Source organism: Oncorhynchus kisutch, linkage group LG11 (genome assembly GCF_002021735.2).
Source record: "Oncorhynchus kisutch isolate 150728-3 linkage group LG11, Okis_V2, whole genome shotgun sequence".
NCBI lineage: Eukaryota > Metazoa > Chordata > Actinopteri > Salmoniformes > Salmonidae > Oncorhynchus > Oncorhynchus kisutch.
The window spans coordinates 32265335-32819422 of NC_034184.2; the positions used below are offsets into that span (position 1 = coordinate 32265335).

Genomic DNA, 554088 nt, shown 5'->3' on the forward strand with positions numbered 1-554088 from the left:
CACAGGCTGTTCAGTAATCCCCTTTTCTCTTTTAGCCGCTGTGCGTGTGATACTGGCCTCATAAAAATAGCCTTGCCCGGCTTTCTCCTGTTACCCCTTAACACCCTGAATTCGTTTTAAGTAGCTCTCTCAATAGCTCACCTCTCGCCCCTGGCTGTGCTCCCATAACCAAACGTCAAGTCCACTTGGTTCACACTGGTTCAAGCCAGTCAGGAGAGCGGCTTTTCATGACTCCACTCACCAGGGAGATCACTGTGATAAACGTTTATAATGTCATTACAATAACCCCAAGAACTGGGTGGGAACTTTCCTACAGAAATGTAGGCCTCAGGTCAGGGGTAGACCGGAGACTGACTCGCACATTTGGGCCAAAAGAACAACCATTAAAACAATGTATGCGATAGCCATGTTGAAAGAGCTGTTTTCAGATGTGATATGATAGACACCTCTGTGTGTAATTTTTCATCATACAGCATAATGTTGCAGAGCTAAACAACTCAAACTAATCCAAGCAGGAATCCAGATTGGACTCTGAAAGGAGTCATGCTGTGAAACTGTGCCCTTTAATCTGGGGCTCTCGGAACCTGGTGGCAGAGCAAACACGGGCGTTTATTCACCCGTGGGGCGGCTCTGTTTCCAACAACAGCCCCCTCTCACCCTGATTGGTTTCATGCAACTGAACAGCTGGTTGCTGCTCTTGAGGTCTCTGTTGGTGTGAATGTGGACAGATGATGCTGCGAGACAGGGAAAATATTTAGCCTCCCTAGGTGTCAGTCTTGGACATCTTCCCAGATATGCTGGGAGATGTGTGTTAGTATCTTTTCCAACTAAAGTAATGAGGCATACATTTGCTGAAATATCATTCAATACTTCCCCTTTGACTTTTGGAGGGTCATGTCAGCAGCATATTGGAGTTCTCCATAGCCGGTTTGGTCTAACATTGGTAGGCTACATCATGTCCAGAACAAACACATACAGTACATTCGGAAAGTATTCAGCCCCGTGTATTTTTTCCACATTTCGGTATGTTACAGCCTTATTCTAAAATGTATTAAATTGCTTTTTTCCCTCATCAATCTACACACAATACCGCATAATGACAAAGCAAAAACACATTTTTTGACATTTTTGCAAATGTTTAAAAAAATAAAAAAACATCACATTTACTTAAGTATTCAGACCATTTACTCAGTACTTGGTTGAAGCCCCTTTGGCAGCGATTACAGCCTATAGTCTTCTTGGGTATGACGCTACAAGCTTGGCACACCTGTATTTGGCGAGTTTCTCCCATTCTTCTCTGCAGATCCCCCCCCAAGCTTTGTCAGGTTGGATGGGGAGCGTCTCTGCACAGCTATTTTCAGTTCTCTCCAGAGATGTTCAATAGGGTTAAAGTCTGGGTTCTTGCTGGGCCACTCAAGGACATTCAGAGACTTGTCCTGAAGCCACTCCTGCATTGTCTTGGCTGTGTGCTTAGGGTTGTTGTCCTGTTGGAAGGTGAACCTTTGCCCCAGTCTGAGGTCCTGAGAACTCTGTAGCAGGTTTTCATCAGGGATCTCTCTACTTGGCTCTGTTCATCTTTCCCTCGATCCTGACTAGTCAGCCAGTCCCTGCAGCTGAAAAACATCCCCACCTCCCCAGAACCTCCGTCCCAGTCTCAAATCTCTGGAAGACTGAAACAGGTTTTCCTCAAGAATTTCCCTGTATTTAGCGCCATCCATCATTCCTTCAATTCTGACCAGTTTCCCAGTCCCTGCCGATGAAAAAAACATCCCCACAGATGGTGTACGTAAACTTCCGACTTCATTTGTATGTTTTATTATAAAATCTTTATTGAACTCATTGATATAGTTTATTAAGTCAGTACAGTTAGCTCTTTCAGGAAACCCTGGTCAGAAGTAACATACATTGCAATACCATAGAAGAATGCAATTAACTGTATTTCACTCTCTGTGGTTCCCTCTCTTTTCAAGAAGGGGATTATGAATTCCAAGTCGTCCTGTAAGATCCCTCAGAGTTTGACTGTGGGAAACTGTATCAAAGTCCCTTGGGAACATTGGGTACCACAGTGTGAAAAACCCTGCCTGTCCTTTCCTCAGTCCAGGACTCAGAAATAATAAAACCATTTCTCCAAAAGTACAGAACAGAAGGGCATGATCTGTCAGACATGAAAGGCATAGCTCCACTCTTCCCAAATTCCTCATGAGTCAGTACTGTATTAACTATAAATCTGATAAATACAGTTGCTCTATAACACAGAATGGAGCTGTAAGCCTACTGGCCTCTGATGTGGTACAATAGTTACACTATTGTGCATTCAGTTCGTAGTGAGCTAAGGAAAGAATGTTCTTTTGAAGGACACAATAAAACATACAGTTGAAGTCGGAAGTTTACATACACCTTAGCCAAATACATTTAAACTCAGTTTTTCACAATTCCTGAAATTTAATCCTAGTAAAAATTCCCTGTTTTAGGTCAGTTAGGATCACCACTTTATTTTCAGTATGTGAAATGTCAGAATAATAGTAGAGAGAATGATTTATTTCAGCTTTTATTTATTTCAGCACATTCCCAGTGGGTCAGAAGTTTACATACACTCAATTAGTATTTGGTAGCATTGCCTTTAAATTGTTTAACTTGGGTCAAATGTTCTCGGGTAGCAAGCTTCCCACAATAAGATGGGTAAATGTTGGCCCATTCCTCCTGACAGAGCTGGTGTAACTGAGTCAGGTTTGTTGGCCTCCTTGCTCGCACATGCTTTTTAAGTTCTGCCCTCAAATGTTCTATAGGTTTGAGGTCAGGGCTTTGTGATGGCCACTCCAATACCTTGAATTTGCTATCCTTAAGCCATTTTGCCACAACTTTGGAAGTATGCTTGGGGTCATTGTCCATTTGGAAGACCCCTTTGCGACCAAGACATCTTTTTGTGAAGTGCACCAGGGTCTCCTGCAGCAAAGCACCCCCACAACATGATGCTGCCACCCCTGTGCTTCACGGTTGGGATGGTGTTCTTCAGCTTGCAAGCATCCCACTTTTCCCCCAAAACATAACAATGATCATTATGGCCAAACAGTTCTATTTTTGTTTCATCAGACCAGAGGACATTTCTCCAAAAAGTACGACCTTTGTCCCCATGTGCAGTTGCAAACCGTAGTCTGGCTTTTTTATGGCGGTTTTGGAGCAGTGGCTTCTTCCTTGCTGAGCGGCCTTTCAGGTTATGTCGATATTGGACTCTTTTTACTGTGGATATAGATACAATTGCACCTGTTTCCTCCAGCATCTTCACAAGGTCTTTTGCTGTTGTTCTGGGATTGATTCGCACTTTTCGCACCAAAGTATGTTCATCTCTAGGAGACAGAATGCGTCTCCTTCTTGAGCGGTATGACGGCTGCGTGGTCCCATGGTGTTGATACTTGCGTACTATTGTTTATACAGATGAACGTGGTAACTTCAGGCGTTTGGAAATTGCTCCCAAGAATGATCCAGAGTTGTGGAGGTCTTGGCTAATTTATTTTAATTTTCCCATGATGTCAAGCAAAGAGGCACAGAGTTTGAAGGTAAGCCTTGAAATACATCCACAGGTACACCTCCAATTGACTCAAATTATGTCAATTAGCCTATCAGAAGCTTCTAAAGACATAATTTTCTTGAATTTTCCAAGCAGTTTAAAGGCACAGTCACCTTAGTGTATGTAAACTTCTGACAATTGTGATACAGTGAATTATAGGTGAAATAATCTGTCTGTAAACAATTGTGGAAAAAATTACTTGTGTATTAATTTGTGGATGTCCATCATCCATTTCGTATGATATACTACGAATTGCAATATGTTACGAATTGCAATTCGTACAATTTGTTGCGAATTTGCAAAACTTGTTAGTTAGGGTTGGAGTAAAAGCCTTTGGCACGATAGTGCTCCAGGAACAGGGTTGGAAAGCCTTTTCTCTAGTCTATGAGACCAGGCTGTGTAGGCCTATGGCAATATGATGTTGTTGATGTATTACACAAAGAAGCTGGATGTGGAGTTGGGCTGGCATGATTACACGTGGTCTGCGGTTGTGAGGCCGGTTGGACATACTGCCAAATTCTCTAAAACAACGTTGGTGGCGACTTATGGTAGAGAAATTAACATTACATTTTCTGGCAACATCTCTGGTGGACGTTCCTACAGTCAGCATGCCAATTGCACACTCCCTCAAAACTTGAGACATCTGTACAATTGAGTTGTGTGAAAAAATGCATATTTTAGAGTGGCCTTTTATTGTCCCCAACAATGAGCTGATTGTGGACTACAGGAAATGGACGACCGAGCACACCACATTCTCATCGACAGGGATGTAATGGAGCAGGCTGAGAGCTTCAAGTTCCTTGGTGTCCACATCACCAACAAATTAACATGGTCCAAGCACACCAAGACAGTCGTGAAGAGGGCACGACAAAACCTTTTCCCCCTCAGGAGACTGAAAAGATTTGGCATGGGTCCTCAGATCCTCAAAAGGTTCTACAGCTGCACCATTGAGAGCATCCTGACTGGTTGCATCGCTGCCTGGTATGGCAACTGCTCAGCCTCCGACCGCAAGGCACTATAGAGGGTAGTGCGTACGGCCCAGTACTTCACTGGGGTCAGGGTTCCTGCCATCCAGGACCTCTATACCAGGCGGTGTCAGAGGAAGGCCCTAAAAATTGTTTTTTTTAAACTCCAGCCACCCTAGTCATAGACTGTTCTCTCTGCTACCGCACGGCAAGCAGTACCAGAGTGTCAAGTCTAGGTCCAAGAGGCTTCTAAACAGCTTCTTCCCCCAAGCCATAAGACTCCTGAACATCTAATCAAATGGCTACCCAGACTATTTGCATTGCCCCCCTGCTACTCTCTTATTATCTATGCATAGTCACTTTAATAACTCTACCTACATGTACATATTACCTGGACTAACCGGTGCCCCCTCACATTGACTCTGTACCGGTACCCACTGTATATAGCCTCGCTATTGTTATTTTACTGCTGCTCTTTAATTATTTGTTTCCTTTATTTGATTTTTTCTGTATTTTTTTTCAACCTCGTTGTTGGTTAAGGGCTTGTAAGTAAGCATTCTACTAAGGTCTATACCTGTTGTATTCTGCGCATGTAACAAATACTATTTGATTTGAACATAAGGTGCACCTGTATAATGATAATGCTGTTTAATCAACTTCTTGATTGATATGCCACACCTGTCAGGTGGATGGATTATCTTGCAAAGGAGAAATGCTCACTAACAGAGATGTAAAGAAATGTGTGCCATTTTTGCGGGGAGAAATAGGCTTTTTGTGCATATGGAACATTTCTGGGATCTTTTATTTCAGCTCATGAAACATGGGACCAACACTTTACATGTTGCATTTATATTTTTGTTCAGGATAGATTGTGTGGGTGGCAGTTCATCTCAAAGTACATCCCCATCCAACCTGGCCTCAGAGCATTTCATATTATTCTGTACGTAAATCCGAGACACTCAATTTAGTATGATATGTTACATTCCGTATGGTATGTATTCATTTGTGGACGTCCATCACTCATTTCGTACATTTCGAATGATATGTTTCGAATTTGCTAAATATACAATATGTTAAGAATTTGCTAAATGTATGATATGTTATGAATTTTCAAAATATGCAATATGTTAAGATTTTGGCAAAAATGTACAATATCTTCCAGATTTTTGTAAAAAGTTGGATATGTTATGAATTCTACTTAGGTAGCTAATGTTGGCTAGCTGGCTAACATTAGCTAGGCTAGGGATTAAGGTTAGGGGAAAGGCTAGCTGAAAGGTTTAAGGTTAGGGTTAGCTAAAAGTGTTAAGGGAAGGGTTAGCTAAAATGCTAAAGTTGTCCTTGATGAGATTTGAACTTGCAATCTTGGTTACTTGATGTTCACATTATAAGTCCACCCCTCCACCCTGACCAACCACCCTACCTTCGTTTTTGCCTTAAGTAACTTGTCATATGTAACCATGTCAAATGTAACCTATCATATTAATTTGAGTGTACCGGATTTAAGTTCACTATGTTACGTCAAGTCTATGAGACCAGGCTTTATCACAATCAGCGGCAACAAGCGCTCCGTGCAAATTGATGTTAGGCTACTTGCCAACAAGTAACCAGTTCTGACTGGACCAGACGCAATATTAACAATGTTCCTGATAAATATTGCTCAGACTTCACACTCAAGCATCACCGGCAAAATAACCTCCTTCTGCGCTAACTCCGGAGGATCCCTTTACTTGTCGTTTAGAGTAGGTCTATTATGTGTATATTAAAGTGCATATATAAAACTTGTATTCACTGTAAAGAGAAAAGAAACAGCTATTTTTCATTGCGATAACAAATAATTACTCCGTTTAGTTTTTACAAATTCAAAGGTGCTTTTACACTATTTGTGAAGAAACATTCAATCTGATTTGACTTGAAATACTTTGAAGCGCTTTTTGATCATCACAGGTAGGCTAATTACAAATGTTAACTTTTATAATTGATAGCCTATGCATGCAGTTGAATAACATGTCCCCCACCCCACCTATGACTACTATTATCACGATGCATACAATGTAGCCTATCAGTATTGAATTGATGGGCCTATTATCAAATAGAAGAAAACATATCCGTATTCAGTTGCGTTTACTCGGTGGCAGTGTGTAGTGTACGCTCTGTAGCTCCACACAGTCGCACATGATGAAGAGGAAGCAGAGTTTCCTCAACGTTGGTAGCACACAAATCTGGACCAGCAAAAACAGCTTTGAACCGGTTTGGTCTCCGGCAACAAAGCTACAGGCTATAAAACGAATACTGTGCGCGTAGCTAATATGCTGGGGGACCCGGGTCTGCCTCACCGGTCCTCAGATATAGCCTAGCGGGCGCTCGGCATCCGCCGGTGTTGTGTATATATATATATTTTATATATATATTTTTTCTTCTCGATTATACATAGTTATTATCGGGATACCAACCATCCTTCATGGCAACTCCCTGTAGGCAAACGCGCACGTATCCTGCAGTTGCATGTTGTGCTTGTGGCTGTTATTTTTTTGTATGTTGTTGAGGTAAGTCGCATGTATTTCCTTGTGTTAATAAAATAACAATCGGCTACTATAGCACAACATTATAACATAGTAGGGCTATGGCTAAATACAACGTAATATATATTTGTAGGCTATGCAATGGGTGATTAACTGCCAACGAATATCTCGTAAATGCAAGCAAAAAAAACATTGTTTAATAAAGAAAATAGGTTGCTATGTGTAGTTGGCACGGTGTTCCTCCATATAATTATGTTTATTGGAAATTGATAGATGCACAACTTTTGTCGCGCTAGAGAGGATGCTGCAGTAGTGCACCGACAGCTCAATTTTCTCTCTGGCACAAATTATTCATGAAAGATTTTTTTTAAAACGTTTCCGTCAGCACAGGAAACAGGATGCGCCTCTAAAATATCAATGTTTCGTGCCAGAACTTATGGGAAATAGACAAAAGGCAGGTTAAAGTAGGCAGTCCAGACACCAAACTCCCCTCCTTCAAGGTGTGGTCTGCGAGGGCACAAAACGGGCAGCGCAGGATGGGAAGGTTGCACTCTGTTTAGGAAGTACAGTAACACAGGTGACCTGCCTGGTAGACCAGGCAAGAGCAGCATCAACATCAAGACATGTGTGTATTTGGCATTTATCTACTACTTTAGAACTCAACTTATGACATGTATCTCTTCCTTGATCATGATTCCTGGTTCCAAACTTGCATGTGATTTATTTTGTCTGTATTCTCATGCATTTGGTCAATTGCTTGTCTATTGCGCTTGTTTTTAAAACGTTTTGCTATTTTTCTGTTTTCCCCAGGAACCCTCCCTGTTGAAGTTGTAAGATCCAAGCAGACAGCATGAGTCCTCATACCTCAAAGAAAGCGCTGGATGGAGGTTGGGGATGGGTGGTCATTGTGGCCTGCTTCATGGCCCAGTTCCTGGCCTACGGCTCCCCCCAGTCGGTGGGCGTCCTGTACCCAGAGTGGCTCCATACCTTCCAGGAGGGGAAAGGCATGACGGCATGGGTCGGCTCCTTGGTCTCTGGAGTGGGACTCATAGCCAGTGAGTATTCTCCAAATATCTTTGTTTATTTATTGAGTTACTGTATAGGTATAGGCTAATGCTATCATCCAAAGACCGAGTTCACTGTGCTTAACTGCAGAATTCTGTATATTATAAAACAAAGATTTCTTAACATACATTTATTCAACTCAGCATCTGAACATCTGTTCAAGAATTCCATATTGATTTACTTGGCATGGCTATGACTTGATATGCTTAACATCATGTCAGTGGTTAGACCTGAATTTACTTATCTATGTACTTTACAGTTGCAGCTACATTGTCTCCTTTAGAGTCTCACCTGGTATGCACCTGTTGCTGTTGTATAATTAATGATGTCACTGACAGAGAACCAGACAAAAGAATGGTCCAATGTCTCCATAAACACATACAGTTATGTGGCATTATGGGTGAAGTAACAGACCAGTTTTTATCTAACCAAGTTAGTGGCACATAAGATGGGAAAATGAGTATTTTACCTGCTACATATCAACAGTTGTGAAAGTGCAGTGCTGACTTGTCCTAGGTAGATGAAGAAAACGGTGCACTTTGGTGCTCTTAACACTTAGTTGAGGTTATTGGTTGATAAGTAATTTACATTTATATCATTTAGCAGACGCTCTTATCCAGAGCGACTTACAGGCGCAATAAGGGACTAAGGGCACAGTCAGATTTTTCACCTCACCGACTCGAACCAGCGACCTATTGTTTACTGGCCTAATGCTCTTGAACGCTAGGCTACCTGCCGCCCCACAGTCAGCCCTGTCATACCTGCAGGAGGAGCCCTTACGTAGCTGTGACCATACAGAGGGTGTGTGTGGGAAAGGGAAAATGATAATAGGAAGGATAATAAAGATTTGAACAGTTTCATTAGTTTGGAATGACCAGGGGACACATGAGGACTCAGTTCACTGCATGTCTGCAAGCTGTATTCAAAGATCAGAGAGATCACGGTCTTGGTTTACATTTACCACCAGGCTAAGCCTCCCTTCACTTTGTCGCCTTTTCAGAGGTCAGTGAAATGTCATGACTATACAGATTGCTCCCAGTACACGTGTGGGACTTGGCAGCTGGGCTACGCAGCCTTACACCGTGGGCTGTTTTAACTGGTGGTGAAATGGAAAGGAGGTGGAGACAGGGTTCAACAAGACGTGATTGGCTATTCTTTACACACATCCTTGGGTTGTCAGCGGTCTGATCGGTAATTCAATATGTCTCCGCACAAGTGACATGCATAACAAGAACAGTCATATTTAAGACTCAGGTTTTCATCACCATCTGTCTCCTCTATCCAGAGATTGACTGATTCACTGTACTAAAACAAGTAGTAGTTCAATGTGCATATAGCTTTGGAAAATAAATGGATTGGGCTGCATTTGACTTGGCACAATGCTAGGAAATCATAGCAGTCTTTAATGAGTTGGCAGCAGATTACGGGTTAGTGAGGTGATACCGTCTCAGGCCCGACGCCAGGATAAAGTGACTAAGGGGGCAGTTGAAATCGGTGAGAGGGCAAAACATTTTTACATTGAATTCTGCCTGTATCGAGCTATACCACAAACAAGTTTGAATGCCAAGACTCAGACCATTGATTGACAGGCTACAGATTTGGTGCCAACCTATCTCTGCCAAGTACCCCTAACTGCAGTGTGTCAAGTACCCCGACTGCAGTGTGTCAAGTACCCCCCGACTGCAGTGTGTCAAGTACCCCCGACTGCAGTGTGTCAAGTACCCCCGACTGCAGTGTGTCAAGTACCCCCGACTGCAGTGTGTCAAGTACCCCCGACTGCAGTGTGTCAAGTACCCCCTGACACCCCTGACTGCAGTGTGTCAAGTACCCCCTGACAACCCTGACTGCAGTGTGTCAAGTACCCCCTGACACCCCTGACTGCAGTGTGTCAAGTACCCCCTGACTGCAGTGTGTCAAGTACCCCCTGACTGCAGTGTGTCAAGTACCCCCTGACTGCAGTGTGTCAAGTACCCCCTGACTGCAGTGTGTCAAGTACCCCCTGACTGCAGTGTGTCAAGTACCCCTTGACTGCAGTGTGTCAAGTACCCCTTGACTGCAGTGTGTCAAGTACCCCCTGACTGCAGTGTGTCAAGTACCCCCTGACTGCAGTGTGTCAAGTACCCCCTGACTGCAGTGTGTCAAGTACCCCCTGACTGCAGTGTGCAGTTCTGGGCTGGGCAGTTAAACATTTGACTCCGCCCACATTTTACCCCACCCACCTGTTTTTTGTTGTTGTTGTCCATCTGAGGTTTGACAGTCACACACTGAATACAAACATGTTTGTGCAAGGCACACATTGAATACAAATGCATTTCATTTTTGAAGATCGTAAGAAATATTATATAAAGTGATACCAGAACATGTTGTAACACTTTTTGCTTCATGCTATGAGACAAGCCACTGATATTGTTGCAGTGAACAGACTTGTTATGTCATGTACTGTTAAAATTGTTGATAAATGTTATATTATTTCAATGTGTATATACACACACACACACACACACACACACACAGTTACTACCTATCCTGATTTATAATGCTATTTACTTTCCTCATACTGACAAGCTGAATGTGCTTTGTACATTAAGTTATACCAGCTCCAGTAAAGAGATCAGACTCGGGTGACTTCTACGTCATCTTTACTAAACAACACAATTAACAATTGAAACAATTAACACAGCAGACAAAAACAAGGTTTGACCACTCCTCAAATGGCTTCACTCCTGCTCCTCAAGAGGCAAAGACAGGCATTTTCCTGTTGTCAACTGCCTCCACATAGAACATCTCATAATCTCTCTGGAACTGGAACTTGAATGGTTCCTTGAGGATAATATGTTCCTCTTCATCCAAGCAATCATACAACTGTAGTTCTTTAAGTGGTCTTCCCCGTCCATCCCAATTACACTAGGGAAGGAAACAGTGCCTTTAGATGTTAAGCGTTCTCACCACCTTGCTGCCTCTAGGGTGTCTCTTAGAAGAACATCTGCTTCCTTGAAAAATAAATATTAATAGTGCCTCATTGGGTGATCAAGACAAATTACACCCCACTTTCATGCAAACAAAAGCCACTATTACTAAAAGGGTTTTCAGTGATATCTATAACTACTCAACAAGTCATGACAACTATTATATCTTGCCATGCATCAAGCCTTCAGCATCACACACAGTAGACTACATACCCAGTTCACAGCTCCCAGTGTATTTTGTTTTCAGTATTGTCTAGAAAGAAAACAGATTGTGGTCATTAAGTAATGTAAGGGAACCTCTAGGGATGTGTATACAAGAATGCACCTTACTTTAGCTAATAGCCTATACAGTACCTGGTCCTGCAGAGCTGGGGGGGGGGTGATTTTAAGGATGCAAATTAAACGTTTTTATAATGTTCAAGACTTACGGCATTTTTCACGCTTTTTATGGAAACCCAAAGGAGTCATACCTAACCACCCCACTGGCATTCCATATCCCCTCTACACACACCGCGGCGCACTCTGTCCATTGTGCTGACACAGCTCAGCGGTAACCTGTCACTCAATCATTTGAACTTTATTGCTATTTTTATATAAGGCCATAAAACTAAAACTGAGGGGGCACATGTTTCAACTGATGGGGTTGAGCCCCCTTTTGCCCCGCTGTGGATCTGGGCCCATACGGTCTCCCAAAACCTTACACAAGCCCTTGCTTCTGTCCACTGAAGGATCCAATTTGTCCTTAACAGACCTATATTTCCCTTGTGCCATCAATCAGGATATACAGTGCCTTCAGAAACAATTCACACCTTGACTTTTTGTACATTTTGTTGTGTTACAGCCTGAATTTAAAATGAATTACATGTAATTGTTTTCTCACTGGCCTACTCACAATACCCCATAATGCCAAAGTGGAATTATGTTTTTTGACATTTCTACAAATTTATTGAAATGAAAATCTAAAATGTCTTGAGTCAATAAGTATTCAAATTCTTTGTTATGGCAAGCCTAAATAAGTTAAGGAAAACAAATGTGCTTAACAACTCTCATAATAAGTTGCATGGACTCACTATGTGCAAAATAGTGTTTAACATGATATTTGAATGACTAGCTCATCTCTGTACCCCACACTGACAATTTTCTGTAAGGTCTCTCAGTTAAATAGTGAATGAAAAACATCGAACAAATTCAACCACAAAAACCAGGGAGATTTTCAAATGCATTACAAAGAAGAGAACCTGTTGGTAGATTGGTAACAATTTAAAAAAGCAGACATTGAATATCCATTTGAGCATACTGAAGTTATTAATTACATTTGGATTTTTATTTAATATATTTTTATTTAACCTTTAACTAGGCAAGTAATATAAAAGAAAAATATAGGACAAAACACACATCACGACAAGAGACACCACAACACTACAGTACATAAAGAGAGACCTAAGACGACAATATAGTATAGCAGCAACACATGACAACACAGCATGGAAGCAACACAACATGACAACAACATGGTAGCAACACAACATAGAAGCAGCACAACATGGTAGCAGCACAAAACATGGTCCAAACATTATTGGGCACAGACAACAGCACAAAGGCAAGAAGATAGAGACAAAAATACATCACTCGAAGCAGCCACAACTGTCAGTGAGAGTGTCCATGATTGAGTCTTTGACAGTGAAAAGAAGGAAGCCTGTACAGAATAAAAATATTCCAAAACATACATCCTGTTTGCAATAAGGCACTAAAGTAAAACTGCAAATGGCCTCCGGAGTGGCGCAGTGGTCTAAGGCACATCTGGGTTCTTTACTACAGCTCCGGGTTCGATCCCGGGCTGTGTCGCAGCCGGCCGCGACCAGGTGACCCATTAGGCGGCGCACAATTGGCCCAGCGCCGTCTGTGTTAGTGGAGGGTTTAGCCGGCCAGGATGTCCTTGTCCCATCGTGTTTTAGCGACTCTTTTGGCTGGCCGGGCGCATGCATGCTGACACTGTCCCCAGTTGGACGGTGTTTCCTCCGACACATTGGTGCGGTTGGCTTCTGAGTTAAGCGAGCAGTGTGTCAAGAAACACTTCGGCTTGGCAGGGCCGTGTTTCGGAGGATGTATGGCTCCCGAGTCCGTACAGGAGTTGCAGCAATGGGACAAGACTGTAACTACAAACTGGATATCACGGAATTGAGAGATAGAACAAATAAATAAAAAAGCAGCAAAAATATAAATGTTATGTTCTGAATACGGAGCTGTGATTGGTGCAAATCCAACACAACACATCACTGAGTACCACTCTTCATATGTTCAAGCATGGTGGGGGCAGCATCATGCTATGGGTATGCTTGTCATCGGCAAGGACTATGGAGTTTTTTTAATGATAAAAAGAAATGGAATAGAGCTATGCACAGGCAAAGTCCTAGATGAAAACCTGGTTCAGTCTGCTTTCCACCAGACACTGGGAGACAAATTTACCTTTCAGCAGGACAATACCCTAAAACACAAGGCCAAATATACACTGGAGTTGCTTACCAAGATGATATTGAATGTTCCTGAGTGGCCTAGTTACAGTTTTGACTTAAATCGTCTTGAAAATCTATGGCAATATATATATATTTTTTATCTACATATGATCAACAACCAACAAGACAGAGCTTGAACAATAAAAAAAAAAATAATGTGCAAATATTGTAAAATCCAGGTGTGCAAAGCTATTAGACTTACCCAGCTATAATCACTGCCAAATGTGATTTTGACACTTAATCTAATCGAGATATTCGTTTTTTTATAACATTTCTTTTTTTAAACATTTCTTCCAGTTTAACATTTGAGTATTTTGTGTAGATCATTGACAAAAAAATGACAAATATATTTGAATCCTACTTTGTAAAACAACAAAATGTGGAAAAAGTAAGGGGGCGTGAATACTTTCTGAAGGCACTGTAAGATATATTTCTGTAACTCGGTGTGCTTTTAAATTCGATATGGTTTGAGGATGATGACGAACGAACATCACAGGCTGCCCTTTTCCCTGACCCTTCACCTCTGCTTAGGTGTCTAATAACTAGCTAGTGCCGCTTAAGGGGACCTCGTTGTAATCATATGAGGAGAACGAATAGGGTCACAAGCACTCTGTCCTACATAGGGAGCGATAAGGTTAAAATAATATCAGGGCAGAAAAGGGGACCATGTCACATGGTTAAAGTTGATACATCAGGTTTTCCTGCCATGAAAGCCCAACAAGTACGGTACACCTTGAACGGTATCACTTACCTTTTTGCTGCTTTTGTATTGTTTAGGAAAGCCATCTGTTGCTAACACCACATGCATCCTGAATGCCCCATATTAATTCCATCATGTGTATTTCTTTGTGTCATCTCATTTTTGCTACTACCTAACTCACTGAGTCTATTCAACAATGTATCCTCAACTTTCCCACACACACCCACACTGAATTCTCACTTCCTCTCTGCCCTATTTTATCTCCCAGGTCCTGTCTGCAGTGCCTGTGTGGATAACTTTGGGGCACGCCCTGTGACCATCTTCAGTGGGGTCATGGTGGCAGGGGGCCTGATGCTCAGCGCCTTCGCCCCAAACGTCCAGTTCCTCATCTTCTCTTACGGGATTGTCGTCGGTAAGTGAGAAGCTCGTGATGGTCTTTTTCTGCTGAAGCAAGTCTGCGGTTTGTGTGATCCACTATTAGATATAGGATTAGCCTTGCAAGTGTGAGAGAAATTATAGGAAGTTGCTTGTTTACTCTGTGGTTTTGTTGGAAGTGAATTGTGTTTTTAACTCATCATTACATAAACCTATTACACAGTTAAGCAATAACACAAGTAAATGATAGATAAGACACATAAGAAGAATTGAATAGGTTCATGTCTATTCAAAATAGGTTCATGTCTAGTCTCCACCACACATTCACTGTGAGGGTATGTGTAGGATGAGGGTATATGTAGGATGTATTCAGAAATATAAAAATAGGGTAGAGTCGGATTGCCATGTGACTGATGCCTCCCCCCAACAGTTTGAATGCACCCATCGCAGCTCATTATCTAACACCCAGTGACAGCTGTGCCATGTTTAGGGGGAAAGAGCCCAATAGACGGCCACTGCCTGTGGCATTGGCCTGAGAGAGAGGCCATGCATATTTGAAGAAATGTGTCTATTTTTAGACCATCCCTTAAACTCAACACGTGTGGCTCAATATTCTCTCATCACTTTTCCGCCCAGTCATCCTTTGAGGATCAAATTACCGTTGGGGTGATTTTACACTAAACAAAAGTTATTTGTATGGTTAATATGTAACATATTTATCACAGAACAACATATTTTAAACATGGTGAATTCACTTATTACATGACTAAGATGGCCTTATCCAAGTCCCACAGTTTCACATTAATGTACACAGTTTACTGTGCAAGGCTTTGCTCAGAACATTAAATGTCTTCTTCAACATGGTAAAAAATAAGGTACTGTAGCTACATGCTCCTCTAAAATGTGCTAATCAAAATACCTCTGTTTTTGTTGTCCACAGGTCTTGGCTGCGGTCTTGTCTATGCTGCCACATTGACCATCACCTGTCAGTACTTTGACAAGAGACGTGGCCTCGCCCTCGGCATAGTCACCACAGGTACTTCAGCCCCCCTCTTCGCTCACTGGGTTCACACCAAGTCTTCATGCTCAGTTCTTTCATGTTTCAGAAGCCGGAAGTCTTGGAATGCCAAGGTAAACATTCTAGTCTAGAAACACTGTAGCCTTGTGATTAGGGAAGTGGACTGGTGACAAGAAGAACACTGGTAATACAACACAGTTCTGGGGCATTCTGTGTTTGTCCCCTTGAGGGAGGGTAGCTTTAGGTAATGATGTCCCACTAAGCAAGGATTTTATTAAATTCATATTAATGAATGTCTAAGGGCTCATTCTTGGAATGCCAACACTCAATTTTTCCCTTCTCTCATTTAGGCACAAGTGTGGGAGGGTTCCTCTATGCCACAGCTCAGAATGAGCTGATTGTTCTCTTTGGCCTGGAAGGCTGTCTGCTGATCATCGGGGCCTTGGCCCTCAACCTCATGGCCTGTGCCGGCTTCATGAGGCCCCTGAACATGCCTGGCTACTACCTCAAACAGAAGGCTGCTCTGGAGCGCACAAAGGAGCAGCCTTTCAAGAAACCGCCTGCTGACGACCTCAAGACCACACCGGGCACTGGCGAGAAAAAGCTGGCGGTCAAGGATCACCTGATCACCATCGACGCCAAAGACATCCCCACACCTGACAACAAAAGGGGGTTCATGGCAGGTTTAGCCATTGTGAAAATTATCAAGAAGAAGCGTCAGGCTTACTCAAAGTACATGCACTCCACGGCTGACTTCCTGCATGACAGAAACTTCATGGCCCTCTGCATAGCTATATTCCTGTTCAGCCTAGGAGCCTTCCCCCCGGTCCTCTTCATGGAGGACGTGGCCCAGAGTGAGGGCCTCATCGACGAGGTCAAAATCATCCCCCTGGTCTCTATTGTAGCCATCACTACCGGTGTGGGCAAGCTGACCCTGGGCATGCTAGCAGACATTAGGTGGATCAACAGTGTGTTCCTGTACGCCTTCACCCTGCTGGGGACCGGGACGGCCCTTCTCCTCATCCCCATCTCCAAGAGCTACGTAGGCCTGCAGGTCCTCTCAGCTGTGGTGGGCTTCTTCTCTGGGAACTGGTCCCTAACGTCATACATCACTACCAAGATCGTGGGCCTGGACAAACTGACCCAAGCCCATGGGATCCTCATGTTCTTTGGTGGATTCGGGATCATGCTTGGGCCCCCTGTTGTTGGTAAGAAAGATCCCACTTCTGACACCATTGGTCAACATTGCTGAGTGTGTGTGGTCCACATTTACAGTTGTTAGGTTAGAGCTTGTACAGGTTCATCTTCATGCTTTTACAGAGAATCACTCTTCCATATGTCAAAACATTTTTACAGATGATGTAATCTTAATGCGTGAGTGAGAATGTGGAACTCAGGATGTTGGCCTTTAGCTAGTCTTTTGCTGACTCCTATATCGTCGAGAGATTTTGCTGAAATTGTTTTTTTCTCTCTCTTCTTCCTGTTCCAGGGTGGTTCTTTGACTGGACCCAGTCCTATGACCTGGCCTTCTACTTCAGTGGAGGCTCTGTGCTCCTGGGTGGAGTCACGCTCTTTCTGTGTGCTCTGCCCTGCTGGGACAAAAAGAAGGCTGACATCGACAGGCCCGACATTCAGTACACCAGCAACTGTGACAAAGTTGCCTCTGTAGCCTGAACACTAACTTTCACATCGGCCTTGCTCTCCAGTGCTCCCAGCGATTTTTGCTGATAAGCTCTGTACCCTTCAAGAGGTTTCTTTTTCCCTGGTGCCAGATTTCACTGATGTATACCTGAGAAGAGCTTTGAAGTAGGCCTTTTCTATACATCTTTATTGCGTTTTTACGACTTCTTACATTAAACTACAGAATTTTGAAAGATGCCTATGTTGAACATTTTAATAACGGCCTCATTTTAAGAGGCCTAATTCAACAAAATTGTTTCTCAACAAATTAATGCAATAGATTATGTTTACTTAGAATAAATGCTGTTTTTGTATATTTCTGGAACTTTACTTGGGTCAAATGGAAAAGGCATTTTCCTCTGGTGACCCAGTGGAGAAATACAAACCAACAATGGCCTGTGAAGATGTTGGTTGAAAACACAAAAGGCTGTTCAAATATCTCAGCATATTGAAATGTATAACCATGCAAAATTTAAATTCGAAAGAATTTCCCAGGTATTTACTGGAAAAAATCCAGGGATTGGAAAAAAACGAGGGAATGCACTTTAATGTACTCTTTTCAATTCTAGCCGCACAAACTTTTTGTTTCTATCTTACCAAAGCACCAGGATGGTGGATGCCTGTCAACACGTTATGCCTGATGAATACAAGTCTTGCTTTTTAAGTTCATTGGCATTGTACAGTATTTTACTTGTACTGTCCAAACTGTTTTTTTTTTTTTTAGTTAAGGAGGTACTAAACACCTCACTCTGTCTTGACCGGACTAAGAACTTGCTGAATAATATGCTGTGCAAATACCAGAGACTGTACAGGAATAAGGTCCAGTTCCTTAAACTAGTTTGTTGGTTCTTTGTGGCATGACCCCTTTCCTGCATTTGTTCACCAGGCTGGTCCTATTCATAATGGTTTAATGTGTTTTTTGCATCTGCATGTTTTTGTTCTTCTTTTTTTTGTACTACATTATCAACTCTTTCAATGTTTATAAGCAACTTTGTATACAGTATGCACTGAACCAGTACCAGATATGCATTGTATGTAAAGATGGCATTCATTATTGCCATTATGATTTTATGTTAAGAAATATAATAATTGTGATACCTGCTTTGTTAGTCACTTGAAGATCCCATAAAAAAAAGTTAAATAAACCACAACATATTTCAGTTTATATTCTTCCTCAAATATAAGACTACTGGGATATTGTTTTATTCTTAGTCAAGCTTCTTTGTAAAAGTATTTACAGGGTTGAAATCTGTGATCTGTGATCCAAAAAGGTTAGAAACAGTAGAACTGTCACTTTATATGATGTTGAACCACTCTGTCTTATTCTTTTTCTAAATGTCTGGGTTACAGTATTTATGTTTGCAATATTTCGCTCTTTCTATTTTGTTATTTTCAACAAAAAAGTTCCAATAAATGAAATTCAATATTGTGATTGTAGATGTTTTTTACTGCTTGTCTGACTAACATAAAATATGATTCACTGAAGACCTTTCTTTTTGACTTCAGCACATATGGCGAACATTGTGGTATTTAGAGAGTGAGCACATATGTAAACTCTAGAGACTCCTTGGAAAGTTTGACCTAATTCAGTCCTTTGGCAGTGCACCATCCTCCTAGGGATGGACCGACATGTACAGAATGGTTGCCTTGAGGGAAATGGGGGAGGATCATGCTTTTACATTTCAGTCAAGGGGAGGGTTTAGCCTTTTTTTCCAAATCTAGTCCAGGGGAGGGTCATGTAATTTGTCATTAATAAAATGTTTATATTTCTCAGTGTTTTAGAATTAGTTGCTTATTAGGCTATATATTGAAGTGTGCCCAATGCCGCTCTGATTCTCCGCTGGGCACGCAATATCAAATCTGCCTATAGGATATTTAATGTGATCTCAATCAAATGATCCATACATAGCCTTGGCTATTTATAGGCTTTAAAGTGCGTGCTCGGAGAAGCACAGAGAAAAGTAATATTTCTTGCTGGGATTCTTGCATTACACAGAGCAGTGGCTATTCCAACCCTGAGCCCCGGCCTGCTCTTGCTGATCAAAGAACATTTTTGTGTGCTGCCTGACCAATGGCTGTGCTGTGTAGGCCTATGGCGACAGATCAGGAGGAGAGTCAACACCTTCTTCCCAAAAATATTTTGTAGGCCTTGTAAAAAAAACTGCACTATCTTGCTCATGGACTAGCCTATTGCATATGTTCTATAGAGCCACACAGTGGTGGTGTCATGATACCCATAAAACCTAGCGGTCAGACAGGGAAATGGTTCCAATCGTTTTTCCACCATTCATTTTTCCACCATTCATTTTTTCCATAGGGAATTTTAGAAACACTCAAAATAAGGGCTGTGTTTTGTGTAGACTCATCCTGGCGTGACATTTTGATAACCACGTAAATCTCTCTGGGACAAGGTGACCTTTATCAATATCTTCACCTGTATGGTAGAGAAACAATTGGAACCATTTCCTTGTTTGACCGCTAGGTTTTATGTGTATTATAACTCATTCTGTGGATTCCAAGAACACAGGATGAGATGTTACTATCCTTTGTGCAAGCACTTCCAAGAGTTAATGAACAGTGAGCCTGGTGAAATTTGGGGAGCGCATCGTCAGTAGTGTACCTTTGGTTCCTAGGGTGTTTCGGCCTTTCACACTATACACCCTCCCCAAAGGCGGCCAGCGACAGGGTGATCAATCCTACGCTTGTGTCCCATTCCCTCTGCAGCCCACCTCCACTGGTCGGACTGTGTTCCAGCCATGATGCCGTGCTTCGGCAGCTAGATCGGCATAGCGCAGATGCTTTCCCTAATAAGCCTCATCTACTGAGTCCTCCCAGGGTACTGTGAGCTCAATGATAAAGACCTTCTTGAGCGAACGGGACCAGAGCACCATGTCAGGTCTTAGGGTGGTGGTTGCGATCTCCGGAGGAAACACAAGTTGCCGGCCAATGTCAGCTAGCATTTTCCAGTCGCGGGCCAAGCGCAGCTGGTCTCGCTCTAATGATGTCGAGCCGCGCTTCGGTGGTTTAGCCCCTTCGCAGACAAAGTTTGTCCGTAAGGGGTGTGATGCTGCTGGGGGTGGTAGGGAGTTGGTGGCAGCTCGCTTGTCCTCCAGGGCGGACGCAAGGTTTTTAAGGACTTGGTTGTGACGCCAAGTGTAGCGTCCTTGGGTGAGGCTTGTTTTACACCCTGTGAGAATGTGCCTGAGGTTGGCTGGCATGGAACAGAGGGCACAGTCCGGATCTTCACCATACCATTGGTGAAGATTAACTGGAGTTGGAAGGATATCATATGTTGCTCTGATGGAAAAGCTCAACCGCCTCGCTTCCATGGCCCACAGATCCTTCCAGCTGATCTTCCTCTTCTCCACACTGTCCCATCAAGTCCACTGTCCATGTTTGGAAAGAGAGACTGCCTTGGCCCACCTTGCAGCCTCCTCCTGATGGCGTACTTCCTGCACTACTCTATTCAGTATGAGAAGGAGAGGCTAAGATGAAAAGGAGGATCTGATGTCAATTCTGATAGCATGTTACTACTGTAATTGATTTTATTCAAAACAATATGTTTCTTGCCCATTATGTATTTATCATAGTTATTGAATTTACAATAATCCAGATTCTAGGGTACTTACATTGTGGTGCTGATACTTGAAGCAGTAGCTGCAGCACAATCAGTCGAAAATGACAGATCATGGTGCTGAAAGTAGGAATATTTGAGTAGGCATAATTCATTTCAAGCTTCTTCATTTTAATTAGACTACAAACAACAAGGGTGCTTTTTGTTGGAGCCTATTTCTTCCTATTTAATAAATAAGACGTGGGTCTATATACCTGTTTGACCAAGGCTGAAATACACTGCTCAAAAAAATAAAGGGAACACTTAAACAACACAATGTAACTCCAAGTCAATCACACTTCTGTGAAATCAAACTGTCCACTTAGGAAGCAACACTGATTGACAATACATTGTTACATGCTGTTGTGCAAATGGAATAGACAACAGGTGGAAATTATAGGCAATTAGCAAGACACCCCCAATAAAGGAGTGGCTCTGCAGGTGGTGACTACAGACCACTTCTCAGTTCAAATGCTTCCTGGCTGATGTTTTGGCCACTTTTGAATGCTGGCAGTGCTTTCACTCTAGTGGTAGCATGAGACGGAGTCTACAACCCACACAAGTGGCTCTGGTAGTGCAGCTCATCCAGGACATCAATACGAGCTGTGTCAAGAAGGTTTGCTGTGTCTGTCAGCGTAGTGTCCAGAGCATGGAGGCACTACCAGGAGACAGACCAGTACATCAGGAGACGTGGAGGAGGCCGTAGGAGGGCCACAACCCAGCAGCAGGACCGCTACCTCCACTTTTGTGCAAGGAGGAGCAGGAGGAGCACTGCCAGAGCCCTGCAAAATGACCTCCAGCAGGCCACAAATGTGCATGTGTCTGCTCAAACTGTCAGAAACAGACTCCATGAGGGTGGTATGAGGGCCCGACGTCCACAGGTGGGGGTTGTGCTTACAGCCCAACACCGTGCAGGATGTTTGCCATTTGCCAGAGAACACCAAGATTGGCAAATTCGCCACTGGCACCCTGTGCTCTTCACAGATGAAAGCAGGTTCACACTGAGCACGTGTGACAGATGTGACAGAGTCTGGAGACGCCATGGAGAACGTTCTGCTGCCTGCAACATCCTCCATCATGACCGGTTTGGCGGTGGGTCAGTCATGGTGTGGGGTGGCATTTCTTTGGGGGGCCGCACAGCCCTCCATGTGCTCGCCAGAGGTAGCCTGACTGCCATTAGGTACCGAGATGAGATCCTCAGACCCCTTTTGAGACCATATGCTGGTGCGGTTGGCCCTGGGTTCCTCCTAATGCAAGACAATGCTAGACCTCATGTGGCTGGAGTGTGTCAGCAGTTCCTGCAAGAGGAAGGCATTGATGCTATGGACTGGCCCGCCCGTTCCCCAGACCTGAATCCAATTGAGCACATCTGGGACATCATGTCTCGCTCCATCCACCAAAGCCACGTTGCAGCACAGACTGTCCAGGAGTTGGCGGATGCTTTAGTCCAGGTCTGGGAGGAGATCCCTCAGGAGACCATCCACCACCTCATCAGGAGCATGCCCAGGCGTTGTAGGGAGGTCATACAGGCACGTGGAGGCCCCACACACTACTGAGCCTAATTTTGACTTGTTTTAAGGACATTACATCAAAGTTGGATCAGCCTGTAGTGTGGTTTTCTACTTAAATTTTGAGTGTGACTCCAAATCCAGACCTCCATGGGTTGATAAATTTGATTTCCATTGATCATTTTTGTGTGATTTTGTTGTCAGCACATTCAACTATGTAAATAAAAAAGTATTTAATAAAAATATTTCACTCATTCAGATCTAGGATGTGTTATTTTAGTGTTCCCTTTATTTTTTTGAGCAGTGTATATATAAATTTGTTAGTAAATTCCTCCACCCACCATGCACTCTTTAAACAGCCTACCTCTGTGTCAGTGAGGGGCTGTTAAGTTAAAACAAGGATTCAAATTGAGGGTGTATGAGAAGGCATGCTATAGACCTAACTTTTATTAAAGAAAATGGCAAAAAGCAGAGGCCTACCCCTTCTTAGTTTTAGATTTTGAAAAAAATAAAACGATCCGATTATATAAAGTTATCTATAACAGCTTTATGCTGGTCTAACTGGTGTGAAATGGCTAGCTAGTTAGCAGGGTGCGCACTAATAGTGTTTCAATCGGTGCTGTCACTTGTTCTGAGACCTTGAAGTAGTTGTTTCCCTTGCTCCGCAAGGGCCGCAGCTTTTGTGGAGTAATGGGTTACGATGCTTTGTGGGTATCAGTTGTTGATTTGTGCAGACGGTCCCTGGTTCGAGCCCAGGTAGGGGCAAGGAGAGGGACGGAAGCTAATACTGTTACATTGGTGCCGTGACCTGGATCACTGGTTGCTTCTGTTTTTTTTTTTACATTCAGAGGGTGAGCTACCACATTTAGCAGAGGAGACAAAAAATAGACTTTGCTTGGTAAGTAATATAATTCTATCACTCTCAGTTGATTAAGCTATTCACTTTCTGCACAATAGAAGATGTTTAAATCCAGACAGCATTTAGGGACAGGCCTTAAACATTGGGAGTTAATGCCTAAACTTAACCTTAAACACTTAGAAATGTAACGTTTAAGAAACATGGAGGAACCTTTAATTCTGATGTGAGACTGTGCGATCTTGTTGTTTAGAGGAACACTTGTGACCTCTTTGGGTTAAGCCCTACTCTGAGAAACACTTGTGACCTCATCTGTCTGAGGTGGAAAGGTAGGCTTAACGTGAAAAGTACCATGCTCAGATTCCAAATGGCATCACAGATTTCATTATTTATTTATTTATTTATTTATATCATAACCGTCATCGATAAGAGACAATACTGTGCAGTCGTATTCATCGACCTGGCCAAGGCTTTCGACTCTGTCAGTCACCACACACATTAAAAAGTCTAACTGTTTTGAAGTCACCATTGGCATGGTGAAATCCCTGAGCGGTTTCCTTCCTCTCTGGCAGCTGAGTTAGGAAGGATGCCTGTATCTTTGTAATGAGTGGGTATATTGATACACCATCCAAAGTTTAATTAATAACTTCACCATTTTATTTAACTGTTATTTAACTAGGCAAGTCATCATGCTCAAAGGGATATCCAATGTATGATTTTTAAATATTTTTACCCATCTACCAATAAGTGCCCTTCTTTGTGAGGCATTGGAAAATCTCCCATGTCTTTGTGGTTGAATCTGTGTTTGAAATACACTGCTCGACTGAGGGACTTTACAGATAATTGTATGTGTGGGGTACAGAGACAAAGTAGTCATTCAAAAAGCATGTTAAACACTATTATTGCACACAGTGAGTCCATGCAATTTATTATGTGGCTTATTCCTGAACTTCCTGAACTTATTTTGACTTGCCATAACAAAGTGATTGAATCATTGAATACTTGTGACGTTTCCTCTTTTAATTCTTTATTAATTTGTAAACATTTTTCCATATTATGGGGTATACCAGTGACACAAAATCTCAATTGAATCGATTTCAAAATCAGGCTCTAACACAATTTTTGGGGGAAAAAGTCAAGGGGTGTGAATACTTTCTGAAAGCACTGTAGATTGAATCCAGGTAACAGTTTCCATATGAAATGTGTGTTTCTGCTAACCTATAGCTGACATAAGGGGTGAGAGGCAGAATGTTAATCTATCACAATGTAAGCTTTGGTTCCCACAAACATGCTTCACATCATTGTCTGCAAATTGGGTTAAAGAACTTGCAATATGCAACGCTTGTGTTTACATGCAGCTCAACCACTAGTTTGAAAATAAGATTATGGCATGTTAGGACCTCTATATCAGGCGGTGTCAGAGGAAGGCCCAGAAAATTGCCAAGACTTCAGCCACCCAAGCCATAGACTGTTCACTCCGCTACCGCCTGGAAAACGGTACCAGAGCATCGGTTCTCGGACCAACAGGCTCCGAGACAGATTCTACCCCAAAGCCATAAAAATGCTAAATAGCTATAAGACAACTAAATAGTTCATTAAAAGTTAACCCAGACTAAAAAAGGTGGTCTCTCACAGCTAATCAAATCACATGCCTGTGGAGAACCTGGCCTCAGTCTTTGGACTCTGTATATTTAAGTGAGTCATTGCCAATGCCAACCCTGTTCATCATATCATAAATCAACCCAGAGACATATTCAGGTCATAGAACTTGGGCAAACTCTACAAGGATGAAATGACCAGTCATAATAGCTGTCTTAATAAAAGAGACTTCAACATTGTTACACTGTTTTCGATAGGTTAGCAACCTACACAACTGCAGTCCTAGTTGAGGTAAACATTAGTGTGTAACAATTTAACATGACTGCCAGTTCCAATCCTCCCAATTGCGCAATTGGTAACTAGAAGTGTTGTTGGGGAGTTAGAAGAGTTGTGGAGTGGGACGAAAGAGCAGGACAGGCGGTGGATGACAGAAGTTCTAGTACAGCTGTACCTCTCCTATTTACAGAGCTCTGCCGTCTGTGTAAACAAACATGACCCCGGAGATCTTCCTGTCCTGTCATGCCTCTGCCCGGACGCAGTGGAAATACTTATTTATATCAGTTAACGCCCCCAGACCTTTCCCCCTACTCTCCCCTCCCTTCTCTCCTACGTCTGTCTGAGTACTGGAAATAAGAGGGAAGTGTCTGGCCAGCAGAGCTTGTTGTCAAAGTGTACATTTTGCCAAGTAAAATAAAATTACAGCTGATTGAAGTGGGGAGGGAAATGAGGAGGAAAGGGAGGTGTGTATAAAGTCCTGGCCAGACATCCTGCGCTGTCTACCTGCCAGGGCGGGACTGTTAAGAAAAAGACAGGATAAGAGGAGAGAGCAGGAGTAGTTTAGCGACATGACCTACACCTGCTTCAGCTCAACACAAGCAAACTTTATAAATACCTTAATGTTTCACATTCTCTTCCCACCATTTACCGTTTACTCTTTACAGTGCCGTACGGTACGGTTCCGCTCGTCCAGAGCTCCCCAAACAATACACAAACACATGGTAACAGCAAAACCATTATGAGAAAAACAAAAACACACCGAAATAGAAAATGTTTCCACATAAATGTATGATGATGTTTCCGGCATTCAAGTTCTGGAAAGGTCGGACGAGCTAATCATCTCTGAAATGTAGGGCAAGTGGAAGTGGAAAAGGACTTGTTTTTTGGATATACAAGGTCACAGTCAGAACTTGGAACTTAGCCGATGTGTATACTGTTTAGCCATCAGCGTAAATAGACACACAGGCTTTATTCAAGGTCAATGGAAGGTCATTAGTCAAAACAATAATGGCCCAAGCCGGCTGCCCTGCGGTACACCACACTCAACTGAATTTGCATTAGAGGGGCTTCCATTAATAAAGAAAACCCTATGTGTTCTATTAGATTGGTAACTCTCAATCCCTCGATAAGACAGAGGATGCAAATCCATAACACTTATGTTTTTCAGCAATAGGTTATGATATCAAAAGCTGCGCTGAAGTCTAACAGCTCCCAATCTTCTTATTATCAATTTCTTTCAGCAAATCATCAGTAATTTGTGTCAGTGCCGAGCATGTTGAGTTCCCTATAAACATGCTGAAAGTCTTTTGTTCATTTGTTTTCTGTCAAATAACATTGTAAACTCAGCAAAAAAAGAAAAGTCCCCTTTTCAGGACCCTGTCTTTCAAAGATAATTCGTAAAAATCCAAATAACTTCACAGATCTTCATTGTAAAGGGTTTAAACACTGTTTCCCATGCTTGTTCAATGAACCATAAACACTTAATGAACATGCACCTGTGGAATGTTCGTTAAGACACTAACAGCTTACAGACGGTAGGCAATTAAGGTCACAGTTATGAAAACTTAGGACACTAAAGAGGCCTTTCTACTACTCTGAAAAACACCAAAAGAAAGATGCCCAGGGTCCCTGCTCATCTGCGTGAATGTGCCTTAGGCATGCTGCAAGGAGGCATGAGGACTGCAGATGTGGCCAGGGCAATAAATTGCAATGTCTGTACTGTGAGACGTTTAAGACAGCACTACAGGGAGACAGGATGGACCACTGATCGTCCTCACAGTGGCAGACCACGAGTAACAACACCTGCACAGGATCGGTACATCCGAACATCACCAAAAAAACACCAAAAGAAAGATGCCCAGGGTCCCTGCTCATCTGCGTGAACATGCCTTAGGCATGCTGCAAGGAGGCATGAGGACTGCAGATGTGGCCAGGGAAATACATTGCTATGTCTGTACTGTGAGACATTTAAGACAGAACTACAGGGAGACAGGATGGACAGCTGATCGTCCTCGCAGTGGCAGACCACGTGTTACAACACCTGCACAGGATCGGTACATCCGAACATCACACCTGCAGGACAGGTACAGGATGGCAACAACAACTGCTTGAGTTACACCAGGAACGCACAATCCCTCCATCAGTGCTCAGACTGTCCGCAATAGGCTGAGAGAGGCTGGACTGAGGGCTTGTAGGCCTGTTGTAAGGCAGGTCCTCACCAGACATCACCGGCAACAACGTCACCTATGGGCACAAACCCAACGTCGCTGGGCCAGACAGGACTGGCAAAAGGTGCTCTTCACTGACGAGTCGCGATTTTGTCTCACCAGGGGTGATGGTCAGATTCGTGTTAGGAATAAGCTTTACACCCAGGCCTGTACTCAGGAGCAGGATTGATTTGCAGGTGGAGGGTCCGTTGTTGTCATCGGACTGAGATTGTTGTCAGGGCTAGGGCCATTCCCCCCAGAAATGTCCGGGAACTTGCAGGTGCCTTGGTGGAAGAATGGGGTAACATCTCATAGCAAGAACGGGCAAATCTGGTGCAGTCCATGAGGAGGAGATGCACTGCAGTACTTAATGCAGCAGATACTGACTGTTACTTTTGATTTTGACCCCACCCCCCTTTGTTCAGGGACACATAATTTAATTTCTGTTAGTCACATGTCTGTGGAACTTGTTCAGTTCATGTCGCAGTTGTTGAATCTTGTTATGTTCATACAAATATTTACACATGTTAAGTTTGCTGAAGATAAACGCAGTTGACAGTGAGGTGTTAGGTTCATATTTTTCAGAGTAAATAACCCAAGGACACTAGAGAAGCTTTAAACAAGTTTATTCTTCCTAAAGGTTCTGTACAGCTGACAACAGACAGCAAAAGATTTCAGACTTCACAGTTTATACGCATCCTACTTAAGACACTCCCCTTTCTCTCCAATCCTTACATTTTATGGCTCTACAGGAAGCTAATGAAGAGGGTAACAGGATTCCAAACATTTATTACTCTCTTAAGAGAATCTGTCCTCACCTCCTGACCTCAAACCCTCTTTCATCCAATACACAGATGTCCATCTGTCTCCCCTGTATCAACTCATCGCTCTCCTCTCCTCCATCAAACACATCCCAAAGCCTTCTTCTTTCTTCTGAGAACCATTAACTTCTAACATAACCCAGTCTCTTTCATTTCCTTTAATATCTCAATGTTCAAAGTTTCGCCGATTCCAACAGAGGGGACATTTATTTTTTTGCTGAGTTTATTCGGGCGACCACTATCGTTTTCAAAAGTTTGCTAATCACCGGTAATAGGCAAATTGGTCAGCTGTTTGAACCATTTAATGGGTACTTTGCTATTCTTGGGTAGTAGAATTACCTTTGCCTCCTTCCAGGCCTGAATGCACACACACTGTCTTCTAGGCTTAAATTGAAGATGTTGCAATGTATTCCGTTACCAGCCTCAGTAATTTACCATCCACATTGTCGGTACCAGGTGGTTTGTCTTTATTTATAGATAGCAATAATTTTCCCCTCTTCCACGCAAATGTTGTGGAATTCAAAACTACAGTGCTTGTCTTTCATTATTTTGTCTGTTATGCATGAATATGAAGGCTCTGCATTTTGTTGTTTGCATGTCATGCCTAACTTTGCCAATCTTGTCAACAAAAAAGTTATTAAAGTGGTTGGCAATATCAAAGATTTTTGTTATGAACAAACCATCTGCCTCAATGAAGGATGGATTTGAGTTAGCTTTTTTTTCTTGAATTTCATTTATGGTACTCCAGAGCTTTTTACTATCATTCTTTATATAATTTATCTTTGTTCCAACGTATAGTTTCATGGTATGTTCACAACATTCTTGTGGACAGAGAGAAAAATGTGCAGTTTTAAATACATTTTCTGCAATTCTAAACATTATGCCATTGTGCTACTAGAACATTTTGGAATTTTAAAGCTAATTTCTTGCAATTCTATACATTTTCCACATCTTACGTGTGTTCATATGGTACCTCATCCTGACCAAATTCCAGAAATAAAATAATAGCGATCTCACCTTGTCTTTATCCTGAAATTCTTTGTTGGTGCTCAGATGAACTTTGAGGTTGGTTGTTTTTTTTATTTATTTTTTATCTCTGTTCCATACACACTGCCATCTTCTGAAACTTCAATACATTTGCTTTTGTCTGTTCCAGCAATGTACTCAAAATAATCTCATGAGGAGCTTTGCATTTTGCGCCTGACTACTGTTGGATGATGGGTTTGCTGCCGCCATTGTTCACACCTATGGTTTAGGCTCATGCTCTGCGCTCGCCCTTGGATTTCTTCTCTGTTAGCTAGTTATAGTGATACAGAAGCTAGGCCTATTTGAAACATTGCCATTCAGAAGCTTGAAAACCGCATTAGAAAAAGGGCTTGAAAGTCCCATTAGATTTATGCCCAAAATGTAGAAGTTTCATTTTTAGTTTGTTTTGCAGTCAAATATAATAGTTACAGTATAGTTTTAATTTTAGAAATCGTTTTCTTAATTACTTTACTTCAGTTAACTAAATAGTTTTTACCATTTTTGTTTTTATTAGATTTCTGTTTACTTTAATAACCTTGGTGCAAACGCTTTTCATTGCAAACAGCAATACATGTTGAATTTCACTAGGGGGAACCATTAAGTATATTGACATGAAGCTTACCTAGGTTCCTTCCCCTTTTACTTTTTGATTAAAAAATAAATATTTAACACCTTGCGGGCTGCCGCAGAATTCAATGGCACGTTATTTCATTGTCAGCCATTGTTACCATTAATGCTAGTTAGTGCTAGTTTAACCACCAGAGGGCATCTTTGAGAAGCATTTGATAGCCTTCAATAGTGGCTGTACTAGAGTATAGAGTATATATAGAGTATATGGGATTGGTTTTAAGAAATGTAGCTTAATTAATTAGATTAATATTATAGTGTTTCTATTCCAAGAAAAAATGAAACCCCCAGGGTTTTTCCGTTAGGAAAATATGGTGCTGTACAACGTGATGGTCAGGAGTAGGCTACAGTACTGAGAGCATAACATTTCCAAACCCTAATTGTAGTCTAACCAATACCCAAACGGAGATTCAGTGAAAATAAAAATATCATTGATTTATCAAGACCAGTCCCCATGCTTGTCTCAGTGCAGCGTGAAACGACGCTGAAATAGTTGACCAAAAGTTGCTTCAAATCCTATTGGTTCTAACTTCAATATGCTTTCTAAATAAATAAAACCTACACCACTTTTAACAGCACATTACTCAACTCTAGTGAGACTCATTTCGCCTACGGTAGGCCTACAGTTTTATAGAAAAATATTTTTTCAATGACGTGACTCTCCGCCAATAATTCGATTTAGGGAATTGGAGGATTCAAAATGTATATCTAAGGGGCATTTTTCTTTAGGGCAAATCTGATCTGTGAGAATATCTACGTGGCTACGTGAATTAATAATAATAATAATAATCGCTTGTTTAAATATGATATATTTTGTAGATTATTTTGTTTTCAAATAACCTAAAGTGAGCGAGAAAAAGTCTGTTCTTGAACATGGGGTGAGACATTCTTACTAATTTGTAAATAAAGCCAGCTTGTTATTTAGAATGATTTATTTCTGTTTTTAGAGGGAGAGAAACCGAAAGCCCAACATGGCCTCATGGGTCTCCTGGTCGTGGCCGGCACGGGAATCAAACCAACATCTGTAGCAACACAGTTTGCACTGCGATGCAGTGTCTTAGACCGCTGCACCACTTGGGAGGCCCCATCTGCAAAGTTCAATTGCCTTACACAAAGTATCAAAATAAAGAGAGGTGTTGGCAAGAGTCTATTGTCCTGCTAATATAATACATGGTGTCCAGGTCAGGATAACCAAAACATTGCTTTATTAAAGACTTATTTATCTTGATCCAAAGCCATGAGTGAGTGAGTCACTCAGTCACTTTATGTAGGTGCCGAGGATATATGACTGTGCCATCAACTTGATTATTTAGCAGACATCACTTGCTCATATTCAGTCAACACCTATATCTTAAGCATATCATGGAATGTAATTGAACATTTTAGTTTCTCTTAGAATAAAAACCTTAGTGTAACAACAGTTTTAGTAAGTAATACCGAAGAGTAGAAAACCAAAAAAATATTGTATTTCTCAGGGTGTGCGCGTGCAGGACAGAGGAATAGTCATTCTTACAGTATTGTTCTAAATTCAATCACCTTCTTCATCTTCATCATTCAGTTCATTGAAATTCAATTTTGAAGTCGTGCACAATTATCAGTTTCTATTTGGTTTATGTCGCCCATTCATTGTCAGTTAGAGCCACAGTAGCGCCTTGGGACCCAAAATCATAATCAGTGCTCTAACTCCCCTTTGTGTTGGTCTGGAGCAATGAAGTAGTGACGCAGGGTACCGTACTAAACCACAAATTACCTCTAAATCCCACAGCATAATCTCAAAACTTTTAGTTGAGCAACCACTGTAGCAACGCAACATGACAACGACATGGTAGCAACACAACATGGCAGCAGCACAACATGGCAGCAGCACAACATGGTAGCAGCACAAAACATGGTACAAACATTATTGGGCACAGACAACAGCACAAAGTCAAGAAGGTAGAGACAACAATAAAAAGCGAGAGGGCTCACTTTCGCCAAAATCTGTCCAGGGTAAGCCCAATGCTTTTCTATGGGAATAATATGCAGACCTTAGCTTGTCGCCTGCCTTCCCACCTTTGGGACAAAGACTCCCATTGTTAGGGCGGAGACATGAGCATCTTGTCATTATATACAGATCTCTGGTTTCAGCCTCTTGCGAATTGGAAAGGAAAGTTGGCCGGTGCACTGTTAGGATGGTGGATTGCCCTAAAGTAAATTGATGTTTTGCCAGAATTATATAATTACTCTTGTCTAAATAAAATAATTAAAAATACTTTAGCTTATTTAAAAAAAATAGCTGTGGATTGTTTCAAATCACAAGTGTGTTTGGGAAGCCCTCAATTTGGGTAGTATGCATGGCAATAGGTCTAGCTGATTGACTTGTGGCTGTCATTGAAAAGTGTCTAAAATATGTGTGAAGATAATGTGTCTTGAGTATAATGTAAAATGTTGCATCAAGGAGAAGGGGAGGTGGGTATGGTGAAGATATGGTGTGTCTCTCTAGAATGCATGCATATGTAGGAAAGTTCCCTTTTTGTCAATGTCTTATTTCTGATCGTCTTAACACATTTTTTCTTCGCCTCACACAAGTCAACAAAGTGTTTTTTTAACATCCATTGCAAATGTATTTTAAAAATCTTTCAACACTCCCGGCCTCGATAATCATCAAGCCTCAGTATGAAAGGGCAAAATATCATGATCTGATGATCCCATATATCCAGTGGAAAACGCATTCTGTCTCGAGATCACTTTCAGTCTCAGATTTTGTAGGCAAGTTGCACATACAATTTGTATTGTTATTTTTTGTAACTGGACAATTTCCTGAATGTTTTTGAATTGGCTTTGAAAAAGGGGATGGTTTATTGTTGACATTGTGTGAAGAAATGTAAACATCACCAGGTTTTCAGCATACTTGTAAAGAACTCCAATTATTCTATTTTTGCCAGTAATGATGGCATAAACAGGAAACTTTAAGGGCCCGGAATAGGCTAGTTGATACAATGTTGCAAGTTTGTTAGCGACTGCTTCTGGCCAGATCCTGTGATGATTTAATACAATGTTGAACTTCACGACCAATAGCTCAAGACAGATAGAAAGGGAGGCAGACAGGCTGAGAAGACATGAATGCGACTGAAAGAACCTGAATTTTTGTCAGGATATTTTCTTATTTTCTTTTACTTAGTTGATGATGGAAGTTATAGGCCTACTGCTACATTGGCCTACAGGCTATCTCTGAGTTCTACGCTCTCATTTATTTAGCCGCCAATGGATCACAGTGGATCAATGTGTCCATATGGCAGAGGCTAGTGCTAATAGTTTATTAGCTTTTATATTTTTATAAAATGACTTCAAATTTGTATGATTAACCACGTGACAACATTATTAGGCTATTGAAATTAAACTGTTCCACAAAATGTGCATATAAAAATAATCATAACGGGCGCACAGATTGGTAAAAAAGGGTAGCATAAAATGGAAGCTTCCCTAAACTTCAAACTCAGGAGCTGCCTATGATCTTTACAATTACACCCTTTAAAACAATTGTGGACATTGCTAGCGCCTGCACACATAGGTGGTCCTGTGAAAAAAAAATGGGCCCACCTATGGAAAGCAAATGCCCGTCCAACTGATTTGTTCTGGCGGCGGGTCTGTCCCCTTGTGTTGTTTACAGTGATGAAGTTTACAGTATCGATATTGAATTGCAAAGAGAAGCAAATCACATTTCATAGTAACGGTGTGAATGAAATAGTTGTAAATGGCATGCAATCCCTGTTAGAACTCAGTCTTGATTTCCTTTGATCAGCACAGTATTTTACTGAAAACATTTGTATTGACATTTCGTCTCCCTCCCCCTGTATAGTGTTCCATCAGAGCCCAGGATGTTGGAGAAGAAGAGTGTGTGTGTGTAATTCCCTGCTGCTCCACCTCCTGAGGTACCAATCTGTCATCTTTATCCGTCCCCCAGATCTCCAACACACCCCTCCTAGCCGGGACACCCCGTCACCACCCCTCTCAGCCCTGTCCGATTTTGAGGTGAGACATGTTATAATTAATAAAGTCTTTGTTATTCTTTTGTTTTATCCTGTTATGTTTGTTGTGTAGTAAATAGTTAAGTTTTTCTTTTCATTGTTTTGTTTTTGTTTTTGTGAAGCACGTGTCGCATTTCACGTCTGAAATGTGCTGTATATATAAAGCTTGCTTTGATTCCCTTCCCCCAGTAATTTGTACTGTGAATCTCTCCCTGGCATCTGAGGATAGGCTTACAGAGGTTCATAATGTCCTGAGGTTTCACTAAATGGACCATGGTCCTGACCCTGAAAATATGATGTAATGTGCTGTAGATGTATTCCATCTGATAGTTCTAATCTAACCTTTATTCACATTCACATGATGTTGTCTTTAAGAAATGAGGATATCCTGCTTCCCTTGACCCCTACGATGGGTTTCATGATGCATCATTCTACCCCAGTGAATTATTCGCACTCTAAGTAAATACTGTATGAACAAAAAAGCCTGTGAAAAATGGTATTGTTGTTTATCAGCTTGATCTTACACTAAAAATCTTAACCTTTAATTGAGTTCAAATGTTTAAAAAAAAGAATGTCATCAAGAAATAATGATTTTATTCAAAAACATACGTGTCACATTTATTGGCAGCCATAGAAATTCTTATGAACAAAATCAAATGAATGTATTTTCCATGAAGATTTTACTTTCTAAAGTTCATCTGAGTCTTTGGGAACTATTACGTTGTCATCCATGACTTCCTGTTTCACTGGAGTGTACATATGAGGTGACACACAGGCTAAACTCCCTTTGTCATCCATCAACATGGGAAAGGCCAGAGAACACACAAATGAAATGAGACAAAAGGTTGTTGACCTTCACAAATCAGGCAATGGCTATAAAAGGATAGGTCATTTAAGTTGTGTAGTGATCTCCACTTATTAAGAAATGTTAAAAAACTGAAGCTGTGATGAACCTTCCTGGAAGAGGACACACTTTTATTTGACCCCAAAGCACAGTGAGAAGGATGGTTCAAGTGGCAAAAAAAAATGCAGAAGTTGGTTACATCTTGGGGTCATCAAGTCTCCAAAACTACAATTAGATGCCACCTCCATGCCAACAAGTTATTGGGAAGGGTTGCTAGAAGAAAGCCTCTTCTGTCACCAAAACACAAACATGTGGAATGTTGTCCCTCTCCTCTTCAATGGCTGTGTGAAGTTGCTGGATATTGGGGGGAACTGGAACACGCTGTTGTCCACGTCGATCCAGAGCATCCCAAACATGCTCAATGGGTTACATGTCTGGTAAGTATGCAGGCCATGGAAGAACTGGGACATTTATCACTTCAAGGGATTGTGTACAGATCCTTGCGACATGGGGCTGTGCATTATCATGATGAATCATAAGGTGATGGCGGCTGATGAATGGCACAACAATGGGCCTCAGGATCTCGTCACGGTAGCTCTGTGCATTTAAATTGCCATCGATAAAAATGGAATTGTGTTTGTTGTCCGTAGCTTATGCCTGCCCATACATAACCCCACAGCCACCATGGGGCACTCTGTTCACAACATTGACATCAGCAAACACGCTGTCTGCCATCTGCCCGGTACAGTTGAAACCGGGATTAATCCGTGAAGAGCACACTTCTCCAGCGTGTCAGCGGCTATCAAAGGTGAGCATTTGCCCATTGAAGTTGGTTACGACGCCAAACTGCAGTCAGGTCAAGACCCTGGTGAGGACGACGAGCACACAGATGAGCTTCCCTGAGATGGTTTTAGACAGTTTATGCAGAAATTCTTCGGTTGTGCAAACCAACAGTTTCATCAGCTGTCCGGGTTGCTCATCTCAGACGATCTTGCAGGTGAAGAAGCCAGATGTGGAGGTCCTGGGCTGGCGTGGTTACATGTGGTCTGCAGTTGGACATACTGCCAAATTCTCTAAAACGACATTGGAGGCGGTTTATGGTTGTGACATGAACATTAAATTCTCTGGCAACCGCTCTGGTGGACATTCCTGCAGTCAGCATGCCTATTGCACGCTCTGTGGCATTGTGTTGTGTGACAAAACTGAACATTTAGAGTGGCCTTTTATTGTCCTCAGCACAAGATGCACCTGTGCAATGATCATGCTGTTTAATCAGCTTCTTGATATGTCACACCTTTCAGGTGGATGGATTATCTTGCCAAATGAGAAATGCTCACTAACAGGGATGTAAACAAATTTGAGCACACACTTTTTGTGCATCTGGAAAATTTCTGGCCTATTTTATTTAAGCTCAGATGCAACAATGTTACATGTTGCGTTTATATTTTTTGTTCAGTATAGTTGCTGATAACTTCTTTATTGAGGAAAAAACAAACTTACTACGACCGATGTGTGTTTGTCCCACCTAAATCTGCTAAATAGCAACATTTTTAATGGGAATTACATTTGACATTTTAGTTATGTAGCAGATGCTCTTATCCAGAGCGACTTACAGGAGCAATTACACATGCATTGCTCAAGGGCACATTGACAGAATTTTTGACCTACTCGGCTCGGGGATTCGAACCAGCAACCTTTCAGTTATTTGCCCGACGTTCTTAACCGCAAGTCTATTTGCTGCCCCTAAATCTAAAATGTTTGTTAACATAGTAAGGCTGAAGCATCTTATAAATGTATTGTGGCATCTGCGGTAAGAGATATTGGGGAGCAATGTGTCATTGTTGTTCTGGCTGTATCAAAGACGGGGTCAGAGGAGAGTAACCGTGTGGGAAGGTTTGATGGACATAGCACCACGTAAGAGACCAGAGGTCTTACGGCCAACACACCCAGCAAGGCATGGACACCAGCCAACCTGAACAGGTGCAGTCCCCTGCATAGTACCTGACAGTCTCTGAAAGAGCCCATATGGGAGCCATTAGAGAGATGGAATAATATTAAAGCATTCAGCAACAACAAAAGTGGTTATATGTTGAGAATGTCTACACAAGGCCAACATATACTCAGTATGTACAAAATTATTTTCTAAATGGCCATGCCAGGAATGTACACTTGTGCAGTAATGTATGGCATAATCATGCCACATTGTCTATTCAGTGTTCTGGATCATTCAGTCACATGTTAGGCTATGCAGTAAATTAAAGCTTATAGCTTGTAAAGATCACACCTCTTAGAACATATAATTGGTGATAACTTGTCACTTGTCAGCTGAATCTCAAACATTGTTATTAGCAATAACTGTAAACAAGCATTTCTGAACTTTGACCTGACCTGAATGCACACTACGAACTGCATTTTTTTTTAATAATCCTTTTATGAAGTTATGATTCAATTTATGAGGACTTGTCCCAGTTCCGTTATGTACATTATGTAATTTCATGATTGTTTTGCTAACTTTATTAGTGCAGTGTCTGCAGAAACCGAAGCCACTCCTGACCCTTTGCGTGTGTGCGCCTGTGTGTGTTTGTAAGCGTGTGTGGATGTTAGGCTTTAGTTCCCTGGATGTTATCACCAAGCTTGTTATGATGTCTGATGAGCAATCTGACTTTGGGGCCACATAAACTAAGTGAAACATTTTTGTGGTGTCAGTTGACTTGCTCTGACGTTCATCACAGAACATTCTAGAAATCCCGAACAGATTCTCTTCTTGTTAAAAATCCCTGAACAGATTCTCTTCTTGTTAATAGACAGTCATGCACAAATACAAGATGATGGCCAGGAATTAAGGACACTCCCTGCAGGGATGGGAGTACTGCCTCTGTCTGGACAGCTGTACTGTTCCAAGACTCAAGACATACAGTAAATTAGCCACAATGTGTCCCATTATTAGAATCCCAGGCAGTCAGTCCTCAAGTCCATGTCACTGTGGTAACGGAAACTGACATGCCACTCTGTGCAGTTCCAAAAACCAAGAGTGTGCAAAGCTATCATCAAGGCAAGGGGTCACTCCTTTGAAGAATCTAAAATGTAAAATATATTTGGATTTGTTTAACACTTTTTTGGTTACTACATGATTCCATATGGGTTATTTCATAGTTTGATGTCTTCACTATTATTCTACATTGTAGACAACAGTAAAAAATTAAGAAAAACCCTTGAATGAGTAGGTGTGCTTCACGGTAGGGATGGTGCCAGTTTTCCTCCAGACATGACACTTGGCATTCAGGCCAAAGAGTTCAATCTTTGTTTCATCAGACTAGAGAATCTTGTTTCTCATAGTCAGACTCCTTTAGGTGCCTTTTGGCAAACTCCAAGCGGGTTGTCATGTGCCTTTTACTGAGGAGTGGCGGGTGAACAAAGTCAGAGTAGTCAATCCCGTCCACACCTGCGCTGGCCAACTGGTCGCCAGAGCCCTGCTCAGTGAAGAGTATCTGGCCACTCTACCATACAGGCCTGATAGGTGGAGTGCTGCAGAGATGGTTTTCCTTCTGGAAGGTTCTTCCATCTCCACAGAGGATCTCTGGAGCTCTATCAGAGTGACCTTTGGGTTCTTCACCTGACCAAGGCTCTTCTCCCCTGATTGCTCAGTTTGGCCAGGCAGCCAGCTCTAGGAAGAAGAGTCTTGGTGGTTCCAAACTTCTTTCATTTAAGACTGATGGAGGCTGCTGTGTTCTTGGGGACCTTCAATGATGTAGAAATGTTTTGGTATCCTTCCCCAGATCCGAGCCTCGAAACAATCCTGTCTCCAAACTCTACGGAGACATTCGACCTCATGGCTTGGTTTTTGCTTTGACATACACTGTTAAATGTGGGACCTTATATAGACAGGTGTGTGCCTTTCCAAATCATGTCCAATCAATTCAATTTACCACAGGTGGACTCCAATTGTAGAAACATCTCAAGGATGATCAATGGAAACGGGATGCACCTGAGCTCAATTTTGACTCTTATAGCAAAGGGTCTGAATACTTTTAAAATGTTACATTTGTATACATTTCCTCAAATTTAAAAAAAAAAATAAATCTTTGTCATTATGGGGTATTGTGTGTAGATTGATGAGGAAAAAAGTAATTCAATCCATTTTAGAATAAGGCTGTAATGTAACAAAAGTGGAAAAAGGGAAGGGGTCTGAATACTTTCCGAATGCACTGTAAATATGAAGTCTTTACCTAATAACTGTTGGCTTCAGTTTTTGTGAGAAATCTTTTTGTGCTACAACACATTTATTTATGGAACTTTATAATAACTACATGTTAATAAAGCATTTATATAGGATTAGTAAATAGTTGATTCATTTATTATTAATCATTACTTCCACATTTGTAAATGCTACTAACCTAGTTATTCACACGCTTCGGAGGTGGAACCTAAATGAGAATTTACTCTCTAGGTCAGGAATTACTGTACGTCAAAATAGGGCGACATTGCGTTCCGGTGGGGGCATTTTAAAGGTTATACATGTAACATTTCTACCTCAATCACATCAGTAGTAAAGAAGGAATAAAAATCCACTAGAGAAAAACTGTCCGGTCCAGAATCAATGGGTATATATAATTAATTTAAAAGTCCTTAAGTATTGTGGATGCCGTCAGAGAGGTTCATTGACTATACTTATAATTTCTTTCCCCATGGCTCTGCATCTGACTCCTAGGTGATTAATACATTACATGGCCAAAAGGATGTGGATAACCCTTCAAATTAGTGGATTCTGCTATTTCAGCCACACCTGTTGCTGACAGGTGTATAAAGTCTAGCACACAGCCTTGCAATCTCCATAGACAAACATTGGCAGAAGAACGGCCCCTACTGAAGAGCTCAGTGACTTTCAACGTGTCCTCAGTTGCAACACTCACTACTGAGTTCCAAACGGCCTCTGAAAGCAACGTCAGCACAATAACTGTTTGTCAGAAGCTTCATGAAATGGGTTTTCATGATTGGTATGGAAGAACTTGACTGGACTGCACAGAGCCCTGACCTCAACTCCATCAAACACCTTTGGGATTAATTGGAATGCCGACTGCGAACCAGGCCTAATCGACCAACATCAGTGCCCAACCTCACTAATGCTCTCGTGGCTGAACGGAAGCAAGTCCCCGCTAGAAATGTTACAACATTTAGTGGAAAGTCTTCCCAGAAGAGTGGATCCTGTTATAGCAGCAAAGGTGGGACCAACTCCATAAGAATGCCCTTGAATTTAGAATGAGAGGTTCGACGAGCAGGTGTCCACATACCTTTGGCTATGTAGTGTAGCCATGTGCGATTTTGGGAGCATGTGCGAGTGGTGGGAGAGAGACCCTTGTTGTGTGTTTGTGCGTGTGCATAAGAGAGAAACTGAGGGAGTCTTTCAGCCTCTCTCTCTCACTTGCTGACATACATTGTGAGTGGATACAGAGGAGTACCACGGTTCAGTGCCCTCTTACTGAGGCCTTATCCAATGGAAGCTTTACTCTTAACATGGTTCCTTGTAGGGCTCTATTAGTCCTGTTGTAAAGACAACCAGTATGTACAATTCAATGTGCTACACCAACGATGGTTCACTGATGGTTCACCTCTCAACTTGTGCCAATGTCAAAGTATTCACTGAAATCCTCTTGGACTCATCGTTCTGTTCTGTGTTTTGGCGGAAATGTACAATCCAAATATTTTGTTTATTCCCAGAAGAGATTATAAACCCTGTCATCAAGGATTTGATTCTTAACTAATGTCTTCCTAGTAATGAGGCCAATTAAAGCCACGTGTTTGGGAAATCATGTGTATCAGGGGCAATGTTCCCTCTAATCTTTGACTGCTTTTCAAAGTTGTCTAGAAATGCACACTTTTTATGCTCTTATAGGAAGCAATTTGATCTCAAAACAAGCGCCTCTACACATGACGCTGATGCTGTAAAAACAGTCCAGTTCAAAGTGAATGGCACAGATCCATGCAATCTCCATAGACAAACATTGGCAGTAGAGTCAGACAACACTGTCTGGATCTAGCTGGAATGACTCAGAGCTGGTGTTTGTGCTTGCTTGTTTGTGTGTGTGTGTGTGTGTGTGTGTGTGTGTGTGTGTATTTCCTATTGGCAAATCAGAGGATTTCACAGATGCCCCTCATTACACTGCGGAGAGGGGTTTTATAAATAGACAAAACATGTAGCAAATAACATGTTGTGATAATGTGGATTTATGCCCACTCGTCACGAACCCGAAGACTGTCTAATCTACCACCAGGCCCTTTTTTTAGAATAGGGCATTCTATTACCCTTATGCATTTATTTCTAGAAGTTATTTTGTATAATCGGTTCTACACATACAGAAATGCATTTAATGCTGCTATTAACTGTCTTTAGCCTACGAGAGTGAAATATTGTTTCGGTACACAGAGTCATCGTAACACTCACGAGTTAGAAACTCTGTGTCATTCTGTTAATGCTTTCCTTTGTTCATTCTTCCCACGTTGTGACTGAGCTCCATGTGTCCTATCTTGTCTGTCATTTAGGCTGTGTTTTAGGATCGAGCACACCTTTACGCATCGCGATATGTTACCGGGTTGCCGTCATTCGCCGGTTCGATTCATGTAAGATGTGCCCAATTTAAAGTGTACATGGAAGTGGTCACGTCTGTTTTAGACGGAATGTAAACTGAATAAAAATATAAACACAACATGTAAAGTGTTGGTCCCATGTTTCATGGGCTGAAATAAAATAGCCCATGTATGCACAAAAAGAATATTTCTCTAAAATGTTGTGCACAAATTTGTTTACATCCCTGTTAGTGAGCATTTCTCCTTTGCCAAGATAATTCATACACCTGACAGGTCTGGCATATCAAGAAGCTGATTAAACAGCATGATCATTACACAGAGGCACCTTGTGCTGGGGACATTAAAATGCCACTCTAAAATGTTCAGTTTTGTCACACAACACAATGCCACAGATGTGTCAAGCAATTGGCATGCTGACTGCAGGTATGTCCCCCAGAGCTGTTGCCAGATAATTGAATGTTCATTTCTCTACCATAAACCGCCTCCAACATCATTTTAGAGAATTTGGCAATACGTCCAATGGGCCTCACAACTGCAGACCACATGTAACCACGCCAGTCCAAGACTTCGGCATCCGGCTTCTTAACCTGCGGGATCGTATGAGACCAGCCACCTGGAAAGCTGATAAAACTGTATTTCGGTCTGTAATAAAGCCTTTTTATAAGGGAAAACATCATTCCGATTGGCTGGGCCTGGCTCTCCAGTGGGTGGACCGGGCTCCCAAGTGGGTGGGCTCCCAGGCTCAACCCTGGCGGCGCACCTGCCCAGTCATGTGAAATCTATAGATTAGGGCCTAATGGTTTTATCAATTGACTGATTTCCTTATGTGAACTATAACTCAGTAAAATTGTTGCAATTGTTGCATGTTGTGTGTATTTTTGTTTATATTTTTGTTCAATATATGAAATTGGGTAATTATGAGGAGGACAGTTTAATTTGTATACCAGTTATGTAGTTACTTGTCATTGGACAAGTAACCATGTCCCAGGGAGGGGCTTAGAGAATATACAGTTGAAGTCGTAAGTTTGCATACACCTTAGCCAAATACATTAAACTCTGACATATATATATTGACATTTAATCCAAATAAAAATGTCCTGTCTTAGGTCAGTTAGGATCACCACTTTATTTCAAGAATGTGAAATATCAGAATAATTGTAGAGAGAATGATTTATTTCAGCTTTTATTTATTTCATCACATTCCCAGTGGGTCACACGTTTACATACACTCAATTAGTATTTGGTAGCATTGCCTTTAAATTGTTTAACACGGGTCAAACGTTTCAGGTAGCCTTCCACAAGCTTCCCACAGTAAGTTGTGTGAATTTGGCCCATTCTTCCTGAGTCAGGTCTGTAGGCCTCCTTGCTCGCACACGCTTTTTCAGTTCTGCCCACAAATGTTCTATAGGATTGAGGACAGGGCTTTGTGATGGCCACTCCAATATCTTGACTTTGTTATCCTTAAACCATTTTGCCACATCCTTGGAAGTATGCTTGGGGTCATTGTCCATTTGGAAGACCCATTTGTGATCAAGCTTTAACTTCCTGACTGATGTCTTGAGATGTTGCTTCAATATATCCACATAATTTTCCACCCTCATGATGCCATCTATTTTGTGAAGTAAACCATGCCCTCCTGCAGCAAAGCACCCCCACAACATTATACTGCCACCCCGAGCTTCACGGTTGGGATGGTGTTCTTCGGCTTGCAAGCCTCCCGCTTTTTTCCTCCAAACATAACGATGGTCATTATGGCAAAGCAGTTCTATTTTTGTTTCATCAGACCAGAGGACATTTCTCCAATTAGTACGATCTTTGTCCCCATGTGCAGTTGCAAACCGTAGACTTTTTATGGCAGTTTTGGAGCAGTGGCTTCTTCCTTGCTGAGCGGCCTATCAGGTTATTTCGATATAGGACTCGTTTTACTGTGGATATAGATACTTTTGTACCTGTTTCCATCAGCATCTTCACAAGGTCCTTTGCTATTGTTCTGGGATTGATTTGCACCTTTCGCCACAAAGTACGTTAATCTCTAGGAGACAGAATGCATCTCCTTCCTGAGCGGTATCACGGCTGGTGGGTCAATGGTGTTTATACTTGAGTACTATTGTTTGTACAGATGAACGTTGTACCTTCAGGCATATGGAAATTGCTCTCAAGGATGAACCAGACTAGTGGAGGTCTACATTTTTTAAAACATTTATTTTAATTTCCCCATGATGTCAAGCAAAGAGGCACTGAGTTTGAAGGTAGGCCTTGAAATACATCCACAGGTACACCTCCAATTGACTCAAATGATGTCAATTAGCCTATCAGAAGCTTCTAAAGCCATCATTTTCTGGAATTTTCCAAGCAGTTTATAGGCACATTTGTGGAGTGGTTGAAAAACAATTTTTATGAGGGTCTGGATAAGAGGTGGTTCTCTCTCTCTCTCTCTGACAGCTGACATACTTCCATCTGGGTTACACAGCTCCTATTGGCTGACCCTGAGCAGCACATCAAATCAAATGTTATTGGTCACGTACACATGGTTACCAGATGTTAATGAGAGTGTAGCGAAATGCTTGTGCTTCTAGTTCCGACAGTTCAGTAATATCTAACAAGTAAGTGAAATCGCTAAGCCCGCTCGGAGGCGAGTGAGCCATCCTTTGAAGGCTGTCAAGGTTCCAGTACTCTACTATGCCCTCATGGTGCCAGTCTAATTTGCATGAGTGTCATTGCGCTCACCCTTCTTGTTTGCCCATAGTGAACACTGTACATCAAGTGTAATCAGCTGGTTGTTTGGTCTTGGTTGAGTGTCCCAAATATTCTCCTGTCTTCTTTGCTTCAGCATCTGAGACTAGCTACAGTAATTTGCAAGTTGGGGCTGAATATTTACACTGAATAAAACTTGTTTGATTGCATGTTATAAAATACATGTAATCTGAAAAGTGTGATCTTACACTGCATTCCAAAAAAATGCTTTGTTAATTACTGTCCTATTTTTAGATCTGACTAGACGACTGTTCTTGAACATTTTTTGCAGGATGCTTACTAGACATTCTACTGCATTTCTACCAGTGGCATCTGACTTCACCTCATTCAACTCATTTGAGTTGCAAAACAGGTGCAAGGTGCATGCATTGCAGAAATCAGCGGAGGCTGGTGGGAGAAGCTATAGGAGGATGAGCTCATTGTAAAGGCGGGAATGGAAGGAATGGAACGGTATCAAACGCATCAAACATTTGTAAACCAAATGTTTGACTTCATTCCATTTATTCCATTCCAGCCATCACAATGAGCCTGTTCTCCTATAGCTCCTATCACCAACCTCCACTGATTTCTACAGTGCATGCACCTTGCATATGTTTTGCAACTCAACTGAGTTGAATGAGGTGAAGTCAGTGTGTAGTTGCTGCTGTTAAGTGAAGTAAGCAAGCCTTGTCCAAGCCAGAATGGCCCATGGGGGCAGGAGCCTATCTCCTGTTTCTGTAGCATGAGGCAGCTTAATGTACACCCACTGGACAGGATGCTAGTTGCTGCTGCTAACCTTGTGTATAAGAGTTAGACCACTTGGGTTACATTCTCAGACTATTGGCAGCACATGTTACCCCTGGGCAGATCAGTAGTGTTTTGTTTTGCTGAGAGCAGGCAGATGAAGACTAAATGGAGGTCTGAAAGGTGTAAAACTAGATGTATTCACACCCAGAAGTAGGAAGACAGTTCTTTATTTTGTGAAAGTCAATATTTACAAATGCTTTAATGTATGTTTAATCTAATTTAAGTTCATGTTCAAAATAATGTTGTCCATGCTTGAACTTGTTACTCAAATTTGCACAATGTATATTATTTTGGCCATTGGAGGAATAGGGGACAATAATGAGCAATATGTCCTCCAACTAAACAAAAAATATTACTCATTCCTTTTACATTGTACTTGCATTATACCCCCCTCTCTGTAGTCCTGAGACCTTGTACCTTGGCTCGGACATCACTAGCCACACACAGCACCTGATCCCAGACATATTGGAGGACGTTGTGGATGACGAGCCTGGCTGTGTTCTCACCTGCTTCGCTGATCCTGGACCAGCTGGGGAGCCTAGCCAACAGGGGGAGGAAGATCCTGGATGTCCCAGGGGAAGATGGGTCTCTCTGGGGTGCTGTGGGTCATCCGTCAATACTTCCCAAGCTTTCCTCTCTTTGCCCCAGAGTCCCCGGGGGGTGGGAGATGACATCAGTTAGTGACCCTGCTCCATATGACCCCTGCATCTGTTCACTTACTTAACATGCAGTTTATTTATTCATGTCTGCTTCATTGGGATGTCCTTATTGAGAAGTTCAAGGTTATCCACCCCAACCTGCCTGCTCAAGTCTCGGGTCATAATAGCAGATGACAGGCTTTTTGAAAAAGTATTGAAGAATGCCGTTCAGCTTGTATATATCTTCCTGAGCAGGACAAGGTCACAACAGGAGGAAGACCCAGTCACCTCCTTCAGTGTAAAGGAGGAAGAGGACAAAGAGGAAGAGAGAGGCCCGTTTAGCCATCTGTGGACTCATGGACCACAATAAAGAAGACTATTACTAGGTGATCTCTCTTGTTCTTTCTCTATCTCTCTCACTCACAGATCACTTTTCTCATTAACAATGCAAAAACACAATTGTCAAAATATGATGATTCACCCTCAGCTCAACGCACTGTAAGTGTGTATGTGTCTGTATTCAGTGATAGCCTAGATGTTAACATCATCATACATCCAGAGCTATTTCTAAACCACCATGTTTATTGTGACCTGCAACGCGGGCCCCTATGAAGAAGTTAGATAAAAATGAAAAAAGCTAATGAGCAGAAGATATGTTTGTTAAAATATATGAATTGGTCCCAATAGTTGAATTGCAGCAACAATTGATGTCAGTATTCACAAAGTACAGCATGGTACAGTATGTTTCAATTGATGAGTCGGTGTATGCAGAGTCTATTGATGAAGATATTGTATGCATTGGGTTTTAGGACATAAAGGATCCTGAGTATAACCCCGCCAGCTATGAGTGCTCCAGGTGGGTGTCAGGGAGCTGGCAGGCCCAGGACCCCCAGAACCTAGCTGACCAAACACAACTCCATGCTGAAGGAAGTTTCTGATTCAGTTAAGCAGAGACTAGAGGTCTCACGGGTCCAACTATATGGACCCGGACCCGAGGACAGTCAGACCCGACCCAAAGGGACTCAATAAAAATAAATAAATGGGAACACGGACCCAAGAACACTCAGACCCGAATGGACCCAAAGACAACTCGACCTAGACCTGACCCATACTTTTTCAATAAACGTTAATCAAATACAACGAGGGAATGTTTGCACGATTCTGTTTCTTGAAAATGGCAACTCAGCGCAAATGCGCAAATAATCAAATTTCAATGCTCCACTCTGTTTTAATTGGTGTGCTTTGAAAGAAGCCTTAACTGAAAAACATTTTCAACTTCATGGAAAACAAACAAAAAATGTCAGCAGCAACAGCCACAGAATGGTGGCAACTCTGCTGCTAGTGTTAGTGGTTCTGTAATGGCGAGGAGAGATCAAATTGGCGGCTGTACTGAAAACATCTGCCATGAGGTAAAGTAGTTCTGAAAGACAAAACAACCTTTTTGATATCCCTACATGGCCAGGGGCTGGTCCAGGTAAAGGAACAGAAAATACATTCTGGCCAGACAGAGATGCACAAGGAACATGTCAAATGAGTCAATTCTGTCTGTGCCTGAGGTACAGACAGACAGACAGACAGACAGACAGACAGACAGACAGACAGACAGACAGACAGACAGACAGACAGACAGACAGACAGACAGACAGACAGACAGACAGACAGACAGACAGACAGACAGACAGACAGACAGACAGACAGACAGACAGACAGACAGACAGACAGACAGACAGACAGACAGACAGACAGACAGACAGACAGACAGACAGACAGACAGTCTGTCTGTCTGTCTGTCTGTCTGTGTCTGTCTGTCTGTCGGTCGGTCGGTCTGTCTATCTGTCTGTCTGTGTGCGTTCATACAGGTTAGCGTTTGTGTGTGTGTGTGTGTGTGTGTGTGTGTGTGTGCACGTGCGTGTGTGTGAGTAATTGCCCCCTCCCTTTCCTCTGTCTCCTGTCTGACGCACACAGTTTTTTAAATGAATGAACAGCGAGAAGGAGGGGCTATAGCCTCACCAAATCATGATGTCAAACAAAACTGAATGAGCCCCCCTTTATCCCCCAGACTACCCTGGATCAAAACCTATTTTATCCTAGTACGGACGCTCACAGAACAACCCATGTCAACCCCCTAATGCGGCTCAGACTGAGCTAACAACGTCAGCCTTCCTTCTCTCCAATTAGAATGCTCAGCCTCACAACGTTGCCACGGAGACCCCCCCCCCCCCCCATCATATTCCCACACGCATGGTTTTCCCGAACGTTTCCCTGACGCTATGAATAATCCATCATGTGGAGGTGAGCCGGAGCAGCGGAAGCATCACGGGGAACGCAGACAGACCGGGAAAAACAGGGAAAACACAGATATGTGCAGACATACATGGATTCTACTGAATCACGCACAGTGATACTATGAGAATTACAGAACACAGGGATTTCACCGTTCTGAGGAAGCTGAGTACGCTGTCACACACACAGGGATCTAACTAATGGGATCACATGTGTATTCAGGTCTGAGGAAACCTAGGGGAGAGCAGAAACGAGACAAGATGCATTATGTGGCTGCTAACGTCATGTCTTACGCCACCCTTTTATAACTGAGGTGTTGGGCACACGGACACAACACAAGATCACTTTCCCTAAGGACAAGCCCTCTTAACTGCCATCATCAGGATTTTGCCTCTCCACCCCAGACAGGGGATCTGCACCCCTGTTTTACCTTCTCCAGACCCCTAATTCTGAAGGCATGTTCTGCTTCTGTTTCCAGAGCCCCTCCCTGAAGCAGCAAGCCCTGGAGGCTGAGCTGTGCACCTCGCCCCCCGGAACCCCCCAGGAGGACCTGGAACTCCCCCCTTGTACCAATGACTACCAGAGCCTAACCCCATCTCTCCAATCCCTCCCAAAACAGGGCCAGGACATCATCAGCACTTCACTGACAGGTAGGAGAACAACACCTTCCCTATCCCTCCTTTTCTTTAATCTCTTCCTCCTCTCCTATCTCTCTCAACCCTCGTCTCCTCGTAAGCGAATTGGTTATTCTCGTACTGTGTGATATCTTGTACAATATGATTGATGTTTAGTGCTTTTTTTGTGAGTGTCACTTCATCTGTCTTATGTTTAGTGGATAATATAAGCTCTTGTCAGTGTTAGCTTTGGGTGGGTATGTCTCATGCTTGCTTATCAAGTCACGATGCACCAGGATGCTCTAGATACAGTAGGAGCAGTGTGTGTATAAGGGCAGATATCTTTGGAGTATGTTCTGGATATGAGGTGAAGTTAGTTGTTTTTGACCAGTAGGACAGGTGCACAACTACACCACTAGCTTTGTATTAGTTTCAAACCTGTTAGTCTTCATTTCCTTTCTGTACTTTGACCCCATTGTCTCTCTCCCTCCACCCTCTGCTCCCTGTCAGAAGCCAGTCCGGTCCACAGGGCCCCCGTGTCTCTCTCTGAGGGGAGTAGCAGTGAGTGTCTGCTGACCCCTGGTCCTAGTCCTCTCCTCCAGCGCCTCGCGGCTGGCGACTGTCCCATTCCGTCCCCCCGCTGCCACAACCTCAGCCAGGGCCAGCGCTTCAACACAGACCCGGAAACTGCCCCATCCCCACCCTGCTCACAATACATCAGGATGTAAGAGACTGTGTTCAAGTGTTGTGTGTTTGTGTTCGGTTTTTGTGTGTGCATTCGGAAGGAGAGAGTATGTAGCTTTGTGTGTCCAAGGTTTATGCGTGTTAAGTGTGTGTTGTGTATTAGTGGGTGTGTCTTGGAAGCGTATGTGATGGATATTCTACCATTCTAGCTCTCCCTCCCTCACCAGGGCTCATTACACAGTCAGGACTGAACCAGCAGAGGGAGCTATCAAGAGCCCATCGGTCACAATGCTAAACAGACACATCCAGAACCTGAGGAAGAGGATCAGACATTTTGAGGAGCGCTTTGAGCAAGAGAGACACTACAGGGTGAGACAGTAAAACCATCAAACATCAACGTTTATTTACAACCATATTATAGCCCAGAGGCCAACCTTTTAGTTTCTGAATAAATCCATGGTTTGACTGATGAGAGCTTTAATACACCGTGTCTCATAAAGACAAAGCCCACTGGACAAACTGCAGAGAAACGTTGTTTCAACATAATTTGTCAACATATTGTGTGGAAAATACATTGGATTTGAAAAAAGTAATCAACCTCAACTGTTGTTTTGATGGTGAAATTTTAACCACAGGATTATGTCATCATGGTAACCACATTTCAACATAGACAACCCTTGTATAAAATATGTTGAATTTGTACAATTAAAACAACATCAGATCTTCAACGTTATATCTACTATCAGGGGAAAAAAACTATAGGGTGGGCAGCACCTCCTACTGGAAAATCTATCTATAGCTACCCTTTTAACCAAGACCAGCCCTGCTTAGCTATTTTTCACAAACTATTACCAATGTGCTATCGTGAGAATAAATGTTGAGAGAGCTCCACTTAAAAATGAAATAGATTCATTGTTGCTTTCGAAGTCATTCCAGTGTAGTTTTATCAGAGCAAATGAAATGATAGCACATATATCATAAATGATACTATTTAGGCCTATATAGATACCATTTGCAAAGTCATCAACACCTATTGTTTCAATTCAACCCAACTAAAAATAGACAGTACAACAGGCCTAGGGTTTCAAGCTCTAGTTGATTTCAAATGAAATGATATTTAGTGATATTGAATTGTGTTTAGTTGTCAACACAACCGAATATCAACATTCGAAGGAGATCTTCTGCTTTGACAGTTCTATGCCACTGACTTAGTCTGGCTTTAATTACAGCTTTTCTACAAAATAATAAATGATATGTTTGATTCTCGTCTCCATCCCAACGAAAAATGTAACTTAGAGAGTAGGACTAAATCAAATCAAACATGATTTAAGTGCATTTATATTTTTGATTTGATTTAGTCCTATTCTTTAGCTTAGATTTTTGTTTGAGATGAAGACGTGATTCCAACATATCACAAATACTGTAGCTAACCTCTCACAGTTACAATAAAAGGGGAAGTCAGCATTTTTGGGGGTGTATGATATTTGTGCGTTTAAACTTCCTCACTCATCATTATTCACGAATCATTCAGGATTATCTGTAATCATGGTAGCATCCACGTGAATGTAGAAGTGTTTAGAAACGTATTCTTATTTACAATAAAAGTGACTCCAAAATGACACAATATATTATTTACCATTCATTTCGATTGGGCACAAAATAATCTGAAACACAACCAAAACAAACAGCAAATGCATCCAACAAATTTGTAGAGTCACAAGCTTGATGAAGCCATTGTGTGTTATGAATATGGGACCAAATACTTAAACTTTTATTAGTTTAATACAGATATAAGTGCATTTTTCCCAATACTTTTGGTCCCCTAAAATGGGAGGACTGTGTACAAAATGTGCTGTAATTTTTAAACTGTTCACCCGAGATGGATGAAAATACCCTCAAATTAAAGCTGACAGTCTGTTTATATTAAAGCTGTTTCTGTTAATATGTTTACAATATGTATCTTTATCTTATCCGATTTGCCACAACTGAAGTTCTTTCTGGAAAAAAATCAGCAAATCAATAACACATTGTAAATTAAACTACTGTTCGTCTGTCTTTTTGAGTGGGTGAATATAGGTTGTAATCTCATTGATCAACGTCTCAGCTAAATATGACCCAATTATCCACATTGAAACAACATGGTGTGCCCAGTGGGAGGAATGCATTTCCTCCTGCTGAGTCAAAGAATCAAGGCCACAGACAGTCATATCTCCTCTCTCTCTTCCAAGCCAGTTTAGACTGGTTCAAACCGCTCTCTCTCTCACCAGACTCGACTTCCTTTTCCTTTTCTAAAGTGCCAACTCAGCCCAATACCAGCTGCACACAGCCTTAGGAAAAAGTTGATGGTTTGGGAACAGAATAATCCAATTCAAAGAGTTCTCCTACTGGATGTTTTCACACATTACACTCCTGTCTTTTCTATTGCTGTAGTTCTCGTTCCAGTAGAACACATGAGTTTAGTGTAGCTCCACCTAGTGTTTATGGACTGATAATAATGATAGGATATATTTAGCCATATATGAATATACCTCTTTCTATGTGTCATATATTCATGAGTTTGTGTTGTTTTTCTGTGGCAGCCAGCATACAATGATAAGACTGCCCACCCAGAAATATCTAGACTGATGCGAGACCTCACTAAGTCTCGCAAGCAGCTGAAAGGTAAGACTTTGACTTGTTGCAATCAGATGCATTTCAAAAACCCTGTGTGAACTGCTGCTGAAGTGAAAGAATGTAACACCAAGACACCATCTTGGTGGCTGTATAATGTATCATTATTATTTGTAAGGAAATGTTCATAATTATTTATGCCATTAAAAAATGTATATATTTGGGGAGGAGGGACATGTATTCTGAATCTATATTGATATTTGTATGAGTGTTCTATATTGTCAAATGGAACCTCTGTGTATGTGTAGAGCTGAAGCTGAAACAGTGTGTGGATGGGCTCAGAGAGCAGCAGAGAGGACGGAACACAGCTACATGCAGGTCCACCAGAGACCCCCAGGGGGCGATGGAGCACTACCAGAACAGTAACAACAAACCCTCACTGAAGGAGACTGTCGATAGCCTGAACAAGAGAATGATGGAGAAACGACAGGAGGGACTGCCAGATAACATCAAGGTAAAACGACACATCGTGAATTACCAGGTAATGCGATGGAAATGTACATAGTTATGAAATGACCTATTCTCAAACCAAGATTACTCTTGATTAGTTGAGTGTGTTATACTGTCAGTGTAACTCTGCTGTGGTCTATTACTCTTTGGTTTGGCCTTGTGTCTGACTGTATTGCCACTGGTTGGCTCCTGGTCCAGGAGATGACTCCGGCTCAGATGGCTGTGGAGAAGGTCACCCTGCAGAAGTGCCTGCTCCACTTTGAGAGCCTGCATGGACGACCGGTAAGACTGCCCAGTGTGCCTTGTAAATGTCTATTTTAGTGTAGCTTCTGAATGAGTAGCCATAATGTTTAATATGATTATATATATATTTTTTTTGTGTGTGTGTGTGTGTTTCCAGAGCACCAGGCAGGAGAAAACTCTGATGAAGCCCTTCTATGATCGCTACCGCCAGGTCAAACAGCAGCTCCTGTGTTCCTCCACCACCATCCCTTTCATCACCACAATAGTAAGTCTCACACACACACACACACACACACACACACACACACACACACACACACACACACACACACACACACACACAAGTAGTTTGGGGATGGGGTTGTGTGAGGAGATGTGGCTTAACTTCACATGTAATCAGGTGTATAGTGCTGGGGGAGCACCCTAGCTTTTTTCAATTTGAGAATACACAGAAAAATGTATTCTCATCAACTCTAAAATAAATTATATTTATTTACCACAAAAATTGCATGAAAATTATAGAATGACCAACCAAATAAAGACCTAGGCTGTAGCACCCTACAGGTAGGTAAATTGTGGTTTCTTCCCTGTATTCTCTCTGGTGAATGATGAAGAACTGTAGGCTACATGTGTGCAATGCAGAGGCCCATTGGAGGCTTGTCAACTTCAGAACATAAAATTTAAAAAAAATCATCACCTGTCTGCTTTGATGTTCATAAAACTCCACCGACCTGCTCTTGCGCAGTAGAACCCAGAACGATACAGTGCATTCGGAAAGTATTCAGACTCCTTGACTTTTTCCACATTTTGTTACATTACAGCCGTATTCTAAACTAGATTATTAATCTACACATAATGACAAAGCAAAAACAGTTACGTAGAACATTTTGCAAATGTATAAAAAAAACTTTAAAAAACTGAAACATCACATTTACAAAAGTATTCAGGTCCTTTACTCAGTACTGTCACCGCATTCTTATCGGCAGACTCAACAGCCTTGGTTTCGTAAATGACTGCCTCGCCTGGTTCACCAACTTCTTCTCAGATAGAGTTCAGTGTGTCAAATCTGAGGGCCTGTTGTCTGGACCTCTGGCAGTCTCTATGGGGGTGCCACAGGGTTCAATTCTCGGGCTGACTCTCTTCTCTGTATATATCAATGATGTCGCTCTTGCTGCTGGTGATTCTCTGATCCACCTCTACGCAGATGACACCATTCTGTATACTTCTGGCCTTTCTTTGGACGCTGTGTTAACAAACCTCCAAACGAGCTTCAATGCCATACAACACTCCTTCCGTGGCCTCCAACTGCCTTTAAATGCTATTAAAACTAAATGCATGCTCTTCAACCTGCCCACCCAACTAACATCACTACTCTGGACTGTTCTGACCGAGGATATGTGGACAACTACAAATACCTAGGTGTCTGGTTAGACTGTAAACTCCCCTTCCGGACTCACATTAAGCATCTCCAATCCAAAATTAAATCTAGAATCATCTTCCAATTTCGCAACAAAGCATTCTTCACTCATGCTGCCAAACATACCCTCGTAAAACTGACTATCCTACCGATCCTTGACTTAAGCGATGTAATTTACAAAATAGCCTCCAAAACTCTACTCAGCAAACTGGATGTAGTCTATCACAGTGCCATCCGTTTTGTCACCAAAACCCCATATATAACCCACCTCTGCGACCTGTATGCTCTCGTTGGCTGGCCCTCGCTACAGATTCGTCGCTAAACCCACTGGCTCCAGGTCGTCTATAAATCTTTGCTAGGTAAAGACCCACCTTATCTCAACTCACTGGTCACCATAGCAACACTCACGCGTAGCACGCGCTCCAGCAGGTATATTTCACTGGTCATCCCCATAGCCAACACTTACTTTCCTTCCAGTTCTCTGTTGCCAATTACTGGAACGAATTGCAAAAATCACTGAAGCTGGAGACTTACAGTGCCTTGCGAAAGTATTCGGCCCCCTTGAACTTTGCGACCTTTTGCCACATTTCAGGCTTCAAACAAAAAGATATAAAACTGTATTTCTTTGTGAAGAATCAACAACAAGTGGGACACAATCATGAAGTGGAACGACATTTATTGGATATTTCAAACTTTTTTAACAAATCAAAAACTGAAAAATTGGGCGTGCAAAATTATTCAGCCCCCTTCAGTTAATACTTTGTAGCACCACCTTTTGCTGCGATTACAGCTGTAAGTCGCTTGGGGTATGGTCTGGACTTTGACTTGGCCATTCTAACACCTGGATATGTTTATTTTTGAACCATTCCATTGTAGATTTTGCTTTATGTTTTGGATCATTGTCTTGTTGGAAGACAAATCTCCGTCCCAGTCTCAGGTCTTTTGCAGACTCCATCAGGTTTTCTTTCAGAATGGTCCTGTATTTGGCTCCATCCATCTTCCCATCAATATTAACCATCTTCCCTGTCCCTGCTGAAGAAAAGCAGGCCCAAACCATGATGCTGCCACCACCATGTTTGACAGTGGGGATGGTGTGTTCAGGGTGATGAGCTGTGTTGCTTTTACGCCAAACATAACGTTTTGCATTGTTGCCAAAAAGTTAAATTTGGTTTCATCTGACCAGAGCACCTTCTTCCACATGTTTGGTGTGTCTCCCAGGTGGCTTGTGGCAATCTTTAAACAACACTTTTTATGGATATCTTTAAGAAATGGCTTTCTTCTTGCCACTCTTCCATAAAGGTCAGATTTGTGCAATATACGACTGATTGTTGTCCTATGGACAGAGTCTCCCACCTCAGCTGTAGATCTCTGCAGTTCATCCAGAGTGATCATGGGCCTCTTGGCTGCATCTCTGATCAGTCTTCTCCTTGTATGAGCTGAAAGTTTAGAGGGACGGCCAGGTCTTGGTAGATTTGCAGTGGTCTGATACTCCTTCCATTTCAATATTATCGCTTGCACAGTGCTCCTTGGGATGTTTAAAGCTTGGGAAATCTTTTTGTATCCAAATCCGGCTTTAAACTTCTTCACAACAGTATCTCCGACCTGCCTGGTGTGTTCCTTGTTCTTCATGATGCTCTCTGCGCTTTTAACGGACCTCTGAGACTATCACAGTGCAGGTGCATTTATACGGAGACTTGATTACACACAGGTGGATTGTATTTATCATCATTAGTCATTTAGGTCAACATTGGATCATTCAGAGATCCTCACTGGACTTCTGGAGAGAGTTTGCTGCACTGAAAGTAAAGGGGCTGAATAATTTTGCACGCCCAATTTTTCAGTTTTTGATTTGTTCAAAAAGTTTGAAATATCGTTCCACTTCATGATTGTGTCCCACTTGTTGTTGATTCTTCACAAAAAAATACAGTTTTATATCTTTATGTTTGAAGCCTGAAATGTGGCAAAAGGTCGCAAAGTTCAAGGGGGCCGAATACTTTCGCAAGGCACTGTATATCTCCCTCTCTAACTTTAAGCATCAGCTGTCAGAGCAGCTTACCGATAACTGTACCTGTACACAGCCAATTTGTAAATAGCACACCCCAACTACCTCATCCCCATATTGTTATTTATCTTCTTGTTCTTTTGCACCCCAGTATCTCTAGTTGCACATCATCATCTGCACATCATCATCTGCACATCTATCACAGTGTTAACGTTAAATTGTAATTATCTCACCTCTATGGCCTATTTATTGCCTTACCTCCCTACTATTCTACATTTGCACACGCTGTACATAGGAAAAATATATTGTGGTATTGACTATACATTTGTTTATGTGTAACTCTGTTGTTTTTGACGCATCTTGGTCATGTCGCAGTTGTAAATGAGAACTTGTTCTCAACCAGCCTACCTGGTTAAATAAAGTTGAAATAAATCAAAATAAATGAAACTTTGTTGAAGCACCTTTGGCAGCGATTACAGCCTTGAGTCTTCTTGGGTATGACACTACAAGCTGGGCACACCTGTATTTGGGGAGTTTCTCCCATTCTTCTCTGCAGATCCTCTAAAGCTCTGTCAGGTTGGATAGGCAGCGTTGCTGTACAGCTTTTTTCAGTTCTCTCCAAAGATGTTCGATTGGGTTCAAGTTCTGGCTGGGCCACTCAAGGACATTCAGAGACTTGTCCCGAAGCCACTCCTGTGTTGTCTTGGCTGTGTGCTTAAGGTCGTTGTCCTGTTGAAAGTTGGACCTTTACCCCAGTCTGAGGTCCTGAGCACTCTGGTGCAGGTTTTCATCAAGGATCTCTCTATACTTTGCTCCGTTCATCTTTCCCTCGATCCTGACTAGTCTCTCAGTACCTGCCGCTGAAAAATATCCCCACAGCATGATGCTGCCACCACCATGCTTCATCTTAGGGATGGTGCCAGGTTTCCTCCAGACGTGACGCTTGGCATTCAGGCCAAAGAGTTAAATCTTGGTTTCATCAGACCAGAGAATCTTGTTTCTCATGATCTGAGAATCCTTTAGGTGCCTTTTGGCAAACTCCAAGCGGGCTGTCATTTGCCTTTTACTGGTCACTCTATCATAAAGGTCTGATTGGAGTGCTGCAGAGATGGTTGTCTTTCTGCAATGTTCTCCCATCTCCAAAGAGGAATTCTGAAGCTCTGTCAGAGTGACCATCGGGTTCTTGGTCACCTTCCGACCAAGGCCCTTCTCCCTTGACTTCTCAGTTTGGCAGGGCTGCCAGCTCTAGGAAGAGCCTTGGTGGTTCCAAACTTCTTCCATTGAAGAATGACGGAGGCCTCTGTGTTCTTGGGACCTTCAATGCTGCAGAATTTGTTTGGTACCCTGCTGATCTGTTCCTCGACACAATCCTGTCTTTGAGCTCAACGGACAATTTCTTCGACCTCATGGCTTGGTTTTTGCACTGTCAACTGTGGGACTTTATATAGACAGGTGTGTGCCTTTCCAAATCATGTCCAATCAATACAATTGTCCACAGGTGGACTCCATTCAAGTTGTAGAAACATCCAAAGGACGATCAATGGAAACAGGATGCACTTGAGCTCAATTTCGAGTATCTTAGCAAAGGGTCTGAATACTTATGTAAATAAGGTATTTCTGTTTTTTACTTTTGATAAATTTGCAAAAATGTCTAAAAACCTGTTTTGACTTTGTCATTATGGGGTATTGTGTGTAGATTGATGAGGGGAAAAATATTTAATCCATTTAAGAGTAAGGCCGTTGTCACGTCCTGACCATAGAAAGCTTTTATTTATTTTATTTTCTATGGTAGAGTAGGTCAGGGCGTGACTGGGGGGTTGGTCTAGTTTATATATATTTTTTATATGTGTGGTTCTAGGTTCATTTTGAATGTTGGTGATTTGTATGATTTCCAATTAGAGGCAGCTGGTTATCGTTGTCTCTAATTGGGGATCATACTTAAGTAGATTTTTTTCCACTTGTGGGTTATGGGATATTGTTTATGTTTAGTTGCCTGTTCGCACTGCATTGTCGTCACAGTTCGTTTATTCTTTATTTGTTTTGTATTTGCTTAATAAGTTCCACTTTATTCATTAAAAGTATGTGGAACTCAAAGTACTCTGCCCCTTGGTCCGACCATCTTTATTACGAACACCGTGACAGCCGTAAAGTAACAAAATATAGAAAATGTCAAGGGTTCTGAATACTTTCTGAACGCACTGTATGTGACCACTTGGTTACAGCAACACCGTTCTGCTGAGGACACCCAAACCAGAGTGGCCACTGTAAAGCCCAAGAGCCTGACCCTCTCTGGAAGTTGCTGTAGCCCTGCTTGGGATCTTTAGCCTATATTAACTATTGGTTGAGACACAGGGCCTTTTAGGGTAGGCTATTTCAGGGTGGGAAATTAGGCCAAGTTGAAGGTAATAATGCATTTAAGTTTATTGCGTCTCAATGTAGTTTATTGAGATGCGTGAATGCACCACACCAAAATCTTGATTGTATGGCCATTTTAAAACACATTTCTTGCAATTCTACGTAGTAATGATTTATATTCACTACTTGGTCAATTGATTTGATGATTAAATCTCTGCAAGTAAATTATATGAATTGATAGTTCTGGCCTTTGTTTTCTTTTATTCTGTAATAGGGTATATTGTAACCATGTGTTCAAGCTAATCAAATCAATGTTTATTTAGCACTGTCCTTATACAACCAAGAAGAGCGCTCCAATCATTTACAATAACACTTATCAAGTTATGTTGCCTACACCTAATAGTCCTACTCATCATTATTATTATTATAAATGATCACTTTTCACAATGGTGTTCATTTAGTAAAGTTAGATCGAAGCTGAATCAATGTCTTGTATTTTATATAACTGAACCAAATAGCATAGCAGGCCTTTAACATGACTGTTACACCAAAAAAAACTACAGTTGAAGTCGGACGTTTACATACACTTTAGCCAAATACATTTAAACTAAGTTTTTCACAATTACTGAGATTTAATCCTAGTAAAGGTTCCCTGTCTTAGGTCAGTTAGGATCACCACTTTATTTTAAGAATGTGAAATGTCAGAATAATAGTAGAGAGAATGATTTAATTCAGCTTCTATTTATTTCATCGCATTCCTGAAGTTGACATATACTCAATTAGTATTTGGTAGCATTGCCTTTAAATTGTTTAACTTGGGACAAACATTTCAGGTAGCCTTTCACAAGCTTCCCACAATAAGTTGGGTGAATTTTGGCCCATTCCTCGTGACAGAGCTGGTGTAACGGAGTCAGGTTTGTAGGCCTCCTTGTTCGCACACGCTTTTTCAGTTCTGCCCACATATCTTCAATAGGATTGAGGTCAGGGCTTTGTGATGGCCACTTCAATACCTTGAATTTGTTATCCTTAAGTCATTTTGCCACAACTTTGGAAGTATGCTTGGGGTCATTGTCCATTTGGAAAACTGATTTGTGGCCAAGCTTTAACTTTATGACCTGATGTCTTGAGATGTTGCTTCAATATATCCACATAATTTTCCTCCCTCATGAAGCCATCTATTTTGTGAAGTGCACCAGTCCTTCCTGCAGCAAAGCACCCCCACAACATAATGATGCCACCCCCGTGCTTCACGGTTGGGATGGTGTTCTTCGGCTTGCAAGTCTCCCCTTTTTCCTCCAAACATAACGATGGTCATTATGGCCAAACAGTTATATTTTATTTCATCAGACCAGAGAACCTTTGTCCCCTTTTGCAGTTTCAAACCGTAGTCTGGCTTTTTTTTATGGTGGCTTTGGAGCAGTGGCTTCTTCCTTGCTGAGCGGCCTTTCAGGTTATGTCGATATAGGACTTGTTTTACTGTGGATTTTAATACTTTTGTACCTGTTTCCTCCAACACAAGGTCCTTTGCTGTTGTCCTGGGATTGATTAGCAATTTTCGCACCCAAGTATGTTCATCTCTAGGAGAAAGAACTTGTCTCCTTCCTGAGCGTCATGACGACTGCGTGGTCCCATGGTGTTTATACTTGCGTACTATTGTTTGTACAGATAAACATGGTACCTTGTGACTTGTGAAGGTCTACAATTCTTTTTCTGAGGTCTTGGCTGATTTCTTTTCCCATGATGTCAATCAAAGAGGCACTGAGTTTGAAGGTTGGCCTTGAAAACGATCCACAGGTACACTTCCAATTGATTCAAATGATGTCAATTAGCATATCAGAAGCTTCTAAACCATGACATAATTTTCTGAAATTTTCCAAACTGTTTAAAGGCACAGTCAACTTAGTGTATGTAAACTTCTGACCCACTGGAATTGTGATACAGTGAATTATAAGTGAAATAATCTGTCTGTAAACAATTGTTGAAAAAATTACTTGTGTCATGCACAAACTAGATGTCCTAACCGACTTGCCAAAACTATAGTTTGTTAACAAGAAATTTGTGGAGTGGTTGAAAAACGAGTTTTAATGACTCCAACCTAAGTGTATGTAAACTTCTGACTTCAACTGCAATTTCTAATGAGATTTTTGGATGGTTAGCTTAAGCTGAATAGTAAAATAAATAGTATAATGCGCCACTATGCGGAGCCACTATGCAGGATATATGCTTTGATTGGTTCAAAATACAAGAAATTTGAACTTCATCTGCTATAATTTGTTCACTAAACAGAGATTCAAGAAGATTGAAATGCATAGGCTATTCCCATGAAACTGATTGAGATCAATCAAATGATTGGCATGGAGATGCAGTTTCACCGGTAAAACTTGAATAATTATAATTCACGATTGACAGTGATGACGGCCTATTTAGAAATTAGGTATGCCTAACTTGGTGTTTGAGGGTATTAAAAATATTACAATTTCTTGAGACAATATGTGTGGGCATAGACGAACGTTGCAATTGGAGGATGCATTTTAGGCATCATTTTTTTAATAACAAGGCTATCCAACCCTGTTTCTGGAGAGCTACCATCCTGTAGGTTTTCATTTTCAAGCCTAATTTAGTGCACCTGATTCTAATAATTAGCTGGTTGATAAGATTAATCGAGTTAGTTACAACTGGGGTTGTAGTGAAACCCTACAGGACAGTAGCACTTCAGGAACAGGGCTGAAGTGCCATGATAGGCTATTCAATAGGCTACATCTGTCAGTACAAACTTTGATTGAGGAAATGTTGACGTCATTTACATATTTCTTTGCACTCCCTCATCTAAAAATAATTTGCGATACACCACTGCAAGTAAGATCTTTGGTAGGTCTGTAACCAGTGGTGTCTGTATGTGTTCCATTCTGGCTTCATCCATCTGAGCAGAAACCAAAATGCAACTGCCCCATGCTCATTACGAACAGGGTAATAAAGGACCTAGAATGACAGGACCATGGACAACTCCTCCTCCGTTCACCTGCTATTTTGATCTGCCACTGACCACACCTCTCTTTCGTGTCGTCTGAGATTCCCAAAGGTTGGAAAGCAGCTGCGGTCATCCCCCTCTTCAAAGGGGGACACACTCTTGACCCAAACTGCTACAGACCTATATCTATCCTACCCTGCCTTTCTAAGGTCTTCGAAAGTGTCACGACTTCCGCCGAAGTTGGTTCCCCTATCTGTTCGGGCGGTGCTCGGTGGCCTTCGTCACCGTCCTACTAGCTGCTACCGATCCCTTTTTTGTTTGTCTGTTGGTTTTGTCTTATTAGTTTCACCTGTGTGTATTTTGGTATAATTAGTTTCCCTATATGTAGTAGTTTGACCCGCCCTTGTTTTGTGCGGGATTGTTTTTTGTTACTCTGTTGGTTGTGGTTTCATGTTTGTATTCTCCGGACTGTTTGGTCCTGTGTTTGGGCTGGTCTGTTTTATGCGCCCTGTATGTTGGCGTGACCGTTTTTTGCCGGAGAATAAATTATGATTTACCGAACCCTGCTCTCTGCGCCTGACTCCAACCCACCACTCCTAGTAGGCTGTGACAGAAAGCCAAGTCAACAAACATATTACCGACCATTTAGAATCTCACCATACCCTCTCTGCTATGCAATCTGGTTTCAGAGCTGGTCATGGGTGCACCTCAGCCACGATCAAGGTCCTAAACGATATCTTAACCGCCATCGATAAGAAACATTACTGTGCAGCCGTATTCATTGATCTGGCCAAGGCTTTCGACTCTGTCAATCACCACATCCTCATCGGCAGACTCAACAGCCTTGGTTTCTCAAATGATTGCCTCGCCTGGTTCACCAACTACTTCTCTGATAGAGTTCAGTACGTCAAATCGGAGGGTCTTTTGTCCGCACCTCTGGCAGTCTCTATGGGGGTGCCACAGGGTTCAATTCTTGGACCGACTCCCTTCTCTGTATACATCAATGATGTCGCTCTTGCTGCTGGTGAGTCTCTGATCCACCTCTACACAGACAACACCATTCTGTATACTTCTGGCCCTTCTTTGAACACTGTGTTAACAACCCTCCAGGCAAGCGTCAATGCCATACAACTCTCCTTCTGTGGTCTACAAGTAAAACTAAATGCATGCTCTTCAACCGATCGCTGCCTGCACCTGCCCGCCTGTCCAACATCACTACTCTGGACGGCTCTGACTTAGAATACGTGGACAACTACAAATACCTAGGTGTCTGGTTAGACTGTAAACTCTCCTTCCAGACCCACATCAAACATCTCCAATCTAGAATTGGCTTCCTATTTCGAAACAAAGCAACCTTCACTCATGCTGCCAAACATACCCTTGTAAAACTGACCATCCTACCAATCCTCGACTTTGGCGATGTCATTTACAAAATAGCCTCCAATACCCTACTCAACAAATTGGATGCAATCTATCACTGTGCCATCCGTTTTGTCACCAAAGCCCCATATACTACCCACCATTGCGACCTGTACGCTCTCATTGGCTGGCCCTCGCTTCATACTCGTCGCCAAACCCACTGGCTCCATGTCATCTACAAGACCCTGCTAGGTAAAGTCCACCCTTATCTCAGCTCGCTGGTCACCATAGCATCACCCACCTGTAGCACGCGCTCCAGCAGGTACATTTCACTGGTCACCCCCAAAACCAATTCTTTCTTTGGCCGCCTCTCCTTCCAGTTCTCTGCTGCCAATGACTGGAACAGACTACAAAAATCTCTGAAACTGGAAACACTTATCTCCCTCAATAGCTTTAAGCACCAGCTGTCAGAGCAGCTCACAGATTACTGCACCTGTACATAGCCCACCTATAATTTAGCCCAAACAACTACCTCTTTCCCAACTGTATTTATTTGATTTGATTTATTTATGTTGCTCCTTTGCACCCCATTATTTTTATTTCTACTTTGCACATTCTTCCACTGCAAATCTACCATTCCAGTGTTTTACTTGCTATATTGTATTTACTTTGACACCATGGCCTTTTTTTGCCTTTACCTCCCTTATCTCACCTCATTTGCTCACAACATATATCGACTTGTTTCTACTGTATTGACTGTTTGTTTGTTTTACTCCATGTGTAACTCTGTGTCGTTGTATGTGTCGAACTGCTTTGCTTTATCTTGGCCAGGTCGCAATTGTAAATGAGAACTTGTTCTCAACTAGCCTACCTGGTTAAATAAAGGTGAAATTCATTCTTCTCTATGTACATTGTCATAGCCTACACTTGGATTAGTCTACATTGTAATTCATTAAACCGGACTGGAATATTTTACAGCACCAGCATTGCAATCCAATGTATTCACGATTTATGCAATAACCTGAGATATATTGCTGTGTTTTACATTTGGGCTATGCTATAGAAGGCTATATCGGTCCCCTAATACAGGAATAATAAAGGCCCAGCCCAGTTTTTTATATTTTTTATCCCAAATTATATACAGTACTAGTCAAGTTTGGACACACCAACTCATCCCAAACCATCTCAATTGGGTTGAGGTTGGGTGATTGTGGAGGCTAGGTCAACTGATGCAGCACTCCATCACTCTCCTTCTTGGTCAAATAGCCCTGATGTGTGTTGGGTCATTGTCCTGTTGAAAAACAAATGATATTCCCACTAAACCCAAGCCAGATGGGATGGTATATTGCTGCAGAATGCTGTGGTAGCCATGCTGGTTAAGTGTACCGTGAATTCTAAATAAATCAGACAGTGTCACCACAAAGCATCCCCACACCTCCTCCTTCATGCTTCACGGTGGGAACCACATATGCGGAAATCATCCGTTCACCTACTTGTTCACCTGCGTTCACCTGTCACGTTCTTTCAAAATCGAACCCAGAAGCAGACCAGGACAAGGAGAGTTGGAGGAAAGGTGAGTATTTATTTACAAGTGAATGTGAATGGGTAGATGTATCCAGGTGGCGTAGCGGGCAGCGGTGGTGAGTTGATGAGAGTAAATAGGTGGATCCAATGGGGTAGCGGAATCCTCCGACGACCAGGCGGGAATGGGGTAAATGATCCGGGTGAGTAACTGAAGACAGAACAAACGGAGGTAAGTTTAAGGCAAGCAATACGTAAAAAACAACTAAACAAATTCTATCCAACTTGAGGCTGATACTATGGCACAACATACTGTTCATGGCTAACGATCCGGCAGGGAATGGATGTCAGGTCAGAGCTTTTGAAGGGGAGAGGTGATGATCAGGACAGGTGTGCAGATTACTGATGGGATACAGGTGCGGGTGAACATCATCTCCTAACAAGCTAATTCGCCCGGCAACCAGACAGGGTGCGTTCCAGGACACCGGAAACACACTCCAGGACAGAAACACAGGCAAACACAGACTCAGGAAGCGGGATTCGTGACATCACCTGCATCTCACAAAGACATGCGTTCACCTGTGTCTCACAAAGACATGGTGGTTGGAACTAAACATCTCAGATTTGGACTCATCAGACCAAAGGACAGATTTCCACCAGTGTAATATCCATTGCTCATGTTTCTTAGCCCAAGCAAGTCTCTACTTCTTATTGGTGTCCTTTAGTAGTGGTGTCTTCAACCATGAAGGCCTGATTCACGCAGTCTCCTCTGAACAGTTGATGTTGAGATGTGTCTGTTACTTGAACTCTGTGAAGCATTTTTTTGGGCTGCAATTTCTGAGGCTGGTAACTCTAATGAACTTATCCTCTGTAGCAGAGGTAACTCTGGGTTTTCCTTTAAAGTTCTTGAAATTGACTGACCTTTATGTCTTAAAGTAATGATGGACTGTCATTTCTTCTTGCTTATTTGAACTGTTCTTGCCATAATATGGACTTGGTCTTCTGTATACCACACCTACCTTGTCACAACACAACTGATAGGCTCAAATATATTAAGAAGAAAATAAAATCCACAAATTAACTTAACAAGGCACACGTGTTAATTGAAATAGATTCCAGGTGACTAACTCATGAAGCTGGTTGAGAGAATGCCAAGAGTGTGCAAAGCTGTCATCAGGCAAAGGGTGGCTACTTTGAAGAATGTGTTTATCACTTTTTGGTTACTACATAATTCCACATTTGTTATTTCATAGTTTTGATGTCTTCACTATTATTCTACAGTCTCTGTGCTCTGATTCCCTACAGGAGGAAGAGGAGTGTTCTGATGAAGAGTATGTGGACAGCCCCTGGCTACCTCATACAGCGTTGCACTGTGTGTCTTCAGAAGAGTCACTGTGTCTACCGCATAATGAGGTCGCCAACACACCTCTCGTGTCGCCTCTGGAGGAGATCAAAAGTCTACATCCACCCAGCGTCACCACAGCAACACTGCACGAGGCATCAAGGTATGCCCCTGGTTAACTTCTCTTGCTAGTCCATAGATTCATTTTGGAGTGCGGCCTTGCTGTATGTATTCTTGTCTCACTCCTCTCTGTGACCCCTCCTACTGTACTGTAGATCAGAGTTACTGGAGCAGCTGAGGGTGACACGAGCAGAGAAGAAGAGGCTCCGTTCAGTACTCCGAGACTTTGAGGACCACTTCTACACACAGACCGACAGGTAAGACTCGTTACACTTCACTGTTTGCTTTTTCTTTAATTTTCTTTTAACAAACTGGAACATTTGGTATCCATAGTTCAACAATGCCTTGTGAAAAATAAAATAAAAACATCCACCAAAAGAATTCAGCAGAATGATACAACAGCGTGATGCACACTCACGTTATTACGACACAAAGAAGTACTTAGGAGAGAGACAGAGAAATAGACAACTGCTCTGAACTACAGTATACACATCTTTTGTACATGTAGCTGTTTTTTTTAAAAATAGGGCTCTATTCAATCTGTAACACTGAAGCATTACAGATTCCCCAATAGAAATGTAAAGTCCATTTCCGATTGAGCCGACATAAGCAGCGTTTACCATGAATGCATTCTCCACCTAAGTGGGAACATTGCCTTTAAATTTCAATCATGCTGTAAAGCTGAATTTCCGTGATGCAGATTGAATAGAGCCCTAAAATACAATGCTTTAATTACAATACTCACTGTACAATGTTATCTGAATAAGGCAACACAAGGACTATACCAGTAAAGGAAGCTGCAGCTTGTCTAAAATATTAAGATAGTATGTTTCTCTTCCTCGTCTTTAAAGGAATGCCCAGAAAGAGGACCGCGGGCCCATGGCAGAGGAGTACTGCGAGTACAAGAACCTAAAAGCTAAACTCCACTTACTGGAAGCCCTGCTCAGTAAACAGGATACTTAGAAGACTGTCTAAGCTTCCTTCACAGTGGGTCTTTTATTTTGAAACACTTTTTTACTCATTTATAGGACCTTTAGTTTCTGAACAATTTTCAAAGTGAAATACCGGTACTTCTTGTCATGTTTCATGCCATGGTTACATGGTGATGCACTTTAAATTACTTTGATGTTGACTGACTCTCACTTTGGTTAAGAGTGATGGCAAGATGATACAAGAGTTGCTGGGCGACATCCAACAATTTTTTGTCCCATAACAAGTACTTTGTTATTTATGATAACAAATGATATTTTATGCAACTGATGGAATTATAATATTTTATGCAACTGATGTAGCGAGTGTAACAGTTTAATTTGAAAGAAACAAAGAGAACAAATATAACACAGTTGATGTTAGATACATGTTATCAATTTCTAAGCTATTTTATGACACTATTGTTACTTGCATTTTCTTCTCGCAAAACTATTCTCGGTATAACAGGTGGTGTACTATGTTCAAATGTGGCACTTTGAAAAGTGCAATCTTGGCAAGGAGGATATGTCATCCAAATATACAATCCGACAATCCTGTAGAATATTTGTGTATGTCAATCAGTTTTTAGTCCCACTTTGTACTATGATATGTATTAGTTAATAGTTGACATGATGCATTGTGGCAATTCAAGTTATACATTACCTTGAAAAAAAATGTGTGAATGTTGGCATAGGGCAAGTTACTCCTGCAGTCAAATGTGTTTTTCATCCCAAAATGCCATTCTTTACTATGATCAGATCTCTTGACATTGTGCACTTCTGGTTTCTATATATATCAGTAAAAAATAAATATTTTCACACTTAAATTTGCTAAACACAGTCTATGGTTTCCTTATAACTAGAATAAATAAAACATAACATTGCAGTTGACAGCATCATGCTTTTAAAGGTTAACAAGTAGTAATTACCAAGTTGATCTCAGAGTTAATTTGCTTTTTAGTGGCTGTTGCATTAGTATTGTTATTCTACAGCAAGTTATTTCCATTTGTGATACCTTTGGCATAAAGATGATGATACTGCAGCCCTAAATTAGTACCAGTCTCTGCCAATAGAGGGAGGGAGGTATGGAGTAACTTGGACAAAACTAACACCTTCCAGAAGAGACAGAAAAAGAGGAACACAACCACCTGTCTACCTGGACTGAAGTGAACAGAAAAGGTCAAAGGGAGAAGGAGATGTTTGAAAAACAACAGGAGGGAAAATCTATGAGAAAAGCTGTGTGAATAAATGCAGGCAACAATGAATGTTTGGTTAGAACATTTAAAGGGATCAGTCAGTTAATTGACCAGTGTTGGCTAGCCGGTTTGGATGATGCTGACAAAGGGTTGTTGGGGTCCCACACTTAAGCTGTAGATCTTTCAGTTGGGGCTCCTCCCTCTTTTGCATTGTTTCTCTTCTGATGGGGTTGGCGGGAGGCTGGAATAGAGTTCGACACTTTTGGGAGGGTGGTCCTTGAAGGATGTAAAGGGTTATGGATGATGTGTTTTGTTTATGTGTATGTTTGTGTGTGTATGCTATTGGATTGTGAATTCTAGCACCGCACCCAGTTACATTTCTTTCACAGTCTGGGTCCCTCTTTTGCACTGTTCTTCTTTTGGGAGGGTGGTTCTTTGTGGATATAGAGGTGTGTAAAGGTTGGGGTTGCATGTGTTTGTAGCACAGGTCCAGTCCAGTCTCCCACTAGCGTCCCACGCTGATGTTGCAGGTCTTGCAGCTGGGGTCCTTCTTGGCGTTGACAGTAGAAAGACTCATAAGCTGGTGCCCGCTGATCTCTGCCACCGTGCCCAGCACCAGGTCCACGGGATCCGTGTAAATCACCTCCAGGATCACATCCTGGGCGTGCCGGAACACCAGCGCCCCGTCGCCCGCCTCCTCGTCCAGCGTGCACGTCAGGAAGTGGTTGTTGGTGACGTCGAGCGCTTGCAGCCTTGCCTTGCAGAAGTCATCGCCGGGCGAGCCCTGTGGGGCCAGCACCAGTATGACGTAGTGGTAGGCTGTATACATGCAGTAGAAGTCCCCGAAGTAGAGGTTAGTCTTGGGGTTGAACAGGGTCTCAGCCTGGATCTCAAAGCGTGTGCGGCCGTAGGGGGAATCCTGGGGGGGCTTGCCTGTGTTGAACTCTGTGTTGCAGCTGAAGTAGAGGCCCTCCAGCTTTCCGCTGATAGGTGAGCCGTGGCTTCCACTGTTGTCCTTCACTGCTGGCAGCATGCGGTTCCCATGCACCTCCCTGGAGAGGAAACATGGACAACTGTCTGAGTATTCACTATACTATAGATTACAATGCATCATCAATACAACCAGGCATTGATAATGCAAACAAGTTCTCAGAAAGGCTCCATTTCGGAAACAATGAGTAAAAATACAGATCTAGGGCTCGATTCAATCCATATCATCAAAAATTCAGTGTTTCTAGCGAGATTGAAATTTCATGGTCATTTCAGATTTAAGCTGACATATGCTGTGTTTACCGAATGCAGTCTTCTCAAAATGTATATCTCACTGTAGCTCAGATCTTCAGCACAACGGATTGAATCGAGCCCCTAATAAATGTAATCTAGGGCTGAATTCAATTGTTATCACAGAAGTATCACGGAAGATCTGCGTTATAGCTCAATTTAGATTTAAAGGTGTCACGAGAATTTCCAATCCCAATGATAATAACAATCAATCAATAGCTCTGACCAATCCCCGAGGTTTGTAAGACCATGGGTATAATAATAATTAGTCAAAGACTCAGCTTATGCAAAAGGTAAGTACAGTTTAATCAGAGAACGTTCTAAAGTCAAGAAGGTATCCTATGCACATACATACACACAAACATAAGATATCCTATGCACATACATACACACAAACATAAGATATCCTATGCACATACATACACACAAACATAAGATATCCTATGCACATACATACACACAAACAGAAGGTATCCTATGCACATACATACACACAAACATAAGATATCCTATGCACATACATACACACAAACAGAAGGTATCCTATGCACATACATACACACAAACAGAAGATATCCTATGCACATACATACACACAAACATAAGATATCCTATGCACATACATACACACAAACAGAAGGTATCCTATGCACATACATACACACAAACAGAAGATATCCTATGCACATACATACACACAAACATAAGATATCCTATGCACATACATACACACAAACATAAGATATCCTATGCACATACATACACACAAACAGAAGGTATCCTATGCACATACATACACACAAACATAAGATATCCTATGCACATACATACACACAAACAGAAGGTATCCTATGCACATACATACACACAAACAGAAGATATCCTATGCACATAGGATACCTTCTGTTTGTGTGTATGTATGTGCATAGGATATCTTCTGTTTGTGTGTATGTATGTGCATAGGATACCTTCTGTTTGTGTGTATGTATGCACATACTGTCTCACTACCCAGCCGACAGAGATTAGGGAGACCTTGACCTTGAGACGTACTCCTCGTTCTCTCCCAAATCTCTAGTCAGGTCGGCACTGAATTTTGCTCAGACAGTCTGTGTCTAAAATACCATAAAGACAAACATTAGCTATATTGTTTTACCCTAATTCTGACTAGGACTACACATTTATTGATTATGATTTTATACATTCTAATCAATTCCATACAATTATATGTTTCAGGGTGGAATATTCTAATCATTCAATTAACAGATAAATCCCATTTAACAAAAGGCAATGTTCCTGCGTTCGCGGATACTGCATTCACAGTAAACACTGCATATGTCAGCTCAATTGACAATACCTTTACATTTTAACACAGCTCTTCCACGACACATCCGTGATACGGATAGAATCCAGCCCCTAGTTAATGCAAATTGCTCCTAATTTTTATGCTTGGTAAACAGACACCTTCTGTTGCACTAGACAGAACTCAGAAAAAAACAACAGACACATGGATTGTTTTCGGAAAGATCTCTGGATGCCAACAAATTAATGGCAGAAACTTGAAAAAAGCACAGTGCTTCTGAGGAATGTATAAATTGGCAGTCAGATCTCCTATGATGCAAATCTGAGCTCCAAATGCTTCAGTTATTGGTGTAATTACATTGGTAACACTTTAAAAGGTTATCATGATAACCATAATTGTCTCTGTCATGGTAATTATCAAATTATTCAGGTCCCACCCAGGTCATCATAGCAAAGGCCTCATTTTACGGTCCTTCACCATGCTACATCACAGAGAAATGAAAATAAGAGAAGATAAAACTAGAGAACAGAAATATCTCTTATCTCCCCCCTCCAAAAAAATACCTAATCGCTTAAGACACATCAGCAAACATTTTAAAACACAACAGACTCATCTCCTCTCGGTCTCGTTCACTCCGTGTCTCTCTATCTTGCTTTCCAGTCATGTTAGTCTGCCAGGTGTTTGCTACACACTCCGATTCCTCTTTTTCAGAATACACTTTAAAAGGCTTTGCTTTTCCGAGCACAATGCTTTTTCTTAATTTATTCCAGCAATTACAGCGGTAGGTTTGAAATTATTTGGAAAAATCCAATGCATGTGGTCATTGGGAAGGTAATTTGTTCCAGTATATGCGCAAATGGAAAACTTGAAAAAAAACATTTATACTTGTGTAAACTTGTGTAAGCTGCTGTTTTGTAAAATAGTAATTTGGAGGTTTTGTGACCATGTTACTCTTCTAGTTAAGAATGCAGAAAAAAATACAAGTAAATAGATTCCAGAACTGTTATGTTACTGAACTATAATCTGTATAATATAATGTAGCAGAGTTTATGAATGGATTTGGAAAACTAATACGATTTCTGCCAACACTTTTTTTTGCAATAATACCCTTCTGTTGAGCTTGGGCAACTTTAATGGGGGCCACAAAAAAATCAGAACTCATCGTGAGGGGCCACAGTGGCTAGCGGGTCTGCATACCCACATCCATACCCACACATGCAGTCATAGCCGGCCTGAGCCTTTTGGGGACCTTGCAAGCAAAACATTTTAGCGGCCCCCCTCTTAACAGAGGAGAGAAAAAGTTCATTTCCTGCAATTCTACGCATTTTCCATGGGGAGGAGAGAAGATTTTGCAGCTTTATAACTCATTTCATGCAGTTCTACTCATTTTGCAGTTTTTAATATGATATCTGAGTGACAGCAACTAAACAAATCAATGGAGGCCCCTGGTCGGTAATTCGAACATGATTACTACAAGTTTAGATATACAGTATGGCTAAACTAACTTGCCAATCAAAAATGGATTTGCTGATATGGGCTAATTGAGTGACTATCAGTGACATAACAATAAGAAAACTGCTGATTCACAATCAAATTCCAATTGTACCATTTTGGGGGAGGGGTATTGATCCACGGGCCTACAAAAGGGGGGGCTGCCAGTTGCCCATCCCTAACTCCCCAAATACACAACTAGCCCTACTGATCCACGGGCCTACAAAAGGGGGGGCTGCCAGTTGCCCATCCCTAACTCCCCAAATACACAACTAGCAGATATTCTTTGTTGTTGTACTTCGACCCCAATTGGTAGTTACAGTCTTGTCCCATCACTGCAACTCCCCTACGGACTGGGGAGAGGGGAAGGTCGAAAGCCATGATTCCTCCGAAACATAACCCTGCCAAGCTACACAGCTTCTTAACACACTGCTTGCTTATCCAGGAAGCCAGCTGGCGACCGAGGTCAGCTAGCAGGCGCTCAGCCCACCACAAGGAGTCACTAGAGTGAGATGAGACAAAGAAATCCCGGCCGGCCAAACCCTCCTCTATCCCGGACGACACTGGGCCAATTGTGCTCCGCCTCATGGGTCTCCCGGTCACAGCTGGCTGTGACACAGGCTGGGATCGAACCCGGCTCTGTAGTGATGCCTCAAGCACTGGGATGCAGTGCCTTAGACCGCTGTGCCACTCGGGAGGCCCCTGCACATGCAGATCTGAGCATATAAAAAATGCTTCAAACCATAACATCTGGACCCTTTCCCTTGAGCTTTGAAGAAAGCATATGACAATTTCAGTTGAAAGGGAAGGCGGTATTAGCAAAGATCATGTGCAGCCCTATTTATCTCCATATTACGTGATCCCACTTGAAAATGTCTACATACAGTATCATAACATCAGAATAAATTGCGGGTTGTTGTGCAGACATACGTACCTGGCCTGGTCAAAGTACTCTTTGTTCTGGTTCCTGTAGAACACAGAGAAGCGCAGCATCCTCCCTGCGATGACCTCAGCCTTCTCCAGCAGTTGGGTTAGATGCACCGTGGAATAATCTGGAAACAGGGGTTCGGATTAGCCATTAGCCAAATATAAGAGAGAATATAGCATGTCCATCGTATTAAAGGCAGAAGGTTTTAGGGATATATCTATAAAAAATAATGTATTAAAAAGCTTTGTTTCCCTGCCCCTTGTCTCACCGGCGGTGGTGAACTCTATGATCTCGCTCCACTCTGACACAGCGTAGTCTCCGTCGGTCTGTTTGGAAGCTGTCTGGACGGCCACAGTGTACTCTGTACGCGGGCTGAGGAACCAGTGACCCCTCACCGTCATGGGCAGAGGAACCGCCTTCGCCACCAGCTTAGTGGGGACATCCTGGACGGGGACACAGACAGAGTGCTTACACGTAACATACACAAAGCTTACAACTCTACACACAAACTCTGCATTAACACATTGTTCACTGTTCAGCTGCACAAGCAACATATCATATGTATCAATGGGAGTAGGCCTCCTTATATACATATATATACACACTTTAATGCCACATACACACCAAAACAGAAACTCAGCATAAATACACTTCTCAGTGTTAAGCTGCTCAAATGACACATGTATAGACTGTAGCATCCCCTTATCCCCATGTCCTCAAAACGTATTCACTGTATACTATGGAGCCTAGTATTACACTTCCTATCTCCTCCATCTATGCATTAGCTGCAGGACATTGTTTGGGCCCGCACACCCTGCAGTATTACACCAGCCCCTGTGTAGCGACAACAGCAGTACATTAATGCACAACATCGTCCCTGCATGCTGTAATGAAAATAACTGTATGCGGTCTATATTCACACAGAGAATGGGAAGAAAAACACTTCCTTTAGGGGGCTTTTATGGTCACTACACCCATAATGTGAGCTGGGAGTCTGATGAAATAGGTCTGTAAGATTATACATTAGATCCATTCGATTAACGGTTGAAACAGCAGCCATCTTGTGCAATTAGTCTCTGCTAGTGTTATGTGATATCATTAGTGCTAGTAGAGTACACAAGGTTATCTGGTGTTAGAGAGTGTGTGGGAGTGTCAGTTCTGAGCACTGGTAAAAGGTTACACCTGATACACTTCTTGTTTGGAGTAGAAAGGTTACAATGTGGGTAAATACTGGTTGATGTTCTAGCTCTAACTAAATTACTTGCTTCATCATGTAGAAATAATTTGATAGACAACTTCCCGCTCAAGGGAGTTTTTCCCTAGCCACTGTGCTTCTGCCTCTCCATTGCTCACTTTTGGGGGTTTTAGGCCAGGTATCTAAAGCACTTTGTGACAAATGCTGATGTGAAAAGGGCTTTATAAAATACATTTGATGGATTGATTGTATTACAGAATTAGGAAATGTCTGAGCAATTCCTTTGAAATAGCCTAGTTGTTGTTGTTGTGTATGTGATAGGTTACCTTGTGTTTGAACTTGTTGGAGTTCTTGTTCTCCTTCTTATTGAGGTCAATGAAGTAGTGAGTGATGCGCTCCTTGACACGGGGCTCCATGTCCCAGCAAATCTTGAAAGAGTCACATGTGATGTTGCTGATCTTGATGTTCTGAGGGACAGGAAGCTCCTCCATCTCTACGATGCCGCTGTCCTGGGATTTATTACCTGTGGCACAGGGACAAAAGGAGTGGTTAGGCTTTAACGCTTTCACATTTTACTTAACTACTGATGTTTATTTTCTTGAGACAGCAAATATATCAAATATGGCTGGCCCTACAGTCCCCTGCACTATAGGGTGCACTTCTGGCACTCAGCTGCCTCTGTGCTCTGTGGAGCACTTACCATAAAGCAGGGAGCTCCACCGTGTATCTGTTGTCATGGCAATGCTGCAATCCCTTCAGATTACAAGCACATACAGTATTAAATATTTCAAACGCTGGTGATTATCGTGACTCAACCCAACACAGATGGATCTCTTAATAAAGTCTTGCTTTTTTTCTTTCATGGGGGGACATTTTTATTTATACACAAAGAAAATGTAAGTAGGAGATGCTCTGATAAGCCTTTCAGTTAGGGTCTGTCAGACCATGTTCTAGTCCAGCACAGGTGTACGTGGCAAGGATTGGACAAATTCATAATTTCCTAATTAAATGTATTGTCAGACACCTTTTGGTGCTATGTTTATGAAAATGTAATAACACAAATACTTCTATATTTCTTAATTCCATTCTTTAGTGTGTATTGTTAGATATTACTGCACTGTTGGAGCTAGGAACACAAGAATTTCACTACACCCACAATAACATCTGCTAAATACTGTGTGTATGTGACCAATAATACTTGATTTGATGTGCATGTGCACACCCCCTCTCACACACTCCCTCTCTCACACTCCCTCTCTCACACTCCCTCTCTCACACTCCCTCTCTCACACTCCCTCTCTCACACTCCCTCTCTCACACTCCCTCTCTCACACACACACACACACACACACACACACACACACACACACACACACACACACACACAAATACAAATAGCCCTATACACCAAAACAAGTGAGTGAATAAGAGCTTTGTAACATGGCCATGAGCTTAGAATCCACTACACACAAAAAAGAAACACTCTTGGCATGGCAACAATATGTTTTCTGTGCAAGCTCTAAATACAATAACTAGATGCAAGAATGTGGAATTCTGGGGTAATGCACAGGACACAATAAACAATGGGAAAAGCAGCAGACCATGGAACTCCTATCTCTGACCATGAGCTCTGAGGCTGGATGATAATTGAGTATTTCCACAAATTGGGTCAGGTTTTTCTCCCTATACACACACACACCATGGGTGTAACAGTTTCACCATGTTAGATTGACCATTCATATGGAGTATTTACAATCATGTCAAATGAATCATTTATACTGAGGTTATTGAACTAGGCATGACAAAATGCGTTTCTGCCAAGGGTCACCTTTCAACCCAGGTCGTCTGTTCTGTGCTAAACAAACTTCTGCCAAGCCAGTTGAAGAGTAGATATTTTCCTGAAAAGTAGCATATTACAATAAAACTGAGACACACTACTGGGACAACATACTCCCTTGACAAATGAAAGCAGGGGAGTGTAACTCACAATAACCCTTGTAGAAACAATTGTCTATTTTTCCTGTAGGCCCCACCCACTTTTGTCCTAAAGAGTGTTTAGCTGATTAACAGGAACAGTGATCTTTACCTCACAGAGGTCTCTTTTCCTTAGTGCCTAAGCTGCTCAATGAAAGAATGTACAGTAGTACCAAACAAAATGAATGAACCTGCCCCTAGGTAGAGTAAAGTAGCAACAGGTTGTAGACGTAGCAAAGTGGGTGGCAGTTAGCCTAGCGGTTAGAGAGTTGGGCCAGAAGTCACTGGTTGGAATACTTGAGCCAACAAGGTGAAAAATCTGTTGGTGTCCTTCAGCAAGGCACTTACAGTCTCAAACATGGAGAGGTTGAACATGTCAGTGAAGACACCTGCCAGTTGGTCAGGGCATGCTGGGAGTACACGTCCTGGTAATTCGCCTGGCCCTGCGGCCTTGTGAATGTTGACCTGTCCTTCTGGACAGACTGGAGAGGTGGGTTGGCCTCCAGCCCAGTTCTAAATTGGTTATTGGACGTATTTAAAATCGGTCAAGAGTTTTGTCACCCTTGGTGATCATAACTCAGAGAAAATAGATATCACGTGGCGTTCCACAAGGTTAGATTTTGGGCCCGGTACTGTTCAGTTTTATATATGTTACTCCTTGGCAGCGTTATCAGAAAGCACAGCATTGATTAACTTTACATTTCTGTGTCATCCGAGGATTCTAAACCTATCTTTTCTATTGCCTCTTGGGAGAGGCTGCTGACATCAGCCTTGCTGCTACTGATTCTTCACTCTTCTCTGTCACTGACTGCTCTGCATTGGCCTTGCTCATCAGCTGTGATACAGATGCCTGATCCATCTATTGACTAAGATCATGAGTGCTTTCAGAAAATGTACTGTAGCCTATCCATAGGCTGCTCACCTACACTTGTTGAGGGATACCCAATGAATGTTCATATGCATTCCTTAAAGCATAGATAAGTAGAACAAGGAGCTGTAGTCAATGACTAGCATTCTCACATAGGTGTTCCTTTTGGCCAGGTGTGAAAGGGCAGTGTGGAGTGCAATAGAGATTGCATCATCTGTGGAGCTGTTGGTGTGGTATGCAAATTTGGGTGGGTCTAAGGCTTCTGAGATAATGGTGTTGATGTGAGCCATGACGAGCCTTTCAAAGCATTTCATGGCTACAGACGTGAGTGCTGTGGGTCAGTAGTAATTTAGGCAGGTTACTTTAGTGTTCTTGGGAAAATGGACAATGTTGGTATTACAGACTTAGCTCGTCAGCTGTTTACACTAATGCCACCTCATTAACCTGCAAATAGACGCATTACACTGACACAGACATGGTATGCCTGACTAATGCAGCCAATGTTTGCCCACATAACAGCTTTACACACTGCTTTAGTTACAATAATCGAATCACACATACTGTGAAAATGGAGCCGGAGGGGAGGGGTGCCATGCTAATTTGTTTGTTTTTAAGAAGAGTTCTTCTTCAATGAGTTACTACTATAGACACCCGACTAGGCCCAGATCCCTGTGATTTGCTGGAAAAGGAAACAGAGGTTTCGCGGAAGGAGATCAGGGTGCCTTGTGAGGATCACGCAATGAGTGGCAAATCTGCCCTTGCCTTCCATCCTGCTAGCTAACGTTCAATCGCTGGAAAATAAATGGGACGAACTGAAAGCACGTATATCCTACCAACAGGACATTTAAAACTGTAATATCTTACGTTTCACCGAGTTGTGGCTGAACGACGACATTAAGAACATACAACTGGTGGCTTATACACTCTATCGGTAAGACAAACAGCAGCCTCTGGTAAGACCTGGGCCTATGCATATTTGTAAACAATATCTGGTGCACGATATCTAAGGAAGTCTCAAGGTTTTGCTCACCTGAGGTAGAGCAAAACCCGTAGACAACTCTCTAGGTAGATAGTGTGTTCATCTGTATTTATCGTAGCTGTTTACATACCACCACATACCGAGGCTGGCACTAAAACCGCACTCAATGAGCTGTATTTTGCCATAAGCAAACAGGAAAACACTCATCCAGAGGCGACGCTCCTAGTGGCCAGGGACTTTAATGCAGGGAAACTTAAATCAGTTTTACCTCGTTTCTATTGGCATGTTAATTGTTCAACCAGAGGAGAAAAAAAAATTCTAGACCACCTTTACTCCACACACAGAGACGCGAACAAAGCTCTCTCTCGCCCTCCATTTGGGAAATCTGACCATAACTCTATCCTCCTGATTCCTACTTACAGGCTAAAATTAAAGCAGGAGGCACCAGTGACTCGGTCTATAAAAAAGTGGTCAGATGAAGCAGATGTTAAACTACAGAACTGTTTTGCTAGCACAGACTGGAATATAGGGATGCATGATATATCAGTGAACATATCGGAATCGGACGATATTAGCTAAAAATGCCAACATCGGTATCGGCCAATGCCTAGTTTAATAACGATGTGCAAAACCAATGTCAAAGCTGATGTGCATACCTACAGTGTATAATGTAATGACATCATGTAAAATGCTGCGCTATACGTGCAACACAGCATACATAAACCAGCCCACAATGTCTGCTGTGTGGATCGAGCAGTCAACAAGTCGAGCAGTCATTTGAAAGAGTAACAAAATTTCAACGAGACAATGCCAAGGCGAAATCGATTAAAGCCAAGATAATGGCTTTCATTGCCCTTGACAATCAACCATTCTCTGTTGTGGGTGATGTTGGCTTTCGCCGACTGGTCGAGCACCGGTTAACACACCCAAGTGCATTATTTTTCAGATGTTGCTCTACCGGAGTTACACAGTAATAGCGTCACTGCTATTAGCTTCACAACATACATACTACGGAACGCCGCTTGGGTCTTTGCGTGTCAAAAAAGATACAGTAGCACTGTCAAAGCTGTACAAAAAAGTCTGCAAACAAGCAAACACCGGCCACGAACGACGTGTTTACAATACCGCATTGGTAATTAGCATAATTTGTTCAACCGCAACTTCTGGTGTAGCTAGCTTTAGCTTGGTACCTAGCTGGAACCAATACAACCAGCCTGAAAACGATGACCAGTAGAAACTGCAGTCATTTTCATTATTCTTAGCAATGATTTTGGAATCCTTGTGAGTAAGTATTAGCTAGGTTAGCCACTTGTTGTTAGCCTATTGAAATGTAACTTCAGTTCATGAAAATAAATAGCTGGCCAGCTACCTAACCCTGTTGCCCAAAGCTAACATTATAAGCAGCCATCTAGCTTCATCTGGCTAGTGAGGCTCGACCGGACCGGGTTATGTGTTGTGAAGCTAGCCACAATAAGGATTAGGCACAATAGCGGAATTTGCGGTTTGCGTTCAAAATAAAAGTATGTCATTGACAGTGATGCAAATAAATACAAATAGTAGAATTATGCCATACTTTTATTTTAAAGGCTAACCACAAAGTCCACTATTGTGGCTAATCCTTATTTTGGTGTGTGTGTGTAACATTTATTTAACTAGGCAAGTCAGTTAAGAACAAATTCTTATTTACAATGTTGCCCTACCCCGGCCAAACCCGGACGATGCTGTGCCAATTGTGCGCTGCCCTATGGGACTCCCAATCACGGCCAGATGTGACAGCCTGGATTCGAATGCGGGACTTTAGTGACGCCTCTTGCCCTGAGATGCAGTGCCTTAGACCGCTGCGTCCATGTGTGTATGTTAACTGTTCTAGAATGCTTTAAAGGACGCTACATGTTTTTATATCAGTTATCGGTATCGGGATTTTAGGCAAGGAAAATATCAGATATCCGTATCGGCCATAAATGTCATATCGGTGCATCACTGCTGGAATATGTTCCGGGATTCTACCGATGGCATTGGAAAAACTTATTGATAAGTCCTCGATGCACTTATCAATAAGTTCATCAAGGACGTCGTCCCCACAGTGACCATACGTACGCACATACCCCAACCAGAAGGGTAGAGCTGCAGTTTTCAAGGAGCGGGACTCTAACCCGGAAGCTTATAAGAAATCCCACTATGCCCTCCGACGAACTATCAAGCAGGCAAAGCGTCAATAAAGGACTAAGATCGAATCGTACTAGACCGGCTCCGACGCTCGTCGGATGTGACAGGGCTTGCAAACTATTCCAGACTACAAAGGAAAGCACAGCTGCGAGCTGCCCAGTGACACGAGCCTACCAGACGAGCTAAATAACTTCTATGCTCACTTCGAGGCAAGTAACACTGAAACATGCATGAGAGCATCAGCTCTTCCAGACAACTGTGTGATCAGACTCTCTGCAGCCGATGGGAGTAAGACCTTTAAACAGGCCGCAGGGCCAGACGGATTACCAGGATGTGTACTGCGAGCATGTGCTGACCAACTGGCAACTGCCTTCACTGACATTTTCAACCTCTCCCGTCTGTAATACCAACATGTTTCAAGCAGACCACCATAGTCCCTGTGCCCAAGAACACTAAGGTAACCTGCCTAGATGACTACCGACCTGTAGCACTCATGTCTGTAGCCATGAAATGCTTTGAGGCTGGTCATGGCTCACATCAACACCATTATCAACAGAAAACCTAGACCCACCCCAATTTGCATATCGCACCGACAGGTCCACAGATGATGCAATCTGTATTGCACTCCACGCTGCCCTTTCCCACCTGGACAAAAGGAACACCTATGTGAGAATGCTATTCATTGACTACAACTACAGCTCAGCGTTCAACACCTCTAAGCTCATCAATAAGCTAAGGACCCTGGGACTAAACACCTCCCTCTGCAACTGGATCCTGGACTTCCTGACAGGCAGCCCACAGGTGGTAAGAGTAGGCAACAACACATCGCCACGCTGATCCCCAACACAGGGGCCCCTCAGGGGTCAGTCACTTCCTGTATTCCTTGTTCACTCATGACTGCTCGGCCAGGCACGACTCCAACACCATCATTAAGTTTGCTGATGACACAACAGTGGTATGCCTGATCACTGAAAACGATGAGGCCTCCCTATAGATGGAGGTCAGAGACCTGACCGTGTGGTGCAACAACAACCTCTCCCTCAAAGTGATCAAGACATGATTGTGGACTACAGGAAAAGGAGGACCGGGCACTTAGTGGAGCAAGCTGAGAGCTTCAAGTTCCTTGGCGTCCACATCACTAAGAAACTAACATGATCCAAGCACACCAAGACAGTCGTGAAGAGGGCACAACAAAACCTATTCCCCCTCAGGAGGCTGAAAAGATTTGGCATGGGTCCTCAGATCCTCAAAAGGTTTTACAGCTGCACCATCGAGAGCATCGCTGCCTGGTATGGCAACTGCTCGGCCTACGACCGCAAGGCACTACAGAGTGTAGATCGTAGAGCCAAGTACATAACCAGGGTCAAGTTCCTGCCATCCAGGACCTCTATAACAGGCGGTGTCAGAGGAAGGCCCTAAAAATTGTCAAAGACTCCTGCCACCCTAGTACCGGAGCGCCAAGTCTAGGTCCAAGAGGCTTCTAAAAATCCATAGGACTCCTGAACAGCAAATCAAATGGCTACACAGACCATTTGCACTGCCCCCCCTCCATATGCCGCTGCTACTCTGTTATTATCTATGCATAGTCATTTTAATAACTCTCCCTACATGTACATATTACCTCAATTACCTCGACACCGGTTCCCTCGCACATTGACTCTGTACCAGTACCCCCTGTATATAGCCCCGCTATTGTTATTTACTGCTGCGCTTTAATTATGTGTTATTCTTATCTCTTACTTTTTGGGGGGTATTTTCTTAAAACTGGTTTGTTGGTTAAGGGTTTGTAAGTAAGCATTTCACTGTAAGGTCTTCACCTGTTGTATTCGTTTGATTTGATTTATTAGGCCTAGGTTTAGAATGAACTGTGATACTGTAGCTGTGCTAAATGGTCAACTATGTCTAAGTGACACACACAGCTTGTTAAAATATCATATCTTTGTTTCCAAAGAGGCTGATACTATTGGTAGGTAGGTACTTCCTTAGCCATATTCGATTATTTTACACCTGCTAGACTAAATGGGCTACCAACTGTGTAGTCAACCATGAAATTACATACGGTATTTTCTTCTGACAAATAATAGGCCTAAATGCATGATCCTTTTGATGTGATTTTCACAGTCTGTGGAGCTTCTTTACTTTCTCTGGCCCTCTCCCCTGAGAAATACAGAGAAATTGGAGCTGGAAGAAAGATGGTCAGGTGATGATGTTCTGAGTTCAGACAGACAGTGTTTGAATTGGTTTGAAATCAGCAGCAGCACTGGCTCCTTTTGCCTTCTCCCCAAGGCCCTCCTGTGGGGCTACAGTCTGCTCAGCCCGGACTCACTACACCAGGGATCATCAACTATATTCAGCCACGGGCCAATTTTTTCTTGAGCAGAGGGGTCCGGAACATAATTAAAAAGAAATTGACCGCAAGAAGCCCAAACAGATATGTTTGACTAAAGCAATCATTTCAAACCTTGCTTACATTTGTATATGATCACGTCATGTCTCTATTATGCCTGGGAATACTTTGGAACAGATTTCTCAAACTAAAATCACTCTGAGCTGATTTCCTGGTGTTTTTTTTACAGTCGTATGTCCAACAATAACAATTCCACACAAAAAAAGACCTGCGGTACACTGTACAGTACACCAGAACATCACTCATTATAACAGCGTCTAGAAACTGATCCTATGGATTAGGCAGCCTACACAGAATTCTCACTAGAATTGAGGACCAGGGTACAGCCAAACCGGGCCTAGAAGATCCTAATCCCGGTCAAGGTGAGACCAATGAAAATGTAAAGCTAGCTACAGGCGGCCCAAACCCTAACCTTTTTCTTAACCTAAGTCCCCTAACCTGCTATGTTACATCTTTTAACCTGCTGGTAACTTCTCCTAACCTGCTACAAAAAAAATTGTCCTCTATGCTATGACAGTTAACATTAACAACAAAAAGTAATCTCATTTTGTGATCTCATCCCTGCCTGTCGCTGACATCTTTCTTCACGCACATGCGAGGACTTTTGCTTGCTATAGTATCTGCTGCTCGTCCGGACATATAAGGAAACAAGTAACAAGGACAAAAAAAGATTCCCAGCAGCATTTACAATCTACAATCTATCTAGTGGGCAATGTCTCACTAACTATAAACTTTAATCTTTAACTTTAAAGCTCGGGCCTGTTAGCTAGCTAGTCATGCGCTATCGAAGCACTTGCACAGGTACACATCTGCATAGCTACTTGAATTAGCTAGGCCGTTAATGAGAAGTGCAATAATTTACCCCGCAGCTAGCAAGCTTGTGGCACAATCATTTTCAGAGCAAAAAAATTTGGCATTCAATAACATTGATCTAGAGAGCTAAGGGGGTGCACGTTGTTTATTATAATCAAATCAAGTTTAGTTATATAGCACATTTCAAACATGAATGCAATGCAATGCGCTTCACAGGAAAAACAAAAACTATGAAAATACATACATAAAATATTTACTTCACAAAAAACAAAAGAGGATAAAAACTAAAAGAATAACAATAAAAACTGAAAGACTAAAAATCACTAAGGAAAAGCAAAGCTAAAGAGGTGTGTTTTAACCCCCCAGGTTCTCTGACAGGCTAACGCTATTCCAGAGACTGAGGGCATAATAACAAAAGGCTGCCTCCGTGCCTCCTGGTCCTAGGCTTTGGGGTAATTAAAAGGCCAGTGCCAGAGGACCTGAGGGACCTACTGGGTACATAACTTTCGTGGATTTATTTAAAAACCAATAGGAAGATCTTAAAAGTAATTCTAAAACTCACAGGCAGCTAGTGCAGAGACTTTAAAACCGGTGTAATGTGTGCTCTCCGTTTGGTCTTGGTCAGCACCCGTGCTGCAGCATTCTGTGCGTTTTGCAGTTGACCAATGGCCGTCTTGGGTAGACCAGACACGAAAGCATTATAGTAGTAATAAAAGCATGGATGAGTCTCTCTGTATCAGCCTGAGATAGAAATATATTTTGGTCACATTCCTAATGTGTGATTCAAAATTGAGTTCAGAATCTAAAATGACACCTAGGTTTTTTACCTGGTGCTTTATCTTTATTGCCCATGAATTATAATGTGCAGCCAGATGCTCTCTGTGCTTTGGCTCCAATAATAAGTACCTCGGTCTTGTCTTGATTTAGCTGGAGGAAGTTGTGAGCCATCCAAGTATTTAACTCACTAATACAGTATAATTTATCTATGGAGCTAAAATCCTCTGATGACACAGAAAAGCAAAGTTGTGTATCATCTGTGTTGCAGTGAAAATCAATGCCGTGCTTTCTGATAACGCTCCCAAGGGGTAACATATATAAACTGAACAGTACCGGACTCAAAGTCTAATCTTGTGGAACGCCACATGTGATATCTATTTTCTCGGAGTTATATCCACCAAGGGTGACAAAAAAAACTATTGACCAGTTAAATAGGTCCTAAGCCAATTTAGAACTGGACGGAGAGGCCAGCCCACCTTTCCTAGCCCTAATTTATGGATTTCACGTGACTGGGAATACAGATACACATCTGTTGTTCACAGATACCTTTTAAAAAAAAGTTGAGGTGGATCAGAAGCCCAGTCAGTACCTGGTGTGACCACTATGTGCCTCATGTGGCATGACACATCACCTTCGCAGAGTTGATCAGGCTGTTGATTGTGGCCTGTGGAATGGTGTCCACTCTTCTTCAATGGCTGTACGAAGTTTCTGGATATTGGCGGCAACTGGAACACTCTGTCACACACGTCGATCAAGAGCATCCAAAACAAGCTCAATGGTTGACATGTCTGGTGAGTATGCAGGCCATGGAAGAACTGGGGAATTTTTATCTTCCAGGAATTGTGTACAGATCTTTAAAGACATGGGGCAGTGCATTATCATGCTGAAACATGAACATGAGTTTAGGCATTAACTCAGAATTTGTATGGCCTGTCCCTAAAAGCTGTCTGGGTTTAAACATCTTCGATTGTACAGAAAGTGAATACCTTAATCAATTAATAGTGTCAGTATTAGATTACTTCCCAAGCAAGTGAATATTGTTTGTCTCCTCGGCTATAGAAGGTTTTGGCTCAGCCTCGATGTCAAAAAAACGTAACAATGATATTCTCGTCTTTCCCGGGCATTTTACAGCTTGTTTCTAGCATAAAGCACCGCGGACCAATGCGCTGTTATAGATCACTTCATATAATCTGATGTTTTTTTTATTTTTATATACACTACCATTCAAAAGTTTGGGGTCACTTAGAAATGTCCTTGTTTTTGAAAGAAAATCATTTTTTTTGTCCATTAAAATAACATCAAATTGATCAGAAATACAATGTAGACATTGTTAATGTTGTAAATAACTATTGTAGCTGGAAACGGCAGATTTGTTATGGAATATCTATATAGGCGTACAGAGGCCCATTATCAGAAACCATCACTCCTTTGTTCCAATGGCAGGTGGTGTTAGCTAATCCAAATGGATAATTTTAAAAGGCTAATTGATCATTAGAAAACCCTTTTGCAATTATGTTAGCACAGCTGAAAACTGTTCTGATTAAAGAAGCAATAAAACTGTCCTTCTTTAGACTCGTTGAGTATCTGGAGAGTCAGGATTTGTGGGTTCGACTACAAACAAGAAATAAACAAGAAACTGAAGATCTCAGTTGGGGTGTGAGTGGCTCTGCAGAGAGATGGACCAGGCTGCCTGTCTACCTCCATCCGGCAAGAGGAGCCATTAATCTGGTTTAAAACCAGAGGGGTGTGAAGTCTTCCACCATTGGGGATGTCTATCCAACTGGGGTAACTGCCCACGTGAGGTGGCCCTGCCCAGGTAAGGAGACCAATAAGTGCAACAAGATAGGCTACACTGTCTAGGATTTCTTCAGAACCCCACATAATAGATATGCCTGTCTTGTCTAACTGTATATAACCTCGCTGTTATTTTACTGCTGCTCTGTAAAAAAAATATATATATCGCATAGTATGCATTTGTTGAAGCTAAATGTTTAAATTCAAAACTCCCTATCATCATGTTTAAGCCAATATGACGCAAATGTTGATAAACATTTGCAAATCAATTGAGGTACACAACACACTACCCGCCTCTCATTACCGAGAACCACTATACCGGATTTTGGCAGGGTCGTTAGCATTAGGGTTAAATGTTTTGCCCAAACCTAGCTCATATTCTAGACATTGGATTAAAACCAGGCTACTGCGTCCATTAGGTGACCATTTGGACTGAATAGGTTTGTAGGTGCAACAGTTTTAAAATTCACAATTTACCGCTCACATGCACATTTTTGCATAGTAAAAACCAATGATGTACCGAATATCAGGTAGCTAGGTATATTTAGCTATGGAAGGTTTTCAATATGGCTGAAGTCATCTGCGTAAACTGCTGACCTGTACACTTGCGTGTAATCTTAGCACAAGCTAATAAATTAGCTAAGGTCCTTGGCTGCTATTACGGGCCGGTTAGATTCACCGAAATTTGGGGACACTGCCACGCTGCTAATGTATAATACATAGAAACACCAGAACAGACGTGTCGCTGTTAGATCCAGAGAAAATTCTAGACCTTACCTTATGCATTAATTCAGTACACTCCATTCTCTGTCAATTCAATTTTCTTGTCATTATAATCCAAATTTGCGCTGACTCTGATCAACACAGTGTCACGATACTTTTCAATCTTTTTCCGAAAAGCTGAAGTCGCCATCCACAAGTAAAAATCAACAGGGTTGCCAAGAAGCATCCAGGTAACGTTAAAACGACGCCATCATAATGATCATTGCTTGCTTGCGCGACCTGTGCGCAAATCAAAATAAAGCGGCTTGCTAACTTGGTTGCCTATGTGATAAAATGAAACTGTTTTCAACATGTCAACTGTTTCATAAAAAAAAAAAAGATAAACGTTCAATCAGTACTTAGTGAATGAATGGACAGCTTAGTAGGCCACCAAGCTGTCCACTTAAATGGTGTCAAATTGAAGTAACAGGGTTCGTAGCGTAACGGTTAGCGTCACTGGGATTTGAAAGATATTTTGACCATTCTCTTTCGTGTATAGTTCTTGACACCTGCTCACATTCCGGACACCGGCGAATGCACGCACGGCGTGTGCTTATTTTTTTAAATGTCTTAGATGTATGTAAAATAGCCTTTGGGTTCATAAGGCATCGTTGAGTGGCAAGGAACAGGGAGCGTGACGTGTACTAGTAGTTGTGCGCGGGTCTTGCTACTACGGAGCAGAGAACCGTGGCGAGACCAACTCTCAAGACGACGTTGTCCTCATTCATCAGATGCACGCCATCCCTACCGTACAAATGGATGCGATAAATTGCACAGGTTTTATTTATTTATTTATTTAACCTTTATTTAACCAGGTAGGCACAGGTTTTAAACGTTTCTCCTTTTCAGGCGCAACTTTCTGTCATTTGAGAAGCTATGATTTACGCATATTCATATGCACACAGTACATCGTACACTATCAGTAGCACTTATGTATGTTCTGTTCCAAATCTGTGAGTACTCCCATCTGTTTTCATATTTATACACTGCTCAAAAATAAAGGGAACACTAAAATAACACATCCTAGATCTGAATTAAATATTCTTATTAAATACTTGTTTCTTTACATGGTTGAATGTGCTGACAACAAAATCGCACACAAATTATCAATGGAAATCAAATTTATCAACCCATGGAGGTCTGGATTTGGAGTCACACACAAAATTAAAGTGGAAAACTACACTACAGGCTGATCCAACTTTGATGTAATGTCCTTAAAACAAGTCAAAATGAGGCTCAGTAGTGTGTGGCCTCCACGTGCCTGTATATGACCTCTCTACAACGGCTGGGCATGCTCCTGATGAGGTGGCGGATGGTCTCCTGAGAGATCTCCTCCCAGACCTGGACTAAAGCATCCGCCAACTCCTGGACAGTCTGTAGTGCAACGTGGCGTTGGTGGATGGCGCGAGACATGATGTGCTCAATTGGATTCAGGTCTGGGGAACGGGCGGGCCAGTCCATAGCATCAATGCCTTCCTCTTGCAGGAACTGCTGACACACTCCAGCCACATGAGGTCTAGCATTGTCTTGCATTAGGAGGAACCCAGGGCAAAACGCACCAGCATATGGTCTCACAAGGGGTCTGAGGATCTCATCTCGGTACCTAATGGCAGTCAGGCTACCTCTGGCGAGCACATGGAGGGCTGTGCGGCCCCCCCCAAAGAAATGCCACCCCACACCATGACTGACCCACCGCCAAACCGGTCATGCTGGAGGATGTTGCAGGCAGCAGAACGTTCTCCACGGCGTCTTCCAGACTCTTTCACGTCTGTCACGTGCTCAGTGTGAACCTGCTTTCATCTGTGAAGAGCACAGGGCGCCAGTGGCGAATTTGCCAATCTTGGTGTTCTCTGGCAAATGCCAAACGTCCTGCACGGTGTTGGGCTGTAAGCACAACCCCCACCTGTGGACGTCGGGCCCACATACCACCCTCATGGAGTCTGTTTCTGACCGTTTGAGCAGACACATGCACATTTGTGGCCTGCTGGAGGTCATTTTGCAGGGCTCTGGCAGTGCTCCTCCTGCTCCTCCTTGCACAAAGGTGGAGGTAGCGGTCCTGCTGCTGGGTTGTTGCCTTCCTACGGCCTCCTCCACGTCCCCTGATGTACGGCCTCCTCCTGGTAGCGCCTCCATGCTCTGGACACTACGCTGACAGACACAGCAAACCTTCTTGCCACAGCTCTCATTGATGTGCCATCCTGGATGAGCTGCACTACCTGAGCCACTTGTGTGGGTTGTAGACTCCGTCTCATGCTACCACTAGAGTGAAAGCACCGCCAGCATTCAAAAGTGACCAAAACATCAGCCAGGAAGCATAGGAACTGAGAAGTGGTCTGTGGTCACCACCTGCAGAACCACTCCTTTATTGGGGGTGTCTTGCTAATTGCCTATAATTTCCACCTGTTGTCTATTCCATTTGCACAACAGCATGTGACATTAATTGTCATTCAGTGTTGCTTCCTAAGTGGACAGTTTGATTTCACAGAAGTGTGATTGACTTGGAGTTACATTGTGTTGTTTAAGTGTTCCCTTTATTTTTTGGAGCAGTGTACATTTGGGAATGTGTGCTTTTTTTTTTTTTTTACTGAAGTTGGACAGCTGTGTATAGCTTTATTAAGAACATTGGAATCTAATGGATTTAGAGCACCTATCCAATGTCAGATTTATAAGAATGTATTCTTAAAAGTTTTTTGTACTTGTTGAATTTCTTTGTATTTTACAGGTGTTTCTCAGCATTTTGTCACTTGTAACAGTGTTTGTATCAGCACTTACCAAAATTGCTATTGATGAGCTGAAGGGTTATGCAGGCTTTTGTTCAAGCCCAGTGCTACCACACCTGATTTTACTGCTCAGCTATTCATCAATACCTCAGCTGTTCATCAAGACCTTATATAGTAGAAGGTGTGGTAGACCTGGGCTTGAACAGGAGAGCCTGCATAACCCTGTAGCCCATCGAGATATAATGGCCATCCCTGAATTGTATGTACAACGTTTACTGATGAATGTACATTGATAAAAAATGGTCCACCTCTGAGGAGCCTCCAATTGATAAAACAGGACCATGTTTGCAGAAACTGTTTCTGAGCTTATGTCAATATTACATAGGTATGCTAACAGTTACAGAAATCAAGAATGCAGACAGGCTCCATTGACCTATCTATATGAGTGGCTGTCGAACACACCACCTGTTATGTTGGGTATCTGCTGACTAAAATTCGGTAATGCCTTAGTGTGGCGTGGGGAGAATGCAATACATTACCTTGTATGTGGTACAAATCACATTATTGTGGGAGCACCTCTAAAAGTATTAGGCTGTTTGAGAAGGTTTGAATCCTAAGCAACCTGCCTACACATTGTTTGATTTACAATAGACCAACATACTGTAGCTATTGTAGTCGGTCAAAGCTGTGAGCTGGAAAACCTTGGTAGAGCATGGGTGAAGTACACATTGTGGTCCTCATGTGACTTTATTTTGCTTTTTGGCTTCAGACCAATGGCTACTTCTCACTTAAAATAGGCCTATAACATACGTTTTGTGTACGTTTGTGATAAGCAGCATGCTCTGTCTATCAGTCTATACATAAGGAAGAGGCATCACTCATCTAATTTCAAATCTTCCCTGTGTCTCTGTCTTATCAGGGGCAGTATGTATTTCCTGTCACCTCATGCCACCGGCCCAGAGACACTACTTTGCGCTTTTGGAAATCCAAGACCCTGTCTGCCTCCTGCTGTGGGTCATCAGGCTCATGAAGAGTGAGAGATCACATGGTGAGAACACATCTGTCAGAAGGGTAGTTAATTTCCTGTCTTGACCTGTTGCTTAGCATCTGACTTTTTTTGTTTCAGGTGTTCTTCATGGATAGTAATAAAGGCATGGTGGGGTAAGCAGAACCAAGGGATGGGTACACCTGCCTGTTCTCTCTTTTTTTGCTATCGGAAGAAGACCACTACTCACCGCCGATGCTCCACCTTCATTCTATGGTTGCTGTCATACCTTGGTCTTAGTATTTTGTGTTTTCTTTAATTATTTGTTCAGGCCAGGGTGTGACATGGGTTATTGTGTTGTCGTATTGGGGGTTTTTGTAGGCATTGGGATTGTGGTTGATTAGGGGTGTGTCGAGTGTAGGCTTGGCTGCCTGAGGCGGTTCTCGATCAGAGTCAGGTGATTCTTGTTTTCTCTGATGGGGAACCGTATTTAGGAGTTTCACTTTGTATTTCATGGGTGATTGTTCCTGTCTCTGTGTAGTGTTCAGATAGGCTGTATTAGGTTTCACGTTCCGTTTGTTGTTTTTGTATTTATTAAGTTATTTCATGTATCGTCACTTTTTTCATTAAAGAACATGAGTAACCACCACGCTGCATTTCGGTCCGACTCTCTTTCAACAAACGAAGAACGCCGTTACAGTTGCGATTGTTTAAAAAAAACGTTTCTATTGTCTGTTTCTGTTCAGTGTTCACTATTAATAAGAAAAGTTTTCTCAATTGAATATTTTAATGGCACACCTAATAAAACATAGTCGAGCATTGAACATTCATTGTTTTGTTGTGATCCTTTTACTATACTGTATGAGTCATAGAAAGTTTGACTTGCATTAATGGAGCTGTTGGCCTGTTTGGCCCAGGCCTTGTGATACTGTAGATGTGTATGAGTCAGACAGGACTGCTTTTCAGGGTATTGTAGGTCTTCTCCCAAGCTAACCTAGTGTGATGACGATCCTTGCCTGAGGCCTAGAATGTGTTGGCTCACACAACTAGCAACAAGCAATGGTCACAGACAATTCAAGTTCAAGGCCTGTTCCATTAGATAGGCTTCGAGGTCATTGTTGTCAATATGCTCGTTAGGTAATGGAAGCCGTGAGGTCCAGCCCTGACAGACTTATGGTAAGCTAACCTAGTGCGTATAATGAGGGTAAACATTAGGTCATTAAAAATACATTTACCCATGCAACATAGCTCGAGCTCATCCAACCCAAAACGAAGCAGTGGAAAGCAGAATTTTGCCTGGGTGGGAGACAGGGAGCCCATGGAAGTACATACTGTATACATTATTTGCATTTCTGAACTGGCATGCAATATATTCCAACTTAATTTCAGAGGATTAGAAATGAGCCTTGTCATACTGCAGGCTCTAAGCCAGCTGTCTGGTGTGTAAAGACACTGAGCTCACAGTTATGTAACTAGCTTATTCACACAATCCCACGGGTGCAGTGGGGTGTTTATCCTTTTGTCACATTTTGAAATAGAAACATTGGCATGATACAGGTCTGACTTAAATCTGCATTGCTGTTTTTATGCAGTTGCTTTCCCAATGAAATGTGTGCTCTGTAAATAACATATTTTGTAAATATGAAACAAACATTGGCTTAGCAGGTTTCATTCAATGATTGACTTCATGGCTTACAATCTCATTTACGAGCTACAGTAGGTACAGGGAAGGCCAGGAAGCAAGGCCAAGAATAGCAGTTTGCTGCAAATGTGTCCTTTACCTTAACCTTGTCAAATGAAACTAATCAAGTTTCATTTAATTTCAGCACTAGGGTGTCTTGTGATGGAGTTTTCCTGAGTGTCGACATGACCCATTGGCTATGAATACAAAGTCGAAGCATTTGGTAATCTGAATGCTATTGGAAATCCGTAGGTGCTGCCTAGGACCATTTGTTTTTGGTCCATTCTTACTCAAAGACTCCAACACAACACTACAAACACCAAGTGGGATTCAGGGCAGGCCTTTGAAAATCACTGTTTTGTCCTTTATACACTGGCAAGAGAGCACAAGCTGAGAGTGAAAGACATTGCCAGAGAAATAACATCATACTAGTAGCGAAACACAAAGCTCTGTTCATACAGCTCCATACAGTTACTGTGTGTTACGTATTACTCCAATCACAGGGTAATTGATCAACAAAGAAAACATAGAAACAAGGAGAAAAACGATGTCTAAGAATTCTGAGTGATGGACTAAATAAAACCATGTATATCACAAAAGAAGTCAGCTGTAAATATAACCAGCTGTTCTAGCAAATTAATTCAATCCAAAATGCCTCTTGGGGAAGGACGATAAGAGCGTTCATTCTTAACTTGTCAAAAATAGATGAGTCACTGTTTTTCATTCGCATAGAATTTGTTAATGACACCAGAGTGAAATGAAATGAGGCCTATGTTAAATCCCTCAACAGAATACTTTGGCTTAAAAATCAATCCATTATGGAACTTTTTACATAGCATTGTTGATATACATAATTTATCATTTTGATCAAGAATACCCTTTTACCTAAATAACCATTTCGATTTCAACATAATTTTGTCCTCCAACTAGGTTACACATTCTGTTCACAAGAAAGGGTTAAATCCACAGAGAACTCTAAGAGCAGTGTCTGGTCTGAATGAGGTGGACAGCAGCAGTGTAACTGACATGGATTACTCTTCCTGCCAGACACACTCATGGGTCAACTGCCCACACAAAATATGGTCTCTGAGTTGTCAGAGAGCCAGGACAATGAATCAAATCACATCTTTGATATGATTTGCTTACACCACTGGTATGGTATCGAGAGTATGACTGATCTCTAGTGATCTCTCCATTTCCCCATAAAGTTCCTGGAGTTATCGCTTAAAAGGTTTCTCCCTTATTTCCACGGGCTTTTAGGGGATTTGAGTCTAAGCCTCTCTTGTTAGTACATTGTAGAAAAACAAATAGCAACAGGCCTGAGCTAAAGTTTGGTAAAATTGGGCTCTTGGGGAGGGGCTTTACTGTTACTGTTCATTTAGTTGTTGCTACTGCAAGACAGATGGAAGGCTCAACTCACACACTCGGCCAGTATCCGACAGTGAGGCTGGCTCTGATGGTGTCCCAGCTGGAATGGGGGTATGGCGGTTGGGAGGTCTCTCAGTACTTGGTTAAATGAATGTGACCCATCCATCATGGACCACCCAGTAACCTTCCCTGAACCTTAGACGCTGTCACTAGCTGGCTAATACTCGGCACTCTACAATGCACCTTAGAGACTGCTGCCATTTGTACATAGAGTCATTGAACACTAGCCACTATAATAATGTTTACATACTGTTTTACCCACTTTATTTGCATATACTGTATTATAGTCATGGCTTATCCTATATAACTACTGCTGTACAGACCTTTTCTATTCACATACTGCCCATTCTGTCTATACACACCATTCACATATTTACAATATACTGTATATTTATATTCCAGACTAATTTTCTGCAATTCTATACATTTTTCCATGTGGTTTTGTACTGTCTATTTAAATACTGTTTTCACAACCAAGTTCATTCTAATATTTATATTACTGTACATTGTATTTTAGTTACTCTGTTTATTTATATACTGGATTCTTGACATAGCTCACTCTAATATACACTGAGTGTACAAAACATGATTAACATCTGCTCATTCAATGACAGGCTGACCAGGTGGATCCAGGTGAAAGCTATGATCCCTTATCGATGTGTTACGTGTTAAATCCACTTCAATCAGTGTAGATGAAGGGGAGGAGACAGGTAAAAGAAGGATTTTTAAACCTTGAGTCAATTGAGACATGGATTGTGTTTGTTTGCCAATCAAATCAAATCAAATGTTATTTGTCACATGCTCCGAATACAACAGGTGTAGTCCTTACAGTGAAACGCTTACTTACAAGCCCTTAACCAGCAATGCAGTTTTAAGAAAAGCGGGGGCTGTCTCGAGGGAATTTAGGTAATATGTACATGTAGGTAGAGCTATTAATGTGACTATGCATAGATAATAACAGAGAGTAGCAGCAACGTAGAATGGGGGTGGAAGGTGGCAATGCAAATTGTATGTATATGAATTTCATTAGATGTTCAGGAGTCTTATGGCTTGGGGGTAGATGTTACGGATCCCTCCGGAACTTTCATTACGCACACCTGTCCCCTATTCCCACTGATTAGTACTTGTATAAGTGTGCCCTTTGGTTTCCATTGGGCTGTCGATTATTGTTACAATGTCCGTTGGTCGTGTGAGTACCTGTGCTGTTGTTTTGGCTTTCGTACCACGTATATTGTGCAGATGATTACGGGTTTCATCCCATGTGATAATCATTGTGCAATTGTGTATTTATTCAATGTACTCCTTGCTCTTTTGTTTGGGTTTATCCCCTGTGTTTTGTATTCGTGTTTGTTTGGTCTTCGTCCCCGTGCCTTTACACGGCACGCTGTCAATTGGGAAATAAAAAACCCTATTCCGCATTCCTGCGCCTGTCTCCCGACCCCTTCATACCAACGTGACAGAATAATCAACCCTTTTGGGAGACAGCGGGAATGGCCCGTCAGAGGTCGCTACAACGGGTCCGTCCAATGACGCAGCTTCTGCAGCTGCAACTGGCCTGTCCGACGCCACCACAACCGGTCCATCTGACACCACTGCAACTGGTCCATTCGACGCAGCCGCAACTTTGGCAGCGGCAACTGGCCCGTCCGACAACGACGCAACTTCGGCAGCTGCATCGGGTCCTGATCGACCTGCACTGTGTTACTGTGATCGCCCTTGAGGCCGGTGTCATTGCGCTGCTATTGCATCAAGGGGGTACTGTCACGGATCCCTTCGAATCTTTCATTACGCACACCTGTTCCCTATTCCCACTGATTAGTACTTGTATAAGTGTGCCCTTTGGTTTCCATTGGGCTTTCGATTATTGTTTCAGTGGCCAATGATGCATGTGAGTACCTGTGCTGTGTGTTTTGGACTTTTGTGCCCTTGTGGATTGTGCAGATAATTATGGGTCTCGTCTCATGTATTAATCATTGTGCGCATGTGTCATTTTTTCGAGGTACTCCTCACTCTTTTGTTTGTGTTTCAATCCTGTGTTTTTGTTTGGTCTTCGTCCCCGTGCCTTTACACGGCATGCCGTAATTTGGGTACAATAAAACCCTTATTACGCATTCCTGCATCTGTCTCTCGAATCATTTATACCAATGTGACAGTAGAAGCTGTTTAGAAGCCTCTTGGACCTAGACTTGGCACTCCGGTACCACTTTCCGTGCTATAGCAGAGAGAACAGTCTATGACAAGGGTGGCTGCAGTCTTTGACAATTTTTTGGGCCCTCCTATGACAGCACCTGGTACAGAGGTCCTGGATGGCGGGAAACTTGGCCCCTGTGATGTACTGGGCCGCACGCACTACCTTCTGTAGTGCCTTGCGGTTGGAGGTCGAGTTGCCATACCAGGCAGTGAATCAACCCGTCAGGATGCTCTCGATGGTGCAGCTGTAAAACCTTTTGAGGATCTGAGGACCCATGCCAAATCTTTTCAGTCTCCTGAGGGGGAATAGGTTTTGTCATGCCCTCTTCAAAACTGTCTTGGTGTGCTTGGACCATGTTAGTTTGTTGGTGATGTGGACGCCAAGGAACTTGAAGCTCTCAACCTGCTCCACTACAGCCCCGTTGATGAGAATGGGGATGTGCGCGATCCTCATTTTCCTGTAGTCCACAATCCTCTCCTTTTCTTGATCGCGTTGAGGAAGAGGTTTTTGTCCTTGCACCACACGGTCAGGTCTCTGTCCTCCTCCCTATAGGCCGTGTTGAGGATCAGCGTGGCAGATGTGTTGTTACCTACCCTTACCATCCGTTAGGAAGTCCAGGATGCAGTTGCAGAGGGAGGTGTTTAGTCCCAGGGTCCTTAGTTTCATGATGAGCTTTGAAGGGACTATGATGTTGAACAGTGAGCTGTAGTCAATGAATAGCATTCTTACACAGGTGTTCCTTTTGTCCAGGTGGGAAAGGGCAGTGTGGAGTCAAATAGAGATTTCATCATCTGTGGATCTGTTGGGACGGTATGCAAATTGGAGTGGGTCTAGGGTTTCTGGGATAATGGTGTTGATGTGAGCCATGACCAGGCTTTCAAAGCATTTCATGGCTACAGACGTGAGTGCTACGGGTCAGTAGTCATTTAGGCAGGTTACCTTAGTGTTCTTGGGCACAGGGACGGTCGTGCACAATGGTGGTCTGCTTGAAACATGTTGGTATTAGAGACTCAGACAGGGAGAGACTTGCCAGTTGGTCAGCACATGCTCGGAGTACACGTTCTGGTAATTCGTCTGGCCCTGCGTTCTTGTGAATGTTGACCTGTTTAAAGGTTTTACTCACATCGGCTGCAGAGAGCGTGATCACACAGTTGTCCGGAACAGCTGATGCTCTCAAGCATGTTTCAGTGTTACTTGCCTCGAAGCGAGCATAGAAGTTATTTAGCTCGTCTGGTAGGCTCGTGTCACTGGGTAGCTCTCGGCTGTGCTTCCCTTTGTAGTCTATAATAGTTTGCAAGCCCTGCCATATCCAACGAGCGTCGGAGTTAGTATAGTACGATTCGATCTTAATGGTTTGTTGGAAGGCAGAGCGGGATTTCTTAAAAGCTTCCAGGTTAGAGTCCTGCACCTTGAAAGCAGCAGCTCTACCCTTTAGCTCAGTGCGAATGTCGCCTGTAATCCATGGCTTCTGGTTGGGGTATGTACATACAGTCACTGTGGGGACAACGTCATCAATGCACTTATTGATGAAGCCAGTGACTGATGGTGGTGTACTCCTCAATGCCATCGCAAGAATCCCGGAACATATTCCACTCTCTGCTAGCAAAACAGCCCTGTAGTTTCATCTGACTACTTTTTTATAGACTGAATCACTGGTGCTTCCTGCTTTAATTTTTGTTTGTCAGCAGGAATCAGGAGGATAGAATTATGGTCAGATTTGCCAAATGGAGGGCGAGGGAGAGCTTTGTATGTGTCTGTCTGTGTGGAGTGAAGGTGGTCTAGAGTTTTTTCCCTCTGATTGCACATTTAACATGCTGATAGAAATTAGGTTGAACTGATTTAAGTTTCCCTGCATTAAAGTCCCCGGCCGCTAGGAGTGTCGCCTCTGGATGAGCGTTTTCTTGTTTGCTTATGGCGGTATACAGCTCATTGAGTGCAGTTTTAGTGCCAGCATCAGTCTGTGGTGGTATGTAGACAGCTACGAAAAATATAGATGAACTCTCTAGGTAGATAGTGTGGTCTACAGCTTATCATGAGATATTCTACCTCAGATGAACAAAACCTCAAGAATTCCTTAAATATTGTGCATCAGCTGTTGTTTACAAATATGCATAGGCCCCCGCCCCGTGTCTTACCAGAGGCAGCTGTTCTATCCTGCCGATAGTGTAAAACCCATCAGCTGTATGTTATTAATGTAATCGTTCAGCCACGACTCAGTGAAACATATATATTACAATATTTAATGTCCTGTTGGTAGGATATGTGGAATGCTTTCGACACCTTGTACAGTTGCAGACTGCATATGTGGCCAGGGCCAAAAATTGCAATGCCCGTATTGTGAGACACCTAAAGAGACAGGACAGACAGCTGATCATCCTCGCAGTGGCAGACCACGTGTAGGCTGAGAGAAGCTAGACTGAGGGCTTGTAGGCCTGTTGTCTGGTGAGGACCTGCCTTACATCACTGGCAACAACGTCACCTATGGGCACAAACCCACCATCGCTGGACCAGACAGGACTGGCAAAAAGTGCTCTTCACTGACGAGTCGCGGTTTTGTCTCACCAGGAGTGATTGTCAGATTCGCGTTTATCATTGAAGGAATGAGCGTTGCACCAAGGCCTGTACTCTGGAGTGGGATCGATTTGGAGGTGGAGGGTCCGTCATGGTCTGAGGCGGTGTGTCACAGCATCATCAGACGGAGCTTGTTGTCATTGCAGGCAATCTCAACGCTGTGCATCCTCCTCCCTCATGTGGTACCCTTCCTGCAGGCTCATCTTGACATGACCCTCCAGCATGACAATGCCACCAGCCATTCTGCTCATTCTGTGCATGATTTCCTGCAAGACAGGAATGTCAGTGTTCTGCCATGGCCAGTGAAGGGCCTGGATCTCAATCCCATTGAGCACGTCTGGGATCTGTTGGATCGGAGGGTGAGGGCTAGGGCCATTCCCCCCAGAAATGTCTGGGAATTTGCAGGTGCCTTGGTAGAACAGTGGGGAAACATCTCACAGCAAGAACGGGCAAATCTGGTGCAGTCCACGTGGAGGAGATGCCACTCCGATTCCTCCTCATCCGACCACGACACCCGTTACACATTATTACATTTCTGTTAGTCACATGTCTGTGGAACTTGTTCAGTTTATGTCTCAGTTGTTGAATATTGTTATGTTCATACAAATATTTACATACGTTAAGTTTGCTGAAGATAAACGCAGTTGACATTGAGAGGACGTTTATTTTTTTGCTGAGTTCATGTAGTGTGGTTTGTCCTCCCACTTCGACTCGGAAAACCATGCAGTTTATTAGGCAACAGATTCAATAAGTCCTCATGAACTTCACAGGGTGGTGAACATGCACTTCATAGGCTTGATCCAATAAATATCGAGGGTCTTATTCTGGTGACATGATGATCGATGTTTGGCTGCCATTTGAAAAATATAAATTATCTCGCTCTTATCCGTAATAATCTCATAATGTATGTTGCCTACCCGCACTGTATCTGCGAGCTGTTGGCAAGAGCGCACGTGCCAAAACCAGAGTGGGCACATTTGTGACAAAACCATCATAGCGTTGAAAATATGATGGAAACCATTTTAACTAGCATTTTTCATTCGGTACAGATAAATGTAGCCACAAAAGTCATTTTTCTGTGTACTATGTCATCACGCACAGACTTTTATCCACAATAAGTTAGTTTGCTGGAAACACATCTCTGGTGGTAAAATGTGCATATTGTTTAGTGCAGATTTTAGAATATTCACATGACAATCTGGATAGAAACCTAGCTACTGTTGTAGTGCTATTTGGGTTGTTAATTGGAGTCGTTCTGATATTTCTTGATTTCTTGTATTATTGCTTTATCGGATTATTTGTGTACTTGTTTAACATTTTACTGCATTGTTAGGAGCTAGTAACATAAACATTTTGCTGCATCCACTGTAACATCTGCAAAACTGTGTAAGCGAGCAATACACTTTGATTTTATTAAATCAAATCAAATCAAATGTTTTTGGTCACATATACATATTTAGCAGATGTGAATGCGGGTGTAGCGCAATGTTTGAGTTCTTATCTCCAACAGTGCAGTAGAATCTAACAATTCACAACAATACACAAATCTAAAAGAAAAAGAATGGAATAAAGAAATATATAAATATTAGGACGAGCAATGCCAGAGTGGCATTGATTAAAATACAGTAGAATAGAATACAGTATATACATATGAGATGAGTAAAGCAGAAATAACACACACAAAAAATGAAATACTGCAAAGTTGCTTAGTAGCTAGAAGCAGAGCTGTCATGTCTGTCTGCACCATCTTGCCATGGTAACGTGGTAACTAAACTGAACTGGTAATCACTGGACATAGACGTGATACATACAGTGGGGCAAAAAAGTATTTAGTCAGCCACCAATTGTGCAAGTTCTCCCACTTAAAAAGATGAGAGAGGCCTGTAATTTTCATCATAGGTACACTTCAACTATGACAGACAAAATGAGAAGAAAAAAAATCAGAAAATCACATTGTAGGATTTTTTAGGAATTTATTTGCAAATTATGGTGGGAAATAAGTATTTGGTCAATAACAAAAGTTTATCTCAATACTTTGTTATATACCCTTTGTTGGCAATGACAGAGGTCAAACGTTTTCTGTAAGTATTCACAAGGTTTTCACACACTGTTGCTGGTATTTTGGCCCATTCCTTCCATGCAGATCTCCTCTAGAGCAGTGATGTTTTGGGGCTATTGCTGGGCAACACGGACTTTCAACTCCCTCCAAAGATTTTCTATGGGGTTGAGATCTGGAGATTGGCTAGGCCACTCCAGGACCTTGAAATGCTTCTGACGAAGCCACTCCTTCATTGCCCGGGCGGTGTGTTTGGGATCATTGTCATGCTGAAAGACCCAGCCACGTTTCATCTTGAATGCCCTTGCTGATGGAAGGAGGTTTTCACTCAAAATCTCACGATACATGACCCCATTCATTCTTTCCTTTACACGGATCAGTCGTCCTGATCGCTTTGCAGAAAAACAGCCCCAAAGCATTATGTTTCCACCCCCATGCTTCACAGTAGGTATGGTGTTCTTTGGATGCAACTCAGCATTCTTTGTCCTCCAAACACGACGAGTTGAGTTTTTACCAAAAAGTTATATTTTGGTTTCATCTGACCATATGACATTCTCCCAATCTTCTTATGGATCATCCAAATGCTCTCTAGCAAACTTCAGACGGGCCTGGACATGTACTGACTTAAGCAGGGGGACACGTCTGGCACTGCAGGATTTGAGTCCCTGGCGGTGTAGTGTGTTACTGATGGTAGGCTTTGTTACTTTGGTCCCAGCTCTCTGCAGGTCATTCACTAGGTCCCCCCGTGTGGTTATGGGATTTTTGCTCACCATTCTTGTGATAATTTTGACCCCACGGGGTGAGATCTTGCGTGGAGCCCCAGATCGAGGGAGATTATCAGTGGTCTTGTATGTCTTCCATTTCCTAATAATTGCTCCTACAGTTAATTTCTTCAAACCAAGCTGCTTACCTATTGCAGATTCAGTCTTCCCATTTTCCACCATGATTTGCAAATAAATTCATTAAAAATCGTACAATGTGATTTTCAGGATTTTTTTTCTCTCATTTTGTCTGTCATAGTTGAAGTGTACCTATGATGAACATTACAGGCCTCTCTCATCGTTTTAAGTGGGAGAACTTGCACAATTGGTGGCTGACTAAATACTTTTTTGCCCCACTGTATATATATTGATATTAGTCCTGGTCGGCACACATTTGAAGTGTGGCTGAATTTCTCATACAGTTTTTAAATAGGATGTCTGTCTTAAACACTAAAATTGTAATGGGTCCTTCAAATGTTGATGTCAGTTCCAGTTCTGTTATTTCTCTATGCAGTTCCCAGAGCTATTCTTGAGACAGAGGGGAAAGGCTCAGTCACATGTGCCTTCTCAATGATGAAAACCACTTTATACACATCACAATGCTAAAATATTGATGGGCCTCTGACAAAGCCATTTTCTAGTCTGGGTTGGCTTGGGAATTCTCACAATTGTTTTGACGATTAAATATTGATATTTGCTAGATATTTTTAGACAGGGTTGTGACACTGAAATTAACATTAAATTAGCAATTGTATAAATACATTGGAGAAAATCCAATACATTTCCAAGATAACTAAATGTATTGTATTCCTAGACAATTTGTTAAAGGGCACAGTCCCTACATTTCGACAAGCTTAGCAGCATAAAAAGTAAAACACAGAGAACATTAATAAAAGTGACACCAACCCATCAAAACAACTTGCTGCCAGCTTTAGTCTGTCAAAGCAGGATAAACTATCAAATCAAATTGTATGTGCCAAATACAACAGGTGTAGACCTCACAGTGAAATGGGGGGGGGGGGGGGTGCAAATAGTCTGGGTAGCCATTTGATTAGCTGTTCAGGAGTCTTATGGCTTGTTTAGAAGCCTCTTGGACCTAGACTTGGCACTCCGGTACTGCTTGCCATGCGGTAGCAGAGTGAACGGTCTGACTAGGGTGGCTGGAGTCTTTGACAACTTTTAGGGCCTTCCTCTGACACCTGCATGTGAAGTTGAGGTAAACTGTCGGTGGTGTTAGTGAGAATACATTTTCAGGAGATGATCCTGTCCTACACTTGATTTATTCTAAAAACATGGTTTAAACTGATTTCGTGTTTAGATGGGCTGTCAAGTAGGCATGGTTTATTGTTATTATCATGACGTTGGACCTATCATCAATGACATTAGATCAGATATATTGTAATCTACATGCAAATAGGAGTGCTCAACCCCAAAACACACACAGATGGTCATAGGCTACATCAAGCATCATCAAAGCTAGTGAACAAATCACCCTGTCTTGGGAAAGGAGCTTCATACTCAACATACAATTATAATGTTTGGTAAAGAATGCAGGTGCTTTTTATAACCCTGTCATTTCATTTCTCCTCAGGATCTGTAAAGTAATGACAGAGATTGTTGTGCTGTTGTACTACAAACAGTGGGCAGCTCAAGCACACTTATCCCTTATTTACCCAGTATTGACTGACAAATTGGAGAGTGCTTGTTTGCTGCAAAGGGGCCAATACAAGCCCAGTAAACCCACAGCACAAAGCACAGAGCTGGCACCAACAGCAACATCCATAAGAAAGTTCAGCCTATACCATTACTGAAATTAGAGTTTTAAAATCAGGCCAGAGTCGTAAGGGGATATAAAGAGCATCCCACTACATTATATGATTGGCAGCCGCCCCAGGAAATGAGAAATAGAACCAGAGGTACAATTGGTGCACTGTGTTGGCAGGGTCTAACTGCCCTGCTGTGTGGCCTAATGAAGACCACCATTGACTAGCTAGGGCCTAGACAACAGCCCCTATGTACAAATCAAAAGACACATTATCAAGCTCAGTTTAAGCGGTCACTTTCAACATCTTTCTAAATGCACATCTGTAATATTTCTGTGACTAGGCCATAGATTATAGATGGTTGATTATTGTCTTGCAATAAAATGCACAGTGCCTTTGGAAAGTATTCAGACCCCTTGACTTTTCCCACATGTTGCTACGCTACAGCCTTATTCTAAAATTGATTAAATATTTGTTCTTATTCATCAATTTACAGACAATAACCCATAATGACAAAGCAAAAACTGATTTTAGAATTGTTTTCCAATTTATTACAAATAAAAAACTGGAATATCATATTTACATAAGTATTCAGATCCTTTACTCAGTCATTTCTTGAAGCACCTTTACCACAGGTGGAATTAAATACTCTCAGGAGAGACCTGAAAATTGCTGTGCAGAGACGCTCCCCATCCAACCCGACAGAGCTTGAGAGGATCTGCAGCATCATACCCAAGAAGACTCAATGCTGTAATCACTTCATAATGACAATTACAGCATCGTGTGTTCTTGTCATTATGTGCATGTGATATTTCAGCGATTACAGCATCTAGTCTTCCTAGGTATGACTCTACAAGCTTGGCACACCTGTATTTGGGGAGTTTTTCCCATTCTTCTCTGCAGATCCTCTCAAGCTCTGTTGGATGGGAAGCGTTGCTGCACAGCTATTTTCAGGTCTCTCCAGAGATGCTTGATTAGGTTCAAGTCCAGGCTCTGGCTGAGCCACTCAAGGACATTCAGAGACTTGCCCCGAAGCTACTGCTGTGCTGTCTTGGCTGTGTGTTTAGGGTTGTTGTCCTGTTGGAAGGGGAACCTTCGCCCAAGTCTGAGGTCCTGAGCACTACGGAGCAGGTTTCCATCAAGGATCTCCCTGTACTTTGCTCCATTCATCTTTGCCTCAATCCTGACTAGTCTCCCAGTCCCTGCCACTGAAAAACATCCCCACAACATGATGCTGCCACCACCATGCTTCACCGTAGGGATGGTGCAAGATTTCCTCCAGATGTGATGCTTGACATTCAGGCCAAAGAGTTCAATATTTTTTTCAACAGACCAGAGAATCTTGTTTCACGTTGTCTGAGAGTCTTTAGGTGCCTTTTGGCAAACTCCAAGCAGGCTGTCATGCGCCTTTTACTGAGGAGTGGCTTCAGTCTGGGCACTCTACAATAAAGGCCTGATTGTTGGAGTTCTGCAGAGATTGTTGTCCTTCTGGAAGTTTCTCCCATCTCCACAGTGGAACTCTAGAGCTCTGTCAGAGTGACCATCGGGTTCTTGGTCACCTCCCTGACTAAGGCTCTTCTCCCCCGATTACTCAGTTTGGCCGGGCGGCCAGCTCTAGGAAGAGTTTTGGTGGTTCCAAACATCTTCTATTTAGGTATGATGGAGGCCACTGTGTTCTTGGGGACCTTCAACGCTGCAGAAATTTTTTGGTACCCTTCCCCAGATCTGTGCCTTCACACAATCCTGTCTCTGAGCTCTACGGACAATTCCTTCGACCTCATGACTTGGTTTTTGCTTTGACATGCACTGTCAACTGTAGGACCTTATATAGACAGGTGTGTGCCTTTCCATATCATGTCCAAGCAATTGAATTAACCACAAGTGGACTCAAATCAAGTTGTAGAAACATCTCAAGGATGATCAATGGAAACAGGATGCACCTGAGCTCAATTTCGACTCTAATAGCAAAGGGTCTGAATACCTGTGTAAATAAGGTATTTCTGTTTATTATTTTTTATAAATTTGCAAAAATGTCTAAAACCCTGTTTTCACTTTGTCACAATGGGGCATTGTGTGTAGATTGCTGAGGAGGTTTTTTTATTTAATCAATTTTAGAATAAGGCTGTAACGCAACATAATGTTTAAAAAAGTCAAGGGGTCTGAACTTTCCAAAGGCACTGTAATGCAATAAAGCACTGAGTATGTGTCATCCAGCATATTATGTAACAAATGAATTTGTCCATGTTCTCTCGCTCTATTGTAAAATTATCTGAGTAATTAGAGTGAAGGGTGTGGATGCTCCATCTTTAGCTTTGTTTATACCTGGCACATCTTTGGTCCTGATTTTGTCCACATTCTGATTATGCCCACATTTTCAGATATGCTTCTACACCTGATATTAAAATGTGTCTCTTATCCATCGACTGTTTCCACAATGTGACCAGATTTCCTGGTCCCTCCCTGTATGCAAATTATTTCATGGATATTCTTTCAAAATAATATTGATGTCATAAATCAATGGTACCATTTGTCAATGATTTTAGAAGATGTATAATGATGATTTAAATAGTTTCACTGTCCAGAGCCATCTACAATTGTGAGATAACCAGACACAATGTTTGCCTGACTACCTCCAGAGGGGGCAAGAAGATCTGATCGCAACCTGATCACAATGTGTCTTTTGAACATACATACCTGTCTACAAATGTGGGCACAATTAGGACAAAGGACACATGTTAACACCAGGTATAAACGGGGCTTCTGTCTGCAGATGGGTGCAGCCATCTTTGAGCCCAGTCCCCCAGTGATGATGACTTGCTATTTTTTCATTCAGATCAGCCAACATAGGCTATACATCGAAAGAGTAGCCTAGGCTGGGCCTAGCAACAGCTGGTCTCCATTTGCATGTATTTCTCAAAACTATCTTAATGTTGCAAATGTTTTAATTGGCCTGATATCGAAATGTAAACTTCAACAAAACCTTTTAATGATCAGACCATAACGTTTCAACCATTGTACAGTGATTCCTCTGTTGCATACCAAAATAGCTGTATTTTCAAAATGCAGCTGAATCCTCAAAGATAGTAGCTTTTCTAAGTCAGAGCATGTTAAATAATGCAGTTCAAATCTATCTTTGTATCGGCTTGTGGATGTGGTTTCTGATTTAAAACAGCTCTAACTGTAGGCTACTTCAATATATACTATATATTTGTAATGTCAAGCTTTGTTCAGAGATGCACCAGGCATGAATAACGTTAGTTTTCCCTATTCATTGAAACCTTTGCAAAAGCGATCCACCGGCTGCTGTCCACGTCCATGGTTCTGAAATGGTGAAACCCCATTTTCCTGAAATGCCATCATGTGGAATGTATGCCCGTTTCATAGTGAAAACCCTAAATGCATATGATGCATACATGAGATAGGTTATGTGAGGAAAATGCATTGATGCCCTCAGCTATTCAGCGCACGCAGCAGCGCACCAGTCACCGTCCAAATCGGATTAACTGTAAACCTGCCGTATTATTACATTTTCATCATAAAATAAGGGACAAACAGAAACCCTAGCCACTATTTGGACCCTTATTCAGTCATTCTGGCACCACTATAGATGGCTAGTAGAGCCCACTAGCGTGGCTGTAATCTTTCTTTAACTGATGGAAGGGAATATTCTAATGCACACCAAATGAAATTGGTGGAGTGGATGGGGGTAATCCATGAAATTTCAACACCTAGGCTACATGACAATCCAAAATGCAGTTTTTTTGTGCGCTTACCCTCTCGCTCGCATAATTGTATACCGTCCAAGCTGAGGTTCTTTATCATACCCTCACACGGACTCATCGGGCTGGTTAAATTGTGTCCCAATCTTGGAACCTCCATTTCTACAACAGAGCCGGGATGCCTCTCCTGGTATCGGTGGAATTTCGCTCGTTTTGCCGCAGGACTTGCTTCCTTCACATTCGATCAAGAAAGAGAGAGATAGAGTGACCGGTTCCCAGCCCCTTCGCTCCCTCGCAGCATCTCTCTCCAGGGTGGTGGGGCTGAAGGCGCGTCAGCAAATCGTCACGAGCGCATGGCACACTGCCGATTTGACGCTGCAACGTGAGAGGCATATATACTGCGAAGATATGCCAGTCCTTATAATGTACACTTTTCTACTTAATAGGTACCAGGCGCGCGCTATTGTCCATGTACGCCACAAGTGTTTCCCCTATTCTGCCGCAGGACAGTGGAACATGAATACCGGAGATTGAGCAACAATTTATGTAGCCTAACTACAGTACCACTTCCACCCCCCACCAATTTAACTTAATTGTAACCTATATACACATTGTTTATTTTGCGTTTCGTTTCTGTTAAAGTCATTCAAACAAGATGGTCCATAGGCCTATAGCCTTATTTGGAGATCTCTGCGCGTCTCGCGCTCTCTCCACAGGAGCGCAGGTGCAAGTGGCCCACGCATTAATGAAGCGGGAACGACCCATCTCACCTTTCATAACAAGAATAATAATGTATTTTAAACAGCTGTGGCCTATCTCTGCCAGAATCATTTCGCCATGGGCCTTTTCTTGAGTCTAGCGTGACACATAACGTCTATTCACATGCGGGATTTTACAGATGGCTTCATTCTAAATGTATGAAAGACTACAAACTATAAATGTATTTATCCATGAAATTGCCTTGAGATGATTAATACTGACCTCACAGTTAGCTCTCTCTCTCTCTGTCTGTCGCAGTTATCTCTCCCCACACCAGGTCTGTCACTCCGCCACAATGACAGGGTCGTCCAAACATGAGGGTCAAACCAAACTCAATGAATGACCATTCCTTTTATGTAAAATATTTATTCAGTGCTGAAGCTAAACTAAATATGCTATTGGCAATACGATTAAAATTGAACAATATTATAATATTTAATTCCAATAGAAAACGGGATGGCCTCCCACTGGGCACAGACTTCAGTTCATAGTCTAATTTTGATTTACATTTGGTTGAGTTGTCAACTAACCTTGAATTCAACTTGAAATCATCAAATGTCATTGGATTTAGGTTAAAAGTTAATGAAATAAAAGTGGAAATGCCTTTATGTTGATTACTTTTTGCATATCTAATCATTTCCCCACATTGATTCAACGAAACCACGATGATTCAACCAGCTTCAATCGACATTAGCGCAACATTGGAGTGACGAGGTGTTACTTTACATTTCACCATTGTTTTGAGCGTCTCAGGCTATTTGGACAAATATGTGTGTTATCTTTTCAGCAGACCCACACTGTCTGCGACTGCACCAAAATGTCTACTGAGTCATCATGCTGAGAAGGCAGAGGCAGTAACTAACTGCTGCGTATATGTGATTTAATACACTTGGAAATAGGGAAACCCTAAGCCCGCCTATATAGATACACGCAGACACGAACAAAAGGACGCGCACGTGCTTGTAAACACGCACGCACGCAGACGCACACACACACACACACACACACACACACACTGGAAACACAAAACATGACAAATGCCAATTCCTGCAGCATATTCAATGTCAACTAAGAATGTGTTGCTGTTCATAATAGGCTACGGTGTCTTTATCAGTGTGCTACTTAATTTTGGTCCAATACTGGGCAAATATGAAGACGCCGCTGATATGGTACTGGTGCTCCTTGTATATATAGCCTCATTTTTGTGTATTTTCATTCCTCTTGTGTTAATATTCTGTTGTCTTTAAAAAAACTGCATAGTTGGGAAAGGGTGAATTGAACATCCATATGACATTAATATCCATGGCATTTCAAATGTAGCGCACTAATGAGATTCTAACTCTAAAATTGTATTTGTCAATGGCGCTGAATACATCTCTGTCTTGTCGTTTGTCGTTATTCGACTGACCGGTGTTGCCCGGAGTTCATTCTCCTGGGAGCCATCTCCTGCCTCTCATCCCCCATCTGATAGCAGAGTCAAATGAGCACAGCAAGAGGAGCATGGCAATCAACGATGGTCGCATGTCACGAGCCGTGGAAGCAGTGGCGGAACTAGAGTTTTATACATGGGGAGGCCAAGGCTACTTCAGGGGGTCCTTAGACCATAACAGAAAATTAGTGTGTAACCCTAACCTGGCATCTAAGGAGCATGAATGAATAGTATGATTGCTGATTAGAGGTAGAAGTATACTGGAGAGACTTGGGTCACTCTGTTTTCATGAATATATAATCTGGGTGAACTTCCTAAATATTTTCAGAAAATAAAGCTCAAGCACCAAGAAGATAAGATAGCATTTGTGTGTTACATAAATTACATCGTTTTTTTGTAAATTAAATTATTTGTAAATAAACTAACTGCAATTTGTCATACCAGATATCAAGCAGAAATGGACTTGAAAAACAAATGTTTTTTTTTGGTGCCCATCAATATTACATACGTACAGTATCGTATTTATGCTCATATATACACTACCGTTCAAAAGTTTGGGGTCACTTAGAAATGTCCTTGTTTTTGAAAGAAAAGCCAATTTTTTGTCCATTTAAAATATAATCGAATTGATCAGAAATACAGTGTAGAGATTGTTAATGTTGTAAATGACTATTGTAGCTGGAAACGGCAGATTTTTTATGGAATATCTACATAGGCGTACAGAGGCCCATTATCAGCAACCATCATTCCCGTGTTCCAATGACAAGCTGTGTTAGCTAATCTAAATGGATCATTTTAAAATGCTAATTGATCATTAGAAAACCCTTTTGCAATTATGTTAGCACAGCGGAAAACTATTGTCTTATTAAAGAAGCAATAAAATTGTCCTTTAGACTAGTTGAGTATCTAGAGCATCAGTATTTGTGGGTTCGATTACAGGCTCAAAATGGCTAGAAACAAATAACCTTCTTCTGAAACTCCGGATGCTGATGCTCCTGACTCTGACTAGCCTCAGGAAGGGAGATGCTCTGGGGTCCGGTGGTGATGCAAGGGATGGGGTCTATTTGCACCTGATCTGCCTGTTAGTGCTTCTTGAAATATAAGTCTGATATCTTTCCATTCCATTTCATATATAATTGACCCTATGCAAAAATAAGACAGTCTATGGTTACATCTAAGCATCCAATTACCCACATTTTAGTCCAATCTCAATCTTAATTACAAAACCCCATTAACATAACTGTACCTTAAAATCAAACCAGCCTAAGTTAATAGTTATATCATGGCTATCCCTACTCTGCAGTATGTGTAAGGGGGGGTGTGCCGGTGGCAGGGAAGTCAGGCGCAGGAGATCGAACTTGGTATAAACGGAGCAGTTTAATAAGTGCTAAAAACTCTGAAAACCAAAATATGCAAAATAATACACGTGGGTACAAAACCCGTTGCACACCAGAACATAACTTGCACATAGCTTACAAACAAACAATCACCAACAAGGACATGAGTGGGAACAGAGGGTTAAATACACAACATGTAATTGATGGGATTGGAACCAGGTGTTATACAAGACAAGACAAAACCAAAGGAAAATTAAAAGAGGATCAGCGATGGCTAGAAAGTCGGTGACTCCGACCGCTGAACGCCGCCCGAACAAGGAGAGGGACCAACTTCGGCGAAAGTCATGACAGTAAGTAACTTAGCTAGCTATAATTTCTTACACCTTTATGATAGCAAACAGGCTATCTAAAAATGGTGGTAATCTTTTGAGTAACGTTAACAGATTAATAATAACAATGGTTCGTTTTGAGTTCAAGTACGAAAATCTAACTGACTTAATGGATTTCAAGTTACTGAATGTTAACTTGCTGAACACTGACAGCTGTAGCCTACTAGTTACCCCACATTAGCTAAACAGTCATATACTGTAACTTATGACACTGCACTGTATATGTGTGTATTACTAGCACAGATGTAAACATAATGTTAGGTTAAATTGGGAACCAACTCTCTTATCTGAGTAACTGTCTGTTAATGGAGCCAAAGGTCTAACATTAACTTACACAGCGACTCTACTGTTGTAAAAGTTGTCCAGGAAACCTAAACCCGATGCTAAACCTTAAAAAGTACTTCAAATATGATGCTTCGCCGATTGTGAAAAGAGTTTGGGGAGCTGTGGAAACACTCTCTTCATCTTCTTTATGTTCTTCTTCTTCTGTATCTAGCAACCAACGTTAATATTCTCTCTTCCTCATCCTCGACTTGAAAACGTCAAAATAAATTATTCTTTCAACAAGAGGTGAAATGAGATGTCAAACAGCATCAAACTGCCAGTAGCGAATAACATTTGGGGGTGGCAAATCAGATGTCAGGGGTGTCCAGTGCCACCCCAAACACCCCTCTGGCTCTGCCCCTGCATGGAAGCTAAAGACGGCAGCCTGCCGCAAAGCAGCCTACACTCCCAACGAGAGGCCCGGAGTGGATACAAACAACAAATAGTTTTGCTGCCCTGGATCCTGATCTTCCTGCACCTTCGTTGCTGTGGCTACTCCTACTCGTTCCCCTACGATTTAGAAGTTGACGTCGGCTACCTTCCGTCCCTGCTCTGGATTGAGCGGGGCTTCTCCATCTATCGGAGACCTGCACCATCCTGTGGAAGTAGGCGGAATCCATCATCATGGTAAGAAATGTGACTGTTCCTGGTGCAAAAACAATGTCTTATCCCGGAGATTGAGTAAATTGCATCACTAAGCTGCTCCCAAATGTATACTACACCAGGACATGGACATCGATTCTATCATGAAAGGCAGCTCTGAACAGTTGAAACTGGATTTAAAAGATGATTGACTCTCTGCGAGACACTAATAAAATACCCCTTATATCTGACCCTGCGCCCTCTCCGAATCGTGACATTGAACACTTTAGCAGTATTCTTTCTCTTCACAATTGGCAATGGGATTATTGCAGCTCAATGGGTGTAAGTTTAGTTGACAATTTCAATACCTTTTGGAGGATGGGATCCACCCAAGACATTTGGGTGCCTGGACCCTTTCAAGGCATTATAAGGCTGCATTGAGACGATGAGTTATCAATTACCCAAGCCCAGCTCAGTTAATCCCTACCATTGTGTCGTTGAGTCATCATAATGCTTTAGCAAATGTACATTATACAAGGGGTATTGATAGACACAATGTAAGTAACTTAATGTATGTCCCTCTAACTGCCCTGACAATGCTGCCTATAGTATGCAGCAATCATGTATCTATGAACCAGATTTATGCTATTAACACTGAGGCAGTGTGCCCTAGTAGGAAGTCCACTGTGTGCAGCTCACCCTGCACTAACATAAATAACATGAGAATATCTACTTCTGCTAAGCTTCCCAGTAAAGCAATGAAAACAAGCAAGCATCCCTGAAACGTGCTCAAAATAGCCCATGTGTACATATTTAGCTTAAGAAACAAGGTTCATGAAACGAATAACTTGCTAGTAACAGATGACATTCATATTCTGACTATCTCTGAAATTCCCTTAGACAATACATTTGATGATACAGTGGTGGCAATACAAGGTTATAACATTTACAGAAAATACAGAAATGCCAGTGGTGGAGGTGTGCTGTTTATATTCAGAACCACATTCCTGTACAGATTAGAGAGGATATCATGTTAAATACTGTTGACGTACTATGGCTACATGTTCATCTGCCCCACCTAATGCCCATTCTTGTGGGAAGCTGCTACAGACCACAAAGCGCTACCCGTCAGTACCTGGATAACGTGTGAAATGCTTGATAATATACTGTATGTGATATCAACATAGAGGTATATTTTCTGGGTGATTTAAATATTGACTGGCTTTTATCAAGCTGCCCACTCAAGAAAAATCTTCACACTGTAACCAGTGCCTGCAATCTGGTTCAGGTTATCTGTCAACCTACCAAGGTAGTTACAAACAGCACAGGAATGAAATCATCAACATGTATTGATCACATCTTTACTAATACTGCAGAAATGTGCTTGAAAGCAGTATTTTGACCCATCAGATGTAGTGATCACAATATAGTAGCCATATCTAGGAAAACCAAAGTTCCAAAGGCTGGGCCTAATATAGTTTATAAGAGGTCATACAGTAAGTTTTGTAGTGATTACTATGTTGTTGAAGTAAAGAATATTTGTTGGTCTGTGGTGTGTAATGAGGAGCAAACAGACAATGCACTTGACACATTTATGAAATTGCTTATCCCAGTTACTAATAAGCATGCACCCATGTGGATTGATGAGGAATTGACAAATTGTATGGTTGAGCGGGATGAGGCAAATGGAATGGCAAATACGTCTGGCTGGACAACCGATTGGCAAACATACTGCAAATTGAGAAATTATGTGAATAAACTGAATACAAAGAAGAAGAAACTATACTATGAAACAAATATAAATTACATAAAGAATTATAAAATAAAGCTTTGGAGCTTTGGTTAAAAAGGCAAACTCAGCTCCATCATTCAATGAATCAGATGGCTCATTCATTACAAAACTGACTGATATTGCCAACTATTTAAATACATTTTTAATTGGCAAGATTAGCAAACTTAGGCATGACATGCCAGCAACAAATGCTGACACTACACATCCAAGTATATCTGACCAAATTATGAAAGACAAGAATTGGAATTTTGAATTCTGTAAAGTGAGTGTGGAAGAGGTGAAAACATTATTGTTGTCTATCAACAATGACAAGCCACCAGGGTCTAACAGCTTGGATGGAAATTTACTGAGGATAATAGCGGATGATATTGCCACTCCTATTTGCCATATCTTCAATTAAAGCCTACTAGAAAGTGTGTGCCCTCCGGCCTGGAAGAAAAAGTAATTCCGCTACCTAAGAATAGTAAAGCCCCCTTCACTGGCTAAAATAGCCGACCAATCATCCTGTTACCAACCCTTAGTTGAAAAAATAGTGTTTGACCAGATACAATGCTATTTTACAGTAAACAAATTGATGACAGACTTTCAGCACGCTTATAGGGAAGGACATTCAACAAGCACAGAACATACACAAATGACTGATGATTGGCTGAGAGAAATTGATGATAAAAAGATTGTGGGGGCTGTTTTGTTAGACTTAAGTGCAGCTTTTGACATTAACGATAATAGTCTGCTGCTGGAAAAATGTATCTGTTATGGCTTTACAACTCCTGCTATATTGTGGATAAAGATTTACCTGTCTAACAGAACACATATGGTGTTCTTTAATCCAGGTAGAATCAGGAATTCCCTAATGCAGCTGTCTAGGCCCCTTACTTTTTTCTATCTTTACTAACGACATGCCACTGGCTTTGGATAAAGAATGAATCAACACTATCAACACTATACACTTCAGCTACTACAGCAACTGAAATGACTGCAACACTTAACAAAGAGCTGCAGATAGTTTCAGAATAGGTGGCAAGGAAGAAGTTAGTCCTAAATATTTCAAAAAGCAAAACCCTAAACTTCAACTAAATCTTGTGATAAATAATGTGGAAATTGAGCAAGTTGTGGTGACTAAACTGCTTGGAGTAACCCTGGCTTGTAAACTGTCATGGTAAAAATATATTGGTACAACTCAGATGGGGAGAAGTATGTCCATAATAAAGTGTTGCTCTACCATCTTAACAGCACTAGCAACAAGGCAGCTCCTACAGGCTCTAGTTTTGTCGCACCTGGACTGTTCAGTCGTGTGGTCAGGTGCCACAAAAAGGAACTTAGGACAGGGCAGCACACCTTGAATGTACACAGGGAGCAAACATTATATGTTAATCTCTCCTTGCTCAAAGTAGAGGAGAGATTGACTTAATCACTATTTGTATTTGTGAGAGATATTAACATGTTGAATGCACCAAGCATTCACCGTCTGTTTAAATGACTAGTACACAGCTCAGACACAGCTCAGACACCCATGCATACAAGAGGTCTCTTCATAGTCCCCAAGTCCAGGACAGACTATGGGAGGCACACAATAGTACATAGAGCCTTGACTACATGGAACTCTATTCCACATCAGGTAACTGATGCAAGCAATAGAATCAGATTGAGAAACAAAACAGATAAAATACACCTTATGGAACAGCGGGGACTGTGAAGCAACACAAACGTAGGCACAGACACATGCATACAGACATGATAACATAGGCACACATACACATGGATGTTGTGTTGTACATACCGTATGTGGTAGTGGAGTATGGGCCTGAAAGCACACACTTAGTGTGTTGTGAATTCTGTAATGAATGTAATGTTTTGAAAATGGTGTAGCTGCCTTGGCAGTAGCGAATGGGGATCCATAATAAATACAAATACAAATACAACATTGTATTCAGCCGCATGTGACAAATTTAATTTAATTTGATTTTGAGTTAGAATCTGATCAATGTGCTGCATTTGGAATGCCATAGTGATTAAGGTCTTATAGCAGCAACGTATATGATGAGTGTGTGTGTATGTGTGTGTACATACAGTATGTAGTGTATTTTTGTTTGTTTGTGTGGGTTTGTGTGAGTGTGAGTGTCAGTGTAGTGAGTGTGTGGATAGAGTCGTGTGAGTATGCATAGGGTCAGTGCAAAATAGGGTCAATGCAGATAGTCTGTGTAACCATTCGATAACCAATTCCGAAGTCTTCTGGCTTGGAGATAGAAGCTGTCTTGGAGCCTGTTGGTCCAAAGACCCGATGCCCTGGTAACGCTTGCCGGACACTAGCAGGGAGAACAGTTTATGGCTTGGGTGGCCGAAGTCTTTGGCAATTTTTCGGTCCCTCCTCTTACACCGCCTGATGTAGAGGTCTTGGATGGCAGGGAGCTCGGCCTCAGTGATGTACTGGGCCGTCCGGACCACCTTCTGTAGCGCTTTGGGGTCGAAGGCAGTTGCCATACCAAGGCCAGTGCTCACTTTCAGTAATGAGATTTCCTGGCCAAAAATTTATCTCATTAAAATTGAAGGTCAATATGTTTATTGCTTTCTCTAAAACTATTTGTATGATAAAAGATGCCAGAGCAATAATACTCTCAAACCAAGCTATTAAATGAAATATAACCAAATATAACCAAATACACACAGTATGCTTTATAAAGTCTGGAAACTGTTACAGTATAATGTAAAATGTAGACCTACTATAATAGCCTCTGGATTGTAGACAACATGAGTCGTTTCTGTGTATGTTTGCACACAGTGTTATATCAGGTCAGTGTTGGAGAGACATACCTGTTGTGTTACTTGTTGTGTTACTGCAGTGCTTTGATTAACAGAGAAAACAGATTAAGACAGCATCTGTTTTGGATGGTCTGTTTACAGTACAACTTAATGTAATTAACCGAAAGGTAATCCATATACAGGCATCACACAGCCAGTATAACCTCTATAACCTCTACTAGCTAACTAACAGGAATATAAATTATATCATGTAAAACATGAGTATTACCTCTATCATTTTCCTCACTTACAATTTGAGCATTATCTCTGTGCTTATCTGGTTCGAGGGAGGAGGAAGATAAGGATGACTGATTCTGTATCCCTTCTCCCCCCCATACTCAGCCCTAGGGGGAGTCACCCTGCATTAGCATCAGAGCCGTGGGAGGGGATGTCACTGCGCCTTCCTCACTGATCTGTGGCCATACCAGTCCATTTCTTGACTCCCCCTCGCTTCTCATTGCAAAGGCTCTTACTAAATGCACACATGTGGCCCATTTGTGTGTGTGTGTCATGTCTTCATACTGTATTGGCAGTTTCATCATATTGCTCACTCTGTTGCACTTAGATCACAGAGCCCACGTGAGACCAATGTGACAGATTTAAGGAGAGAGAGGAGAAAAACACACAGGGGGAAAAGGGAGTGACTTGACAAGTCAACATAAAATACATTTGCTACAGATTAAAGGGTGTATGTGTGTGTATTGGCTTTAGGCAGCCTGACATGGGTAGTTTATTGAAGTGTGACCTTTATAGACTAGTGTTGGTATGTGTATTCAATGTGTATCTAAACATGTATGTGTCTATGGACTCCTTTAGTGGCCATCTAATCTACAACTCTCATCTTGGTCTCATCTGGACCAGAGAGCTAATTTAGCCTTTTCACAGCCACTGTGGAGTCTGGCAGAAGCCCAGTAGCAGTCCTCTTATAGGGCTTAACACTTATCTTACTGATGACTGCCCCCCTGGGGTGAACACTGGACATGCAATGGTGTCACAGTCATCATGGGCCGCTGAAATCTCTGACTTCCGACTTCAGCGCGTTCAAGACAACTAGGAACTTTGGAAAAAAACTAGCTCCGACAGGGATTTTTTTTTGAATGGTTATCCAAATCGGGATTTCAAGCCGCAAACTCAAGCCTCTTTCTAGAGCTCCAACCTTCCAACCTTAATATCACAGACGTCATGATTTGACCCTGTTTTTTTCAGAGATCTCAGTTGTTTTGAAATTACCATTACAGTTTACCAACACAGATCATCTCACAGTTCATCTTTTACGCTGCTGCTACTCTCTGTTTATCATATATGCAGAGTCACTTTAACTATACATTCATGTACATACTACCTCAATTGGGCCGACCAACCAGTGTTAAAAGTATGTTAAGTTTCCTGAAAATAAACGCAGTTGACAGTGAGAGGACATTTCTTTCTTTGCTGAGTTTATGTAAGTTGAAAACATTGTATGTTAAAAGCACTTTTGAATGTGTGTTGGTGTCCCTAAAGTTTTTGCTAAATGTGGGCCAACTGAAAATGTTACATTCAGTTAACACTTTGATCGAAAAGTTTAGTAAAACAAAGTCTATAGAACCAGTTACTATATAATGATTATTTGAATCAACTCCATTTTTGTAAGCACATCGCATTGCATGTCTGAAATATGCTGTATAAATACAGCTTGGTTTGATTTGAATAGACTTCCAGACACTTTGAAGCTGCTCTGGCAGCTCCTGGTGGCCTAACACCCTATTAAGACACTTTTGCAGTTACCTGTACATTGGGTACACAGCGCAATGAAATGATTACTTGCAGGATGTCATGTGGGAGTAAACTGAAATGAAAGTATTTCCGATTCACTTAGGCCCAAATATGACTCTGAATCACAAGGACGGTCTTGATTAAACTAAACTAAATGTAGACTAAATAACTGTGACCTTAGACACTGACAGTTTGACTTTGTGAGCCAGAGCTGATGAGGATAGAATCAAAGAAAGTACAGTTGCGTAACATACAGTGATTTCACAGTGTTCAGACCTCTGTGAAGCCAAGTGTGTTTGTAATGTTCTGACTAAACACTATCATGGCCAAATCTGATTATCTGCTCTAAGAATTTTGGGAATTATGTAAAAAATAAATAATAATAATTATGTAACGATGTTTGCCTGTCAGAGTACTGGTCTGTTGTGGGTTCACTGCTGGAGGGGGGGGGGGGGGGGGGGTCATTGAACGCATGGTTAGTTTGCAATTAAATACCCTTTAGTCTCCATGGTTCATCCTGTGACGCTATTGTAGTACTAGCAGTAGCAGCCTCTCGCTTTGGAACAGCACTTAAAATATAAATTTTCACACAAATAAAGAACTTCTGCTGCTCCATTACATTATACTCTATGATTTAATTTTAGATATACAGTTGAAGTCGGAAGTTTACATATACTTAGGCTGGAGTCATTAAAACTCGTTTTTTAACCACTCAACAAATTTCTTGTTAACAAACTATAGTTTTGGCAAGTCGGTTAGGACATCTACTTTGTGCATGACACAAGTCATTTTTCCAACAATTATTTACAGACAGATTATTTCACTTAGAATTCACTGTATCACAATTGCAGTGGGTCAGAAGTGTACATACACTGAGTTGACTGTGCCTTTAAACAGATTGGAAAATCCCAGAAAATGATGTCATGGCTTTAAAATCTGTTGATAGGCTAATTGACATAATTTGAGTCAATTGAAGGTGTACCTGTGGATGTATTTCAAGGCCTACCTTCAAACTCAGTGCCTCTTTGTTTGACATCATGGGAAAATTAAAAAAAATCAGCCAAGACCAAGCCAAGAAAAAATATTGTAGACCTGCACAAGTCTGCTTCATCCTTGGGCACAATTTCCAAACGCCTGAAGGTACCACGTTCATCTGTACAAACAATAGTACGCAAGTATAAACACCATGGGACCACGCAGCCGTCATACCGCTCAGGAAGGAGACGCATTCTGTCTCCTAGAGATGAACACACTTTGGTGCGAAAAGTGCAAATCAATCCCAGAACAACAGCAAAGGACTTTGTGAAGATGCTGGAGGAAACAGGTACAAAAGTAACTATATCCACAGTAAAACAAGTCCTATATTGACATAACCTGAAAGGCCGCTCAGCATGGAAGAAGCCACTGCTCTAAAACCGCCATAAAAAAGCCAGACTACTTTTTGGTCTGATGAAACAAAAATAGAACTGTTTGGCCATATGTTTGGAGGAAAAAGGGGGAGGCTAGTAAGCCGATGAACACCATCCCAACCGTGAAGCACGGGGGTGGCAGCATCATGTTGTGAGGGTGCTTTGCTGCAGGAGGGAATGGTGCACTTCACAAAATAGATGGCGTCATGAGGAATGGAATTATGTGGATATATTGAAGCAACATCTCAAGACATCAGTCAGGAAGTTAAAGCTTGGTCGCAAATGGGTCTTGCAAATGGACAATGACCTCAAGCATACTTCCAAAGTCGTGGCAAAATGTCTTAAGGACAACAATGTCAAGGTATTGGAGTGGCCATCACAAAACCCTGACCTCAATCCTATAGAACATTTGTGGGCAGAACTGAAAAAGCGTGTGCCAGCAAGGAGGCCTATAAACCTGACTCAGTTACACCAGCTCTGTCAGGAGGAATGGGCCTAAATTCACCCAACTTTATTGTGGGAAGCTTGTGGAAGGCTACCCAAAACATTTGACCCAAGTTAAACAATTTAAAGGCAATGCTACCAAATACTAATTGAGTGTATGTAAACCTCTGACCCACTGGGAATGTGATGAAAGAAATAAAAGCTGAAATAAATCACTCTCTACTATTATTATTAGGACATTTCACATTCTTAAAATCAAGTGGTGATCCCAACTGACCTAAAACAGGGAATGTTTACTAGGATTAAATGTCAGGAATTGTGAAAAACTGAGTTTAAATGTACTAGGCTAAGGTGTATGTAAATTTCTGACTTCAACTGTACATTTCATTCATGTGGCAGCTGCCCAAAAGAACAGGTATAAGTGTTCTAAAAATGAAACCTCTCAAAAGCAATATACTGTGGAGACCAGGGTCGGAGTCAAATCCATTTGAATTTCAATCAATGCATTGTTTTTATTTGTTATTTTATTTAACCTTCAGGTAACTAGGCAAGTCAAGAAGTTGAATAGAAAGTACAGAGTATTTCTATAAAAGTTATACATTAAAACAGCGAAGCTACTAAGGTGTCAAGAGGTCAGGTGATGACACTGTCTGGAAAGCCTTCCCTGTCCGGAACTATCCTCAGTGACATTTGCAGGGGAGGAGAAAATATTTTTGAATGCCATATTTTTAACTCTTATTTTTAGATATCACACCGTCTTCGTTGATGTCAAAAGGGCAGCACTGTTTACAGGACAGATGAAATATTTCTCTGTTGTTATTGAAGTAACTTATTTCAAATAGAGTAACAATTCCAATAGGTATTTCTTCTTCCCACCACATCCATTGGACATTAACTATAGATTCACATAAATGCAGTGTTATGTTGTGTAACATAAACACATTCAGCTTTCTCTCCCCAGCATGGCTCCTATTCAGATAATGATGCTTTGTGAGATAATGAGGGGAATTATAGTCTACACACTATGCTTTAGAAAACAGTTAAATGAAGTCACCTGTTTCTAGGGTGAAAGGAGAAGATCCATTTGCAATGGATGAAAGATTTCTACATCAGAGACCATGAATCTGCTGTGGGAAAGAGGGCGGCAATGGGCCTCAAATTTTACAACCTCATATAAAATGAGCATAATTAAATCATTCTGTAAGCGAAATAAGACGTACCATAAATAGGCCTACATGAAACATAGTCCTACATACAATAATTTGAAATGTTAACACCAGTAAAAGGATTAACAATGATTTCCTCTTCATTTCTGTAAAAGCCTAATAAATAATTTAAAGAGCATGTTCTGATATTAAGGACCAGTGGAGTGTTGTTGTTACTGTAGTACCCCCTGGAGGAGATAAACACAACCATTCAGTCAGTTATGGATTGGATTTACATAGTGTTTTTTCCACCAGGTGCTGATAGGGCTTTACATCGCATGCAGCAGAAACTGCCCACATCCACCACCAATGTGTAGCACCCACCTGGGTAATGCCATGGATGCCATTTTACGCCAGAGAGAGAAATACAACAGATTGTCAAAGTGAAAAAGGGAAAGGGTATAGCTGTGACCTGAGTGGAAGGATGATGCAGAACATGTCGCTACCCTCAGTGCACCGCTGACCCTTGTGTCACCATTACACAGGACTGGATTACATCTGCCAGCTGGTGCCTCTCTCACTCCCTCCTCTCTACAGGTCATCTGAGGAAAGAGGGAAATAGAGAGGAGGGACAGATACAGTGGAAAGATAACAGTACAGCATCCTTGTTCAGTACGGTGTCAATGCACGCAGGATGGTTGGTATGGGTTAGTGTTAGTGTGGTTCCTGTATGGGGTGGATGGTATGGGTTAGTGTGGTTCCTCTATGGGGTGGATGGTATGGGTTAGTGTGGTTCCTCTATGGAGTGGATGTTATGGGTTAGTGTGGTTCCTCTATGGAGTGGATGGTATGGGTTAGTGTGGTTCCTCTATGGAGTGGATGGTATGGGTTAGTGTGGTTCCTCTATGGAGTGGATGGTATGGGTTAGTGTGGTTCCTCTATGGAGTGGATGGTATGGGTTAGTGTGGTTCCTCTCAGGAGTGGATGGTATGGGTTAGTGTGGTTCCTCTCAGGAGTGGATGGTATGGGTTAGTGTGGTTCCTCTATGGAGTGGATGGTATGGGTTAGTGTGGTTCCTCTATGGAGTGGATGGTATGGGTTAGTGTGGTTCCTCTATGGAGTGGATGGTATGGGTTAGTGTGGTTCCTCTATGGAGTGGATGGTATGGGTTAGTGTGGTTCCTCTATGGAGTGGATGGTATGGGTTAGTGTGGTTCCTCTATGGAGTGGATGGTATGGGTTAGTGTGGTTCCTCTCAGGAGTGGATGGTATAGGTTAGTGTGGTTCCTCTATGGGGTGGATGGTATGGGTTAGTGTGGTTCCTCTCAGGAGTGGATGGTATGGGTTAGTGTGGTTCCTCTATGGAGTGGATGGTATGGGTTAGTGTGGTTACTCTTAGGAGTGGATGGTATGGGTTAGTGTGGTTCCTCTATGGAGTGGATGGTATGGGTTGGTGTGGTACCTCTATGGAGTGGATCAATTCTCTGTGATTAGATCAAGTAGATCCTGCCTCTGGGGATTAGTGGAAAGCTTTGACACCAATCGGACATCAAGAACTGATTATCGGAGCGTGTGGGTCTCACACACAGGCTTACCTCAGCTATGGTTACCAGAGTGTTCTATCAATGTCATGCTTCACACTTTTGCACTGAATATTCTTCCTCACTGTAATAGTCAAATGTATGTGCTATGAACAAAAACTAAAGGAAACATCTTACTGCATACATTTATTACCTTTGTAATAACACTTCAATGTTTTGAACAAACTTTTTTGCTTATTTGATAACTCCTCCAAAACACATCTGTACTATATTTACAGATATAACAACATATCTAAAACAATGTCCTTCTCAACAATCGTATCAACAAGAGCTTTAGGGAAAGTACCTCAATACCTCAGTACCTTTAGAACCTTTTTTGGAACAGTACCTTTCTCTCACACAAAACTGGAGATAAATTGCTAACAAGCATGGCTGCACAGGATACAAAAGAGATGCAAAACATACATAAATTCCTTAGTGGTTTACATTCATTATAAATGTTGTACCATTTCATCCAACTCAGTATAAAGTAGACCCTTCAAATGTATCCCTTTGGGAATAACAGGAACTAAACACAAACATTTAAGACATAATAAGTGTAGGGACAGGAGGCTGGTGGTAAACTTTGATTGCAAATGACTCATTAAAAAAGCAATAATTCTCACTAACAACATTCACTTGACAGACATCTCTATTACCCTCCAAGCACACAAATGACCGCAGGCTTAACTTTACAGAAGCAAAAGAAGAAAAAAAAACATTGTCTGGTTTGCAGGGTAGCTACCATGGCTCAACATAACGGCACTGACATAATCAATGCTGAACAGCTTCAATATAGTACCATGATAAAGGGTTGAACACAACCCATATTTTTGGTGGAACAAATCCCTTTTAATATCCTGTCTTTTCAAGATTTCAAAGAAAATGACACACTACTGGTCAGAAATTACAACCAAGTCAGGATATCTTATTGATACGATAGTGACATGGGCACAAATCAGTTAGAAGAAGTGGTATGGCGTAAACACAGGATACAACAGATCTTCATAAGAAAAAGCATGCAACATGAGAAACAAGTGACTTCTCTCTGTGCGTGATTACAGAATGGTTGATGCTAAAGACGTCTGCTGTCAGTGATGTTGCTGTTGTGTGGAAACAAATCTTTGGCATGTAAGTTGCTTTGAAATGTTCTCTCTACATCTGCTTCAGCATTCTGTACCTACTGTCATTTAGCTTCGAGATTTAGTTTTTCACTTTGGGCTCTACATAGAGTTCACTGCATTGTCCGTCAAATACCGTACCATCTACCAACAAACATTCTGCAAATGAAGAGTACTTCAAACTAACAGTCTTATATGATAGAATGCACAAAGACTATCAACTTCCAGGCTTAATAATGGGGGTTCAATCTAAAACAGTTGCAGCAAAAACCTTCCAGAGTCAGACAGCGTTTAACAAAAGGGTATGAGAATACTGTTCTACATGAACATAATACAGAGATCAGAGTGACTTCGTCCTTTGATGATACGCAGCACCACTGCACACGTAATCCTGTTACTTCATCAAATATAGCTTTACAAGAATCCCAGATATCTGATTGCACAACTGATCCTGAAAATGGTATACTTCCACTATTCTTAATTTAAGCTAGAATACCTGTTGAGGACACAATCTTGGTAATGTAGAAATGTGTCTAGGCTAGGGGCTGTCATATGAAATAGAGTTGAGTTTACACCTATGGTGTGAGTTCCCTCCTAGGTGAGAGGTAGTGTCAGTCCAAATAGCTATATTCTAATAGAAACAATTCCCTGCTGAGCAGCTTAGAGAGAGAAGTAAAGGAGGCATTCGACACTGTAGTAGTGTGGAGGCATTCGACACTGTAGTAGTGTGGAGGCATTCGACACTGTAGTAGTGTGGAGGCATTCGACACTGTAGTAGTGTGGAGGCATTCGACACTGTAGTAGTGTGGAGGCATTCGACACTGTAGTGGTGTGGAGGCATTCGACACTGTAGTAGTGTGGAGGCATTCGACACTGTAGTAGTGTGGAGGCATTCGACACTGTAGTAGTGTGGAGGCATTCGACACTGTAGTAGTGTGGAGGCATTCGACACTGTAGTAGTGTGGAGGCATTCGACACTGTAGTAGTGTGGAGGCATTCGACACTGTAGTAGTGTGGAGGCATTCGACACCGTAGTAGTGTGGAGGCATTCGACACCGTAGTAGCGTGGAGGCATTCGACACCGTAGTAGCGTGGAGGCATTCAACACCGTAGTAGTGTGGAGGCATTCAACACCGTAGTAGTGTGGAGGCATTCAACACCGTAGTAGTGTGGAGGCATTTTGACACCGTAGTAGTGTGGAGGCATTCGACACTGTAGTAGTGTGGAGGCATTCGACACTGTAGTGGTGTGGAGGCATTCGACACTGTAGTAGTGTGGAGGCATTCGACACCGTAGTAGTGTGGAGGCATTCGACACCGTAGTAGTGTGGAGGCATTCGACACTGTAGTAGTGTGGAGGCATTCAACACCGTAGTAGTGTGGAGCCATTCAACACCGTAGTAGTGTGGAGGCATTCAACACCGTAGTAGTGTGGAGGCATTCGACACTGTAGTAGTGTGGAGGCATTCAACACCGTAGTAGTGTGGAGGCATTCAACACCGTAGTAGTGTGGAGGCATTCAACACCGTAGTAGTGTGGAGGCATTCAACACCGTAGTAGTGTGGAGGCATTCGACACTGTAGTTGGTTGCTTCTCTGTCCGCAGCTCTAAAAGCAGATAAAGTGTAAGGAAAGATAAAAGCACACAGTCTGGGAATAATGACATGTCTCCTGAATAGATAGAGGAACACATAGTAGGTTTCAACACAGAATATAGACCACAGAAAGACTAACTGACAAAAACCATTGACATGACTACATGAGACATAATGACAATGACTAAGAAAACCACAGGAGGCCAACAAACAGAATCAGAGAGAGGGGCCTGCTGTTTTGACAGACTGCTCTCTTTCTCTGCTGCAGTCTCATGACACAGCCTGACGGCACCAAAGATTATGGGGTAAAGGTAATTATCAAAGAGACTAATAATGAACTAATTAGAAACCACAGGAACTCATTTGTGAATGTATAAAGTAATGAAAACATAAAAAAATACATGAAACTGATTATTACCTCAGAAAGATAAAAAATAATGTGAATACAAAATAATACTTTTCTAAATACATATGACATACAGACTGCAGCCCAACTACAGCAGCTGCTGGTGGATACAACACTGACCTTCGTGGAATGTCAATCAATCAAAACACTGAGGGGTCAATCCACTAGGTTCTGCGTTTTGTTGTTGATGTCACTTTATTGACTTCATTTCCCCATCTCACTAAGTGCTTACATTTGGCTTGGTACAAATACATCTGTGCTTTGAGTTAATACAAAATGCATAGGTATTCCAATATGAGGAATCAGGCTTTCACAGGCAAAATTGTTAAAGTGCATGTCATTGATAAAACAGCATACTACGAATGCAGTATCAATGTAATTATTTTGTACTAATCATTTGGCCTGTTCCCTTTAACAAAAATTGACAACTACTGGGCAGTACCTGTCCTTCATAATTAGTAAAATACCCTTCATGCATAGATACTCCACAGAAACATCTAACCACTATGTGGAGTGAACACTGGACTTTCTATACCACAGATGGCTCTTCTCTTTTTTTGGCACTTCTGGTTAAACTATGGCTTCTTGTTATGGCCTTAAAAAAAAAAGAATAAAAAAAAAGAGTTGTTCAGCATAAGCTGGAGGGTGGAAAACTGAGAACCAGCTAGGCTGGAGACTGGCCTACAGAAGCCCAAAGAGGGGCACTGAAGGCTGGTTCTCTGTCGTGTTAAGTCCTGGCGGAGTGGAGCTCTACCACCGACCACTGACACTAGCCATGTCAGCGTGGAACTGACGAGACAGACGACCGCTGGCTCCCCCTTCCAGGAAGGAGGATCTGATAGGAGCCTCAAACAGCTTCCTTCGGTTCTTGTTCAGTTCTGGAAAAGACAAAAGTACACAATATTGCATATCAATTGCAATTCTTACAGATATAAATGTTAAATAACATACTATGTTTTTCCATTAAGAAATACAAGTCCGACAAGTCAATTCAAACTGTAATCCATATGAAGGGAAATTCCATTTTATTGGTCTTCCGATGCAGTCAAGAGTTAAAATCAACAGTGACAGGAAAATGTGCTTCAAATAGCCAATGAAAAATGAGAAAAGCTCACATCAACAAGACCCCTCTTTGTGGCCCATGAGTTTGCCGGGCAGATCACCAAACTATATTGGACACAATTCTTTCAAAATGCGTCAATAAAACAGTTCAGCATCCTTTGAATGATTCATTTTATGGCTGAATCATCACCCTCTGTCAGCAAAAACCTGACATATGATAATTGAGACTGGTAGCTTCAAAATTGCTCTTTTTACTGGCAGAAATACAGGAAGTGGACCTAAATGAGTTGGGGTTGCCTTTAGGAAAGAAAGAAGGGGGAAAGGGAGTGTATTCCGGTTTTGGAGCCCTTAGAGTCCTTCAAAAGAGATTAGAGCTGATCTGAGCTTTGCAACAGAGCGCATCAGTGGAACTAACTCACGCCTAGAGCCCTTCTCCTCACAACAGAACACGAATACCTCCCTCTCCCAACCTCAATGTGATCCCCTACTGCACCAATAACAGAAAACTGACTTAGATATGATCCCTTCTAGATATAATCCCTTTACTCTAACAATACTACAAACGCATGAAATCATAATACATGAGATGAAGGACAAAACATGTTATAAATGTAACATCCCAGAAACTAAAGGAATACATATACACAGTGTACAAAACATTAAGAACACTTCCTAATATTGAGTTGCTGACCCTTTTGCTCTCGGAACAGTCTCAATTCGTCAGGGCATGGACTCTACAAGGTGTCGAAAGCGTTCCACCGGGATGCGGGTCCATGTTGACTCCAATGCTTCCCACAGTTATGTCAAGTTGGCTGGATGTCCTTTGGGTGGTGGACCATTCTTGATACACACAGGAAACTGTTGAGCGTGAAAAACCCATACAGCGTTGCAGTTCATGACACAAACCGGTGCACCTGGCACCTACTACCATTCCCTGTTCAAAGGTACTTAAATATTTTGTTTTGTCCATCCACCCTCTGAATGTCACACATACTGTAATTGCAACAAAAAGGTGTCTCTACAAAGTCCTGATTTTGGGGTGTGAGTAGTTATGCACGCTCAAGTTTTGTTTTTTTGTCTTATTTCTTGTTCGTTTCACAAGAAAAAATATTTTGCATCTTCAAAGTTGTGCATGTTGTGTAAATCAAATGATACAATTCGAATTTAATTCCAGGTTGTAAGGCAACAAAATAGGACAAATTTCAAGGGGGTGAATACTTTCACAAGCCACTGTATGTCATGGAAAGAGCAAGTGATCCTAATGTTTAGTACACTCAGTATATATTCAATCAAAATGCAACCCTTCTGAATCCTGTTCACTCCTGGCAGACAAAAGGTATTACTCCTGTAGTCATGCATTTATAAACAAGGATTTATTCATAGAACAACAAACATGTCGGGCATTCATTGCCTTGGAACCGTATGAGGATCCGAGCTCCTCTCTGTCAGCCAAAAAGAGGGACATGACTTGCACCACGGCCTACTGAAACCAATGGATGGCAGTGAAGATTATAATTCATGTTCAGCTATGGGTCAGTGGAAGTACGTGGCTATACTCAGGCATGTGGCAGGGCCCGAAATGAGAGATTTAATGAAAAGCACGCCCAACACACCCCTCAACACTTCTGACAGACTTCTGACAGGAGCTATTATCAACACATACAGCCCAGCAGGATCAGCCTGATCTCCCACATGTCATTGGAACTGGGTTCACACAAACACACAATGTTTGGACATTACCATAGTCATTCACACCAGAGATGGCAAGCAGCATTTTCCTGCGTGCTCCAAATGTGGTGATGCCCAGCTCTTTCAGGTCCTGGTCTGTAAGAGTGAGGAAGGTCTGGAGATCGATCTGAAAAAGAGTGCATGTGTACAGTCAATATGTTTATTATGTCACTGCACACAATACCATTTTTGGGATTACAAAATAAAATTCCCCTTTGCAACATAAAATACCTGGGGCCTCATTTATAAACTGTGCATACGTACAGAATATAGCCCAAATGTTTGTGCGCCAGTACACACAAAAAGTTGTCATAAAAATGTAACTTAATGTGAGAGTTTTCACCTCCCTGCAAACTTTAGACCATGTGTACACACATCTGTTAGTAGTTTAAATATTGTATTGCAAACTGGGGTGATATGACAAGCTTATTCAGAAAAAAAAAAAAAAAAACAGGAAAACATTAACAAGAATGCAGCCATTTGCCATTAATGAGAAGAGCGAAAATCGACGTGTTTTGTTTTTAGGATCTAAAATAACTATTTTCTTTTCATAACCATTGCAGAATTAATTCCTCAACTTTTCATAGGACCTAGCAAATCACTTCAAATCTAATTTTATTTGTCACATACACATACATACACGAGCATTAAAACTCAGCCAAGTAAATAGATAGGCTATATGCATTTCAAGTCTTGCAATCCCATAGGTAGCACAGTTTATAATATGCAGTCGAATTTAAAAGGTGAACAGTTGATATTTTACATTGAAGTAGGCCTATTTATGCTACTGTTAGTACTGTAATTGCATTTGGGGACATTCGTGTAATCTTTTTTTTTTTTTTTTCCCCCTTTAAGAAATCGCTGGCATTCCATCATATTTAGGTTGGGGGAAACGTTGATGCAAAACATTGTTGAATTCGGCCTCCCGGGTGGCGCAGTGGTTAAGGGCCGCGCAGAGCCAGCTGTGCCATCAGAGACTCTGGGTTCGCGCCCAGGCTCTGTCGTAACCGGCCGCCACCGGGAGGTCCATGGGGCGACGCACAATTGGCCTAGCATCGTCCGGGTTAGGGAGGGCTTGGTCGGTAGGGATGTCCTTGTCTCATCGCGCACCAGCGACTCCTGTGGCGGGCCGGGCGCAGTGCGCGCTAACCAAGGTTGCCAGGTGCATGGTGTTTCCTCCGACACATTGGTGCGGCTGGCTTCCGGGTTGGATGCGCGCTGTGTTAAGAAGCAGTGCGGCTAGGTTGGGTTGTGTATCGGAGGACGCATGACTTTCAACCTTCGTCTCTCCCGAGCCCGTACGGGAGTTGTAGCGATGAATGAGACAAGATAGTAACTACTAACAAGTGGATACCATGAAATTGGGGAGAAAAAGAGGTAAAAACAAAAACACATGGTTGATTTCAAATTTTCAGGTCCACAACAATTTGCCATTGTTTTCTCTTTCAGAAACTGACAAAGTCCTTTACCAGATACAACATAAATTACTGCTAAAGATAACTTACATTTTGAGATTATTATGGATAAAATACAATATCATTTCTATTTGTCAAACAGCAGCCAAGCATCGATCATCATGTCATCAGAATAAGACCCTCGTTATTTATTGGAAAGGAGCATCAAGCTCATCACCTTGCACTTTCACCACCATGTGAAGTTCATCATCATTTATTTCATCGGTGGCCTAATAAACAACCTGCTTTCCCGAGTTGTAGTGGGAGGACCACACAACATATCACGTGACTCCAAGTTTACATTGGTTATTCTATTAATATTTGCGCGTAAAGGAGTTACCTCTGCCATTTCTCGCATAATTACATTTTACAGATACAAAAAAATCCCACCATGTCTAACGAACAAATTGTCTGTCGGCATTTATAAAATTATACCAGCATTTCATGTTTCCATCAGCTCGGTCGTGACGTTCTTCATGCGTCAGTTAATTCACCTGCATGAAATGGTTGGATGGAAACGTGGTTATTGTCACCGTAAAAGGTGAATGGCGAGCATTTTCCAGGAAGAGTTTTAATGCTCGTTCACAATCACACAGTTTTACAACAGGTCTGATTTATAACGGGAAACATGCATATGAATGGCACCAAGTTTATATATTTCAATATTTTTGTAGGTGTGAAATTTACAATGGTTATAAATGAGGACCCTGAAGCCTATCCATTATCAAGTATTTGCAATATGTGTGCTCGCTCTGATTTCAATAAAAGTAGTTGGATATAAATAGTCTAGCCACTGGACCATGAGGACCACTCCAAAATATGTTGCAAAAAAAGCTTAGTCTAGGTCAAGCAATGGGCAGCTAAAATGGAACTCAAAGCTCCCAGCAAAATGTTTAAATCCATTTATTTAGTGACAATTTCTACCGGGAAAGTTTAATATCAGTGTGAAAATCTTAGCCTAAGCACTGATCTATCCATCCGTAAATTCTAGCCTCTCGCTGATATAGTCAGCCAAGCAGGGATGGATGGAGGTGTCTGCTCCCATATTAATGTGGCTATCCCATGCTACGGCAGCTATAGACCAGTACCTCCTGCTGTTGGAACACGTCTGTGTATTTCCCCAGGCCCAGCTTGCTGAACAGCTCCGGGAGGTCCGACCCTTTCAGAGAGGACTGGAGACTGCACCCGTTGCTCCCGGTGATCGAGGAGATACAGTCCATGTAGTTACTGCTGCTCAGATAGTGCTCTGCAGCTGTCAATCACAATGTGTCACGGGAAGACAAGGCAAGTCAGACAGTCATCATTAAAGACTTTCATAGAAAGTTATCATTGTAAAAAAGAATGTATGCAACGTAAAATAAACCCTGACATATCTCGCTGCCAAAACATTGTGACTAAATATTTGTATCCAATTAGAGCAAGAGAATGATTTTTGATTGTTTTTAATGTGTGCAATATAAGCCAACATACTGTGGATCAAATGTGCTTCTCTACAGCATTACCGGTAGTGATAGGCTTTGATAAATAATTGGAGACAAGGGCAAAAACAGGAGTCGGATATGAACGGAGTATCTGGTCTCTAGTGCAGGTGTGTTGGAGGAATGAACCCATCTACTCCCACATACCCTAACGTTTTAATTAATGAGACAATCACAGCATCTGCTGTTCAAGGTTAGATGTTTTGAATTATGTATCATCAAAACTTTTAAGAGAGTTTACTTTAATTACATGGGAGTGTGATGATCTAGCCTTCTTGCCTTTCATTCAAAGTTCAGATGGGTATCTGCCGAGTAGCTCACCGGATTTGTTCTGCTTCCTCTTAGGACTGCAAACAGACACGGGGAATTCGGCGTGGCTGGGAAGACAGTTCCCACCCCCATTCCTGTCTCTCCAGTTGTCAGAGTCACTGCCGTTGCCCACCCCCTCTCTGCTGCCGGAGCGGGAAAGAGACAGGGGGGAGCCCTGGGGGCACAGAAAGGGGACATCAGATCATACTGGGCTGTAGTTTTAACTTCTCATTATTTGGTTTAGTTCTGTGAATCAGAGTATCAATTTAGTTTAGTTTTCAATAATTTACTTTTTGCTTTACATATTTACATGTTGGCTTTAGTTTTGTATGCAATCCATGATGATGCTTCATATTACAGTCTTTGCATAAGCTTCATATCAGGAATGTTACTATGAACACGTTCTCTTCAACAGCAGAAAAAAACCTGGTCCATTGGTGTTTACCTCATAGTCGGTGTTTACCTCATAGTCGGAGTTTACCTCGTAGGTGGTACTCATGGTGGGTTTGTAGGGCACGTGGTTGGCCCTGCGCAGCTCCTTGATGGTCTCTGCTGGCATAGACTTGGAGAAACCCAGGCCACTCCACGTGTTAGTGGGGGTCCGCACCTCAGTCACAACAGGCTTCTTCAACATGGCTGGACACAGACACAGATAAACACCTCTGTTACCAATTAGTGTGAAAGGTCAGAAAAAACAGACTCAGTATCCCTTTATTTATTTATCCCACTTCCTCCCCAATTTCGTGATATCCAAATTGGTAGTTACAGTCTTGTCCCATCGCTGCAACTCCCGTATGGACTAGGGAGAGGCGAAGGTCGAGAGACGTGTGTCCTCTGAAACACAACCCTGCCAAGCCGCACTGCTTCTTGACACAATGCTCGCTTAGCCTGGAAGCCAGCAGCACCAATGTGTCGAAGGAAACGCCATACACCTGGCGACTGTGTCAGCATGCACTATGCCCGGCCCGCCACAGGAGTCGCTAGAGCGCGAAGGGACAAGGACATCCCGGCCGGCCCACCCTCCCCTAACATGGACGACACTGGGCCAATTGTGTGCTCCCTCATGGGTCTCCCGGTCACGCCCGGCTGCGGCGCAGCCTGGGATCGAACCCGGATCTGTAGTGACGCCTCTAGTGATGCAGTGCCTTAGACCGCTGCACCACTCGTCAGGAACAGAATCCCTTGAGACTAGACAGGAATCGCCTGAAAGATTGACACTTACCCTTGGTTGCTAACAGCTTTTTCTGTTCATATTCAAGCGCCTGAAATAGAAATGGAGAGGAAGGTCAATGTCAGTTTTAATACTTGTCAAGTTCCCATTAGTAATTTATTGATACGTGAGTGCGAGTATGTGAGAGAGGAATACCTCTAGTTGGCCCTGCATGTTGGCAAAGGAAGAATGTGGTGCCAAGCGGATCCTGTCCCTCTCGTTCTGCTGTGCTGCCCTCTCTGCTGCCCGCTCACTGCCCGGTGCCCTCTTATCTGTCACTGGGCTGTCTGAAGCACTCGACTCTGGGTCTGACAGTAAGCAGTCTGAGCTGTGGGAGGGGCACAAAAGAGAGGAACAACTATATTAAAAGGACAAGTTACAAACCCCATCACAATAGAGTAGCCTATAGCACAGAAAAGACATACAGCACAGCTCAACAGGGTAATGGTATATTAAGATAAAGCATGACAGAATGCAGTACAACAGTGCAGTCCCCTGCTTTGTCTCCAAATAGCAGCCACCTCAAGCTCTTTTCCCCACTGACGTTCCTCCTGGAAAACTTAAGTCCTTTTACAACAGCGGTTGTCACAAAGTGCTATTATTTTCTATTCTATGAATGCATGGGAGTCATACCAACTGAACTAGAATGAGTTCTAGTCCTATGTTCATATCCTTTAGGCATGGGAATGGAAGAGTGAGGACATCTCTGAGATGTAGGTAGTGTCTTACTGTAGCTCTGGACAGACATACTGGAGATGGGAGTTCTTGGTCCCCTGGAGGAGCTCCACCGCCTGCCGTTTCCCTGACGTCTTACAGGAAGCCAGCATCTGCTTCAGCTCGTTTCCATTTGCTGAGTGAGATGGGCTTCTGGGCATGCCCACTTCCACAAAGGTGTCAGAGCCTGGTGGAGAGAACGTAAAAAAGCATTTGTGAAGAAACGGTAACGTGGGGTATTATATTTCTTCCTTCATGATTTAAATGTCGATCAGTAGGCTAAATATATTATTATATCCTTTACATGTGACAAATAAGATACAAAGAATTGCTAGATTCTTATAGAATCCCTGTGTTTGACAACCAAGCTTTTGTACTTCCATAGAAACCTCTTCTTTAGACTGCATTATTGCTTAGCTTTCCATTGCCTGTCATGCATATATTACAGTACGTTCTTTGCACCTGTAAGTCACTCTGCATGATGGCATGAGCATGACTAAATGTAGCTGCTAAACCTCACAGTTGGCACCTGTGTTATTAAAAAACAGAAGCGGTCAATAATGAAGGGGCTTTTTTCTTCCAGGCAGTAACCCAGCCTGCATAACATGATCTGTGTGTGTGTGTGTGTGTGTGTGTATCTAGGCCTTGACAGCGTAAAATAATAAGATGTCAGTCACCTTAATTAACATCTCCAAGCTATTATGTTTAGTTGATTCACCCTGGGCTCGATGGTAACGGGGAGCAGAGCCAGTTGGGACAGGTTGGAGAACACAGGAGGTGGTCAGGGAGAGGAAACAGTTACTACTGTCACCAGCCAAGCTGGGGCTGAGGAGTCCACGGAGCTCCAGCTCCAACAACATGGGAACGTGAGGAGTGTGAGAGCAAGGCTACACTCAAACCACACATGTTAGAGATGCAGGAATCTCGGGACCTCAACCACTGGAATACCAGCCATTAAATGTCACCTTGTTGCAACCTAATAAAAGTGGTTTAAGAATGGGGACTAGACCGCATAAAACAAATATATTGTGGTATAAATTAATTGAGCAGTTTACAAGGCCAAATACCTAGGTTTCCTTGTGGGTTCTATAAACCTCTTTATAGTAAATCTACAAGAGCTATACATGTCTATGTTGTCTGTAGGTGCGGTGTGTGTGTGTGGTACCTTGGTCTTGGTTGGACTTGCTGGAGCGGGGTTCTGACGGGTTGTGTCCGCTGGCCTCCTGGACCGAGTCACACTGGTTGGGGTTCAGAACTGTGTCTGCCAGTGACACACTGGACATCCTGCCATAGACTGAGCCAGGATGCTGCATATACAAACACAAATGTAGCTCTATATATTATACTCACTATAGGCAAGGTATATATTCAATGTAACAGCTAGTGAGTATATGTCTATGAAAGTCATTCACCTTGACATGTCCATTGATGGTACAGGGGCCTTTGGAGCAGTCAGGGACCCCGTTGGTCTGCTTGTCGATTGGGGAAAGCCCGGGGGGAGGGGAGGGGGTGTTCTGGGTGTACCCCTGGACCCCAGAGAGCAGGATACTGCTCAGAGTGGCCTGGGCTACAGGGTGCATCATCAACTGAGACGAGAAGCCTGGATACACGAGGGAGAAAATACTACACCTTTAGCATAACATTTTCATCATGTAATAATTTATTACATTACACAGAACAATCTCAAAGTGCATAACAATTTTTTTTTAAATGGACACAACTAGACAGGGCAACTGACAAAAAAAGCACAGCTGATGCTACAAAGGACACAGCTATTAACAGAAAGCCTTCCTAAAGACAAGGGTATTTAGGGCCGTTTTAAAGAGCCCAGAGTCTGTGATGCCTTCAGGTAGTCCGGGAGGGAAATCTAGAGGCTGGGTATCAATCCCTTATAGCTATTTGTGAACAAGGTACGAAACCTGAAGGTGTGAGACAGAGAGAGTTTGTGCACTAGCCGTCAGTACTCACCTTGGGTGCTGGTGAGAGAGCTGGGCCACAGTGAGGAGGAGGGAGATGGGGTGCTGGGGCTGGGGTTCTGCATAGGGCTAATGGAAGAGTTCAGACTGTTGAGAACAGAGTTTGGAGCCGGGGAGCTACTGAGAGAATGGGGCACTGATGCACCTAGGAAGCCTGGAGGAGAGAAAAACACAGATAAGGCTGTATCTCAATACAGTATCACTCTAAAAATATTTTCTTCCCACACCAGTGATAGATATTATTGCACACTACCACATCACTCATCAAGTCCTTTCATATCAGTGGTCAGAAAATAAAGAGAGACACTGGGTCTTTGAAAAATATAACTCAACAGTCAATAACTCCATGTTAAACCGCTACTCTATGTTTCAACCAAATGTATCAAAGAAGACTGAAACAGGTTTGTGGGTTTTACAAACAGATCATTTAACTCCAGAAATAAGGCTCGGATTTCCTTGGCAGGCTGAGCTGTAATCTGATGGAGAGGGATGTAGTAATTAACTATAGGCTGAGATGTGGAGGCCCAGATCTTACCCATGGGCCTTTGGGTTCATACTGTACACCCCAGGAAGGGACTGTCAATGTGGTCACTTTCCAGACATAAACCTCCTAACAGTTTATCCCATGATACATAACTCATGATTTATTCCGTTGTAAAGGAGTTTGTCTCATGTTATTTTCAATTGTATTTCTTATTATTTATTTTCGCAAGATAACAATACAGTTGGATTACATACAGTATGACACAAGCCTCATTCTCCAATCACTGGTCTATAAACGTGTGGGAAAGGGCCTAGGGATGACATTTGTATAAAGACACAATAGATTTCCTTTGAGCATTCTCATAATGGTGTAAGAGGTGGATGCAAAGAGAACTCCATTACCCAGGCTGCTCAGCCCCAGGCCAGCAGAGGCCAGGATGTCCAGGCCGACAGGACAGATGAGGGTGGGGCCGTTGGTGGAGGGGGACATGGCTGATGACACCCCGTTGCTCTCCAGACCCAACAGAAACTTCCGGGCCTCGTACATGTTCACTGCATTCCGCTCCACACTCTTTACTATCACAGACTGAGGAAGGGAGAGTGGGAGAAAGAGAGAGATGGGGAGACAGACAAGCGGAACAGAGAAAACAACAACATGACAGGTTGATGTGCCTAATATATTGTTTGGATTTGGATTATGATGTGCAGTGCTTTACAGTTAAGGTCAGGAGATTTTCCTGACAGTTTGACCTGACCAGAAAACATCTTGGGCCCTAGCTGTACCATTACTCTAGTAAAGTAGCTCTACCATAAGCCACCTCCAAAGTCGTTTTCGAGAATTTGACAGTACGTCCAACTGGCCTCACAAAGGCATACCATGTGCAACCACGCCAGCCCAGGACCTCCACATACAGCTTTCTTAACCTGAGGGATCACCTGGGACCAGCCACTAGGACAGCCGATGAAACTGAGGAGTATTTCTATTTTTTAAAGCCCTGTTGTGGGGAAAAACGAATTCTGATTGGCTGGAACTGGCTCCCCACAGTGGGTGGGCCTACACCCTCCCAGGCCCACCCATGGCTGCACCCCTGCCCAGTCATGTGAAATCCATAGATTAGGGCCTAATTCATTCATTTCAATTGACTGATTTCCTTATATGAAATGTAAATGTGAACTGTAACCTGTAAAATCGTTGAAATTGCCGCATGTTGCATTTATATTTTTGTTCAGTATATGCCAATTTATCTTACATTTTCTACCGATCTGCGTGCCAGTTATGGTTGAAATATCCTCATTTTTGTGTAACGGTTTCATTTAAATTTATAATAACGTCTTCGATTTCTCAAATTCATTGTTATGTGCTTAATCAAAATTCTATTTAAATCTAAATGAAAATGATACAAACCTAAAAAGTAACTTTTATTGCCATCTCGTACAATGCTGTGTAGTACTCCCTTCACAGAACAGAGCAAACTGGCTCTAACCAGAATAGAAAGAGGAGTGGAAGGCCCCGGTGCACAACTGAGCAAGGGGACAAGTACATTAGAGTGTCTAGTTTGAGAAACAGATGCCTCACTAGTCATCAACTGGCAGCTTCATTAAATAGAACCCGCAAAACACCAGTCGCAACGTCAAGAGTTAAGAGGTGACTCCGGGATGCTGGCCTTCTAGACAGAGTTCCACTGTCCAATGTATGTGTTCTTTTGCACATCTTAATCTTTTATTTTTATTGGCCAATCTGAGATATGGCTATTTCTTTGCAACTCTGCCTAGAAGGCCAGCATCCTGGAGTCGCCTCTCCACAGTTGGGGGGGTATACAGAAGCCCTATTTGGTAAAAGACCAAGTCCATTTTATGGCAAGAACAGCTCAAAGAAGCAAAGAGAAATGCCAGTCCATCATTACTTTAAGACATGAAGGTCAGTCAATCTGGAAAAGGTCAAGAACATTGAAAGATTCTTCAAGTGCAGTCGCAAAAACCATCAAGCGCTATGATGAAACTGACTGCCACAGGAAAGGAAGACCCAGAGTTCCTCTGCTGCAAAGGAGTTACCAGCCTTAGAAATTGCAGTGGAAATTGGTGGAAATCTGTCCTTTGGTCTTATGAGTCCAAATCTTAGATTTTTGGTTCCAACCGCCATGTCTTTGTGAGATGCAGAGTAGGTGAATGGATGATCTCAACATGTGTATTTCCCACCATGAAGCATGGAGGAGGTGTTATGGTGTGGAGGTGCTTTGCTGGTGACACTGTCTGTGATTGATTTAGAATTGAAGGCACACTTAACCAGTACGGCTACCACAAAATCAAAATCAAATCAAACCACAGCATTATGCAGATACGCCATCCCATCTTGTTTGCGCTTAGTGGGACTATCATTTGTTTTTCAACATGACAAAGACACAACACACCTCCAGGCTGTGTAAGGGCTATTTGACCAAGAAGGAGAGTGATGGAGTGCTGCATCAGATGACCTGGCCTCCACATTCACCCGACCTCAACCCAATTGAGATGGTTTGGGATGAGTTGGACCAGAGAGTGAAGGAAAAGCAGCCAACAAGTGCTCAACATATGTGGGAACTCCTTCAAGACTGTTGGAAAAGCCTTCCAGGAGAAGCTTAAATGCATTTCAGGTGACTACCACATGAAGCTGGTTGAGAGAATGCCAAGAGTGTGCAAAGCTGTCATCAAGGCAAAGGGTGGCTACTTTGAACAATCTCAAATATATTTTGATTTGTTAAATACCTTTTTGGTTACTACATGATTCCATATGTGTTATTTCATAGTTATGATTATTCAACAATGTAGAAAATAGTAAAATAAATTAAGAAAAAACCTAATTGGGGTCAGCCCTAACTTGATGTTCATGTTTAGTGTGGTACCTTGCTTGGCTGCTTTGGTTTGGGCTTGATGCTGATGAAGACATCCAGCTGCTCCATCAGAGCTGTGATACACTGGGGCTCCACCTCGATGTCCTCTTTTATGTCAAACATCAGCACCAGGGGCAGGCAGCCCTGTGGAAAACACACATCATCACATCCTATGAAACAGACCCTTGTTAAAGAACTATCACCATGGGGCAGAGTTTTTTCTGACCACACATTTAAATTACATGACATTTAAAAGTATCCCCACAACCCGAATAGGGGTTGAAAATAGCAGATTTGGTCACTGATAAGCACCTAAACTGGAACGCAGTGGCTGTACAGTTAACATGCTATATATGTTGTCAGAGCTCAGGGTCTCCACTTTACAGCGCTATATGGGATTTAACTGACTGACGCTCTAAGCGTGAGCACCATGCACAACTAGACGATGCCCCCATAGCAACATTTTTTTGTTGTCTGAGGAGGACTCTATATTTTCTGAAAGATGAGAAATGTAAGATTATAATAAATACCGCTTTGATGTTATACAAGCAAACCACACACCCTTGAGTCCAAATCAGTGCTTCACATTTCCAAATTATAAAACTCAAGTCATTTACAGTATCATCATTTGTGATCGCTATGTTCGATGTACAGCTGCAAGGATGACATGGAGTCATACCCTGGGTTGTTCTGAACAGAATGAGCTTATGTTTGTTGTATTGTGAAAGTTAGCTGCGGAACCTGCACCTGAATGCAATCCATAATATGCGCATCACAATTACCAACCGTTTCCCTAAAGTGCTTCTGAAAGCCTAACACTAAGATTGTATTGTATAACTTAGATCGTCATGTTGGCAATAGAATAAGCTTTCAAATGCTGCCCACCTGACCCCGACAGCGATTTATAATGGAATGTTCTTGGATTGCATAACCAACAACAGTAATTGTGTGATGGTGGGGATGCAGGGCTGTGCTGCAAACAAATTGTGCACACTTTGGAGAGGTTTGCGTCCTCTTGGAGATACCAGTTAGACCTCTCACTCAAACCCTTGACATTTGTTTGTCTTATGTTGCACCTACCACACAATTTCCACAAATATTTTTTATTTTGTTACTAAATGTATCCAGAGTATTTTCTGATTTTGTTATCGAGAAATGCCCAAGAAAAGCACAGTAAATGTAAAATGCACAAAAAAAATCCGGTGTAATGTTTGGAATCAGTCTTGTGTCAGGTGGACTGTTGTATCCTCACATTTGGTCTATCATTTCCCCATAACCTCCAAAGTGTTCTCCTTTCAATTGCTACCATGGTTATGCATATGCTTCTCAAATTTACTCTGTTTGAAACATTTTAATGTGGCCCTATCCATCCATATAGGACAATTGTCACAAGTGTAAAGGGTTGAGAGAAGCCTCAGTTGAAAAACAACACTACTTGGGAAATTCCAAAACAACTGACCAAAACAGCCTGTTTTGCATGATCCCACCACGAACTCCTTCCTACTTTATATTCAGCTGAGCGATAGAGGACTTCCCATCGTGTGTAATTAAATCAGTTTGGGCCAAGCTGGTGGTGACAGGCAGGGTCCGGAGCTGTAATTTACAGTCTGAGAGATGGTCTAAAGATGGCTCTCTGTGGGGGAGGCTCATCTCCTTGTCAAATGCCCAAAGGGGCGTCTTCTTGTGTGTCCCACTTCCCGACAGAGAAAAGTTAAGTTTACAAAACAATTTCTACATTTTTCTACTTTGGTTAAGACTGATGCCACAGACAAAGAACGGCTACACTGGCTAGCATAGCTGCTCTATATTATGGTTAACGTTTAAGCAGGATGCCAATACGTTTTTTTTTTTTACCCAAAAGACAATTAAATGACCAACATATTACACATTTGCAACCCACATAGCTGATAAAGTGCCTTGGTCAGAGACAAAACAAAATAAAACTGTGGTTTAAATCAACAAAAATCCACATGCAGGGTAATTTTCCAACAGAAACAAGGCAATTATTCTAATCTATACAAACCATGCATGGACACATACCATGAGGTACTGGCGCGCCAGGCAGACAGACTCAATGGTGCCCTGGATGTAGACAGTAGATTTCTTCTGGGGGCTGTTAGGGTCGGGGAAGTGGATCTGGGCTCCTGTTCTCTGGGTGATGTGTTTAATGTTGCTGCCGTTACGGCCCATCATGAAGAGGTGGTGCTGAGGGGCGATGTCCAGGTGGGTACTGACTGAGATGGCACTGGCAAGGCTTCCCGCCAGGTGCTCCAGCAGCATGGCAGTGCCCCTCTGGGATGAGAAGAAAATCACAAATCTATCAATTCAATCAGTAAATCTGCAGCATCTAGTAATATTTTGACTAGGATAAAAAAAAAGATCTTACAGTGTGTTGACAAATGCTCAAAGGTGAGTGAGTGACTGTGTGGATAGAACTTTCTACTAAAGTTACCTGGGGTAAGTCTGGGGCAAGGAAAAAACACAGCTAAAATTAGATTAATTTGCACATCCAAATGTGGCAGAAGAGCAGGAAGAAAAACCAATGAAAAGTGTCCACCCTCTGTTTGCTTCTCCCAAGAGCTAGTGAAACAACATTTCAACCATAGTTTTACACCAAAGTAAACCACTGTTTTTCCCTTTCACCAGGCAGCGGACAGAATTGTCGGATTCCCTGCCTCCTCTGCAAACAATCACTGGAGGAATTGGAAGGACTTCCAATGGAACTCCAGCCTTCAGCCACTGAGGCCAGCACAGCAATCCACAGTGGTTTTGGCAGACCCCTTTTACAGAGCAAGATCTCCAACCACATAGCATACATAGTCCCCCAAAACCCCAGGCCCGATCTGGCAAGCATCCCAAGACAAAATGAACACTCTACCCATCCACTAACTCAACTCCCCCTAGGCTGGGTTGTACTGAAGGCCATAGTGAGGGTGGGTCAGCGGTAGGTGAGTGGAGGGGTCCAGGGATGTTGGATTGAAAGGCTCTAGGCACCAGCCATAGCTCTAAGGCCCAGGGTGGAGGGTGTGGGAAGGGGAGAGGAAGAGGGCGCTCCAGACGACTTATATTAGACATTTACTCAGGAGGGAGATTTACTTGCTGGGTTAGAGAACAGTGCTTGGCTTTAAAAGCAACAGTACTGTAATTCCCACTAGGGAGCTGACCAAGCAACCCTCTGGTCACAGCAGTCCACTTCTCTAACCACAAAGCCCCAACCCCTGCTATTCTGTAAGTAGTGTGGTTCGTTGATGGGTAGATGTGTGGGGTGTGGCCAGGCCTCACCTTGACGGCACTAGAGTTGTTCTGGGAGCCGCGGACCACTCCGGTGGTCCCGTAGAGACGTGTGGGGGGCTTGAAGGATACGGTGAGGTTGTAGGTCTGGGAGATGTGCTGCACTGTGGGGGAGCCTGGGTCAGGCTGCACGATGGCCGGCAACTCAAATGACAGAACTAGAGGGAGCAGCTCCTGAGAGAGATCGACGAATAGACAAAGATTGTGTGTGTGTGTGAGTGAGTGAGTGAGTGAGTGAGTGAGTGAGTGAGTGAGAGAGAGAGTGAAAGATGCATACAGTTATTGACATCTTGCTATTACCATCATCAAACTATTATTTTGCGAACTTTACACAAATGCCCTGTAGTAAGTAACAGAGTCCATTTGAATAGTGAAGACATAAGAGAGAAAACACATGTTGAGAGAGATCTCTTAACATAGGGTAGAGGCATGTGCACATCTACAGAGACATAACATGTCCCACTTCAGCTGGGTTGTGGCCAAACACGGCATAGAAATGTTAATAAAAAACCCTTGGTGTCTATCACAACGCGTTGAACTGTGCCAATACTCAGTAGGGACCTAACGCGTTACGCCCTTCATCAGGCACATGCTACAGCACACTTCCATTAGGAGCCGATTAAACATACAGTACAACGCTGTAGTAGCAGATCATGTCTGCTCCTAGACGGTCTGTTGATATTCAGACTGTAAAAGGTCAAGTCACTAAATCATACATCAAGTCACGCCAAAGAGAAGAGACCTGACTAAAAGTGGACCCCATCACTCAAATCACAGCAGTCATTCAAACAGCCAGATTTTGCTGTAAAGTTCATACATACACTTAGGTCTACTCGTGTACGCGCACACACACACTTATCCAAACACTCCGTCTTGGGCAGTGCGCCATAGCTTAGGCTGCCAGAGAAGGGCATACAGCATGAATTACACTGACCAAAGAAATGAGCCCATGATTAATCCCATATGTTTCTGGGCCTACTTTTATATCACATTTCAGGGGTTCCACTGTTAAGGCAGAGATATTTAGGTCAGTGAGAAGGGAAACACAGAGAGGACAAACAGTACGGCCCAGACCAGGCTATGAATGAAGAATGGCTCAGACAGAGCTGACATAAGCTTTTTAAAACAGGTCTTCCTGGCAACTTTAAGCTTCATATTTATTCAATCTGAAGGTGTGCGTGAGTTCTGCAGACAAGGGCAGAAAGGCAAATATTGCAGAAAGGCAAATATTGTATAAAGACGGTATAACGACTACATAAATCATGGACAAAGCTACAGACTAAAACTTTCATCATACACCATCACGTCTTCAAGGGCTGCAGTACAACTCAACTTTAACCTTCTCTTCAAAACACCTCTAACAAAGACCTGGCACAAACAAACTATAGTGAAGGTAAAAACCCATCTAATCACTGTTTTGGTCACAGGCAGAGAGGGATGAGGCCACCCAGGACCATTTACTTTTAACCCAAACAGTACAGAGTCAGACCCGGAGCAAACAAACTATGAAAGGTTTATATCGAAGTGGCAACTGACAGTGATTTGTTCCTTTTCATTAATTTCTTATGGCAGCCAACATGGATATCAGTGCGAAGCAAAGTAGGGCTTGTATTTGGGTGAAGGGGTGGAAGGTTGCTGGACGTTTGGGATGAGGGTCGCTGGGCAGGTGTTAATACTGTATGTGGGGTGGCTGTACAGATGTCATATGGTTGGTGAGTAGTTGTACTAAGTGGTATGAGTAAGAACAGTGTACAGGTTTGGGTCGTGGGCAGTAGCTGGGCTGCTGTTTGAAAAGAGGGGTGCTGAGTGATTGGGTGAACTGGTGGAGTATGGCTGCTAGTGTTTGGCTTTGGGAGGAGAGGATTCATTTCGCTATTACAGCTTATTTTCTAAACCCCTTCCTACAACAATGGTACGCTCAAACATTACTTCTAAATTCAATTGGTTAACTTTTTTAATCAAGGAAGTGCATGAACTCGGTTGCTCCCTGTTGCCTGTGAAAACACAATCACGTGTGCTCGCACTCTTGCGCTCTACTTTCTTCTCCCTCTTCCTTTCCTCTCTCATTGAGCTTATTTGTCTTGGTCCACTTGTAAAGAAAGCACATGCGTGTGAAGAATTGTGATGGCGGCGAAACACAAGGAAGGTCTGGAAGGCAGAGGCTCACACGAGCGGAATGGCCCACTGCCCTCTGAGCTGGAGCTGAATCTGAGGCGAGCCGAGCACACTCTACAAGGCCAGACGCACTGTGTGCTGGGTTTGAACTGTTTCCTATGTGCCCTGTGCCACATGGGCTACGGCCAGAGCATTACCTCGGAGTTCACAGGCTCCACAGCTATCACATGCATTTATACGACAACTAAAGGATGACTGTATTGACACAGGCTTACAATATAACAGCCTGTTCCGAGTTCTATAGTTCAGACCTCATAGACCTCCATAGAAATTACATCCAACTTACCCTGATTTTGGCTCGAGCTGCCTCTACCCCTCCTGGCTGACCTGCAATGGACACCTGTTCAGATGGAGCGACAGAAGTCATTGTTATAGTTGAGATATTACAGTTACATCAAACCTGGAATCTAAAACTGGAATCAAAACTGGGGAAAAAGGAAAAAGCTTAGAGCCAAAGCTCTTCTCTCTTATTTCCATTTGGTCCGGTCATTCTAATTGCCATAGCTTATGTTATGTTTTTATCAAAACCCAATCAGAATAACATCATAAAGAGAAGTTTGTAGGCTTTTACCATATTTAAAAACCCCAACCCGTAATTTCAAAAATTGCCTTTCAACACTTCATATCCTGAATGCGTGCCTGCAATTAAAATAATTGCGACAGAAATCTAAAAAGGAGATAAATGCCTTCATTAGATATCCTGCCAGCGGAGCGGTAATCTCTCTCCTCCACTCTTCCTTTTCAATCCTTTCATCTGTAACTCCACATAATGGAGTAAGGCATGCACTGACCTAAAGAACCATAACTTCTGCCAACTTTAATCAGCACTTCTGAACAAATTAAGCCTCAGTATTTGAGACCAACCGGTACCATCTAGTTTGGGTCAGCACTGCCTCCTCACACAAATGCATGCACACACACTGGGTTTGAGGTACAAGGTGTTCAAGGTAAGGGATAGCTTGCAAAGTTTGGTGTGTGATTGCATGACACATGCAAAGAGTTTGGCAGCTTGCCTCCTCCAGAGGTGTATGTAAATGGAAATTACAGCCGCTTCCAACTGCTTGTCTATCCAATCCAGCCCAAACACACTGGCTTCCTATGGCACAGCCAATCAAAACAGCCAATTACAGCAGCTCTCCGCAACATGGTCATTTAAAGCCACTCTAGCAACTAACAAATGGGACATACTCAAATGAGAACAAACCAGTTTAATATGTGGTTAAAATAGTAAATACAGGTGAATAAAGCCTGTGCAAACAGAGAACCTTTGACAGTCCCACACAAATGTGGTTAATGATGGCACAGAACATTCATTTGTATTCAGTCTATCAGATCCTGTGTACATTGTTAATTGTACATATACAGTGGTCTCTCTCTCCGTACCTGGTTGCTCTTCTCCGCCTGATTGTTGCGGTTGGAGTCGGGGAAGTGGATGTGGCAACCCGTGTCCTCCATCACCTTCTTGATGTTGTTGCCTCCCTTGCCGATGACGTGGGAGTGCTCTGTGTGGGACACGTCCATCTTAAGGGTTACCCTGTTAGTCTGCTGGAGGAGAGGAAGGAGGGGGAGACCCTCTTCTTAAGCATGGCCTGCCATACAATGTACTTAATAATGCTTAGTGAATGATATGATAGAAATCTTACATGCATAAATATTCAATTCTATACCACATAACTGTAAATCATGGCAATATTGTGAATATTGACACAGCTTGAATAACCCTCGGCTAGTAAGCCGAAGACAAATAGGATGCATCTCTAACACCAAGACCCTTGCTCTGGTCCGACACCACTGCCAGGCAGATGGGTCCACCATGAGAAGCTCCACTTAGAGAGGCATAAGGACTATAACCAATCATATCAAACATAAACCCTTTCAGGTGGCTTATTACACAGAGAGCTAAAGCAGAGCCTAAAAGTATGTTAAATATTTCAAAAAAGTTTCATTCGACAAATCCATTGCTATAAAATGCCGACTTTTTTTATTTGTATTTTTTATTTTACCTTTATTTAACTAGGCAAGTCAGTTAAGAACCAATTCTTATTTTCAATGACGGCCTAGGAACAGTGGGTTAACTGCCTAATCATGGTTGTTTCATGTTGTTTCATGTTGAACTCATTGGGGTGAAATATGTGAATACATTCAGTTGGACAACTGACTAGGTATCCCCTTTATGGAGGCAATCATGTGTTGACTGTGTGCAGAGAAAATACTTGTTTAGAGTGTTAGGATAAAACCTGCCCACAGGGGGTGCTATGGTGTGCCCATTTTGGGATGTGGATTTTTGTTGCCATAGAGACAGGACATGCACCATGCCGAGCCAATACACACTCAGGAAATTAAGTACTGGCCATCTTGGTGGCAATTCATATCACACGTCTGAGAAAGCCGCCTGTCATTTGAACTCTGTTGGAGATGGAGTGAGTGAGCCAAATAAGGTGTGAGAGAGAGGGAAAATGGACTGGGAAAGATGTGGAAGGGAGTTATTTTCTAAAATGGTGGACCCCTGCCACCTCGGTGAGATCCACAGGGCCCCTTACTCTCCATCCATCTCACTTTGCCTCCATCAATCCATTTCTCAGTGTGTTACCAAGCCACTCAAATAGAAACAGAACCAATTAGGAAGTAAACCAAGGTTTCTTAGGGCATGAAATGACAGCCAGAGACACTCACTGGATACATCTGTGACTACCTTCCTCTAGTTGATAAATTACCAATGTCAGTATTGGTGTTGCCATGAGAACAAAACAAACACCTTTCCATCATTCATACGCACCTTTGTGTCGAGGACTGACATGATTCGGTCTTTGGCTTCCCTCACATTGTCTCTCTTTCCACAAACCTTAATGTGCGGATCTGAAGGGAGAGACGTGATGGAGAGGTTGAGATTGAGGTACGAAGAGAACAAAAAGAGACAAAGAGGTTATGAAGAGATTATATCATCACCTTTTCCCAAGACTGTACACCAGGTGAATGCATTGATGGCATTCATGATTATGACATCAGACAAAACACTTGAGGTAAATGCTCATTTCAGGTGTGCCAACTCTCATTATGGGCTGTTACACAGAAATGTTGGATCATTTGTGTGATTTCCCCCCCCCCCCCCCCCCCACCCCACATCAATTGCCTGCTAGGGTGCGTTTCCGTTGAACTATCTTGTGTCGATAAAAACAGCTGGACGTATGCTCAATGCTCATGACTGTAGAGTCCATTTGGCCGTGCGGCAAGCCAGGTCCTAGGAGCCCCCTGTGTTGACTGTATGGAGGGGCAGGAAGTCAGTTAAGCTCCTTCCAGGAATCCCCCTCCCCGCACACACCACAAATAGCTCAGATTTACTGTACTCCTACAGAAGAAAATATTTATATTTAAAGTTCACTTACAGACACTTTTTAACCTATTGAAATTTGTTGGGTTTAGAGATTTTAGAGCTGTTGAGCAGGAAAATGCAGATAAAAGCCTATACTGTTAAACAGAATAGTACATGGAAATGTAGGTAATGACTGAAAGAAACAGTGTGTTATACTGCGCTGTATAGACCTAACACCACAACAAACTCATTACACAAACCAAACAGAAACTTTCCATAGAGTTTGGGGCGGCAGGTAGCCTAGTGGTTAGAGCGTTGGACTAGTAACCGAAAGGTTGCAAGATGGAATCCCGGCGCTGATAAGGTACAAATCTGTTGTTCTGTCCTTGAACAAGGCAGTTAACCCACTGTTCCTAGGCAGTCATTAAAAATAAGAATTTGTTCTTAACTGACTTGCCTAGTTAAATAAAGGTAAGATTTGTTTTATTTTTAAAGAGAGTCACAAAACAAAAAGTGAGGGGAGAGCACATGAACTGGCCCTGATCCCCACTGAGGAGAGATCTGGGTTGGCTAGGCTCTGGAATGCTGCTGCAGGGAAGCGTTTAGGAGCCTCTGTGCTCTACGTTTTACGGGCCTATGGGGGGATTGTGGGAGCAGTGGAAGGCTGTGTGGATATCGTCAGTGTGACATGGGACTTTTGTGCTCTCAACGCTGAGGTGAGATCACAGAAGGGTGAAAAAACAGCTGTGAGACGATATTTTGTTCCCCACAAAAACAACCCAAAAGCCTCTCAAGTCCACAATGGGTTACATCACGATAGGAGTGGGTGCCGTCTGAGACAGAAAAACAAAGTAAAATCACAGCAGTATTAGAAGAGACCCTCACAGCTTTGGTTTCAGGAAACATTCCAAACACACAGCTGTGACTAGAGACCAGCAGAGGGTGTTGGCCTTCCGCTTTCCCTACCCATCTGGCACTCATTACATTAGGGGGCTAAATTAGTGTTGCTATGTGTGATGTTAAACACCCCCACATTTTTTAAGTGTGACGCGTGTACTCTTATGATTGATTGTGGAATAGAAAATGAACACCCAAAGTCTTAATTTGGCACACCAAACATTCAGAAATACATACAATATGACAGCTGAGAAGAAAGGTGTTGGAAGTTGACACTTGACACAAAAGAAACCATTTGACCCCTCTCTGCTTACCGTCAACGCTAATGACTTTTTCCAGAATGGGTTTACATTATTTAAAGCCAGGCACCACAGGCTAAAATATCATTTTTGCATCTACTTATCTATGTAGATTTTTTTTTTGGGGGGGGGGGCATTTTAGTCCATTCTACTTATTTTCAAGAAGAAAAAATAAGTGTCAAAAAGTTTTATATAAATTTTAATTTGTTTATCCTACCGTCAAACTTTCAGGAATTGTAACCACTTTCAAATGGACATGGATTCATCATTTCATAGAATGTAACAAACTGGACTACATTCATTAGTAACTTACTTTGAAGAGACGGTGACTGATTGAGTCTAATAGGTGTTTCTCATTTGGCAGTGTAAATCCATTGTACTTGGTCTTTAAAGCAGCAATCACCGCAGCTGAAAGAATAAAGGATTTTCCCTCACCCTGTTTCGGTAAAAAGCTTGATCTCTCTTTTGTTGCTGATCATTTTCCTGCACTGCAGGTAATGCAAACTTGTAGTGTATTAGAGGTTTAATAAGGCTTCTACAGTTTGTAATTTCCACTTAAAAATGTCAGACTTGCTTGATTTGCCCTGACGAAAAATGTATCAACCCCTATATAAAATGCCCATTAATTATAATCCACATAATAATCCATATTTCTTTACACTGCAGGATTATTTACCTGCTGTAGCAAACTGGCTCAAATTAAGATCCTACATCTGTAGACAGCGCTATGGATACAAGGACTGGATATATAAAATATCAAAATTATAGTTTTTACTATGTTTTAGGTCTATATTGTGTTTGTTTACATTTACTTTGTTTACAAACATTGAAGTAAAACAAGTGTATACATTGGGCTGTTATGGGGTACGACAGTTGGACTAAGTTCATTAGCCATTTATAAGTTATATTCTTCAAGAATCAATGGGTACATATCATTCATTTATATGCCCAAAAAATGATGTATCAACTGCAGATTGCCCCTTTAACTGCCATTTCCCAAAAGTCAGACTCTTCCCACACGTCAAAACATTTCTCAGTCTCAGAAGCATCTGCATTCACCAAATTATACGTGGTTATTCTTAAACATATTCTCCAGACTTGAACAAAGGGAATTGTTGATATGCTGTCAAAACACTTTTATCGATTACATTTTCTTTTTTAAAAGCGTACCTTTATTATTTTACAGATAGAAAAAAGAAAAAGTGTCTTAACAATATAAAAGCTAAATATTTCGGCTGAATTCATCTGGTGTCCAGAAAAATGTATTTGCATGATGTGCAAATACATTTTATGTCTTGTTTGTTTTACAATAAAAAATGTTGCATCTGGTAGTGGTAGGCATGTTGTGTAAATCAAATGACACAACCCCCCCCAAAAATCTATTTTAATTCCAGGTTGTACGGCAACAAAATAAGAAAAATGCCAAGTGGGGGTGGGGGGTGAATACTTTCGCAAGCCACTGTATTAGTATACTATTTCAGAAAAAAAGATAATAAAAAAAACATTATATTTGTGTCTACATTCAACTGGTAAAAGTTGACTGTGAAAATGATCCGATTAGGGTGTGGTGCCTGGCCTTAAAAAGGGAGTGACCAGGGCCTCCCAAGTGGTGCAGTGGTCTAAGGCACTGCATCACAGTGCTTGAGGAATCACTATAGACCCGGATTCAATCCTGGGTTGTGTCACAATACAGCACAAGACAAATATTCAAGAAAAACAACTAAATTCTTTAATAACAAGGTCCCCAATCAATATTTTAAATTGCCTGAGCGGCACCAGAACATCCAATTGTATTGCATTTTGTAGTTGGTTCCTGCAATGAGCGCCTTTAAAATTAAAAGTGGATTTACCTATTTCGGTGAAGACCCGAGGAACCTCAAGAGAACCAAAACCATTCACAAGGTTGGTTATCTCATATTTTAATAGCAACGTTAGGGAAGTCGGAAGCTTGTGCAGTGGAGCTTTGTAAACAAAAAAATAAGTGATCTACAGGACTAATGAGGAGCAGCCAACCTTTTGATACAAGACATAGTGGTGAGTATTAAAACTGTCACCTGTGATACATCAAAGGGCGCTATGGTAGATAGTATCTAAAGGTTTAAGAGTAGTGGCTGCTGCAATCTGGTAAATGGTGTCACCATAGTCAAGACCTGGCAGGAAAGTTGACTGTATTAGAATACATATATTTAGTCTTGCCCGCATTAAGTACACATTTTAAACCAACCAGGGCTTTCTGTGAGGCAACAACAACAAAGTCAGATTGCAGCTCTAACATAGCATGGTCAATAGTTGGGGCAATGGCATACAAAACAGTGTAGTCTGCATACAGAATTAATAGATAGACCAATAATATTTATGTAAATAGTAAAGCGAACAGGTCCCAATACCAATCCCTGCAGTACACCTTTAGCAATATACAGGAAACCAGACTTGGCACCATCAGAAATCACGCATTGTGTCCTATCTGATAGATCATTCTCAAACCACTTGCAAGAAGCCTGATCCAGGCCTATTTGAGCACGCCTTTGAATTAGAACATAATGGTCAACAGTGTCATAAGCCTTGGAAAGGTCTATAAATAAGGCAGCACAATGTTTTTTTATGATCTAGATGATGTGTTAACTTACATTTCTTAGAACACATACAGCAGACTTTTGAACAAATAAAACCTGACTGGTACACATTTAAAAACAGAATAGTTTCAAAAGTTATTAGCTGAGAGTTGGCCTGTGATTCAGTCTCCTCTGTGTAGGGGGAGGACTTGTGCTGCTTTCCTAAAGTGGAGCGAACCCCTCGATTTTGTTATATCACATTGAACATGTCACCCTCCCTAGGAGAGGGGGTGACCTTGACAATTTATTGTTAAAACGAGAGGCTACCTTCGGTCTCAACATAGACTTTGACCTGAAACCATTCTTGTGATTCTGTTATTCATTGAAAATGTCTCTAGGCCTCTGTAGCCAAATTGTACCTCTGATCATATGCGATCATTCACGCTTTTTGTATGTTATTTTTTATATCTAATAATTAACCAATGATATCAGGCCACACCCGGCTATGATTACATACACCTGTGTGTGTCCTTTGACACCATATACAACTAGTGACCAGCAGTGTATGTCAACATACCCTGAAGAAGACAGCTTGGCTGTCGAAATGTTGGATATTAGGTTATTCATTTATTGCATCTGAGCTGCTAGAGTATGCGGCTCTCTTCTTTTCTACCTCGCCTAAACAGGTGGGCGTTTCTTTCGGCTCCCATTTTCCGAAAGTACCATTCAAAAGCTCGGAATTAAGTCAATTTGGCTCAAGGTACCCTTTTTTTATATCCGCAAAATGACAAAGACGAAGAAAGATTGGGGAAAGAAACGGGGCTGAACCAACGTAAAAAGTTGGTATCCCTTTAATCGCTGTGCTGCTGTCCCGAAAAGCGAAACATTTTCAAAATGATTCCCGCGTGTAAAGAGTGTGCGCCATGACCGAATGCCATGAATCTAGACTACTCCCTCGAGTAGTGTTGATAAGTAGAGAATAAAGCCATATTTACACTTTTAATTTTGATTGGGCTAAGTGTTGCCTTTGAGCACTCTGGCAGGACACATCTTTTCCTAAACTTTAAGTGCGAGCATGGCCATAGTCCACTTCAGCAGGAGAGGAATGGCTCCAAGCGTTATACACGGGCATAGACATTGTAAACACTGCTTCGCGAACGATTAATTTGTCATATCATTGCGAAGAGAGATTGATAGTATTCGTTTGTCAATAAACTTAGTTTACCTGAGCAAACCCCACACTCACCCTCCCTAAGTGTGTGGAGGTTGACTAATCTGTATGTAACCATTTCAAATGTTGTTCTGATGTATGTCGCGTGACATTTCGCTGCGCAACTTCATAATGAGTAGGCCAAATACTTTTTTTTTTTTGCCTTGTCACAAGGCTTGGTCTGACCTAGGCGCTGCGGATATGCTCTATCATTTTTTATATTGACAACTTTTTACAGGTGTATACAGTGCCTTCATAAAGTATTCAAACCCCCTTTACCTTTTTAAAATGTTGATTGAATATTAAAACAACCAGGGTCAAGCACCCTGCCCAAGGCCACGTCGAAAAATCTCCCACCAAGTCCAATATTGTGTGTAGATGGGTGAGAAAAAAACGACTTAATCACTGCTGAATTCAGGCTGTAACAACAAAATGTGGAATAAATCAAGGGGTATGAATACTTTCTGAAGGCGCTGTATGACAAGTCACCACTCTGTGGCTGTGTGTGGAGTGTAGTGATAAAGGGCAAAAAGGTGTTTAAAAAGCTACCCATGAATGAAGTCTTCCATTTTCATGCCTGGATGTCATTAATGAACAATTGATAGGCTACTGTTGTAATACCACAGATAAGCTTACTATACCGTATATTCTCTGCAGAAGGAAGTTGATCGTTCATTTGGGTAACACCAAGTATAAAACAATGTAGGAAAGAAGAGTTAAATACAATGCAATGCTGTCAATTCAAAATGGATAGTTAGAGCATTTCCCACTGGTCATACATAAATGTGTAAGGACAGTGACCATTTCTTCTCATGGTGAAATGTTCTGGTAAAGTGTAATATTAGCCTAAGATACTGTTTCTCCTATGAATCACTGACAGAATATTTATGATTCCAGAAAGTGTTACAAATAGTTTGTTTTGACAACCCCCAATTTAAAAATGATTGACTTTCAGATAGCTGGTGATTCAAAATTTAAACTTAATGGAGAAGCAGAATGGCATGGGTATCCATAATTTGTCTCCTGTAGATGTGTTGATGGCTAACCTCAGCTCAAACTCACAGGTGTACGACATCCAGTCATTGTGGGTAGATGTCAGGGTTGATTACAGTACCTAGACGATAGAGTACTCTCTCCCCTCCAGCTGTTAAGCAGAAAGGGTCACAAATACAGGTCTTTTTTTCCTACAAATGCACAAAAATGTAGTGCATGCACCCATGAGATAACTGGAAGAGATTAGCGGACATTGTTCATAACCCTCCATTTGGAATATATAATACTAAAAGGCTGATAGCCAACAAATCATAGGGCTGAAAAAAATGGACAAACTGTTCTTCCAATGTAAGTTTTGTGAATGAGCTTAAGAGGTTGACTAGGAGTAGAAGAGCTGTTAAAAAGATGTAGGGCTGTCAGACTCCAAACAAATCTTAGTCGATCGAGAGTGGTCTGTTCTTTCGGTAAATCGATTGGTCAACATTTTCAAAACGTGTATTTTTTTTCAATATATAGTTGTAACAGGATTGCTTACGCCCCTACCTGGGCTCGAACCAGAGATCCTCTGCACACAAACAACTGTCTCCCACGAAGCATCGTTACCTATCGCTCCACAAAAGCCCCGGCGGCCCTTGCAGAGCAAGGGAAACAACTACTTCAAGGTCTCAAGAGCGAGTGACTTCACCGATTGAAAACGCTATTAGTGCACACCCCGCTAACTTGCTAGCCATTTCACACTGGTTTCATAGACACAACCCATGTTTCAATAAAATCTACTACTTGTAGGCTACTGGGGTTGTATAATGCTTTAACCACTGCGATTAAAAAATGAAGACATACAAATTACTAAAGAGGGAGGGAGCCGAGATCAATATAGCCTAACCAGAAGAACAAAAACCTGTTCCCGACCCTCCTCGTTCTACAATCTTTTCCATTTGGAGTGCCAAGTTATCGTACCATTTCTACATGCCAGTTATGATTTTCGTGGAACAGTTACATTTAATTTAATAGTTTTCATATCCCAAAATCAATGTCATGTCATGTGGTTAATAAAAATTATATCTAAATGAAAACGATACAAATCTAAAATAAACTTCTATTGCCATTGCCAACATGTAAAAATAGCCTACATAAAGCCAACAAATAAAAACATTGCAGCCAGCAGGTTGAAAATATCCTGATAAAAATAACTACCTATTAAATCACATTGGCTAAGCATGGCCTGTCTGAAAGGAACTTGAAACATTGTATCAACTATTGTATTAATTTGTGCAGCCCAAAGCTCATGCTAGCAAACTTGTAACATTGTATAAAATATGCTGGGCCCTCAGAGTTTCCCTGCCAGTGAGCTCGGACAGACAGACACAGCTGTAGGCTATTTGCGCAAGGGATTAGAAGTAATCAGGTAGGACGATTTTATGATCTTTCCACCAGATCAGAGCATGAAGACTTTTCAAATAGGCTACATTGTGGAACTATTGTCGTTCTCAATGGATATAAAAACAGACTTTGTTGACTTGCTGTTTGAGGCAAAGAAAAAAATACTTTGAAAAGCTCCACAGTGATGGTGAGTTAAGACAATCAGAAATAGTATCAGATCCCCAAATGGGCACATTTATAGGCCTACATTTGTGAGCAGGCCAGGTAGTCTAGGCCTAGTTCTATGTGTAATCAGGTGCGTGTCCTTACTCCAGATGGACAGGAGCGCTACAAACAAAAAGACAATGAACATATTGACAACTTGTAAATGGAATGAAATAAACCAAAACTTGTAGCCTAGGTTGTGCACTCTGCAAACAACGTGTCCACTCCTACAGTACAATGACAACGGTAAGACAGTAATAATAAATTGAATGCATTAACAGAAACTACATTAACCAAACAAACATTGTAGATTAGAAGTGTACTACTGGTGATACTGGTGTGCCATCCCTGCGGCCTTCACAATGGATTAGTTCACTCAGACAGGCGTGAATCAGACAGGTGTCTCATGTGCCATCATTTAAAAACATATATACATACATACATATATATATATACACACACACACTAGACAAAAAAAACTCTTGGCTCGACCAACAGCCTATTGACCAAACAATCAGCCCTAAAACAAATCCAGTGTAAACTCATCAACTTCTGGGTCAAGTTCAGGAAGTTGTTTTGGGATTTCACATCTGGCATGAAGATGCACACTGGCATTCCATTGGGGTCAACAAAGGGGGCATGTCGAAACCCCCCCCCCCCCGCAAACAAGCTTTAAATAGCAGTGGTATTTTATTGGCAGTGCACTGGAATTTCAGACATTACATGCAGATAACTCCTAACTCAACATCCCTCGTACAAACTCACAAATTGGTGCAAATTCTGACCAGAGAGAAAAGTAGAAGGTTTAATCTTTAAACATAAGTGTTTTTAAAGTAAGTGGTGAAACAATGAATGCTGCTGCGACCTTGATATACATGTCCCCTCTATAATTACTTCCAGTGGTGTAAAGAACTTAAAAGTAATACTTTAAGTACTTAAGTATTTTAACTTAAATAGTATCTGTACTTTACTTTTGATATTTTTGACAACTTTTTCTCCACTACATTCCTAAAGAAAATATGTACTTTTTTACTCCCATCCATACAGTACATTATGCCTGACACCCAAAAGTACATTTCAAATGCTCAGGCAGGGCAGCAATATGGTACAATTCATGCACCTATAACTGTGTCATCCCTACTGCCTCTGTCTGGCAGACTCACTAAAACACAAATACTGCATTTGTAAATGATGTCCAAGTGTTGGAGTGTACCCGTCTGTCCATAAAAAAAAAAAAAAAACAAGACATTTGGTGTATAACTTTTACTCAAGTATGACAATTGAGTACTTTTTCTACCACTGTAAAACTACATTTAAAACTACATACTTTTACTCAAGTGGTATTTTACTGGGTGACTTTTACTTGAGTCATTTTCTATTAAGGCATCTTTACCTTTACTCAAGTATGACAAAGGAGTACTTTTTCCACCACTGATTACTTCACTAAGCACATTCTTTCAGTTAAAAATAAAACACTGATTCTTCTCGATTATAAAATGACTTAGGGGGGGGTCATTCAGGGCTAAAACTAACAAACCTATGTTGTCATTACAAATTCACTGATTTATATAGTCTTCATGTACAGATGTCAGCAAGTCAAATGTAGAGCAGTTAACAAGAAGGATGTTCTGTTACTTTTGATATAACCACAGCTGAGCTGTTGTTGTAGAATCAAAACATACAACATTCACCTTTTTTGGACTTGGCTCCGATCTTCAATTTGGAAGGCCACGCTATCTGTGTTTTGGTTTCATCCATGACCTGAAACAGATATTGGTCATAATCAATAAAAAGGAAAAAGAAAGCGTCATTACATATCTATGTTTAATATACTGAACAAAAATGGAGATCAGGAAAACAATAACACCATAATGCTTCTTTTTGAGACTGCCTATACTCTAGTCCATTTAAATGCCCAATTTTACATGACAGATAACTGCATGGTACACATCGATATATATACAAATCTTAACACGTGTCATTTTAAACATAACAGAAATTCAGCCTCACTTCAAATAAACAGTATAAATGAGGACCACGTTCTAGTAACCACTAGCCAGAAAAATTCACATGTCTGCTGTGTTTATGGCTGATTGAATGTGGCTCGAGGCTTGTCTAAACTTTGGACAATGCCTCATTGCCTCTACTGCCCTACACCTCCTCCAACCTCTTGCCATGCTGACTTTGGAGAGCACCTATGAAGAGAGGTCTACGATCTACAAATTTTAGGGAGAAATCAACCAGAAATGGTATGATCCAGCGAAAACATGGCTTTTGATATAAGCTTACTGAAACAAATGTACTCTGTGACAACAAAAAAAGCCAACATCTCCATATTTTGTGAAAGTGGACTGGGTGTTGTTGGCTTAGGAACACGTGAAAAGTGTCAGCTGCAATCTATGTGAGAGCCCTTTTACAAAGCTACCCAGCGTAACCAGGAGCATATGCATGAATGTGAAACAAAAAAAGAAAGAGCAAAAGTACAAGTCCGAGAGGAAAGAGTGTGTTATTCTGAGGTACTACAGGCATCGTCCACACGCTCATGAGGCCGCTCACCGTCACATAACTTCCTGAACATAGACTGGGGATCAAACAGTTCAGCCATGAGAAACATGAACCATCTGCATCGCCTAATGGAGACCTGCTGACTGGTGGTTTACATTAGAAACGAAAATCTCAGAAAACCATCCATCTCCAAAACACAGAGATCTGTCCTTGTCCTTCAATTTCCTTGTTTTCACAAAGGTCCTGTCGTGATTATTTGTTTTAACGCGTACCAGGGGCTTGTGTTTTTGGGTGGAAAAGGAATGAACTCAGACGGGTTTGGACACGTGAGCACCCTATGAATGTTCCCTCATACAGTATGAAGCTGCTCCATGTTCTTCATGGACTCCAGTGGTTATGCAAGGACCTCCAAACCTCACATGGGAACCCACGCAGAGAGAGACAATATGCTTAGAGCAGATGTCCATGTCAATAAAAAGTTTGGATGGAAACCTGGTTATGTGAATAAAGTCTAATAAAAAATGTCATGACAGACCTGATGGAAACTTAGATTCACGCAATGACATGTTGTGTGGTCCTCTCACTACGACTCAGGAAAGCATGCAGTTTATTAGGCTCAAGATGAAATACGTTACGATGAACTTCACATGGTGGTAAAAGTATGTTTGGTTTTTGGCATAATGGAGCCCATGTCATTCAAGGTTTTCCTAAAAGCACCTGGATGATCATCAAGACTTTTGGAAGAATATTCTATGGACAGATGATTCAAAAGTATAACTTTTTGGATGACGTGGGTCCCACGCCTGGCGAAACCAAACTGCATTCCACTTTAAGAACCTCATACCAACAGACAAGCATGGTGGTTGTAGTGTGATGGTTTGGGGATGCTTTGTTGCTTCAGAATCTGGACGACTTGCCTTAATAGAAGGAACCATGAATTCTCCAACGTATCAGAGAATTCTACAGGAGAATGTCAGGTCATCTGTCTGTGAGCTGAAGCTCAGCTGGGTCACGCAGCAAGACAATGATCCAAAACACACAATCAAGTCTACATTAAAATGGCTAAAATTAACACATTTGAAGTTTTGGAATGGCCTAGTCAAAGTCCAGACATAATCCCAATAGAGACGTTGTGGCAGGACTTGAAACGAGAAGTTCATACTTAAAAACCCACAAATGTCGCTGAATTACAGCAGTTCTGCATGGAAGAGTGGGACAAAAATCCTCCACAGCGACGTGTGAGACTGATCAACAACTACAGGAAGCATTTGGTTTTAGTCATTGCAGCTAAAAGGTGGCACAACCAGTTATTGCGTATAAGGGGACAATTACCTTTTCACACAGGGACATTGGGTGTTGCATAACTTTGTTTATGAAATCAATTGAAGATCTGATAACATTCAGTATCAAAAATATAAGTGGGGAAAAAGGGACAAATGCTTTTTCACGTGACTATGTGATTGTACACAAATGTAAGCAAGGTTTGAAATGATTGTTTCAGTCAAATATTATATCAGTTTGGGCTTTTTGCAGTCTACAAATTATTCGTAATTATGTTCCGGCCCCCTGATCAAGCGCACAAGAAAAAGATTGTGGCTGAATCCTAGTTAATGAACCCAGATTTATGTACTGCGATGCATTTCTATGAAAAATACAAAAGAAAAGCAACTCTTTCAATAAAGAACACCGCCTTCATTCTGCAATTTTCTATCTTAATCCAGTACATTATTCATAGAGGAAATGTCAAAATTCTTCCATATGTTTGGGAAGTATAGGCCTGCTTGGCATCCTCCAAACTGACTGACAGACTTTCCAGAGCCAGTCTGAAACACCTGTTGGGCAGTGCTAGTTGAACGTGTGCATTTTCACTCCAGTATGAAACACTCTTAAAGACCACTGATGGTTGAGTGGATGGCCCTTCAAGCATCACTGAGTTTCTCAAACATACTATAATCAAAACACAAATATGGAAAGTGAAGTGGAGCTTAAAAAGAATACTTCACAATCTTACTTTGGGCCAACAATATGAAGATTAGGATACATATTTTTGCAGTTATTAGAGGGCCCCATGTAAACATGAATAATGATTATATCTATTTATAATCACATTTGACTGTTCTGGTCAATTCAAATTGCAAAGATAAGATTTATTGAACCTTTGAAAATGTAGCCTATACAACATACCTCAAATATCTGGTCAGAGTTAGGCTAGATTATTCATCCCTGTTGTTTACACACCACAGATGGGCTGATGAACTGCCATGCAAGAACATAATTATGCTATGTAGCATTACTGATTGTGGGGCCTATCCACAAACACAGGTTTTGGGAAAAAAATAAGAGACTTACTATTTTTTTTCATAAAAAAAGTCTCAAATTTAATCCAGTTGCTATGTCTCTGCATTCTTCATTGAAACGAATAAAACAAATCCACTACAGTATTGGCAGCTAAAAAATGCTTCCACGATACAAAACCCATTCCTACAGTATAACAAATGTGTCTTGTTGAGTTGCATTTTTCATTCTCTCACTAAAGACCTTGGCTCATGTTACTGGTCTTGGGTATTATCTTTGTCTAATGGCAAGAAAAGCCCTGCCAAGCTGGAGTTCTCATGAAAGCCCTTGGCTGTGGCATTTCTAACCATTTCACAAGATAATACAAATAAAATAGACAACCAAGAAGGTTGTCCTTTGGGTGAAGGTGGGAAAAAAAAAAATCGACATATTTTTGGATGGACTTCCTATCTAACGAACAGAATAGAACAGTTTGTTTTCTGAATCGAACAGATACTGATGTATAGGATTCTAAACTGCAAGGACTTCAAGTGGGGGGCGGCAGGTAGCCTAGTGGTTAGAGCATTGGACTTGAAGTGAAAGGTTGCAAGATCGAATCCCCGAGCTGACAAGGTAAACATCTGTTGTTCTGCCCCTGAACAAGGCAGTTAACCCACTGTTCCTAGGCTGTCATTGAAAATAAGAATTTGTCCTTACTTTAAAAAAATTAAATGTGGAAACAGTTTTGCTTCCAACTATGAGGACAACATGGTATACAGTAGACCTCCAATAATCTAGGACTCTGTAAATAACATTTTACACTGGGAAATCTAGCCCCGAGGATTTCCAAATTCAACATATATGATAAGTCCCATCTTTACAAACATTCCACACCAGCACTGAATCAGAGAGACAGTCTTTAGCACATTCTCTCAATCATGATACACGTGAGCTTATTATCATACATTTTATACGAACCACCCCCGTAGACTTTCACTCTATAAACAAAACTATGTGCTCCCACTCAACAGTATGACAAACACATCTCTGGAACATTTTGTTCATCATATCCATCAGGAATTTCGCTCTGTGCCCCTCCCCCCTTTGGCTCTTTCCCTCCCCAATTTTATCAGTCTCATGGGCCAATAATGGGGTTTCTGCTTAATTCCACAAATTAATTTTGTCCCGGTGAAGAAACACAACTCGCCTTTTTATTCTCTATGGTGCTTTGAAATTCTTCAGGTACACCAGAGCAACTACAGTATGCAGATTTATGCATTTCTTTCAAAATATAGACATTTCCAAAACTAGACACATTCCAAGAAAGGCCAGGGAATGGACTATGATCAGATATGATATCACATGATTACAATGGATATAGGGATTGTATACTGTAGCATAGCAACATGCAATGCAACAACAGTTATGAGATGATCACTGCCCTATGTTGCATCCAATCAGGAAATGTATGCCTCAGTAAAGGCCAGGCGTGTTTGGAAAGCCAGTTAATACAAATCAGATCAAAACCCTATTAAAGGGATGTCAGATAATTGTGATGAAACCGACAACCAAATGTTTATGGAGATATATGCAATTATATAGATTCCCTAAGTCCAAACTTTACAGCCAATTACATTTTTTGCCGCCCTCCATTTCTTCTCTATAGGGTCTTGTTCAGGAACTTGCTTCCTCTCCATAGTTGCGGTTCTTGGCAAGGCCATACAGATGGGAGTGATTTCAGACAGACCACACACCATTTTAAGGGTGGATAGCGTTTATTTTTATGAAGGGCCCAGCAAATACCTCTCAAATGGGTCAGCTATTTGCACAAATTAGGTTAACTATACATTTAACGTTCCACTCTTCAGTCTTTCTGCTACTGTGCCCTTTTCAAGTAATGCATACATTTAGCATTGTGATCAGTTTCATTACATATTACACTGATTGGATCTAGCAGGAAGGTCAGATACATACGTAGTGCTATAACCCAAATCGAACAGGATGTCATTTTGGGAATGTCATCAAAAACAGTCACATGTGCCATGTACACGTGAGAGTATACAATGCCTATAGAAAGTCTACACTCCCCTTGGATTTCTTCACATTTTGTGTTACAAAGCGGGATTCAAATTGATTTAGTAATTTTTTGTCAACCATCTATACAAAATACTTGAATGTCAAAGTGGATGAAAAATTCTCCCATTTTTAAAAGATTAAAGAAAATTAAACCCTAATACGCCTTGATTAGGTAAGTCTTCAACCCCCTGAGTCAATACATGTTAGAATCACCGTTGGCAGCAAATACAGCTGTGTTTCTTCTTGGGTAAGTCTCACAAGAGCTTTACTACACACCTGCATTGTGCAATATTTACCTTTAAAAAAAAAAATGAATCTTCAAGCTGTTAAGATATTGGGGATCATGGCTAGATAGACATTTTCAAGTCTTGCCATAGATTCTCAAGCAGATTTAAGTCAAAACTGTAGCTTGGCCACTCAGGAACATTCACTGTCTTCTTGGTAAGCAACTCCAGTATAGATTTGGCTTTGTGTTGTAGGTTATTGTCCTGCTGATGGTGAATTCCCCTCCCAGTGTCTGGTGAAAAGCAGACTGAAACAGGTTCTTCCCTAGGATTTTGTCAGTGCTAAACCATCCTGTTTCTTTCATCTTAAACTCCAGTCTTTGCAGATGTCAAGAATACTCATACCTAGGGCTGTTGTGGTGACCGTATTACCGCCACACCGGCGGTCAGGAGTCATGAAGGCAGTAAAATTCCATGTGAACCTTTAGTCACGGTAATTAGGCTTCTCCAAGCTCTGATGCTGCTGATGGTCATTAGTAGCCTGCCAAACTTGATAACTCACTGGTACTCAGCACTCTATCATCCCTCTAAATGAACTAGTGTAGCCCACAGCCATTTGGCATAGCCAGATCAGGACCAAACGTAAGGACAATTCAGAGTATGCTATTCTGTTCTTCTGAAATAGACTACATTTTCTTCATATCATGCCTCTTTAGACCTGTCAAAAATAAAGAATGGATTTATTGTGAAGGTGTAGGCTATATTACATGGATTTATTATACTTTAAAAAAATGTGCATCTGCATCAGTGGCTTGTAGGCTGTGTGTGGAAGCCAGAAGATGCTAAATGTGTTTACGTTAATTAACGGTCAATTCCCGTGAGATCGACAGCTATTTGCTTAACAATCACCGACTGATGAAATTTCATGACCGCCACAGCCCTACTCATACCCTGATACAGCCACCACCATGCTTCAAAATAAGGAGGCAGTTACTCTGTGATGTGTTGTGTTTGACTCAAACATAAGACTTTGCATTTAGGCCAAAAAGTTGTGTTTTTTTGCAGTTTTATTTTAGTGCCTTGTTGCATACATATGCATGTTTTGGAATATTTGTATTCCTCTTTTCACTCTGTCATGTAGGTCATTAAGGTAAAGGTCACTACAATGTTGTTGATCCATCCTCAGTTTAGTCCCATCACAGCCATTGAACTCTGCCATAGCTGTTTAAAAAAATTGCCTCGGGTGACAGCCCTAAGCAGTTTTGTTCCTGTCCTGCAGGACAGTTTTGTTCCTGTCCTGCAATACTAGAGCGTTGGACTAATAACCGGAAGGTTGCGAGTTCAAACCCCCGAGCTGACAAGGTACAAATCTGTCGTTCTGCCCCTGAACAGGCAGTTAACCCACTGTTCCCAGGCCGTCATTGAAAATAAGAATATGTTCTTAACTGACTTGCCTGGTTAAATAAAGGTAAAAATAAATAAAAATAAAAAATATAAAAATAAATTTAAAAAAATTAAAAAGAAAAAAGAAAAAAAGAAGGACAACTACATCTTTGATGTGCCTGGGTGGTTTAATAAGTCATCCACAGCATAATGATTAATTTGACCATGCTTGAAGAGATATTTAAATGTCTGATATGTTATTGTTACCCATCACTGCCCTTCTTTATGAGGCTAACTGGTCTTTGTAGTTGAATCGGTGCTTGAATTTCAATACTTGACTGAGGGACCTTACAGATGTTGTATGGAGCACAGAGGAAGGGGTAGTCATTCAAAATCATGTAAAACACTATTATTTCACACAGTGAGTCCATATAACTTATTTGTATTTATTGTGGATCCCCATTAGCTGCTGCAGCTACTCTTCCTTACTTTGGGATTTATTAAGCAAAATGTTACTTCTGAACTTATTTAGGCTTGCCTAAACGACTATATTTTAGTTATTTAATTTGTTATTCATTTGAAAAAGTTTGTCAAATTTTCTTCTCACTTTGACATCATGGAGTATTTTGTGTAGTGACAATGAAATCTATTTCAATCCCACTTCGTAATGCAACGAAAAGGTTCAAGGGGGTGTAGACTTTCTGTAGAGTTTTCTATGTGTGTGTGAGGCATGGTGGCAATCAACATGGATGGAGTGGACTGTCTTCCTGTATCACTGTTGATTCAGCTGTGTGTGTGTGTGTGTGTGTGTGTGTGTGTGTGTGTGTGTGTGTGTGTGTGTGTGTGTGTGTGTGTGTGTGTGTGTGAGATAGACAGAGGGTTTAGGAGTTAAAGGGATGGGGTGGGTGTTCTCCTGTTTCAGTTGAGAGTCTTAGTTAGTGATCCATCCACCGTTTTCTTCCCATGAGACTGATCGCATGAATTTAACATGTGCCAACAATCCATGCGCTAACTCTCACGAGCTCCATTATGTTTGGGGAGAAGACCTTAACCTTAAGGTGTTCAACTAATATGTGCATAGTTCAAAAGATTATCCCAAATTAGGAGCAACTGCACAATATCTGCTACTTTTTAAAACATAAAAAGTTTTCAAGTACTTACAGAGGAACCAACCAATTTAGAGGGCTATTGGTTTGCTGTAATGGACACCTCGCAAAGTCAGCAACTTCACTTAAATAATCATACAATTAATTCCTTCATTGCGATGTGATGACTCATTTTCACCCTTTCACTTACTTCCTCTACCTTGCTATCCCTCTATTCTCTACCAAAATAATCAAAAGACTTTCCTTTCTCACCCACTAGACAGCATACAACTACAGGACGGTGTTGTACTTCTAAAATAATGAAGTAAAATCCTTCTGGCCTCCGATCAGAGTGCATCAGTGCTCGTATATCAAGCTGGCGTTGTTTACAGAACCACAGCCGAGGGATGAGGGAGGGAGAGAGGGACTGGCTCAGCACTCAAATAAATTTGCCTGAAGCCTCCACTAAAGCTCTGTGGTCCATAGTCTACCAGTCCAACTCTTCACAGTCTAATAGCCCACCAATCCAACACGCCAAAAGGTTTAATGGTCCACGATCTACCAGTCAAACTATTCACCGTCCAAACATCGTATGGTCCAACAGCCTGTCGAACTGTTCAATGGTCCATGGTCTTTGAGTTAAATTGTCAAGTAGTTTTCACAATACATAATAGCCTACACAAAGTATGTTGTCCAACAGTCAAATACACCAAAAGGTCCATGTCACAATACATTACAAATGGTTTAATACACTGATCTGAGTGGGAAACAATGCTTGGACCCAGCATTAGAGGGAGAGAGAAAATGGGGATGGATGTGGTTGGGTCTGAGAGCTGGCCTGAACGGAAGACAAACAGACAATGAGTAAGAGAGTGATCTACCACAGGGAAATGCCTGCAAGACTGTTTTGTTTTTCTCTTACTGACCTCACAAAAACTTGCAGTTTATTTCCAAGGAATTGCTGGGACGCCAACCCTCACTATAAAACTGTATGTGCAGGTGTGTGTGTGTGGAGGGGGAACCATTGTGTGCATTTTGTGTGATATATGAGGGACTGCATACGTGTGTGTGGTACATGGGTGTGTTTGAGGGAAGGAAATGGTGTAAGTAAGACTTCCCATTTTCATCGACTTCAACATAGTCCAAACACCCCATACATTTTATTTAGAATAAATCGTTCCAGATGTCTACAATGTTTATTTTTCTGACATTAAATTGGGTCTGTGTGCTGGTCATGCTATCGCAGGGAAATTCCAGACCCATTTGAACGGAAATTCTTCAATAAAAACTTCACAGTCTGTTATTGTCCTTTTCCGATCGCCAAACATAACTACAGTTAATGTACAATTATTGACCTTTTAAACTTCTGACCAGCATAGTTTGGAATGGAACATTGGCATAGTAATGATTGCATGTGAAGACAGGGCAGTGGCTTTGGAAAAGCATAATTGGCAAGCCAAGGCACCACCTACAATTATGTCAGATAAGTTTAATTGAATAAGCTACATACAGTGCATTCGGAAAGTATTCAGACCCCTTGACTTTTCCCACATTTTGTAACCTTACAGCCTTAGTCTAAAATTGATTAAATCATTTCTCTCCTCAATCTACACACAATACCCCATAATGAAAAACAGGTTTGTAGAAATGTTTGCAAATGTATAATGAAAAACCCCAACTTAAATATCACATATACATAAGTATTCAGACCCAGTTTGGATGGGAAGCTTTGATGCACAGCTATTTTCAGGTCTCTCCAGAGATGCTTGATAGGGTTCAAGTCGGGGCTCTGGCTGGGCCACTCAAGGACATTCAGAGACTTGTCACGAAGCCACTCCTGCATTGTCTTGGCTGTGTGCTTAGGGTCGTTGTCCTGCTGGAAGGTGAACCTTCGCCCCAGTCTGAGGTCCTGAGAACTCTGGAGCAGGTTTTCATCAAGGATCCCTCTGTACTTTGCTCCGCTCATCTTTGCCTCGATCCTGACTAGTCTCCCAGTCCATGGCTCTGAAAAACATCCCCACAGCCAGATTCTGCCAACCCCATGCATCACCGTAGGGATGGTGCCATGTTTCCTTCAGATGTGACGCTTGGCATTCAGGTCAAAGAGTTTAATCTTGGTTTCATCAGACCAGAGTATCTTGTTTCTCATGGTCAGAGTCATTTAGGTGCCTTTTGGCAAACTCCAAGTGGGCTGTCATGTGCCTTTTACTGAAGAGTGGCTTCCGTCTGGCCACTCTACCATAAAGGCCTGATTGGTGGAGTGCTGCAGAGATGGTTGTCCTTCTCCCATCTCCACAGAGGCACTCTGGGGCTCTGTCAGAGTGACCAAGTTCTTGGTCACCTTACTGACCAAGGCCCTCCTCCCCTGATTGCTCAGTTTGGCCAGCAATAGGAAGAGTACCGATGGTTCCAAATGTCTTCCATTTAAGAATGATGGAGGCCACTGTGTTCTTTGGGACGTTCAATACTGCAGAAATGTTTTGGTACCCTTCCCCAGATCTGTACCTTGACAAAATCCAGTCTCTGAGCTCTACGCACAAATCCTCCAACCTCATGGCTTGGTTTTTGCTCTGACATGCACTGTCAACTGTGGGACCGGTGTGTGCCTTTCCAAATCATGTCCAATCAATTGAATTTATCACTGGTAGACTCCAATCAAGTTGTAGAAACATCAAGGATGATCAATGGAAACAGGATGCACCTGAGAATTTATAGTTTCATAGCAAAGCGTCTCAATATTTGTAATACACTTGCTAACATTTCAAAAAAACAGTTTTTTGCTTTGTCATTATGGGTTATTGTGTTTATATTGCTGAGGATTTGTACTTATTTAATCCATTTTAGAATAAGGCTGTAACATAAAATGTGGAAAAGGTCAAGGGGGCTGAACACTTTCAGAAGGCACCATTTCTAGAGACAAAACACATGTCTAGAATATATGGTAAAAAAACAATGGGTCGGCGCCCGGTTTGCATTTCTTGGACATTAAATGGCTGTAGGGACAGTTAAATTAAATGACATAGCAGTAGGCAATTTAACTTCCCTCAAAACCAGAGATGGAAAATAAACAAATAAGAATGCTAAAATAAACCAATGTCCATAACCTTTTAATTAAAAAGTATATTAACATACTATGGAGGGAGTTCAAACACTTCAGGAAACAGCACTTTAAACAGGAGCAGTGTCTTCAAACACTTCAGGAAACAGCACTTTAAACAGGAGCAGTGTCTTCAAACACTTTTCCATTTTCTTTCAGGTAATTACTTGGATGCCTATGCAATAACGTAGAGCAGACTAGTACAAACTCAACTGAGTCTTAGAAAAAAAATGAAAATATTTGATGGTAACAAAATATGACAACAAAGCAGATGCATATGTGTATGAATGCGTTGTATCCATCTCTGTCTGTACATGCTCTGTGTGTGGAGAGTAGTCCAACATTGGCCTATCAAATGTGCAGCCTCAACCTGTCAAGCACACGCCTGACTTGTGCAAGGCCCACAATAGTTTCAGGTGCATTTGTTTCAAGTCAAAATTATACTAACGTATCTACAATCAGGACGCTATTAAACGAACACCGGACACTTTCATCACCTGAAGGAAAGTGCTCTTCTCTGGACTTGAACACAATCCAAACATGATCCAATAATACAGATTAGAGATTTACCTTCTGAAAGAAATCCTCGCCACCATTGACTCGTCCCCCAGCGGCCGCTGTAGAGGAGAGGAAAAAGAAACAATTCATGAAACCATTAACTGTTAAATATACAATACTGTATAACATTCACAGAGCCAAATCACGCTTCGGTTATCCAAATGTGAGGATACCATGACTAAATCCAAAAATCTACTTTTCAGTGGATCTCCATTCCTTGGGTATTGTCATTGGCACATCAGTATATACAATTTGGGGATTTAGATAGACGTCAAACTCATTCTTGATAATCCTTATAATTAGATACAGCTTCCTTTTAACAAATTGCTGAACTTTGTATAAAAGGTCTCAGTGCTATATTACCATTATGGGTGATCCATCTTTTGTTAGATATTCACACTTTTGGACAGACAATGTCTCCTCCTGTATTAGCATGGTGCCGTAAGGGTGGCATGAGGAATGTTAGCTACCAGAGAACTGACTGACAGATACCTGGCAGAGCACACAATTATGTAAAGATATCCATGAGTATAAGAAATATTATTTGAAAGACTTGCCATGAAAATATACTAAAGACCTCGGCTTCTGGTACTATATAATATGGGCAAGGAACAGTCTCCCAACCACAGTGAATATACAATAATTAGTTTCTGATACAGATCATTCTGCAAGTCCTTTTGTCTGGCCTGTGGCTTTTCTGTTGATGTAAAATACATAGTTGTTCTCCGCAGAGCATTTAACCGTCATTTGAGGTGGTTTCTGTATTCACTTGATGGATTTACCACATTTTCAGCGGAACTGGGTCAGGGTCACCACAGAACTGGTGTACAGTGATAAATAATGGCCTTGATGTAATGACAAAAATTAATGTTATGATCAACTTAACCCAATGTTCTGATTAGTATCACCTCTGGATAGCAATGCATTTTCTTCAGAAAAATTACAGACAATGTCAACATTCAAAATGATTAACTGGCTATAATTGGTCCATGGAAACACACAGTATGGACCTTGGCAAAATACTGTAGGACAATGTCATATGTAGGGTTGCAAAAAATATACAGGTATATATAAAAAAAATCCATCCACTTTCCCAAAATGTACAGGGTTTACAAAAAACCCAGTTGGAAGATTCACACAATAAGCAAAATAACCAGAATACTCCAACCAGGATTTCTTTAAAAACTGGATTTTTCTGAAAGTTTCCAGAATTGTGCAACCCTAGTCATACGTCACCATGATTTTCTATTGAAATACACCACTTTTGCTTTCTTGATATCAACATGTAAATAATGTTGTGGAGGGTTTGACAACTTGAGTATCAATATATCTGGTCCTGAGATTTATCCAAGTTGCTTCCCCACTCTGAAACCTGTCCAGTTTCATTAGATTTAAAAAGGTACCTTATTAATTATCCGTCACCATGTGATCCATAAGGAGTGGTGAAATGCAATACTAGTGGCTTGACATTTGAAAGAAAACAAATATTTCACTGTTCATTCTCAATATAACATTTCCTCAGTAAGAAGAGAATGTAGGAATAAGATAAATGACCCCAACAGGTGTTTTATTTTGTGTCCTCACAAACTGGCCCTTGGTGATGGAGTAATACCTTCATAAAGTACATTGCACACATGCTTGTACTTACTCCCCCGCAAAAACACCTCTGCAGCTATTTCACACGAGGGCCTGCTTCATTCAGAACAATGTAGCCCATAAATTTCACATTAAATACTATTCACAGTCCCCGATTAGTCTGAAAGCGGCAGCTTTCTTACAGGGAACATTATTTAAAAAATGACCAATAGTTATACGAGTTTGATATTTTAACAGAAGCAACAAAACGGCCTATGTGGCATCGATTCCAGTCAGAAACAGTTATTCTAGTGTCAAAAAATGACTACAAAGTGTAAATTGGATAATTGTGGTCATAAAGTCAGTCTCGTCTAAAACGGAGTTTGAAACATCCGTGCGTCTCAAGGGTAAATGAAGGTTGGGTTTTGATTTGACGATGTCCATTTGCCCACTAACATGGGTGAACAGCTGCGGTGATTGCACACTATCCAATAGTATATACAGTGAGACAGACCTGCCCAGCAGCTCCAACTTTGTTTACACAAGACATGTCACATTTTCTTTTACTTGAGAAATACTGCGCCAATCACAGATGTAAAATTGCGCAACTGAAACATCCTCGTCAAAAACGTCAAAATGAAATACAGATTTCTTGAGTCATATTAGATTCATTCTGGGGATTTTGAGGAAGTGAAATAGGCTTCCGCGTCTAGTGTCTCATCATTAAACAAAAACTTGAAATCGGTCAGAAACACACCTCCAAGACTGGAATCTCGTTTTCCTAATGTCCAACAGACAAACACATGCCAAATCGGTATGTTCAATGGCTTTAAGGAAATGCTGTGTTTAAAAAAAAAAGTGTCTAACTGCAGGGAGCCTGGCTAATATACCAGTAAGACATGTCGGCGCTGCCAGTATGCTGTGTTTGAATAATAGGTTAAAATCCTCAAATTGGAATTGAAAAAAGAAGTGCAGGTTGGGGTCAGCATGCCCTGTGGGAGTTGTTGGTCATTATAGATGAGGAGTGTGGTGAATCACACAGTTGAGAGGAGGTGGTAGTATTAGAATTGCAGGTCAAATGGATGAGGTAGATGGTACAGCCTATTAGGGCCACACTTGGAGAAGGGATGATACTGGCCTAGCATGTCTGACTTTTGGAAAGATTAAGACTCTGGTAGGGGGTGGGCCGGCATTATTGGAAACATACAGTATCAAATGACAGGATTGCACCAACAGAAAGGAATACTGTTCAGTAAAAACAATACACACTCTGATTCATCAAAATACTAACATTGTCTTAGTTCTGTAGGTTATGAGACAATGGAGACATAGCAGCAGGTGTACTGTAGCTTAGGATTTTCAGGTTTAGCCAACAGTTCTTAAAAGACACACAGAAATAAACCACACAAAACTCTGCTCTGTAAGGCTCTCAAGCAGAAAATGTGTTGATCAAATCTCAATGTCCACAACATAACATTATTATTCAAGTGGTAGAATGAGAATTTAAACAGGGGTCAAAAACCAAGCCCTGGAAGGAAAGCCACTAAATCTGTGACTGTAAATTATTTAAGGTCATTTCCATGTAAAAGGACCCATGAGCACCAACATGAAGTTCATAAGAGATTGGGTGTCAAATGAAAGCCTTTTTTTGTAGTGCTGAGCGATTAACTGAGAATCCTGTTATGTTTCGTTTTTTAAACAACTAAGTCGGTACAATTATTTGATTTTTTTTTCTTTTTCTGAGAGCTCAATGCGCACATTGCAGTTTCTCTAGAAATAAGTCAGATCCAGCCTGAACTGTGCAATGTAGTAGGGAGTTTCTAACAGGCCAATTCTACATAGTTTAGCACATAAAACGTGGTAATTAACCAATGTGACGATAATCCATTGCGTATATACTTGTCCGGTCTGTGTTCCTTTTAAGCCTGCTACAGAAAAGACAGAAGAATACCCAATAATTAGGTGATATAGAAAGCAGCTGTTGCTTCGGGAAGTATCTCTACCTGAAAATACATGACCTAAGTGATTGATAGTTGGTATTCAGCAGTCATAAAAGTATACCTTATTTACGTTGAAGAACTACAAAAGTGATTGTCAGACAGCATAGGCAGCAGCTCTATAGATAGATGACTTGAAATTAAATAAAGTCAGAAAAATAAAACAAATGTGTACATTACTTAACTCTTATAAAATATTTTAGTTGTAATGTGAATAAATTATAGTTACCTGTAAGCAGTAATGGGCAGACACTACCATCAAGGAACTTTTATTAATTGTTTTATTCTGTGTTGTTACAGCGTTCAACCCACATATCACATAGTACATTTAAATGTAAAAAAAAAAATTTGAAACCAAAAAAACTTTTATTTTAAATAATCGAACCGAAACATCCTCAAAAAGCAGTAATCGCTCAGCACTATTTTCGATCAATTCAACCATTTTCCATCCTAAAAATGTGGAATAAGCAAAGGCTTTGATTACTTGTCATACAGATGGAAAAGGGGTCTTAGAAAACATCTACCAGAAAAAGTTAAGGTATTACAAATACACCAACGTTGAAGAACCCTGCCAACTAATATCTAATGTACTTATATTTATGTTTAGTCAAATTTGTTCTGCTTTCTGTAAGTTTAAGAAACATTACCTTGTGCCTTGAAATTCCATTACCAAAAACACACATAGCTTTAAAATATTTTTAAATGTATGTACCTCATGAGGAGAATAATGAAAGTGCACAGAAGTAACAAGGTAGACCTATCAATTAGGTATAGTATTTTTTTACAGATACATTTTGTTTATGAATTAGTAAGTGATTAAAACTCAATTCTGTTACCAAATCGATAACACATTTTCAGACAAATTGGTAATGCAATTTCTGCAATCAAATTGGATACAAAGGGAATTCATAGTAGTCACAAACCAAACTCGGCTAGCCGAACAAGTGTGCTCACATACTCTCTCGAACGACATTTGGTTGAAAAACGAGAATAAAATAGGCAATAGTACTGTTTGTCCATTATGAGATGCCATAGCCAGTATACTATTCCTCAAAATAGAATGAATCTAAGATAATGTCAAAATTTGACAGATTTCTTGAGTTTTTGCGGTGGAGACCTTAGTCGCGCAATTTTACAATCAAACTAAGATGTTTGGTGCAGTATTTCTCAAAGAGAAAATGTGCATGACAACAAGTAATCTCTCCTTGAATGACAAAGACTTTGAAGAATTCCTACTGTTGACCAATCACAGATGAAGGGGTGTAGACTACAGCTCCGAAACTTCAGCTTGCCTCAAGAAAACACTTAATGTGCCCATACAGTTGAAAAACCTCTTACCGAAGAGTGTGCAAAGCTGTCATCAAGGCAAAGGGTGGCTATTTGAAGAATCTCCATTTTTGGGGATTTGTTTAACACTTTTTTGGTTACTACATGATTCCATATGTGTTATTTCATAGTTTTGATGTCTTCACTATTATTCTAAAAAATTGTACAAATAAAGAAAACCCCTCTAAATGAGGTGTTCTACTCATTCAAGGGTTTTGACCAGTAGTGTACTGAACTCTACTTACTGTGTCCTACTTTGATGTCCATACTTGTAAAACATAGAAGTCTACGACTGGTTTTTGATTTTGTCCGGTCCACACCAACCATAATAGCCATTTATTTATTTATTTAACCTTTATTTAACTAGGCAAGTCAGTTAAGAACAAATTCTTATTTTCAATGACGGCCTAGGAACAGTGGGTTAACTGCCTGTTCAGGGGCAGAACGACAGATTTGTACCTTGTCAGCTCGGGGATTTGAACTTGCAACCTTCCGGTTACTAGTCCAACGCTCTAACCACTAGGCTACCCTGCCGCCCCATTATGTAGAATAATACCCCCAAATGCAAACGAGGATATTGCATACTTTTAGCTTTGTGTACCTACTTAAGATATGTCACCATGAAGAGAATGGCATTCTTATCCATAATTATGCATTTCTGTACAGTACAGATCAGGGACCCATGATCAAATCCCATTACCGGATGTAAATCCGCTTCACTTACTGTAGTTCAATAATCAAAAGTTAATTCATAGCTGACACCCCATTCTTTTGTATTTTAGCCTCTTTTCTCCCCACTTTCAATCGTCTCATCGCTGCAACTCCCCAACGGGTTGGGGAGGCAATGGTCGGGTCATGATTCCGTCGAAACATGACCCACCAAACCACGCTTCAACACCGGTCCGCTTAACCTGGAAGCCAGTAGCACCTATGTGTCGGAGGAAACACTGTTCACCTGACGACCAAGGTCAGCCTGCAGGCGCCCGGCCCGCCACAAAGAGTCGCTAGAGCGCCATGACCCCCCCCCGGCCAAACCAACCCCTAACACAGAGGACGCTGGGCCAATTGTGCACCGCCCTATGGGACTCCCGATCACGGCCGGTTATGATACAGCCCGGGATCGAACCCGGGACTTCAGTGACGCCTCTAGCGATGCAGTGCCTAAGACTGCTGCGCCACTCTGGAGGCTGATATATTTTAATGTTGTTAATTCGAAGCAGATATTTAAGAGTTTTTGGAAAACATAGTCACATAAAAAAAAACTGAGGCAGATATTGCCAAAATTCTGTTACCAAACTTTGCATCTGAACAGTTCATCCAGTAAAAACATGTTTGTAAAATGTCCAGTGTAAATAGTTAGTCCTTGTGCATAGTTGTTAGGTATGTTAAACCTTCAAATAAATGGTTTACGTTTCTGAAAAATCAGAGTCTCAGCGCAATTCTGTTACCGTGGAATTGCCCTTAAACAAAAGCACATTCATCTAAGAATGTTCATCCTCTGGCGGACCCCAATTAAAAACAGTCTGAAATAAAACGTGAACTAGATCGAATGATTAAAGTACTAATGACAAACATCCGTAATGCACAAGAAGGACCATCAGACCAAAATACTCCAAGTCCAACTATAAATGCCTTTCAATCCCCTACACCGTAAATCCACTAGATCAACAGGCCTGTCACCATGTTTGAAGTTATTGGCCATTCAAATGTACTCCATCCTTCTATTATGAAAAAGTGGGAAAAAAAAAAAAAAAAAAAATCTCTGGCATATGATGCAAGACTGTCGTAAAACAGTGTGCAACAACAGTGTTTTCTAAAGATGCTGGCAGGCAAATATAAACAGATTATGATGATTTGAGATAAAAGGCTTAATAATCACACAAGTGGGTATGTGTTGCACTTCATCAACTCAGCCTCAGTGGAGGAATACAAATAATGTGTTTTCTAAAATTCCTTATTCCTTAGACTTTTACACTCATACCCGTATATACGGGTTGAAAATGGCAGATTTGGGTAGGCTTGGGCAGTGTACAATATATACCACCGACCGGGGTGTTTGGAAATAGCCACAGGATGGTTTTTCAATACCATCAATATCATTTAAACTACTACATTTTCATATTTGTAGCAATTTAAAAAAAGTAAATACCTGCAGTCAACATTTTCAATACATTAGGAGATAAAGCAGATCACGTTCTTTATGTCAGCTGTCACATGACTTTACATTATGAAGCTTACATAGTTCTCCAGAACAGTTGAGCCAGTCATGTATCCGTTTGTAAATAGCACAACGGGAGACAACGGGAGCAGGTGAGTCCAGCTGTGTGTTGACAGGGGTTGCGTTTTATACACTTCAATAGAGTGATCAGGGACAAGCAGCTATAGTTTTAATTCACAGAAAATACATTAGTGCAAGACATTCGGTAGAAAATAGCTTAATTTTCATCAGACGACAACATAAGTGCTGCGCTATTTCGCTGGCAGCTTACAATGAAAAAGCAAGGTGTTTTCTGCAAAAACGATGCATGGTCATCATATGTCTAACGTTTAGGCCTATCATAATGTTTCTTGTTCATTCACTTTTAAATGTCCAAACTCACCAAAAATGACATTCGGTTGCTCCTACGTATAACTTGATGAGCTGGATTGCCTGTCTTTGCAATCAGTTTATTTTCATTTCTGCTGGTTGGCATATTTCACGTGCTAATTTTGTTAGCATTCTGCTAATAGAAGCCCAAATGGATTTTTTTTTGTGTTTTGTTTTGCGCCACCTTGTGTACAAAGCCGGTAATAATGTGAATCCCGGTGTGAGATCAAGTATGACAATATGAAAATCTGGATACCGCCCAACCCTACTAATAAGTGCCTAATTTGGAATGCACTGGCTACTGCAACATGCTACAAATGATGTCAGAGTGCAGGCTCTGCACTTCACAGTGCTGTATGGGTCTTGACTGACAGCCATGCTGAACTTGAGCACCGCACTCAACAAGAAGCTGCACACCTCCCACCCGCAAAATTGGGCAACTTTTGCAATTTTTTTGTTGTCTGAGTGAGGAACTGCTGTAAATAAAGAGGACTCAATGTATGTTCAAAAAATACAGTTGAAGTCGAAAGTTTACACACACCTTAGCCAAATACATTTTAACTCAGTTTTTCACAATTCCTGACATTTAATCCTAGTAGAAATGCCATTTTAGGTCAGTTAGGATCACCACTTTATTTTAAGAATGTGAAATGTCAGAATAATAGTAGAGAGAATTATTTATTTCAGCTTTTATTTCTTCCATCACATTCCCAGTGGGACAAAAAAAGTTTACATACACTCAATAAGTATTTGGTAGCATTGTCTTTAAATTCTTTGACTTAGGTCAAACTTTTTCAAGTAGCCTTCCACAAGCGTCCCACAATAAGTTGGGTGAATTTTGGCCCATTCCTCCCGACAGAGCTGGTGTAACTGAGTCAGGTTTGTAGGCCTCCTTGCTCGCACACACTTTTTCAATTCTGCCCACAAATCTTCTATGGGATTGAGGTGAGGGCTTTGTGATGGCCACTCTAATACCTTGACTTTGTTGTCCTTAAGCCATTTTGCCACAACTTTGGAAGTATGTGTGGGGTCATTGTCCATTTGGAAGACCCATTTGCGACCAAGCTTTACCTTCCTGACTGATGTCTTGTGATGTTGCTTCAATATATCCACACAATGTTCCTCCGTCATGATGCCATCTATTTTGTGAAGTGCACCAGTCCCTCTTACAGCAAAGCACCCCCACAACTTGATGCTGCCACCCCCGTGCTTCGCGGTTGGGATGGTGTTCTTCGGCTTGCAAGCTTCCCCCTTTTTCCTCCAAAGATAACGATGGTCATTATGGCAAAACAGTTCTATTTTTTTTCTTCATCAGACCAGAAGACATTTCTCCAAAAAGTACAATCATTGTCCCCATGTGCAGTTGCAAACTGTAGTCTGGCTTTTTTATGGCGGTATGGAGCAGTGGCTTCTTCCTTGCTAAGCAGCCTTTCAGGTTATGTCGATATAGGACTCGTTTTGGATATAGATACTTTTGTACCAGTTTCCTCCAGAATCTTCACAAGGTCCTTTGCTGTTGTTCTGGGATTGATTTGCACTTTTCACACCAAAGTACTTTCATCTCTAGGAGACAGAACACGTCTCCTTCCTGAGCGGTATGACGGCTGCGTGGTCCCATGGTATTTACACTTGCGTACGATTGTTTGTACAGATGAACATGGTACCTTTAGGCATTTGGAAATTTCTCCAAAAGGATGAACCAGACTTGTGGAGGTCGACAATTATTTTCTGAGGTCTTGGCTGATTTCTTTTGATTTTCCCATGATGTCAAGCAAAGAGGCACTGAATTTGAAGGTAGGTGTGGAAATACATCCACAGGTACACCTCCAAATGACTCAAATTATGTCAATTAGCCTATCAGAAGCTGCTAAATCCATGAAATCTCCATTATTTCCCCAAGCTGTTTAAAAGGCAGTCAACTTAGTGTATGTAAACTTCCCACTGGAATTGTGATACAGTGAATAATAAGTGAAATAATCTGTTTGTAAACAATTGTTGGAAAAATTACCTTTGTCATGCACAAAGTAGATGTCCTAACAGACTTGCCAAAACTATAGTTTGTTAACAAGAAATTTAAGGAGTGTTTGAAAAACAAGTTTTAATGACTCAAACCTAAGTGTATGTAAACTTCCGACTTCAACTGTAGATTTTGAGGACTATAATGAATATCACTTTGTCATACAAGCAAGCCAAACAAGTCCAAATGTGTGCTTCACATGTCCATATCATAAAATTCATGTCATATAGTGTCAACATTTATGATCACTATGTTTGATCTACAATTACAAGATGACATGGCATCATACCCTGGGTTGTTGCGAACAGAATGAGATTGTTTTGTCTATTGTGAAGAAAATTTTCTGCAATTATGATTGGTTCTCTCTGAATTTCCATGTGAAATCCAAAAACTGTAAAATCATATTTTATAACTTAGCTTGACATGGCAATAGGACAAGCTTTCGTTTTTGGATTGTGTAAACAACAGTAATTGTGTGATGGCGGGGATGCAGGCTTGTGTTCCAAACAAAACTAAGTGTGCTTGCTTAGTTCCTCAACGACACAGCTAAAGGAGAGCTAAAAACAAAGCACCTTATAGTTGAAGTCTCTTCCGAGTCATAAAAGTGCATTGAAATTAATGAGGAACGGGCACACTTTGGAGGGGTGTTTGGCCACTTGAAGACACCAGTTAGTCTTCGCACTCAAACCCCTTGCCATTTTTTGTTTTGTTATGTTGCCCCTACCCCACATTTTTCAGGAATATTCTCATGTTACTGAATGTCTCCAGAGTATCTTCTGATTTCATTATCAGCAAATGCGGTGAAAAGTACAGTAAATGTCAAATGCACATAAAATCAACAGTTTGGATTCAGTCTTGTGTCAGGTGAATTGTTGTGTACTCAACTTTGGTCTAATTTTTTAAACATTTTTTTAATTTATTTTTTATTTCACCTTTATTTAACCAGGTAGGCTAGTTGAGAACAAGTTCTCATTTGCAACTGCGACCTGGCCAAGATAAAGCATAGCAGTGTGAACAGACAACAGAGTTACACATGGAGTAAACAAGTCAATAACACAGTAGAAAAAAAAGAGAGTCTATATACATTGTGTACAAAAGGCATGAGGAGGTAGGCGAATAATTACAATTTTGCAGATTAACACTGGAGTGATAAATGATCAGATGGTCATGTACAGGTAGAGATATTGGTGTGCAAAAGAGCAGAAAAGTAAATAAATATAAACAGTATGGGAGGAATAAAATTGGGTGGGCTATTTACCGATAGACTATGTACAGCTGCAGCGATCGGTTAGCTGCTCAGATAGCAGATGTTTGAAGTTGGTGAGGGAGATAAAAGTCTCCAACTTCAGCGATTTTTGCAATTCGGCGGCCAAATGAGGTGTTGGCTTTAGGGATGATCAGTGAGATACCCCTGCTGGAGTGAGTGCTACGGGTGGGTGTTGCCATCGTGACCAGTGAACTGAGATAAGGCGGAGCTTTACCGAGCATGGACTTGTAGATGACCTGGAGCCAGTGGGTCTGGCGACGAATATGTAGCGAGGGCCAGCCGACTAGAGCATACAGGTCGAAGTGGTGGGTGGTATAAGGTAATAATTTTACCATAATCTCCAAACTGTTCCCTTTTGCTTGCTACTATGCATATGCATTCCATATTTCTTCCATAAGAAACATTTCAATATAGCCCTATCCGTATAGGCAAATTCCCACGAGTGTAAAGGATTAATAACACATGTACTCTATAGGGAACGCAACACAGCATTTCCAGCCAGAGGAGCTGGTGGTATGACTGGAGACAGTAGTGTAGTACAGGACATAAGGCTATGCGAGGAGTGAAAAACATCCTGACAGCAGATGCATGGCGTGCAACTGCAGCAAGCAGGCACGTGTATCAGAGTGCCTTCTCTATAAAAACAAAAAATGCGTGACTGGGTTAAATGAAGATTAGGTTAAACGAGGACAAGCCATGGACTCATGCTTCCAGCTTCTTAGAGGAATCTATGGGTTTCACCATTCAACATTGTAATGTCAGGGGTGTATGTGAAATATGAAGTAAATGTATGATTAGTAATCGTCTATGTCACCATTTTAAAAAACGCCATCAAAATGAATCATACCCACACAGCCATTAGTTTAACATGTGAATATTCCAGCAAAACATTCCAGCAAAACCAAAGCATAATTTCTGTCACTATAAAATAGCTCCAGGGAGCAGTATGGAGGATGCACCACGAGCCTGGGCAGATTAATTAAGTCTGGTATCCATTTGGAGTACAGAAAGTGATATTCTCCCTTGTTTAGTAGGGTTGAGGGGTAAGTGGAATGTAACAGTGTTTGAGCTGTAGAATTATGGCATCATTCCACATACAAACTAGGCTTGGGTGGTATACCGTATAGTGGGGTATTTGGAAATAGCCAAGGGATGGTTTTTCAATACCGTCAACACTGTTGAAACTATTTTCTTTAATACAGTTGAAGTTGGACATTTACAAACACTTAGATTGGAGTCATTAACTCGTTTTCAACCACTCCACAAATGTCTTGTTAACAAACTATAGTTTTGGCAAATTGGTTAGGACATCTACTGTGTGTATGACACATAATTTTTCCAACAATTGATTACAGATAGACTATTTCACTTATAATTCACTGTATCACAATTCCAGTGGGTCAGATGTTTACACACACTAAGTTGACTGTGCCTTTAAACAGCTTGGAAAATTCCAGAAAATTATGTCATGGCTTTAGAAGCTTCTGATAGGCTAATTGACATCATTTGAGTCAATTGGAGGTGTACCTGTGGATGTATTTCAAGGCCCACCTTCAAACTTAGTGCCTCTTTGCTTGACATCATGGGAAAAGCAAAAGACCTCAGATAAAATATTGTAGACCTCCACAAGTCTGGTTCATCCTTGGGAACCATTTCCAAATGCCTGAAGGTACAACGTTCATCTGTACAAACAATAGTACGCAAGTATAAACACCATGGGACCATGCAGCCGCGATACCGCTCAAGAAGGAGACGCGTTCTGTCTCCTAGAGATGAACATACTTTGGTGCGAGAAGTGCAAATCAATCCCAGAACAAAAGCAAAGGACCTTGTGAAGATGCTGGAGGAAAAAGGTACAAAACTATCTATATCCACAGTAAAACAGAGTCCTATATTGACGTAACCTGAAAGGCCGCTCAGCAAGGAAGAAGCCACTGCTCCAAACCACCATAAAAAAGCCAGACTACGGTTTGCAACTGTACATAGGGACAAAGATCATACCTTTTGTAGAAATGTCCTTTGGTCTGATGAAACATCAAAACAAATCAAAATCTATTTGTCACGTGCCGAATACAACTGGTGCAGACCTTACAGTGAAATGCTTAATTACAGGCTCTAACCAATAGTGCAAAAAAGGTGTTAGGTGAACAATAGGTAGGTCAAGACATAAAACAACAGTAAAAAGACAGGCTATATACAGTAGCGAGGCTACATACAGACACCGGTTAGTCAGGCTGATTGAGGTAGTATGTACATGTAGATATGGTTAAAGTGATTATGCATATATGATGAACAGAGAGTATGCATATATGATGAACAGAGAGTAGCAGTAGAGTAAAAGAGGGGTTGGCAAGTGGTGGGACACAATGCAGATAGCACGGTTAGCCAATGTGCGGGAGCACTGGTTGGTCGGCACAATTGAGGTAGTATGTACGTGAATGTATAGTTAAAGTGACTATGCACATATGATAGACAGAGAGTAGCAGCAGCGTAAAAACAGGGGTTGGGGGGGAAGGCACACAATGCAAAGAGTCAGAGTAGCCATTTGATTAGCTGTTCAGAAGTGGACACCAAGGAACTTGAAGCTCTCAACCTGCTCCACTACAGCTCCGTCGATGAGAATGGGGGTGTGCTCGGTCCTCCTTTTCCTGTTGTCCACAATCATCTCCTTAGTCTTGGTTACGTTGAGGGATAGGTTGTTATTCTGGTATCACACGGTCAAGTCTCTGACCTCCTCCCTATAGGCTGTCTTGTCGTTGATCAGGCCTACCACTGTTGTGTCGTCTGCAAACTTGATGGAGTTGGAGTCGTGTCTGGCCATGCAGTCGTGGGTGAACAGGGAGTACAGGAGGGGACTGAGCACGCACCCCTGTGGAGCTCCAGTGTTGAGGATCAGCGTGGCAGATGTGTTGCTACCTACCTTCACCACCTGGGCGAGGCCCGTCAGGAAGTCCAGGATCAAGTTGCAGAGGGAGGTGTTTAGTCCCAGGATCCATAGCTTAGTGATGAGCTTTGAGGGTACTATGGTGTTGAACGTTGAGTTGTAGTCAATGAATAGCATTCTCACATAACTGTTCATTTTATCCATGTGGGAAATGGCAGTGTGGAGTGCAATAGAGATTGCATCATCTGTGGATCTGTTTGGGCGGTATGCAAATTGGAGTGGGTCTAGGGTTTCTGGGATAATGGTGTTGATGTGAGCCATTACCAACCTTTCAAAGCACTTCATGGCCATGGACGTGAGTGCTACGGGTCTGTAGTCATTTAAGCAGGTTGCCTTTGTGTTCTTGGGCACAGTGACTATGGTGAACTGTTTGGCCATAATGACCATTGATATGTTTGGAGGAAAAAGGGGGAGGATTGCAAGCCGAAGAACATCATCCCAACCATGAAGCACGGAGGTGGCAGCATCATGTTGTGGGGGTACTTTGCTGCAGGAGGGACTGGTGCACTTCACAAAATAGATGGCATCATGACGGAGGAAAATTATGTGGATATATTGAAGCAACATCTCAAGATATCTGTCAGGAAGTTAAAGCTTGGTCGCAAATGGGTCTTCCAAATAGACAATGACACCAAACATACTTCCAAAGTTGTGGTAAAATGGCTTAAGGACAACAAAGTCAAGGTATTGGAGTGGCCATCACAAACCCCTCACCTCAATCCTAGAGAAATGTTGTGCAGAACTGAAAAAGCATGTGCAAGTAAGGAGGCCTACAACCTGACTCAGTTACACCAGCTCTGTCAGGAGGAATGGGTCAAAATTCATCCAACTTATTGTGGGAAGCTGGTGGAAGGCTACCCGAAACGTTTGATCCAAGTTAAACAATTTAAAGGCAATACACTCAATTAGTATTTGGTAGCATGTAAACTTCTGACCCACTGGGAATGTGATGAAAGAAATAGAAATGTGTGATTTGGATTGATCCCCTCTACCACACGGAACCCCACTAATCTACTGACGGAGCGCAGGAGGTGGCTAACAACAGACCTCCATCCTATGCTAGCTTGCTACCGATGCCCTGGCTAGCTGTCTAAATCACCAACCAACCTCTCCACTCACCGGACCCTTTTGATCACTCGACTAAGCATGCCTCTCCTTAATGTCAATATGTCTTGTCCATTTCTGTTCTGGTTAGTGTTTATTGGCTTATTTCACTGTAGAGCCTCTAGTCCTGCTCACTATACCTTATCCAACCTATTAGTTCCACCACCCACACATGCAATGACATCTCCTGGTTTCTACGATGTTTCTAGAGACAATATCTCTCTCTTCATCACTCAATACCTAGGTTTACCTCCACTGTATTCACATCCTACCATACATTTGTCTGTACATTATACCTTGATGCTATTTTATCGCCCCCAGAAACCTCCTTTTACTCTATGTTCCAGACGTTCTAGACGACCAATTCTCATAGCTTTTAGCCGTACCCTTATTCTACTCCTCCTATGTTCCTCTGGCGATGTAGAGGTGAATCCAGGCCCTGCAGTGCCTAGCTCCACTCCTATTCCCCAGGCGCTCTCTTTTGACGACTTCTGTAACCGTAATAGCCTTGGTTTCATGCATGTTAACATTAGAAGCCTCCTCCCTAAGTTTGTTCTATTCACTGCTTTAGCACACTCTGCCAACCCGGATGTTCTAGCTGTGTCTGAATCCTGGCTTAGGAAGACCACCAAAAACTCAGACATTTTAATTCCAAACTACAACATTTTCAGACAAGATAGAACTGCCAAAGGGGGCGGTGTTGCAATCTACTGCAAAGATAGCCTGCAGAGTTCTGTCCTACTATCCAGGTCTGTACCCAAACAATTTGAACTTCTACTTTTAAAAATCCACCTCTCTAAAAACAAGTCTCTCACCGTTGCCGCCTGCTATAGACCACCCTCTGCCCCCAGCTGTGCTCTGGACACCATATGTGAACTGATTGCCCCCCATCTATCTTCAGAGTTCGTGCTGCTAGGCGACCTAAACTGGAACATGCTTAACACCCCAGCCATCCTACAATCTAAACTTGATGCCCTCAATCTCACACAAATAATCAATGAACCTACCAGGTACCTCCCCAAAACCTTAAACACGGGCACCCTCATAGATATCATCCTAACCAACTTCCCCTCTAAATACACCTCTGCTGTCTTCAACCAAGATCTCAGCGATCACTGCCTCATTGCCTGCATCCGTAATGGGTCAGCGGTCAAACGACCTCCACTCATCACTGTAAAACGCTCCCTGAAACACTTCTGCGAGCAGGCCTTTCTAATCGACCTGGCCGGGGTATCCTGGAAGGATATTGATCTCATCCCGTCAGTAGAGGATGCCTGGATATTTTTTAAAAATGCCTTCCTAACCATCTTAAATAAACATGCCCCATTTAAGAAATTTAGAACCAGGAACAGATATAGCCCTTGGTTCTCCCCAGACCTGACTGCCCTTAACCAACACAAAAACATCCTATGGCGTTCTGCATTAGCATCGAACAGCCCCCGTGATATGCAGCTGTTCAGGGAAGCTAGAAATCATTATACACAGGCAGTTAGAAAAGCCAAGGCTAGCTTTTTCAAGCAGAAATTTGCTTCCTGCAACACTAACTCAAAAAAGTTCTGGGACACTGTAAAGTCCATGGAGAATAAGAACACCTCCTCCCAGCTGCCCACTGCACTGAAGATAGGAAACACTGTCACCACTGATAAATCCACCATAATTGAGAATTTCAATAAGCATTTTTCTACGGCTGGCCATGCTTTCCACCTGGCTACTCCTACCCCGGACAACAGCACTGCACCCCCAACAGCAACTCGCCCAAGCCTTCCCCATTTCTCCTTCTCCCAAATCCATTCAGCTGATGTTCTGAAAGAGCTGCAAAATCTGGACCCCTACAAATCAGCCGGGCTAGACAATCTGGACCCTTTCTTTCTAAAATTATCTGCCGAAATTGTTGCCACCCCTATTACTAGCCTGTTCAACCTCTCTTTCGTGTCGTCTGAGATTCCCAAAGATTGGAAAGCAGCTGCGGTCATCCCCCTTTTCAAAGGGGGGGACACTCTTGACCCAAACTGCTACAGACCTATATCTATCCTACCGTGCCTTTCTAAGGGTCTTCGAAAGCCAAGTCAACAAACAGATTACCGACCATTTCGAATCTCACCATACCTTCTCTGCTATGCAATCCGGTTTCAGAGCTGGTCATGGGTGCACCTCAGCCACGCTCAAGGTCCTAAACGATATCTTAACCGCCATCGATAAGAAACATTACTGTGCAGCCGTATTCATTGATCTGGCCAAGGCTTTCGACTCTGTCAATCACCACATCCTCATCGGCAGACTCGACAGCCTTGGTTTCTCAAATGATTGCCTCGCCTGGTTCACCAACTACTTCTCTGATAGAGTTCAGTGTGTCAAATCGGAGGGTCTGCTGTCCGGACCTCTGGCAGTCTCTATGGGGGTGCCACAGGGTTCAATTCTTGGACCGACTCTCTTCTCTGTATACATCAATGAGGTCGCTCTTGCTGCTGGTGAGTCCCTGATCCACCTCTACGCAGACGACACCATTCTGTATACTTCCGGCCCTTCTTTGGACACTGTGTTAACAACCCTCCAGGCAAGCTTCAATGCCATACAACTCTCCTTCCGTGGCCTCCAATTGCTCTTAAATACAAGTAAAACTAAATGCATGCTCTTCAACCGATCGCTACCTGCACCTACCCGCCTGTCCAACATCACTACTCTGGACGGCTCTGACTTAGAATACGTGGACAACTACAAATACTTAGGTGTCTGGTTAGACTGTAAACTCTCCTTCCAGACCCATATCAAACATCTCCAATCCAAAGTTAAATCTAGAATTGGCTTCCTATTTCGCAACAAAGCATCCTTCACTCATGCTGCCAAACATACCCTTGTAAAACTGACCATCCTACCAATCCTCGACTTTGGCGATGTCATTTACAAAATAGCCTCCAATACCCTACTCAACAAATTGGATGCAGTCTATCACAGTGCAATCCGTTTTATCACCAAAGCCCCATATACTACCCACCATTGCGACCTGTACGCTCTCGTTGGCTGGCCCTCGCTTCATACTCGTCGCCAAACCCACTGGCTCCATGTCATCTACAAGACCCTGCTAGGTAAAGTCCCCCCTTATCTCAGCTCGCTGGTCACCATAGCATCTCCCACCTGTAGCACACGCTCCAGCAGGTATATCTCTCTAGTCACCCCCAAAACCAATTCTTTCTTTGGCCGCCTCTCCTTCCAGTTCTCTGCTGCCAATGACTGGAACGAACTACAAAAATCTCTGAAACTGGAAACACTTATCTCCCTCACTAGCTTTAAGCACCAACTGTCAGAGCAGCTCACAGATTACTGCACCTGTACATAGCCCACCTATAATTTAGCCCAAACAACTACCTCTTTCCCAACTGTATTTAATTTTTATTTATTTATTTATTTTGCTGCTTTGCACCCCATAATTTTTTATTTCTACTTTGCACATTCTTCCATTGCAAAACTACCATTCCAGTATTTTACTTGCTATATTGTACTTACTTTGCCATCATGGCCTTTTTTGCCTTTACCTCCCTTCTCACCTCATTTGCTCACATTGTATATAGACTTGTTTATACTGCATTATTGACTGTATGTTTGTTTTTACTCCATGTGTAACTCTGTGTCGTTTTATCTGTCGAACTGCTTTGCTTTATCTTGGCCAGGTCGCAATTGTAAATGAGAACTTGTTCTCAACTTGCCTACCTGGTTAAATAAAGGTAAAATAAATAAAAAAATAAAAAAAAATAAAAAAAGCTGAAGTAAATAATTCTCTCTACTATTATGCTGACATTTCACATTCTTAAAATAAAGTGGTGATCCTAACTGACCTGAAACAGGGAATTTTTACTAGGATTAAATATCAGGAATTGTGACAAACTGAGGTTAAATGTATTTGGCTAAGGTGTATGTAAACTTCCGACTTAAACTGTACATTTCAATATTTGTACTTACTTTTTAAGTAAATATCTGCTGTCAACTTGTGCAATATGTTAGGTGAAATGAAGAACAGGATCTTTATCTCCTGTCACAATTTTTCGTTAGGAAGTTTACCGGCAGTCCCCATTCACGTGGTTTATGAGCTGGGATCTTATCAATAAATAAAAGGCACATAATTGCTGAGGGTTCACAAGGAGGGCATGTGTTAAGTTGTATTGTTGCATCATCTTCTGGTACAAAAACCATGGAAAATAAACCACTAAGTGAGAATAGGCATTGGCTTGACATGTCAAAGTGGACAGGGATGAAAACTAAGTGTCATACTCTCACAAGGCTTTAGCAGTGGAATTATTAAGTTTGGAGCTTTTTGGGGCATGAAAAGTAAGGAGAACCCAAAGGCACCAGCTAAAACTCAAAATCATTAGGCCTGGTGAGACAAATCCTGATGGGGCAGCAGTAACAGAGTGACTTAAGCACAGATGATATTGGGGTATAGACTAGAAGAGCAAGGCTTCGGTAGCCTACTTAGTGTGTTTATGTTTTAGAGCTAAAGAGAAACACATACAACTATCTTTGCTCTGACACAAATAGTAAAAAAATAAATACTAAATGACCAGTAATCATCTCTTTAAAAAGAGAAGGACCATTAATACAAGGTAAATTAATACTTATGGTGGCTTAATTACCAACAGCTAATATATCACAGATACAAGGAAATCAATGTCAGCATATTAAGACTGAGATGGATCTGCCAAATGCTGGAGCAAACAAATTCTAGGTTCTGAACCTCTGAAATTTCAGGTTTCCAAAATTTCTGTCCAAACTCTCGTGTGTACTTGTTAGCGGATTGTATGTCCTTAGGCCAAGTCTGAACGAACTACTACCACTCACAGATAGAATGGAATGGAATATAGAAAGAGCAGGATGTTGTTTTCTCACCAAGATGCTCCACCAACATCCTGCTCTTTCTATATTCCACTCTCAAGCTGAACACTATGAACTTCAGTACCTATCAGCTGATTCAACATGGACCCGACAAAGTGCGCATATAGGGGAGTATTTTTAAAACACACCTGCATACATGCCTAACTGTGCACTCCCCCACATACACATACACACTTTAGTTATTGCTTAAGACAAAAATAATTCACCAGTCATTAATGTGCTGCATGCAATACTACGCCGTTTCAATCTTGCCATCCCCATCCTTCTCTCTGAGAAATGATATGACAGTGGGTTAAGATGGATCTACATGTAAAGCTATAATAAAGGACCACTGGAATGTTTAGGCAGGACGATAAACAGAAGGATGTGTCACTGACAAGCATGTTCAAATAAATCTACTCTAAATGAGCAGGATCAAAGACCTGATATTTTCATCCAGTATACAGTGTCACCTTATAACAGACAGGTTGCTGGCAGCACTTGAGTGGGAAATCAAAATGAAAACAGATACAGAGAGTATTATTTAGTCTCTTCTTCTGTGGTCCATAGACAAACCATCACACAGGTTTGCATCCATTCACTAAACTTCAGTTGCCAAGTAGCTCTCAACTCCCACACTATGAACACAAGTAAGGACAGTAAAGACAGAAGAACCAGGGAAGTAGTAGCAGTGTTTCGCCTATATTTATTTAGCAGCGGCGCAACGCTGAAAGATGCACTGTGTGACAAGTTACAACATTGAATTGCCGAGAAACCTCCTGTAATCCTGGAAGTATAGCCAACCCTTTAAATATATGTACAGTGCACTCAAAAGTATTCAGACCCCTTGACTTTTTCCACATTTTGTTACATTACAGCCTTATTCTAAAATTGATTAAATCGTTTTTTCCCCTCATCAATCTACAAAAAATACACCATAATGAAAAAACAGGTTTTTGGATTTTCTCTCTCAATTTATTACAAATTTTTGAAATTAAAATATCACATGTACATAATTATTCATACCCTTTACTCAGTACTTTGTTGAAGCACTTTTGGCAGCGATTACAGCCTCGAGTCTTCTTGGGTATGACGCTACAAGCTGGGCACACCTGAATTTGGGGAGTTTCTCCCATTCTTCTCTGCAGATCCTGTCAAGCTCTGTCAGGTTCTACACAGCTATTTTCAGGTCTTTCTAGAAATGTTCCATCGGGTTCAAGTCCGGGCTCTGGCTGGGCCACTCAAGGACATCCTTCCATTTAATAATTATGGAGGCCATTGTGTTCTTGGGGACCTTTGATGCTGCAGACATTTTTTTCGTACCCTTCCCCAGATCTGTGCCTCGACACAATCCTGTCTCAGAGCTCTAGGGACAATTCCTTCAACCTCATGGCTTGGTTTTTGCTCTCTAAATCATGTCCAATCAATTTAATTTACCACAGGTGGACTACAATCAAGTTGTAGAGAGATCTCAAGGATGAGCTCAATTTTGAGTCTCATATCAAAGGGTCTGAATAGTTATGTAAATAAGGTATCTGATTTTTATTTTAAAGAAATTAGCATACATTTCTAAAAACCTGTTTTCTCTTTGTCATTATGGGGTATTGTGTGTAGATTGAGCAACATTTTTTATTTAATCCATTTTAGAAATAAGGTTGTAACGTAACAACATTTGGAAAAAGTAAAGGGATCTGAATTCTTTCCGAATGCACTGTATGCCCCAGGAAGACCCAAGCCCTTATTGTGTTCCTGTCCAGAACGCAGACTGCTGTCATCTCCAAATGGCTCCTTTCACAGGGAAAAAAAGTATGTGCAGTTGCCAGGCAACTGTGAAATAATAAATACATAAATAAACAAACTCCCAGATGTGTAATGTTGCAGTGGAGTTGACATAGTGCCAGTACTGGACTCAGTTATCAAGGTCATCAGGTTGAGAAAATATGATACAGAGCTTACACAACTCACCATCCATAAACACTAGACAGTTTAAGACATCCGACATAAACAGTTAAAAATAAAACGCACTGCTAACGAAATTGTTCCTTTTTCCAACTATAAATACAAAACAAATGGGCAATTCCACAGTGACGGAATTACTCTGACACTCCGACTTTTCACTTTAAAAAAAAGGTATACCAAACAAAAAACATTGATTTCAAAAAGTTCAACAAACTATATACAAACTCTGTAAATTGTTCGAAGTTGTCATTGTGCATAAAGTAAAAAAAAAAAAAAAAAATGGAAAAAATTTGCAGATACATTTTTCAAACAGAATTACAGTAAAATCTCCCTCAGTTTTATTCTGTTATCAAAGTTTGTATCACTTGCACAGTTTTTCCTGTAAATGTGTTTTTGTAAAATATTCTGTGGAAATTGTTGAAAGTACTCCTTGTCCATGGAGTATGGTTTGTTAAACTTTGAAAATCAATGGTTTTTGTTTGGTATACATTTTAAAGTGAAAATCTGAGTTTCAGCGTAAATCCATTACCATGGAATTGCCCATAACAAAAAAATAGGAGACAAACAATAAAGCATATCTACAACCACTGAGTCTGTTGGTTTAATTGCTAAGTAAAAGGCAAGATAATCAGGTGAAGGAATGATGCGTTATCACATCCTGGGCATCTGGGTATTTTCCCATTTCACCCCCATGTGTGAATTGTGAGTGAGTTGTTGCAAACTTTCCAGAAGCATTTCACAACCTGAGCATTCTCCTAGTACCTGGTATGTAGTGTGAGATCTAGTTCCAGAGGGGCTGGAGGAGTGTGTCTCACCCCAAACTTCTTGTTTTGCATTTTATAGCAGTAAACCAGACAGAATGTAAATCTGCACTTTGAAGGTGCAGAAGAAAAAAGGGCTTTGAGTGAAGTAAAAAACAAAACAAAAAAAAGGTATTCATTTCACCTCATTTACAGTTCCAGAAGCAGAGAAATGGGTCAGAGAGCTCAAGTCAAGTCAGACCATTGAAATACAATTCCAGGTTTTATTTTCATGAGTAAAGAAACAGGTTTTTCCACAAGACCCAAGCTAAATTATATTAGGGGATCTTGAAAGCTTCATTATGCTTTGGAGAAAGGACTTCACTGCATAAGAAAAGTTGAACATAATTGTATCACCATTTTTCCAGAAAAAGTTGGATGAGAGGTGAACTACAGTATACAAAAGGCACAGATCCAGATAAAATAACAGTATGATTAGAAAATCAATTAAATCATTTTTAATCACATACCGTTTTGGCATAATGTATGCTTCCCACGATGTTGAGAAGTACTGCACTGCGTGCTGTTAAAGCTCCAATTATTTTATTCTACTATGGTATATTTAGGTTTACACAACTTTGAGCTCCCTCAAGATCCGTTACAGTAACGTCCACAGTAAACACCACTTAAAATAGCCCATTAGTTTAATAGTATATGACTTTGGACCCTTTCAACGTCTGACAGCATGTGGTTCTGGAGGTTAAAACAACAGGCCTGTGTTCTCCTGCAGTAGAGAGAGAGCCTACAGCACATTCCACACACGACACTCACTTCCTGTCAAAAGCTCTTACTCAGCACCAAGTAGGAAGACAAGAATGGGGGCCTGTATACACACGCACACTCCAGACTGTTTCAAGACAGAATGTGGACATGTGCAGCAGAGAGGATACATACCCTTTTTTGGCATTTTGACCCAGTTTGTGAGTCTCTCTTTTTCCATACAGAATCAGTTTTACATACGAGCTCAGCATCAACGTACTCGGTTCTATTCCTATTGGGCGAGAGTGGGTAATGTTGCAGGGCATGGACTACTTGGTGTCACTGTACAGTTAGTTATTGTTACAGGCTTTGTTTTTTCCATTTATGTTTTGTGGTTGGACTTTAGCACGTATAGCTCATTGGCCAGTGGGGCGCACCAACTGGTGTCACCTTGTTGGTCAGTGTGTGTTACACCTGTGCTGGTTGCCATCATTGGTGGGAGGGTATTTCACCTGTGCTGGCCTAGGTACTGTTTAAGAGTGGCTGGCCCAGTGCTCCAGTTGTCTTGAGAGATGTGGAAGGTCAACACCTTTATTTGGCTCTCCCTATTTTGATTTCTAGACAAACAATCAAACAATCAATTTCTAGACAACAACCTTTATCCAAATCCCCTGGTTTCGTTTTGCACCACTTTTTTGTTTTGCTTCCTGCCTTTCACTTTAGTGTTTTTCTTTTGTTTGCCTCTTCTTGGGCAAATTTAGTGGGCGCTCAGTGGACACCCCCAAGAGTGTCTTTCAGAACCCCTCCTGTTTCGTTTTGGTTGTTGGTCAGGTGACTCTGTTCCCCTTTCTGTTTGAGCAACATTTTTGGTTCTTGCTGAGGAACATGACACTAATGACATTTGGTTAGCATGAAATGAACAATAAAATGTAAGTCTCCAAATACACATCTGTTTACCTTGCTTGTAACTATGGAAACTACTCATACATGGACATATTCACATTTGTTTTTAGAAATTGAGGCAATGCTTTCCCACACTTGAGTGAATAAAAATCCTCTTATTATACTGAACAAAAAGTTACAGTTCATAAGGAAATCGGTCAATTAGGCCCTAATCTAGGGATTTCACATGACCGGGAAGACCGATATGCATCTGTTGGTCAAAGATGCCTTGAAAAAGGGTAGGGGTGTGGATCAGAAAACCAGTCAGTATCTGGTGTGACCACCATTTGCCTCATGCAGTAAGACATCCCTTTCGCATTGAGTTGATCAGGCTGTTGATTGTGGCCTGTGGAATGTTGTCCCACTCCTCTTCAATGGCTGTGCGACGTTGCTGGATATTGGCAGGAAATGGAACACGCTATCATACACTCGATCCAGAGCATCCCAAACATGCTCAATCTGTGACATGTCTGGTGAGTTTGCAGGACATGGAAGAACTGGGACAGTTTCAGCTTGCAGAAATTGTGTACAGATCCTTGCGACATCATCATGCTGAAACATGAGGTGATGGCGGCGGGTGAATGGCACAACAATGGGCCTCAGGATCTCATCACGGTATCTCTGTGCATTCAAATTGCCATCGATAAAATGCAGTTGTGTTCATAGTCTGTAGGTTATGCCTGCCCATACCATAACCCCACCGGCATGGGGGTACTCTTTTCACAAGGTTGACGTCAGCAAACCGTTCGCTCACACAATGCCTTAAATGTGGTCTGCGGTTGTGAGGCCGGTTGGAAGTACTGCCAAATTCTCTAAAACAATGTTGGGAGGGACAGCTTATGGTAGAGAAATTAATATTAAATTCTCTGGCGACAGCTCCGGTAAACTCTCTCGTGACATCTGTGGCATTGTGTTGTGTAACAAAACTGCACATTTTAGAGTGGCCTTTTATTGTCCCCAGCACAATGTGCACCTGTGTAATGACCATGCTGCTTAATCAGCTTCTTGATATGCCACCCCTTTCAGGTGGATGGATTATCTTGGCAAAAATGCTTACTAACAGGGATGTAAACACATTTGTGCACAACATTTGAGAGAAAGAAGCTTTTTGTGCATACGGAACATTTCTGGGATCTTTTATTTCAGCTCATGAAACCAACACTTTACACGTAGCTTTTATATTTTTATAAAACTCTACACCACATTCAAGTTTTCTTCCTGCACCAAAGTACTTGAGGTAAGGTGACCAGATTTTGGAAATTAAATGCACAAGAAAAAAAGGGGGAAAAGGGATTTTTGTTTTTATTAATTATAGCACAGATATGTACTAACCCATCCACAGTTCTCGTTATCTTATCCTTTCTAGTAATTATAGAATCACCCATGTTTTGTAGCCAATGCTGGGCATGTTGTTCATGTGGTGGTTAAAATGTAGCCCATCACTGATCAAACATTCTCAGAAGGTCTCATAAAGGTCTGAACAAACGAGTTTTACATGCAAATCTGATTGGACACAGGGTTTGATTATTTAAATATCAGCCTCAATTTAACTTCCAGAGTTGCTTTTTTCATTCTGAGAGCTAATCAGTGACATTTCCGGGGATGCTCTAACTCGGGACAGGCCACCAAAATCGGGGACTTACCCCGGAAATCAAGGATGTCTGGTCATCCTAACTTGAGGGCTGCAGACAGTTTGACACCTTACAATCATTAATGGATTTAAAACAGGTAATGCATTGACAGGAAATTTGAGGCATTTCAATATGACCATGTCATTTTATTTAGAAGTAGGGCACCAAAACAAATTGTAATAATCTGTAACGGAGGTTCTCCATGGTCAGGGGACTTTTATTACTATTCAGCTCATTATTTCCCATAATTCTTCAGAAAAAGGATCTGATCCAAACTGGTAGGGAAAATATGCCACATAGGCCTAAACAGTGTTAGTGGGTATTTCCTTCTAATGTGGTGATGTACAGTGTAGTCATCATGATGTTTCTGGGTAACTGTTTCTCTCCGACAACAACCCCTACTCTCCTCCAACTTAAAAACTTACACACTCCCTTCAGCTCAAAAACTCTGATACAGATAGCAGGGGAAACAGACAAAACAGAGGACACTATAAATACGTGTATATCCTCAGCCCCACTTAGTATACACGTATCAATTCAGTTAGAAGTGATATAATGCCTCTCAAAGTAAAAACAGTCTTGACATACAGTAGATCCGTGTGTGTGAACGCGTTGGAGAAAATATGTATTTCAACACCTCATGACCATCTGGAACAACAGATACTGGCTTAATGGATATTATAGGGAGGATTGGAAAGAAGGTCACGCTGCAATGCAAGCCAAGAGAGACCTATGTATGGCTATTCAGATAAGATGTCTTATTACTTCACTAAATAAAAACACACACATTCCTAACAGTTTTTTTTTTTTACTACTCTAAATGAAGACTTCCAAAACTTCTCAAGGCTGGAGGTTGAGATGGGAGGAAATGTTGTTAATCACCTGTAAAACATTAGCAAGGCTTTATACAGATCCTTGTCCTTTTGCATAGTGCAGGTTACACAAGTTTCAAAGCAAGGGAGTCCATAGATACGGTCACAGACAATAAAACCTGGAGTAAACATATACTGGAAGTTCCCACACAATGATTTCATTATGGGTCAAACTCTGGGCTGTGTCCACTTCAGGACAGAGTCCCACATCAACAAAGCCCTCTCCTCTAATGAAAACAGAGCCAGATGTTACAACGCTGACGATAACATGTAAGGACCAATCAGAGCATCCTAAACAGGCTTGGAAGTACATATACAGTGCATTAGAAAATTATTCAGAACCCTTCCCTTTTCCACATTTTGTTACATTACAGCCTTATTCGAAAATTGATTCAATTGTTTCCCCCCCTCAATCTAAACACAATACCCCATAATAACAAAGTGAAAACACATTTTTTGAATCTTTGCAAAATTACAAATTAAAAAAGGGGGGTGCCCAAGAACCCAATTGTCACTCTGACAGAACTCCAGTTCCTCTGTGGAAATGGGGGAACCTTCCAGAAGGACAACCATCTATGCAGCACTCCACCAATCAGGCCTCTATGGTAGAGTGACCAGCGGAAGCCACTCCTCAGTAAAAAGACACATGACAGCACGCTTGGAATTTGCCAAAATGCACCTGAAGGACTCTCAGATTCTCTGTTCTGATGAAGCTGAGATTGAACTCTTAGCCTGAATGCCAAGCCTCACATCTGGAGGAAACCTGCCACCATCCCTACGATGAAGCATGGGGGTGACAGCATCATGCTGTGGGGATGTTTTTCAGCAGCAGGGATTGTGAGACTAGTCAGGATTGAGGGAAAGCTGAACGGAGCAAAGTACGTAGAGATCCTTGACGAAAACCTGCTCCAGAGCGCTCAAGACCTCAGACCGTGGTGAAGGTTCAACTTCCAACATGACAATGACCCTAAGCACATAGCCAAGACAATGCAGGAGTGGCTTTGGGACAAGTCTCTAAATGTCCTTGAGTGGCCCAGCCAGAGTCCGGATTTGAACCCAATATTACTTCTCTGGAAAGACCTGACAATAGCTGTGCAGCAACGCTCCCCATCCAACCTGACAGAGCTTGAGAGAATCTTCCAAGAAGAATGGGAGAAACTCCCCAAATACAGCTTGTAGCATCATATCTAAGAAGACTCAAGGCTGTAATCGCTGCCAAAGGTGCTTCAACAAAGTACTGAGTAAAAGGGTCTGATTACTTATGTAAATGTAATATATTTTTTCTTTGTCATTATGGGGTATTGTCTGTTGATGAGAGGGGTGAAACGATTTAAGCAATTTTAGAATAAGGCAGAGGCATAACAACACGTTGAAAAAGTCACGGGGTCTGAATATTGCTTAATGCACTGGTTAATTGTGTATATATAAAACATTTTAAAAACACAAGGATACTCTTACTAATGTTGAAGAAAGCATGTCTTTAAAAAAATTGACAAGCCCCATGGAATAGAGTACATCCTGGAACTCCACCAGATAAGAGGTAGTAGATAAAGGCTATTGCTGTTTCACGGTTGAGATTATATGACCACTCACCCTGAACCACTTAGAGATTCTCAATTGGATTGCCTTAATTCCTTACATCCTTTCCTCCCCTCCTTTTTGAAAAAGGTGAAAGGTAATCGAGGAGGAAACAAATACACTTGTATAAAATTAAAACTATCCTTTTCCACTAGGGCAATTTATGGTTACAGAGGTGGAATCCTCAAATACATGTGTAACGTGGTTAAAAAAAAGAAATGTAGCTAGTTATGCTAGACATTTTATTGATAAAACAAGTAGTAATGTAAATGTATGCATGCTTTTCTCCTGAGAGTACAACAGCTGTTTTAAAGGGGGTGTGGCAGATTTCAAAATGATTCCACCAGAGGCACTCGAGGAGAGGAGCAAACTCCTCTGTTTACCTATTAACGAATTGACACGCTCATACATATGGCGACCACTTATCGGTTTTCGGGTCAAGGAGGAAAAGATGAAGGGATGAGTTGAGGAGGATTGACTTCTCCCAATTGAGAAAAGGCCAATGACTGACCAGAGATGGAAACAAAGAGTAATATTCACTTCATGCCATGGGCTGAATGTTAACGTGGAGAATTCCTGCCATGGTCATAGAAGGCACTAGAAAACAACATGTTAAAGAGATTGCCTCTGTGCACGCACACACACGCACAACGTTGCATACAGTATGTCCGGCAGAATAGGGTTTAGGGACGCCCTCTTGTTAAGTTGTTTTCCTGGAAAAGGCAGGGATGACATGGAGCTTTAAGGAATGCAGAGCAGCGTAGCAGCAACGGGGCCACAACCAGGTGGAGCTGAGCTGGAAGTGAGTGTGAGTGTGTGAGAGAGACAGAAAAATGGGTGTTACTTTAAAACCAGCTGCCATAATTCCTGTATACAAAAGACAAACTGCATATTTTCTTTTAACCCAAAAAAATAAAACAAGGCCATTAAATTAACAAAGAGTGCATCCTCAAAATCCTCAGGCTCGCCTAATTAACCTAAAACTGTTTTTTATTTAAACTTCAAAACAGAATTTAAGAGCAGGTTTGATAACTGTTCTCCAATTAAACAATGATTTTTATTATAACATCCACCCAAACAGACCTGGATTATATTGGGCACACTCATACACTGAGGAGAGGCTTAGAGCATGAAACATTCATCAGATATTAACTCGTCATAATCAAAAGAGTACTGTAATGAAAAAGAAAATAATCAAGGGAGAGTAGAGCAAACAGAATCCCACTGACTAGACATCTTCATATCCAACAGGATAAGAAAGAACAGTCAAGACAGACTAAGGCATGGGTTGTCTTGTGTCAAGCTGAATATGAAACCCCTTGTTTTGTATGATATTATTTGAGCTTTCATGGGTTGTTTTCATTGGGTTGATTATCTCATATCTTGTTAATGTTCCCCGTATGGTCTCCTTTGGCTGTTTCTCCAGCTGATGGCGACTCACTATCTTCATGTGGGATTGATAGAGAATCTTCTTCAGTTACATAACGCTGGAATCTTCCTCTACAAGATTGTGTGTTGCAATAACGGATGATGGTCTCATCCTTTACACACTCCTAGGGACGTCTCATTAGAGACTGACCACACACAAACCTGACATCAGTCATGTAACTGTTCACTGACATGACAGTGACAGAGATTGATGATTAGATAGGAGAGTGAAGAAAAAAAAAGATCACCACCTGTAAAACTATAACATTGGATGCAGGTCCGCTTTGTATCTCAGCCAGATCTATGATTATAGGTTTGTACAGTACAGCAAATATAGACTATATGATCTATTAACTAAAATGGTCTTCATAGACACTTTTAATGAGGTTTAATAAGCATTAAAAAAATGTTTGGCTTTTACAATGGTGATGCTACCAATGACCAGGACATATTTTTAGGATAGTTTGGTCTCATTAAGGGGTCTTACTGAGAGAAGTGTTTTCGCCAGCTATTGAGGAAGGTAAAACTTGAGTCATGACCATAACACACACTGGTTCATAGCGACTCCCATTGGTTGAGTCGTGTGCATGCTCCTCAACTGCTGACCACAGCACAAACATTATTGATGCATGTGTGCTGACCATAGCCGTGGGAAGTAGTTTGGGTGCGGCGTTGCTGCGATCGTTTTGCTGAGGGGGTGGGGTGGGGTAGAGCTGTAGAAACATTACTGAAGACGTCTATATCGGTCTGCTAATACAGGACTAGTAAAGGCCAAGTGCGCTACTTTTTTGAAAAAATTTAAACTAAATGTATTCTGAACAAAAATATAAATGCACCATGTAAAGTGTTGGTCCCATGTTTCATGAGCTGAAGCAAAAGTTCCCAGAAATGTTCCATACACACGAAAAGCTTATTTATCTAAAATGTAATGCACTCACAAGTAACCCGGATGACGCTGGGACAATTGTACGCTGCCCAATGAGTCACTACTGTATGGTCATGCAGCCGGCTGCGACAGAGCCTGGACTCGAACCCAGAATCTCTAGTGGCACAGCTAGCACTGCCTTAGAATACTGCGCCACTCGGGAGGCCACAGCATTTGTAACTTGGGTCTGATAATTATCTGTACAAAACCGTTAATCTGATAGTACTTGTGGAATATACAAATACTTGCTTGATGTTTTCCAGGTTCTTGAAATACTTTGCAAATGCAACTTACTTCTATGTGAAAACTGAAATGGTCTACTCTTCCTTTTCCATTTTAGTAGATGCTCTTATCAGTGCATACATTTTCATACTTTTCCATACTGATCCCCCATGGCAATCAAACCCACAATCCTAGCATTTCAAGCGCCATGCTCTACCAAATGAGCCACATCATCGTCACAAACCTCTTGATGTCTCAATGTACTCAAATATTGTATTGTGCATTGTTATTCTTCATGGTGATGGAAAGTCTCAGGGTACAAACCTACATGACCATACAGTAGTGTACATTTGCATTACATGGTTTGTAAGGATGGTAAATTTATACTGCACGAAAAGTGTTTGTTTGATGAAGAAAACATTTTAATTTCATGTGGATGTTGTCTTTTCCCATAACTTTGCACCTTTTGATGTAAATGTTTGGAGGAATTATTTTTATTTTGTCTGAATACCATTAGAATGACAATCGCAGAGAAAAGGACAGGGCAACAACTCTTACAATTCCACCTATTGAATCCTGCAAGATACTGTGGATATTTATTTTTTTGCTCCTGCTACAGACTTCTATATCAGTCTGCTAATATTAGTAAATTTATTTTTAACAGGGGGTGTTGCAGCACCCCTACTTCCCGCGGCTATAGTGGTGACCGTGACTACACGTAACAATGCTAAACTTAAGTCAGAATTAAATAACTAGTGTTGCATAAACTATTGTACCGTGTCTATAAAGTTTGTTTTGATTGAGGCAACGTTCTATATTAGACTATATGCCCATCCTAGGGGGGGGAAAAATACGATATGACATTGATTATATCTCAATTCCATCCCAGCAGAAGCCACAATGTCTAGTTGCTTTCTGTGGTCAAAAGAAAGTACAAAGAAATGTTTCAAATGATGACCCCAAAAAAATCTGCTGGACAGTCTAACGGTCTAACGCTACAAAGTAATACATAGGCCTACAAATGACTGGACACGAAAATAAGCAACTGAATGTGGATGAGAAAACTACAAATACCATATGAAGAGTAAAACATCGTTTTTGGAAGCATACCGTTGGCATCGTTCCCATTCTCAAAACAAAGGAACGTTTTAAACTTTTGCAAAACATGGAAAAAATATCTGTATTTCTTTCTTTACCTAATAACATGATTTCCAGTTTCTTGCGGTCCACTCGAAATCTCTCCTCCGTCCACTCCGGGTCTGGTAAGGCATGGGGTCCGCTCAAGTCATCCTCGGACCCGGGGACCGGGGAGTCAGTACTACGCTCGCTATTTGAGCCCTGATCCGACTGTTGCAAGTATCCGCTCAGAGAGTCGCACTGGGTAGCCATTGCGCTGCACAGCAACGTTTCCAATGGCCACTGCGTTTCTAAAAAAAAAAATGTAAACTACCACGTTGTGGATTGTAAAACCTACTTTCCCTTATTTATCTATCACTTTGAGATTTTGTCCAGACTCATTGTAGCGCATTGACTTCTTCCTCGACCGTTTCCTCGAGCCCCTCTGTTTTCCCCATTGAGTGGCGGTTTGCTGAGTCTAGAACACAAGTAAAGTTTCAGGTGTCAGACACAACTCCAATATGTGGGACTCCTCCCAAATGTAGTTTCTTTAGCATGTACTATTCATTTCTCTCATTTGTCCCAATCAACAGGTTTATTTTCCATTGACCCAGGTTTATCCGACAAAAACGTCGCAAAAAAACCCAAACACTTGAAAATGTGTAATGAAGATAAGAATAGGAGGAATGTTCTATAGATCGACAACATTTGTATTCGTTCGAGAGGTGTTCCTCTTCTTTTGTCTAACTTTTTTCATTGCGACAAATTATGATGTAAACGGTGTTTTCGAATAAATTAGGATTGCCGAATAATTTTGACGGTACGCAGTTCACATGATGTCAACAAGTATCCTACCCTAACTATAAAGCTCCACTCCACATTTAATTCTAAGGGATGGATTGAAATTTACAGAATGGTTACCTGGAGGAAAATGGGGGCGGGTCATGCTTTTTCAATTTCAATCAAGGGGAGGATTTTGTATTTTTGTTCAATCTAGTTCAGGGGAAGGTCGTGTAATTTATTCTCAGTGTTTTAGAATCAGTTACTAATTAGGCTATAAATTGATGTGTGCTCGATGTTGCCCCTCATCTCTGATTCTCAGCTGGTACTGCAATGTCAAGTGCGCCTATAGGCTATTTCGTGTGTTCTCAATCAAGTGATTCATTGCCTATATGCTACGGAATGCATGCTCGGGAAAAGCACAGAGCAAAATTGTATTTCTATTATAGCTGCTGGGATGGTGTAAATGACATGATGAGGAGGACCGAAGGTCAGCATTGATAGCTTGTTACTACTATAATTTATTTGATTAAAATCAATAGGTTTCTTGCCCATGATGTATTTACCAGCCTTATTGACCTCACAATAAGCCAGATTCGAGTAACTTACATTTTAGTGCTGAAACATGAAGCAGCAGCAGCTATGCCAAAATCAATCTGCCTGTTTGACAGATTAAATTAGGCTGCTATATCCATAGATGTATCGGTCAATTCCGCCGTGTCAGTGAAGGGCTGTAAGTTAAAACCAAGACTCAAATTGATGGGGTAAGAGAGGGTATGTCATAGGCCTACCTTTTTATTAAAGAAAATGGGATCACAAAGTGATCTATAACTGTTATTTAGGGTGGCAGGTAGCCCAGTGGTTAGAGTGTTGAGCCAGTAACCCAAAGGTTGCTGGATTAAATCCCTGAGCTGACTAGGTAAAACTCTGTCATTCTACCCTGAGCAAGGCAGTTAACAACCCACTGTTCCCCAGTCACTGTGGATGTTAATTAAGGCAGCCCCTTGCACTTCTCTGATTCAGAGGGGTTGGGATAAATGTGGAAGGCACATTTCAGTTGAAGGCATTCAGTTGTACAACTGATTAGGTATCCCTTTATTTGGTCCGCAATGCTTTATGCTAGAAACATGTCTATCCATGCTGGCTTTTGCGGGCAACCTGAGACATGAAACAGATAGGTGGAAGGGCATACAGGCTGTAGCCAATTTATTATTGAGCAATTGACCTAAATGGGTAAAGGAAACCTTTAAAAACGACTTAATTTTTATTCAACAGTAAACATGTTTCCATCCACAGCTTGTATATGTGAGGAGAATCATACTGTATAAAAAAAATCATGACAGCTGTGATGAAAACAGGAAGTTTCAGTACAATTTTATAAATGCCGACAGATCATTTGTTCATTCGACATGGTAGGAACTTTTTGTATCGGTACAATTAACTATACGAGAAATGGTGGTGGAAACACCTTTATGCGCAAATATTGAAATAACAACCATCATATTAAAGTAAATTTGGATTCATGCGATGATATGGTGGTTTGTGGTCCTCCCACTATGACTTGGGAAACCATACAGTTTATTAGGCTACAGATTAAATAAATGAGGATGAACTTCATAGGGTGGTGAAAGTGCACAGTGATTGATGCTTCTTATGTTAATATTGCTGTCATTTGGATTAAGGTATTTTGAACCATTCCTCCTTACAAATCATCTCCAGTTCAGTTTAGGTTTGATGGTTGCCGAGCATGGACAGCCCACTTCAAATCATCCCACAGATTCTCAATGATATTCAGGTCTGGGATGGCCATTCCAGAACATTGTACTTGTTCCTCTGCATAAATGCCCGGGTAGATTTTGAGCAGTGTTTTGGGTCGTTGTCTTGTTGAAATATCCAGCCCCGGCGTAACTTAAACTTTGTGACTGATTCTTCAGCATTATTCCCAAGAATCTGCTGATATTGAGTGGAATCCATGCGACCCTCAACTTTAACAAGATTCCCAGTACCAGCACTGGCCACACGGCCCCACAGCATGATGGAACCCCCACCAAATTTTACTGTGGGTAGCAAGCGTTTTTCTTGGAACGCTGTGTTATTTTGCCGCCATGCATAACGTCCCTTGTTATGACCAAATAACTCAAACTTTGTTTCATCAGTCCACAGCATCTTATTCCAAAATGAAGCTGGCTTGTCCAAATGTGCGTTTGCATACCTCAAGCGACTCTGTGGCGTGCGTGTAGAAAAGGCTTCTTCCGCATCACTCTCCCATACAGCTTCTCCTTGTGCAAAGTGCGCTGAATTGTTGAACGATGCACAGTGACACCATCTGCAGCAAGATGATGTTGTAGGTCTTTGGAGGTGGTCTGTGGGCTGTTTTTGACCGTTCTCACCATCCTTCGCCTCTGCCTCCCCAATATTTTTACTTGGCCTGCCACTTCTGGCCTTAACAAGAACTGTGCCTGTGGTCTTCCATTTCCTCACTATATTCCTCACAGTGGACACTGACATCTTAAATCTCTGCGATAGCTTTTTGTAGCCTTCCTCTAAACCATAATGTTGAACAATCTTTGTTTTCAGGTCATTTGAGCATTGTTTTGAGGCCCCCATGTTGCCACTCTTCAGAGAGTCAAAGAGAACAACAACTTGCAATTGGCCACCTTAAATACCCTTTCTCATGATTGGATGCACTTGTCTATGAAGTTCAAGGCTTAATGAGCTCTCCAAACCAATTGTGTGTTCCAATTAATCAGTGCTAAGTAGTTACAGGTATTCAAATCAACAGAATGACAAGGGTGCCCACATTTTTGCATAGCCTATTTTTCACATCTGATTTAATTTCATACAACTTAATATTGCTACACTAAAAATATTTGTCTGGACAATACCCCAGTACTCAGTTTTTATTAGAAAATGAATGGCATGCCACTGTGATCATTTTCTGTGACGACAGAGTAAATTATTATGTAGCCTCAGAGGGGTGCCAAATAGAAGAAACTGAGTACAGCTATAAGCACAGGAAAAGTCCTAAAGGAAAACCTGCTTGAGTCTACTTTCCAACAAACACTGGGAGACAAATTCACCTGTCAGCAGGACAATAACCTTAAACACAAGGCAAAATCTACACGGGAGTTGCTTACCAATATGACATTGAATGTTCCTGAGTGGCCTAGTTAGTTTTGACTTAAATCGGCTTGAAATTCTAAGTCTTGAAAATGCCTGTCTAGCAATGATCAAAAAACAACTTGACATAGCTTGAAGAATTGTAAAAAGAATAATGGGCAAATATTGTACAATCCAGGTGTGCAAAGCTCTTACAGACTTACCCAAAAAGACTCACAGCTGTAATCTCCGCCAAAGGTTATTCTAGAAAGTATTGACTTAGTGGTGTGAATTGATTAAATTGAGATGTAAATTAGATATTTCTGTATTTTATTTTCAATAAATTAGCAAATATTTCTAAAACATGTAATTATGGAGTATTGTATGTAGATGGATGAGGAAAAATATGTAATCCATTTTGAATTAAGTCTGTAACACAACAAAATGTGGAATAAGGGGTATGAATACTTTTTGAAGGCACATAAACAGCATAGGATGACTTTGGAAGGAATTAGAGGGGAAATAAGAGTAGGAAAGGACAATTGGAGAATCTCAATTTCATGGTTCTCGCGTAGTCTCTCACCTTCTCAGAACCATTTGAGAAGAAGCTCAGAGTGGTGGGACCTCTGGCTATCTGATCCAATGGGTTTTGAGGAGGCAAGAAAAGAGAACTCAAGGATTAGGCCTATGCAATTGGGATTCTCTCCATTATATGTAAGAAAGGGAGGATAGAAAAGAGGCTACATTTATGAAAGTGGACAGCAGTTGGAGGGTAATAGGTGTTTCAGTATCAATTAAAAGCTGTGCTCCTTTAATTAGATTTTCACCAAGAGCTTGGAATGTCCCCAAATCAATTTTACAAGGACATGGAGAGGGTCTAGTGAAAGGTTGTCATTTTCAAACAGTGTTATCTAAGCCTCTACAAAGTCTTGACGAGGTAGAGTGGGACACAAATGTATTTCTAATGAGAAAAGTGTCCGCTTCATGTACATAAGTGTGCCACTAACACTGAAAGACACGCTTCAGCAAAAGTAGGGTTATGATGTTTTAGGGGTTGTAGCATCCACCGAATAATAAATTCTTGTTTCATATTTTGTTTTGACATTACCTTAATTGAACATCACAGGATTTGTGGTAGAGTGATTTATCTACCAAAAAGTGTCCCACCAATGCAGACTTCAGCTTATATGTCTTCTATTCATGAAACATTTAAGAAGCTATTCACATTCTAAAGCATCCTGAGGCAGTGTGCCCAAATTACATTCAGCCAAGGCACATTTGTGGTATGTCGAGAGGTCAGAACATAAATAATATATACACTGCAAAATAACCACAAGAAGCTCAAACAGATACAGTACTTGAATAGAATCATTTCAGACCTTGATTACATTGAGGTATGAGCACTTATGCCTCTATTTATCCATGGGAATACTTAGGAACAGATTTCCTAAATAAAATAAAATCACTGAGCTGATTTCAGTCTTTTGGCCAACAATGAAAATATATACTTTTTGCTCAGAAAACTTTGGGGGCCCAAATACAATCACCCGCAGCCACCTATTGGAACCCTGCAATACAGAAACAAGAGCCTTAATCTTTCAACTGCTTCTGTACAAGTTGATACCGTGAGATAACATTGTCGATACCAGTAAAGATAGTTGAATTACCTCTGAAATTGAAACATTTATGCGCAATTTAATTTAGGCCTACATTTTACAGCTCTATTCCACAGCAATTCAGGTAGTGCATAGGCTACATCAAGGGGACTGAACAAACAGTATGTATATTTTATTATAATTCAATGTTTAAGTTCACAATGACAACTTTCATCCTCACCTAGGACTAGAGCCTCTGTGAAGTCAGAATTCCCTGTCAAATAATTAAACCTGAGAGTCGCAGAAGTAAGCAACCGTACCATGCCATTAACTGTGGAGGTATTGATTAGGAAAAACAAGGTAACTAATTGATTGGTGTAATTTGCCATTGAACTGAGCATAGCAGGTGAGAACAGGTAAATGCTGTCATCTACTGGTGAAGTAAAAAGATGTCATGGGGACAATTTCTAAAATCTGCTGCCCTGACCAGAAAAAGCCTTAGATCTGAAAGAAATGGACAGGTATAAAAACCAATGTGCTAGAAGCCCCAATTTCCCCTCTGATATGATAAGAGGGTGCTTTTTGATGTTACCATAATGTAGCTTCCTTTTCAATCACTTCAGTCAAAGGGTTGATGCACAATGGGAAAGAAATACTGTACTTCTCTAAACACTAAGGTCCAGAACTGGAAATCACAATACAACACATCTCCAGTATCACAATAAAGACAAGATCCATTTGTTTTACTTTTTAATGCAAAATAATAAAAATAGATTAAGTATAGCTTGATACTATACAATAAAAATATCTAAAAGAAAGAAAAAATTACCTATAAGATGAGGGATGGGACTGGATTCATATATATATTTTTTAAATCTTTATGGCCATCTCAGCAATAACTGAATAATAATTTATATAACATTGGGAATGTCAAAGAAAATAATGAGTTCAAAGCATAAAAACAGTTAATTTGGGCATAGAAAGTGCTTCCCATATAAAACACTTTCTTGAACCAGTGTGGATGAGGGGTGTCAACAGTACTTTGTTTTCAGAGGTGTCCAGGAAATACATTTGCTTAAGCTTTTTCCGTTGTCTAAAACGTCAGTCCTTTACATTGCATACTTTTGAGTCCAATCTCTTGCTAATCTGTTGTACCTGTAAAAACAAAAGAAAATGAAAACCATGTTTAACAAAGACCGATTGCGCAATCTACAGCCAAAACGTACATTCAGCAAGTCTTGTTGTTTCAGCAGCCATATCACTATACAGTACATATCCTGGTAGGTGTGTCTATTTTCAGAATGTATGTTTATTCTATAATTGACTAGAAGCTGTAAACATGAAAGAAATTCAGTTAACCCACTGTTCCTAGGCCATCATTGAAAATAAGAATTTGTTCTTAACTGACTTGCCTAGTTAAATAAAAAAAATATATATAAAAAACAAAATCCATATTTTCCTGCTAAAAGAGGGATCAGGTGTGTGTGGGGGAGTTAACTTACTTTTCTTTGTCCTGCTTGTAGATGTGTGCTATGTCTGGGACTAGGGGGTCATCTGGGTTTGGGTCACATAGCAAAGAACATATGGACAATAAAACTGAAAAAACAAAAAGGTGAGGATAACCAGGATGAGTTTATTTTGCAATTACACCATCACAATAGTCAAGGGAAACAGAGTTGAACAAATTAGGAAAACATTTGAGATGAATTTTGCTTTAATTATTTCATATTGTGCAATTAGGGTAGAAATGAGACAAAACAAAGTTGGTTTACAAACTGTGAATGTGAGCCAGTTTGTCTTACCTTTCGAAACTGTAAGTGCTGGGGACCACTGTGACCTCAGAATATCCAGACAAATGCTACCATTACTGTTTATGTTTGGGTGATAGATTTTCGTTGTGAAGGCCACCTATGGAAAGACAATGCATGCAGAGAAAAAATGTCAGGCCTAAATATGTGGTTGAGGGTATTCTACACCCAGGGGAATATTGAGCTGTGAGGTGTTTCTAACCTTTGGTGGTTTGAAGGGATAGTCTGTGGGGAAGTGGATGGTGAGGAAGAATACTCCTCCCTGATATGGGCTGTCAGTCTAAAAGAGAGATAAAGGTGAATTGGGCTGTCATTGGCAAACCATTGATGTGAACCATAAAGTAACATCCAATACTCCATATAATGTTAAAGCCCTCAGTCAACCTCACTTTACATGTCATTGTTTATAGCAACAAGAATGTGATGGGGGTTTACTGGAGACGATACACATCCAAGCATATCATGTAAGTAACTCAGTTACAGAAGGCTATACAGTAAGACAAGGAGACCATTAACACTTCTGTCTTTGGTGGTGCAAAAAGGTTGAGCTTATAACAAAATGGGATCAATGCAGAATAAAGACAATTATACTAGAAAAAAATGTGAATTTAGAAAAGGGCTTACAGGTCCCATGATGGTGGCTTGCCAATGAAACACTAAAATAAAGATGAGACAGAATAAATCATAATTATTGACAATAATACAACGCAAATAGTAATCTAAAAGGAATGAGTTGACCAGGTAAACTCCCCTTCATGTTCTATCAACTGAGTCACATACAAAGTCTGTATTCATCCAATTTTATTTCTGCATTACATTTTTGTTTATTTGGGGTGGCCACAACAACTGTACTGGAACTTACAGTCCTCTCCAACTGGTCCAGCTGAGCATTGAGCAGGAGGGTCCCTTTGCAAGTCATGCAACTCCTGTTTAAAAAAAACACAGAAAAAGCATGGTAGCACAATGAAATTTGTATAGGGGGGAAAATTCCATACATGTGCATTGACTACTTTAACAATGTTGTTACTTTGACAAGCCAGTCTTGTGGTCTATGACTTTATACAGATTCAAGGAGGCCTTGCTATAGCTAGCTTATATCTGTAGATTGGAATTGATCGCCATATCAATAACTTACTGCAAAATGTAAATGAATGATATCCTTTAAGGCGCATTGCTGATATGTTGTGTTGAAATATACACTGAAAGTAAACCAAGCAGATATACAATAGCCCACTCGTGATGATCGCGGTTCCAGAAGCGTTTTTATTCAGGCCCACATTTCTGTCTATGAGCAATAACCAGAACAGCGACACAACTACCGAAAGGTAGCTAATTTATCTAGTTAACTAAAGTTACACCGAAAGCTAGTTAATTTGGCCATTTACTGATTGATAATTAATTAGTTAATGATTGACTGATGCTGGTAGTTAACGTAACTAGGCTAGCTAGTTGTAGCACAGAGCATACAGACCAATAGCCACTAGCTAACGTTATGCTATCGTTGGAATTTGTCAGGACATAGACCAACCGTTTATTAGCATGACGACGTAAAAACATTTATAGACACACTTACCTTCTGTATTCTTTTCAAAGCCATGTCAGCCCCCTGCTTTATATGTATGATGTAACGACTGGACACTGTCAGTTGTATACCCGTTTCTCGGCTCAGCTCACAAAAATTAGTTTTGAGATATGTATGATTTCTTTTGTTTCCGCTTTTTGTTCGAGGAAGCAAACCGCGGTGCATTCTGGGGATTATAGTTTTTACTTCTAACATCAGCCTGTTAAAGTGACAGTACACTCTGGACAGCTGCAAGTAATATATTGGGCGCGTCCTCAGCCCAGGCGTTGCTGACGTATGCCAGATATTACAAGGCCTGGATAGGTATTTAAAGAATCAGCAAACCATGTAATAGTGTACCCAAGAATGCAAAGGTAACTGAACTAAATTATTATCGCCCTGTAGCACTCACTTCTCTCATCATGAAGTGCTTTGAAAGACTAGTCAAGGATCATATCAGCTCCACCTTACCTGTCACCCTAGAGACCCGCTTCAATTTGCTTTACCGCCCCAATAGGTCCACAGACGATGTAATTGCCATCACACTGCACATTGCCCTATCCCATCTGGACAAGAGGAATATCTATGTAAGAATGTGGCCCTGGGTCGGAACCCCTCCCTGTGAAACTGTATTCTATTCTACTGTGTTTTAGTCAATTCCTCTCTGACATTGCTTGTCCTAATATTTATAGTTCTTCATTCCATTATTTTACTTTTCGATTTGTGTGTATTGTTGTGATATGTTAGATATTAACCTCGCTGTTGGAGCTTGGAACACAAGCATTTCACTGCACCCGCAATAACATCTGCTAAATATGTGTATGTGAAAATTCGATGGAGCGAGACACGTACAAGGCAAACAGGGTTGAGCTCCGCAAATCCATTAAGGACGCAAAAAGACAATACAAACTCAAACATGAATCGATGTTCGCGACGCATGGTTATCACGGACTACAAACGGACTACAAAGACAAATCCAGCTGTGTGGTGCCCACCTAAGCCTCCATCCCAGAGGAGCTTAACACATTCTATGCTCGCTTTGAGGTAGACGATAATGAGTCATCCAGGAAAGCTCTCGCTGCTCTGGATTACCAGGTGCTTTCTCTCTCCAAGGCTGACACGAAGAAAACTCTCAAAAGAGTGAATATTTACAAAGCCGCAATGCTTCTTTACACTCTGCAAGCTTAAGCCGGAAGCCAGCCGGACCAATGTGTTGGAGGAAATGTCATACAGCTGGTGACCAAAATCAGCGTGCATGCGCCTGGCCCAACACAAGGAGTCACTAGAGCATGATGGGACAAGGACATCCTATCCAAACCCTCCCCTAACACGGTTGACACAGGGTCAATTGTGTGCCACCTCATGGGTCTCCCGGTCGCAGCCGACTGCAACACAGCCTAGGATCGAACCCTAGTCTGTTGTGACGCCACTAACACTGCGATACAGTGCCTTAGACCGCTGCACCACTTGGGAGGCACAGATCATGCTTTTCTACACAGTTAGAAAAACGTTTCTCTCATTGATCTTTCCTGACTGAGAGGACCTACTAAATGATAGATCTAAATGTGTAAAGATAAGTCAAATAAGGCACATCTGGCATATTCTAAAACTATGTCTGGTTGTTGGCTAGCAGTAGTCACTATTCTATTATCATTGCACCAGTTTGAGAAGTGTTCTGTCTTGAACCACCAGATGGCTCTAATGTTCTTTACTGTGTGAATTCCCTGAACTGTGTATGATCCTGTGAAAAAAACGCAGACATCAGAAATAAAATAACATGAGCTTAAAGTACTGTTTGATCAAATATAGAGGAAAAATGTATTGCATTTGTTTTTCTATTGAAAATTGAATGAAAAATAAAGCGAAACAGGGCTTTTTTATAATGAGCAAAGACTTGGCTTTCATCTTGGTCATACGATAAATACTTGCATACATTTTGCGGCGAACAGTAATAGCATCTTCCTCCGGAGCTCCATATGGTCTCCCTAGGACTGCTGCACTCAGTTGTAGTTGACTTTTGTGGATAGATCAGTCTTGGCAAGTGGGCAAGAAGGATGCAGGGAATGTGACATATGTTAAACCCACAGGGTTCTCTCACAGGATGGGCTGCAGTTCTCAGAAGGTACCCAGGTGGCTGTAGTTAATTATACAGAGGTGTTCAATATAGGGAGATCCCCAGTAACATGGAGTCAATGCTGCATAGAGGCAGTGCTTGACTTGGGTAGGAGCTCACCGGAACTGAGTAAGGCACCTCGAATAGATATGGAATGATGGGGTTTTAAAAGACAGTTCTGCTTGATGAAGTGAGAGGCCCCTAGATATGATTGTAGACAAACTGTTGGTGATAGATTGCCAGTTTTAGGCATCCTGGGTTAACTGCATGCACCCTAAACATAATGTCTATGGAAATACAAAGTATCCGCAGATTTATATATGCCAACAAATGTATGACACTGTGCAAGGAGTACTGACAGTCTTCAAGGACCATCTTATTGATTAATTCTGACCCTTTGAAAACATTTTTTCATTATATGAAGTTTGGGCAAAAATGAAAGGGAGATGGAGGAACAGGGTGTGGGTTGGGATGAGACACATGAGTATTGAAGCTAATTTCTGTGCAAATCCTTTGTGCTCCGACAGTGGTGTGACTTCCAGTCAAAGATGCTTCAGTGAAAGAGGTTGTTCATTATTTCTGGATATTCAGGACTGAGTACAATGCATCTATTTGACCATAGCAGCAAACAGGACGGAAGACAAAAAAAAGTTAGGACACAGTGTCAGCTAAACCCGAAAGCTATACATACTGTGCATGCATAATGAAGTAGATTGAGATGTATTGTATGCAACCAAGTTCTGGGACACTGTGAAGTCCCATGGAGAATATGAGCACCTCCTCCCAGCTGCCCACTGCACTGAGGCTAGGAAACAATGTCACCACCGATAAATCCACGATTATCGAGAATTTCAATAAGCATTTTTCTATGGCTGGCCATGCTTTCCACCTGGCTACCCCTACCCCAGTCAACAGCTCTGGACCCCCACAGCAACTTGCCCAAGCCTCCCTCATTTCTCCTTCACCCAAATCCAGATAGTTGATTTTCTGAAAGAGCTGAAAAATATGGACCCCTACAAATCAGCTGGGCTAGACAATCTGGACCCTCTCTTCCTAAAATGATCTGCCGCAATTGTTGCAACCCCTATTACTAGCTTGTTCAACCTCTCTTTTGTATCGTCTGAGATCCCTAAAGATTGGAAAGCTGCCGCGGTCATCCCCCTCTTCAAATGGGGAGATGTTCTTGAACCAAACTGTTACAGACCTATATCTATCCTACCCTGCCTTTCAAAGGTTTCGAAAGACAAGTTAACAAACAGATCACCGACCATTTTGAATCGCACCGTACCTTCTCTGCTATGCAATCTAGTTTCCGAGCTGGTCATGGGTGCACCTCGGCCACACTCAAGGTCCTAAACAATATCATACCCGCCATCGATAAAAGACAATACTGTGTAGCTGTCTTCATCGACCTGGCCAAGGCTTTTGACTCTGTCAATCACTGCATTCTTATCGGCAGACTCAACAGGCTTGGTTTCTCAAATGACTGCTTCGCCTGGTTCACCAACTACTTCTCAGATAGAGTTCAGTGTGTCAAATTGGAGGGCCTGTTGTCCGGACCTCTGGCAGTCTCTTTGGGGGTGCCACAGGGTTCAATTCTCAGGCCGACTCTTTTCTCCCGATACATTAATGATGTTGCTCTTGCTGCTAGTGATTCTCTTATCCACCTCTACGCAGACGACACCATTCTGTATACATCTGGCCCTTCTTTGGACATTGTGTTAACAAACCTCCAGATGAGCTTCAATGCCATACAACACTCCTTACATGGCCTCCAACTGTTCTTAAATGCTAGTAAAACGAAATGCATGCTCTTCAACCAATCACTGCCCACACCCGCCCGCCCGCCTAGCATCATTACTCTGGACAGTTCTAACTTAGAGTATGTGGACAACTACAAATACCTAGGTGTCTGGCTAGACTGTAAACTCCCCTTCCAGACTCACAGTAATTATATCCATTCCAAAATTAAATCTAGAATCGGCTTCCTATTTTGCAACAAAGCCTCCTTCACTCTTGCTGCCAAACATACCCTCGTAAAACTCACTATCCTACCGATCTTTAGCCTCCAACACTTACTCAGCAAATTGGATGCAGTCTATCACAGTGCCATCCGTTTTGTCACCAAAGTCCCATATACAGCTTACCGATCATTGTACCTGTACACTGCCCGTCTGAAAATAGCCCATCCAACTACCTCATCCCCATATTGTTATTTTTTTTTTGTTCCTTTGCACCCCAGTATCTCTACTTGCACATTCATCTTCTGCACATCTATCACTCCAGTGTTTAATTGCTAAATTGTAATTATTTCACCACTATGGCCTATTTATTGCCTTACCTCCCTAATATTACTACATTTGCACACACTGTATACCGATTTTTCTATAGTGTTATTGACTGTACGTTTGTTTATCCCATGTGTAACTCTGTGTTGTTTGTGTCCCACTGCTTTGCTTTATCTTGGCCAGGTCGCAGTTGTAAATGAGAACTTGTTCTCAACTGGCCTACCTGGTTAAATAAAGGTGAAAAAAGAGATTTAATGACCTAAATGCTAATCAGATATCTCTAGGCTATGTCAATATGATTAACATTCGAGCAATGTATGCTTAGAAAAGACTAATTGAAATGACTCTTGAATATGCATAATGTAACAGTGTGTACAGAAATATAATCAATTCATAAAGTCTACAGGGATACATTTATTTATTGGTTTGGTCGGTACTCATTACACTATTAAATGCAATTTACTAAATGTGTATTCCCAATTATCATCATCATCATCGTCATCATCATCATCATTACTGTTTTATAACAACAACATAGCGCTATCCTACTTCAAGCTGATGGTCCCCTGTAAATTTGCCAGAAAGGGGTTTAGATTTCTTGCACATGATTGGTCATGGATCGATGCACGTTCACGTTATTCTGCGCGTCCATTCTTCAGCGTCATTGTGGAGAGGAGGGAAGCGGTAAAAGTAACAACCAAGTCTGCATCGTATGCCTGCCTTTTCCCATTGCCAATGAATTGTCCTCGCATTCCTATGTCTTCCAGTTGACATACTGCACGCACGGCACACCAGTTCTGCAAAGAAACAGGATATTCGCAGGCTGTGTGATTTTCAGGTAAATCATCCAAGAACGATTTCTTATGTACTTATTTGTATGTTATTCGCCATAGATTAACGGTCGATAAAGGGAGAGGGCATTTTTGCAGTATCTGTCCATGTTCCTGATATCATAGGGTTCTTGTCTTGAAGGAGACATTTCATTGACTATTAGCTATGTGATGATGAGAGCTTTGTCTTTATCGGAAGCATCCTTGAAAGGATGTTGTGGGTGTCTTTGGGGGTGGCGAAAAAGATGCTGAATTTCGGATGCACACAGAATACCCTCGAACATTTCTCACCGTCTGTAATTAAACGGTCTTTTGTATCCTTTATATATACGTTTTATCTTAAAATTACACGAAATGAAATATTTGTGTAACAACTCGGGCCTATTTTCGATTTAGAGCTTGGGTGCACGTTATCTTGCCACGGTGTGTGCTGCCTTCTCGGATCCCAGGCTATTGAATTCTCCAATGTCAATAAGCACTATCCTATAGCAGTCATCTTAGGCTACATATGATAATGAATACAGAAATCAATAATGTCTTTGTATCAGCTTTCATTTAAGCTAGACATTATGCATTTGTTTAAAAGGTGGAATACTGAAGGAATTAATAATGACAGAAGACAAGAATAATAATGATGAGGATCACATCACTGTAATTACTACAATTTGTACTAAAATGAACCAGTCATACATAACATGTCGTTAATACATCAATTAGTTGATCACCATTAACATTTCTACCATGTTAGCCTATGATTAAAAACAGACTCACAACTGATAGGTTATTTAAATGTGCATAGCCATGCAAAGGAGAGAGTTGCATTGGGCATTTGTTTTGTTTTGTGTGGATTCTTCTATAATGTATCCATGTTATAATGTTCTCCACTGTCCAATCTCTCTGCTTCAGCACCTGATCATTGCTGACTCTGTTCACCCTTCTGGATCATGGCACAGACCAACAGCGTGGGGCAGGGGAGCAATGGAGTAGCCGATGAATCGCCGAACATGATTGTATACAGAAAGGTAAGATGTGCAGAACAGTGCTTAACCCTTTACACTCGTGGGAATTGGCCTATATGTATAGGGAAAAACTGAAATGTTTCTTACAGAAGAAGTATGAAATGCATAAACATGGTAGCAAATGAAAGGGAACAGTGTGTATATTATGGGGAAATTATTAGACCAAAGGGAGAACACAACAGTTGACCTGACCCAGACTGAATCCAAACATTGCACTGTTGATTTTGGGTGCATTTTACATTTATTGTACTTTTTGTTGAATTTGTTGATATCTGAAAATATTCTGGATACATCCAGTAACAAGATAAGAATATTCTTGGAAAATATGGGGTAGGTGCAACAAGACAAAACAATTAAAAGGGTTTGCGTGAGAGGACTAACTGGTGTCTCCTAGTGAGCACAGTTCCTAAGTAATTTCAATATACTTTTATGCCTCAAAGAAGAGTCTTCAACTATAAGGTGCTTTTTTGAGCTCTCCTAGCTGTGCTGTTGAGGAACTAGAGGAAGCACACTTGAAGTTGTTTTGTTTGGAACACAACACTGGATCCACACCATCAAACAATTACTGCTATTGTTTACGAAGTCCAAAAACCGTCCATTATAAATTGTAATCTGGATCAGGTGGGCATCATTTGAAAGCTTGTTCTATTGCCAACATGACTAGCTAAATTATACAATTCAATATTGCAGTGTTAGGCTTTCACAATGCAATTCAGGGAAACAAATCATAATTTCTGTGTGCATAGAAAGGAGTTGTTCGTCCCAGGCTCATTCTGTTCAGAGCAACCCAGTGTATGACCCATGTCCCAGCATCCAACCCATGTCATCTTGTAACTGTATATCAAACATAGTGATCATAAACATTGACATCTCTGTATGACATGCATTTTATGCCATGGAAATGTAAAGTGCACATTTGGACTCAAAGGTGGACTCATGTCTTGCTTGTATGACATCAAAGCTGTATTTTAATTTTTTTATTTTTTACCCCGTTTTCTCCCCAATTTCATGGTATCCAATTGTTTAGTAGCTACTATCTTGTCTTATCGCTACAACTCCCGTACTGACTCAGGAGAGACGAAGGTTGAAAGTCATGCGTCCTCCGATACACAACCCAACCAAACCGCACTGCTTCTTAACACAGCATCCAACCCAGAAGCCAGCGGCACCAATGTGTTGGAGGAAACACCGTGTTGGCGCGCATTGCTCATGGCCCGCCACAAGAATCGCTGGTGCGGGATGAGACAAAGATAACCCCTCCCTAACCCAGATGACACTAGGCCAATTGTGCATCGCCCCACGGACCTCCCGGTCGGTTACGACAGAGCCTGGGCGCGAACCCAGAGTCTCTGGTGGCACAGCAGGCTCTGCAGTACAGCGCCCTTAACCACTGCGCCACCCGGGAGGTCTAAAGCTGTATTTATTATAATCCTCAACATCTCCTCTTCGAAAATATATAGTCCTCTTAATTTACAGTATTTCCCTCACTCAGACAACAACAAAATTTGCAAAAGTTGCCCAATTTGGAGAAGGGATAGGGGCAACTTCTTGTCGCACAATGTGCTCAAGTTCAGAACGTCTGTCAGTCAAAACCCACACAGCGCTGTGAGGCGCAGAGACCGGGCTCTGACGTCATGTATAGCTCGTTACTGTACAACCACTGCATTCCATTATAGGTGTGTATCAGTACGAGTGTAAAGGGTTAAATTAGGTGAAAACCCATTCAACCTCAGTGCACTGTACTTTAGTAGTGACACCTTTATAGGTTGATACAAATTCAATGCTTAAGGCTACACATGTAGAACTAAAAGACTTTGACTGTACTGGAATTATGTCCTTGATTTGGTGTTGTAGCGTGAGCTAGCTATGTGTGCGTCGAATGAGCGCGTGACAGGGGTGTCACCGGGTGCACAGTGGCAAATGACTGTCACCGGGTGCACAGTTGCAAACATGCATAGACAGACACTTGTGCTTGCATGCAGACACACTCAGGTCACATGCTCTGGTTTGTTCTAGTTGCTCTGGTTCTATATGTATGACATTCAGCCATTTTGAACCAATTGAGTTACATATTTTGGAGCAAAAGAAAGGAAATTGCATTAGAATGTCTAGTATGTTGTCAATGCAGTATTTCTTTAGATTCAGCTGTGGAAACTAGTCCATCAATGCAACTCCCCCCTGAGAAAGATAAATGTATTGATGTTTTGTCAAGATATCTTCTTACTGGAATATATTCTTACTTCAAGCTTCAAAATAGCTTGAAAAATGTAATGTAAAGTAACGAGCCCTTTCCCAACAATGCAAAGTAAAACATTTAGAAAAATTGGCACAAAAAAAAATACAAAAACAAACAGTAACACAACTGAAGAACAATAACGAGACTATATACATGGAGTATGTGCAGGGGTATGAGGTAGTTGAGGTAATTGAGGTACTATGTACATGTAGGTAGTGGTAAAAGTGACTAGGCAATCAGGATAGATAATAAACAGAGTAGCTGCAGCGTATGTGAAGAGTGTGAAAGTGTGTCTATGTGAGCATATGTAGTATGTGGGAGTGTCAGTGTATGTGTGAGTAAAGTCCAGTGAGTGTGCATAGAGCCGGTGCAAAGTGTCAGTGCAAATAGTCAGGGTAGCCATTTGAGTAACTGTTGAGCCGTCTTATGGCTTGGGGTTAGAAGCTGTTCAAGAGTCTTTTGGTCCCAGACTTGTCACTCTGGTACCGCATGCTGTGGGTAGCAGAGGGAACAGTCTAGGGCTGACCCCAATTAGCTAACTGGTCGATTGTTTGGTCGTTAGGCTGTTGGTCGACCGAGATTGTTTTAGTCGAGCAGTAACAAATATACAGTTGAAGTCGGAAGTTTACATACACCTTTGCCAAATACATTTAAACTCAGTTTTTCACAATTCCTGACATTTAATCCTAATAAAAAATCCCTGTTTTAGGTCAGTTGGGATCGCCACTTTATTTTAAGAATGTGAAATGTCAGAATAATAGTAGAGAGAATGATTTATTTCAGCTTTTATTTCTTCCATCACATTCCCAGTGGGACAAAAGTTTACATACACTCAATAAGTATTTGGCAGCATTGCCTTTAAATTGTTTGACTTGGGTCAAACATTTTGGGTAGCCTTCCACAAGCTTCCCACAATACGTTGGGTGAATTTTGGCCAGACAGACAGACAGAGTGTAACTGAGTTAGGTTTGTTGGCCTCCTTGCTCGCACACACCTTTTCAGTTCTGCCCACAAATGTTCTATGGGATTGAGGTCAGGGCTTTGTGATGGCTACTTCAATAGCTTGACTTTGTTGTCCCTAAGCCATTTTGCCATAACTTTGGAAGTATGCTTGGGGTCATTGTCCATTTGGAAGACCCATTTGTGACCAAGCTTTAACTTCCTGACTAATGTCTTGAGATGTTGATTCAATATATCCACATAATTTTCTTACCTCATGATGCCATCTATTTTGTGAAGTGCACCAGTCCCTCCTGCAGCAAAGCACCCCCACAACATGATGCTGCCACCCCCGTACTTCACGGTTCGGATGGTGTTCTTTGGCTTGCAAGCTTCCCCCTTTTTCCTCCAAACATAACGATGGTCATTATGGCCACATTTCTGTTTGACCACATTTCTCCAAAAAGTACGATCTTTGTCCCTATGTGCAGTTGCAAACCATAGTCTGGCTTTTTTTATGTCGGTTTGGAGCAGTGGCTTCTTCCTTGCTGAGTGGCCTTTCAGTTTATGTCAATAAAGGACACGTTTTTACTGTGGATATACTTTTGTACCTGTTTCCTCCAGCATCTTCACAAGGTCCTTTGCTATTGTTCTGGGATTGATTTGCACTTCTCCTACCTAAGTACGTTCATCTCTAGGAGACAGAACGCGTCTACTTCCTGAGCGGTATGACGGCTGAGTGGTCCCATTGTGTTTATACTTGCGTACTATTGTTTGTACAGATGAACATGGTACCTTCAGGCGTTTGGAAATTGCTCCCAAGGATGAACCAGACTTGTGGAGGTCTACAATTTCTTTTCTGAGGTCTTGGCTGATATCTTTTGATTTTCCCATGATGTCAAGCAAAGAGTTACTGAGTTTGAAGGTAGGCCTTGAAATACATCCACAGGTACACCTCCAATTGACTCAAATGATGTCAATTAGCCTATCAGAAGCTTCAAAAGTCATGACATAATATTCTGGAATTTTCCATGCTGTTTAAAGGGGCAGTCAGTGTGTGTAAACTTCTGACCCACTGGAATTGTGATACAGTGAATGATAAGTTAAATAATCTGTCTGTATTTGCGGCCTTCTCAGTGAACTAATCCATTGCGGAGACTAATAGCCAAAATGTGGTCAGAGGCTCAATATGGAGGGTGTGATGCAATTGCATAGCCTCCAGGGGCATGCAGAGGCCAAATCAAGCTCCATACTGCATCACCATGTGCCTCCCAAATGTTTAACAATGCAGAGGGCTCTGTATATCTCCGCATTGACATGATTGGTTGACGGTAGGTGGGGAAACACAAACTCACAAACTCACTTCCTTGACAACAGCTCTGTACTGTTCCGCGAAGTGCAAGAAGTATGAATGCCCTGATTTCTGCTGTGGCTGTATCATCGTAAATGCTGGATGGCCAGTGCAGATCGGATTGACCATGCACCCAGATGCACAATGCACTTCTCTCCAGAATGCGCTCTCTCTCTCGCAAATTTGTGCACGTCCATTGTTTCATAACTTCATTGTGTGAATTGTTTGTGTTTGATTGTTGGTGTATGTCAATTCCCCATTACAGTATCAGTAGTACATTTACAGTTAATTCCTATAATTTATAATCTACAATGTTTGTTACTTTGGTTATGGTAATTTCAGTTAATGCATTCAATATTATTATTATTGTAGTCTTCCTGTTATCATTGCTGGAGTGGACATTGTTTGCAGAGTTCACAACCTATGCTAAGCTTGTGAGAAACAAGTTTTTAGTTTAAGTCCATTCCATTTTGGAGTTTTGTCAATTTAGTCACTGTCTTTTGTTTGGAGCGCTGTCAATGTTTAGTAAGGACATGGACACATAGAAGTAGGCCTATAGGCTCCCTGGCCTGCTTGCAAATATAGGCATATCAATGTGCCCATTTGGGGACCTGATAGTATTTCGGATTGGCTTAACGCACCACCACCAAATACCTGTGGAGCTTCTCAAAGTAAAATGTTTTCTTAACCTCAAACAGCAAGCAAACAGAGTCTGTTTTTACTTCCATTATGAATTACAATAGTTCCTCAATGTATTTGAAAAATCTTTCCAGCTCTCTCCCTTTCGATAACCACTCAGCGTGAAAGGGAAAAATGATCCAGTGGAAATGTCATAAAATAGGCCTACCTGATTACTTCTTATCTGTGTTTGACTTGGACTGAAATATAGTGTATTCGGAAAGTATTCAGACCCCTTGTCATTTTCCACATTTTGTTTTACGTTACAGTCTTTTTCTAAAATTGATTAAATATTTTTTTTCCCTCATCAATCTACACACAATACCCCATAATGACAAAGCGAAAATAGATTTTTAGAAATTTTTGAAAATGTAATACAATTTTTTTTATGAAATATCTTATTTACATAAGTATTAAAACCATTTGCTATGACACTCAAAATTGAGCTAAAGTGCATTCTGTTTCCATTGATCATCCTTGAGATGTTTCTACAACTTGATTGGCGTCAACTTGTGGTAAATTCAAATGATTGGAAATTATTTGGGAAGGCACACACCTGTCTATATAAGGTCCACAGTTGACAGTGCATGTCAGAGCAAAAACCAAGCCATGAGGTCGAAGGAATTGTCCGCAGAGCCCCGAGACAGGATTGTGTTGAGGCACAGATCTGGGGTAGGGAACCAAAAAATCTCTACAGCATTGAAGGTCCCCAAGAAAACGTTTGCTTCCATCCTTCTTAAATGGAAGAAGTTTGGAACCACCAAGACTCTTCCTAGAGTTGAGCCATATGGGGAGAATAGCCTTGGTCAGGGAACCTGATGGTCACTCACACAGAGCTCCAGAGTTCCTCTGTGGAGATGGGAGAACCTTCCAGAAGGACAACCATCTCTGCATCACTCCACCAATCAGGTCTTTATGGTACAGTGGCAAGACGGAAGTCACTCCTCAGTAAAAGGCATATGACAGCTCCCTTGGAGTTTGCCAAAAGGCACCTAAAGATTAAATCAATATTGAACTCTTTGGCCTGAATGTCAAGCGTCACATCTGGAAGACACATGGCACCATCCCTACGGTGAAGCATGGTGGTGGCAGCATCATGCTGTGAGGATGTTTTTCAATGACAGGGACTGGGAGACTAGTCAGGATCGAGGGAAAGATGAATGAAGCAAAGTACAGAGAGGTCCTTGATGAAAACCTGCTCCAGAGCAGTCAGGACCTCAGACTGGGGCGAAGGGTCACCTTCCAACAGGACAATGACCCTAAGCACACAGCCAAGACAATGCAGGAGTGCCTTCGGGACAAGTCTCTAAATGTCCTTGAGTGGCCCAGCCAGTGCCCGGATTTGAACCCTATCGAACATCTCTGGAGAGACCTGAAAATAGCTGAGCAGCAACTCTCCCCATCCAACCTGACAGAGCTTGAGAGGATCTTCAGAGAAGAATGGGAGAAACCCCGAAATACTGGTGTGTCAAGCTTGTCACGTCATACCCAAGAAGACTTCAGGCTGTCAAAGGTGCTTCAACAAAGTACTGAGTAATGGGTCTGAATACTTACATGTAAATGTGATATTTCAGTTTTTTATTTTTATGACATTTGAAAAATGTCTAAACACCTGTTTTTGCTTTGTCATTATGAGGTATTGTGTTTAGATTGATGAGGTGATAAAAACGATTTAATACATTTTAGAATAAGGCTGTAACATAACAAAATGTGGAAAAAGTCAAGGGGTCGTAATACTTTCCGAATGCACTGTACATACATATAAATACACTGCTCAAAAAATAAAGGGAACACTTAAACAACACAATGTAACTCCAAGTCAATCACACTTCTGTGAAATCAAACTGTACACTTAGGAAGCAACACTGATTGACAATAAATTTCACATGCTGTTGTGCAAATGGAATAGACAACAGGTGGAAATTATAGGCAATTAGCAAGACACCCCCAATAAAGAAGTGGTTCTGCAGGTGGTGACCACAGACCACTTCTCAGTTCCTATGCTTCCTGGCTGATGTTTTGGTCACTTTTGAATGCTGGTGGTGCTTTCACTCTAGTGGTAGCATGAGACGGAGTCTACAACCCACACAAGTGGCTCAGGTAGTGCAGTTCATCCAGGATGGTACATCAATGCGAGCTGTGGCAAGAAGGTTTGCTGTGTCTGTCAGCGTAGTGTCCAGAGCATGGAGGCGCTACCAGGAGACAGGCCAGTACATCAGGAGACGTGGAGGAGGCCGTAGGAGGGCAACAACCCAGCAGCAGGACCGCTACCTCTGCCTTTGTGCAAGGAGGAGCAGGAGGAGCACTGCCAGAGCCATGCAAAATGACCTCCAGCAGGTCACAAATGTGCATGTGTCTGCTCAAACGGTCAGAAACAGACTCCATGAGGGTGGTATGAGGGCCCGACGTCCACAGGTGGGGGTTGTGCTTACAGCCCAACACCGTGCAGGACGTTTGGAATTTGCCAGAGAACACCAAGATTGGCAAATTCACCACTGGCGCCCTGTGCTCTTCACAGATGAAAGCAGGTTCACACTGAGCACATGTGACAGACGTGACAGAGTCTGGAGACGCCATGGAGAATGTTCTGCTGCCTGCAACATCCTCCAGCATGACCGGTTTGGCGGTGGGTCAGGTGTGGGATGGCATTTCTTTGGGGGGCCGCACAGCCCTCCATGTGCTCGCCAGAGGTAGCCTGACTGCCATTAGGTACCGAGATGAGATCCTCAGACCCTTTATGAGACCATATGCTGTTGCGGTTGGCCCTGGGTTCCTCCTAATGCAAGACAATGCTAGACCTCATGTGGCTGGAGTGTGTCAGCAGTTCCTGCAAGAGGAAGGCGTTGATGCTATGGACTGGGCCGCCCGTTCCCCAGACCTGAATCCAATTGAGCACATCTGGGACATCATGTCTCGCTCCATCCACCAACGCCACGTTGCACCACAGACTGTCCAGGAGTTGGCAGATGCTTTAGTCCAGGTCTGGGAGGAGATCCCTCAGGAGACCATCCGCCACCTCATCAGGAGCATGTGTTGTAGGGAGGTCATACAGGCACGTATAGGCCACACACACTACTGAGCCTCATTTAGACTTGTTTTAAGGACATTACATCAAAGTTGGATCAGCCTGTAGTGTGGTTTTCCACTTAAATTTTGAGTGTGACTCCAAATCCAGACCTCCATGGGTTGATAAATTTGATTTCCATTGATAAGTTTTGTGTAATTTTGTTGTCAGCACATTCAACTATGTAAAGAAAAAACTATTTAATAAAAGTATTTAATTAATTATTTTTAAAATATATTTTCCTTCATTATTTTCCACAAACCTCCCCACTCCTCCCCTAATTGGAGTAAACGAATGAACAACAACACTTAGGCTTCTTCTTCCAGCTTATAATAGTTATATATTTTTTGTTTTTAGTCCTGTCCTTCCTCTACCCTCAACCTCTACTTATGGGTATTATTTATTCCATCTTTCCATAGAAACACCTCACTTTTGAAAACTGTCACTTCTGTGAGCTGTCAGTACAGAGGGCTCAGTCTGGTGTGTGGGTGAACCTTTATCATTAATAAACCAGTTCTGAAGACATCTAAATTGTGGTGGCTGAACCTTATCCGCTGGCACCTATAGCTCTCTAGTGCTCATTCTGCATGGTCCTCCTGGATCAGCTGTTTAGTATTTTTCAAAGTGTCTCCTTTCATGCGGTAGCTAGTGAAAAACAATGGTACAGTACTTTATATCCTCCTCCTACAGCTGCCTCCTACTCCACTGGAAGAGAATGGCATTCAACGTTGGACTGTTTGAAAAGTAGGGAAAACATTAAGGGTTAGAGGGTTGTTATTCTACATTTGTTTCAGCCGGAGTGTGGGAGGGACATTTTGTTACTTATTTGATTAAACAAAGGAAGCAGTTTGGAGAAACAGTATCAAAGACTCCCAGGCAGAAAATCATAGCATCCTCTAAGAGCATTCCTATTGATTTGTGGTCTTTTTGGCTACTCAATTACACATATGATGTCTCTTCCTTCCTCCCACTATTGATCTCAAACCCTTGTTAATCACTTAATGATTGGTCATGGGATATAATAATGTAAAAATGCAATTCTACAAAATATTTCTGGCCAATTGTTTAAGTACAAATCTCTGATCTCCTTTTTGTCTTCTTATATCAACATTTAGCCCACACACCTCAGGCTTCCACACATCTCATCCTCACGACTATGAAATTGAACCTTCATTTTCATCAGGGTAGAAACTTGGTATGGTAATGTGAATAAATGAGTAGCGTCTGTAAAATAAATGTCCAAGCAACCTCCTTACACTTGGCTTCGATATCAATGTATTATCAGATCTATTTCTGTTCTATGACTGTGATCTTTCCTGATCTCATATACTTTTCCATTCGGTCACTTCTTGACCACATGTGGCCACTGCACAGCCACGAAATATTGGATGACCCACATCTGAAGACATTTCTAAGAGAGCTAACTCAAATTAGAAAAGTACTGTGGAGTGTGTTTGGGTGAACTGATGACCCAAGTGCTTTCACATGGACATGTATTGGTAGTCTGGCCCTCAATAGGAAGGAATATTTTCAAGTGGCTAAGATGCACTTACTTTCATGTGAAATGACTTTTATGAGTAAGCTTGGTAAGCTCTACAATGTTGTCAGAGATCCTCAAAGTTCAGAAAACCCAACTAGTCACTATTCTCATAATTCCTTACGTAATCCATTCCTTGCACAATATTTGCACAATCATGCCATTTCTCAGTTGTTTGAATTCCCTTTTTTCAAAATGTATTGTAGGCCATTATCAAATTCCTTTCCTGCAAGGAGTTTTATGAGATATTGGTCTCTGCTCACTAGGCATCAAATAAAGATACACTTTCTGATAGTGAATGGCGGTTTTACAGGGACTCCATTGGGAGTAACACTCCATATCCTCTCTCAGTTCTAGTTGTTTACCTCTAATGAAAATGGATGGAAAGGGGGTAGAGGTGCTGACCTGATTACTGGGGAGCAGTGGGCAGCTTTTCCTTCACACACATATGAATAGCATGCACTGTGATTACCTGATTTATTGACAGTACTCTTGGGTGACACTGATGTTAATTTGTCTAGAATATCCCACATGAAAAAAATACTACAGTTTACTATAGAATTCTGTAGTAAAATGCAGTATACTTATGGAAAAGGCCCATGGAGTTGGTGGAATCGCCCTTTAATTCATGGCAACTTACGCAGCTGGGCCAGAGCACTTTAATTAGGTCAGGTGGGAATGTCCGACAGATCTCAACTCATTAAAAGGAGGAAATTGCCACCGCCCAACCTTACGGCTTTCTCTCCCTTAACTCCTTCTAATCCAGACATTGTGTGCATCCATGAATCAAGTAAATATACCACTTTGTGGTTAAATTAATTTCTGCCTCAGTCTCCTCCATTCCTCTCAGTCACCTGACCCGTGACCATCTGTTCACCTTCACTATTGTCAGTCATCTTACCTGTCTGGCTACACACACAGAGATCCCCATAATCTTTCAATACTGTTGAATACTATACTACACACTGTAGTATCCCTTGATCATGTCTACCACTTGCTATAGAATTGTGTAGTATATTGTAGAATACACAAAATACTACATTATAAACTGGGTGGTTCGAGCCCTGAATGCTGATTGGGTGACAGCCGTGGTATATCAGAACATGGGTATTACAAAACATGTATTTTTACTGCTCTAAATACGTTGGTAACCAGTTTATGGGGCGGCAGGGTAGCCTAGTGGTTAGAGCGTTGGACTAGTAACCGAAAGGTTGCAAGTTCGAATCCCCGAGCTGACAAGGTACAAATCTGTCGTTCTGCCCCTGAACAGGCAGTTAACCCACTGTTCCTAGGCCGTCATTGAAAATAAGAATTTGTTCTTAACTGACTTGCCTAGTTAAATAAAGGTACAATTAAAAAAATAAATAATAATAGCAATAAGGCACCTCTGGGTTTGTGGTAGATGGCCAATATACCATGGCTAAGGGCTGTATCCAAGCACTCTGCGTTGTGTCATGCATAAGAACAGCCCTTAACCGTGGTATATTGGCCCCATATTACCACACCCCCTCGGGCCTGATTGCTTAAGTATGCTACAGACCGCTAAAACACCACAGTAAATACTACAGTAATGTCTGCAAAAACACTACAGTAATTGCTACAGTATATTATACTACAGTATTTCATTTGCATATACCCTGCCCATTATCCTCCCCCATATCTCAATTTGTGCCACCCATAAGTGAGAAACCTACAGTCGTGGCCAAAAGTGCATCTGCTAATATGGCCTGCACGCACAGTGAGGTGAAGACTTTTGGAGGATGGCCTGGTGTCAAGAATGTCAGCAAAGAAGCCACTTCAGGGACAGACTGATATTCTGACAAAGGTACAGGGATTGGACTGCTGAGTACTGGGGTAAAGTCATTTTCTCTGATGAATCCCCTTTCCGATTGTTTGGGGCATCCGGAAAAAGCTTGTCCGGAGAAGACAAGGTGAGCGCTACCATCAGTCCTGTGTCATGCCAACAGTAAAGCATCCTAAGACCATTCATGTGTGGGGTTGCTTCTCAGCCAAGGGAGTGGGATCACTCACAATTTTGCCTAAGAACACAGCCATGGATAAAGAATGGTACCAACACATTCTCAGAGAGAAACTTCTCCCATCCATCCAGTAACAGTTTGGTGACGAACATGGCCTTTTCCAGTATGATGGAGCACCTTGCCATAAGGCAAAAGTGAAAACTAAGTGGCTCGGTGAACAAAACATCGATATTTTGGGTCCATGGTCAGGAAACTCCCCAGACCTTAATCCCATTGAGAACTTGTGGTCAATCCTCAAGAGGCGGGTAGACAATCAAAACCCCACAAATTCTGACAAACTCCAAGCGTTGATTATGCAAGAATGGGCTGCTATCAGTCAGGACGTGGCCCAGAAGTTAATTGACAGCATGCCAGGGCAGATTGCAGAGGTCTTGAAAAAGATGGGTCAACACTGCAAATATTGACTCTTTGCATCAACTTCATGTAATTGTCAATAAAAGCCTTTGACACGTATGAAATGCTTGTAATTATACTTCAGTATTCCATAGTAACATCTGACAAAAATATCTAGAGACACTGAAGCAGCAAACTTTGTGGATATTAATATTTGTGTCATTCTCAAAACTTTTGGCCATGACTGTACATATCAAGTATTATAGACGTGACGATAGGTGTTAGTTAAAGTGAGTTTTTCCCCTCTTAATTTCTCTGTCACTACTACATATTACAGAACGGTTGAGAACTTAATTGGTCATCAGATAACTAGTGAGCAGATCGTGGCGTCTTCTTGCTGGAAGGATGGATAGATATGTTGCATTCTCCCATAGGGATTCTCTAAGAAGACATTTAATAAATTCCACAAAATTGTCAACAGTGACACCCAAATGACAGAGAACGATTACATATAAGAAGTGCCTTCCATTTGAATATCTGAGAATGGTGTTGTTGATGTAATAAAAAAATATTTTTTTCGAAAATTACATGTAGGATAACAGGCTAATATTACATTTTTGTTGAAGGAGAAACAAAAGGATAGGCAGATCATAGTCTCATTCAAAGGGAGAATTGCTGCATGTCTTCAATGGAAATCTATATGTTCTATGTACCGAGCGGTGATGCAAAACTGAAACCTAGCCACACTCGTATCTAAGTAACAGTAGCTAGTGACACAAGGTTTTTAGCTAGATAGCCAACGTTATATCCCAAAAACATTGCCGCTCAATATATTTTTGTTCTCAGCCATATCTAAGCCATATTCAAAATGTAATTCAAGCCAGTTCAAAGACTCTAACCCTAACCCTAACCCTACATTATTGAAATTGAATCTGTTCCATTTGTTGACGTTGTAACGTTAGTTGATAGCTAGCTAGTATGCTAGCCATGCTTTTATTATGCACACAACAAATACAAAAAAACAAATATACAAACAAGAGTACATAAACCTAACAGATGGGTATTACATATCAAGATTCATTTTCAATTTGTTAAATACTTTTATGGTGCGTATTGCTTTTTTGTTTTTACATTTTTACATTAATTTCAGAATAATATTTAAATTATACATTTGTTCTCTGCCCACTTCATTTTATGGACAAAGAATATTCCATGAAAGATAAACAAATTAACAATGAAAGTTAAATCAGGGTCCATATCATTTGGATCAAAATTAATCTTTAATACCAAGATATGTGATCACATCTTTTACATGGATGTCACATACTGAGTTGAAGTCACATCTTTTCAACGCAAAAAAAATCACATTTCCTAATATTCAGAGATTAACCTGATACGTGTGAGAAGGCATTAATACACTCAATAGCTTTCCTGACTTCATTATGATCTTTAAAAAAAAATGCTGGTGTCGTCAGCCAATTGTGAACATTTTATCTCTTTGTCTTGTATCTGAATACCCCAAAAACGATCCTTATTTATATGAAGTGCCATAACTTATGTGACCAATAAAAATAAGAAAGGAAGTATTGGGCATTCTTGTTTAATTCCACGTCTAATGTCGAATCTTTGAAGTTCCATGGGATAATTTAACAGAGCTGTTACTATTATTGTAAAATGTCTTAATTACACTTAATTACACAAAATCGAAGTCTCAAAAAGAAAATAATGTTCAACTGTATCAAATGCCTTGTAAAAGTCTACAAATAAAATAAAGCTATCTTCCATAACATTATATGTCTACCCTTCATAAAACCAGACTGGGTATCATCAATGAAAAAAGATTGGAAAGCAGCTGCGGTCATCCCCCTCTTCAAAGGGGGGGACACTCTTGACCCAAACTGCTACAGACCTATATCTATCCTACCGTGCCTTTCTAAGGTCTTCGAAAGCCAAGTCAACAAACAGATTACCGACCATTTTGAATCTCACCATACCTTCTCTGCTATGCAATCTGGTTTCAGAGCTGGTCATGGGTGCACCTCAGCCACGCTCAAGGTCCTAAACGATATCTTAACCGCCATTGATAAGAAACGTTACTGTGCAGCCGTATTCATTGATCTGGCCAAGGCTTTCGACTCTGTCAATCACCATATCCTCATCGGCAGACTCGACAGCCTTGGTTTCTCAAATGATTGCCTCGCCTGGTTCACCAACTACTTCTCTGATAGAGTTCAGTGTGTCAAATCGGAGGGTCTGCTGTCCGGACCTCTGGCAGTCTCTATGGGGGTGCCACAGGGTTCAATTCTTGGACCGACTCTCTTCTCTGTATACATCAATGAGGTCGCTCTTGCTGCTGGTGAGTCCCTGATCCACCTCTACGCAGACGACACCATTCTGTATACTTCCGGCCCTTCTTTGGACACTGTGTTAACAACCCTCCAGGCAAGCTTCAATGCCATACAACTCTCCTTCCGTGGCCTCCAATTGCTCTTAAATACAAGTAAAACTAAATGCATGCTCTTCAACCGATCGCTACCTGCACCTACCCGCCTGTCCAACATCACTACTCTGGATGGCTCTGACTTAGAATACGTGGACAACTACAAATACTTAGGTGTCTGGTTAGACTGTAAACTCTCCTTCCAGACCCATATCAAACATCTCCAATCCAAAGTTAAATCTAGAATTGGCTTCCTATTTCGCAACAAAGCATCCTTCACTCATGCTGCCAAACATACCCTTGTAAAACTGACCATCCTACCAATCCTCGACTTTGGCGATGTCATTTACAAAATAGCCTCCAATACCCTACTCAACAAATTGGATGCAGTCTATCACAGTGCAATACGTTTTATCACCAAAGCCCCATATACTACCCACCATTGCGACCTGTACGCTCTCGTTGGCTGGCCCTCGCTTCATACTCGTCGCCAAACCCACTGGCTCCATGTCATCTACAAGACCCTGCTAGGTAAAGTCCCCCCTTATCTCAGCTCGCTGGTCACCATAGCATCTCCCACCTGTAGCACACGCTCCAGCAGGTATATCTCTCTAGTCACCCCCAAAACCAATTCTTTCTTTGGCCGCCTCTCCTTCCAGTTCTCTGCTGCCAATGACTGGAACGAACTACAAAAATCTCTGAAACTGGAAACACTTATCTCCCTCACTAGCTTTAAGCACCAACTGTCAGAGCAGCTCACAGATTACTGCACCTGTACAAAGCCCACCTATAATTTTGCCCAAACAACTACCTCTTTCCCAACTGTATTTAATTTTAATTTATTTATTTATTTTGCTCCTTTGCACCCCATAATTTTTTTATTTCTACTTTGCACATTCTTCCATTGCAAAACTACCATTCCAGTATTTTACTTGCTATATTGTATTTACTTTGCCATCATGGCCTTTTTTGCCTTTACCTCCCTTCTCACCTCATTTGCTCACATTGTATATAGACTTGTTTATACTGCATTATTGACTGTATGTTTGTTTTTACTCCATGTGTAACTCTGTGTCGTTTTATCTGTCGAACTGCTTTGCTTTATCTTGGCCAGGTCGCAATTGTAAATGAGAACTTGTTCTCAACTTGCCTACCTGGTTAAATAAAGGTAAAATAAATAAAATAAAAATAAAATAAAATGATTTGGTCAAGACCTTTTTTAAGTCTTTCTGCAAAGATGGATGCAAGTAGCTTTACATCATTGTTCATTAATGTGATTGGTCTCCAATTTTCTAACATCATAGAATCTTTGTTTGGTTTGGGTATTACAGAAATTAGGCATTGTGTCATAGAAACAGGCAGGACCCCTAAATCAATTGCCTCCTTAAAAACATCAAATATAAATTCAATAATATCCTCCTGAAAATATTTATAGAATTCACTGATAATGCCATCATTCCCTGGAGATTTGTACTCTTTTAACTTGCTGATACATTTTTTTATTTCATTGATAGAAATAATTTAATCACAAGAATTTTGGAAGTCTTTGACAGAGTCTAGAAGGGCAGATATGTCACTGGTAGGACAGGCATTACTGGTATAAAGGTTACCATAGATTTCTGAAACATATTTTGAAATATCTTTGGCTTTTTCATTTTCTTTGCCATCTATATTAAGCTTATGAATAGATGTAAATTCAGAATTTCTTTCTTTCTAAATTGTAAGAGCATTTTGTATTTTTTTCACCTTCCTCCAACCATCTCCTACTTGATGTTACAAATGCCACTTTTTCTCTCTCTTCATACATTCGGTCCATTTATAGTTGTAAAGAGAATAACTGACCCTTTCCTTGTTCATCAAGGTCCTCCATAGAGATTAGAGAAAGTATTTAACTACCAACGTGGGTGTTTCAGGGGAAAGGGGTGTATCTGATCTCAATCACCTAGGACTTGACAATGGTTAATCAAATCTCCCATTTTTGCCAGTTTTTGCTAAATTTTACATGCCTTTTCATACAGCTGCAACTGTATATGAATTCGTAAATCAGGGCCTTTCTTGAGTTGGGCTCTGGGATGGAACAACTGTTGAGCATCTGAGTTCATGGTTGTTTGTGGGGGACAGGGTTGAGTGTGTGTGTGTGTCCCCCACAACGGTTGCTAGGGAGTAAAGAAGTTAGAGACAATATTGGATGAATCACAATAATTGTTTGCTCAAATAATAAATGCTTGCCAAAATTACATTTTTGTAACGGCAATCCTGGAAAGAGGTAACAATCATTTGCATGAACTACCTACATTTTTACAAATATCAATTGTTAATTATCAAAATTAAGAAAAGCTGGATTTTTTATTTATACATATTTTTTAATAGCTATATATAATACAAATTGAGGTGAGGGCGATGGAAATGCTTTTGCCGGCTGATCTGCTTCTGTTCTGTGGGTGGCACTGTGTGCTCTTTTCAAAGGATGTGTCTTGGGGGCCCTGGTATCCGGGGGGGCGAGGGTGGTCTGCCGGTCACTGGGAGGACAACCCAACTTAGAATGGGGAGGGGTTTTAGCATGTGGAATAGTGGGGACAAATTGGAGGTTTACTTTGTAGCAATGCAAATATCATGGTATAGATACAGTGCCTTGCGAAAGTATTCGGCCCCCTTGAACATTGCGACCTTTTGCCACATTTCAGGCTTCAAACATAAAGATATAAAACTGTATTTTTTTGTGAAGAATCAACAACAAGTGGGCCACAATCATGAAGTGGAACAACATTTATTGGATATCAAACTTTTTTAACAAATCAAAAATTGAAAAATTGGGCGTGCAAAATTATTCAGCCCCTTTACTTTCAGTGCAGCAAACTCTCTCCAGAAGTTCAGTGAGGATCTCTGAATGATCCAATGATGACCTAAATGACTAATGATGATAAATACATTCCACCTGTGTGTAATCAAGTCTCCGTATAAATGCACCTGCACTGTGATAGTCTCAGAGGTCCGTTAAAAGCGCAGAGAGCATCATGAAGAACAAGGAACACACCAGGCAGGTCCGAGATACTGTTGTGAAGAAGTTTAAAGCCGGATTTGGATACAAAAATATTTCCCAAGCTTTAAACATCCCAAGGAGCACTGTGCAAGCGATAATATTGAAATGGAAGGAGTATCAGACCACTGCAAATCTACCAAGACCTGGCCGTCCCTCTAAACTTTCAGCTCATACAAGGAGAAGACTGATCAGAGATGCAGCCAAGAGGCCCATGATCACTCTGGATGAACTGCAGAGATCTACAGCTGAGGTGGGAGACTCTGTCCATAGGACAACAATCAGTCGTATATTGCACAAATCTGGCCTTTATGGAAGAGTGGCAAGAAGAAAGCCATTTCTTAAAGATATCCATAAAAAGTGTCGTTTAAAGTTTGCCACAAGCCACCTGGGAGACACACCAAACATGTGGAAGAAGGTGCTCTGGTCAGATGAAACCAAAATTGAACTTTTTGGCAACAATGCAAAACGTTATGTTTGGCGTAAAAGCAACACAGCTCATCACCCTGAACACACCATCCCCACTTTCAAACATGGTGGTGGCAGCATCATGGTTTGGGCCTGCTTTTCTTCAGCAGGGACAGGGAAGATGGTTAAAATTGACGGGAAGAAGGGTGGAGCCAAATACAGGACCATTCTGGAAGAAAACCTGATGGAGTCTGCAAAAGACCTGAGACTGGGACGGAGATTTGTCTTCCAACAAGACAATGATCCAAAACATAAAGCAAAATCTACAATGGAATGGTTCAAAAATAAACATATCCAGGTGTTAGAATGGCCAAGTCAAAGTCCAGACCTGAATCCAATCGAGAATCTGTGGAAAGAACTGAAAACTGCTGTTCACAAATGCTCTCCATCCAACCTCACTGAGCTCGATCTGTTTTGCAAGGAGGAATGGGAAACAATTTCAGTCTCTCGATGTGCAAAACTGATAGAGACATACCCCAAGCGACTTACAGCTGTAATCGCAGCAAAAGGTGGCGCTACAAAGTATTAACTTAAGGGGGCTGAATAATTTTGCACGCCCAATTTTTCAGTTTTTGATTTGTTAAAAAAGTCTGCCGGCAAACATACAATCTTTAGACCAAAAAATATGACATACGCGGAAAATTAAACTACCAGCAGGACATTCAAAACTGTAATGTCTTATGCTTCACGGATTCGTAGCTGAACGACGACACAATCAACATACAGCTGGCTGGTTATACGCTGCACCAGCTGGATAGAACAGCAGCGTCTGGTAAGACCAGGGGCGGCAGACTATGTATTTTTGTAAGTAACAGCTGGTGCACGATATCTAAGGAAGTCTCGAGCTATTGCTCGCCTGAGGTAGAGTATCTCATGATAAGCTGTAGACCCCACTATCTACCGAGAGAGTTTTCATCTGTATTTTTCATAGCTGTTTACATACCACCACAGTCAGTGGCTGTTACTAAAACAGCATTGAATGAGCTGTATTCCGCAATAAGCAAACAAGAAAACGCTCACCCAGAGGCGGCACTCCTAGTAGCCTGGGACTTTAATGCAGGGAAACTTAACCCTTTCACAACTACCATCACATGTGTGTGATCTTTCTACAGTGGTCCCTGAAGCGTATGATCACACCCGTGTGATTAGAATGCTTATTTAGAACGGCCAGTTTCGAATGATGCAACAATCAGCATTTGTGCTGGCCACACTTTTTTCAGAAACTATTTACACAAACACAGTCCTTACAAAGTTATGTCCAGAATGTGAGCAGTTTATTTTTGGATGCGATGTTCAGATATTCCCGTAAGTATCTATAGCATAACACAATCATCCAAACCGGAAAAATGTAGGCTAACTGAGGAAACGGTCATATTTTATAACTCCCGGCTGACATAAATTACAACATGAATTAGCTAATAGAAATGACTATTTATAATTAATCACATCATGGGTGAGCTCACCATTGTCAAAACAATTGAATAAAACACCTTCTAAAAATCGAAAGTAATCCGATGCTGATTAGTTACAGCGTGCCGCCATGCTTTTTTTCCTCACAGAAACCAAAGATAAGAGAAGACTAGTCTGGTCTGTTTTTATAGTACGCATGTTGAAGGGGTGTGTCGTCGACTATCGTTCACATTCCACCATTCACTTCCTGAAGTTCTCAAAAAATGAGTGAGCCCTTACTCACCTCATTTTATTATAGCATATTTGCTCTGACAGACGATTACGTGAAACCCAGAATTCATTGTATGTCAACAAACATGGCTCCACACATAGCTGGAATTAGCTTAGCTCATCATAATCAGTACAACCTTCAAAAAAGTATTTTACACACATATTATATGCCATTACAATCTATGCAAGAATCGGAATACATGATTTATCACCGGGACATGAAAAACATGTGAATAAAACAGTAAATATATCAATAATTACCACACTAAATATTATCTGATAGTGATTTATTGATACAAATGGTGCGTGCAGGCAGTCAATCACATCACGTCTCACTCCCTCTCACTGAGCCATTTAGTGTTGTTGTTTATGTATGTAGCTAGTGAGCTACGATGTAGCATTAGCAATGTCTTATAAAAGGAGACGACTCGGAAATTCTGAAGATGTAAAAAAAATCTGACAATGAGTCTGAAAGTCAGGAATCAGATTCTGCCAGTGACAGTGAGGAGCTGCCCCAATGCCATTGAGAACCCTGAATCTGAAGACCCCTTGTCCACTGACAAAGTCCCAGTTCCCTTTGAAGATACTGGTGGTGATGGAGGCAGACCGACAGTGGATGAAGTACAGGAGTTCTGTGGTAGCTGGAAGGCTGCCAGCCATTTCACCCCTCCTGACCCTACTGTTTGCTTTAATGAGTCCCAGTCTGGAGTGCTATGTCCCTTGCCATTTCCATCTGAGGCTGTGCTTCAAGTTGTTTCTGACAGAGGAGCTGGTGGGACATATCAGAGACCAATCGTTATGCCTTGGAGCTACAGGAGAAGAGAGAGCCAGGAGTTGGGGGGAAACTCGCTAAATGGGTGACAATCACAATTAGTGAAATGTATACCTTCCTGGTGACAGTCCTTCTCATGGGAATAGTAAAGAAGAACTCCCCAAGAGAATACTAGAGCACAGATCCTATGTTTGCAACTCCCTTCTTTTCCACCATCGTTCCCCAAGACTGCTTCCTAGTTCTGCTGCGATGACTGCATTTCATCAACAATGCTACTGCCATCCTAAATGATCCGTTATTCAAAATAAGAAATGTTAACAGCTGGCAGGAAAGTGTCATGACAAACGAGACATCCATGTCATCTCCACTGTCCATACAGCAACCATGTCGGCCACAGGGAAGGTGGACCACCTGACTGGAGAGAGAGAAATTAAACCAGACTGCGTGCTTGGCTATAACCTCAAAATGGGGACAGTGGATAAGGCGGACATGATAAACAGCTTTGTGGAATGCACTCAGAAAACGACCAAGTGGTATAAGAAGATATATTTCCATTTTCCCAGGGTAGATTCAAAATACAACAAGCCAATACTTCTCTGACGCAATTAGCATTGTTTTACAGAGCTAAAAGCTAAAAGAGAGCTAAAAGAGAGCTAAAAGAAGAATGTAGCTAGCTATATAAGCACAATTAAATATAACACCATAAAGGTTATGAAAAGAGTAATGTTACCTCAGAAAACGCTAGCTACGTGTCCGTGGTTATAAGGAATATACACAAATAAATGATGCTCCATACACACAGTGAGCTACAGTAAAAACGGTATAACACGACATACAGAAACTATTATAATGTAATAAGGTAGTTACTTTGATAGAAACGCAGTCTGGATTTGAGCTTGGGTGTCTGTAGTGATGTCTCTAGCACTGAGACGCTGTGCCTTAGACAGCTGCACCACTTGCGAGTCATAAGGCCAGGGTAGCTTTAAAATACAACACATGATAATACTTCTCTGACGCAATTAGCATTGTTTCCCAGAGCTATTAGAGGAATGTAGCTAGCTACCTAAGCATTGAGTATAACACCATAAAGGTTATAAAATGAGTAACATTACCTCGCGTGTCCGCGGTTATAAGGAATATACACAGAATATTATGCTACAGTAGAAACAACATAACACGATATGCAGAAACTATTATAACGTAATAAGGCACTTACTTTGATAGAAACTCACACATTTCCAAAGTTAGTATTGGTAATGAAAACAACTATGACTGCGATGCAGGCAACAGACGGAAGATGTGAACATGTGTGTGCAGGACGAGAGATTAGCACATTTCTGCAGACTTGAAATGCACAAACAATTGGGAAGTGTTTGGGGAATTTTGACAGGGTCAGAAATGTCAAAATAATTAATTGTTCCGCAAAAGTAAAAACAACTACTTTAATGTGAATGCATGAGGTGGAACACACCTCAATTCAAATTGTTCTTAGAAAAAAACATTTGTTCGAAAATAATTTGAAATTAACAAGTTGAAAATTTCCTATAAATAAAAACAGGCTGCGTGCCTTGGTTTGAGGGCAGTGCGGATTAAATGTACTGTTGCATAACAATCACATTCTGGAATGGAGAGAACGTTCTAACATCACGTGCATAAAAAAACTCACGCTGGGACGACCGTTAGAGATATTTGGAACTCACGCATGAAAGGGTTAAATTCGTTTTAACAAATTTCTATCCGCATGTTAAATGTGCAACCAGAGGGAAAAAAATTCTGGATACCACCTTTACTCCACACACAGAGACACATACAAAGCTCTCCCTCGCCCTCCATTTGTCAAATCTTGCCATAATTCTATCCTCCTGATTCCTGCTTACAAGGAAAAATTAAAGCAGCAAGCACCAGTGACTAGATCAATGAAAAAGTGGTCAGATGAAACAGATGCTAAACTACAGGACTGTTTTGCAAGCACAGACTGGATTATGTGCCGAGATTACTCCAATGGCATTAAGGAGTACATCACATCAGTCATTGGCTTCATCAATAAGTGCATCAATGACATCGTCCCCACTGTGACATACCCTAACCAGAAGCCATGGATTACAGGCAACATCCGCACTGAGCTAAAGGGTGGAGCTGCCACTTTCAATGAAGTTTATACGAAATCCCTCTATGCCCTCCGACGAACCATCAAACAGGCAAAGCATCAATGCAGGACTAAGATCGAATCATACTACACCAGCTCTGACGTTCGTCGGATGTGGCAGGGCTTGCCAAGCATTACAGACTACAAAGGGAAGCACAGCCAAGAGCTGCCCAGTGACACGAGCCTACCAGATGAGATAAACTACTTCTATGCTCACTTTGAAGCAATTAACACTGAAACATGCATGAGAGCACCAGCTGTTCCAGAAGACTGTGTGATCACGCTCTCCACAGCCGATGTGAGTAAGACCTTTAAACAGGTCAACATTCACAAGGCCGCAGGGCCAGATGGATTACCGGGACGTGTACTGCGAGCATGCGCTGACCAACTGGCAAGTGTTTTCACTGACATTTTCAATCTCTCCCTGTCCAAGTCTGTAATACCAACATGTTTTAAGCAGACCACCATAGTGCCTGTGCCCAGGAACACTAAGGTAACCTGCCTAAATGACTACCGACCCGTAGCACTCATGTCTGTAGCCATGAAGTGCTTTGAAATGCTGGTCATGGCTCACATCAACACCATTTTCCCATAAATCCTAGACCCACTCCAATTTGCATACCGCCCCAACAGATCCACAGATGATGCAGTCTCTATTGCACTCCACACTGCCCTTTCCCACCTGGACAAAAGGAACACCTATGTCAGAATGCTATTCATTGACTTTCAGCTCAGCTTCAACACCATAGTGCCCTCAAAGCTCATCAATAAGCTAAGGACCCTGGACTTCCTGACGGGCTGGCCCCAGGTGGTAAGGGTAGGTAGCAACACATCTGCCATGCTGATCCTCAGCACAGGGGCCCCTCAGGGGTGCGTGTTCAGTCCCCTCCTGTAGTCCCTGATCACTCATGACTGCATGGCCAGGCACGACTCCAACATCATCATTAAGTTTGCAAGTGACACAACAGTGGTAGGCCTGATTACCGACAGCGATGAGACAGGCTATAGGGAGGAGGTCAGAGATCTGGCCGTGTGATACCAGGACAACAACCTCTCCCCCAACGTGATCAAGACAAAGGAGATGATTGTGGACTACAGGAAAAAGAGGTTCAAGCATTCCCCCATTCTCATCGACGGGGCCGTAGTGGAGCAAGTTGAGAGCTTCAAGTTCCTTGGTGTCCACATCATCAACAAACTAACATGGTCCAAGCACACCAAGACAGTCGGAAAGAGGGCACGACAAAACCTATTCCCCCTACGGAGACTGAAAAGATTTAGCAAGGGTCCTCAGATCCTCAAAAGGTTTTACAGCTGCACCATGGTTACATCACAGCCTGGTTTGGCAACTGCTCGGCCTCCGACTCGGCCTCCGACCGCAAGGCACTACAGAGGGTAGTGCGTAAGGCACAGTACATCACTGGGGCCAAGATTTCTACAATCCAGGACCTCTAAACCAGGCTGTATCAGAGGAAGGCCCTAAAAATTGTCAACGACTCCAGCCACTCTAGTCATAGACTGTTCTCTCTGCTACCGCACGTCAAGTGGTACTGGAGCGCCAAGACTAGGTCCAAGAGGCTTGTAAACAGGTTCTACCCCCAAGCCATAAGACCCCTGAACACCTAATCAAATGGCTATCCAGACTATTTGCATTGCCCCCCCCTCTCTCCCCCTCGTTTACACCGCTGCTACTCTCTGTTGTAATCATCTATGCATAGTCACTTTAATAACTCTACCTTCATGTACATATTACCTCAACTAATCGGTGCCCCCCTGTATATAGTCTTGCTATTGTTATTTTATTGCTGCTCTTTAATGTTACTTTTATTTCTTATTCTTATCCGTATTTTTTAAACTGCATTGTTGGTTAAGGGCTCGTAAGTAAGCATTTCACTGTAAGGTTGTATTCGGCGAATGTGACTAATACCATGTGATTTGATTTGATTTTGATCATTGGCATATATATATATTACTTTTACAGAATTTCCACTTGGGCGAGTATATTGGAAATTTAATCAAAGTCTATTGGATGATAACTTGTTTAATAATAGCTACATCTCAGAAAGTTTTAAACAGTCAAGAGGAGTAAAACAAGGTTGTCCACTATCGGCATATCTATTTATTATTGCCATCGAAATGTTAGCTTTTAAAATCAAATCCAACAATAATATTAAGTGATTAGAAATCCAGGGCTTAAAAACTAAGGTGTTAATGTATGCTGATGATTCATGTTTTCACAATTAGAATCCCTCCACAGCCTCATAGAGGATCTATATACTTGATCTCACCTCTCTTGTCACGTTCTGAACTTAGTTCCTTTGTTATGTCTTTGTTTTAGTTTTGTCAGGGCATGAGTTGGGGTAGGTTGTCTATGTTCTTTTTTCTATGTTGTGGTTATGTGTTTGGCCTGGTATGGTTCTCAATCAGAGGCAGGTGTCGTTCGTTGTCTCTGATTGAGAATCGTACTTAGGTAGCCTTTTCCCACCTGTGTTTTTTTTATTTATTTTTTTCTGTTTAGTGTTTTTCGTCACCTTACAGAACTGTTTTGGTTTCGTTTCATTCTCTTTGTTATTTTGTTTAGTGTTCTGTTCCACCCCGCCGCACTTGCTGGGCTACGGGGAGTATGCAGCCAGGATAGGTTGTGCAGGCTCGGTCCTCGAGACCTCAAGTGCGCCTCCACGGTCCGGTCCATCCGGTGCCTCCTCCACGCACCAGACCTCCGGTGGCAGCCCCACGCACCAGGCTGTCTCTCCGTCTCCTCCCTCGAGGTGCTCCCGCCTGTCCAGCGCTGCCAGAGTCTTCCTCCTGTCCAGCACTGCCAGAGTCTCCCTCCTGTCCTGAGCTGCCAGAGCCGCCCGTCTTTCCTGAGCTGCCAGAGCCGCCCGTCTTTCCTGATCTGCCAGAGCCGCCCGTCTGTCTTGAGCTGCCAGAGCCGCCTGTCAGTCAGGAGCTGCCAGAGCCGCCCGTCAGTCAGGAGCCTCCCTTCACCCCGGAATCGCCCTTCACTCCGGAGCTGCCGGAATTGCCCTTCACGCTGGCGCTGCCGGAATTTGCCCTTCACTCCGGCTGCGCCGGAGTCTCCCGCCTGTCCGGTGCTGCCAGAATCCCGTCCATTCGGGACCCGCGGCAATGGTTCTCAATCAGAAGTAGGTGTCGTTCGTTGTCTCTGATTGAGAATCGTACTTAGGTAGCCTTTTCCCACCTGTGTTTTTTTGGGTGATTATTTTCTGTTTAGTGTTTTTCGTCACCTTACAGAACTGTTTCGTTTCATTCTCTTTGATATTTTGTTTAGTGTTTGGAGTTTAAATAAATACACCATGAACACATACCACGCTGCGCTTTGGTCCTCACCTTCTTCTTCATACGACGACCATTACATCTCTGGATTACACCAAATGATAATATGTGTGTATTACATATTGGATCACAAAAAAATGCTACTTCTACATTACCGTGTAGTTTACCAATAAAATGGTCTGACTGGGATGTGGACATACTCGGCATACATATCCCGAAAGAAAGAAATTATCTCACTCCAATCCATTTTAATAGAAAGTTAGCAAAAATAGTTAAGATATTGCTACCACTTTTGTGAAACATCACAGCACAGTTGAAAAATATATGGCAAATAGAAATTCAATACGGATGGTGTTAAGAGATAGATGGGAGGGGTTGAAGGAAGCTGAAGGGTGGGACTAATAACAACAAGATAACACATGTAAAATATACTGTCTGTAAAATGTACACTACCGTTAAAAAATTGGGGTCACTTGCAAATGTCCTTGTTTATGCAAATGTCCTTGCACATTTTTTGTCCATTAAATTGATCAGAAATACAGTGTAGACATTGTTCATGTTGTAAATTACTATTGTAGCTGGAAACGGCTGATTTTCAATGGAATATTTACTTAGGGGTACAGAGGCCCATTATCAGCAACCATCACTCCTGTGTTCCAAATGGCACGTTGTGTTAGCTAATCCAATTGGCCATTAGAAAACCCTTTTGCAAATATATTAGCACAGCTGAAAACTGTTGTACTGTTTAAGGAGCAATAAGACTGGCCTTCTTTAGACTAGTTGAGTATCTGGAGCATCAGCATTTGTGGGCTCGATTACAGGCTCAAAATGGCTAGAAACAATTAACTTTATTCGGAGACTCGTCAGTCTATTCTTGTTCTGAGAAATGAAGGCTATTCCATTCAAGAAATTGCCAAGAAACTGAAGATCCTGTACAACGCTGTGTACTACTCCTTTCTCAAAACAGAGCAAACTGGCCCTAACCAGAATTGAAAGAGGAGTGGGAGCCCCCGGTGCACAACTGAGCAAGAGGACAAGTGCATTTGAGTGTCTAGTTTGAGAAACAGACGCCTCACAAGTCCTCAACTGGCAGCTTCATTAAATAGTACCCACAAAACACCAGTCTCAATGTCAACAGTGAAGAGGCAACTCTGGGATGCTGGCCTTCTAGCGAGAGTTGCAAAGAAAAATGCCATATCTCAGACTGGCCAATAAAAACAAAAGATTAAGATGGGCAAAAGCGCACAGACACTGGACATATCTCTGCCTAGAAGGCCAGCATCCCTTCACTGTTAAATTAGCTAAAGCTATTTACTTTCACTTCGGAAATTTCTGTCTTTTTCAGCTTCAGACAAAAGCTAATATTTGACTTAAAACTATTTTTGTATTAATTAGACCATATATATAACCCTGTAGGTTATAGAAAAGAGCAAACACTCAATCTTTTCTACCTCCAGGTTATGGAACATTTTCTCTTTTAATATCAAGGAGAATGCTACAGTAGCCTATACAACATCTCCTTAATGATGCTTGGCAGATGCACATACAGATAGATGTAGGACCTTAATTTGATCACCCTGTTGCAGGAGAACTTTGAGGTTTAAAAAGGCTTCTGATGTTTGTAATTTCACAATTGGTTTTGTATGGACCACTACAAAAATGTCAATTCATTATAATTTACATTTCCTGTTGTTGCAGGATTATTTTCCTGATGTAACAAACTGCTCAAATAAAGATCGGTACTACATTGGTACTTTAATTTGTGGTGTTTCCAGTCACAGCCCAATCATTGTCTACTCCCTCTGATGTATTCTTCCCAATCATATATAAAACATATGGCTATATTATATATCACGGTTGTGAGTATGCTATGATGAATAATGCTCTGCTGTGTTCTGTATCTAGGCCGAATGATGCAAAGAGAGAGTATTGAATTTTTTATGTGGGCCAAAAACAGCCCTGGCGAGACACTCAGTACAGAGTCACACGGAGGAGAGAACAACATCCTCCCCCAGTAGCAAGAGCCAGGCCACAGCCATATATATATAATCCAAAATAATCAATGCTTTGCAAAATCGAATGCTTCTAACCAAAAGAGTCACCTTACCTTGATACTTAAAATCTATACAGTCATTAATGTGGTTCTTCAATAATTATGCATTATACTTGTTGGATGCGCATTTGATGTTCAGCTGATTAGTTACGCTGTGATATTTTCACACATTATCATCTGATCCAGGAAGGAATTTTCTAAATGACAGTCAAGTGACGAACAGCTGTTTTTATAGCGCATGTGATGCAATAACAGCCCAATTGCTGGAAAAAAGGTATTCGCGAGGAATGTCCAGAATATTGTGGGGTCTCATTCATTACGCCGGTGAAGACAGTTGTGCCTGGATCCATGTTGGATCTAATACCCCTAGCGAATTGATGTTGATCATCTGTTGTTCTCTGCTTGATTTGCAGCAGGGCCTCATTAGATTTATCAGAGATGGGCTTTACTTGGCTCATCGCGCTCTAAAGACTACTTGTGGCAGGCCGGGCGCCTGCAGGCTGACTTCGGTAGTCAGTTGAACGGTGTTTCCTACGACACATTGGTGCAGCTGGCTTCCAGGTTAAACGAGTGGGTGTTAACCTCTCTGGGATATGTGGGACGCTAGCTTTTCGGCGAAAGCAAACGATGCTGTTAGCTGAGGATAGCAAAGAGAGAAAAGCATATTTCAACCCTGCAGGCACGACACAAAACTCAGAAGTAAAAATATAACTCATGCCTCACCTTTGATGAGCTTCTTTTGTTGGCACTCCAATATATCCCATAAACATCATAAATGGTCCTTTTGTTCGATTAATTCCGTTGATATATTTCCAAAATGTCAATTTATTTGGCGCATTTGATCCAGAAAAACACCGGTTCCAACTTGCGCAACGTGACTACAAAATATCTCAAAAGTTGCCTGTAAACTTTGCCAAAACAATTCAAACTAATTTGGGAATACAACTTTAGGTATTTTTTTATGCAAATAATCGAGCCCGTTGGGGGGTTGGAGCGATGAGACAAGATTGTAATTGGATCACAATTGAATATCACGAAACTGGGGAGAAAAAGGGGTATAAAATTATTATGATATTACTACACAGATCATACACATAACATTAGCTAGCGAGCTAACAGTACTCTTTAACTTGCAATGAAAACAACTTTCTGACAAAATTAGCAACGTATAATATCTGAAAATGTAGCAAGACTCTTACCCGCATTGCCTCATTGTCTGATTCATTTTTAGAATTAGAGAGTGTCATCATGGGCGATTGTACTCCAGAAAGTATCCCAGCAAAACTTTTTCATTTCTTCATGATATCTTTAAAAAAAGTGACGGTAGAAAGAATTGTCCACACTTACTGAACAGCTCATATTATAGACAGGAGCATGCTACATGGCAGACCAATCCGAACCCATCTCTCAGCATATCCAGCCTGTCCATTATCTCAGCCAATCATGGCTATCGAGAAGGTTCCTGTATTCTTCCGTGGCTAAACCAACTAGGCTCATAATTTAACAATGTTATTCGTATTTACAGATGGCATATACATTTGTTATGAAGGCACATGAAAGTTCACATGTTCCAGAAGTCATTTCTGCCAAAAAACACGTTTGGATAAACCAAAAAAAAGAATACTTCCAATACCTCTCCTGTGAAGTAATGAAATGCGACATACGCCTAGCTTTTTGGAACGGGTCACAATTATACCATTGTATAACAATGATGTCCTTGAAAATCATGGTCCCACTTTAAATTATGTGCAGCTTATTCTTTTTTTATTTGATTTTTTTACCTTTATTTAACCAGGCAAGTCAGTTAAGAATAAATTCTTATTTTCAATGACGGCCTAGGAACAGTGCCTGAACTGCCTGTTCAGTGGCAGAACGACAGATTTGTACCTTGTCAGCTCGGGGATTTGAACTTGCAACCTTCCGGTTACTAGTCCAACGCTCTAACCACTAGGTTACCCTGCCGCCCCAGCTTATAAAGCCTTCATAAAGCCTTCATAAAGCCTCAAACATAAATCAGATTAAATTGAGGCTTCACAAAACATATTTAATCTTGTCATGCATCCTGGTAGAGCATTGCAATGCCAGGATAGTGGGTTAGATTTCCGGGACCACCGATACATACAAATGTAAGCAGGCGTGACTGTAACATGCTGACCAAACCGGACGCGCCCCCCATCGCGTGCCCCATCGAGTGCATGTTGATTTTGTCCCCCCATACCAGACACGATCAGGACACACAGGTTGAAATATCAAAACAAACTCTGAACCAATTATATTAATTTGGGGACAGGTCAAAAAGCATTAAACATTAATGGAGATTTAGCTAGCTAGCTTTCTGTTGCTAGCTAATTTGTCCTGGGATATAAACATTGGGTTGTACCTGAAATGCACAGGGTCCTCTACTCCGTCAATTAATCCACAGATAAAACGGTAAACCAAATTCCTTTCTCGTCATCTCTCGTCCTTCCTCAGACTTCTTTTTTACTTCTTTGGACTTTATATGGTGGTTGGCAACCAACTTTACGGTGCATTAATACAACCAACTGGATTGTGGGCGTCAGTTTATCTATCAATCACCCACGTGGGTATATGCTCCTAAACACCAATGAAAAGATGGCACGTGGGTATATGCTCCGAAAAAACAATGAGGAGATGGCAGAGGCCGGACCTGCATCGTGTTGAGTGTCACAAATAGAACATATTTATATTTTAGTGCCTGTCCACGCAGACGCTCGCTGAGGCGCACGAGCAGTAATGATATTTCAAAACAATAAACTTTTGACAGGATTTATTGTTTAGATCCCCACTGACCATTTCACACATTCATTATGTTAGAAATATTGTTTCAATGTCCAATCTTTTGATGTTAAAGTTTTGGTAGAGTCTCTCTCTACACACAAAGGATTTTTTTGACTTCTCCATACTGCAGTGCAAGAGAGAGAGAGTTTAGGACCGGTCTTTAAGTCATAAAATCATTGAGGAACATGTAACTTGTTTCCAGAATAAAGCCACATTCAATTTCCTTATGTTGGGGACTTTCATCAAGGTAAGTGTTTCTTGGTGACATGTCATCCCCAGACTATTGCTCACACAGCACATAAAAGCCTGGGATATCAACCATTCATAGTTGGCCTTAGTGGGAGTGACCATAGAATTCTATGGGAGTGACCTTACTAAGTGAAGTATTTGTCATCAGGCTATGTCCTTTGTTAGCAAAAACATTCTCACTGGTCATCACTAGTTAACACAGCCACAAAGTCATCATTATGGCTAAACTATGCCTATTTCCATAATTTCTAATCTGTCATTCTATTTTAAACCTAACCCTAACATGTCTGGGAACGAGATTAGGTGTAATGTGCCTAACATGACTTCACTTCCTTCAGCACAACATAAGCCATCCTTCAGCACAACATCTCACCCTTAATAAAGCACATGTTTATATCATATTCGACATAGAGGGTTATGTCACATTTTACATTGGCGATTATGTCACAGTTATGCACACTTTATAAACCATGACATAGTTATATATGCTTTGTAAGACATGCATGTAGTTCTTATGAAGGCATTATGAAGGCTTTATGAAGCCTTTATAAGCTGAATGGCATTTAAAGTAAGACCAATATTAAGTGCTTGAAAAAGTCCCTGACAGTCCTTGAATTTGAGTTGCCAATGTCTGTATGAACCCTGCCTGAAGGATGTATAGTCCTAGGCCTATGTTGTTGTATAGCTGGAGTTATGGGTCAATTTGCATATATTTATACTTCTATTCCTTCAAGTACACATGTGGAACAGCATGAAAATCCTTTTGTTTAAAACCATTTTGAAACGTTAATCCCAATGTCAGACATTTGCCCCATTATTTATAGAAAGACGCCTGTGTTAATTAATTGTACACTATGTTATTGATTTGTTGATTGATGAGGGCATAGTGTGTATGCAGGTCATTATGTAGGAACAAGCCTAGGTTTGTCTTCGTCACACTAATACAGCTGTGGAAAATGTATTTTGTCTACAGACACTACAGTGAATCATCAGCTGGTTATCAGGTCTATTCAGGCCCTTGCAGTTGTACATATGAAACCGAGTGAAGAGCTGTGAAGTGCCAAGCTCCCCAAGCAGCAATCAATGAGATGCTCATTAATTGGAAGATCAGAGGAACCTTTGTGTGAAGCCCTTTGTGTGTTATATAGGCCAGCGGAAATGACTACCAACTGGGCACACCATGTCATTTCAACGTGGGTAATTGGGTAATATTTGGTTGATCGATTAGATTACAACCTGTATTCACCCACTCAAAAAGGCAGCCAAAAATTAGTTATATTTCCAATTTGTTATCACTATGCTTTCAACCATCTAAAAGCACAACCAAATTCCAATGGAAAAACAATTTCTCATTTTTGGTTTAATTGTCACTCAAATGTCTATCCCTGTGCTTTGAAACATTTTAAAGCACAGCAAAGTTCAAATGGGAATATAATGTCAGATATTTCATTTATTTATACGACAGATTAAAGTGTTATCTCTGTGCTTATTCTAATAGCAGAACCAAAAGACCTGGATTGCAGTTGAGATTACATTAAATGTACATGGTACAAGTGATCAATGCTGTTCAACACTCTGCACAGATTATTCAGCAATTTTAAAGATCTCCACAGACCTGCGACAACCTATGTATTATATCTTGAACATGCACACTTTATATGATTACATAAGAAGACATTTATAGTTACGGTAACTTAAAAATGTGGCCATGGACGTCTTACTCATTTTAAGGTTGAATGTTACATTAGTTTGTAAAATAGCGTTAAATTTAGGCTATTTACTCTATTACAAAGATTGACAATGCAACCAAATATTAACATTAAAAGGAGATGTATCGACTGCTTGGATAGTTTCATCATCATTATAAATAATAAAATTAAACAGGTATGGAGAGCCTTTACACACAATGAACTCAGCAAAAAAAGAAACGTCTCTTTTTCAGGACCCTGTCTTTCAAAGATAATTTGTAAAAATCCAAATAACTTCACAGATCTTCATTGTAAAGGGTTTAAACACTTTTTCCCATGCTTGTTCCATGAACCATAACCAATTAATGAACATGCACCTGTGGATCGGTCGTTAAGACACAAACAGCTTACAGACGGTAGGCAATTAAGGTCACAGTTATGAAAACTTAAGACACTAAAGAGGCCTTTCTACTGACTCTGAAAAACACCAAAAGAATGATACCCAGGGTCCCTTCTCATCTGTGTGAACGTGCCTTTGGCATGCTGCAAGGAGGCATGAGGACTGCAGATGTGGCCAGGGCAATAAATTGCAATGTCCGTACTATGAGACACCTAAGACAGCGCTACAGGGAGACAGGGCGGAGAGCTGATCGTCCTCGCAGTGGCAGACCACGTGTAACAACACCTGCACAGGATCGGTACATCCGAACATCATACCTGCGGGACAGGTACAGGACGGCAACAACAACTGCCTGAGTTACACCAGGAACGCACAATCCCTCCATCAGTGCTCAGACTGTGCAATAGGCTGGGAGAGGCTGGACTGAGAGATTTAGGCCTGTTGTAAGGCAGGTCCTCACCAGACATCACCGGCAACAATGGGCACAAACTCACTGTCGCTGGACCAGACTGGACTGGCAAAAGGTGCCCTTGACTGACGAGTTTGTCTCAACAGGGGTGATGGTCAGATTCGCGTTCATCGTCGAAGGAATGAGCGTTACACCGAGGCCTGTACTCTGGAGCAGGATCGATTTGGAGGTGGAGGGTCCGTCATGATCTGGGGCGGTGTGTCACAGCATCATCAGACTGAGCTTGTTGTCATTGCACGCAATCTCAACGCTGTGCATTACAGGAAATACATCATCCTCCCTCATGTGGTACCCTTCCTGCAGGCTCATCCTGACATGACCCTCCAGCATGACAATGCCACCAGCCATACTGCTCGTTCTGTGCGTGATTTCCTGCAAGACAGGAATGTCAATGTTCTGCCATGACCAGCGAAGAGCCCGGATCTCAATCACGTCTGGTACCTGTTGGATCGGAGGTTGAGGGCTAGGGCCATTCCCCCCAGAAATGTCCGGGAACTTGCAGGTGCCTTGGTGGAAGAGTGAGGTAACATCTCACAGCAAGAACTGGCACATTTGGTGCAGTCCATGAGGAGGAGATGTACTGCAGTACATAATGCAGCTGTTGGCCACACCAGATACTGACTGTTAAAAATAAAGTAGAAGGTTTCTCGATTTGAATGGGGTATGTGTTAAGAACTGCAATGCTGCTTTGTTTTTCTGCTCAACAGTTTCCTGTGTGGGGGGTCGGGGGACTGTGATGACAAATGTCCATTCATAGTGACCATGTGCTAGGCTCCAGGTTTAAACATCTACAAATGGTCTGCATTCCATAATAATTCAAATAGGCTACATGTCCCAAATGATTGCACAACTTGTAATATGTTAGCCTAATATGATCTACTATTGCTAGCACGTGACATAGCAAAGAATGGAATGATGCAACATTTAAGGAAACGAAAACTGAAGTGACAGTTATAAATGTATGTGGGTATAGCTGACGGTGGCTACCGATAGTGGCTAATATTTAACACCATACAAATGATAAAATAATTCCCTGAAAAGTCTGGCCATATAATTAAACCATTCAACTTGGTAGGTTGTTGCTATAGTCGTTTGCGCATGGCCTATAGCGTGGGTCTACACATTTCATGGCATCCCTAGCCGCGTCCTCAGAGCATGCACAGACCAGCTGGCTGAAGTGTTTATGGACATTTTCAATCTCTCCCTATCCCAGTCTGTTGTCCCCACATGCTTCAAGATGTCCACCATTGTTCCTTTACACAGGAAAGCAAAGGTAACTGAACTAAATGACTATCGCCCCGTAGCACTCACTTCTGTCGTCATGAAGTGCTTTGAGAGACTAGTCAAGGATCACATCACCTCTTCCTTACCTGAAACCCTAGACCAACTTCAATTTGCTTTACCGCCCCAACAGATCCACAGATGATGCAATCTCCAACTCACTGCACACTGCTCTATCCCATCTGGACAAGAGGAATACATATGTAAGAATGCTGTTCATTGACTATAGCTCAGCATTCAACACCATAGTACCCTCCATGCTCATCATTAAGCTCGAGGCCCTGGGTCTGAAACCCGCCCTGTGCAACTGGGTCCTGGACTTCCTGACGTGCCGCCTCCAGGTGGTGAAGGTAAGAAACAACCTCCACTTTGCTGATCCTCAACTCTGGGGGCCCCACAAGGATGCGTGCTCAGCCCCCTCCTGTACTCCCTGTTCACCCATGACCGTGTGGCCACGCAGGCGTCCAACTCAACCATCAAGTTTGCAGACGACACAACAGTTGTAGCCTGATTACAAAAAATTACGAGACAGCCTACAAGGAGAAGGTGAGGGCCCTGGGAGTATGGTGCCAGGAAAATAACCTCTCACCCAACGTCAACAAAACAAAGGAGCTGATCGTGGACTTCAGGAAAGAGCAGGTGCGGCAACTGCACCACCTGCAACTGCAAGGCTCTCCAGAGGGTGGTGCGGTCTGCCCAACGCATCGTCGGTGGCAAACTACCTGCCCTCCAGGACACTTACACCACCCGATGTCACAGGAAGGCCAAAAAGATCATCAAGGACAACAACCACCCGAGCCACTTCCTGTTCACTCCACTATCATCCAGAAGGCAAAGTCAGTACAGGTGCATCAAAGCTGGGACCAAGAAACTGAAAAGCAGCTTCTATCTCAAGGCCATCAGACTGTTAAATGGCCATCACTTGCACATTATAGGCTGGTGCCCTATATACATAGACTTGAAATCACTGGCCACTAATAATTGGGACATTAGTCCCTTAAATAATCTTTACATATTTTGCATTTCTCACCTCATATGTATATACTGTATTCTGTCCTATTCTACTGTATCTTAGTCTATGCCGCTCTTACATTGCTGGTCGAAATATTTATATATTCTTAATTCCAGTGGAAATTCTTACTTTACTTTAGATTGTGTGTATTGTTAGATATTTCTTGTTAGATATTACTGCACCTTTGGAGCTAGAAACACCAGCAATAACATCTGCTAAACAAGTGTATGTGACAAATATTGGATTTGATTTGAAGTTGAATGTTCATATGCTTCAGTTTGCTGCCATATGACTGTTTTCGCTAGCTCTTATCAATATCTTTATCAATTTGTAAGTTGCAGTGCTTGGAGAATCGTGTTATTTCTATCTGGAAAAAATAAAGTAGAAGGTTTCTTGACCTTATTCATCGCTTCCTCGCGCAACAACTAGGTGGGATTATGAGGGAATTAAGTCAAGGTCAGTATATGGCATATCTGTAGACAGACCACTGCTACACTTCCATTTCTGTGATCTCCACCCCAAAGAATACCTGGCTGGCAAATGTGCTTCCCCATGCTTAAAGAACAACTGAATGTATAATGAGCAACTTCTCCTTCTGAAAATGGTTGATATGAGTCAGAAAAATGTATTAAAGTGTCAAAATTGACCACAAAGTCTAAATAGGATTCGATATACAATGATGGCAAAACAACATTTGAGAGTGTGCTGACCCTGGTGCTAGATGGGGTACGCAGCTGGAGGTTGAATGTTTGAAGGGGTATGAGACTATAAAACATTTGGGAATCACTGGTGTAGACCAATTAGGGTTTCCAATCTCTCCAAACGAATGTGGTGTTTTATGGTGTCAAAATCAGCACTATGGTCTAGGAGTATGAGGACAGATGCAGAGCCTTTGTCTGACGCAATTAAAAGGTAATTTACCACCAAAACAAGTGCAGTCTCAGTGATATGATGTGGTTTAAAACCAGACTGAAGCATTTCGTATACATGATTTGCCTACAACAGCTTTTTCCCCAAAATATGAGAGGAATGGGAAATTCGATATAGGCCGATCATTTTATAGATTTTCTGGGTCAAGGTTTGGCTTTTTCAAGAGAGGCTTTACTTCTGCCACTTTTAGTGAGTTTGGTACACATCCAGGGGATAAGGAGCCATTTATTATGTTCAACATAGGAAGGCCAAGCACAGGAAGCAGCTTTTTCAGTAGTTCAGTTGGAATAGGGTCCAGTATGCAGCTTAAATGTTTGGAGGCCATGACTATTTTCATGAATGTGTCAAGAGAAATATGATAAAAAACTTGAGTGTCTCCATTGATCCTAGGTACTGGCAGTGTTGTGCAGACTCAGGACAACTGAGCTTTGGAGAAATACGCAGTTTCAAAGAGTCCGTAATTTGCTTTCTATTGATCATTCTCTTTTATTTCAGGAAGTTAACCTGTCTAGAACCCTGTTCCGCTAGCGGTACCCCTCGCCAACAGCCAATGAAATTGCAGGGCGCCAAATACAAATCAACAGAAATCTCATAAATCAAATTTCTCAAACATACAAGTATTAGGCACCATTTTAAAGATAAAATTCTCCTTTATCCAGCCACAGTGTCTGATTTAAAAAATGCTTTATAGAAAAAGCTCCACAATCGATTATGTTAGGTCACCACCAAGCCACAGAAAACCCAACCATTTTTTCCAGCCAAAGAGAGGAGTCACAAAAAGCACAAATAGAGATAAAACTAATCACTAACCTTTGATGATCTTCATCAGATGACACTCATAGGACTTCATGTTACACAATACATGTATGTTTTGTTCGCTAAAGTACATATTTATATCCAAAAATCTCATTTTACATTGCCGCGTTACGTTCAGTAGTTCTAAAACATGCAGTGATTGTGCAGAGAGCAACATGAGTTCACAGAAATACTCATTATAAATGTTGATGAAAATTCAATTGTTATGCATGGAACTTTAGATACCCTTCTCATTAATGCAACCGCTGTGTCAGATTTCAAAAGAACTCTACGGAAAAAGCATAATCTGAGTACGGCGCTCAGAGCTAAAACCAGCCAAAATAAATATCCTCCATGTTGCGCAGTCAACATTAGTTAAAAATAGCATTCAAAATATTCACTTACCTTTGATGATTTTCATCAGAATGCACTCCCAGGAATCGCAGTTCCACAATAAATGTTTGTTTTGTTCGATAATGTCCATAATTTATGTCCATTTATGTCCAAATAGGTTCTTTTGTTAGGGCATTTGGTAAACAAATCCAAAAGCAGGATCAGTTCCAGTCGGACGAAAAGTTCAAAATGTTATATTACAGGTCGAAGAAACTTGTCAAACTAAGTATAGAATCAATCTTTAGGTTGTTTTTATCATAAATGTTCAATAATGTTCCAACCGGAGAATTGTCTGTAGAAAAGCAATGGAACGCAGGTCGCTCTCATGTGAAATGCGCGTGACCAGCGCATAGCTCTCTACCAGACCACTGACTCAAAGAATTCTCATCGGGTCCCACTTCACAGTAGAAGCCTGAAAAAATGTTCTAAAGACGGTTGACATCTAGTGGAAGCCTAAGGAAGTGCAACATAACCCATATCCCACTGTGAATTCGATAGGGGCTGAGTTCAAAAACGACAAACTTCAGATTTCCCACTTCCTGTTTGGATTTTTTCTCAGGTTTTTGCCTACCAGTTTTGCCTGTTTTTGCCTTCTGTTATACTCACAGACATCATTCAAACAGTTATAGAAACTTCAGATTGTTTTCTATCCAATACTAATAATAATATGCATATATTAGCATCTGGGAGGCAGTTTTCTCTGGGCACGCTATTCATCCAAAAGTGAAAATGCTGCCCCCTATCCCAAATAAGTTTTTAATGAATTAATCACTGTTGAATTCATCAATTTTTTCACAATGTTTGTAACTTATTTTGTACATAATTATGCAACTGCTGTCTCTTATGACCGAAAAGAGCTTCTGGACATCAATTACTCACCTTGAATTGGACGAAGAATTTGTCTTTAATGAGTCGGAGGAGAGGGATTTATTCCAGACACCGAACAAGGCCCTCATCCTCGTAATTCGCAGGAGAAAGAGACCGAAATATCGCAGAAGGAGATCGGGGTGCCTGGTAAGGAGCCAGCGACGAGTGACTAATCTGCCTTTGCCATCAGTTATATTGGCCAACGTTCAATCGCTGGATAATAAAGTGGACGAACTACAATATATCCTACAAACGGGACATTAAAAACTGTAATATCTTATGTTTCACGAGTCGTGGCTCAATCACGACATGAATAACATTTAGCTGGCGGGTTATACACTGTATCAGCAGGATTGAACAGCAGCCTCTGGTAAGACAACAGCTGGTGCATGATATCTAAGAAAGTCTTGAGGTTTTGCTCGCCTGAGGTAGAGTATCTCATGATAATCAATCAAATGTATTTATATAGCCCTTTTTACATCAGCCGATGTCACAAAGTGCTATACAGAAACCCAGCCTAAAACCCAAATAAGAAATGCAGAGGCACGGTGGCAAGGAATATCTCCCTAGAAAGGCAGGAACCTAGGAAGAAACCTAGAGAGGAACCATAAGCTGTAGATCTACCAAGAGAGTGTATCTATATTCTTCGTAGCTGTCTATTTACCACCACAAACTGATGTTGGCACTAAGGCCACAATCAATAAGCTGTATACCGCCATAAGCAAACAGGAAAACATTCATCTAGAGGTGGCTCTCCTAGTGGCTGGGGACTTTAATGCGGGGAAACTTAAATCTGTTTTACTTAATTTCAACCAGCATGTTAAATGTGCAACCAGAGGGGAAAAAACTGTAAACCACCTTTACTTCACACACAGAGACGCGAACAAAGCTCTCCCTTGCCCTCCATTTAGCAAATCTGACCATAATTCTATCCTGATTCCTGCTTACAAGCAAAAACTAAAGCAGGAAGCACTAGTGACTCGGTCAGATGAAGCAGATGCTAAGCTACAGGGCTGTTTTGCTAGCACAGACTGGAATATGTTCCCGGGATTCTTCCGATGGCATTGAGGAGTACACCACATCAGTCACTGGCTTCATCAATAAGTGCATCAATGACATTGTCCCCTCAGTGACTGTATGTACATACCCCAACCATAAGCCATAGATTACAGTCAATGTCCGCACTGAGCTAAAGGGTAGAGCTGTCGCTTTCAAGGAGCGGGACTCTAACTCGGAAGCTTATAAGAAATCCCGCTATGCCCTCAGACGAACCATCAAAAAGGCAAAGCATCAATACAGGACTAAGATCGAATCGTACGACACAGACTCCGACATTCGTCGGACGTGGCAGGGCTTGCAAACTGTTACAGACTACAAAGGGAAGCACAGCTGCGAACTGCACAGTGACAAAAGCCTACCAGACAGGCTAAATTATTTATATGTTTGCTTCGCGGCAAGTAATACTGAAACATGCATGAGAGGACAAGCTTTTCTGGACGACTGTGTGAGTAAAACCTTTAAACAGGTCAGCATTCACAAGGCCGCAGGGCCAGACGGATTACCAGGACATGTACTCCCAGCTTTTGCTGACCAACTGGCAAGTGTCTTCACAGACATTTTCAAACTCTACCTGTCTGAGTATGTAATATCAATATGTTTCAAGCAGACCACCATAGTCCCTGTGCCCAAGAACACTAAGGTAACCTGCCTAAATGACTCACGTGAGGAATAACAATATCCCTATACTCTCTACACCTGCCAGTTTTAGCCTTAGCCAGCACCCTCTTCAGATTAGCCTTTATTTCGGTAGCACTGCCCTTCGGGATGATTGCTGATGATTATTTTTAAGTCTAGTACTGCCGGTAATGGAGTCACCAATTGGGCGGCTCAGACCCTGTAATGGGTGGAGGAGAGACCAGAGAAGGCTCGGCCCCTGACTCCGACTCATTGCTTAATGGGGAGGACTGATTGAAAGTTTCTGTCGGCTGAATGAGCGACACCGGTTGAGCATGCCGACAGCATTTCCTTCCAGAAGCCTTGAGAAAATTGTCTGTCTGTGGAGACTGTGCGAGGCGATTTATACTGCTATCTGTACTTACTGGCGGCACAGACGCTGTTTCATCCTTTCCTACACTTAACTTACCATTGCCTAACGATTGCATCTGAAGCTGGGCTTGTAGCTTGGCTATCCTCACCATAAGGTGATAATTTTTGTGTATATTATGAGTACGGCGACTGCAATTAGATGGCATACTGTTAATATTACTACTTAGCTTTGGCTGGTGGAGGTCCTGGAGAACCATGTCCAGATTAAGCTTCCCGGGTGAAAAAGTTGAATGAAAAAAGTAGAGCGAGGAAAAAACATAAAGTTGGTAAATGTGTAAAATCAAGATTTTGATTAAACGGTTATAGAAAGTAAAAACCTTAAAGTTGGCATGTAGCCAAGTAGCAACAAAGTAGCAAAAACAGCACAGCAGCACGGAGAAGTGAAATAAAAAAGTGAATACAGCGATCAGGTTGGTTCCACCATGCTAATCATAGCCACCATTGATAATGCAATCAGTACTAATCAGTAATCAGTACTGTGTGTGTTTGTGTGTGACCGACCAGTATCTTTGATGAGGACACAGAAGATGATCTACGCTGCCATGCCCATAAATGGGGTGCTGGCAAAGAGCTCAACGTTGTCGATGGGGAGACCAGAATTAGGTAGGTTTAGTCTGACCTGTTCAAACATCAACATAGTATATGCTCGTTAGTCAGATATCACCTATCCTAATTGCCATTGGTATTACAATATTGACTGTATATGTGTTCACAGATGCGTCAATGGAGCCAGCACTTGCAAACTTGCAAGATGATGTGATGGAGTCCTGACCGACAGACAGGCTTGATGCTGATGTCTCTGAATGGAGACAGGCCTTGCATTTAACACTTCCACAATGTGGGACTGAAGGTGATTACTGATAATACAGTACATCAGAAATGTCCAGTATTTGCAACACCTTTTCCATTCCTTCACTGATGTCACTGATGAGTCACTGATGAACTCTGCCTCAACCTTGCCTATTTTTACAGATGGATAGGGCTGTAGATGCTTTTTCCAGACGCCATCCTCGGTTGTTTGATGGGGAGACTCATAATTGGATAGGTTTTATCTGACCTGTTCAAACTTCAACATAGTACCTGTTTGTGTGTCAGATATGACCTATACTAACTGCCATTGGTAATAGAACAGTGACTTAATGTGTATGTGTTCACAGAAACATGTATGGAACCAGCACATAGAGACTTGATGATGTGATGACTGACATACGGCTTGATTCTGATGTCTGTGAATGGAAAGAGACCTGGCACTCGGCATTAAAGTTTTAATAGACACAATTTTTACTTGTATTGTCTTTTTTCAATTATTGAATTGAATGGTGCCAGTCAATATGGGGAGGGAGAACCCTGTGCATTCTACACCAGAATCAGGGAACTCCTGTTGTATACAAATGAAATCAAATGGTATTTGTCACATGCTTTGTAAACAACAGGTGTAGACTAACAGGGAAATGCTTACTTACAGGCCCTTCCCAACAATGCAGAGAGAAGAAAATAGAACAAAAACAGAAAAATAGACAAATTATAGTAGAATAAATACACAATGAGTAACGATAACTTGGCTATACCAGTCCCGAGTCGATCCCGAGATATGAGGTAATTGTGGTAGATATGTACATACAGGTAGGGATAAAGTGAATAGGCAACATAATAGTAACAATAGTAACAGTAACAACAGCAAATGTGATGAGCCAAAAGAGTGCAAAAACTGTCAATGCAGATAGTCTGGGTAGCTATTGGTTACCTATTTAACCAACTATTAATTTTCATTTAACCTTTTTTTTTAACAAGGAAAAGCCCATTGAGACCCAGAGTATCTTTTTCAAGGGAGACCTTGCCAAGAAGGCAGCAACAATCAATACATTACAAAATTACAACAATACAATACAACAACATGATCCATTTACACTCCTCTGTAACAGAGTCTCCCATCAATATTTTTAATGAATTCAGTGGCACTATCATATCCAGATGAAGCATGTATTGTAGACTATTCCATGCGTCTGGTGCACAAGAAGAGAAGGCAGTCTTGCCTTATGCTGTGAATATCCTGGGGACTTTAAGTAGCAACTACCTAGCAGACCGGGTATGCTAACTGCTGGTGGTGAAGGAGACCAGACTAAAGAGGTAAAGAGGGAGTTTACCCAAAAGGGCTTTGTAGATGAACACATACAAATGTATCTTTCTGTGCATATAAAGTGATGTCCAACCTACCATTTAGTACAATGTGCAATGGTGGGGGAGTGACTTGGCATTTGTAATAAAGCGCAAGGATGCATGATAAACAGAGTCCAGTCTCTCTAAGACGGAGGAGGTTGCATGCATATACAACAAGTCACCATAATCAATTACAGAGAGAAAAGTGGCATGAACAAGCTTCTTTCTAGCCATAAGCGAGAAGCTAGCCTTATTACGAAAATAAAACCCCATTTCAATTTAAGCTTTGTCACAAGATTATCCACATGAACTTTAAAGGACAACTTGACACTTTTTCAATGGATAAGCCACCAGATGTGACAATGCTAACGTTCTCTGGCAGAGTTCTAGCTCTGATAAAGGTCATGATTTTAGTTTCTTTGTACATTCAATACCATTTTGAGACTATAAAGGGAGGCCTGCAGTGACTGAAAAACAGCTCTTCAACAGCATGAACCAGAGAAGGAGCACATGAAAATATAACTTATAGATTGGGGATAGAATCTGTTCAGGGTCCTGTTGCTTCTAGATTTTGTGCATCGGTACTGCTTTTTGTGCGGTAGCAGAGAGAACAGTCTATAACTTGTGTGGCTGGAGTCTTTGAACATTTGTAGGGCCTTCCTCTGGACATTGCCTGGTATAGAGGTCCTGGATGGCAGGGAGCTTGGCTCTTCTCTTGAGGGGGAAGAAGTGTTGTCGTGCCCGCTTCTAGACTGTGTTAGTGTGTGTAGACTATGATAATTTCTTAGTGATGTGGACACTCTTGACTTGCTCCACTACAGCCCCGCTGATGTGGGTGGGGGCGTGATCGGCCCGTTTCCTGTAGTCCACGATCAGCTCCTTTGTCTTTCTGACGTTGTGGGAGAGGCTGTTGTCCTGGCACCACACTGCCAGGTCTCCAACCTTCTCCCGGTAGGCTGTCTCATCGTCGGTGGTGATCAGGCATACCACCGTCGTGTTGTGGGCAAACTTAATGATGGAGTTGGCGTCGTGCCGGCCATGCAGTTGTGGGTGAACAGGGAGTACAGGAAGGGACTAAGCATGCACCCCTGAGGGGCCCCGTGTTGAGGGTCAGCGTGGCAGATGTGTTGATGCCTACCCTCACCACGAGGGGTAGCCCGTCAGGAAGTCCAGAATCCAGTTGCATAGGGAGATATTTAATCTCAGGGTCCTTAATTTAGTGATGAGCTTGGAGGGCACTATGGTGTTGAATACTGAGCTGTAGTCAATGAACGTAAGTGTTCCTTTTGTCCAGGTAGGAAATGGCAGTGTGGAGTGCAATAGAGATTGTGTCATCTGTTGATCTGTTGTGACGGTATACGAATTGGAGTTGGTCCAGGGTGTCTGCGATGATGGTGTTGATGTGAGCCATTGACAGCCTTTCAAAGCATTTCATGGCTACAGATGTGAGTGCTATGGGGCGATAGTCATTTAGACAGCTTACCTTGGCATTCTTGGGCACAGGGACTATGCTGGTCTGCTTGAACATTTTTGGTATTACAGATTGGGTCAAGGGAGGTTGAAAATGTCAGTGAAGACACTTGCCAGCATGCTCTGAGTACGCATCCTGGTAATTTGTCTGGGCCTTGTGAATGTTTAAAAATATATATATATATATATATATTTTTTTTTTCATCTTTATTTAACCAGGTAGGCCAGTTGAGAACAAGTTCTTACCCACATCAGATATGGAGAGCGTGATCACACAGTCGTCCGGACAGCTGGTGCTCTCATGCATGGTTCAGTGTTGCTAGCCTTGAAGTGAGAATAGAAGGTATTTAACGGGACACCACACAGGAAGGTATGACTACAAGGTAGCACCATTAGCAATAGACAAAATACAGATAGGCACAGTATCTGTGTCGGCTCGGAATGAGAATGAAAGGTGAAAGGTGCACATTGTTATATTAGCAGAAACTGTTTCTATGTTATTATGTAAAGGTTTGTTTATTCTATATGGACTTGTTACTACATTTTAAAGTTATAAAAATGCTTGATTTAGAATACATAAATTCAGTCATTCAGTAATCATATGACTCTGTAGGCTACTGACCTATTCAAAGCTTCCTCCTGCATCTCACTGTACAACTGCCTGTAGTTATTGAACTCAACCTGCAGGAGGTTTGTATGTTGTGATTGAGTGGGGGGAAACAGCAATGGGCAAGATTCTGACAGATGAGTGTGCATCGGTGGTGGCAAGAACACACCCAAGAAACACCCACATCAAACCACACCCCCGAGCCAAATCACATTTGGCTTCTGTCATGGCCGCCAACATTTCGAGGAGCAAGCGAAAAAAAAAAGTCAAATCAGCAGGTGCAGTTCCTTTTTAATGGTGAAATGTCCGTTTGCAATATTACTACAACAAAGAAGTTACTGCAAACCACAAACAGTTTTTTAATACGTCAGACAGCATTGCAAGTGCGATGGAACAGCAGAATATGTACAGCTTTTTTCTTACATTGCTCCCCATCTCCGCTCTGCCTCTGCTTTGTCAACAAAACAATAACAATGCCATGAGGCAGACAGTGGCACTGCTTCCCCTACTGCGGATTCCATCTTTAATGAGCTTGTAGATGGTCAGCTCTTAACAACTCCACAGAGGGAGAAAAGATGACAGATTGGCTTAAAGGGATAGTTAACTCAAATTACAAAATGACACATTGGTTTCCTTACCCTGTAAGCAGTCTATGGACAACGTATGACTGGCACTGTTTTTTAAATGCTAACATTTTAGCATTTGTGGCACAAATCCTATTCGATTCATGGTACCAACATAAGCATCCAGAAGTATCTAAAATTGATTTGTGAATAACAGTCACTTGTACTGTAGATGTGGTTTGAACATGATTCATGACAAATGCTAATATTGGTACCATGACTTGATTTTCTTTCTCTCCATCTCTTGCCTTTTATTTATTTCACTTTCACTCATGCTCCTCTTTTTGGTACCACCTCTTCTCCCCCCCTCACTCTCTCTCTTGCTCTCTCGTTTCTTTCATTCTTTCTACCCCCCCCCTCTCTCTCTTACCCCAGTGTGAAGTCCAGAGAAAGAGAAAGAGAGAGATTGTATTTAGGTGTTGCGTAGCACAATTATTTTTCCGCCTATATGAAATGTTGATTCTCTCATGAGTAACAGCTTTTTTTGGTAGGAACACTAAACTACCTTTTTTGTTGCAGTTTCATCAAAACTGTTATTCGAGGGTCTTACTTCTGTTCTATGATGTATTTTTTTAACATATCAGTCCTCCAACCAAATGGAATAACTAACAGTCATATTTGAATAAATAGTGTATTGCATCATGCCTATGACAATTATATTACACTGAACAAAAATATAAATGCAACATGTAAAGTGTTGCTCCCATGGATCATGAGCTGAAATGAAAGATCCCAGAAAATTTCCCAAAAGATTATTACACTCAAATTTTGTGCACAACTTTGTTTACATCCGTGTTAGTGAGCATTTCTCCTTTGCCAAGATAATCCATCCACCTGACAGGTGTGGCATATCAATAAGCTGATTAAACAGCATGATCCTTACACAGGTGCACCTTGTGCTGGGGACAATAAAAGGACACTCTAAAATGTGCAGTTTTGTCACACATCACAATGCCACAGATGTCTCAAGTTTTGAGGAAGCATGCAATTGGCATGCAGACTGCAGGAATGTCCACCAGAGCTGAGGCGAGAGAATTGAATCTTAATTTCTCTACCAAAAAGCCGCCTGCAAAGTTGTTTTAGAGAATTTGGCAGGATACCCAACCGGTCTCACAACCGCAGACCTTTGTGTGTGGCGTCCTGTGGTCGAGTGGTTTGCTGATGTCAACGTTGTGAACAGAGTGTCCCATGGTGGCAGTGGGGTTATGATAAGGGCAGGCATAAGCTATGGACAACAAACACAAATGCATTTTATTGATGCCAATTTTAATGCACAGAAATACCGTGACAAGATCCTGAGGCCCATTGTGAGGCCTATTTTGTTAAGGTATCTGTGACCAACAGATGCATATCGGTATTCCCAGTCATGTGACTGATTTCCTGATTGACCGATGAACTGTAACTCAGTAAAATCTTTGAAATTGTTGCATGTTGAGTTTATGTTTTTGTTCAGTATACTTATTCACCATACAAATTCCAGTGCAGTGCTGAATGCTGGAAAATATTTGAGACCTCAATATTGAAAGTCACATTATTCATGGGCCAGCGGTCACAGCACTTGCAAACCAGCTCACAGCTTCATGCCATTAGTTCAGTTTGGCAGCCCTAGCTCACCTCAACTACCCATTCTCCATCCAAGCTCTCTGCTTTGTCTCTGTTCACCCAGAGAATGTCTTCCTGTAATATTATTTGTGTTTCGTTTCCGTATATATACCATGGTTTTGATATTGATAATGATGACAATATTGTTACTACAAAAGCAAACTACTTTGATAAACTTTCATTTATGTAGGGATTTTCAGTCTCCAGTCTACAATAGGTACTCAAATCATGCAAGTACATTTCTGAATAAGTTTGAAGATGTAATCATACTTGCAATATGATGAAATTAATGTACAACTCTGTTAAAAATGAACCATTATAATTGTAATCAAAATCATTTCTATTTTCATTCAGTTAACATGGTGCAATTAATTACAGCCTCTCTAGTTAAAGTAGATGGTAGTGTGCAACTCTGTATAAATCCCTGGAAATTCTCCTGAAGCTAATGACAGGGTCTCCATTCAGGATGGTTAAACAGTTGCAGGAATGCTATAGGAAGTTATCAAGATTTCACAAAATGGAACCACCATAGGAAAATGCAAGTCATTCTTCCATGTGACATGTCTTGTCATTATTTGACTCACAGAGTGTTTCAGTCTCCTTGTCTTGGTTATCTACTGATTGGAAAGTGACATTCCAGTGGACAATACTAGTGTCTGGGAAAGTTGTGCTTGTTCACTCTGCTCCACTCTCCACTGGGGTTACTGATGGATAGCATTCCCATGACTAACAGCACTCAGTCAAACGCTATTATCTCCAACACTTCAACAGGATGTCCGACAGATCCCTGGCTAACTGAGGAAGTGAGGAATGTGTCAGGTTTTGTGTGTGTGTTCATTTTGAATGTATTTATTTTTTGCATTATTTGAGGTCTGACAACACTGCATCTTTTTTTGTTATTTTAACAAGCTGTAATTGCTCTAAATGACAATATTTATATTTGGAATTTGGGTGAAATGTTGTTAGTAGTTTAAAGAATAAAACTAAAATTTTCATTTTTCCCAAACACATACCTATAAATAGTAAAACTAGAGAAACAGATCATTTTGCAGTGGTCTCTACATTTTTTACAGAGCTGTATATATATGTATACGTACACTACATGGCCAAAAGTATGTGAACACCTGCTCGTCGAACATCTCATTCCACAATCATGGGCATTTTGATTGATCCCCCCTTTGCTGCTATAACAGCTTCCACTCTTCTGGGAAGGCTTTCCACTTGATGTTGGAACATTGCTGCGGGGACTTCCATTCAGCCACAAGAGCATTAGTGAGGTCGGGCACTGATGTTGAGCAATTAGGCCTGGCTCGTAGATGGTGTTCCAATTCATTCCAAAGATGTTTGATGGTGTAGAGGTCAGGGCTCTGTGCAGGCCAGTCAAGTTCTTCCACACCAATCTCGACAAACCATTTCTGTATGGACCTCGGATTGTGCATGGGGGCATTGTCATGCTGAAACAGGAAACGGCCTTCCCCAAACTGTTGCCACAAAGTCGGAAGCACAGAATCGTCTAGAATGTCATTGTATGCTGTAGCGTTAAGATTTCCCTTCACTGGAACAAAGGGGCCTTGACCGAACCATGAAAACAGCCCCAGACTATTATTCCTCCTCCACCAAACTTTACAGTTGGCACTATATATTGGGGCAGGTAGCGCTCTCCTGGTATCTGCCAAACTCAGATTAATCCGTCGGACTGCCAGATGGTGAAGCGTGATTCATACCTACAGTTTGATTGAAGTTGATTTAACAAGTGACATCAATAAGGGATCACAGCTTTCACCTGGATTCACCTGGTTAGTCTATGTCATGGAATGTGCAGGTGTTCTTAATGTTTTGTATCCTCAGTGTAGATGTATCAATAGTATGTATCAAAAAGCTTATGATCTCTATACATTTGCTTCACAGTTTATGCATTATTTTGCCTGTCGGTATAACATTCATGGCTGAGTGTCTGTCCAATCTGACTCTCAGTCCCGTCTCTCTCTCCAGAGACAGGGATGTGGCCCGGAATGCCAATCGGGATCCAGCTGCTTCCAACTTATTGTTATTCAGGAGACAGCGCATTCCCGAGCGTCTGTTGCACGTGTCAAGGAGGTGCTTGGCTGGGCTAGAGATGCTCCTCTCTCTCTCTCTCTCTCTCTCTCTCTCTCTCTCTCTCTCTCTCTCTCTCTCTCTCTCTCTCTCTCTCTCTCTCTCATGTTATTAGGATCTAAAAATAGGAGCCATCCTCCCTCCAATCCCAATGCACCTCTGTTTTCCTCTACTACTTCCCTCCTTCTCCATCCTTGTCTGTGTTTTGTCTCAGTAAACATGGCTGGTGTTCACAGATAAGACTCTTCACATCTATACCCAGACTATTTAGACTGTAGTTACGCACTTGCCCCAATTTGGGTGAAGCCATACTCAGCTAGCACAGTGGATCTGGGCCGATTCCGGCTGAGAGTTGGGACATCTGGCTGAGAGTCAGACTCGGCCGACATCATGTGGCCTGAGTCTGGACCGTCTTCGGAAGTATTACTTATTACTAGGATGCGGGGATTGAGCTTGGGCCGAGTTATCTGGCCCAAATGTATTACTTGGGGTTCAAGCTGATTGGGGCTACTCTCTGGCAGATGATTACATGGGCTGCTTTATGTAATTAACATTTCATTATTTATTTATTTTTCCATATTTTCCTCATTGTTTCTGTGATCAAAACATACAATCAACATTTAAATAAAATGATTTAAGAGTCCTGTGTAGTATTTTAGTATTTTGATACTTTGTGCAAAGCAATTGATGAGCATGAAAAACTTTGTGGCTAGAACCTAAGGCGCAGCGGTCTAAGACACTGCATCGCAGTGCAAACTGCGTTGCTACAGATGCTGGTTTGAGACCCGTGCCAGCCGCGACCGGGAGACCCATGAGGCGACCCACAATTGGCCCAGCATCGTCCAAGTTAAGGGAGGGTTTGGTCGGTGCCATCGTGCTGTAGTGACTCCTGTGGCGGGCTAGGCGTACACACGCTGACATGGTCACCAGGTGTATGGTGTTGCCTCTGACACAAAATGTTTTTTTTTGTGGATGGGTATAATTTGTATTTATAAAATGTATAATAGTAATATTTAAAATTACTAAATTGGGTAATTTTGTATACATTTATTTACATTAGCATTGGGCTGCTTCTGGGGGATTCTGGTAAGATGCCGGCAAAGTTGGCTGAATTCCGGTAGATGGAAAAGGACCGATGTACTTGGGCCGATTCTGGGCAGTCATTCATTTTGATTCCAGGCTGAGTTCGACACCCGATTCTGGGCCGATTCAATCAGTCCCCCCCCCCCAGAAGAGGGCTGCTTCTGGGCCGATTCCTCATTGTTAGCTGGGTATTCATTAAAACCCACTGTTGTGTTACATTTCCTTGTTTCAAATTATCAGCAACTTTTAAAATACAACCATCTCTGAATCTCTAAACTGGGTTTGATGACCCCCACCCACCCTCCCCCAAACCTGCCAGTAATTTACCAAAGTTAATATAATTTTCTGTAATTTTGATAATAAACAGGTAATCTAGGGCAATCTATGGTCATTTTAGTAATGTATACTTGAATAACTTGTTCAAAAATGTATTCATATATAGTTTTCATTTTTATATGTTTCCATATTGTCCATGAGTTTCTATTGGATAGACCACATGGTTCAAGAGAAAATAGGCTTATTAATGAAAAAGGCATCAAATCAAATCAAATCAAATCAAATGTATTTATATAGCCCTTCGTACATCAGCTGATATCTCAAAGTGCTGTACAGAAACCCAGCCTAAAACCCCAAACAGCAAGCAATGCAGGTGTATAATCAACAATGGCTCTTTTCAATGAACTCTTCCAACTATTGACCTTTCTTCACTACTGCCACCAGTTTGGTGCCAAAACATTTACAACAAAGACATATTGACATAGGAAAATAAATAAAAGTATGCAAACAAATATTCAAAGGATAATCCATGCTGAAACCCTCATATTAAACACCAATGGTATTCACTAAATTGATGGTTTATATTTAGGATAATGTTTTACAGCTTTGTCATTCATTTTCTAAAATAAATTATACTTGATGATTTTTTTCCTTTCCAGGTGATAAGGCCACACAGAGGGCCATAGATAATTACAGACTCCTAGCGCCGGAGGGTAGGGCTGCCGTCTTATCGGCTCCCAACCAATCATGCTATTTTGTTTGTTTTTTCGTGTTGTTCGTAACTTGTTTCGTACATAATGTTGCTGCTTCCGTCTCTTATGAACGAAAAGAGTTTCTAGACATCAGAACTGGGATTGGACGAGGAGTTCTTCTTCAATGAGTCGGAGGCCAGGGATATATTGCAGACACCCGACCATGTCCCGATCCCAGTGAGATTCGCTGGAGATAAAATACCATGAAATCCTTTGAAAGTTACCAAAATCCTGGTAGTTTACAGGTAAACTTTGAAAGTTCATATACTGTAACTTAACAAAATGTGGAAAAAGTCAATTGGGTCTGAATGCACTGCTACATCATTATAAAACTGCTTTTGATGAATTGATTGTGCGCTCATAGAATACATTATAGATGAACACGTACAGTAGCAGCAATAATATAAAATACATTTACAGGACAGGCCAGGGTTTATATTTGTTTTGTAAATACCCTTATAAACATGGTCACGGTATGTATTTTCCTTTTCTCTGATTTCTTAATCATCATTAACTCCTGTGGCTGATTCTTCAACAGGGCAAATCAGCCAGCTTAATTAGTCACTGCAGAAAATGTTGCCTGGATCCCAAAAATATGCAGCTTTTATTTGTACTTTATTTTTACATTTTCAGCAGGCTGTTTGAGTGATTAAACCACAGTAGGTGGGCAGCGATATATGCACTCGGTAGAATCTGTTCCAGCACACGACCAACCTTGGCTTAGTCATTTCGCCCACCGTCCGCCCACTAAGAAACACACAGAGAGAGAGATAGGCCTTTCCCCAGGATCTCTATCCCACCATCAACCAGTTAGATAGCCATCCAAACAGTAGAAACAATAACAGAGAGCACAGACCCAGCTAGAGGCATTATACAGACAGCAAGCCAAACAATAGAAATCAAAAACACTGAACCTAGAAGCAATAATGTACGACAGCGTACGAAGAACAGAAAACAATAGAGACAGCATTGGAGTTCTAAACAGTGGTTGTAAAGGCAGACTTGGCTATAGAAGCAATGACTATGGTTACAAAAGCGGTATTAGAATCAGCAAAATTGAGTATTGGGACCATAACTGAATTAGTAGTGTCAGTAAGAGAAACCACAGAGCCATGATATACCACTGCCAAGTCTGTGCTAACTGCAGAGAGATATCAGAGATAGAATCAGAGACAGCAGCATATTGTTGTTGTCAGACAATTTTTGTTTTGTTTTTGGTAAAAAAAATATGGCATTTTCTGAAAAATGTATGTTTTGAAGATAATACGTTTTTATCCAACAGCGATGATATATATGACTGCAATCTGAGTGAGCCTCTATCTAGGGAGGTGTATGAGAATGGTAGGTGGAAATAAACCAGCAAAGAGATGAGAAAGCTGACTGGCATAAAACTCCTGTCAGACATATAGTGTCTTCAGAACGTATTCACACCCCACTTTTTCCACATTTTGTTGTGTTACATCCTCAATGTAAAATGTATTGAATGTATTTTTTCATCACTGGCCTACACACAATACCCCATAGTGTCAAAGTGGACTAATGTTTTTAGAAATTTTAACAAATTCATTAAAAAAGAAAATCTGAAAATATCTTGAGTCGTAGCCCAATCCAGATCCAGAAATTTGACAGTGGCTTCTGATTAAATTACATTTTCACAGAACCGCTTGTTACAATTTTGACGAGGCTCTCGTTCAGATATCGGTAAGTGGACTGAAGGCAGGGCATGAAAGGGATAACGAATCTAGTTGTTTGTGTCATCCGTTTCGGGAAAGTACCTGCGTAATTGTGCACCCAGCTCACTCAGGTGCTTGACTATATCACATTTGACATTGTCCGTAAGCTTGAAGTCATTTGCACACAAAAAATCTTACAATGATGGAAAGACCTGTGTGTTGTCCAGAGAAGAGCTCCAACGTCTTAATCATAGCCTCAATTTTGTCCCACAATTTGAAAATAGTTGCGGAGAGTCCCTGTAATCCTAGATTCAGATCATTCAGGCGAGAAAAAACATCACCCAGATAGGCCAGTCGTGTGAGAAACTCGTCATCATGCAAGCGGTGAGACAAGTGAAAATTATGTCCAGTAAAGAAATCTTTAAGCTGTGTCAATACTGTATGTTGTAAAAGCATTACATGGTCACTGCCCATATTGCATAGTGCAGAAAATACATGGGGCATTGCAAGTTCAGGGGCATTGCTTTGACAAAGTTAACCATTTTCACTGTAGTGTCCAAAACGTCTTTGAAACTGTCAGGCATTCCCTTGGCAGCAAGAGCCTCTCGGTGGGTGCTGCAGTGTACCCAATTGGCGTCGGGAGCAACTGCTTGATGCGCGTTACAACCACTATGTCTCCCTGTCATGGCTTTTGCGCCAACAGTACAGATACCAACACACCCTGACCACCAAAGTCCATTTGATGTCACAAAGCTGTCCAATACTTAAAAAATATCCTTTCCTGTTGTCCTGTTTTCTAGTGGCTTGCAAAAGAGGCTGTCTTCCTTAATTGACCCCCCATAAACGTAATGGACATATACCAGGAGCTGTGCAAGGCCCACCACGTCTGTTGACTCATCCAACTGTAACGCATAGAATTCACTGGCTTGTATGCGATGTAGTAATTGTTTCAAAACATCTCCTGCCATGTCACTGATGCATCGTGAAACAGTCTTGTTTGATGAAAGCATTGTCTGTATAGTTTTTTGGGCCTTTTCCCCCAGCATTGTCCCAGCCATATCCACGACAGCAGGAAGAATTAAGTCCTCTGCAATAGTATGGGGTTTGCCTGTCCTAGCCACTCACCATATAAGTTGCTTCTAGCCGCTTCTTATTAATGGTATCTGTTACTTTTATACATGTCTTACTACTCGAAAGTCGTCTTAATTCTCGCTCAAAATACTGGCATGTTTTGTTTCTAAATGTCTGCGCAAGAGTGAAGGTTTCATTGAGTTGTGAAATAGTACTTTTGCACATATAACACACTGTGGCTAGGAAAAGGCACTACTCCCAATATAAATGAACCCCAAGTCAATGTAGTTCTCATCATATTTGGCCTCTTTGATGGTCCAACGTCCCTGTCTGTTGTTCGGTGTTTTCCCGGGTAAGGGGGTAGTAGGCTGATTCACAACTGTCAGTGTCCATGCTAGCTTGGCTAACAAACGTAGAATTACTGATGTTAGCATTGGATGTGCTCGTAGCAGTACTACCACTAGAGCTGGTATGTGTCTCTAGGCCTTACTTTTTATAACCATTTATCAATTTTCGAGCAAACGGAAAGAGCTACATTTGGCTACATATGGACCGTTAGTGGAATTCCTGCGAGAGAGTAACGGTTAATATGATTGGATGTTAATTATTTGACTAGGCTACCTGTATTTGACATTGTGTTGTTATTTCGCTGAACACTAGATGGTTGAATTTTATATTTGGTAGTGAAACAAGGGTACTCAAGTGAGAGAAAAAACTCACCCAAATGTATAGCCCCGTTGGGAAAATATAAATGGACTGTTTGAAAATGTGGAGAACGAAAAAAAAAAAAAATGTGAATCACATTTTTATTTGGCGTACCCCCGATGGCATTGCACATACTTTTGGGAATACCTGCTATAGAGGATGACAATATTCCAAATCCTGCATCCTGTTTGCAATAAGGCACCAAAGTAATACAGCAAAAAATGTGGCAAAGCAATTCACTTTTTTTTGTCTTGAATACAAAGTGTTATGTTTGGGGAAAAGCCAATACAACACATTGCTTAGTACCACTCTTCATATTTTCAAGCATAGTGGTGACTGCATCCTGTTATGGGTATGCTTGTAATCGTTAAGGACTGGGTGGTTTTTCAGGATAAAAAATACATGGAATGGAGCTAAGCACAGGCAAAATCCTAAAAGAAGCTTTTCACCAGACACTGGGAGATGAATTCACCTTTCGGCAGGACAATAACCTAAAACACACTGGAGTTGCTTACCAAGAAGACAGTAAATGTTCCTGAGTGGCCGAATTACCGTTTTGACTTAAATCTGGTTGAAAATCTATGGTTGTCTATCAAGTTTGAAGAATTTTGAAAATAATAATGGGCAAATATTGTACAATCCAGGTGTGCAAAGCTCTTTGATACTTACCCAGAAAGACTCACAGCTATAATTGCTGCCAAAGGGGATTCTAACATGTATTAACTCAGGGGTGTGAATACTTATGTAAATTACATTTTCTGTATTTAATTTTCAATACATTTGCCCCAAAATTTGATTTAAAAAAAAACTTTGTCATTATGGGGTATTGTGTGTAGATGGGCGATTAAAACAAGTATTCAATACATTTTGAATTCAGGCTGTAACACAACAAAATGTGGAATAAATCAAGGGGTATGAATACTTTCTGAAGGCAGTGTATCTCGCCTGTGAACTGTGTTAACCCCAGAAAATGTCAAATGAGGATACATTTTTCCAGGCAGCAGGCTTACCTGAAAGGTGGCATCATATGCGACACAGCTCAGCTTCCAATACATGGAATTCCCTGGGGAGGGATGAGAGAGAATTCAACATTTCCCTGTAGGTATCCAGACATTTGGCTCATTCCCTCTGGACTCCGGGTTAGAGCAACCACATCTTGTGAGCTTTGTTAGCCCCAGGGAGTCTCCTCTCTCTCTCTCTCTCTCTCTCTCTCTCTCTCTCTCTCTCTCTCTCACTCTCTCTCTCTCTCTCTCTCTCTCTCTCTCTCTCTCTCTCTCTCTCTCTCTCTCTATGTCTCTCTCTCTATGTCTCTCTCTCTCTCTCTTCTCTGTGTCTCTCTCTCTTCTCTGTGTCTCTCTCTCTGTGTCTCTCTGAAAGCTCATACGTAGGAGAGATGTGAAAATGGGGGCAACATGTTCCAAATGCTTGCCTTTGATGAAAATACACTGGTTTGACAATTCAAAGAGATGGGTGATTGGCTGAGGTAGAGGGTGAACAATCTCTAACAACTTACATCTATCTATCTATACCTCTACTCACATAAAAAATAACCCAGCATTACTTTCATATTATTCTCTCATCTCAATTTACTTTAGCATGGCTAATACACTGTGTTTGATTAGATCAGTTAAAGTTGCCAACACATCATCAGTGATACGTCTGGGAAAGCTTCAAAGCCAAATAGGAACTTTGGTGTCAGTCTGTCGACAACCATCTGGAGCACAAGCTAAATGGAATACAGAAAGTGAGAATGCCATCTGTCAAAACCCTCGTAGAAATCACAATAATACAGTGCCTTGCGAAAGTATTCGGCCCCCTTGAACTTTGCGACCTTTTGCCACATTTCAGGCTTCAAACATAAAGATATAAAACTGTATTTTTTTGTGAAGAATCAACAACAAGTGGGACACAATCATGAAGTGGAACGACATTTATTGGATATTTCAAACTTTTTTAACAAATCAAAAACTGAAACTGAAACTCCTGGCATCCACCAAACCCAGATTTGTCCGTCGGACTGCCAGATGGTGGAGCGTGATTCATCACTCCAGAGTATGCGTTTCCATTGATCCAGAGTCCAATGGCGGTGAGCTTTACACCTTTCCAGCTGATGATTGGCATTGCGTATGGTGATCTTAGGCTTGCTTGGAACTGGGTAGTGAGTGGTGCAACTGAGGACAGATGATTGTTACACCCTACGCCCATCAGCACTCGGTGGTCCCGTTCTGTGAGCTTGTCTGGCTTACCACTTCGCAGCTGAGCTGTTGCTGCTCCTAGACATTTCCACTTCACAATAGCAGGTCAGACATTTGACGAACTGACTTGTTAGAAAGGTGGCATCCTATGACGGTGCCACATTGAAAGTCACTGAGCTCTTCAGTAAGGCCATTCTACTGCCAATGTTTGTCTATGTAAATTGCATGGCTGTGTGCTTGATTTAAAACACCTGTCATCAACGGGTGTGGCTGAAATAGCCAAATCCACTAATTTGAACGTGTGTCCACATACTTTTGTATGGATAGTGTATATGTTCATTTAACACTGGACCATTGTTACTCTAACTTCCGGGATGCATACAAGGCCCTCCCTCTCCCTCCTTTCTGAAAATCTGACCACAACTCCATTTTGATCCTCCCTTCCTATAGGCAGAAACTCAAACAGGAAGCACACGTGTAAAGGACTATTTAATGCTGGTCTGACCAATCGGAACCCACACTTCAAGATTGGTTTGATCACGCGGACTGGGATATGTTCTGGGTAGCTTCTGAGAATAATATGGACGTGTTCCCCCGAGACGGTCACTGAGTTTATCAAGAAGTGTATAGGAGTTCCTCTGTCCAGTGTCTGTGCGCTTTTGCCCATCTTAATCTTTTCTTTTTATTGGCCAGTCTGAGATATGGCTTTTTCTTTGCAACTCTGCCTAGAAGGCCAGCATCCCGGTGTTGCCTCTTCACTGTTGACGTTGAGACTGGTGTTTTTCTGGTACTTTTTAATGAAGCAGCCAGTTGAGGACTTGTGAGGCGTCTGTTTCTCAAACTAGACACTCTAATGTACTTGTCCTCTTGCTCAGTTGTGCACCGGGGCCTCACACTCCTAGTTCTATTCTGGTTAGAGCCAGTTTGCTCCGTTCTGTGAAGGGAGTAGTACACCAGCTCTTCAGTTTCTTGGCAATTTCTCGCATGGAATAGCCTTTATTTCTCAGAACAAGAATAGACTGACGAGTTGCATTTTGAGCCTGTAATCAAACCCGCAAATGCTGCTGCTCCAGATACTCAACTAGTCTAAAGAAGGCCAGTTTTATTGCTTCTTTAACAGTTTTCAGCTGTGCTAACATAATTGCAAAAGGGCTTTCTAATGATCAATTCATCTTTTGAAATTATAAACTTGGATTAGCTAACACAACGTGCCATTGGAACACAGGAGTGATGGTTGCTGATAATGGGTCTCTATACGCCTATGTAGATATTCCATAAAAAATCAGCCATTTCCAGCTGCAATAGTAATTTACAACATTAACAATGTCTGCACTATATTTCTGATCAATTTGATGTTATTTTATTGAAAAAAATGTGTTTTTCTTTAAAAAACAAGGACATTTCTAAGTGACCCTAAACTTTTGAACGGTAGTGTATATACTGTATTCTATACTATCTATTGCATCTTAGCCTATGCCGCTCTGACGTTGCTCATCCATATATTTTGATATTCTTATTCCAATGCTTTACTTAGATTTGTGTGTATTAGGTATTTGTTGTGGAATTCTTAGATATTCAACAACTGAGACATAAACTGAACAAGTTCCACAGACATGTGACTAACAGAAATTGAATAATTTGTCCCTGAACAAAGGGACAGTATCTGGTGTGGCCACCAGCTGCATTAAGTACTACAGTGCATCTCCTCCTCATGGACTGCACCAGATTTGCCAGTTCTTGCTGCAAGATCCCGGACATTTCTGAGGGGAATGGCCCATGCCCTCAACCTCTGATCCAACAGGTACCAGACGTGCTCAATGGGATTGAGATCCGAGCTCTTCACTGGCCATGGCAGAACACTGACATTCCTGTCTAGCAGGAAATCATGCACAGAACGAGCAGTATGGCTAGTGGCATTGTCATGCTGTAGGCTCATGTCAGGATGAGCTTGCAGGAAGGGTACCACATGAGGGAGGAAGATGTCTTCTCTGTAACACACAGCGTTGAGATTGCCTATAATGACAACATGCTCAGTCCGATGATACTGTGACACACAACCCCAGACCATGACGGACCCTCCACCTCCAAATCGATCCTGCTCCAGGATACAGGCCTCGGTGTAACGCTCATTCTTTCGACAATAAACTCAAATCCAACCATCACCTCTGGTGAGACAAAACCACGACTCATCAAAGAGCTCTTTTTTCCAGTCCTGTCTGGTCCAGCGACAGTTGGTTTGTGCACATAGGCGACATTGTTGCCGGTGATGTCTGGTGAGGACCTGCCTTACAACAGGCCTAAAGCTCTCAGTCCAGCCTCTCCCAGCCTATTGCAGACAGTCTGAACACTGTTGGAGGGATTGTGCATTCCTGGTGTAACTCAGGCAGTTGTTGTTGCCATCCTGTACCTGTCCCGCAGGTGTGATGTTCGGATGTACCGATCCCGTGCAGGTGTTGTTACACGTGGTCTGCCACTGCGAGGACAATCAGCTCTCTGTCTTGTCTCCCTGTAGCGCTGTCTTAGGCGTTTCACAGTACGGACCTTGCAATTTATTGTCCTGGCCACATCTGCAGTCCTCATGCCTTCTTGCAGTATGCCTAAGGCACTTTCACACAGATGAGCAGGGATGCTGGGCATCTTTGTTTTGGTGTTTTTTAGAGTCAGTAGAAAGGCCTCTTTAGTGTCCTAAGTTTTCAGAACTGTGACCTTAATTGCCTTCCGTCTGTAAGCTGTTAGTGTCTTAACGACCGTTCCACAGGTGCATGTTCATTAATTGTTTATGGTTCATTGAACAAGCAGGGAAACAGTGTTTAAACCCTTTACAATGAAGATCTGTGAAGTTATTTGGATTTTTACAACTTATCTTTCAAAGACAGGGTCCTGAAAAAGGAACAATACTTTTTTTGCTGAGTTTATATAAATCATAATTTGGGGTTTGATATGATGTCTCTCCCCAAAATGGTGAGCTCATACCACTGTCTGACTGTTATGTCAGAGAAGGACAGCTTCAAGCCTGATATGTTTGATTGTGGATTATCCTGTTAAAATGAGGAGAGAATGGTTGCTTGGTTAAAATGTGGGGGACAGATTGACTTAAATGTTGATGAATAGAAAGGTATTTTATGAAAACCAAACAGGCTAATATTGCATGATTTTCATGAAGACTGTGCTTAAAGTAATAAAACACCTCTATAACACTGGCTAGAAAATTAATAATGAATTTCTCCATATATTTTACACTATATGAGCATGAATGTTTATTTTAAAGGGCACAGTCTTGGATGGATTTAGCTGATATAGCCACCATATCAGATATTTGATCTATTCATATTTAACTCTATTCTTTAGATGTATTCATATGGCCTGTTCATTTGAATGAGGATCACAACTGTCGTGGAAGATTCAGAATTTGTTGGTAACATATGTAAGATGTTTTATATTCATCTAATGTGTGTAAGTTCATTCTCATCAGAATGGTATTTTTGTATAATACTGTGGCGAGGTTGCAGTTATCTGTTCTATGTCAAGACTAAGTTGCATGGGCCGCTGAGAGGGGAGAGGTCAAAGTGTCATCATGTGTAAACATATCTTTTACTCCCCACCTTTTTCTAGTGGGGAAAGGAGGGTGGCAGTGTCTGGAACCATTCTCATGCTCCCTTTTATCTTAACCTATAGCCTCATTCTCCTCTCCGTGAGTTTGTCCAGGATTGGTTGTATTTAGGGTTGGTTGTATCTAAATGACAATTTGATATATGCCTGTTGATATGGAGGATTGGTTTATGGTTCTGGGGTTTGAGAAAGGAGACAAAGCTGAACGATGAATTATGTCTATCCTGTCTGACTATGTGTGTTCTTTGCTATTAAAGGATCTCAGTTGCATTGTAAGGCGGCTCTCAGAAAATTCATTGAGAGACACTGAATTTATCTGAGAGTCACAGAAAATGCTATAGAGCTTATATAATTAAAGATGGATTTTTATAACTAACTCTGACTTGTGTGTGTGGTTTGCTCCCATGATTTGGTAAATAGAGGAAATTTCCACGACACATCCAAAATGTTCTTTTTTGCCAGTGAAGGTGTGACTTTCAGGGTCCCCCAACTGGTAGCCCGTGGGCCCCACAGCTGTTCTGAACAACAACAAAAACAACTTGTTTTATTCGTTTCTTACATGTTTGGGACATTAAAGTCTGTAAAAACACCAGAAAGTGATTTTTATTTGAAAGTATGTTTCAAAGTATTCCCACGCATAATAGAGAGAGATATATGTGACCGTATACAAATGTCAGCAAGGTTTGAAATTATGATGTTTTAGTCAAACATTATATCTGGTTGGGCTTCTTGTGGACAATTTGCAGTCTACAAATTTATTTGTAATCATGTTCCGGCCCCCTGACCATCCGCTCAAGAAAGAAATCGGCCCACGGCCGAATCTAGTTGATGATCTCTGCCCTATGGTTGAGAATTGTTTTTGGAATGAGTCAATACGCAAATGCATCACACTGTTCAACATTGTGTTTACTATTGCTTGTCAACATACTGTGTTCTAAATTATAACATCACACATTTTGCCAAAGTATTATGAACAATCCCCTGTTTCTGATTGCAGTGGATGATTTAAAAATGCTACGGGAAGAAGAAGTGTACATGACCAACTCTCACTCAAATCTGCATGAAATCTGCCTGTGTACTCCGTAATGTGTGGTGTACTGTGTGCTACTCCAAAATGTTGCTTTTCTATAGTGTGTAAGGTGTCGGTCTCTGTGCGGAGTGTTTGTGGGGTCTCTAGCTGTGTGAAATTCTATACGCTTTGTGTACTCAGATAACAGCAGCTGGATAATTCCATTCACCCACCTTTGTTTCAGCATTGCAGTTAGACAATCATCTATCACAGAGTAGGAGAATAATGGATGAGCTTTTCATTTCATTACAGTGGGCCTGCTGCTAGGGCTTTATTCTCTGTGTAAACCACAAACAGACTTGAACTGCTTATTAGACATTCATAATGGAATTGGATCAATATTTCTTAGAATGTATTATTCCTTCCTTTCTCTGTCTTTTTCCTGGTAGCAAGCAGTTCAAGTGAGTAGATAGATGTATGAGGCACTTAGATGCAGAGTAAGAAGCAGAGTAAGAAGTAGTTGGAATAGCACCATGGAAGCCTTTGTTATATTTGGAGCTTTTGTTGGTCATGCCATATTTGCAGACTTGTGTTTAGTCATGTTTGTAATGAACACAAGGGGAGACAGAGAGCTGGTTTCAAGCGCAGGGCGCAGCAGGTGTTATTTGAAGAGGACCATAGGAGGAGGCAGGTAGCTGGGTTCAGGGGCAAGCAGAAGGTCATACACAGGGGGTCCAAAAGGGCAACAGTACAGGCAGGGAAAAGGCTAGTAACGTAGTCCGGGAGATCAGGCAATAGGTAGATAACAGGAAATCTGATTAAGTACAGGCAGGGAATAGGCAAAAGGCGCCGTTAGTGAGGCAGGAAAAAACTATCATACACAGGAGGAGTAAATCAGAGCTCTGAAAGACCTGTGGTACAAAACAAACAATGCCTCACAGTGATTGGGTGAAAAGAACTTAACTAAATAGTGTGTGATAATAACACAGGTGTGTGAACAGGATATTAGAATTCAGGTGATTGGGATCTGGAGAGTGAGCTGCGTTCAGGGGATCTAGGTGTTTGAGAGTGTGATCTGGAAAGTGAGCTGTGTTCATGGGTTCTACGTGTTTGAGGGTGTGAGTTGGAAGCAGACGTTACAATATTTAATAAACCACTGTTCAGAAAACATACCCTCTGCTGTAGAAGGCAGCAGGGTCTAGTTATAGTCTGTTTAAGAGACAAACACTTCTTCTTCATGACATGTACACGCATGAATATCTTAAATCCAAAATATTCAGGCTGATGGCATTTTACACTGAGTGGGAGGGAGAGACAGTGTGAAGTATCGATCATCACTCTGTTATCCTGCTGGTTAGCTCAGTGAATTACGTAACTAAGTTCTAAAAAGTGTCAGCCAATGTGATGTCAATCTGCCAGCTGTCATTTAGCTATGGCTGACCTATTGGCAATGTGAATACTGGAAGTGGCTGTCTTTGACCTAAGCATATCTGTTTGTCATAGTGACAGTGCTTTGTTAGACTGCTCAAAATGATCTAATGAGAGCTGTCCAGCATGGCTCTCAATCCTCTGTCTGGCACCAATTTCACCTGTTAAGTGGGGAGGACATACATATTTATAAATCTGATCTCACGTTAGATAGGCATCTCTGTAACCCCATACACTGCCTACAGCTCTTTATGTTCTATGTCCGTGTTCTATCAGTCCATTACAAACCAATTACTCGATAGGTTTTGGCTTCAGTGTACTTGAAATAGGGCAAACTCTTTTTGTAAGATGCTGGTCCCATTTTCTACAAATATTTAATTGATTCAATTTTTTTGAATTGTTTACTTATCTATATATAGTTGATTATTATTGATTACAGTGGAGTCTGCTCTCCACTGTTCCATATTCAATATATTTCAGTTGATACATCGTTGGTACATCCGAAATTGCTATGTTACTGTATCTAGCATCTAGTATCTTGTATCTAGTATCTAGCATTTACAATTACGTGTACTCGTCAGCAAATTCTTAGGACATCCAAATAGTCCATTAGAACAAAGAAATCAAATCCTGACCTTCATTTAAGATCTTAAATGAAATACAACAGATCTGATGATTGAACAACATTTTGCAGTAAGTAAGTACCTCTATTTTAGACTCTATGGTACAAAGATCCAGTGTTTAGGTAACGGTAACTGAGACTTACATGGCAACTTTAGGTACTCAGGCTAAGAGTACAGCCACAGCATTTTTGCAAATTACCATAGAAAACAGTTTTATGGTTATGTTGCCTACACAATCCCTTCCAGAGCACAGCTGCCAGAAGAAAATGTAGTTGTCAAGATATTAGTGTAGTTGTCAAGATATTGTACAGACTTAGGGCGAAAGTTGATGAGGCACAGGGAAGCCAGTCAGATTAGGATAGAAAAGGATAGAAAATGAGCTTTTGTAACCAACACTAACCAATAAACCTTAATGGTTCCCAATTACTATCCAATATGATACAGTATATGGGCAGTGCATTGTAGTCTATGTAGCAGAAAGAGAGCAGCAGGCCTTGCATTGTGTGTGTGTCACATTGTTAGCATGTATTTATTCATGCCACAGGGCTGGTTTGAGATATCTCTTGGCATCCATCCGTGAAGGCAGACAAATACGGGCCACGCTCTGCTCCACTCCGTCCTGTCTGTTCCTGGAAATAGGGCCATCTGCCAGGGCAGCTGAGCCATGGTGCAGAGCAGTGCTCCTGTCCTGGAGAGTTGTAATGCAGATCTGTCTTTCTGTGGCATGTCTGTTTTGAGCCAGGTTGTCCAAACACACCAAGACAGTCGTGAAGAGAGCACGACAAAGCCTATTCTACCTCAGGAAACTAAAAAGATTTGGCATGGGTCCTCAGATCCTCAAAAGGTTCTACAGATCACTGCCTGGTATGGCAACTGCTCGGCCTCCGACCGCAAGGCACTACAGAGGGTAGTGCGTATGGCCCAGTACATCACTGGGGCTAAGCTGCCTGCCATCCAGGACCTCTACAACCAGGCGGTGTCAGAGGAAGGCCATAAAAATTGTCATAGACCCCAGCCACCCCTAGTCATAGACTGTTCTCTCTTTTACCGCATGGCAAGTGGTACCGGAGTGCCAAGTCTAGGACCAGAAGGCTTCTCAACAGTTTTTACCCCCAAGCCATAAGACTCCTGAACAGGTAATCAAATGGCTACCCAGACTATTTGCATTGTGTGCCTCCCTCCCAACACTTCTTTTACTCTGCTGCTACTCTCTGTTTATCATATATGTGTAATCACTTTAACTATATATTCATGTACATACTACCTCAATTAGCCCGACCAACCGGTGCCGCTGCACATTGGCTACCCGGACTATCTGCATTGTGTCCCACCACCCACCACCCGCCAACCCCTCTTTTACGCTACTACTAATCTCTGTTTATCATATATGCATAGTCACATTAACTATGCCTACATGTACATACTACCTCAATCAGCCCGACTAACCGGTGCTGTATATTGCCTCGCTACTGTTATTTTTCACTGTCTTTTTTAACTGTTTTTATTTCTTTACTTATCTAATACCTTTTTTAACTTACAAATTGCACTGTTGATTAGAGCCTGTAAGTAAGCATTTCATTGTAAGGTCTACACCTGATGTATTCGGCGCACATGACAAATAAACTTTGATTTGATGTCACATTTCTTTTAGGTTTTAGCTCAAAGGTGTGATTTTATTCATCACAGTGCCCTTTTAAATGTACCTGAGATGTGACATTTAGTTCTGTCCTGTTTGTTTTAAGACACGCGGGATGGGGAAACATTAGGCAGAAACTTTGCTGTAAGATTAGCACTAATCCAATAACATAGACTGACATTGATAAGAGAAGGGTCTCTGCTGCAAATATCCAACTCAGATCTGTGTCACAGAGGCCATTCAGAACTCAGTAAGACACCACCACTCCCTCACTTCAGCCTCTTTCCTCAGTCTCTCCTCCAGACAATAATAATAATCCTATGTTATCTTAAATAATGTCTTCTCTCATTTCTTCCAGATGGAGGACGTAATAGCACGCATGCAGGATGAGAAGAATGGAATTCCTATCCGCACTGTGAAAAGTTTTTTGTCCAAGATTCCAAGTGTTTTTTCAGGTAAAAGTCTTGATTTAACTAAAGCTTTTGTGCTAATAAATGGAGTATACCAAACATTAGGAACACCTTGAGTTGCATGGTGGACCATTCTTGATATACAAGGGAAGCTGTTGAGGTTGAAAAATCCAGCAGCGCTGCAGTTCTTGACACAAACCGGTGCACATGGCACCTACTACCATACCCTGTTCAAGGGCACTTCGATTGTCTTATCCCATTCACCCTCTGAATGGCACACATACACATCCATGTCTCACTTGTCTCAAGGCTTAAAAGTCCTTTAACCTGTCTACTCCCCGTCATCTACTCTGATTGAAGTGGCTTTAACAAGTGACATCAATAAGGGATCATAGCTTTCACCTGGACTCACCTAGTCAGTCGAAGTCATAGAAAGAGCAGGTGTTCTTAATGTTTTGTATACTCAGTATATATTAAAATGGTAATGCCAGGTAATAAGGACTTTTGGATTCTGACTGACTTGGAGAGCCGTCGGTGGTTCTGAAAACTAATTTACGTAAACCAGAGAGTAGACAGAATAATGTTGCAGGGAACTGTCCAGAGTTCTGAAAAGAGAACCTAAGGCTGAGTAACAAAAACTCAAAGCTAAAAACAATGCTTATGGAAATTGGAAAGGCTAGATAGCCTTATAAATGTGGCTTGTTCTCTATAACACCTTGTAAAAAAGTGGTATGCTTATTCCCTTTGCAGGACTGCAAACAACAGATATGATCTGGAATCAGCCATGGTGTCTCTTAGTTGATATTATTCATTATACAACAGGTGGGTCTAATCCTGAATGCTGATTGGTTGAAAGCGCATTCCAGCCGGTGTCTATTTCACAAGTTACCACCTGCTAAATCTATGACGTTAAAATGCCTATGTACTTTGTTCCATCTGACTGCGCAATCCACTGTTTCACCAGCCTAGGCAGGTTGAGATCAAGTTATAAACTTGATAAACAAGTTATAAACTTGATCTCCACTATAACAAGCATCGAGACATTATCTCATATTTCTTTCAGAATAACATTTAGTTTTCAACAGCGGAGATTTGTATAAACTTTGTTGTCTGGCTCTCCGACATTTGTAACATTTTTTCAATATTCAAATTCGATCTCCAAGTGTCCCATAGTAATGCACGTGTAGGGGTCGGGAGTCGGGATGAGAGAGAGAAGCAGGCAGTGTTTCTCAGTCAGTCGAAATCATGAATGAATCAGCTGGCATCATTTTTATGGATATATACAAAAAAATGTCAAACGAAACATGTGCAGCTAGTTTGCAGTCTTTCCAGCTTCAGTTTGAATTCATTGTGTTAGCTGTGTTGTTGGCTAGCTCCTCTGAACAACACTGTCCTAATGAGAGAGCACATTTTCTATGCCAGGCGAAATCGTGCCTCATTAGCTCATTGTTATGGATGTATCCAAATAAATGTCACTAGACAACAAATGCAGCTACTGTTGTTATTCTGTCTGCACTGTTTGACGTGACTGTAAGTTAGCCGTAGTTGGCTAGAAAGGGATAAGAACATTGCCAGCCAGAATGGCAATGGAACATTTTGAATGAACAACTAAGTCGCGTCCATAGATACAGAACAAAAAGACTAAACGACTGGGTCGCATCTCTGGCAACCGAACAAATAGAACGAACAACCAGCCGGCTTGGGTAGCAACCCTAGATTTGTTTCGGGACTATATCTTCTGGAAGGATGAAATAGTATGAATTAATTCATCATAATAATGTTTTTAATGACCATCTGTCAATCATTATTTGAATATGTTGGTAACCCGTTGTAACAAAGTGATAATGCCCTCAAAGGCGGTGTTTGGAGAATATATTGGCACGGTTTGGCGGCCCTCGACTTCATCTCAGGCCTAACAACACCCGTGCCAATATATCCTCCAAACACCGGCTTCTCGGGCATTATCACTTAAGTATGTCACTAGTGACTTTCCCCAGAGTATACAAACAGAACAGTTGATGTAATGCGAGTAGGGTTCCTGGAACAGTAAAGCACTCTGGGGCCGAGATGACTAAATTAATAGCACAGCCACAGGATGAATGGATGACCTGTTCTGTTCATTCTTATTCAGTGTTGCTCAGCATTCGGTTAAAATGAAATGCCCTCTATTTAGTAATAGCTGCAGTTCAATAATGTGTTAATTGAGACACACATAAACTCTCCTCCAGATTTATTTGGACAGTGAAGCTACATATTTTAAACATGGCTCTATACTCCAGCATTTTGAGGATGCTGGAGGATTTAAGTACAGAATGTCACCTTTTATTTGAGGTTATTTCCATACACACGGGTAACTGCCAAAATAAAGGAAATGCTTGTGTAAATGAGGGATACAAAGTATGTTGAAAGCAGCTGCTTCCACACAGGTGTGGTTCCTGAGTTAATTAAGCAATTAACATCCCATCTTGCTTATTGTCATGTATATAAATTCCCAGTTGGCCATTATTTTGGCTACCATGGCCAGAAGAAGAGATATCAGTGACTTTAAAAGAGGGGTCTCAAAGGAGCAAATCAAATTAAATGTTATTTGTCACATGCTTTGTAAACTAACACTGAAATACCTACTTACAGGTAATTTTCCAACAATACTTACTTACTTACTTACTTTATTGCCCCATGGGGAAGTTTTGTTGCAGTGTCATGTACACGCTTAAAGTTGCGTTTAAATACAAAACAAAATTGATAATATAACTTTCATAACAGTTACATACCAATAAAACATTCTTTTTTTAAAGACTAGCCTGCTGGCCTTACTGAGTCAATAGGAACATCAGCCTGCTGGCCTTACTGAGTCAATAGGAACATCAGCCTGCTGGCCTTACTGAGTCAATAGGAACATCAGCCTGCTGGCCTTACTGAGTCAATAGGAACATCAGCCTGCTGGCCTTACTGAGTCAATAGGAACATCAGCCTGCTGGCCTTACTGAGTCAATAGGAACATCAGCCTGCTGGCCTTACTGAGTCAATAGGAACATCAGCCTGCTGGCCTTACTGAGTCAATAGGAACATCAGCCTGCTGGCCTTACTGAGTCAATAGGAACATCAGCCTGCTGGCCTTACTGAGTCAATAGGAACATCAGACTGCTGGCCTTACTGAGTCAATAGGAACATCAGCCTGCTGGCCTTACTGAGTCAATAGGAACATCAGCCTGTTGGCCTTACTGAGTCAATAGGAACATCAGACTGCTGGCCTTACTGAGTCAATAGGAACATCAGCCTGCTGGCCTTACTGAGTCAATAGGAACATCAGCCTGTTGGCCTTACTGAGTCAATAGGAACATCAGCCCGAGGGATTTCACACCTGGCACAAATTATTGTCTTATTCTGTTTTTCCTGCTGAGGGGTGCCCTATACCTGCGCCCATAGGGGAGTAGTTCCAAGTCCGAGTACAGGGGGTGGCTTGGGTCTAATGCAGAGTTCAATATAAAAAAACAACAACATTGAAATAGTGACACGAGGAATAAATACAAAATGAATAAAGAGTAACAATAACGAGTCAAAATAACATAGCTACAGTATATACAGGGAGTACCAGTACCAAGTCGATGTACAGGGGTATGAGGTAATTGAGGAAGCTATGTACATACAGTATCAATCAAAAGTATGGACACACCTACTCATTCCAGGGTTTTTCTCTATTTTTACTATTTTCTACATTGTAGTATAATAGTGAAGACATCAAAACTATGAAAAATCACATATAGAATCATGTAACCAAAAAAAGTGTTAAACAAATCAAAATATATTTGAGATTCTTCAAAGTAGCCACCCTTTGCCTTGATGACAGCTTTGCAATCTCTTGGCATTCTCTCAACTAGCATCACCTGGACATAAATCAAATAAAAATGTCTTACTTTTTTTGTAGTTAATAAATCTAATGTGAAAGATTTTCAGCTGGCAGGCAGACACTGGAATATGTTTGAGTGACAGAATGAGGGCTTTGCATATGCACTTTGTTGTGTTTTTTGTGTTGAATCTTTTATGTAGCTACAACATTTACTTGAGAGAAATGTGAACACTTTAAACACCTTCGGATGTTTAAAGGGACAACTACATAATTATATACATGAGCCAAGTGATTACTGAGCAATAGATAAATCAAATCAAATTTTATTTGTCACATACACATGGTTAGCAGATGTTAATGCGAGTGTAGCGAAATGCTTGTACTTCTAGTTCCGACAATGCAGTAATAACCAACAAGTAATCTAGCTAACAATTCCAAAACTACTACCTTATAGACACAAGTGTAAGGGGATAAAGAATATGTACATAAAGATATATGAATGTGATGGTACAGAGCGGCATAGGCAAGATACAGTAGATGGTATTGAGTGCAGTATATACATATGAGATGAGTATGTAAACAAAGTGGCATAGTTAAAGTGGCTAGTGATACATGTATTACATAAGGATGCAGTAGATGATATAGAGTACAGTATATACGTATACATATGAGATTAATAATGCAGGGTATGTAAACATTATATTAGGTAGCATTGTTTAAAGTGGCTAGTGATATATTTTACATAATTTCCCATCAATTCCCATTATTAAAGTGGCTGGAGTTGAGTCAGTGTGTTGGCAGCAGCCACTCAATGTTAGTGGTGGCTGTTTAACAGTCTGATGGCCTTGAGATAGAAGCTGTTTTTCAGTCTCTCGGTCCCAGCTTTGATGCACCTGTACTGACCTCGCCTTCTGGATGATAGCGGGGTGAACAGGCAGTGGCTCGGGTGGTTGTTGTCCTTGATGATCTTTATGGCCTTCCTGTGACATCGGGTGGTGTAGGTGTCCTGGAGGGCAGGTAGTTTGTCCCCGGTGATGCGTTGTGCAGACCTCACTACCCTCTGGAGAGCCTTACGGTTGTGGGCGGAGCAGTTGCCGTACCAGGCGGTGATACAGCCCGACAGGATGCTCCCGATTGTGCATCTGTAGAAGTTTGTGAGTGCTTTTGGTGACAAGCCAAATTTCTTCAGCCTCCTGAGGTTGAAGAGGCACTGCTGCGCCTTCTTCACGATGCTGTCTGTGTGGGTGGACAAATTCAGTTTGTCTGTGATGTGTACGCCGAGGAACTTAAAACTTACTACCCTCTCCACTACTGTTCCATCGATGTGGATAGGGGGGTGTTCCCTCTGCTGTTTCCTGAAGTCCACAATCATCTCCTTAGTTTTGTTGACGTTGAGTGTGAGGTTATTTTCCTGACACCACACTCCGAGGGCCCTCACCTCCTCCCTGTAGGCCGTCTCGTCGTTGTTGGTAATCAAGCCTACCACTGTTGTGTCGTCCGCAAACTTGATGATTGAGTTGGAGGCGTGCGTGGCCACGCAGTCGTGGGTGAACAGGGAGTACAGGAGAGGGCTCAGAACGCACCCTTGTGGGGCCCCAGTGTTGAGGATCAGCGGGGAGGAGATGTTGTTGCCTACCCTCACCACCTGGGGGCGGCCCGTCAGGAAGTCCAGTACCCAGTTGCACAGGGCGGGGTCGAGACCCAGGGTCTCGAGCTTGATGACGAGCTTGGAGGGCACAATGGTGTTAAATGCCGAGCTGTAGTCGATGAACAGCGTTCTCACATAGGTATTCCTCTTGTCCAGATGGGTTAGGGCAGTGTGCAGTGTGGTTGAGATTGCATCGTCTGTGGACCTATTTGGGCGGTAAGCACATTGGAGTGGGTCTAGGGTGTCAGGTAGGGTGGAGGTGATATGGTCCTTGACTAGTCTCTCAAAGCACTTCATGATGACGGAAGTGAGTGCTACGGGGTGGTAGTCGTTTAGCTCAGTTACCTTAGCTTTCTTGGGAACAGGAACAATGGTGGCCCTCTTGAAGCATGTGGGAACAACAGACTGGGATAGGGATTGATTGAATATGTCCGTAAACACACCAGCCAGCTGGTCTGCGCGGCTGGGGATGCCGTCTGGGCCTGCAGCCTTGCGAGGGTTGACACGTTTAAATGTTTTCCTCACGTCGGCTGCAGTGAAGGAGAGTCCGCATGTTTTGGTTGCGGGCCGTGTCAGTGGCACTATATTGTCCTCAAAGCAGGCAAAAAAGTTATTTAGTCTGCCTGGGGGCAAGACATCCTGGTCCGTGACGGGGCTGGTTTTCTTTTTGTAATCCGTGATTGACTGTAGACCCTGCCACATACCTCTTGTGTCTGAGCCGTTGAATTGAGATTCTACTTTGTCTCTATACTGACGCTTAGCTTGTTTGATTGCCTTGCGGAGGGAATAGTTACATTGTTTGTATTCCGTCATGTTTCCGGTCACCTTGCCCTGATTAAAAGCAGTGGTTCGCGCTTTCAGTTTCATGCGAATGCTGCCATCAATCCACGGTTTCTGGTTTGGGAATGTTTTAATCGTTGCTATGGGAATGACATCTTCAACGCACGTTCTAATGAACTCGCTCACCGAATCAGCGTATTCGTCAATGTTGTTGTCTGACGCAATACGAAACATATCCCAGTCCACGTGATGGAAGCAGTCTTGGAGTGTGGAATCAGATTGGTCGGACCAGCGTTGAACAGACCTCAGCGCGGGAGCTTCTTGTTTTAGTTTCTGGCTGTAGGCAGGGATCAACTAAATGGAGCCGTGGTCAGCTTTCCCGAAAGGAGAGCGGGGCAGGGCCTTATATGCGTCGCGGAAGTTGGAATAGCAATGATCCAAGGTTTTTCCAGCCCTGGTTGCGCAATCGATATGCTGATAAAATTTAGGGAGTCTTGTTTTCAGATTAGCCTTGTTAAAATCCCCAGCTACAATGAATGCAGCCTCCGGATATATGGATTCCAGTTTGCAAAGAGTCAAATAAAGTTAGTTCAGAGCTATCGATGTGTCTGCTTGGGGGGGAATATATACGGCTGTGATTATAATCGAAGAGAATTCAAATTAACCAATGGAAGTTTAAAAGATAATTAACAAAATGTTAATAATTAAAATAAATTAAAACAAAAATTTAATCAAGTCCAGTTCAGAACTATTGCCTTTTTGAGTGTACTTTGGAGATGGCGGACCAATTTCGTGACAAAAAAAACCTCTGCAAAAAGTACTGAAGGACATCAATTACTTAAGTTTAGGGACATTATGTCCAAATGTGTTTATTAGCATGGAAACATTTAATGTACCGTGTTACACTATAACCAACAGTGCAATGTTAGCTGCATATAAAACTAACATAAACAATTGCTGGTGCCAATTCACTACTGACCAGTCTTGGGACAACTGTAATTTCAACAACACTCAAAATTAAGGGAAAAAACATAGGGCCTCACTGACTTGCCCTCCTCTTTCTCTCTTTTATCATGGCATGTGTCTTAGTTCTGTGGCCTTACTCTCCAACTCTGTCTAATTCACACATTATCTCCTCCTGAGAGTGTTGGACTTGGTGATGAGCTGATCCATCAAGGTGCCGGATTTGCACTCTGCTTGCTCTGCAAATTTGTCCGCATTCTTCTCCAGGCTGTCAGATACCTTCAGCAGAGTTATTATTTTCCATCTCATCTTTGGGGTGGCAGGTAACCTAGTGGTTAGAGTGTTGGGCCAGTAACTGAAAGGTTGCTGAATCGAATCCTCAAGCTGACAAGGTAAACATCTGTTGTTGTTCTGCCCCTGAACAAGGCTGTTTACCCCCTGTTCCCTGGTAGGCTGTCATTGAAAATGAGAATTGTTCTTAATTGACTTGCCTAGATAAATAAAGGTTACTTAAAAAATCTGTGGTCCTCTGCAGCCTTTTTCTTCTGACCTTGTAGAGCACTTTCATTCTTCCTCTTCTCCTGGTTCAGGTGTGCTCTGTATTTTGACCTTGCTGATCCAGCAGAGGTCAGCAGCTCCTTGGTGAGTGGGACCTTGACACCCCCAATGATAATAATCACACACCAGTCTCTGGGCGATGACTGGGCCTTCCTGGATGTTACAGGTTTCCACCTCCTTCTTGATGGAGATGCCTCTCGGTGGTTGCTTGCCCATGGGAAGCCATGCTGGAACACATCCAGCCTCGTCTCTGTGGGCCGGAAAGAGAGGAAGTGCTCACTTTTGGCCTCGGGATAGGAAGTTCCCAAACGGTTGGGTAATCACGTCACCTGAAACCAAACAGATTAAAGGAAATAAGTGAAAATTTGTCATTATATTACATCAGATAGGCTTCTTTCACTTATATAAGTTATAATTGTGTATACATTTGGTAATAATCGGGAACAAAACATTTTCCTGAATTTTCTGGACAAGACTGCTCATCCTTCCCTGGTTCCAGTCTGGGTCAGAATACATGAGAGTGGGGTCCAAACCCGTCTCCCAGTGGGGTATTTCAGGGGGCTCTTGTCCTTCACTTTCTTTAGGATGTTTGAAATACCCTTCATGCAGTTCCTCCTAAACTCTAGGACAGTAGGCTCTCCTATATTGGATTTTCTCTGCAGTTCTTGACAGAGTGATAATGGATAGATAGTGCTAAATAACTTAATACAATAGTGAGGATGCAGGCAGCAGATAGTTATCTATCATTTAGGAATGCTTTTCCAACTATCTTGAAGGAGTTCCCACATATGCTGAGCATTTGTTGACTGCTTATTCTTCACTCTGCGTTCCAGCTCATCCCAAACCATCTCAATTGGGTTGAGGTCGGTCGATTGGGTAGACCAGGGCCCTTCTTGGTCAAATAGCCCGTACATAGCCTGGAGATGTTTTGGGTCATTGTCCTGTTGAAAAACAAATGATAGTCCCACTAAGCCCAAACCAGATGTGATGGCGTATCGCTGCAGAATGCTGTGGTAGCCATGCTGGTTAAGTGTGCCTTGAATTCGAAATAAATTAGCGTCACCAGCAAAACACCCCCACAGCATGTCCTAAATGCTTCACGGTGGGGACCACACGTGGAGATCATCCGTTCACCTACTCTGCATCTCACAAAGACACGGCGGTTACAACCAAAAATCTCAAATTGTAACTCATCAGACCAAAGGACAGATTTCCACCAGTTTACTGTCCATTGTGTGTGTTTCTTGGCCCAAGCAAGTCTCTTCTTCATATTATTGGTGTCCTTTAGTAGTGGTAAATCTTCATGAAGGCCTAATTCACGCAGTCTCCTCTGAACAGGTGATTTTCAGATGTGTCTGTTACTTGAACTTTGAAGTTGATGTATTTGGGCTGCAATCTGAGGTGAAGTTAACTCGAATGAACTTATCCTCTGCAGCAGAGGTAACTCTGGGTCTTCCTTTCCTGTGGCGGTGGTCATGAGAGCCTGTTTCATCATAACGCTTGATGGTTTTTGCGACTGCACTTGGAGAAACTTTCAAATGACTTGAAATGTCCCAGATTGATTTACCTTCATGTCTTAATGATGGACTGTCATTTCTCTTTGCTTTTTTGAGCTGTTCTTGCCATATATACCACAAACCTTGTCACAACACAACTGATTGGCTCAAATGCATTAACCCTCTTTGGGCAAGGGTCCCACCTGGCCAACATCCGGTGAAATTGCAGAGCGCAAAATTCTAAATACAATATTCTTAATATTAAACATTCATGAAAATACAAGTGTCTTACATCGTTTAAAAGCTTAACTTCTTGTTAATCCAGCCACTTTGTCAGATTTCAAAATAGCTTTACAGCGAAAGCACACCATGCGATTATCTCAGGACAGCGCCCCGCATACAAAAGCATTACATACATCTTCCAACCAAGTAGAGGTGTCACAAAAGTCAGAAATAGCGATAAAATAAATCACTTACCTTTGAAGATCTTCCTCTGTTTGCAATCCAAAGAGTCCCAGCTACATCACACATGGTCCTTTTGTTCGATAAAGTCCTTTATATCACCAAAAAGTCAGTTTAGTTGGCGTGCTTGACTCAGCAATCCACCTGTTTCCCTCATTCAAAATGCATACAAATGAATCCCAAACGTTACCAATAAACTTCATCCAAACAAGTCAAACAACATTTCTAATCAATCCTCAGGTACCCTAATATGTAAATAAACAATACATTTTAAGACAGAGGATAGTATGTTCATTACCGGAGATAAATAACGAAGTGCGCGCTCTCATCCACGTGCACCACAACACTACAGCCAAAATGTGATTTTCAAAAAACAAGCCTGAAACTCTTTCTAAAGACTGACATCTAGTGGAAACCCTAGGAACTGCAATCTAGGAGGTATTCCTTTTATATTCCCATAGACAGCCATTATAATCAGTGGTGAGCTCAACAACAAACAACAAAAATTCAGGATTGATTTTCCTCGTGTTTTTGCCTGACATATCAGTTCTGTAATACTCACAGACATTATTTTAACCGTTTTAGAAACTTGAGTGTTTTCTATCCAATACTACCAATTATATGCATATTCTAGCTTCTGGGCTTGAGTAACAGGCAGATTACTTTGGGTACCTCAGTTATCCAAACTTCTGAATACTGCCTTCTACCCCAAAGAAGTTAAGGCAAGAAATTCCACAAATTAACTTTTAACAAGGTACACCTGTTAATTGAAATGCATTCCATCGGACTACCTCATGAAGCTGGTTGCGAGAATGCCAAGATTGTGCAAAGCTGTCAAGGCAAATGGTGGCTACTTGGAAGAATCTCAAATATATTTAGATTTATTTAACACTTTTTTGGTCACTACACGATTCTATAGTTTTGATGTCTTCACTATTATTCTACAATGTAGAAAATAGTAAAAAATAAAGAAAAACCCTGGAATTAGTAGGTGTGTCCAAACTTTTGACAGGTACTGTATAATAGTGATGCACCGGTATGACATTTTTGGCTGATGCCAATTTCTGATATTTTCCTTGCCAAAAAAGAAAACGATTGTAACAAGTGCGCTGAGAGTCGGGAAGCAAGTACAGGGAGTGAGTGTTTTAATAAATGAACAAAACACAAACAACGCACCGACATGAAACAGAGTCAATAACACCGGAGGAAAGAACAAAGAAAGAACCAAGGGGAGTGACAGATATAGGGAAGATAATCAAGGAGGTTATGGAGTCCAGGTGAGTGTCATGAGGCACTGGTGTGCTTGACGATGGTGACAGGTGTGCGGGATAATCAGCAGCCTGATGATCTAGAGGCCGAAGGGAGAGTATACGTGACAGTAACCCCTCCCCGACGCACGGCTCCTGCCACAGGATGCCAGCAAAGGGGATAAACCTGGGGATTAGGGGCGGAGCGAACCTGTCACCCCTGCGGAGGCGCGGGAACCCATCACGTCGGCTGAGGCATGGGAACCCGTCACGTCGGCTGAGGCGCGGGAACCCGTCACGTCGGCTGAGGCGCGGGAACCTGACGATCTGGCTGAGGCATGAGAGCCTGTAGCAGCTCCCGGACCCGACATCATTTACACTGACACAGAAAAAACACTCCCTTATGCTTCCCTTAGGTGAGGTGTTATTCTATAACGAGTGTGCTGAGAGTCGGGAAGCAAGGACAGGGAGTGAGTGTTTTAATAAATAAACAATAAACACGAAACACAACATGCCGACAACGCACCGACATGAAACAGAGTCAATAACACCCAAGGAAAGAACCAAGGGGAGTGACAGATATAGGGAAGAAAGTCAAGGAGATGATGGAGTCCAGGTGAGTGTCATCAGGCACTGGTGCGCTTGACGATGGTGACAGGTGTGTGGGATAATCAGCAGCCTGATGACCTAGAGGCTGGAGAGGGAGTATACGTGACAACGCTACTGATAACCGATATTAAACATATTTGCGGCCTTTTAAGCATTCTAGTACAGTTAAATTGACCACTGTGTCCATGTGTGTGTTAACTAAGGCACTGCCTCTCAGTGCAAGAGGCATCACTACGGTCCCTGGTTCGAATCCAGGCCGTATCACATCCGCGCCGTGATTGGGAGTCCCATACGGCGGCGCACAATTGGCCCAGAGTCATCCGGGTTTGGCTGGGGTAGGCCATCATTGTAAATAAGAACTTGTTCTTAACTGACTTGCCTAGTTAAATAAAGGTCACACACACACACTCCACACTGACCAAAAAAAGTTATTTTGTTGGCATTTACGTAAGTCCCCATTACCAGTAAAACATAATAAAAACCTATTTCTTTCACTTACTTGCTGTGCTGTTTCGTTGTTCATTTGTTCAGTCGTTTCATTGTCAACCAGGATTTCCTCATACATGTCAAGCAGTGAAGTTTCATCTCTGTCTGTCCGTGGTCTCTCTTCCTCGGGGGTGCACTGTCACTGTGTCCTTTCCAACTTATCCAGCTGTGTCTGTAACATTTCACGTAAACCCTGTTTCTTGTCTGCATCGAAGTAGCGGTCCTTGTACATAGCATCGAGCATGGTGGTGACACAGTAAAGAGAGAATGCCACCGAATCGCTTATTCACAGCTTGTGTCGGCAGTTTTGTTGAGCAGGCATTTCAATGCCATGACAGAGGGTATCACGTCTGCTGCAGACGCAGTTGAGGAGATTATTTCTCGAGTCAGTTGTTTGAATGGAGCTAGCTAGTGTGTTCAGGTTTCCAAGTTCATGTTTCCAAGTTTTCAGACATGTTATCAAATGCCATGCACATTCAACCAGCACATTCATGAGCATGCAATACGACTTTTCTCAGTATGAAATCCTCAACGACCCACTGTGAGACTCAGCATGCTCATAGGGCTGATATCGCTGGTCCAAATGTTAGTTGTGAAGCTAATAGCAGTGACGCTATTACTGTGTTACTCCGGTAGGGCAACATATGAAAAATGGCGCACTTGGTAGTGTGTACCGGTGCTCGACCAGTCGGCGAAAGCCAACATCACCCATAACAATGAATGGTTGCTTGTCAAGGGCAATGAATTCCATTATCTTGGCGTTAATGGATTTCACCTTTGAGTTGTCTCGCTGAAATGTTCTTACTCTTTCAAATGACTGCTTGACTTGTTGACTGCTCAATCCACACAGCTGACACTGTGGGCTAGGTTAGGAATGCTATGTTGCACGGGTAGCGCAAAATTGTATGGCATCATTACGTAATGTACCTACATTATATAGGTATGCACGTCAGCTTTGACATCAGTTTTGCACATCGGCGTTAAACTAGACACCGGGCCGATGTCGATGTTGGCATTTTTAGCTAATATCGGCCGATTCTGACATGTTCACCGATATATCGTGCATCCCTACTGTATAACATTCCAAGTCTACTGACCAAAATGAGGCAACAAAAGATATGGAATAGCCTAATGCTATCTGGCATCTTCTGTAGATTTCCCTATGCTTCTGTTGAATAGATCCTAATACATTTCCATAATTAGCTAATGAGCAAAATATTGTGAACGCACCTGTGACATTAACTAACATTTGTTAATAAATAATATAAATAACATTAACAATAATTAAATAAATTGATTGATTATTTACTTTGAAATGTAGTAAATCCTGAGCTGTTGCATGCCCCATGAACTGTGACCCCAGGTACGTTGACTGAATGCAATCTCCGTCCCAATAGCATACATGCAGGTCCAGTTTTTAACTTTTTGTCCTTTGGTTGAGGCTTTTGTTGGGGAACATCGCCTGAAAGACCTCTCCAAATTGCTCATTGGCAATATAGGACTGACGCCTCTGGAGTTTAGACTCCATAGCACCTCTGCTTTTAGTGTGGGCGTAGAGCCAAACGTTGTTCGGGAGATTGCGTGATGCTGCTGTTCCCTGCAACAAGGTTGTTTGAGTGCTAATGTGTCTGGCTGTAATTGGGACTGTCATCTGTGGTACTGTGGCGGAGACGACTGAACAGAACTGAGAAATTCCGGGCGTTGGCGGCTTTTCACAGCGGTTTGGTGTTTTTCACACTGCATGTGGGATTCTACAGCTTTAATTCCCATAGTGCCAAGTGATTTCAACCACGAAGTAAAGTTGCTGTTCTCCAACCAATTCTGGTTGAATTTGCACTTTCCGATGGTAGCTGCAGACTAAAATGAACTGTCTAGCATAGTTTAGAGTCTACCTTCATTACCACTTCACCGTAGCCAATATTTGCTAGCTAACAGACGAACGCACCAGCAGCATGAGAGAAAAGCAGCCAACAGTCAGGAGTGTCTCGCTGACTTCTGACAGCTGCGGGAAAGTTACTAAGTGTGGTTCCGCTCTGTGCATAACTCAAGCTTAAATGCGTTCCATTGAAGTAAATCGGAACGTAATAAAAAGCAGTCCATCTCCCAGTCTACTTTTTTTAAGACCTTTGAAAAATGTGAAAAACTTCTTTGGGACTAGGGGGCAGTATTGAGTAGCTTGGATGAATAAGGTACCCAGAGTAACCTGCCTCCTACTCAGGCCCAGAAGCTAGAATATGCATATTCATAGATTTGCATAGAAAACACTCTGAAGTTTATACAACTGTTTGCATAATGTCTGTGAGTATAACAGAACTCATATGGCAAGCAAAAACCTGAGAAAAAATCCAACCAGGAAGTTGGAAATCTGAGGTTTGTAGGTTTTCAAGTCATTGCCTATCGAATATACAGTGTCTATGGGGTCATATTGCACTTCCTAAGGCTTCCACTAGATGTCAACAGATGTCAACAGTATTTAGCCTGTTTCAGGCTTCTACTATGAAAGGGGAGCGAATAAGAGCTGTTTGAACCAGGTGTCTGGCAGAATGCCATGAGCTAAGTCAGGCTCATGGCCGTGAGAGCGAGCTGCATTCCTTTTCATTTCTAAAGACAAAGGAATTGCCCGGTTGGAATATTATTGAAGATTTATGATAAAAACATCCTAAAGATTGATTATATACATCGTTTGACATGTTTCTATGAACTCTTTTGACTTTCGTCTGGACTAAGTGCCTGTGCCTTGTGAATTTGGATTTGCGAACTAAACGCGCGAACAGAAAGGAGGACTTTATCGAACAAAACAAACATTTATTGTGGAACTGGGATTCCTGGGAATGCATTCCGATGACAATCATCAAAGGTAAGTGAATATTTATAATGCTATTTCTGAGTTTTGTGACACCTCTGATTGGTTGAAAAAAAAAATGAAATCTGACACAGCGGTTGCATTAAGAAGAAGTTTATCTATAATCGTATGTACTTGTATCTTAGATCAATGTTTATGATGAGTATTTCTGTAATTTGATGTGGCTCTCTGCACTTTCACCGGATGTTTGTTAGAGACAATGCATTTCTGAACATAACGCACCAATTTCAAATTAGGTTTTTGGACATAAAGATGAATTTTATCGAACAAAACACACATCTATTGTCAAACATGGGGTCCTGGGAGTGCCATCCGGTAAAGATCATCAAAGGATAGTTATTAATTTTAACGCTATTTCTGTCTTTTGTGACACCTCTCCTTCTTTGGAAAATGGCTGTGTGGTTTTCTGTGAATAGGCACTGACCTAACATAATCGCAAGGTGTGCTTTCGCCGTAAAGCATTTTTTAAATCAGACACTGTGACTGGATTAACAAGAAGTTTATCTTTAATATGGTGTATAATACTTGTATGTTTGAGGAATTTTAATTATGAGATTTCTGTTTGAATTTGGCGCCCTTTCACTGGCTGTTAGCTAGCGTCCCACATATCCCAGAGAAGTTAATTTAGATAATTTAGAAATTCATTTAAGACCTTTTAAGGATCCGCAGGCACCCTGTATATAATGCAACAATTTGTGACGAAACTATCAGTAGAGTTGAACATCCGATTGAACTAATTTTTTCCGGTACATGAGAATATAAGGTCGAAAGTTATTTGTATTTGCAAAACGTCATCATGCACAGCCTTTTATCCGCAAAAAGTCTGTATGCTGGAAACGCACATATTATAATATGCAGATTTTTAAATATTTGCATTAAAATCTGTCTCAAATTGGATGGAAACATAGCTTATGTCTTGGCGTGTTCTGTTATGCGTAACAGATTTTGGAATGCTGTTCCTTTCATTCAAGATTTACAAAATGCCATTTAATTTCCCCATCAATCTCCCAATGCCTATCCACTATTTAAACTTACATGCTGCAGGTCAATGAAGGACTGTCTGGTCTCATTGAAGCTGGGTAGGAATATCTTCCTGCCTTTTTGTAGACTGGTGTTGGCAGGATCACTGGCAGAAGTCTTAAAGCAATGTCACCTTGTGTATCTGGAGAGAAGAATGTTTAGTGAATAACTTAATTGTTTCAGGCTATAAATAAATGAGCATCTGAGACCCCACCAGCAGGGTCATTTCAAACTAAACCTGCATTTCAGAGAGAAGATCTTGGCCCTGCTCCTCTCTGGGCTGGCGAAGCAAAGTTTTGTCCTTGAAGACCGTGATCTAGTTAAGTGAGTGAAAAACGATAGGAGTTGCAAATCACAGAGTCCATGTGTGTTTCTGAGCAGGGGTTGTGAGAGAGAGCTTTCAATTTCGTGCAGATATGGGATATACATTTAAAATAAATTATGAATATAGTTTATTTATTTACTGTCCTATCATGATGGAATGGTCCCCGACCCTATACCCTAGACACACACCTGAGCAACCCAAACACTAAGGAGAAGTCCTTAAATGTTTTATGTGCTTACTGTAAGTAGCCTATACGCAGCCAAATCAGAAAGATGAATGTGGTCGGAGACGTACTAAAGCAGCAACGCCCCCTCAAGATTCCGAGCCTGCCTGGCAGGGTTGGTTCTACAAAACCAAAGCACCCTGAGGGGAGAGCATAATATACAAGTAAATTCTCAAAGCTGCTAATGTGAACCTTGACGACCTTGTACCCAGCCGGTGGGGATTCCGGTGGGGTGCCCCCACCCAGGCAGTGCTGGCAACACTAGCTGCAGTATCCCGTGGGGAGGGGGTCACACATTCAGAGAGGGTACACATTATTGTGGCCCTGGTGGCACAAAATCATCAAATGTCTGACTGCACATAGATGCTTGGGTATATGGTCACAACATGTGACCAGCATGTGTGTGTTTCAGGGGAAGGGGGTGTAATCTGATCTCCATCACCTAGTACTTGACAATGGTTAATCAAATCTCCCCATGTTTGCCCGTTTTTGCTAAATTTGGCATGCTTTCTCATACAGCTGCAACTGTATGCATTCATTAATCAAGTCCTTCCTTGAGTTGAGCTCTGGGATGGAATGACTGTTGAGCATCTAAGTTTATGGTTGTTTGCGGGGGAAAGGGGTTGAGTGTGTACGAGTGTGTGTGTACATATCCTACAATTGTTGCTGTGGTAGCTGGTTCAGTGTGCCTTGAATTATAAATAAATCAAAGACAGTGTCACCAGCAAAACACCCCCACACCATAACACCTCCTCCTCCATGCTTTACGGTGGGAAATGTGGAGATTATCCGTTCATCTCAAATTTGTACTCATCAGACCAAAGGACGGATTTCCACCGGTCTAATGTCCATTGCTCATGTTTCTTGGCCCAAGCAAGTCTCTTCTTATTATTGATGTCCTTTAGTTGTGGTTTCTTTGCGGAAATTTGACCACGAAGGCCTGCTTCACACAGTGATAATGAACTTATCCTCTGCAGCAGAGGTAACTCTGGGTCTTCCATTCCTGTGGCGGCCCTCATGAGAGCCAGTTTCATCATAGGGCTTGATGGTTTTTGCAACTGCACTGAAGAAAATATCAAAGTTCTGTCATTTCTCTTTGCTTATTTGAGCTGTTCGTGCTGTAATATGGTCTTGGTATTGTACCAAATATCTTGTCTTCTGTTTACCCCCCCCCCCCCCCACACCTTGTCACAACACAACTGATTGGCTCAAACTCATTAAGGAATGAAATTTCACAAATGAACTTTTAACAAGGCACACTTGTTATTTGAAATGCATTCCAGTTGACTACCACGTGAATCTGGTTGAGGGAATGCCAAGAGTGTGCAAAGCTGTCATCAAGGCGAAGGGTGGTTACTGGGCAGGTGGCGCAGACATAGGCCCACCCACTGGGGAGCCAGGCCCAGCTTTATTACAGACAGAAATACACCTCAGTTTCATCAGCTGTCCAGGTGGCTGATCTCAGACGATCCCGCAAGTGAAGAAGCTGGATGTGTAGGTTCGGTTGTTGGTGTGGTTACACGTGGTCTGTGGTTGTGAGGCTGGTTGTACGTACTGACAAATTCTCTGAAACAATGTTGGAAATGATCATTAAAATCTCTGTCAACAACTCTGGTGGACATTCCTAGTGTTAGAGGGTAAATTGCACGCTCCTTCAAAACTTGCTACATCTGTGGCATTTTGTTGTGTGACAAAACTGCACAGATTTGCCTTTTACTGTCCCCAGCACAAGGTGCACCAGTTTAATGATCATACTGTTTAATCAGCTTCTTGAAATGCCACACCTGTCAGGTGGATGGATTATCTTGGCCAGGGAGAAATGCTCCCTAACAATGATGTAAACAAATTAGTGCACAGAATTGTCTATGGAACATTTCTGGGATCTTTTATTTCACCTCGTGAAACGTTGGACCAACACTTTACGTGTTGCGTTTATATTTTTGTTCAGTATATATTTTTTGTAATATTATTTTCGTTGTAGTTTTTTTTGACAAACAAAAACATGCATTGACAAAAACAATAGACAACTTAACATTTACAAACATATCCACAAACATTAATGAAACATGAATGACATCACACTTGCTCAGATTCACATCGGTTCCCACCGTATCCGCACCCAATGCCTCACCCCTTATGACTTAATATTGTGTTATGTTGTTCCACTCGTCAGTCACTCAGTTGCACTAGAAATAGAAATAGAATACTTCCAAGTATTCTGGTGGACTTCACATGCTGGTGGCAGGATAATTATCCATAGCCCAACCTTAATAACCAAAAAAGCCATGCATGCAAGATGACTTGACCTGTCTGGTGCACACATATTTCTCTGTCCTTAATCTGATTGAAGGCCTCAAATCTGTATCTTTGCCTTGTAACTGACTCATTCTAGAAAGAGAGAAGGAACAATACTTGATCAAGATGAGCTATCTACTAGTTTAAAGCCATGAAGTATATAATTCATTTCAAAGAATGAATGTATGGGCTACATTTATGAGAATAATACATGCATTTGCTTACCTTATCAACCTTGAAGATTGTTGTGACTTTACTTTCATTAATCTGATGACTGTTATTTATCGAATCAACTAACTATACTTAATTATTTCACAATTAACTCATTAGGAATTTAGAGCACCACGAAACGGTTGTTAAAAGAGTTACCATTTCCCGAATTAAACTCTACAGGACTTTACCTTTCACATCCATAAAACTGTCAACATATTAAATCATAACCTCTTATCATATCATCATTCTGAACAGTCATAACCTCATCTGCATCTGCTAAAATAATAACACAGAATAAACATACACTTAATACATGAGGAAAAGGTACCTAACGGACTGACAACATATGGCGGCTTGTTACACAAGGGGGCGGGGGGATTGGGGGGGGAGAGAAAAAGGTACCTAACGGACTGACAACATATGGCGGCTTGTTACACAAGGGGGCGGGGGGATTGGGGGGGAGAGAAAAAGGTACCTAACGGACTGACAACATATGGCGGCTTGTTACACAAGGGGGCGGGGGGATTGGGGGGGAAGAGAAAAAGGTACCTAACGGACTGACAACATATGGCGGCTTGTTACACAAGGGGGCGGGGGGATTGGGGGGGGAGAGAAAAAGGTACCTAACGGACTGACAACATATGGTGGCTTGTTACACAAGGGGGCGGGGGGATTGGGGGGGGGGAGAGAAAAAGGTACCTAACGGACTGACAACATATGGTGGCTTGTTACACAAGGGGGCGGGGGGATTGGGGGGGGGAGAGAAAAAGGTACCTAACGGACTGACAACATATGGTGGCTTGTTACACAAGGGGGCGGGGGGATTGGGGGGGGGAGAGAAAAAGGTACCTAACGGACTGACAACATATGGTGGCTTGTTACACAAGGGGGCGGGGGGATTGGGGGGGGGCGGGAGAAAAAGGTACCTAACGGACTGACAACATATGGTGGCTTGTTACACAAGGGGGCGGGGGGATTGGGGGGGGAGAGAAAAAGGTACCTAACGGACTGACAACATATGGTGGCTTGTTACACAAGGGGGCGGGGGGATTGGGGGGGGGGAGAAAAAGGTACCTAACGGACTGACAACATATGGTGGCTTGTTACACAAGGGGGCGGGGGGATTGGGGGGGGAGAGAAAAAGGTACCTAACGGACTGACAACATATGGTGGCTTGTTACACAAGGGGGCGGGGGGATTGGGGGGGGAGAGAAAAAGGTACCTAACGGACTGACAACATATGGTGGCTTGTTACACAAGGGGGCGGGGGGATTGGGGGGGGAGAGAAAAAGGTACCTAACGGACTGACAACATATGGTGGCTTGTTACACAAGGGGGCGGGGGGATTGGGGGGGAGAGAAAAAGGTACCTAACGGACTGACAACATATGGCGGCTTGTTACACAAGGGGGCGGGGGGATTGGGGGGGGAGAGAAAAAGGTACCTAACGGACTGACAACATATGGCGGCTTGTTACACAAGGGGGCGGGGGGATTGGGGGGGGGAGAGAAAAAGGTACCTAACGGACTGACAACATATGGCGGCTTGTTACACAAGGGGGCGGGGGGATTGGGGGGGGAGAGAAAAAGGTACCTAACGGACTGACAACATATGGCGGCTTGTTACACAAGGGGGCGGGGGGATTGGGGGGGGAGAGAAAAAGGTACCTAACGGACTGACAACATATGGCGGCTTGTTACACAAGGGGGCGGGGGGATTGGGGGGGGAGAGAAAAAGGTACCTAACGGACTGACAACATATGGCGGCTTGTTACACAAGGGGGCGGGGGGATTGGGGGGGGAGAGAAAAAGGTACCTGACGGACTGACAACATATGGCGGCTTGTTACACAAGGGGGCAGGGGGAATTGGGGGGGGAGAGAAAAAGGTACCTAACGGACTGACAACATATGGCGGCTTGTTACACAAGGGGGCGGGGGGATTGGGGGGGGGAGAGAAAAAGGTACCTAACGGACTGACAACATATGGTGGCTTGTTACACAAGGGGGCGGGGGGATTGGGGGGGGGAGAGAAAAAGGTACCTAACGGACTGACAACATATGGTGGCTTGTTACACAAGGGGGCGGGGGGATTGGGGGGGGGGGAGAAAAAGGTACCTAACGGACTGACAACATATGGTGGCTTGTTACACAAGGGGGCGGGGGGATTGGGGGGGGGGAGAGAAAAAGGTACCTAACGGACTGACAACATATGGTGGCTTGTTACACAAGGGGGCGGGGGGATTGGGGGGGGGGAGAGAAAAAGGTACCTAACGGACTGACAACATATGGTGGCTTGTTACACAAGGGGGCGGGGGGATTGGGGGGGGAGAGAAAAAGGTACCTAACGGACTGACAACATATGGTGGCTTGTTACACAAGGGGGCGGGGGGATTGGGGGGGGAGAGAAAAAGGTACCTAACGGACTGACAACATATGGTGGCTTGTTACACAAGGGGGCGGGGGGATTGGGGGGGGAGAGAAAAAGGTACCTAACGGACTGACAACATATGGTGGCTTGTTACACAAGGGGGCGGGGGGATTGGGGGGGGAGAGAAAAAGGTCCATAACGGACTGTCAACATATGGCGGCTTGTTACACAAGGGGGCGGGGGGATTGGGGGGGGAGAGAAAAAGGTACCTAACGGACTGACAACATATGGCGGCTTGTTACACAAGGGGGCGGGGGGATTGGGGGGGGGAGAGAAAAAGGTACCTAACGGACTGACAACATATGGCGGCTTGTTACACAAGGGGGCAGGGGGAATTGGGGGGGGGGAGAAAAAGGTACCTAACGGACTGACAACATATGGCGGCTTGTTACACAAGGGGGCGGGGGGATTGGGGGGGGGAGAGAAAAAGGTACCTAACGGACTGACAACATATGGCGGCTTGTTACACAAGGGGGCGGGGGGATTGGGGGGGGAGAGAAAAAGGTACCTAACGGACTGACAACATATGGCGGCTTGTTACACAAGGGGGCGGGGGGATTGGGGGGGGAGAGAAAAAGGTACCTAACGGACTGACAACATATGGCGGCTTGTTACACAAGGGGGCGGGGGGATTGGGGGGGGAGAGAAAAAGGTACCTAACGGACTGACAACATATGGCGGCTTGTTACACAAGGGGGCGGGGGGATTGGGGGGGGGGGAGAAAAAGGTACCTAACGGACTGACAACATATGGCGGCTTGTTACACAAGGGGGCGGGGGGATTGGGGGGGGAGAGAAAAAGGTACCTAACGGACTGACAACATATGGTGGCTTGTTACACAAGGGGGCGGGGGGATTGGGGGGGGAGAGAAAAAGGTACCTAACGGACTGACAACATATGGCGGCTTGTTACACAAGGGGGCGGGGGGATTGGGGGGAGAGAGAAAAAGGTACCTAACGGACTGACAACATATGGCGGCTTGTTACACAAGGGGGCGGGGGGATTGGGGGGGGAGAGAAAAAGGTACCTAACGGACTGACAACATATGGCGGCTTGTTACACAAGGGGGCGGGGGGATTGGGGGGGGAGAGAAAAAGGTACCTAACGGACTGACAACATATGGCGGCTTGTTACACAAGGGGGCGGGGGGATTGGGGGGGGGAGAGAAAAAGGGACACATATCGTTGATACATTTTAAAACTATTCTAACAGTAATCATATACCTTTCACATGAACCGCCTCGCATTTGAAGTAATAAATCATGAATGTATTTATTTATTTATTTACCTTTATTTAACCAGGTAGGCAAGTTGAGAACAAGTTCTCATTTACAATTGCGACCTGGCCAAGATAAAGCAAAGCAGTTCGACAGATAAAACGACACAGAGTTACACATGGAGTAAAAAACAAACATACAGTCAATAATGCAGTATAAACAAGTCTATATACAATGTGAGCAAATGAGGTGAGAAGGGAGGTAAAGGCAAAAAAGGCCATGATGGCAAAGTAAATACAATATAGCAAGTAAAATACTGGAATGGTAGTTTAGCAATGGAAGAATGAGCAAAGTAGAAATAAAAAATAATGGGGTGCAAAGGAGCAAAATAAATAAATAAATTAAAATTAAATACAGTTGGGAAAGAGGTAGTTGTTTGGGCTAAATTATAGGTGGGCTATGTACAGGTGCAGTAATCTGTGAGCTGCTCTGACAGTTGGTGCTTAAAGCTAGTGAGGGAGATAAGTGTTTCCAGTTTCAGAGATTTTTGTAGTTCGTTCCAGTCATTGGCAGCAGAGAACTGGAAGGAGAGGCGGCCAAAGAAAGAATTGGTTTTGGGGGTGACTAGAGAGATATACCTGCTGGAGCGTGTGCTACAGGTGGGAGATGCTATGGTGACCAGCGAGCTGAGATAAGGGGGGACTTTACCTAGCAGGGTCTTGTAGATGACATGGAGCCAGTGGGTTTGGCGACGAGTATGAAGCGAGGGCCAGCCAACGAGAGCGTACAGGTCGCAATGGTGGGTAGTATATGGGGCTTTGGTGATAAAACGGATTGCACTGTGATAGACTGCATCCAATTTGTTGAGTAGGGTATTGGAGGCTATTTTGTAAATGACATCGCCAAAGTCGAGGATTGGTAGGATGGTCAGTTTTACAAGGGTATGTTTGGCAGCATGAGTGAAGGATGCTTTGTTGCGAAATAGGAAGCCAATTCTAGATTTAACTTTGGATTGGAGATGTTTGATATGGGTCTGGAAGGAGAGTTTACAATCTAACCAGACACCTAAGTATTTGTAGTTGTCCACGTATTCTAAGTCAGAGCCGTCCAGAGTAGTGATGTTGGACAGGCGGGTAGGTGCAGGTAGCGATCGGTTGAAGAGCATGCATTTAGTTTTACTTGTATTTAAGAGCAATTGGAGGCCACGGAAGGAGAGTTGTATGGCATTGAAGCTTGCCTGGAGGGTTGTTAACACAGTGTCCAAAGAAGGGCCGGAAGTATACAGAATGGTGTCGTCTGCGTAGGGACTCACCAGCAGCAAGAGCGACCTCATTGATGTATACAGAGAAGAGAGTCGGTCCAAGAATTGAACCCTGTGGCACCCCCATAGAGACTGCCAGAGGTCCGGACAGCAGACCCTCCGATTTGACACACTGAACTCTATCAGAGAAGTAGTTGGTGAACCAGGCGAGGCAATCATTTGAGAAACCAAGGCTGTCGAGTCTGCCGATGAGGATATGGTGATTGACAGAGTCGAAAGCCTTGGCCAGATCAATGAATACGGCTGCACAGTAATGTTTCTTATCGATGGCGGTTAAGATATCGTTTAGGACCTTGAGCGTGGCTGAGGTGCACCCATGACCAGCTCTGAAACCAGATTGCATAGCAGAGAAGGTATGGTGAGATTCGAAATGGTCGGTAATCTGTTTGTTGACTTGGCTTTCGAAGACCTTTGAAAGGCACGGTAGGATAGATATAGGTCTGTAGCAGTTTGGGTCAAGAGTGTCCCCCCCTTTGAAGAGGGGGATGACCGCAGCTGCTTTCCAATCTTTGGGAATCTCAGACGACACGAAAGAGAGGTTGAACAGGCTAGTAATAGGGGTGGCAACAATTTCGGCAGATAATTTTAGAAAGAAAGGGTCCAGATTGTCTAGCCCGGCTGATTTGTAGGGGTCCAGATTTTGCAGCTCTTTCAGAACATCAGCTGAATGGATTTGGGAGAAGGAGAAATGGGGAAGGCTTGGGCGAGTTGCTGTTGGGGGTGCAGTGCTGTTGTCCGGGGTAGGAGTAGCCAGGTGGAAAGCATGGCCAGCCGTAGAAAAATGCTTATTGAAATTCTCAATTATGGTGGATTTATCAGTGGTGACAGTGTTTCCTATCTTCAGTGCAGTGGGCAGCTGGGAGGAGGTGTTCTTATTCTCCATGGACTTTACAGTGTCCCAGAACTTTTTTGAGTTAGTGTTGCAGGAAGCAAATTTCTGCTTGAAAAAGCTAGCCTTGGCTTTTCTAACTGCCTGTGTATAATGATTTCTAGCTTCCCTGAACAGCTGCATATCACGGGGGCTGTTCGATGCTAATGCAGAACGCCATAGGATGTTTTTGTGTTGGTTAAGGGCAGTCAGGTCTGGGGAGAACCAAGGGCTATATCTGTTCCTGGTTCTAAATTTCTTGAATGGGGCATGTTTATTTAGGATGGTTAGGAAGGCATTTAAAAAAAATATCCAGGCATCCTCTACTGACGGGATGAGATCAATATCCTTCCAGGATACCCCGGCCAGGTCGATTAGAAAGGCCTGCTCGCAGAAGTGTTTCAGGGAGCGTTTTACAGTGATGAGTGGAGGTCGTTTGACCGCTGACCCATTACGGATGCAGGCAATGAGGCAGTGATCGCTGAGATCTTGGTTGAAGACAGCCGAGGTGTATTTAGAGGGGAAGTTGGTTAGGATGATATCTATGAGGGTGCCCGTGTTTAAGGTTTTGGGGAGGTACCTGGTAGGTTCATTGATAATTTGTGTGAGATTGAGGGCATCAAGTTTAGATTGTAGGATGGCTGGGGTGTTAAGCATGTTCCAGTTTAGGTCGCCTAGCAGCACGAACTCTGAAGATAGATGGGGGGCAATCAGTTCACATATGGTGTCCAGAGCACAGCTGGGGGCAGAGGGTGGTCTATAGCAGGCGGCAACGGTGAGAGACTTGTTTTTAGAGAGGTGGATTTTTAAAAGTAGAAGTTCAAATTGTTTGGGTACAGACCTGGATAGTAGGACAGAACTCTGCAGGCTATCTTTGCAGTAGATTGCAACACCGCCCCCTTTGGCAGTTCTATCTTGTCTGAAAATGTTGTAGTTTGGAATTAAAATGTCTGAGTTTTTGGTGGTCTTCCTAAGCCAGGATTCAGACACAGCTAGAACATCCGGGTTGGCAGAGTGTGCTAAAGCAGTGAATAGAACAAACTTAGGGAGGAGGCTTCTAATGTTAACATGCATGAAACCAAGGCTATTACGGTTACAGAAGTCGTCAAAAGAGAGCGCCTGGGGAATAGGAGTGGAGCCAGGCACTGCAGGGCCTGGATTCACCTCTACATCGCCAGAGGAACATAGGAGGAGTAGAATAAGGGTACGGCTAAAAGCTATGAGAATTGGTCGTCTAGAACGTCTGGAACATAGAGTAAAAGGAGGTTTCTGGGGGCGATAAAATAGCATCAAGGTATAATGTACAGACAAATGTATGGTAGGATGTGAATACAGTGGAGGTAAACCTAGGTATTGAGTGATGAAGAGAGAGATATTGTCTCTAGAAACATCGTTGAAACCAGGAGATGTCATTGCATGTGTGGGTGGTGGAACTAATAGGTTGGATAAGGTATAGTGAGCAGGACTAGAGGCTCTACAGTGAAATAAGCCAATAAACACTAACCAGAACAGAAATGGACAAGACATATTGACATTAAGGAGAGGCATGCTTAGTCGAGTGATCAAAAGGGTCCGGTGAGTGGAGAGGTTGGTTGGTGATTTAGACAGCTAGCCAGGGCATCGGTAGCAAGCTAGCATAGGATGGAGGTCTGTTGTTAGCTACCTCTTGCGTTCCGTCAGTAGATTAGTGGGGTTCCGTGTGGTAGAGGGGATTAATCCAAATCACACAACAACAACAAAAATAAAAACAATAGATATAGTTATAGAGGCCCAAGAAGAAAACATAATAATAATAATATTTAAAAAAATAAAAATAATTAAATAATTTAACGTTACGTGTGAAGGCCTTTGTTCAACATTCATCTCTGTCGCAACCAGCCCTCCTTAGGAAGGTTGTTGGCCTTTCAGCGGCAAGCGTGTATGGCTCTGAGTGTCCGAAAGGCATCTACCCTTTCCCGTCTTCTACTGTTGTTCACTCTGGAAGATAGCTAGCCAGCCGTGTCGATGGTTCACATTGGTGATGAGCGTAGTAAGCTACAGTGATTTGAGAAGAGAAGTACAGTAGGATGATTTGAAGAGTATTAGGATAGTCCCCCTTAGATTTTTTAGATATTTGACTTAGGACAGCTGGTCAGTCTTACCAGTGATTGTCGCCGAAAGGTGAGTTTTCTCCTCTCTTCACTTCGTGTCAATAGTCAGAGTTTGAACCACTTTAAACACGCAGCTGCAGCCTGGTGATGTTCTGGTCTAGTCTGGGAGGTTAGTTTATCTTCTTCACCTCATGTTGAGATTCAAAGTTCCAACCATTTCAAACGTGTAGCTACCACCTCATGTCTTTCTGGTCTAATGTCAATCTCTTCTACCAAGCCTTTTATGCACTCTGGCCGAAGGGGACGGTTCCATCAGCCTGACACACTCTCTGACCTCACTCGGGTGCTTGGCTACTTACTGTGCACAATTTATAGAAGATAGATTCTGTCATGGCTCCTAAAATCACATTCCTTTCTTAAACACTTCTTACGGCTGAAATCCTGCTAACGGGATCGATACGACAACATCCAGTGAAAGTGCAGGGCGCCAAATTCAAACAACAGAAATCTCATAATTAAAATTCTTCAAACATACAAGTATTTTACACCATTTTAAAGATATACTTGTTGTTAATGCCACCACAGTGTCCAATTTCAAAAATGCTTTACGACGAAAGCACACCAAACAATTATATTAGGTTAGCTCCTAGTCACAGAAAAACACAGCCATTTTTCCAGCCAAAGAGAGGAGTCACAAAAAGCAGAAATAGAGATAAAATTAATCACTAACCTTTGATGATCTTCATCAGATGACACGCATAGGACTTCTTGTTACACAATACATGTATGTTTTGTTCGATAAAGTTCATATTTATGTAAAAAGATCTCAGTTTACATTGACGCGTTATGTTCAGTAATGTTTTGCTTCCAAAACATCCGGTGATTTTGCAGAGAGCCACATCAATTTACAGAAATACTCATAATAAACATTGATTAAAGATACAAGTGGTATGCATGGAATTACAGATCCACTTCTCTTTAATGCAACCGCTGTGTAAGATTTCAAAAAAACTTTACGGGAAAAGCACACCGTGCAATAATCTGAGTACGGCGCTCATACACAAATACAAGCCATACAGATACTGTGGATACATGTTGTGGAGTCAACAGAAGTCAGATATAGCTTTATATTCACAATATTCACTTACCCATAATGATCTTCATCAGAATGCACTCCCAGGAATCGCAATTCCACAATAAATGTTTGTTTTGTTCGATAAAGTCCATAATTTATTTCCAAATACCTCCTTTTTGTTCACGTGTTTAGTTCACAAATCCAAATTCACGACGAAAAGTCAAAAGAGTTTCGTTACAGTTCGCAGAAACATGTCAAACGATTTATATAATCAATCTTTAGGATGTTTTTAACATACATCTTCAATAATGTTTCAACCGGAATATTCCTTTGTCTTTAGAAATGCAATGGAATGCAGCTACCTGTCACGGGCACACGCCTGACTGAGCTCATGGCACTTTGCCAGACCTCTGGTTGAAACAGCTCTCATTCTCTCCCCCTTCACAGTAGAAGCCTCAAACAAGGTTCTAAAGATGGTTTACTTCTAGTGGAAGCCTTAGGAAGTGCAATCGGACCAAATTTACACCAACTTGGATTGGCAAAGAGTTGAAAAACTACAAACCTCAGATTTTCCACTTCCTGGTTGGATTTTTTTCTCAGGTTTTTGCCTGCCATATTAGTTCTGTTATACTCACAGACATCATTCAAACAGTTTTAGAAACTTCAGAGTGTTTCCTATCCAAATCTACTATCATATGCATATCTTAGCTTCTGGGCCTGAGTAGCAGGCAGTTTACTCTGGGCACCTTATTCATCCAATCTACTCAATACTGCCCCCCAGCCATAAGAAGTTAACAAAAATACTTTTATAATTTTTCACATTTCATATATAATGTTAAGGATGGAAACTTGACAGAAAAAGGGGATATACTTTCAAGTTACAGTATTTCCTTTATAACCTTTTTAATGACATCACATAATAAAAACCAATGTGACATTAGTTTTCTATAGATCATCTCCGACCATTCCCCATTGTTGACCATTGTTGAACGTGTTAGAGTTTTGTCGGGAAGACTCTGTGTAGACAAAGGAACATTCCTTTGGTTAATACTGGAGAGGGAGACCCTAGATTCCGTTTCCTTTCATTTACAGCAGGGTGTGAGCTGTCAAACCGGCCCAGTTCCCTACTCTCCTCTTCTGTGGGTGAGAGAGGTCTGGTTATTGTCATCCATTGCCAAGCTGATCTGACCCATTCGGATCCTCACAGGACAGTCAGGACAAGATGTTACACTCATTTATCACCCAAAAAATGTTTGAGTGAGTGCAACACAAACATATTTCCAGGGTGTTGATGCATCCTCCTCCCAATACAGCCACTTCCAACATCAAGGGTAGGGGAAGGGTATCCATCTGCAAAAGTAGAGTTTTGCTTTGATTTCAAATCAACTCATATTGTTGCTAGCTAGCTACCATAGCTGTTGTACTAGCTAACATGCTACTGAACTGTGACACTAGCATATTGACTTGCATCTTGGTATTAAAAGACAGCAATGTATTCACATAAAAATATAAGTGTTTCGACAAATCATTAGTTAGCTAGCTACCTATGACCTGAATTGTGAAAAAATATAATAGCTGACGTTAGCTAGCTAAGCGCTAGCCAGTCAGTCAGTGGCACTGACAGATTGGAACTGGTATCAACTAAATGTGAAATTACATTGTGTGTCTGTCTTTATTGATTTGTCGAAGGCATTTGACACCGTGGACCATGCTGTGTTGGTGCAAAGGTTAAAATGTTGTGGAATGACTGGTCATGCTCTAGATTGGTTTAACAATTATCTATTAAATCATACACAATGTGTATTAGAGTTGTGCTCAGGTGTTCCCTAAGGTTCTATTTTTGGCCCAATATATCAACAACGTAGGATTATATTGAAACAGCGGATGTTCATTTTTATGCAGAAGATACTGTTCTTTATTCAAGTGGTGGTAGTTTTTCTTTAGCATTTGAAAATGTCCAAAGAGCATTTAGCACCATACAGAACAGAATCTGTATAATTTGAGGCTGGTTCTGAATTTGGGTAAAACAAAATTCCTGTTATTTTCAAATGCCAGGCATGTTACTAATCATGTTGTGGCCAAACGTTTTGAGAATGACACAAATATTAATTTTCACAAAGTCTGCTGCCTACATTTGTATGATAGCAATTTTCATATACTCCAGAATGTTATGAAGAGTGATCAGATTAATTGCAAAGTCCCTCTTTGCCATGCAAATTAACTGAATCCCCAAAAAACATTTCCACTGCATTTCAGCCCTGCCACAAAGGACCAACTGACATCATGTCAATGATTCTCTCGTTAACACAGGTGTGAGTGTTGACGAGGACAAGGCTGGAGATCACTCGGTCATACTGATTGAGTTCAAATAACAGACTGGAAGCTTCAAAAGGAGGGTGGTGCTTGGAATCATTGTTCTTCCTCTGTCAATCTTGGTTAACTGCAAGGAAACCATCATCATTGATTTGCACAAAAAGGGCAAGGCAAGGATATTGCTGCCAGTAAGATTGCACCTAAATCAACCATTTATCAGATCATCAAGAACTTCAAGGAGAGCGGTTCAATTGTTGTGAAGAAGGCTTCAGGGCACCCAAGAAAGTCCAGCAAGCGCCAGGACCATCTCCTAAAGTTGATTCAGCTGCGGGATCAGGGAACCACCAGTACAGAGCTTGCTCAGGAATGGCAGCAAGCAGGTGTGTGTGCATCTGCACGCACAGTGAGGCGAAGACCTTTGGTGGATGGCCTGGTGTCAAGAAGGGCAGCAAAGAAGCCACTTCTCTCCAGGAAAAACATCAGGGACAGACTGATTTCTGCAAAAGGTACAGGGATTGGACTGCTGAGGACTGGTGTAAAGTAATTTTCTCTGATGAATCCCCTTTCCGATTGTTTGGGGCATCCGGAAAAAAGCTTGTCCGGAGAAAACAAGGTAAGCACTACCATCAGTCCTGTGTCATGCCAACAGTAAAGCATCCTGAGACCATTCATATGTGGGGTTGCTTCTCAGCCAAGGGAGTGGCCTCACTCACAATTATGACTAAGAACACAGCCATGAATAAAGAATGTTACCAACACATCCTCCAAGAGTAACTTCTCCCAACCATCCAGGAACACTTTGGTGATGAACAATGCCTTTTCCAGTATGATGGAGAAGCTTGCCATAAAGCAAGAGTGATAACTAAGTGGCTCGGGGAACAAAACATTGATATTTTGGGTCCATGGCCAGGAAACTCCCCAGACCTTAATCCCATTGAGAACTTGTGGTCAATCCTCAAGAGGCGGGTGGACAAACAAATTGATTATGCAAGAACGGGCAGCTATCAGTCAGGATGTGGCCCAGAAGTTAATTGACAGCATGCCAGGGCAGATTGCAGAGGTCTTGAAAAAGAAGGGTCAACACTGCAAATATTGCCTCTGCATCAACTTCATGTAATTGTCAATAAAAGCATTTGACACTTATGAAATGCTTGTAATTATACTTCAATGTTCCATAGTAACATCTGACAAAAATATCTAGAGACACTGAAGCAGCAAACTTGTGAAAAATCATATATGTATCCTTCTCAAAACTTTTGGCCACAACTGAACATTGGATGGACATACAGTGAGGAGAAAAAAGTATTTGATCCCCTGCTGATTTTGTACATTTGCCCACTGACAAATAAACCTAATGGTAGGTTTATTTGAACAGTGAGAGGCAGAATAACAACAACAAACAACAACAAAATCCAGATAAACGCATGTCAGAAATGTTATAAATTGATTTGCATTTTAATGAGGGAAATAAGTATTTGACCCCCTCTCAATCAGAAAGATTTCTGGCTCCCAGGTGACTTTTATACAGGTAACGAGCTGAGATCAGGAGCACACTCTTAAAGGGAGTGCTCCTAATCTCAGCTTGTTACCTGTATAAAAGACACCTGTCCACAGAAGCAATCAATGAATCAGATTCCAAACTCTCCACCATGGCCATGACCAAAGAGCTCTCCAAGGATGTCAGAGACAAGATTGTAGACCTACACAAGGCTGGAATGGGATACAAGACCATCGCCAAGCAGCTTGTTGAGAAGGTGACAACAGTTGGTGCTATTATTCGCAAATGGAAGAAACACAAAATAACTGTCAATCTCCCTCGGCCTGGGGCTCCATGCAAGATCTCACCTCGTGGAGTAGCAATGATCATGAGAACGGTGAGGAATCAGCCCAGAACTACACGGGGGGAACTTGTCAATGATCTCAAGGCAGCTGGGACCATAGTCACCAAGAAAACAATTGGTAACAGACTACGCCGTGAAGAACTGAAATCCTGCAGTGCCCGCAAGGTCCCCCTGCTCAAGAAAGCACATATACATGCCCGTCTGAAGTTTGCCAATGAATATCTGAATGATTCATAGGACAACTGGGTGAAAGTGTTGTGGTCAGATGAGACCAAAATGGAGCTCTTTGGCATCAACTCAACTCACTGTGTTTGGAGGAGGAGGAATGCTGCCTATGACCCCAAGAACACCATCCCCACCGTCAAACATGGAGGTGGAAACATTATGCTTTGGGGGTGTTTTTCTGCTAAGGGGACAGGACAACTTCACCGCATCAAAGGGATGATGGACGGGGCCATGTACCATCAAATCTTTGGTGAGAACCTCCTTCACTCAGCCAGGGCATTGAAAATGGGTCGTGGATGGGTATTCCAGCATGACAATGACCAAAAACACACGGCCAAGGCAACAACGGAGTGGCTCAAGAAGAAGCACATTAAGGTCCTGGAGTGGCCTAGCCAGTCTCCATACCTTAATCCCGTAGAACATTTGTGGAGGGAGCTGAAGATTTGAGTTGCCAAACGTCAGCCTCGAAACCTTAATGACTTGGAGAAGATCTGCAAAGAGGAGTGGGACAAAATCCCTCCTGAGATGTGTGCAAACCTGGTGGCCAACTACAAGAAATATCTGACCTCTGTGATTGCCAACAAGGGTTTTGCCACTAAGTACTAAGTCATGTTTTGCAGAGGGGTCAAATACTTATTTCCCTCATTAAAATGCAAATCAATTTCTAACATTTTTTACATGTGTTTTTCTGGATTTTTTTGTTGTTATTCAGTCTCTCACTGTTCAAATAAACCTACCATTAAAATTATAGACTGATCATTTCTTTGTCAGTGGGCAAATGTACAAAATCATCCCTCACTGTACATAGAGCAAGTACAAATGTTTGTGAATGTGGGTGGATGACAAGCTGAGCTTCACTATTCATGTGGAGAACTTGATAAGGAACCTTGCAGCAACAAATTCATTTTTGTAAGGGAATGGCTCAAATTAAGATCCTACATCTGTAACATTTTGGATAATTAACGTATGGTTAGGGGAAGTGTTATATAAAATGCCACAGTTATCTCTGACAGTTGCGTTATACGCCCACCCATACTCCTTGACCAACCTCCCTACTTTCATTTCGGTCTTAAAGATGCACTATGCATAAATTGCTCCGTCATTTCCTCATTGCAAAAATTCGAATAGTTCACCTAATTTCAGTGTATGTGACAAAGCAAGCAAGTATAGTGTAGAGTATCATTGTACCATCTAAACTACTGTGAAATATCTTTAACATGTCAAAAATTATTGTATTTTCAGCTGTTTGAAACTGGTGTACAAAACCAAAAGTAAAAGAAGCAAAAATGAAACTTAAGAACAGGATGCATAGAAATAGCGCACATAGAACATATCTAATACTTATCTTTTCAATGAGAATGACAGATCTATAACCCACATGTGAATTTGGTCGGGTCACCCAAAAAATTACATATTGCAACTTTAAGTAACCAGACCATTATTCCATTTGTAACGTAACATGTACTAAATGGAGGTACACAAATTTAAGTAACATATCCTATGTCTGGCTAATGTGGTCAGGCTGAAAATAGTGTCATTTTCAGGTATCATGGTAAGACCAGATGCAGACCGTGTCGAAGTAACAATGTTTATTACAGCAACAGGGGCAAAGGTGCAGGACGGCAGGCAGGCTCAGGTCAGGCAGAGGTCAGTAATCCAGAGGTTGGGCAACAGTACAGGACAGCAGGCAGGCTCAGGGGCAGGCAGAGTGGTCAGGTACAGTGTCAGGACCGGCAAGGGTCAAAAACCACAGAGGCCGAGAAAAGAGAGACTCGAGAAAAGCAGGCTCTGACACAAAAACGCTGGTTGGCGTGACAAGACGAACTGGCAACAGACAAACAGAGAACACAGGTATAAATACACAGGGGATAAATGGGAAGATGGGCGACACCTGGAAGGGTGTGGAAACAATCACAACAACAGGTGAAACAGATCAGAGTGACAGTAGGAGCGATTGTTAACTAACTGTAAACTATTTTTATCAGGCATCTTGGATAACTGTGAGGTGAACAAATTCACATATTTACCATTAATTAGTTACCTATAGTCTCCAAAATGGCAAGGTGTCTCCAGCAATGTTTACTTTTTGACGTCCTTTTACATTTCCACTTTCCAAGCGTATTCTATTCTGTCCAGTTGTTTTAGGCGACTCTTCAGCATTACACTATGCACTGAATTTACAAAACATTAAAAACACCTGCTCATTCCATAACCATAGACTGACCAGGTGAAAGCTATGATCCCTTATTGATGTCACTTGTATGTGACAAAACACTTCAATCAGTGTAGATGAAGGAGAGGAGACAGGTTAAAGAAGGATTTTTAAGACTTGAGACAATTGAGACATGTATTGTGTATGTGTGTCATTATGGGTGAATGGGCAAACAAAATATTTAAGTGCCTTTGAACAGGGTATGGTAGTAGGTACTAGGCGCATCAGTTTGTGTCAAGAACTGCAACGCTGCTGGGTTTTTCGAGCTCAACAGCTCAACAGTTTCAGGTGCGTATCAAGAATGGTCCACCACCCAAAGGACATCCAGCCAACTTGACACAACTGTGGGAAGCATTGAAGTCAACATGGGCCATCATCCCTGTAGAACGCTTTCGACACCTTGTAGAGTCCATCCCCCGACGAATTGAGGCTGGTCTGGGGGCACCTAATGTTTGGTATAATCAGTGTATATGTATTAAGCTGTCCTCCTTAGCGTTAGTTAGACAGGTTATGCCATGACTGCTCCAGCCACTCTTATCAGGGGTGTAATTTGTATTAATGGGAACAGAGTTAGGTGGTTTCTAATGAGAGAGCATGGGACTCTAAGGTTCTATCTGCAAAAAGATGATTCTGAGATAATTGGCTTTAACGTTCTGATTTGAATGGTGTCAGCAATTTTTATCTACTATTCTTTTGAATTCAACAACATGCATTGGGATATTTAGAGTACTATATACAGTGGGGAGAACAAGTATTTTATACACTGCCGATTTTGCAGGTTTTCCTACATACAGACCTTCTCCGGATCCTTCAGGTTTCGGGGCTGTCGCTGGGCAAACTTTCAGCTCCCTCCAAAGATTTTATATTGGGTTCAGGTCTAGAGACTGGCTAGTCCACTCCAGGACCTTGAGATGCTTCTTACCGAGCCACTCCTTAGTTGCCCTGGCTGTGTGTTTTGGGTCGTTATCATGCTGGAGGACCCAGCCACGACCCATCTTCAATGCTCTTACTGAGGGAAGGAGGTTGTTGGCGAAGATCTCGCGATACATGGCCCCATCCATCCTCCCCTCAATACAGTGCAGTCGTCCTGTCCCCTTTGCAGAAAAGAATCCCCAAAGAATGATGTTTCCACCTCTATGCTTCACGGTTGGGATGGTGTTCTTGGGGTTTTACTCAACCTTCTTCTTCCTCCAAACAGGGCGAGTGGAGTTTAGACCAAAAAGCTATATTTTTGTCTCATCAGACCACATGACCTCCTCCCATTCCTTCTCTGGATCATCCGGATGGTCATTGACAAACTTCAGACGGGCCTGGACATGCACTGGCTTGAGCAGGGGGACCTTGCGTGCGCTGCAGGATTTTAATCGATGACGGCGTAGTGTGTTACTTATGGTTTTCTTTGAGACTGTGGTCCCAGCTCTCTTCAGGTCATTGACCAGGTCCTGCTGTGTAGTTCTGGGCTGATCCCTCACCTTCCTCAAGATCATTGATGGCCCACGAGGTGAGATCTTGCATGGAGCCCCAGACCGAGGGTGATTGACCGTCATCTTGAACTTCTTCCGTTTTCTAATAATTGCGCCAACACTTGTTGCCTTCTCACCAAGCTGCTTGCCTATTGTCCTGTAGCCCATCCCAGCCTTGTGCAGGTCTCCAATTGTATCCCTGATGTCTTTACACAGCTCTCTGGTCTTGGTCATAGTGGAGAGGTTGGAGTCTGTTTGATTGAGTGTGTGACAGGTGTCTTTTATACAGGTAACGAGTTCAAACAGGTGCAGTTAATACAGGTAATGAGTGGAGAACAGGAAGGCTTCTTAAAGAAAAACTAACAGGTCTGTGAGAGCCGGAATTCTTACTGGTTGGTAGATAATCAAATACTTATGTCATGCAATAAAATGCTAATTAATTACTTAAAAATCATACAATGTGATTTTCTGGATTCTTGTTTTAGATTCCGTCTCTTACAGTTGAAGTGTACCTATGATAAAAATGACAGACCGATTATAATTTTTCAACGCCGATACCGATTATTGGAGGACCAAAAGGCTGATACCAATTAAATCGGGCGATTTATTTAAAAAAAATGTATTTGTAATAATGACAATTACAACAATACAACAATAGAATGAACACTTATTTTAACTTAATATAATACATCAATAAAATCTATTTAGCCTCAATTAAATAATGAAACATGTTCAATTTGGTTTAAATAATGCAAAAACAAAGTGTTGGAGAAGAAAGTAAAAGTTTTTTTTTCAAATTAACTCCATAATATCGACAGAAACATGGCAAACGTTGTTTAGAATCAATCCTTTTTCACATATCTATTCGATGATAAGTCACTCGTGGCAGTTTGGTTTCTCCTCTGTTCAAAATGGAAAAATGAACGCACCTGGAGATTACGGAATAGTTTCGACGGAGGACACCGAGCGGACACCTGGTAAATGTAGTCTCTTATGGTCAATTTTCCAATGAAATGCCTACAAATACGTCACAATGCTGCAAACACCTTGGGGAAACGACAGAAAGTGTAGGCTCTCTCCTTGCGCATTCACAGCCATATAAGGAGACATTGGAACACAGTGCCTCAAAAATCTGGCTCACTTCCAGTATGAAATTTCATCTTGGTTTTGCCTGTAGCATTCACAGACAATATCTTTGAAGTTTTGGAAACGTCAGGGTGTTTTCTTTCCAAAGCTGTCAATTATATGCAGTCGAGCATCTTTTCGTGACAAAATATCTTGTTTAAAATGGGAACGTTTTTCATCCAAAAATGAAATACTGCCACCAGAGGTTCAAGAGGTTAACATGAGTCTTCAATATTCCCAAGTAAGAAGTTTTAGGTTGTAGTTATTATCAGAATAGGACTATTTCCCTCTATACCATTTGTATTTCATTAACCTTTGACTATTGAATGTTCTTATAGGCACTTTAGTATTGCCAGTGTAACAGTACAGCTTCCGTCCCTCTCCTCGCTCCTCCCTGGGCTCGAACCAGCAACACAATGACAACAACCACCATTGAAGCAGCGTTACCCATGCAGAGCAAGGGAAACAACCACCCCAAGGCTCAGAGCGAGTGAAGTTTGAAACGCTATTAGCGCGCGCTAACTAGCTAGCCATTTCACTTCGGTTACACCAGCCTCATCTCGGGAGTTGATAGGCTTGAAGTCATAAACAGCACAATGCTTGACGCACAACGAAGAGCTGCTGGCAAAATGCACGAAAGTGCTGTTTGAATTCATGTTTACGCTGCCTACCACCGCTCAGTCAGACACTTGTATGCTTGTATGCTCAGTCAGATTATATGCAACGCAGGACACGTTAGATAATATCTAGTAATATCATCAACCATGTGTAGTTAACTAGTTTTTTATAAGATAAGTTTAATGCTAGCTAGCAACTTACCTTGGCTTACTGCATTCGCTTAACATGCAGTCAGTCTCCTTGTGGAGTGCAACGAGAGAGAGGCAGGTCGTTATTGCGTTGGACTAGTTAACTGTAATGTTGCAAGATTGGATCCCCGAGCTGACAAGGTGAAAATCTGTCGTTCTGCCCCTGAACGAGGCAGTTAACCCACTGTTCCTAGGCCGTCATTGAAAATAAGAATGTGTTCTTAAATAACTTGCCTAGTTAAATAAAGGTATTTTAAAAAACATTTTAAAAATCAGCAAATCGGCGCCCAAAAATACCGATTTCCGATTGTTATCGGCCATTCCGATTAATCGGTCGACCTCTACTCTACATGCTTTGTAAGTAGGAAAACCCGCAAAATCGGCAGTGTATCAAATACTTGTTCTCCGCACTGTAGGTAGAGAACATTGAAAAGAACAACTACATTTGTAGTTGTGCACTGGGGCATTGTCATCCTGAAACAGGAAAGGGCCTTCCCCAAACTATTGCCACAAAGTCGGAAGCACAGAATTGTCTAGAATGTCATTGTACGCTGTAGTGTTAAGATTTCCCTTCACTGGAACTAAGGGGCCTAGCCTGAACCATGACAAACAGCCCCAGGTCATTATTCCTCCTCCACCAAACTTTACGGTTGGCACTATGTATTGGGGCAGGTAGCGTTTTCCTTCCTGCTTTGTAAGTAGGAAAACCCGCAAAATCGGCAGTGTATCAAATACTTGTTCTCCGCACTGTAGGTAGAGAACATTGAAAAGTACAACTACATTTGTACAGTATGCTTTGGGTGTATTTATGTATGTTGTTTTCCATTCCAGGTTCTGACATTGTACAGTGGATGATCAAAAACCTGAACATTGATGATCAAGGTAATGTATGCTCATTATTGTCCTCATGTCTTTACTTATGTGACACTAGACATGTGAAAGAGTGAGTCATTTGCAGTTATGTTACATACAACACCTTTATTCTTGAGAAGTTCCTTCCATGTTTAACATGTCAATGGCTAATTAGAATCATTGTAACATTAGTTGAAAAGTAGCCTAAAGTTAGACTTTGTTTCTCTAAAACCTCAATGCATTCGGTAGAAGTGCTTTTCTAAAGCAATTGATTTGATTATATAACCTAGTAGACGCCATCATGTTAGGTCACGTCACTCGAAGGGAACAACATGTTTCAAAAGGTTGGTTATTATCACTTTGCCATGGAGTGAGAGGAAGGGGGAAGGTTTTCAATGGCGGATAGAGGGAGGCAATAGGTATAACCCATGTCACTGATTTAGAGGAGAGGGGAAGACTTTGAGTGCTGGACAGAAAAATAATTGGCCTGTCTTCTCTCCCTCAGACTCCATACTATATTGTATTGCCTCGTCCACCTACCTGTTTTCAAAGCACTCAGTTAACAGCTCCACACACGGCCTGTTCAATAAGACAATCACAAAGAGCCCTTGATGTGTGTGTGTTTTCCTATGTGTGTGTACCTTCTGGTGCATGCCTTGGTATGGAAGGGTCGATTCACCCGCATTAGTGATTTTAGTTTCACTTTTTAAAACAAAGCTGACTCCACAGCACTCCACAAATTGTGCATGGACCGTGGAGCACTGGAGAACTCTCAAAAGCACTGCAGTCAGGCTGAAATACCTGCGCCTATGCTTCAGCAGAAAACAGGTTCAGACTGAATCTCTGATTCCTTTACTTCAAGAGGAATGATTGAGGAATCTCATTGCACTGTGTCGTCACTCACAAGGTCTGACGAGCAGGAAATTGCACAGAAACACATTTAAGCTTGAGAGAATCTTGTTTGAGGTCCCAATGGTCCTGTGAGAAAAAATTGATTACAAATGATATAGAACACAAAAGTCCCAATACGCTCATTAGAACATTCTAGTATAGAAATGACCTCAAATTAATTATAATCTGCATGCCAGGGTATTCACGAGGACAGTACAGTACATTTTAATGGCTGTCACTGTAAAGACGATTACAGGGCACACGAGTGGAGTCGGGGGTCAAAAAGTCAGATAGCTTTACATTAGCTAGGGAATAACAATTTGAGGACACTCCTCAAGCTAGACACTCATTTCTATTTCAGTTTAAGAAAGGATATTTTTTATTCTCCTGTTCCATCCTTTGTTTAGGATATGAATCCGATTAGCCTACAAAGCAGCTATGTACCTCTTGGTTCTAGACACTTTTATCCACCAACTGTTGGTGGATATAAATGCATGCTTTAGCACTTAGGGCTATGTGCTAACAATCCATAAAGTTGTTAAAAGTTATTTTGGGGGGTGACTGGATTCGTCTTTAATCCTGTTTGATATCCACTGTGTCTGAAGCTCTAACCAGACAGTAATATAGATGAATGTGCAAATCCTCTTTCAGAATTCCTGAATATACAGTATGCCATCTGTGTAGCTTCCCAACAGAAGAGAATATCTGTCTTTCTTTCTGTAATTGCTTTATCTATAACAATTTAGCTGTTTTGGTTCAAAACACTGTATCCAAATTGCAGACTAAGAATCTCACACAAGCATACAATGCATAAAACATATCACACACATCCACACACAAATACACTGAAAGGGCACTCACATTTATGAGTAAGCTAAACATACACTATATGACCAAAAGAATGTGGACACTTGCTCGTTGAACATGTCATTCCAAAATCATGGGTATTAATATGGCGTTGGTACCCCCTTTGCTTCTATAATCACTATGCTGGGAAGGCTTTCCACTATATGTTGGAACATTGCTGCCGGGGACTTGCTTCCATTCAGCCACAAGAGCATTAGTGAGGTCGGGCACCGATGTTGGGCGATTAGGCCTGGCTTCCAATTCATCCCAAAGGTGTTCGATGGGGTTGAGGTCAGTGGTCAGTGCAGGTCAGTCAAGTTTTTTCACACAGATCTTGACAAACCATTTCTGTATGGACCTCGCTTTGTGCACTCGGGCATTGTCATCCTGAAACAGGAAAGGGCCTTCCCCAAACTTTTGCCACAAAGTCGGAAGCACAGAATTGTCTAGAATGTCATTGTACGCTGTAGTGTTAAGATTTCCCTTCACTGGAACTAAGGGGCCTAGCCGGAACCATGACAAACAGCCCCAGGTCATTATTCCTCCTCCACCAAACTTTACGGTTGGCACTATGTATTGGGGCAGGTAGCGTTTTCCTGGCATCCGCCAAACCCAGATTTGTCCGTCGGACTGCCAGATGGTGAAGCGTGATTCATCACTCCAGAGTATGCGTTTCCACTGCTCCAGAGTCCAATGGCGGTGAGCGTTACACCACTCCAGCTGACGCTTGGCATTGCACATGGTGATCTTAGGCTTGTGTGCGGCTGCTCAGCCATTGAAACCAATTTCATGAAGCTCCCGACGAACAGTTCTTGTGCTGACGTTGCTTCCAGAGTCAGTTTGGAAGTCAGTAGTCAGTGTTGCAACCGAGGACAGACTATTTTTACACACTACACGCTTCAGCACTCTGTGGTCCCGTTCTGTGATCTTGTCTGGCTTACCACTTCGTGACTGAGCCGTTGCTGCTTCTAGACGTTTCCACTTCCCAATAACAGCCCTAACAGTTGACCGGGGCAGCTCTAGCAGGGCAGACATTTTATGAACTGACAGTGCCACGTTGAAAGTCACTGAGCTCTGCAGTAAGGCCAATTTACTGCCAATGTTTGACTATGGCGATTGCATGGCTGTGTACTCTATTTTTTTAAACACCTGTCAGCAACGGGTGTGGCTGAAATAGCAGAATCCACTCATTTGAAAGGGTGTCCATTTTGTATATAGTGTATCTTTAAACATTCATGAGTTATCATTTATTAATGCATAGCTGGGTCGTACACATTCTAGAGACAGAGAGACAAGGTGGAAATAGTGATAAAAATATAATGTGTTTCATTTTACATTAGGAGGGGTAACGGATATGGCATATGAGGTCAGAATTACCTTTGAGGCCATCCCTAAAGGTACTATGCTGACCTCATATGCCATACCCCGGTGGAGGGGGGGAAGTGGGATGTTTCAAAGGGGACAATGGGAATATTAGGGGTGCTGTGCTGGAAAATTATATGATGTTGTTTGTGTTGTCTAGTGGAGGCCCTTCACATAGGGACCCTGATGGCTGCCCATGGCTACTTCTTCCCTATCTCAGACCACGTACTCACACTCAAAGACGACGGCACTTTTTACAGGTTTCAGGTACAGTGAATTCATAGGCTGTATGGCTCTTATATGTACTATAATGTACTCCTTCTTTATCTCATCCAATCCATATCAGACCACACAGGCAGGACTCAATCCATATGTCTTTGTTGAGTGCTATATCTTTTACACTTAATCCATTTATATTGCTAGATGTTTTACCGAGGCAACTAAAGTGCTTCGCTCAAGGGCCTAATGGAAATTTTTGCCAGGCGTCTCAGTTCTTAGATCAGCTCTTAGATAAAGGAGTCTCAGTTCTTAGATCAGTTCTTAGATAAAGATGTCTCAGTTCTTAGATCAAGGCATCTCAATTCTTAGATCAAGGTGTCTCAGTTCTTAGAACAGTTCTTAGATAAAGGTGTCTCAGTTCTTAGATCAGTTCTTAGAACAGTTCTTAGATTAACGTGTCTCAGTTCTTAGAACAGTTCTTAGATAAAGGTGTCTCAGTTCTTTAGCTGCCTCGTCCCTCACTCTTTTCTTCTTACAATCACTCTTCTCAGACCCCCTACTTCTGGCCATCAAACTGCTGGGAGCCAGAAAATACAGACTATGGTAAGAGCCTTAGCAGAAGTGAATAGTATTAAACAATGGAAGGCTGGATGGTGCAGTGAATGTAACCATATATAGATAAAAATAGATTTTGGGCTACTTTCAATCCGTAGCACGGAAGATCCGCCTTAAAGCGTGATTGGAATTAAAATAGTATTTTCGATTGAGCCGTCATATGCGGCGTTTACCATCAATGCAGTCAGTCCCCGCAAACGCAGGAACATTGCTTTTAAATTTCAATTGCGCTATAGCACAGATCTTCAAACCTTTGGATTGAATCTAGGCACACATTTGTATAGCATCTGACATGCTGTACATTGTAACCCAAAGCTCCAGCTTAGCAGAAGAAAACAGAACCAAAAATGGTGGTTTAATGGAAAAGATAGGGCTATGTTAATTTGAGTCTTATTTTGTATGTGAGTTGCAAGAACCACACCAGCCATATAGAGAGCCATTTGCATCCCCAAATGCAGCTCTTTGATTCATCCCTATTGTGTTGTTGAAGTGCTGATTGCATGGAGGGAAATGGAGATGGGGGGAAGGGATTGACCAGGCGAGGGAGATGTTTGATTGTGTAAACCGATAAAAGAGGAAATAAAGCTGAGTTTATTAAACACCTGTAGCGCATAGCTAACACCAAACACATTCATTTCCTCTCCTTTTGTGTTGGGGTAGGAAGACTAATGAATGAAATGGGAATAACCATAGCATTAGGGAACCTCTAATTACTTTGTACTAGACAACAGACTGGCTTGATTGACACTTTCTAATGAATACACGTACAGGGGTAATGGAATAATGGAATCTCTACAGATGGTGAGTGTAGAGAGGGATAGAGGGTAGGAGAAATATTGATGGAATGGGAGGGAAGGTGTTTCCATCCAAGTCCCTGTTCAATTTCACAGACGTGCTATGGTTATTGACCTGTGTAATTTACAGGCTAGTTTAGATTGGCCATTGAGTGGTTTCGGTAAACAGGTTAGGACCAGTTAAGGATTTTGTTAAGGTGCATTAAAAAGCCACATTGTACTCTGGTCATAGGGATTTACTTTTCCAGAGGCATCTAAATGTTGTGGCCTAGTCTGCAGCTGTTGCAGGAAGGGTTTGGCAAAGTAAAACTTGATCAACAGCCAGCATCTGTCAACAGTAGTTTTCTCTGTTTTCTGATACGTTTGTTCTGTCTCTCAGCTGTTTACCTGTGCAAAAGAACAATGCAAAACAAAGCTCGTCTGGAGCTAGCAGATTATGAGGCGGTAAGAGGTCTTCTCTGTTCATATCGCAATTCTCTCTTTATTTTGTTAGCAGTAGAGTAATTAGTATTGATATCAGCCTGATTTGTATCCTCACAGCGAAAGCCTTTTGTTCTGTTGGTATTATTGTGTTATTGTATTACAGTGCCTTGCAAAAGTATCCATCCCCCTTGGCGTTTTTCCTATTTTGTTGCATCACATTCATGTAATGGACATACACAAAATAGTCCAAATTGGTGAAGTGAAATTGAAAAAATTACTTGTTTAAAAAAAACAACGAAAAGTGGTTTGTGCATAGGTATTCATCCCCTTTGCTATAAAGCCCCTAAATAAGATCTGGTGCAACCATTTACCTTCGGAATTCACATAATTAGTTAAATAAAGTCCATCTGTGTGAAATCTAAGTGTCACATGATCTGTCTCATGATCTCAGTATGAATAAACATGTTCTGTATGGCCCCAGAGTCTGCACACCACTAAGCAAGGGGCACCACCAAGCAAGTGGCACCACAAAGACGAAGGAGCTCTCCAAACAGGTCAAGGACGAAGTTGTGGAGAAGTACATATCAGGGTTGGGTTATAAAAAATATCAGAAACTGAAAATCCCACAGAGCTCCATTAAATCCATTATTTTAAAAAATGGAAAGAATATGGCACCCCAACAAACCTGCCAAGAGAGGGCCTCCCACTGAAACTCATGGACCAGACAAGAAGGGCATTAATCAGAGAGGCAACAAAGAGACCAAATATAACCCTGAAGAATCTGCAAAGGTCCACAGCGGAGATTGGAGTATCTGTCCATAGGACCATTTTAAGCCGTACACGCCACAGAGCAGGGCTTTATGGAAGAGTGGCCAGAAAAAAAGCCATTGTTTAAATAAAAAAATAAGCAAACACGTTTGGTGTTCACCAAAAGGCATGTGGGAGACTCTCCAAACATATGTAAGAGGGTTCTCTGGTCAGATGAGACTAAAATTGAGCTTTTTGGCCATCAAGGAAAACGCTATGTCTGGCGCAAACCCAACACCTCTCATCAACCCAAAAATACCATAATTTTTCATCGGCAGGGACTAGGAAACTGGTCAGAATTGAATGAATACAGGGGCTAAATACAGGGACATTCTTGAGGGAAACCTGTTTCAGTCTTCCATAGATTAGAGACTGGGACGGAGGTTCACCTTCCAGCAGGACAATGAACCTTAGCATACTGCTAAAGCAACACTCGAGTGGTTTAAGGGGAAACATTTACAGTCATCTTGGAATGGCATAGTCAAAGCCCCGACCTCAATCCAATTGAGAATCTGTGGTATGACTTAAAGATTGCTATACACCAGCGGGAGCCATCCAACTTGAAGGAGCTGGAACAGTTTTGCCTTGAAGAATGAGCAAAAATCCCAGTGGCTAGATGTGCCAAGCGTATAGAGACATACCCCAAGAGACTTGCAGCTATAATTTCTGCAAAAGGTGGCTCTACAAAGTATTGACTTTGGGGGGGTGAATAGTTATGCACTCTCAAGTTTTCAGTTTTTAGTTTTTACAGATTCCTTGTTTGTTTCACAATAAAAAATATTTTGCGTCTTCAAAGTGGTAGGCATGTTGTGTAAATAAAATGTTACATACCCCCCCAAAATATATTTGAATTCCAAGTTGTATGGCAATAAAATAGGAAAAATTCCAAGGCAGGTGAATACTTTCACAAGCCACTGTATGTCATGGGATAACTGTCTGGATTTTTTATGCTTATTGTTGATTCAGGAGAGCTTAGCGAGGCTACAGAGAGCATTTGCCAGAAAATGGGAGTTCATATTTATGCAAGCAGAAGCACAAGCAAAGTAAGTTTCCAAATGAAACAAATGTAGTACTGTATGCGTTGATATGCCCTCATCTCTAACTACCACTTCTCATCAGTTTCCTAATAACACCAAATTTTAGGCCAGGGGAAGTGGCAAAGAAAAAACAGTAATAATTACACAAAATATGTTTATGTAAAATACCAATAAAGTAATTGCCTGTACTGTGTACCTCCTCAGAGTTGACAAGAAAAGGGATAAGATTGAGAGGAAAATTCTCGATAGTCAAGAAAGAGCATTTTGGGATGTCCACAGACCTGTGGTGAGTTTATTGTGCCTTTAAAATCTTATGCTTCAAGAGTCACATTATTTCCATAACATAACATCTAGCTACTGTATTTGGGCAAATTTTCTACTGCAGTATTCAGTTAACTGGAGGCTGTGCTCAAATTAAATCCATATCGCTGAAGTTCAGCTTTGTAGAATAATTACAATTTTAAGTTAATTTCCAATTGAGCCGACATATGCAGCATATACTGTGAATGCAGTCTCCGTGAACACGGTAACATTGCCTTTAAATTGAAATCGTGCTATAGCGCTGAACTTCCACGATAGGTATTGAATCGAGTAAACTTAGTATTCCTTTGTGCAATATTGTTGTCGTTTGTCATGTATACATGTTTAGAAATATTAATTGTCAACAACCTAAGTTGTTCTTATCTTAGAAATTGTATTAATTTTCATGGATTATTTATTAGATGTATTTTTATAAAATGACAAAGAACGTAACCTGTGCATTTTTTCAGTCTTCAAAGCCATTTCCTTTACCATTCAGTGTGAATAATGTAATGGATTTGGATAATAGTCACATTTTCAGAGCTTGGTAAAGGCAGAGATTTTTTCTTTCTTCTTTGTCTGCTGGAATATCTAAATGTTATCACTGTACTGTCAATTCCCCCCCCCCCCCCCCCCCCAAATAAAAATTAACATAGAGCTCTCCAGTGGTCTGTTTGACCTCATCATCCATTCAGACACATATCCTTCTTAGCATTAGCTTCCACTCGGGAATGGATCTGCCTCTCCGGCCATGAGCTTAATTGGAAAATAACAGGATTAATTGATGCATTCTCGGAGCATTATAATCAGGTTCCTTTCTGATTTCACAGCAGCCTCGTCAAACCACTTAACCACCGTGATCCTGGAGGATGCCTTGATTGTACCCTTTGTTTAACCATGCAGGACGTACCGATAATATGTTTTATTTCTCAGTGACACATTGATTGTTTGGAATTTTTGTTAGAATTTTTACATTAATATTTCACAAGACCATGTTTGACTGCGCATGCAGCAAATTACAATAGAAGAAGTAGGCTATGGTTTGCTGGGTTCACTAAACAGTTCTATCTGAGCCGCTAGTGAATCAATAAGAGGAGGCAGAGAATGCTCTCTGAAGGTGTTTATTTTATTAAGTTATACTGCTAATTTTTGTTGCTCTCCAGCCCGGATGTGTAAACACAACAGAAGTTGACATAAAGAAGTCCTCCAGAATGAAAAACCCCCACAAGACAAGAAAGGTTAGAGTGTCTGATAAATCCATTGCTTCTGAATAACAGGTCACTTGAAAACACTGTTGTTCGAGTTTGACTTTGGTGGGTTCTGTTTGATTGTCTCTCTGCCTCAGTCTGTATATGGGCCTCAGAATGATGTGCGCACCCACAGCCCCACCCACACCCCTGCCCCAGAGGCCAAGCCGGCCACAGAGGAGGAGCTACAGGACCAGGTAATGTAGGGCGTGCTGGACTGCCTGGTTGGTTTTCTCTTCTCAATAATATATTCACAAAATATTATTTCCCCTTGTTTTTCCAGATCACTTATTGGGGAGGGCAATTAGACAGACATCGACTGAAAATGTCCAAAGTGGCCGAGAGGTGAGCTACGTCCCCCCCCCCATTGATCCATTGTTGAACTCTTTAATGTTTATTGTAGCCAGTAATTAAGAACTTAGACAACCTTGAAAAGTGTTTAGTCCAAACAATACCCGTGTATCATCAGCACTAAGGCTTTTTGTCATGTCCTGAACAGAATGTAGATTCCCATCCTTAGTTGCCTGGGTTACTCACTATTGTGTTAGAGTAAATATGCTAGATTATTTCACTTCCTGCTATCTTCGAAGGTCAAATACTGTATAGCACTGCTCTTAGTCATATCCTGAGTTCCCCAGGCGGCATGAAACATTGTTACCTTTTCTGTCCACTTTACCTGACTGAACTGAATAGTTTGTTTTCTTTTTCCCAGTTTGTTGGCCTATACAGAGCAATATGTGGAATATGACCCCTTCATCACGCCAACCGACCCCTCCAACCCCTGGATCTCAGACGACACCACTGTGTGGGAGCTGGAGGCCAGGTTTGTCTTCTTGTACTGTCTTTTTTACTTTTTAAATGTTTTATCTGTGTTGTTTTACACTGGTACAAGTATAGTGTGTGGTACCAGTAAATGCTTTGTAAGTTGCACTGCTGAAAACCATCTTCTGAGGGATGTCAGGTAATAATATAATGATTTGTAGCTGTGTAGTGTGTACTGTTCACTGAGGTTTCCCGCTATACACTGTGGTGTCTGACTGCGTGTGTCTCTCCCCAGTAAGGAGCCAGGTCAGCAGAGGGTGAAGAGGTGGGCATTCGGAATCAATGAGGTTCTCAAGGATCAGGTGGGGAGGGAGCAGTTCCTCAAGTTCCTGGAGTCTGAGTTTAGCTCAGAGAACCTGAGGTAGGGGATACAGTGCATACACATACACATAACACATATCTACGCACGTACGCCCCCACATGCATACACTCACTTCCTTTCTCTCACACAATCATAATGTATCCTTGCATAAACTTTCACGTTGCCTGTACTCCCTCTGCTGGTACTTCTCTGAACTGTTTTGCCCAGGGATAATCTTTAGGTCAATCTGGTAATGTAACTAAGTGAGAGTTGATATTATCTAACTGAGTGAGAGTCAGAGGTGAAATTCTACACCTAATCCGTCACATGAATTACCCTATAATTAGATAGATGTGATGTTATCACCAGCAAAGGACATAATTGAGTACTGAAAATGAATTCAAATACAGTTGAAGTCGGAAGTTTACATACACTTAGGTTGGAGTGATTAAAACTCGTTTTTCAACAACTCCACAAATTTCTTGTAAACAAACTATAGTTTTGGCAAGTCGGTTAGGACATCTACTTTGTGCATGACACAAGTAATTTTTCCAACAATTGTTTACAGACAGATTATTTCACTTATAATTCACAGTATCACAATTCCAGTAGGTCAGAAGTTTACATACGCTAAATTGACTGTGCCTTTAAACAGCTTGGAAAATTCCAGAAAATGATGTCTTGGCTTTAGAATCTTCTGAAAGGCTAATTGACATCATTTGAGTCAGTTGGAGGTGTACCTGTGGATGTATTTCAAGGCCTACATTCAAACTCGGTGCCTCTGCTTGACATCATGGGAAAATCAAAAGAAATCAGCTAAGACCTCAGAAACAAAATTGTAGACCTCCACATGTCTGGTTCATCCTTGGGAGAAATTTCCAAATGCCTGAAGGTACCACGTTCATCTGTACAAACAATAGTATGGAAGTATGAACACCATGGGACCACGCAGCCGTCATTCCGCTCAGGAATGAGACGCGTTCTGTCTCCTAGAGATTAACGTACTTGTGTGAAAAGTGCAAATCAATCCCAGAACAACAGCATAGAACCTTGTGAAGATGCTGGAGGAAACAAGTACGAAAGTATCAATATCCACAGTAAAACAAGTCCTATATCATAACCTGAGAGGCCGCTCGGCAAAAAAGAAGCCACTTCTCCAAACCCCCATAAAAAAGCCAGACTACGGTTTGCAACTGCACATGGGGACAAAGATCATACTTTTTGGAGAAATGTCCTCTGGTCTGATGAAACAAAAATGGAACTGTTTGGCCATAATGACCATCGTTATGTTTGGAGGAAAAAAGGAAACGCTTGCAAGGCGAAGAACACCATCCCAACCGTAAAGCACGGGGGTGGCAGCATCATGTTGTGGGGTGCTTTGCTGCAGGATGGACTGGTGCACTACACAAAATAGATGGCATCATGAGGTGGGAAAATTATGTGGATATATTGAAGCAACATCTCAAGACATCAGTCAGGAAGTTAAAGTGTGGTCGCAATTTGGTCTTCCAAATGGACCCCAAGCATACTTCCAAAGTTGTGGCAAAATGGCTTAAGGACAACAAAGTCAAGGTATTGGAGTGGTCATCACAAAGTCCTGACCTCAATCCTATAGAAAATTTGTGGGCACAACTGAAAAATCATGTGCGAGCAAGGAGGACTACAAACCTGACTCAGTTACAACCGCTCTGTCAGGAGGAATGGGCCAAAATTCACCCAGTTTATTGTGGGAAGCTTGTGGAAGGCTACCCAAGACATTTGACCCAAGTTAAACAATTTAAAGGCAATGCTACCAAATACTTATTGAGTGTATGTAAACTTCTGACCCACTGGGAATGTGATGACATAAATAAAAGCTGAAATAAATAATTCTCTCTACTATTATTCTGACATTTCACATTCTTAAAACAAAGTGGCCTAATTGACCTAAGACAGGGAATTTGTACTAGGATTAAATGTCAGGAATTGTGAAAAACAGAGTTTATATGTATTTGGCTAAGGTGTATGTAAACTTTCGACTTCAACTGTATATCAGACAAATATTTCCAGAGAAAATCTCTAATACTATATAGATATTCCTTTAAGAAGCCATGGTGATAAAACGGCTTTTTCTAGACTAGACATGCACAAGCATGCACACTTAATACGTTGGTAGTCCTGTATTAGCCTCAAGATTGATAGAGAAAGGCAAAAATAGAGGAGTTAAAATGATAAACGCAAATAGACGCAACATGTTTAGCTGAAATAAAAGATCCCAGAAATGTTCCATATGTCCATTGCTTGTGTTTCTTAGCCCAAGTAAGTGTCGTGACGTTGTATTAGTTAATGTGACGACTGCTGCTCATCGAATGATTAACGGTTTATAATTGCGTGATTAAATTAATCAGGCAATTATTAACTCATTAACCTGGGACACCATGGGAAAATCTGTTTTAGAATATCGATCAGAATATCGATTTTACAATAGTTGATAATTTATCAATTTCCTCTACAGTCTCATTCTGAACGTCGCATAATCCGTGAATCTGCAAAATCCCGAGTCCCACCAATGAGTTCGTACCACATCAATTGTAGTTAATTATGTATTTACTAGAAAGCTAAAATTATAATAAAAGATACACAAAACACAGTCTAGGCTATTGATTAGAACTTAGTACAACAGGCCAACACACTCTGGCGAGAAAGAGAAAAAGAGAAAGTACACGAGAGAAATATACACTTGGGTGCATTTATCAGCTATGCTTATTTGAACCCTAACCTTGCCCCGAACTGCCGCTCTTATGGGTCAGAATATAATGATGTTATTACGTGTTGAAGGTCTATGCTGTGGGTCTCTGCGTGGACCGTTTCGTCTTCTCGGATGGCGCACTTCTCTGGTTGTCCTCACGATGTCAGTGTCCTTTTTGCTTAACGGTCTGATTCCTCCCCCTTATTCTGAAAGGGTTCTTCTGAGGACAGCCAGCCCTGTAGCTCAAGGCTCACAGCGTAGGAATGAAAACAGTGTATATACCACGATTCGATGGGGGGGGTGGAGACCGGGTGGTCCGGCTTGAATTCACCCGCTTAGACGCAGCTATTCATCCGTAGTATGTGTAGAAAAGGATTCCTTTGTCTTCAACCTTGTGTTGCGTTTTGGGTTTGTTGTCTACTCAGACCTTTGCTGCAGCTCGGGTCACTTAGTCTGGTATGTTAATTCTTAACTTCTATGGCTGGGGGGTAGTATTGAGTAGCTTGGATGAATAAGGTGCCCAAAGTAAATGGCCTGCTCCTCAGTGTCAGTTGCTAATATATGCATAGTATTATTAGTATTGGATAGAAAACACTCTGAAGTTTCTAAAACTGTTTGAATGATGTCTGTGAGTATAACAGAACTCATATGGCAGGCAAACACCTGAGGAGAAATCAAAACAGGAAGTGAGAAATCTGAGGCTTGTATGTACTCAACACAGTTGTCATTGAAATCCCCTTGAGATATTAGTGATGTTGCACTTCCTAGGGCTTCGACTTGAATGAGGCTTCTACTGTGGTGGGACTGAATGACAGCAGAATGAATCAGGTGTCTGGCAGTCAGCCATTTTCTGGTAACGCGTATTCCACATGATAGCGACCTGCGTTCCATGGCTCCTGAAGACACAAAGGAATACTCCGGTTGGAACTTTATTGAAGATTAATGTTAAAAACATCCTAATGATTGATTCTGTACTTAGTTTGAAATGTTTCTTTGACCTGTAATAACTTTTTGAAGTTTTTGTCCGACTTAACGCTGACCAGAACGAGCGTTTGGATATGTACACCAAATACAAAAGTAGCTAATTGCACATAAATAACAGACATTATCGAACAAATCAAGCATTTATTGTGGACCCGGGATTCTTTGGAGTGCATTCTGATGAAGATCATCAAAGGTAAGGGAATATTAGCATGTAATCTATGGTTTATGTTGACTTCAACATGGCGGCTATTTTGACTTGATTGTTCTGAGCGCCGTCTCAGATTATTGCATGGTTTTTCCATACGTTTAAAAAAAAACTGACACAGCGGTTGCATTAAGGACAGGTATAATTCCATGTGTATAACTTGTATTATCATCTACATTTATGAGTATTTCTGTTGAATCGATGTGGCTATGCAAAATCACTGGATGTTTTTGGAACTAGTGAATGTAATGCGCCAGATTTTTTTTATATAAAAATTAACTTTATCAAACAAAACATACATGTATTGTGTAACATGAAGTCCTATGAGTGTCATCTGATGAAGATCATCAAAGGTTAGTGATTCATTTTATCTCTATTTGTGCTTTCTGTGACTCCTCTCTTTGGCTGGGAAAATGGCTGTGTTTTTCTGTGGCTTGGTGGTGACCTAACATAATCGTTTGTGTTGCTTTCGCCGTAAATCCTATTTGAAATCGGATTCTGGGATTAACAACAAGAATACCTTTAAAACGGTATAAGATACATGTATGTTTGAGGAATTTTAATTATGACATTTCTGTTGTTTTGAATTTGGCACTTTCACTGGCTGTTGTCATATCATCCCGTTAACCAGATTGCAGCCCAAAGAGGTTTTATACCCTCGGGTCAGAAGTGGGTGTAACCGCCTTTAAGGAAATTCTCTGGGCGTACCAAGTTGAGAGGCAAGGTCTAGATTTTACTCAAATCCAATTTTAGACAACTAACTTCACATTTCATCTTTACCAAAACATTCTCTTTGATTTGGACATTTTACACACAACGTACAATGTATAAACATCAAGCATATACTAGGAAAACTCTTAAAGTTACAATGTTTTCGTAATAACGTCGCCCTTTAACCTTTCATAACAAACAAAAAAATGACATTAATTTTCATATTCCGTCTATTGTCATTTCCACCATTGTGGCTGACGGAAACTATTGTTCCAAAGTCCATTTATTGCATGTTTAATGTTCTGAGGCCGGTTATCCATAGTGAATTTTGTCTGTTGCCTAAGATTTACAATGGGCGTGAGGGGTCATGAAACCCCCACATCTTCATACCCTTAGATCTCTCCTCCTCTGTTGGGGTGAGAGATAATCTGTAGGGTTGTGGTCTCCTGTAACCTGACCTGATCAGGACAGTCATGACACAAGTCCCTTCTTATTGGTGTCCTTTTAGTAGTGGATTCTTTGCAGCAATTCGATCATGAGGCCTGGTGCGTGGTGCCGGCACTGGTGGTACCGGGCTGGTGACACGCACATCAGGCAAGTGCAGGGAGGAGGAACAGGGCGTACCGGACTGCCGAGGCGCACTGTAGGCCTGGTGCGTGGTTCCGGCACTGGTGGTACCGGGCTGGGGACACACACCTCAGGGCGAGTGCGAGGAGCAGGGCGTACTGGACCCTGGAGGCACACTGGAGGTCTGGTGCGTGGTGGCGGCACTGGTGGTACCGGGCTGTTGACACGCACCTCAGGGCGAGTGCGGGGAGAAGGAACAGGGCGTACTGGACCCTGGAGGCACACTGGAGGAAGAGTGCGAGGATTAGGAACAGAACACACTGGGTTGTGAAGGTACACTGGAGACCTGGTGAGTATAGCCGGCATCAATTGTTCCGGAACTTTAACACGTTTCAGGATGAGTACGAGGAACTGACACAGGTGGCATCGGACAGCCAACACGCTCCTCAGGGTGAATGCCGTGCATACTACGCCAAACCAACAGCTCTCTCTCTTCACTCTCTTCCAATTTCATCAACAACTCCTCGAATGTCTCATAATCTCCCCTCCATTCACTCTCCTCCATTCTGTCCAATAACTCCTCGACAATCTCAGACTCACCCCTCAACTTCGCCGACTGCTCCATGTGTCCCCTCCCAAAATTTTCTTGGGGTTTCTGTGGCCTACCTCCCCGACGTCGTTGCTGTCCTCTCTTACTTCGCCGTTCCTCCTGCGCAGTTTCCACCTGCCTCCATGGTAGGCGATCCTCTCCTGCCAAAATCTCCTCCCACATCCAGGATCTTTTACTGTGCAGTACTTCGTCCCAGGTCCATTTTCCACAAAGCGCCGTTCCTCCCTTTCACGCTGCTTGGTCCTGATTTGGTGAGTTATTCTGTCACGTTCGTCATATTGATGAGACCAAGGCGCAGCGTGATAAGCATACATTCTTATTTTAATGAAGGGAAAACCACTAAACAAACTAACAAAGAAACAAAACGAACGTGAAGCTATATAACATGAGTCCTAACATGCAGCTACACATAGACAATAACCCACAACACCAAAATGGAAATGGCAACCTAAATAGGATCCCCAATCAGAGACAACGATAAACAGCTGCCTCTGATTGGGAACCAACTCAGGCCACCATAGACCTACATTTACCTAGACATATGAACACCCCATAGATATACAAAACCCTAGACACGTGAAAACACACATACCACCCTCGTCACATCCTGACCTAACCAAAATAATAAAGAAAACGAAGATAACTAAGGTCAGGGCGTGACAGAGAGTGATTGATTGATTTCATCTTTTATTTCTTTCTTCACATTCCCAGTGGGTCAGAAATGTACATACACTCAATTAGTATTTGGTAGCATTGCCTTTACATTGATTAACTTGGGTCAAATGTTTCGGGTAGCCTTCCACAAGCTTCCCACAATAAGTTGGGTGAATTTTGGCCCATTCCTCCTGACAGAGCTGGTGTAACTGAGTCAGGTTTGTAGGCCTCCTTGCTCGCACATGCTTTTTAAGTTCTGCCCTCAAATGTTCTATAGGATTGAGGTCAGGGCTTTGTGATGGCCACTCCAATACCTTGACTTTGTTGTCCTTAAGCCATTTTGCCACAACTTTGGAAGTATGCTTGGGGTCATTGTACATTTGGAAGACCCATTCGCGACCAAGCTTTAACTTCCTGACTGATGTCTTGAGATGTTACATCTACAGGTAAACCTCCAAATGACTGAAATTATGTCAATTAGCATTTCAGAAGCTTCTAAAGCCATGACATTATTTTCTGGAAATTTCCAAGCTGGTTAAAGGCACAGTCAACTTAGTGTATGTAACTTCTGACCCACTGGAATTGTGATACAGTGAATTATAAGTGAAATAATCTGTCTGTAATCAATTGTTGGAACATTTCTTGTGTCATGCACAAAGTACATGTCCTAACCGACTTGCCAAATCTATAGTTTGTTAACAAGAAATGTGTGGAGTGGTTGAAGGATGAGTTTTAATCACTCCAATCTAAGTATATGTACAGTATATTTCCGACTTCAACTGTATGTCTGTTACTTGAACTCTGCAAAGCATTTATTTGGGCAGCAATTTCTGAGGCTGGTAACTCTATTTAACTTATCCTCTGCAGCAGAGGTAACTCTGGGTCGTCCTTTCCTGTGGCGGTCCTCATGAGAGCCAGTTTCATCATAACGCTTGATGGTTTTTGCAACTGCAGTTGAAGAAACTTTCAAAGTTCTTGAAATTTTCCACATTGACTGACCATGTCTTAAAGTAATGATGTGCTGTCGTTCCTCTTTGCTTGTTTGAGCTGTTCTTGTGATAATATGGACTTAGTCTTTTACCAAAGAGGGATATCTTCTGTATACCACTCCTACCTTGTCACAAAACAACTGATTGGCTCAAACGCATTAACAAGGAAAGAAATTCCACAAATGATCTTTTAACGAGACATACCTGTTAATTGAAATGCATTCCAAGTGACTACCTCGTGATGCTGGTTGAGAGAATGCCAAGAGTGTACACAGCTGTCATCAAGTCATACTACATGATTTCATATGTGTTATTTCATAGTGTTGATGTCTTCACTATTATTCTACAATGTATAAAATAGTAAAAATAAAGAAAAACCCTTGAATGAGTGTCCAAACTTTTGACTGGTACTGTATATAAATTCAATATTTTTTTTTTTACACACACACCCCCTGTGTTGTGTCTTGCAGGTTCTGGCTAGCGGTCCAGGAGGTGAAGAAGAGGCCAATCCGGGAGGTCCCGACCCGGGTTCAGGAGATCTGGCAGGAGTTCCTGGCCTCTGGAGCTCCCAGTGCCATCAATGTTGATTCTAAGAGCTACGACAAGACCACCCAGAATGTCAAGGACCCTGGACGCTATGCCTTTGAAGACGCACAGGTAACGCTATAATAATATGTCTGTGAACTTTACATAGGCAAGTTACTGACTTTTGTATCAGCTGGATAAGCTACTATACTGTTCAGTACATTCTTCAGACCATAAAGTATTCTGGAACGTTGAATCTTATCAAGGGTTCTTACTACGTGACCTGTGGTTGAACCATTTCCTTGTGGTTGACAGGATCACATCTTCAAGCTGATGAAGAGTGACTCCTATAGCCGCTTCATCCGTTCCAGTGCCTATCAGGAGCTGTTACAGGCCAAGAAGAAGGTAAGGTGTTCAAAGCCTTATTGATTCATTTAAACAATACAATTCTAAGTTAGACACTTCTGATGGAATGGAACCAGCAATGATATACTGTCTACAATTGAAAACCAAAACGAACTAGATCGGCCCTTTACAAAAACAGAAATCGTTTTATAGGGAGTTTAAGGATTTGCTTATTCCTCTCTTGATGGATGTTCTAAATGTATCTGCTGAGACGCAGAGCCTTCCGGACTCCTTTTCCACGGCTATTATAAAAGTTATACATAAAAAAATTAAGATCCTCTACAATGCTCTTCCTATAGGCCGATAAGGTTCCTCAATGCCAACTATAAATTGATTTCTAAGGTGTTGGCTAACAGATTAGGACAATATTTGCCAAACCTGATCCTCCACCAATCATTTGTGCTGGTTATTCAACATAATTCACAGTGTGAGGAGTGATCATAGTATAACAGTATCTCTAGATGCTGAAAAGGCCTTCGATAGGCTGGAGTGGCCATACCTGTTATGGTCATACCTATTCAAGGTCCTTGGTAAATTTAACTTTAGTTTGTCAACTGGGTTATGACTTTATACCATAAACCGCAAGCTAAGATCACCACTAATGGCATGATGTCAGCCACATTCCCACTCTTTAGAGGTAGTAGACAGGGCTGTTCACTTTCCCCACTCCTTTTTGTGCTAGCCACAGAACCCCTCGCCATAAGAACGGATCCTGGCCTAAAGGGCTTTCAGGTAGGCCAGATAATGCACAAGGTCTCATTGTTCTTAGACAACATTATTTTGTTCCTCCCTGACCCGACCGGATCCCTCTCAAAACTACAAAAGCTTTTGGGTACATACAGCTCTATGTCAGGTTACAAAGTCAACATAGACAAAAGTGAAATACTTCCACTGACTCGCTTTGACTATAGCATCTGTGAGAAAACAGGTCCCTTCAGATGGTCCCCCCCCCCCCAGTGGTTCACATATCTAGGAATCACAGTTGATAATTACTTAAGAAATTTGTACAAGCTTAACTACTGTCTTGGGTCAGAAGGTGGTGGATGACTTGAATAGATGGATAGATCTGCCTCTTACATTATTTGGGAGAATTAGCTGAATTAAGATGAACGTTCTGCCTAGAGATGAGGAATAACTCCAACATCAAATGTACAGAAATCGCCCTGTCACTGCAAGAAAATATGTCGCATTGACATGGAAGGAAATCAGATTCCCCTCTCCCAATTACAAGATGGCTCTCTGAAATGAATAAGAGTATTCCTATGGAGAAGATTACCTATGCTTTAAGAAATAAATTCAACAACTAAAAATATGACAACCCTTCCTGGACTATATGGAAACTCTTCCATTGGGGTTGGTGGATGTGAGCTTGTAGATCGATGTAGCTATTGTCTCTTTGTAATTTACTGTTTGTATTGCTTTGTGAATATGTTGGTCTCTCTTGTCATTTGTCATATTTAGTCATTATTATTATTATTATTACTATTCTAATTTGTCATTGTTTTAATTAATTTTTTATTTTATTTTGGGGGGTGGGAAGGATTGAATTATCTTTGGTTGTAGTACTTATTACTCTTGCTGTATTGTAATGTTCTGTTGTTGAATAATTGAAGAAACCCCCCCCCAAATAAAAATAATAATAATGATGCTCAAATTGAAAATCATTTAACTAAATAATGAGGATTTCTATCAGCCTAATGAAAGTGTAAATGATATCTCACATTCCAGTGTATAATGGCGGGAGCTGCTTGTGGATTTGACAGCTCTAAAGCAGTTCCACCTCCAACACCATTGAAACATCAGATGTCGGCTAAAGCGTATCTAATTGAATCCGGCCCTAAGAGATTTGTTCCTTTTGAACAGAATTATTGTGTTTCATTTGAGAAAAGTGCCTTTATATTTCATGATTAACTGATTGATAAGACATTTAATGATGAAAACAATAATTTTGCAACAATGGTAGTTAGACATTCACCATTACATTTCAAGAGTTAGATGCACAAGAGTTAGATGAACACAAGTACACTACCGTTCAAAAGTTTGGGGTCACTTAGAAATGTCCTTGTTTTTTAAAGAAAAGCACATTTCTTGCCCATTAAAATAACAGCAAATTGATCATAAATACAGTGTAGACATTGTTAATGTTGTAAATGGAAGATTTTTTTATGGAATATCTACGTAGGCGTACAGAGGCCCATTATCAGCAACCATCATTCCTGTGTTCCAATTCTGATTAGCGCTAGTTTGTGCTGTTCTCGTTGTACGAGATCTTCAGTTTCCTGGCAATTTCTCACATGAAATAGCCTTCATTTCTCAGAACAAGAATAGACTGACAAGCTTCAGAAGAAAGGTCTTTGTTTCTGGACATTTTGAGCCTGTAATCGAACCCACAAATGCTGCTGCTCCAGATACTCAACTAGTCTAAAGAAGGACAGTTTTATTGCTTCTTTAATCAGAACAACAGTTTTCAGCTGTGCTAACATATTTGCAAAAGGGTTTTCTAATGATCAATTAGCCTTTTAAAATGATAAACTTGGATTAGCTAACACAACATGCCATTGGAACACAGGAGTGATGGTTTCCGATAATGGGCCCCTGTACGCCTATGTAAATATTCCATTAAAAATCAGCCGTTTTCAGCTACAATAGTCATTTACAACATTAACAACTGTATTTTTTTAAATCAATTTGATGATATTTTAATGGACAAGAAACGTGCTATTCTTTCAAAAACAAGGACATTTCTAAGTGACCCCAAACCTTTGAACGTCAGTGTATGACCTATTCATTTAGTTTTATACAGTAGACGGGTTGGATGTAAACGTCACAAAAATGATGCACGTGCATCGCTGTGGCCTGGAAGGCGTGCATTGATATGATTCTGAACCGTCAGATAGCTAGCAACAATTACAAGAAGCTGCCATGTGGGGTATCATAGGTAGCTCGTTTCAGTTCGTATCTTGTTATTGATACCATGTCTTGTTTTAAGGTGTTTTGACTGATGTCATGTCTATGCTAATATGGCAAAAATTTGGAAGCTAACTAGCCAACAACTATAACGATGTATTTCAGAGACAAAAGTGCTCATTGTGCAAAAAAGTGCTAATTTGGAGATTAAACATAGTTTACATGTTGTCAACAGTCTAAACCAACCCTGTCTGTTTTGCCCCATAGTTGCGCAAATGTCAGTTTTGTGGTGAACAACCAACCCGTCTATTCTTGTGAAGTCACGTTTTATTAATGTAGGTTGCTACAAAATGCTGCATTTGATGAGTTAACTCTTCTGAGAGTTAGATGAGTCAGCTGAGCTGATTCAGGACAGAGGCATGTGACCTCTCCTGCATGTCTCACATTTTGGCCTCTGAAACCAACCTGCCAAAATGTCCTCCCTCATTCTGTGTTCTCTCCTTGTCCCTACAGAAAAGTAAGAACTTGTTTTGAAGGATTTTGCTTCCAGGTAATAATGCCAAAGCTCTGTGCCGAGTGTTACAGTAAATTGCATGTGGTTGCTCACCTCACTTACTGTCATCCTGTGTTTTCCCTCGCATTAGTGCATTAATAAAGCTCTTGATAGCTCTTGATGTAAACTGTATTAATTGAATGAACTTTACTCAGATTCAGGACCCTACAGCATGTCTGACATCACATAACACAGTATGATGCCATATCAAGTTGTACACTTGATGCCCATAGGATGTCAGTATAACCCAGACATTCCCTCACACACACTTCCATATTCCAAACTGGTAGAACTCTTACACCCTCTGCTGACATACAGTATGACTTTTCCACACGCTAAGATTACAGGATGGTGTCAGGATGGATATATGATTACATTTTCTACTGTATCTTCTCAATCCCTATCCTCTTCTTCTTCTGACAGGGGAAACCCCTTACATCAAAGAGGCTGACCAGTCTTGTGCCATCATGCTAAAACATAGCCACTCTCGGATATAGAGGAGGACCATATCATTTCTACGTCATCGCCGTTTGCTTTCCACTCAGACGATGAGCGGGACAGTACATCAGATGTTGCATGTCCAAGGAGAAGACTTGTTATTCCTTTTACCTGATCTATGTCTACTATTGGAAAGGAGAGGCATTTGGAGACTTTTGAAAATATTGGGGCTGGATAATGCCTTTCCAGAAAGTCAGTGTCCAGTTACTTACACCATATCTGATGGACACGTATGTCCCTCTCCAGCTGAGCTAATAATGTCAGAAATGTAAAAAAATGAAGGAAACGTGAGCTTAACAGTAAAATCTATTCAAAATATCATCACTATACAGTACTCGATCTGTAATCACAGATACTTTGGTCACGCTAAGGGAAGTGTTGTGCGGTATGCAGAAATGTAAATTGTTATGTTCATTTTGCATTGATTTTATTGCACTACAATAATTAGCACAGTTTTCATTACACTTGTAAAGTCACATTTGAGCTGTAAGAAAAGGTGTTTTCTGTCTTATGTAAAACGTAATTCTTTGTTACTCTCTCCTGCATTTATTTTTATACCATATTTAAAGACACTTAAAATGTATTAAAGTTGTCCCTTTATCTGTTTTCACTGTCCTGGTAATGAATCAATACATTTTGTACTGGTCAGCAAAGAGTAGATGGACATACTGATCTGGGGTCATTGTAATAGATCATTATTAATCTCTCTCTGCTCTGTCTGCTGAGGGGACAGACTGTCATCTGCAGTTTTAGTTGTTACAGCTAGATGGTGGTAGATTTAACAGAGCAGTAGCTCGTTTTCTATTATTTTACTGTAACTTAAGGGAATATGTTTTATGTTTACAACAAATTATGCTTTGCTTGATTTTATTCAAATGTGTTATTTGTCAAAAAATTTAGACATTTCCTATACTGTACAAAAAGTAAGGCTTAATTCTAATACAATATTCAAAGTTTCACAAACCATAACCTTTAGGTCACTCAGTATATTTTAGGCCACTCAGTATATTTAACCAATGAGAAACCATGACTAAACACATTAGTCAAAGTATGGACAAAGACTGAGGCCTGAATTCTGCTGCTGTAGTGTCGTGCCATTCTCTACTGGTATGATGAAATGATGAAATAGTTATTGTTTGGCGAGTCTAACGCTTTTTTTTTTGGTAGACGTTTCAGATCTTTGATGGTGAATGACAGACAGTGTTTTTTGTCTTAGTTCCAGTGGTCAGAAATCAGAACCACACACATAATTGTCTTACTTCTGTATGCCTAAACCAAAGGAATGGGAATGTCAATTTCAAAGGGTCCAGTCGACGTATGGAGTATGGAGTTGACGCAGGAGTAAGACTGATTTATGGATTATGTGATTTCACACACCCAAAGAGACCTCTGTATTGAAGACTTTCCAGTGGCACTGGAACACCCCTAATCATTGAACCCACCTCATGTTCAGGTGAGAAGAAAGGTGGATAGATGGAAAGAGAGAGAGAGAGAGAGATGAGTATGAAAGTGAGCTAGAGACGAAGGGTAAGCCAGGGAGGAAATTGCGTGAAGGGGAAATGGGAGAGCAAGAGGGATTTGGGGTATCAGACTAAGAGAGGGAGTAATAGAGGGAAGAAGGGAACCGGGAGGGAGAGAGCAAAAGACTGACGGGATTTCAAGACTGGAGAGTCAGCAGTGAGTATGTTTGTGGAAGGAGGAGGGGGGATAAGTATTGAGAAAAAGAGGTAGGGAAGGGAGAGAGGTGAGGCTTGGTTTGATTCATGTTGTGATCAGAGCCAATAGAAAGCCCCCGTCTATGTCTAGGAGGAAGCAGAAGTGAGAGTCCAAACCCAGCAGGAGACATACAGAGACGCACAGACCTACAGACACAGAACTAGGATACACAGACATAGAAACCCATTGGCATGGAAAGAAAGATTACAGAGAAAGGTTAAGAGATAATTACATGTATTATTAGATCATATATATTTGAGATGGATATGAGATAGACATGGATTATTAATAAACTCAAAAATACAGACTCAGTGGAGAGAAACAGGACCACAGACCTTGGGACACGCAACTGACAATCCACCTCAGTAACCACTGCTGTTCCCATGGAAACCAATACCAGGATTCACTCTCCAGGACTGGTAAGGGTGGACAGCTACCCCTAACGGAGACAGGATCACCCCACTGTCCCGGGACACTGTGGCAAGAGGTACAGTCACTGTCTTTCTCCTTCAGGACATGCAGTGGTCCTTGGTGGCTGGTCAGTTTTTCAGGCTGGAGAGAGACAAGTATAGAGGGTGGGATTCAATCATAGACATGCACAAGCATGCACACTTAATACGTTGGTAGTCCTGTATTAGCCTCAAGATTGATAGAGAAAGGCAAAAATAGAGGAGTTAAAATGATAAACGCAAATAGACGCAACATGTTTAGCTGAAATAAAAGATCCCAGAAATGTTCCATATGTCCATTGCTTGTGTTTCTTAGCCCAAGTAAGTGTCGTGACGTTGTATTAGTTAATGTGACGACTGCTGCTCATCGAATGATTAACGGTTTATAATTGCGTGATTAAATTAATCAGGCAATTATTAACTCATTAACCTGGGACACCATGGGAAAATCTGTTTTAGAATATCGATCAGAATATCGATTTTACAATAGTTGATAATTTATCAATTTCCTCTACAGTCTCATTCTGAACGTCGCATAATCCGTGAATCTGCAAAATCCCGAGTCCCACCAATGAGTTCGTACCACATCAATTGTAGTTAATTATGTATTTACTAGAAAGCTAAAATTATAATAAAAGATACACAAAACACAGTCTAGGCTATTGATTAGAACTTAGTACAACAGGCCAACACACTCTGGCGAGAAAGAGAAAAAGAGAAAGTACACGAGAGAAATATACACTTGGGTGCATTTATCAGCTATGCTTATTTGAACCCTAACCTTGCCCCGAACTGCCGCTCTTATGGGTCAGAATATAATGATGTTATTACGTGTTGAAGGTCTATGCTGTGGGTCTCTGCGTGGACCGTTTCGTCTTCTCGGATGGCGCACTTCTCTGGTTGTCCTCACGATGTCAGTGTCCTTTTTGCTTAACGGTCTGATTCCTCCCCCTTATTCTGAAAGGGTTCTTCTGAGGACAGCCAGCCCTGTAGCTCAAGGCTCACAGCGTAGGAATGAAAACAGTGTATATACCACGATTCGATGGGGGGGGTGGAGACCGGGTGGTCCGGCTTGAATTCACCCGCTTAGACGCAGCTATTCATCCGTAGTATGTGTAGAAAAGGATTCCTTTGTCTTCAACCTTGTGTTGCGTTTTGGGTTTGTTGTCTACTCAGACCTTTGCTGCAGCTCGGGTCACTTAGTCTGGTATGTTAATTCTTAACTTCTATGGCTGGGGGGTAGTATTGAGTAGCTTGGATGAATAAGGTGCCCAAAGTAAATGGCCTGCTCCTCAGTGTCAGTTGCTAATATATGCATAGTATTATTAGTATTGGATAGAAAACACTCTGAAGTTTCTAAAACTGTTTGAATGATGTCTGTGAGTATAACAGAACTCATATGGCAGGCAAACACCTGAGGAGAAATCAAAACAGGAAGTGAGAAATCTGAGGCTTGTATGTACTCAACACAGTTGTCATTGAAATCCCCTTGAGATATTAGTGATGTTGCACTTCCTAGGGCTTCGACTTGAATGAGGCTTCTACTGTGGTGGGACTGAATGACAGCAGAATGAATCAGGTGTCTGGCAGTCAGCCATTTTCTGGTAACGCGTATTCCACATGATAGCGACCTGCGTTCCATGGCTCCTGAAGACACAAAGGAATACTCCGGTTGGAACTTTATTGAAGATTAATGTTAAAAACATCCTAATGATTGATTCTGTACTTAGTTTGAAATGTTTCTTTGACCTGTAATAACTTTTTGAAGTTTTTGTCCGACTTAACGCTGACCAGAACGAGCGTTTGGATATGTACACCAAATACAAAAGTAGCTAATTGCACATAAATAACAGACATTATCGAACAAATCAAGCATTTATTGTGGACCCGGGATTCTTTGGAGTGCATTCTGATGAAGATCATCAAAGGTAAGGGAATATTAGCATGTAATCTATGGTTTATGTTGACTTCAACATGGCGGCTATTTTGACTTGATTGTTCTGAGCGCCGTCTCAGATTATTGCATGGTTTTTCCATACGTTTAAAAAAAAACTGACACAGCGGTTGCATTAAGGACAGGTATAATTCCATGTGTATAACTTGTATTATCATCTACATTTATGAGTATTTCTGTTGAATCGATGTGGCTATGCAAAATCACTGGATGTTTTTGGAACTAGTGAATGTAATGCGCCAGATTTTTTTTATATAAAAATTAACTTTATCAAACAAAACATACATGTATTGTGTAACATGAAGTCCTATGAGTGTCATCTGATGAAGATCATCAAAGGTTAGTGATTCATTTTATCTCTATTTGTGCTTTCTGTGACTCCTCTCTTTGGCTGGGAAAATGGCTGTGTTTTTCTGTGGCTTGGTGGTGACCTAACATAATCGTTTGTGTTGCTTTCGCCGTAAATCCTATTTGAAATCGGATTCTGGGATTAACAACAAGAATACCTTTAAAACGGTATAAGATACATGTATGTTTGAGGAATTTTAATTATGACATTTCTGTTGTTTTGAATTTGGCACTTTCACTGGCTGTTGTCATATCATCCCGTTAACCAGATTGCAGCCCAAAGAGGTTTTATACCCTCGGGTCAGAAGTGGGTGTAACCGCCTTTAAGGAAATTCTCTGGGCGTACCAAGTTGAGAGGCAAGGTCTAGATTTTACTCAAATCCAATTTTAGACAACTAACTTCACATTTCATCTTTACCAAAACATTCTCTTTGATTTGGACATTTTACACACAACGTACAATGTATAAACATCAAGCATATACTAGGAAAACTCTTAAAGTTACAATGTTTTCGTAATAACGTCGCCCTTTAACCTTTCATAACAAACAAAAAAATGACATTAATTTTCATATTCCGTCTATTGTCATTTCCACCATTGTGGCTGACGGAAACTATTGTTCCAAAGTCCATTTATTGCATGTTTAATGTTCTGAGGCCGGTTATCCATAGTGAATTTTGTCTGTTGCCTAAGATTTACAATGGGCGTGAGGGGTCATGAAACCCCCACATCTTCATACCCTTAGATCTCTCCTCCTCTGTTGGGGTGAGAGATAATCTGTAGGGTTGTGGTCTCCTGTAACCTGACCTGATCAGGACAGTCATGACACAAGTCCCTTCTTATTGGTGTCCTTTTAGTAGTGGATTCTTTGCAGCAATTCGATCATGAGGCCTGGTGCGTGGTGCCGGCACTGGTGGTACCGGGCTGGTGACACGCACATCAGGCAAGTGCAGGGAGGAGGAACAGGGCGTACCGGACTGCCGAGGCGCACTGTAGGCCTGGTGCGTGGTTCCGGCACTGGTGGTACCGGGCTGGGGACACACACCTCAGGGCGAGTGCGAGGAGCAGGGCGTACTGGACCCTGGAGGCACACTGGAGGTCTGGTGCGTGGTGGCGGCACTGGTGGTACCGGGCTGTTGACACGCACCTCAGGGCGAGTGCGGGGAGAAGGAACAGGGCGTACTGGACCCTGGAGGCACACTGGAGGAAGAGTGCGAGGATTAGGAACAGAACACACTGGGTTGTGAAGGTACACTGGAGACCTGGTGAGTATAGCCGGCATCAATTGTTCCGGAACTTTAACACGTTTCAGGATGAGTACGAGGAACTGACACAGGTGGCATCGGACAGCCAACACGCTCCTCAGGGTGAATGCCGTGCATACTACGCCAAACCAACAGCTCTCTCTCTTCACTCTCTTCCAATTTCATCAACAACTCCTCGAATGTCTCATAATCTCCCCTCCATTCACTCTCCTCCATTCTGTCCAATAACTCCTCGACAATCTCAGACTCACCCCTCAACTTCGCCGACTGCTCCATGTGTCCCCTCCCAAAATTTTCTTGGGGTTTCTGTGGCCTACCTCCCCGACGTCGTTGCTGTCCTCTCTTACTTCGCCGTTCCTCCTGCGCAGTTTCCACCTGCCTCCATGGTAGGCGATCCTCTCCTGCCAAAATCTCCTCCCACATCCAGGATCTTTTACTGTGCAGTACTTCGTCCCAGGTCCATTTTCCACAAAGCGCCGTTCCTCCCTTTCACGCTGCTTGGTCCTGATTTGGTGAGTTATTCTGTCACGTTCGTCATATTGATGAGACCAAGGCGCAGCGTGATAAGCATACATTCTTATTTTAATGAAGGGAAAACCACTAAACAAACTAACAAAGAAACAAAACGAACGTGAAGCTATATAACATGAGTCCTAACATGCAGCTACACATAGACAATAACCCACAACACCAAAATGGAAATGGCAACCTAAATAGGATCCCCAATCAGAGACAACGATAAACAGCTGCCTCTGATTGGGAACCAACTCAGGCCACCATAGACCTACATTTACCTAGACATATGAACACCCCATAGATATACAAAACCCTAGACACGTGAAAACACACATACCACCCTCGTCACATCCTGACCTAACCAAAATAATAAAGAAAACGAAGATAACTAAGGTCAGGGCGTGACAGAGAGTGATTGATTGATTTCATCTTTTATTTCTTTCTTCACATTCCCAGTGGGTCAGAAATGTACATACACTCAATTAGTATTTGGTAGCATTGCCTTTACATTGATTAACTTGGGTCAAATGTTTCGGGTAGCCTTCCACAAGCTTCCCACAATAAGTTGGGTGAATTTTGGCCCATTCCTCCTGACAGAGCTGGTGTAACTGAGTCAGGTTTGTAGGCCTCCTTGCTCGCACATGCTTTTTAAGTTCTGCCCTCAAATGTTCTATAGGATTGAGGTCAGGGCTTTGTGATGGCCACTCCAATACCTTGACTTTGTTGTCCTTAAGCCATTTTGCCACAACTTTGGAAGTATGCTTGGGGTCATTGTACATTTGGAAGACCCATTCGCGACCAAGCTTTAACTTCCTGACTGATGTCTTGAGATGTTACATCTACAGGTAAACCTCCAAATGACTGAAATTATGTCAATTAGCATTTCAGAAGCTTCTAAAGCCATGACATTATTTTCTGGAAATTTCCAAGCTGGTTAAAGGCACAGTCAACTTAGTGTATGTAACTTCTGACCCACTGGAATTGTGATACAGTGAATTATAAGTGAAATAATCTGTCTGTAATCAATTGTTGGAACATTTCTTGTGTCATGCACAAAGTACATGTCCTAACCGACTTGCCAAATCTATAGTTTGTTAACAAGAAATGTGTGGAGTGGTTGAAGGATGAGTTTTAATCACTCCAATCTAAGTATATGTACAGTATATTTCCGACTTCAACTGTATGTCTGTTACTTGAACTCTGCAAAGCATTTATTTGGGCAGCAATTTCTGAGGCTGGTAACTCTATTTAACTTATCCTCTGCAGCAGAGGTAACTCTGGGTCGTCCTTTCCTGTGGCGGTCCTCATGAGAGCCAGTTTCATCATAACGCTTGATGGTTTTTGCAACTGCAGTTGAAGAAACTTTCAAAGTTCTTGAAATTTTCCACATTGACTGACCATGTCTTAAAGTAATGATGTGCTGTCGTTCCTCTTTGCTTGTTTGAGCTGTTCTTGTGATAATATGGACTTAGTCTTTTACCAAAGAGGGATATCTTCTGTATACCACTCCTACCTTGTCACAAAACAACTGATTGGCTCAAACGCATTAACAAGGAAAGAAATTCCACAAATGATCTTTTAACGAGACATACCTGTTAATTGAAATGCATTCCAAGTGACTACCTCGTGATGCTGGTTGAGAGAATGCCAAGAGTGTACACAGCTGTCATCAAGTCATACTACATGATTTCATATGTGTTATTTCATAGTGTTGATGTCTTCACTATTATTCTACAATGTATAAAATAGTAAAAATAAAGAAAAACCCTTGAATGAGTGTCCAAACTTTTGACTGGTACTGTATATAAATTCAATATTTTTTTTTTTACACACACACCCCCTGTGTTGTGTCTTGCAGGTTCTGGCTAGCGGTCCAGGAGGTGAAGAAGAGGCCAATCCGGGAGGTCCCGACCCGGGTTCAGGAGATCTGGCAGGAGTTCCTGGCCTCTGGAGCTCCCAGTGCCATCAATGTTGATTCTAAGAGCTACGACAAGACCACCCAGAATGTCAAGGACCCTGGACGCTATGCCTTTGAAGACGCACAGGTAACGCTATAATAATATGTCTGTGAACTTTACATAGGCAAGTTACTGACTTTTGTATCAGCTGGATAAGCTACTATACTGTTCAGTACATTCTTCAGACCATAAAGTATTCTGGAACGTTGAATCTTATCAAGGGTTCTTACTACGTGACCTGTGGTTGAACCATTTCCTTGTGGTTGACAGGATCACATCTTCAAGCTGATGAAGAGTGACTCCTATAGCCGCTTCATCCGTTCCAGTGCCTATCAGGAGCTGTTACAGGCCAAGAAGAAGGTAAGGTGTTCAAAGCCTTATTGATTCATTTAAACAATACAATTCTAAGTTAGACACTTCTGATGGAATGGAACCAGCAATGATATACTGTCTACAATTGAAAACCAAAACGAACTAGATCGGCCCTTTACAAAAACAGAAATCGTTTTATAGGGAGTTTAAGGATTTGCTTATTCCTCTCTTGATGGATGTTCTAAATGTATCTGCTGAGACGCAGAGCCTTCCGGACTCCTTTTCCACGGCTATTATAAAAGTTATACATAAAAAAATTAAGATCCTCTACAATGCTCTTCCTATAGGCCGATAAGGTTCCTCAATGCCAACTATAAATTGATTTCTAAGGTGTTGGCTAACAGATTAGGACAATATTTGCCAAACCTGATCCTCCACCAATCATTTGTGCTGGTTATTCAACATAATTCACAGTGTGAGGAGTGATCATAGTATAACAGTATCTCTAGATGCTGAAAAGGCCTTCGATAGGCTGGAGTGGCCATACCTGTTATGGTCATACCTATTCAAGGTCCTTGGTAAATTTAACTTTAGTTTGTCAACTGGGTTATGACTTTATACCATAAACCGCAAGCTAAGATCACCACTAATGGCATGATGTCAGCCACATTCCCACTCTTTAGAGGTAGTAGACAGGGCTGTTCACTTTCCCCACTCCTTTTTGTGCTAGCCACAGAACCCCTCGCCATAAGAACGGATCCTGGCCTAAAGGGCTTTCAGGTAGGCCAGATAATGCACAAGGTCTCATTGTTCTTAGACAACATTATTTTGTTCCTCCCTGACCCGACCGGATCCCTCTCAAAACTACAAAAGCTTTTGGGTACATACAGCTCTATGTCAGGTTACAAAGTCAACATAGACAAAAGTGAAATACTTCCACTGACTCGCTTTGACTATAGCATCTGTGAGAAAACAGGTCCCTTCAGATGGTCCCCCCCCCCCCAGTGGTTCACATATCTAGGAATCACAGTTGATAATTACTTAAGAAATTTGTACAAGCTTAACTACTGTCTTGGGTCAGAAGGTGGTGGATGACTTGAATAGATGGATAGATCTGCCTCTTACATTATTTGGGAGAATTAGCTGAATTAAGATGAACGTTCTGCCTAGAGATGAGGAATAACTCCAACATCAAATGTACAGAAATCGCCCTGTCACTGCAAGAAAATATGTCGCATTGACATGGAAGGAAATCAGATTCCCCTCTCCCAATTACAAGATGGCTCTCTGAAATGAATAAGAGTATTCCTATGGAGAAGATTACCTATGCTTTAAGAAATAAATTCAACAACTAAAAATATGACAACCCTTCCTGGACTATATGGAAACTCTTCCATTGGGGTTGGTGGATGTGAGCTTGTAGATCGATGTAGCTATTGTCTCTTTGTAATTTACTGTTTGTATTGCTTTGTGAATATGTTGGTCTCTCTTGTCATTTGTCATATTTAGTCATTATTATTATTATTATTACTATTCTAATTTGTCATTGTTTTAATTAATTTTTTATTTTATTTTGGGGGGTGGGAAGGATTGAATTATCTTTGGTTGTAGTACTTATTACTCTTGCTGTATTGTAATGTTCTGTTGTTGAATAATTGAAGAAACCCCCCCCCAAATAAAAATAATAATAATGATGCTCAAATTGAAAATCATTTAACTAAATAATGAGGATTTCTATCAGCCTAATGAAAGTGTAAATGATATCTCACATTCCAGTGTATAATGGCGGGAGCTGCTTGTGGATTTGACAGCTCTAAAGCAGTTCCACCTCCAACACCATTGAAACATCAGATGTCGGCTAAAGCGTATCTAATTGAATCCGGCCCTAAGAGATTTGTTCCTTTTGAACAGAATTATTGTGTTTCATTTGAGAAAAGTGCCTTTATATTTCATGATTAACTGATTGATAAGACATTTAATGATGAAAACAATAATTTTGCAACAATGGTAGTTAGACATTCACCATTACATTTCAAGAGTTAGATGCACAAGAGTTAGATGAACACAAGTACACTACCGTTCAAAAGTTTGGGGTCACTTAGAAATGTCCTTGTTTTTTAAAGAAAAGCACATTTCTTGCCCATTAAAATAACAGCAAATTGATCATAAATACAGTGTAGACATTGTTAATGTTGTAAATGGAAGATTTTTTTATGGAATATCTACGTAGGCGTACAGAGGCCCATTATCAGCAACCATCATTCCTGTGTTCCAATTCTGATTAGCGCTAGTTTGTGCTGTTCTCGTTGTACGAGATCTTCAGTTTCCTGGCAATTTCTCACATGAAATAGCCTTCATTTCTCAGAACAAGAATAGACTGACAAGCTTCAGAAGAAAGGTCTTTGTTTCTGGACATTTTGAGCCTGTAATCGAACCCACAAATGCTGCTGCTCCAGATACTCAACTAGTCTAAAGAAGGACAGTTTTATTGCTTCTTTAATCAGAACAACAGTTTTCAGCTGTGCTAACATATTTGCAAAAGGGTTTTCTAATGATCAATTAGCCTTTTAAAATGATAAACTTGGATTAGCTAACACAACATGCCATTGGAACACAGGAGTGATGGTTTCCGATAATGGGCCCCTGTACGCCTATGTAAATATTCCATTAAAAATCAGCCGTTTTCAGCTACAATAGTCATTTACAACATTAACAACTGTATTTTTTTTAATCAATTTGATGATATTTTAATGGACAAGAAACGTGCTATTCTTTCAAAAACAAGGACATTTCTAAGTGACCCCAAACCTTTGAACGTCAGTGTATGACCTATTCATTTAGTTTTATACAGTAGACGGGTTGGATGTAAACGTCACAAAAATGATGCACGTGCATCGCTGTGGCCTGGAAGGCGTGCATTGATATGATTCTGAACCGTCAGATAGCTAGCAACAATTACAAGAAGCTGCCATGTGGGGTATCATAGGTAGCTCGTTTCAGTTCGTATCTTGTTATTGATACCATGTCTTGTTTTAAGGTGTTTTGACTGATGTCATGTCTATGCTAATATGGCAAAAATTTGGAAGCTAACTAGCCAACAACTATAACGATGTATTTCAGAGACAAAAGTGCTCATTGTGCAAAAAAGTGCTAATTTGGAGATTAAACATAGTTTACATGTTGTCAACAGTCTAAACCAACCCTGTCTGTTTTGCCCCATAGTTGCGCAAATGTCAGTTTTGTGGTGAACAACCAACCCGTCTATTCTTGTGAAGTCACGTTTTATTAATGTAGGTTGCTACAAAATGCTGCATTTGATGAGTTAACTCTTCTGAGAGTTAGATGAGTCAGCTGAGCTGATTCAGGACAGAGGCATGTGACCTCTCCTGCATGTCTCACATTTTGGCCTCTGAAACCAACCTGCCAAAATGTCCTCCCTCATTCTGTGTTCTCTCCTTGTCCCTACAGAAAAGTAAGAACTTGTTTTGAAGGATTTTGCTTCCAGGTAATAATGCCAAAGCTCTGTGCCGAGTGTTACAGTAAATTGCATGTGGTTGCTCACCTCACTTACTGTCATCCTGTGTTTTCCCTCGCATTAGTGCATTAATAAAGCTCTTGATAGCTCTTGATGTAAACTGTATTAATTGAATGAACTTTACTCAGATTCAGGACCCTACAGCATGTCTGACATCACATAACACAGTATGATGCCATATCAAGTTGTACACTTGATGCCCATAGGATGTCAGTATAACCCAGACATTCCCTCACACACACTTCCATATTCCAAACTGGTAGAACTCTTACACCCTCTGCTGACATACAGTATGACTTTTCCACACGCTAAGATTACAGGATGGTGTCAGGATGGATATATGATTACATTTTCTACTGTATCTTCTCAATCCCTATCCTCTTCTTCTTCTGACAGGGGAAACCCCTTACATCAAAGAGGCTGACCAGTCTTGTGCCATCATGCTAAAACATAGCCACTCTCGGATATAGAGGAGGACCATATCATTTCTACGTCATCGCCGTTTGCTTTCCACTCAGACGATGAGCGGGACAGTACATCAGATGTTGCATGTCCAAGGAGAAGACTTGTTATTCCTTTTACCTGATCTATGTCTACTATTGGAAAGGAGAGGCATTTGGAGACTTTTGAAAATATTGGGGCTGGATAATGCCTTTCCAGAAAGTCAGTGTCCAGTTACTTACACCATATCTGATGGACACGTATGTCCCTCTCCAGCTGAGCTAATAATGTCAGAAATGTAAAAAAATGAAGGAAACGTGAGCTTAACAGTAAAATCTATTCAAAATATCATCACTATACAGTACTCGATCTGTAATCACAGATACTTTGGTCACGCTAAGGGAAGTGTTGTGCGGTATGCAGAAATGTAAATTGTTATGTTCATTTTGCATTGATTTTATTGCACTACAATAATTAGCACAGTTTTCATTACACTTGTAAAGTCACATTTGAGCTGTAAGAAAAGGTGTTTTCTGTCTTATGTAAAACGTAATTCTTTGTTACTCTCTCCTGCATTTATTTTTATACCATATTTAAAGACACTTAAAATGTATTAAAGTTGTCCCTTTATCTGTTTTCACTGTCCTGGTAATGAATCAATACATTTTGTACTGGTCAGCAAAGAGTAGATGGACATACTGATCTGGGGTCATTGTAATAGATCATTATTAATCTCTCTCTGCTCTGTCTGCTGAGGGGACAGACTGTCATCTGCAGTTTTAGTTGTTACAGCTAGATGGTGGTAGATTTAACAGAGCAGTAGCTCGTTTTCTATTATTTTACTGTAACTTAAGGGAATATGTTTTATGTTTACAACAAATTATGCTTTGCTTGATTTTATTCAAATGTGTTATTTGTCAAAAAATTTAGACATTTCCTATACTGTACAAAAAGTAAGGCTTAATTCTAATACAATATTCAAAGTTTCACAAACCATAACCTTTAGGTCACTCAGTATATTTTAGGCCACTCAGTATATTTAACCAATGAGAAACCATGACTAAACACATTAGTCAAAGTATGGACAAAGACTGAGGCCTGAATTCTGCTGCTGTAGTGTCGTGCCATTCTCTACTGGTATGATGAAATGATGAAATAGTTATTGTTTGGCGAGTCTAACGCTTTTTTTTTTGGTAGACGTTTCAGATCTTTGATGGTGAATGACAGACAGTGTTTTTTGTCTTAGTTCCAGTGGTCAGAAATCAGAACCACACACATAATTGTCTTACTTCTGTATGCCTAAACCAAAGGAATGGGAATGTCAATTTCAAAGGGTCCAGTCGACGTATGGAGTATGGAGTTGACGCAGGAGTAAGACTGATTTATGGATTATGTGATTTCACACACCCAAAGAGACCTCTGTATTGAAGACTTTCCAGTGGCACTGGAACACCCCTAATCATTGAACCCACCTCATGTTCAGGTGAGAAGAAAGGTGGATAGATGGAAAGAGAGAGAGAGAGAGAGATGAGTATGAAAGTGAGCTAGAGACGAAGGGTAAGCCAGGGAGGAAATTGCGTGAAGGGGAAATGGGAGAGCAAGAGGGATTTGGGGTATCAGACTAAGAGAGGGAGTAATAGAGGGAAGAAGGGAACCGGGAGGGAGAGAGCAAAAGACTGACGGGATTTCAAGACTGGAGAGTCAGCAGTGAGTATGTTTGTGGAAGGAGGAGGGGGGATAAGTATTGAGAAAAAGAGGTAGGGAAGGGAGAGAGGTGAGGCTTGGTTTGATTCATGTTGTGATCAGAGCCAATAGAAAGCCCCCGTCTATGTCTAGGAGGAAGCAGAAGTGAGAGTCCAAACCCAGCAGGAGACATACAGAGACGCACAGACCTACAGACACAGAACTAGGATACACAGACATAGAAACCCATTGGCATGGAAAGAAAGATTACAGAGAAAGGTTAAGAGATAATTACATGTATTATTAGATCATATATATTTGAGATGGATATGAGATAGACATGGATTATTAATAAACTCAAAAATACAGACTCAGTGGAGAGAAACAGGACCACAGACCTTGGGACACGCAACTGACAATCCACCTCAGTAACCACTGCTGTTCCCATGGAAACCAATACCAGGATTCACTCTCCAGGACTGGTAAGGGTGGACAGCTACCCCTAACGGAGACAGGATCACCCCACTGTCCCGGGACACTGTGGCAAGAGGTACAGTCACTGTCTTTCTCCTTCAGGACATGCAGTGGTCCTTGGTGGCTGGTCAGTTTTTCAGGCTGGAGAGAGACAAGTATAGAGGGTGGGATTCAATCATAGGAATCATTTTCCTGAATGTTAATGGAGGTGAGAGCCGTCTGTGAGTTAATGGGTGTGTGTGTGATTGCTGATTTGGCTAATGAATGAAAGACCTTTAGTAAGCAATGATTTGATGTGGGTAGGTGTGAGAGGTATGGTAGCATTAAGGTGAGAATGTAACTTTGTGTCAAAGTGTAAATCCATCAGTGTGCATGTGTCTATTAGAGAGAGTGTGAATATGTGAGAGATGAATTATGTGTGTGACATGAGTGAATGTTGTGTGAGTAGCGAGCATGGCTTCTGATCTGACTCACCGCTCTGGTTACTGCTCCACCTAGCGTCACAGAATCTGATTTCCATGTGGCTCAGTTGGCAGAGCATGGTGCTTGCAATGCTAGGGTTGAGGGTTCGATTCCCATGGGGGACCAGTGTGAAAATGTATCCACTCACTACTGTAAGTTGTTCTGGATAAGAGTGTCTGCTAAATGGCTGAAATGTCAATTCCAAAGAGGATTTTTAGGCAGGACACACATCTTTGTCCTGATATAAACCCTTCCCACACCCTTATTATATCCAATTTCATCCAACAAGCTCTTTGTTAATTAAGCAATAAGGCACAAGAGGCAGTGCTGTATCATGAATACAGTCACAGGTAAATGGCGATGTTCAGCCCGATATTCATGATGCAGCACTGCCTCTTGTAACTTATTGCTTAATTCATTCATGATGCAGCACTGCCTCTTGTGCCTTATTGCTTAATTCATTCATGATGCAGAACTGCCTCTTGTGCCTTATTGCTTAATTCATTCATGATACAGCACTGCATCTTGTGCCTTATTGCTTAATTCATTCATGATGCAGCACTGCCTCTTGTGCCTTATTGCTTAATTCATTCATGATACAGCACTGCCCCTTGTGCCTTATTGCTTAATTCATTCATGATGCAGAACTGCCTCTTGTGCCTTATTGCTTAATTCATTCATGATACAGCACTGCCCCTTGTGCCTTATTGCTTAATTCATTCATGATGCAGCACTGCCTCTTGTGCCTTATTGCTTAATTCCTTCATGATGCAGCACTGCCTCTTGTGCCTTATTGCTTAATTCCTTCATGATGCAGCACTGCCTCTTGTGCCTTATTGCTTAATTCCTTCATGATGCAGCACTGCCTCTTGTGCCTTATTTATTTTATAAAACTGTTAACGACAAATACAAATAACAATGAATTACATATTTTTGCTAAGGAAATTAATATACTTTCATTCTTCCACGAGAAGATATAGTCCAGACGAAAATCCGTTGTTAGTTATTTTGGTCATGTTGCTACAAATGATATTTGCATAGTTGCTATGCAAAAGCACTGGTCATCAGCTCTAAACAAAATGTTTGCTGTGCAGGCTGGATAACGTTATTGTCATGTTTTAGCTAGCAAGCCAACTTCACCTAACTCAGTCACGTCAAACATTGAACCTGGAGTGACAGTACACATTGAACCTGGAGTGACAATACACATTGAACCTGGAGTGACAGTACACATTGAACCTGGAGTGACAGTACACATTGAACCTGGAGTGACAGTACACATTGAACCTGGAGTGACAGTACACATTGAACCTGGAGTGACAGTACACATTGAACCTGGAGTGACAGTACACATTGAACCTGGAGTGACAGTACACATTGAACCTGGAGTGACAGTACACATTGAACCTGGAGTGACAGTACACATTGAACCTGGAGTGACAGTACACATTGACGTTAGCTGTATATTTTGTTTGTTTGAGCATTTTTTCTATTGGCATTTACTTGGATATGTCCATGATAATGACATTGATGCTTGATTTCACCTGGTTCATAAGAAGTTGTCTCGTCTAGTCTGGGCACTGTTTACTCTATGTATTGTAGCTACAGTGATAGAAATTCTAAAGAGAAACATTGTTTCTGAGGTTGGACAGGCAGACAGCAAGTCTTACATTAACCCCGCTCTACCAAACTAAATGCTAGGCTGGAGGCAAGGTGAAATAATGTGCGAGTAGTGATAAATACAAGAAATGATTTGGATGGCAACGTGAACATGATATTCTTATGGAGGCGCAGTGATCATTTTCAGATGGAACTGTTAGCAGCCATAGTGTGACTGTGACTTCCAATACAACGCTGCTTGTCCAATCAGTATCCAGGATCCAAACAACCAGATATAAAATGCATATTAAATATACATTTCCAAACATACTCTCTGTTTGTAAAATTTAAACAATGCCTTGCCTTGTTGGAGTAGAGCAATTAATTCTCACTGAATCTCCCAAGTTTCATTTATTCAAATACCACCTTCTCTAGACTTGTAATTGGTATATTTTTTAACACTGTTTTTCTCACTTGCAGTGGAGGCTGCTTAGGGGAGGGTGGCTCATAATAATGTCTGGAACGGAGCAAATGGAATGGCATCAAAACATGTTTGAGATGTATTTGATACCATTCCATCTATTCCGCTCCAGTCATTACCACGAGCCCATCCTCCCCAATTAAGGTGCCACCAACCTCCTATGCTCACTTGACAGATTTAAGTTATCCAAACAGACACTGGTAGGGACTGTACAGGCCTGTCGTTGTGTGTTCAGCTCCAATTTAGGGTTGGTTATGTTATGCTGTGATTAACTCCCTCTAGGTGGGGAACACCCTTTCAATGATATTGTAGCGATCCTCCCTATATGAGCCACATTACAATTCCCACAATGTGGGTTAAACCCTATTGGTGCAATGCCTCTGGTGGTTTGTCTTTCATGCCAGTGACCCAGGTTCACTTCTCTGCCCTGCTGTTTGCTACAATATGTTGTTCTCATTCTGTGTGTACTGTACAGAGCAGGGTAAACATCTCCACCAATGCTGAGGGCGATGGAGTCCAAACTGCCTCTCCTAACTGGAATAGACCAGCATAGCATCTCTCAGCTGGTAGAAATTATGAAGATAGATTGTGGTGACAAATGGCTGTCCAAACAGCTCAGGGTCCCCTCATGGCATGTTGGCATTTGACACATTCACCCAAAGTTCTTCAAAATGGATGTTTTCACTTTTAATGAGCCGGAAGAGGCCAGTTTTGGGAAATACAAGCCACAAATTAAGATAATGACATGCTTGCACCTAATGTAATTGCTTTCATGTAAAAACACAGAGTTTTGTTTTCTGTGTGTGAGCTTTGGCCTGTTGAATTGAATACAATAATTGACGTGAGTTATCTGTCTATGAAACTTCCTGGCGCACCTAGCTATAATTATAGTCTGGCTCAGGCTTTGTTTTGGCCTGTCTTTTTGGGCCAGTTCTTGTCATTGGTAGCACTATTTCAGGGCCCATGTGTAAGGTACTGCTTTGAACTTATTGATGGAATAATTAGCGGATTGGATTATTGAAGGACCCTTGACCTGACATGGTTGATCTGCTCCAATAAAGGAACTGGGTACTTTGGTTCAGACGGAATGTCCATCCAAGTGTTGCTGCCCACTGGAGTCAGTAAAGCTCAAGTTGCCATTGGCAATTCTTACTCTGGGAGATGGCTATCCCAGTTTTGTTTTTGGAGTCCAGTATTTGTAGACCCGAGGACTGAGTCTGTTCATTCAAGCATATAGACCCTAGTATTTGTAATTGAGCAATAATAGCGTGGTCCAGTTTAGCTCTGTCTCACTGATAAAAACAAAAGCAATAGTCTCCCTCCGGCTCAGTCTCCATGATGATTAGTAAGAGAGAGAGAGAGAGAGTCAGGGGGTAGATGAGGGAGGCCTCAAGTACTAAAGTCAGGGCTAAAGAGTTTGTTTTGTTTTCCAACAGTCTCTCTGTACACTATCATTAACCCCCCTACTTCCACCCCAACTTCCAAACCACAATTTGTCTAGCTGGGAGAATGATGACGATAGCTGGCAGGGTCGGCTGTATCATACATAGGCACAGTTTGGAAGTGGGAAGGGACTGAAGACGTGACTGTATAACATATGTCATCTGCTGTGTACACAGTCAGGATATCCCTCCAACCCCCAGGGCCTTGTAAGTCACCAGACCTGGGATAGTCTTATCTAATGAAGGGGATATAGAGAGACAACACCTTCCAGGACTGAATTCATACAATATGATCAGTATTCACTCAACATTTTTAGGGCAAATTGCATTTGTTTAACTGGTGAATAAATGACAGAATTATGGATGGGGTTAAGACAATGAGATGCAGTGGGGACCAAAGGAAAAATCATGATTAGGTTTGACACTGTGTGGTCGAGTGTGTATGTTTATGTAGGACGTTTGTCTTCATGCTAGAGTTTAGCCAGACTCAGTCGTGCGTAACATAAATATCTTACTGACATCAACGCATACATTACGTTAAAAAAAGCATTCTTCTCTGGATGACACTGAAGAGGTGAGGTTCGACTTCCCTTGTCCTTCTCATGACCACCGTTATGCACAATACACCTTTCATTCAGTCTTCTCTAAACCTCCCACTACCATCCTGGTTCCTGGGTATACTGTACCTAGCCCTCCACCAGCCTCATGGTTCCTGGGTATACTGTACCTAGCTCTCCATCAGCCTCATGGTTCCTGGGTATACTGTACCTAGCCCTCCATCAGCCTCATGGTTCCTGGGTATACTGTACCTAGCCCTCCATCAGCCTCATGGTTCCTGGGTATACTGTACCTAGCCCTCCATCAGCCTCATGGTTCCTGGGTATACTGTACCTAGCCCTCCACCAGCCTCATGGTTCCTGGGTATACTGTACCTAGCCCTCCACCAGCCTCATGGTTCCTGGGTATACTGTACCTAGCCCTCCATCAGCCTCATGGTTCCTGGGTATACTGTTCCATACTTAATTACTCTCTGGTCAAAGACCCAGTAGACCCAGCTGCTCAATAGATTACTGTGAACATTAGAACAGTTTCATTGAGACTGGGAGAGCTTAACAGGGTAGAGCGCCATGACCCAGGGTCAAGAGCAGAAACTAAACAGAGACAGAAACCCAAAGTGGATTATGATAAAGTCATTGTCCCCCGTCAAAATGTATGCAAGTCCAGGAAATGGAGAAGGGATGTAAAAGTCTTATAGGGAATAGGAACGGCCAATTACCTTGGGGCGTTTTGGTCCACATTCAGAATTGTTACTTTATACTATCTATGCAATTCAAGAACAACATCTGTTGCAAAGATTCTTGAGTGATTGACAAATTGTACTGGCATTAACACTGACAGTTATGTACAGATACGTACATACCAGTAATCCTCAGAGTCCCAACAAAGATATTCAACTTAAAGCATACTTTTCTCAACACAAATCAGAAAGTCAAATTCTAGAGAACGTTTCAGATGACATTGTGAATTGTGTGTGTGGTTGTGTATGTATGTCTGTGTGTGTGTGTATATGTATGTCTGTGTGTGTGTGCTTACGGGGGGGGGGGGGGGGGGTTCATCTCAGTCTCACATCTGTCAATCGGCAGTGTGGAGAGAGACAGAGACTTGCTAGGTCACTCTCAGTTCATTGTGGTCTATAGGGCTTGGTCACAGAGTGGGGATCTGGACCCACAGTGTAATGTTTCACTCCCCTAATAGCATTACGATTGGCCTGCTAATGCATGTTTACATATCTGGGGCATAGTTTATAACTAGAGTAAGCATCGCCTAATTATTTCATTAATTACGCCTGATTATTTTATCCAGTGTTTATTTCTGGATAAAGTTCTGTAGCTGAGAAGAAAGCACATATAAGTAATGACAAAGAGACATTGACAAATGGAGTTGCAGATGATAGATTGATCTCCTCAATGATGCCTGAAAGGCTAGACTGAAAAGGGCACGTTCGCACACATACATAGGCTAAACACCAAAACATTCACAGACTGACGGAGAGCTATTACACTGGAATAGCTTAAGGATTGATAGATACCTAGTAGACCTAACCTCGCTATATTCTTAAACCAATAGATGCTGCTCATGGTAGATTCACTGCTTATACTGTGAAGGTACAAGGCTCAATCTTGGTTTAGTAGCATTGTTACTAATCTTTCTGTCTTCTCTTTCCCAGAATGTTTTGGAGAATCACTATTCCAGTCCTACTGGCTGGGGTACTCTGTGTAGCCACAGAAACAAGGAAGCCCCGTCCCCAAGGCTCCATCCCCTCACCTTTCAAGACCAAAGGCAACCTGTCAGATCGTCAGCGCCTGTTGCCGCGGAAACCCGAAGTCCTTTCGTCAAGTCGGGAGGCCCTGGTGGTCACCGAGCGCCGGTACCTCCGACGTGACTGGTGCAAGACGCAACCCCTCCGCCAGACGGTGAGCGAGGAGGGCTGCCGAAGTCGTACGGTGGTCAACCGCTTCTGCTACGGCCAGTGTAACTCCTTCTACATCCCCCACCTCATGGGCCCCAGCTCAAATAGAGGCCCAGGGTCCAGCCGGAAAAACCACAACAAGGTCCAGGAGCCCTTCCAGTCCTGTTCCTTCTGCAGGCCACACCGCTTTACCCAGCTCACTGTTCAGCTGGACTGTCCGGGCCTGCAACCTACCTTTCGCCATCGCAAGGTACAGCGTGTCAAACAGTGTCGCTGTATGTCGGTGGACGTGACTGGCAACGGGAAACTGTGAGGAGTTCTTTGGAACCATACCATGACAGTCACCATGGATACTAATGTGACAGTGAAAGTGAACATTAACATGAACATGAATAGCGTAGATATGACAGGGGACATGCTAGTACTTCTCCCTTATATTGGGTTATTCTGCATAATCACTTTGATTGGTCACACAAAATGAACCTGACAGGTACTGATAGTACAGAGTGACCCAGCTATAAGACCTTTGACTATATGGACAGCTATGGTGAAAACTACAATGTGCAGACATAAATGGATGGATGCATAGCACAACACCAACTGAAGCACAGACATGTTTCAGTTCAACACAGTCAATCATATGAAACAACTGGGTCCTTCAACTCTCTATAAGCTCATACAGGTTGTGATATTACCTTACCTAGGGCCATGGACTGATGGCCCCTTTCATCTGGCTGTTGGCTCTAGAAGGAACATACATATAAAACCACAAACATAAACAAGTTCTAGACTGAAAGTGGAGCTCTTAAGCTGGCTGTGTCATGTTTTACTGGGTTTTACCTGGGGGAACTCTCCGGCCAATAAGGCTACGGACTGAGAGAAAGCCCCCATAGCCTGTCTAAGTTTCTGCCTTTGGATTCAAGAGCCGCCTGTGAAATAATTCTGACAAACATCAAGCTAACCAGTAAAGAAATTATATTATTATATTATGTATAACTGTGGTACTATATAAGTATATGTCAAAAGATAAGACACTATAAATATATATACAATCTATTTCATGTGAAACATCTGTGTGGTCTGAATGCAAACAATGTTGTGGCATTGAAGGATATGGTTGACTAACAATGGTTGATAAGAATAGGCTCAACAACTTTACATTTTATTTTTCATTTTCATTTATTTAACTAGGCAATTCAGTTAAGAACAAATTCTTATTTACCAGAAGGCAAAAGGCCTCCTTTTGCGGGGGCTGGGGTTAAAAATGTAATACAAATATAGGACAAAACACACATCACGACAAGAGAGACACCACAACACTACATGAAGAGAGACCTAATACAACAACATAGCATGGCAGCAACCCATGAAAACACAAGATGACAACAACATGGCAGCAGCACAACATGGTAGAAGCACAAAACATGGTACAAACATTATTGAGCACAGACAACAGCACAAAGGGAAAGAAGGTAGAGACAGCAATACATCACGCCAAGCAGTAAGCGTGTCCATGATTGAGTCTTTGAATGACGAGATGGAGATAAAAACGGTCCAGTTTGAGTGTTTTTTTGCAGCTCGTTCCAGGCGCTAGCTGCAGCGAATTGAAAAGAAGAGCAACTCAGGGATGTGTGTGCTTTGGTGGACCAAAGAAAGAATGTGACTGGCAGAATGGGTGTTGTATGTGGAGGATGAAGGCTGCAGTAGGTATCTCAGATAGGGAGGAGTGAGGCCTAAGAGGGTTTTAGAAATAAGCATCAACCAGTGGGGCTTGCGACAGGTATACAGAGACGACCAGTTTACAGAGGAGTATAGAGTGCAGTGATGTGTCCTATAAGGAGAGTGGCAAATCTGTTGGCTGACTGGTAAAGAACATCTAGCTGCTCGAGAGCACCCTTACCTGCCGATCTATAAATTATGTCTCCGTAATCTAGTATGGGTAGGATGGTCATCTGATTCAGGGTTAGATTGGCAGCTATGGTGAAAGAGGAGCGATTACGATAGAGGAAACCAAGTCTAGATTTAACCTCAGCCTGCAGCTTTGATATGTGCTGAGAGAAGATCAGTGTACTGTCTAGCCATACTCCCAAGTACTTGTATGAAGTGACTACCTCAAGCTCTAAACCTTCACAGGTAGTAATCACACCGGTGGGAAGAGGGGCATTCTTCTTACCAAACCACATGACCCTCATTTTGGAGGTGTTCAGAACAAGACTAAGGGCAGAGAAAGCTTAAAAAGAAACTGAATGTAGCAAAGCACATGCATAATTCTAGAGGAAAACCTGGTTCAGTCTGCTTTCCACCAGATACTGGGAGATGAATTCACCTTTCAGCAGGACAATAACCTAAAACACAAGGCCAACTCTACACTGGAGTTGCTTACCAAGAAGACAGTGAATCTTTCTGAGTGGCCGAGTTTCAGTATTGACTTAAATCTGCTTGATAATCTATGTCAAGATCTGAAAATGGTTGTCTAGCAATAATCAACAACCAATTTGACAAAGCTTGAAGAATTAAACAAATTATAATGGGCAAATGTTGTACAATCCAGGTATGGAAAACTCTTGGAAACTTACCCAAAAAGACACACAGCTGTAATCACTGCCAAAGGTGTATTGACTCAGGGGGGTGAATACTTATCTAATAAAGATATTAGTGTTTTATTTTTCATTCATCTTTTACAAATGTTCAAAGCAAAAAGCCACTTTGACATTACAGAGTATTTTGTGTAGATCATTGACAAAAACACGGCAGTGAAATCCATTTGAATCCCATTCTGTAACACAACAAAATGTAGAAAAAGTGATGCTCTGTAGCTAATCAAACAAAGAGAGGATGATGAGAAGTCCTGATGACTAAATACCTTAGCTGCTAAGCTCAAGTCACGGTTCATTTCATGATTTATTGCATAAACCACAACTGTACATCACGTATCATTCTTGAACTATGGTGTATGATAAACTGATGATTGTCACAATGCAGGTTTTTACTGAGCAGGACTGGTTTCCATACAGGTTGTATTGACAGAGTAATTTAGTTGAATTTCATTGGCTCATTTGTCTTTAACTAGGCACTTGCTATCCGGTAGGCAAATATTTATATAGGCCCACTTTTGTGCTCCTCTTTATACTTGAAGGCATTGCAGAGATTGATATAAATAGCTTGTTTTCTCTGTAAAACATGATTGTCTTAACTGGTGTCTTATCTATAGCTACAGGGGACAGGCTGATACCACAACACATGTCTCACTGTAAAACATGATTGTCTTAACTGGTGTCTTATCTATAGCTACAGGGGACAGGCTGATACCACAACACATGTCTCACTGTAAAACATGATTGTCTTAACTGGTGTCTTATCTATAGCTACAGGGGACAGGCTGATACCACAACACATGTCTCACTGTAAAACATGATTGTCTTAACTGGTGTCTTATCTATAGCTACAGGGGACAGGCTGATACCACAACACATGTCTCACTGTAAAACATGATTGTCTTAACTGGTGTCTTATCTATAGCTACAGGGGACAGGCTGATACCACAACACATGTCTCACTGTAAAACATGATTGTCTTAACTGGTGTCTTATCTATAGCTACAGGGGACAGGCTGATACCACAACACATGTCTCACTGTAAAACATGATTGTCTTAACTGGTGTCTTATCTATAGCTACAGGGGACAGGCTGATACCACAACACATGTCTCACTGTAAAACATGATTGTCTTAACTGGTGTCTTATCTATAGCTACAGGGGACAGGCTGATACCACAACACATGTCTCACTGTAAAACATGATTGTCTTAACTGGTGTCTTATCTATAGCTACAGGGGACAGGCTGATACCACAACACATGTCTCACTGTAAAACATGATTGTCTTAACTGGTGTCTTATCTATAGCTACAGGGGACAGGCTGATACCACAACACATGTCTCACTGTAAAACATGATTGTCTTAACTGGTGTCTTATCTATAGCTACAGGGGACAGGCTGATACCACAACACATGTCTCACTGTAAAACATGATTGTCTTAACTGGTGTCTTATCTATAGCTACAGGGGACAGGCTGATACCACAACACATGTCTCACTGTAAAACATGATTGTCTTAACTGGTGTCTTATCTATAGCTACAGGGGACAGGCTGATACCACAACACATGTCTCACTGTAAAACATGATTGTCTTAACTGGTGTCTTATCTATAGCTACAGGGGACAGGCTGATACCACAACACATGTCTCACTGTAAAACAATGTATTTCTCTTTACAATGGCACCTGTCCAAAAATTATTAGCTCTTTAATTAAATCTACATTCTTACTTTGGACAGCAGAATGCGCTGTTTGGAACTGGGGGAAATTCATCATTGACAGATTACGGCAAAGTGTGGTACTTTCCAACAAGGTGACAACCTGTCAGGTATACATATACCCAGTTAGGTGACCGAAAGAAACAATTAAAAAAGAAAATAACACAGTAAATATATTTTTAAACACAATACAATAGCTAAAAAGCTTGTGTTGATCTCACTTGTGCAAACTTATACTGGATAAGACCAGTCCATTGGCTCAGATCTACTGACCCAGTTTGGCTTTTCTGTGGAACACAAAACAGATGAAAGTGAGTTACAGACATTACAATGGTGCACGTAAATGAATTAATCTGTGAATTTTGAACAAAAATAAGGTATGCGAGAATCCTATGCACTCAAAGTGGTGACGGGTGGGGGGAAATTTATACAGAGATTTTCGAAACGAGTGAAATATACGAGGAATAAGAAGCCAAAAGAAAGACAGAAAGGGGTTAAGACAAAGACAAAAGAGACAAAAAAGAGAACTCACTATTCCAGAAGACTGTTTGGGTTTGATGCTGTACGAGGCCTTCTCTCTGGCTTGATTGAAGACCTCTTCCATTTTCAGTCTGAAAAGACACCAATAGTTTCAGCCATTTAAAATGTATCTTCTCCTAGAAATGGAGATAGGGTATGTTTGCAGTAGTAAAAGGTCAGGCAGTTCAGCAATGAGGTTCTCCAGGCAAGATTTGGGTCTGTGCTGTTGACACACAAGAAAGATTTGGGTGACCAGTTTCACTGTTTTAAGAAACCACTCTAAAACATTCAGTGGCACAACTTTCCACACTGCACGAGGTAAAATATACATTCTAGACCAGTGACGGGCAACTTTGATGGGGGTGGGGGCTATAAAAAAAATAATCATGGGTACGCAGTTCTGCGTACCCACATCCTTACCCACATCCTTACCCAGACATACAGCCGGCCCTAGCCTTTTCGGGGGCCTAAGCGAAATTTAGTTTGTCTGCCCCCATCCATTCTACACATTTTGCCGTGGGGCGGAGAGAAGATTTTGCAATTTTATAAAAAATTTCCTGCAATTCTACCCATTTTGCCATGGGGCAGAGATAACTGTTTTTAATATGATATCTGACTGAGAGTGACTAATAAAATCAAAGGGGGCCCCCCAGTCGGTAAATCAACCATGATTTCTACAAGTTTAGATAGGTGGCTGCTAGACTAACATACCAATCTAAACAATGTTTGCTGACGTGCCAATTAAGTGACTGTTAGTGACTGGCAACAAGAGAAAAACTTCTGATGCACAACCAAATTTTGAAATTACACTCTCAATATACTTTTTTTTGTCTTCGGAAATGTATCCACGAGCCTGTAAAAAGGGGGCCAGTTTCCCATCCCAATTCTAGACCAGTAAACTCAAATGTGTGTGCGTGTTTGTCCAAATTTGGTATGCCTTTGTAGTAAGTTGGGGGGGGGGGCTCTCAATTTTATAGATGGTGGTACACTGTAGGCCAAATAGTTAATGGTTACAAATTTGTTTTTATTACTTATCCAGCAAATGAGCAAATACATATCACAATCTAATCTACATCCAGCAGAACAAAACAATTTGCATTTCAAATGCTATCTCTAAACCCATCAAACCACTGGAAGCTAACAGAATCCCTCATGTGTTCTTTTTATTGGTGGGGTTAAGAAACCGATCTGGGTCATTTCAACCCTCGTCTCTCTCATCTTATCTATGAATTTGAATGACTCTGATAGGATCTAATAGTGAACATGTGATGCATGCTATTGGAAACTCATGTTTGGGGATCATTCCAACACTGAAGATTCAACACTCATCTATGAGAACTCCTGACTTTCTGCTTGATATTGACTTAACAGGGTTGGTTTAAATTTTCAGCGATATGAAGCTGGAATCCTTAATTGTGAACCTGACCTATCCGTTGAAGATATTACAACAAATACGTTACTGCAAACAACAAACACTGTTTTCTTCCCTCTGACATCATTGCACATGCGACAGAACAGCAGAATATGCACTGCAATCTGTTGTTGTTGCAGTACACCTCCACTTCGTCAACAAAATAAAACCATAACAATGGCGGTGGGGCGGGCAGTGGCGCTGTTTCCCCTACTGCAGATTCCATCTTTAACTCCTATAGGGAGCAAAATGTTAGTTTGTCTTATGCTTCTCCCTGCTACGAAATGATTACATAAAACATATACTGCATACTGGGATTAATGGTGTTCGGTTGCTACAGCATCCGTGGTTGTTACAACACACACCCTTCTCTATTGTTTCAAAGGGAGTTGAAGAGCTCAATGTGCACTACATTTGACCTCAGTCAAGGTGCTTTATTCTACACATTAAGCTGACAGATGACTTCAATTGGCTTGTCAAGGTAATGTGCTTGAAGGTGAATGTGAAACAGTATGTTCATTGTGTTCATGCGCAGAGGGATCTAGTAGTGCAGTAGACATGTCATTTTGACATGTACAGTCATTCTGTGGTAGGTCTGTAGAAGGTCAGAACATACATTGTACAACAATCCCCAAAGAAAGAGTGGCTTTCATTGAATAGGATAGACTCAACACACATGAAAGGACTGCAAAGCGTATTTTACACCAATCCTTACGGTTCCTGTAATATCTGTTTGTTTTCCTTCTTCCAAAGGTCTTTGAAATCAGTGGAGAACTCATGCCACACCGAGAACAGCGTGTTGGGAGACACTTCCTTCTCACCTGCCTTAGCCTTGACTGAAAAGAACGAGCTAAACTACAAGAAACTGAGGATAGATAGGACAAAAACATGAAATCAAACCTAAAATACCAAAATTACAACAATAGATTACAGAAAGACTAAGTCATTGTGAAACCTGTATGCTTATAATAATTATGCGAAATGTGGAAGTTAATCTTAAGACCATTTCTTGCATTAAACTTGATATGGAAGTATACTAAATAGAGGCGACTGGCCGTTTCGTAATAAAACACAGCAAATATTAGAATGTATTAGCTGCCACAATGGCATTCTTTCCTAAGTCGATAACATAAATATTTTCCCTCCACAGATACAATTCTAGGCGTACAGGTTATAAACCCTTAAAAGGAAATGAATCTTGATGTGCTCAAGTCTCAAGAGGGACAAACACATAAAGAAAGGGAGAGAGAGAGAGAGAGAGACAGAAAGGAGAGAAAGATAAATAAAGGAAGAGAGAGCACACGTGAAAGTGACAAATGCCCTGGCGTTGCGCTTGATCAATGCTCTGGACGGGTTGGGGACCCTTTGTTTGGAGTTTGGAGGGAACACTTTCCTGCCTAGTGTTAACAGAAGCCCAGAGCCAACACTGTCTACTCTGGCTTTGCTTAGGTAAACAAAGACACTGGAGGCCTTCAGTCTATCATAGGACCCGCAGTCAAGGCCATCTAGAGGTAGAGGTTCCATGTAGCCTCGGGATCTAAACATCGACACAGGACCTGTACGTACTGGCATGCAGTAGTAGAGAATAGAAGTGAGTGAACTCAGCTCGCTGTATTGAAAATTGTTCTGACACAACATTATCCTTTGAGCCAATGTTATCATACTGCAGCTCGAACATCTTTAAAAAGAAAATCATATCAGGTTTATTCTTACATCTCATGAGTGTTCTCTAGTTGTGTTTCTTGTGCCTCCAGATCAGTTTTTGCTATAAAAAGAAAACATAGTCAGAATATAGGCATACTGTAGATAACAAGCCACTCAACAGGACAACGTCAGGAAGTGAAGTAGTAGGCTATGTAAAGGCAAGGAGAGCAGTAATGGATCATTATAGAAACATGTAGCACTCCAACCCATGAGCTAGTTACTCGTTAAGTCATTATGGACAACATAAAGCTACATTGTGGTGATGATAACAATGTGATTACACGTAAGGCATAGAACAAGGTTTTATTATCAGTACTGAATAGATTAAACCATTTTTAATAAAGGCAGAATTATTGGTTTTGCATATACAGACGGTTTACACAGGATTTCACACATCAACATTAATAACACTTGCTGTCATTTTCAGGGTTAGTTCATGTAATTGAGTGTTGAAATGATTGTGGTCGTACCACTGATAGATGAACACCATGGTTTTCTGGGCAAGTATTCTTTGTGTACATTTAGTATTATTGAGTTCAGTAAATTATTATGAAATGTCCTCAAACTCGTCCACAGAATAACTTGATATGAGAGAGCAGCATCACGTTGTGCAAAGCCTCAAACAGGCAGAGGAATTCCAAAGGATATCCTCAGCCTTAGGAGGGATTTTTTCATAATTCTCTCTCCTTCCAGCTAACTTCATAGAGATATCGAGGAAGTCTGTGCTACTGTAGCCAAGGTGGTCCGGTGAACCAATTTTGTTTGAGACCTGACTTGCATTAGCTCCCAGAGATAATGCCTATAGACCAAGGTTTTAGGTTAGCAGGCTAACACAGTCTTGTAGTGTGCAATGAGCAGAGGAACATTTTAAAGCTCAGGTGAAGTGTAAGAGAGTTGGTTCAGTGAACCACAATGGCGCTTGGGCTAACAACCAACTATTTTGGTGTGCAGTCGACCCGGGTTCAAACCCAGCCTATCGCATGTGCGTGTCTCTCCAGTTATATTGGTTTTGCTTTCACACACAATTCTAAGAAATGTCTTAGTAGCTTTCAAGAGCATATTCCAAATCCATAGCAGCCTAAAAGCGTTTATTGGTCTGAAATTACCCATAACCTCTTCATAGCTTTCCAAGACATCCACTAAAGCAGACGATCAGGAATCTCTCCTGGCATGGATCTCTGGCCTGCCTTTATTCAGGGAATATCAAATCGCTGTGTGTAATTGAAGCCAGAGCCACATCTAAGGAACCCTGACATGTCCAATGGGACGATCACTTTTGTCCACGGCTCCCCATACTAAATCATCCTATAACTGATCCCCATTTTTACATCTGCTTTCTGTTGCTCATCAATAACCAATCAGAAATCAGAACAGGATGGATGTCATCAGATCAATGCAACAACAGTCACCAAAGGAGTATGGAATCCATGATGCAGTGAATCAATATAGTGACCCACTTGAGTTTTACAGTGCTAGTCTAGAGGTTTCAAAATACATTTAGGACAACAATGAATAGATCTTATCTGACATGATGTTACGTGTAGATTAGGCCTACTCCTGGAGACAACTCTACTAGCCAAGGCAGTAGTCAGTCCCCTGAAGAGAGCATGCAGCCAGTATAACTAATCGTTATTTACATCAGAAACAGATTATCACATGGCCAATGTTCTGTTCAGAGGAATAGAGGCTCCATCAAAGGCATCGCACGCATGAGAATCTGTGAAACGAGTGGGGAAAATCGAGCTAGACCAAACAGTGCCGTTCCTACGAGTCCGCTTCCACTGTTATTCTGTGGTTAGTTTCATGGTCAGAAAATAAACAAGAGTGGTCGAAACTGTGGAGCCAGAAACTGTTTAACCCCGGGGTCTGAAATTATAGAAATAACACAAATAAGACATTGCTGTTGTTGCTTTTTTTTCTGCAGTGGAGGCACCCAGTGAATTTCGTCTGGAGCCTTCCAAGTCACATGTCAGTGTTATATCGAACATTCCTCTCTCTGTGGACAACCTCGTCATTTGCCTCAAGGGAGAACCCAATATTTCTTTCAGAGGGACACTTTCATCCAGGCTTCCTTTAAACTTGGACTCAAGGACAGAGAGCGACATAGTGGAAGAACGAACATGTGTTACAAATTACCAACTCTCATTTGAATACAAAAGCACTTGAGAAAGGGTCAGTGAGCTCAGTCTTACAACAAGAATGGAAACAGTTAGCTAGAAATAGCCTGCCGCAAAGCCTATGTAAAACTGCCTAGAAAGACATCCCACATGTTTTAATAGACATGACAACCAAACCTTACACTTAAGAGTTGTAAAACATTCATCAATAAACATTTTAATCTTGGCTTTACACAATACTTTGTCTGTTATGATGAGAATAGTTCCATTATTTTAGAGTTTTGGAGGCTTTTACTTCAGAGTTAAGTTAGTTAAAGGGTCTGGTGTGCAGGGGCGAAAGGCACTCTTTCACGGGAGGCTTTTGAATGGGTCTTTGTGGGAAGGTGATAACAAACACACTGTGGTCATATGAAAACAAACATGGCCGATCGCAGAGGGAAGGTGGATTCATCATCAACCCTCGTTCCACTCCTAATTCATCATCTCTGTTTTAACTGCTCTCAGGGTAAACAGCTCACTCCAAGTGTTTATTTGATGTCCTGATATGATAGAGGGAGGAATGGAGATGAACAGAGAGTAAACAAGTGACGGCGAGAGAGGGGCTTCTTCAGAAGGTAGATAGAGAGAGACAGATAGTGCTGAGGAAGGAGGATAAAAAAAAGAGGTGAAACCGGGGTAGAGGTCAAGGACCGGATAGGGAATAGTAAGAGCAGAGGGAGTGAAAGAGGTGAAGAATGAACAGGAGGAGGAAAACAAAGATAAACCAGGTTGCCATTATGGTTACACTATCAACCTTGAAAAGTTAAAGGAGAGCCGCACACTCTAGGAGCTCAGATGCAATAATTTAATAACCTAATATCCAACGTTTCGACAGACAAGCTGTCTTCATCGGGGTATAAGAGAGGGGTACAACAATTGTCAGATTAATACTGCCATTGTGAAAATTCAAAGCAAACCGAGACATTATCTTTTTCAAGGACAGTCTCGCAAAAAGAAGCATTCTTGTGTTCTAACTACTCGCTATTCAAAGTGCTCTGAACAAATTAAGGGAATCGTTCACAAACATTGGCACATTCTAATCGGGACCCTTCCTTGGTCATATTCTCACGGGACAGAAATCTCAGAGATCAATTTATAAACTCTGATCCCTGCCGAACATCTATTTACACTCCTACTGGATGGAAACTACGAGTGTAATGGATGTGCTCAATGCAATGGCACTTATAAATGTAGATCCTTCAAACACCCACAAACAGGGAAACAGATCCCAATCAAAGGTGTTATCACGTGCTCCACTACAGTAGTTATTTATCTAATAATTTGTCCTTGTGATAAAAATGATGTGGGTAAAACAAAGCATAAATTAAAAGTATTAATCTCGAAGCATCGTAGCATCATTAGGTGCAAAAAAATCAACTTATCCAGTTGCGGCCTACTCGATTTTGTACCTAAGTTATATCAGCATCGAACATGTCACCCTCCCTAGGAGAGGGGGTGACCTCGACAATTTATTGTATGCTATCCATTCATGGTATGTTATTTTTTTTTTATCTATCGGAGAATTAACCAATGATATCAGGCCACCTCAGGCCATGATTACAAACACCTGTGTGTGTCCTTTGACACTATATACTGTAAACTAGTCACCCTGTGGTGTTTGTCATTATACCCTGATGAAGACAGCTTGTCTGTTGAAACGTTGGATATTAGGTTATTAAATGATTGTATCTGAGCTCCTAGAGTGTGTGGCTCTCATTTTTCAAGTGTTCTACTCCGCTAGCTGGCACCTCGCCTAAATAGGTGTTTGTATCTTTCGCCTCCAGATAACACTATCTACCTTGTCAGGGTCCAATTCTGCCAACAGCCCTCATTATGTGTTCATATTTGGCCTGGATGTACATCATCTATAGTTTGGAAGGATATCAGCTCCTACAAGAGAAGAAAGAATCTGTTTTTTATTCAAGAAGTATCTGTTGGTATTGTGTTGCTAGGGCAATTGAATTGAAGTGCTGTCCTACCTAGTAGCCTACTTAATCATTGCTGTTTGAACTGTCTGATCGCTCATTATTTGTGTCAGTTTCTGTGGACTTAGTTTCATGCCTATTTGAGTAATCGTCTTGTGTTGTAGGGAGTGTTTTCTGTGTTTTCTTCAACTCTACCAGGCAATCAGCAATTAGTGATGGGAGCTGCATCTTTCACCTCTGCTGGGCAATACGCGATTAGTGTTAGTGCTTCAGTCTCGAGTGTTTATTCAGTGGCAGCTGGCGGTCTTGTCAAGCTGTGGTGTTGTCGCTGAAACAAAGACTTTCTGCCAAGCGGTTTGAGGAAGGAAAGAGGAGGAAGGCTCCACATCGCTCTCTTACTTGAGTATCTCACCTAGTTATCTTCTGATGATCCAATTTGCCTCTTTTGCAGGTTTGTCAAGTATGTGTGTGTTTCCTATCCCTGTTCTCTTCTCTCCCTGTAGGTTTTACAGAAGCTCCCCACCCTTTGGCTACATCCCCTTCTAATTTAGTATACCCTGCCCACTCACAAGGCAGGCAACATGCTTGACCTAACCTTTACTAGAAGCTGTTCGCCTACCACCTCCTGCCCCTTGCTCATCCCTCTGCAGATGACTTTGTCGACCATTTTGAAAAAAAGGTTGACGACATCTGTTCCTCGGTCACTTAGCCTACTGACTCCACTGGTCCCACTCTAACAGAACTACCCTACACTTTGACCTCTTTCTCCCCTCTCTCTCCAGATAAAATCCTGCGACTAGTGATGTCTGGCAGCCCGACCACCTACCGACTTATCCACATCCCCTCTTCCCTTCTCTAAAGACCTACCATTCCTTACTTCCCTCATCAACTCATCACTTGCTGCATCCTCTGACTTCAAGATGGCCAGAGTCGCTCCCATCCTCAAGAAACCAACACTTGACCCCTCCAAAGTAAAAAACTACAAAACGGTATCCCTTCTATGTTTTAGTTCCAAAACACTTGAGCATGCTGTCTATGACCTACTCTCTCGTTATCACTCTCAGAACGATCTTCTTAACCCTAACCAGTCAGGCTTCAAGGTGGCTCACTCAAATGAGACCGCTATCCTCTTATCCAGGAGGCTCTCCACACTGCCAAATCTGACTTTCTCTCCTCTGTTTTCATTTTCCGAGAACTATCTGCTGACTTCAACACTGTGAATCATTAGATCCTCCTCTCCACCCTCTCAGGGCTGGGCAGCTTAGGCTCGGCACATTCCTACCAGCAGGCATGGAGAGGGTCTGTGTCTGCTCCAACTGCTTCTCACTACTGGTGTCCTTCAGTCCTCGATTATTTACACCAAGTCACTCGGCTCCGTCATATCCTCACATGGTCTCCCCTATCATTGCTATGTGGATGACACTGAACCCCCCCCCCCCCCCTTCTGACACCCAGCTGGCGACGCACATCTCTGATTGCCTGGCAGACGTCTCAGCTTGGATGTCGGCCCACCACCCCATGCTTAACCTCGACAAGATGTAGCTTCTCTTTTTCCCGGGGAAGGCCTGCCAGCTCCAAGACCTCTCAATCATGGCTGTCCCCTTCCCAGAGAGCAAAGAACCTTGGCGTGACCCTGATATTTATGCTGCAGTAGTTTATGTGTCGGGGGGCTGGGGTCAGTTTGTTATATCTGGAGTACTTCTCCTGTCCTATTCGGTGTCCTGTGTGAATCTAAGTGTGCGTTCTCTAATTCTCTCCTTCTCTCTTTCTTTCTCTCTCTCGGAGGACCTGAGCCCTAGGACCATGCCCCAGGACTACCTGACATGATGACTCCTTGCTGTCCCCTGTCCACCTGGCCATGCTGCTGTTCCAGTTTCAACTGACCTGAGCCCTAGGACCATGGCCCAGGACTACCTGACATGATGACTCCTTGCTGTCCCCAGTCCACCTGGCCATGCTGCTGCTCCAGTTTCAACTTCCACCTGACTGTGCTGCTGCTCCAGTTTCAACTGTTCTGCCTTATTATTATTCGACCATGCTGGTCATTTATGAACATTTGAACATCTTGGCCATGTTCTGTTATAATCTCCACCCGGCACAGCCAGAAGAGGACTGGCCACCCCACATAGCCTGGTTCCTCTCTAGGTTTCTTCCTAGGTATTGGCCTTTCTAGGGAGTTTTTCCTAGCCACCGTGCTTCTACACCTGCATTGCTTGCTGTTTGGGGTTTTAGGCTGGGTTTCTGTACAGCACTTTGTGATATCAGCTGATGTACGAAGGGCTATATAAATAAATTTGATTTGATAACACTTCATTCTCTGCAAACATCAAAGCATTGACATCCGTAGAGTATGACCTTTCCTCACACAAGAAGTGCCACAGGTACTAATCCATGCACTTGTCATCTCCCGTCTAGACTACTGCAACTCTGTTGGCTGGGCTCCCCGCTTGTGCCATCAAACCCCTGCAACTTATCCAGTACGCCACAGCACGCCTGGTGTTCAACCTTCCCAAGTTCTCCTATGCTACCTTGCTCCTCCGCACACTACACTGGCTTCCAGTCGAAGCTCACATAATCTCAATACCTTGGTGCTTGCCTACGGAGCAACAAGGGGAACTGCCCTTCCCTACCTTTAGGCTATGTTCAAACCCTACACCCCAATCCGAGCACTCCGTTCTGCCACCTCTGGTCTTTTGGGATGGCAGCTCCCGCTCAGCCCAGTCAAAGCTCTTTTCTTTCCTGGCCCCCAATGGTGGAACAAGCTTCCCCCTAATGTCCGAACAGCAAAGTCCCTGCCCATCTTCTAAAAATATTTGAATCCATAGCTCTTTAAAGAGTTTCTTAAATACCCCACACACAAAAAATGCTAACATTCACTTGTCTTTTCCTACTAGCACTGACTTTGCAGATAACTACTTTGTTGAGGGAAAATGTACTTTCTAGGATTGTGATACATTGTTGTCTAATGATGAATTCACTAATGTAAGTCACTCTCGATAAGAGCGTCTGCTAAATGACTAAAATGTAGATCTGCTCTTGAAATATCTTTCAGACAAAGGTCAAAGGCTCAACTACCAAGTGCTGCTGCAACCTATCATAACAGATGGAAAAAGTTGAAACAATAGCCTTGAGTTATTCAATACAGTCTGGGATAAGCAGAGGTCCCCATGGAAACTGCGTTGAATGATGGTCTGCACACATCTTCCTTCCAAACACTGTACATTAACCAGGAGAGCAACTGAGACATCAGTCTTGGCTGGACAGATGCAGTGCAGTCTAACCAAGGGTTAGCATGATGATCAATGGCCCATCTCTACGTTCTATTCTATATACAGTGCCAAGATGGCTTCCTCATTTCAGTTATTCTGACACTGAACATAATCCAGGGAGATATCTGAGCCATTAGTCATTGGCCTTCGTCTTTGGGGCAGCTATAGTTTAGCTAACCAAGGATAAGGGGGATCAATGACCCATCTTGATGCTTGACTCTCAGTTGAAAAACCAAAATGGCTTTCGTTGTCATTGATCAATGGTCCATTTTCCTCACCCACAACCCCAAATGGCCTGAGTGATTGAGTCATTTGTAAAGTAACCACAACTGGGACACCTTCCCTCAGAAATTCCTCTATCTTCTCCTTAAAGGGTTGCAAGTGCTCTCCAGAAGAGACCTGGTTGACCATCTCTGTCTCGGCCGAGCATACTGGAGTGGAGGAGGAAGAAAGAAAAACATGTTTTGATGAGTTTTTCTGTCCAAAAAAGAATGAGCTTGTAAATCATAAGACCATTTTTGACATTGCAGTATTACATTCTACCTGTTTATGTAATTAGAGCTAACTACCAAACATAATGGAACGGGCTAAGCTAACCAGTCATGATGCATTCCCATTCCCCCTACTACTTTTCTCCAAACAATGAGTGATGCCCCTGGAACCTGCAGACCCCTTAAGCATCCCTTGGAGCACTCCAGAGTCATGGTCCATCAGCACCCATGATGAATCCAAAAAAGTGCATGTTAGAGTTCCCGAAGCTAATTGTTCGACCACATGGCCCCCTCTGTGGAGGTAGTTAGCTAGCTGTTGTCCTGAGGGCCATCCCAGCCCACTGCTATGGGACGCCTACTCAACCTAACCCCCAGGCAACTGTCATTGAAGCCCACATCTGTTACAGCACTCAGCTGGTCCCTGTAAAGTGAACCCTATACAGTTTGTGATGAAGCATTTATGTGCGCCATCATGGTACTCTGCCATGTAGGTTAGTGTATTTTGTCATGAATCTTGTTCTGGAGGCAGCTCTGCAGAGTGGTCACTGGCTGGTACAGGCGTAAAGTCATACAATTTAACCCTAACCACACTGCTAACCCTAATGATTAACCTTAAATGAAGCTATTTTTTGCAGCTTGCTATCTAAGGAGAAATCACTCATTTTTGCCTCCAGGACAAGATTCATGACAATAAATGTCAACCTGCCTCTGCTATTGGGAATGAGCAAGCAAGTCAGTATCCCAATGGACCTGGTCAACTCTTCACGCACTACAAATAACTCTTCACTCTTCACTCTTCACGCACTACAAATAATGAGATGCTTCACAAGATTGATTGCAGTGCAGTAAAAAACATAGTTGGCAAAATACAAGCCTTGATTGGTTTAACGGTAAGATACGTGATAGAAAACAGAGGAGATTTGGGTGACTATTCTTGATTGACACATACAAAAAGTTGTACTCCGTTAGCATGAATGTTTCCCCACCTGACCCCTATAATGTGTTAATGAGTTAGAACTGAGTAATGAATGTACGTGTTTCCCCATTCAGTCATTCAATCGGTCTCATAGGGAATTTGTTTAACCATGAACTTGGCTTTAAATGTTTAATCTGATTTCCACACTTCATCATGGATTTTTGTTGTTCCCTAATTCCTACTATTTGACTCATGTTACCCTGGGAAAAAACTTGAAAGACTTTCAGCCTAACCCCAGTCTGATCGAGGTAATTCCCTGTAAACCTCTAACATGTTTAGAAGTGCTACCTGGACTCATATTATATGCGAAGTGACCTAGTATTTGGTTTGAAGTATTCTGAAAAGGATACACAGACTTACAAAAAATATTTTGTTCTTGTTCAACTAGATGGCAGTCAAACATTATTGCTACCCATACAGTACACTGATGGCTTTTATTATGGGACCTTCAGATCTTATGGTTTGTAATGTGCGTATGCGGGTGCTGCATAAATAAGGCAGCCTCTCCAGGCCCTTGACTCACTCTGAGGGACATGAGCTGGAGCACAGGTAGAAGAAGCACCCTGAACCTTCATTTTTTTTGGAGCTCTGTGTTGTGAGGACAGTAAAAGGGCGCCTAGCAGATTCTGGAGGAGCCTGCTCCGGACTCTCCATCTGGTTCTAGTTTGGGGGTTTGTATGACAAACAGATGCTATCTGTTGACCCTGTTTTGTGATCAAAACATCACTATGTCTCGGCAAACTTTGAAGAATTTTCCGTTATAGAGATACAGGAATGCATTTAAAATAAGTAATACTTTCATAAATCGGTATCATAAACATGATGTGACACCTGTCACAATCAACGTTGATTCAGGTTTACTACCTACCGTTCAACATATATAGCTCAAGGATTATAAATAGAGCTACAAATGGACCAGAATATATTTGTGGGAGTCAGTCTCACCATTAAGATCTTTCCTTAGCTTTTGCGTAGGTCTCTCTGAAAGTCGTCAAACTTCATTTGAGAGGCCTGGAAGAGGTCCTGGGGTTCAGGGAGAGGGTAGACACAGGTCTCTCTACCGGCATCCTGAGCACGCACGCACGCACGCACGCACGCACGCACGCACGCACGCACGCACGCACGCACACGCACACGCACACACACACACACACACACACACACACACACACACACACACACACACACACACACACACACACACACACACACACACACACACACACACACACACACACACACACACACACACACACACAGTCAAAGGCAATCATCATCATCAAAGACCAGAGCAGCCCTCTCCAGCATACATCTCAGGTAAGATTGGGATGGATGTCGCTGCCATTCTTATCAGTAGTCCAAACATTTCCAGTAAGATAATGTTGCATGGTGATAATGGCCATCAGCTAGAGTGGAGCCATTGTAATCAAAGCATACGTTCGTCATGTCCATCAGTATTACTAGGGAGCCATTAGGAGCCCAGAACCACGTTGTGTATGTTGATTTTGGCAATATACTTTTGGCTGAGTTCATCTCATCCGGCTAACCTAATTATTTACAATAGGCCTCCTTTGGATCCTGTGGAAGCTAACGTACTACAGGTCCAGGCGAACTGGGAAGGAGACATTCATTTCTTTTGCAAATGAGGAAAAGGAAAATAAATAATTTGATAAGAAAAGCCACGCTATCCTCGGGCGAGAGAGAACATGAAAAGGTGGTTGGATAGATATCTAAGTAAATCAGAAAGGGATTCAAATAAACAGGAACCAAAACATACCTCATCAAAGTTCCTTAGATAGTAAGCAACGATGTATGACAAAAGACTCTGACAGTTATCCTGAAAGAGAGAGGGGGAAAAAGGATCCAAATAAATAAACCATAATTTACTTTTTGTCATTAATCTAATCATTTTAGAGCAGAATGTTTCGATTGGTATGTAGAACATATCTAAAGAGGACTTAAAAGTTCATCACCTCAAAGCAATGGATCAAACACGAGTGAAATCTCTGCTGGGGAGAATGTCATAACTTAGAGCTGGTAACGTGTCTTATGTTCTTTATGGGCATCTCTCTAGGATTCCAATACCGTAAAAACTGAGCACTATGTTCTTACATGACAGCACTGGTCATACATTAAAATCTAATAAACAGTCAGTCACTCACTCATTTGGGGGCAAATAATTGCCTAAGCACCATAATAGGGCAGTTACGGTCAGAGCTCAACACACACTCACACTGTTCTTGATGTCCTTGAGTTTTGGCAGGATGTCCAGAGTGAAGCCTTCAGCCTGCCCACGCGATCGGTTCCCTCCATTCATGAAGTTCCCAAAAGCTAAGATGAGGCCTAGCACCTGCAACACACACTGATCACTCTGCAGAGTCTGATAGACAGCTTGGGGAAAGACATGGAGGTAGAGGAAGGGGAGGGAGAGAAGGAAGAGAAGAGAAGGAGAAAGGAAAGGAGAAAGATGTATAGAAATGAGGGACATTTTCCTGACCTTTCCTATCACCAGCAAATGAGCGAGAAACAGAAACAGGACAGACTTGGCACAGAGGAAAGATGTGCTCTTACTGTTCAGGCTTGTCCAATAGCATTGCGTCGTTCTTGCCTTTGGATGATTTGATGTGCTGCTCAATATCCATCTCATCTTGCTGGACTCTCTTAAATAAGTAAGGAGTGTGATATTGAGTAAACAGTAAGTGGCACTCAAAATATACCCTGTACTTGAGATATACCATACATGCACACAAACTCTGTTCCTTCACTTTCAGGGGAACTGAATGTAGGCAAATACAGCATTTGTAGATACTTTATAAACACTATAGGGTGAAACCTACAGTATTGTTTCGATTTCCAACATGTTTTCCACTTCCCAGACACAAAACCACCGTTTTATACAAAATTAACCAGGCCAGAGATGCCCTCTCATTTCACAAAGAAAAAGACAATAGAGGTTGACAGACCTGGCGCAGGCTGGCAAAACCACAAAACGTCCGACAAAGAGAAATGTAAACTCTGTAGGTCTCTCATGAGTTCCGGTTCGTCTGAGAAGCAGGTTAGGGGAGCCGACGTTGACTCCAGGGTCTGGCCCAGGCATAACTCAGCAGCAGCACATCAAATATGGGCATCAAACACTGAGCAAATTAGTATTCAACACACTCAGCCTTGGGTCCGCGAGGGCAAGCTCTGGTTCTGGTTTACGACATGTTTAAATACATCTAACACAAAACATATCCTTTTTCAACGTGTGGGTGTACCAATGTGAGCAGTAATTTGGGGACAAGAAGATATGATGGTGAGATCTGTAAATTGGTGCATTTGTCTTTGGCTATGACAACATGAAAGACACATGTCACCGCAGTCCCCACATTTCTGGTCAACAGTTTTTTTCTTAACTTCCCATGTATGGCACTAAACTTCAAGTCAATGTTGTTTTCTGATGAATGACTTTCATGAGAACGTAGCCTGAGGTGCTATTATTGTACCACTGAAATACAGTACCAGTCAAAATTTGGACACACCTACTCATTCCATAGTTTTTATTATTAAAAAAAAAAACTATTTTCTACATTGTAGAATAATAGTGAAGACTAAGGGGTGGCTACTTTGAAGAATCTCAGATATAAAATATATTTTGATTTGTTTAACACTTTTTTTGGTTACTACATGATTCCATATGTGTTATTTCAAAGTTATGATGTATTCACTATTATACTACAATGTAGAAAATAGTAAAATAAAGAAAAACCCTTGAATGAGTAGCTGTGTCCCATCTTTTGACTGGTGCTGTATGTCACTGTCATCAATTCTGTGTTTATCCATACAAAGTGACAGTGTTGTTATAATGTACCTCAACCTCTGCAGTCACAACCTATGAGTATATTTCATGAGTGTAACTGTTGTGGTTTGTCATGTTGTTGCTTATCAAGTGCAAAGTGATGTGGTGTTGGGAGTGGTTCCCTGAACTTCTAAGAGTCGTGTCAGAAGGTTCCGACTCCTGATATTTGCGGGGACGGGTACCTCACAGTGACCCCTTCCTGCCTGTGGGTTTGTGTTGTGAGAGCAGAAGTGGTTTTATTGTACGAGCCCACAGACAGGGTGACTCCATTTCTTCCTGTGAAGTGAGGAGTGCACTCCTCCATGGCTCTGTGTTTGTGTGTGTGTTCTAGAACTGTGAGGGTGTAACCATTAGAACCCATCATTCCTAAGTCAGGGTGGCTACGCTGCCAACTGTGGTTAGGGTTTAGAGACTGGGAGACAGGATGGAGTCTCACAATACAAAATAGAAACAATTTGGCTCCACAACTCAATAACATAGCCTCAGGCAGGAGAGAGAAGGGTGTGGGGAGCGGGGTGCGATAGATGAGGATGGGTTAAGCAGCTAAAAGACTCTTTTTGATCCTCCGTTGTGACACATTTCCTAAAAAATACACCATGTCTCTCAAGTCACAGTAATTTGAACATGATCAATATTATTAATGTGGCTCTAGCAGACAAAGGACGGGCCTCTTGTGTTGTCCAGCCAAAAGCTTCTCAGGAATGTCATAGCGTCTTAGAACTGTATCACGGTTGAAATGTAAAAAACATGCCCCTTTTCATGCTCTTCTCTTTATTGACATAACAATGTATCGGGCTCTGAATGTTCTGCTGAAAGAGACAGGATTAATGTCATGCAGGGCTTTTGATGACAATGCTTGGCTGTAGCTATTGGAACCTTCACAACCAGCAGGGTGTACTAGGGAGTCTTATTCTAAAGCATTTAAATAATAACAAACTTTATACCATTATCCCGTTATCTCATTGTACTTACTAAAAGTGCCCATTATAACATTGGAGAGGGATACATTAAAATCCAAGATATAATATGTCTCTACTCCCCTTGTATGATGATGCATGTCTTATAAGAGTGGAGCCAACACCTTTCAACCCATAAACTGGGTGGTTCGAGTCCTGAATTCTGATTGGCTGACAGTTGTGATATATCAGACCGAGGTTCTTCCTTTAAACTGTATACCACATGTATGACAAAACGCTCTAATTACATTGGTAACCAGTTTATAATAGCATTAATGCACCTCGGGGGTTTGTGGTATATGGCCAATATACCACGGCTAATGGCTGTATCCGGGCACTCCGCACTGTGTATAAGAACAGCCCCTTGCCGTGGTATATTGGCCATATACCACACACCCTCATGCCTTATTGCTTAAATAGATGTTTACTCGAGAAATAGTACTGTATATCTCCTTCCAGCAGACATACTGTACACTCGGACTGACTCTGTGGCCAAACATCACACATACCAGTAAGGCTTGTGGTTTCCATGTTTGTTTTGGTATTTAATGCACATTTTCTTTAGTTGGCCTTTCAAGTGGACCAGATGGAACATGAACTCCAGATACAGAGTAATGTTCAGAGCGGACGCTGTGGACTGACAACCAGAACAAATTCCTTAAACTGTTAATAACTAAAGATTAAAATACTGTTATGAAAAGGCCACCTTCCTACATGTTCCAAGGAAGGACCACTTCATTTATGGGAATTGTGGTTTTTGTTTTGTAGACCAAATAAAATAAAATAAATTATTGACTGATTTTCAACTAGTTACTAGTACTGGGGCTTGACTATTACATATTTCATTATATAATAAAACCATAGCTTCCCGTAACTACAGTCAGGTCTTATTATTATTGGCTTCCTTGATAAAGATGAGAAGAATTTTAAAAATAAAATAAATCATACAAATACTGAGCTATATTGTATATGCTCCAAAAAATTATTATTATATTGTACACAGAAAAATATTTTTTTGCCAAGAGTGTACAAAGCGGTCATCAAGGCAACGGGTGGTTAATTTAAAGTTATTTTTTATTTAACTAGGCAAGTCAGTTAAGAAAAAATTCTTACTTACAATGACAGCCTACTGTAGGAACAGTGGGTTACCTGCTTGTTCAGGGGCAGATAGACAGATTTTTACCTTCTCAGCTCGGGGATTCGATCTAGCAACCTTTTGGTTACTGGCCTAATGCTCTAACCACTAGGCTACCTGCCACCCCATGAGATTAAGAAGTAATATTTTTTTTCTCAATGAAAGATACATGTCGAGGTGATTGGCACCCTTAAAGATTCCTCAAAATAAAAACAAACAAAATACAATCTGCATTAACATTAAACTTTTTTTAATGAATAAATTACATTAATTCAAATTTGATTGGTTGTGTACAAATAGTTTGTAGATGTTATCGCAGGTGCAGCAAAAGGCTTATGTTTCTGTCTCCAACAGGGCAGTAATGCCGAACTAAACAAAACAATACACATAACTTCCAAAAATACAAAGAAAGAAATGAAGAAATATCAGATCGAGCAATGTCAGAGTCTGAAATATATGTATATATACAGTACCAGTCAAAAGTTTGGACACACCCACTAATTCCGGTGTTTTTCTATGTTTTTACTATTTTATACATTGTATAATAATAGTGAAGACATCGAAACTATGAAATAACAAATAACAAAAATGCTAAACAAATCAAAATATATTTTATATTTAAGATTCTTCAAATTAACCACCCGTTGCCTTGATGACCGCTTTGCACACTCTTGGCATTCTCTCAACCAGCTTCATGAGGTAGTCACCTGGAATGCATTTCAATTAACATGTGTGCCTTGATAAAAATGTATTTGTGGAATTTCTTTCCATCTTAATGCATTTGAGACAATCAGTTCTGTTGTGACAAGGTAGGGGTGGTATACAGAAGATAGCCCTATTTGGTAAAAGACCAAGTCCATATTATGGGAAGAACAGCTCCAATAAGCAAAGAGAAACGAAAGTCCATTATTACTTTAAGACATGAAATGGAAAGGGAAAGGGGGATACCTAGTCAATTGTACAACTGAATGCTTTCATGTCAATGTGATTCATGTCAATTCAATGTGTCTTCCGCATTTAACCTAACCCCTCTGAATCAGAGAGGTGCGGGGAGCTGCCATAATCAACATCCACCTCTTCGGCGCCCGGGAACAGTGGGTTAACTGCCTTGCTCAGGGGCAGAACGACAGATTTTTACGTTGTCAGCTCTGGGATTCAAAGGTCATTCAATCCGGAAATATCAGGAACTTTGAAAGTTTCTTCAATTGCAGTCACAAAAATCATCAAGCACTATGATGAAACTGGCTCTCATGAGGACTGGCACAGGAAAGGAAGACCCAGAGTTACCTCTGCAGCAGAGGATAAGTTCATTAGAGGTACCCGTTTCAGAAGTTGTGGCCCAAATAAATGCTTCACAGAGTTCAAGTAACAGACACATCTCAACATCATCTGTTCAGAGGAGACTACGTGAATCAGGCCTTCATGGTCAAATTGCTGCACAGAAAACACTACTACAATGACCCAACACACCTCCAGGCTGTGTAAGGAATATTTGACCAAGAAGGAGAGTGATGGAGTGTTGTATCAGATGACCTGGCCTCCACAATCACCTGATCTCAACCCAATTGAGATGGTTTGGAATGAGTTGGACCGCAGGGGGAAGGAAAAGCAGCCAGTAAGGTGCTCAGCATATTTGGTAACTCCTTCAAGACTTTTGGAAAAGCATTTCAGGTTAAGCTGGTTGAGAGAATGTCAAGAGTGTTCATTAAAAAAAAAGTGAAAATATGTCAATCATAATTTGAATATGTTGGTAACCCGTTGTATAAAAGTGATAATGCCCTCGAAGCCATCTCGGGCCTAATTAAACAAGGATTGGAGGGGTTTGGCTAGCTAGCTAGTTTATGTCTTAAGGTTACTCTGCAGCACAGAGAGTGGTAGCTAACTATAGTTAAAGTTATCGTAGCTTTCTTGAACGATTTTCAAACCACTTGATGAACTTAGGACTGCCAGAGCATCTAGCTAGCTGACGTTATGAGCTGATACAGCGTTAGCTTACTAGCTATGATTAGTCACTGTAGCTATGTCAATTGTCAGACAATGAAGAGAACGTCCACGGATATCTCTTCTTTCTTTAAGAAGAAAAGTAGTACAGTGGAGACGCAGCCGACAGGGGACCAGCAGCAGAGGAGAGGACATTAGAGAGGATGCAGTCGAAGATGATGATAATGTCATTGAGCAAGCCAATGAACAGGCAGAGGCAGTGAGAGAGTGTGACAGAACAGAGGCAGAACATGACAGCGACGAACAGGCACAGGCAGCATCAGTGACAGAGCACAGTGAAGAACAACAGACAGCAGCATGGCACGAACGTGCGGAACAGGGAGCAACAGTCACAGAGGTTGACAACCAAGCGAGGCAGGACTCAGCTAGAGCTATTCAACCTGTTCCTGGACTAGCAGGTGAAGTTAGAATGGTGTGACAGTGACCCTGATAATGAAATGGATGGCTAGATAGTAACATTATCTGGATAAATGTATGGTTATAGTGTGTCTACATTGATTTATGAGTCATGACACAATCACATAAAGCCTTCTGATTCATGTTTATTGGTAGTTGAGTTTGAATAGTCTGAATAGAATTGTCTATAGGCTGATATTGCAAATGTAATGGGTAATTACTATGGGAGAGGGGCTAGCTACTCATGTTATTATTATTATTACTTGTATTATTTTAAAATCAGAATAACTGATTTTGCCTCTTGTTTCATCCTAGATATATCCCAGTCAAGAGCAGAGGCGTCCCGCCTTCAGGGGGATAGAAGACGGGGCTTCGTGAAAGAGTGGTACAGTACGCATAAATGGCTGGAATACTCTCAGTCTCAGAGTAAAGACTCTGCCTACTGATATGCCTGCCGGCACTTCATTCTCCCCTCCTCAGGTGATTCAGTGTTTACACCTGAAGAGGGGTTAAAAGAATTGGAAAAAAGCAACTTACAAAGATGGGGGGATTTGTAAGCCATGCAAAATCAGAATCACATAATAATGCTATGTTAGCATGGGCAGAATATGAAAAGTCAACTGCAAGCAAATGCTCTCTCTCAGCCTCCTTAAATACAGAATATAATACATTTGTGAGGGAAAATAGAGAGTACATTAAAACTGTTGGAGAAACCCTGCTCCTCACAGCTACACAAAACATTGCACAGAGAGCACATGAAGAAATGGAAGGTCAGAATAAAGTACCTTTCCTCTCAATTATGGAAATGCTAGCCAAGCATGATCACACATTCTAAAGAAAATAACAAGTCAAAGAAATGCAACATACCTTGGGCATAGTACACAAAACAAAATAGTTGCCTGGCTGAAATGATCCACACCTCAATCATTTGTGAAGTTGCACAAAGTGAGGCTTTCAGCGTTATGGTCGACGAGACCAAAGACATTAGCAAGAAGGAACAGATGTCCTTTGTAATTCGATACTATTACAATGGGTCAATATTTCAAAGTTTCCTCACCTTTGAAGCAGCAGCGCGCCTGGATGCTGCAGCACAGAACATTGTACAAATACTGCAGAATCCTTGACTACAGAAACCACCTAGTAGGGCAAGCATATGATGGTGCATTTGTCATGAGTGGAAAGAACACAGGTGTGCAAGCACACATGAAACCAGAGCCCCAATTAGATTTTTATGTTCACTGCAATGCACATTGCTTAAATGTAGTATTAGTTGACAGTGTGAAATGCATCCCTGGAGCCTATTGTTTCTTTTCTCTTTTGCAGAAACTCTATGTCGTTGTGTCATGGTCATATGTGCACCAAAGGTGGCTAGAGGTAGAAAGGGAGATGTTTCAGCGAGCCCAGAGAGAGTTACAAAGGCTGATGGAGACACGGTGGGCATGTAGGTACAATGCTTGCAAGACAGTGAGGGACAGACTGCCAGCCATCATACATCTACTGAAAGAAATATCTGAAGAGAGAATTGGTGACAGAGCTGTAGAGGCAAGAGGTCTATTAGCCCAAATAGATCTACAGTTTGTTGGCCTCCTTGTAACATTCACCAATGTTTTTGGTGATGTAAAACATCTGTCAGATATTTGACAGTCCCCCACAACTCAGTATGGGCACGACTGATACTGTGACCCTTGCCGAGCAATGCAACATCGGTGTTGCACCTACAGGCCCTCCAGGGCGTCATGTCACACCAAGCTCTAGGCTTGTAGGGTACTACATTTCTACTCCAGTAGTTCAAAGACAGGTCATCACAGAAAATGAGTCATTTCGGGCAGGTTCATTCTTTCCAATTGTTGATGTGCTTCAGTGAAACAGCCCGACAGGATGCTCTCAATGGTGCATCTATAGAAGTTCATGAGGGTCTTAAAAGCCAAGCCAAATTTCTTCAGTATCCTGAGGTTGAAGAGGCACTGTTGCCCCTTTTTATACCACATTGTCTGTGTGGGTGGACCATTTCAGGTTGTCAGTGATGTGCACGCCGAGGAACTTGAAGCTTTTCACCCTGTTCACTGAGGTCCTGTTGATGTGAATGGGGGCTTGCTCTCTCTGCTTTCTCCGGAAATCCACGATCAGCTCCTTCTTTTTTTGACCTTGAGGTAGAGGTTATTTTCCTGGCACCACTCCTCCAGGGCTCCCTCCTACTCCCTGTAGGCTTTCTCAACGTTGTTGGTTATCAGGCCTACCACTGGTGTGTCGTCTGCAAACTTGGTGATTGAGTTGGAGATGTTCGTGGCCACACAGTCATGGGTTAACTGATGGGGGCTGAAGATGGTCCCTTGAGAGGCCCCCGTGTTGAGGATCAGCATAGCGGAGGTGTGTTGCCTACCTTTACCACCTGGGGTCGGCCCTTCAGGAAGTCCATGATCCAGTTGCACAGGGTGGGGTTGAGCTGAGCTGTAGTCGATGAACAGCATTCTTACATAGGGATAGGGCAGTGTGCAGTGCAATTGCGATTAATTCATCCGTGGATCCGTTGGGGCAGTATGCAAATTGTAGTTGGTCTAGGGTGTTGGGTAAGGTGGAGGTGGAGGTGATATCATCCTTAACTATTCTCTCAAAGCACTTCATGATGACAGAAGTGAGTGCTACAGAGTGATAGTAATTTAGTTCAGTTACCTTAGCTTTCTTGGGTACAGGAACAATGTTGGACATCTTGAAGCAAGTGGAGACAGACTGGGATAGGGAGAGATTGAGTATGTCAATAAACACTCCAGCCAGCTGGTCTGCACATGCTCTAAGGACGCAGCTTGGGAATCCATCTGGCTGGCAGCCTTGCGAGGGTTAACACGCTTAAATGTCTTACTCACGTTGGCAATCTTAAGGAACTGCATTGTGGCCTTCCATGGATTCCTGTTTCATGAGGTGACATGCATTTAAAATCCCTTTGTCATCCATCACCATGGGAAAAGGCAAAGCACGAAGAGAGACACATGGTTGTTGAACTTCATAAATCAGGGCAATGGGTAAAAAAAATATACCACTTACCACTATTATGGCAACAACTAAGAAGTTTAAACCACTGGAATTTTCCTGGTACTGGTCACATGCGTATATTGTCCCAACACAGAGTGAGGAAGATGTTAGGGAGGCAAAGAAAAATGTAACGGCCAAAGTTGGAGAATTACATAACCTGGTGGCATATTCGGTTCACCAAATCTACAAATAGACGCCACCCCCATGCCAATAGGCTTTAAGGGAAGGGTTGCCAGGAAGAAAGCCTTTATTGAGAGCAACCAACAAATGTATATGTCTGGAGTTTGCTAAATGGCACTTGGATTGGAAGCGTTGCTATGGCCAGGTAAGATGAACATATAGCATATAGCTCTTGTATGGCGTCGAAAGACGGATACCTACAGTGCCTTCAGAAAGTTCACACCCATTGACTTTTTCCATATTATGTTGTGTTACAAAATTGGATTAAAATGGATTTAATTATCATTTTTTGTCAACGATCGACACAAAATACTCTGTAATGTCAAAGCGGAGGAAAAGGTTGAGCATTTGTAAAACATACATGAAAATAAAACACTATATATCTTGATTAGATAAGTATTCAACCCCTGAATGAACACGTTAGAATCACACGTCTTTCTTGGCAAATCTCTAGGAGCATTCCACACCTGGATTGTGCAACATTTGCCCATGATTCTTTTCAAATTCTTCAAGCTCTGTCAAATTGGTTGTTTTCAGCCGTTCAGGAACATTCAATGTCTTCTTGGTAAGCAAATTCAGTGTAGATTTAGCCTTGTGTTTTAGGTTATTGTCCTGCTTACAGGTGAATTACACTCAATGATGAGTGACAAAGTTACAGGAACAAATATCATACCCCCAAGACATGCTAACCTCTCACCACTACAATAAAAGGGGAGGTTAGCATTTTTGGGGGGGTATGATATGTGTGTCTGTAATTTACTCACTCATCATTATTCACTATTCATTCAATACTATAAGTAATCATTGTAGCATCCACATTAATGTAGAAGTGTGTAGAAACATATTATATTATTTTTTTAAATAAAAATGGGGTCAAAAATGGTGTCAATAATTTCAGACCCCACTTTATATGGCATGAAACTTAAAATAATGAATCATGAGCAAACATTTTAACAATGATTGTTTAATACCTAAACGCTTATTAGAAATATAAAGTTCAATCCAAAAGCTACAAATCTAGTTGATATTTGGCATGGGTCCTCAGATCCTCAAAAGATTCTATAGCTGCATCATCGAGAGCATCCTGACTGGTTGCATCACTGCCTGGTATGACAACTGCTCGGCCTCTGACCGCAAGGCACTACAGAGGGTAGTGAGAACGGCCCAGTACATCACTGGGGCCAAGCTTCCTGCCATCCAGGACCTCTATACCAGGCGGTGTCAGAGGAAGGCCCTAAAAATTGTCAAAGACACAAGCCACCCTAGTCATAGACTGTTCTCTCTGCTACCGCACGGCAAGCGGCACTGGAGTGCCAAGTCTAGGTCCAAGAGGCTTCTAAACAGCTTCTACCCAAAGCCATAAGACCGCGGAACACCTAATCAAATGGCTACCCAGACTATTTGCATTGCCTCCCCACCCCTCTCCCCCTCTTTTACACTGCGGCTACTCTCTGTTGTTAATATCTATGCATAGTCATTTCAATAACTCTACCTTCATGTACATATTACCTCAAGTAACCGGTGCCCCTGCACATTGACTCTTTCCCGGCACCCCCTGTATATCATCTTGCTATTATTGTTTTACTGCTGCTCTTTAATTACTTGTCACTTTTATTTCTTATTCTTATCCATATTTTTTTAGACTGCATTGTTGGTTAGGGGGCTCTCGTATGTAAGCATTTCACTGTAAGGTTGTATCCGGCGCATGTAACTAATAAAATTTGATTTCATATTATTGTGCATACATGTAATTGATGTATCTTACCTGACTTGTGGTAATGTAGACATGTTTCATTGTCCATTGATTGATCTTTCATATTCCACATGTCATAAACACGGCCAAAAACTATTTTCACTCAGTGAAAGTTCTTGTCATTAAACACTTACAACAAAAAAAGCATAGTATATAATCATGAATACATTACAAACAACTTACCTTGCTATACAGCGATTGCAAGGTCTCAAGGTCCACTACAGTGTTGTCCATGTTCAGAATGGCTGTTAAGGAAGGGAAAGAATATATCGCGTTTAAAGATAAGCTATACCAAGTTCCTATTGGACAAATTATTTTGGTCCCATCTCACAAAGAACTCTTAACCAGTCACGAGAAGTAAAACAACTTAATGTATTTCAACCTTGGCAGATCTGCCATAAATTCATACCTTTAGCCCCCTGAGTTATCATTCATGCTGGACTGAAAGATAACTCATGTCAAGATATCTGAACTGATTACAGTCCCATTTCCCTACTAAATACTGATATTAAAATATGTGGAGAAATTGATCCTGGATTTTCTCCATGACGAATATGAGAAACAGACGTTGGCCTGTTGCTGTAAACACAGTGACTTCAACACATGAATAATCTACAGTACAAAAACAAATACCCATATCTGAAGTACATTTGGTTTAAGGTTGTTTGTACCAGGGCCGTTCTTGCTGACCATCTGATGAGCTGGTGACACCAGTGATAACAAAACGTTATTTAAAAAAAAACTATTTTGAAAAGCCACAATTATATAAAGAATGGTCAATCTTTTTTGTTATCTAATGTTTTTTCCTCAATGATTCTGGTGTTTTTTATTCTCCAAATCTATTTGCTAAAACTGCATACAAAACCTCAGGACAGGTGTCAGAGTATGCATGCCTTCATTCCCATCCATTCAAATTGTTGACGCCTGTTACTGACTCCAGTCACTGTTGATGAACAGCGTCAGCATGGGCCTCGCTGCTTGGCCTAGCTTCATTTGTTGCATTGAGCCGATTTCATATTTTGCACACACAAATTGCCTAAACATGTTGTGTAGGTAAGCCTGGGGTAAGCTCTGCACATTTGGTTGTGTCTACATCGTTTGGTAATCGCATACCTTGAACTGAACATATCTAGCTAGCTAGAAATAACAAACTGACAAATGGACACTATACTGCACCCCAAATCATTTTCCAAGCTGGATTTTCAGGGCAAACTTGGTATTATTCTGGATGACATACTGCTTGATGGCCTCTGGATATGATATCTGGCTGTCAAAGGCATCAACCGTCTTCCCGCTGATGGTCTATTGGGAGATTTTCAGGTAAACTGATGCACTCTTTCGTGTTATGCAGAATAAAATAATGGAATGGGGTTCTGCTGTGCACATACAGTATCAGTGACCTAATGAAAGTTGTGGATGCCCGGAGACAAGAGTTTGACACTTTCTATGATCGTTTGGATCACAGAGAGGTTCATTGTGAAGGACGATGAATGGACTTCATTTACAAGGATAGGTAGGCCTAAATGCATTTAACTTTGCAATTTGCGGGTTCAATGAACATGAGAATAGACAACATCCCTTTGATGCATTTGATTTATCAAGATAGAATTTAGTTTTGATTAGACACTTTCTTTACGTTTTGATCTTCATTTTCAATCATTTTGATTGTTGATATGGCCCTTTCGATAGAACATAATTTATGATATATGTGAGCGTAATAATATTTAACATAATAATATTATTGTGTGTGTGTGTGTGTGTGTATGTTTGTGCGGTGAATTGGAAGAATTGTAAATCCATTGTGAAAGGCTACGGAGTTTGCGTTCCAAACTATTCGGATGAAATGTTTACATATATTGTTATTTTAGTGCCACCTATTTGGTTGTAACTGTCGATGCTACATCGGTCTATGACTGAGCTGAGGTGAACTGAGTTGAGTGTGTCATTTTGTCGGATGATATGAAATATGCGGCCATCGAAAGCTATCGTTTGTTTATCTTGGCTACGTTGTTATCTACCGCACATCACTGTCTCACACACTGCAGTAAAGACTACTTTCTCACACCGCAGGTACTATTGGCTCTGAGTCTCAAAGTTTTCAGCAATCCCCTGTCACACTGGAAGTCGTAAACTAAAATATTAATATGAGTTCTGTCAAGGTACACCTGTAAGTACAATACTTTGAAAGTTTAAAGACGAACAGACCCTGTGAGTCTACCTTGTTTAATCTGAGGTGTTGAGTTATGCACTGGAATTGAGCACAGTGAGACCATGTACGCATAACGGCTTTTCACACTGTTTTGATCTACAGTGGGGAGAACAAGTATTTGATACACTGCCGATTTTGCAGGTTTTCCTACTTACAAAGCATGTAGAGGTCTGTAATTTTTATCACTTCAACTGTGAGAGACATAATCTAAAACAAAAATCCAGAAAATCACATTGTATGATTTTTAAGTAATTCATTTGCATTTTATTGCATGACATAAGTATTTGATACATCAGAAAAGAAGAACTTAATATTTGGTACAGAAACCTTTGTTTGCAATTACAGAGATCATTCTTTTCCTGTAGTTCTTGACCAGGTTTGGACACACTGCAGCAGAGATTTTGGCACCAGTATAGACTAGCGAGCCTTCAGTGATGACGGTTACAATGCAGTAATTATTTAAATTAGGTAAGAGAATTAGATGTGTTGGATTTGTCCCTAATGTAAGGATTTGCATTTAGGCCAAAAGGTTTATTCATTTTGTGAAGAATTAGTGTAGTGCCTTGTTGCATACATATGCATGTTTTGGAAAATGATTCTGTGTATTTTTATTGTTATTTTCACTCTGTCATTTAGGTAATTATTGTGGAGTCACAACAATGTTGTTGATCCATCCTCAGTTTTATCCCATCACAGCCATTGAACTTTGTAGTTGTTTTAAAATCACCAGTGCCCTCATGGTGATATCCCTAAGCAGTTCCTGCAGCTCAGTTGAGAAGGACGACTGCACCTTTGATGCGTCTGGGTGGTTTAATACATCATCCAGAGCATAATTATTAACATGCTTACAAATTTACTCAATGTCACATATTTTATTGTTACCCATATTCCAATCACTGCCCTTCATTATAAGGCTTTCGAAAAACTCCCTGGTTTTTGTAGTTGATTCTGTGCTTGAAATTCAATACTTGACTGAAGTACCTTACATATGTTGTATGTATGGGTACAGAGCAAGGGGTAGTCATGTCAACCCCTATTATTTCCAACAGAGTGAGTCTATATAACTTAAACAAAGGGGGTGAATACTTATGAAATGATTATTTAATAATAAAAAAAACATTCATTTGTAAAAATGTGTTGAGTTTTCTTTTCACTTTGACTTTGTGTAGTATTTTGTGTAGATCAATGACACAAAAAAAATACAATTGAATTGATTTCAAAACCACTTTGTAACGCAACAAAAGATTATAGGCTATTATTAAAAAATATATATAGGTTCATTATCTTTTCTACATAGTTTCTATTTGATTTTTAAGTTTACACTGAAAGCATTTTTTCATCCTCTAAATTTATTTCAACACATTCTCCCATTGAGATAAGCCTATAGAGAGGACTTATACGATAGACAGACCGTCCCCAGTGTAGATCCTGTAAGCAGTGTTTAGACACACGGATGAGGGATGAATGGCGAGGCAATCAGAGGACTATAACAGGAGGAGAATCCATTCTCATTCAAGTCTGGAGTAGTTCCGCTTTAACAAGGTCTTTTAGACTAAGGAGCAGAGTGACAATAGATTAGAGAAAGAAAGAGCGAGAGCAGGATTAAGGAGAATATAGTAAACTAAATGAAAGATGGAAACACAGAGACAAAGCTAATCACACATCATTTATACTTCAAAGTCTAGTGATAACCCAATAATGAGGCCTCTCATCAAAATGAACGTTTTATGCTTGAATATTTGCTTTATCTTTATTCATTTTAAGATGATGATTATTTTTAATTAAGTTTAGTTTCAGTTCGTTTTCAGATCTGATTTACTAGTTGTTATTTTAATTAAATTTTTATTTAAAAAAAATCTATTTTGTTTTAGATTTCTATTTAGTTTCAGTTTTAGTGTTAGGGACAGAATGTAGCCTGTGCGTGGGAGGCTTGGAGCCATTTATGATGTGTAGTTTTTGCAATGTACCTTCTTGCCACTGTGGGGTAGCAATGCATAAGGTGATGGGTCAGGTCATAGGTTAGGTTTAAAGGCCCAGTGCTGTCAAAAATGTGATTTTTCTGTGTTTTTTCTATATTTACACACATAAAAGAGCGTTCCTGTGTAGCGCAGCAGTCTAAGGCATTGCATCTCAGTGCAAGAGTTGTCATCACAGTCCCTGGTTCAAATCCAGGCTGTATCACATCCAGCTGTGATTTGGAGTCCCATAGGGCGGTGCACAATTGGCCCAGCATCGACTGGGTTTGGCCAGGGTAGGCCGTCAATGAACATAACAGTTCTTAACTGACCTGCCTAGTTAAATAAAAAATGTAGAAGCTGGAATTTCAACCTGTTTTGGTGGAATGGAGTTTTGGTCAGCCAGGAGACATCACCAGGCGATAAATCAGTTAAGAGACCAATAATAAAAAGAGAGTTCCAAACATCTCTGAAAATAACACATCGTTTTCTGTTTTCCACACCCCACTCAGACCACTCCCAGACAGTCTTAGCAAAATACTATCTTCAGAAATTTCACTTTGCTAAGAAGCAATTAATTATTTTTTTAAACAATTTTATTTGAAGACAATGACAGTAATGTACTTAATTGCTACCCAGATGCACAAAGTATACAGTAGTAGTGGGTCAATTTCCTCAACAACTTTGAACTTCAAGGCTAAACCGCTCAGCTGTTTTGGTCTGTAGCTACCAAGTTGTAGCAGCATGAAACGCACCAGTGCACATGCGTAGATCATTCGCATGGGTCAACCAAAAACTCCCTAAACATTTTTTGACAAATTGTGCCTCCCACTGTGCCGCAGCCGGCTGCGAGCTGGAGACCCTCGAGGCTGCGCACAATTGGCCAAGCATCGTCCGGGTTAGGGGACGACGCTGGGCGGGGTGGACTAGGGACCCCTGTGGCGGGGCGTGCGCCAGCACGCTGACTCCTGTCGACAGTTGTACCGTGTTTCATCTGACACATTGCTGCGGCTGGCTTCTGGGTTAAACGAGAAGTGTGTCAAGAAGTAGTGCGGCTTGGTAGGGTATGTTTTCGGTAGTTGCAGCGAAGAGACAAGACTGTAATTACCAATTGGATATCACTAAATTGGGGGTAAAAAGTACCACAAAACAAATGGTGAAGTCGATGACCATTATTGGTCATCACCTTTCAAAGTGTGTTGCATTATGGGGATACATATTGGCTGACTTGCACCTACAGTTGAAGTCGGAAATTTACATACACTTAGTTTGGGGTCATTCAAATGAGTTTTTCAACCACTCCACACATTTCTTGTAAACAAACTAGTTTTGGCAAGTCGGTTAGGACATCTACATTGTGCATGACACAAGTCATTTTTACAACAATTGTTTACAGACAGATTATTTCACTTATAATTCACAGTATCACAATTCCAGTGGGTCAGAAGTTTACATACACTAAGTTGACTGTGCCTTTAAACAGCTTGGAAAATTCCAGAAAATTATGTTATGGCTTTAGAATCTTCTGATAGGCTAATTGACATAATTTGAGTCAATTGGAGGTGTACCTGTGGATGTATTTCAAGGCCTACCTTCAAACTCAGTGCCTCTTTGCTTGACATCATGGGAAAATCAAAAGAAATCAGCCAAGACCTCAGAATCAAAATTGTAGACCTCCACAAGTCTGGTTCATCCTTGGGAGAAATTTCCAAACGCCTGAAGGTAGCACGTTCATCTGTACAAACAATAGTAAGCAAGTTTTTCCTCAAGGATCTCTCTGTACTTTGCTCCGTTCATCTTTCCCTCAATCTTGACTAGTCTCCCAGTCCCTGCTGCTGAAAAATATCCCCACAGCATGATGCTGCCACCACCATGCTTCACCGTAGGGATGGTGCCAGGTTTCCTCCAGACATGATGCTTGGTATTCAGGCCAAAGAGTTCAATCTTGGTTTCATTAGACCAGAGAATCTTGTTTCTCAAGGTCTGAGAGTCCTTTAGGTGCCTTTTTTCAAACTCCAAGCAGGCTGTCATGTGCCTTTTACTGAGGAGTGGCTTCAACCTGGCCACTGTCCCATAAAGGCCTAATTGGTGGCGTGCTGCAGAGATGGTTGTCCTTCTTGAATGTTCTCCCATCTTCACAGAGGAACCTTCAATGCTGCAGAAATGTTTTGGTACCCTTCCCTCGATCTGTGCTTCGACACAATCCTATCTCGGAGCTCTACGGACAATTCCTTCAACCTCATGGCTTGGGTTTTGCTCTGACATGCACTGTCAACTGTGGGAACTTATACAGACAGGTGTGTGCCTTTCCAAATCATGTCCAATGAATTCAATTTAGCACAGGTGGACTCCAAGTTGTAGCAAAGGGTCTGAAAACCTATGTATACTGTATAAGATATTTCTGTACAATTTGCAATTTGCAAAAATGTCTAAAATGGGTTAATTTTTGAGTATTGTCTGTAGATTGAATAAGACTGTAACATAACAAAATGTGGGAAAAGTCAGCAGGTCTGAATACTTTCCTAATGCACTGTATGCATCAAAAGTGTAGAGAGGTTGGGGCCTCCCGAGTGGCGCAGCAGTCTAATGCTTCACAGCAGACCCAGGTTCGATCCCAGTCTGTGTCACAGCCAGTCGCGACTGGGAGACTCATGAGGGGGCACTCAATTGTCCCAGTGTCGTTCAGGTTAGGGGAGGTTTTGGCAGGCCGGGCGCAATGCCAAAACCTGAGAGGTCAATGCATTGTCCGAGAAACTTGAGTTGAGGAAACTACCTGGGCAAAACTGCTTGCAATGATTTCATGATGCTGTGTTGAGTGAAGTGGGTTGAGGTGGAGCATCACCACTCACCATTCTGGATGTCCTTCATGTCCAAGTGGATGCTAGACATGAGGATCCCCACGTTCTGTGATCGCTTGGTGTTCAACAGCTTCACCACCTGAGAGAGAGAGCGAGAATAGAGAGCAGAGAGAGAGAACAGAGAAGGGAAAGAGGATCAAGCTTTAGAATTAGTCCAAAACAGGCCATAACAATCTCTATCCCCTTTATCTTTTCATTTTATTGGAAATGAATTGTTGCCACTTATCCCACAAACATTATGCAAATTATAAACTTGTCTAGTCGAATTAATGTGATTGTCAGTTTTCCCTTCCAGTTCAGTTCTCCACATATATCATGTATTCGATGAGGGGGATCTAGAATTTGTAGATCTTAGAGACATCTCGACTTATTTATCACTTGAACCCATCACACTGATAATGCAGTTCATATGGAGATAAGTAGGAAAGCATTTCCAAATATTGCCCACTAAATATACAGTAGTATACGTTCATTGTGCTCTTTTTTCCTGTGATTAGATGTTCATCAAATTACATTTTCCACAAACCACAACTTGCAGGCTGGGTATCAATGGCAAGACATTTGAGTATTTAAACATCAAATGTCACAACAACAATGTGAGAAAAGATTGGCAGATCACAAATATATTAAGTTAACTGCTTAAGATTGTGGAGTCTCAAAATATTGTTTATCTTGTACAATAATTATCCATCATCACTCTCTTTTACTATTGTCACACCCTGGCCATAGAGAGGCTTTTGTTCTCTATTTTGGTTAGGCCAGGGTGTGACTAGGGTGGGCATTCTAGTTTCTTTTGGGCATTCTAACATCTTTCTATGTTTTCTGTTTCTATGTTTTGGCCGGGTATGGTTCTCAATCAGGGACAGCTGTCTATCATTGTCTCTGATTGGGAATCATACATAGGCAGCCTGTTTTTTTCACAGTAGTTGTGGGTAGCTGTCTGTGTTAGTGGCCTGTATAGCCCTAGTCAGCGGCACAGTCGTTTTTGTTGTTTCTTGTTTTGTTGGTGACATTTATAACAATTAAAGAAAATGTACACTCACCACGCTGCAGTCATATCCCTGGTCCAGTCATTTCCCTGATGACGTTCGTGACAACTATATGTCACTATATTGTGCCTAGTAAATCATACATACATTTACAACTGCTGATGAAGTTTTAATATATATTTAAATATATTGTCACGCCCTGACCTTAGAGATTCTTTTTATGTCTCTATTTGGTTTGGTCAGGGTGTGATTTGGGGTGGGTATTCTATGTTCTATTATTTGTATTTCTTTTTTATTTCTTTTAATTTCGTGGTATCCAATTGTTAGTAGTTACTATCTTGTCTCATCGCTACAACTCCCGTACGGGCGAGACGAAGGTCGAAAGCCATGCGTCCTCTGAAACACAACCCAACCTTAGCCGCACTGCTTCTTAACACAGCGCGCATCCAACCCGACAGCAAGCCGCACCTGGTGACAGCTTGCACCTGGCGACCTGGTTAGCGTGCACTGTGCCCGGCCCGCTACAGGAGTCGCTAGTGCGCAATGAGACAAGGATATCCCTACCGGCCAAACCCTCCCTAACCCGTGCATTTTGTGCATCGCCCCACAGACCTCCCAGTCGCGGCCGGCTGCGAAAGAGCCTGGGCGCGAACCCAGAGTCTCTGGTGGCACAGCTAGCACTGTGCACTGCCCTAGACCACTGCACCACCCGGGAGGCCCTATTATTTGTATTTCTATGTTTGGCCGGGTAGGGTTCTCAATCAGGGACAGCTGTCTATCGTTGTCTTATCTGATTGAGAACCATACTTAGGTAGCCCCTTTCCCACCTGTCTTTGTGGGAGGTTGACTTTGCTTATGGCACATAGCCTTTAGCTTCACGGTTTGTTTTGTAGTGTTTATTGTTTTGTTCGGCGTCTTTTCTAATAAAAATAATATGTACGCTCACAACGCTGCACCTTGGTCTCCTCCTTTTGACGGCCGTGACATATACTGTATATTAATAAGCCAACAGCCATGGACAGTATCATATAAAGTACAGATGTTCGATCTTAATTTGACCAGTTCATCATAACATGAAAATAATCCTGCCGCAACAGGACATGTGCATCTGAATTAAAATGTGGATTATAATTCATTGGCATTTTTGTAGGGGTTGATTTTTAGTTAGGACAAATCAAGTCTGACATTTTAAAGTGGAAATTACAAACTTTAGAAGCCTTTATAACCTAGAATACACTACAAGTGTGCATTTCCTGCTGTTCAGGGCAATTGTCAGTGACAACAGTGATTACATTAAGATAGTACACCTGTATGGTTTACAGTAGATTTTCCCTGTGACCACAGTCAGGCTGAGTATGCAGAGTGACTGCTGGGTAATAAGGTTGTGTGGTGAGTGTAGATAGTAAACCCCAGCCTCAGGCATACCACTTTGATGTGCTCCAGATCACATAACTCAGAGTGGAGATACAAATATAATAATTGAACATGGAGTCAGTTACATCACTGAACTCCTGCCTATATATCTAGCTAAATGGTTTCCAAACACACTGTGGACATGATATCATTTAATTTCAATGCTAAAAGACACACAGCATGAGCAATTATGGGTGCATAATCGTGGTACTACACTGCAGATAATATTGTCTGATGTGTTCATAGTGAAGATATATCCCATTGTATATAACTTTTTACAGGATCTACAGAATATTCCCCTGGAGAATATAATAACACTTTAATCATAAACTGTTTTATTCATTTACAGTAAATTGACCATTCAAAACATTTTCCTGATGTGAATTGCTGCGGGAGTTTCACCATTGCAGTTCAGGATCCAAAACATCTGCAACCAGAACCCAGCACCTCTCCTCCGGTTCATACCCCTCCCACTCCACGAGGTACTGAAGGCCCCCCACCCGATGCCTCGAATCCAGGATGGAACGAACGATGTACGCCGGGGCCCCCTCGATGTCCAAAGGGGGCGGAGGGACAGATTCCTGGAGTGGACCAGCCACCACCGGCCTGAGGAGAGACACATGGAATTAGGGGTTAATATGATAAAGCTGGGAAGCTGTAATCTATAACATACATCGTTCACCCTTTCTGGCGATGTGCGGCTCGCTGGAGATGGAAACGGGGGGCCTCCCATGTCTCCTCTGCACGCCTAAACCAGTCTTCCAACGCAGGAGTCTCGGTGTGACGTTGATGCCACGGTGCCAGAACCGGCTGGTACCCCAATACACACTGAAAGGGGGAGAGGTTAGTGGAGGAGTGGCGAAGCGAGTTCTGTGCCATCTCGGCCCAGGGCACAAATGCTGCACACTCCCCCGGCCGGTCCTGGCAATAGGACCGCAGAAACCTGCCCACATCCTGGTTGACTCTCTCAGGGTGAAAACCTGAGGTAAGGCTAATCGAGACACCCAGACGTTCCATAAACACCTTCCATACTCTCAATGTGAACTGGGGACCCTGATCCGACACTATATCCTCAGGCATCCCGTTGTGCCGGAAGACGTGTGTAAACAGGGCCTCTGCAGTCTGTAGGGCCGTAGGGAGACCAGGCAGCGGGAGGAGACGACAGGACTTAGAAAAACGATCCACAACGACCAGGATCGTGTTATTTCCCTGTGAGGGAGGAAGATCTGTTAGGAAAGACGCGTCCACCTCCACTATGAATGCCAAAGAGGGATACGGATGGGCCTGCACTGGAGCTGAAGTAAACAGAGCTCTTAGTTGCCAAAAAGCCCTGTCTGCCTCAACCGACCACTGCAACCTTACAGGACCCCTCTTCAGCAGGGAGGTAATGGGCGCAGCAACCCGGCCAAAAGCCCGGATGAATCTCCGGTAGTAATTGGCAAACCCTAAAAATCATTGCACCTCCTTTACCGTGGTGGGAGTCGGCCAATTAGTGGAAATGCGATACCCTAGGAAGGAGACGGCCTACTGAAAGAACAGACATTTTTCAGCCTTGACGTACAGGTCGTGCTCCAACAGTGGTCCAAGTACCTTGCGCACCAAGGACACATGCTCGGTGCATGTAGCGGAGTAAATCAGAATGTTAGCGATATACACCACTACACCCTGCCCGTGCAGGTCCCTGAAAATCTCTTCTACAAAGGACTGGAAAACTGACGGAGCATTCATCAAACCGTATGGCATGACGAGGTACTCATAATGCCCTGTGGTGTTACTGAATGCTGTCTTCCACTCGTCTCCCTCCCGGATACGCACCAGGTTATACGCACTCCTGAGATCCAGTTTCGTGACGAAGTGCGCCCCATGCATTGACTCAATCGCCGTGGCGGTAAGAGGTAGCGGGTAACTGTACCTCACCGTGATTTGATTGAGACCTCTATAGTCAATGCACGGGCGTAAACCTCCATCCTTCTTCTTCACAAAAAATAAACTTGAGGAGGCGGGTGAAGTAGAGGGCCGAATGTACCCCTGACGCAGGGATTCAGAGACAAATGTATCCATAGTCACCGTCTCCGCTTGCGACAGGGGATACACGTGACTCCTGGGAAGCGCAGCGTCTGCCAGTTGATTTATCGCACAATCCCCCCGTCGATGAGGTGGTAATTGAGTTGCCTTCTTTTTTGAAGGCGAGAGCCAAATCGGCATAGTCTGGACTTTCCACCGTGGTAGCACCAACGGAAACCCCTACACACCTCCCTGAGCACTCTCACGACCACCCCGTGAGAGCCCTCTGTTGTCGGGAAATTGTGGGGTTATGCAGAGCCAACCAAGGAAGGCGTAGTACCACATGAATTGCAGGAGAGTCAATGACAAAGAGACTGATTCTCTCCTCATGATTCCCCTGCATAACCATGGCCAAGGAGATGGTGTCCTCCTTGATTAGCCCGGATACTAATGGTCGACTATCTAGAGCATGTACCGGGAAGGGTCTAGCTATAGGAAAAATGGGGATCCCTAACCTAATGGCTAATGCTCTGTCGATAAAATTCCCAGCTGCTCCTGAATCGATGAGCGCCTTATGCTGGGAATGTGGGGAAAACTCTGGAGGACTCTGGAGGAGTTTGGTGCAAACTCACCTGGAGTGATGCCAGAGTGCCCTGCCTGTTGCCTCAACTCCCAGAGGAACCTACACAGCACCGACCAGCAGTGTGTCCTCTGCGGCCAAAGATGGTGCACGTGATAGCTCCTCCTCCAGTCTCCTTATGAGCAGCCCCTCCTAACTCCATGGGCACCGGAGTGGGGGGTGCTGGACAATGGAACCGACAGAGCCCCCTCTGGACGTCCGCAGGTGACCAGCAGGTTATCCAACCGGATGGACAAATCTACCAGTTGGTCAAAGGAAATAGTGGCATCCCTGTAGGCCAGCTCACGTCGGACATCCTCTCGTAGGCTGCATCGATAATGGTCGATGAGGGCCCTGTCGTTCCAGCCTGCTCTGGCGGCCAAGGTCCGGAATTCCAGGGTGAAGTCCTCGTCCCCTGTCTCAAATGGAAGAGGCTCTCCCTAGCCGATCTGCCCTCAGGTGGATGATCGAAGATGGCCCTGAAGCGACGGGTGAACTCCTCGAAGTGGTCTGGCACCGTGTCTCCTTCTCTCCACACGGCATTTGCCCACTCCAGCGCTCTTCCTGTGAGGCAGGAGAAGAGGGCGGTCACTCTCTCCCCTCCTGAGGGAGTTGGGTGCACAGTGGCCTGGTAGAGGTCCAGTTGTAACAAGAATCCCTGGCACTGTGCTGCCGTTCCATCATACTCCCTGGGAAGGGGAAGACATATCCCACTGGAATTCTCTCCGGATGGAACAGGTGGAGACAAACCTGGTTTGTGCTGGTCGAGGCACTGGAGAGACTTCCTGTCTCTCCCAGCGGTCCATGGTCTGGACAACGTGATCCATCATGGAACCAAGATGATGTAACATGGCCGAATGTTCCTGGACGCGCTCCTCTAACCGAGGTACCTGCTCCTGCTGACTCCATTGGAGGTGTGTCATTCTGTCAATGGTGTGTCAATGGAGGCGAAGTCAGGTGCAGGAGAGCAAAGCATAGTGAACAGGCTCACTTTTATTAGAGTTCCAAAAAACGAGATCACAACATCAATTAAACGCGCTCAAAAAACAGAACATAAAAAAATAAAGCGCGTAACTAACACCACATGACATGAAACAATTACACACAAAACATGATGGGAAACAGAGGGTTAAATACAAGTAGATTGATTGGGGAAATGAAAACCAGGTGTGTACGGAAACAAGGCAAGACAAATGGATATATGAAAAAAAAATGGAGCGGTGATGGCTAGAAAGACGGTGACGTCGATCGCCACCCGAACAAGGAGAGGAGCCGACTTCGGTGGAAGTCGTGACAGTGGACCTCGCTATGTCATGCTGAAAACAGGAAAGCGCCTTCCCCGAACTGTTGCCACAAAGTTGGAAGGACAGAATCATCTAGAATGTCATTGTATGCTGTGTTAAGATTACCATTCACTGGAACTAAGGGGCCTAGCCCGAACCATGAAAAAACAGCCCCAGACCCTTATTCCTCCTCCACCAAACTTTACAGTTGGCACAATGCATTAGGGCAGGTAAAGTTCCCCTGGCTTCCGCCAAACTCAAATTTGTCGGACTGCCAGATGGTGAAGCGTGATTCTTCACTCCAGAGAACATGTTTCAACTGCTTTAGAGTCCAATGGCGGTGAGCTTTACACCACTCCAGCCGACGTTTGGCATTGCGCATGGTGATTTTAGGCTTGTGTGTAGCTGCAAGGCCATGGAAACCCATTTGATGAATTGTGCTGACGTTGCTTCCAGAGGCAGTTTGGAACTAAATAGTGAGTGTTGCAACGGAGGACAGAATATTGTTACGTGCTTCAGCAATTGGCAGTCCCGTTCTGTGAGCTTGTGTGGCATACCACTTCATGGCTGAGCCGTTGTTGCTCCTAGACATTCCACTTCACAATAACAGCACTTAATAACAGTTGACCGGGGATGCTCAAGCTGGTCAGAATTTTTTGGGAAAAGTGGCTTCCTATGTCGGTGTCACATTGAAAGTCACTGAGTTCTTCAGTAAGGCCCTTGTACTGCCAATGATTGTCTATGGAGATTGAATGGCTGTGTGCTTGATTTTATACACCTGTCAGCAACGGGTGTGGCTGAAATACTTTGAATGGGTGTACACATACACTACCGGTCAAAAGTTTTAGAACACCTACTCATTCAAGAGTTTTTCTTTATCTTTACTGTTTTCACATTGTAGAATAATAGTGAAGACATCAAAACTACGAAATAACACATATGGAATCATCTAGCAACCAAACATGTGTAAAACAAATCAACATATTTTATAGTTGAGATTCTTCAAAGTAGCCACTTTGCCTTGATGACAGCTTTGCTCATTCTTGGCATTCTCTCATCCAGCTTCATGAGGTAGTCAACTGGAATGCATTTCAATTAAGGTGTGCCTCGTTAAAAGTTAATTAGTGGAGTTTCTTGCTTTCTTATTGCGTTTGAGCCAAGGACAGAAGATAGCCCAATTTGGTAAAAGGCTAAGTTCATACTTTGGCAAGAAAAGCTCAAATAAGCAAAGAGAAACGACAGTCCATCATCACTTTAAGACATGAAGGTCAGTCAATCTGGAAAATGTCAAGAACTTTGAACGTTTCTTCAAGTGCAGTAGCAAAATCCATATAGAACTATGATGAAACTAGGACCACCACAGGAATGGAAAACCCAGAGTTACTTCTAAGTTCATTAGAGTTAACTGCACATCAGAAATTGCAGCCCAAATAAATGCTTCACAGAGTTCAAGTAACAGATACTTCACAACATCAACTTTTCAGAGGAGACTGTGAATCGGGCCTTCGTGGTCGAATTGTTGCAAAGAAACCACTACTAAAGGACACCAACAAAATTAAGAGACTTGCTTGGGCCAAGAAACAGGAGCAATGGACATTAGACCGATAGAAATTTGTCCTTTGGTCTGGAGTCCAAATTGAAGATTTTTAGTTCCAACCGCCGTGTCCTTGTGAGATGTGGTGTGGGTGAATGGATGATCTCTGCATGTGTCTTTCCCACCGTAAAGCATGGAGGAGGAAGTTTTATGGTGTGGGGGTGCTTTACTGGTCCCACTGTCTGTGATTTATTTAGAATTCAAGGCATTATTAACCAGCATGGCTACCACAGCATTCTGCAGCGATATGCCATCCCATCTGGTTTGGGCTTAGTGGGACTGTAATTTGTTTTTCAATTGGACAATCACGCAACACACCTCCAGGCTGTGTAAGGGCTATTTTATCAAAAAGGATAGTGGTGCTGCATCAGATGACTTGGCCTCAAAATTCCCAAATTGAGATGGTTTGGGATGAGTCAGACCACAGAGTGAAGGAAAAGTAGCCAACAAGTGCTCAGCATAAGTGGGAACTCCTTCAAAGCTGTTGGAAAAGCATTGCAGGTTGTGAGTGCTAAGAGCTTGCAAAGTTGTCATCAAGGCAAAGGGAGGCTATTTGAAGAATCTCAAATATAAAATGTATTTTGATTTGTTTAACACATTTTTGGTTACTACATGATTCCATAGGTGTTATTTCATAGTTTTGATGTCTTCACTATTATTCAACAATGTAGAAAATAGTCAAAATAAAGAAAAGTCTTGAATGAGTAGGTGTTCTAAAACTTTTGACCGGTAGTGTACTTTGTATATATAGTGTATGCTCTTCACTGCAGCTCTGACTGAGAGAGTATGAAAAGTGAATCAGCATGGGGTTCTGCTCTTCGCCATTCATTCAAGTTTGTCTGTATACCTCTGAATACACAGAGGTAGTCCCTCTAGAGGGAAGAGCACACACAAGGCTCTGTCCCAATACTCTACTAACCCATCTTTAATATCCTCCCTTCCTCTGTGACCACTTAGAGCTGAAATACTCGGCTAGTGCTCTACCATGGTACTTAAATCTATCAAATGGTTTTCGATCAGTGGCTGACAGAAAAGGACAGTAGAAACTTAGGATGGGAAGCTATGTAAGACTATTAGGTCAGAGCCACAGAGCAGCAGTCTCAGGGGAGGAACCACATGACCGACTGGCCTGCCACAGCGTCTCCCAGTCATCAGTGTGGGTTTATTCGCCACACGCCACTCACTGGCTCTGCACCTCACTGGGCCTAGAAGCCAGGGGGAGCCAGACCCCACACCACATAATCACTGTCTGGCTACAGTACATCACTTCCTCATGTCATTCACAGGCAAGGGACTAGAGTGACGGAGAGAGGGACAGCAAAATACAGAGACAGGGATGGGACCAAAGACAGGCAAGGGACAGACAGACAAACGTACGCACACACAATGTACAGTACCTGTTTGGCCTTGGACTTGGTGATGGTGCTTGATATTGGCGTCTTCTCCTTCATAGAGCTTTTGGAGAATAACTCGACAAAATCATCGAAATCCACTGATGGCTCCTCGATCTTCTCCCAGACCAAAGAACCACTCGCATCCCTAAAGTAGAAGACAGAAAGATCTGCATTACATTTCTATCGTTGGATCTTTATCCTGTTGATGTATGCACTCTTAGAGAAAAAGGTGCTATCTAGAACCTAAAAGGGTTCTTCGGCTGTCCCCATAAGAGAACCCTTTGAAGAACCCTGCTTGGTTCCAGGTAGAACAGTTTTGGCTTCCATATAAAACCCTTTCCACAGAGGGTTCTACATGGAACCCAAAATGGTTCTACCTGGAACCAAAATGGGTTCTCCAATGGGGAAAGCCAAAGAATAATTTTGGAACCCTTTTTTCTAAGAGTGTACCTCAAACTTACAATTCAAAATGTGTGACGTGTTGTGCTTTACCGAGCCCCTGAATACAGAGAGCAGTACCACAGTACCTCTTCAGACAACTACTGTACAGTACATTACATTTCCAATAACTTCATATAAACCCACCACTATGTCCACTGGTTATTATAAGGTGGACTTATTTTCTGACATGTCACAGTACTACAGTATTATAGCATGCATGACATCCTTATGTGTGAAGTCAAGTACATCAGTACCAAAGCACATCACAACACCCGTTTCAACTCAAACACCATCTCATCACACTCTTTTCCCATATCTTTCTCTCATTTTACACTGGGTTCCCATCTCTATAACATGGCTGATCTTTATCTTCAGCAGAAAACCCCTTCTATAGTTTGGTAAGGAAAGCCTCCATAAATGTCAATGATCCATCTCTACCTTTTGCATTCTCATTCATGAGTTATGTTGATGGTTTTCTCATATAGCTAAACAGGTAACTATGGATAAACATATACACTGGCTATACAAAACATTAAGAACACCTCTTTCCTTGACTAGGTGAATCCAGGTGAAAGCTATGATCCCTTATTGATGTCACTTGTTAAATCCACTTCAATCAGTGTAAATTAAGCGGAGGAGACAGGTTAAAGAAGGATTTTTAAGCCTTGAGACAATTGAGACATGGATTGTGTACTATATCTGTGCCATTCAGAGGGTGAATAGGAAAGACAAATGATTTAAGTGCCTTTGAACTTCAATGGTAGTAGGTGCTAGGCGCACCGGTTTGTGTCAAGAACTGCAACGTTGCTGGGTTTTTGACGCTTAGCAGTTTCCTGTGTGTATCAAGAATGGCCCACCACCCAAAGGACATCCAGTCAACTTGACACAACTGTGGGAAGCATTGGAGTCAACATGGGCCAGCATCCCTGTGGAATGCCATTCCCTGACGAATTGAGGCTATTCTGAAGGCAAATGTAATGTTCGGCAATGTAACGTTTTGTACACTCAGTGTATATCTAAAGTGATTGGACTAAAGTGGACTAGTAATTACTTTTTAGAATGCAGCTGGATCCTGGTCCAGTAGAGAGGCTTCATGGGCTTGGGGGGGGCTTCTGAGGGCCAGCCTCCTGGGCCATGGAGACCTTGAAACCTCCGGGAGGGGGAGGAGGGCCAAAGCCTGGGGTAGATGGAGGTCCACTGCTGGGGGGTGTGGGCGGAGGAGGGGGGCCCTTACCTGGTAGAGGGGGTGGGGGTGGAGGTCCAAAGCTCTGCAGGGGAGGGGGTGGAGGTGGGGGACAGGGTCTGCACATACCAGGTAAAGGAGGAGGAAGGGATGGAGGAGGACCAGCCCCACCAGAGAGAGGGGGTGGTGGTGGCCCTCCATAGAGCTGAGGTAGAGGATGAGGGGGAGGAGGAAGAAGAGAAGGGGGTATATCTGGGGTGGGGGGAGGTGGTGGCTGGGTACCACTCTGCTGCTGCTGTTGGCAGATACAGACAAAGCCAGGGTTAGGGAGGGAGGAGGAGGAGATCAGTGGGACAGAGGCTGAGGACTCCAATGCTTCCCACAGTTGTGTCAAGACCCTCACTTGAAAGGCACTTCAAATCTAAATCCCTCCTTCACAGGTGATGTCTATACGGAAACCTCCATCCTCTTCTTCCATGTGTGGTTGACACCCCTAAGGCCACAGTATTGTCCCTATCCCCACTCTCCTTAGAGTGGACCTCCATCTCCAGAGATGCATGCTGGATTTCCAGTGCTGCAATCTTTATCCTCATGTCATTGATGATCCGCTCCAGCCCTGGAATATCACTGCCATTATCTTCTTGTGACAGATTCCCTGACTTAGATGAATTCTGTCAGGAAAAAATAATTTCAGACCCACTCTTCCAGCAGCAGCAATAAAAAATACAAAACATTGTACATATTAATATTACATGAAGTGATGTTTTGAAGCCCTTCTTGAAGGATGTAAACTGTCAAGCAGGATTACATTAACACTTTTCAAGGAATGTGCTTTCTAGGCCTAGTATACCACATGCTATATTTTGAATAATTTCTCAGACTTAAACCTAGTGGATGTGACACACCACACCCTGAGTGAAAAGGGTAAACACCCACAACTGAGCGTGTTTGGTTGCAGGGGTTTGGACCATTGTAAGTTGAGGGTAAGGTCAGGATCAGGGAAGGCCACATGTCTAGACTCCATTCTTGTAGCTCCTGGGTAGATAGAACAGAGATGGGGAGACTCTTCGAAGATTTAACCCGCAAGACGATCAAAGTCTCAATGAGCTCCAAAGAGGCCTTGTGAAGAGTGCAGAGCCCAGAGTTAGATGCACATATTCCAGCCATGTCTATAGTTACTCTACAGTTTGTGTTGAGCTTAGAGTTCAAATATTTTTCAGGATACCATTACAAGCTAAAAAGCTCAACAACATATCAAGAATTGACCTTCTTCTGACAATGACCTACCTATCATGGAATTCTTCACATTTTACTGTGTTACCAAATGGGAATAATATATATATATATATATATTGTCAACGGTCTACACAAAAAATGAATGAAACACTAATATACTTTCATTAGATAGTCATATTCTTTTCAAAGTTCTTCAATCTCTGTCACAGTGGTGGGGTTCATGGCTAGATAGCAATTTTCACATCTGGCCATGGATTTTCAAGCAGATTCAAGTCAAAATGATAACTTGGCCACTCAGGAACATTCACTGTCTTCTTGGTCCACAACTCCAGTATAGATTTTGCTTTGTGTTGTAGGTTATTGTCCTGCTGAAAGGTGAATTTCTCTCCCGGTATCTGGTGTAAAGCAGACTGAAGCAGGTTTTACTCTAGGATTTTACTTGTGCTTAACTCCATTCCATTTCTTTTTATCCTGAAAAACTCCTGTCTATGCCAATGTCAAGCATACCCATAACATGATGCAGCCACCACCATGCTTGGAAATAAGGAGGCAGTTAGTAAGTGAAGTGTTGTGTTGGATTGCCCCAAACATAAGGCTTTGCATTTAGGACATTAAGTGTATTTCTTTGCAGTATTTTCTTGCAGTATAACTTTAGTGCCTACAAGACACTTTTCATTTAGGTCATTATTGTGGAGTAACTACAATGTTGTTGATGCATTCTCAGTTTCCTTCTATCACAGCCATTGAACTCTGTCACCACGGCCTCATGGTATTTATTATGGATCCCCATTAGCTGCTGCTAAGGCAAACAGCCCCACAATCGTTTTATTATCTATTTCTATCAGTCAATCAACAGTCATAGTGCTGTGCTTGTTCAATGTCCTTCCCTATAACGTGTGCTGGGACAGTGCACATTAATCAACATTTCAGTAAAAGTGCCGGTTTTAGCCAACCGGCTAATTTTCAACCGCAGTCCCTGGGCAGGTTATTAAAAACAATTACAATATAGACAATAGCAACATAGAACAAGCAAGACATAGCAACATATGACAAGCAAGACATAGCATACAGACAGAGCAACATAGGACAAGCAAGACGTAGCATACAGACAGAGCAGCATAAAACAAAAAGCAGCAAGACAAAATTCATAAAAGCAACAAAGTGTTTCCACACCTCACAAGCTACAGACAACAGACAACATGGAGAGTGGCAACACACAGCTAGGGACCATGTTCACAAATCTGATTGACCTTTAGCCATGTCTTCAAGCATTTGGTGAAAGTGTGATATGTGGTGCAGTTATGTGTGTCTGATGGCAGTGTATTCCAGACATGGGAAGCTCTCACAGAGAATGCAGATTTACTAAAGGTGCTTTTCCTTAGGGGAACTATACAGTCACCTCTCATGGCAGACCTTGTGGATCTGCTGCCATATGTCTGGGATTTCTGTTTAACAAAAATATTGAGTGGAGGGGGAGCCAGGCCATTGAGGATCTTGAATACAAGACATGCGTCGGTGTATTGCACAAGATTTTCCCAACTCAAGAGCTCATGCTTTCTAAGGATGTGACAATGATGATGGCTATTGGGCTTCCTATCAAGCACTTTGAGAGCCTGTTTGTAGACAGACTGAATAGGTTTTAATGTTGTACAGCATGCTTGGGCCCAACTAGTCAAACAGTATGTTAAGTGGGGGAGTATCATAGATTTGAAGTACAGTTTTGCTACCTCCGTAGTCAAACAATTTCGTATAAATCGGAAATTAGCTAGGTTGAATTTGGTTATTTGAATTACCTTTTTCACATGCTTTTTAAAAGAGAGGTTGGAATCAAGAATGATGCCAAGGTACTTAAAATCGGATACCACCTGGAGCTTCTCCCCTGACACATAGACATCTGGCTCAGTAGCATCTGTTGCCCTCTTTGTGAAGAACATGCAAACAGTTTTTTTCACATTGAGATGCAAACACGAGTCACTGAGCCACTTTGTGTGCATGTTGCACTGATGTGCGTAATGATGGTGACAGGTGTGCACCCATACCAAGCAGCCTGGTGACCTAGAGGCAGGAGAGGGAGCTCTAAGTGACCTAGAGGCCGGGCATGTATCCGGTAAAACACCATTTTCCCAATAGTTTACAAAGTTGGTAACAGGCTGATTGGTCAACTATTTGAGCCAGTAAAGGGGTCTTTACTATCCTTAGGTAAGGGAATACATTTTGCTTCCCTCCAGGCCTGAGGGTACACACTTGCTAGTAGGCTTTAATTGAAAATATGGCAAATAGGACTGGCAATATCGTCCGCTATTATCCTCAGTACTTTTCAATCCAAGTTGTCAGACCCTGGTGGCTTGTCATTGTTGATAGACAACAATAATTCTTTCACCTTTTTCACCTCTTCCACACTTACTTATTGGAATTCAAAATTACAATGCTTGTCTTTCATAATTTGGTCTGATACTTGGCCTTGTTGCTGGCATGTCATGCATAGGTTTGCTAATCTTGCCAATGAAAAAATTATTAAAGTAGTTGGCAATATCAGTGGGTTTTGTGATGAATGGGCCATATGATTCAATGAATGACGAGGGCGTAGGTACTCCAAAGCTTTTTACAATCATTATTTATCTTTGTTTCATGGTTAATAATTTAACAGGTTTTACAGTCATTTTCTTATTGGGTGCATGCATGCTGGGATAAGCAAATTTATAGAAATGTCAAGTCCAACGTCTGGTAGCTCCTCAACACACCACGGACCAACAAATATTCTTTACATCAACAACATAAGAATCACTACAAAACTTATTGCATGGCCTCTTATAAGCTATATTAGGGCCAGCTTTTGGAACTTTGGTTTTCCTAGATATTGCTACTATATTGCGATCACTACATCCGATGGATTTTGATACTGCTTTCTAACAAATTTATGCAGCATTAGTAAAGATGTTATCAATACATGTTGATGATTTCATCCCTGTGCTTTTTGTAACTACCTTGGTAGGTTGATTGGGGCGGCAGCGTATCCTAGTGGTCAGAGCGTTGGACTAGTAACCGAAAGGTTGCAAGATCAAATCCCGAAGCTGACAAGGTACAAATCTGTTATTCTGCCCTGAACAAGGCAGTTAACCCACTGTTCCTAGGCTGTCATTGAAAATAAGAATTTGTTCATAACTGACTTGCCTAGTTAAATAAAGGTAAAACATTTTTTGATAACCTGGACCAGGTTGGAGGCACTAGTTTGAAGCTTTATCTTGACTGGGCAGCCTGATGAAAGCCAGTCAATATTTCAATCACCCAGAAAATATGCCTCTATTTATATCACATACATTATCAAGCATTTCATACATACATTCCCACCAGAATGGGCTTTAGATGAGGCAGATTAACCCATATTACTTTAACAGTATTTAATGAGATCCGGTCTAAGCTTTACAGGAATGGGGTTCTGAATATAAACAGCCACACCTCCACCTTTGGCATTTCTGTATTTTCTGTAGATTGTATAACCATGTATTGCTACGACTGTATCATCAAAGGTATTATCTAAGTGAATTTCAGAGATTGCCAGAATATGAATGTCTGTTACTAGCAAATGAATGATTTCATGAACCCCTGATCAGTGTCCTTCCTATCCTGCAGCTCAGTTCACAAGGACAACTGTATCTTTGTTGTGTCTGGGTGGTTTCATCCACAGCATAATTATTAACTTGACCGTGTATATTAAAGAGATATTCAATGTCTGATTTGTTATTGTTACCCATCTACCAATCACTGCCCGTCTTTATATGAGGCTTTAGAAAAGCTCCCCTTACTTTGTAGTTGAATCTGTGGGTAGTCAAAAATGATGTCGATCCCTATGATTTCACACAGAGTGAGTCCATGTAACTTATTATGTGATTTGTTCCGACATATTTTACTCCTGAAATAATTTAGGCTTACCTAAACAAAGGGGGTGAATACTTATGCAACAACTATATTTTAGTTATTTAATTTACATTAATTGATAAACATTTGTAGAACTTTCTTTTTACTTTGACATCATGGATTATTTTGTGTAGAATAATTGCAAAAAGAAAACACAATTAAATCTATAGCAATCCCATTTTGTAATTACACAAAATTTTGAAAAAAGTCTAAGTGGGTGAATACTTATGAAACCTGTATAGTTATTATAGGACAAGCCTGACCTCTGTTGGAAGAACAGGAGTGATATCTACATGCTCTGTCATTATACAAAATATATCAAATATAACCACAAGAGGACAGTATTGTATCAAAACCTGTCTGGGACTGGGTATTAGTTAACATAAGAGCAAATAAAAGACTACAAAGATCTGTTATCCTCCTGAGGCACTCACAGTAATTTTCCATTCAGTTGAATGTGGCCAAACATTTTCAATGTCATCCTGTTTGAACAAACGTTCTTCTCTGGAGCTCTGCTTGAGGTGGTACACAACAAAAACAGTGTTGATAACATACCTGAGCTGGCTGTGGAGGGGGCCTCAAGGCCTTGATGCGGCCTGCGGTATGCCCTTCATGGGGCACCCAGAGGTGGGAGGGCAGGCCGAAAGTAGCCCAGAAATATAGCTGGTCCTCCTGGGGAGAGAAGGCAATGGACATGCATTTTTCAGTATCTACGTTTAGATCTATATTTTATTCACAGTATCACAGCACCATATACTGTAGTAACACCGTATAATAACCAGGAGGATACTACAGGTGATCATAACCGGAACGTTTAACCAACATTATTTACATTGATTTGGTTTACTTATACACACAAATAAAGAAAATTGTCCAAAAGAGGACAGCGGACAGACAAAAGGGCAGATATCTATTTAATGTACAGTCCAATAGCTGACAGACAAACAGGAAATCATATTTACTTATCTTCAAGGAATAAATCCTATGTCTGTTGATTCCAGTTCAGATGACATTCACCAACAATGGCAAATAGAGAGGGCTTTTACTTTCCGAATTGAACAAATACAAATGTCTACTTTTGAAAAGTGAGGTAAGGTACAGTGTTTGCTAAGCACAAGGCTCCCTATAGTAGAATGCAACCTCTGGCAAATTGCGAGAAGCTAAAAGTTAACACCACCTTCAAAGCCAATCTCATTAATCTGAGGTATGAAAAGTCTTCTTGATACTGTGTATATTCTATTAGTTCCGCTTAATGCATGAGAGTGTATTCCTTAACAACTGAACAAATTATTTTCCTGGGAAATGGCTGTGAATGGTTTCCATTGTAGAAAGCAGTTTCAGCACGGCACAGTAATATGATATTGACTACATTACCAGATAGAATTGGACAATTCTCAGGGCCCAAATTTAGTATGAATCTGAACGTATTGCAAATCATAATTCAGAGACCATTACATAATGACTATCCATCTATGTAAGAATCTCAAGCCATTCCAATACTGTGCATGTCAAGTGTGTGTGTGTTTATGAGTGTGTGTCTACACTTTAGGGACAAATACGCAATACGCAAGAGCTGACCTTAGGTATCGCTCTCTCTGTGCAGTTAATGCCAGAACAAAACACTAACTAGAATCACAACTACAGTACAGACCCAGAGGAAAACATGATCAAAACCTGTTATAGCATCCTACTCTGTAACATCAACCTTAATAAAAGGTAGCATTACAAAAATGGGAGAAAGGAAAGAAAAAAGGGCAAGAGATTGAGTGAGAGAGAGAGACAAAAGAGAGAGAAGGGAGAACAATGGGTGAGAGAGAGCAGCATTGTCAAAAGACACGGGGAGATGTTGACTCTGGTGAAATTTAATAATGCAGAGCTGGGGGTCCAAACCGAGGACCAGGTAGGGAAAGTGAGAGGGGACAAAATGCTCTTATACCAACCCAGGCACAGTGAGCATTCTGCTGGGTAAGAGCAGCCTGAGCCCTGGGAACATGGGGCTCTTATGCAAAGCGTTCAGCAGATGCTCTACGCAAGCAGTGTGTGTGTGTCACAGAATGACTGTTTTTTAAGGCATGCATGCGTGTGTGTGTAGGTACTGAATGAAAACGTGTGTGAATATGTGTGTGCCTGTTTGTTAGTGTGCATACGTTGCAGGGAAGTTCTTTATTTCTATGTGAGTTCGTGTGCATGTTATGTCTGAGTGTTTGTGACAATGTGTTTACGTACAGTGCCAGTCAAAAGTTTGGAAACACCTACTCATTCCAGGGTTTTTCTTTATTTGTACTATTTTCTACATTGTAAAATAATAGTGAAGATATCAAAACTATGAACATACAATTATATTTTATATTTGAGATTCTTCAAAGTAGCCACTATTTGCCTTGGTGACAGCTTTGCACATCTGGAATGCATTTCAATTAACAGGTGTGCCTTGTTAAAAGTTCATTTGTGGAATTTCTTTCCTTCTTAATGCGTTTGAGCCAATCAGTTGTGTTGTGACCAGGTAGGGGTGGTATACAGAAGATAGCCCTATTTGGTAAAATACCAAATCTATATTATGTCAAGAACAGCTCAAATAAGCAAAGAGTAATACAACAGTCCGTCAATGTAGAACATTTCAATAACTTTAACAACTAAGTTTCTTCAAGATCAGTTGCAAAAACCATCAAGCGCTATGATGACACTAGCTTTCATGAGGACCGCCACAGGAAAGGAAGACCCATAGTTACGTCTGCTGCAGAGGACAAGTTCATTAGAGTTAACTGCACCTCAGATTGCAGCGCAAATAAATGTAACAGACACATCTCATCGTCAACTGTTCAGAGGAGACTGCGTGAATCAGGCTTTGATGGTCTAATTGCTGCAAAGAAACCACTATTAAAGGACAACAATAATAAGAAGAGACTTGCTTGGGCCAAAAAACACAAGCAATGAACATTAGACCGGTGGGAGTCTGTCCGTTGGTCTGATGAGTGCAAATGTGAGATTTTTGGATCCAACCGCCGTGTCTTTGTGAAATGCAGAGTAGGTCAACGGATGATCTCTGCATGTGTGGTTCCCACCGTGAAGAATGTAGGAGGAGGTGTGATGTGTGGGGGTGTTTTGCTGGTGACATTGTTGTGCGAATGATTTATTATTCAAGGCGCACTTATTCAGCATGGCTACCACAGCATTCTGCAGTGATACGACTTCCCATCTGGTTTGCGCTTAGTGGGACTATCATTTGTTTTTCAAAAGCACAATGACCCAAACCACACCTCCAGGCTGTGTAAGGGCTAGTTCACCAAGAAGGAGAGTGATGGAGTGCTGCATCAGATGACCTGGCCTCCACATTCACCCTACCTCAACCCAATTGAGATGGTTTGGGATGAGTTGGATTGCAGAGTGAAGGAAAAGCAGCCAACAAGTGCTCAGCTGGTAGAGAGAATGCCAAGACTGTGCAAAGCTGTCATCAAGGCAAACGGTTGCTGGAATGAGTAGGCGTGTCCAAACTTTTGACTGGCACTATACATAAACACATTGTCACAAACACTCAGACATAACATGCACACAAACTCACATAGAAATATAGAACGTCCCTGAAATGCATGCCTTACAAACAGTCATTTTGTGACACACACACACACACACACATACACACACACACACACACACACACACACACACACATACACATACACATACACATACACACATACACACACACACACACACACACACACACACACACACACACACACACACACACACACACACACACACACACACACACACACACTGGAGCCAGAGACAAATGCTACACTGTTCAGATACAAATTCTGCTTTGGTGGATGAGCAAGAGAAAAGCAGCTCTGACAACATGTCACACCAATGAAGGAAACATGAGAACCCATTGCCGCACGACACAAAGTTCAGTCCCTATTAAGATACTGCAACAGGGAGCACACACACACACACACCCATACACACTTATGCACGCGTGTATACACGCACACATGCATGCTAACAGAAAATATATGAAATCTATTTCTAGTCATGAAAAAATACTAAGTTGCGAAATCTATATTTGAATCCTCATTCTAAGAACCTTTCATCTGAGTGGATTCAGCTGCCACGGGCATGTGATAAAAATGGCACTGACAGCGTGCGTGCCTGACGAACTATGTGGGATATATTATAATCACACACATGAGATTACATCTGTGAACTGTTGCTTGGAAAATAATTTTTACATTTATGAAATCAGCTTTCATATGGTAAGCCTGTCCATAAGAACAGTTCTCAACATAATGGAATGCTAAAAGATTAAAAGGTAGAGTAGATAGGGAGGAAGATGGTCGATAATGAAGTTGATACATAACCCAGAATACATTTGTTAGAATTACTTTTTTCATGTACTCTCATTCAGTGAACAATACTAACAATGATCAATGTGATATTTGTTGAAATGGCAGCAGTGAAACAATGTGCTGAAGTAAAGAGTTGGTTTTCACATTAAAGGTGACTGGACTGACAATGTCTTCATGCTGCTCTCTGAAAAAGCCACTAAGGGGCTGCAGCAGCCCCAGGCCCATCATACGACAACACAATCTCTCCGCCTCATCGTTCGCTCCCTCCCCCTCCTGCAGACATTGACGCTCCAACAGGGCGAGACCTAGAGAGAGAGAGAGAGAGAGAGAGAGAGAGAGAGAGAGAGAGATTCAGACAATAGATATCTAGAGATGACACGCACTGTTATGAAGATAGAGATACTGCAGATAAAGACATGAATATTGATGATAGAGCAGTGGGCTTTTTTAGGGGATATGTCAGATATCAGATTCAGCCTCGAGCTTTTGATCTGCATCATTACATGGGGAGAGAGGAGGACATGTGCTAATTATCCTACAAAATGCTGAAACAAAACCAGATACACATTGTATGGATAGTTTTAGCTCCCACTAAGTAGCTAATGTATCACTGTGTGTTATTTTATCTCGTGCCTAACAACACTCGTGCCAATATATCTTCCAAACACTGGCTTCTCTGGCATTAACACTTAAATATATTATTGTAAAACAGTATTGTGTTAGTACTATTATTTTATATATACTGTGATTTCAACTGCTCTGCACAACATGTATTGGTCCTGAGGAGGCTAAAAGAGGGCACCTTCTTAGAAATCACACGATGAAAATGTCTTTCTGCAAATGCCACAGTTTAACCTTCACATTAACAGCTGGCATTTAAACAGTACTGTACAAACCATCAAAATAACAGTATTTATCAGGGCCATCCTGGTCAATCCGCCTTAGGAGGAGGGGAGGAATAGTCATACCACATTGCTCAGCTGTGTGTGGTATGAAAGTGATGGAGAAAGTTGTAGATGATGGGATTATTATAGAGTCGCAGATGGTGGAATTATTATAGAAATCACTGTGATATTCTGAAAATCTGTGAACAGGCCTAGACAGAGACAGGGAAGAGACAGGGAAGGCCTGATTTTGTAATCCAAAGGCTCCTCTGGTCACAATGCCATGACTTGGGCCTTGCAAGTCATGGCATTGTGACCAGAGGAGCCTTTGGTGAGGAGAAGAACTCCCCTACTGATCCATGTTCTACTTGCAGGTGATTCTTTTAAAACAGTCATACTATAAATCCTCTATAATGCTATTATAAACATGTTATAACGTGAATTAGCGCTAAATTAGCACTAAAACATGTGAGCCACAGAGAAAAATATGGTTTAAATGTTTAAATGTCACATTTACTCATGAAAATATTGGCAAAATTCAATTACATACCACTAACAATGAAGGAATGAAGGAATATAAAAGTTTTATCCGTTTATCCGCTGCAAACTAGGTTTTAACCACACTGTGAATACGATTGGATCTTGTTCGCGAGGTAGCAAAAAAACATTTAGCAATATAAAACTAATTCTGGTCCTTGCAGCGGATGTTTGTTGGATTTTGATCAGGTAAAAATGAAAAGCTATTTTAGCTATCTAACAGTGTGATTAAAAGAACATGAAGAAATTGAAATGATTACTAAAATAGGATGTTGCTCCGATTTCATGCAATAGCCACCACTCTTTCAGATACACGTACAGTATTATGATGAACAACCTTGTTCAAAGGAATAAAAATGACACACATGAACAAAGAACAACAACAGCACCAGCAAAACAGTTGACAGGCTAGTGACCTCTGTCCAATTTAAACTCTGCTATTGATGTCCTCTGAAACAGATCCATGTCACATGACTGATTACTCCAATAGCTGAGGTAAACCAGGGCCAGACTGGATATCAAAATAGTCTGGCTGACCCGGATAGAGTGATAAACTAATCATCAAGCTTGACAGCTCAAATCTTGGGCAAGACATAGCAACTTACCACTGTATCAAGGAATGATCTGAATAGCTAGCTATAGTTGTGCTGTGCATATGTGAAGGAGTGTGATTGTGGGTGTGTGTATCCCTCCCAGACAGTCAGGCAAAGAATGGCATTGCCATGGGCGAGTGATCATTTTCACACTCCCTGCTCTGCTGCAGAAGCTGAGAGCCAAAAACGGCTGAGCCACAGACAATCAGCATTATGTAGCCTAATAATACTGAGATAGGAGGATATTCATGTCAACATACTGCATAATAAGGAACAGCACAGTATGTTCTTACAGGGGTCGATCTTCAAATTCAGTACACTGTATCATTACATTACATGACGTGATGTTTTATGTTTAAACCCAAATATTTATTCATGGTTATTGTAGTTTTACATGATGATAATTATCATTACACAATCCCATAATCCCTGTTGGGCAAAAAGGCATCTAGCTGCAATATTTACCTCCTTTCCACCAATGTTACTCTATAACTCATGAAGCACCTCTACGCTCAGTCACTTACCAGAGAAGACATCTTGATAGGGTCCTGTGATAGTGGTCTGGACACCTGAGAGGCATTGTCTGGTGCATGGGGTCAGACTCGCCCCTGGAATGCCTCTCTCTGAACCCCCACTCTCCTGGAGGTCAGTGGCGGCCTCATGCCTCAATCTGAGGCCTTCCATATCCTTGGTCCAGTCTGCAGAATGACTGAAAGGCCCGGCGATACTGCAGGACCTCTGCCTGGGGGTTCTCCATCCCTGGGGCTTGTGGCCCCCAAATCCTGCCCTACAAGGGCTCTGGCTTGGTGAGGCTATGGGTCAGCTGCCTGGTGGTGATCTTCACGTAGGTAGGGTGGATGGGAGGACAGCTCAGAGACCGGAAGACTCTCCCCATGTCCCCCTCCCTCTCCACATTCAGTTCTATGTTACTCACACTTCTGGCTGAACCTGAGTCCGGTCCCAACCTGAACCCCTCAATGGCGCTACCTGCCCCATCAAAGCTCTTGCTCTGAGTCAGCTGGGAGGTCAGCACCGGGTTCTCCAGGTCATCCTGGGTCTCCTCAGCGCTCTCATAGGACGTGGTGGTGGAGTTGGTGTCTGGGAAGCTGTAGGTGCTGGTGGTTTTGGGCAGGGGGCTGTTGCTGCTCCCCTCCGTATCTGCCGAGGAGGGGCCACTGTCGCTTAGTGAACCTAAATCTGACACCCCCCAGATGCAACCCTTTCCTCTGCCTCTGATTGTCTATGCTCAGCACTTTGGTCTGGTCCTGCAGTATCAGTACCAACAGGTGTCTCATCAACCTGTCCCTTGTCCAGGTCTCGCCCCAGAGTGGAGCCTACCTCCTGTGGGTCAGAGGGGTCAAGGGCCAGGGGTTTAAAATCACCATCTGTGGTGGGGAAGGTGACCCCCTCAGCCAAAGGGACAGTGACTCTATCCAGGACCACATCAGTTTTCCCATGATTCTCCCTGATACCTTGCTGGATGTCAGAGAGCAGATCCACATGAATCACATGCTCATCCGTAGCAGAGTGGAAGCTGTAGAGGTCCCCGTCTGATTCTGAGCTCGTTCTCCGGCCCTCATCCGACATTGTCAAGTGGCCCTGCTCTGGGTCACCATCCGACATCATTCCCAGCTCGTCTGCAGAGAGGCTAAGGTTGACCCCACCAGCTCCCTCCAACTGGGACCCCTTGCCAACCAGGATATCCTTCTTGGACAGCCCCTTTGCCTTTGACAGACTCTTCCTGATTTGCATGCCCAAAAACAAGAGGTTTTGGCTTCAGATTGAGATTTTTTCTTGCCACCATCTCCCCCTTTGGACTTGCCTTTGTTGGAGCTCTCAGGTTCCCTGTCCTCAACTCCCCCATCACAGGGGACATCTTCCCTTGCTGCCTTCCTCTGCTTGGCCTCCTGGTTCCCCATCTTCCTAAACAGGCGGACCCCCGTGACAATCACGCCATGCTGCTGGGGCTGGGGCTGCTGCTCCTGGATTGTTGAACTGGCTCTTTGGGAGCTCAGCACGAATCCCTGCCTGCTCAGCGGTGTTGCGAGCAGCTATGAGGATAGCTAATGGCTGCTGGATGAGCGACCCACCCAAGCATGTTCAATGCGAGGCTCCTCTCCGTCCAGAGAAGGCGGAAGCGTCCGGTGAGGATGATGTTGTTGTTGCTGCTGTCTGCGGAACATCTTGGTCACACTAATCTTCACCCTGTCTTTAAAGGCTCTGGCAAAGAAGATCTCTGTCAGGAAAAGCACCTAGGTCTCTGCGGACTGTATGGTCTGCATTCTGTCTGCAGGAGGGTAAAAGCTGGACAGTCGAAAAATGAACCCACAGAGAGAGTGGAAGTATTCAGTAGCCATTCATTCAGTTTATATTTAAACATCTTTACAATCAGATGAGATGCATTTTGTTTTCAATGGAGCCTGTGTGTGTGTGTCTTGAATGAAAGCGTGTGTCAATTTGTGCCTGTTTATATGGTACTATATTGGTGCTTGTGCATACATTTCAGGGACGTTCTGTATTTCTATGTGAGTTTGTGTGCATGATATTTGTCTGAGTGTTTGTGACAATGTGTTTATGTACAGTGCCAGTCAAAAGTTTGGACACGCCTACTCATTCCAGTAACCGTTTGCCTTGATGACAGCTTTGCACAGTCTTGGCATTCTCTCTACCAGCTTCATATCAAATGTTTTTCCAACAGTCTTGAAGGAGTTCCCACATATGCTGAGCACTTGTTGGCTGCTTTTCCTTCACTCTGCAGTCCAACTCATCCCAAACCATCTCAATTGGGTTGAGGTAGGGTAGATGTGGATGCCAGGTCATCTGATGCAGCACTCCATCACTCGCCTTCTTGGTCAAATAGCCCTTCCACAGCCTGGAGGTGTGTTTTGGGTCATTGTGCTTTTGAAAAACAAATGATAGTCCCACTAAGTGCATACCAGATGGGATAGCTAAGACACTAAACAAACCGCAATGGAAAATTCCTGTTCAAACTCCCTATCACTTTCAGTCACATAATGTAGTCGGACCATAATGTATGCTTTCAAAGTGTCTGCTATTGCCATTATCATTAATCCATCGTCTGGAAAAATAATACAATATAATAATAGCTCTCTGGTTTGTGCATCATAAACATTTCAAATATCCATTGTGGTTATTAACCCTGCCTTGTTCATTCTCACGTTTTATTCTCTTGCGTATTCCCTGTACTGTAACAAATATGTCAGCAGTTGTTTGTGTCATGCCTATAGACTGAGTGACAATATGATTCACATAATTCAATTTCCACAGCCTGCATATCTATTAATAGCTGTGGTGTTTAGTCCAGCCTGTCTGTCTTTGCTCTAGTACAAACCCAGTGAGCTTGATATTACTTTGATCCTGAACTAACACATACCACAGTGCCATCTTCAGTACAGTAGGTTGAACTGGGAGGAAACATCACTTGTGTTTTATCTAAGTAGTAGTTAAGTAGTTACACCTGCAAGATATTTATACACGGGCATTCTGTTGACTCTTGTTAGACACTGTTGACTCTTGTTAGACACACTAGGTTCACTGTTATCAATACCTATCTAGATGTAAAATGCATATTCAATTACCTGAGAATTATCACTTTTGATTATGAAAATAATTACTTTAAGTTTCACTTTTCTGATCATGAATATTAATTGTTTTCTACATAGTAATAAACCAAAACTACATTAGGTCTACTGTATACTATGCATACAGTATAGTCCAACCAATAAAATACTTGCCCAGTAAACACCACCAAGCAACTGTCTGCAGTAGGCTACTGTTTATCTGTATACATCATGTGGCAGACCAGGGGGGTTTGGTCAAGACGTTTACACAGATTAGACACGGACAGAGTAGAATTAGCTTGGTTTCAAGGGTGTTCATTTAACTAATAAATCAAAAAGAAAAGGATAGGTCTCCCCCACGAGACCCTCTCTGGGATACCGTCTTCTGGGCTCCAGGTCTTGCTGTATCCTATTGGGATCAAAACTGCACTCACTCCTGTTACCTCTGTAACTGTCCCCAACTATACAGGAGTCCTTTCTTCCCCCAATCTGTCCCAGTGTGCTGCCCTTCTGCCCTTCTGGCAGCTTTATGGGCCTTGCAATCAGCCCTTGATTACTCACCAAGTCCCAATCAGCCCCAATTAGTCCTGGACGGAGCACCCGTCGAGACCTGGCACGTTCAGCAGATGGCGCCATTGCCTCGATGTATACACTGTCTGTCACCAGACCTCGACGAGTCTCCCCCTGGTGGCTGACCTGCTGTACGCTACACCCCCCTCCCCCCCTTAGCGCTGTCGGGGAGGGGACTGCCATCAATGAGACGTATGACTCCCTTCTCTATAGAGCATACGCGTTTTCATGCTTCGCCCCTGACCTGTGCTCAACAGAAAAAGAGAAGTGTTGAAGGGACAAGAACCACCTGGTGACCCGATTGTTTGTGTCCCTTCCCCTGGCCATCCAGACCAGGGGAGCATGGTTTTGTGACCAGGGTGAAGTGGGTGCCTAACAGGCAATACTTGAGTGTGTCTTGCGCCCACTTCCCCGCTAGACACTCTTTCTCAACAATAGAGTACTTTCTTTTCTCTAGGTATCAGCTTTCGGCTGATGTACATGATGGGGTGCTCCTCCCCATCGTGTATCTGGGATAGAATGGCCCCTAGTCCCGTATCACATGCATCCGTCTGGACCACCATCGGCACCTGGAAATCGGGCGTTACGAGAATCGGATGGGAGCACAGCACTTCCTTCAGATGACTGAACGCCGCTTCTGTCTCGTCCGTCCATTTCACTGTTTTCGAGAGGCGGGCCCTGGTTAGATCGGTGAGGGGGGAAGCTATAGCTGCAAAGTTGGGGATAAACCGGATATAGTATCCTGCCAGTCCCAGGAAATACTTTTTCTTTGTCTTGGTGTGTGGAACGGGCCAGTCACGTACTGCGTGAACTTTCCTCTCCTGGGGCTTGACGTTCCCCCGTCTGATCAAATACCCCAGGTACTTCACCTCCTCAAAACCTAGTTTGCATTTCTTGGGGTTCACGGTCAACCTGGCTTGTCTGAGTCCGTCCAGCACCGCCTGGAGGCGCGTCAGGTGCTCTTCCCAACCTTGGCTGTGGATGATGATATTATCTAGATAGGCCGCTGCGTACTGCTGGTGGGGTCGAAGTACTCTGTTCATCTGTCGCTGGAAGGTGGTAGGCGTTGAATAAGCTTATGTCATTCACACCCTGGCAATCATTACAGAAGCGGAGGCTACCGTCTGGTTTGGGCACCAACATGATGGGGCTGCACCATGCACTGTGGGACTCTTCAATGACCCGCCATCCTCAGCATAGCTTCCACTTCTTGTTTCACGGTCTTCCTTCGGGCCTCCGGAATCCGATATGGCCTCTTTCGTACCGCTTCCCCGGTGTCCAATGAGGGTGCTGCGGCCCGGCATCTCGGAGAATACCGCCGTGTTCCGATCGACGAGCACCATGAGCTCTTGCTTCTGGGCCGGGTCGAGGTCCTCATTGCTCAGGACCACCACTGGTCCCATTGGCATCCTGGGCCAAGGCTGTCCTCTTGTGCCACTTCTTCAACAGGTTCACGTGGTAAATCTGTTGGGGTTCCCATCTCCCCGTTTGCCGTCCATGGTAATTTACAGGTCCCAACTTCTCGATCACCTCGTATGGTCCATGCCATGTTGCCAGGAACTTACTTGCGACCGTGGGGATGAAGACCAACACCCTGTCTCCCACCTGGAATTCTCGGGGCTGGGCTCCCCGATTATAGACCTGGGCTTGGGCGCGTAGGGCATTCTTCATATGTTCCCTCACGACTGGCCATATGGTCATCCGCTCCCTCATCGTCTCCACATGTTCTACCATGCTGCGTAATGGGGTCGGTTGGGCTTCCCACACCTCCTTGGCGAGGTCCAGTAGGCCCCGTGGTCTCCTCTCGTAGAGGGGTTCGAAAGGGGAAAACCCAGGGGAGGACTGGGGTACTTCTCGGATCGAGAACATTAGGTGGGGTAGTAGCTGTTCCCAGTTCTTCCCACCCTGCTTGATGACCTTCCGCAGCATCTGTTTGAACGTTTTATTGAAGCGCTGGACGAGCCCATCCATCTGCAGGGGAAAGATGGAGGTCCGGATCTGCTTTATCTGCAAGAGAGCACACAACTCTTTCATTAGGCGGGACATAAACTCAGTACCTTGCTCTGTCAGGATCTCGTTTGTGATGCCCACCCGGCTAAAAAGGTGGAACAGCTCCAGGGCGATTCCCTTGGATACGGCCGCCCGTAGGGGAATGGCCTCGGGATAACGGGTGGCATAATCTACTATCACCAGGATGTACCAGTGTCTTCATGCGTTTTTACCAGGGGTCCCACTATGTCCATGGTGATCAATTCAAAGGGCACCCCGATGATCGGTAGGAGGACCAATGGGTTTCGGAAGTGGGTTTTTGGGGCAGTGAGTTGACACTCCGGGTAGCTGCGATAGTAGTCTTCCACGGCGCTCCTCATCCCGGGCGGCGATCCGTTCCCGGTTCTTCTACATTCCCAGGTGTGCCCCCAACATGTGGATGTGGGTCAGCTGAAGAACGGTTCCCACCTACCGTCGGTGCAGCAACAATAGCTCTCGAAGTTCCCCCTGTTGGCACGAGACTTGATAGAAAAGGTTATTCTTGATTTGAAAATGGGGGTAACGCCATTCACTCACCCCCGGAAGGAGCTGTCCGCCTACCGCTATCACTTGGGCTGCGGCGGCTTTCATGTTCGGATCCTCCCACTGGGCCGTCCCGAATTGTCCGCACAGCGGGTGTCCTGACTGGCCCCTCAAAATCAAGGAGGGGGAGGCTGGGCTACTCCTCCAGTGGTTCCCGGGGGGGGGGGGGGGGGTTCTGGTGCCCCCTCTGGTGCACACACTGCAGCAGGGACTTTGGCCCACTCCTCCATACAGACCTTCTCCAGATCCTTCAGGTTTCGGGGCTGTCGCTGGGCGATATGGATTTTCAGCACCCTCCAAAGATTTTCTATTGGGTTCAGGTCTGGAGACTGGCTAGGCCACTCCAGGACCTTGAGATGCTTCTTACGGAGCCACTCCTTAGTTGCCCTGGCTGTGTGTTTCGGGTCGTTGTCATGCTGGAAGACCCAGCCACGAGCATTGGTGGCAAATCTGAAGGCCGAATGGTAAAGAACATCTAGCCGCTGGAGAGCACCCTTACCTGCCGACCTATAAATTACGTCTCCGTAATCTAGCATGGGCAGGATGGTCATCTGAATCAGGGTTAGCTTGGCAGCTGGAGTGAATGAGTAGTGATTATGATAGAAGAAACCAAGTCTACATTTTCTCATCCTGTGTCTCCTTGACCTGCTGCCACTCCCCCATTACTCTCTCCCTCTCACTCTCTCTCTGTGTGTGTGTGTGTGTGTGTGTGTGTGATTGTGTGGGCGGAGACAGGTGTGCTGGAGTCAGAGCAGATCCCCACAAGCTGCAACCTGTTCCATTATCAAGACTTCTAACAAATACTCAGCCCTTCCACTTCCACACTGCCAGATCGTAATCTCTGCTCAGTCAATCTATGTTTCTAGCCGTTTGTTCCTGTTTAGATCCAGTTGTGCCTGTTTTCCCCTCTAGCCTCAGCCTCCACACCTGGTTTCCTGTTAACAGCCCCAGTTTCCCCTGGCCTGCACTCCATCTTCCCAAGTGTTTTCAATAAATACCTTGGTTTCTTCATCCTATTCTCCCCATCTGAGTCTGCTCTTGGGTTCCCCTGTTCCACTCCGCATAAAAGCACGATCTGGCCAAAGAGATGAACCCAGCAGACTTAAATACTCTCTACCAAACCCTCGCCAGCCAACGTGCCCTGCTCGAGCAACTTAACCAAGCTCTGAAAACTGTTCTGGAGCACATCAAGGAGTTTTCACGGAACCTGTCTGACCTACAGGGCCGAACCTTCGCCCAGAGCTCACAACCAGTCCCAAGTCCTTCTTCTCCGCTCCGGGAGCCGTTTGTGCCGACTCCCGAGCATTACAATGGCAACCTCGGAGCTTACAGAGCCTTTTTGGTACAATGTTCACTAGTATATGAGCAACAGCTTTACTCTTATGCTAGCGAATGGGCCAAGATTTCCTGTCTGACTGGCTGCCTCGGTGGAGCAGTGCTATCCTCGGCCACGGGCGGTGTGGGAAAGACAGTCCCCCATCTGCTTCTCCCACTCCAGATTCACGGAGGAGATAAAGAAAGTCTTCAACCACAGTTTTCTGCGGTAAGGATACCGCTAAACGACTCGTTCCTTGTCCTCCTTCTCCCTCCGTCTCTCTGGAAATCACCAGGAAAAGATCAGTTTCCACATAATCAACTGTCCTTACTCTCCCCTGGTTCTTGGCAATCCTTGGTGAAAGCTACACAACCCACAGATTGACTGAACCGCCCAGAAAGGTAACCCCTTGGAGTTCATTTTGTCACTCTATTTATTTACATTCTGCCCTTCTCCCTGCCTTGTCTGTGCCCCAGTTCATTCCAATACCTCCGGACCTGTCATCAGTTCCTCCCGAGTATCACGATCTAGCTCCTGTGTTCAGCAAGCACCACGCCCTGTCGCTGCTGCCTCATCGGCCGTACAACTGCACCATTGACCTCCAGCCTGGAGCTCCCCTGCACAGTAGCCGGTTGTTCAACCTCTCTTGTCCCGAGCAAGAGGCTATGGAGAGGTACATCCAGGATTCTCTGGCTGCAGGACTTATCAAGCCATCTTCCTCCCCAGTGGGTGGTGGGTTTTTCTTTGTAAAGAATAATTATGGGTCACTGAAGCCATGCCTAGACTACAGTGGGCTGAGTAATATCACTGTAAAGAACAATTACCCCAGCTCTGCTTTTGCCTCCCTTCATGGTGCCACGGTGTTTGCCAAACTCGACCTCCGGAATGCCTACCACCGTGTCCTCAAAAGAGAGGGGGACAAGTGGAAGACTGCGTTCAACACCCCACTTGGTCACTTTGCGTATTTGGTCATGCTTTTGGTCTTACTAATGCCCCTGCTGTTTTCCAGAACCTAGTCAATAACGTGCAAGGATGCGATTGGATGCGATTGGATGCTTTTCTTTTTGTCTATTTAGATGGCATCCTGATTTTTTTCCAAGGACCCTGAGGCTCACCAGCAACACGTTTGCGAAGTTCTTCAATGGCTGTTGGAGAATAAGCTTTTTGTTAAAGCTGAAAAATGTGAGTTCCATGCTGCCTGTGTCTTTCTTGGGTTATATTCTTTCCCAGTGACAGTTATGTATGGACCCCGCCAAGGTCATGGCAGTCACAGAGTGGCCTGCACCCTCCAACCTGAAGCAGCTACAGCATTTCCTGGGGTTTGCAAATTTTTATAGAATTTTCAACCGTAACTACAGCCGTCTGACAGCACCTCTCACCACTCTCACCTCCACCTCTACTCCGTTCCACTGGACTCCTGAGGCAGAGGCAGTATTCCTGGGACTCAAGCGTCGCTTCACCTCCGCTCCGGTCCTTACTCAGCCCGACCCAGAACTCCAGTTCATCGTGGAGGTGGATGCCTCTGACACTGGGGTAGGTGCTGTTCTGTCTCAACGTTCCCACTCTGATCAGAAGGTCCACCCATGTGCATTTTTTACCCGTAAGCTCTTACCTGCAGAGAGGAATTTTGAATTAGGAAACCGGGAACTCCTGGCAGTTAAGCTGGCTCTGGAGGAATGGTTTCACTGGTTGGAGGGCTCTGCAAAACCCTTCATCGTGTTTACTGACCATAAAAACCTATCCTACATCCAGACTGCCAAACATCTGAAGCCAGGTGGGCCTTGTTCTTCGGTAGATTCAATTTCACACTCACTTATTGCCCGAATTCGAAGAATACCAAGCCTGATGCCCTCTCTCGCTAGTTCACCACCGACAACATGGGTATTCAGCCAGAAGCCATTGTGCCATCCACCTGCATCGTTGCCGCCGTCACCTGGGAGATTGAGTCCCGTATCCGCCAGGCTCAGCAGAACCAACCTGACCTGGGTAAAGGTCCTAGTAATGCTCTGTTTGTTCCAGATTGTGTTCGCTCTGATGTTCTTCAGTGGGGCCATTCTACCCGTCTCATCTGTCACTCTGGTATGAACCAGGCCCTCGCCTTCCTGGCCCACCATGTAGAGAGATGTCCGGGAGTTTGTCTCAGCCTGTCTCGCTTGTGCCCGGAACAAAACTTCCAGTAAACCCACTTCTGGTCTGCCCAGCCCCCTTCCCATACCCAGTCACTCCTGGTCCCACATAGCTCTGGACTTCATCACTGGCCTCCCCCATCTAACGGTAACTCTGTCATCCTCCCTATTATTGACAGGTTTACCAAAATGGCTCACTTCATTCCCCTCTCCAAGCTCCCGTCCTCCAGGGAAACTGCGGACCTTTTAGTATCCCATGTGTTTTGTCTGTATGACATCCCCACTGACAACGTTTCCGACAGAGGACCCCAGTATACCTTCCAGGTATGGAGATCCTTCTGTTCAGCTCTTGGTATCAATGTCAGTCTTTCTTCTAGATATCACCCCCAGACCAACGGTCTCTGAATGGCACACATACACAATCCATGTCTCAATTGTCTCAAGGCTTAAAAATATTTATTTAACCTGTCTCCTCCCCTTCATCTACACTGATTGAAGTGGATTTAACAAGTGACATTAATGAGGGAACCTAGCTTTCGCCTGGTCAGCCTATATCATGGAAAGAGCAGGTTGAACACAAAATGTTTTGTACCCTCAGTGTATCATGAAGAAGTAGACAAAACACTACAGGTTTACTACACCCGCTTTTCAGTAGGGATCAGTAGAGTTCTGCAGTGGGTTAAGTCACTGATGTGATCATCCTGTCTGGGTTGGCGTCCCCCCCTTGGGTTGTGCCGTGGCGGATATCTTTGTGAGCTATACTCAGCCTTGTCTCAGGATGGTAAGTTGGTGGTTGAAGATATCCCTCTAGTGGTGTGGGGGCTGTGCTTTGGCAAAGTTGGTGGGGTTATATCCTTCCTGTTTGGCCCTGTCCGGGGGTGTCCTCGGATGGGGCCCCAGTGTCTCCTGACCCCTCCTGTCTCAGCCTCCAGTATTTATGCTGCAGTAGTTTATGTGTCGGGGGGCTAGGGTCAGTTTGTTATATCTGGAGTACTTCTCCTGTCCTATTCGGTGTCCTGTGTGAATTTAAGTGTGCTCTCTCTAATTCTCTCTTTCTTTCTCTCTCTCGGAAGACCTGAGCCCTAGGACCATGCCTCAGGACTACCTGACATGATGACTCCTTGCTGTCCCCAGTCCACCTGGCTGTGCTGCTGCTCCAGTTTCAACTGTTCTGCCTTATTATTATTGGTCCATGCTGGTCATTTATGAACATTTGAACATCTTGGCCATGTTCTGTTATAATCTCCACCCGGCACAGCCAGAAGAGGACTGGCCACCCCACATAGCCTGGTTCCTCTCTAGGTTTCTTCCTAGGTTTTGGCCTTTCTAGGGAGTTTTTCCTAGCCACCGTGCTTCTACACCTGCATTGCTTGCTGTTTGGGGTTTTAGGCTGGGTTTCTGTACAGCACTTTGAGTTATCAGCTGATGTACGAAGGGCTATATAAATATATTTGATTTGATTTGATTTGCAGCTTGTGGCTGCACTTCCTGTGCTTGTGACCACAGAAGAAGACAAAGGAAGTAGTTGGTTCTTGTTATCTAGATACTGTTTCACAATCCTGAATGTAATCACCTTACATCCTTTGTCGTTCTGTCTTTCATATCCCTTATGCTGACACCATCTGTAAGGTAACTTTCCTTTATGTCATTGTTTAACCTTTAACTATATCCAAAGGATTTCTTGCCAAAACGGTCTTAGCCGTTGTAAAAGAGATGCTAAACATAATACATACCTTTTTGCTACCCCCATTGAAATGAGCTATGTACCTCTGTTTTTGTCATACTAGCTAACAAGTACTCTATGTGTTTGTATGCAAATGTGCAATATTTTCAAATTAGTATGCTTACCCTCACCTCTTTTGACTTGTTGCAACGGAGGCCCTCAACCTAAAACTGGAGGCCATTGTTGATAAGATTAAAACATTTTATCATCATTGTTTTGTGTTGTCTGATTGGTAATGGCTTAAGATTTTATTTTCTAAAAGGTTATGTGGTGGAGAAGTGTGTCTACAACAAAAAATAAGATCTGAAGATAGTTAAGTCAAAGCTGAATGAATAATTGTAATTAAGGATTGTAAAATTTAATTAATTTAATAAAAAGATGCAATTAAGTTTGTATAAGCTTATTTTTTGTTTGATGAACATGGAGGAATGTGGAGGCTTTAAGTGGTAGATACCCAAAAGCTCAGTTACACAGTAGCCATTAAAGAAATATTTTGTAGTGATTTGAGTAGGAAATATGTGACTCGTTTCAAGAAACTAGGCTTATGTCGGAATTCACGACTTCACAGGAGAGGCGTTTGAACATGTATTTTTGATCTAAATGCGTTTTTTGGCTGAAATGCATTCTTAAACATTTGAACTTTCATGTGCCTTAACAACAAACTTGTATGCCATCTGTAAATACGAATAAAGTTGTTCAATTATGAGCCCCGTTGGTTTTTAGCCACAGAGAAAGACAGGAACCTTTCCCCTACCCGTGATTGGCTGAGAAAATTATATTTTTTTGGTGGCTGGACATGCCGAGAGATTAGTTTCGGATTGGTCTGCCATGTCTATAAAATTAGCTGCTTGTTATGGGTTGATAATCCTTTCTAATGCTGTTTTTTTCCCGAAAGATATAATGTAAGCCATGGAGAACTGCAATTATGTTGCTACTGCTCTCAATAACGTTCCTGATGGGAATTTATCAGGCGCTATTGACAAAGGTCAGTGGGGGAAAAGTTGTGATGGACTACTTTCAGGGGATTGTACAATTGTACCATGCCGGCTCTCTCTGACTCAAGTTAGTTATATCCTAATTTTAGCTAGCTAACTAACGAGCTAACATTTAACCTATTTGGTTAACTTTAGCTAGCTATGAAAATCGGTTTGTATTGCTAGTACTCTATGGATTGGGATTATGGTTAAAAAAAATTGCCAGTTAGCTACATGTCTAAACAAAAGACTCCACTTCGCCAGATTACATGACCCATCAAGTTATCCAGGTGTGTCTGACGGTGATTACGGCTATTTATTGTATAATAATGCTAAAATATTTGTATCTGGAATTTGTCTTTCAGCATCAGTAGAATGCACCTGACTCTCCTCCACCAGTCATACAAGGAGAATGTTTTAATGTCTCCCATCAAAAAGAGAGCTGGCCCAAGCAAGCACATGTATGTCTACCAGAGAGAATGTCAAGTGTGTGCAAAGCTGTCATCAAGGCAAAGGGTGGGTGCTTTGAAGAATATAAAATCTCAAATATATTTGGATTTAAAACTTTTTTGGTTAATACATGTTTCCATATGTAAAGTTTTGATGTCTTCACTATTATTCTACAATGTCGAAAATAGTAGAAATAAAGAAAAATCCTTGTATGAATTAGGTGTATCCAAACTTTTTACTGATACTGTGTGGATATATATATGGAAAGAAGGTAAATGCCTTACACTGAGCTGTGTAAAGACACTGACAGGGGTGAGAAAATAAATTGCAATTAAAGGGAAAGGCGTACTGCTAGAGCCCGGCCTTGACAACATCCAGTGAAATTGCAGAGCGCAAAATTCAAAAATACAAATACATTATGAAACATTCATGAAAATGCAAGTGTTATACATTGGTTAAAAGCTTAACTTCTTGTTAATCCATCTGCTTTGTCAGATTTCAAAAAGGCTTTATGGTGAAAGCATACCATGCGATTATCTGAGGACAGGGCCCCCTGCATACAAAAGCATTAAAAACATTTTCCAACCAAGCAGATGCATCACGAAAGTCAGAAATAGCGATAAAATAAATCACTTACCTTTGAAGATCTTCCTCTGTTTGCAATCCAAAGAGTCCTTTCTACATCATAAATGGTCGGTTTGTACGATGAAGTCCTTCTTTATATCCAAAAAAGTAAGTTTTGTTGGCGCACTTCACTCAGTAATCCACCTGTTTCCCCTCGTTCAAAATGCATACAAATGAATCCCATAAGTTACAAATAAACTTCTTCCAAACAAGTCAAAAATATTCCAAATCAATCCTCAGGTACCCTAACATGCTGACCAGAATAAATTTAGAAATCCTTGTTATTCAATTATTGCACCAATACTGCTTGCGCGTGCCAACGAGCGTCTGCGACGCCAAGGGATAAAATATAACTAATTCTTATTTCTGACGCAGATCGCGCTGCAAGTCCTTATACCCACGTGGGTGAATGAAAGACTAACTGTTTTGCCTGTAGTCATGGTAAAACAATGAAAGTTTAGGATGCGATCACCATATAAATTAAATGATGAAAAAGCCTGGAAGGAGGAGATATGAGTAGAAACGATTCGGTTGGCAATTTTATGTGTGGATTAATTGTCGGAGTAGAGGTCCTTGTTCATTTCAGGTTAAATAACAACTCAATGTTTATATCCCAGGATGAATTAGCTCGCAACAGCAAGCTAGCTAAATAGGACAAATTAATGTTAGCTAGCAGGTGCAAGATAAGTAGCTAAATTGCGATACATGTTTAATGCTTTTCGACCTGTCCCCAAATGAATGTCATTGGTTCAGAGTTTGTTTTGATATTTTAACCTGCGTGTCGTGATCGCGTTTGGTGTGGGGGGGCAAAATAAATGTATACACGATAGCGCACAATGGCGCACACGCGAAGCTGGTTTGGGTTCCGTGTAATATGTAAATGAACAATAAAAGTTAAGACAGAGAATAGTATATTCATTACCGGAGATATATAACGAAGTGATGGTACAGTGCTGGCGGAAAACTATGGCTGGAAACACCTGACTCCATACTTCAGGCCGCTGCCACAGATCAAGCAGTATCAGCACTTTGGGTGAATGTCATTTCCATTGCATTGTACAAGGTTATTCTTCTGTTTGTAATGTCTTCTAAATTATTTTTTATTATTTTGTGTTTAACAGCTTCGATGCTCTGGAGCCTGGTGTTGTCTCCAAGTAGCGCTCGGACTCTGGACCAGATTTCAGCTGCTGCGCTAACGCTGAAATCCTTCCTCTCATAGATGGTCGGCCTGTAAAAGCACCACCTTGACTGGACAAAGCTAGACAAACTTATATTTTTGAGAAGATCAGGGAATTTTGCAATGAAGAGGCTTTGGACATCACATGCCCTGGGACAAAGTCAAGGGCAGGACAGAAACAGAAATGCCCTTGTTCATGCGCGGTTCGGCTGGACCAGTTCATCACTGGGGGCGAGCTCTCAGTCATCAGCACTATCTGCAGTGCCTCTATTCGCATAACTCTCTCCAAACACACATGCCATACATTGCTGCTCCTATGTATTTATTCATCCTGCTGTTCAGCCACTTTACCCCTGATTGTATGCATATACCTACCTCATCTATCACTGATATCGTTATTGATATTGTTCTTATACATGCTGTATATTATTTTGTTCTTTCTCTACTGGCATTGACACTTTTAACTTTTTCTTCATATATTTTTGATATGGCTACTATGCAAGTAACCATTTTGCTGTACCGTTTACACCTTCTGTAGAGACACATCCTCTTGGCAAGATGTGGCTGGGTGTTATAGCATTTCTTTCACATGACCCATCCATTTAGACGAGTGTCTGAGTAAGCGTCAGCTAACATTTATAAAATATTTTTATTGACACTGCTTACGTAGAATTGTTCCTTATTGTAGGCTACTACGTTTACCACTTTTAGTCTTAATCTTTACTACACTACTCGCTGTTTAGCACATGACCTCACATGTGAATCCTTAAAGAGATGGTTGGGGCTGGCTTAAGAGGGTGTGAACAATGCTGACTGTAGGTACACGAAGAAGAGCTTTTCAGTGGGTATACCAAAATATTCAAGGTCCATTTTCTCAAAAGTGGGGTTACAAGTCTATCAACTTTCAAAGAAGAATACCTTTCCCATTGTTCTTTAAATGCAGAATGGCCCAAGCCCTCACCCTCCGTCCAACAGGTCCCAGACATGCTCAATGGAATTGAGATCGGGGCTCTTTGCTGGCAATGGCAGAACACTTACACTCCTGTCTTGCAGGAAATCATGCACAGAACGCACAGTATGGCTGGTGGCATTGTCATGCTGGAGGGTCATGTCAGGATTAGCCTCCAGGAAGGGTACCACATGAGGGAGGAGGATGTCTCCCCTGTGTTGAGATTGCCTGCAATGACAAGCTCAGTCTGATGATGCTGTGACACACTGCCCCAGACCATGAAGGCCCTCCACCTTGAAATCAATCCTGCTCCAGAGTACAGGTCTCGGTGTAACGCTCATTCCTTTGACAATAAACTCGAATCTGACCATCACCCCAGGTGAGACAAAAACGTGACTCGTCAGTGAAGATAACTTTTTGCAAGTCCTGTCTGTTCCAGCGACGGTGGGTTTGTGCCCATAGGCGACATTGTTGGCAGTGGATTTATTTTACCTTTATATAATTAGGCAAGTCAGTTCATTAAGAAAAATATATTATTTTCAATGACAGCCTAGGAACAGTGGATTTACTGCCTTGTTCAGGAGCAGAATGACTCGTTTTTTTTTTACCTTGCCCAACACTCTAACCACTAGGCTACCTTCCACACCAGTGATGTCTGGTGTGGTCTTGCCTTACAACAGGCCTACAAGTCCTCAGTTCAGCCTGTCTCAGCCTATTGCGGACAGTCTGAGCACTGATGGAGGGATTGTGCGCTCCCGGTGTAACTTGGGCAGCTGTTGTTGCCATCCTGTACCTGTTCCGCAGGTGTGATGTTCGGATGTACCAATCCTGTGCAGGTGTTGTTACACATGGTCTGCCACTGCGAGGACGATCAGCTGTCCGTCCTGTCTCCCTGTAGCATTGTCTTAGGCGTCTCACAGTACGGACATTTCAATTTATTTCCCTGGCCACATCTGCAGTGTTTAAACCCTTTACAATGGACATCTGTTAAGTTATTTGGATTTTACGAATTATCTTTGAAAGACAGGGTCCTGAAAAGGGACGTTTTCTTTTTGTCTGCTGGAGGTCATTTTGCAGGGCTCTGGCAGTGCTCCTCCTTGCACAAAGGCGGAGGTAGCGGTCCTGCTGCTGGGTTGTTGCCCTCCTACGGCCTTCTCCACGTCTCCTGATGTACTGGCCTGTCTCCTGGTAGCGCCTCCATGCTCTGGACACTACACTGACAGACACAGCAAACCTTCTTGCCACAGCTCGCATTGATGTGTCATCCTGGATGAGCTGCACTACCTGAGCCACTTGTGTGGGTTGTAGACTCCGTCTCACGCTACCACTAGAGTGAAAGCACCGCCAGCATTCAAAAGTGACCAAAACATCAGCCAGGAAGCATAGGAACTGAGAAGTGGTCTGTGGTCACCACCTGCAGAACCACTCCTTTATTGGGGGTGTCTTGCTAATTGCGTATAATTTCCACCTGTTGTCTATTCCGTTTGCACAACAGCATGTGAAATTTATTGTCAATCAGTGTTGCTTCCTAAGTGGACAGTTTGATTTCACAGAAGTGTGATTGACTTGGAGTTATATTGTGTTATTTAAGTGTTCCCTTTATTTTTTTGAGCAGTGTATATTTATTTAGACTTTTGTTACTTTCTTTGCTTTTAGGCCCATGGTAAAGGGGTGGTAACTGAAATGCTCTAATATGCTAAAACCGAGATTCTTGTTCCAAAACAATTCAATCATCATCTGTACAAATTGTACTTTAGACCTACGGGATTGTACTGCACTGTCATCTTCTTCAATATTCTGTGATTTCAAATATCACTCAGACACTGGAGGAATACAATTTTATAAACATTCAAATAAATGTTTTTTTGGCCGGTAAACATGATACAGACCATCTTCTGTCAATAAAAATATTTGTGTTTATTGACATAACATGGATACGATTAGCATACTTGAAATGTAACAAAAAAACAATAAAAGTCATATTTTGTTAGTCATTTTATCTTACTTCAGGTAGTTCACATCTCAAACATAAACAATTCCCTTGATCAGGAGTATAATAACACCGTAGCACGTGGTGTTGAAAGCAGCTGAAATATCCATTGGCAATTCAGACACTGAATAACTTCTCTTTCATCATTATCTGGCTTACATACCCCATTGGGTGACACTTTATAATAACGTTCCTGTCTGATCGTTATTAGAAAGTGTTTCCCCACATGGTAGCATTCTGTTATTCTACTCGATATCACATACTCAACATGCCTGTGTTACATGTATGGTATTTGCTTTCACTATCCCTTTACAAACCTAAGTGTAATACATACACTTAAACAGCAAAAAAAATGTCAAACAGTATTCATCACATTTAGGCCTGAACCATTGTGCATCACATAATAACAATACATTAAAATGTAACTATTACATTATTTTAGCACTGTGTGATATTAAAACATGTATAGAAATCACCATAAATCACACTGTTTGCACAGCCAAATAACTGTATGTACAATTGATAGAAATGTTCAATTTTGGAAATCACTGAAATGAAAAGCACCACTATTCAGCTCCATATGTCATATGTAGCAGGTCTAAGCTAGTCTATCCAGACTCTTTTGAGTTTTTTATCTGTTCTCAGCTATGGGATTTTATGGGATAATCTCAAATTTGATTTCTGGCCAGAAGAGAGGAGCAAACTCCTCTGTTTGCTTAACCAATTGAAACTCTCCTACATACAGTGAATTTGGAAAGTGTTCAGACACTGACTTTTTCCACATTTTGTTAATCACCCTGTCATCTCAGATTTTGAAATGATGCTTTACAGCAAAAGCAATACAAGCGTTTGTGTAAGTTTATCGCAAAACAATAAGTACACCTAGCATCAGTTAACTTGGATCTCGAAAATCAGAAAAGCAATCAAATTAATCGTTTACCTTTGATGATCTTCAGATGTTTTCACTCACGAGACTCCCAGTTAGACAGCAAATGTTCCTTTTGTTCCATGAAGATATTTCTTATATCCAAATACCTCCGTTAGTTTGGTGCGTTATGCCCAGGAATCCACCGGAAAGAGCGGTCATGACAACGCAGACAAAAATTCCAAATTACATCCATAATGTACACAGAAACATGTCAAACGTTTTTTATAATCAATCCTGAAGGTGTTTTTCAAATATCTATTCAATAATATATCAACCGGGACAGTTGGCTTTTCACTAGGACCGGGAGTAACAATGGCCGCCTCTTTCTTTTGCGCACAAATCACTCTGAGAGCCCCCACCTGTCCACTTATGCAATGTGGTTGTTCACGCTCATTCTTCAAAATAAAAGCCTGAAACTATGTCTAAAGGCTGTTGACACCTTGGGGAAGCCATAGAAAAAGGAATCTGGTTGATATTCCTTTCAATGGGCAATAGGGATGCATAGAAAGACAGGGGTTGCAAAATAAGAGTCACTTCCTGATTGGATTTTTCTCAAGCTTTCGCCTGCAATATCAGTTCTGTTATACTCACAGACAATATTTTTACAGTTTTGGAAACTTTAGAGTGTTTTCTATTCCAAGCTGTCAATTATATGCATATTCTAGCATCTGGTCCTGAGAAATAGGCCGTTTACTTTGGGAACGTTATTTTTCCAAACATAAAAATAGTGCCCCCTAGCTTCAAGAGGTTACCTCTTGCGATGAGCAAACCCGTATCCGGGAGCGTAATCATAGCCTCAAATGCATTAGCATAACGCAGCGGACATAAATACCCCTAGAAACTTTTCCTATTCATGAAAATCGCAAATGAAATAAATATATTCAAACACAAGCTTAGCCTTTTGTTAACAAAACTGTCATCTCAGAATTTCTAAATATGCGTTACAGCCAACGCTAGACAAGCATTTGTGTAAGTTTATCATGGCATAATGCTATGCTAGCTCTGCTGGCAGCAGGCAACATTTTCACGAAAATAAGAAAAGCAACCAAATTAAATAATTTACCTTTGAAGAACTTCGGATGCTTTCACTCAGGAGACTCCCAGTTAGATAGCAAATGTTCCTTTTTTCTAAAAATATTATTTTTGTAGGCGAAATAGGTCCCGTTTCTTCATCATGCTTGGCTGAGAAATTGACCGGAAAATGCTGCAACTATAACGCCAAACATTTTTCAAAATTTGCTCCATAATATCGACAGAAACACGGCAAACGTTGTTTAGGATCCATCTTCAAGGTGTTTTTAACATATATATTCGATAATATATCCGTCGAGGCAATTGGTTTCTCATAAGAAGCGTTGGAAAAATGGTTACCTCAGTATTTTACGCGAGATTTTCTGTGGGAGACACCATGTGACCACATGCTATATATGGTCCTTTACAGCCATTCTTCAATGGAAATGCCTAAAAAGACATCACAATGCTGTAGACACATTGGGGAATACGTGGAAAACGTAAGCTCATTCGTAGCTCATTCACAGCCATATAAGGAGTCATTGGCATGAGGCGGTTTAAAAAAATGCGGGCACTTCCTGGTTAGATTTTTATCTGGGTTTCTGTGGCACTCACAGACAATATCTTTGCAGTTTTGGAAACGTCAGAGTGTTTTCTTTCCAAAGCAATTATATGCATAGTCGAGCATCTTTTCGTGACAAAATATCTTGTTTAAAACGGGAATGTTTTTCATCCAAATGTTTTAATAGCGCCCCCTAATGCATAACTGGCTAAGCTGTGTTTCGCTATATTTCACTTGTGATTTCATGAATATAAATATTTTCTAGTAATATTATTTGACTGTTGCGCTATTCAGCGTTGCTGATGACAAATATACCGGATCCGGGATGGGTGGTTCTAAGTTACAGCCTTATTCTATTTTTTTTTTTAAATCATCAATACCCCACAATGACAAAGAAAAAACAGGTTTTTAGACATTTTTGCAAAAGTATTACAAATGATTTACATAAGAATTCAGACCCATTGCTATGAGACTCGAAATTGAGCTCAGGTGCATCCTGTTTCCATTGATCATCCTTGAGATGTTTCTACAACTTGGAGTCCACCTGAGGTAAATTCAAATGTTTGGACATGATTTGGAAAGGCACACACCTGTCTATATAAGATCCCACAGTTGACAGTGCATGTCAGAGCAAAAACCAAGCAATGAGCTTGAAGAATTTGTCTGTAGAGCTCAGCGACAGGATTATGTGGAGGCACATATCTGGGGAAGGGTACCAAAAAAAATCTGCGTCATTGAAGATCCCCCAAGAACACAGTGGCCTACATAATTCTTAAATGGAAGAAGTTTGGAACCACCTAGACTCTTCCTAAAGCTGGCTGCCCGGCCAAACAATCCAGGGAGAAGGGCATTGTCAGGGAGGTGACCAAGAATCTGGTGGTCACTCTGAAAGCGCTCCAGAGCTCCTCTGTGGAGATGGCAGAACCTTCCAGAGGGACAACGATCTCTGCAGCACTCCACCAATCAGGCATTTACGGTAGAGTGGTCAGACGGAAGCTACTCCTCAGTAAAAGGCACATGACAGTCCGCTTGAAGTTTGCCAAAAAGCACCTAAAGAAACAAGATTCTCTAGTCTGATGAAACCAAGATTTAACACTTTGCCAAGTGTCACGACTGGAGAAAACCTGAAGACATCCCTACGGTGAATCATGGTGGTTGCAGCATCATCCTCTGGGTAGGTTTTTCAGCAGCTGGGACTGGGAGACTAGCTAGGATCGAGGGAAAGATGAACGGAGCAGAGTACAGCGAGATCCTTGATAAAAAACCTGCTCCAGAGTGCTTAGGACCTCAGACTGGGGAGACGGTTCACCTTCCAACAGGACAACTACCCTAAGCACACAGCCAAGACAACGCAGGAGTGGCTTCTGGACAAGTCTCTGAATGTGTTTGAAATGTCCCAGCCAGAGCTCAGACTTGAACATCTCTAAGACCTGAAAATCACTGTGCAGCGACGCTCCCCATTCAACCTAACAGAGCTTGAGAGGATCTGCAGAGAAGAATGGGAGACTCCCCAAATACAGGTGTGCCAAGCTTGTAGCGTCATACCCAAGAAGACTCGAGGCTGTAATCACTGTCAAAGGTGCTTCAACAAAGTACTGAGTAAAGGGATACTGAATACTTATGTAAATGTTATATTAACTTTTTTTTATTTTATACATTTGCAAAAATGTCTGAACCTGTTTTTGTCATTATGGGGAGTAAATTGATGCATGTAGATTGATGACGGAAAAAAACAATCCGTTTAGAATAAGTATGTAATGTAACAAAATGTGGAAAAAGTGAAGGGGTCTCAATACTTTCCGGATGCACTGTATGGCTACCACTTTTCGGTTTCCAGGTAACGGAGGAGAGGCGCACGGAGGAGTCAAGTAGAGTACAGACATTGACCTACCCAATCTCCCATTTATGGCCCCACAACAGCATTTCCCTGATGGAAGTAAGCTGGAAGTTACTAATGTATAATTCTATTCATCCAGCAGATGCTGCTGTGGCACTGCCAAATCCTCTAGGAGAAAGAGAGTGTTCATCTAGGGACCACAGACCAATATCTTAGTGAGGGGATTACATTCGGACAGCCAATGACAAGAAATGGAGAAACCTTTTCAAATATAATCTAATAAATCAAAACATTACAATTCATAGTGACTGATCTATTTAGTGTTCAATCAATCTTTAGGTATCAAGGTAGAAATAGCAATATACCATTACTCTCAACGTAAACAACAATTTAATAAGTTGATTCACTTATTGTCTCTACCATGTAAACAACAACTCACATTGAACACGAGCAGCTCATTGAAGTGTCAAAATGAACTTTTTTCAGACTGGCGCAGAATCTATAGAGGAAAAACTATAGACCAATGTATATACAAAAACAACCAAAAACTTTGAAAAACTGGTCGTCATAAATAGGACACTGTTTTGTTTTAAATCCTCTCATCTTCTAAGACTCAAGAAAGCAATATCCAAGTGGAAGGCAATGTACAGACATCAGAGTAAAAAAAAAACCATATATAACAAATAAATCTAATTCAGTTAGCCAAAAGGGAGCTCAAAATCAATACAGTGCAGTCTATTGACACAAACTGTTTTGGCCTTTGCTTTATATACTATATTACAGTACAGATACAGTTGACTTTGAAAATCCAAACTGCTCTGTACGTTACAGATCTGACTACCACAAAATGAATGGTAAGAAATGGAAAACCCCAAATCCATTAGAAATGTTACATCATATAATCTCCCTAGGTATCAATTGCACTTTGAATTGTCCGCCCAATGCATTTAAAGCCCTTGCTCTATTGGTTTTCACTGTCAGTCTTTTTAGCTGCACTTCTCTGCAATGATCAATCTAGAGGAACCTTTCACCACAGGAGCTCTCCTGAAGAAATAGAGGACTATGTAACTTGGGAGGTTGTGGCTACACAGAGAACATCAGCCATCACAGCAGCAACATGGCTGCCTCCTTGTGAATCTCTGTGCAGTTAAACACCACAGACAGAATCTTTAGGATGCCTCGTCTATCCACTGAGCTGTCAGATTCTAGACTCATCATCTTCATCACCCGATTCCCACTGGGTCTATATCTCACTACGTTGAGTTTTTAGGAATTCTCCTGTGGAACACTACGGACTGCCGTGCCTGGAACTGTTGCTTCCGCCGCCGCTTGCGCTGGTCCCAGTGGCAGAGCAGTATCATCTTGAAGGTGGTACGGAAGGTCTTGTTGCACAGGGCATAGCACATGGGGTTGACGGTACTGTTGACGTAGCACAGCCAGTATCCCAGTGCCCACAGAGCCTCGGGGATGCAGCCATTACAGAAGGTGTTGACCAGTACCATGATGTTGTAGGGTGTCCATGTGATGATGAAGGCAAACAGAATGGCGCTGAGGGTCTGTGCCGCCTTCTTCTCCTTTACCAGAGACATGCGCTTGCGCTTGGTGATCTGTGTCCGTGCCCTGGAGGCAAATCTCTTGGCTAGAGCTGCCTCTCTGAAGGAGATCGGCATCGAGGGTGATTTGGTGGTTGTGGCAGGAGAGCCAGAGAGTGGCCCCACTCTGGTGGCCTGGATGGCAGGCATGGACTGGACTCTGGAGATCCGGGAGGAAAAGCGTTGTTGGTAGCTGTTGGTGTCTGTGTTGGCCCCATCAGGGGTGGTAGTAGTGGTGGTGGTGGTGATGGTAGAGAGGCTGCCCCGACTGTCCTCCTCCCCTCTCAGGGTGTCCTCTTCTGAGGCTATGTCCAGGTCCTCGCAGGAGGTGAGGTGGGAGTTGACGGCTGCCTTCATCCCTGGCAGGTTGAGCACTATGGAGAAGATGGTGTGGTCCTGGGGCATCATCCTTCTACCATTTCTCTCCTCATCCTCAGACGAGCCCGAGTGGTCCACTGACAGCCCGGCGTTGTTGTTGTTCCAGCTGTCGCTGCTGCTGTGGTCAGCATCCCCCTCTATGGGCCGGGCGCTGCCAGACCTCCAGGAGCACATCATGGGCCAACAGTGGAAGCGTGCGGCCAGCGCCTGGCTGGGGCTCTTCTTCTGGGAAACTTGGCTTAGCTCATAGCTGCTGCAGCTCCTGGCGCTCCCAGCCTGGTGGTGGACGAAGTGAGCCCTTTCTCCACCCCTCCCTCGGCTCCCTGAGCCCTGCAGGCCCTCCAGTTCCCGTGCGCGGTTCTGCGTCTCCCTGTAGATACGCCAGTAGAGCACACTCATAATAGTGACAGGCAAGTAAAAGGCAGCAATAGCCGTGCAGAATGTAATGATGGGCTCTGAGAGGAACTGGATGTAGCACTTATCAGGGGGCACTGTGCGCTCCCCCGCAAAGTACTGCCAGAATAGAATGGCTGGGGCCCACAGGACCAGGGACACGAACCAGGCCATGCCGATCATCAAGCCAGCCCGCCGTGTGGTCCGCTTGGCCCGGTAGGTGAGTGGCCGGGTGATGGAGAAGTAGCGGTCAAAGCTGATGACCAGCAGGTTCATGACGGATGCGTTACTGGCCACATAGTCAATAGCCAGCCACAGATCACAGGCCCAGTTGCCTAGCGCCCATTGGCCCATGATGATGTAGGTGGTGTAAAGGTTCATGGAGATGACCCCGATGATGAGGTCAGCCACGGCCAGGCTGAGCAGGAAGTAGTTGTTGACAGTCTTGAGCTGGCGGTTTACCTTGAAGGATACCACCACCAGTATGTTGCCGATTATGGTGACCAGGGACAGGAGGCCAGTGAAAAAGACAATGAGGACCACCTGCCACACTGTGTGACCCCCAAGAGGGTCATAGGTCAGAGAGGTCACTGTCTCGTTGTGCGACCCTGTAAAATTGAAGAGGCCACTGATGGAGTCATTGTCATCGGGGCTGGTTAGCTCTTGCCAGATGTCCTTGTGGAGAGCGTTGGTGTCTGGGTCGTCAATGCCCATTCCTGGGGAGCTGACGGTCAGGTACAGGCCAAGGTGTGTGCTGTTGGAGCTCATTATGACTTCCTGGCATATTCTGAGGAGAACACAGACAGAGATAGATTACTACACTGTATTGTACTGAGAAGAGTCGCTCCCGTAGGTGATGCTAACAGCACATTTTTACTCAGTTTTTAAAATATTTTTTACGTTTACTGTAAGTAGACTGGCAGTTAAGGTGTTTACAGTTTACCCACTTTTCTAGTCAAACTGTCTTGTTTGTAAAGAATTTGTATTCATCGGTTTTGTGTTTAACCTTTGCAGGTAAATGCATTGATACACACATTTTCCCCCAGTTAGACTATACAAGCAATAATCAATTTTGTCACATTCATCTTGACAATTTTTCATTGGAGGGTCCATTACAAAAACATATTCCTGTGATGACATCTTGCAAATTGCCAAGACAGCATCGCAGCACAACATGTCATCCTGTGATGCATCCGGAGCCTCAATCTGATTGTAAGGAGCATATTTAAAAACACAATTACACTAATGCTGTAAACAACACCAAGGCTTGGAAACGTCTCCTGTCAGACTACTGGTGTGACTTAGCATGCAGGTGGTGGCGATTATGTAAATTCTGCTCCTGTGTCTCAGTGAAATAAATCACAGTCCCATCCGACCTGAATTCATGGCCTGTCTGTTAATCTCACTGATAGGTTACAGAATAGAATGTTACTGGCTCTTGCCCAAGGACATTCGTGGCCAGCGAGTTTTAGAAGAGATACCTATCCGGCCCAGACAGAATAATACAAGCACACACATACACGCATACATAATACAGGGAAATATAGAGAAACATTTCAATTCTATTTCAAGAGATATTAAAAGATAATGGGAATTTGACCTTCACATGCCTAATAAAAAAAGTATAATTATATTCAGAGTGAGGCAAGCAAACAGCCTCCAAACTAAAGTTTACTACAACAAACTTTCTGATTGATGTAACTTTGGGAAAGAAATGAGCAGAGACAAGGAGGCTGAAGTGGAGAGAGGAGGAGACGAGAGGCTAAAATTGCCTTACAATGCCAAGGACTGAATCTAAGTGAGAATTAAGTTATTAGCTAGCTAGAGTACTCTGCACTCCATCACATTATGTGCTCACACTCTCACAACAATGTCTACATCTGGGTCTCTTGGGCAAACCAAGTACGGGCTTGAAGAGAGCAAAACGGATGGAGGGAGCATTCCCACTCCGAGCTCTTTGGCTCTGCCTCTGAATATCCATGTCTCTGTGTCTGAAAACACAGAGAGCTGTTTCTTTTCCCAAGGATGTTTGCTAATTGGATTCTACTGCTGTGATGGCCCACTGGATATCAAACCATTGAGGAAAGTTCTTCCTTTGGCAGGCAGACAACCTGATGGTGGAACTATGAATACTATTTCAATAAGAAATTGCCAAATTATATTGGCTGGGAGAGTGATGGAAATAGTTCAACATTTAAATGTGAACTATTTTCATGCCATACTAAAATGGTACCCATTACAATTCAAAATCTCACTTTGAATTGTTTAACTCTGTATAGAACTTTCTCTGATGTCTCTGTTCAAGGCTTTGTATGTTGGCCCTTCAGCCAACCTGGTCTCAGAGGATTTCATATGATTCTGGATGTAAATCCAAGACACTCCATTGAGAATGATACTGAATGTTATGTTTGGTATGGTTACAAAAGACAGATGGTTACTTAAGGCAACGAGAACATCTAGCAACTCAATGGTTGCGAGTTCGAATCTCATCACGTACAGAGTTAGCATTTTAGCTAATTAACTACTTACTACTTTTTTAGCTACTTTGCATCTACTTAGCATGTTAGCTAATCCTTCCCCTAAACCTACACATAATGTAACCCTTTTAGCTAACCCTTCCCCTAACCCTAACCCCTGGCCTGGCTAACATTAGCGAGCTAGTTAATGTTAGCCACCTAGCCAGAATTTGTAACCTATCATAAATTTAGCAAATTTGTAAAGTATCGTATGTTTTGCTAATTCGTAACATATAATAGGAAATGTAATTCATGACATATCATACAAAATGGGTGGTGGACTTCCACAAATTAATGCATACCATGCAAAATGTAACATACCACTAAATGGAGTGTCTTGGATAGGGCTGTGGCGGTCATGAAATGTTGTTAGCCTGTAATTGTTAAGCAAATAACTGCCAGTCTCACGGTAATTGTCCATTAATTAACATAAACACATTTAGTATCTCCTGGCTTCCAAGCATAGCCTACAGGCCACTGATGCAGACCTTTGGAACATCTACATTTTAGTATAATAGTATAATAAATCCTTTGAATATAGCCTACACCATCACAATAAATCCATTATTTATTTTAGACAGGTCTAAAGAAACATGAAATCAAGAAAATGTTGTCTATTTTTAGAAGAACAGAATAGCATACTCTGAGTTGTCCTTATGTTAGGCAGTTATCTGGCTATGCCATAATGTCTCTGGGCTAAACTAGTTCATTTAGCAGACAATATTTGCTTAGAATTCCATGGCATTATTTTATATTGTTTTATAGTATGAAGAATACAATTGAACATAGCTGAATAACATAAAGGATATTTTCTCCAAACGATTTGAGGGAGTGGGCACGCATGCGGCTATTCTATGTTGAGTGGTTAACAAAGAAACAGGTACTCCTATATGCTTCATTTAGAGTTATTTATTTAAGTAACTTTAGATGTGATACAAATGTTGGGCTATATGTTTTGATTTTTAATACATTCTAAGGCTGCATGATGTGACTAATGAGGACATGAAAAAAGTCACATGAATGGCATTAGCTCTGCTTTGTTTTTTTTTTGCGCAGGCTGTACACACTTCATTAGTCTCTCATTCACAATTTGACAAGCACTTGATAATGCCTCGAATTTCCCGGCTGCATCCCCTTCGTGTGGCCGTAATGCGCCCTTAAAAAATATTGTATTTTGCGGCCAGTGGCCAATGTGCCGTTGGGCTGAATGGAATAATTATAATTCCCTTCTCCCAGTTGCGGTGCCGAAGCACCTCTCACTCACATGGCTCTCCATCACATGATCACGTCTTTCTCACAGGCTACAAGTGAAGACATACACATCGGGGCGGCAACTGCACGTGTCAATTCCAAGGCACATATTGAAGATATTGGAAGAACTGTGCACATGAATAGCATAAAATGATCAATGATCTTGACGCAACAGATGAGAATGTTATCGTAAAATGTTTATAGCAGGGAAACACCATTCTCAAAGGTGACCACAGATATGATTATGCATGGGATGATTTTATTATAAAAGGTGCATTTTTTATGGTGAAAATGATCTTCCCCAAATTTGAAACTCACATGATGTATGACAGCTAGGCTTATTATTTGTATACTTTAGTTGTGATACAAACCACCTTGGGGCAGCAGGTAGCCTAGTGGTTAGAGCATTGGACTAATAACTGAAACGTTGCAAGATCAAATCCCCAAGGTAGAAATCTGTCTTTCTGCCCCTGAACAAGGCAGTTGACCCACTGTTCCTAGACCATCATTGAAAATAAGAATTTGTTCCTAACTGACTTGTCTAGTTAAATAAAGGTTAAATAGAAATGTCATTATCAAAACATATAGGCCTATTGGCTAGGCTACATGAGGTGTGTGACTGATTTGAAAAAGTTGAGAAAAAAAAGCATATGCTGTATCTCACTCTTATCTTTCAGTGAGTGATAGGCTAATATTGTCACCCATCACACTATTATTGATTTAATATTTTTTTAAGATATCAAAATAAATGATGTTTGCAATTTCTTTTTTTTGAACAGACCATTATCCTGGACCTGTCTCTAAAAAAACACATGTCATCTATGCATTTAAATAGCGAATGAAGGAAGCTTTTCCCATGGTTCATTTTCATGCCAGCCAGGTAGGCTATAGTTCTGTTGTAAATTTAAGCAATTTGCTCAATATTTGGAAAGTTGAGAAATAAATATAGTAGGCCTAGCCTACAGAAAGCTGAGAGGATCCCCCTCTTTTTATTAGAGGCCATCACTCTGTTTTTCATGTATTTGCAAAGCCTATTGAATTGTAGCGCAACATGAATTCATGGGCTCTCACAAAATATTTCGATTAGATTTCCGAATCACATTTGCATTAATATCAGAGTGATTAGAGGGACAATAGAGTCCTGAGTACCAGGCAGTTAGCAGCAAGTTTGGAAGGCTACTAATGACCATCAGCAGCATCAGAGGCTGGAGAAGTCTAATTACCATGACTAAAAGGTCACATGGAATTTGACTACTGTCATGACTCGTGAACGCCGGTGTGGCGGTAATAAGGTCATCATACTAGTTTCGGATTTATGTACAGAATAATACAAAATGCTCTGAGACCAGGTTATCTCAGCTGCTACCCTGAGCCAGACTAGGTGAGGGGCACTAGAGGTGACCTGGCACCAGTGGGAACACCTGTCCCCCTCAGCAGCACCCCCTGGAGCTCCTCCTTTTATCCCAGGCCTCGCACTTGTCAGAACTCCAAACATCCCACAGTGCACTGCTGCTATACCCCAACGGCCTGATCTGCACAAGAGAAAGGAGAGTAACACACACACACACACACACACACACACACACACACACACACACCATACCTGCCCCACTAGCTCTCAAACACTCACATCAAGATAAAAACAAAGAAGAAAGCTTTTACCTCAAACAACACACGTAATTGTTCACAAAGTGAATCCGCTGAATGTGTGAAAAGATAAGGTGTCGCTAATGATGGCTAAACATCTTTAAATTGGCAAAAGTCCTGAGAGAGAAAATGTGTCTCTGTGAAGATTACAGATTGAACATTAGGCAATTAGCTTTCATCTTAAACTTAAACTTAAAAACACAAACAAAGAGAAAGAGAGAAGAGCAGAAGTGGAAGAGAGAGTGATACAAAGAGAGAGAGAGAGAGAGAGCAGAAGTGGAAGAGAGTGATACAAAGAGAGAGAGAGAGGAGAAGTGGAAGAGAGTGATACAAAGAGAGAGAGAGAGAGAGAGAGAGAGAGAGAGAGAGAGAGAGAGAGAGAGAGAGAGCAGAAGTGGAAGAGAGTGATACAAAGAGAGAGAGAGAGAGAGCAGAAGTGGAAGAGAGAGTGATACACACACAGAGAGAGAGAGAGAGAGAGAGAAGTGGAAGAGAGAGTGATAAACAGAGAGAGAGGGATAAGTGGAAGAGAGAGAGAGAGAAGTGGAAGAGAGAGTGATACACAGAGAGAGAGAAGTGGAAGAGAGAGTGAGAGAGAGAGTCACAATCTCCCTGGGGATTGTGACTCCCTGGGGCTACTGTACCATGCTCACAGGATGTGGTTGATCTAAGCCAGAGTCCCAAGGGAATTATTCAGACTTTAACCTGAGACGTGACAACCACCACACCAAACAATTACCCCATGGGGTCAGAGATACAGGCCCTCAAATGTCAGAATTTGAAAGTGTGATACAACACAGGGACACTTAATAAAACTGTCGTCTTTTTGTCACACAACAAATCTTAACTCAACAAAAGAGCTGAGGAGAGGAGAATACGGTATTTTCCACTGAAATGTACTTCTATCAAGCATTTGGTAGACAAGGAGCTGGACGAAAGCGATAACTTGTTTTTCTGTCATGGTCAGTTAGAACTCTGCTATAACACAGGTATGGTGAAATGCTCAAGCGGGATGGCTATTTTTAAAGGGGAAATCTGCAGTTCAAATAACAGCAAAATGCATCCCTCCTGTTTGGTGAACAGCTAAGCGATGGGGCTGGAGAAATGTAACCACTGTCGAATCCATAGACAGAGCAATGGATGCAAGGACTGACCATCCATGACATCAAACTTATAGTTTTACCCATGGTACCTGTGTTTACAGCTACATTGTTTATGAAAAATTAAGTAAAACAAGCTCATATTTTGGGTTCTGATGGAGAACGACAGTTGAACTAATCTTGAGGCATTTGTAGTTACATTCTTCAAGAATCAATGGGTATTCATAAAACAATCCTAAATGGATGTACCAATCGCAGAATGCTCTTTTAAATAGCTGTCCAGGCATGTATTTTTGGAGAAAGAAAAATGAGAATGGATTCTACCTACATGTGTATTTATCCTACTGTTTTTATCAAACAAATGTCCTTTTTTTTCACATCCTGTCACGTTCTGACCTTTATTTCCTTTGTTTTGTCATTATTTAGTATGGTCAGGGCGTGAGTTGGGTGGGCAGTCTATGTTTGTTTTTCTATGATTTGGATATTTCTATGTTTATTAGTTGTCTCTGATTGAGAATCATACTTAGGTAGCCTGTGTGTTTGTGGGTGATTGTTCCTGTCTCTGTGTTTGCACCAGATAGGACTGTTTAGGTTTTCACACGTTTCTTGTTTTTGTAGTCAGTTTTTGTAGTCATGTGCACATTTATGTATTAAAAGAACCATGGACACTTACCACTCCGCATATTGGTCCTCTGATCCTTTTCGCCTCTCCTCTTCGGAAGAAGAGGAGGAAATCCTTGACACATCCTTACACAACCTGTTATTTGACATTTTGAAGCATTAAGTCAAAAATCTAATAACCTTGAATCTTGGTCCATTTCTGTTTTTATCATCAGAAAAGCATCCAGACCGAAGATTGAACACCACAAGACAGGACACAAAACATTACTTGACTATTTTTTTTTTTAAAGACTCCAGAAAAATGACTAAATAATGTTTATGGGGGAATTCACCTTGCACCACCAAAGCATAACACCTGCATTCATGGGTGATAACACCCATGAATAACACCTGCATTCATTGGGTGATGTGCAGCAGGTTTTTTGTACTTCAAAGCATAGAATATTACAGATGCTGCAGGGAGAAATTATGGCACCATTTCAAACCATGAACCAGATATGACATCCAATTGCACTAAACTACATAGCAGTTTATAATAATAAACCTTGATTGAAAGTGCCTTGAATTCCAACTATGACTATACCAGCCCAAGGCGCACGTTTGCACATACAGTACTAAATACGAGCTGGTCTTGACAGAGTGAGACATGAGCTGAGTGGGCAGTACAACTAATCCTGCCAGTGTGAATAAGCACTAATCAGTCCCTACTGGGAATGCCTATACTACTAATGAATTCTGGCGCATGTCATAGATACACTACAGTTCAAAAGTTTGGGGACACTTAGAAATGCACATGTTTTGTCCATTAAAATAACATCAAATTGATCAAAAATACAGTGTAGACGATGTTAATGTTGTGAATGACTATTGTAGCTGGAAACGGTTGATTTCTAATGGATATCTACATAGGCGTACAGAGGCCCATTATCAGCAACCATAACTCCTGTGTTCCAATGGCACATTGTGTTAGCTAATCCAAGTGTATCATTTTAAAAGGCTAATTGATCATTAGAAAACCCAATAAATAAATAAATAAAACTGGCCTTCTTTAGACTAGTTGTGTATCTGGAGCATCAGCATTTGTGGGTTCGATTACAGGCTCAAAATGGCCAGAAACAAAGACCTTTCTTCTGAAACTTGTCAGTCTTTTCTTGTTCTGAGAAATGAAGGCTAATAGATGTGAGAAATTGCCAAGGAACTGAAGATCTCGTACAACACTGTATACTACTCCCTTCACAGAACAGCGCAAACTGTCTCTAACCAGAATAGAAAGAGGAGTGTGAGGCCCCGGTGCACAACTGAGCAAGAGGACAAGTACATTAGGGTGTCTAGTTTGAGAAACAGAAGCCTCATAAGTCCTCAACTGGCAGCTTCATTAAATAGTACCCGCAAAACACCAGTCTCAACGTCAACAGTGAAGAGGCGACTCCGGGATGCTGGCCTTCTAGGCAAACTTTTGAACAGTAGTGTATGTAGAATCATGGTATTGATCAGAGCACTTAGCTGTACACAGAAATGGGCAGTATTTCTGTTACATGTATTTGAAACATAGATTTTAAATACTTCTGAGTATTTTGTCATTTGTATTACACAGGGCTGAACTACACTCCAATGTATTTTGTAACAAGATACTTTTGAGAGCTGTAATTTGTATTTTCGAAATGCAAAACAATTTTCTATAATATTTTTTACAGCGGTCCACAATTTTAGTTGTCCCCTTTCACCCTGCATTGGTATCTGAAGTCTGATGGCACTATGGTATGATAAGAGCATCTGCTAAATTACAGTGCCTTCAGAAAGTATTCAAACCCTTGATTTACTTCACATTTTTTGTTGTGTTAGCCTGAATTCAAAATGAATTAAATATGTTTTTTCTCATCCTTCTCCACACTATACCCCATAATGACAAAGGGAAAACATGTTTTTACAAATCTTTGCAATCTTTCACACATTGATCCTGTGATTTACAGTCAGCTAATGCATTCAACTAGATAAACAACAACATATCACGGTCATAGTAAGTAACCGTTCCTGATGATGTTGTTTCTGTTCGGGCTGGCTACTTGCAAATTATATTTCAAAATATAAAATAAAGGTATTTTAATGAAATACATTTCAAAATACAAATATTTTGTAATGAATTTTGATACATTGATCTTTATGGTATTTTGTAATTGTATGTTGTACTTTTAGCCCATCCGTGGCTGTATACATAACCAATGGCCAGACTGACATATACCAGACCTGAGTTCAAATACATGTGTAAGTATTTGAGTATCTGGTATTTAAAATACTTTTTTGTTTGTATTTGAGTATTCTTTTCATTTTTCAGTACACTATAATCTGGCTAACCTTGTTTGTGCTCTTATATTATGATAGGCAGTGAGGAGAGCACTTTTTATTGAGGCATCTTTAGTAGCGACTCAAAGTACTACAAGTCAAAGTACAAAGTCTCTCTCTGGAATGCTTACATTGGCATCATTACTTATAAACAGGAACATTGAAGTCAACTAGAGCTCAATGAGATACAATAATGATACCAGGAAAGGAATTCATATGTGTTGTCTATCCTCTATGCCAGGGATTAGCTGTATACCAGATCATTCTGTAAACCAGGGTACTGTTATATATCAGAGGGGGAGAAGAGGCTTCTGATAGGAGGCCATACAAGTTAAGAGTATCAATTTTCTAAGAGAGATAATTGGTTAGTTCACTTTCAATACTCAGACATAGAGCAAGGACAATTGTGTCAAAAGTCTTTCTCTCAGGCACCTTGCTCTTTTTTTAAATGTATCTTTACCATTTTTGCTTACCTTTTTTTCTTCACATTTTGACTTTCCCTGAACAACCAAGAAAGGTGTCTCTTATCAGTAACCAGATACTATTAATCAGTCTTCAAGGGGGGAAATCCAGAGGGTGAAAAGGATGTTGTTCCGTTTTTGACAGCTGCCAAAGGAACATGTGATTTCCACATCCTGACCTCCGTGGAGGGTCTCAGTTTCTGACAGCCTCTCTAATAAGCCTGGTGGAATCCACAAAGCCTCCCGCGCCAGGCTCAGTCAGGGATCTATCAAATTCAAGGCTAGGCACTTCACTGACAGTACAGCGCACACAGTGTCCTAGATCTTAAGCCTGCTATCTACGTATGAAGGGGAGGAAAAAATGATATCAATCAATATTATGAACAATAATGTCAGCACCTATGGGGTGTAAAGTGTACAGAGTAAAATATGATCTAGCTTGTAGATTATAGCATACCTCTAGCTGTACTGTGTATCGTATCTGTCCATTCTAAAACGTTCTCAGTACACTCTAAATTACATAATCCCTTGTTAAGATGTTATCTCAAAGTGTACATTCAACCCCTCTCTCAATAAAGTGTGAGATTCTCTACACATTTCCGTTTCAAAGAAACACTATCACGATCCATCCTTAAAAGGCAGTGTGGCAAGTTGACAATTGAACAGACACTCAAGGGAGAGAAAAAACACACTCAAATGTAAACACGCCTTAGCACGAGGAAAGATTTCTTTAAATGTGAGCTTGGAATCTGCTCGAGAAACTTACGAGTGATCACACCCCATGTACAGAGAGCGCAACTCTTTTCAACAACACGTTATTGTGTTTATGTGAGAAATGAGGTACGGATCCCTCTTCAGGGTCTAGGACAGCCAGCCCATTTCTCTGTGGAGTGGCGGAGACCATGACTACAAGAGCTTTACTGTATAACTATATATTTTCTCTCTCTCTCTCTCTCTCTCTCTCTCTCTCTCTCTCTCTCTCTCTCTCTTTCTCTCTCCCCTTCTCTCTCTCTCTCTCTCTCTCTCTCTCTCTCTCTCTCTCTCTCTCTCTCTCGCTCGCTCTCTCCAGCTCAAACACAGCAGAGGATACAGAGTCAACAGACCAAATACTAGGACGTCCTGGTGAAAATAATCTATATATAAAGCTCCATTGAACAGAGGGTGTTGTCCGTGGAAACTTGGCTGGAATACAAATATTTCTAAAAGGTTTTAAGTAAGGCTTGTACAGAATGTTAAGAGATGGCTATTGGATTACAATAGCAATGTTGTTGTTGTTTTTAGGACTTATGGGGCTCTATTTTTGTCTAGCATTAAGGCACCGCTATTGTCAAACGCACTCTCATTGGTAATTTCAACTTGTAAAAGCCGGCGCTCTACTATTATTCAACACTTGCACCACGGTTAGTAATTAAAATGTCTAACATCAGCTTGATTGCTCTGAGGTGGGAGGGGTGGAAATATTTGAGGTGTGTCCTGAGAAATGTGTGCCAAAGTGCCAATTTCTGGACATATTTAAGACCCACCAAGAGCTGGTGTTAGTGGTAGCCTAAGGCAGGTGATTATGGCATCAATTTTTCCAACTGAGGTACTCCGTAGCCTATCATCAATGTTTAATAAAATATCAGCTTTGGGAGCAGTAAAACCATCAACAGACGTTCCCCTTTTCTTCTTTTCATTGGATGTGCCTTCAGAAAGTATTCACACCCTGTCACGCCTACTCCTGCTCCCTCCCTCCGGTGCTCAACGTCGCCGGTTTACTAAACACAGGTCATGGATTCATTATTACGCACACCTGGTCGTCATTCCCTCCTTGATTACTCCCCCTTTATTTAGCCTTCAGTTGTCTTCAGTCACTTGGCGTTATTGTTTTCTCATGTTCAGTATGCTCCTCATGTTTGTTCATCTGTATTGGTTCTTTGTTAAATTCATCAACTGCACCTGTTCTCTGACACCCGGCATATACGTGACACACCACTTGACTTTTTTTAAAGCCTGAATTTAAAATGCATTACATTGAGATTGTGTGTCACTGGCCTACACACAATACCCCATCATGCCAAAGTGGAAATACATTGACATTTTTGCAAATTAATGAAAAGTAAATATCTGAAATGTCTTAAGTCAATAAGTATTCAATCCCATTGTTATGGCAAGCCTAAATAAGTTCAGGAGTAAAAATGTGCTTAACACGTTCCATAATACGTAGCATGGATTCACTCTGTGTGCAATAATACTATTTAACATGATTTTTGAATGATTACCTCTTCTCTGTGCCACACACATACAATTAAGTAAGGTCCCTCAGTCGAGCAGTGTATTTGAAACACAGATTCAACCACAAAGACGAGGGAGGTTTTCCAATGCCTCACAGAGAACGGCACATTGAATATAAACATGGAAAAGGTATTAGTATCCAGCTAAGGGATTTCATCATGAAGCCAATGTTGACTTTAGAACAGTTACAGAGTTTAATGGCTGGGAGAAAACTGAGGATGGATCAAAAACATTTTAGCTACAGTGCATTCGGGTAACTATTCAGACCCTTGACTTGTTCTGCATTCTGTTACGTTACAGCCTAAATCTAAAATTAATTAAAGTACCCCCCCCCCCCCTCAATCTACACCCATACCCCATAATGACAAAGCAAAAACATGTTTTTAGAAATGTGTTCAAATGTATAAAAAAACATAACTGAAATATCATATTTACATAAGTATTCAGACCCTTTACTCAGTACTTTGTTGAAGCACCTTTGGCAGTGATTACAGCCTTGATTCTTCTTGGGTATGACACACCTGTATTTGGGGAGTTTCTTCCATTTTTCTATGCAGATCCTCTCAAGCTCTGTCAGGTTGGAATGGGAGTGTCGCTGCACAGATATTTTCAGGTCTCTCCAGAGATGTTAAATTGCTCCAGAGCAAACTTGATGATTGAGTTGGAGGCGTGCAAGGCCACGCAGTCATGGGTGAACAGGGAGTACAGGAGGGTGCCGAGCACCCTTGTGGGCCCCAGTGCTGAGGATCAGCGAAGTGCAGATGTTGTTTCATACCTTCACCACCTGGGTGGCGGCCCGTCAGAAAGTCCAGGAACCCAATTGCATGGGGGGGGTTGAGACATAGGGCCTCAAGGGAGGGTACTATGGTGTTGAATGCTGAGCTGTAGTCGATGAACAGCATTCTTAAATAGGTATTCCTCATGTCCAGATGGGATAGGGCAGCGTGCAGTGTGATGGTGACTGCATCGTCTGTGGACCTATTGGGGCGGTATGCAAATTGAAGTGGGTCTAGGGTGGCAGGTAAGGTGGAGGTGGTATGATCCTTGACTCGTCTCTCAGAGCACTTCAAGAAGACAGAAGTGAGTGCTACAGCTAATAGTCATTTAGTTAAGTTATCTTTGCCTTCTGGGTACAGGAACAAAGGTGGCCATCTTGAAGCATGTGGGGACAGCAGACTAGGATAGGGAGAGATTGAATATGTCCGTAAACACATCCGCCAGCTGGGCTGGCAGCCTTGCGAGGGTTAAAACATTTAAATGTTTTACACAAGGCGGCCGCGGAGAAGGCGAGGGGGGGCCCGCAGTCCTTGGAAGCGGGCCGCATCCCTGGCACTGTATTTTCCTCAAAGCGGGCAAAGAAGGTGTTTAGTTTGTCTGGAAAGTGTCCGTGATGGTGTCTGTGACGTGGTTGGTTTTCTTTTTGTAGTCTGTAATTGCCTGTAGACCCTGTCACAAAAACTCTGCAAAAAAAGAAACCTCCCCTTTTCAGGTCTTTCAAAGATAATTAATAAAAATCATGTTTCCCATGCTTGTTCAATGAACCATAAACAATAAACAATTGTGTGAATACCGCCATCTATCCACGGTTTCGGTTAGGGTAGGTTTTAATGGTCACAGTGGGTACAACATCTCCAATGCACTTCCTTATAAACTCACTCACGGAATCAGCATATAAATCAATGGTATTCTCTGAGGCTGCCCGAAACATTTCCCAGTCCGCGTGATCAAAACAATGTTGAAGCGTGGATTCCGATAAGTCAGACCAGCGTTGAATAGTTCTAGTAACGGGTACATCGTGTTTGAGTTTGTGCCTATAGGGCGGTAGGAGCAAAATGGTGTCGTGGTTGGATTTGCGAAAGGGAGGACGGGGGAGTGCCTTGTATGCATCATGGAAATTAGAGTAGCAGTGATGCAGTGTATTGCCTGCATGAGTGCCTGCATGGGTGCTACAGCTACTGCATGAGTGCTATGCTGATAGAATTTGTTCTCAAATTTGCTTTGTTAAAATCCCCAGCTACAATAAATGCAAACTCAGGATATATAGTTTCCAGTTTGCATAGTGAATTTCCTTGAGGGTCGTTGTGGCATCGGCTTGAGGAGGGATATACACGACTGTGTAATAACTATCTTGGGAGATAATATGATTGGCATTTGATTGTGAAACAGACAATGTTACAATCCCGGATGTCTCTCTGGAATGCAACCTTTGCCCTAATTTCGTCTACCTTGTTATCTAGAGACTGGACATTGACTGGACAATATTCCTGGTCGTAATATTGTTATTAAGTTGACGTCACTCATATCTAATAGTTCCTCCCGGTTGTATGTAATAACACTTAAGATTTTCTGGGCTAACAATGTAAAAAAACAAATACTGAATAGTTTCCTAAGGACTAGAAGCGAGGTGACCATCTCTGTCGGCGCCATCTTGCAATTTTCCAACCAGATTTAGCAATTTTGTTACAATTTTCCAACAACGCTCATTAATAAAGTATCATAAATGAGTAATTTACACTTAGTAAAAATCATCATGCTGTTCGTAAAAATGACCATCTGAACCGCTCTGTGGAGCTTTTGGGCAGGTTAAACCCATTGTTTTTTGGCAGATAGCGTGTCGTGTAGGAGTGATGTGGTCTGACGTAAGACAATGGGATTAACCTGTTACTGTGTAGCAAGGTCCCCAGGACCAGTGGAAGCAAAATAGCCCCATAACATTAAAGATCCAGCACCATGTTTTACAGTATGGGTTCTTTTCTGCTTATGCATCCTTATTTCAATGCCAAACCCACCACTGGTGTGCGTGGCCAAAAAGAGCTCTATTTTCATGTCATCCAACAAATGTAAACGCCCAGAGTTTGCTAAACAGCATTGGCACACATACAGCATTGGAATCTGTGCTATGGTCAGATAACATGAAAGCTGAGCTCTTTGGCCACATACTATGTATTGGACACTCAGTAAGGCCTCATAGTAGAACAACCCCCCAGGAGAAAGTCGTCTCTGTATTGACAGAGCCTTGGCTTGCAAGATCCCTGTGTAATGTGAATCACAGGCGAGATGGCTTAGTGTCCTTGAAATATCTGTATCTCTCCTACTTTGATTAAATGTTCATAGTCAACACTGCTGCTTGCACTTTTGAAGAGTGTTATTTGTTTGTTTACCTCTTACAACATTAATATTTGCTCTTTAGATGTTTTGATACGGGTGTGATTTTATTAATTGTATCTGTTTAATGTTCAAAACAAATAATTTATGAATGCATGCAGAGATACCATGAGTTCACACCGAGGTCCCAGATTGCTATTTGAAAGAAACAGCACAAAAGAAACCAGAGAGATGTATGTGGGTGAGAGAGCACATTTCAGATTGATTACCACCCAGGTAAAGACTTATCCCCAAATCCCTGTTTCAATTTCACACCTTTCTCCAAACCTGTTGTTGAAAACTGAACAAAAGCGGTGATATTGATTCAGGTCCAATTGCTTGGCATTCCAGCAGCACAGCAAGTTGTTTTATAGCCTACAACTGTATATTACACTGGGTGCTCACAAGCAAATGGGCCTTGAATGCTAATGGCAGAGGCGAGTGATAGATTAAACATGCTTACCGATTCCTACCTGTCCCGAGCTGCTAGGACCAGTGTTGCTTGGTCTGTCTGTCACTGTTCCCAACATTGATAGGGGAATAACCAGTTAGTATCAGAAACAAGCTCTGAGCTCATTTTCCATTTAGCAACTCTCATCACTTACATACAGAACAATCAGGGTTGATTGGTGCCTTGGCATGCTGGGTGTATAAGTGGTGGCATAGAGCAGGTACAGTCCAGCTATAAGCACATTATGAGGATGAGAGTAATGACTCCTCTTGACTATTGTCAAATCATGGTGCCATGATAGGGAGAAAAAGTCTTCAACTTTACTGGCATTGGACATTGGGGCACTGCTAATATATGAGCCATAGCCTAATATATACCCAAATACTGTGAGGAGAACCACACTGTAGACCAGGCTCCAGAGACATGTTCTGTATTCAAAGAGTAAAATCTATGTCATTTCTTCTCAGTGCTTACAGTAAGTGTTATATAGTCAGAGGTACAGTATGTAAAAGGAGGCGGCTCTACGCACCATCCGTAAAACATACCTTATAGCCAGGAAGCCAGCAGGTTGAGCTTGTATTCATACCTACTTTTTAACACTCATGATTTATATAACACTGTGTCAGGTATGTCACACTCATCTCATCTCTGTGACAATTTTGATAATGGTTAAACACATTTCAGAATTGCTGTAGGCTACAACACCACAACCACATAGCCAGTGACCCACCAGTCTGATGATACCCAATCTGTTTTTCCCTTCACGGTAGCTGATCTAAAAGTTTGAGTATCCAACCCTAGCAAAATAAATGACTTGTATGCCCACAGCAGTCTCGCTCAGGTTGATGGTTCTCTGGAAGTCTGCCCTGTACTGCTTCCCTCTTTATCACAGCACCATTTTCTACTTGAGAACCTCTTGAGTCACTCTTTTTAGACGTCAAAACTGATCAAAGGAAGACTCGGTGGCCCTTAACTTATTTAAACAGCCTTCAGGCTTGATGTTTTACTCAATTCAAGATGGTGCCGACAGAGATGGTCGCCTTGCTTCGAGTCCTTAGGAAACATAATAAAAAAAAAATGTATTTCTTACATTTTTACCCAAGGAAATTGTCTTATTACATACAGCCTGAAATAACTATTGGATATAAGAGCAACGTCAACTTACCAACATTACGACCAAGAATACGAATCCTTTGTTTGGACCACCACCCAGGACAAATGGACCTATTCCCAGAAGCCGACCCAAAACAGCGGCACCGCAAGAAGGGGCAGATGGAGCAGCCTCTTGGTCAGGCTCCGTAGACGTGCACATTGCCCAACGCTCCCGAGTATAGTACTCGCCAATGTCCAGTCTATTGACAAAAAGGTAGCTGAAATTCAAGCAAGTGTTGCCTTCCAGAGAGACATCAGAGATTGTAACATTCTCTGTTTCAAGGAAACATGGCTCTCTTGGGATATGTCGCCGGAATCGGATCAGCCACCGGGTTTCTCCATGCATCGCGCCGACAGAGATAAACTCCTATCTGGGAATGGCAGAGGTGTATGCTTCACGATTAGCGACTCATGGTGTAATCATAACAACATACAAAGCCCTCCCTTTTGGGGACGCCCCCCCTTTTACAAATCCGACCACAATGCCATCTTGCTCCTACCGTCTTATAGGCAGAAACTCAAACAGGATGTACCAGTGACTAGAAACATTCAATGCTGGTCTGACCCATCGGAATCCACGCTTCAAGATTGTTTTGATCACGCGGACTCGGATATGTTCCGGTCAGCCTCAGATAACATCGATCTATACGTTGACTCTGTGAGTGAGTTTAAAAAGAAGTGCATTGGAGATGTACCCACTAGGACTATTAAAACCTACCCTAACCAGAAACCGTGGATGTATGGTGGTATTCGTGTAAAACTGAAAGTGTGAACCACTGTATTTAACCATGGAAAGAGGTCTGGGAATATGACTGAATATAAACAAACAGTGTAGTTATTCCCTCTGCAAATCAATCAAACAAGTGAAATGCCGGTACAGGGACAAAGTGGAGTCGCAATTCAACAGCTCAGACACAAAATGTATGTGGCAGGGTCTACAGCAAATCACAGATTACAAAAAGAAAACCAGCCACGTAACAGACACCGACGTCACACTTTCCAGACAAACTAAACACTTTCTTTGCCCGCTTTGAGGAGAATACAATGTCACCGTCACGGCCCGCTAACAAGGACTGTACCCCCCGTGGCTGACATGAGTAAAACATTTAAACGTGGTAATCCTTGCAATGCTGCTGGCCTAGACAACATATTAAATCACTCCCTATCCCAGTCTGCTGTCCCCACATGCTTCAAGATGGCCACCATTGTTCCTGTACCCAAGAAGGCAAAGATAAGTGAACTAAATGACTACCGCCCGTAGAACTCACTTCTGTCATCAAGAAGTGCTTTGACAGACTAGCCAAGGATCATATCACCTCCACCTTACCGGCCACCCTAGACCCACTTCAGTTTGCATACCGCCCCAACAGGACGATATAGGAGCATTCACACTGCACACTGCCCTATCCAATCTGGACATGAGGAATACCCATGTAAGAATGCTGTTCATTGACTAAAGCTCAGCATTCAACACCATATTACCCTCCAAGCTCATCATCAAGCTGGAGGCCCTGGGTCTCAACCCCGCCCTGTGCAATTGGGTCCTGGAATTTATGACGGGCAGCCCCTGGTGGTGAAGGTATGAAACAACATCTCCACTTCGCTGACCCTCAACACTGGGGCCCCACAAGGGTGCATGCTCAGCCCCCTCCTGTACTCCCTGTTCACCCACGACTGCGTGGCCTTGCACGCCTCCAACTCAATCATCATGTTTGCAGATGACACAACAGTAGTGGGCTTGATTACCAATAAAGACGAGAGAGCCTACAGGGAGGAGGGGAGGGCACTCGGAGTGTGGTGTCAGAAAAATAACCTCTCACTCAATGTCAACAAAACGAAGGAGATGATACTGGACTTCAGGAAACATCACCCCCCCCCCCTATCCACATCGAAGGGACAGCAGTGGAGAAGGTGGAAAGTTTTAAGTTCCTCGGCGTACACATCAAAGACAAACTGAAATGGTCCACCCAAATTTTTTTATTTTACCTTTATTTAACTAGGCAAGTCAGTTAAGAACAAATTCTTATTTTCAATGACGGCCTAGGAACAGTGGGTTAACTGCCTGTTCAGGGGAGTGGGTTAACTGCCTGTTCAGGGGCAGAACGACAGATTTGTACCTTGTCAGCTCGGGGGTTTGAACTTGCAACCTTCCGGTTACTTGTCCAACGCTCTAACCACTAGGCTACCCTGCCGCCCCTACAGCACCTGATGTCACAGGAAGTTCAAAAACATCACCAAGGACAACAACCACCCGAGCCACTGCCTGTTCACACCGTTACCATCCAGAAGGCGAGGTCAGTACAGCTGCATCAAAGCTGGGACTGAGTGACTGAAAAACAGCTTCTATCTCAAGGCCATCAGACTGCTAAACAACTATCACTAACTCAGAGAGGCTGCTGCCTACATGAGACCCAATCACTGGCCACTTTAATAAATGGATCACTAGTCACTTTAAACAATGGCAATTTAAATAATGCCACTTTAATAATGTTTACATATCTTACATTACTCATATCATATGTATATACTGTATTTCATACCATCTATTGCACCTTGCCTATGCCGCTCGGCCACAGCTCATCCATATATTTATATGTACATATTCTCATTCACCATTTTAGATGTGTGTATTAGGTAGTTGTTTGTTAATTGTTTGATTACTTGTTAGATATTACTGTACTGTCGGAACCAGAAGCACAAGAATTTCGCTACACTCACATTAACATCTTCTAACCATGTATATGTGACCAATAAAATTGTATTTGATTTTGATGAGGTCAGTAGATACACATGGTAGACTGTATGTGCTCAGGCAGTTTGGCAGTCCCAAGGAGACAGTAGTCTCAAATGTACAAAAATAAGCCTGAGTCTGAATGTGTTTTATCTCTGTCCCTCTGCCTATGTCACAGCTATAGCTACAGGCAAATGCCATCATCTTGTGCATTTTGTACTGATAAGTGTCAGGAGTATGTGAGAAACACTAAATCCCCTGGCGGGGAGACCAAAGCCATTATACGGTTATACTCTACTTCCCAATGTCCCAGAGTGTTTTCTACCTGGAATGAAAGTGCCGAGCACAGATTTGTCATCCATGACCCCACGTAAATCATCTCCTAGTGGATTTGCTGACTGAAATATGAGTGTTTAAGATGAGCTCTACTCCAGTATTTGTATTGGATTCATTTATTCTAAAATGCTTGTCTTGTGATGTGTTTGTACAGATATTGGACATGCCCAAGAACCAGCACTATGACGCACTAAGGGCAGTTTTAGTTCCAATGTCAACAGTCATGTCTAAAGCTCCAGGATTTCACGGAATTAAATGCAATGAATAATTTCTCACTCAAACAGGAGGACATGAAACATGAGGGCATAATGTATTGCGTGGAGGTCGTAAAAGTATAAACACAGAAACTAAAATCAGCAACAAACAGCAGTTTGGTAATAACGCCGACAATTACTCAAAGTCCCTATGATTTAGCTTTGATGAAAATGATCAAAACAAAAATAATCGAATAAATTGGTGTGGTGCAAAATTGAGTCAACCATCAGGATATTTGATCAGATGATCAAGACAGCAGATTGCTTCCAGTTATTTGGGATATTTTCAGATAACCTTTTTTTATCTAGGAAAATAACAATAATAACCTTGTTTAAGATTTAATTGTGATGATTTTGTAGAAAATGAAATCCCCCATGAGGTATTTGTCACGTTCGTCGTAAAGAGACGAAAGCGCAGCGTGATTAGAATACATTCTTTTTAATAAAAGGAAGAACACTGAAACAAACTAACCAAAATGAACGTGAAGCTATGAACAACGAGTGCAGACACAGGCAACTACACAGACAACTACACAGACAATAACCCACAAAACCAAAGTGGAAATGGCAACCTAAATAGGATCCCCAATCAGAGACAACAATAAACAGCTGCCTCTTATTGGGAACCAATTCTGGCCACCATATTTCTACATTACCTAGACATACAAAACCCCAATTGATATACAAAAAACTCTAGATAGGGTAAAACACACATACACACCCTCGTCACACCCTGACCTGTCCAAAATAATACATAAAACATAGATAACTAAGGTCATGACAGACCCTCCCAAAGGTGCGGACTCCCGACCGCAAACCTGAACTTATAGGAGAGGGTCCGGTTGGGAATCTACCCTCGGTGGCGGCTCTGGTTCTGGACGCTGCCCCCCTTCTTTACACTGAGTCCGCTCTTGTGGCACTGACCCGTGGATCATCGCTGGAGACTTTGGAATGCGGATCCTTGCCGTAGGCCCCGGGCTGGGGACCCTCACTGCGTGGACCATCATCGGATGTTTTGGACTGGGGACCGTCGCCGTAGACCCCGGACTGGGGACCGTCGCCGGACGCTCCGGACTGGGTGCTGTCGCCGGATGCTCCGGACTGGGTGCTGTCGCCGGATGCTCCGGACTGGGTGCTGTCGCCGGATGCTCCGGACTGCCGAGGCGCACTGTAGGCCTGGTGCGTGGTGCCGGCACTGGTGGTACCGGGCTGGGGACACACACCTCAGGTCGAGTGCGAGGAGCAGGAACAGGACCTACACACCTGACTGGGAAAGCGCACTTGAGGGAGAGTGCGAGGAGTTGGGACAGGAAGCACTGGGTCTTGAAGGTACACTGGAGACCTGGTGTGTAAAGCCGGCATCAATTGTTCCGTAACTTTAACACATGTTTCAGGACGAGTACAGAGAGCTGACTCAGGTGGCACCAAACTGAAAACACGTTATTTTATTCCAAATCCGTCCCCCACCAACTCAACAACTCCCGCATTTCTCTCTCCCCCGAATCCTCCTTCTCCCAGACTGGCTCTGGTTTACTCCTCGGCTCAGCCGACTCCTCCATGTGCCATCCCCCCAAAATCTTCTTGGGGTTTCTGTCGTCGCCTTTCCTCCTGTGCTATCTCCATGTGCTTCCATGGCAGGGTCTTGTCCCATGCCATTACCTCCTCCCAGGTCCAGGATGTCCTCTTCTCATCTTTCTCCTGGACCCAGGATGTTTGCTCCTCAATCACATGCTGCTTGGTCCTTATTTGGTGGGTTATTCTGTCACGTTCGTCGTAAAGAGGAGACCAAAGCGCAGCGTGATTAGAATACATTCTTTTAAATAAAGGAAGACCACTTAAACAAACTAACCAAAACGAACCGTGACGCTATATGACTAGTGCAAACAGGCAACTAAACAAAGAATATAACGCACAAAACCAAAACGGAAATGGCAACCTAAATAGGATCCCCAATCAGAGACAACGATAAACAGCTGCCTCTGATTGGGAACCAATTCAGGCCACCATAGACCTACATTACCTAGACATACAAAAAACCATAGATATACAAAAACCCTAGACAGGACAAAAACACACATACTCACCCTCGTCACACCCTGACCTGATCAAAATAATACATAAAACATAGATAACTAAGGTCAGTTATTTGTTTTTGTATGTCTAATAATTCAGTGGCTTTGTTTATTTCATTAAAATAACTAATATATTTGTTGAATTTATTTCCCTGAGCCTCCTTTTGTAATTTAAACATGTATAGACAGACACGCCAAGGAACCAACATTAAGACGTACTGAGGGCAACAACAGTTCATTTGTAAGGGTTTTCTTCTGGTGAAAGAGAGGACCAAAATGCAGCGTGATGATGATTCATGTTATTTTAATGAAGGAAAAAACTATACATGAAGAAACTACAAAATAATGAAATGCGAAAACCGAAACAGCCCTATCTTGTGCAAACACAAAGACAGGAACAATCACCCACAAAACACTCAAAGAATATGGCTGCCTAAATATGGTTCCCAATCAGAGACAACGATAAACTCCTGCCTCTGATTGAGAACCACTCCAGACAGCCATAGACTTTGCTAGATATCCCCACTAAGCCACACACCCAATACCTAATAAAACCCCAAGACAAAACACACCACAATAAACCCATGTCACACCCCGGCCTGACCACATAAATGAATGTAAACACAAAATACTTCGACCAGGGCGTGACATCATTGTATATCTTCTAAACGACAATCAACAAAAAATATAAACACAACATGTAATGTGTTGTCCCCATGTTTCATGAGCTGAAATAAAACATGCCAGAAACGTTACATACACACAAAAAGTTTATTTCTCTTAAATGTCGTGCACAAAATTGTTTATATCCCTGTTAGTGAACATTTTTCCTTTGCCAAGATAATCCATCTACCTGACACGTGTGGCATATCAAGAAGCAGAATGATCATTACACAGAAGCACCTTGTGATTGGTACAATAAAGTTCCACTCTAATATGCAGATTTGTCACACACAATGCCAAAGATGTCTCAAGTTTTGAGGGAGCGTACAATTGGCATGCCGACTGCAGGAATGTTCACCAGAGCTGTTGCCAAAGAATTGCTTGTTAATTTCTCGACCACAATTCATTTTTAATTTTTTTGGGCAGTATGTCCAACCTGCCTCACAACTGCAGACCCTGTGTAACCACGCCAGCCCAGGACCTCCACATCCAGCTTCGTCTGAGGCCAGCCACCTTGACAGCTGATGAAACTGTGGGTTTGCACAACAGAATATTTCTGCACAAACTGTCAGAAACTGTCTCAGGGAAGCTCATCTGCGTGCTCATCGTCCTCACCAGGTTCTTGACCTGACTGCAGTTCGGTGTCTTAACAGACTTCGGTGGGAAAATGGTCACTTTCGATGACCACTGGCAATGCTGGAGAAGTGTGCTCTTTACCTATGAATCCCTGTTTCAACTGCACCGGGCAGATGACAGACCATGTGTATGGAGTCGTGTGGGCGAGTGGTTTGATAATGTCAACGTTGTGAACAGAGTGCCCGATGGTGACGGTGGGGTTATGGTATGGGCAGGCATAAGCTATGGACAATGAACACAATTGCATTTTATCGATGGAAATTTGAATACACAGGGATAATGTGACGAGATCCTAAGTCCAATTGTTGTGCCATTCATCTGCCGCCATCACCTCATGTTTTAGCTTGATAATGCACAGCCCCATGTTGCAAGGATCTTCACACAATTCCTGGAAGTTCTTCAATGGCCTGCATACTTACCAGACATGTCACCAATTGAAAATATTTGGGATGCTCTGGTTCGATGTGTACGACAGTGTGTTCCAGTTCTCACCATTATCCAGCAACTTCGCACAGACATTGAAGAGAAGGGGGACAACATTTCACAGGCCACAATCAATAGCCTGATCAACTCTATGCGAAGGAGATGTGTCGCTCTGCTTGAGGCAAATGGTGGTGACACCAGATACTGACTGGTTCTCTAATCCACACCCCTACCTTTTTAAGGTATCTTTGACCAACAGATTCATATCTGTATTCCCAGTAATGTGAAATCCATAGACTAGGGCCTAATTAAATTATTTCAATTTACTGATTTCCTTATATGAACTGTGGCTCAGTAAAATATTTGAAATTGTTGCCTATTGCTTTTATATTTTTGTTCAGTGTAGTTCCAATGTCAACAGTGGTCTCTAAAGCTGCAAGATTTCAGTGAATCACAATTTCTCACACAACAGGAGGACATGAAACAATAAGGTGTAAAAATGTAAACACAGCAAATAAAATCAACTAAAACTCAGAGCCTCCTTTTGAAATGCTCAGTCTAATTGTGTGGGCGTGTTAATACAAAATTGAATATATTTACATACACAGCCCTGATTGGCTGTTAGGATCATCTACTCCAGTCCTCGGGGGCCTGATTGGTGTCACACTTTTTCTCCATCCCTAGCCAACACAGCTGATTAATCAAATTGCATTCTAAACTGAAGATCATGATTTGGTGATTATTGAAGTCAGGTGTGTTAGCTGAGGCTGGGGCACAACTGTGACACCAATCAGGCCCCCGAGGACTGGAATTACCCACCGCTGATTTAGACTCTAGAGCCTACTCTGCTTACCCCTTCAAAGTAGGATGATACATATGCAAATAAAATAAAATATGATTGGTCATCGGTCAGAATAATTTAATCAGATTCTGATGTAATGCTGTGGGCCAAAAACTCCATCCCACCTGAACACGCTGAAATTCCAGACGTTTTATTTCAGAAAGCTCTTACACTAATTGGGCATTATATAATTTTCAATATGTCAGAGTATTATTATGACCTCATAGTGTGGAAAGATAATTAAACAAAAACGAAAATCACATTTTTGACCGCACAGACCCTTTAATGTGTTTTGATGTTCATCACCACCCACACACTGTTGCTTAAAATCCTGCTTTCAAAGTCACTGAAAATGTAATCAAAAGTTCTACTTCTCTCCTGAGGTCTATCCTAAGGGTGCACAAATGGAAAAACATTTAATATCTGAGTCTTAACAAGTCAGTTAGTTTGCCCTGGTTTGGACCAAAAAGCTGGGGTGGAGAGAAACCATTTTTGTAGAGATCTGATCAATACCACCAAGACATGCAAGTAACCAATCTGAATCACGGAGCACGAATCAAGGATGAGCTGTCTTTCAGAGAAACCGAATACATGGGAAAACATAATTAGTTTCTTCCTGAACACAGAGTACCTTTTCTTAGATGGCAGTTCAATTCAAAGATCCTAGGTCTTTTTATGTGCAAACTTGTTCCTGAGATTGCTTCAGTAATTAGGTTCTACATTTTCTATCATTCAACATTTCAGTCATTTTTTTATTTCTAAGTAGCACATTATCATTACTAGGTTAATTAAGTGACATCAGTGCTTTCACATAATGTCCCCACCCACCTTCATGAATAATGCTCTTATTCCAATGTCATTTGTCATGTCTACTACCTTCTGTTTCTTGCACAACTGACATCAAAGTGCTGAAACTAAACATCCGGGTAGACAGAGGTAGAAGTTACATTTAATCCAGCACGGTCAGTACGGGAAACACACTTGACAAATAACATTCACAGTATTACCATGGAACTGACATATATACTAAATGAACAGCCAGCGTATGTTTAGCTTGATTTGCGCACGGTGGCGACAACGCTAGTGTTGTTACATTATACTAAACATAGATCAGGGTTTAATGGTTTGCAAACTAGTGGTTTGCAAACTGATCAGTAACCTCATTGAAACACTTAGCTGATCTAAGAGGAGACATGGCTATTCACTAGACCGTCTGTGTTTTAAGTATTTGGGATTTATTTTAAACCCATGTTGTGTCTTTGGCTATGCCGGATTAAGTGATATGACATGCTATTCTATAAAATAATTTCTCCTCAATTAATATCACCTGATAGAGCTAATCATGTAAATGTCATTAACTAGAGAGTCGGGCACCACAAACTAATATTTATAGAGCTGTTATCTTCCGAATAAACTCTTAAAGACTTAGTCATATTTTACATCAATAGCAGTCAATATCAATCGTCATCTAAATTATTTTATCTGCACGAACCCTGTCTAACAAGTTGAATCAGCAATTCAAAATTGGGTTTAATTATTTATTTACTAAATACCTAACTAATCACACAGAATTACACATACACATAATTAAATCATAACTTGATTACAAATGGCTTCATAAAGGAAAACTCCCCTAGCGGGTGGAACAGATATGACAGCTTGTTACACAAAAGAAAAGGGGCTGGGTTTGAGCGAAAGAGCGGGAAGACTGAGGGACACAGGGAGAAGCTGTGCTATTGCAAATAAAGTATCTTATGCATTCTAAATTACCGCCCATTTAGAAAATGCTATAAATATTTACTCTGAGCTGCGCTTCGGTAGGTTGGTGGTAGATGGAAGGCCGTGTTGCCAAACCGAGTCCTTTGAAGAATGTCTCTGGTTGTCAATTGGTTATGTTGTAGTAACGTCGTTGTGTGATAGACGGGATACTCTGTCTGTTCCTTCCTAACCCTCGTTTGCAGCTTCTGTTGCTAACTCAACGGCTAGGAGGTATCACTTCTGTAGTGAATAAGAGTTCAAAGTTCCTACCATTCGCAACGAAAGCTCACGCTGATGTTGGCTTCGTTCTGTAGTTATTATCTGAACCATTCTGACATAGGACCGTCGTCCTACATCCCCGGAACAGGAAGTTCTATTGTCGTCAAGGGCTTATATAGGAAGGGAGAGGAGGGTGTGTTTGAAAAGTTTTATAGCCCATGTCCCTTCACAGGGCGGGCCACTGATTGGGCAGCCCTATCTTGTGAAAACCCACATTTTAGAAGCTAAAATCACATTTCATCCCATCACAAATAATTTCATATTCAAACATTTAAATTGAACAACAATTCCATGTGATTCCGATAACTCTGACGTGTAGACTTTTTTTTAATGTCATCTTATCATTGATGAGAATGTCTCAGATGACAACCGAACTGACATCATATTCATTAAGTACCACCGCATATATTCAATTGTTCGGATTACCAGAATATAGTTCATCTCCCCCCACCTACTGATGTTCCCAGAATCTCTATGTTGACCAAGGGTTTTGTTCCCTCCCCTGTTTGCATCGTTGATGTGATATATAGCTATGATTTGTTGTTAATGCTCCTCTCAACGAGAATAAATATTATCTAACTGTGAATCTATCTATGAATATGACCATTGTTGACAATGGTGTGGAAGCAAGTTTGACAGTGCATATCACAATCATCTCGCTAAGTTTGGGAGAGGAACATTTATTTAAGACCAGATTGTCCATTTTTACACAATATTAAAACATTAGGCAGGTGAGATATTTGTTTTTGTCCTCTGTTCACTGGAGTTGAAAGTAGACAAGAGATGTCTGAGTTTTCTGAGTTAAGCGCTTACAGAGCTGTCTGGGTTGACACAAGTTATTTTACATTATGTCAAAATCAAACCTTGACATTTCAGAGAGAATCTGACACACTTCCATTGCAGCCGTCCCTAGAATGAATTGCGATGAACCTGTGGCTCCTCTAAAGTCTATTAGTGGATGAGGGGCAGGTCATTTGAAAAGGTCCTGTCGACCATGACAGGGTCCTCCATAAAAACCATGAGTCTGTATCGATCTGTCAAATAAACAAGCCAGCGCTAAGACTAGTGAGTGAACACAGAGCAAACATTGGACATGTGCTTCTCTGAATCATTTTCTCCAACTTTCTCTTTTAATTTCCTGGGAGGGACTAGATGGAATAGCCAATGAATCCGTTGAGAAATAAGACTATAAATTCAGTGCATTCGGAAAGTATTCAGACCCCTTCCATTTTTCCACATTTTGTTACATTACATCCTCATTCTAAAATCATTAAATATTTTTTTCTCATCAATCAACACACAATACTACATAATAACAAATCAAAAACAGAAATACCTTATTTACATAAGTATTCAAACCCTTTGCTATGAGACTCAAAACTGAGCTCATGTGAATCCTGTTTCCATTGATCATCCTTTAGATGTTTCCACAACTTGGAGTTCACCTGTGGTAAATTCAATTGATTGGACATCATTTGGAAAGGCACACACCTGTCTATATAAGGTTCCACAGTTGACAGAAACAAGATTCTCTGGACTGAAGAAACCAAGATTGAACTATTTGGCCTGAATGCCAAGCGTCACGTCTGGAGGAAACATGGCACCATCTCTACGGTAAAGAATGGTGGTGGCAGCATCATCCTGTGGGGATGTTTTTCAGCGGCAGGGACTGGGAGACTAGCCAGGGTCGAGGGAAAGATGAATGGAGCAAAGTACAGAGAGCCTTGATAAAAACCTGCTCCAGAGTGATCAGCACCTCAGACTGGGGAGAAGAATCACCTTCCAACAGGACAACGACCCTAAGCACACAGCCAAGACAATGCAGGAGTGGCTTCGGGAAAAGTCTCTAAATGTACTTGAGTGTCCCAGACAGAGCTCAGACTTGAACGTCTCTAAGACCTGAAAATACCTGTGCAGCGATGCTCCCCATCCAACCTGGCAGAGCTTGAGGAGATCTGCAGAGAAGAATGGGAGAAACTCCCCAAACACAGGTGTGCCAAGCTTGTAGAGTCATACCCAAGAAGACTTGAGGCTGTAATCGCTGCCAATGGTGCTTCAATAAAGTACTGCGTAAAGGGTCTGAATACTTATGTAAATTTAATATTACATTTTTTTTAATATGCAAAAATCAAAGAAAAAACTTTTTTGGATTTGTCATTATGGGGTATTGCGTGTAGATTGATGAGGGAAAAAACGATGTTATACATTTTAGAATAAGGCTGTAACGTAACAAAATGTGGAAAAGTCAAGGGATCTGAATACTTTCCGAATGCACTCAGTCATTGTGTTTCTTATGTAAAGTCCAATCAACTCCAATCGACACCATTTCCAAAAGCTTCTTATACTCTACAGCTGCACAAAATCAACAGCATAGGGTCGAGTTGACTCAAGAAGCCATATGTTTTATCTTCCTATCACCTAGCTAGGCAGATAAAGTGTGTGTCTGCTGAGGGTAGCATAATGAAGGTGACCTTACCCTCCCTGTGCTTTACACTCATTAGCATTCAGACTCATTGCTCATCCCTCAGATGGAACCTGCCCCACAGACTAAAGGGAGGGGTAAGGAGGGCAGTCATAATAATAGAGTACTGAGGAGGCAATAGGCGGTATCGTAAACAAATAAAGAATTTGGTACAACGAGGGGACAGATTGAACTGGGCATAGCCTACAGCTGGATCAGAGGCCTGATCAAAGCAATCACTGGTCAGTCACATCTGATCAATGCTACTTTACACAGCCAGTTCTTCTTTCCTCCAGCAGACAGCATGCTGTCCGAATCACTACGGTAATATCTGAGAGGTTTGAAACCTATATTCAGTCTTTTTGGTAATATCAAAGGAAAATGGAAAGTGATGAAGAGAAAGACAGAGAGAAACGCCAAGGGGGCGAGGTAGAGAGTGAGAACTTGAGAGCGGGTGAGATGACGAGACAGAGAGAGATTGTGAGAAGACTACTTAGCAAGTAAAAATAGTTTGCTGCTGTTTTTTTCAATGGCAGTGTTATTGTCGATTCATAGCATAAAATGTATAATTCAGCCTTAACTTCCTGTATCAATCGACCCTAAGCAGTGATAACCAGATTAGGATGGGAAAGAATGTCATGAGGAAAAATAGAGCAAAAACGTCTTTAGAAAAGTTGCTCAAGCCTTTTATTTGACTTCCGGCTACTGTACACAATATTCATTGGGGTTAACTACGAGTCATCTGAAAGGACTTAAACCTTTCAAATGATGATTCCATCCTAAAATAAAACTGCATAGAGTACAGCATATTTCATAATACTATGGTCCAAAAACACTTCAAGCGTTCATCTCGGCTCATCAACTCACTGAACCTTCAGTGCAACACTTACTGTGCCAGACAACATACAGATCAGCTGAGTTTTGCAAAAAATAAATATACACCATGGGAAAACAGCCCAAAACAGAAAGATAGCATTTAATTAATCTCACTGAGAAAATCTCCCCCAACTCAGTACATAAAATATTAAATTCCACTAGCGGGTATAACTGCATGCTCTTTGGCAATAGATGCAGCGAGTACTGCACTTCATAAATTCTCCTTGTAGTTAATGGGCATCATGCTCGTCCAGCTCAGAAAAGCACAACAGATAAATCAGATGTTCATTTATTCTTATACCATTACTGTATTGATTCCAATACCTATTGATGAGTCAGGGTCACCTATGGACTATAAGTTACTGTACTTATATGCCCTCTGTGCATCATAAACTGTAATTATCAAACGTTCTGGCAGTGTTGTGGGTCCTTCCCCCTAGTGAGGTCACAGTCATCTGTTGTCTAAATCTTAAGGCCAAGGTAACAGTAATGTGAAATGACCCTGTTTGGCACAGCACTGCGCACAAAGATTGGGCTACAGTGGAGACTTTCTTATGGACAAGCTTTCAGGCTTTGGGGACATCGGGATCATTTTGCTACCCCTCACTATTTTGGGCCAATCACAGCATAAGCGATATGAAAAATGTACACAGTCAACTCTTCATGCAGGACCTGGCTTTCAGTGTAGACATGTAAATATGCAGTCTGCCTGAAAATCAGAATGCAATGTCAGGCACTATTTATAGGTTCCCACAACTTTGCTGTGTATTGGTGAATGTCCCTAAAGGAAAAAAATCACTCAAAAACCTTTGGTATTTTTTCATTCGTCCACTGTTGATACAGTCCCCAAAATGTTTACATGTCAGCAGTCAAGTTTTAAAAATATTGGACTTTCAAGAAGCAAAGTGTCACTTGCCACATCATCATATGATTAATTTTGCATCATCATGATGATGTGAAAAGTGACACTTCGCTTCTTAAATTTGATTGATTGACCGAGAATATTATTTGCATCCATCAGCTAGTTAGCTTATCTCCTGACCAGCACTGTCCCAGAGCTTGGGGAAGTGTGTTTCTTCATCGTGCGGCTTGTGTGCGAGACACACAACTTTACCATCATCATAGCATAGATGTCGGTGAATCGCTGTGACACATGAAATACGAGTGATATGTATTACACTATGTTAAAAATGTTAAAAATGTATGAAAATGCAGTCAGAATCAGGTCCTGATTGGTCAACAAGGTTATTTGCCGCCTCAAATAGTATTATTTAACGAGTATCTTTTTTGACACGCAAAGACCCAAACGGCCTTCAATCCAGCGTGGCATTGTGTGCCCTTGAAATATTACTGGTAATTTACCAAAGTTACTGTCATGTTCGGTCATTTTGGTACTAAACAGGTCATCTATGGCAATATATAGTACCTTTTGGTAAATTACTGAACTTAAAAAATGTATTCAAATATAGTATAATTTGTTTTATGTGTGTATCCATATTGTCTCTATAATCAACAATGGCATTATTTTCTCTGCAACTACCACCAGTTTGTTGCCAAAATATTTACAACAAAGACATATTGTACATAGTAAAACAAATAAAAGTGTATAAAACATATATGTAAAGGATTTTTCATTCATTACTTCTTTTTTTAGCAGACACTTATTCAGAGTGTTTTACAGGAGCAATTAGGATTAAGTGCCTTGCTCTAGTTAGCTCAGGGATTCAAACCAGCAATCTTTTGGTTACAAGCCCAAAGATCTTAACCACTCGGCTAACTGCCGCCCCTGAAACCCTCATATTAAACAGCAATGATATTCACTAAGTTGATGGTTTATATTTAGGATAATGTTTTACAGCTGTCATTCTATTTATTTTTCAATATTATTTTATTATACACATACATACATACACAGCGCATTATTAAAGTATTCAGAGACCTTGACTTTTTCCACATTTAGATACGTTACAGCCTTATTCTAAAATGTATTTCATTCTACACACAGTACCCAATAATGACAAGGCAAAAACAGTTATTTACACACTTTTTTGCAAATGTATAAAATAAAATAAATTTAAAAATGAAATATGACATTTACCTAAGGATTCAGACCCTTTTTTCAGTACTTTGTTGAAGCACCTTTGGCAGCCATTACAGCCTAGAGTCTTCTTGGGTATGATGCTACAAGCTTGGCACAGCTGTGTTTGGGTCACTGCACAGCTATTTTCAGGTCTCTCCAGAGATGTTCGATTGGGTTTAAGTCCGGTCTCTGGCTGGGACACTCAAGGACATTCAGAGACTTGTCCCAAAGCCACTCCCGCGTTGTCTTGGCTGTGTGCTTAGGGTCATTGTTGGAAGGTGAACCTTCACCCTAGTCTGAGGTCATGAGTGCTCTGGAGCAGGTTTTCATCTAGGATCTCTCTGTACTTTCATCCGTTCATCTTTCTCTCGATCCCCACAGCATGGGACGGTGCCAGGTTTCCTCCAGACGTGGCACTTTGCAGTCAGGCCAAAGAGTTCAATCTTGGTTTCATCAGACTATACAATCTTGTTTCTCATCGTCTGAGAGTCCTTTAGTTGCCTTTTGGCAAACTCCAATGGGCCGTCATGTGCCCTTTACTGAGGAGTGGCTTCTGTCTGGCCAATCTACCATAAAGGCCTGATTGGTGGAGTGCTGCAGAGATGGTTGTCCTTCTGGAAGGTTCTTCCATCTCCACAGAGGAACTCACTTTGGAGCTCTGTCAGAGTGACCATCGGGTTCTTTGGTCACCTCCCTGACCAAGGCCCTTCTCCCCGATTGCTCAGTTTGAACGGGCGGCCAGCTCTAGGAAGAGTCTTGGTGGTTCCATACTTATTCCATTTAGGAATGATGTAAGTCACTGTGTTCTTAAGGACCTTCAATGCTGCATGAATGTTTTGGTTCTCTTCCCCAGATCTGTGCCTCGACACAATCCTGTCTCTGAGCTCTATGGACAATTTCTTCGACCTCATGGCTTGGTTTTTGCTCTGACTTGCACTATCAACTGTGGGACCTTACAGGTGTGTGCCTTTTCAAATCATGTCTAATCAATTGAATTTACCACATGTGGACTACAATCAAGTTGTAGAAACATCTGAACGATGATCAATGGAAACAGGATGCACCTGAGCTCAGTTTCGAGTCTCAAAGCAAAGGTTCTGAATACTTATGTAAATAAGGTTATTATCTATTATTATCTATTTTTATTTTTAATAAATTTGCTAACATTTCTAAAAACCTGTTTTTGCTTTATCATTATGGGGCATTGTGTGTAGATTGATGGGGAAAACAATTAATTTAATCCATTTTAGAAAAAAGTCTGTAATGTAACAAAATGTAGAAAAGGGGAAGGGGTCTGAATACTTTCTGAATGGCACACCTGTTAATCGAAATGCATTCCAGGTGACTACCTCATGAAGCTGGTTGAGAGAATGCCAAGAGTGTGCAAAGCTGTCATCAAGGCAAAGGGTGGCTAATTTGAAGAATCTTAAAAATACAATATATTTTGTATGATTTAATATATTTAATATGTTTTTTTAAAACACTTTTTTGGTTACTACATGATTCCATATGTGTTATTTCACATTGTTGATGTCTTCACTATTATTCTACAATGTAGAAAATAGCAAAAATAAAGGAAAACCCTGTAATGAATAGGTGTGTCCAAACCTTTGACTGGTACTGTACTGTATATATTACACTACATTACATGTGATAAGTCCACAAAGAGGGCCAGAAATAATTAGACACCTATGATTATCTGTACCCAAAAAGGCCACTAGATGTCATGTGATAACATTCCATAAAATACTTGAAAGTTTCCAAAACTCTGGTAGTTTACAGGTAAACTTCGAAAGTTTAAAATAATATACCCTGCCTTTGCAATCCTAGCTCTGACCAAGCTTGTTACACAATGAATGAGAACTCTGTAATAGATACAATGTGTGCTTTCATCCATTCAGAAAATCAGTGCAAAAAAGCGAGAGCTGGAAGTACCAGTTAAAAGATTCCCTTTCATTGGTCTTATATAACTGTCATCCTGTGAACTGTCCTTCACATGCAATAAAAGCAATTTACTGAGATGACAAGTTTTCTTATCATTTAGGACTTGTCCTGTATTTTCCCCTTAATTGTCCCTCGTGCTATTACAGCCTTGGACATTCTAAAACACCCATTAGTCTGTGTATGTTCCCCTTCAATCAATTTCAATCAATTATGATCTGCCAGAGAAGCAATATTGTGGCACAAAGTTTTCATTTTATGCTTCAATCACATAAGTATCCAGAGAGAAAGAATAGCTCAACCATCAGGCATCCCATTGAAATGACTTTTTATGAAACAATCAATAGCATCAAGTCAGCGTTGCTGAACACTTGGTTGAAATAAAGCAGAACAATCCATATCCGCTTCATATCTAAAGCTCCAGTACAATCTGAAATTGAACCATAAGCGTCCTTAAGGAGTTGGATCCCATCTACTCAACTCTGGACTCAATTTAATAACTTTTGTATAGCTGCCCGCTCAATGCTCATTAAAAGCTACCCCAGTATATTGTGAAATTGACTTCTCTTTGCAATCCAATAAGTCTTTCTCCCCATGTCTCTCGTTTGTGAGGTTCTGACCGATTTTAGGTCTGTGAAAAAGAGTGAATTAGATTTCACATGGGCTTTGAAAAAATCTGGACATTTCAGTATGGGTCCGTGCTAAGGTTAAGGTTAGGGCCAGGTAAGGGTTATGGTTAAGGTTAGGGTTTAGGGTAGAGACGGATCACAGATAGTTCATACAGAAATGTCAGTGCTTCAGATTTGTTTATTATAATGATGACCGATCAAAAGATTCTCTATATTGATCAGAAGCAAAATTATGCTCTCAAATGATGAAACATTATGCAATATCCTGAACAGTGCACAGTAGACAAAAACTAACAAATATCCTGAACAGTGCACAGTAGACAAAAACTAACAAATGGGAAAAAGATTAAATTAACCAAAATTGTCTGTGGCAGAGTATCTCCTTTTAACATTCAGGAGGCAGATCTCAATTACACAGGCCTAATTAACTCGGACTCCTAATTTGGCTAGACTGTCGTGTAAAATGATGGCTTCCTGTTCCTTAATGTGCACAGATTTTCAGAGTTGGGGGTAGGATTTCTCAACCAAACAACTGCAAAATCAGTAAGGTAATTTCCAGAGAGTGATAATAATTTCTACCTTGGAGCCATGTGTGATGGATAGCGAGGCAGTTAGTTAAATATGAAAAATAATATTTTGGAGAAATGCAATAATGCACTGCAGTTAAACGCCAAAGACCTCATTGCACCTATGGAGCTAAAGTTGATCATCATGGATCACATAAATGATGACATGGACGGTACATTACTGTGACACAAAACCATTGCTACAGCATCTTCAACAGCTTGGCATTGCACATCTGTTCCATGTGCTGTTACTTAGAGAGGTATTATACACAGCCGACCTACATAACTCTACTATGAGTCTCACCCTGGCACTCCAAACTGAGTCAGTTTTGTGAATCTCAATGGGCAAACAGAAGTATCTGTCATTGACAATCTGTGCAGGCATACCAAATGACAGTTACACAGCCCAGATCATCACTTCCATTCAGTCCTGTGTTCTCTAAACCTCCCACAGGACCAAAGTTCCATATTCTCCAAACAGACTTTTCAAAAGGAATTTGGAGGCCCTGAGCAACAATGTTTGTACTGTAGGCTGATACTAAGTTGGGAAGAGACATATATATATATAAATATATAATATATATAAAACATATAGAAAGAATGTGACTTCCCTTGTGTTCTACAGCTGGATAGGTGAAGTTGAGAGGGAAATAGGAAATGAGTACAAACTTATCAAGTAAGGCATGCGAGAGGGAGAGAGGCGGAAGGAAGGCGTAGAAAGCAGAGTCAGTATTTAAAGGCAAGTTGTCGTAGAAAAAGAGAGTTATAAAGGGGTGAAGTCAAAGTGCAGAAATTAAAAGTACATAATATAGAGTAAGGGAGTGGTGTAGCTTCTCCACCTGCATTGCTTGCTGTTTGGGGTTTTAGGCTGGGTTTCTGTACAGCACTTTGAGATATCAGCTGATGTACGAAGGGCTATATAAATACATTTGATTTGATTTGATTTGGTGTAGGATAGTGAGGAGGAGGAACCCGGAGAATGCAGCCTGGGTGCTGGTTAAATCCTGGTTTAATTGGCTAGGACTCCTTGGCCGCCTGCTGTGCTTGTCTATCATTTCTCTCAACGATCTAATTACAGGAAGTTCCACCTGACTGAATCCACGGTTCTCCACAGTGAATTTTCAGTGTCTATTTTTCCTTTCTCCATTGTAAGTGACTTTAAAGTAAGGAATGGCGGGTATGTTTTAAGAGCAGTGTACTGTATGAAGTGGTATGTATAAAGAGGTGGACTCTACTGCCTATGCAACTTACAGAGTTCATGGGAAGTTTCCAAAGGAAGTGCCATGTGTCTGTAATGTTTCATATCTATGAAGATTGCTTTTGACATTGCTTGTGATATATATCACCTCCCTCAAAAAAAACACACATACCATGAAGTGTTTTCTACCATAATCCATCTCTCTGTTACACTAAATTAAGTGTACATGCCGATAAACAAGTTCAATAATGGCTTTAGTTGGTGTTGTTACTCTCTCTCTCGGTCTATGTACAGTATATACAGTTAAAGTCGAAGGTTTACATACACATAGGTTTACATACACATAACCACTCAACAAATGTCTTGTTAACAAACTATAGTTTTGGCAAATCGGTTAGGGCATCTAGTTTGTGCATGACACAAGTCATTTTTCCAACAATTGTTTACAGAAAGATTTTTCCACTTATAATTGTCATGCCCTGACCATAGCGAGCCCTTGGTTCTCTATGGTGTAGTAGGTCAGGGCATGACTAGGGGTTGTTCTAGTATGTATATTTCTATGTTGGTGCTAATATGGTTCCCGATTAGAGGCAGCTGTTTATCGTTGCCTCTGATTGGGGATCATATTTAGGTAGCCATTTCCCCACCTGTGTTTTGTGGGATATTGTTTGTGTTTAGTTGCCTGTGTGCACGTCATGACTTCACGTTTCGTTGTTTCTTTATTGTTTTGTTTGTTTTGTTTGTTTCACGGAGATTAAAAATATGTGGAACTATACTCACGCTGCCTCTTGGTTTGCTCTTTACTACGATCATGACAATAATTCACTGTATCACAACTCCAGTTGGTCAGAACTTTACATACACTAAGTTGACTGTGCCTTCAAACAGCTTGGAAAATTCCAGAAAATGATGTCATGGCTTTAGAAGCTTCTGATAGGCTAATTGACATCATTTGGGTCAATTGGAGGTGTACCTGTGGATGTATTTCAAGGCCTACCTTCAAACTCAGTGCCTCTGCTTGACATCATCTGAAAATTAAAATAAATCAGCCAAGACCTCAGAAACAATATTGTAGACCTCCACAAATCTGGTTCATCCATGGGAGAAATCTCCAAACGCCTGAAGGTACCACTTTCATCTGTACAAACAATAGTACGCAAGTATAAACACCATGGTACCACGCAGCCGTCACACCTCTCAGGAAGGAGGACGCGTTCTGTCTCCTAGAGATGAACGTACTTTGGTGCGAAAAGTGCAAATCAATCCCATAACATCAGCAAAGGACCTTGTGAAGATGCTGGAGGAAACAGGTACAAAAGTATCTATATCCATAGTAAAACAAGTCCTATATCAACATAACCTGAAAGGCCGTTCATCAAGGAAGAAGCCACTGCTCCAAAACCACCATAAAAAAGGCATACTACGGTTTGCAACTGCACATGGGGACAAAGATCGTACTTTTTGGAGAAATGTCCTCCGGTCTGATGAAACAAAAATAGAACTGTTTGGCCATAATGACCATCGTTATGTTTGGAGGAAAAGGGGGGAGGCTTCCAAGCCGAAGAATACCACCCCAACCGTGAAGCACGGGCTGGCAGCATCATGTTGTGGGGTGCTTTGCTGCAGGACGGACTGGTGCACTTCACAAAATAGATGGCATCATGAGGTAGGACAATTATGTGGATATATTGAAGCAACATCTCAAGACATCAGTCAGGAAATTAAAGCTTGGTCGCAAATGGGTCTTCCAAATGGACAATGACCCCAAGCATACTTCCAAAGTTGTGGCAAAATGGCTTAAGGACAAGAAATGTAAGGATTGGAGACGCCATCACAAAGCCCTGACCTCAATCTTATTGACAATTTGTGGGCAGAACTGAAAAAGTGTGTGCGAGCAAGGAGGCCTACAAACCTGACTCAGTTACACCAGCTCTGTCAGGAGGAATGGGGCAAAAGTCACCAAACTTATTGTGGGAAGCTTGTGGAAGGCTACCTGAAATGTTTGACCCAAGTTAAACAATTTAAAGGCAATGCTACCAAATACTAATTGAGTGCATGTAAACTTCTGACCCACTTGGAATGTGATGAAATAAATAAAAGCTGAAATAAATCATTTGCTCTCCTACTATTTATCTACTATTTCACATTCTTAAAATAAAGTGGTGATCCTAACTAACCCAGGACAGGGAACGTTTACTTCGATTAAATGTCAGGAATTGTGAAAAACTGAGTTTAAATGTATTTGGCTAAGGTGTAAGTAAACTTTCCACTTCAACTGTACAAAACATTAAGGACACCTGCTCTTTCCATGAAAATGACTGACCAGGTGAAAGCTATGGACCCTTATTGATGTCACTTGTTAAATCCACTTCAATCAGTGTAGATGAAGGGGTGGAGACAGGTTACAGAAGGACTTTTAAACCGTGAGACAATTTAGACATGGATTATGTATGTGTGCCATTCAGTAGATGAATGGGCAATAAACACATATTTAAGTGCCTTTGAATGGGCAATAAACACATATTTAAGTGCCTTTTTAATGGTGCATGGTAGTTGGTACCAGATACACCGGTTTGTGCCAAGAACTGCAACGCATCTGGTGTGCTCAGTTTCTTGTGTGTATCAAGAATGGTCCACCATACAAAGGACATCCTGCCAACTTGACACAACTGTGGGAAGCATTGGAGGGAACATGGGCCAGCATTCTGGTGAAATACTTTTTACACCTTGTAGAGTCCATGCTCCGACGAACTGAGGCTGTTCTGGGGGAAAAAGGGGGGTTGCAACTCAATATTAGGAAGGTGTTCCTAATGTTTGTATGGGATGTCAGGGTTAATAAAACCACTCAACCATAAACAAGACAATGTATGTTTCCTTCCTCAATCCTATTTTATATTATTGTAAAAAAAGTGTTTTGATTAAAGTCAGTGATGTGAATCACTTGAATAAGTAAATTCTAATTTCCTCCATTTTTCTGCACCTTCTTTTATTCTACTTTTGAGTTTTTGGTGCTTTTGGTGTAGCTGTGTGGAGGGGGCTGGATATGCATAACCTTATGCAACCACAGGGACCCTTCAAAACTTTGAGATATTAAAGCCCTTCCCTGGAGATGAATGTAAATAGCTACCCTTCACAATATAATGAAAACAGTTGTGCCCTTACCTCTACATGGCCTAATATAATTGAATGAACATTATACAACAGTGGTACTTGGTCATAATACAACTACTTTATATCATTGATTGAACCCCCTGCCCCCCCCATGTCTATTAATCAATAACATTGTAATACATTAGTCCATTCTAATGAACAATGTGTTCTAATGCAACTGTTTTTTGACGGCTTTGTGTTATTTAAAAAAATCAGTAATGAGGTAGATAAAGCAGCATGCATAGGTAGACATAGGTAGACATAGGTAGACATAGGTAGACATAGGTAGACATAGGTAGACCATCACTGATACTTGATTTCCTCAAAAGAAGAGAACACAGTCCAGTGACTCATTTGTATAAATAATAGCCAAACAGTGCAACACATTGTTTAAAAAGTATCCAGTTAGATCATTGTTTTGGACTTTTAGCCAGATAATGCAAGAAGGCAAATTACCAAACAACCAGCCAAACTGTTAGGGGCTGACAACGTCTGTGATATTGACCCGTGGTGGTGACCTGTGGTCTGATTAGATGACGGTGTTGAAGCCTCGGTCATCTCATTGGAGCTACAGACTGAAGTTGGTTATAAAAATGCCAGACGATGGTTCGCTGTTGGACAAGATATGAGACCTTGTACATTTACCCTTAAAAATGATAATCAACTTATTTTGGAGAATCGACAAGCATGACAGATGCAATTAAATGAGGGAGCTGACAGCACAATAAGAGTGTGTACTTAACACCATTATTTTAGAAATCGGATTATCATCAGACGTTACAAATAAGATACATATTGATCTACTTTAAGGGATATCTGATGGGGCGGGTAAGAGAGGATATAAATGCCGGGTGACCGGTGTGACAGTGGGACTGAAGCCTTTCAGTTGTAATTACTACAGCAATCTATCAGAAGATTCATACCAATAACAACTCTACTGTTCTAGACATGCTGGGGTTGCACATGGCTTCCTTTATGATTAAGCATTGTGACTGTCTTAGAACTGAGTAACAACCATTGCTGGCAGCAGTCACACCCACTTGACAATACGAAAATACTAATCTCTCTGAACTTTTTCCACATTTTGTTACGTTACAGCCTTCTTATAAAATATCTGTGTGTCCCCCCCCCCCCCCCCCCCCCCCCCCCACATCAATACCCCGTAATGACAAAGCAAAAACAGGTTTAGAATATTTTGCAAATGTATGAAAAAAAAAATTGACAAAAAAATCTAATTTACAGCCTTGTTTCCACTTGGGTATGACGCTACAACCTTGGGACACCTGTTTTTGGGGAGTTTCTCCCATTCTTCTCTGCAGAAGCTCTCAAGCTCTGTCAGGTTGGATGGGGAGTGTTGCTGCACAACTATTTTCAGGTCTCTCCAAAGATGTTTTATCAGGTTCAAGTCCGGGCTTTGCCTGGGTCACTCAAGGACATTCAGAGACTTGTCCCGAAGCCACTCCTGCGTTGTCTTGGCTGGTCATTGTCCTGTTGGAAGGTGAACCTTAACCCCAGTCTGAGGTCCTGAGCCCTCTGGAGCAGGTTTTCATCAAGGATCTCTCTGTACTTTGCTTCATTCATCTTTCCCTCGATCCTGACAAGTCTCCCAGTCCCTGCCGCTGAAACACATCCCCACAGCATGATACTGCCACCACCATGCTTCACCATAGGGATGGTGCCATGTTTCCTTCAGATGTGATGCTTGGCATTCAGGCCAAGGAGTTCAATATTGATTTAATCAGACCAGAGAATCATGTTTCTCATGGTCTGGTGCCTTTTGGCAAACTCCAAGCGGGCTGTCATGTGCCTTTTACTTTTACTGGCTTCCGTCTGGCCACTCTACCATAAAGAGTGGTGGAGTGCTACAGAGATGGCTGTCCTTCTAGAAGGTTCTCCCATCTCCACAGATAAACTCTGGAGCTCTGTCTGAGTGACCATCAGGTTATTGGTCATTTCCCTGACCCTTCTCCCCCCGATTGCTCAGTTTGGCTGGGCAGCAAGCTCTACGAAGAGTCTTAGCGGTTCCAAACTTCTTCCATTTAAGAATGATGGCCACTGTGTTCTTGGGGACCTTCAATGCTGCAGAAATGTTTTGGTACCCTTCCCAAGATCTGTGCTTCGACACAATCCTGTCTCGGAGCTCTACAGACAATTCCTTCAACCTCATGGCTTGGTTTTTGCTCTGACATGCACTGTCAATTGTGGGACCTTATATAGACAGGCGTGTACCTTTCCGAAAAATGTACAATCAATTAAATTTAGCACAGGTGGACTCCAATTAAGTTGTAGAAACATCTCAAGGATGATAAATGGAAACAGGATGCACATGAGCTCAATTTCGAGTCTCATAGCAAAGGGTATGAATACTTATATAAATAAGGTATCTGTTTTTTTCATTTTAACAACCCTGTTTTTACTTTGTCATTATTTGCTATTGTGTGTAGATTGAGGATTTTTATTTATTTAATCAATTTTAGAATAACGCAGTAACGTAACAAAATGTGGAAAAGGGGAAGGGGTCTGAATACTTTCCGAATACACTGTCAATGGTAGTAGCGTCTGTCAGCAGACTGTGGGATGGGATGACTAACGTGGAACCTTGGGTCCGGTACACATCTTTTTTTGTCAGTGATCATCTGGACAAATACTGATTTGACAGATGCTCAAATCTTTAGAATTTCAAAAGGGGAGGGGACATTTGGCCCTTAGACTTGCTTGAAACTTGCAGAGAGTTTCAGTTTAGAGTGGGTGGAGACTTTGTGTTAGTAGCTTTCATCTCGCCCCAGAACTTAATTGAGCATCTGACACAATTACGCACAATTTTACTTCTGGGTTTATGAGAAACTATGAAACTATAAATCTGTCAACGGCAGTTTCACAATGTTGACAACTATTGTGAATGATCCTTTGTTCAGCGGCTGTCATTGTGACACTATGACACCTTCAACACATAAAACTCATAGTCCCATTTAAATTCTAGACAACACACCATTTCTGGGCACCAGCTTTAATACAAAAAGCTCTAATACAAAACTCCCATTACTTTTGAGAGCCATTTTATTAAAGTGAAAATCTATAAAAAGGTAGCTATTACTCTCAAAACAGACCAGCCATATCTCTAAAAAAGCAACTGAGAAATTCATGAAAAAAAAACAAATTAAACAACAATGTAGTAACTACTGTATGTTATTGTATACCATGACTCTTCTCCGTGTGTTTCATGAATCAGGGTGAACTGAACATGCATTTAGGGTGTTGATGAGAGCTTCAGATAGTGTTTCATGTCAGGGTGAAATACAGCTCAAACGTGGGAGGTGAGGCAACAGAATCAAGTAAGCGTTTTATCACTGACCTGGAGATGCTTTACAAGACACATTTACGGCTGTTCGGCTGCTCCACTTTTCTACCTCAACATTGAATTGAGCGATTTGGCAAACGTGACGGTGGTTTGGGATCAAACTAATTATTGGCTATTGTTGGAGCAAGTTGAGCTTCCGAGCTTCTGAGTGTCAGGGCTGGTGTCACGACTTCCGCCAAAGTCGGTTCCTCTCCTTGTTCGGGAGGCGCTCCGCGGTCGATGTCGCCGGTCTTCTAGCCATCGCCGATCCACTTTTCATTTTCCATTGGTTTTGTCTTTGTTTCCCACACACGTGGCTTTCATTTCCCAATTACTGGTCATGTATTTAACCCTTTGTTACCCCATGTCTTTGTGTGTGATTGTTTACTGTTCATGTCGGTATGTTTCCGGCTGGATTTGTTCAGGTGCTGTTTTCACCCGTGTTTTGTGGCAACCGTTATTGTTTGCACATTGGTACTGTTATACTAAAGATTTTGTCATTAGCCATCCTGAAAATGTTTCACACACACCTATTACACATACATTGCCTTTGGAAAGTACTCACACCCCTTGACTTTTTACACAGAGGGACCTCTGGCTTTTTCATCCAATGGGTTTTGAGAAGGTGGCGAGGAGAGAGGATGCAAGGAGTATGCAATTGAGATTTTCCCAGATTGTTTTCCTGGTCAGGAAAAAAACCTAACTCTAGGTATGATGCTTCATTACTTTCTAACATAGATCATGGTAAACTTTCATCTCTCAAAGCTATAAATTATAGTATGTTTGCATTGTCTGAATCTGTCTGATTTACATTTTCGCTCCACTGGGTTCAGGTGTTAAGTGTTCTCCCTGCTGTCTGTGAAGTGAGGAGCTGCCATAACACTGTGATGGAGTGTCGGCCTGGCTACCTGCTGTGCTACAGAACCCTACAAGGAAATATGTATATTCATCAGTCTGCTTTAAAACCAGGAATTCTGAGAAACAGCAGCTGCATTTCCTTTGCCTATGCCTTAACCTTCACTTGTTGGTGTTGAAAACTTACTATTGCAGCACAACTATTGTTGTTTCTTCTTCACATATGCTGAGACATGAGTTTTTCTGTCTCCTCATTCAACCAGATAAATATGAACGATAATCAAGTTGTATTTGTCAGATGCGCCGAATACAACCGGCATAGACTTTACCGTGAAATACTTCCTGAGGAGCCCTTTCCAACGATGCACAGTACAACAATAGTAAGACGAGGAATAAAATAAAATACACAAGAATGGAGCTATATACAGGGAGTACCAGTACCGATGTGCAGAGGTACGAGATATTTGAGGTAGATATGTACATGAAGGCAGGGTAAAGTGACTAGGCATCAGGGTAGATAATAATAATGAGAGAACAGAGAAGCATCAGCAAATGATTATGTGTGTGTGTGTGAATGTAGTGTATGTGAATGTGTGTGGGTTTTGTGTGGGAAGGTCAATGTAGTGTGTGTGAGTGTGTATGATGTGTGTATATAGTCTAGTGAGTGTGTGTGTGGTCAGTCCAAGAGAGTGGTTAGAGCGTTGGGCTAGTAACCGAAAGGTTGCTAGATCGAATCCCTGAGCTGACAAGGTAGAAATCTGTTGTTCTGCCCCTGAACAAGCCAGTTAACTCTTTGTTTTATTTCCTTCATCACATTCCCAGTGGGTCAGAAGTTTACATACACTCAATTAGTATTTGGTAGCATTGCCTTTAAATTGTTTAACTTGGATCAATCATTTCGGGTAGCCTTCCACGCGCTTCCCACAATAAGTTGGGTGAATTTTGGCCCATTCCTCCTGACAGAGCTGGTGTAACTGAGTCAGGTTTGTAGGCCTCCTTGCTCGCACACGCTTTTTCAGTTCTGCACAAAAATGTTCTGTATGTCTGAGGTCAGGGCTTTGTGATGGCCACTCCAATACCTTGACTTTGTTGTCCTTAAGCCATTTTGCCACAACTTTGTAAGTATGTTTGGGGTCATTGTCCAAATGGGAAGACCCATTTGCGACCAAGCTTTAACTTACTGACTGATGTCTTGAGATGTTGCTTCAATATATCCACATCATGCCATCTATTCTGTGACGTGCACCAGTCCCTCCTGCAGCAAAGCACCCCCATAACATGATGCTGCCATCCCCGTGTTTCACGGCTGGGATGGTGTTCTTTGGCTTGCAATCCCACCCCTTTTCCTCCAAACATAACGATGGTCATTATGGCCAAACAGTTCTATTTCTTGTTTCATCAGAGCAGGGGACGTTTCTCCAAAAAGTATGATCTTAGTCCCAAACCGTAGTCTGCCTTTTTTTATGGTGGTTTTGGAGCAGTGGCCTCTTCCTGCTGAGTGACCTTTCAGGTTATGTCGATATAGGACTCATTTTTACTATGTATATAGGTACTTTTGTACCTGTTTCCTCCAGCATCTTCACAGGGTCCTTTGCTGTTGTTCTGGGATTGATTTGCACTTTTCACACCAAAGTACGTTCATCTCTAGGAGACAGAACGCGTCTTCTCCCTGAGAGTTATGACGGCTGCGTGGTCCCATGGTGTTTGCACTTGCGTACTATTGTTTGTACAGATGAACGTGGTACCTTCAAGCATTTGTAAATTTCTCCCAAGGATGAACCACATTTGTGGAGGTCTACAATTTTGTTTCTGAGGTCTTGGCTGATTTCCTTTGATTTTTCCATGATGTCAAGCAAAGAGGCACCGAGTTTGAAGGTAGGCCTTGAAATTCAACCACAGGTACACCTATCAGAATCCTCTAAAGCTGTCACGCCCTGGTCTAAGTATTTTGTGTTTTTTCTTCATGTATTGGGTCAGGCCAGGGTGTGGCATGGAGTTTTTGTATTGTGGTGTGTTTTGTCTTGGGGTTTTGGTGTGTATATATTTGGGATTGTAGCTAGTGGGGTTTTCTAGCAAAGTCTATGGCTGTCTGGAGTGATTCTCAATCAGAGGCAGGTGCTTATCGTTGTCTCTGATTGGGAACCATATTTAGGCAGCCATATTCTTTGAGTTTGTCGTGGGTGATTGTTCTATCTATTCTATGTGTACTCTATGTTAGTTTTACACAAGTATAGGCTGTTTCGTTCTTTGTTTTGTAGTGTTTGTGTTTATTTCGTGTTACGTTTTGTTCATTAAATATGGATCGCAATCGACACACTGCTGTTTGGTCCGACTCTGTACACTCATTCATCACCACTAGAAAGCCGTAACAGAATCACCCACCACCAACGGACCAAGCAGCGTGTCAACAGGCAGGAGCAGCCCAAAGAGGAGAGGCGCTATAAGGATTTCTGGACATGGGAGGAAATCCTAAACGGAGAAGGACCCTGGGCTCAGCCTGGAGAATATCGCCGCCCCAAAGAAGAACTGGAGGCGGCGAGAGCGAAGAGGCGCCGTTATGAGGAGGCAGCACGGCGACTCGGAAGGAAGCCTGAGAATCAGCCCCAAAAATTTCTTGGGGGGGGGGCGGGGCTCAGGGAGAGTGTGGCAGAGTCAGGAGTCAGACCTGAGCCAACTCTCCCTGTTTATCGTGAGGAGCCTAGGAGGAGACCAGAACCAGAGCCGGTGTTGGAGGTGAGCGAAACAGAGACTGTGAAGGAGTTAATGGGGAAATTGGAGGAGAGAGAAATGAGGGAGTTGCTGTGTTGGTGCTTTTTGCATGGAATTCGCCCGACGGAACGTGTCGGGGATTTGATGGCACCTGGGTTAGCGCTCCATACTCGTCCTGAGGTGCGTGTTAGTCGGCGCCAGCCTCACGCACCAGGCCTCCTGTACACATCCCTAGCCTTGCACGTCCTGTGTCAACACTGCTCTCAAGATCTCCAGTACGCCTTCACAGTCTAGCCCATCCTGTGCCACCTCCACACTCCAGTCCTCCGGTAGCAGCTCCCCGCACCAGGCTTCCTGTGCGTGTCCTCGGTCCAGTAACACCAGTACCAGCACCACGCACCAGGCCTTCAGTGCGCCCCGCCTGTTCAGCGCAGCCAGCGCTTTTCTCCTCTCCTGCGCTGCCGGAGTCTCCCGCCTGTTCAGCGCAGCTAGCGCTTTTCTCCTCTCCTGCGCTGCTGGAGTCTCCCGCCTGTTTAGCGCAGCCAGAGCCTTTCTCCTCTACAGCGCTGCCGGAGTCTCCCGCCTGTTTAGCGCAGACAGAGCTGCCAGCCTGCAGGGAGCAGCTGGAGCTGCCAGCCTGCAGGGAGCAGCTGGAGCTGCCAGCCTGCATGGAAAAGCCAGAGCTGCCAGTCTGCCCAGCGTCGCCAGTCTGCCCAGCGTCGCCAGTCTGCCCAGCGTCGCCAGTCTGCCCAGCGCCGCCAGTTTGCCCAGCGCCGCCAGTTTGCCCAGCGCCGCCAGTCTGCCCAGCGCCGCCAGTCTGCCCAGCATCACCAGTCTGCCCAGCGCCGCCAGTCTGCCCAGCGCCGCCAGTCTGCCCAGCGCCGCCAGATCTGCCAGTCGACCAGACTCTTCCAGATCTGCCAGTCGACCAGACTCTTCCAGATCTGCCAGTCGACCAGACTCTTCCAGATCTGCCAGTCAACCAGACTCTTCCAGATCTGCCAGTCAGCCAGACTCTTTCAGATCTGCCAGTCGGCCAGGATCTGCCAACCAGCCAGGATCTGGTAGATCTACCTACCTGCCTGAGCTTTCTCTCACTCCTGAGCTTTCTCTCACTCCTGAGCTTTCTCTCACTCCTAACCGACTTGCCAAAACTATAGTTTGTTAACAAGGAATTTGTGGAGTGGTTAAAAAACTAGTTTTAATTACTCCAACCTAAGTATATGTAAACTTCCGACTTCAACTGTATCAATGACCCATCAATGACCCAAGACCAGCTCAGTTAATCCCTACCATTGTGACAATGAGTCTACATAATGCTGCATCAAATGTACATTATCCTAGGGGCGTTGGGAGACACATTGTAAGTAACTCTGTTGATCCTACAGCTATTTTATGCAGTAATCATGAGCCTATGAACCAGAGTTATACTGTTAGAACTGAGGCGGTGTGCCCGAGTAGGAAGACCACTGTGTGCAGCTGACCATGCACGATCAGCTCCAATATAAAGAACATGAGTAAGTCTACTTCTGATAAGCATTAAAAGTAATACATTTAAAACCCCAGAAAAGTGCTAAAAATAGCCCATATTAACATGAGAAACATGTTTCGGCAAGTCAATAACTTGCTTGTAACAGATGATATTCATATTCTGACTATCACTGAAACTCACTTAGATAATACTTTTGATGATACAGTTGTAGCAATACATGGTTATAACATCTACCGAAAGACTGAAATGCCAACAGGGTCGGTGTTGTGGTCTATATTAAGAAACACATTCCTGTAAAGCTTAGAGACGATCTCATGTTAATAAATACTGTTGAAGTCATATGGATCCAGGTTCATCTGCCTCACCTTAATCCCATTATTGTGGGAAGCTGTTAACAGTCATTATCTGGATAATGTGTCTGCAATGCTTGATAATATATGTGATATCAACAGAGATATTTTCTTGGTGATTTAAATATTGACTGGCTCTAATCAAGCTGCCCACTCAAGAAAGAAGTTAAAACTGTAACTAGTGCCTGCAACCTGATTCAGGTTGTCAGTCAACCTACCAGGGCATTTACAAACAGCACAGGAATGATATTGCCACATCTTCAATTTAAGCCATTCCACTACCCAAGAATAGTAAAAACCGATTTACTAGCTGAAATATCCAACAAACCAGCCTGTTACCAACCTTTAGTAAACTTCTGGAAAAAATTGTGTTTGACCACATACAATGATATTTTACAGTCAACAAATTGACAACAGACTTTCAGCACATTTATAGGGAAGGATACTCAACAAACACAGCACTTACACAAATGACTGATGATTGGCTGAGAGAAATTGATGATACAATTATTGTGGGGGCTGTCTTGTTAGACATCAGTGCAGCTTTTGACATTATCGATCATAGTCTGCTGCTGGAAAAACATGTGTTATGACTTTACACCCCTTGCTGTTATGTGGATAAATAGTTACTTGTGAAACAGAACACAAAGGGTGTTATTTAACCTCTCTGGGGTATTTGGGACGCTACCGTCCCACAAGGCCGCCATCTGGTGAAATTGCAGAGCTCTAAAATTCTAAATAAACCATTCGTAATATTAAATATTTATGTAAATACATGTATCTTACATCATTTAAAATATTAACTTCTGTTAATCCAGATTTCAAAAATGCTTTACGGCGAAAGCACACCATGCAATCTTCTGAGGACAGCACCCCGCACACACAAGTATTAATAGCATTATCCAACCAAGAATTAGCGTCACGAAAGTCAGAAATAACAATAAAATAAATTGTTTACCTTTGAAGATCTTCCTCTGGTGGTAATGCCAAGTGTCCTAACTACACAATGAATGTTCATTTTGTTTGATAAAATCAATTTTTATAGCCTAACACGAAACATTTGTAAACCGCTTGCGTCGTGATTTCCGTCTCATTTAACTTTGGATGAAACATTGGTGGTAAATATACACACAAAACAAATGTTTATTCAGTCATGGTTGGTTTCATTGCAATTCTATGGTTGTTACTAACACGACCATACTTGATGGTTCTTTTCCCGGGACATATTGACAGAAACAAAACAATATGAAGACACCAATCAATGACCTCATTGCGTACCAATGGTAGGACCGGTCTATTGTTGATTGCCTGTATTTTGGCCCAATGACTGATCATCTTGAAATCTAGCTTGGAAGATAGCCAATGAGCTTAGGTAAAAGGCAATATGTAATGGTTATACGTTCGAAGACCAGCCTTTGTCGTAAACTCTGGCGTAAAAGAGGTTCATTCGTCAATAGCATTTTGAGCAAGTTTATATATTTAAATTATGGCGAATAAATCAGGAAAAGCTAAAACAAAGTCTAGGTATACAGATTCAACCCATATTATAGAGGAAATTGATAGAGAAAGCGAGACCAAGTTGCTTCAGGAAGATGAATCTTTCAGCGAAGCTAGTTTTGACTCCCAGCCGGAAGACTGGACTGGTAAGTTCTAATGCTAATGTCGTTGTTTGAAATTAATAATATCAAATATTATTCATTTGATATATTATTCATTTCATTTGATTTCTTATTTTATTTGGAATATATAAATAAAAAAATATCATCAGTAATGAAATGTGTAAAGTATACATTGGCCATACGGTGTGTGTGTGTGTTATATATTTTTTTTACATTTATTTTACATAAACATGGAATGGAACAGCACTTCACCATAGTGATTATGTTCCCTGTACTCTATATAATACATATCTGTTTATTGTATGTGTTGATACAGGGCTCATACGTGAAAGTATTGTTACAGATTTGTTTTAATCTTTCACAGTGGCAGTGATTATGATTATGAGCCGCCGAGATGTCTAAGTGTCCATCTCCCTCTGAAGCTGATTCATCCAGCCGGAGCCCTGCTGTCTCCGGCTCCACACTTACCCGGCCACCTAGAGGTGTGAAGTCAGTGACAAAGAAGCAGAGGTGGGGAAGAGAGAAACCTGCAGACAGAGAGCCAGAGGGTCGTTGTGTTAGAAGATGATGTGGAACCAATTGATGTGGAACCAATTCCACCAGTTTTTAGACCCAAAAGGCAGCCAGGACCTCAACTAGACATGACTGCAAAGTATTGGTATTCAATTTTTTCAACTGTTTTTCACCTTGTCAGTTGTTGTTTCCCTGGTGTCGAACACCAATAAGTACGGGGCTAAGAAGCAGGCAGGAAAGAAAGAGGCATGGAAGCCCATTTCCATGTCAGACCTTTTCTGCTACTTTTCAATGGTCATTTACATGGGACTGGTGAAGTTGAAAACTCTAAGGGACTACTGGAAAACGTCAGCTCTCTATCAACTGCCTTTCCCTATCACTGTCATGTCTTGTAAAAGGTTTCTGACTATCTCACGGGCGCTTCACTTCAGTGACCCAAGGCACAGCAAGGTTTGATAGGCTCTGCAAAATCAAACCTCTCTACCCCAACATCGTTGAGGCCTGCAAGACCTATTTTCTGCCTGCCCAGAACCTGTCCAAGATGAGAGGATGGTAGCCTTAAAGGCCAGAATTGTCCTCAACCAATACATGCCAAACCAACTAAATGGGTTTACAAACGGTTTGTTTTGGCTGATTCTGTGTGTGCCTACACTTGCATTTTTTTGTTTATGAGGGGAAAAACAGTTTTGCTACTGTTAACAGACCCGAAGAAGCGGGATGCCTGTATTTTGGGCTTGTGGCACCATTCGGACCAACAGAGTGGGCTTTCCAAAAACAAAGGTGAACGACATGCCTAAGCGTGCTGAACAGGGTACCATGCGATGGATTCGTGAAGATGGCCCGCTCTTTGTAAAGTGGATGGATACCAGAGAGGTGGTCATGTGCACAACTACCCACAAGTCCTTCAGTGGCGATCACGTCATCAGGCGTGTGAAGGACGGTACCGGGGCATGGACCACAAAAATGTCCCCATTCCAGCTGCTGTAAAGGACTACAACAAGGGCATGGGAGGTGTGGGCCTGTCAGACGCACTGATAGGCTACTTCAATGTTCTCCACAAGACCATGAAAAGGTACAAGACATTTTTCTATAATGTCATCGACATTGCTGTGGCGAATGCCTTCATCCTCCAGAAGGAAATGGCTAAGAGCTGTGGTCATCCCCCCATCTCACAGCTAGCCTTCAGAGAGCTGCTCATGCAGGAGCTTGCTAGCTACAGCAAGTCCACTGCATCACCTTCTGTCAACCTCTACCTCTATCCCTTCTGCTCCTTCAACCAGTGGTGTTCACCTGCCCAAATTCATCTCTGCAGGCATGAATGTGCCTCAGGGCAAAAAGGGCACAGTAGGGAGGTGTCATTGTGCCCTTTGTCACAGGAAATGCCCCATCACCTGCACCACTTGTTCAGTAACCCTATGCTTTACAGCAGAAAGAGACTGCTATGGGCCATGGCACAAGCAGCACAATATTGTGTAGAGGACTGAGGGTCTTCACAATATTGTAAATAGAAAATGTGTAAACAGTTACCCTTGTTATTTTTTATTTTAATTATTATATTTTTTTGGAGGGGGGGTGTTTAGAATAGCATTTATGTATTTTGTATATAGTTATTTGCTTCAAAATGTATCACTGTACCAATTCGGCCACTTGGGTACATTTGGGTACATTTGTGTGGGACACCTGGGAGACTTCATGCTCAATATCATGTATCTCGCTCATTCTTGAAGTTATCTGTCTGAAACTTTGCTAAACTATTGTTGTCCTCTTATATTCTTCATTCAAATTATCCCCAGCATCCTATCTGAATGTTTGGCTGTTCTCGGTCATTTGAAAGATGATGCAACAACAATAAAAAAAACAGAAAACGTATGTTTTTTCCTTTTATTATCTTCTACCAGATCTATTGTGTTATATTCTCCTACATTCAATTCACATTTCAAATGATACCAATAATATGCATATCCTTGCTTCTGGGCCTGAGCTACAAGCAGTTAGATTAGGGTATGTCTTCAGGTGGAAATTGAGAAGAAGGGGGTATACCCCGAAGAAGTTAACAAAGAGCTGCAGTTAGTTTCAGAGTGGGTAGCAAGGAATAAGTTAGGCCTAAATATTGCCAAAACTAAAAGCATTGTATTTGGGACAAATCATACACTAAACCCTAAACTTCAACTAAATATACGTGGAAATTGAGCAAGTTGAGGTGACTAAACTGCTTGGAGGAACCCTGGATTGTAAACTGTCATGGTCAATACATATTGATACAACAGTAGCTAAGATGGAGAGAAGTCTGTCCATAATAAAGTGTTGCTCTGCCTTCTTAACAACACTATGAACAAAGCAAGTTCTACAGGGCCTAGTTTTGTCGCACCTAGACTACTGTTCAGTAGTGTGGCCAGGAGCCACAAAGAGGGACTTAGGAAAATTGCAGTTGTCCCAGAACAGGGCAGCACGGCTGGCCCTTAAAAGTACAAGGAGGGCTAACATTAATGACATGCATGTCAGTCTCTTATGGCTCCAAGTGGAAGAGAAATTGACTTCATCACTACTTGTTTTTGTAAGAGGTGTTGACAAGATGAATGTACCGAGCTGTCTGTTTAAAATACTTGCACACAGCTCGGACACCCATGCATACCCCATAAGACATGCCACCAGAGGTCTCTTCACAGCCCAAGTCCAGAACAGACTATGGTAGGTGCACAATACTACATAGAAATTTATTCCACATCAGGTAACTGACGCAAGCAGTATAATTAGGTTTTTTTTAAATGGTAAAAAATACACCTTATGGAACAACGGTATAGACACATGCATACGCATGCATTGTGATATTGTTGTATGGTGGTATCAAATATTTTGTATCGTAGATATGTAGTGGTGTAATACTGTTATATGATGTACTGTTTTATCTTTAGTTTTTTTATGTAATGTAAGTGTTTTAATATGTTTGGACCCCAGGAAGAGTAGCTTCTGCCAATGGGGATCCCTAATAAATACAAATACAAATAAATACTGTGCCTTCAGAAAGTATTCACACCCTTCGACTTCTTCCACATTTTGTTGTGCTACAGCCTGGATTTTAAATGGATTACATTGAGATTTGGTGTCACCCATAATTCCCATGTTAAAGTGGAATTATGTGGAATTATGTTTTTAGAAACATTTACAATTTTTTTTGTTATGACAAGCCTTATGACAAGTCACATAATAAGTTGCATGGACTCACTCTGAATACAATAATAAATGAGTTTTAAAATGACTAACCCATCTCTCTATCCCACACATACAATTATCTTCACAGATTAAAGCACAGATTCAAGCACAAAGACCAGGGAGATTTTCCAATGCCTCACAAAGAAGGGCACCTATTGGTAGATAGGTAAAAAAAGTAGACATTGAATATCTCTTTATGCATGGGGAAGTTATTAGTTCCCATTTGGATTGTGTATCAATACACCCAGTCACTACAAAGATACAGGTGTCCTTTCTAACTCAGTTGTCGGCGAGGAAATAAACCGCTCAGGGATTTCACAATGATGCCAATGGTGATTTTAAAATGGTTGGCTGTGATAGGAGAAAACAGAATTGTAGTTACTCCACAATGCAAACATAAATGACAGAGTGATGAGAAGGAAGCCTGCACAGAATAAAATATTCCATAACATGCATCCTGTTTGCAATAAGGAACTAAAGTAATACTGCAAAATATGTGGCAAAGAAATGAACTTGTCCTGACTACAAAGTATTAATCCAACACAACACATCACTGAGTACCACTCTTCATATTTTCAAGCATGGTGGTGACTGGATCATGTTATGGGTATGCATGTCAGCCGGCAAGGACTAGTGAGTTTTTTAGGATAAAAAGAAACAGAATAGAGCAAACCACAGGCAAAATCCTAGAGGAAAACTTGGTTAATTCTTCTTTCAACAGACACTGGGAGACAAATGCAGCAGGACAATTACCTAAAACACAAGCCCAAATATACACTGACGTTGCTTACCAAGACAAAATGTAATGTTACTGAGTGACCTAGTTACAGTTGACTTAAATCAGCTTGAAAATCTATGGCAAGACTTGAAAATGGCTGTCTAGCAATGATCAACAACCAACTTAACAGAGTTTGAAGAATGTATTTAAGAATAATAGGCAATATTGTACAATACAGGTATGCAAAGCTCTTAGAGACTTAGAGACCCAGAAAGACTCAGCTGTAATCGCTGCCAAAAGGTGATTCTAATACGTATTGATTCAAAGGGTTGAATAATTATCTAATCAAGGTATATTAGTGTTTTATTTTCCATTAATAAAAAATAAAACATCTTCCACTTTGACAAAATGTGGAAAAAGTCAAGGGGTGTGAATACTTTCTGAAGGCACTGTAGCAGCCTGGCTATTTAGTAGTCTTATGGCTTGGGGTTAGAAGCTGTCTCTGAGTCTGTAGGTCCGAGAGCTGATGCTCCAGTACCATTTGCCAGACGGTAGCAGAGTGAATAGTATTTGGCTTGGGTGGCTGGAGTTTTGGGCTGGAATTTTTCCGGGCCTTCCTCTGACAACCTAATATAAAGGTCCTGGATGGCAGGGATCTCGGCCCCAGTGATGTACTGGGCTGTCGGCACCACCCCCTGTAGTGCTTTGCAGTAAAGGGCAGTGCATTTTCCATACCAAGCGGTGATGCAGCCAGTCAAGATGCTCTCGATGGTGCAGCTGTAGAATTTTTTGGAGGATCCGAGGGCCCATGCAACATCTATCCATCCCCCTGAGGGGCAAGAGGTGCTGCCGTGCCCTCTTCATGTCTGAACGGGTGTGTGATGTGTGGACCATATTAAGTCCTTAGTGATGTGGACGCCAAGGAACCTTAAGTTCTTGACCCGCTCCACAGCAACCCTGTCGATGTTGATGGGGGTGTGCTTTCCCCTCTAACTCCTATAGTCCACGATCAGCTTCTTGGTCTTACTGATGTTGAGGGAGAGGTTGTTGTCCTGGCACCACACTGCTAAATCTCTGACCTCCTCCCTATAGGCTATATTTTCACTGTCAATTATCATTTTCGCTGTCAGCCTACCACCGCCGAGGAGCCCCAGTGTTGAGGATCAGCATGGCAGATGTGTTGTTGCCTACCCTTACCACATGTGGCTGGCCCGCCAGGAACTCCAGGATCCAGTTGCAGAGGGAGGGGTTCAGTCCCAGGGTCCCTAGTTTGGTGATGAGCTTGGAGGGGAATATGGTGTTGAATGCTGAGCTATAATGAACAGCATTCTTACATAGTTATTTCCCCTCTTGTCCAGGTGGGAGAGGGCAGTGTGAAGTGCAATTGAGATTGCCTCCTCTGTGGATCTATTGGGGTGGTATGCGAATTGGACTGGGTCTAGGGTGTCTGGGATGATGGTGTTGATGTGTGTCATAACCAGCCTTTCAAAGCACTTCATAATTACAGTTATAAGTGCTACAGGGCGATAGTCATTTCGGCAGGACACCTTGGAGCTCTTGGGAACAGGGGCAATGATGGTCTGCTTGAAACATGTTGGGAAAATGTCCTTGAAGACATTTGCCAGCTGGTCTGCGCATGATTTGAGAAACCTGTTGTTAACCTGTTTAAAGTTTTGGCTAACATCGGCCACGAAGAGCAAGATTACACAGTCATTCGGGCTTTCACGCAAGGCAGATTGTTATATTCCTCGAAGTGCGGAAAAAAGGCATTTAGCTCGATTGGGAGTCCTCGATTGGGAGTCCTGCATTGCTAGGAAAGTCACATCTGGGTTTCCCTTTGTAATCCGTTATTGTCTGCAAGCATTACCACATTCGACGAGTGGCAGAACTGGTGTAATAAGATTCCACCTTGCTCCTACATTGTCCTTTTGCATGTTTGATGTCTCGTCAGAGGTCGTAGCGGGCGTTCTTGTACGCTTCCATGTTCGTTCCTTGAAAGCAGTAGCTCTATCCTTTAGCCCACCATGAATATTGCCTGTAATCCATGGTTTTTGGATTGGATTGGTTCTTATAGTCACTGTAGAGGCAAGATAGTCTATGCACTTATTGCTGAAGCCTGTGACTATTGTGGTAAACTCCTCAATGCTATCGGATGAATCCCGGAACATATCCCAGTCTGTTTGATTGTTTTGATTGTAAACAGGATGCAGGCGAATGGAGTCATGGTCAAATTGACCGAAGGAAGGACGATAGAGGGCCTTGTATGCATTTCTGTGGGTAGAATAAAAGTAATCTAGAGTTTTAGCGCCCCTAGTGGCACAGCATACATGTTGGTAGAAGTGAGGTAGGATGGATTTATGTCTCCCAGCATTAAAGTCTCCACCCACCAGAAACACTGCCTCTGGGTGAGCGGTTTCATGTTCGTTAATAGCCCAATACAGTTAGTTGTGTGCCAGAGTGCTGTTGGAATGTGGAGGGATATAAACAGCCGTGATAATTATGGATGAGAGCTCTCTTGGTAGATAAAATGGTCTGGAGCTTACCATGAGGTACTCTATATCTGGTTTAAAAAATCTAGAGATTTCATTCACACTGGAAGCAGCAGACCAGTTGTTATTCTTGAAAAAAACACACTCCTCGACTTCCCGAAGCCGCCATCTGATCCTGCCACTGCATTGGGAATCCACTGAGTACTACATGCATGGTGTCATCATCCAGCCAAGTTTCAGTAAGACATATAATAATGCAACTTTTCAAGTCTCTCTGATAGGAGACTCTTGAACAAAGCGCATCCATCTTTGGATTGGACATTTGCCAATAAAACGGAGGGGAGCACCGTTCAGTTTTCTCTTTGCCTCAATTTCACGCCTGCATCGTTTTGGTAGTCCATGGAACAAAGGAATAGGTTCCGGCCTGTTCATTTCACACTTACATCAACATCATTTTGCATTTACTATAGTAATAATTTACTGCATGGGTAACCTGAAGCTGGTTCGAGGAAAAGCATTTCAGAAGTTGTTCCAACCATTAGAATGAGTACCAACTGTGAATAATGGAGATTTCAATCAAATTAATGCAAATATGTTTGTCATGCATATCACATTGTTTATCTTCACAAGGACAAGCACACCACCATGTTTTGTAGATCAACTTGGGTGCAATGTTGAACTCATTAACACCCCAATGTTCATGCCTTTCAACATGCAGTGCTGTAATCAGATCAAAGTAACAGCGCTGTAGTAACAATCTCAGAACTCAATCGATTCTAGGTATTCCGAGAAACTATGAAACTATGAATCAATCGAAGGGAGTTTCACAATGTCGACAAATATTGTGAAAAGATTACAAGTTCAGTGGCTGTCATTGCGATGCTACAATATGACACCTTCAACACACATTATTCTAGAAATGCGAGACCATTTAAAAAATGTAGATAAAACTCAATAGTCTCGTTTAAATTCTAGACGACACACCATTTCTGGGCACAAGACTTAAATAATTAGATTAATGTTGTCTAGGATCTAATGCAAAACTCCCTTTGACTTGAAAGCCATTTTATTAAAGTGGAAATCTATAAAAGTTAGCTGTTACTCTCAAAAGACCAATGACATACAGCAGGACACTGGACTCCACAGGATTATATGCTGACCAATAGCAAAACACCTCCACCATAATGCTGAGGGGTAGGCTTTCTATGCCGTCTGCCAACTGTGTGGAGGGGTTATTTTCCCCCTATAAAACATACCATGATAGGAGAGAGCGAGGGGGAGAGGGAGAGAGAGAAGGAGAGGGAGATGTGTGTGTGATAATGATCTTTCCTTTTCTTAACTCCCTCAAGGAAATGGAAAGAGAAAAAACACCTCACGAATGACGCTCGATTAAAGATGTCTGAAAGACAGTTTTCAGTCACCCTCATGAAATCCAATGTGATAAGAAATAATCCAACTATGTAAATAGCATTTTCTAAATCTGTGCATTCATTGACAATGTGTGAGCTGAAATTCAAGGGTAAAACGTATGATTATATTTAGTCCCAATGACATTGCTTAGAATTGATAAATATCTCTTCTATGTTAAATAGGAGACATGTTTGACGATGCACATAATCACTGTTCAGCACATCATTGACTGCAGCAAGGAAGGGCATCAGGGTGCAATATGTACATATCTAAAGGAATGGTATTGTCACTGGGGAGCTGGTCTTGACTAGTGTCTGGGAGGTTAAGGTCTAAGCCTCAGAGACACACATTTTTAAAAGTGAGCAGCAAAAAATGGCATTCAATTGAAACACGGATCCCATAGGGGGAAAAAACACTCGGAATAATGTATTTCTCCAAACAAAAAAAGAGCCAAATCAATGTACCGTCATTAATTACAGCACAGAGTAGTATTCAAGCCTTCAATAATTCATAGAGGAAATGGCTTTAAGTGTTATTGCACATCACAAATCACGCCAACGGTTAGTTTAGCAGAACGGTATCCTACGAAGCAAACTAAATTTACTCAGGGTTTACAGCATCAGCTAGCTTCACAATCCATCTCCGGCTTCATCTATACTATAACAGTGGATATTGCTCGTCCACCTGCTGCTAACTCTAGCAGGCTTGTAACTGTGCGTTCATGTCACACATGGCAAGTCGAATGCCAAACTCTTCATTGAGACACTGAGTGGGTTCATTTATCTGACCTGGGTTAGCCCAATGGTGAAAGGTGATTGCATTTGTTTTGGAACCGGCTGCCTCCCGGGCGTGAGCCAGATACCCTGCCCTGGCCAATGGCGAAGTCGGCTCAAAACAAAAGTGACGTAATTATTAAGCATGTGGAGTAATAAGTAGGATTCTGTATTTTCACATGGAAAAGTGATTGCTTTTGATGAAATCCCTTTATCTGCATTCCCAATGAAAAGTCGTTTTAAAATTCAAACATATTTTCTGGAAAAGACATGCACGTTTGTGGATGATACAGTGCATTTGGAAAGTATTCAGAACCCTTGACTTTTTCCACATTTTGTTACGTTACAGCCTTATTCTGAAAATGATTAAATTGTTTTTTTCCACCCAACATCAATCTACACACAATTCCCCTGTAATGAAAAAGCAAAAAAAGATTTTTTGAAATTTCTGTAAAATGTATTAAAAATAAAAACTGAAATATCACATTTACATAAGTATTCAGACCCTTTACTCAGTACTTTGTTGAAGCACTTTTGGCAGTGATTACAGCCTTGAGTCTTCTTGGTTTCATCAGACCAGAGAATCTCGTTTGACATGGTCTGAGAGTCCTGTAGGTGCCTTTTGGCAAACTCCAAGCAGGCCGTCATGAGCCTTTTACTGAGTGGCTTCCGTCTGGACACTCAGAGATGGTTGTCCTTTAGGAAGGTTCTGCCATCTCCACAGAAGAACTCTGGAGCTCTGTCAGAGTGACCATCGGGTTCTTGGTCACCTCCCTGACCATGGCCCTTCTCTCATGATGGCTCAGTTTGGCCAAGAGGCCAGCTCTAGGAAAAGTCTTGGTGATTCCACATGTCTTCCATTTGAGAAAGATGGAGGCCACTGTGTTCTTGGGGACCTTCATCACTGCAGACATTTTTTGGTCCACTTCTCCAGATCTGTGCCTCGACACAATCCTGTCTCGAAGCTCTACGGACAATTCCTTCAAACTCATGGCTTGGTTTTTTCTCTGACATGCACTGTCAATTGTGGGACCTTGCGGCGGCAGGTAACTTAGTGGTTAGAGCGTTGGGCCAGTAACCGAAAGGTTGCTAGATCGAATACCCGAGCTGACAATGTAAAAATCTGTCATTCTGTCCATGAACAAGGCAGTTAAGCCACTGTTCCTAGCCTATCATTGTAAATAAGAATTTGTTCTTAACTTACTTGCCTAGTTAAATAAAAAATTTAATATATATGAGACTTGTTTCAGGAAACTGGGCGTATGTTGCACGCCACTAATTCACAGGAGCAGCATTTGAGCGTACACATTTATTTTTTATCATAATATGGTTTTTTTGGGGCAGGAATGTCTTCTGGAACATGTGCACTTTCATGTGCCTTAATAACAAAGTTGTATTCCATCCATATATACGAATTAAATTGTTAAATTATGAGCCTAGTTAGTTAAGCCAGGGAAAAGGACAGGAACCTACCCACTGGCCATGATTGGCTGAGATAATGTATGTGCTGGACATGCCGGGAGATGAGTTTGGATTGGTTTACCATGTAGCACACATCTGTATTTAACGTGAGCTATTCAGTATTTGTTGACAGTCCTTTTTACCACGCTGTTTTTGAAAGATATAACATTAGCCATTGAGAACTACAAAGGTTTTCCTACTTTTCTCAATCAGATTGATGCCCTGAAATAGCAGACGCTATCGACAGATCAGTAGGAAAAAATGAAGAACCATCTCAAGGATGATCAATGGAAACAGAATGCACTTGTGCCAAATTTATAGTCTCATAGCAAAGGTTCTGAATACTTATGTAATTGTGATATTTCAGTTTGTTATTTTTAGCTAGTTCGCTATGTCCAGTAAGTCACAAAGGACTCGCGTGACCCCAACTGGTGTCGAGCAGAGATGGCAAAAAGCACTCCAAAATTCTATGATAATGGTTTATTTTGTTTCATGTGTACCATGGAAGTTAACGCTGAATTACAGTGACACATACAATATATATATTTTTTATATATGGTACCGGTGGTTCTGTGTAACGTTAGCTACCCGATTTACTTGGATCTAGTTAGTACTCCACCACAAAACAAATAGTTTTAAGAAACTATTCATGGTTGACCCTATACAGTCAATGGGTCAATCAGCTGGTGTCTTCATTAATTGAAAAGCAAGCTATAACAAAAACTAAGTTTAACGTAAAACAACATTCTATAGGTTGAATGATTAATGTTTTTAGCTGACCCCATTCCTCACTTGAACCCCATGTAAAGTGCTCTACAATACATGTATTCTTGTTTGTCTCCACCCTCAGCCTCTCTGATGGACTGTCTCCACCTTCCACCACCGTGCGCCAAATACTCAAAATGTGAATCTGAAGGCTGGCACCCTGAGCCTGAGCTGGTGTGGATGGACAGCAAAGAAGTCAATCTCAACCCCACTTCAAGGCCTACCTTCAAACTCAGTGCCTCTTTGCTTGACATCATGGGAAAATCAAAAGACATCAGACAAGACATCAGAAATGAAATAGTAGCCCTCCACAAGTCTGGTTCATCCTTGGGAGCAATTTACAAATGCTTGAAGGTACCACATTCATCTGTACAAAAAATACTATGCAAGTATAAACACCATGGGAGCAGCCATCATAAAGGAAGGAGATGTTTTCTGTCTCCTAGAGATGAACACACTTTGGTGCGAAAAGTGCAAATCAATCCCAGAACAACAGCAAAGGACCTTGTGAAGATGCTGGAGGAAACAGGTACAAAAGTATCTATATCCACAGTAAAACGAGTCCTATATCGACATAACCTGAAATGCCGCTCAGCAAGGAAGAAGCCAATGCTCCAAATACGCCATAAAAAAAGCTAGACTACGGATTGCAACTGCACATGGAGAAATGTCCTCTGGTCTGATGAAACCAAAATAGAACTGTTTGGACATAATAACCATCGTTATGTTTGGAGGAAAAGGGGGGAGGATTGCAAGCCGAAGAACCCCATCCCAACCGCGAAGCACGGGGGTGGCAGCATAATGTTGTGGGGGTGCTTTGCTGCAGGAGCGACTGGTGCACTTCACAAAATAGATGGCATCATGAGGTAGGAAAATTATGTGGATATATAGAAGCAACATCTCAAGACATCAGTCAGGAAGTTAAAGCTTGGTCGCAAATGTGGTACCAAATGTGGTACCTTCTTCCAAATGAACAATGACCCCAAGCATACTTCCAAAGTTGTGGCAAAATGGCTTAAGGACAACAAAGTCAAGGTATTGGAATGGCAATCCCAAAGCCGTGACCTCAGTCCTATAGAAAATTTGTGGGCAGAACTGAAAAAGCCTGTGCGAGCAAGGAGGCCTACAAACCTGACTCAGTTCCACCAGATTTGTCAGGAGGATTGGGCCAAAATTCACCCAACTTATTGCGGGAAGCTTGTGTAAGGCTACCCAAAATGTTTGAAGATAAACCATTTAAAGGCAATCCTACCAAATACTAATTGATTGTATGTAAACTTCTGACCCACTGGGAATGTGTTGAATGAAATAAAAGCTGAAAGAAATAATTCTCTCTACTATTAATCTGACATTTCACATTCTTAAAATGAAGTGGTGATCCTAACTGATTTAAGACAGGGATTTTTTTTTTACAAGGAACCCACCTCTACCATCCGTTCTATTGGCCAGCATGCGATCACTGGAGAATAAACTTGATGAGTGCCGTTCGAGACTATCCTACTAACGGGACATTAAAAATGATCATATTATGTTTTACCGATAATATACAGTTGGCTAGGTTTTCCGTGTATCAGCAGGACACAACAGCTACTTCCGGTAAGATGAGGGGTGGTGGTGTGTGTCTATTTCTCTATAACAGCTGGTGGTCTAATATTAAGGAAGTCTCAAGGTATTGCTCACCTCATGTAAAGCTGGAGACCACACTATTTACCAAGAGAGTTTATCTATATTTTTCGTAGCCATCTATTTACCACCACAAACCGATGTTGGACTTAAGATCGCACTCAACGAGCTGTATAAGGCCATAAGCAAACAAGAAAATGCTCATCCAGAAGTGGCGCTCCTAGTGGGACTTTAATGCAGGGAAACTTAAATCCGTTATACCTCATTTCTACCAGCATGTGCAACCAGAGGCAAAAAAAACTCCAGACCACCTTTACTCCACACACAGACGCATACAAAGCTCTCCCTTGCCCTCCATTTGGCAAACCTGACCATAATTCAATCATCCTCCTGAGTCCTGCTTACAAGTAAAAACTAAAGCAGGACATACCATTGACTAGCTCAATACAGAAGTGGTCAGATGATGCGGATGCTACGCTACAGGACTGTTTTGCTAGCACAGACTGGAATATGTATACCACCTCAGTACCGGCTTCATCAATAAGTGCATCGACGACGTCCTCCCCACAGTGACCATACATACATATCCCAACCAGAGGCCATGGACTACAGGCAACATCCGCACCGAGCTAAAGGCTAGAGCTGCCGCTTTCAAGAAGCGGGACACTAATAGGGGTGCTTAAAATAAATTCTGCTATGCCCTCAGACAAACCATCAAACAGGCAACACTTCAAAACAGGACTAAGATTGAATCCTACTACACCGGCTCTGATGCTCGTCGGATGTGGCAGGGCTTGCAAACTATTACGTACTCCAAAAGGAAAACACAGCCACGAGCTTCCCAGTGACGCGAGCCTACCAGACAGGCTGAATGCCTTTTTAAGCTTGCTTCGAGGCAAACAACACTGAAGCAAGCATGAGAGCACCAGCTGTTCCGAACAAATGTGTGATTACGCTCTCCATAGACTATGTGAGCAAGGCCTTTAAACAGGTCAACATTCACAAGGCCATGGGGCCAGACAGATTACCAGGACTTGTACTCAGAGCATGCGCGGACCAACTGGCAAGTGTCTTTACTGACATTTTCAATCCCTCCCTGACCGAGTCTGTAATACCTACATGTTCAAAGGAGAACACCATAGTCCCTGTGCCCAAGAAAGTGAAGGGTACCTGCCTTTTATTTATTATATTTATTTCACCTTTATTTAACCAGGTAGGCAAGTTGAGAACAAGTTCTCATTTACAATTGCGACCTGGCCAAGATAAAGCAAAGCAGTTCGACAGATACAACAACACAGAGTTACACATGGAGTAAAACAAACATACAGTCAATAATACAGTATAAACAAGTCTATATACGATGTGAGCAAATGAGGTGAGAAGGGAGGTAAAGGCAAAAAAGGCCGTGGTGGCAAAGTAAATACAATATAGCAAGTAAAACACTGGAATGGTAGTTTTGCAATGGAAGAATGTGCAAAGTAGAAATAAAAATAATGGGGTGCAAAGGAGCAAAATAAATAATTAAATTAAATACAGTAGGGAAAGAGGTAGTTGTTTGGGCTAAATTATAGGTGGGCTATGTACAGGTACAGTAATCTGTGAGCTGCTCTGACAGTTGGTGCTTAATTAAAGCTAGTGAGGGAGCCAAGTGTTTCCAGTTTCAGAGATTTTTGTTGTTTCGTTCCAGTCATTGGCAGCAGAGAACTGGAAGGAGAGGCGGCCAAAGAAATAATTTGTTTTGGGGGTGACTAGAGAGATATACCTGCTGGAGCATCAAATGACTACCGCCCCGTAGCACACGTCGGTAGCCATGAAGTGCTTTGAAAGGCTGGTCATGGCTCACATCTACACCATCATGCCGGAAACCCTAGACCCACTCCAATTTGCATACCGCCCCAACAGATCCACAGATGACACAATCTCAATCGCACTCCACACTGCCCTTTTCCATCTGGACAAAAGGAACACCTATGTAAGAATGCTGTTCATTGACTACAGCTCAGCGTTCAACACCATAGTGCCCACAAAGATCATCACTAAGCTAAGGACCCTGGGACTAAACACCTCCCTCTGCAACTGGATCCTGGACTTCCTGACGGGCCGCCCCCAGGTGGTGAGGTTAGGAAACAACACATCTGCCACGCTGATCCTTAACATGGGGGCCCCACCGGGGTGTGCGCTTTGTCCCCTCCTGTACTCCCTGTTCACCTACGACTGCGTGGCCAAGCACAACTCCAACACCATCATTAAGTTTGCTGATGACACAACAGTGGTAGGCCTGATCAACGACAACAATGAGACAGCCTATAGGGAGGTCAGAGACCTCTACCTCAACGTGAGCAAGACAAAAGGGGCTGATCGTGGACTACAGGAAAAAGAGGGCCGAACACGCCGCCATACACATCGACGGGGCTGTAGTGGAGCAGATCAAGAGTTTCAAGTTCCTTGGTGTTGTTAGCGGTTGATGTTATCCTTTAATAACACAGACCCAAAGCAAATCAGGGGGAGGAATATACGTTTATTTGAAGATGACAAATCATACGGGGTGGTAGATGGTCATTCTCCCCTGTCCTCAATGATGCTCTCCAGTGATTCTCTCCTGTGGTTCTCTCCAGTGAACAAAGGGACAGGAAGTAGTTTATAACCCAACCCTAGCCTGTGGTTGACCAATTATAATTCCTTGCAAAAAACGTTATCCTATTTCAGGTTGGACCAATGAGAATGTGCCACACCAGTGCAGGACTGACATTCCTATCAGATGTTGAACTGAAAACCAGCTATTTCCATTGATAGTTCCCTATTACAGAAAACACACTATTTCCATTGATCGTTATTACTCTATTGACTTCTCGAAAGGGCGGATAGACTCAGAGAGACATACAGAAGATACATTTACATACACACACACGTACAGTGGTTCTTCCTTTAAAAGTTACGAGCTTATGCCACGACCGTTAGTGGTAGATGGTGGCATTCTCTCATTGCACCACACTTTCACATGGGGGAGTTAAAATGGTAGTCGAAATTGTGGCACAAATTTACTGGAGGCATTTTCAGTCTGAGAGTCTCTCTTCTCTGGCACTAGAGTCCTGCATCAGGCAACAACAAAAAACTATCGGAGTTAAGAGAGAACTTGGGTAAATAGAATGGGGGTATTACACTTGAGATGTGGACTGACGATTTTAGAAAAACATAAATAAATAATTCTAAATAACAAACTGACTTTACTTACAAATTAGTAAGAATGTCACACCCCATGTTCAAGAATGGCCTTTTCCCCTTTATTCAGATTACAACCGCTCACTTTTGGTTATTATTTTTTACAAGCCACAGAAAGTTTGTTGGAATTTCAGTTTAATCCACCAGAAAAAACAAAAACAAATAATACAACAAATATTTGGGAAAACCCAAATATACTAATTGATTAAAAACTTTAACAGTTGGAACTTTTATCAAGTGGAAGGAGGAAAAAGTAAGGAAATTGTGATAAATTGTGATTAAAAAATATATATATACCAGTTTAATTTAAGGACAATTTAAATTGACAGCTGAGCCATTTAGATTGCAAAATAGTTGGGAAGATATTTTCGATGTACCGATTCCATGGCACATAGTTTATGAATTGACACGCAATTTTCTGTTTATTATAACCTACTGCAGGCCTTAAACCTATGGGTTTAACCTGAATTAAAGATAATATTGTAGATAGAAGATGCCTCTTAATGAGTTCAGAAAGCCGATCTGTTATGCAAAGATTATTATTATTAACCCTGCATTGTAATTATATAAAAGCCCATTAGATATTAGATAACATGTTTTCAAACACTTGTTTTTCACAAGGGCAATTAGCAGGACAATAGACACGATGTGGTCCAAAAAACCACTCTCTTGATGATGTAATTGAATGTCTCACCAGCTTTGATCCATGCCTGGGCCTGTTCTTTGTTAGTCAGACTAATCATTGGGTTAAAACTAAGGAACAGTACAAAACAAGAGACCACACATGGTTAATATTCAGGAAAAGAAAATACAAAATTAAATGGCTTCATTAAATAGCACCTTCAAAACACCAGTTTCAACATCAACAGTGAAGAGGCAACTCCAGGATGCTGGCCTCCAGGCAGAGTTGCAAATAAAAATAAAAACTCTGTCCAGTGTCTGTGTTCTTTTGCGCATCTTAATCCTTTCTTTTTATTGGCCTGTCTGAGGTATGGCTTTTTCTTTGCAACTCTGCCTAGAAGCCCAGCATCCCGGAGTTGCCTCTTCCCTGTTGAGGCTGGTGTTTTGCGGGTACTATTTAATGAAGCTGCCAGTTGTGGACTTGAGGCGTCTGTTTCTCAAACTAGACACTCTAATGTACTTGTCCCTTTGCTTAGTTGTGCACCGGGGCCACCCACTCCTCTTTCTATTCTGGTTAGAGCCAGTTTGCGCTGTTCTGCGAAGGGAGTAGTACACAGCATTGTACGAGATCTTCAGTTTCTTGGCAATTTCTCACATGGAATAGCCTTCTTTTCTCAGAACAAGAATAGACTGACAAGTTTCAGAAGAAAGTCCTTTGTTTCTCCATTTTGAGGCTGTAATCGCACCCACAAATGCTGATGCTCCAAATACTCAACTAATCTAAAGAAGGCTAGTTTTATTTCTACTTTCTATCAGAACAACAGTTTTCAGACGTGCTAACATAATTGAAAAAGGGTTTTGTAATGATAATTTAGCCCTTTAAAATTATCAACTTGGATTGGCAAACACAATGTGCCATTGGAATACAGGAGTGATGGTTGCTGATAATGGGCCTCTGTACGCTTACGTAGATATTCCATAAAACATCTGCCATTTCCAGCTACAATAGTCATTTATAATGTCTTCACTGTTTTTCTGGTCAATTTGATGTTATTTTAAAGGACAAAAAATGTGCTTTTCTTTCAAAAACAAGGACATTGCTAAGTGACCCTAAACTTTTGAACGGTAGTGTATATATACATAAATAAAATGTCTTACAGAACCTTTCCACGTTTCCAAGTTTCTTCAACTGTTTTCTGACTATGATTGAAGCGATGTTGATGTTGTGCCATGATGCCAGCAAATTCCAGATTGCCTTTCCCGATCGCTCATCATCTTCAACCATCACTGAGTCGATGGCTTGAATAGTCTTGCTGGAAATGGAGTACAACGTGCAGCATTCAGTAAAGACCAACAGTCGATTTATTTAAGCATTATTAGGCCTACAGTGGTTTGTCCTTTAAAAGTTGCAGCGTACTACAGCACAGCTTGCATGGCGCCACAGAATTCTATGGCATGTTATTTAAGTGTCAGTCATTGTAACCATTAAAGCTAGTTAGTGCTAGTTTGACCACCAGAGGGCATCTTTGAGAATAATTGGATAGCCTTCAATAGTAACCGTGCTAGAGAATTTTATCATTTTTTTGTAAGAACATGTTATATGGGACTGATTTTAAGTAATTTTGCTTAATTCATTTGATTAATATTATGGTGTTTCTATTCCAAGAAAAAGAAGAAAAAAAAACTAATGGGTTTCCATTAGGACGGGACGGAAAATATGGCACTGTACAACATGTCAGTCGGGAGTTGGCTACAGTAGTACCAAGAGCATACATTTCCAAACCCTAACAGGCTGACTACAATGCTTTTGTCATGTACACGAGCGTTGCAAAATAAATTTAGACATGCATGTTATTCAATTATGCACCCACACTGCTCGTGTGAGCATCTGCGTTGCCAAGGGTTAAAATATATGTCAGTTCTACTTCTGACGCAGATCACGCTGCAAGTCCTTCCTCTCCCATCTCCTCACTGTTTTAGAGAAGCAGGTACCCACGTGCCATCTCCTCATTGGTTATACCCACGTGGGTGACTGAAAGACGAACGAGGTCCGTGTCGGTAATGCACATAATTTCAACCCAAGTTGCCAATCGCAATATAAAGTCAAAAGAAGAAAAGGCCTGGAAGGAGGAGAGATGACTAGAAACGACTGTTTTATGTGTGCATTAATTGGCGGAGTAGAGGACCTTGTGCATTTCAGGTAAAATAATAACTCAATGTTTATATCCCAAGACAAATTAGCTAGCAACAGCCAGTTGGCTAAATAGGACAAATTAGCTAGCAATTGCAAGCTAGCTAGCTAAATTGCCATAAATGTTTAATGCTTTTTGACCTGTCCCTAAATTAATATAATTGGTTCAGAGTTCGTTTGATATTTTAACCTGCGTGTCGTGATCTCGTTTGGTGTGGGGGTACAAAATGCATTTATGCACGATGGCGCACAATGGCGCATGCGCCCAGCCGGTTTGGGTTCTGTGTAACTGTAGTCTAAACAATACCCAAATGGAGATTCAGTGGAAATAAAAATCTCATTAATTTATCAAGACCAGTCCCCATGCTTGTCTCAGAGCAGTGCGAAATGGTGCTAAAATTGTTGACCACAGCGGGTAGGCTATTGCTTCCAATTTCAATATGCTCGTTAAATAAATAAGACCTCTTAACAGCACATTACTCAACACTAATGAGACTCACGTCAACTACGGTAGGCCTATAGTATATTGAAAACAATAAATACATATGGCTCTCCTGTTGGCAGCCGGCACCGGTATCGAATCTGTAGCAACACATTTTGCACTGTGATGCAACGTCTTAGACTGCAGTGCCAATCGGGAGGCCCCATCCACAAAGTATCAAAAAACAGAGGTGTTGGTAAAGGTATATTGTCCCGCTAACAGCCCATAATGGGCTATTATAATACTGTACATGGTGTCCAGGTCAGGATAACCAAAACATGTCTTTATTAAAGACTATTAGAAAGAATGTTGGTACTTGTTTATTTTGATCCAAAGCCATGCATGAGTGAGTCACTCAGCTTTATGTAGGTGCCGGGCTATATGACTGTGCCATCAACTTGATAATATATAACAATATTTTGGAGGATATTTTGTTTTTTTTAAAGTGAGCAATTGTAATCTGAATAAAGGCCAAAATAATATTTGTAAAGGCGAAAACTTTTATTACTGTTTTTAGAGGGAGAGAAACGCTGGGTCAATTGTGCACAGACCTATGGGACTCCCAATCACGATGTCACGGCAGATTTCATCCTCTTCCTCTGAAGAAATGAAACAAGGATCGGACCAAAATGCAGCGTAGTAAGTGTCCATGGTTTTTAATGTGAAAAACTGAACATGAACACACATACAAAATAACAAAATGAACTGGCAACGAAACAGTCCCGTGTGGCACAGACACAGGAAACAATCACCCACAAAATACCCAAAGAATATGGCTGCCTAAATATGGTTCCCAATCAGAGACAATGATAGACAGCTGCCTCTAATTAAGAACCAATCTACGCAACCATAGACATACAATTTATCTAGACAGGAAACAGCCCCATAAACATACAAACCCATAGACAAGACAAAACACATAAAACCCCCATGTCACACCCTGACCTAACCAAAATAATAAAGAAAACAAAGATAACTAAGGCCAGGGCGTGACACACGGTCAGATGTGATACATAATAATAATAATACTTTTTGTTGAATTATTTGTTGTGTCTTTTCTGGTGTATTAAACAGAAATTTCAACCAATCATGGCCAGTTGTGATACAGCCAATCTAACTAAGAAATACATTTGACGATATAATTCTCCCCCTACCCTTCTTCTAGGCAAGTAACTTGTCCAGGTACCTGCTAATAGCCATAATGGCTGTGTACAATGTGACTGTGTGTGTTTGAAAGAGTATTTTCCAGAAAGCAACATTTTTTTTTACCTTCATTAGACAACTTTGTTCCAATATTTCTGTAATATTTATTCCCATAATAATTCGTTATAGATCCATAACTAAATAAACATCTGCATTTTGAAAGAGTATTTACAATCATTATTTTCTTAACGAAAGCATAAAGATGCTGATGAAATAATACAGTAGTGTACAGTATATGCTTTATCCGACATTTTGCGGTTGCATGAGGTCGCTCACACGCAGCTTTATGTAGGCGCCGAGACTACATGACTGTGCCATCAACTTGATTATTTAGCAGACATCATTGCTTATTTTCAGTCAACACATATATCATGGAATATAATTGATATTAATATAATTGAACATTTGTTTCTCCATGCTTGTCTCAGAGCAGCGCGAAACGGTGCTGAAATAGTAATCCACAGCATATATATATATAAAACAATATTTTGTATATATATATATATATATTTTTTTTTTTTTTATGACAGTGAGTGATTGTAATCTGAATAAAAGCCTAAATAATATTTATAAAAGGCCAAAATATAGCCCTGCTAATAGCCATAATGTCGCTGTACAACGTGACTGTGTGTTTGAAAGTATTTTCCAGTAAGCAACAATTTGTTTACTTTCATTAGACAACCTTGTTACAATATTTCTGCAATTCAGTGATATTTATTCCATAGTAATTATGGATCCATAACTAAATAAACATCTGCATTTTGAAAAAGTATTTTTATAAATATTTTATTAACGAAAGCATAAAGATGCCGATGAAGAAATACAGTACATGTCTTTACATTTGGATAATAAAGCATTTTGAAGATAAAAGACACCTGCATTTGTATTTTAGGCTACTGTGTAGTCTGACAAGTAAACATAGCCTACAGTACATACTGTAGTAAACATGGGAAAGTTTCCTAAATCCTGACATAATGGAGAGCAGGCCATGTACAGACTTTCTCAGTGACTGCAAGTACTCATTAAATCCATCTTTAATGCTTTTCTGGGATGCAACAGTCATAGACAGAAACTTCTGAGACACAGTATTAATGATGAACACCCAGAGGTTCACAGGGAAACCACATTTGCCTTGGTCAGGTTGTCAGAAGAGGAATGGAAATGTCAGGGTGAACTGACAACCTGACGAACCCGCCAGGTATGTTGACTCTGCCTGTGCGAGGTGGAGTTCCAGAGCTCACAGGTGTCCCTGTGACTCCATTTTGTTCCTTGCCCTCTTCAACGCATCATTCTTCACCTGACTCTGCCAATGGCGCCTGGCTCTGGACCAATGTTGTCCGTATCTCTGCCCTCAGATAAATGTTTCTCTTTCTGCTGGTCTGCCTTCAATGACGCGATCTCGGTCTTCAAAGTTTGAATCTGATCCATGTGCACCTTCATCAGATGAGCAGAATGGTACCGCCCTGAGCCCCCATCAATTACAGTGGCCTATGATAGAAATGGAAGATCAATTAAGAATTAAAAGTGACTCCAACACACAAATGCTGCATACACATTTTAAGAATCTAGCGAAATTAACAGCTTTCTTGGCAACCATGTGTTTTTTTCCTCGGTATGGCCTCATTGTCCAGCCATTTGTCCACTGATGGTTGTCGGCATGGTTGTATGGTCCGCAAAAACACATTCACGTTTTTAGTACACAATCATTTTTTTACATCTTATTTTTATTTAACCTTTATTTAATTATCAATTTTATTACAGAGTATGCCTACACATTGATGGGCTTAATACACTTTTTTTAAAGAAAATGCACTGAAACCAAAATACCTTTAGTATTGGTGGTCCTCTCACCTCCGGCTCATTTTCAAGTCCACTTGTGGTTACGGTCCTAACCCTGGAAAGGGAAGCACCATTGAAAGAAGCTGGCTTGATGAAAATAATGTCCATTTTGTGTGTTCTCTTTGGTCGCAATTCCATTTTCTTTAGATAAACAGCTCATTTTTTGAATGGTAACTGTGTTAAGGGTGGAGTTTGGGGTGGGGTGAGGAGTACTGGAAAGGTGTGACTTTCAGCTTACAATCCACCATAAGTATACAGCAGATCGCCGATTTCCTCACTTTGATTATGCTTCTAATCGGGCTATAAGCGTTTGAAAACCTGTTTTCAAAATGTCACAAGCTGTCCATCACTACTGTAAATAAAAACACAGCATCTTGTTTACATTCTTTACTGTAACCATAATGTCACAAGTAATTTGTATCTACCTTTCCAATTGCTTTTAGAGTGGCGCATTTTTCCCACCATTATTAGTTACATTGTTTTAGTTTGAACGTGCAGACTGGCAGAAAGAACAGCGGGAACGTTTCCCTAGTCAGCGCCATTGTTAGTGCAATGCCCCTTAAAGTGTTGCTCTGTGCTACCCAGTGGGTCCAAATTAATCCCATATACTATGTTCTAACAAAAAAAAAATTTTAAATTCTCTAGTACAGCCAATATGTTAAGAACAGTCAAATGCTTCTCAAAGATGCCCTCTTGTGGTCAAACTAGCACTAACTAGCAACAATGGCTGACACTGGCTGACAGGAAGAACCCTTGTAAGGTATAAACACTGACGCTTTGTACATTATCTGGAAATAATGGATGACTTGGTCTGCCCAAGTTTATTAGTTCCAGATAATGTACAGAGCAGGCATTTATCCCGCTTTTACCATGGTTGCCAAAAAAAACAAACATTTACTAGTAAAAATGATATGTTTTCATTGAGATAAAAATGTTGATAAGTACATTTATACTATTTCATCCTTCCACTAAACCTAGTTGTTAGTTCTATCAGTTAGGTTGCTAGAGAAGAGGACTTGTTGTTCATTCTATTTGTTTGATTGCTATGCATACTGGCAATGTTCTTATTCCTTGCTTGCTAGCTAACCAACTATGACTAACACAGTCACGCCAACTCTGCAGATAGAATAACATTAAAGTAGTTGAATTTGTGTTTGTTTAAGCTGTTTTCTAGTGACATTAATTTGGATGCATCCATGCTACTGTGCATGGATGCATGACACCCACACAAAGTACATTTCATCTATTTAAATACAAGTTTTAAAATGATAAAATATCAGATATTTTTTATGTTCATGTGGTTGATAGCTGCAATATAACATTACTACCTACATTTAATATAAATATTTTTTATTGGGTGGGCGGGGGAGTAGAATCGAGTGGATTTGGACCATTATTGGGCTGATCCTGGCCCTAAAATGGCAACTTTGGCTCAGTTCAGGCTTCCCGATCTGGGCCGAATGACTCGGGCCTAGTCTGTACCGTCATTCACTAGGGCCGGATCTGGCTGCTTGACACGGGCCAGCAGTTTTAGATCTGGCTTGCCGGAATCAGACCAGATGTGTACCAGATGTTTGTGCTACATGGGACAGGTCATAGAAGCAGATAGGTAGGTTTATACAATCCCCAACTGTTGCAAACCAAATAGTAACATGGTAAAAGAATGTGTAGACGCTTTTTCCCCCCAAGGGAGATAAAGTTCATGAATCACCTGTCTGAGCTGTTAGGACAGTGGAAATATGACATTAACAGGTAATTGTATTTTTGCATGTGTTGTTGTCCCACCAATCAGCATCCGGGATCCAAACAACACGTTTTATAATAGCACTATAATGTGCACTATCATTACAATATTTGACCGGCAGTAGCGATTATGTAAATATCCCCCTTCATTTCTTCATCGGTTAAATATACAGCCGAAGGAACCCCGCAGCAGGGGGTGGGGGTTGAGAGCAAAATGCCTGCAGACACCCCTGCCATTTACTCCCCTGCCACTCAAGGGCCATGGCAGAATGCTGGTCCCCAGGTGACTGAATACACTGTGCCTCATGAATACAGATGAGGTGATACAGCTGCAACACCACAGGAGCTACACTGCTACATTTACTCATTATCAGTTCACTTTAAAGTTTGAAGTTCAGGATTATCAGAGGACCCGCACTGCATGGATAGTAGCGTGCATGGATATAGTAATAGGATCATGGATTGACACTGACACAAACACAACTTAGCTAAAGTTCACACAATAAAGGATACTGTTAAAGATGCAACAAACAGTATGTGGGTCGTTCCACCAATTCAGTGCCTTTTGAAAGGTTTTTCATTTTATTAGACAAGTTGACAAACAAACATCCTACCAAATTTGGAAATAGAGGAAGGATACTTATCCACATGATTAAGCATGTATTTAATATGAGAAAAATGGCATTAACTCATTTTCAACCAAATGAGCAGTTACTGCCTTTCTTCTAGGTAGGGCAGTATACACAATACCCCATTCATCTCAATTGGGCTTAACTTTTTTCCACACACCAGTGACAACACTGTTCCGCCATGCCTGTGAACAGACATGAGTAAACCCTGCAATTGTTGTAAATGTGTAATTGGTGCTTCGTTTTAATTGCATTTAATTGCTGCACAGTTAAAGTCTACCGTTAATTTTGTCATAGGCTTGTCGCATGGAATGAATTAGGCAAATGTATTTATTCTTGTTAACAGGTTTTTGTTTTGTGAAAAATTTACAATGTTACTTATAAATTTTTTTTTAACTTACCTATTTAATTTGCCTCTTCCACTCTGGTTTTAGGCTATTTAAAGGGGAAGGGCACCACCCCGCACCTAAAACAATTAAATGGAATCATTCATATAAAACTGGCTGGCAAACATACAGTAGAGATATATTCTTCAAATTCATAATTTTACACAATATCTTATCACAGCACAGGCAAACCATAGTTCACCAACTCCCTGACAAAAATGGCTGACCTCTATCCCATCATAAGAAGGTTCATGTCCATTGTAGTATTCTAGTTCCTAATTCTATGGAACATAATGAGTTTGTTAAAGGGGGTGCATACTTTGAAAAGATGTGCCCAAAGGTTCCAACCAGCTCTGTGACCTTTGACATGTTGGGTTAAGAATGCACTATAGTGGTGAGCCTAGATTGAGTCATCAATACTTTTACTCGCCACTGTTGCCCTCACAGAGACAGAAGCGAAAGCTAGGGGAAAAAATTACTGCTGCCTCAACTGCTAGGCAAGGAAGATAGTGATGAGGATACTGACATTTACACTGACAGGTGCAAATGACATGGTGCCATCTGTAACAAATCAATAACGAGGGTAAACACACGTAGATACAGTTAACAAGCTTACTGTTACTTGTGCAAGCTATTACACACGTATCGCGGCAAATGCATAAAAAATATAGGGAGAATTACTTTATTCACCGCGAACGGCGATCAGAGTTTACCCACGTGCCCAATTTAAACACTTGCCCCCCAATTTCCCCTTCCCCAAAACACGTGTCAAATATTGGACTATAAAATTGTGCCTTCCTCTATTGTGCCTTCCTGTAATGTTTATTCTACTGAGCCATTTACTTTATGTTCGTATCCTTGTCTTTTATTATGTCTTATTGTTATTGCATCGAGAAGGAACCTGCAAGTAAGCATTTTGTTGGACAGTTATACCATGTGGATCCCATACATACATACAGTACATACATACATACAGTGGGGCAAAAAAGTATTTAGTCAGCCACCAATTGTGCAAGTTCTCCCACTTAAAAAGATGTGAGGCCTGTAATTTTCATCATAGGTACACTTCAACTATGACAGACAAAATGAGAAAAAAAATCCAGAAAATCACATTGAGGAATTTTTAATTAATTAATTTGCAAATTATGGTGGAAAATAAGTATTTTACAGGCCTCTCATCTTTTTAAGAGGGAGAACATACATACATACATACATACATACATACACATAATAGAATTTGAACCCATTTCTTTACCACTACATCACTGGATACAATGGATGTCTAGGTGATACCGTTACCATACAAAACCAATAGTGAAAGGTATGAAGGTGGCCTTGATTCTATACTGTCATTCCTAATTGAGCATTCAGTCATCAAAAATAAAACGTCATTTATGAAATGAACACATTGCAGTTACATTGTAAAGAGTCAGGTGAATTTGTCCATCCCAAAGCATTGCTGATTCTGACCCAGATTAGCATAGCCTGTAAAGAATTATTGAGATCACTTAAACAGGCTATACTAATTAAAGCCAGAATCATCAATTCAGATCTTCAGATTTCAGCCCCAAATGGAAGAACATCCACTTGGACAGACTTGCAAAATTAAAAATGTGGCATCAGTTATCATAGGATGGTTGGATGTTAATAGATGACTGATGTTAATCTACAAGATCAGAGGACAGGTTATCTGCTGATACTATAGTAAGTCCACACACCTATCTAGAGAATTATATAGTTGGATCTAATAATGTTCATATTCACCACGGAACGTGGAACTTCTTGTATCTTGCTTTTGTATCTTAATCATAATTTTCTCCGGAGCAAATGACTGAGACATGCCGTTCAGCTGAGCACAGTACAGACTCAGTAGTCAGGAGGAGAAAATGTCCTGTTCTGTTTCTGTCCGCTCCTTAAACAGTCTTCAGCTCACTGCCGCATAAGTGAATTATACCACACAGAATGTATCACATACCAGCTGCAGCCTTTGTCTCCTCAATGACATACTACACGGGGGGGGGGGGGGGGGGGGGAGAAAGGGAGAGTGAGATTGATGGAAAGGGAGAGAGGGAGAGAAAGATATGACCAAAGAGATGGAATTAAGAATGGCCTCAGGAGAGGAGTGGTACAATTTACGAGAATGCTGCCCAACTGAAGCCAAAATCAGAAACATATAAGTTCCCTATATTATTCACACTGCCAAAGACGCAACAGAACCAGACAAATGAACCAGAAGAAATCATACAGCTCTGATATGAAACCACAAGGTTTACAGTATTAACTACCAAAGGGATATGACTTAACATTTTCATTGTGCTTCAAAATTGTTCGGCATGTCTGAGCGTGTAGCTTTTAGAATAAAACATGCTTTAAAAGAATCAAGCCTAAATAGTTTATGGCACTCGAGAAAACCCTTTTGATTTGATCATAAATCAATTTACAGTCTATGGGCTTATAAATGGAATCTTTCATCATTCATCACTTTAATCATACATCAAGATCAATCTATTTGAAGGTTTTCCTATGGATACTCATTTGGGCTTTATACAATGGGTGGGTCTAATCCTGCATGCTGATTGGTTAAAGCCGCGTTCCAGACTGTGTCTATTCCACAAATTACCACTGGCTAAGGCTATGACGTCGACATGCCTATTTACTGTTCCATCTCACCAGCCCAATCCGGCAATATATTAAACTTGATCTCCACTGTAAAAAAGCATTTAGACATGATCTCCCATTTTTTTAGACTAGCATTTGGTTTTCAACAGCTAACAGTGGAGATTTGTATAAACTTTGTTGTCTGTCTCTCTGACCTTTGCAACATTGTTTCAATATTAAAATTCAATATCCACTGACCCATTGAGGATTAACGTGTCAGGATTAGACAGACATATCAGCCAGTTGAAAACACGATTCAGCATTATTTTTATGGATATAGAAATGTAAACAGAAAAACAAATCAATAATAAATTCCTACAAATTATTTGAATGAAAATATGTAATTATTTGATTATGTTGGTAACCCGGTGTATTAAAAGAATAATGTCCGCGTGATTTGCATGCACTCGAGTTCATCTCGGACCTAACAACACCCATGCCAATATATGCTTCAAACATCAGCTTCTTGGTCATTATCACTTAAGAAGAAAATGACTGCCCTAAAAGGACTCACTCAAGAGACGACACAGAGAAGATAGTATAGGAAGCCGATCTTCTGAAATAGATTCAGTCCTTTCAAGTATTTCTTCAAATAACACTGGGGGATTATTTATGTTTGAGGGCCAATCAAGATTTCCATTATGTGTGACACGTCAACTCATTTTGTTTTCCTTTGAAACGCATGAGACCGTACATTGATGACCTGTCACAGAGAATGATGCTTTCTCTCAATTGTTGCAATATCATGTTCTTCAAAGTAAGACATCGAGCAGGTTGGACTGGTGGACCAAGCTCTAGCAGGCTTTACTCACTGATTTACAACAGGTAAATAAAGATAAGCAGTATATTCAAAACTCCTTCATGTGAATTGGGAAAACAAGATAACATATTTTAAAGTTCTGATCAGTAAATGCATAATGCCAGAAAAGGTTCATGTGGGCTTCCATTAAAATACTAGGAGTAGTCCTGAAAGATGTGCTAGAAAAGTTCATTTTTCAGGCATGAAGTGGTTTCACTATGATGCTATATCCAGTGAGGCATTCCTTGGTGCTACTTTTGCTGGATGTGGTTTGTGAATTTAAAAGAACCTAAAAAAAATCCATTTATAGAGAAACATTACAGTAGACACATAGCTTTGGGCACTGTCTCAAGCAGGAAAGGAAGTGTGCGTTCTTGCAGATGCAGTATAAGAAAAAAAAAGATATGGAACTACTGAAATGGAACACAGAAAACAGAAAGTGGCTGCCCTGAATATTAAAAAAGTTACATCTCGTAACCGTTGTGGCTGGGATGTGTATGCAAATGTTACCATTTCTGAATATTGTGTAGAACAAGTAGAGACAATCCAGAGAAATTAAAGCATGCTCTATTAGCGGACACATTACTAGTCAAGATTACTATGAGTATACATCACACTGATTTTGGAGAAGTTTTGGTAAACTGTGCACAAAGCCAGGCAAATAAAACTTTAGTGCTGTTAATGTTTAGGTTACAAAAGGCTGTCCTAATAAGGATACCTCTACTTGTTATTGTCTTTCACTCTGGGCTGGGCGATATCCAGTATCTATATCGAAATGTTCAACCAAGTCCAATAATACCTTTTCATTCCTGAGGAACATAATACTAAGTCATGGCAGTAAGGCTAATGTAGTATTTTCGTCTTCCACATTTGATTAGGAAGATGCACTGAACAGCTGAGAGGAAATTATAGCTCCACTATCTGACTTGTTAAAAGGTCCCAGATTGAGTTATTCAGAACACAGCAGCTCCACTGACTAGTGGATTGACAGAATGTGTCTTCATATGTGTCTCTATAAATGCCAACTTCCTTATCCACGCCTCAAGACTGACATGGAAATCAGATCCCTTTGCATTGCCAGCTACTTTGTATGGTGACAGCAGCCATGTGGCCTTTACAAATAGCCAGGTAAAAAGTCAGAGGTAGAGTCTCACCCATTGGTTTCTGGCTCCCTTACTGCGGCACCTTTCTCCTCTATACCATTTTTCTCATTGTACAGTAATGTGCTGCCATCCACTACGCACGGGTGTTAATTATTAAAAGCAGTCATTACACAGAGTCCATAGATTCCCTGAAGGGAAGAGAGACCAGGAAGCTTGGAATAGAAAACATGGTCTAATTGTGAACAAGTTTTCATTGGTGCATCAATAGGAACTATAGTCACCTTAAGATGTTACCAAGAGGGTGGCAATAGTCTTCAAGTTGAGTACTTTTGAAGTACTGTCATACCCATGGAATAATAAACCCTCTGGGTTGCGAGGATAAAAGCTGTTTCATAAAGGAAAGTATTCAGACCCCTTTACCTGTTCCACATTTTTGTTACGTTACATCCTTTTTCTAAAATTGTTTGAACTACATTTCTTCATCAATCTACACACAATACCCCATAATGACAAAGAGAAAACGTTTAGACATTTTTGCAAATGTATTAAAAAAAACTACATCAGAAAAAGCTGATTTACATAGGTATTCAGACCCTTTGCTATGAGACTCACAATTCAGCTCAGGTGATTCCTGTTTCCATTGACCATCCTTGAGATGTTTCTACAACTTAATTGGAGTCCACCTCTGGTAAATTCAATTGACTGGACACGATTTGGAAAGGCACAAAACTGTCTATATAATGTGCATGTCAGAGCAAAAACCAAGCCATGAGGTCGAAGGAATTGTCCGTAAAGCTCAGAGACAGGATTGTGTTGAGGCACAAAACTGGAGAAGGGTACCAAAACATTTCTGCAGCATTGAAGGTCCCCAAGAATACAGTGCCAATCATTCTTAAAGTTTGGAACCACCAAGACTCTTCCTAGAGCTAGCCGCCTGAATGTCCTTGAATGGCCCAGCCAGAGCCCGGAATTGAACCCGATCAAACACCTCTGGAGAGACCTGAAAATACCTGTGCAGCGACACTCCCCATCCAAACTGAGAGCTTGAAAGGATCTGCGAAACTCCCCAAATAAGGGTGTGCAAAAAGGTGAATTGTCATACCCAAGAAGCCTCAAGACTGTAATCGCTGAGAAGGTCCTTCAACAAGGTACTGAGTTAAGGGTCTGAATACTTACCCTACCAGTCAAAAGTTTTAGAACACATACTCAATGGTTTTTCTTTACTTTTACAATTTCCTTCATTGTAGAATTATAGTGAAGTCATCAAAACTATGAAATAACACATATGGAATCATATATTTTTTGTTTTTGAGATCCCTCAAATAGCCACCCTTTGCCTTGACAGCTTTGCACCCTCTTGGCATTCTCTCAACCAGCTTCATGTCAAATGCTTTTAAACCGTCTTGAAGGAGTTCCCACATATGCTGAACACTTGTTGGCTGCTTTTCCTTCACTCGGTCCGACTCATCCCAAACCATCTCAATTTGGTTGAGGTCGGGGGATTGTAGGGGCCAGGTCATCTGATGCAGCACTCAATCACTCTCCTTCTTGGTAAAATAGCCATTACACAGCCTGGAGGTGTGTTGGGTCATTGTCCTCTTGAAAAACAAATGAGTCACACTAAGCCCAAACCAGATGGGATGGCATATCGCTGCAGAATTCTGTGGAAACCATGCTGGTTAAGTGTCCCTTAAATTCTAAATAAATCACAGACAGTGTAACCAGCAAAGCACCGCCCACACCATAACACCTCCTGCTCCATGGTTTATGGTCGGAAATACACATGCGGAGATCATCTGTTCACCAACACTGAGTCTCACAAAGACACCGCGGTTGGGAACAAAAATCTCAGATTTGGACTCCAGACCAAAGGACAAATTTCCACTGGTCTTATGTCCATTGCTCGTGCTTCTTGGCCCAAGTAAGTCTCTTCTTCTTATTGGTGTCCAATAGTAGTAGTTTCTTTGCAGCAATTTGACTATGAAGGCCTGATTCACACAGGCTCCTCTGAACAGTTGATGCTGAGATGGGTCTTTACTTGAACTCTGTGAAGCATTTGTTTGAGGTGCAATCTGAGGTGCAGTTAACTAATGAACTTATCCTCTGCAGCAGAGGTAACTCTGGGTCATCCTTTCCTGTAGCGGTCCTCATAAGAACCAGTTTCATCATAGCGCTTGATGGTTTTTGCGATTGTATATGTAGAAACTTTAAACATTCTTGAAATGTTACAGATTGACTGACCTTCATGTCTTAAAGTAATAATGGACTGTTGTTTCTCTTTGCTTCTTTGATCTGTTCTGGCCGTAATATGGACTTGGTCTTTTACCAAATTGGGATATCTTCTGTATACCTTGTCACAACACAACTGATTGGCTTAAATGTATTAAGAAGGAAAGACATTCCACAAATGAACTGTTAAGAAGGCACACCTGTTAATTGAAATGCATTCCAGGTGAGTACCTCATGAAGCATGTTGAGAGAATGCCAAGAGTGTGCAAAGCTGTCTTCAAGGCAAAGGGTGGCTATTTGAAGAATCTCAAATATAAAATATATTTTTATTTGTTTAACACGTTTTTGGTTACTACATTTTTTAATTTATTTTATTTTACCTTTATTTAACCAGGTAGGCAAGTTGAGAACAAGTTCTCATTTACAATTGCGACCTGGCCAAGATAAAGCAAAGCAGTTCGACAGATAAAACGACACAGAGTTACACATGGAGTAAAAACAAACATACAGTCAATAATGCAGTATAAACAAGTCTATATACAATGTGAGCAAATGAGGTGAGAAGGGAGGTAAAGGCAAAAAAGGCCATGATGGCAAAGTAAATACAATATAGCAAGTAAAATACTGGAATGGTAGTTTTGCAATGGAAGAATGTGCAAAGTAGAAATAAAAAATAATGGGGTGCAAAGGAGCAAAATAAATAAATAAAAATTAAATACAGTTGGGAAAGAGGTAGTTGTTTGGGCTAAATTATAGGTGGGCTATGTACAGGTGCAGTAATCTGTGAGCTGCTCTGACAGTTGGTGCTTAAAGCTAGTGAGGGAGATAAGTGTTTCCAGTTTCAGAGATTTTTGTAGTTCGTTCCAGTCATTGGCAGCAGAGAACTGGAAGGAGAGGCGGCCAAAGAAAGAATTGGTTTTGGGGGTGACTAGAGAGATATACCTGCTGGAGCGTGTGCTACAGGTGGGAGATGCTATGGTGACCAGCGAGCTGAGATAAGGGGGGACTTTACCTAGCAGGGTCTTGTAGATGACATGGAGCCAGTGGGTTTGGCGACGAGTATGAAGCGAGGGCCAGCCAACGAGAGCGTACAGGTCGCAATGGTGGGTAGTATATGGGGCTTTGGTGATAAAACGGATTGCACTGTGATAGACTGCATCCAATTTGTTGAGTAGGGTATTGGAGGCTATTTTGTAAATGACATCGCCAAAGTCGAGGATTGGTAGGATGGTCAGTTTTACAAGGGTATGTTTGGCAGCATGAGTGAAGGATGCTTTGTTGCGAAATAGGAAGCCAATTCTAGATTTAACTTTGGATTGGAGATGTTTGATATGGGTCTGGAAGGAGAGTTTACAGTCTAACCAGACACCTAAGTATTTGTAGTTGTCCACGTATTCTAAGTCAGAGCCGTCCAGAGTAGTGATGTTGGACAGGCGGGTAGGTGCAGGTAGCGATCGGTTGAAGAGCATGCATTTAGTTTTACTTGTATTTAAGAGCAATTGGAGGCCACGGAAGGAGAGTTGTATGGCATTGAAGCTTGCCTGGAGGGTTGTTAACACAGTGTCCAAAGAAGGGCCGGAAGTATACAGAATGGTGTCGTCTGCGTAGAGGTGGATCAGGGACTCACCAGCAGCAAGAGCGACCTCATTGATGTATACAGAGAAGAGAGTCGGTCCAAGAATTGAACCCTGTGGCACCCCCATAGAGACTGCCAGAGGTCCGGACAGCAGACCCTCCGATTTGACACACTGAACTCTATCAGAGAAGTAGTTGGTGAACCAGGCGAGGCAATCATTTGAGAAACCAAGGCTGTCGAGTCTGCCGATGAGGATATGGTGATTGACAGAGTCGAAAGCCTTGGCCAGATCAATGAATACGGCTGCACAGTAATGTTTCTTATCGATGGCGGTTAAGATATCGTTTAGGACCTTGAGCGTGGCTGAGGTGCACCCATGACCAGCTCTGAAACCGGATTGCATAGCAGAGAAGGTATGGTGAGATTCGAAATGGTCGGTAATCTGTTTGTTGACTTGGCTTTCGAAGACCTTAGAAAGGCACGGTAGGATAGATATAGGTCTGTAGCAGTTTGGGTCAAGAGTGTCCCCCCCTTTGAAGAGGGGGATGACCGCAGCTGCTTTCCAATCTTTGGGAATCTCAGACGACACGAAAGAGAGGTTGAACAGGCTAGTAATAGGGGTGGCAACAATTTCGGCAGATAATTTTAGAAAGAAAGGGTCCAGATTGTCTAGCCCGGCTGATTTGTAGGGGTCCAGATTTTGCAGCTCTTTCAGAACATCAGCTGAATGGATTTGGGAGAAGGAGAAATGGGGAAGGCTTGGGCGAGTTGCTGTTGGGGGTGCAGTGCTGTTGTCCGGGGTAGGAGTAGCCAGGTGGAAAGCATGGCCAGCCGTAGAAAAATGCTTATTGAAATTCTCAATTATGGTGGATTTATCAGTGGTGACAGTGTTTCCTATCTTCAGTGCAGTGGGCAGCTGGGAGGAGGTGTTCTTATTCTCCATGGACTTTACAGTGTCCCAGAACTTTTTTGAGTTAGTGTTGCAGGAAGCAAATTTCTGCTTGAAAAAGCTAGCCTTGGCTTTTCTAACTGCCTGTGTATAATGATTTCTAGCTTCCCTGAACAGCTGCATATCACGGGGGTTGTTCGATGCTAATGCAGAACGCCATAGGATGTTTTTGTGTTGGTTAAGGGCAGTCAGGTCTGGGGAGAACCAAGGGCTATATCTGTTCCTGGTTCTAAATTTCTTAAATGGGGCATGTTTATTTAAGATGGTTAGGAAGGCATTTAAAAAAAAATATCCAGGCATCCTCTACTGACGGGATGAGATCAATATCCTTCCAGGATACCCCGGCCAGGTCGATTAGAAAGGCCTGCTCGCAGAAGTGTTTCAGGGAGCGTTTTACAGTGATGAGTGGAGGTCGTTTGACCGCTGACCCATTACGGATGCAGGCAATGAGGCAGTGATCGCTGAGATCTTGGTTGAAGACAGCAGAGGTGTATTTAGAGGGGAAGTTGGTTAGGATGATATCTATGAGGGTGCCCGTGTTTAAGGTTTTGGGGAGGTACCTGGTAGGTTCATTGATTATTTGTGTGAGATTGAGGGCATCAAGTTTAGATTGTAGGATGGCTGGGGTGTTAAGCATGTTCCAGTTTAGGTCGCCTAGCAGCACGAACTCTGAAGATAGATGGGGGGCAATCAGTTCACATATGGTGTCCAGAGCACAGCTGGGGGCAGAGGGTGGTCTATAGCAGGCGGCAACGGTGAGAGACTTGTTTTTAGAGAGGTGGATTTTTAAAAGTAGAAGTTCAAATTGTTTGGGTACAGACCTGGATAGTAGGACAGAACTCTGCAGGCTATCTTTGCAGCAGATTGCAACACCGCCCCCTTTGGCAGTTCTATCTTGTCTGAAAATGTTGTAGTTTGGAATTAAAATGTCTGAGTTTTTGGTGGTCTTCCTAAGCCAGGATTCAGACACAGCTAGAACATCCGGGTTGGCAGAGTGTGCTAAAGCAGTGAATAGAACAAACTTAGGGAGGAGGCTTCTAATGTTAACATGCATGAAACCAAGGCTATTACGGTTACAGAAGTCGTCAAAAGAGAGCGCCTGGGGAATAGGAGTGGAGCTAGGCACTGCAGGGCCTGGATTCACCTCTACATCGCCAGAGGAACATAGGAGGAGTAGAATAAGGGTACGGCTAAAAGCTATGAGAATTGGTCGTCTAGAACGTCTGGAACATAGAGTAAAAGGAGGTTTCTGGGGGCGATAAAATAGCATCAAGGTATAATGTACAGACAAATGTATGGTAGGATGTGAATACAGTGGAGGTAAACCTAGGTATTGAGTGATGAAGAGAGAGATATTGTCTCTAGAAACATCGTTGAAACCAGGAGATGTCATTGCATGTGTGGGTGGTGGAACTAATAGGTTGGATAAGGTATAGTGAGCAGGACTAGAGGCTCTACAGTGAAATAAGCCAATAAACACTAACCAGAACAGAAATGGACAAGACATATTGACATTAAGGAGAGGCATGCTTAGTCGAGTGATCAAAAGGGTCCGGTGAGTGGAGAGGTTGGTTGGTGATTTAGACAGCTAGCCAGGGCATCGGTAGCAAGCTAGCATAGGATGGAGGTCTGTTGTTAGCCACCTCCTGCGCTCCGTCAGTAGATTAGTGGGGTTCCGTGTGGTAGAGGGGATCAATCCAAATCACACAACAACAACAAAAATAAAAACAATAGATATAGTTATAGAGGCCCAAGAAGAAAACATAATAATAATAATAAAAAAATAAAAAAATTGTCCGATTGTCTATTCAGATAGCAGCCGGTAAGACAGCTAACGGTTAGCAGGCCGCAGATGGGCGTTCAGGTAACGTCGCGACGGAGGAGCCAGCCGAATAACTCCTTCGGGTAGATAACGTCGGCAGTCCAGTTGTGAAGGCCCGGTGGGGCTCCGCGAAGGCAGCAAAACGGGTCCGGATAGGCGACTGCAGCCCAGGTGCGATTGATGGAACTCAGGAGTGATTGACGGAGCTTGCTAGCTCCGGAACAATTGATGTTTGCTCCGGAATCGACGAAGGCCGATAGTCACACGGATAGCAGCTAGCTAGCTGTGAGATCCGGGCATGAATGTCCAGAGAGCAGTCGAAATCCAGGGACATGGAGAGAAAAATTGGTCCGGTATGCTCCGCTCCGAGCCGCGCTGCGCCGTACAGAACTGGCGATAGACTTTCGAGCCAAAGGATAGCCGATGACCACAAACCTTGGTTAGCTGAACACCAACGACTTGCCAGTAAAGGAGCCAACTAGCTTCTGAACTAGCTTCTGGATTAGCTACTGGCTAGTTTCAGGCCAGCCTCCTGGAGTTTCTGGCTAGCTTCTTGGAGGATTACAGATCTGAGGTAAATAATACTTTTTTATAAATATACATTGGTGAGGCGGGTTGCAGGAGAGTGTTTTGAAGATGAGTTGATGGAAAATAAAAATAAAATGTATGTGAAAAAGTTGTAAATATATATATATACAGGACACGACAAGACGAGGACAAAAGACGTCTGAACTGCTATGCCACCTTGGAGATGAACCTGAACATGATTCCATATGTGTTATTTCATAGTATTGATGTCTTCACACTTCCCCATAATGACAAAGCAAAAACAGGTTTTCAGAAATGTTTACAAATTGATTAAAAATACAAAACTAAAATATCATATTGACATACACTAGCGGTCAAATGTTTTAGAACACATACTCATTCAAGGATTTTTCTTTGTTTTTACTATTTTCTTCTTTGTAGAATAATAGTGTGTATATTTATGTAAAAAAAAAACAATTGAATACGGCTGTAACATAACAAAATGTGTAAAAAGGGGTCTGAATATCTCTCTCCCACAGCTCCGTCAAAATATTCCTTACATGAGACAAACTGATCTCAGATATGTAGGATGCCAGGGACTAAGTCAGAACTTCATGTTATGCAGAGTCAATATTATATCAATTACAAAATCATAATTAAAATATTTATCAAAATAGCTAATGACCTAATACTTTTAAGCATAGAACATGCAAATGGTAAACAGCTGACAGTACTGTAGGTGGTGTTAGCTATCACAGCAGGATGGATGACTAAGTGTTCGTTTGAAAAGGAGGTGATGTTTTTTAAAGATATAAACAGACATTTCCTACAATTAACAGTGACTTATAATGCATTACATAAAACATTACAAAAGAAGTTCCAAAACATTTTTCTACAGACTTGTGGCTTTCCACACCACCAGGGGTGTGATGTTGTTTCGAAATAATGCTCCCTGTCACACATCGTTGCATAGTTATTGGTGTAAAAAAATTGGAAAGCTTAATTCAAACTAAATCTACTTTAGGCAGCATAATAAATATTCAAGAGTTGCAAATTAATGTTGTTGAATACTGCATCTCAATACTAAAAGCACAGACATAGAGAAAAGTGACCAACAACCCAGCAAACATGACAACAGTTATATAATAAACATGGGGTTTATTCTGTTTCTATGAAAAAAAAGATGGTATAAAACAGCCTTAACAAATACAAGACACTGTATAAGAAACTTTTCCCAAGAGCCGATAATGGGAGACACTTGTGATTCAAACACTCAGTGGACCCCAGGCATTATTCTGGGGGTATTCACCAAAATAAAATGACATAAAAAGTTTAACATCACTTGGTGAGTCTTGCTACCACCGTTTCAGGCAGCCTAGTGGTTAGAGCATTGGGCCAGTAACTGAACGGCTCAGTAACCTGAGCTGACAAGGTAAAAATCTGTTGTTCTTCCCCTGAACCAGGCAGTTAACCCACTGTTCCTAGGCCGTCATTGTTAATAAGAGTTTGTTCTTAACTGACTTGCTTAGTTCAATAAAGGTTAAAAAAAATCACAAATGGATGTTGACAGAGTTATATCTTGCTGTTGAATGAGGAAGAGCTCGGTTTTGTCGTCTTGAAAAGTTTGTTGTTTTGAAAGTGTATTGGAAAGTTCTTAGTAGCTAACTTTTTAGTTTGGATCCCGCGACGCAGTTGGCATCCATTATTGGGACTGCTAGTCTCTGTCCAGTGATCCTGCTGACTAAGGACAGGTCTGAGTAACTATTTGGCATTGCAGCAAAACTAGCTGTTAGCTAGCTGCATATCAAACTAGCAGGGTTTTCTTGAGGGCTTGAACGCAGCCCTCGACACGGTTTGTTTTACTCAATCTTCCTTGTGAACTGCCCCATCTGAAACTGCGAGGAGTAACAGAGTAACCTACATTGCTATCTACCATGACAAACACCAAAGCCAGTGGGAGTACAGTTGAGGACAGTGGTGTCTGTCTATCACGCATGAAGGATCTTTTAAATGAACAAAAATAGTTCCACAAGCAGTTGTAACAACAACAAGAAAATAGCTTCAAGTTTTTTGTCCAAATACTGGTGGATTCAACTAATAAAGAATGGACGACCTGACACGGGAGGTCCAGAACCTGAAGAACAGTTTGCAGTTGTGCCAAGGTCAGCTCGATGAGTTTAAACAAGAGAACAGCAAGATGACAGCAATCTGTAAGTCATTGAGAGATGACATCAGTTCGGTGTGTGAATCTATGATAACAATGATGGATAAATCAGACTCTCGAGGGACAATCAAGGCGGAACAACATTGTTGTGGAAGGAATTGCAGAATCTTCACATGAAACCTGGACGGAATCTGTGAGGGACATGAACAAGGTGAGGGACATGATCTCTGAGAAATTGAAGATGGACCACAGGATGATTGAGGTGGAGCGCACCCACAGGACTGGAAAACCCAACACCGGCCCAGGTGACAGGCCCAGGCCGATAGTGGTCATGTTCCAGATGTTCAAGGACAAGGTAGTTGTTGAGAGGAATGTACATTACCGTTCAAAAGTTTGGGGTCACTTAGAAATGTACTTGTTTTTGAATGAAAAACACATTTTCTGTCCATTAAAATAATATCAAATTGACCAGAAATACACTGTGTTCTACTCTCTTCACAGAACAGCTCAAACTGGATCCAACCAGAATAGATAAAGGAGTGGGAGGCCCCGGTGCACAACGAAGCAAGAGCATAAGTAATGTACTCTAATGTAATGTACTCTAAGTACATTAGAGTGTCTAATTTGAGAAACAGATGCCTCACAAGTCCTCAACTGGCAGCTTCATTAAATAGTACCCACAAAAATAACAGCCTCAACGTCAACAGTGAAGAGGTGACTCCGGGATGCTTTGAAGGGTAGAGTATATTCTCCTCAACAAGGACTATCCTGAAGCTGTGTGACAGAAGAGGAAAGAACTTATCCCAGCCATGAAAGGTGCCAGAGCGCATGGGGACATTGTTTACATTCGCTACGACACGCTCATTGTCCACCCTCCCTCCCCGAAACCTGAAAAGGATGAGAGAGCCAAGCCTATGGGTTCGTAGCTTTAACCCCGCAGCACACACACAGCAGCTGATTAATGGAGTGCTGAATGTATATCTTTTTTTGTCTTGCGTTGTTGGTGCTTTTCCATCTCTGATAAGCTACCTGGGAAAGGGCTGAAAATAGCCCATATTAATGTTTGTATTTATTTTTATTTCACCTTTATTTAACCAAGTAGGCTAGTTGAGAAGAAGTTCTCATTTACAACAGTGACCTCACCAAGATAAAGCAAAGCAGATCGACACACATACAGTCAATAATACAGTAGAAAAGTCTATATACAGTGTGTACAAATGAGGTAAGGCAATAAATAGGCCACGGTGGTGAAGTAATTACAATATCGCAATTAAACACTGGAATGGTAGATGTGCAGAAGATGAATGTGCAAGTAGAGATACTGGGGTGCAAAGGAGCAAGATAAATAAATAAATACAGTATGGGGATGAGGTAGTTGGATGGGCTATTTACAGATGGGCTATGTACAGGTGCAGTGATCTGTGAGCTGCTCTGACAGCTGGTGCTTAAAGCTAGCGAGGGAGATATGAGTCTCCAGCTTCAGTGATTTTTGCAGTTTGTTCCAGTCATTGGCAGCATAGAACTGGAAGGAAAGGCGGCCAAAGTAGGAATTGTCTTTGGGGGTGACCAGTGAGATATATCTGCTGGAGCGCATGCTACAGGTTGGTGCTGCTATGGTGACCAGTGAGCTGAGATACGGCGGGGCTTTACCTAGCAGAGACTTGTAGATGACCTGGAGCCAGTGGGTTTGACGATGAGTATGAAGCGAGAGCCAGCCACGAGAGCGTACAGGTCGCAGTGGTGGGTAGAATATGGGGCTTTGGTGACAAAACGGATGGCACTGTGATTGACTGCATCCAATTTGTTGAGTAGAGTGTTGGAGGCTATTTTGTAAATGACATCAAAGATCGGTAGGATGGTCAGTTTTACAAGGGTATGTTTGGCAGCATGCGTTTTTTTTACAGTCTAACCATACAATGCAACCCCGGATGACTACTCATTTCCATCCACTTAGCTTGAAGCTAGCCCGGCCAGAGCTCCTGTGCTACCACCGAAGCATACTCCTGGGCTACAATATCCGGACCCACGACCGGTCTATCGATGTCACCGCATGAAGAGGCATAAACAGACTTAACCCCATCGCGACGTCCCCCAAAGGCTAACTTTCTAGCCCTTGCTATCTGCTTGCTTGCTAATTCGGCCTGCTAACTGCTAGCTTGTTTAGCACCGGTCTGCTAACTGCTTGCTTGTTTAGCCCCGGCCTACTAACTGTTAACTTGTTAGCACAGGCCTGCTAACTGTCTGAATCACCGCGTCTCCAGCCAGCCCAACCACTCACTGGACCCATATTTACTTTCAATCTCTTTTCGATTTTTAATTCGATTATACCTTCCGGTAACCTGCCTCACCCAATGTGATATGGAATCACTATTATTTGTAATTTTTAGAACACATTCAAGAACCTCCAGAAGCTAACCAGCTACAAGCTATTTAGTCATTGTTAGCCACTGCTAGCGGCTTTTACCTCCTGCACAGCCAGACAGTTTTTTTTTTTTTGCCTGGATAATACTCGCCAGTCTAGCTTCCCTGTCCCATCCACCGCAGCCCCCTGGACACTGTGATCACTTGGCTACATAGCTGATGCCTGCTGGACTGTCCATTAATCACATCTCCATTCTGTTTGTTTATGTTTATCTGTCGGCCGCACTCAGGCTCTGTGTGTAGTTAATCCGACCTTCTCTGCCTAGTCAACGCCATTTTACCTGCTGTTGTTGTGCTAGCTGATTAGCTGTTGTTGTCTCACCTACTGTTTTAGGTAGCTCTCCCAATCAACACCTGTGATTACTGTATGCATCGCTGTATGTCTCTCTCAAATGTCAATATGCCTTGTATACTGTTGTTCAGGTTAGTTATCATTCTTTTAGTTTACAATGGAGCCCCTAGTTCCACTCTTCATACCCCTGATACCTCCTTTGTCCCACCTCCCACACAGGCGGTGACCTCACTCCTTACAACCAGCATGTCCAGAGATGCAACCTCTCTTATCATCACCCAGTGCCTGGGCTTACCTCCGCTGTACCCGCACACCGCCATACCCCTGTCTGCGCATTATGCCCTGAATATATTCTACCATGCCCAGAAATCTGCTCCTTTTATTCTTTGTCCCCAATGCTCTAGGCGACCAGTTTTGATAGCCTTTAGCCGCACCCTCATACTACTCCTCCTCTGTTCCGCGGGTGATGTGGAGGTAAACCCAGGCCCTGCATGTCCCCAGGCACCCTTATTTGTTGACTTCTGTGATCGAAAAAGCCTTGGTTTTATGCATGTCAACATCAGAAGCCTCCTCCCTAAGTTTGTTTTACTCACTGCTTTAGCACACTCTGCAAACCCTGATGTCCTTGCCGTGTCTGAACCCTGGCTCAGGAAGGCCACCAACAATTCTGAGATTTCCATACCCAACTATAATATTTTCCGTCAAGATAGAACTGCCAAAGGGGGAGGAGTTGCAGTCTACTGCAGAGATAGCCTGCAAAGTAATGTCATACTTTCCAGGTCCATACCCAAACAGTTCGAACTACTAATTTTTAAAATTACTCTCTCCAGAAATAAGTCTCTCACTGTTGCCGCCTGCTACCGTCCCCCCTCAGCTCCCAGCTGTGCCCTGGACACCTGCTACCCGTGACCAGATTGCACAGCGAAGAAGGTACGGTGGGATTCGAGATGGTCAGTCACCTGTTTGTTGACTTGGCTTTCGAAGACCTTAGATAGGCAGGGCAGGATGGATATAGGTCTGTAACAGTTTGGGTCCAGGGTGTCTCCCCCTTTGAAGAGGGGGATGACTGCGGCAGCTTTCCAATCCTTGGGGTTCTCAGATGATATGAAAGAGAGGTTGAACAGGCTGGTAATAGGGGCCAGAGGTATACAGAAGGGTGTTGTCTGCGTAGAGGTGGATCAGAGAATCACCAGCAGCAAGAGGGACATCATTGATGTATACAGAGAAGAGTCAGCCCGAGAATTGAACCCTGTGGCACCCCCATAGAGACTGCCAGAGGTCCAGACAACAGGCCCTCAGAATTGACACACTGAACTCTATCAGAGAAGTAGGTGGTGAACCAAGCGAGGCAATCATTTGAGAAACCAAGGCTGTTGAGTCTGCCGATAAGGATGTGGTGATTGACAGAGTCGACAGCATTGGCCAGGTCGATGAATACGGCTGCACAGTAATGTCTCTTATCGACAGTGGTTATGATATTGTTTAGGACCTTGAGCGTGGCTGAGGTGCACCCATGACCAGCTCTGAAACCAGATTGCATAGCGGAGAAGGTAAAGTGGGATTCGAAATTGTCGGTAATCTGTTTGTTAAATTGGCTTTCAAAGACCTGCAAAAGGCAGGGTAGGATAGATATAGGTCTGTAGCATTTTGGGTCTAGAGTGTCTCCCCCTTTGAAGAGGGGGATGACCGTGGCAGTTTACCAATCTTTGGGAATCTCAGACGATACAAAAAAGAGGTTGAACAGGCAAATAATATCGTCAGATAATTTTAGAAAGAGAGGGTGTCGATTGCCCAGCTGATTTGTAGCCTTTGAAATAAGGTTCATGAAATCAATAACTAGAAAATACAGAAATGCTTATAGTGGAGGTGTTGCTATATACTGTATATATATCCCTGTAATGCTTAGAGAAGATCTTATGTCAAGTGTTATTGAGGTGTTGTGGTTGTAGGTTCACTTGGCACATCTAAAACTTCTTTTGGGCTGTTACTATAGGCCCTTTAATGTGAACAGTCACTATCTAAATAATATGTGTGAAATGCTTGATAGTGTATGTGATGTAAACAGATTGGTCTACTTTCTTGGGGACCTGAATATTGACTGGTTTTCATCAAGCTGTCTGCTCAAGAGGAAGCTTCTTACTGCAACCAGTACCTGTAATCTGGTTCAGGTTATTAATCAACCTACCAGGCTGTTTACAAATACTATGGGAACAAGATCATCCACATGTATCGATCACATTTTTAATAGTACTGTAGAACTTGGTTCTAAAGCTGTATCCTTACCCATTGGATGCAGTGATCACAATATAGTGGCTATATCCAGGAAAGACAAAGTTCCAACTGCTGGGCCTGAAAATATTTTATAAGAGATCATACAAAAGACTCGTATTTGGACGATGAAAAAAATATTTATTGGTCTGATGTGATTAATAAAGAGCATTCAGATGCTGCACTTGATGGATTTACGAAATTGCTTCTACCAATTATTGATAAACATGCACCTGTTAAGAATTGGACTGTTAGAAATGGTAAGGCTCCATGGACCGATGAGGAATTAAAAAACTGTATGGTTGAAAGAGATGGGGCAAAAGGAGTGGCTAATAAGTCTGGCTGCACATCTGACTGGGTAATTGAGAAAGATGTGACTAAACTCAACAAAAAGAAGAAGAAACTATATAATGAAGCCAAGATCAATGATATAAAGAAAGACTTTGGTGTACTTTAAATGAAATTATGGGCAGAAAGATAAATTCAACTCCCTCTTTCATCGAAATAAGATGGCTTATTCATCACAAAACCATTTGATGTTGCCAATTATTTTAATGATTACTTAATTGGCAAAGTGGGCAAACTTAGGCAGGAAATGCCAACAACGAACAGTGAGCCATCGTATTCATACATAAAAGCAAATAATGAAAGAAAAGCATTGCAAGTTTTAATTGTTTAAAGTTAGAGTGGGAGAGGTGGAAAAAATATTCTTATCGATAATGACAAACCTCCAAGCATTAACAACTTAGATGAAAAGCTACTGAGGATGGTAGCTAAATCTACAGCCACTCCTATCTGTCATATCTTTAATCGGAGCCTAAAGGAAAGTCTTTGTCCTCAGGCCTGAAGGGAAGTCAAAGTAATTCCATTATCCAGAGTGGTAAATCGGCCTTTACTGGTTCTAACAGCAGACCGATAAGCTTGCTGCAAACTGTTGGAAAAAATGGTGATTGACAAAATACAATGCTATTTCTCTGTAAAGAGATTAACCACAGACTTTCAGCATGCTTATAGAGAAGGGCACTCAACATATACTGTACTGAGACACATGACTGATGATTGGTTGAAAGAAATTGATAATAAGAAGATTGTGGGAGCTGCACTGTTAGATTTCAGTGCAGCCTTTGATATTATTGACCATAACCTGTTGTTGAAAAAAACATATGAGTTATGGCTATTCAACAGCTGCCATATGGTGGATTCAGAGAAATGTATCTAATAGAACTCAAAGGTTTTTCTTTTAATGGAAGCTTCTCTAATGTCAAACATGTAAAGTGTGGTGTCCTGCAGGGCAGTTCTCTAGGCCCTGTACTCTTTTCTATTGTTCCCAATCACCTGCCACTGGCAATAAACAAAGCATGTGTCTCCATGTATGCTGATGACTCAACCATATACACATCAGCAACCACAGCCAATGAAGTCACCGAAACCATTAACAAAGGGTTGCAGTCTGTTTTGTAATGGGTGGTAGTAAACTGGTCATGAACATCTCTAAAACCTAAGCGCATTGTATTTGGTACAAATCATTCCCTAAGTTCTAGACCTCAGCTGTATCTGGTAATGAATGGTGTGGCTGTTGAACAAGTTGAGGAGACTAAATGACTTGGCGTTACCTTAGATTGTAAACTGTCATGGTCAAAACATATAGGCTGGTAGCTCTAATGAACTTATCCTCTGCAGCAGAGGTAACTCTGGGTCTTCATTTCCTGTGGCGGTCCTCATGAGAGCCAGTTTCATCATAGCGTTTGATGGTTTTTGCGACTGCACTTGAAGAAACTTTCAAAGTTCTTGAAATGTTCTAGATTGACTGACCTTCATGTTTTAAAGAAAATACGGACTGTCATTTCTCTTAGCTTATTTGAGCTGTTCTTGCCATAATATGGACTTGGTCTTTTACCAAATAGGTCTGTCTTCTGTATACCAACCCTACCTTGTCACAACACAACTGATGGGCTCAAACGCATTAAGGAAAGAAATTCCACAAATTAACTTTAAACAAGACACCTGTTAATTGAAATGTATTCCATGCAGCTGGTTGAGAGAATGCCAAGACTGTGCAAAGCTGACACCAAGGCAACGGGTGGCTACTTTAAAGAAACTAAAATATATTTTGATTTGCTTAACACTTTTCTGGTTACTAGATGATTCTGTATGTGTCATTTTATAGTTTTGATGTCTTCTCTATTATTCTACAATGTAGAAAATAGTAAAAATAAAGAAAAATCCTTGAATGAGTAGGTGGGTCCAAACCTTTGACTGGTACTATAGATTTAATGGTTGCAACGATGGGGAGAGGTCTGTCCGTGTAATATTGGGAGAGTGATGAGTGTGGAGTCAGACGCAGAGAGCAGAAGGTAGACGGGAAAAAATGCTTTAATGTCCTCAAGCACAGTAACAGGTACAAACATGGGTGAAGCCCAAAACACAGGCGCAACAAACCCAAAACCACTGTTACCAAAATACCGGACAGAGAAAAACCAAAAGTACACAAACACCACTAACGTAAAATAAACACCAGCGGGCTAAACAAACTTAAATAACACCCATCCCAAAACCCCAACAAGGAACAGGTGAAAACAATTAGACAAAAACAAACAAAAAGGAAAAAGGGATCGGTGGCAGCTAGTAGACCAGCGACGACGACCGCCGAGCGTCACCCGAACAAGAAGGGGAGCCACCTTCGGTGGTATTCGTGACAGTCCGTAATTAAGAGATGCTCTGCTTTTTTGATACCACACTCCAAAAAGCAAGTTCTGCAGGCTCTAGTTTTGTCTAATCTTGATTATTGTCTAGTCGTGTTGTCCAGTGGTGCAAGGAAAGACCTAGTTAAGCTGCAGCTTGCCCAGAACAGAGCGGCACATCTTGCTCTTCATTGTAATCAGAGCGCTGATATAAATACTATGCATACTAGTCTCTCTTGGCTAAGAGTTGAGGAAAGACTGACTGCATCACTTCTTTTGATAAGAAACAATGTGTTGAAAATCCCAAATTGTTTTCATAGTCAACTGACGCACAGCTCTGACACACACACTTACCCCACCAGACATGCCACCAGGGGTCTTTTCACAGCCCCCAAATCCAGAACAAATTCAAGATAGCGTACAGTATTATATAGAGCCATTATTGAATGGAACTCTGTTCCATCTCATATTACTCAAATAAACAGCAAACCTGGTTTCAAAAAACAGATAAAGCAAAACCTAACGGCGCAATGCCTCCCCCTTATGTGACCTAGATAGTGTATGTATTGATATGTAGGCTACGTGTGCCTTAGAAAAAGGATGTGGTTCTGTTCTTGTCTATTAATATATTGTATTATGTCATGTTTCATGTTTTGTGTGGACCCCAGGAAGAGTAGCTGCTGCTTTTGCATCAGCCAATGGGGATCCTAACAAAATATTTTTTAAATATATATCCGATGCATAACCAGGCAGATTGGAGAGCCCATTTATACCCTAGCAAAGCCTAAAACAAAGCTGACAATCAGAAAACACCATCCCGGTCTCATAAGTAAAAGGCAATGAGTTACAATTGGAAAAACAAAACCCAATGAACTTTGCATTCAAATTACCATGAGACCATAAATCAAACATTTTATGATAAATTGAATTGTCATTGACCGATCAACAAAATCATTTTTTGATATTTAAATTAGATGCTTTTCTTTGGTGTGGTGCAATGATTTTGGACTGACGTAATGCCTGTACTATCAATCATGAAGCCAATCTTGATTAGCGTACAGAACATTACCTCGAATAGTCAAACTAGCCCTGCAGGCTACTGTTGAAATAACATTTTATCTCATCTCTGCAAGCAAGGATGGAAAAGTGCTCATATTAAACTTAATGGCCTTATCTATTTATTTGCATTGAACTAACGGACATCCATCATTCATTTAGGCCACCATTTGGATTTTAGAATTTACAGTGCATTGGAAAGTATTCCCCTTGACTTTATCAAAATGTTACGATACAGTCTTATTCTACAATGGATTTAATTATTCCCTCCCCCCCTCATCAATTTACACACAGCCATAGGAGGTTATTAGAAAAAATTGAAATATAACATTTACATAAGTATTCAGACCCTTTACTTAGTACTTTGTTGAGGCACATTTGCAGCAATTACAGCCTCCACTCTTCTTAGGTATGACGCTACAAGCATGGCACACCTGTATTTGGGGAATTTCTCCCATTGTTCTCTCTGCAGATCCTCTCAAGCTCTGTAAGGCTGGATGGGTAGTATCGCTGCACAGCTATTTTCAGGTCGCTCAAGAGATGTTAGATCAGGTTAAAGTGTGGGCTCTGCCTGGACCACTCAAGGACATTCAGAGACTTGTCCCGAAGCCACTCCTACATTGACTTGGCTGTGTGCTTAGGGTCATTGTCCTGTTGGAAGGTGAACCTTCGCCCCAGTCTGAGGTCCTGAATGCTCTGGAGTAGGTTTCATCAAGGATCTCTGAACATTGGGCCGTTTATCTTTTGCTCAATCCTGCCTAGTCTCCCAGTCCCTGCCGCTGAAAACATCCCCACAGCACGATGCTGCCACCACAATACTTCACCATAGGGATGGTGCCAGGTTTCCTCTAGTCATGAGTTCAATCTTGGTTTAATCAGACCAGAGAATCTTGTTTCTCATGACCTGAGAGGCCTTTTTCCTGCCTTTTGGCAAACTCCAAGTGAGCTGTCGTGTCTTTTACTGAGGAGAGGCTTCCATCTGGCCACTCTACCATAAAGACCTGATTGGTGGAGTGCTGCAGAGATGATTGTCCTTCTGGAAGGTTCTCCCATCTCCACAGAGGAACTCTGGAGCTCTGTTAGAGTGAGCATTGGGTTCTTGATCACCTACCTGACCAAGTCCCTTCTCCCCTGATTGCTCAGTTTGGCCGGGCTACCAGCTCTAGGAAGAGTCTTGGTGGTTCCAAATTTCTTCCATTTAAGAATGATGGTTGGATGTTCTTGGGTATCTTCAATGCTGCAAGTTTTTATTTTTTGGTACCCTTCCCCAGATCTGTGGCTTGACACAATCCTGTCTCGGAGCTCTACGGTCTGTTCCTTCGATCTCATGGCTTGGTTTTTACTCTGACATGCACTGTCAACTGTGGGACCTTATATAGACAGGTTTGTGCCTTTCCAAATGATGTCCAATCAATTGAATTTACCACAGGTGGACTCAAATCAAGTCGTAGAAACATTGCAAGGATGATCAATGGAAACAAGATGCACCAGAGCTCAATTTCTTGTCTCATAGCAAAGGGTCTGAATACTTATGTAAATAGGGCATTTTAGTTTTTTAATTGTAATAAATTTGCACAAAAAAAATCAAAACCCTTTTTTTCTTTTTGTGACTACGGGGTATTGTGTGTGTAGATTAATGATGAAAATAATCAATTTAAGAATAAGGATGTAACGTAACAAAATGTGGAAAAAGTCATGGGGTCTGACAACTTTTCGAATGCACTGTAGGTGAGCACAGGATATTGGGAGTAGACTGCCAAAGCCAATCAAGTCTGAATGATTTTGTGTGGTAGCGAATTGTGCTTATATCAACCCAAAGGGGAAGTCGGTAGTTAACTACACATAGCTGAGCCAATGAGGAATTATAAATACACTATAGCCAAAGCCTATTTTGATGGACACCAGTTGATTGAACAATGTTTAACACGAGTCATGTAACTAACCTTTCTACATAGGTCGCAATCTACAAAGAGCCCCCCCCCCCCCCCCCCCCCCCCGATTACACATGTTTCTCTGTTGCTCATTAAGAATTCTAAGATTTCGGTCTTTATCCTCTTTACTGTACACTTTAGTCAATTTTGACACTAGACTAAATGTTTCTGACTAATACCGATGCCACATATGCTGTTTTCTATCAGAGAAGTTGTTTTATTGCCTTCAGTTGTGCTTTGAAGCTCTGACTGGAATAACTCCATTAATTGATTTCTGAGTGGAGCAACACACACACACCCACAATCACTCACACACGCACAGATGTGCACACTCACACACAATATCCCATCAACCCAGTGTAAGGAACAATAAACAGTTCTCATTAATGCATCGGATCACCAATCAATATCCATCCCCACATGCTCCTTGTCTGACACACAGTAGGGTTGTGTATCCTCGTATCCTCCTCATCTGACACACACAAAGTAAAGGCCAATTCTCCTGATGGAGGCAATCTTAAATCGATGGTCAGGTGTACTTTTAATCATTGTACGAAAGGGAATGAAACGGGGCCCCATCAATGAGACTGCCTGCCTCTTAATTATGAAATAAAGATCGCATGTTTCTCACCCTGATGAAAACACAATTTTTACAGGGGCTAGCAAATAAATACTGCAAGGTTAAATTTAAAAGAAGCTTAGGCCCAGTTGACTGACTGACATTTCAGAGGGAGGTGACAGAAGTAAAATAAAAACATTTAAACGATTCTTGATTCACTTGAAGACAGCGCTTCTAAGATGACCATTAAACAACATATTTTGGAGACAGGCAAGTAGACAGTGACAGGCAAGGGGGAGGAGCATGTGTCCCTAACCTGTCCACAGAGCTGGGGAGGATTCAGTTTACTCACCAAAAGTTTTGGGGAGGTGAAAACAGTGGAAGTCACCTTTCAGTGGAGTGCATTTCAGTGTCTGTGCTGTCCATTCATGCGTGCTTATCCTCCGACTAGGTCATGGTGTCTGGAGGAGATGGAGGGGGGCCAGGAGGAAGGGGAGGGAAGCAGAGAGAGAGAGAGACAGAGACGGAGGGGGGCCAGGAGGAGGGGGAGGGAAGCAGAGAGAGCCTGTTGGAACTATTGATACAGTATTCTCAGCATCAGGCTCAATTAGTGCATTCGGAAAGTATTCAGACCCCTTGACTTTTTCAACATTTTGTTACGTTACAGCCTTTTTCTAAATTGGATTAAATTGTTTTTGTCACGTATATTCCCACTCTGGCCTCTAGGTCATCAGGCTGCTGATTATCCCGCACACCTGTCACCATCGTCTTTCTCACCTGCGCCTCATGACACTCATCTGGACTCCATCACCTCATTGATTATCTTCCCTATACCTGTCACTCCCCTTGGTTCTTTCCTTAGGTGTTATTGGCTCTGTTTCATGTTGGTGCGTTGGTTGTGTTTATTGTTTTGTTTATTTATTAAAACACTCACTCCCTGTCCTTGCTTCCCGACTCTCAGCGCACTCGATACAGAATAACACCTCACCTAAGAGAAGCATCAGGGAGTGTTTTTTAATAACATTTTTTTGTGTTGGAGTAATGACGTTGGGTGCAGGAACTGCTACAGGCTCTCATGCTTCAACCAGATGGCCAGGCTTTCCTGCCTCAGCCGGCTCATCATGCTCTCATGCCTCAGCCAAAAAATGTAAAATGGCGGCAGCAGTTTAACGGGCACCCAAACAATTGTGCTATTGTTCACCTAATACCTTTTTTTAAACTTAAAAATTGCACTGTTGGTTAGAGCCTGTAAGTAAGAATTTCACTGTAAGGTATACATATACCTGTTGTATTCGGCGCACATGACAAATAAACTTTGATTTGATCGCCAGGCTCCCCTGCCTCTGCCGGCTCATCGGGCTTTCATGCCTCAGCCGGATTGCCAGGCTCCCCTGTCTCAGCCGGCTCATCGGGCTTTCATGCCTCAGCCGGATTGCCAGGCTCCCCTGTCTCAACTGATCTGTCAGGTTCCCGTGCCTCAGCTGTTGTGACATGTTCTTGTGCATCAGCAGGGGTGACCGGTCCGCTCCTGATCCCCGGGTTCATCCCCTTTAACGGCGTCCTGCAGCTGGAGCTATGCGTCAGGGCTGGGGTACTGTCACGTATACTCCCCCTACGGCCTCTAGGTCATCAGGCTGCTGATTATCCCGCACACCTGTCACCATAGTCTTGCGCACCTGCACCTCATGACACTCACCTGGACTCCATCACCTCCTTAATTATCTTCCCTAAATCTGGCACTCCCCTTGGTTCTTTCCTCATGTGTTATTGACTCTTTCATGTCAGTGTGGTGTATGTGTTGTGTTTATTGTTTTGTCTATTTATTAAAACACTCAGTCCCTGTACTTGCTTCCCGAATCTCAGCGCACTCGTTACAGTTTTTTTTTCTCATCATTCGATTATCGACAGACAATATTCAAATAATGACAAAGTGAAAACAGGTTTAGACATTTTTGCACATTTGTAAAAAAAAATTTAAAGACAAATATTCAAACCCTTTGCTACGAGACTCAACATTTAACTCAGGTGCATCCTGTTTCCATTGATCATCCTTGAGATGATTCTACAATTTGATTAGATTCCACTTGTAGTAAATCCAATTGATTGGACATGATTTGTAAGGAAAACACCTGTCTACATAAGGCCCCACGGTTGACAGTGCATGTTAGTGCAAAAACCAAGCCATGAGGTCGAATGCATTGTCTGTACAGCTCCGAGAAGGGATTATATTGAGGCAGAGATTTGGGGAAGGCTAACAAAAACTTTGCAGCATTGAAGGTCCCCAAGAACAAAGTGGCCATCATTCTTAAATGGAAGAAGTTTGCAACCACCAAGACTCTTCCTAGAGCTGGCCGCCCGGCCAAACTGAGAAATCGGGGGAGAAGAACCTTGGTCAGGGAGGTGACTAAGAACCCAATGCTCACTCTGACAGAGCTCCAGAGTTCTTCTGTGGAGATGGGAGAACTTTCCAGAATAACAACCATCTCTGCAGCACTCTACCAATCAGGCCTTTATGATAGAGTGTCCAGACTGAAGCCACTCCTCAGTAAAAGGCACATTACAGCCCGCTTGCAGTTTGTCTAAGGGCACCTAAAGGACTCTCAGACCATGAGAAACAAGATGCTCTGGTCTGATGAAACCAAGATTGAACTCTTTGGCCTGAATGCCAAGTGTCACGTTTGGAGGAAACCTGGCATCATCCCTATGGTGAAGCATGGTGGTGGCAGCATCATGCTGTGGGGATTTTCTTTGCGTCAGGGACTGGGAGACTAGTCAGGATTGAGGGAAAAATGAATGGAGCAAAGCACAGAAAGATCCTTGATGAAAAGCTGCTCCAGAGCTCTCAGGACCTGAGAATGTTCACATTCCAACAGGACAACAACCCTAAGCACACAGCCAAGACGACGCAGGAGTGGCTTCGGGACACGTCTCTGAAAGTCCTTGAGTTGCCCAGCCAGAGCCCGGACTTGAACCCGATCTAACATCTCTGTAGAGACCTGAAAATAGCTGTGCAGCAACAGTCTCCATCCAACCTGACAGAGCTTGACAGGATTTGCAGAGAGGAATGGGAGAAACTCCCCATATACAGGTGTGCCCAGTTTGTAGCGCCATACCCAAGAAGACTTGAGGCTGTAATCGCTGCCAAAAGTGATTCAACAAAGTACTGAGTAAATACTTATGTAAATGTGTTATCTCAGTTTTAAATTTTAATACATTTGCAAACACTTCTAAAAACCTGATTTTTCTTTGTCGTTATGGGTCATTGTGTGTAGATTGATGAGGAAAAAACACAAATTAATCCATTTTAGAATAAGGCTGTAAAGTAACAAAAATATATTAAAAGTCAAGGGGTCTGAATATTTTCCAAATGCACTGTGTATGCACCATGACACACTGAGCAAAAAATAACACCCACCACTACCAATACACCACATTAAATAAACAAAGAATCTTGAAATACTGTGTTGGAATACAACAAACGTCCCTTAAACAGAACCTACAGAAAAATGTATGTCACCTTTTGAAGGCAAACAAGTAAAAATCCATCTTTGACTCCTTCCAGATATACTGGAGTTGATTTGCCCTTAGAGCTGAGCTACAGGCTCAATAATGGCTGGAGATGTAATACCTCTCTGGACCACTCCGTCAAACAGCTTCAGGAGACTCGTAATGATCAAGTCATCAATTCGTCTCACATCTCTTATTTAGAACCATGTGTGAGTCTAATGCTATCGCCTCCATCAAGCTCACTTCAAATAGTTTCCATTCCCCCTGGATTGCATCTGTCAAACAGAAGACATTTCAACTCTAAATCTCTTCATGGCTTATATAGACATAGTGAGATGCCTGCTCCACAAGGTTTAGTATGTTCAGGCAAAGGAAGGAGCATTTATGAAAGCTCATTTAAGTAACCCTCCTTCAACCCATAAAAATAATCACTGGTTATGGATGGTTCCCAGACTAAAATGCCTTTGCTAAAGAAAAAGTATGTTGGGAGAAATCACTCAATAAGAATGGGCAGATAATGACAAGCTGGATGGGACCTCAGAGGCAAAGAGACAATTCTAAGCAGGTAAGCTGACTACAGTATTATAGTATCAGCAAAGCAGCTAAGCTGGCCTTCTAGGCAGTTCCTCTGTCCAGTGTGTGTTATTTTGCCCATCTTAAGCATTTATTTTAATTGGCCCGATCTGAGATATGGCATTTTCTTTGCAACTCTGCCTAGAAGGCCAGCATCCCGGAGTCGCCTCTTCACTTAACTAATTATAGGCAGCATTTGGCTGAGTAGGCAAAGACATTCATATGATAACCTAAAATCGATATGGAGAATGATATATTTAACATGTTGCCAACTTCCTTCCTTAATCTAAAGAGAAAGGCTAATGTGGCTTTTAATATGTGTGAACCATGAATAGGATGGCTTTTCTTCCATAATATGAAATGGGAATCATCTGACACGGGACTTGTTAACACAATAGACCATGGCTAAATCTGTGTATGCGCGAGTGCGCATGTGTGTGTGTGTGTGTGGGCGGTGAGGGGGTTCACGTAAGTTTATAATAAGGTTAAGTATTTATAATTGGTCAGAATGAAAGGGTTCTCATTTGTCAGTGACATGAAATGAGACAATATCCAAATTGGACATGTCTCATTCATATTTTTTTATTGGTTGTTGAAAGTTCCTGGAATTTTCCAACCCTACACCAGACACAACCTTGGTTTTAATGAAGTTTCAGCGAACCGATATTCCTCTCTCTCTAAGCACATGATGCAGGAGAATCCACAACAGGGTCATATTTTGTAAGCTAAGGCATTCCTTTTTTAAAGAGTCTTATCTCGCCCAACTAGGGTATAACTTAAATCTGCTCTGCACAAAAGTTTGAACACACCTACTCATTCAAAGGTATTTCTTACTTTTTACTATTTTCTACATTGTAGAATAATAGTGAACACATCAAAACTATGAAATAACACATATGGAATAATGTAGTAACCAAATAAGTGTAAATACATTTTATATTCTTTAGATTCTTCAAACTAGTCACCCTTGCCTTGATGATAGCTTTGCACACTCTTGGCATTCTCTACCAGCTTCTACTGGAATGCTTTTCCAACAGTCTTGAAGGAGTTCCCAAATATGCTGAGCACTTGTTGGCTGCTTTTCCTTCACTCTGTGGTCAGACTCATCCCAAACCATCTCAATTGGGTTGAGGTCGGGTGATTGTGGAGGCCAGGTCATCTGATGCAGCACCATCACTCTCCTTCTTGGTCAAATAGCTCTTACACACCCTAGATGTGTTTTGGGTCATTGTCCTGTTGAAAAACATATGATAGTGGGACTAAGTGCAAACCAGATGGGATGGCATATCGCTGCATGATGCTGTGGTAGCCATGCTGGTTACGTGTGGAACAAATTCTAAATAAAACACCGACAATGTCACCAGGAAAGCACCCACACACCATCACACCTCCTCCTCCATGCTTCATGGTGGGAACTACATTACACATGCGATCCTTCATTCACCTACTTGGCGTCTCACAAAGACACAGTGGTTGGAAACCAAAATCTCAAATTTGGAATCATCAGACCACAGCACAGATTTGTTCCGGTCTAATGTCCGTTGCTTGTGTTTCTTGGCCCAAGCAAGTCACTTCTTAAAATTGGTGTGCTTTAGCAGTGGTTTCTTTACCGCAATTTGACCATGAAGGCCTGATTCACGCAGTCTCCTCTGAACAGTTGATGTTGAGATGTGTCTGTTACTTGAACTCTGTGCAGTGCAATCTGAGGTGCAGTTAATTGCTGATGTCTGAGGCTGGTAACTCTGAGTCTTCCTTTCCTGTGGCGGACCTCATGAGTGCCAGTTTCATCATAGCGCTTGTTGGATTTTGCGACTGCACTTGAAGAAACTCCTTGAAATTTTCTGGATTGACCGACCTTCATGTCTTAAAGTAATGATGGACTATAATTTCTCTTAGCTTATTTGAGCTGTTCTTGCCATAATATGGACTTGGTCTTTTACCAAATAGGGCTATCTTCTGTATACCACCCCTACCTTGACAAAACACAACTGGTCAGCTCAAATGCATTAAAATGGAAAGAAATTCCACAAATTAACTTTTAACAAGGCACACCTCACCTCACCTCATACCTCATGAAGCTGGTTGAGAGAATGCCAAGAGTGTGCAAAGCTGTAATCAAGGCAAAGGGTGGCTACTTTGAAGAATCTCAAAACATAAAATACATTTGTTTTACTACAGTACATAATTCCATGTGTTATTTCATAGTTTTGATGTCTGCACTATCATTCTACAATGTAGAAAATAGTAAAAATAAAGAAAAAC

At 41.9% G+C, this 554088-nt stretch overlaps 9 protein-coding genes, 2 long non-coding RNA genes and 1 pseudogene across 21 annotated transcripts; 7 read left to right on the plus strand and 5 right to left on the minus strand.

Annotated features, from left to right (window-relative positions):
- The first annotated feature begins 6173 nt into the window (after positions 1–6173).
- LOC109899757 (monocarboxylate transporter 9) lies at positions 6174–18798 on the plus strand. Of its 4 annotated transcripts, none has more exons than XM_020495267.2 (6): positions 6174–6269; positions 7860–8104; positions 14562–14705; positions 15609–15704; positions 16037–16894; positions 17176–18798. In XM_020495267.2, the coding sequence occupies exons 2-6, from the start codon at positions 7900–7902 to the stop codon at positions 17358–17360; spliced, it is 1488 nt and encodes a 495-aa protein (XP_020350856.1). In that variant the 5' UTR covers positions 6174–6269; positions 7860–7899; the 3' UTR covers positions 17361–18798. The 4 variants fall into 4 exon arrangements, with proteins under 4 accessions (XP_020350856.1, XP_020350854.1, XP_020350852.1 ...); XM_020495265.2 differs by having other exon boundaries at positions 6195–6474; XM_020495263.2 differs by lacking the exon at positions 6174–6269 and adding an exon at positions 6782–7073.
- A 28964-nt stretch (positions 18799–47762) lies between these two features.
- Positions 47763–67767, plus strand: fam13c (family with sequence similarity 13 member C). Its single transcript, XM_031835654.1, has 10 exons — positions 47763–48443; positions 48918–49131; positions 49319–49460; positions 51671–51752; positions 52010–52215; positions 52410–52493; positions 52612–52719; positions 65382–65581; positions 65694–65795; positions 66390–67767. Exons 1-10 carry the CDS (start codon positions 48251–48253, stop codon positions 66499–66501), a joined length of 1443 nt encoding a protein of 480 aa, XP_031691514.1. The 5' UTR covers positions 47763–48250; the 3' UTR covers positions 66502–67767.
- LOC109899756 (phytanoyl-CoA hydroxylase-interacting protein-like) lies at positions 65817–106624 on the minus strand. 2 transcript variants are annotated; one of them, XM_020495260.2, is made up of 5 exons: positions 106367–106624; positions 74224–74420; positions 72971–73145; positions 72709–72826; positions 65817–68754 (listed from the first exon to the last, which is right to left on the minus strand). In XM_020495260.2, the coding sequence occupies exons 1-5, from the start codon at positions 106470–106472 to the stop codon at positions 68208–68210; spliced, it is 1143 nt and encodes a 380-aa protein (XP_020350849.1). In that variant the 5' UTR covers positions 106473–106624; the 3' UTR covers positions 65817–68207. The 2 variants fall into 2 exon arrangements, with proteins under 2 accessions (XP_020350849.1, XP_020350851.1); XM_020495262.2 differs by lacking the exon at positions 106367–106624 and adding an exon at positions 86453–86963.
- LOC116376210 (uncharacterized) lies at positions 85456–90506 on the plus strand. The gene is made up of 3 exons (XR_004211616.1): positions 85456–85697; positions 90077–90205; positions 90284–90506. It is a non-coding gene; the product is annotated as an uncharacterized LOC116376210 (long non-coding RNA).
- A 15562-nt stretch (positions 106625–122186) lies between the features above and the next one.
- Positions 122187–200789, minus strand: LOC109899755 (protein bicaudal C homolog 1-B). 6 transcript variants are annotated; one of them, XM_020495254.2, is made up of 22 exons: positions 200740–200789; positions 199899–200296; positions 167979–168025; positions 156456–156525; positions 146696–146775; positions 145303–145464; positions 144206–144259; positions 141736–141918; positions 140494–140745; positions 138466–138597; positions 135989–136172; positions 135096–135257; positions 134540–134727; positions 134293–134434; positions 133143–133314; positions 132570–132741; positions 132426–132465; positions 131667–131839; positions 131216–131378; positions 130505–130668; positions 127975–128089; positions 122187–126050 (listed from the first exon to the last, which is right to left on the minus strand). In XM_020495254.2, the coding sequence occupies exons 2-22, from the start codon at positions 200089–200091 to the stop codon at positions 125923–125925; spliced, it is 2976 nt and encodes a 991-aa protein (XP_020350843.1). In that variant the 5' UTR covers positions 200092–200296; positions 200740–200789; the 3' UTR covers positions 122187–125922. The 6 variants fall into 6 exon arrangements, with proteins under 6 accessions (XP_020350843.1, XP_031691515.1, XP_020350847.1 ...); XM_031835655.1 differs by lacking the exon at positions 200740–200789 and adding an exon at positions 200674–200728; XM_020495258.2 differs by lacking the exon at positions 200740–200789 and having other exon boundaries at positions 131685–131839; positions 145303–145461; positions 199899–200664.
- Positions 200790–205470: 4681 nt separating this feature from the next.
- Positions 205471–208838, minus strand: LOC109899754 (ubiquitin-conjugating enzyme E2 D4-like). The gene is made up of 7 exons (XM_020495252.2): positions 208674–208838; positions 207963–208026; positions 207725–207756; positions 207303–207380; positions 207095–207200; positions 206795–206888; positions 205471–206447 (listed from the first exon to the last, which is right to left on the minus strand). Exons 1-7 carry the CDS (start codon positions 208695–208697, stop codon positions 206402–206404), a joined length of 444 nt encoding a protein of 147 aa, XP_020350841.1. The 5' UTR covers positions 208698–208838; the 3' UTR covers positions 205471–206401.
- A 4776-nt stretch (positions 208839–213614) lies between these two features.
- On the plus strand, positions 213615–342465 carry LOC109898871 (regulator of G-protein signaling 7). 2 transcript variants are annotated; one of them, XM_031835656.1, is made up of 19 exons: positions 213615–213900; positions 214799–214914; positions 280939–281035; positions 281741–281812; positions 319839–319889; positions 323119–323225; positions 323729–323780; positions 324966–325030; positions 326783–326859; positions 327058–327139; positions 328317–328391; positions 328499–328597; positions 328684–328745; positions 329113–329223; positions 329458–329583; positions 337442–337628; positions 337812–337901; positions 341322–341358; positions 341785–342465. In XM_031835656.1, the coding sequence occupies exons 2-18, from the start codon at positions 214837–214839 to the stop codon at positions 341340–341342; spliced, it is 1452 nt and encodes a 483-aa protein (XP_031691516.1). In that variant the 5' UTR covers positions 213615–213900; positions 214799–214836; the 3' UTR covers positions 341343–341358; positions 341785–342465. The 2 variants fall into 2 exon arrangements, with proteins under 2 accessions (XP_031691516.1, XP_031691517.1); XM_031835657.1 differs by lacking the exon at positions 281741–281812 and having other exon boundaries at positions 213618–213900.
- Positions 256360–257245, plus strand: LOC116376212 (uncharacterized). The gene is made up of 2 exons (XR_004211617.1): positions 256360–256570; positions 256683–257245. It is a non-coding gene; the product is annotated as an uncharacterized LOC116376212 (long non-coding RNA).
- Positions 342466–349960: 7495 nt separating the features above from the next.
- LOC109899119 (regulator of G-protein signaling 7-like) lies at positions 349961–354989 on the plus strand (the record flags this gene model as incomplete). Its single annotated transcript, XM_031834997.1, has 4 exons — positions 349961–350152; positions 350336–350425; positions 353846–353882; positions 354309–354989. Coding segments are annotated over 3 exons (303 nt in total), but the record flags the coding sequence as incomplete, so codon positions are not given.
- Positions 354990–355102: 113 nt separating this feature from the next.
- Positions 355103–367267, plus strand: LOC109898870 (gremlin-2-like). The gene is made up of 2 exons (XM_020493928.2): positions 355103–356586; positions 362722–367267. Exon 2 carries the CDS (start codon positions 362723–362725, stop codon positions 363275–363277), a length of 555 nt encoding a protein of 184 aa, XP_020349517.1. The 5' UTR covers positions 355103–356586; position 362722; the 3' UTR covers positions 363278–367267.
- Positions 367268–367544: 277 nt separating this feature from the next.
- LOC109898869 (formin-2-like) lies at positions 367545–382372 on the minus strand (annotated as a pseudogene).
- A 63418-nt stretch (positions 382373–445790) lies between these two features.
- On the minus strand, positions 445791–448018 carry LOC109898868 (muscarinic acetylcholine receptor M3-like). The gene has a single exon (XM_020493927.2). The coding sequence runs from the start codon at positions 447989–447991 to the stop codon at positions 446114–446116; it is 1878 nt and encodes a 625-aa protein (XP_020349516.1). The 5' UTR covers positions 447992–448018; the 3' UTR covers positions 445791–446113.
- Between the last annotated feature and the right edge of the window lie 106070 nt (positions 448019–554088).

Coding starts and splice junctions, on each gene's coding strand:
- LOC109899757 (XM_020495267.2), top strand. CDS start 7,900: ATGAGTCCTCATACCTCAAAGAAAGCGCTGGATGGAGGTTGGGGATGG. Junction 8,105..14,561: donor TGGAGTGGGACTCATAGCCA/GTGAGTATTCTC, acceptor TTTATCTCCCAG/GTCCTGTCTGCAGTGCCTGT. Junction 15,705..16,036: donor CCTCGGCATAGTCACCACAG/GTACTTCAGCCC, acceptor TCTCTCATTTAG/GCACAAGTGTGGGAGGGTTC.
- fam13c (XM_031835654.1), top strand. CDS start 48,251: ATGTTCTGCTTCTGTTTCCAGAGCCCCTCCCTGAAGCAGCAAGCCCTG. Junction 48,444..48,917: donor CATCAGCACTTCACTGACAG/GTAGGAGAACAA, acceptor GCTCCCTGTCAG/AAGCCAGTCCGGTCCACAGG. Junction 52,720..65,381: donor TCCCTTTCATCACCACAATA/GTAAGTCTCACA, acceptor GATTCCCTACAG/GAGGAAGAGGAGTGTTCTGA.
- LOC109899756 (XM_020495260.2), bottom strand. CDS start 106,472: ATGGAGGTTCCAAGATTGGGACACAATTTAACCAGCCCGATGAGTCCG. Junction 73,146..74,223: donor CCAACAAGTTCAAACACAAG/GTAACCTATCAC, acceptor GTCCCCGTCCAG/GATGTCCCCACTAAGCTGGT. Junction 68,755..72,708: donor GAGTACTTTGACCAGGCCAG/GTACGTATGTCT, acceptor TTTCCTCTCCAG/GGAGGTGCATGGGAACCGCA.
- LOC109899755 (XM_020495254.2), bottom strand. CDS start 200,091: ATGGCTACCCAGTGCGACTCTCTGAGCGGATACTTGCAACAGTCGGAT. Junction 156,526..167,978: donor GCGAGGATTTCTTTCAGAAG/GTAAATCTCTAA, acceptor TATCTGTTTCAG/GTCATGGATGAAACCAAAAC. Junction 131,379..131,666: donor AGGTAAACTCCGACTATGAG/GTAAACACCGAC, acceptor CTGTGCCCCCAG/GGCTCCCCCCTGTCTCTTTC.
- LOC109899754 (XM_020495252.2), bottom strand. CDS start 208,697: ATGGCTTTGAAAAGAATACAGAAG. Junction 207,201..207,302: donor ATCCCTTCAAACCACCAAAG/GTTAGAAACACC, acceptor GTCTTTCCATAG/GTGGCCTTCACAACGAAAAT. Junction 206,448..206,794: donor TACAAGCAGGACAAAGAAAA/GTAAGTTAACTC, acceptor TTGTTTTTACAG/GTACAACAGATTAGCAAGAG.
- LOC109898871 (XM_031835656.1), top strand. CDS start 214,837: ATGGCACAGACCAACAGCGTGGGGCAGGGGAGCAATGGAGTAGCCGAT. Junction 214,915..280,938: donor ACATGATTGTATACAGAAAG/GTAAGATGTGCA, acceptor CATTTCTTCCAG/ATGGAGGACGTAATAGCACG. Junction 328,392..328,498: donor ACCCCCACAAGACAAGAAAG/GTTAGAGTGTCT, acceptor TCTCTGCCTCAG/TCTGTATATGGGCCTCAGAA.
- LOC109898870 (XM_020493928.2), top strand. CDS start 362,723: ATGTTTTGGAGAATCACTATTCCAGTCCTACTGGCTGGGGTACTCTGT.
- LOC109898868 (XM_020493927.2), bottom strand. CDS start 447,991: ATGAGCTCCAACAGCACACACCTTGGCCTGTACCTGACCGTCAGCTCC.